Source organism: Geotrypetes seraphini, chromosome 4, assembly GCF_902459505.1.
Source record: "Geotrypetes seraphini chromosome 4, aGeoSer1.1, whole genome shotgun sequence".
In the NCBI taxonomy this organism is placed as follows: domain Eukaryota; kingdom Metazoa; phylum Chordata; class Amphibia; order Gymnophiona; family Dermophiidae; genus Geotrypetes; species Geotrypetes seraphini.
In genome coordinates, this window is record NC_047087.1 from 274,650,604 (window position 1) to 275,198,932 (window position 548,329).

The 548,329-nt window shown below is 43.1% G+C and overlaps 3 protein-coding genes across 13 annotated transcripts; 1 reads left to right on the forward strand and 2 right to left on the reverse strand.

Annotated features, from left to right (window-relative positions):
- Positions 1–45,571: 45,571 nt before the first annotated feature.
- PTPRE (protein tyrosine phosphatase receptor type E) lies at positions 45,572–363,648 on the reverse strand. Of its 11 annotated transcripts, none has more exons than XM_033941670.1 (25): positions 363,003–363,646; positions 304,997–305,023; positions 263,225–263,311; positions 225,906–226,002; positions 212,657–212,944; positions 204,111–204,223; positions 173,024–173,135; positions 172,665–172,738; positions 158,186–158,322; positions 141,126–141,210; positions 138,321–138,397; positions 137,819–137,855; positions 136,483–136,580; positions 136,213–136,239; positions 128,606–128,725; positions 112,972–113,132; positions 102,859–102,994; positions 97,341–97,490; positions 95,927–96,020; positions 91,806–91,882; positions 90,266–90,400; positions 74,680–74,805; positions 72,161–72,312; positions 54,333–54,468; positions 45,572–46,234 (listed from the first exon to the last, which is right to left on the reverse strand). In XM_033941670.1, exons 5-25 carry the CDS (start codon positions 212,671–212,673, stop codon positions 46,160–46,162), a joined length of 2,139 nt encoding a protein of 712 aa, XP_033797561.1. In that variant the 5' UTR covers positions 212,674–212,944; positions 225,906–226,002; positions 263,225–263,311; positions 304,997–305,023; positions 363,003–363,646; the 3' UTR covers positions 45,572–46,159. The 11 variants fall into 11 exon arrangements, with proteins under 11 accessions (XP_033797561.1, XP_033797555.1, XP_033797565.1 ...); XM_033941664.1 differs by having other exon boundaries at positions 112,972–113,135; positions 363,003–363,644; XM_033941674.1 differs by lacking the exon at positions 136,213–136,239 and having other exon boundaries at positions 363,003–363,648.
- A 31,704-nt stretch (positions 363,649–395,352) lies between these two features.
- On the forward strand, positions 395,353–421,865 carry CLRN3 (clarin 3). Its single transcript, XM_033940758.1, has 3 exons — positions 395,353–395,676; positions 417,880–418,062; positions 421,496–421,865. Exons 1-3 carry the CDS (start codon positions 395,442–395,444, stop codon positions 421,765–421,767), a joined length of 690 nt encoding a protein of 229 aa, XP_033796649.1. The 5' UTR covers positions 395,353–395,441; the 3' UTR covers positions 421,768–421,865.
- Positions 421,866–529,807: 107,942 nt separating this feature from the next.
- Positions 529,808–536,909, reverse strand: FOXI2 (forkhead box I2). The gene is made up of 2 exons (XM_033942543.1): positions 535,705–536,909; positions 529,808–531,417 (listed from the first exon to the last, which is right to left on the reverse strand). Exons 1-2 carry the CDS (start codon positions 536,303–536,305, stop codon positions 530,867–530,869), a joined length of 1,152 nt encoding a protein of 383 aa, XP_033798434.1. The 5' UTR covers positions 536,306–536,909; the 3' UTR covers positions 529,808–530,866.
- Between the last annotated feature and the right edge of the window lie 11,420 nt (positions 536,910–548,329).

Here is a 548,329-nt window from a genome sequence, read left to right on the forward strand (position 1 = left end):
TTGGTGAGAGCCAGGCACGTGGGAGGAGGGCTTTACTTCCTGAATACTAAACGTAGACGTAGTAAAGCGTAAACGTTAGATTCTATTTTTGTTCCTTTAGCTTAAGGATGTTTTGGGCTTTTGTAGCGATTTTTTTTTTCTTGAATACGCTTTTTTCCCCCGAGAGCTGGGTTTTATTAAAGTAAATGCGGCTGGGAGGGGTAAGGAATTAAGGAGAACTTGTTTTAAAACAAGTTATGTAGAAATGGCGTGATTGAAACGTGTTTACCAATGTGAGTTTGTTGTGGTGCTGTTTCTAGAGACAGCTGTAAGACAATTTTTGTCTCCATTTAAATAATGTCCCCAAAAGGCAAACGCTCACTACAAACATATCGTAAAAGACAGGTTTTGTGTTGCAGTATTAAAATAGCAAAATCATGGTTCCGTTTGTTGTTGACCAAAGCTTTTTTTTAAAAAAAAACAACTTTATACGTTACGAACGTGAGAGAAGAGTGAGAAGTATAAGCTGTCCCTTCTCCATCTTTCTGAATCTCGCATTAAAACAAAATAAGCAAGAACGTGGCCCGTCCACCCATAACAAGTGATAATAATACATCTGCTTTCTAATTCTAGCCCAGCTGAAGGACAGCATAGCCCAGAGCCAAAGTTTCATAGGCAGCAAAATGGGGTGGACCCAACCAATGTTTTATTTAACATAATATCAGCAGAGGGAGAGAGTGTGAGGCTGAGACGGACATTGGGCTAGATTCACTAAGCAAACCGATGGTGTACCGTTTGTGAGCCCTGAAAGACCAGATTTCAATACGGTCCGATTCACTAAGGCCTGTAGCGATCCTATCCCGATCATCCCATGCAAATTAATAAAACCCCATGCAAAATAGCCAAGCGATAGATTCACTAACAATTGCTTGGCTATTTTGAGTCGGGTTTTACTATTGCCAAACCCGACTGCTCAGACCTGTCGGTAATTGAGTTACCGTCAGGTCTGCAGGCTTTTTGACAGGCCTGCCTGTCTTTTTTATTCATTTTTTCCATGGCACAGATATTTTGCGTGTGTTACACATGCAAAATATTGGCCCCATTAAAAAAAAAAAAGTCATAATGCCCCCTCCGCACTGATGCCCCATAAAAGGAAAAAAGTTTTTTAAAAAGTTGCGATGCCCCCCGCGCCGATGCCCCACAAAAGGCAGGAGGGTTGCCAACTACCTCCTGTCATGTTACCCCCCTGATCTTGCCTGTTTCTAAATTAAAAGTCATGCTGCCCATAAACAAACAGCAGGAGGGATGCTAACTCCCTCTTGCCACACACCCCGGACACCCCCTACCCATTCCAAGCCCCCTTGCCACCCCCCTCCCCGTACCTTTAACAGAGCAGGAGGGATGCTCAACTCCTCCTACTCCAGCGACGACTGAGCGCCCCAGTGCATCATGCGATACCAGGGGCGCCTGAGCCAATCTAGGACTTCCGAAGGTTCAGCCCTAAGGAAGTCCATGATTGGCTCAGATGCCCTAGGCCCCAAGGTGTGAGCCTGAGCCAATCAGGGCCTTATGCTTATCCCCGTGCATCACATGATGCAACGGGGTGGGGCCTAAGGCCTCAGAGTCATCGCTGGAGTCATTGGAGCAAGAGAGGTTGAGCATCCCTCCTGCTAAGTTAAAGCTACGGGGAGGGGAGTGGAAAGGGGGCTTGGAATGGGTAGGCGGTGTCTGAGGGGGTGGCAGGAGGGAGTTGGCATCCCTCCTGTAGTTAGTTTATGGGTAGGTGGGTGGGCCGGCCGGCGGCATGACTTAATTTAGAAGCAGGGAGGGATGTGGGTCGGACCCAGCCCGGCCAGACAAGATCAAGGGGGTAATATGGCAGGAGGGAGTTGGCAACCACATACTAGGTGCCTTAAGTGCCTTGGGCCTCACCATCAACCGAAGTCATGTGACCACTGTGCTTCTCTTCAACCTCGTGCTTACACGTTGTCTACTTTCAGTGGAGAGGCTCTTCCAGATGGAATCCACTTCTTCCTTGACTCCGAAGTCGACTTCGACTTCGACCGAGGGTCCACCGGCCTCCACTGCTTCGACTTCGAATCTCATCACCCCTTCCTCGTTTGTCGGCCAGGCCTGTTGGTTGGTCAGGGGAAGGCCACAAATGTAAGGGGACCTGACCGGCTGTGCACACTCCCCCCCCATGGCTGCACCTGGGGTGGACCGCTCCCCCCTTTGGAACGCCACTGCCTTTTCCATACCTGCCCTGCCAGACACAGTCAACCAGAAATCTTCCCAATGTCAGCGCTGACATCTGAGGAAGGGAGGGCTTTGCTTAAGTCCTCCCTCCGATGTCAGCGCAGAATTCGGGGAAGACTTCCTATTGGCTATGTGTGCTGCAGCAGGGCAGGCAGGAAATGGAAGACGAGCCTTGCAGCAGGGCAGGTAGGAAAATCAGATGAGCCTCGCGGCATTGAACCCCGCAGGATCCCCAAAAGCACGAGGGGCGTCCCCACGGGATCCCCGTGCAGCTCTTTAGCTTGGTACCTCTCTCCTGACCTTAATATCAGATCTATCACTAACTCCTCTATTTGCCTTGCCCACTCATTCCGCTGGACACACTATAGACATGATATTCAGCCCAACTTCCACCAGCCATCTCTTTCAAGATTTTCTAACCCATCCTCTCCCTTGGTCTGATCATGTCCTTATAAACTTTCAACTAAATTCACCCACACAACCATTTTCTCTCCATAAAAACACCTACATCACTAGAAATCTCAATAAAATCACCTCTTCTACGATTCAGAACTTCTTTAAAATAAACCTACAAGATTTCACTAATCTTCCAATAGAAGAACAATTTTCTCTTTGGACCACTTCAACAAAATCCTTAATGGACTCCATTGCCCCCCCCCCTCCTCAGGAAAGTATTAAAATCACAACCAAACAGAAAACCATGGTACAATGACCAATTCGCTCTCCTCCATCGACACCTCCGGTCTACAGAGCATAAATGGCAGAAATCTCAATCAAACAATTCTCTCATGTTATACAAGGAAAAAGCTACCCAATATAAAAATGCCATACAACAAGCAAAAAAATAATATTACTCTAAATACATCACCACAACTCACAACTCTTCAGCACTTTTTAGTATAGTTCAATCACTATCCCCCTATTCTAACAAGAAACCTCCCCCATTACCCATACAACCACCTGCTTCTGAGCTTGCCCTCTCCTTCGATAATAAAGTTAAAGAGATCAGATCACATCTCAGTCAATCTATCCACACTCCCCCTCAAGATGTCGACTCTTCTATCTTTTAGTACCTGTAATAACTTTATTCCTCCCTCTCTAGCAAACCTTCAGAAACACTACAATCTACAAATGCATCTAACAATTCAATAGAAAGTATACCCCCCTTAATTCTCAAAAAATTCTTCCCTCTCTTTGGGCCATTTCTTTTGGAAATGGTGACTAACAGTTTGTCTAATAGTTTTGTTCCAAAAGCCTGGAAATCGGCTCTTGTTTACCCAAAAATAAAAAATCCCAACTCAGACCCAACTTCATTATCAAACTTCCGCCCAATTGCTAATCTACCTCTCATCTCTAAAATAACAGAAAAAATCATATACAACCAACTAGCCGATTTCATTGACAAAACCAATGCCTTACACCCCAATCAAACTGGTTTTTGCTCATCTTATTCCACGGAACTATCATTACTAGGACTTCTCTCTACTATATACTATTTCCTGGATCATCGAAAATCTGTTCTCCTTATCTCTCTCGATCTTTCTGCCGCCTTCGACACTGTTGACCACTCTCTCCTCCTCGACCGCCTTAGAGACTGTGGTATTACTGGCCAAGTACTCTCATGGTTCGCCTCATACTTTACCGATCGTTGTTTTAATGTTTACTCAAACAACGAAACTTCTTCACCTATATTTCAAACCTACAGTGTTCCACAGGGTTCTATTCTATCCCCTCTGCTATTTAATATATTCATGCCCCCTCTTCTCACTTTAGCACAATCTATAGATTTCACAATTTTTGCCTACGCAGATGACATCCAAATACTTCACCCTATAGATTCCACAAACATCACCGATATACAAGAAATTAATTCAAAACTAGATAAAATAAGTGATTGGCTCTTTGCTAACAAACTCTCCCTCAACATTAATAAATCTTGTGGTATTCTCTTCTCAACCAATCCTAACGAAACAGTAACAGGAAAAATCTACCTTAAATCTCAGCCTGTAAAAATGGAAACATAAATAAAATTATTAGGGGTCATCATAGCAAAGATTTAACATTTCACGATCATATCAGTTCAGTAGTAAAAACCTGCTTCTACAAACTACGACTTATTCGATCTTTAACATCCATCCTTGAAACCGAAGCAATCACAACCCTAGTTCATTCCCTAGTCATTTCGCACCTTGATTATTGTAATTCTCTTTACAATGGAATTCCTAAAAAGGAAACCCGACGTCTTCAGCTTATCCAAAACACTGCAATAAAACTTATATATAAACTAGGGAAATATGACCACGTCACCCCTCTTTTGAAAGAAGCGCATTGGCTACCCATTACACATCGTATCACTTATAAAACTCTTATTTTGGTCTTTAAAATCAAATCTTCCCATCAACCATCCTTTCTTGACAAACTTCTTATTCCATTTTGCCCATCACGGACCCTTAGATCTGCTGACCAAAATTTACTATCCGTTCCCTCTATAAAGAAATTCTTCTATACTAGAAAAACCAATTTTTCTGTAGTAGCTCCTACTTTATGGAACTCTCTGCCATCCAACTTTGTCAGGAAAAACTTATTGATAAATTTAAGACTAATCTGAAAACCTTATTTCAAGACGCTTTTTATTACTGATAATTCTTCTTTCACCATTCACCTAACCACTTTAATGAAGCGCCCCCCCTTCCTTCTGTTCCTACCCTCCCCTTCCTTCTCACATTCAAAACTGTTGTTTGTTTTTTTTGTTTTGTTTTTTCTTTTTCTTCTTCTTTCTCATCACTTTAATGTAACTTTTCCCCTTCCCTCCTTGTTAACTCCACTTTTATGTCTGTCATTGTCAAATGTCTTTAATGTTCACTCTTCCCTTTACTCTTTCTCTTTTATTAATTTTATAATCTATAAATATAATTTTACCCTGATTTTAACTTTTATTGTAAACCGGCTAGATACTTGTTAATGGTTGGTATATTAAAAACTAATAAACTTGAAACTTGAAACATAACTCCTCTTCAGTTTTCTCAACCTGTAAGAGACATTTTAGAAGCTTCTAGGAAGCCTGCTACTAGACAATGCTATCCCCAAAAATGGACTAGATCGTCTATGTGGTGTTTTTCTCATGATAAGGAACCTCTTTTTTTTAAATCTCTTTTTATTGAAATTTAAACATAATTAAAACATTCAAAATAGAAAATCCATTTTAACAATATATATATCCATAAACATAATAGCTATAAATACATTCTTATGTTATATTAAATCCCTCCCTCCCCCCCTAATATCAAATATATATTAGGATCCAGATCTCTTCATAATTCTATAGATTCAATAAATTCAATTTCTTGGTGATGACAGTCCAAGTTTGTAATGATTGTTGATAATACCCTCGACGTTTAGCTACATAAATTTCCATCTTCCCTATCATTGAGAGTTTCACTCTCCATTCATATTCATCTGGAATCTGGGGCTGTTTCCAATAAGCAGCTATAAGGCATCTGATCGCTGCTAACCCCATACGTAATAAACATATTTGCCATCTAGTCTAAGCAACATTGGGAAGTATTGGGGACCGATACTCCCAATAAGTGGGACAAAAAATTGACTATTGTGGTCCAACAAGGTGTTAATTCAGGATATTCCCACCATATATGTAAAAAATTGCCTTCAGCATTATGACAACGCCAACAGCAATCTGAAATCTGAGGGTACATCTTATGGAGTCTTTCTGGGGTGTAATACCAACGACTCAATACTTTATAAGCATTTTCTTGAATCAGTGCACAGACAGATATTCTCCGTACCTCTACACAGATAGTATCCCATTCTTTAACAGTAGATACACAGTGTAAATCCCTTTCCCAACTTTTTCGATAATTTAATTTAGGAATTTCTCTCCCCTGTAGATATTTATATATAACTGATATAGTTCTAGGCACCTTCTGCAGTATTACCCATAGCTGTTCTAACTGTTCAGTTCCAGCAAACGATATCTTATCCCAACCCTGGGCCACCACATAATGTTTTACTTGTAAATATGCCAAATAATCCCCCTTTTTTACTCCTGGGAGGCATAATAAAGCTTCAAACGAAAGCAAAGTCCCTGTATTTAGGAAATCTCGAAAAATAGACAACTCATTTTGTCCCCATCTTTCAAATACGGGATTAGTTTTACCCACCATAAATTGGGGTTCGTCTCTCAACGAAGCCAGGGTAGAAAATTTTACCCCATGATTGCATTCCTTTCTCAATTTACCCCATATTATAAGTAAGTGTATTATATAGGGATTGTCAGTTTCTAATTTCCACTGCGGAATTGTCTGTGAAGACCAAAGCCCGGTAGACAATCTATGTTGAGGGATCAGAGACTGTTCTATCAGTACTCCCCACTTATGTAAATTCAATTCCCAATCCAGTAACATCCGTATTTGTGCTGCTTGATAGTATCATCTAAGATTAGGAACCCCTTTTCCACCTCGGTCTTTATCTACCCACATCACCTTCTGAGAGATTCTAGGTTTTTTATTTACCCAGATAAATGTATTAAATTCTGCTTGTAAAACCTTAAACATGCGAATGGGAAAGGGGATCGGGAGAGTTTGAAACAGAAATAGTAGCTGGGGTAATACATTCATCTGGAGGACTGCTATGCGTCCCCCCCCCCTCCACGATATCCACAACCTATTCCAACGTTGTAAATCTCCCCGTATTTTCAGGAGAATCAGTCCGTAATTAGCCTCATATAGAGTGTCTGGGTCTATTGGTAAATAAATACCTAAGTATTTTATATACTTAGATGTCCATTTAAATGGGAACAGGTGTTGAAGGTCCTCTACCTTTGATGGCTCTAATGTGAGGTTCATAATTTCAGTTTTGTCTAAGTTAATCTTAAATCCAGATGCTTTTCCATATTCCTCAAAAATTTGCAATGAGGGTCCCACAGTATGGTTTGGATCTCCCATATATAAAAGAATGTCATCGCAAATAAAGCTATGGGATGTTCATTGCCCCCGATCTGAATCCCCTTCAACCAGGGATGATTTCGAATAAATATCGCTAATGGTTCTATGGATAAAGCAAAAAGCAGTGGAGAGAGCGGACAACCCTGTCGGGTACCCCTCGCAATGGAAAATAATTCTGTGTATGTCTGATTAATCTGAAGACATGCTCAGGGCTCCCAGTATAACGCTTGAACCTATGCTTTAAAGAGTCCCTGTAATCCCATCTTTTCCATAACAGCCCACAAGAAGTCCCACGATACTCGATCAAATGCTTTTTCAGTGTCGATCGCCATCAACACCGCTTGTTCTCGATTTTTCCTCACATGCCACATCAAATGTAAAGTGCGTCGTATGTTATCTCCCACTTGTCTCTGTTGTATGAAACCCGACTGATCTATATGGATCAGACTAGGAAGTAGTTTACCTAGTCGCACAGCCAGGACTTTTGCTATGATTACGTCTACATTCAATAGAGAAATAGGTCTATATGAACTACAGCTCAATGGATCCCTCCCAGGTTTCAGGATGATCACTTTACTTGCTTCCCTCATGGAGTCAGGTAAGTGACTCCCTTCTGAGATCCCGTTGATTATACACACTAATAAAGGTGCCACCTGTGGACCAAATTTTTTATAAAAACGACCCGTATAGCCATCTAATCCTGGGGATTTGCCAGCTTTTACATTCCGAATTACCCCCATTACTTCCCCCAGAGTGACTGGTTCATTAAATAGCTTTAGTTCATCAAATGACAATTCTGGTAGATCTACCTTATCTAAATAATTCTGTATCTCAATTTTTCCCCCCGTTCCATCAGGTTATACAGCTGTCGATAATAGTCCAGAAATGAATTACTTATATCTTTATCTGTAACCTGTATTTGTCCCCTGTTATCTCGAATTGCTATAATGGATGTTTTTGCCTGTTTAATTTTAATATAACGGGCAAGTTGAGCGCTACATTTATTACTGTGTTCATATTTATAAGACCAAAAGCGTTCTCATATATGATTAAACTCTTCCATTTGAAGTTGTAGCAATTCACCCCTTACCTGACGTATTTGTGACAGTATCTGTGAATCTAATGTATTTTTATGTAGCATTTCCAAGGCGAGTAGACGTTCCCTTAGATGTAGCTGATTTTGAGTTCGTTGACATTTTAATCGGGCTCCCCATTTAATAAAGACCCCCTGCAAGACTGACTTTAATGCATCCCAAAGAGTCCCATCTGACACCTCTCCTTTATCGTTAAACTCCAAATATTCATCTATTTTACAGAGAATTTCCTTTTCTACCTCTGGGATGTTAAGCAAAGAATCATTAAGCCTCCAATTGCGGGTTCTTCTCCCAGATGTCATCCCAGTACATTCCACCCATACTGGAGCATGATCAGATATCTGAATACTTCCAATCTCAGCTTCTCCTATCTTTCCCCATTGATTCCTATGAATCCAAATCCATCTATCCTAGTATAAGTTTGTTGTACATGAGAGTAATAAGTGTAATCTCGCTGGGTTCCATGCAGAAGACGGCAACAGTCTATCAACCCTAAAGAGTGCATGAATATTCGAAAGGCCCGAGTGTGTCCCCTGATTATATCTCTACTTCCTTTAAAATGATCTAAACATCCGTTTGAGAACATATTAAAATCTCCCCCTAGAATTATAACCCCCTGAAGGAATGGTACCAATTCGCTCTGCAAAGACCGATAAAACTCTTTTTGGTTTGTATTAGGGCCATAGACATTCACTATTGTTACTCTTTGTCCCTGTAGATTTCCTCTCAATGCTAAGCATCTCCCCAGGGGATTTCGATATACTTGTTCTATAATCAAACCCAGTCCCTTCTTCACCAAAATTGCAATCCCTCCTTTTTTTTTAATAGGGTCTTGCCCTTGATGTGTCCAAACTTGCTCAAATGATGGATTCTCTAAACATCTCACATCTCTGGGCCTTAAATGGGTCTCCTGTAATAAGCAAATATCCCACGTCATTTTCTTCAACTCCCGAAAAATAATGCTCCTTTTCCCAGGATTGTTCATCCCATTGATATTCCAAGATCCGATCCTAAGCACTTCTATCTGTGATCCTACCTTCTTACTCCCCCTCCCTCCAGCTTCCCTACGATTCCCCCCTCCCTTCCTCCCCCCGTACATGTCAATCCAGTCAATGCCAGATCAACTATCGAGAAAGAATGAAGTTTCTTCTAAAGGCTACTATCCTCTTAGGCCCCCCATCATAACTACACTTTAAAACAATGGTAATATTCTCTTACTCCATTCTCCAAAAATATATCAAGTTCTCTCAGATTTATTATTAAAATCATCATCCTTATATTTAGTCCACCCCGTATTTCCACACTCCCATCCTAATATCACTCATACATCTTTCTTCAGCCATTCATAAATCCCCCCATAACCTTCACTTAAAACTTAGTCTAGCAGTGTTTATACTCCAATTTCGCTGTTTTTACTCATTTCTCCAATGATGGTAATCTCTTGTTCGATCGAGTGACCATGCTTGAGATCGCCACTGGTCTCCCTGTTTTATTTAATGTTGCTCTAGTTGAGGTATTGGGCAAGTTGTTACAGCCCAACTCTTTTAACGCAGTCCAAGCATCTTCCACTGTGTCCACTCTGCGTGACTTTCCATTTATAGTCAACCACATTCCAAAAGGGAACAGCCATCTATATCTGTGGCCCTCTGAGCGTAAGACTTGAGTCACCTCATGAAAAGTTCTTCTTTTCTGTAAAGTCATAGGAGCCAGATCTTGGTAAACTCCTACTACAATTCCATTCCATCTAAATTGTGGGGATTTTCGAGCAGCTTGGAGTATTTTTTCTTTAAATACATAGTCTCCAAAGCACACAATAATATCCTTTGGGGTGCCTGGTCTACTCCCCCCTAAACAGCGGTGTGCTCTTAAAAGAATAATATTGGCGTTGTCCACAGTCTCTTCAGGTCCCAATAGCTGGTTACAATAATCTTTTATCACTTCCATACAATTTTTATATTGATCAGATTCAGGTATCCCTTTGAAACGCAAATTAGTTCTTCTGGATCTGTTATCCAAATCTTCAGTTTTCATTTGTAAATCTGTAATCTCCTTTGTTTGCTGGGCCATTACTGTTTTAATTTCCATTATTTCTCTTTCCAGCTGCAATACATGTTGTTCAGAGGCCTCAACCCGGCTTCTCAATTCGCTCATTTCCGCTCTAATCTCAGTGAGGGCTGTTTTAAGATCTTCTCTTACCCCTTTTATTTCCGATTTCAAATCCTGAAATCCAGCTTCCAAGATCGTTTTCAAAGCTGCAGTATTATTTTCCAAGCTGGTCACTACTGGTGATAGCTGAGGCTGTCCTGGAGATGCCATGTTGGAGGCTGCTGCTGGAGATCCCGGTGTTTTCATTATCCGTTTACCACTCGATGTATCATTAAAGCGGTACTTATCCAATTTATGACGATTCGTCATATATTATCCCCGTTATTGCACTTTCATTCAGGGTTTCTGGTTCACTTAGGAAGTGGTCTGACCATTTTAGCTCTCAAGCCCCATTCAACAGAATAACTTCACTTCTCACAAATTAACTCTCAGTGGCCATATCTTTCTACAAGCCATTAACTTGTCTGGAGTCAGAAAACTGTTACTATTCGTCTGAGGGTCATGGACGTATGTAGAGTGATTTTACCATGGCGTCACTGCTATTAGAATGGAGCTGGGGGTCACGTGATGCTGGAGACCTGATCGGACGTGCCTCTCCACAGCTCCGGGCTGCTTCGTCCTAAATCTTCGATAATCACCCGACTTCCTACTATACAGCCCTGCAGCTCGGCACCGGAGCTCCTTCTACATTCTGGCACAAGCGGCAATACCTTTCCAGCGGCGTTTCCTTGGGGTATGCCGATTAAATCTCAGCGAGGAGTGAAGGCCAAACTTACGTCGCCGGCACCCAAAATGGCGGAGAAACACGAGGTGCCAATGTTCACCTTACAGGAGGCCGCTGTGCAGGAGCTCACTCGATCCCTCACGCTTGTGATGGATGACAAACTTACAAAAATTCAATCCTTCATGGAGGAAATGAGGGAAAGCCTGGACTCTCAATCTAATCGATTGCAGCGAGCGGAGGAGCGCATCGCACAGCAGGAGGTGCGTACAGACAACTTTGAAGAGAGGCTGCGCTCGCTGGAAACTTCCACCTCCGCTTTGAAAGATCGGGCAGAGGATCAGGAAAACCGCGGCCGCAGAAATAATCTGCGTTTTATTGGAATCCCTGCTTCGGTACGTGATGTGGATCTCCGTACCCGATTGGAAGCATGGCTACCTACAGTCTTCGATATGCAACCACCTTTAACCCCAGTGCTGCTTGAGAGAGCTCACCGAGTGGGCACCCGCAAGGAAGATGACCAACGCCCGCGCCCTGTCATTGCGCGATTTCTTAATTTTGCAGCTAAGGAAAGAATCCTCTCTTTGTACCGAAGAGGGGCAGCAGTACAATTTGAGGGACAGAAGATTCTCCTGTTTCAGGACTTTCCGCCTCAAGTCTCATACCAGCGCAGGGCTATGGCTCCCTATTGTAATGAGCTTTACAAGCGCAATATTAGAGTCACTCTTCAGTATCCTGCACGCGCCCGGGTTTTTCATAATAACAAGGTTACCTTCCTGGAAACTCCGCAGGCAATGGAGCAATTTATTCAAAAGCTTCCTTCTGGCCTGGAACCTTCCAGGGTAGCTGACTGATTGTGTTACCAGGACTATTGACTTTGGAATATATATATAGTTCAGGATTATGGGAGACCCTTGCAAGTTTTTGGTATTCTTTTGTGATCCTGACAGGGGTCTCTTGTAGCCTTGGGTCGTGGCCCGTGGAGTAATGGGGATGCACATGGTATTTTTTCTTTTACTTTACTTTCTAGAGGCACCCTACTCCACCTCTGTGTGCCTCTATTTGCTACACCTCTGCGGACGCAGGTGCAATGACCCATGCTGTTAATTGTGACTGATGTTTAGAGGGTGCTTTCCCTGAGGGGCGCACTTTTTCTTTTCTGTTCATTTATCTTGCTGTTAGCCCTCTTGAGTTTTTCTTGCTCTGGTTTATGCAGATGTCTACGTTCAGACTCACCATTGGGCCTTGCTTTTTGTACTGGGCATTGTTATCTCCCTAACTGCATTTCTTTTATAAACTGTTCGCTGTGGCTTATACGCCGTGCAAGCTCTGGGCTTAAACTGTATGCAGTGTTTCTTTGATTCTATTAAGGGTTTCTTATTTTGTGCTGATCATTGGCTGCTTTGAGGTGGCCCGGAGCTGGTGTTTTCTATGCTGTAATGTTGTGCAGGGGTAGACTACATAGTCTGGGGTGGGGAGGGAGGGAGGGGGAAATATGGGGGACTGGGGTGGGATGTGAGTATGTGTTTGTATGGGTGTGGATTGGATGGCTGTGTTTCTTATGGGCGACAGAAGTGCGAGGACTTGATTCTGGTTTGGTTGCTGTGGCTATTAGGGGGATACCTACTTCTCGCCGGGACTGGATTGGGGGGAATTGGCTGGGACGCCTCCCACCCGGTACTTGGCGGTTTTTGGGCTACTTTTCTCTGCTGTCTGATCTTGCTTTCCTTTCCTATGGCTAGTCTTTCTGTTAACTCTCTGAATGTGGATGGGTTCCATTCCCCGGTGAAACGTACAAAAATTTTGACTTATTTGAAAAAAGAGCAATATGACATAGCACTCCTTCAGGAAACTCACCTGTCCCCAACTGAACATCTCAAACTTCGGAGGGACTGGGTGGGACAGGTGGGTTTCTCTGCTTACTCTTCCCGGAAGAGAGGGGTGGCAATCTTGATTCATAAAAAAATCCCCTTTACTATTCATAAGGAACTTAAGGACCCCAAGGGCAGATATTTATTTCTGATTGGAGAATTGTGGGGCTGTCCTTTAGTTTTGGGTACTATCTATGCCCCAAACATTTACTCTCATGACTTTTTCTCCTCCTTGGTGGGACTCTTGGCACCCTATTCCTCTCATCAAATGATTCTCAGGGGTGATTTTAATGTGGTGGCGGAGCCCCTTGTGGATCGCAAGCCTGCTAAATCTGCTACTAAGGGCCACTATGACAGGGGTATTCCCTTCCTTCTTCGGGAATTGGGATTGTTGGATGCCTGGCGGACCCTGAATCCGGATGATAGCGATTTTTCTTTTTTCTCCCACCCTCACAATGTATATACTAGAATTGATTACATACTCATCTCTGCTGGACTGTTTCCGAAGCTGTCTCGGGCTGTTATGGCCGCTCCACTGGTATCGGATCATGCACTTTTGGGAACTACTTTTCAGTTTTCTTCGGCCTCTCCTGGCAGGATTTGGCGGATGTCTCCCCATCTATACTCTGATCCCAATTTCAAACCCTATTTGGAGCGCAGATGGGAGGACTTCCTTGCCACTAATGGTGTGGGGGATGTCAGTTCGGTTTTATATTGGGAGGCCGCTAAGGCCGTTATGAGAGGCCACGTGCTTGCTTACTCTGCAGCTGTTAGGAAAAAGCGAGATGGAGACTTATTGAACTTGACTGCCGAGTTGCAGGATCTGCGGCGTTCTCATATCTCGAGTCTCACACGGGAACTGAGGGACCGACTTCAAGTGGTTAAACATCAAATAAATGACATTCTATCTCAGCGGGCTTCTCGCAGTATTTACTTTTACAAATACAAATTGCATGCATGGGGAAATAAAACTGGCAGGTTACTCGCAAACCTGATCCGACCCCCACGTACTCATCATGTTATCACGCAAATAAAGGATCGGGCGGGTAAATTGCATACTCAGCAGAGGGAGATCAAGAGCCAATTTCTCCAGTTTTACCAACAGCTTTATGCGGAGCAGCCTCCTGATGATCAGGCCCGGGATACATTCTTTTCTGATTTGTGTATGCCTAGCATATCTGAATCTCAAAATCTTCTCCTTAATCGGCCGATCAGTGGAGAGGAACTGCAAACGGCCATTCGACGTCTTAAACTAGCCAAAACTCCGGGCCCGGACGGTTTTGGACCGGAATTTTATAAGCTCTTGCCACCTTCCGCTTTATGCGCCCTTCAGGACTATTTTATGGGCCTTCGCTCGGAAACATCTCCGGGAAACACGCATAACAATGCCCATGTGATCATTCTGCCGAAACCGGGGAGACCCATGGACCAGTTGGGCTCCTATCGGCTGATTTCGCTTCTGAATCAGGACGTCAAGCTCCTGGCTGGGATTTTGGCATCACGTCTAAATGTACTGCTTCCAGAACTGATCCATGAGGATCAGGTAGGCTTCGTTCCTGGTAGGCACGCTTCAATGAATCTGCTAAAAGTCCTTGCAATACTACAATTGCCTTACCAAACTTCGGACAAGGCCTTGATCACCAGCCTTGACGTGGAAAAGGCATTTGATATGGTGTCATGGCGTCATCTTTTCTGGGTGCTTGCAAAATATGGTATATCTGGAGATTTTGTGCATTGGGTATCTGCTCTATATTCTTCACCTAAATCGCAGCTATTGATTAACGGTGGAATTTCTGATCCTTTCCCTCTTGGCCGTGGCACCCGGCAGGGTTGTCCCTTATCGCCTCTGCTTTTCCTTCTTTCTCTCGAACCCCTAGCTATCCGCATCCGTCAGGATACGACTCTGCAGGGCCTGAGTGTGGGGGGGTCTGAGTTCCGTATTAGTATGTTCGCAGATGATATGTTACTTTATGTCAAACATGCAGACGTTCATCTTCCCCATCTGATGAATATTATTAATTCCTTTGGTTCCTTTACTGGATTAAAAATTAACTATGATAAAACTGAAGCTCTCCTTCTCAATGACTCGATGGGTGACAAGTGGTTTGAACGCCTGGGGGTTGGCATTGCGCCCGGGAAATTGAAATATTTGGGGATTCTTTTATATAGGAACCCGGGCAAACTCTATGAATCTAATATCTCGGCAGCTATTGGACGGATCAAGTCCCTCTGTCATCGGTGGCGCTCCCTTCCCTTATCCCTAATGGGCCGGGTAGCCCTGGTCAAGATGGTCCTCTTTCCTAAACTTCTATACGCTCTTCAAACCGTACCCTTTTGGGTTAGTCGAGAGGATGAACGTCACTATAACTTCATTATTCGTAGGTTTATCTGGCAGGACAGGCGGGCTCGTATAGGTTTCCCCAAACTAACTCGGAGCAAGGAGCAGGGGGGACTTGGCCTACCGGACATCCGTCTTTATAATGTTGCGTCCCTATTCCGGTGGATTCATGAACATTTGACTTCACATCCCCGCCGGGCCTTCTAGCTTCTTGCTGCTCCCCTATATCTTTTATATCGTTTGTCCATGGGAGTCCGGGTTCGTCAGTCTCTTTACGCTATCCTACCTTGGACTTTCTCCTTGCCTTTCGCAAAGCGTGGATATGGTGGAGACGTCTACAGCATAGGGTGCCTCATCCATCTCCTTTTTTGTCCTTAATGGGTAATCCGGGGTTTGTAACCGGACTTCAGAGTCTGCCAGGCTTGAGGGACCGCCTTGAACGAGAGTCCACCATACTTGATTTGTTGCATTTGGGGGGCGGCCGATTTCCTTCTTTTTCCCTTATGTGCACCCACTGGGGGCTCCCCACCACAAAGGCTTACCTTTATATTCAAATTAAGCATTATTATTCATCTCTCTCTGCTGTCACTTCAAACTCTTGGTCTTGTGGTGCTATCGACGAGAGGGCCTTACTTACACCTCCTCACAAGAACAGGATTGCTACTTGGTATAAAGAGGGTCAGGATTTTCAGGGGGAGCGCTGCCTTCAACCCATAGCGGATGAATGGTCCCGGGATTTGGGCTTGTTGGTTTCTCCTCAGGATTTACAGACCTTCTATCAGAATATATACCTTTTTCTCAAAAATGTTTCGTTAAGAGAGACCCAATTTAAGATATTACATCGTGCCTATCTCTCTAGATCCAAAGGTTTTGTCATGAAGCTTTGGCCAGATGATCTTTGCGTCAAATGCCATCTCTCTCCGGGAACCTATCTACATTCTTTCTTTCTCTGTCCTAATCTCTCCTTCTGGGACTCCGTTCGTGCTAGTCTTGATACAACTCTTTGTTGTACCTTGCTTTGGAACCCGTCCACACTGCTTTTGGGTGATGTACAGGACTTGTCTCAACAGCAGCTCAACACCTCTTCTCAGAAATTTGTCCTTCATGCGATCATGCTGGGAAAGCAGCTTATTCTGCAACATTGGGCGTCTATTGAGGCCCCTACTTACCTGCTCTGGCTGGCTCGCATGAAGGTCCTGGGTCTTTATGAGCTTCAAACTTATTCTTCTCGTACTCAGGATCACTGGAAGGACTATAGTGCTATATGGGGTAGATTTCTGACATCTTGCCAGTAGCGTTCGTCTTGATGGGGCTGATCTTCTTGCATTTTTTCCTTCGCCCCTGACTGGCTGGATTTGCTTCTGCCCCGCTTGTGCTCTGCCTGCTCAAATACCTATGTTCCACCTTTTATCCTTCTTCTTATTACTCTTATTCTTATTATTCTTTTTATTTTAATATTCTTATTATTCGCATGATTATTGTTCTTCTTATCCTCCCATTCTCTTACTCTTTTTCCTCGCTTCGTGCATTGCCTCCATTCTTCTCTCTGACTGCCTGGATGTATGGTGTGCGCGTGTATGTGTGAATGGGGGGATGTAGGGGATTTGTGCATATCTGCGGTTTTGATTGCGGGTGGGTGTGGTGTAGAATGTTGGGATCTGGGGAAAGCCCAACATTCTTTTCACTGCAATTTGGGGTGCTTTGAACCCTTCTTTATCATATAACCCTTGAGCATTTTGGTGTATAGTGCCATCGCCTTTTCTCATGTTCGCACATTGTGCCACTGTTGGCCTCTCTGAATTCTCTTTCGTATTGTGCTGGTTTTCTAGAGCCAGGAATGCTATGCTACGAATTTCAGGTTATGATTTAATCAGCTCCCATCACTCGACATAGTTGTATTATTTGTACTACCTATGTTATTTGAAATTCTTCTTACTTTCATTCCTGGCAATGATTTCTGTACTGTGTGTTGTGCTGTAGACCTTTTGCTCAATAAAAATGAGTTTACAAAAAAAAAAAAAGAATGGAACTGAATTTCTCCTGTAATATATCAGTCCAGGGCAGATATACATCTTTCCACTGAATGGTTTCCAGCGTCCTCATCCCGTCCATTACCGTCCGTCTAGGCCGATCCCAGCGCGACCAGCCAGCAGCCAGTCAGAGATGCAGCACCAAAGACAGCCAACACTGCCCCTCCTCCTCCGTACTCTCCGTTCTCCGCTCCAGGCTCCCCCCCAACTCCCGGGTTCTCCGGAAGAGAGAGGGAGCGACACCGAGACGTCCCGGACCGCAAGTCCCCTCAGCTCGAGGTAGCAAAAAGCTTTCCCAATTGGCGTTTTCGTCGTGCTCTCTTACTGCCAAAGCATATTTAAGAGAGCAGTACCGCTCTTGGGCATTTTTAAGCGACAATATTACGAGCCCCGTCGGAGCTCAAGAGTTAAGCCGCCATTCAGCCAGAAGACGTCACTTCCTCCCTCCCAATTACTTCTTCCCAATAAGGAACCTCAACTTTCCTCCTTATCTTCTGTTTTGGATTACCTTTTGCACTTATCCACCTCTGGCCTCAAGTCTACATCGATTCGAGTCCATCTTAGTGCAATTACGGCTGTTTGCTCTGTTTGCTCATCCGGTGGTTTCCAGATTCATGAAAGGACTTTTCAACGAAAAAACTCCTCTCAAACCACCTCCAGTGGTTTGGGACCTCCATGTTGTCCTTGCTCAATTGATGAAGCCTCCATTTGAACCAATGTCTACAGCTGATCTCAAGTATTTCACTTGGAAAGTGGTGTTTCTCATTGCTCTCACTTCTGCTTGACGAGTTAGTGAGCTGCAAGCTTCAGTTCCTGATTCACCTTTCACCGTCTTCCATCCTGACAAGGTGGTCCTCCGTACTCATCCTAAATTCCTTCCAAAAGTGGTATCGGAATTTCATCTCAACCAATCCATTGTTCTTCCAGTGTTCTTTCCTCAGCCTCATTCTCATCCTGGAGAATCAGCTCTTCATACTCTGGACTGTAAACGTGCTTTGGCCATTTATTTGGAACGCACCAAACCACACAGATCTGCTCCTCAACTTTTTGTCTCTTTCGATCCACACAAGTTGGGACATCCTATCTCTCCAACTGGATGGCTGCTTGTATCTCGTTCTGCTCTGCCCAGGCTGGCTTACCCTTACACAGTAGAGTCACAGCCCATAAGGTCAGAGCAATGGCAGCTTCAGTAGCTTTCCTCAGATCTACCCCTATTGAGGAGATTTGCAAGGCTGCCACTTGGTCCTCGGTTCATACTTTCACTTCTCACTATTGTCTGGATGTTTTCTCCAGACGGGATGGCCATTTTGGCCAGGCAGTGTTACAAAATTTATTCTCCTGAATTGCCAACACTCCCACCATCCCATTCTGGTTAGCTTGGAGGTCACCCATATGTGAGAATACCTGCCTGCTTGTCCTGGGATAAAGCACAGTTACTTACTGTAACAGGTGTTATCCAGGGACAGCAGGCAGCTATTCTCAGAACCCACCCACCTCCCCTGGTTGGTTTCTCTACTAGCTATCTGAACTGAGGAGACACGCCCTGCACTGGGCGGGAAGGCACTCACGCATGCGTGAAGTGGCTGACTCGAAACTTCTCATTTCTTCAAGCAAGTTTGCTTGCGAGGCTTCCGCATCTGGGCTCCGTCGGTGACGTCACCCATATGTGAGAATAGCTGCCTGCTGTCCCTGGATAACACCTGTTACGGTAAGTAACTGTGCTTTAGAGTTGATCCAAGACTTAAAGCACGGAAGTCAATGCAAACGTAAAGTGACCATACATCCTGTTTTGAATGGGACCATTTCAATGTCCCGCTTTCAGAGATGCACAGGCTGACCGCCGCCCATCTGCTCTCCCTCTACATTTAATTACAGCCCCTTACCACAACTACGGAAAGGGCCAGCGCATGCAGCGATTGCACGCAGCCAGCCCACAAGCCTTCCCCTCAACATCAATTCTGATGTTGGCGAGAAGGTCTGGGCCAGCAATTGGCTGAATGTCCTGCGCAGCTCCTGACGCTCATAGAGTTCCTATGTAGCACGGGGCATTCAGCGCAGCTCCCTGTGCTAAAAAGAGACAAGAAATTGCAAACGGAAACAGGAAGTAGATGTCCTATTTTGAGAAAAAAAAATAAATGGTCACGTTATGCAAACTGCTTCTCTGATGGCATGGAGTTCCTAAACCCCTCCCTCTCAAGCTGCTGGAGCGGTATTTACAGGATTTGCTGAACATCAGGTGAAAGTTTTAAGGTATTGTAAATATGGTAATGACTTTAATGTCACGACCAGCTGAATACACTCAAGTTTAGGTTTGGAAGTGCGAGCCATAGCTTCTAGGGAAGGGATGAAGCCCTTGAATGGCGCATTTAGAGAATGACACAGGACAAAGTTTGTCCCCGCGGACTCTGTCCTCATTTGCACAAGCCTTGAACACTTATAATTTTATATTTAAATCTTTCTATTAAAGTATATAAAGGGACTATTCTGTCCAACTCTTTATAAATCGCAAATAGAGCCTTCCATTTCTAACTGGTTTTAGTACAACCTTCCCAAAGATTCAGGGCTAGATTCTCAAAACATACCTTTCCCTTAACATGTTCCCTAAACCAGTTCCAGCATTTTACTGGCTGATTATCAGAAAGCCCTTTAATGAACTTCCTACCAGTCTCTGATTCTGCCATGCAAATGTAGTACAACAAGATCATTAATATTAAAATGGTAATAAAATAGGCTCATCAATATTTAAATGAGCACTCCAGGCAGTTCCCTAACCGCCTTGTGCCATGTTTACAGGCAAAATTTTCCAACAGGGTCTGAACTGTTGTAGCCTTACTTTTTGGTCAGTGCCTGAGTGCTGAGTGGCTCAGGCACTGATAGGAAAGTAAGGTTTGACAGCTCAGAAACTCCCCCCCCCCAGCAAATTGAAAAAACAACCCCCCCAAATTGAAGGTTGGCAGGAGGGATGGCCATTCCCTCCTGCTGCCAGGGTCCCAAACACTCCCAGCAGGAGGAAGGCCCACTCCCTTACACTGCCAGGGGCCCTTGCCCCCCCCCCCACCCGTACCTTCTGACAAAGGCTGGCCGGAGGGGTGCCTACTCCCTCGGCCAGTAGGCCTGCCTCTTAAAAATGATGGGCCTTCCCGGTGTATCCTGGGATGTACAAGGAGGGGGAGCTAAGGCTCTGATTGGCCCAGGCACCTACGGTCTCTCCCTACCATAGTCCAGCATTTTTCCCTTTCTTACCTTTTTCCCATTGTACAGCATCCTCACTCCCTTCTGTCCTGGATCAATCTCCCTCTTTTTCCCCCTCCCTATTCTTGCACATGCAGGTGGAGGAGAGGAAGAAATATTTTCCTCTCTGATTGTCCACCATCTCTTTATCTCTTATTCCCTCCCATGCTGCAAAGGGAGTAAGGAGAGAGAGAGAGAGGAATCCAGGGTGCATCTCTCCCATCCCCTCTACTTCCACATCCAACATTTCTATCTCATCCCCCGGATCGTGTACAGCATCTTTCATCCCTGCCCACCAGCCCCATTCCCAACATTTCTCCTATCGCCCCTCTCCAGCACCATGCCACTTCTCTCCTTCCATTCCCCTCACCGCTATGTCTAACATTCCTCCCTCTTCCATCCCTTTCAATCTGTCCCACTGTTCCCTTTCCACCACAATATTTCTCCCTCTCATCTGTACCTCCCTCCCTCCCTATGACCAAAAATTTTCCTTTCTTCCATTCCTCTCATCTTTCTCGTCCCCATGCATCTCTACCTCACTCCTCTCCCTCTCTATGCCCAAAATTCTCCTTTCTTCAATTCCCCGTGTGCACCATCTCTTTCCCTCTCCACACTTATGCCCAACAATTCTCCCTTTCTATTCCCTCCCCACTTCAGCATCTCTCTCTCCTTCCCATGTCCCTAGTTTGTGCCCCCTTCCTCTCTTCCTTTTTATTTATATTTGTTACATCATTAACAAAATCAGGAAATGCAAAAAAGAATACAATTCAAGAAATAAATTAAAATTCAAAACAAAACTTATGCTAAGTCCACGTTAAGAAGAGTCACTCAGTGCAACCTAAAGTAAAATAAAAATTATAGAGGAAACAATTTACAGTCATCCTTGTCAGGCTAAATGACCAAATCCATTATGTCCTTAGCTTTCTTCAACAACTATATTAGTATCTGAAACTTTCAGTGAAACCTTATCAAACAAGAAATTCTCCAATTGCGATGGATCTACAAAAACAAATTTATCAGCTTTATAGTTTACTAAGTATTTGCAAGGAAATTTTAAGAAAAAAGTAGCTCCCACAGCTATAACTTTGGGTTTAAGCTGTAGGAACTGTTTCCTCCTAAGTTGTGTCTGTCTGAACAGATCAGGAAAAATCATTAATTGTTAACAAAACAATGCTTGTTTATTCAAAAAGTACAATTTAAGTATATAAGTTGTTTTTCAATTTCTGTTTTAAATATCACCAACAAAGTTGCTCGTTTGGTAATCAAATCCTTAGAAAATTCCAGAAACTGAGAAATATTCAAACTATCTGGAGACAAGAGTTCTCCTTCTTCACTAGTTTCTTAGGTACTCCTGGGGATGTAATATAAGTTATCAGGTGTAAATGATTCCACCTGAGTATATTGTAAAACATCTCTCATACACACCCTCCCTCCCTCCTTCCTTTCTGTGGTCCAACTACTCCGGTGCCCCCCTCCCGCAAAACTACCAGAGCTGACCAAGTTGGCCACTTCCTTCCTGCCTTCCAGCTGCACTTCTTCGCAGGGCAACAGACCCTGCATGCTGCATGTGGCTTATTCAGAAGCCTTCCCTCTAACATCTGCTCGGAGAGAAGGCTTCCAGGTCGGCTATGGGCAGTGTGCTAGGCGTGCTGCATGTTGTTTTGTGGAGGGGCGAATGTGTCTGGATGGCAGGAAAAGGAAGCGCATTAAGGTATTTGAGCCCCTCGAGCTGCCTCCAACCCCGTGGGATCCCCACAATCATGGAGGGGTCCCCATCGTCTCTGTTCAGCTCTCTAGTTTGAGGACTCCTATCAATTTTGAGGCAAAATGAGTTTTTTTAATAAAGTGCGAGAGCTTTAAAATGCTTCAGGGATGACCTAAAAACACTAAAAATAGGATTTGAATGAGAAGATGTGGAAAGCAGAAACCAGACAACAAAGGTAGAAAAAAAATTTCTATTTATTTATTTATTTTTTGCTTTAGGATAAAGTAGTATATTAGTTGTGTTGATAAAAATTTATAAATAAAGCCCTGCCAGCTAAACATCTCTTTCTCTAGTCTAGCAGCCAGAACTTTGATTTATAAGAAAGGAATAAGCTAAATATTGCAGTACTAAGGCTTATATGGATGCTGCAGGGACGATGACGGGGCGGTGAATGGGATGGCAGTGACGGTGATGGGGCGGTGAAGGGGATGGCAGTGACGGTGATGGGGCGGTGAAGGGAATGGCGGTGATGGGGCGGTGAAGGGGCCGGTGGGCCGGGGCCGGGGACAGATTTTTTCCCCATGTCATTCTCTACAACAGATCAAGAAGAAAATGGGCAAAGTCAAAACGGTAGAACAGACATGGTCCCTTCTGAAAAATACTATAACGGAAGCACAAAGCCTCTGCATTCTGCGGATGTCCAAAGCAAAGAAAACCAAAGGCAAAGAGAGCCGGTGTGGCTTACTAAAGAGGTGAAGGAAGCCATAAAAGAAAAGAAGGACTCCTTTAAAGGATGGAAATGCATGAAAAAAACCGAAATTTGAAACAAACACAAGGATGATCAGAAGAAGTGTCACAGGGCGGTGAGGGATGCCAAATAGCGCAGGAGGCCAAAAACTTCAAGCCCTTCTTCAGGTACGTGAAAGGGAGAAAACCCGCAAAAGAGGCAGTGGGGACCGCTGGACGACCAAGGAAGGAAAGGGTACATCAAGGAAGACAAACAAATCGCAGACAGACTGAATTCCTTCTTTGCGTCTGTCTTTACAAAGGAAGACACTGCAACAATTCCAGAAGCAATGAAAGTTTTCAAAGGAGTAACAGAGGACAGCCTTACCACAGTAGAAGTGGACTTGGACCAGATTTACCGATAGATCGACAAGCTCAAAAGTGACAAATCTGGATCGGACAGAATTCATCCAGAGTCTTGAAAGAGCTAAAAGTGGAAATCGGAGAATTATTGCAAAAACTTGCCAACCTGTGAATCAAAACAGGACAGATACCGGACAACTGGAAGATAGCAAACGTCAAGCCGATATTTAAAAAAGGATCAAGAGGAGTACCGGGCAACTATAGACCTGTGAGTCTCACGTCGGTCCCTGGGAAGATGGTTGAGGCGCTGATCAAGGATAGCATAACCCGACACTTAGACACACACGAAAGGGAAGTCATGTTTGACGAACCTACTTCAATTTTTTGAGACAGTGAACAGATAAATTGATAATGAAGAACCGGTAGATATTATATACTTGGATTTTCAGAAAGCGTTCGACAAGGTTCCACATGTAAGACTCCTCAGGAAACTGCAGGGCCATGGAATAGAAGGAAATATACCAAGATGGATAGGCAAATGGCTGGAGAACAGAAGGCAGAGAGTGGGCATAAATGGGAAGTTCTCAGAGTGGGAAAATGTAACTAACGGTGTGCCCCAGGGCTCAGTACTTGGGCCCATCTTATTTAATATTTTCATCAACGACCTAGAGGATGGAACATCCAGTGAGATCATCAAGTTTGCAGATGACACAAAGCTATGCCGGGCCATCAAATCGCAGGACAGTGAGGAACTCCAGAGTGACTTGAGCCGATTGGAGAATTGGGCAGATAAATGGCAGAAGAAGTTTAATGTGGAAAAATGCAAAGTAATGTAATGTAATGTAATTTATTTCTTATATACCGCTACATCCGTTAGGTTCTAAGCGGTTTACAGAAAATATACATTAAGATTAGAAATAAGAAAGGTACTTGGAAAATTCCCTTACTGTCCCGAAGGCTCACAATCTAACTAAAGTACCTGGAGGGTAATAGTGAAGTGAAAAGTAGAGTTAGAGGAAAAATAAAATAAATATTTTAAAAAGACAGCATTGGTCTAAATACTTTGGAAGGTAGAAGAGAGGAGAGAAAGGAATAGAAGCAGAATGGGTCAGCGTCAGTGATACGCTTAGGCAGAAAAAATAAGGAACACAAGTATAGTATGTCAGGTGCGACTCTGGGAAAAACCGAACAGGAAAAGGACCTGGGCGTATTAATCAATAGGACTCTGAAGCCGTTAGTGCAATGCGCGGCGGCAGCAAAGAATGCGAAAAGAATGCTAGGCATGATAAAGAAGGGAATCACGAGTAGATCAGAGAAAGTTATAATGCCGCTTTATAGAGCGATGGTCAGATCACACTTAGAATACTGCGTCCAACATTGGTCTCCATACCTAAAGAAGGATATAAAACTGCTAGAGAGGGTGCAGAGACGAGCAACAAAGCTGATGAAAAGTATGGAGAACCTGGATTACGAGGAATGACTTAAGAGACTGAGATTGTTCTCCCTTAAAAAAAAGAGACTGCGAGGGGATATGATCGAGACTTTCAAAATACTGAAAGGAATCGACAAAATAGAGCAGGAAAAAACATTATTTACAATGTCCAATGTGACACGGACAAGAGGACATGGACTGAAGCTAAGGGGGGACAAGTTCAGGACAAATATCAAGAAGTTCTGCTTCACGCAACGAGTGGTGGACATCTGAAATGCTCTCCCAGAAGAGATAATTGCGGAATCCACCGTTCTAGGATTTAAGGGTAAGTTAGATGTACATCTCCTTATGAGTGGCATAAAGTGACATGGGTAAGGATAAGCTAGATGCACTTCTCTTTATGAGAAGCTTAGAGTGATATGGGGGACTAAAACTATGCCAGGGTACACCTGGTGGGGCCTCCGCGTGTGCGGATCGTCGGACTTGATGGACCTAGGGTCTGTTCCGGAGATGGCACTTCTTATGTTCTGCCTCAGCTCTTTGAGAGAGTAGCTGGATCTGGAGAGAATTTCTGCCTCAATGCATTGGTCAGCTATCAGTTGAGATTTTCGGGCTGCCAGTTGGACCTCAGTTGAACTGAACCTCTACCCCCCTCAGATTGTAAAGACCACTGAACCGAGAAAGGGGGGGGGGGGCAAAACTGCAGCCAGCACCATGCACGGTCGTATGAAAAAATAAGGACACCCATGAAATATTCATTTTTTTCTTAAGAAATGTTCATATATTGATGTCAAATCTTTTTTTATTTATCTCTGGAAAAGAAAGTGATGTAATTGCAGGTAAACAACATAAATTTTCCTTTATTTACTCATGAAACAAAAGATATCCACAAAAAAATGTGTATTCTAACAGGAATAAGTTAGGACACTCCCACATACCCTCCCACTTAAAGTGGCTCAAACCACACACGTGTTTCACATTAGGTGCACATGATTAGAACATTATTACTCAGCATTTTGAAGGAGGTTTTCCCTACTTAAACGTCAGACATTTAGTTTGGTGTGCTCATAAATGCTGTGGTAAGAGTGAACACCATAGTGAGATCAAAAGAGCTGTCTTGAGGCTTTCAAAAAGAAGATTGTAACAGCTTATAAGTCTGGTAAGGGATTTAAAAAGATCTTGAAAGAATTTGACATTAGCCATTCCATGGTCCAGAAAATAGTGTACACATGGAGGACTTTCCAAACAACTGCCAACATGCCCAGGTCTGGTCGTCCAAGAAAGTTGACCTCCAGAGCAGACCGCAAGATGCTAAAAGAAGTTTCCAAAAACCCTAAAATGTCATCATGGGACCTACAGCAGGCTCTTGATACTGTTGATGTGAAAGTGCATGCCTCTACAATCAGAAAGAGACTGCACAAATTTAATTTGCATGGGGGGTGTGCAAGGAGAAAACCTTTGCTCTCTTAAGAGAAACATCAAGGCCAGACTGAAGTTTGCCAGAGAGAACTTAGACAAACACGAGGACTTCTGGAATAGTGTTCTATGGACAGATGAGTCTAAAATTGAGTTATTTGGACACCAGAAAAGGGGACATTTGGCGTACACCAAACACAAGCATTCTAGGAAAAGAGCCTCATGCCAGCTGTGAAGCATGGAAGTGAAAGTGTCATGGTTTGGAGATGCTTTGCTGCAGCAGTACCTGGCCAGCTCACCCTCATAGAATCCACCATGAATTCAGAGGGTGCTTGAGGAACATGTGAGACCATCTGTAAGAAAATTAAAGCTGAAGCAGAACGACCCTGCAACATGACAATGACCCAAAACATACCAATAAATCTACCAAGGAAGCAGTGCCTGGCCAGCTCACCCTCATAGAATCCACCATGAATTCTACCATGTATCAGAGGGTGCTTGAAGAACATGTGAGACCATCTGTAAGAAAATTAAAGCAGAAGCAGAACGACCCTGCAACATGACAATGACCCAAAGCATACCAATAAATCTACCAAAGACTGACTGAAAACTAAGAAATGGAGAATCCTTGAGTAGTGCTGCCCGATTCATGATTCGAATCGGTTCACCGATTCACTTCGGGTGAATCGATTCTAATCGATTTAAAATTATAAAAAATCAGCTTCCCGATTCGGCTGACCCTCTCCCCCTAAAGCAGGAGCGGCAGCGCTGCTCTTGTTGGCCAGCCGCTACCGCACCTGCTTTAGAGGGTGAGGGTGGAGGTTCAGTCGCGATGTGTTACTGTCCGGTACCCACCCCCCTGGCATCCGCTTCGCCCCCCCCCTTGGCATCTGGCTTCCCCGCACCCGTTTACCTTTGAAGAACATCCTGCACAGAAGATTGCGGCATTAGCGATGTTTGCAAACAGCTTCAGAGCTGTTTCCTCTGCTACGGTCCCACTCCTCCTCTGATGTCAGAGGAGGGGCGGGACCGCAGCAGAGGAAACAGCTCCGAAGCTGTTTGCAAACATCGCTAATGCCGCGATCTTCTGTGCAGGATGTTCTTCAAAGGTAAACCATGCAGGAAGGCCAGGGGGGAAGCCGGACACCAGTGGGAGGCCAGAGGGAACTCGCAGGCCTTCCGGGAGGGGAGGGGGGTGAGTAGTCCTGCGGTATGGGGGGGTGGGACAGACCTTCAGGGGGGACAGGTAGGCAGGCCTTTAGGGGGGAACAGGCATGCAGGCCTTCAAGGGGGGAGACAGGCAGGCCTTCAGGGGTGGGATGCAGGCCTTTAAGGGGGGGGACAAGCCTTCAAAGGGGGGAGACAGGCCTTCAGGGGGACAAGCAGGCCCTCAGGGGTGGGGTGCAGGCCTTCAGGGGGGACAGACCTTCAAGGGAGGGGGCCCTGGTGTAGAAGTATACAGAGGGAAGGGGGGGTTCAAAGAGACGTGCATATGCTGGACTTTGGGGGGGAAGAAATAATGGGTCTAAAAATAGAGGAGAAGAAGAGAGATGATGGACAACGGGATTTAGGGAGGGAAGGAACAGAAAGGGAGAGAAGTTGGACACAAGGGATGGTGTGGAGGGGGGATAAAGATACTGGATAGGAGGGTAGTTGAGAAAAGAAATGGAGAGCTGGTGGACCCTGCGGTGGTGGGGAAAGAGGGAGAGATGCTGGATGAAAAGTTAGTTAAGAAAAGGTGGATCTGTGGAGGGAGACGAAAAAAAGGAAAGATGCCAGAGGACAGAGATGGCAGGTGGATGGTTAGCACGGAAAAAGAAGAAAGAAGGAGACCCTGGCAATCAAGTTATCAGAAGACAACCAGAGCCTGGGACCAACAAGATTTGAATAATGACCAGACAACAAAAGGTAGGAAAAATAATTTTATTTTCTGTTTTGTGATTACAATATGTCAGATTTGAAACGTGTATCCTGCCAGAACTGGTGTTAGACCGCAAACGTGAGCTAGGATTTAACAGAGAGAGGAAAAGTCTTTTTTTGTTTGTTGATTTTGTTTACACCACAGCACCAGTGTGGTTAGGAGAAGGCAAAAGGGGTGAAGAGGCTATAAAATAAACCCACCAGGATTTTTGAAAAAACACTCAATTGGGAAGGAAAATCGAATTGAATCGAAAAACCAATAGGCTGAATCGAATCAAATCAAAATTTTTTTCCTGAATTGGGCAGCACTATCCTAGAGTGGCTGAGTTAAAGCGCTGATCTTAATCCCATTGAGATGCTATGGGGTGATTTGAAACGGGCTGTACATGCAAGAAACCCCTCAAACATCTCACAGCTGAAAGAATTCTGCATTGAGTGGGTCAAACTTTCCTCAGACCGATGTCAGAGACTGGTAGATGGCTACAAGAAGCGTCTCACTGCAGTTATTTCAACCAAAGGGGGTAACACTAGCTATTGGGGTGTATGGTGTCCTAATTTATTCCTCAGTTAAAATATACTTTTAGAATATGCATTCAGAACAGTAGAGACTGCCTGCAAATGGTCCATCCCATTGCCGACATTTTACCCTATGTTTGTTTTCAGCAAAGTGTCCCCTGAAGAAAGCATCTTCTAAACGCCGAAACGGGGATCCTTTTTGGGACCTTTTGTTTTAAATAAAAAAATTATAGGTTGAAAAGACATCCCCCTTGCCTTTTTCTTGTTCCAACAGTAGTCAACCCATGTCCCAAGTACCTAGCTAGATCCAAAGTAGTAAAACAGATTTTATGCTGCTTATCCTAGGAATAAGTAGTGGATTTCCCTAAGTCATCTCAATAATGGCCTAAAGACTTTTCATAAGGGAAATTATCCAAACCCTTTTTAAACCCCACTAAGCTAACTGATTTCATCACCTTCTCCAACAATGAATTCCATTGTTTAATTACACATGTGAAGAAATATTTTCTCTGGTTTGTTTTAAATCTACTACTTAGTAGCTTCATCATATGCTTCCTAGTCCTAATATTTTTGGAAAGAGTCCTAGTAGTTTTTGAATTAATACTCCCAGAAGACAGTGCCTCAAGTGGCCAAGTTTTGCCAACAAGGCTTCTTCAGGGTTATACAACCAACTGGTGACACACAACAGCTTCCACCAGTACTGTAAAAATGATCCTGGGTTTATTATAACTGGTGAAAGCTGTTATGTATCTACAGTTGGCTGTATGCCCCTGACGCAGCCTTATTGGTAAAATATAGAAACACGATGGCAGATAAAGGCCAAATGGCCCATCAACAACATCCACTATCTCCTCTCTCCCTAAGAGATCCCACATGCCTGCCCCATGTCCCATCTTGAATTCAGAAAGTCTTACCCTCTCTTCTACGAAACAGCGTTAGCGATTTTTAGCGTGGGGAGCCGCGCTGAATGGCCCGCGCTGCTCCCGATGCTCATAGGAACTCAATGAGCATCGGGAGCAGCGCGGGCCATTCAGCGCGGCTCTCTGCGCTAGAAACCACTAGCACGGTTTCGTAGAAGAGGATGTTTATTTCCACCATCTCCTCTGGGAAATTATTCCACACATCTACCACCCTTTCTGTAAAGAAGTAATTTCTTACATTATTCCTGAACCCATCACCTCTTAACTTCATCCTATACCCTTTCCTTCATTTGAAAACGACACCTCCTGTACATTAATGTCACAGAGATATTTAAATTTCTCTATTATATCCCCTCTCCCATCTTTCCTCCAGAGTATACATATTAAGGGTTCTAAGTCTGTCCCAATATGATTTATGACAAAGACCACTAACCAATTTTGTAGCAGCTCTCTGGTCTGACTTCATCCTCTTTATATCTTTTTGAAGCTGCAGTTTCCAAAATTACACAGTATTCTAAATGGGGCCTCACTTCCCTTTTCATGCTGCTCATTCCTCGCTATATGCACCCAAACATCTTCCTGGCTTTGACCACTGCCTTTTCTACCTGTTTTGCTACCTTAAGATCAGACACAAACACCCCCAAGTCCCGCTTTTCTTCCACACACACAAGTACTTCTCCTATACTATACTGTTTCAAGTTTCAAGTTTAATAATTGTTTTGATTAATCGCTTAATCGTATTTCAAAGCGATGAACAAATTAAAATTACAATTTCTGGGAAACAATACATGACAAAACAATAAATATTAACATACAAAATTTAAAAAAAATTACCATTACAAACTTATAAACACAAGGAAGGGGGGGAGATGAAATACAAAATCATTATAGAAAAGTAGAACAAAAAAGGAAAGATACAAAATGAGTAACAAAAAAACTCAGTATAATATAGTACAATAAAATAATCTGAGCTGCGGTGAGTTTCGTTAATTATCAAAAGCGTCTTTAAAGAGAAATGTTTTTAAGTTACTTTTGAATTTCTCAAGATTCTGCTCTTCCCTTAAATAAATTGGAAGGGCGTTCCATAGCTGAGGTGCAGTAACGGAAAAAATGAATTGTCATCTTGTATTGATGACCTTAAGGGATGGAATAGTTAGTAAATTCTGTTCATTGGATCTCAGGGTTCTGATTGGAGAATATGGAATCAATAATTTATAAATAAATGCTGGGGTTTTATTAAGAAGGGTTTTGAAGGTGAGTAGGCATAGCTTGTATGTTATCCGATGGGAGACTGGAAGCCAGTGCGCGTCTTTTAAAAGGGGTGTTACGTGATCAAATTTCTTAGTTTTGGTTATAAGTTTAATGGAAACGTTTTGAATGATCTGTAAGCGTTTTATTTCACTTAAAGAGATTCCTTTAAAAAGAGCATTACAATAGTCAATCCTGGAGATCACCAAAGAGTGAATTAAAATATTAAGTGATTTAGAACATAAAAATTTTGAGATTGATCGAATTTGTCTTAATCTGTAAAAGGTTGTTTTAATAATGTTACTAATGTGATCATGAAAATTCAGTTTGTGATCGAAGATCACCCCTAAAATTTTGGTATTACTAACTATTTGTAGGGGAACATTTTTTATAGAAATGGGAGCAATAAGGGAAGAATTGTCTTTCCAGGGGAAAAGCATCACATTAGTTTTTTTTATATTGAGTGCTAATCTGTTTAAGTCTAGCCAATGGTAGATTTGATCGAGTTTCTCATTGATCGCTATGATATCAGATGTTTTGTTAGCGTCTAATGGGTGTAGAAGCTGGATGTCATCAGCGTAGGCAAAGACCTGGAAACCCACAGATTGGCATAAAGTAAGCAGAGGGGCAAGGAAAATATTAAATAATAAAGGGGAAAGGATAGACCCTTGAGGGACACCATATGTAGACTGTGAAGATTTGGATATTGAATCTTTAAAAGAAACAGAGGAAGTACGATTTGTAAAATATGATACAAACCAAGAAAGTACTTGGTCTGTAATACCTATGGATTGGAGTCTATCCAGAAGAAGTTGGTGGTCGATCGTGTCGAAGGCTGCTGAGAGATCAATGGAAATCAATAGAACTGACTGGTGGTGATCTAGAAAATATTGGATGGAAGTAGTCATACCAATCAAAGAATGTTCAGTACTATGGTGATGTCTAAAACCGGTTTGGTTCGGATGTAGGACGTTAGTTTTTTCCACAAACTCTGAAACTTGATTAAAGACGACTTTTTCAGTCAGTTTTGCCAGAAAAGGAATGTTTGCTATTGGTCTGAAGTTAGATAGATCTCCAGAGCTAATTTTCTTATCTTTAATAATAGGACGGATGATTGATTTCTTCCATGCTGTTGGTACAATGTTTTGACTTAGACTTTCATAAATTAGCTTATGGATGAAATACTGTAATAGATTTTTGCAGTCCAAGTGCATTACCCTATATTTTTTAGCATTAAATCTTAGTTGCCAATTACTAGACCATTCTTCAAACTTAACCAGATCCTGCTTCATGTTATCCACACCCTCTGGAGTGTCTACCGTATTACAGAGCTTGGTATCATCCGCAAAATGACAAAGTTTGACAGGTAGCCCTTCTGCAATATCATTCACAAAGATATTAAATAGAACTGGCCCAAGGATAGATCCCTGTAGCACTACACTAACAACATCCTTTTCCTCTGAGCAAACTCCATTTATGACTACCCTTTGTCTTCTTTCACTTAACCAGCTTTTAATTCAGTTTGTCACTGGGGCCCATACCGTACACATTCAGTTTATCAGTCACCTATGCTGAACCGTGTCAAAAGCGTTGCTAAAGTCCAAGTGTGCTACATCTAGCGCCCCTTGTTTGGTCATCCAGTCAAAGAAATCAATCAGATTCATCTGACAAGATCTGCCTTTCGTAAAGCCATGCTGCCTCAGGTCCTGTAGTCCATTCGATTCTAGAAATTTCACTATCCTCCGCTTAAGAAGCATTTCCATTAGTTTACTCACCGAGGTCAGACTAACCAGCCTGTAATTCCCAACCTCCTCTTTACTTCCGCTCTTGTGCAGAGAGACTATATCCGCTTTTCTCCAGTCCTCTGGGACTACACTGGACTCTAAAGAAGCATTAAAAAGATGAGACAACAAAGTCACTAGAACCTCTTCGAGTTACTTGAGTACTCTTGAATGTATCCCGTCAGGCCCTATCGCTTTGTCTACTTTTAATTTAGCTGGTTCCTCATAAACACAGTCTTCTGAGAATCTTTCATGGTCTACTTCACATCCATTCCCATTTGCGTTTGTTTTTTTGCGGTCCTACCCCTGGTCTTTCATCCATGAACATAGAACAGAAATAATTGTTAAGCAGTTCAGCCTTATCCTTATCAGTTTCTGCATATTTGTCCCCCTCATCCCTGAGCCTTACTATGCGGCCACATTGGGCACTGTCTCCTCGGAACATTAATTTAAAAACCACTTTTCTTCAAATGGTCTGCTTCTTGTCTTCTATGTTTTATGAAAGCCTTGCTCCCACATAATTCCACAGTCCCCTAAAATTTTTTTGATCTATAAAAATGTTATAGAGATATAAATAGATATTAGGTGCTCACATTTTGGTCCTTCTTACTCTTGAGAGTAACAACGGACTAATAAAACTTTTCATGCATACTGATCTGAGGAAGAAGGGTCACCTTCAAAAGCTAATCAAACAATGCATTAAGTTAGTCCAATAAAAAAGGTATTACCTTTATTCATTTTGCTTTGTTTTATATATGTATTTTAATTCTATATACAGTCAATCCTCGGTTTGCAAGTAACGTGGTTTGCAAGTGTTTTGCAAGACAAGCAAAACACTCGAGCAAACTTTAACTTGTAAAACGAGTATTGACTTGATCAACGAACATGTCCACCCCGGGAACCCGTTTCTCTCCCCCACGCGGCCCACCCCAAACCCTTACCTCCAGCGGACACCGGCACCGGACAAGAGGAGCAGAAGGCTGGCGGCTGAGAGCAGTACGCACCCGGAACACAAAGTACTCAGCTTGCCACGGGGCTGCTCTCCAAGTCTTTCGACTGCAGCATGCCGGCCACGATTCTGAGCTCTCCTCCCACCACATTGCGACTGTTTACAACCACCAACTCACTTCCAGCTTCTCTCCCATTGGTTTGCGTCATGGATGTGGCTCAGTGCGTTGTGCTGGCTTCTCCACACAACTCATTAGCTGGAAGTTGGAGAGAAGCATATGAGCTTCCCCCGCCCAATACAACTTCTTCCAGATTGGAGCGCTTCTCCTGATGTCGCCTCTGTAATTTTGCACGCCAGGTTTGAATGTTGGCGACGCAGTGATGATGATGTTCCCTGAGAGCACTTAAAAGTTTGAGGAGAGAAACCACTTGCCAATGGCAGCTGCTGGGGGTAAGTGTGCAGTTGACATTCGTTCCAGAATTGTGGGTTAAGCTTGGCAGCGAGGGGGCTGGTTTGTGCTTAGAGAGGAGAGAAAAAGGCAGGCTGGAGGTAGAGGAAGGATTTCTTGAGCAATAGTGCACAGAGGGAGGAAGGAAAACTGTTCGGTCAGGGCCAGTGGCTGATGTTGTGTTCTCTGGTACGGGTGGATTAGTTGCGGAAATCTGAGGTATTGAGGTGGGGGGTACTGCAGTAGATACTTAAAGTTTGCAGGGGAGGATGAGCTTTTACAGTATTTGCAACATAGGCCTGCTTTTGTGATGTGGAACAGATCATCCAAGTTTCTGTTGCTTCCTATGGGGAAACTCGCTTTGATATACGAGCGCTTTGGATTATGAACATTCTTCTGGAATGAATTATGCTCGCAAACCAAAGTACCACTGTATTATCTCAAACAGTGGACTAACACGGCTACCACACCTTTTCACTCAAGCATACTTAGAAAGCACTTTGGATAGAAACATTATTGCAGAATATAAATATGTGCAAGCATATACAGTAAATAGTTGTCAGCCTGTCTGATCCCAGAGTGTTTTGGTGTCCTGCTTGGATTTTCTGAATAGAGTGTAAACTGTACCATGCCATTTGTCAATAAAGAAACTCCAAAGAATCATATATAACAAGAAAGCATGAGACAATGTAAAAACATCCAATCCAAATACTGTATAATTAAATTTCTCTTTTAATCATGATGTATTAGACCTTGCATTTTGCATATACAAAGAGTTCATCAACATTCGCTAGCATTATAAACACAGTAAGATCAGATTACAAATGTGAGCAAAGGAAAACATCAAAGACAACTGAAACCATATTACACATAAGCATATCATGTTATAAAGATTCAATATAAATTAAGTGCAACTGGTATAAACAGAAAAATGTCAGTAACCATACAGTTTAGAAGCTGGCACTAGATAATTTATTAAACTCTAAAAACAAGATACATAAAAATACTATGGTAACTACAATTTGCATTCTTTATTAAAACACTTGAAAGAGACAGTAAAGTTAGTCACTCGGTGACCAGTGTAGCATTTGGATCAGAGTGTCTTTCTTCTGATCTTTATTTGGCATTTTAATGCAATTCCATGCAACATAGAACATTTCAAAAGAAAGAAATAATTCATATTATTAAAAGGTAAGAATAGCTTTATTTGACTAAAACTGACAGACTTTCTAAATTGTAAAGGTTATTAGAGGATCATTATCCAAATTATTTAAATGCTGCATTGTAATAGGATTTTTGTTATTGGGGGTGGGGGCTTAAATGTTTTCCCAAATAAGAAACTCTTACTATTTGCTCCCTAATATCATCATAATAAATTTGGATTTTTTCTGCTTTCCTGCAGCTATAACCTTATCATACACACTATCAGATAGAAAATTATCCTTGTTTTAACCTATGTTTTTTCCTTCCCTGTGGCAAATTTACTCACCTTATAAAATTCAGTGGATAGATGTCATCATTGATGGGAGGTGAAATTTTTCATTCTAGGCAATTTAGGGGCCCTTTTACTAAGCTTACTAAGAAATGGGCTTAGCACACCTTATGCAAGAGGTTCCTGCAGTGCATTTGTGTAATGCATTATTTTGCCTCTATTTTAAGTTTGTACTGTATGCTTTGTGAAAGAAAAGGAGACTTCTTCAATCAAACCTGTTCAGCATGTTCTATGTAACCCCTACATCACCCTCTTAACTAAAGTTCCACTGAATTACATTGGGAATCTTGTCAGACTACCATTAAGGGTGCCGGACGGTGCATAGTAACTACCGTATGCCTCAATCCTGCCTGAGGAACCCTCTGGACCACAAATGAGACCTTGGTGGGGGGTAGGGGGAGTGGGTACTTTCATGGGGGTGGGTGAATGGGGCTTCAGGCAGCAGGGGGCAACCCTGCGCTGGGGGACTGAGAGCATTGGGCTGCAGCTTTGTGATCTGATCATGCTCCTGGATGGTGAATTAACCCTAGCAAAATGTTAGGGTTATTTTACCATCATTTTAGGTCCTTACACAACATGCGCTATGTCACCACAAACTAGGTTATTTGCATAGTAATGAGATACAAAACAGACATTTGCCTGTTTTGCATCTCATTATTATGTAATCGATGGCAACTTAAATAGCACTATGGGAAATTAAGTGGGGCTGCTTTAGGACCTTTTAAGATGTGTTGAGAGTAGTGCTGCCCGATTCGAATCGGTTCACCGATTCACTTCGGGTTAATCGAATTGAATCGATTTAAAACAAAACAAAAAAAAAATTGGCCTCCCAATTCTGTAACTGACCCTTCCCCCTCACCCCCTAAAGCAGGAGTGACAGCACTGCCTCTTGCTGGCCAGCCACTGCCGCACCTGCTTTAGAGGGTGAGGGGGGAGGGTCAGTTGGGAAGTGCTGGTGTCCGGCTTCCCCTCTGGTCTCCCGCTGGTTTCCGGCTTCCCCTCAGGCCTCTCACTGGTGTCCGCCTTCCCCCTGGCCTCCTGCGCACCATTTACCTAATAGCAGCAGCCTGCAGAGAAGATCGCTGGGGCTAGTGATCTCTGCAAGCTGCTACAGGTCTTCGGATCTGTTTCCTCTGCCGCGGTCCCGCCCCTCCTCTGACATCAGAGGCAGGATCGCAGCAGAGGAAAGAACTCCAAAGACCTATAGCAGTTCGCAGAGATCACTAGCCCCAGTGATCTTCTCTATAGGCTGCTGCTAGTAGGTAAATGGTGCACGGGAGGCCAGGGGGAACACGCAGGCCTTCCAGGGAGGGTGCAGTCCTTCGGGGGGGGGACAGGCCTTCAGGTGGGACAGGCAGGCATTCAGGGGTGGGGTGCAGGCCTTCGGAGGGACAGGCAAGCCTTCAGGGGTGGGATGCAGGGCTTCGGGGGGGACAGACCTTCAGGGGAGGGGGCCCAGTTGTAGAAGTACACGGAAGGGGGTTCAAAGAGACGTGCATATGCTGTACTTTGGGAGGGAAGAAATAATGATTCTAAAAACAGAGGAGAGAGAGAGAGATGGTGGACAATGGGATATAGAGAGGGAAGGAACAGAAAGGGAGAGAAGTTGGACACAAGGGATGGTGTGGAGGGGGGATAAAGATACTGGATAGGAGGGTGGTTGGGAAAATAAAGGGAAATATGGTGGACCCTGGGGTGGTGGGGAAGGATGGAGAGATGCTGGATGAAAGGGTAGTTGAGAAAAGGTGGATCTGTGGATGGAGATGAAAAAAAGGAAAGATACTAAACCTCCAAGGGAGGGAAGGGAAACGGAAGGGGAGGACAGAGATAGAAGATGGATGGTTAGCACGGAGAAAGAAGAAAGAAGGAGACCCTGACAAGCAAGTTATCAGAAGACAACCAGAGCCGTGGACCAACAAGATTTGAATAATGACCAGATAACAAAAGGTAGAAAAAATAATTGTATTTTCTGTTTTGTGATTACAATATGTCAGATTTGAAATGTGTATCCTGCCAGAGCTGGTGTTAGACCGCAAACGTGAGCTAGGATTTAACAGAGAGAGGAAAAGTCTATTTTATTTACACTACAGCGCCAGTGTGGTTAGGAGAAGACAAAGGGGGTGAAGAGGCTATAACCCACCCAAAAACACCCAATTGGGCAGGAAAATCGAATCGAATTGAAAAATCGATTCAATAGGCTGAATCGAAATTTTCTTTCCTGAATCGGGCAGCACTAGTTGAGAGGCAAATAATGTGACTTAAAACAGTTAAGGAGTTGGTGTTTAAATTAGCACATACTGTGTACTAGGTATTTAAAAGAAAAGGCATGAACTGCACACTGAGCTAGCATGTGGTACTTTACCACATGGTATCACTGTTGCTGATAGTGCAAATACGCTTACGAGTTGTTGCTATTAAACACCAAACCAAACCACAATATAAAAAAAAAACACCTGTAATTTTGAGATGTCCCAGTTCCTTCCAATCATTTCATAAATCTTTGAAAACTTTTCTATTTGCTAAATTAATCTCCATGTATTTTAGCATTTTTATCAATTTATTGTTAACCATGTTGAGCTTCCCATGGTTGAAGACCCGGTATATGAGGCTAAGTTTTAATTTAGTTTAACACCTGATCCCCCTGATTAGGTTTCTAGATGTTGATGAGGAATAGGAAGCTTGGAAGATCTTTTATTAATATGGGCTGCTGTAACTAATGCTTATAGGGCTAGATTCACTAAGCAAACCGATCGTGTACCGATCGGTTTGCGACCCCTTAGCGACCCGATTTCCCTCTGGCCCGATTCACTAACCTCTCCTGCGATCCGCTTCCAATCCATGCATGCAAATGAGGGGAACTGCATGCAAAGTAGGTAAGGACGCGATTCCCTAAACAAATTTCCCGATATGACTGGACTGGATGAACAACCCAAAAAGCGACTGCTTGGGCCCAGTTGAAAACGTGTTTTTGACTTTCCAGCTCCATTAAAAAGCCCTGCTCTTTGCCAGCCCTGCTCTCTACTGCCCCAAATCTCTCCTGCTTTTCCCTGCACTGCTAGTCCATAGTTTCAATCCGTGGGTTAAAGCAGGTTAAAACCACAGACTCCCTGGCCTAAATGTAAAAAAGTTAAAATTTTTAATAAACAGGCGCACCCCCCCTCCTCCCCACATGCCGATGCCCCACAATAGGCAGGAGGGATGCCAACAACTCCCTCCTTCCATGTGAAACTCCTCCTCCTCGCCAGTCGGGCTGGGCTGGACCTCCCTCCCTCCCCTGTACCTTAACCTTGGCCGGGCCCAGCCCAGCCCACCCCCCTCCCTGTACCTTAAGTATATTGTTGGAAGCAGGAGGGGTGCTCATCCCCTCCTGCTCCAGGCATCCTCCGAGGCCGGCCAGATGATCGGGCAAGGCCCACCCCCTCCCTGTACCTTAGTATATCGTTGGGAGCAGGAGGGATGCTCAGTCTCCTCCACCACAAGTGTGGCCTTAAGCCACACCCCAATGCATCATCAGATGCACAGGGAGGGGCCTAAGGCTCTGATTGGCTGAGGCGCCTCGGGCTCCTCCCTTTGGAGGGGCCTGGGGCGCTTCAACCAATCAGGGACTTCCTTAGAGAGGAATCTAAGAAAGTCCCTGATTGGCTATGACGAACTGGCACGTAAATCTCTGGGGCAACAAAATGTTTGAGGCTCAAATGGTCTGGCTGAGGTTTGAAAAAATTTGAAAAGGTTGACTTCAGGTAGATATAATCTTCTGTTGGTTTTACTAGACAGCGCTATAGGTTTTAGCATGGCCGGTGAGGTAAAATGCTCCAATGCTCACTCCAGTCTGTACTAAAAACCTCTAGCGCTGTTTAGAAAAAGGAGCCCAAAATCAAGGTATTTTTTTAACTTTGCCTTTAAATAGAGGACAAAAATAGTACATGAACATAACACAAAAAAAGGTCATTTCAATGCATTTTAAATAAGGCTTGTTTTGTTTTTAATTTAAAGTCTAAATAACTTCATTGCATTCAACACTAGCATTCAACACTAAAATCATTGCATATACCTGCAATTTTGAAAAATCAAATTAAATTTCTATTGTTTTGTGCTTATTGTTTGTACAAGTCTATAAAGTAAAATATACTGAAAACAGTAAAGATTTTGTTGGAATAAGACAATTAATCATAGTTGTTTATTTATTTAGTCAATTTTCTATACCATTCTCCCAAGGGAGCTTAGAACAGTTTACATTAATTTATTCAAGTACTCAAGCATTTTTCCCTGTCCTGCTGGACTCACAATCTATCTAATGTACCTTGGGCAATGGAGGGATTAAGTGACTTGCTGAGGGTCACAAGGAGCAGCATGGGTTTGAACCCACAATCTCTACTCTAGCCCTAAACGAGGAAGGATGCAGTATATGAGTTCCTCCATGAACCCTTGAGAAAGCCTTTTGGGCGAAACGGGTCCCGTCGGGGCATGCTAGAGACACTGCATTAAAATGATAAGTAAAAAATTTATGCTGTCAACTAGTTTTTATTTCTGGATAAATGACACAGGAGTAAATAGACAAGCTACATCACATAAGGAGGCAATGAGATGAGCCAAAGCCAGACATATATTTGTTTGATGCACTGACATTGACGACTTGGAAAGCCCTATTGCCATCCTTTGTTGAATCCGAATAGTGAGGATTGTGGTCGTTGTAGCTGTAGCTTTAACCCCTGCGCTACATTCTCCCCACTAGTTCAGCGTGGCCCTTTTAGCACGGGACTATTCAGTGTGGCCATTTCATCATGGGACAAGTTCAATTCGGCCCTTCACAGAATATCAAAAACTTATTAGTTGTTACAATTCAAATATACCATATGCTGGATTGAGGTGGAGCACTGATGGGGGTGAGTGTGTGGGAATTGCCCCCCAACACATGCTAGATTGAGGCAGGATTGTAAGCCCCAGTGTGGTGGTGCTAAATGCCATGGTGCAGGAGCTGAGCTGGAGGAACTCGGATTGCTTTGCAGCATAGTGTAGGTACGGCATGCAGGAGTCTAAGATTGGAGGGGAGCTCAGGATAGACAAGCAGCCCTACCAGCTGAAAATCATGAAGAAATAAGTTGAAGTTAGTTTTTGATATTCTGTGAAGGGCCACGCAGAACTCGTTCCATGATGAAAGGGCCATGCTGAATAGTCCCACGATGAAATGGCATCAATGAAAGGGCTGTGCTGACCTGGCGGCTCTTAAATAACCATGATGAATTGTTCTAAAACCTGATTCAACAGCAGATTAATGCCATTGCAGCAATAGTGAAATAGGGGAGCAAAAATTTTGTCTTTCAGCTCTATGCATTATAAATATTTTCTAGACTTGTGCAATTGAAAAATACATTTTTAGATAAAGGTATCACCCAAATTGAGTAACCCATGACATCTTGGAGATAAAAATGTTTTCAATCTCTTTTCAAGATCATAGAAAACTAGACAGAAACAAGCACATCTGTAGAATTTATCCTCACAATTATGTTCAAATCTGTTTTATTATGCAAAAAACAACAGAAAAGCACAACTGCGATAGAAAAACATGGTATACAATGTCACCTAACAACAGCCGCGGAGGACTGGACTCTGATGTCCCCCACGATTCCCCGCCTATAAGTGCAGTTCTTAAGGATTTTCAAGGAAGTTAACCCTAATAGCTTGAATTGATATATTTCCATAACAATATTCTAGTTTTTAAGAACTGATTTGGTCGTTTAAGATTTTTCGCATACCTTTTCCCAATAAGTAAAAAAAAATAAAAATAGCAAAACAGCACAAAGCAAATAAATCTACAAAAGCTTTGGTTTCTGGGTCTGCAAATCTCAAGTCAGGATTTAAGATTGCTCAATTCAATGTTTATGCTTATGCTGTCGGATATTTCTGGCTGTGCGATGCCACTACATAAAAGAAACTAGGCAGGGGTACAATTCAAAAGCATCCAGCCCATGCAAAAAACAAAACAAATGACTTAAGTGACAGACCTTGTCTTACTACCCCACTTACCTTCCTTCTGCAAGTAACCTTTTTTTTTTTTTTGGCCCACCCCTTACTGGCTCCCACATCTTCTCTACCATCTACACTAGGTTCAATAACATTTTTTTTGCACTTCCCACCTCCTTCTTATTATAGTCTGGGCTCAGCTTGGTTGCAGTGGAGATAATAGAAGGAATATATATGTTTACAGTTACAGAAAGCTTTATGTTACACTTGAGGACATGTCTACCGTTATAATTTTCTAAGATTTTAATTATTATACATTAACATAGAAACAGAAAAATGAAGGCAGGTAAAGACCATAGGCTCCAGATTCTGTAAATGGTGTCTAAATCATCTGGAGCCAGCCGCATTTCAATCACGCTTAGGCGCCAGAAATGTATGCAAGGGTTTTAAAGACCTACATTTTGGGCGCCTAAGGTTTTGGAGAATCATGCTTAGCAGCACCTAAGTCATGCTCCGCCCATAGAAATGCCTTCTTAGGCGCTGCTAAGCACCATTCAATAGGTGCCTACCTTTTATAGAATCAGGTAGGCGCCTATCACCCAATTACAATGTATTTTTTCAATTACTGAATCTATTAAGGGGATTTTGCCAATTAAGTTAGGCACCCTTTAGAGAATCTGGTCCATATGGTCTAACCAGTCTGCCCATCCATACCATCTACTAACCTTTCTGGAACAGCTAGATCTATTAATGTTTGACCCTAGTATCATGTGGAACCACAACACAATCAAAAAGGACTTGATTTTAATGACCTGAACGTGATTTGATCTTGATATAGTGTTTGAGATAGAAAATTTTAAAAATGGCATTAGTTATTTGCTCTAATGACTCCAATTTGTTATAAATGTGTATTTACAGATGTTTACAGTTCAATTTTCTGTATGTGTTCAGTATCAGAAGCTGAATGTACTATGTGAAGTAATCCCCCATGCTAATCACATACAAATGAATTTTCTGATAGACAGCATGCACTAAGATTCTTGTAATAATGGTTATTATTGCAAAAAAATCTTAACTACCACTCTCATAATGGTTCTGTGTTTATATATTTTAACCCACATAATTTTGTTATATGAACATAGATAATGAGCTGATTTGCATATTATACAACTCATTACCTAGTTTTCCATACATTTTGTGCTGACATTCATAAAAGCTAAATAATACATACAAAAACATCAAATAAAGTGCAAACATTTGCAAATGGAAGAGCATACATAATTTGTCATTTTAGATTAGGTCAAAGGTCTAATTATGAAGAGATGTGCAAAGCTGAAGTACCACAAAAATGCAGTATATGCAGCAACATTTAAAGATCATTAGAATAATAATTCTGCTTCATTTTAATTATATTGAGGAGGAATCGAGGAGCCAAGTGGTTAGTGCAGTGGCCTGAGAATTGGGTTCGATTCCTACTGCAGCTCCTTGTGACTCTGGGCAAGTCACTTAACCCTCCATTGCCCTGGTACAAAATATGTAAATCGCTTTGATTGTAGCCACAGAAAGACAGTATATTAAGTCCCATCCCCCTTCCCCTTTTTCCCTATATCCTCTTTTACATAATAGTGGCTTAATTAAAATATGCACTTAAAATGACAAAACTGGGCTGGCTGAGTAATTACATTAAACGCTGTAATGCAGAGAACCTTAATTCCTGGGTCAGACCACAGCTGCCTTGGATTAAGGATGCCATGGAAGCAGAATTCAGAACCCCTGGGACTGTGAAGCCTTGGCCATTACCCAGTAGTAGCCCCTAGTGATCAGACTCCATGAGCAGGATTACAAGCTCCTAAAGGAGTGTGATTAAATTAGCCGAGGAATGGTCATCTCTACTTTATTCTTTGTATCTTCTATTTTGTTGAGAACTGGTTCATCTTGTTTTCATCTGATCTTTCCTAGCCAAGGAATGTCACCATCTAGGCAGCGTAAGAGGGATATAGAATAAGATTAGAAAACCCCCAGGAAGTTGTAAATGAAGGGTTATAATGCTGGATTCCTAGACCCTTTTCCAGCTAAGGGGGCTAGTTACTAAGTGGCAGTAAAATATTATATTTTACCACATTTTAATTTACAGAGAAAGCCACTAACTTGCAATAACTCAATACCACATGTTAGTAACTACAACTTGCATTCAACCTTGTAAGCTGCATTATTTTATTCCTGTGAGTGTCAGGTCACTAACATGCAGCCCTATGCTCTCAGGAGACTTTTCAGTGGGGCATGGACTCCTTTCCCAGCAAAGAACCCTCTCCCAAACAGACCCCATCAAAGATGCTAATCTAAGCACCTTCACCTCCTAGACTTCCAGTCAATGAACACCCCCCCCCCCCCCACCATTCCCCTGCAGATCTTTCCCCTGGGCCTACCTGGCCAATTCTCTGGTTTCTAATGGAGCAGGGCAGGAATGATCCCTGATTCCCATTCCTGTTTCAAAATGGCATGTCTTAATCCTTGATGCCCATATGCTCCTTTAAGATGGTGCTCTTAAGCATTAGGCTATGTTATTTGATTTGCATGATAATTTAGTGCTTTCCATCTCATTTTTGTGTAGCATGCACTGACTTCACCCTATTTTGTAGGGCTGGGCTGTTGTTTGCAATGGCATGGGAAATTCCCATGACATATCCCATGTTGTGAGTCATTAGCAATCCCAAAACAAGTAGACAACACCCCTCCCTCCCCTATTTTGTGCTTTTTGTTCACTGCAAATAGTGCACGTCAGTCTGGAAAAAATGCACACTATTTCCCAATAGTGGAAATAATCATGCATGCACAAACCACTGGAAATGCGTAATTTTGTGTGCTTGTACCAAATAGTACACTTATGCATTCACTATGGGAAAGGGTTTTCCCTTTTGGTGAAATGTACCCTATTTTAGTGCACCCTATTTGCAAAAGAATGCACACTTATTGAAGAACAACATCGCTCCTGAAGCAACATAGGCAAAAAAAAAATAAAATGAAAATTTCCATAACTGACACAGGAAATAACATGAAATGAGAATTTTCTGTCTGTTCACCCTTAATATTTTGACACTTAACATGTTAAAGAGTGAAATATGTGCATTATTTCTTTAACAAAGGTTAGTAACTACCTCCTTGTACTGGAAATATAAGGGTATGGAGGAAAGTTCATTCCCTTTCCCCAGAAGAAAGAAAATAAATTATATCTGTACATGACTTTTAAATTACATTACATTACATTAGGGATTTCTATTCCGCCTGTGCCTTGCGGTTCTAGGCGGATTACAATATAGAAGATGTCTGGGCAATTCCAGTAGAATTACATTACAGGATAAGAGTAGATTTCAGGAACAGTAGAATTATGATAGAACAATTTAACAGAATGGTACATAACACAGAGGATAATACATGTCACAGAAGATAAAATCTGATATAAATTCAAAGGGCCACATTCTGTAAACGGCGCCGAAAGTTAGGCACCAATAGGTACCTAGATCGTGCTTACCGGCACCTAACTTAATTACATTAATTGGTTTTAATTAGCTTGGTAATTGAATACATCATTTAAAACTGATTTAAAACATATTTTTTAAAAAAAGTAGGCATCTGAATCACATCTACAGCATGGCGCCTAGTGGTGCCTAAGGTGAAAGTAGGTGCTTAGGGGTGAAGATGACCTTAGGTGTCACTAGGAGCCACTATGCGCAAGTCTCTCAAAAGCTTAGGCACCGGAAATGTAGGCCTTTAAAATCCTAGCCTACATTACCAGTACCTAAGGGCTCCTTTTTCAAAGGTGCGCTAGCGTTTTTAGCACACGTACAAGATTAGCATGCGCTATAGCCAAAAAATTACTGCCTGCTTAAAAGGAGGCGGTAGCAGCTAGCGCGCGCTAAAACCGCTAGCGTACCTTTGTAAAAGGAGCCCTAAGTTTTTTCTTATGCACCAATAGCTGTGATTCTGTTTAACAGAGCCTCAGTGTGATTGACATGAGGCCAGTGCCATTTACAGAATCCGGGCCAAAGTGGTTTTTTGCAACCAAACTTCTGACAATCTTGCAATAGCATAAACTTAAGTCCAAAAGCATTGGCACTTATGCTTGTTCTTTATTAATGTTCAGTCCTTTTAAGCCCATATATTAAACTGGGTCCAAAGGTCTGGTATTGATTAGATGACATTTCTATTTTCGGTTCATAATTTATGTTTCTAATTTAAAATTTTGTTTTATGTTGCTTTCTGAGCCTGTGTAATATTTTGAATTTTATGGAAGCTCATTTTAACTGTTGAAAAAAATACAAAAATGAAATAAACAATTTTACTAATAGCATAAATAACATCCAGCAAAATATATTTTAGTACACAGTATATGAACATATTTGTATTACATCTCATATTAAACATAAAATTTATATTTATTTTATAGCAGATGTGATTCTTTAAACAGTTATAACAGTAGTAATACTGTATATTAGATCTAATTTATCAAGGGATCTCGACTATTCATTGGGAAACACCCATGATAAATTATACCCAACACATATATAACAGAATAAGTAGTAACATTACAAAAATATAAAAAAACCATGATACACATAAAATAAATTAACATTGTTATGTAGAAGGTGTTTTTAACTGGCCTTTTAATTTAAAAAAGAATGCTTAAGGCAGGATTCTTCATTTGAAGTTGGCATAATCTGAAAATATATCAATAAAATCTTGTACCACTCTGTAGCAAAATTCATACTGTTCCTGTAAAACAAGAAAGGGCAAGCTTAGATCCAATGAATGTGGCCTATGTACAATATAACTGGTGACATGAAAAAATTTACAAAATGCAAATCTATATATGTTGCCGCAAAGACCCAGTTTCCTAAGAGATCATGTGTTGCTCAAAATGAATAATAGATAACTGAGGCGTGATACATCACCTAGGGCTCCTTTTATCAAGCCGCGCTAAACCACTGGCCGCGGTAGCTGCTACAGCCTCATCTTGAGCAGGCGGTAGTTTTTGGCCAGCGCAGGGGTTAACGCGTGATGAAAAGTCACACGCATTAACCCCGCCAGCGCGGCTTGATAAAAGGAGCCCCTAGTATACACCCCAAGGTACTGAAAGAACTTAGACATGAAATTGCTGATCTTCTGTTAGTGATCTGTAAGCTGTTGGTAAAATAGTCTATAGTGCCTGAAGACTGGAGGGTGGCCAATGTAACGCTGATTTTTAAAAAGGGTTCCGGGGTGATCCAGGAAATTACAGACTAGTGAGTCTGACTTTCTCAATAGAGGAGGATGAATAGGGGAGTGCTGCAGGGATCTGTACTGGGACCGGTGCTATTTAACATATTTATGAATGATCTGGAAATTGGAACAAATTAGTTGATTAAATTTGCAGATGATGCAAAACTATTCAAAGTTGTTAAAACCCATGCAGACTGTGAAAAATTGCTAGAAGACCTTAGGGAACTGAAAGACTGGACATTCAAATGGCAGATGAAATTTAATGTGGACAAATGCAAAGTGATGCACCTTGGGAAGACTAACCCAAATCATAGTTATCCGATGCTAAGGTCCACTTTAGGAGTTGACATTCAAGAATAAGATCTAGGTGTCATTGAAGACATGCTAAAATCTTCTGCCCAGTGTGCATCAGCGGCCAAAAAAGCAAACAGGATACTAGAAATTATTAGGAAATGAATGGTAAATAAGACCTAGAATATTATAATGCTTCTGTATTGTTTCATAGTGCAACCTCATCTTGAGTATTGTATTCAATTCTGGTTATTATATCTCAAAAAAGATGTGGAGGTGCATTTTCAATATGATGTCCAAATCCAAGTTTGGATGTTTTGGGGAACACACACAAAAATCTAGTAGTAAACAACCATTTTTGAAACAGAAAAATGTCTTTCTTTTTGTTTCAAAAAGGACCATTTTTCAGATGTTGCTTGTCCTCAGTGTGTCTATCTTTTTGAACCTTTTTTTGGGAAAAAAAAAAACCCACATCCCAAAATTGGGATGTAGGAGGGGCTGGCATTTTTAGCAGACTAGCTACACAGACATTCTTATCAGAGCAGTGGGGTACCCTAGGGGGCACTGTTGTGAACTTTACATAAAAAGTCTAGGTATACATCTCCCTTATTGTGAGCTCTTCAAAACCCACTGGTCTCAATTGTACATCACAACAGTAGCCTTTATGCCCGCAGGTGTCACCTATATGTAGATATAATAGGATTTGGTTAGGTTGTGGAAGGCTGACACATTCCACCATACATGTATTAGAACAAGGTATGGGCATGAGTCCTCAAACTTGTGGTTGACTACACCACTCACTAGGTTACTCTAGGAATCTGCTTGCTGCTCTACTAGGACTGGTCATAACATTTGAAGCTGTCATACAGGTGTCAGGTTTGTTAGTGGCCCCCACAATGTATGGTGGTAGGGGTTAAGTGAGAGGCGCCCTTGCACACGCCAGGTCCCAGGTTCAGTTCCCTCACTGAAGATTCACCAGGAAGTAGAATCTCGAGGTAAAGTGTGTTAGGCAAGAGTCATTGGCATAAATAATACACTTATGCCCACACTGGTTACTACCTGAAATTTACAGGCAGAAGTTTAGCAGGAAAAAATATAAGAAGTCTGTTAGAAGAGCAGAGGTGTCAGCTACCAGTTCCAGTCCAGTGTGCACTGGGCCTTTCACCAGGGCAGAGACTGACAAGAAATAGAATTAAAAGCACAAGGTAAAAAAGTAAAAGTTATTAGTACAGATGTGGCATGTCTTAATTGAGTGACTGCTTTCACTTTGAACCCTGCTTTTCTTCAGAGCAGCTCAAATATTCTTACATGCAACACCCTAGCAAGCATATAATAGCAAATCATACAATGCAAACTGGCACGGGTAACACTACAAAGACTTTTGATAGTAAAATCTCATCAAATATAAAACCCAAAATATTACTGAAACTTTTCACAAGTGTGTCATCCAGTCTAAAACAATTTAAGGGTTCCAGAAGGTCTTTTGATTTCTATCTTACTCTGTCTATCAATCAAAAATACAAAGTCTATTGATAAGTAAAATCTCACCAAGTATAAAACCCCACAATATTACTGGAACTTTTCAACAGTGTGTCATCCAGTCTAACGTACAATCAATCTAAGGGTTTTCCAAGTCTTTTGATTTCTATCTCACTCTGTCTATACATTTAAAAAAAATTTAATTCTACTTACCCAAATGAAATCATCAGGAAGGACCGAGACAAGCCCCCCAAATGTCAGGTTTGTTAGTGGCCCCCACAATATATGGTTGGTGGGGTCACTTGAGAGGCGCCCTTACAAACGCCAGGTCCCAGGTTCAGTTCCCTCACTGATGATTCACCAGGAAGTAGAATCAAAGAGGCACAGCCAGAGGTGATTGCATAAAGAATATATTATAGAAATAGTCTTACAGAAAAGCAGTATTTATAAGCATTACAATTAAGCATTACAATTTATGAGGGAGCAAAGCAGTTTCCCTGCCTTACAGAGTCCAGAAGGAAGCGTGAAGTTCCAGGGAAAGGCAGAGAGAGAGAGAGAGAGAGAGAAAAGAGGGATGGGGTGATGGTCCAAGCTTCGTATTCCATAGATAAAGAGAAGGATAGACAGAGAAAGAGAGAGAGCTAGAGCTCAAGAGAAACAAGAGAGGACCAGAGTGCCAAGAGCCAAGAGATAGCTTGGAATCTTCAATAGAAGTTAAATCTCCCCCTTCTTAGTAAACTTGTGCTAGACAGCCGAAGAATAGGCTATGGTCATATATGTATTTCCAGTCTGTCTCTGACAATAGTTTCTGATTAACTTTAGTTATCTGTGCACCTGGACCCATTGTCCTAAGCACCCTCTTAATCAGACATTAACACATTTTAGCTAATCATGATTCAATCAGGGCTACTTAAAACATATCAATCAGGGCTACTTAAAACAGTCTCCCTGCCCTCAGGGTCTATCTGCATTCACATGCCAGAGTCAGATTGATATAATTTCCCATAGGTCTTCGCTGACATTAGTAATGCCAACTAAGAATGTTAGCAATAGCTATGCTGACAACAGGCAGGTATGTACTGTTTCATTCTTTCTCTAATGCTGCCTACTGCCTCCTTGGTGCTGTTCCTCTGCTGTGGCCCACCCAAGCAGAAACAGGGAATTGCATCAAAGGGGCAGATCGTGGCAAAGGAACAGTGCCGAGGAGGCTACAGGAAGAGCTAGAGAATCACTGGAGACCTCCTTGCATTTTTATAGGTGAGGGGTGCTTCAGAATCGGTTGGGGAGTACAGAAGGACATTCCAGCCCATGGGGCACCCAGAGCTGTGGGGCCCAGTGCAGCTGCCTTGTTTGCTCCCCCGTAACACTTGCTCTGTAAAGGGCATTGCAGTAATCCAGTTGGCTGATGACTAAGGAATTAACAAGGATGATAATAGTCATGGGATCTATTAGTTTTTGGATGGAACATAATACAAGTATATATTTGTACTCATTTGCAGTGAATAAATCCTAATAAATAAAAGGGGTGTACATGGGGGTGGAAGATGGGCAGGGTTCTCACTTAAAGAATACTGTCAGGTTACATGAGTTATCTACTATACTCAGGTTCTTATACTGGCTTAAATCCAGATTCAGATATGCCCTCGAGTCAGAGTTGACTCTTGGTGACCACACACTGAGGGACCTTGTAGTTTCTTGGCATCCTACAGGGGCAGGTTTTTATTGCCTTCTTTCATGTATGCCATTACTAATTCCAAAACAGCAGTCATGATCTCCCATAGCAGTTGTGGCAGTCATTTTCACACTGCAGTCAGTGGGGGGTAGGACCAAATCAGGATGCGCCTTCCCCAAAGAGGCCATTAGACCACCAGGGCCTTTAAAAAGTAGGCTTGGGGGAGAGGTGTGCACAGTTGGTGGGTAGCCCAAGGACGGAATGTTGAGGAGAGGCTGGTTCAAAGAGATGGGTTGTGAAGGTGGTGGGGCCAAAGTTTCGACTTTGGCCAAAACTAAGTGGCAGATTTTGTCTGTGGATTCACTTTCAGCTGGAACCAAAACCACTGGTTTCATTTAATCTCTAGGGCTGAAATCTACATGTATATTTATTTTCCAATTTACTAACAGACTACATGTGTATGGGAAGATTTTCCACATTGGGTTTTACACCAGCTCAAAGGCATACACATGTTTTTTAAAAGTGCTTGTTTTGTCTTTGGCTTTGCCAGAGAGATTAAGGGAGTCACTTTGGTAGTTTCTTATATCTGCAAGCCCAAAAGCTAAATCAATCAATGGCAGCTCTTACACATGTAGGCTAGTAAAATGTGGTAGTTACACACGGATTTTACATATGAAATTGCTAAGAATGCAACACAGAAGCTGCCTTATCCATGCCCTTTATTTTCTTCATTATCTACAGTGTCTTCCTGTCTATGTCCAAAAATGAACTTCTTTTTAATCTTCTAAGACCATGCTTAGAATCCATTTCAATAGGAATCTAAACATGGTCTTAGAAGATTACAAAGAAGTTCATTTTTGGACATAGACAGGATACCTTAAAAAGAAAGTCTTGCATAGGTTGGCTCTTTTGGAAACATATGAAACCAGAACATTCATTTTCCACCTATACCTCTAGCTAGAGTAAATGCACTTGGGGTGGAGGCCCTAGTGAGGATTTTGATAAGTAATTCAATTTAAAAATCCAAATGTCACATATCTTGGAGGAAGAGGCAAAATTCCAGTCCTGGGCAGGATCAAAAGCAGAGCCAACAACAGAAAATATAGTAAAATATTGCTTCCAGTGTGCTCTGAATATCTTTATTCAGACCCTGCTGATTAGCATTTAAATTTTCAAAAGATTGAATAATGCTGACCATCCCCTTTATAACAGTATATATTTACCAAACTCCAATACTGAGATTCCAGAGGTCAAAACCACCAGGGGGTTAACTAGTTTCTATGTCTGTACTGAAACAATCAAACACAACACAAGCCCCTCGAAAAACCAAACAATATAATCTCACTACACTTTCGACCTGGTTTACAGCACAGCACAACTACTCATGAAAGATAAGCAGAGTCCACAAAGAGAAGTACTAAACATTCCACAGGCATAGAGTTCCAGAACAAGGCAGAAAAACCCAAAATCCGCACATCAGCAACGCTTCTTCTGTGAAAATTATTAAGAGGAGGAAAAAGCCTCAGATCCCCCGTCCACCCCCCGGCATCGGGTAAAATGCATTTTATTCGTTTTCATACCACTTGTCTCATGGACTATGTAGTTTATCTCATTATTTGTCCCTGTCAGATGATTTATGTGGGTCAAACAACACGCCCCTTTAAAACACGTATGACAGAACATAAAAGTTGTCTCCACACTGGCAAACTGCAGGCACCAATCGTTGCTCATTGTCTGGAGTTTAATCATGTTTTTGAAGACCTGCGGTGTTGTGCAATAGATTATATTCCTACAAACCATCATAATCGCCAGCGTCTGCTTTTACAAAGAGAACTTTTTTGGATTTGTGCTTTGGAAACTGAGGAACCTAAAGGGTTAAACTCTAGAATTGAATGGCATCATGCATTGTGATTGACAACAGTGGTAGTGTGGTGTGTGTGGGGGGATGGGTTAGGACACTTGGGAGAGGTTTCAACATGTAGGATTTTATCTAATCCTGTTCTATCTCTGTCCCATGTGACTACAACCAATGGGATTTAAATAGGCGGGGCATAATCCACTCTCTGTGTTTGGGGAATACCATGTTTGATCGAGGAGTTGATTTGAGAATACGTTAAAAAGTCCATTTCACTGAGAGGTTTGAGCAGCTATCCTTCAAACGTTAACTATTTGATCATGTATAACTTTGTGTTTTGCAGGATTGACTGTGACTTCACATCCTGAGGCAGCTTATAATTAGCAAAATGCTGGCCACCATCGATGTGCGGTGTCTTTCTGTTTACTCAATAGAATTTGGCTTTTCAAATCATTTTCAGATCATAGGTGTCCTGATACAAGGCAGAGTATATTCCACTTTCATTGCACAAGGCTTTTCTCTATTGAAATATTATTGAGGAGGTTTTTTATGCTAGTGACTTTATTACACCCTGTAAAACTCCACCTGTCTTCAACCTGAGTTTCTCGGTTTGGTGGAGGGGGTACCTGAGGCTTTTTCCTCCTCTTAATAATTTTCACAGAAGAAGCGTTGCTGATGTGTGAATTGTGGGGTTTTCTGCCTTGTTCTGGAACTCTATGCCTGTGGAATGTTTAGTACTTCTCTTTGTGGACTCTGCTGATCTTTCATGAGTAGTTGTGCTGTGCTGTAAACCAGGTCGAAAGTGTAGTGAGATTGTACAGAAACAATATCATTAATGCCCAAAACTCATTAAATAAAAATATTTTATGTATCTGACCATATCCTTTTTATCTACGTGTAGAGAAACTTACCTCCACAGCTTCACGTCAACAGAAAGTTAAACATACAACAGTAGGGGTGGGTGCAATTAAGTCACTATTGAGATAAGTTTGTTTGAAGTGATTTTTCTATACTTGTTTAAGATTTAAAACTTAAGCATTTATTGAGATGACCTCATTTGAAGTGATTTTTGCATTATGCTAAATGATTGAATCAATGATGAATGAGGTGTTGCAAGACATAAGTAGCTGTCTAGCTTACCATCTGAGGATCCATTTCACCAACAGAACTTATTATTTATAGAATAAACTAAATGAAATTTACAAAAAGACATACTTGAACAGCTGCAAGACAAGTTTCAGCTACAGCAGTAAGGCAGATGGGTGCTTCAGCCTCTGCCTGTTGAAGTGACCAAGGTCCAGCTGACAGTCTTTGCCCCATCAGAGTGAGCATACCAAGGCTGTTCTTTGAAACTCAACTTGCTGGGCTTAAGATGGAAGGTCTCGTTAGAAGCCCTTCCCTGTCCTCTGCCTGCTGCTTAGTCACTTCGGTGGAAGGAGATGGAGAGCAGTGGAACATTAGGCTATATCCTCCTCCTGTACTGTTTGAGTCCTGACTGGCAGTTTGAACCACATGGCAATATGATACCCTGCATGGTTCAAAATGTGACTAAGGCCCTGGGAAACAGGAGGAAAATATGGCTTAAGGAATCTCCGCTCTCTTCCTGTTGCTTGATAAATGTAAAGGAATAGAGAGTGAGGATGATAAGGAGAGACTGAGGATTAGCTCACTGGTGATATGAACAGTGTGGGGTTAATGAGGATGAGAAGGCGCTGTAGGATGAGAGGGGGACTGGCTGACAGTGAAGGACTGAAAGCAGAGAGGGGTTGGTCTTGGGTTTAGGGGTGGTAAGGAGAGGCTTGGGATGAAGGGAGTTTGCTGTAGGGTGTGGGTATCTAAAAGAGAATAGGCTGGAGGGGGGAGGTGAGAGGAGACAGAAGAAGCACCATGAAACACATTGCAGTTAAATTTTTTTTTTCTTTTTTTGCCGATTTGAATCAAAAATATAAGCATTACTTTTGAGCCTTTCACTTAATTGATTTACCACCCCGTTGCGGAACCTGAGCTCCCTTCAGTTATTCCGCAAACAACTGAAAACCTGGCTTTTCAGCAAATTGTAGCTCTATCCTTCCCCCCTTTCTCTCCCCCCTTCTACACATTAGTTCATGTAATCCTTTTTCTTCTTCTCTACCCACTATTTTAAGTTCTTGTAAACCGTGTCGAGCTCCATTCTCATGGAGATGATGCGGTATATAAACTTAAGGTTTAGATTAGATTAGATTAGAAGTATATTTCTCTCTCTTTAGGACAACACTGAGCAAAAGATGCTGACTTTATAACATATTTTACACTTATTATGCACTACTAAATCATACCAGTGTTTGCACCATATGTGGCCTTTGCATTCGTAAACTCTTCACAGTTTGAAATACATCCAGAAGTCCCTCAGCTTTTACTCGTTCCAAAATATTACTGAGTGCTATGAACGTTCCTGTTCTTCCAGCTCCAGCACTGCAAAGCAAACATATTTCTAATGATTAGAAAATATATGTATACCCTATACATGTGGTTTTTTAGTCATCTTTTGTATAGAAGACAAATTTTATTAGTCATGACTAAATTAGGTTTGATACAATCAGTGGATTGAGGGCCACTAGTGGTGCTACCAATGAGTAATCTGACTGATAGAAGTTAGGAGCACCTAAACACATTTTATGCTGGTCAATATCTCACCATCATCATAACACACCATCAGTCAGAATTCTCGTTGGTAGCACCACAGTTTATACTGTAGAGCAAGCTTGTGCATCAATAGGACCCCTGAGGAAGACTTAAAACACTGAAACACGGACTGTGTTGGGTCTGTAATATCTCTCCACTCTAATGCCATTTGCAGCTATGTTCATGAGCAATTGAAATTTTTATATATATTTTGTGTTGATGTTTTTACATTTGGACATTTCTCAATAAAATATTTTTAACCCTTTGTTTGGCATTGTTGCTCAGAAGCAACATGTAATGTAATGTAATGTAATGTAATGTAATTTATTTCTTATATACCGCTACATCCGTTAGGTTCTAAGCGGTTTACAGAAAATATACATTAAGATTAGAAATAAGAAAGGTACTTGGAAAATTCCCTTACTGTCCCGAAGGCTCACAATCTAACTAAAGTACCTGAAGGGTAATAGTGAAGTGAAAAGTAGAGTTAGAGGAAAAATAAAAATAAAATAAACATTTTAAAAAGACAGCATTGATCTAAATACTTTGGAAGGTAGAAGAGAGGAGAGAAAGGAATAGAAGCATGTCTTCTATGACTCTTATGGGAGATCTGCATCTCCAAATGCCTGTTACCTGGCACTGTTGCTCTCGTTCCATATCAAGTTACGATTCACTATCTGCCAATTAAAGGGTTAACCAACGATTCCTGTGATATCCAGAGATTATTGTTCCTCTTTGCTTTGTTTTGGATTCACCAGTGGTTTTTAGAACATAGGCCCCGATTCACTAAAGTCAGCGATCGTCACTAAACCTGTTTTCACAGGTTTAGCCACAATCGCTGCTAACCGATCCAATTCACAAAACGGCACACTGCGTGTTTTCCCCATCAATTGCCCATTTCCCGATTCGGCCATGCAAATTTGTAAAACCCATGCAAAATTGCCAAGCAATTGATTTGCTAATATTTGCTTGGCTATTCTGCAACGGGTTTTATGATCTGAGTGGTGTAGACCTGTCGGTAACTGTTTTACCAACAGGTCTGCCAGGTTTTGTTTTATTTTTATTTTTTTTTTAATGGCACAGATATTTTGCATGTATTACACAAGCATAAAAAAAGAATAAAAACCCAACAAAAAAACCAACCGCTTACAACAGCCTTCCCATAACAACCCCTGACAATCGTGCCCCCTGACTCTAAATCAAACGGCAGGAGGGAGGCTCATTCCCTCCTGCCACGAAGGTGTGCACTCTCCCCCCACAAATAAGACGGCAAGAGGGATGCCCAATTCCACCTGCCACCAGACATCTCCCTCCTTGATGTTGGGAGCCTACCATCAAGGACGTCCCCCTCCTTGATGTTGGGAGCAGGAGTGGTGCTCAGTCCCTCCTGCTCCTCCAGCCTCCTCTAGCGCAATGCGGGCCTTAGGCCTCGCCCCGGTGCATCATGTGATGCACAGGGAGGGGCCTAATGCCCTGACTGGCTCAGCGCCTTGGCTCCTCCTTTGGGGGATAAGCCTAAGGAAGTCCCTGATTGGTCTCATGTGTCAAGATCGTATAGTTAAAGATATGTTTCTAATCATATTTCAGGAATTTCAAACTTGGGCTCATTTAAGGAGTAATTTTCCTGGCATTTCCCTGGGTAAAACATTGTTTTAAGTGTAAAAATAGCCTTTCATAAAATGCATTAATTTATGTGCTTAAGTTTATCTGACCTAATTGGAGATATTGAGAGAGAGGTTACCATTGACTTGCATTCTTTGTAAATTATAAAAATGCACATAAAATAAGCAGGGAAATTTGTGTGTGTGTAAAAAAGAGCAAGTGGAAATGTAAGCCAATACTTTCTGTGGGGTAATACTGCTGTGTGCATAGGTCACAAGAATTAGCAGATCGCCATAATTTATGCTGGAGCCCTAGGATAGAGGAAATACTCTCACTTTGCAATGCAGATATACACTAAAAACTGGTAGATGTTTTTGCAAAACTTAAAATTAACACCACAAACAAAATTACTTTACTGGACAGCTGACAGCTTTGTTTGGATATTTAATGAGATGTAAGACTGTAAGAGTCCATGGTACAAATTTCTCTTTTGTATGACAATTTTGGCTAAAGAAACCCAACCATGCTAGTTATATAATTCCATTTGTATTACGATTAGATCTTTTATTTTAAATTCTTTTTTTTTGGCCTTTTTATACCTTGTTTTTCTAGTTATTCCTTCTCTGTTCTAATTTATCTTTCTTGTGCTCAGAATGGAGCTGCCACACTGTTCATATTCCAGTTTTCCTGAAAAAGAACAATAGGTCCTGCCCCCAAGTTCAGCATTCATACTTTATCTGGCAGTTTTCCACCATACCAGTCACTTGTCTCTGGAGATTCCCAGAACTTTGTTTTTCAAAAGCTTGCATTGTGTGTGTGGTTTTCCTATTAAAAAACCTCCAAATTAAGAATGTCACAACAACATTCTCAAATACTTTGTAAATTACTGCATACTTTTCTCAAAGCTTTGAAGACCAAAATAGTTTTATCATAACAGCCTTAATATTTTTGTTTATACACATCACAGAATATTTTCATAGTACAGACTTATTTGCCCCTTCTTTTCTTTTTCATTGAGCAATAGCATATGAATATAGTCTAAAGCTGCCCGATTTAGGGAAAATTTTTTCAATTCGATTTGGCCTATTGAATCAATTTTTCGATTCGATTTCAATGACACAGCTTTTTAATTTAAAGTTAAATCAATTGTTATTGTAAAATTAAACAAGCCAGATTAATACAGATTGTTCCTGCACTGTCAATGCTAACGGAAAACCATGTTCTTTTCATACATACAGAACACAAATGTACTCTCGCTCAGAATGGAAAAAGTAATTAGAAACTAAATATAGAAATATATAGAAATAAGTTAAACTAAGCAGCCAAGAAGCCTGACTCTGCATACAATGCAACACCACAGAAACAGTAACATATGTCCCCTAATACTGTGCAAAATATAAATTAACACATAGAAATAAAACAAAAATGGAAAATAAGAAAATACCATTTAATTGGACTAATCCATTTTTAAATTAGCTTTCAGAGGCCAAAACTTCATTCTTCAGGTCAGTATAGTATACTGCTGACCTGGTTAGTAAAAAAATATATTAAAATTAGTCTAATAAAAAGATTACTGTATTTCTATTTTCAATTTAAAAAACATTTATCAATACAGCTACAATAAAGCAACAAAATATATTTTTTTTCGACTTTAATCATTCTCTTCACTCTTTTCTTTCCATCCAGCATCTATCCTCTCTCTCCCTTCCATGCATATGCCCTCTTTCTCTGCCCCTTCCATCCCTGTGTCCCCATCCCTCCCTCTGTGGCCCTGCCTCTCCTTCTGTCCAGTTTTTCTTCCCCCTGTTCCCTTTCTCCTCCTACATCCTCATCCCAGGCATTTCTATTTTTTCTCCCCATTTGTGGATTTAGCATCTTTCCCACTCTTCTCATTTCTCTTTCTCTCTTCCAGCTCCCCTGTCTCAGCATCTCTCTCTCTCTTTTCCTCCCTCCTTGACTTCAGCCTCTCCCACTCTTCCCTACTGCCTTATCTCATTTCTTTCTTGTCTCCAGGCCATCTCCTTCCCTGTCTGCCCTGTCGCAGTAAACTGCTCTGCAATTGTTTTTAAACCTTTGCAGCACCTGGCTATGTTACAGCTTTGAGCAGGGTTGCCTAGGCAACATTGTTGAGCAACGTGGTTCAGCTGAACTGACGCCCTGAAGGAGGTACAAAGCAGAATGAAAACATGACGTTCCACGTGATGCACGTCCGAATCAATGAGGGATCAGCTGAATTTAAAAACAGTAATAAGAACATAAAAATTGCCGCTGCTGGGTCAGACCAATGGTCCATCCTGCCCAGCAATCCACTCACGCGGCGGCCCCAAGGTCAAGACCTGTGCTCCAAATGAGTCAAGTCTCACCAGTTTAGCATGAACTTGTCCAACTTTGTCTTGAAACCCTGGAGGGTGTTTTCCCCTATAACAGACTCTGGAAGAGCATTCTAGTTTTCTACCACTCTCTGGGTGAAGAAGAATTGCCTTACGTTTGTACGGAATCTATCCCCTTTCAAATTTAGAGAGTGTCCTCTCGTTCTCCCTACCTTGGAGAGGGTGAACAGTCTGTCTTTCTCTACTAAGTCTACTGCAAACCGCGGCCATGTTCTATGATGACAAGCAGCTCCTGCAAATGGTAAGCGTTTTATTATAATCATTTTTGTGCCTGCTGTTTGAAAAAAATTCTTATAATCACTAAACACAAAGATTGCTGGACTACAGGTTGATGATGTGGTTTTAACCTTTAGTTGTTTTTGAATTAGTTTTAGTTCCCCTCGACCCTGAAGAAAGTTTCTATTGAAATATGCATGTCGGGAGAGGTGGTTATTGAAAGAGAATAACACAATGAAGAAATTTTCTAAAAGCTAAGTGAAAATTATTTACATAATGAATGAATAAAGGAATAAACAAATGAGAAGAAATGGAAGAAAAATTTGTAAATACAAAAATAATTTTTATAAATATTTAATAAAAGTGGACTGATGGAGATTAAAACAACCAGAAGTAGAATGTGCCTCGTTGTATTCTGAAGGTCCATACAAAATAACAGTATTAGATTGGGATATATCCCACAGGTTTGAGTCAGTGGGTTCAGCATTGCAATTTCTTACTAGTACTTGAACTGTGTACCTTTGATTTGCCGTACTAGACAATAGTGGCTTAAATATTGTAGTGCCCTATAATAAGGCATCTTTCTCCGGAGACAGGCAGGGGATATGAAGCCCCACTTGATGGTGAAGTCTCTGACTGAGCCTAATGACGTCGGTACTCTCCCCTAGCTATAGTAGGCTTTTGAGCTTACTGATCAAGTGCAGGATTGCCCTATTACTCGAGCCCCTCCCCTCTGCCTGTCAGTTTTTTTCTGACCCATTCCTGTACAGTCACGGTTCTTCCCTTTCTCAGAGAAAAATATTAATAGGAAAAAGAAAAAGTAGTTTTTAGTCAGGAAAGCCTTGGCTTTCTAGCCCTTAGGGCAGTAATTAAAAAAAAAAAAGTGTGAAATTCCAACCTGCTTCTCACAGTCCTTCAGTGACAGGGAAACTGATTTCTTCAGCTGCCAGTTTTTTAATTGTGACAATTAATCGCAAGTATTTTTGGCTATAACAACAATTGCTAAAAAAAAGAGACAGAACAAAAACCTAACAAGCAGTTCTTCAGAACAGATGCTGGTCTGTTGCCCTTACAGACTTGCCAGCCCCACTTTCTAACATAGCGGCCGCAGGACCACGGAGACTTTGGAAGTTAAGATGTCTATGCCTCCGATGTTGCTACAAACTGGCAAGAAAAAAGTGTCGGCGAAGAAACAGCTGATTTTTATGGCTCCCTCCCCTCAGGGCCCTGCTTCGGTCTGGCGGGGAAGGGCAGCGTACATCCACCAAGGCTGACAAAAAAGTTTCAGCACCAGCGCAGCAGAAGATTTTGTTGGCTTCCTCCCCTCAGGGCTCTGATTCGGTCCGGCGGGGGAGGGAAGTGCCATTCCACCTCAACTGGCTGCACCCCAGCACTGGCAGTAATCAATAATATGAGGCAGCTTCCGGATCTCCCAGGAGAGCCAAGGTAAGTGTTGGGACCGTGGGTGCTTTCAGCGGCTAATAGGATAGCCGCACTGGGACGGTGGTTCCCGCGCAGGGACTTTGCAGGTCACACCATTGAGAAGATTTTATTGGGCCGCATTCTTCTTCACTTGTTCCCTCCTCTCAGGGCTCTATTTTGACTCTGCAAGGAGAGGGAAACCTATCGCTGCCGTCACAGCAAGTTAAAAAAAAAAAGGGAAATCTATATATTATTAATACTTATAATATGATAATTATTAACTAAGTACCCAGAAGCTCCTGCCGCTGAATTGCTTTTTTATTTTCATTTCGGTAGCAGTATATTAGACACCAAGTTCTAATTCATGAATGGCTCTCTCTCTCTCTTTCTTATCTCATTGGGGGAGATGCCACTGAAGAAGTGGTGGGTTCTAAATGTGGATGGAAATTTTTAAAAAACAAAAAATTATTATTTACAAGTCTTGACAGAGAGCTCGTGGTGGGCTATGTCTCCAGTTTTAGAACTGCTGCTCTCCCCCTTGGATATGGAGGAATCTGACAGCAAACCGGTATCCTGTAGTATGGGGGGACTGGCAGATACTGGCACCTGGACATTCTTTTCCCTCCCCTCAAGGACCTGTTTCGGCCTGCCAGGGGAGGTGAATTATCCACAATGACCTTGACTCAGCAAAGGCAGTCTTGGTTTTGTGGTCCTCCTCCAAATCAAGTAGGTATTGCCTCGATCTAAATCCTTGTCACGACCCTCATCAATGTGACTACCTCCCCCTACTCAGGACTGACAGTAGGTATTGCAGGGGAAGTTGAAATCAGCTCTTCAGCTCCTACCACCCTACCTTCCATGGTTTCGGTGGCATAGGAGGTGCTGTACCATAGTTCAGGAAAAGCCAGGTCACAGCACAGAACACACATAACCTGATTTATTTACTAGTACTCTTCAGAGTCCAGATCCTGCACTTCCTTAGTGCTTTTTATCTTGCCATTTTCGAAACAGCATTAGCTTGCAGTATTCTGAGAACATAAGTTTCACCAGACTTCTGCCATTTTATATCAGCACGTACTTATAAGCTTTGCAGGAACTGCTGAGCTAACCTCAAACCAGCTGGTTCCGAGTTCATATTTAGGAGCATTGGCACTGCCCCATCTCCATGATGATTAGCTGGTAAACTACTTTAGTAACAGAGCCAGTTCCAAACAATTTTTCTACACTGTCTATCTTATCTCATATTCTAAAAACATCCAGTGCTAAAAAAAAAAGAGAAAAATTTGCCTGCGGAACCTTCAGGACACTCCGCTATTTCCCTTAGAAGACCATTCCTCTCTTTTTTTTCAGCAGAACAGCCATTTCTTACATTCCAATCTTTGCAGTCTGTTAAACATACTGACAAGTCCTCTCAGTTTACATGGGTACATTTATTCCATCCAGGTGCATGTTCACTTGACTTCATTCTCATATGCCTTCAGCATCTCTCAGATATTGGTCTCTAATCACACTCTGTCCTTTTATGAACAGTCGTACCACCTTCGGTCTCCAATAAGAGATCCTCCTCCAGTGTGGGCTCTACCGTTAGGGGTAGATCTCTTAGTTCAATTCCTGTCTAAACCATTGGAATCTGCTTCCATTATGTTCTTTTCTGGGACATTAGTTTTGTTTCACTGCTTTTGATTTCACTTGAGGATGTAGTGAACTTTAAGCATGCCGTACTTATTCTACTTATTTCATACATTTTTTCCTACTAGAGTGTTCTTTTCCGAACTCATCCCAGATTCTTTCCTATACTTGGTACGGATTTTCATCTATACCAATCTATTACTTTATCATCGTTGTTTCTTCCTTTGCATTCCTCTCCAGCAGACCAAGGTCTCCATGCTGTCCACTGCAGAGGAGCATTATGTTTTTACATCTAGGCAACTACTCAGTTCGCCAACCAAATCAGATCTTCATTTCCTCTACATTAGCTACTGAGGAACACAAGCAAACAAAAAACAATAAAATGCAATATGATAGAACAGAGAAAGAACTCTCTCTCCTCTACCATGCTACCCCAGAGCACACCTGATCCTCCTGTGTCAATTGTGGATCATAGAGAGCGACCTACAGCTTCTGCATGGCGAATTTTCATCTTAATTCCTATTCAGGATGTTTCTGAAGCTGCATTTTGTTCCGCAGTGGATCCATTTTTGCTGCGCAACAGCTCATATTCAACCCCCTGACAGGGCATCAACTACGAGCTACAGCGGCTCCAATAGTCAACTTGAAATCCGCCCCAATCTAGGGTATTTCCAAACCAGCAACCTAGTCTTCTGTGCATACTTTTACAATGCAGTGCTGCTTGGATCACACTTTAGCTTTGGACTATCAGTTTTATGTAATCTCTTTGAATTATAGACTGTTTTCCACCTCCCATATGCTTTTTCAGCTTGGGACTCATCATCAAGTGGGGCTGCATATCCCCTGCCTGTCTCCGGAGAAAGCAAAAAGTTGCTTACCTGTAACAGGTGTTCTCCGCAGACAGCAGGGGAATGCAGCCACACTTGCCTGCTCTCCATCCCCTCGTCTCCTCTTCTATTGCTAGGAACAAAACTGACAGGCAGAGGGAAGGGGCTCGAGTAGTATGGCAATCCTGCACATACTCAGTAAGCTCAAAAGCTTACTATAGCTAGGGGAGAGTACCAACGTCATTAGGCTCAGACTTCACTGTCAAGTGTGGCTGCATTCCACTGCTGTCTATGGAGAACACCTGTTATAGGTAGGCAACTTTGCTTTCTTTCCTCCTCCCCCTCAACATTCAACACCCTCTATCCATGCCCTCCCAAGGTTTGATAACTCCTCCTATTCCCTTCCCCTCCCCTCCTTCTCTTTGTCATCCCCCCAAAACACACACACACCTTTGGCAATACAGCCTTCACAAGATGCTGCTCTTGTAGGTGTTTAGCCTTTCTCTCTGCTGGGTCCACCCTACTTCCTGTTTCCGCAAAAGCAGGACCCGGCAGAAAAGAAGGCCCGATGCCGGCAAGAGCAGCATGTTGTGAAAGCTGCCGCTGCAGAGAAGTTCGCAGACAATAATGACAATGGCCTACACTGAATCGGTGAGCCAGATTTTTTCCCAGATCAAATCAATTCAACCAATTCGGTCAATTGATTCGAATCAGAATCAGGCAGCTCTAGTAAAGACTGTTTCATGACTGTCTCTGTACTGGTTAAATCCAGTAGAACTGTTCCATTTTCTCAATGACCTGAAGAAAACTCTAGCTCTCAAAAACACAGATGTATCCAGATAAGCCTTTAAGAAGATATTATCTACATTCTACAACATATATGTTGACTCTTATTCAGTTGGCCTAACTAGCACTTTTAATGTTATAATCAGCTGAGGAAGATTCCGTAATGCTTATGGAGATACTCCTGCACAAACACTGACAGTAGATATCTTTCAAAGATTTCAAATGTTTATTTTCAGACTTGATATACCACCATTTCTGTCATGCAGAACAAAGAGGTTTCAAAACACATATTGCCACAGCAACCTTTCAAGGAGACAGAGAAAGTGAAAATCTCACATTTTAGATTTTGTATTCTGCACTAAAACTTGTTGGACTAGATTATTTGTGACATTTCAAATATTAAAAATACTATATGCTTAACAATCCTAGGAATTCTAGTTTTATGCAATTTTTCTTATAACTAGCTATTTTGAATAACATCTTATCTAATTTTTTGTTATTTTCTATGCTTCAATTTTTGCAGTGTTTCATTTTTTTTTCCTGTTATCTGATTTTATAGCAGGAAGCACCTGATCGTTTATTTTCTACTGTCTTTTTGGTACGAATCTACTCTCACTAATGTGATATAGGGAATTCATACTCCATTTGTTTGGGGGATAATTGATATAATTGTTTTATAAACTCAGTGCAGTCAGTAGGGAGTCAACTGGTGCAGAATTATAGACATAGTAACTTACAGTAATAAATGACAGCAGATAAAGACCTGAACAGTCTATCCAGTCTGCCCTGTAATTACATGCATTTCAGTTTCATGATTAAATGAAAATGTCTTAGACCTTAGAAGTCCACCCGATACTGTCCTTAGGTTCCAACTACTGAAGTTGAAGAACATAAGAATAGCCTTACTGGGTCAGACCATTGGTCCATCAAGCCCAGTAGCCCGTTCTCACAATTGCCAATCCAGGTCACTAGTACCTGGCCAAAACCCAAGGTGTAGCAATATTCCATGCTACCAATACAGGGCAAGCAGTGGCTTCCCCCATGTCTTTCTCAATAACAGACTGTGGACTTTTCCTCCAGAAACTTGTCCAGTCCAACCTATCTCATTTGTGGGATTCAGACCATGAAAGTCTGCCCATTCATATTCTAGTTAGAGATCCTCTGTGTTCATCTCACACTTTGAATTCCAACACCATTTTTCTCTCCACCACCTTCCTCGAGAGGGCATTCCAGGCATCTACTACTCTCTCTGTGAAAAATAATTTCCTAACATTACTCTTAAGTCTACAATTCCTCGACTTCAATTTATGTCCTCTACTTTTACCAATTTCCCTTCTCTAAAAAATATTTTGTTCTATATTAATACCTTTCAAATATTTAAATATCTGTATCATATCACCCCATCCTTCCTCTCCTCCAGAGTATGCATGTTGAGATCTATATCTCTTCTCATACTTCTTTTGGTGCAAACCCCCTACCATTTTCATCACTTTCCTCTGGACAGCGTCAAGTCTTCTTATATCTTTGGCCAGATATGGCTCCAGTCCAAAATTGAACACAATATTCCAAAAAGGGCCTCAACACCTTTCTTCTGCTGGTTACAGCTCTCTATACAGCTTAGTGTCCTTCTGGCTACAGCCACCGCCTTAACACACTATTTCATCGCCTTCAGATCCTCAGATACAATCACCTCAAAGTCCTTCTTCTCATTCGTGCATATCAGTCTCTTGCCTCCTAGCAAATACATCTCCCTTAGATTTCTACTCCCCAAACGCATCACTCTACACTTCCTTATTAAAGGGAAAGCCTAAACCACTGTCAGCAAGAAGAAAAAAAACATTCTCAAGGAAACCCCAATCTTTGAGAGCCAGAGGAACAGTTTCCTGCAAGAAAGAGCCTGGAGATTGGAAAAATGGCTCACTGATGTAACAGCAATCAGAAAGACGTCTTGAGAGTCAAGTCCAAGAGAGAAGCAACCTGAAGGGGCTCAAAGGGAGCCTGGGTGAGACTAGACAGCACCAGTTTCAGGCCCCATGAAGGGAACAGCTGAGGAATCGGTGGTCTGATGCAAAGAGCCCCTTTTCAGAAATCTGGCAATGTCAGGGAGAGATGTCAAAAAGGAACCCAGGCTCTAAAACAAGAGAACCCTGCCACTTGGACCCGAAGGGATTCCACAGTGAGGCCTTTATCAAGACCAGCCTAGAGAAACCAGCCTAGAGTACCGCTGAAATCGGAGTGGAATACAGCTCTGCCAATTCCTGAGTGCACCAATGCTAAAAAGACTTCCACGCTTGAGCGTAAGCAGATACAGTAGTCGACTTCTTAGACTTGAGAAGTGTGTCAATGACCACATCAGAATCACTGTTATGTTCTAAGGCTCCACGCTCAAGAGCCATGCCGTAAGAGCAAAGTGACCCAGGTCCTCAATGCAGACTGGACCCTTCTTAAGTAGGTCTGGATGAGTGGTCCACTGAAAGCCATGACCCTTGCGAAGATGCATCAGATCTGCGAACCATGGTCTGCAAGGCTAGACTGGAGCCATCAGAATGACAAGGCCTGGATGGTCTGCGAGCCGTCGAATAACTTGGTCTATCATGAGCCAGGGAGGAAAGACATATGGGGGGTGGGGATCTCCTGAGGTCACAGCTGCACCAGAGAATTGAGACCCACGCTCTTGTGATGTTCATGCAACTGAAAAATCAATCTACTTTCTAGTTCTGTGCCGTGGCCAAGAGGTTGAAGCAGGGCTGCCACAAGGGTTTGGAACACCACCTCATGTACAGAAAGAACATTATCAATAACTTTCACTTCTGTAGGCCACTGATGATCCAGCTTTCCTACAAACATTATTTCAGTTTTATCTACATTTAATTTCAAACCTTGTTCTCCCATTCATTCCTCAATTTTACACACATATTCACTCAGTGATTTTTCCAAATTGTTATCCTCCGCCTACTGGGAAGAAAAAAAATAATATTGTCTGCATATATTCGATAGTGTTGTGATCAGGCAAAGTGGTCATTACTAGTAATCTCTCCATCCCCAGGTACTTCTGTTAAAACAAAAGATGACCACCAACAACACACTTCATTCATACTATCTGTTAAAAAATTTCTAAAACATGCGACCAGGTCCATCCAGGCACGTCATGGTCTCCACCGGAGTCCTCTTTCTCCTCCAAGTCCTCCCTGTCCCTCACTGGCCCTCTGGGTCTTCTGGCAGCTTCCGGTACTATTTACAGGTCTCTCCACCGGTCCCTCGCCAGTCACCTTTCCCCAATATTCTCATGGTCTATCAGGCTGCTTCCGGTACCATTTACCGGTTTCTCCGCCTGGGCCTCAAACTCTTCCTGCTTCTTGTGGGTCCATCACTGGTCCCTATGCTCCCCTGTCTCTTGGGTTCCCATGGGTCCTGGATACTTCTCTAGTCCCACTGCCAGTCATCAAGCCTGAGCCCCCCAGGACTCTAAGCTCTATCAGGCCCTCTGGCTACTCCTTCTTCCAGGTTCTCTCTCTGAGGGCTCTTCCTGAGGATTCCTTCCAGTTCCTCAGCCACTCTCTGTAAGGACTCTTCTGGTCACTTGCACAATTTCACCAGGCCCCCTGCTGAAGGGCCGGATTAAAGAATAGGCCCAGTAGGCACCATCCTAGGGCCCGAAATGGTCAGGGGGGCCCACCGGTGCAGTGCTTTAGGACCTCACCCTTGCTAGATTCACCGGGGGCAGCAGCAGCTTCATCATCATCATCGTCCCAGGTCCCACCCCCACCCTGCCTACCCAACCTTCCTATCTCACGAAGCAGCCTGCTTAGAGTGCTGTGGTGCTGTTTAGAGTCTCGCGATGGGAGGGAGGGAGAGATAGGAGGGTCAGGGGAAGGGGAGAGAAGCAGTCTGCCCCAGATGCTCGGCCTGGCATCATGAACTTCTTTGGCTAGCAACAGCATTTACAATTCGCTGATGTTGCCGGCTTCAGGCCTTCCTCTCTGCTAGGTCCTGCCTAGTTCCTGTTTCCATGAAGGCAGGACCCAACAGAGAAGAAGGCCCGAAGCCAGCAACAGCAGTGAATTGTGAATGCTGCTGCTGCCTAAAGAAGTTCATGATTCCAGGCCTTGGGTGACAGAAGGAGGAAAGGGAGCAGAGGGGGAGAGAAGATGAGGGAAGGAATGAAAGGAGATTCCAGAGCTTGGAGGGAAAGAGGAGGGAAAGAGGAAAGTATGCCAGACCAAGGGGAAAGGAAGGAGGAGATGTCAGAGCATGGAGGGTGAGGGAGACATAGAAGTAAAGGAAAGGAGAGAGATGCCAGAGAATCAGGGAAGGGAAGATACCAGACCATGGGGTGGGAAGGAAAGAAAGAAGAGAGAGATGCCAGAGCATAGGGGACGGGGTGGTGAAAAGAGAGAACAATGGAGAGGTGGCAGAGCTGAAATCAATCATGTACAAAGGAGAGAAGGGGCACAGGATAGACAGTTTATGGATGGAGCATAGAAAGAGGGCAGATGCCATATGGAACGGGGAGAGGGCAGACTGGATGGAAGGGGCAGAGAGAGAGAGAGAGGGCAGACAATGGATGGAAGGGGCTGATGCTGCATGAAAGACAGAGAGAGGACAGATGCTAGCTAGAATGAAGAGAGTGAAGACAAGATGATTAAAGCAAAAATGACAAAAGGTAGAAAAATATTTTTTTGTTGCTTTAGAATAAAATAGTATTGTAGTTGAATTGATAAAACTTTTATAAGCAGAAAATAAGGTAATATTTTTATTGGTCTAATTTTAATACATTTTTTACTAACTTTTAGAGACCAAAACCCCGTTTCTCAGGTCAAGACAGTATAATGTAACAGCAGTATACTATATTGACCTGAAGGAGTTGAAGAAGCAGGAAGAACCAGGGCTGCCTGGGCCACCGAGGAGCTTTGAGAATCATGGTGGCGTGCACAGACTTGCGTGTGACTAGAGTCTTCAGAATCAGAGGAAAGGGCGGGAACGCATAGAGAAACAGGCCCGCCCAGTCCAGGAGGGACGCATCCACCTCGAGACGGTGTGGGGAATAGATCCTGGAGCAGTATCGAGGCAACTTGTGGTTTAGGGGGGAAGCAAACAGATCTATCTGTTGGGTCCCCCACCAATCAAACACCTGAAGCAGAATCCGCAAACTGAGAGACCATTCATGAGGTTGCAGCAGGTGACTGAGCCCGTTGGCCAGGCAGTTCTGCTCACCCTGAATGTAGATCGCTCTGAGAAAGATGTTGTGGCAGATCGCCCATTCCCAAATCTTGAGAGCTTCCCGGCAAAGAGACAGGGACCCTGTACCCCCCTGTTTGTTGACATAATACATGGCCACCTGGTTGTTCGTCCGGACGAGGACCATATGGCCACGAAGCAGATGAAGAAAGGCTTTAAGTGCGTTGTAAATGGCTCCCCGCTGGATCAAGGCCCCTGAATCTGGAGGCCGTCAAGGTGAGCTCCCACGCGTAGGCGGACGAGTCGGTCGTCAAGACCTTGTGCGCTGGAGGAGTGTGAAACATAAAACCTCTGGAAAGATTGGAACAGCGCATCCACCAGCAGAGAGATCGCTTCAAGGAAGGAGTCACCGCGATCCTGGCGGAGACCGGATCACGATCCTGATGCCACTGCAAGGCCAAGGTCCATTGCGTAACGCGAAAGTTAAGTCTGGCAAAAGGAGTCACATGCAGGAGATCTGCGTCTGCAGGATGATCTTCAGCATGTCCTCGAACATCGGCAGAGAGACCATTGGATCAGGTCGAGGAGGTGCAGCAGTGCGCTCCAACGAGGGCGACCTTGATGAAGAGTATTCCCGTTGAGTGGAGGCATGCTTTGGAGGAGGTCTGGACGAGGCATGGGCTGTCGCACCCCCTTGAGAACCCGGGGTAGGCTTCTTCGCGAAGGAACCTGAGGGAGGAAGAGGAGACTTACCCGGAGCCACAGGTTTCGTCGAGGCAGACGAGGACTTGACAGACGAGGGCGACTTCAACGAAGTCGAGGCCTTTGAGGCCGAGGCCTCCACCGGGGCCAAGGTTGAGGTCGAGGCTGAGGTCGGTCCCGCCCCCAGACCCATGCCAAACAGTTCGAGGATCCTGGCCCTTCTCCTCTGAAGTGCCCGCGGTTGAAGAGTAGCACAACGCGGACAGAAGTCCAAACGATGGTTGGCCCCCAGGCACTCAATGCACCAACTGTGGGGGTTAGTGATAGAGATCACCCGACCACACTGAGTGCACTTTTTGAAACCAGAGACCGGCCGGGACACAGGCCCAAGTGATGCCGCAGCCGCATGAGGCTCACCGGCCTAGTTGGACCCGGAGCCCCGGGTCAACGACAGAAGTCGGAAGAAAAACTGTTTTAAGATTTGAATTTTTTTTTTTTTTGAAACGCGCTGCACAGCAACTCACCCGAAAATAAAAAAACGAAGTAAGCCGTGGTGCAAGAGGCACTCCGATCTCGCAGAGCAGAGGAACTGGGCTGCTGGCTCTGCAGAAAACAAAGAACTGAGACCACGAGGAGGAGACGCGCCCCCTAGCTTGAGCGGGAAGGCATCTGCACATGCGCGGTACTCTCACAAGCTTGAAGATCTTCAAGCAAGTTTGCTTGCGAGAGCGTCCGATCAGGGCTCTGTAGATGACGTCACCCACATGTGGAGAATATGCTGCCTGCTTGTCCTGGAATAAACTGTGGACTGGTATGCTAATCTTTGTTTTGAATTAAAAAAAAAGAAATAGAAGTGAATAAGAAAAGAGATAAATGGGGGCGGGGTATGGGCAGGGCAGGGCAAGGCCAGGGGGGTCCCAATATACTTGTGTGCTTAGGGGCCCTCAAAGAATTAATCCTACCCTGCCCAGTCGTCAAGCTTGAGCCCCTCTTGGACTCCAAGCTCTACCAGGCAGGCTTACCAAGGGTTAGGCCGAAGCCAGCATTCCTCCCCTTGAGGGTTGCCTGACTCCCAAAGGAGCTTCTGCTTTTCTCAGCTCTTAGCTTGGGAACTGTCCTTTTCAGCACCTTACTTCACTTAGGGTGAAGTAACTTTTGCAGGATCTTTATGCAAATAAGCTCCATATACTCCACTGCTCAGGCTCCCTCTGCTGGCTTGTGACAGGAACTTCACTCTGTCACAAGTGTTTAGCACTTACCAACGGTTCATAGACAACGGCGCAAAAGACAAAGGCACGCGCTGACAACTGAGCGCAAGACAGAGGCGCGCGCCGAAGAAAATTACAGTTTTTAGGGGCTCCGACGGGGGGTTTTGTTGAGGAACCCCCCCACTTTACTTAATAGACATCGCGCCGGCGTTATGGGGGGTTTGGGGGCTTGTAACCCTCCACATTTTACTGTAAACTTAACTTTTTCCCTAAAAACTGGGAAGAAGTGAACTTTTCATTAAAATGTGGGGGGTTACAACCCCCCAAACCCCCCACAACGCCCCCACAACGCGGCACGATGTCTATTAAGTAAAGTGGGGGGGTTCCCCCCATGCCCCCCCGTCGGAGCCCTAAAAACTGTAATTTTGAACGGCGCACACCTCCGCGCTGCGCTCAATTGTCTGGGCGCGCCTTTGTTCCGGCGCGCTTTTGACCTGACACCCTTACCAACTAAACCCTGGTGTAAATCCTTGTGCCTAATTTAGGCATGGCTCCCCCTTATTCTATAACAGTGTGCATAAATTGCAGGAATACCCTCAATTTGCTTATGACCCTCCCTCCCCATAGCCACACCCCCTTTTTGGAGCTGTGCATAAAATTTATGCATGGATCCCAATGCCTAAAAATATACAAGTAAATTTTAATTTATGCCAATTAGTGCTGGTAATTGATTAGCACCCAATATCAGTGATAATTGGCTCACTATTCAATTAAATTGTGCATGGTAATTGGGCACATGCCCAAATTTCCATATACAACTTTTAGCACCATTTATAGAATTAGGCTGTAAATTTCTAGTGTATGCACAATGGCCTTAATGTGTCCCTTAATAAAGTTGTAAAAGAAATACATTCTTTTCTCATTGGTGCTGATAACAAGCTTAATTGGCCCAATAATTGGCTTAAATTAATTGCTAGTTAGGCGCATAATTCCTCTAATTCTAGAAACTTGCATGCCCAACTTGTTTGGTGCCCCTAGTTGGGATTCTACAAAACTTGCATGCAAAATCCACAGTGCACAACTTCAAAGGGAGCATGGACTTTGGAGAGACATGGGTGGGTTGGGGTGTGCTTAGCAGTTATGCACATGGGTTATAGAATACTTACAGTTATGCTAGTGTAAGTGTTTGCGCCTAAAGTTAGTCATGTAACTGCAGACTTAGGCTAGTGTTCTTTAACAACTGTATGCACCAGTGGTTCTCAAACCTGTCCTGAGAAACTAGCAGGCAGTCGGGTTTTCAGGATATCCTTAATGAATATGTATGAAAGAGATATGCATACAGATAATGAAAGTTACAGGTATGCATATCTGTCTCATGATATTCACTAGGGATATCCTCAAAACCTGACTGGCTGGTGATCCCCCAGGACAGGTATGTGCAATTGCCCCGGCGCCTACCTTTAGGTGGTCTATTGAGAATTACCCTCAGTGTGAAAGTGCTTTTCATATTAATAATTATTACCTGCAATGTACAATGATAGGATGGTTTCCTGTCTGTTGCTGCTGTTTTTGAACTGCTGCAATAAGGTCGATCATTCCTTTTCCTTCTGCAGGAATTCCAATTTCAGGCCAGCCATGAAAATGAAACTGGCGAACAAGTCGAGCTTCTTTCTCCTAGGAACATATTGCATCCAGAGGTCAATTGAAAACAAAAACAGCTATTTGTGTTTTTTAAAAATTCTTACACAAATTTTTAGTCACAGTAGATAGCAATAAAGGAAGATGTCGAATTTATTTTTTTTAACCAAAATTAATGACATTGAATGACAAATTAACCTGAATATTTCTGAGGAAGCTTAAAGACAATAGGAAGTTCTCACAGAACAAAACAAAGTATATAGGTAACCAAAGAAAATATTAGTGCTGGATTAAAAGTATGGTACATTACATTCCAATGACTACACGGAGTCATGGAATTTTGAATTTAAGAGATAGACCAGCAGCAAACTGGCAAGGAGCAACTTTCATTGAATTAATCAGATAATCACAGTACATGCTAACAGTGTGCCCTGCTTCAAGCTGAAAATGGGCACCTTAATTTTCAGAACATAAGTATAATCCTTTTCTGTTGTTTATATTAATATATATTTGTCTAAAGTATTTTTAAAATGCAAAAGTAAGTTAGTTCAAAACTGCTATTGTATTTTATTATTATATTTATTTTAGAAAACCTATTCACATTATCGATGTGCATGAACTGGCATATAGATGTGCATATTAGATACATGTCTAAATCTTGATTTTAAAAAGCTGGGATATACACATCCAAAATATGAATTGGAGGGAGAAGGGAAAGGGAATGGGACTTGTGTATCACTTTTTTTTGTGGCTGCACATTACATTATATTTCAGTGGTGGTGGAGTTTTTTGCCAGTGATAGTACATAAGGCAGCTTGGACTTTAAACAGTATTGAAGTTGTTTACTGCTGCATTGAAATTTTTGAGGCTTTTTCTCCACTGGTTTGTGAAATGGTTATCGGGGGAGTGTAACCCATCTCTGGTGAGTAATATTTTGTAGTTAAATTTTGGGCCTTAAACATCTCTGTCATATTACCCCTCTCCTGTCTTTCCTCTAAAATATATATATATATATTGAGATCTTTAAATCTGTCCCCCATATGCTTTATGATGAAGATCACCGATCATTTTAGTAGCCTTCCTTTGAACCAACTCCATCCTGTTTATACACAATATTCTAAAAGTGGGCATGGTCTGGGTGTGTTTTGGGTGGAACTAGAGCAGGGCACAAAGATACACACATGCATTCCCCATTTCAGGAGGGAAATGAATGTTTATATCCACCAACATCAATGCCAGGGGATGGAAATGTTCCCAGCGATGTCTAGGTTATAGAATGTTGCTCATTTTGTGAGAAATTAGGGTTGGAACAAAGCCTCTCGTTCCTCTTCTGAGTGTGAAACTGGCAAAGGATATAGGATGCTGTGAGTTTTTAAAATATAGCTGACGTACTGTTTATGGGTAAACATACATTTTTATGCACAGATCTGAAAAGACAATGTGGCCATGGAAGGGGCATGGGCAGGTCAGGCGTGATCCTAGCATCTGTGCAGTGTGTTGTAGAATATGGCAGATCCATGCCTAATTTGGGTGCAATGATTAACACCAGGTTTCAGTTGGTGCGAATCCTGGGGCTAAGCACTATTTTTATAAATGGCGGTCAACTCAAGAGTATAAACCAAAAACAAAGTTGGGAAGGGACACAATCAACTTCTGGGACAATCAATTTATTTGAATGTTGTAAATCAATGATACATATATAAACATATACATAAAACAAAGCAGGCATAACAAGAAATCTTTTCAATCCTTTTTCATACTGCACCCCAACACAGTCCATGTTTCGGCTAAGATAGCCTTCTTCAGGGGTGTATGAATGTAGCCTATCAAACAGAACATCAAACAAAATATCTATAAACATATATACAAACATATATAAACCCAATATAAAAACTGAATTAGGAAAATATAGAGAAGTGTGAGAGATCATTTACAATAAAATGAGGGGAATGCACATTTATAGTAATATAATAGGAACATATAAATTCACAATGAATGTAATAGAGAACAAATATATCATAAAATATTTGAAAAGTCATGTGTATTGTTGGGGGTCCAGTATGAAAAAGGATTGAAAAGATTTCTTGTTATGCCTGCTTTGTTTTATGTATATGTTAATATGTATCATTGATTTACAACATTCAAATAAACTGATTGTCCCACAAGTTGATTGATTGTGTCACTTTCCAACTTCTTTTTTGGTTTATATTTTCACACGTGGTGGTGTGGTTTTTCCTTTGTATTGTAGGCCAACTCAAGAGTGCCATTTATAGAACAGTGCTTAGCGCTCATTTTATTTGGCACCCAAATTTAGGCCCCATTTACTAACTTAACCCTAAATGTTTACAGTTCAACAAATTATGTCCCTTTAAATGAAAATATAACATCATGAAACAAAAATACCTGATTACATGTGACTACGAAGTCTCTTATGCTGATGGCATCTAGAAGGTTGTCATTCTTGATCTCTATGTTTATCTCTCCATATGTTATGGTGCCTTCTGATGGCCAGTACTGACAGCATTTCTCCTAAAAAGAAAGAAAAAAAAAAATGACAGCAAATATTTCTTTTGATTGATTCTTTCTCTAAGACTTTAAGCCCTCTGGGGTCAGGGACATACCCGTTGTATTAGAATGTAACTTGCTTTGAGCTACCACTGAAAGGTATGAGCTAAACCCAATTTCAAATGTAAATATAAATACACAGAATTCAGAGTATAAGATAGTGAAAATATGCTGCTTACAGGGCTGGTGATAGAAATGCAAGGGTCAAAAGTGGAAAGTAAGGAGAGGGCTCCAAAGCTTGTCTTTAGGCCAGGGGTGTCAAGGTCCCTCCTCGAGGGCCGCAATCCAGTCGGGTTTTCAGGATTTCCCCAATGAATATGCATGAGATCTATTAGCATACAATGAAAGCAGTGCATGCAAATAGATCTCATGCATATTCATTGGGGAAATCCTAAAAACCCAACTGGATTGCGGCCCTCGAGGAGGGACTTTGACACCCCTGCTTTAGGCTATGCTTTCTTCAGCTTCGGGCAGGCTCATGCCCTCTGGCATGAGGGCCCAGGGTAGTTGACCTGGTTGCCACCTTTAACACTGGCCAATCCAGTTAACAAGTGCCTGGCAAGAACCAGATGAATATCTATTTCTTGTTGTTCATCCAAGGGATAAGTGCTAGCTTTCTAAAGTCTATGTGGTTAATTGTGCTTTGTGAATTTTGCCAAAATGAATTGCCACTCTGTACAACTCTCGCTCTATTTCTAGCTATTCTTGCAGGTGCTGTTCTTCATCTACTCTAGGGGTGCAATTCTCAAAGAGCCCACATGTAAAGTATATGCATTAGTTTTCAAAAGAAACTGCTCAGTTTCTCTCTGAAAATCAGTACAAAATACATGCACTAAAATTGCCTGCTTATGTATGTGCCTGACTTTTTTTTTTGTATGGGTGGCTGAGAAGAGTAAAAGTATCATGAATACTTGTGAAAATATCACATACTAGACTTATAGCCCGTTACATTAACGGGTGCTAGAATATATGTGTGTGTCTGTCTTTATTTCTTTCTCTCTCTCTCCTTAGCCGCTTTCTTTCTTTCTGTCTTTCTTTTTCCTTGGCTGCCCATCACCACCCCTTGCCTGCTCCCCCTGTCCATTCTCCCTTCCTTTTACCTCCCCTGTGTCCACCACTACCCCTTCACTGCTATCCTTATGCAGCAGCAGCCCTTCTCCCTTTGATTTTCCTCCCCCTGTCCAGCAGCACCTCTTTCCTTCTCCCCCTGTCCAACATTAGGCCTCTGTTCCTTTTTCGTCACCCCCCCTGCCAATCAGCACCTCTTTCCTTCTCCCCCTGTCCAGCAGTAGGCATCCCTTCCTTTTTCTCCCCCCTCCTCCTTCTTATCCCTATGATACACTTACCTTGCTCTGCCCCTGACCAGAGGTTCCCGATATCCGCCTAGTTGCACCCATTGGAAAAGTTCCCTCTGCCACATCCCGCACCCCCCCTGACGCGACTCCCTCTGTCTTTCTTTCTGTCTCTGTCCCTGGCCCCCTTTGTCTGTCTGTCTTTCTGTGTATCTCCCTGCCCCTGTGTCTTTCTTCTTTTCTTTCTGTTTCCCTTCCTCCCTCTGTCTGTCTGTCTGTCCAAAGCAGCATTCCCTCCCTCTCCATTTCCCTCCCCCCACACCAGTTCCCTGTGCAGCAGCATTAGCGTTTCCTCTACCCCACTTTCCCTTCCTGCGGGCCCAACTACAAAGCTGGTGATTCCAGCTGGTGATGACATCATCAGAGACGCAGCAGAGCAAATCAGGGCAGTAGAAGGGCCCGAAGCAGCGTGTGAAGACTGTTGCACACGTTGCTGGAATCGCCACCGGGTGGCGGGGTCAGTTAAAGAGCCCTGGCGGAAAGCTGGGCTCCTAGGTGGGGGCGCTGAGCGGCTGCAATCCCTCTCCTCCGATACCCCGCCCGCTGGAGATCGGCGGCTGGCTGCCCGACTGGTGGAGGTGATCGGCGCCGCAGCTCTGTCCCGGCGGCCTCCGAGCGGCGGCGCTGGGCGCGTGAGAGGAGCCTTCTGCCCAAAGAGGAGGAGCAGCGGTGTCTGAAGAGGCTGAGCTGCATCATAGATCTCAGCTGGCTGCAGCGGTGGTAAGCTCGATGCGTGATAAGCGTGCATGCGCACTCTCATGTCCGCGACGGATCAGGGAACACGACTTTAGAGTGCGCATGCGCGACTAACATTTTATTATTATAGATACATGGTACTTTCCTCTCCCAAACTAAATGCACCCCTGAAAATGTCTCCTCACAGGCTGGCATATTTCAGCCAACCATAGGAATGCTATTTTCATGTAGGAGAATATAGGCATGTCAATACATTTTAACCTTGATATATTATTTTGAAAATTGTTTTTCCCATGTCCGACCAATTTTCTTCTTTAATGTTTCCTATTACTCTTTCCTTGCATACTTTTTCCAAAATCTCTTATTCTCCCACCCTCCTCTCATTTGTTTCTGCTCAGTTTCATCTTACCTCATCTATGATGTGCTTATGCTTTCTAAGTAATGTTGAAACCTTTCAAAACCAAAGTTTTTCATCTGGCCACATTCAGTACCTTCAATCTAGCTTTCTTTCTATTGATTCCTTGCCCATCTTCCCAACTGAATCTGCTGAGAATCTTGAAGGAGGTACTGACCTTAGTCCCTCTCTTCATGCTCACATATATCTATTCTATGTGTCTCCCATTGGATTTTAGTACACAAGATCTAAAAGATTCCAACTTCTCTCATGCTTGATACTTAAGATCTCCTTCTCCATGTTTATCATTTTCTCTGGCCTCCACTACTGTAGCAGATCCCTACGAGGGTCAAGATAAGGAAATTGGGTCATTAGGGCATAGACAGGGGGTGGGTAAGCAGAGTGGGCAGACTTGATGGGCTGTAGCCCTTTTCTGCCGTCATCTTCTATGTTTCTATGTAAGTCTTTGTTGGTTTCCTTCTTCAGCTTCTCCAGAACCCTGATGTATGTTATTTTTCTCTCATCTCCCACATCATTTTTGTCAAGTTTTATGCTAAATTCAAACGCAGGAATGTCTGTCTGCCACGTAAGGTGATGCAGGTTACAACCCATGCCTTCTTAGAAGCACAAAAAGTCATTTCACAGCTTTTTTGAGCTGAAGCACTCTTTGCTTGATTTTCACCCTCTTTCTATTTAGGGATTGCCTGTATTTATCCCATTCCCTTTTGAATTCTATCACCATTTTTGTCTTCATCATATAGGAGGGCATTTTACGGTATCCCTTATATGAGGCAAATGGTGGCGAAACTGGAAGTTACATCAGAAGGTGGGACTCGGCGGGAAGAAGGTTCCGAAGCAGCCCTGCATACGATGTTGCCTCTTTGTCCAGGAAGCTTCGAAGAGGCTAGTAGGCTCACCATGGGAGACGCAAAGGGGCCGAACCAGGGGAGTCGCAGGTTTGTGGGGGGGGGGATTGCTGGTATTCGCGATCGGGAGGGAGGGTGTAAGGAAAGGGGCTCTTGGAACTGAAATAGGGAGAAAGGGAGGGATGGGGGCTGCTGGACTCGTGAGGGGGGGGGCTGCTGCTGCTGTACCCACAAAGGAGGGAAGGGGTTTCTTGGGCTGCTGGTCCAGCTGGAGCTGAAGGGAAGGGAGACAGTTGCTTGATCTGGTCTGGGGACTGGGGTGAGAAGGGAAACAGGTGCTGGGCCCATGTGGAGTGAAGCTGGAGGGATAAGAGAGGTGCTTAGATTTCAGCAAAGTCTTTGATACGGTTCCTCATAGGAGGCTCTTAATCAAACTCTAGGGGCTGTAGTTAGGACCCAAAGTGGTGAACTGGATTAGAAACTGGTTGGCAGAGAGACACCAGAGGGTAGTGGTAAATGGAATTCACTCAGAGGAGGGTCAGGTGAGCAGTGGAGTGCCTCAAGGATTGCTGATGGGACCAATTCTGTTCAATATGTTTGCAAGTGACATTGCTGAAGGGTTAGAAGGTAAGGTTAGCCTTTTTGCGAATGATACCAAGATTTGTAACAGAGTGGACACCCCAGAGGGAATGGAAAACATGAAAAAGGATCTGCAAAAGTTAGAAGAATGGTCTAGCTACTGGCAACTAAAATTCAATGCGAAGAAGTGCAGAGTGATGCATTATTGTGGCTTTTAGCTGGACCTGCGGAGTGGAAATCTGAACCTTGGAAAGGCAAAATTAGTGCATGGCCATTAATTCAAAAAAATGGAAAAATCAACCATTTTCTATCTGCCTGAAGAACAGCCTTAGTGCATGGGAAAAAAAAAAAAAAAACATATAAGGGTGTGCTAAGGCCACTTTTTTTTTTTTTTTTTTGCACCTTAGTAAAAGGAACCCCTCCAGTGAGTTTAAATGAGACTGTTAAATTCTAAAGAGGAATTCCCAAATTTCAACAATTTCAACATTTCCTTATCAAGACAAACCTCCTTGGCCAGCAAATTGGATAGTCTTTGAGTAGAGGGTTAACATTTCCTGTTTCTGCTCCCTCCACGCTTAAGCAGTGTCCGTATAATAAGAGGCAGACAAATTATCTTAAACAGCGTTCCTGATGTTCCTTCAAATAAACATCTGTTTCTTAAATTGATTTCTCTGGGGAAACGGTTCAAAATTCATAAAAGAAACAGCCAGAAGGCTGACAAATAAAATAAGTTTATTGGAAGAGCAACCTTTGGTCTGGACCTCCAGATCCCGGAGAATTTCTGTCTGGACCTTGGAAAGGCCTCTAGGTAGAGGCTCCTATGCAATCCTGGTGAGAGCACCTGGAGACATGAAAGAACCCCCAGCTCTGGCCTCTAGCTGCTCTGGATCTGCTGTCTGGCAAAGATCTTGGCCGGCGATCTTGCACACTGGCCATAAGATCATTCAGGCTCAGCGTCATTTTACAAATAAAGACAAATCACCAGCCAAATGCCTGATCCAAAAGCATATGTTGGGCAGCAATTGAAAATGCAGAGACTTTCCCCATGACCCTGATAATGTCATAGAGGGCATCCGCTACATAGTCTGTGCCCACCAACAAAAGTTGAGGCAGGGGCTCAGGGTCCAGCAGGCTCTGACTTCTGAATTTAGAATGACAGGCGCATGCCACAAAGGAGGCCACGGCTGCAGCCTTAACTCCTAAGGCTAAAGTCTTAAACTGCCTCCAGAGGACCATATCCACTCTGTGGTCTTGTGGATCCTTTAGAACTGCTCCTTTGCTTGGCAGGGAAGTGCATTTGCTTAAATTCCTGATCCATGGGATACAGTTTAGCCATGGTCTTAGCTACCCGCAGGGAGCCTTCAGGGGTCTCCCAGGGCTCTGTGACTAGGATCCTCATGTTCGGATGCCATGGAAAAGATGTGCCAGGCCCCGCTCAGAATAGAACACTGGGAGGACAGTGTTTGCAGGGAAGATTCACTTTGGGACAGTAAAGGGATCAAAACTGATCCCTCGTCCTCCGAGTCCCTGTCTGATGGACAATCAGAGTCCACACCAGCCTTTTAGGGAGGAAATGCTCTGAGCCTCCAGTGAGGTCTGCGCATTCACAGAGCTGACCAATGGATCTCTGTCTTGTGCATAAGCCTGCCAGAGGAGATTAATGAACTCTAGAATAAAGGCCTGAGAGGGCAAATCTCCCTATCCCTTAGGATGGAGCAAATGCCTCACGGTGTGCAGAGCTGCAGTCTCAGGGTTCCAGAAGGTGTTTCATTCCACTTGATGGTGCCATCTGCCTTCCTCCAGCTCTAGAGGCCTATGGAGGGGCTAATCCCGAAGCTCCCACCCCTCTAGCCTGTAATTCGTGGCACGTGGTGCATAGGAGTTCTTCAGCCATTCATCCAGCACAAATAAGGCATGATATAGGGGTATTAGGTCTGGGGGCTCAATTTCTACCAATTTTAAGGCAAAATGAGGAGTTTAAAAAAAGTTGGAGAACTTAGAAAAAAATTGGGGAATCCAAGATGGCCATTGCAGCAGCATTTTGGTGCCAAAAAGTGCTTCAACAAAAAATAGGATTTTAGAAGGGGGGGGGGGGAACAAGGCCCTAGCAGCAGAAACTGTCAAAACACAGTTTTCAGATGCTTCCCCCCAAAAAAAAAAAAAAAAATTACCACAGGCTGTCACAGCCTGTACTCACAGACCATATGCTTCAGCTCCCTGAAAGAGTAGCTGGATCTAAAGGGACTTTCTGCCTCAAGCCGCTGGTCAGCTGTCACACCAAGATCTTTGGGCTGCCAGTTGGACCTTAGTCGGACTGAGCCTCTACCATCAGGTCACAATGAACATATTGTAATTAATAAATTCAGACTAAAACCACTTTTTTCCTACCTCTGCTGTCTGGGTATTTTATTTTTCCAATCATAATATAACATAAAATCGATTTCTAGACCGCATAATGGAAAAGTTCAATGCGGTTCACAAAAGATTAATTAGCCAACAACATCAGGAAGGAATACAGAGCACGGGTAGAATACTAGTTGCCTATGAACTTTGTAAACAAATGAGTCTTCAATTGTCTTCTAAAGTGTAAGTAAGAATAAGAGGTCAATAGCAAATGTTTAAGTCCCTGTCGTAAGTAGCTGCCTGAAAAGAGAGAAGGCGTTCATGATACTTTTTGAATTTACAACCCTTAACTGATGGAAAAACAAAAAGAGTGTGAGTTTTTCGGGAATGCCTCCAAGTGGCAACTGTAAATAAATCTATTAAATAGGATGGAGTCTGACCAACAATGACTTTATAATAAATACAGCCCAACTTAAAGATGATACATGCCTCTATCGGCAATCACGGTAGTTCACGACAAGATATTTTTCTTGACACCCGTAAGATAAACAATATTACAGAAGTCTAGGTGACAAATTAAATCTATACATGGTCCACACCAAAGGACAAACACGCGCGTGACATCACTGCGTTGCATCTGCGCATGCAGAGATGCTGTCCTGCTGTCGCTCCTAGCTGGAAGCTTTTCAAAACCCAAACCCAGATGCCCAGCAGGAATCCGGACATCTGGTAACCCTAGCCAAAGACCCTAGCATTATGGAACTTATCTATTCCTGCTTAAATAAGAACATAAGAAGTTGCCTCCGCTGAGGCAGACCAGAAGTCCATCTTGCCCAGCGGTCCGCTCCCGCGGCGGCCCATCAGGCCTAATTGCCTGAACAGTGTCCCTGACTAATTTTGTAACTGCCTCTAATCCTCTAATCTTATCCCTATAACCTACCTCTACTCCTATCAGTACCCCTCAATCCCTTTGTCTTCCAGGTACCTATCCAAACCTTCTTTGAAGCCCTGTAGCGTGCTCCTGCTTATTACATCCTCCGGTAACGCGTTCCATGTTTCCACCACCCTCTGGGTGAAAAAGAACTTCCTGGCGTTTGTTCTAAACCTTCCCCCTTTCAATTTCTCTGAGTGCCCCCTTGTACTTGTGGTTCCCCATAATTTGAAAAATCTGTCCCTGTCTACTCTTTCTATGCCCTTCATGATCTTGAAGGTTTCTATCATGTCTCCTCTAAGTCTCTGCTTCTCCACTAAACTGTTTTTCTCATAGTCTCAGCAGCCAGACTTGGCTTAAATTCAGTTTAGCACAGTTTGTTTATACAGGACTACAAACAGATTGCCAGATTAAACAGGAGAGTGATGAAAACTGTTTGCAACTTGCTTTGGGGGTTTTAAGCCCTTTCTTGCCAGAAACTATCAGTTCATATGTTAGCAAAAAAATTATAATCAATTAGACCTTAAACATTTATATAGGAAATGGGTTAGAGAAAAATGTAAATGTACTCCGTATTGCATTATAATGAATTGATTATAAAATCTATATCTGCTTTTAAACTGTTATAAATCCAATCTCATACAAAGGAAGTACCAAGTGAAGTATCCATGCATAAACTAATTCCTGGCACTGATATTCACTTTTGGGGGACATATAAACAAGTCCTTAACCACCTTTAAAAAAATCATTTCTGGCACTAGCAACACCTTAATAATTCTTAAAGCTTGCCTTTAAATAAATAGAAACACAGGAAACCTAGAAAAATGAATACAGGTAAAGACCATATGGCCTATCCAGTCTGCCTGTCCATACCATCCACTATCTCTTCCTTTCCCCTAGAGATCCAGTCAATTTTGTCCCAAGCTTTCTTGAATACAGATACATTTTTTACCACCTCCACTGGGAGGTTATTCCATGCATTCACCACCCTTTCTGCGAAAAAATATTTTCTGAGGTTACTTCTGAGTCTATCCTCTTTTACCTTCATCTAATGCCCCCTCATTCCAGAGCTTTCTTTCAATTGAAAGAGACTCGCCTCATGCGCATTTATGCGTCTCCATCGTATCTCCTCTCTCCCACCTTTCCTCCAAAGTATTGCGACACCTTTCGTGTCATCAGTGCTGCTAGGGGGAGCTGGGTGAGACTTTTCCTTGATAGAGGCCATGATTGTGCAGAGCAGGTTTAAAAGTAAACAGCAGGTAGTTGCCCCGGGAAAGCTTGTCTTCCTAACAGCTAGGGTTGACAAACAAGCTCTTGTTGCTTGTCCCTGTAGTGAGCGTAATTAACCCATCTTAGCAGAGTAAAAGGGGAAATAGATATTTTATTCGGTGGGAACTACAGGTACCAGAAGACAGTGAGCTTTTCAGCCCTGTTTTGAAGCAGCCCTGGGGAAAAGCTGAATGAACATGGTTTTCCAGCTGGTGGTAATTAACAGTTGGCAAGCAGGCAGAAAGGGGATGTTTAAATGATTAGCCTAGAGGGCAGAGGGAGGAAGCCCTGAGAGGAGAGAAGCAGGATGCCAAGCTGTCCCTGACCTGCAGAAGAGATGCAGGAAGCCAAGTTGACTTGAACCTGCTAGTCTGGAATTGAGATTGACTTGAGCCTTAAATATAGCCACCTTGCACCCAGGTAATATGAAGACATGATTTGGCAACTGGATTAAATACAATGTTTGCAAAGGAAGTCTTTGAGAATTATGTTTGAATTTGAGCTAAGTTAGCCAAACAGACTAGAGTAAATAAACTCCAGCCCAGGTTTTATGTTGGAAAACCTTTTTCCTTTGGGCTAAGAAAAGCTCTGTTTGAACTTCTGTTTGGGAAACTCATTGCCCACAGAAGGGGGAAGGGCAGTAGCTGGAGCAACAGTTTTCATTAAGCAATGTTTTAAGTTACAAGAACCAAGAGATACAGCTGCTTAAGACTGGGGTTGTTTTTCTGAACGCCAATAACCTGCCATGATAAAGGAGAAGGCAAATGGAGCTGTGACGAAGACTTGATATACTAGTCTGAACCCTGTTTGGAACTCTTTTTTTTTTTTTTTTAATCTTTATTCATTTTTAAACTTATAATAAGTGTGATAACATATCCATGCAAATAACCATAAATATATCATTTAATAATCAACAATGATACATATAATATTCTCTTATCTCCCCCCCCTCCCCACCCTTATCTATCATATAACCAATACTTATACAACATGTAACAATAAAAATACCCTCCCTCCCACCCCATAATTGAACTTGTAAATTTAAGGGAAACAAGATTTTTCTAATCATTACAATACTTTGTTAATGGCTCCCAAATATCTTGAAATTTACTGTTTGGAACTCTTAAGAACAGCTTTGGCTTGGTTTACAAACTACCTCATTTGTGTGAATGAAATCCCTTGATAAGCTCAGTTTTCTATGATTTCTTTTTGCTTTGCTTAAAGTATGGAATGGTAATAAAAGCTACCTTGAGTTTAAAGTTCAAAGCTGTTGGATTGTCTCCTGTTTGATGAGGCATCTGAGAAAGCCTTGTGAGATTTTTATAAAGAAATCTGGAGGAAAAGGTACCAAGGACAGGGAATTACACTGGGCAATCAGAGACTTAGGCCCCTCCCTGAATATACTGGAGAGAGGCCTAAGACTCTGATTGGCCCAGGTCGCTTAAGGCAATCTGGGCCAATTAGAGCCTTAGGCCCCTCCCCGATGCATCCCAGGATGCACTGGGGAGGGGAAGGTCTGTCATTTTGAAGAGGCAGGACCTGCTGGCCAGAGGAAGTAGACATCCCCTTTTACATATGTCAACACCATAACTTGGCAAGTTTTAAGTGATTACTTAAAAGGCATCTTTTTTATCAGATGAAATATGGAGCATGATTTTGAAGTATGTATTGAAGTGAGGTGCTGGTCGCCCACTTAATTTGTTGTAAGTAGTGTGTGTTATATTGTATTATTTGGCATTAATTTATATGCATGTATTTTTTGTAACCCACCCTGAGTAAGGGCGGGATATAAATAAACAAACCATAAACCATCCCTCCAGCCAGCCTTTGTGAACAAGGTAGAGGGGGTGTGAGGGTTCTTTGGGGGCACGATGGCTGTGGCAGGAGTAGGCATCCCTCCTGCTGCCGGGAGTGCACATGTATGTTGGGGGATTGCTTGATGGTGATGGTGGGAGGGTGTGGGCTGCTTTATGGAAGCATGAGGGAGTGGACATCCCTCCTGCCAGGGGTGTCGGGGAGGAGGGGGCAAAAATTTTCTGGCAGGTCTGAGCTGTCAAGTCTTACTTTCCTGTCAATGCCTGAACCAATCAGTGCTCAGGCACTGACCAGAAACTAAGGGTATGACAATTCAGACCTGCCAGAAATTTTGCCCAAAAATGTAGGACAGCGAAGCTAGGAAATCACCCAGCGATAATAGAGAATCGCCCTGAGTGCTCATTTAAATATTAATATTCTCATTGTAATGCATTTGCATGACAGAGTCAGAGTCTGTCAGGAATAGAGAATGATGAAGGGGAAAAAATTTGTCCCCGTCCCTGCCAGCTCAGTTCTCATCCCTGCCAGCTTGGTCCTCATCCCCACCCCATCCCCGCAAGCCATCTTATCCCATCTACATTAGTCTCAAATAGTTATGATTTTATACTGAACTTATTTTATTAAAGTACCGTATTTTTCGCTCCATTAGACAACACCTTTTCCCCCCAAAAGTGTGTGGAAATTAGGGTGCATCTTATGAAGTGAATACCCAAAGCCCCCCTCTCCCATTACCTATTTTTAATGCGGCCGCCTTCCCTCGCTGGATGTGGCGCCCTCGGCTGGCTGGCAGGCAACAGGCAGGCCCTGGCCCTCTTCCTCCTCCCCGCTGCTCCCTGCCGCTGAGTTCTCGCGGGAAGTGGCGCGGGACCAGGCAGGCAACTTGGTGCACCGCTATGCCATGAGAGAACAGAAGAGGAGGCAGCCGCATCAGCCGGCAGTTCTGGGAGGAAGCGGAGGGAATCAGGCAGCCAGCCAGCCTTGGCCACGAACAGAAGTAAAAAAAAAAAAAAAAGGTACGCGCGGGGGGGGGGGGGGGAGCGGTAAGGAGGAAGAGGGCCATGGCCTGCCTGTTGCCTGCTAGGTGGTGAGGAGGAAGAGGCTGGGGTCTGCTTGCTGCCTGCCTTGGGGTTAGGGAGGGAGGAGGGAGAGGCCAGGGCCTGCCTGTTTGCTCTGCCCAATTAAAAATAGGGAGGGAGGAGGGAGAGGCCAGGGCCTGCCTGTTTGCTCTGCCCAATTAAAAATAGGGAGGGAGGAGCTGCCTGCTTGGGGGGGAGGCCTGCCTGCCTGCCTGCCTTGGAGGAGGGGAGGTCTGCCTGCCTACCTACCTACCGCCCTGTCCCGTCTCTACCTGCCTGTTTGCCCTGTCCCTGCCTGCCCTGTCCCTACCTGCCAGCCAGCCACTAAGCCTGCCTGCACTGTCCCGGCCTGCCCTGTCCCAGCCTACCACTAGACCACCAGAGGGAGGCAGGGTACAGAGCCTGGCAAGGAGGGGGGACAGGGTACAGAGCTTGGCAAGGAGTGTGGGGTTGGGTGCAGATTCTGGCAGGGAGAATTTAGTTCAGAACTTTTTTTTCTTGTTTTCCTCCTCTAAATCTAGGGTGCGTCTTATGGTCAGGTGCGTCTAATGGAGCAAAAAAAATACGGTATAAGAAGAAACAATATTCTGTACAATTATCATTTTATAGACACAAATAATATACAGCAAGGATCAACAAAATCCCTGTCTCCCCTCCCCCCAACTTCACAAATATCCCCTCCACTATCGAGAAAACTGAATAAGCCAAATTATTACAGAATGCTTCCTTCTGTGTCCTGAGATTGTGCTCCCTCCCTGCTTTCCAGCCTTTGTCCCAAATTCGTGCCCCTCCCATGTCCCAACACTCTCCTTCTACTCCTCTTTTCTCCCTTTGTCCCACATTGATATCCCCTTTCTCACTTACTTGTTCCCTTCAGGGCCGCACTCACTCCCTTCAGGGCTGTTCTTTCCTGCCTTCAGTGGCACTTGTTTGCAGGGACGTGCGCAGCGACTCTTGCACGCTGCATGTGGCTGACCCAGAGAGTCAGGGATTTTCCCTCAATAATTATGCTATTCTTTCAACAGGCAGTAGAAGGCGCTGGTTTATTGAGCTGGCAGTTAGGCTATCCTCCAGGAGGTGGCACTAACTTCCCAGAACAGAGCCTACTGAGTCAGAGGGAATGGGACTCAGGCAGTGAGGAGTATATCTGCCCCAGAGGAGAATAATTCAGGGAGGTCACAGAATTAGGAAACTGCCTGAAGCAGAAAGCAGAAGAGGTTACCCAGCTGAAGGAGCAGGTAACCTCTGTGAAGTCCTCAAATGCAACACTGCAAATGCAGCTAGAAAAGCTAATTGTGGAAAGAGAGAAGACAAAAGAGCTCACCCAAGCTGCAGAGGAGCAATGGGAGAATGCATTGTTTGAAATCAACCAAGCACATGAACAGTGCAGGCAATTAGAACTGCACTGTAAGGAAGCTCAGTTTACAGGAAAATATTGCATACTGATGGAAGAGAAAGAGTGTTTGGGAGCAACAGATGCAGAGAGATGTTCCGTGAATGGAAAAGGACCCTGAGAAAGAGCTTCTTGATGCCCTGGTGGGACTAAAGGAGACCAGCCAGAAGATAGTAACTGGGATGACCCTAAAGAGGGGAACTTGGTATCCTCTACAGAGTGCTGGAAAGAATTACTGCAAGCATGCACACTTGGTAATGGGAAGAGGGTGAAGAGTGCCACAGTGGAGTTCTCAAGAAGTAGATACCCCCCCTAGGGTTTGCTGTTCACTACTACCCTGCACCTAGGCACCAGGGTGCCAGTATACTGGCAGTGGATAGGAAGGAATCCCAGTCTAAAGATGCTCCCTGGATGAAGGGAACTTCCCCTAAAAGAATGAATACCAGGGGAGAAGGTGTAGTTTATCAGGGTGATATTGTTCTGAGGAAGAATCAGGACTGAGACCTGCATGAAAATGTAGGTGGAAGAAGAATCCAGAATAAGACCTGCATAAATTGTAGGCAGAAGACACCCCCCATGAGACCCCAAAAAGTTATATTTCTAAGAGAGACATTGTGCTTATGAATTCATGCCTCTGGACATTCATTTTTCTGCTTGTCAGCAGGAGACGATATGATCTATGAGGGATTCACCTTTGCTCTAGTAATTGGCAGAGATCTGCTGACTGTGACATCTTTGGATAAACTCAAGCAACAGTACAGGATAAAATGTCCTACTAAAGAATTATCAGAACTATTGACAGAACTACAATCAAGCTCAGGACAGAGGAAGCCTGTCCTCAGCAATTATTGCCTTAGTATTAAGAATGCAGTGTCAGGGAAACAGAAAGGTCAGTTTTGACACTAGGTGACAGCATGCATCAATATGGCTCCATGATAAGTGTATAGACCATATAGCCAATAGAAATGATGCATGTGACAAACCAATGGAAAGTGAGTATGTAATATATAACTAGGTGGTACCCTAGGCTACTGAACTAAAAGTATATAAATGGCATGCCAGCTGGCATAGCCTAGAGATGCAGGGGGAAGAGAGAGGGAGAACAGATCCATGAACAGAAGCTGGACACTTTGTATGTATGTTAACCTTTTAGCCCAATGTGCAGTACTTTGTTGAGCTACCTTTTGTTTATTGCTAATAAACTTAAATTATAACAGCAATTGGATTGTTGCGAGGTCAGTTTGTTTATGATAAGATCTGCAGCCAATCTTATCAATTCCTATGGATTTCAAAGTACAACTTGAACATGCTAAGTGGATGCCACTGGAGGAAACTATCTTTGGGGCTAAAATGGACTTAACAGCTGCTGAACCAAGTGCAATAGCTACTGTAGCTTCAAATGTCAATACTAAAAAGAGGGACAGGAGGTCCACTCTGAGAAAACAAACCTTCATTTTCTGAGGAAAAGAACTGAGAGAAGACTAAAACTAGTTTGGGAGAGGACCTTGATTTGGGTACTAAACACAACTATCATCTTAAACCAAATATATAGATATAAGTGGTAAAGTGTCAAAAGGACAAATCAGAAGCCAAACAGGGAGTTGATCTGGGACTCTCCAATGGTAAAGGGAACCCAAATGTGACTGCCAGTAGCCCAAGGACCATAGTGCATAGTGCATCCAACACTGGTCGCCGTACATAAAAAAGGACATAGCACTACTCGAAAGGGTCCAGAAAAGAGCAACAAAAATGGTTAAGGGGCTGGGGTAGTTGCCGTACAATCAGAGGCTAGAAAAACTGGGACTCTTCTCCCTTGAAAAGAGAAGATTCAGAGGGGACATGATCGAAACATTCAAGATATTGAAGGGAATTGACTTAATAGAAAAAGAGAGATTTTTTACCCTCTCCAAGGTGAAGAGAAAGAGAGGGCACTCACTAAAGTTAGAAGGGAAAAGATTCCGTACAAACGTAAGGAAGTTCTTCTTCACCCAGAGAGTGGTAGAAACCTGGAATGCTCTTCCGGAGGCTGTGATAGGGGAAAGCACCCTTCAGGGAGTCAAGAAAAGGTTGGATAAGTTCCTACTGGAACAGAACATACACAGGTAAGGCTAGACTCAAATAGGACACGGTCTTTGACCTAAGGGCCACCGCGTGAGTGGACTGCTGGGCACGATGGACCACTGGTCTGACCCAGCAGCAGCAAATCTTATGTCTTATGTCCTATTGGTTTTAAAAGTATTTCCCTGCAGTTTCATTGAATGTCTCCTAGTCTTTGTAATTTTTGAGAGTGAAAAATCGATCCACTTGTACCTGTTCTACTCCACTGAGGATTTTGTAGACTTCAATCATATCTCCCCTCAGTCGTCTCTTTTCCAAGCTGAACAGCCCTAACCTTTTAAGTCTTTCCTCATACGAAAGGAGTTCCATCCCGTTTATCATCATTAAACCATGTGTCTGTGATAGCAACAAGATCCAAATCGACCTCTAACATTAGGGCTGCTGAATTTTGAATTACTTCTAAGACTTGATGTCTAAAATGCTGATATTCCCAGATATAGAGCATTAAAGTAGTCTATCTTAGAAAAAATATATATACTCTGTCCAACAAAAAAAAATCACATCTATAAATGCTACCGCTATATACAAATGATTTGTATGTGAATAAATTACCCAAATATTTTCAAATTAACATTTCTAGAACATGGAATACCTGCTCTCTTTCTTGGAGCTCTGTAAGTATGACAATTGTATGAGATTTCCACTCCCACACCATTCTCCAGAAATCCTCTATGGTATGAGGTAATGGTCCTTGGGTTGCAATAAAATAATCCTTCTGTCGATAGCCCTTCACAAAAAAAAAAAAAGAAAGAAAAAAAAGGCATGAATATAGTTGCCATTTATTTTCTTTTACATTGTGAGCCTTCCAGGGACAGAAAAATACCTCCTGTAACTGAATGTACACTGCTTCAATAACCTTCCTTCCCCTGTCCCCAACAATAGGTCTGGTTAATTCTCCCTCCCCTCCCCTTTTGCGGTCCTCTAAATTCATGTGTGTTGTCAGCAGTGGCAGCCATGAAAAGAGGCTGCCTCCAGCCAGCAGGGCCTTCTCTTTGCTATATCTTGCCCACAGCTTATAGTATCAGAGGAGGAGGGATGTGGCATAGAGAAGACCCTGCTAGTTGGACCAGCATTTTTTCTTGGCTGCTGCTGTTTGTTTTGCATATGAGTTTGAAGGAACTTGGGATGGGGGGAGCTGCTAAACCATCGGGGTAGGAGCAAGGAGCCTGAAAGGAAGACATTGGTGCAACAGGTGGACTCTGATGGGCAGCCTTGGGCTTTTTGCTAGGCTTGCTCAATGGTAGCTACATCTTTGGAGGACCCACTGAAACCTTTAACTATTGTAGCCTTTCTAGTTGAATAAAGCCAAATACAATTTTGTGTAGCTGGAGCATGTTATCAGGAACCAGATAAGGAACAACCCATTGCTGGAGAAGTATGCTCCAAAAGGAATTACTTTAGGTACCACTGGTAACAGCAGTCAGAAATCTAGGAGATGTGACTGTTACTAGGAGATGTGACTGTTACTAATCCAGACATCTCCAGTGTTGACTTGATCTGTATATTCTCCATTAGTTTTCCCATCCCATCCAATTCTCCTATAGTTGAGACATTGCAGTGTCTGTCATCTATGAGAGGTAACAGAGCAGTCTTATTTGCTAGCAGGTGTCACTCTTGAGTAATGCCCTTACTGACTTCTGAGAAGGAGTTGGCACGAGAAACAAAATCCAGATCAGAAACTGAGACTGTCTCCTACCTGCCTCCCCATAGGGCCATGGTGCCAGATGCTTAAAGTCTGCCTGATATTCAGTTACTTTCTCTTATATGTGAAAACTAGGCAGATATTAAAATTAGAAGGAAAAAAAGTTGACATAATGGATTCTAAGATCTACATTTAAAAGAGGTTTTTGCCTTAAGCATAAAATATGAAAAAAATCCCAGCTCAAAAGCTTTACATTATTGTATGAGTGTATTTCTGATAAACAGTTAATCTTCTGGGATTGATTTAAAAATATTCAGAAAACATATGTATTCTGCACCAAAGCAGTACTGTTCTTTACAATGAAGTACTGTTGAGTTGTTTTACCATAATGTAATATGTTCCTTTCAAATACCATTTTTTCATTAAGCAATAATGTAAAAAGAATACCCACAAAGAAAATTAATTTCATAGCATTATGTACTTTACTTACATCAATAAACGAGGCATTGATATAGTCTGTGTACTCCTGACCCCTTTTCATGGAAAGAATGACTCTGTTGAAGTCATCTGAAAGCATGAAGCAAAACGTTTTACATTTTTGTTTTTGGTTTACATTATGCATAATACTGTATATTCTGAATGCCAGATGTTAATTGTAGTATGACTTAATAGAATATGCTCATAGTTTGAATTTCTCCCATACCTAAATCATTCTCAGTCAAGATTACTCCAATGATGAACAATGTATTCTAAACTCTATCTCTGTTAATCATGTCCTAATAGCAAACAAATAACATTCCTCCTGAAAAGAATTTTCTTTTAAAGCTAAAATCTTTGTCCTGCTTAAATTCCTCTGAATACTTGTTCCAGAGGAGTGGATCTACAACTGAAAAGACTCTTATTCACATTTGTACCCCTCATGCCACCTTACATGGGGGTACTTCTAAGAAAGCACCATGACTAGATCGCAGTTGTCAATGAGAAGAATACTACCCCAATTAAGAGCTCAAATAATTCAAGCTCCCAACCTTTGGCACTGAATTTCTGGGTTTGTTGAGCCAGCTAACACAAAGCCAGTTAAGTGCAACATTCAGCACATAATCAGCTATGGTTTGCCACATAAAGGTAAGACTGACTTTCATGTGATCCTATTTAGGAGGTTAACTTGGCCTGTTAAGGTTCATAATATCAACACTTAATTAGCCAAGTACTGATTTTACTCCAAGATTGTCCCCAAAATAACAAGTTTTGAGTTTGGTGCTAACCAGTTAAAGTGCCTTTGAAAATGACTGGATAGCTCCAAACAGGCTAATTCATACTCATTTCTGGCCCATTAAATTGCGGTCAGTATCATCCTCTATATTGCTAAAATTTATCCATCCAAAACGTAATGAAGCAAAAAGTTATATGGAGAGTTGCAAAATTCACTTATTATGGTGGCAGTTCTATAAATGAATGCTAATTTTTAGGCATCCTGATGCCACAAATAGGTGAGCGCCTATTCTATAATGACATCTGGGCACCCAGATTCCATTATAGAATTCTAGTGTATCCTGGTATTGACCTGTCTTACAGTTAGGCACCTGCCATAGACCTACAAGTGGCTGGAACACATGTAACTGACAGTATCCATACAACTGAGAGCCTTGCCCATGCTCCACCTAACTGTATGCCCCTATCCTTGCAATTATGTGCACTCTCATAGCACTTAGGGTGCTTATATGCATAAATAATACTTTTCTCAGCATTTACCCTTGGATTCAATAAAGGGTATCCAAATTTGCATGATCCAAATTTGGACATGATCCAAAGATACGCATACAACTAAATTGGGTAACAAGCCAATTAACAACAATAACTGGATGCTAACAATCCAATTGGCACCGACTTGAATTTGCGCACACATCTTGCTATGTGCTATTCTATAACACTGGGTGCCCAAATCCCTGAAAAGGGGGCGTGGCTATGAAAGGGGGATGGGTAAGTCAGGGGCATTCCAGAAACTTGAACGCATTATTATAGAATACCATGGATATGTGCCAAATTGGGCGCCAGGAATTACACCTTGTTTCAGCAGGAGTAAGTCCAAACATCCAAATTTTGGTGCAGAATTGTCCCAAGCAACTTCTGCTTATGTTGGCTATGTTTTTTTTCTTATTAGATTATAAATATTAGTAATATTTTTTTACTGCTTAAGTACATAAGTGAGTAGACATTTTATTGTTGTTTCTTTTCTTTGAAGTATAAATGATAAACATGTTGTTGTTTGATGAAATCATTAAACTTCACCTGTAAAACTCCAAAAAATAATTTTGATTGGTAAAGCATTGAAATCCTGATCAGGGTATCAAACTCAAGTCCTTGGTGTGATATTGGGACTTCAGTTGTATTCCTGTATATGGAAAGCTAAGCTCTAGTGGTAGTACCGTGAGATTACCGCTAGTGCTCATGGCAGCTATTTTAGCACATGTAGCCATTAGAGACAGAAATGAATGGGGATCACTCTTGCCTGGGATACTCCCAACAGACAACCAGGGAGGTAGGTAGACCCTAGGGGGAGAAAAGTGTTTTGTCTCAGGAGGGGTGGCCTGGCTTGTGGGGGGAGTTCTGATCTCAGGGGTGAGAGCAATCTCATAATGGGAGCTGATCTCAGAGGGAGGGTTCAGAAGGGTCTGATCAAGGAGGAGGGAGGAGGAGCACATCCAACAACTCCAGCCACTATGTGGAAGCTATGCAGGTGCCAGCGATATTTAGTATCAGCACCCATAAAGCTAAGTGGTAAAAATTAGCACTGCTATTTATGTGGTCCAACTTGTGGGCACTGGCACTGAATATTTCCAGCACCCCCTTAGTTGCCAACTCCTTTCTGATCCACTTTTGAAATGACAGGAACCATAAGCAACCTTAGATATTTTCAATTTAAACCCACTTAAAGACCTCAGCGGTGCAGCTGTGTGTAGATTTCATTCACAGTTTCATTAGCACCAAAGTCTTCATCGGTCTATTTTTGTATAGTTTATATATATACTAGTCTTTAAGCCCATTACATTAACGGGTGCTAGAATAGATGTGTCTGTCTGTGTTTCTTTCTCTCTCTCGCCTTGGCCACTGTCTGTGTCCTTCTATGTTCCCCCCTCCCGAGCAAAGCTGTCTGCCCCCAGCACACCCCTCCCCCCAAAGCAGCCTCCTTTCCCTCTCCCTGACTGTCTCTCCGTGGCCCCCTTCTGTATTCACCCCAGAGCAAAGCTGTTTGCCCCAGCACACACCTCCCCCCAAAGCAGCCCCCTTTCCCTCTCCCTAACTGTATCTCCATGGCCCCTTCTGTCTTCCTCCCACAGCAAAGCTGTCTGTCCCCAGCACACTTCCCCCCCGCCCAAAGCAGCCCCCTTTCCCTCTCCCTGTCTCTCCATGGCCCCTTCTGTCTGTCCCAAGCACACTTCCCCCCCCCCCAAAGCAGCCCCCTTTCCCTCTCCCTATCTCTCCATGGCCCCTTCTGTCTTCCTCCCACAGCAAAGCTGTCTGTCCCCAGCACACTTCCCCCCCCCCGCCAAAAGCAGCCCCCTTTCCCTCTCCCTGTCTCTCCATGGCCCCTTCTGTCTGTCCCAAGCACACTTCCCCCCTTAAAGCAGCCCCCTTTCCCTCTCCCTGTCTCTCCATAGTCCCTTCTGTCTTTTCCCTCCCCCCAAGCACACCCCTCCCCCCCAAGCAGCCTCCTTTCCCTTTCCCCCTGGCCCCCCCTGTATTGGCCCCATTCTTACCCTCCCTCCATCCCGGTGTCTTCTGGCCTGCTCCTCTTCAAAGCAGCCTGCGATCGTGGTGGCCGGCTTTAGCGAACCTCGCAGGCCGCTCTCCAACTCGGTAGCACGTTCCCTCTGACGCGATCCCGTGCGTCAGAGGGAACTGCTACTGAGTTTGGAGAGCGGCCTGCGCGGTTCGCTAAAGCCGGCCATGATCGCAGGCTGCTTTGGAAGAGGAGGAGAAACGGCGGTGGCGGTTGGTGAGTTGAAGCTCCAGTGTGTTCCCTGACGCGGGCAGGGAGAGAGCTTGCCCGCGCTTTGGGTTGGTGAGTGAGGGCGGGAGGAAGGGGAGTGGCCAGAGTGATCCCTGCAGCCGGGTTCTAAAATGGAACACGGCCACGGATCACACACCACAGTGGCAGGGATCACGCTTTTTTAAAAGCGCATGCGCCACTAAGGTTTTATTATATAAGATATATATAGTTTTATCCTTTTTTGTATGTAACTCTATATTTAATTCTAATATTCATCTCTTTCATGCAGCATAACAGGGGTTCTTCATTCCAACATAGACTATGTTTTGCCCGAGGGGCTTTATCAAGGCATTTCCCCTGAATGTGGCTTCTAGTTCATAGCAAAAGGAAAACCTTAGAGAAGTACTGCTATATTGCCTAATATATCTGCGTATCCCACTTTTGAAATGGCCAGTTAGTGCCAATATTCAGCAGCACTTACCAGTTAAATAGCAGAATCTGCCTATAGAGTGCAATTTAAGCAGGTTTGTTTAAATTTCGTTGAGTACTGACCTGCATGTTATCTGTCTTACCATGTAGCAAGCTTTTTCAAATATTTTGTTCAATAGAAAAGAACTTACATGGGATGATTTGGATCACTCTAGCTTTCTTCATATTAGCTGGGAGATTGCCTGTTCTCATGTTTTCTTTCATTATTCGAACATTGGTTAATTTCTGAAATGCACAACATTAAGATATGTTCAAAAAGCTGACATAAAAGGGCTTAATTTACCAGGTTCCTGCCCCTCTGTCAAACCCCAATAGACATAGAATTGGAGGAAAAAAATCTTGCTGTGTCAGACCCTAAAGAAGGTAATTTTACTAAGAGAGCACCTGGTTTTAGGAGGTAAAGTAGGCGCTTATTCAAGGTGCTATTGTACAAAGACAAGTAGATGCCTATTTGCTTTTACATAATACTAGGCTAAATAGCAGAAATCATACCTAACTTACAGGTGTAGACATTTACGCCTATAATTTTTAAGTATGTGCATAAATTTAAAATAAACTGGAGAAAATATTTCTTCAAATAACGTGTAATTAAACTCTGGAATTCGTTGCCGAACAATGTGGTGAAATCAGTTAGTTTAGCAGGATTTTAAAAAGGTTTGGATAAATTCCTAAAAGGGAAGTCCATAGGCCATTAATGGGAAATCCACTGCTTACTCCTAAGATAAGCAGCATAAAATCCGTTTTATTTCTTGGGACCTGGATTGGCCACTGTTGGAAACAGAATAGTGGGCTTGATAGACCTTTGGTCTGTCCCAGTATGACAATTCGTATGTTCTTATGCTTACACTTGCAAACTCTGGCCCACTCTCCAGCCATACTCTACCCCCATATATACCTACTGGCAAAATATGCGTCATCATGTTATGGTGCACACCTTTATACCAGAAGCCTTAACCAAATTTATTACCCACAGGAACAGTAACTTTGAAATAATTAAATTGTATTTGTGCTCCTTTTCCTTCCAAACTAGTTTGGTTGGTGAACTTATCATTAGTTTTACTTACGTGGATCGAGACGTTACATTTTACAAAATGAAACAGCGGCTAGATATTTGTATTAAAATGATGATTATGTTTTCAGAGGCCTAATGTACAAAAAAATTATTAGCTAGACAGAGTTGGGCTCCTTCACAATTATGGGAGTAAAAACTAGGGAATGGTGTTTCCTCTTACGATCTTCCAAGTAAGTGACTCAGACTGATCACTGTTAGATATAGGATGGTAAACTGGATGGATTATTGATTTGCCTTTCCTAAACCCACACTAATCCCCTCTTTTGCTAAGCTGCGCTAGCGTTTTTAGCACGTGCAGAAAAGTAGCGCGCGCTAACCCCGCGCTACGCGGCTAGAACTAACGCCAGCTCAATGCTGGCATTAGCGTCTACCGCGCGCTAAAAATGCTAGTGCAGCTTAGTAAAAGGAGCCCTAAGAGAAAGAGATAAATGCCATGTAGGCATGTCAGTTTTGCTATATAAAAGCATACTTACTTTAAATTCTTCTTCAAGACCTATTTTGTCAAAATGTGTTGTTGTATTGTGCAGAGTTTGAAGGTGCTTTTCTAAGGAGGCCACATCAAGTTCAGTGTCACCATAGAGGTAGTATTCAAGTAAGGCTTGATAAATAAATGAATACTGCATCTATAACAAATAATTGAAAATAGCATAATTTAATGCAGAGCCTAGATCATGATTAACGTATCAGTAAAGCATAAATGAGTACAAAGTTCAAAACAAACTGCATTATCGTTATCAGGAAATGAGTATTCAACTATTTTGATTCTGCAATAAAAGAGATTAAAAGGCCCTTTTAGTAAGCTGTGCTAAAAGGTGGCCAGTGTTAACCCCAGCATGGGGATTTCCTGTGTGCTGAGGCCATATTTAGTGTGGCTGTAAAATGGCCTCATTTTCCTTATTAATGGTCATGCACTAATTTTCCCCATTAGCGCATGAGCACTTACCAACACCTAATTTCTAGGCAGTAAGGACTCATGCACTAATCACGTGCTAATTGGTTAGCATGCAGTTGTAGCTGTGCTAACCAATTAATGCAGTATACGCCTACTCTCCACCTCCAGACATGCCCCCAGTTGGGATGCATACTAAAAAAACCCCAAAAAAACATGATGCAGTGGACGACGTCTACAATGTAGGCGTGGTTCACACTCAAATGGAGATGCCTAGGCACGCCTATGGACGCTTAAGGCCAGTGTACATAAGAACATAAGAATTGCTGCTGCTGGGTCAGAAGTGGCCTTAGGCATCCCTAGGTGCTTCTGTAGGCACGAGTCAGACACCTTAACTGTAGGCCTGTAAAACGCTGACCTACATTTAAGGCAGTGGTCTGAAACTCAAACCCTTTGCAGGGCCACATTTTGGATTTGTAGGTACTTGGAGGGCCTCAGAAAAAAATAGTTAATGTCTTATTGAAGAAATGACAATTTTGCATGAGATAAAACTCTTTATAGTTTATAAATCTTTCCTTTTGGCTAAGTCTTAATAATAATATTGTAATTTACAGCTAAAGAACCATATGATCAAGAAACTGTTTTATTTTACTTTTGTGATTATGCTAAACATACCGAGGGCCTCAAAATAGTACCTGGCAGGCCCCATGTGGCCCCCGGGCCGCAAGATTGAGACCACAGGAGTGTGTGGCGCAGTGGTTGGAGCTACAGCCTCAGCACCCTGGGGTTGTAGGTTCAAACCCCGCGCTGCTCCCTGTGACCCTGGGAAAGTCACTTAATCCTCCATAGCCCCAGGTACGTTAGATAGATTGTGAGCCCACCGAGACAGATTGGGAAAATGCTTGAGTACCTGATTGTAAAAACCGCTTAGATAACCTTGATAGGCGGTATATATATTAAAAAAAAAAAAAAACTAAACCTAAAACCACTGATTTAAGGCGTCTTTACTAAAAGTAGGTGTGATTCTGGACGCGGTGCCTACTTGCAACTGACGCGTGGTAAGCCCGTTTTCCAGGTACCTACTGTGGCAGGTGCCGTTTCTAGAATCAGGCCCTTAGTGCCTCCTAAATAGAAAGCAGGAAGTACTCCCATTTTTTTTTCAAGTGCCACACACTAATGGTAACATTAGTACATGACCTGCAAAAAAAATAAATAAATAACGCAGATAAGAAAATGTTTGACTTAAATGCCAAGGTGAATCTGGGCTTAGCAACAGGAAAGTCCCATGTTAGAATGTGCCAAGGCCAGATTTCACCACACCTTACTAATAGTGCTCACCTTGAATAGCCCTGTGAAAAAGGGAAGGTGAAGCCTAGTGGGAATGCAGTATAAATGGACTCAAACAAAGGGTAATTCCATATAGGTTGCCTAAAGTATGAGCACTAAGCACAAATTCTATAATGGCAATTAAATACATAATTGCTGTTCTCAAATACGAGGGTAAGCCTGCATTAATGCACTTGACTTTAGGTTCAACCACTTACACCATGTCAAAGGCTGGTGTAAATGCTTGTGCGTAATGGACAGTATTTTAGTTGAATTTGTGCAATTCACATAACAAAACAATACACAAGATTACAAATAGTACAGCAACCAACAAACAAGTATTTTTGCATCTTATACAGACAGCATTCTATAACCTTAGCATGTAAGTGCTGACCTGCTCATGGTCCTCCCACATCCACCCCCCCACCCCCCCAGTAAGTTACATGCTAACAGATTTAAGCACAGAGGGCTAGATTTACTTACCTCCTTTCCGTGGCCGATCCGTGCAGGCTCGACCAATTCACAACACAAAAAAAAATTAAAATGAGGGCGATTGGAGAAATGCCCCCCTCCGACTACATGAATTGCTAGTGTGCGATCCTGACGCGTAGACCATCTGCTTTCCCTGCAGATGGTCTGCACATGCGTTTTGTGTCTGTTTTGTCTTGTTTTAGGTTTTTTTAATTGGCCCCGAGTCTCCTGCTCTGGAAGGGCGATCCCCAGCATTTAAAAAGCAAGCAATTATTGACTCTCCTGCTCTCTGCCGCCCTTCCCCGCAGTGCAGCCCCGCTTTAAAACCATGGGCTCGCACTGCGGGGAAGGGCGGCAGAGAGCAGGAGAGTCGGGGGAGGCAGAGAGCAGGTCAAGGCAGAGAGTAGGAGAGTCGTGGAAGCCAGAGAGAGTCGGGGGAGGCAGAGAGAGCAGGAGAGCCGGGGAGCCAGAGAGAGAAGAGTCAGGGCAGGCAGTACTCCGAGTGGAGCCTCACCAAAGACAGAGCAGTTTTTTACACAAGCAACTGGTCCTTACAGAGTCGCTTGTTCTTGATCGGCCAGCCTGTTGGTGTGTCAGGAAAAAAGGGTAGTGAATCGCGTCCTTCCTGCTTTGCATGCCGATTCCCCTCATTTGCATGCACGGATCGGATCGGATCGCTACACAGGTTAGGGAATCGGGTTGGAGGGAATCGGGTCGCAAAGGGCTCGCAAACCGATCGGTACACGATCGGTTTGCTTAGTGAATCTAGCCCTAAGACCTTGAGACTATAAAGGCCACCTAAAGTTAGGCACTGATATTGGTGCCTAACTTAATTAATAGGCTTAATCAGTGCTGATATTGGCACGCAATACCTCACCATCAGCTTTAACTGGACTTAACTGAAAGGCACTTAATTTGGAAAACTTGATTCTATAAAAATCAGGTGCCTAGCCCAAAGTGCCTACACTAAAAGTGGGCATGGTTAAGGGCAGATCATGTACAGGGGCTCCAGGAGGGATTTTCTCTTGGTAAAAGTTCCTCAGCCCTAGAGACAAAAGGGTAGACTAAGCCCAACGCTCCCACCCTCTTCGTGTGCTGCACAGCAGTGATGCATGGGTGCTCTTCTGGCATCCAACAAGAACAAATCTGCCATGAATTAGGGGTAAAGGAGCCTGAGGACTCCATCTCTGCCAGTACTGAGGCAAAACGAGGCCTTGGAGGATTTGGAGAACTTTGAAAGAAAAATTTGGAAATCCAAGATAGTCACCATAGTAGCATTTTGGCACTAAAAAAGGCTCAAAAATGACTTTACTAAAAGTAAAAAAAAAACAACAACCCACCAAACCCAAAAATTCAGAAAACAGGATTTTAGAGGTGGGAGACCCTATAGGATGTGGCAGAAACCTTCAAAAATAGGTTTTCCAGACATCCCCCCACCCCACCAATTTTGCCCGTAGGATGTAATAGCGTTACTCACTGACATATGCTCTGAAGGTGCTGCAGCCTGCCTCATCTCTAAGAAGTAGCTGGATTTGGAAGAAGAATCCCAGCCTCAATCAGCCATTCCTCCAAATGCTGAGACCTTCAGGCTGCCAGTCGGATCAAAGTTGAACTGATCCTCAACCCCCACAAAACCACGCACATGAAAGGGGAGGAGGCAAAATCACAGCCGGCACCCTGAGGAGCCCCGCTGAGCCTCCTGCGGACGCCTAACAGCCTGCGCTCAAGGCCCCTGTGATTCAGTAGGCAAGCTAAACTACTAGGGATACGGATATGAGTTCCAAACAGTTTTCTGCAGGCTGGCCAAACAGGTCCCCAAGGGATTAACTTGCCAGCTGCAGACCCAAGTCTGCTTATTCTCCATGCAGGCAGAGCTTTCCCCCGCACTGGGGAGCTCTGGTGCACCAGTAGCCACAAAAATTGCAAGAATATACTGAGAATCACTAATAATAATACCCTAAGCGCGCATGAGCACTCCTACCTGCGTGTTCCGTGATCCATAGGTCCATGGCAGGTAGGAGTGTGCATGCGCATTTAGGGTTCTATTAGCTTGGGAGGAAATTCCCAGGGCTTCCGGAGCGCAGAGGGGAGGCAGTAACAGAGGTGGCGAAGGAGAAGCAGCGGCACTGGTGTCAAGAGCAGGAACTCTGAGGGTAGTGCGACCGAGAAATTGCCGCGAGGCGACGGGTGTCGGAGGAAGAGGAGCAGCAGCACTGGCGGCAGGAACAGGAACTCTGAGGGGAGTGGGACTGGGGAATTTCTGCGAGGCGACGGGTGTCGGAGGAAGAGGAGCAGCGGCACTGGCGGCAGGAACAGGAACTCTGAGGGGAGTGCGACCGGGAAATTGCCGCGAGGCGACGGGTGTCGGAGGAAGAGGAGCAGCAGTGGCACTGGCGGCGGCAGCAGGAACTCTGAGGGAAGTCAGGGAGGGAGGTAACAGGAAGGGAGGCCTACTGCTAGACAGGGGGAGCAAGGAAGAGGTGCTGCTAGACAGGGGGAGAGGTAAAAGGAAGGGAGAAGGCCTACTGCTGGACAGGGGGAGCAGGCAAGGAGTGGTAGTGGATAGCCTAGGAAAGAGAGAAAAAGAAAGGCAGACACAGAAAGCGGCAAGGGAGAGACAGACAGAAAGCAGCCACATCTATTCTAGCACCCGTTAATGTAACAGGCTTAAAGACTAGTAATAAAGTAATTTAAAGAGCAGATCAGAAAGACACCTTCTGGTTTGTGTGCAGAAGGTGGCAGCAGAACCCTCTGGAGAAGGAGGAGTTGAAAACCTGGAATGGATTCCTTCTATACAGCTTGCAAGAATGGGGAGAATACCCTACTGTTCAGAATGACACACCTATTGCACTAGAAATTAATTTAGGTACCTAACTTGGTGGGTGCACCAATCTAGGAACCTACCAGCAGGCGCCGTTTATAGAATCAGGGCCTAAGGTTACAGCAGTTAGAAGCACAACTGCAGATTAGCACCAATTATAGCTGATTATTGGTTTAGTGCCAACTGGTGCCTAATTTATCGATTGTTATGTGTTTATCTGGCATTATTGTATAAGCTGCATGTGCAAATTTGCAAGCTATCCGCAAAAATATGCATGCAAGATCATAGAAAGAAAGGGTAATAATTTAAAAAAATCAGCAAAATAAATTAAAGAGTTAAAACAATACAAAATAAAAATTTACTGTAGAAACACTGTGGCATTTGTCATCCTGGAAACTGTGTGTAAGCTTCCTTCTAATGATACTTTTGTTAACAGATCAATACTTAGAAAATAAGCATTCTCTCTCTCAGTCATTGTACTTACATCAGTCTGCACCATCTGTGGACGCTGATTTCGGATTCTTGAAACAAAGTCAAAGACATCAACTTTCTGTTCGGCATGCATCATATCGATGATAGCATCTATAAGTATAAAGGTACCCGTTCGACCCACGCCAGCGCTTCCAAAGAATGAAAAAAGGGAGAGATTAAGAATTTAACTTTGAACGTACAATAAAAATTCTCAAGAGGGCAATTTTCATTATGTATTCTTCTTATATATTAGGTAGATTGCAATATATAAGCAACAAATAAAAGTTGAAAACTTGCAACATTTAGCAGATTTTCAAAAGCAAACTTCCCAGGTAGATTCTCGTTGAAAATTTGTAAAAAAAGTTACATGGGTGCAAATTTGCCCATGTATCTTGTTCCTGCTACATACAGGTATGTGGCTTGAGCTATGTGTCACTAAATTTGCATATATGTTTGAAACAAAAGATAGCTACTGAAATTATATGTGACTTTTTTAAACATTCAACATTTCCACATATCTTCTTGGATCATCGGAAGTAACGCAGTAATCCTTCATATCCTTTTAAAGAAAGACTGCTTAGATCGTCATCGATCCTTTAGTTTTTTCTATTTTTCTTACTTTAATTTATTTAATTAACTTACCCTCTCCTTTACTAACATGTAGCTCGGGTTTTAGCGCCAACAGTGGCGGGAACGGCTCCGATGCTCACAGAATTCCCATGAGCGTCGGAGCAGTTACCGCCGCTAAAACCCGAGCTACGTGTTAGTAAAGGAGAGGGTAAGTTAATTAAATAAATTAAAGTAAGAAAAATAGAAAAAACTAAAGGATCGTTGACGATCTAAGCAGTCTTTCTGTAAAAGGCTATGAAGGATTACGGCGTTACTTCCGATGATCCAAGAAGATATGTGGAAATGTTGAATGTTTAAAAAGATCACTTACAATTTCAGTAGCTATCTTAGATATTAGTGTGATCACTGAATTAACTAGACATATAGAGTGCTTTGAAACTTAATTCTATGCATGTATTTTTCTCCTCTAACCCAGCTATACTTCCTGAACTACCTATATTTTGAGCTCAGATAGTTATACTTAAGTCACTCCACTGAGAACAATTTCCACATCCTTTCAACTAGCAGCTTAGCTAGCCAGATAAATCATTTTGAAAACAATGGGAATTTTAAAAGGCTTTCTGGCAGTTAAAATCATGCATTGTGGAAGTGGGAAGAGTAGCCTAGTGGTTACAGCACAGGGCTTGACACCTACTGCTGCTCCTTGTGATACTGGTTGATGGACAGATGCCAGAGGATGGTGGTTAATGGAATTCGCTTGGAGAAAGGAAATGTGAGTACTGGAGTCCCTCAGGGATTAGTGTTGGGGCCAATCCTGTTCAATATGTTTGGGAAGGACAATGCCGAAGGGTTAGAAGGTTTGCCTTTTTGTGGATGATAACAAGATTTGTAATAGAGTAGACACCAAGGAGGGAGTTGAAAACATGAAAAAGGATCTGCAAAAGTTAGAGGAATGGTCTGATATCTGGCAACAAAAATTCAATGCAAAAGAAGTGCAGAGTAATGCTTTTGGGGATTAGAAATAGGAAGGAACTGTATGTGCTGGGTGAGAGGCTGACATGCACGGATGGGGAGAGGGACCTTGGGGTGATAGTGTCGAAATATCTAAAGGCAAAGAACCAGTGTGACAAGGTGATGGCTGTTGCCAAAAGAATGGTAGGCTTTATAGAAAGAGACGTAACCAGTAGAAAAAAGAAGGTGTTGATGCCTCACTTGGAATATTGTGTTCAGTTTTGGAGACCATATCTGGCAAAGGACATAAGAAGACTTGAAACGGTCCAGAGAAAGGCGACAAAAATGGTAGGAGGTTTGAACCAAAAGACATGTGAGGAAAGGGTCATCAAGGAACTGAAAGGGACCATAACTGAACTGCTTCAACTAATAGCCAATCTGTCGATCAAATCGGGAAAGATTCCGGAAGACTGGAAGGTGGCGAATGTTACACCGATCTTCAAGAAAGGTTCGAGGGGAGATCCAGGGAACTACAGACCGGTGAGTCTGACCTCAGTATCGGGAAAGATGGTAGAGTCACTGATAAAGGACAGCATCATTGATCACCTTGACAGACACGGGCTGATGAGGACCAGTCAGCACGGTTTTAGCAAAGGCAGATCATGTTTGACGAACTTGCTGTACTTCTTTGAGGGAGTAAACAGACAGATAGACAAGGGTGATCCGGTCGACATTGTATATCTGGATTTTCAGAAGGCGTTCGACTACTTCGGAAAATTGCAAGCCATGGAATTGAGGGTGAAATACTTACGTGGATTAAAAACTGGCTGGAGCATAGGAAACAGAGAGTGGGGGTAAATGGACAATACTCGGACTGGAAGAGCATCACCAGTGGGGTGCCGCAGGGCTCGGTGCTTGGACCTGTGCTCTTTAACATCTTTATAAATGATATAGACATAGATACGACGAGCGAGGTGATTAAATTTGCGGATGATATGAAGTTATTCAGAGTAGTAAAGATGCAGGGGGATGGCGAAGATCTGCAATGTGACATAATCAAGCTCGAGGAATGGGCATCGACATGGCAGATGAGGTTCAATGTGGATAAGTGTAAAGTGATGCATGTCGGTAACAAAAATCTCATGCACGAATACAGGATGTCAGGGGCGGTACTTGGAGAGACCTCCCAGGAAAGGGACTTGGGAGTTCTGATCGACAGGTTGATGAAGCCGTCCACACAATGTGCGGCAGCAGCAAAAAGGGCAAACAGAATGCTAGGAATGATAAAGAAGGGGATCACGAACAGATCAGAGAAGGTTATCATGCCGCTGTACCGGGCCATGGTACGCCCTCACCTGGAGTACTGCGTCCAGCACTGGTCGCCATACATGAAGAAGGACATGGTACTACTCGAAAGGGTCCAGAGAAGAGCGACTAAGATGGTTAAGGGGCTGGAGGAGCTGCCGTACAGCGAAAGATTAGAGAAACTGGGCCTCATCTTCCTCGAACAGAGGAGATTGAGAGGGGACATAATCGAAACATTCAAAGTACTGATGGGGATAGACTTAGTAGATAAGGACAGGCTGTTCACCCTCTCCAAGGTAGGGAGAACGAGAGGGCACTCTCTAGTTGAAAGGGGATAGATTCCGTACAAACGTAAGGAAGTTCTTCTTCACCCAGAGAGTGGTAGAAAGCTGGAACGCCCTTCCAGAGGCTGTTATAGGGGACAACACCCTCCAAGGATTCAAGACAAAGTTAGACAAGTTTCTGCTGAACAAGAACGTGCGCTGGTAGGGCTAGTCTCAGTTAGGGTGCTGGTCTTAGACCAGAGGACTGCTGCGTGAACGGACTGCTGGGCATGATGGACCACTGGTCTGACTCAGCAGTGGCAATTCTTATGTTTTTATACCCTAGAGGAAAAGAAGGATAGGGGAGATATGATTCAGACGTTCAAATACTTAAAGGTATTAACGTAGAATAAAATCTTTTCCAGAGAAAGGAAAATGGTAAAACCAGAGGGCATAATTTGAGGTTGAGGGGTGGTAGGGTCAAGAGTAATGTTAGGAAATTCTTCTCTATGGCTGATGCCTGGAATGCGCTACTGAGGGAGGTGGTGGAGAGGAAAACAGTGACAGAGTTCTAAAAAGCATGGTATGAACATAGAGGATCTCTAATCAGAAAATCTTTGAAAATGACCCCGTGGTATTAGTACATGCGCATATTTATACCAGCTCTTTGTTATACACAAATTTCCTAGCTCATTTTACACAGATGAACACTTGTTTTTATTTGAATATCTATGCAAGGTTAAACTGCCACAAACCCATCCACTTTTACTTGAGTAGGACAAATTAATGTGCATACAGACTGTATGTGTAAATGCATATAGTCCAGGCACAGAATTTATTTGGATTTTGCTCACACCTGAGGCAATGAAAACATAGTAAATAACGGCAGAAAAAGACCCGAATGTCTGCCCAACCATACACGCTCTATAAATTAATAATTTAATTTCAATGGTCCTTTTTTCTTAGCTATTTCTGAGCCAGAGCTCTGCCCGGTAGTGTGCTTAGGTTCTATCTACTGGAGTCTCCGTCAAAGCTCACTCCAGCCCATCTAAACCATCCTAGCCATCAAAGCCCTCACCAGCCCGTCCTCAACAGAATGTCCATATACAGACCGTGCAAGTCTACCCAGTACTGACCTTAGTTCTTCAATATGTACTAAGGTCAATATATATATATGGATCCAAAAAGGGAGTGTGACCATGGGTGGACTGGGGACTTTCCTGGAAATTATGCACAGTTTTATAGAATATAGAAGATCTGCATGCAATTTAGGCATGATAATTTACACCAGGCTTTGCTCTGTATAAATCCTCACGCCTACAATTGGGCATGGATCCCAGCGCTAAATGCTATTATATAAATGGCGCCTAACTTTAAATGCAATTTATAGAATAGTGTTTAGTGCAAAATTTTATCAGTGCAGATTTTTCAACACCATATACAGAATCTAGCTCTAACTGCTTGTCAAATACCACCACCTAGAGAGGTGTAGCTAATAGCTTTATGTTAACCGCTTTATTACCAGTTACATTAACAGCAATGTTAACTACCTCACATTAAATGTAAGGCACAGTCCCTGCCAATTCAACCCCCTTTCTAGGTTAGCTGCCTAGCATGAGAATTACTGCATTAAGGCTTCTCTCACTGCTCAAGATCTCCCAGTGACCTTGAATAGGTCACTTAATCCTCTATTGCCTCAGGTATAAGTTCAGATTGTAAGCCCCCTCGGGACAAGAAAATGCCTACTGTACCTGAATGTAACTCATTTTGAATTACTATTGAAAAGGTGCAAGCTAAATCTAAAATATTAGCAAGGGACCACTTGGTAAATAATCACCTATGCTGCAATTTGTATTTTGACCTTCTGTTGACATTCTTAAACTGTTTTGCGGTGGCATTTCTCTTTAGGATGCCACCAGAGCTTTTTTAAATTCCACTGATTGCACTGTACTTTGTTGCTTGCATCCCAGGTTGTACTATTAGTCATTTTCAACTGGAAAGTTTAGGAATACGGGAGGTAAGTCAAAATGAGATAAATAATTGTTGAAAGAATCAGTAGACCGGATTGCAACTAAATTCCTGATTTCCATTCCTGCGATTTTGTATATATACTTTATTTTTCTTGTTTCTTCTTCCTCTGTAACAGGAATAAAAGATTCACATTTGAATGCTTATAACATTAAACGTGAAGAATGATAGTATTTTATTTAACTGGTGATTTAGAGCAGGCATTGCTTTAAGTCATTGCTTGTCTCACCACAACCACTAGAGGGGGTACAACTGTCATAAATCACTAACCTGCTCAGAGCTTTCAATTGTCCCATTAAGAGGAAAAGGGCTTGGCATCCTGTGTTTAGTGCTACAAAATCTTCTCATTCATTCTTCCATTCTTTTAAATTTGTAACATCATACTGATAAGAGTATCACTTTAGAATTCATGAAGATTAGCAGGTTGATTACAATCCTGACAAATACACTGTACCACTTGGCATCAACAGGGGATGAGCTTAGTAAGCAAAGTAAACTCTCAGAATCCCAGTGGAAAAAAAAGGTTTCGTTATGTCTCTTTCTGTTCTAAGAGAGATTAATCCAACAGCTCCCTTGCATTCTCAGGAGATAATTTTATAAGCTGCACAATAGCACTGAACCAGCAGAAATATGTACTCTAATACTGCCTGTGGGGTATACATATGCTACTGACATATAGGATTAAATTCTACAGTATACTGTATATGGTGCTGAAAATAGGCACAAATCAAAATGCATGCTAAAGTGCTATTCTATAAATGGGCACCGTTTATAGAATATGCTGAGCACTGGAATCCGTGGCAAAGTTTTACAATTTACACGCATCTCTTTATAGAGCATGCCCAAAAAGATGCGCACATAAATTCTTATTGTCAATTAGTGCCGATAATTGATTGTTACTGCTGACTGAGCGTACGATTTGTGGCATCTTCACAGCGTTCTTTTAGACGGCGTTGTGCAATTGCTAAAATCATTGTTGACGGTTCATTATTTCACGGATTTGAGATTGAGATGTTGTAGGCATTGATGCATTTGTGATCACTACACTTGGCAATTTTTGACTTCTGAGGCAGGCCTATTGGTCAAAACATGATTCATAAGAACATAAGAATTGCCGTTGCTGGGTCAGACCAGTAGTCCATCGCGCCCAGCAGTCCGCTCACGCGGCGGCCCCCAGGTCAAAGACCTGTGCCCTAACCGAGACCAGCCCTACCTGCATTCGTTCTGGTTCAGCAGGAACTTGTCCAACCTTGTCTTGAATCCCTGGAGAGAGTTTTCCCTTATAACAGATTCCGGAGGAGCATTCCAGTTCTCTACCACTCTCTGGGTGAAGAAGAACTTCCTTATGTTCGTAAGGAATCTATCCCCTTTTAACTTCAGAGAGTGCCCTCTCGTTCTTTCTACCTTGGAGAGGGTGAACAACCAGTCTTTATCTACTAAGTCTATTCCCTTCATTATCTTGAATGTTTCGATCATGTCTCCTCTTTTCAAGGGAGAATAGGCCCAGCTTCCCTAATCTCTCACTGTATGGCAACTCCTCGAACCCCTTAACCATTTTAGTCACTCTTCTCTGGACCCTTTCGAGTAGTCACTGAACTATTTCTTTGTGGTACAATTAAGGTTGCTCATTGATATCATTTTTAGTGCCTACTGATTTATTGGTCTACTCCATTGTTACTCTGTCCACGTGATTAACCACAAAGTACAAATTCTTCAGGGTTTGGGGGTTTTGTGGTTTTTTTTTGCTGCATTCCTAGTCCTGGCTAGCCTGGGAAGCTATGAACTTAACCCAGGAATCAAACACAGGGATCTTTGCTAGGCAGTGCATAATGCTACCTTTTGAGTGACATAGCGAAGCCCTTGATCTTGTTAAGAGAGCTCTTTTGTGTTTCCTCATGGACAAGGGTTCAGAGTAAAAAGGAGGGTTAAAGGATCATTCTTACCCATCCTGTGGGGAAGGAGTGTATCTTATCAGTGCTGGGTCAAGATCCTGCTGAGTCAAGGGAAAGATTCAGAGAGCCGGGAGAGAACGCTGGATGCCATAAGACTGGAATGGGACCCAGTAGTGGATGAGACACCATGACGATTGGAAACAATTTTGAGAAAAATTTTAGGCTCCCTTTTTATAGGCCGATTTACTGGGGATTTGGAGGCAAGTCTTAATCTGTACAGAAAAGTTCCAGCTACAAGTGTTCTTTCTCTAATAATAAAGAGGAGGGCCAGGCCTCTTCCACACAGTCTTTGGATTGCAACCCTGAAGTTAATTCTTAAAGGGATCTCCAACGTTCTCATTTGCCTTATCCTATTAAGAGCATGTCTGAAGGCCTCCATTATTGATACAATCTGTTCTAGGGCTTTGGTCCTAGTGTTAAATATTGAACAAGTTTGAAAAAGGAAAAGCAGGTAAATTCTATTCTTGGGTGACCATCCAGATCTAAGTAGCATGAATTATAGACAAGGAAGAAAGACATTCTAGAATAGGCTACTAAAGGAAGAGATAAAGATGCACAGTGCTTTATCAGCTATTAATGTGCATGTCTGTTTCTGGACAGAAAACAATATCCCTGGAAGTGAGAGTAGGCAAGTACAAGAACATAACGCTAATAAAGGGATTTATGAGCTTAAACTAATTCAGTTCAATCCAGTCTGGTTATACAGTATTTCTAAAATACTTAAAAACATCTCACAACAATATATTAAAAAATGATATAAACAATAAATAAAAAATAGGATATAGGCTCTCAGATTGACATCCTACCCATTTCAGAAGATTGCTAAAGAAAAAAGGAGTAATAGGATGATTATAGAAGTATCATAATCTCATTATTCAATAAAATTTAATAATTGCCCAAATGATTTTTGGTCTCTTAACTTACCCCCTCTTCTACGAAACTACGGTTTTTAGCACAGAGAGCCGCACTGAATGCCCCGCGCTACTCCCGAATAGTAATATTCAGTGTTTAAAAAGAGACTTTTATGTCAAGATATAGTAGGCCAAAAATCGTTTTTGGATGATAAGATTAAGGGCTCCTTTTATCAAGGTGTGGTAGGCGGTTAATGCGCAGAATACCATACGTTCAACCGCCTGCCACGTTAGTCGCTAACGCCTCCATTGACTAGGTGTTAGTTTTTTTGGCTTGCCACAGGGGTTAGCGTGTGATGAAATGTCCAACGCGCTAACCCCCGTAGCGCACCTTGATAAAATGAGCCCTAAGTTAAGAAACAAAAAATCATTTGGGCAGTTATTAAAGCTTCTTGAATAATGAGATTATGATACCCCTTTTTTTCTCTAGCAATATACAATAAATAAAGCATAATAAAATTAAATACAGTATAAACACTATATATCAAGAATGGAAAACCAAACAAAAACTTGCTCGGTCAATATTTACAATGATTTAAATGGGCAGGAGAGGCTCCTGCTGGCTAGAAAGTGCTGATCCCCTTTCCTCTCCCCACCCAGAATCCCCCTCCCTCTCTCCCACTCCTTTAAACATACAGTCCTCCTCCAGGATTGCTGTGGGCCATCCTGCTCGATCCCTGGTGGTCTAGAAGGAAATGAACAGCAGCAGTGTATACTCATTCCTGCCAGCAGCAGTGTATACTCATTCCTGCAAGATCTCTGTGGGCCCACCTGCCTGATCCCTAGAGGTTTATCAGGAAATGAGCAAGAGCAATACCCATTTGCAAAAAAGATCAACTAAGGTCAACATGATTTTCTTGGAGGAGGGCACTACTGCACGTTAATTCTGCAAAATAGAGTGTCCATGTTTCTGACCTCATAGGCAATGTATGAGTGCATAAGCTGCATTTCCCTAGTTCTGTGCCAGTTATCGTGTAATTTAACAATTACCTTTAATTTTTGATTTGCTCACATAATTGTAAAATGAAAACTCAAGGCTTATGAAAAACTGACTCTGTGTGGTGTACTTCTCCCGCTATTGATGACTTCTCAACTGCTCAGAGTTTTGTCAAGAGTCGCTTGTAGCCTCTGATCCACGAGTCTCTGTACCAGGACCTTTAGGGACCCCTGAGGAAGATAGTTTTGTCGAAACACAGAACGTGTTGGGTCCACAGTCCCCAATGGTTTGGGTCCTATATATTTCTTTTCATGGATTATAAGATTGAACTTTTAATAAAGCCTGCAACTTGATCATCTTCTCCACAGTGTCTTTGGTTTTATCAGATTTTTTTTATTTTTGTGGAGTACTTAAGGTTAACCTTTTGGTTGTGTCCTCAGTCTTTCCCCTCACTCAAAATAATGATTCTGTAAGGATCCCACATATCTCCTTGTGCTAACGCCAAACAGATAGATTTCCTTCACTACAGCTTAAACTTGAATTTATATCTACTGTTGAGCCACTTTCTCGAATGCATTTGTCTATTTCATATGAGTGACCATGAGGATGTAAGTGATAAGAGATTCACATACCCACTGGCATAGTAAGAGGAGTGTGGGCGCGGTCTTTGTAAAGGGCGCAGGGATCTGTCCTCCTCTCCGCCCTCCCCTGCCGCACACGTGCACCCCTACCCTTTCTTTGTACCTCTTAAATTTTTCCTGCGTGAGCAGCATTACGAATTTGCTGCCCGTGTCGGTGTCGCCTCTCTCTGATGTCACTTCCAGGTCCCGCACCTAGATAGTGACATCAGAGGGATAGCCGACACAATGCGGGCAGCAAGTTTGTGCTGTTGCTCTCGCCTGGAAAATTAAAAAGGTATGGGGGAAGGGAAGAGAGGCGGGCAGGCCTGTGGCGGAGGGGGGGGGGGGTCAGGAAAGCGCAGGGGGCAAAGAGGGCAGGGGAGGGGCATCACTTACCCTCGTTACACCTCTGCACACACCTAACAAAAGTAACATTTCAGGACCTGAAGAATTTACACTGTGCCCATCATTTTCATGCCCAACTCTGAATGTTATTGTTACAGGTACAGCATACACTATCCCAAGTGTAACACAGCAATTTGTATAAGGTTTAAGCTACACAGAAATCATGACACTCTAAGAAACATACCTACAGTGAACAACAATGGGTCCAGAATGAGACGGATTTAACGCTTTGACTTTCTTTAAGAACTTGAGCATACCAATGGGTGTGAAAGGCACCCCAAAATCAGGCCAGCTGGTAAAGTGTAGCTGGGTTATTAGTCTTGGAGATTTGCAGCCATCGTGGACCTGCTTTGTAAAATACAAAGAAACAAACTCTGTAATGCTGTGCATAAAAAATAAAAAAAATCCAATAAACTTTAGATTAAAAAGACACAAACATAAACTTGAAAATGAGGTACAGCACTATCTTAAGAACATAAGAACATAAGCAGTGCCTCTGCTGGGTCAGACCAGAGGTCCATCACGCCCAGCAGTCCGCTCACATGGTGGCCCATCAGGTCCAGGACCTGTATAGTAATCCTCTATAATTCTTATAGCCCACAGCCACCTTATTAAGGTTCCATTAAGGATAAAAAAGAGGAAGCCTTGGACAATACAGTGATAAGAACAAAAGAAAATCCCATAAAACGTCTGTATTGCTACGATCACTCCTCAAAACTATAAGAGGTATGGGGTGTTTAATTGCACCTGAAACTATAATTTTTCCTTCTTAAGGGGCCATCTTACTAAACTGTGTTAAGTGCTAATGAAGAACACAGAAAAGAGTTTTGCTTTGTTTTTGCTATTTGCGCACACTAACCATGCAGTATTTTTTTGTTTGCTGTTTTTTTTGGGAAAGAACATATCAGAGAGGAAAATTGGCATGGAAACACTATTCAACTAACGTGCTCACAGTGCTTGCTAAAGGCCAAATTCTATAAACGGCATCCTGACTGTAGGCAGCGGTCGGCGTCCTACCACTTCTAACCAGCCATTCAGGACACACGTTTAAAAAATATAACACCCCGAGGCAGGCTGCCTACACTGTAGGCGTTTGTTGCGGTTGAGGGAGACATGTAGGGATGCTTAAGCTCACCCAGGGCTGGGCGTGGCTTCACCTGGAAGTGGCCTTGGGTGAACTTAAGTGGCCCTAGGCATCTCCCTAGGGCTGTGATAGGTGCCTGAAATGTAGGCCAACGAAAAGCTGGTCAAATAGATGTGGTCGCTATGCTGATCATGGCAAAGAAATCTTACCGTCGCAACCAGTTGAGCGGTAGTTGCAGGGAACTTGCTCCCCAGCAAAGTTGGTCAGCAGGAGGGATCCCACTCTTCTCCCGCCGTCACCCCTGAAACGCCACCTGATACTGTCCATGGCAGAAGGGATGTCCACTCCTTACCGCCACCACCCCTGAACCTCCCGATACTGTCCAGGCAAAAGGGATGCCCATGCCCTCCTGCTGCCGACCCCTTCGATCCCCCAAACCCCTGACACTCCCGACTCCCCTCATCCAATTGACAGGAGGGATGCCCACTCTCTCCTGCCGCCGTCGATCCCTTGAACTCCAGATATTCCCCAATATCCATCCAACATTCCCCAACACTCCCTGACACTCACTCAACATTCCCCAACACCCACCTGACACTCCCCAACATAGCCCAACAACCCTGGACACTCACCTGACATTTTCCAACACACCCCGACACTCCTTCACACCCCAATATCCCCACTGACACCTCCGAACCCCTATACCTTTAGGAGATGGCCAACAAGGAGGATGCCCACTTTCTCCTGTGGGCAGGCCTGCCTCTTCCAAAATGGCAGGCCTTCACCTTCTTGCACCTCTCCACCCCACCACAAGCAACTTCTCCTGCATGTTGCTTGTGCAAGGCTGGTTCCCCCCTGAATCACTTCCGAGTCATGGGGCCAGGAAGTGAGTGATGTCAGAGGGAAATACAATGCTGGCGTGAGGAGCATCCTAGAGAAGCCACTCGCGCTGGTGAAGATTTAGAGGTACAGGGGATGGGGGAGAGCATAAGTGTGGAGTGGGAGGTGGCATGAAAGAACCAGAGGTGTGGAGAGGAGGATGCAGCCACCTCTCCAGGCACCACCAGCCCTTACTACACCACTGCATGCGTATCTTATAGAATACTATAAGATGCATATGCATTGAGTGGCACATTTATGTGTGTCCACTTACATCTTTCACTGACCCGGCATAAGCAGACCTACCTTCTTTTTGGTGCACTAATGCTGGTTTGCACTAGAATCCTAGAAGACAGTGTATCGCAAACTGTGTGCCATGGCACACTGGCCATGAGACGCTGGCAAGGAGGAGAGGCTCGTCCTGTAGGCTGTCAGGTGGCACTTCTCCTCCTCACCGGCATCTCTCCTCTTCTCCCTGCACCTCTCCTCCCTCAGTAACCCTTACCGGCATAGAAATAGGCTCAGGGATTACAGCTAAAAGGCCTCCACGCATGCACATACGTTGACATGATGATGTCACTCATATGTGTAATGTCATCGTATCAACATCCATGCACTTCCGGTTGCTCTCCAGCCATGGAACCGAGATTAATGTGCCGCAGCATCAAAAAATTGAAGGACACTGCTATAAGGCATCAGACACTCCCTGCCCCAAAAATGATTTTCCTAAGACCAAAATGAATGCTGGTGGCAGAAACAGGATTTAAACCCCGGCTTTCCTGATTTTCAGCCCACTGCTTTGGAATAGGTGTAAATTTCTGTGCTATTGGGGATAATTTGGGCGTCTTATCATATAAAAGGCACATAAGAATGTATTTTTCTTTAACAAAATAGGAATGTAAGGGGAGAGTGGTAGCGCAGTGGTTAAAGCTACAGCCTCAGCACCCTGAGGTTGTTGGTTCAAACCCACACTGCTCCTTGTGACCCTGGGCAAGTCACTTAATCCCTCATTGCCCCAGGTATATTAGAGAGTTTGTTAGCCCGCCCAGTTGAGTACCTGAATAAATTCATGTAAACCGTTCTGAGCTCCCCTGGAAGAAAAGTATAGAAAAAAATTTGAATATAATACAGTGATACCTTGGAATCCAAACGCCCCAGTGCTCAAACAACTTGGAATCTGAACTAAAAATTCAAGCAAATTTTGCCCCAGAATCCGAATGCTGCTTTGGAATCTGAACGCCCTGCACGTTGTTCGTGCATACGATTCCCCAGCGCTTCGGCCACTCATACATCGTTCAGTTCATTGTTGGAAGCTGTAGTGAAAGCCTTTGTGTAGTGTAGTGGGAAAAATACTGTACTGTATTATTAGTTAAAATCCAGTGTATTTACTGTTAAAATTTGAGTTTGTGGGACCCAGGAACGGATTAATCCAGTTTCTATTATTTTAAAATTGTGGGGTCTAGAAACTGTATGGTATGGTATGGAGGCACCCCGGCTAATCAGGATACCCACAATGAAACAGATTTGCATGCACTGCCTCCACTGCTTCATGTGCTGTGAGTGCTCCACAAAAACAAAATACTGTATTCACAATAACTAAAAATGAAAGCTACTGTCAGCTGAAAACGAAGCAGCTCCCAGCAAAAACAAGGCTACCCTTGCTGCAGGAAACATAACCTTTGCTACCAAAAATCAAAAAAGTGTAATTTCCAGAAAGTGTGCCGGTCTTCAAGCTATATTTGAAAGAGAACAACAATAGAGAGACATAAGAAATCCTTTTTCTAGGGCAAAAGAGAGGAAGCTAAACAGCAGAGGGAAACTGTATGGAGGAAGGAAAACAAGGTAGGACTGCCAGTCTTTCAGAATGAAAAAAAAAAAAAAAGGACATGGGACATCTCCAGGAGCTGTGCAAAAAAAGCAAATATGAAATTCAATTCTCCGTATGTTGCATGAGAAGTCAGTTAGACATCAGTGGGCAGATCTATAAAAGCTTAGACAGAAATGGTAAAAACGGTGTCAGGTCAAAAGCGCGCTGGGACAAAGGCGCACCCAGACAATTGAGCGCAGTGCGCGCCGCTGCACCGCTCTAAATTACTGTTTTTAGCGCTCCGACGGGAGGGGCGTGGGGGGGAACCCCCCCACTTTACTTAATAGACATCGCGCCGCGTTGTGGGGGTGTTGTGGGGGGTTGTAACCCCCCACATTTTACTGAAAACTTCACTTTTTCCTTGTTTTTAGGGAAAAAGTTCAGTTTACAGTAAAATGTGGAAGGTTACAACCCCCTAAGCCCCCCATAAAGCTGGCGCGATGTCTATTAAGTAAACTGGGGGGGTTCCCCAACAAAACCCCCCGTCGGAGCCCCTAAAAACTGTAATTTAGAGCGGCGTGGCGGCGCGCGCTGCGCTCAATTGTCAGCGCGCGCTTTTGTCTTTCGCGCCGTTGTCTATGAACCGTAAAAACTTGCTTGTAAACCAAACACCTAGGGCTCCTTTTATTAAAGTGTGCTAGGGCTTTAACGCGGGGAACAGTGCGCGCTACATTGCAGTGCTGGCTAGATCTCAACGCCAGCATTAAGCTGGAATTAGTTCTAGAAGTGTAGCGCGCGGTAATTTCCCGCCTGCGCTAAAAAACGCTAGCGCACTTTAGTAAAAGGAGCCCCCTAGTCATCCATTTTCAGCATGTCAACCCCCCAGAATAACATTTGACACCTCTTTACCATTTGCCACGGGAACATACAGCGCAAATCAGTATATTGAACAGTATATTTCTTTTCTGCTATATTCTTGTATATTTATGTTTCCAGAAAACATCATTTTCATTTCAGTACAATAAACCTGGTCTGATTCAATTATAGAGCAAGTCATGTTTTAAACCTACTTGAGATCCTTCTGTATCTCACAACATCTGTTTTATCCTGTTTCTTAATAAGTAAAAATGCACAAGTGTTTCAAATGGATGTTTTCATTTACTTCAACATTCTGACATAGTAACATACATAACATAGTAACATAGTAGATGACGGCAGATAAAGACCCGGATGGTCCATCCAGTCTGCCCAACCTGATTCAATTTAAATTTTTTTTTTTTTTTTTTCTTCTTAGCTATTTCTGGGCGAGAATCCAAAGCTTTACCCGGTACTGTGCTTGGGTTCCAACTGCCGAAATCTCTGTTAAGACTTACTCCAGCCCATCTACACCCTCCCAGCCATTGAAGCCCTCCCCTGCCCATCCTCCTCCAAATGGCCATACATAGACGCAGACCGTACAAGTCTGCCCAGTAACTGGCCTAGTTCAATCTTTAATATTATTTTCTGATTCTAAATCTTCTGTGTTCATCCCACGCTTCTTTGAACTCAGTCACAGTTTTACTCTCCACCACCTCTCTCGGGAGCGCATTCCAGGCATCCACTACCCTCTCCGTAAAGTAGAATTTCCTAACATTGCCCCTGAATCTACCACCCCTCAACCTCAAATTATGTCCTCTGGTTTTACCATTTTCCTTTCTCTGGAAAAGATTTTGTTCTACGTTAATACCCTTCAAGTATTTGAACGTCTGAATCATATCTCCCATGTTTCTCCTTTCCTCTAGGGTATACATATTCAGGGCTTCCAGTCTCTCCTCATACGTCTTCTGGCGCAAGCCTCCTATCATTTTCGTCGCCCTCCTCTGGACCGCCTCAAGTCTTCTTACGTCTTTCGCCAGATACGGTCTCCAAAACTGAACACAATACTCCAAGTGGGGCCTCACCAATGACCTGTACAGGGGCATCAACACCTTCTTCCTTCTACTGACTACGCCTCTCTTTATACAGCCCAGAATCCTTCTGGCAGCAGCCACTGCCTTGTCACACTGTTTTTTCGCCTTTAGATCTTCGGACACTATCACCCCAAGGTCCCTCTCCCCGTCCGTGCATATCAGCTTCTCTCCTCCCAGCATATACGGTTCCTTCCTATTATTAATCCCCAAATGCATTACTCTGCATTTCTTTGCATTGAATTTTAGTTGCCAGGCATTAGACCATTCCTCTAACTTTTGCAGATCCTTTTTCATATTTTCCACTCCCTCTTCGGTGTCTACTCTGTTACAAATCTTGGTATCATCTGCAAAAAGGCACACTTTTCCTTCTAACCCTTCAGCAATGTCACTTACATACATATTGAACAGGATTGGCCCCAGCACCGAACCCTGAGGGACTACACTAGTCACCTTTCCTTCCTTCGAGCGACTTCCATTAGCCACTTCACTTAAAAAAAAACACATCCAAAACCAGATACAGAAAAACACTCAGAAAATCTAAATGCATCAATATAAAGAGAGATAACCTAGCAGAGACTAAGAATACAGTAAAAAAGAAGATAATGCAGTTGATACCGCTCGGGTTGCTCTGCTCAAACGGAAGAGATAGGTTCTTAATGCTCGACATAAACCCCAAAAGATCATCTAACTATCGTAGTGCCATTGGCAATTTATTTCACAAAAGACAGAAAAAGCAAGAGCCCTAAACCTAAAAGGTCTAATTAATTGGTCACAAATTCATCTGGAAGAAAGCAATATGTGCAGGTATAGATCTATGCAATTTGGCTATCAAATAGCCTGGATTAGACAAATTAAAGGCCACCATCAGTAATTTAAACTGAGGACTCTGAATGATTGGCAACCAGTGAATTTGAATCAATTTAGGAGTAACATGATCCCTTGAACTAGCCCCTAATAACAATTTCACCGTCACATTTTTAACCCTCTGCACTAACAGGCCCGCAAAAATCTAGTGGCATCATAATAGAAATTGAGGGGAAATGTTTACAACAGGGATTCCCTTGAGGTAATGCACGTTAACCACAACACTGTATCTCTACATTTAAATAATATTCCACATTCCATATTTAATGCAGGATTTAACATGCTGTAGTGGCTTTTCTGCATTAATATAGTAATATAATATAGTAATATAGTAAATATAATATAGTAATATAATAATATAGTAAATATAATATAGTAATATAAACCCTGCATTAATATAGTAAATAACCTTACCTAATGCAGTTTAGTAAACAGGCCCAGAAATAATGACAATTTTTCAGAAAAGCACATGGCACAAGGAAGTTCTAAAAACATCAATTTTATACAATCCTGGCATGGATTTACATTAGAAGAGCCCAAGGACTCCATCCCAGCAGTTTTCCAGGACAAAAAACAAAGTTCTGAGAGCGCAGAGAGCTGAAGAAAAAAGATCACTAAAAATCCAAGATGGCCACTAGCATTAAATTTGTGCCAAAAATGTGTTATTTTTTTACTTTTCCCGAACTCTAAAACTGGCGATTTTAGGATTTTTGAGGAGGGGGAAACAAAGGAGAACACTCAGAAACCACCAAAACCCCACTTTTTAAACCTCTCCTGATGTCTCATACAGGCTGTCAGCCTGGTTTACTCACTGTGGCCTGAGATCAAACAGCAGTGCTTCCAACTCTCACACAGTAGTTGGATGATTCAAATCACTGCCAATTTGATCTTGGGGCTGCCAGTCAAATTTCCTTGTCTGACTACACCTCCACCTCTCTGTGGACCACCGGATGTGCACCTGGACGGGTGGAGGCGCAATGATGCAGCCATCCCCTTGCGAGACACCGTTGAGTCTCCTAAGGGCACCCAATAGCCTGGGCTTGACCCCTGATTAACAGGCGGTGAGATCACTTCACAGATGGCCCTGAGCTCCGTAGAAAACCGTGCAGGCTGTCTAAGAGGTACCCAAAAAGGGATCGGCCTGTCAGCTACAGACTAAAGTCTGTGAATATTCAAGCAGGCAGAGCTTCAAAATCGCTCCAAGCGCTGAACTACCCAAAAAGGGAACGGAATTACATCGATTTAAAACTAAGAAAATGGGGAGAGCAAAACACACACAACTGCAACCATGCGTGCAGAAGGAAAAAACTGTAGAGGGCGCTAAACTGTTCAGTGAAGTAGTCTAGAAGTAAAGTGAAAAAAATCCGGAGTGGATTCCTTCTGCAGCCATGCGGCCAAAGGGAAATAACCCTACTGTATAGAATAGTGATCTCCAACCCTGTCCTGGAGAACCATCAGCCAGTCGGGTTTTCGTGATAGCCTTAATGAATATGCATAAGAGAGATCTGCATATAATGGAGGTGGCAGACATGCAAATCTGCCCCTTGCATATTCATTAGGGCTATCCTGAAAACCTAAATAGCTGGTGGTCCTTCAGGATAGGGTTGAGGACCACTTGTCTAGAATGTCTCACCTATTGCACTGGAACATGTGTTAACAATGGCACATTTTAGTAACTATCCAAAAAACTTGGATATTGTGAAAATCAACAATAATTCAATGAAACACTTCCACAATGGTAGGATGCACAATGTCAGATGGTATATTAGTGATACAGATGAAAAAGTTCAACTTATCTTCGTTGAATGGTACACTGACGATGACCAGTGTTTCACTATTCAGCTGCCTCAGGGTGTAATGTATCCGATCAAACTGAAACCAGAATCAAAACTTAAAGTTAAAGACTTATGTATGTATATTCTTAAGATGTCAGTAAAAACCAAAACAGGACTTACCTTTTATTTGGACGCTAAACGCAACTCCTGCATCCAAAGATGGCTCCGAAGAGTTCAAACTGGATTTAAATGCTCCCGGTGTGTTGTCATCACAACCGGAAGTGTCAACGTGTCAGTTCTCCGACGCTATTAAAAACACAGAAATACTATATCCTTCTGTTCGCCGGCAAGAAGAAGGTAAAAAACTGAATGTGAGAGTGAGAAAACTCATTCAAATGTATGTTGAGTTTCTAAAGTGACTAGATCCTTTTATATTCCTTATGCCCTCCCACTCCGCCTAGCCCTCATTTGATGTTATACAAGGAATTAGTCACTAGGGACATTAGGAAATTCATTCACAAAAAGAGAAAGGTGAACCAACCATACAATCTCTCTAGAGAAGAATTAATCACTTTGACAAATTTAAGGAACAGACAGATACGAATCTGCAAAGCGGACAAAGGTGGTGTGATAGTGGTCCTAGATATAAACAAGTATAAAATGGAGGTGTTCAGGTTATTAAATGTATCTACCGATTATTGCGAACTCGAAGAGGATCCTACTCCCCAGTTAGCTCTGGAAATCAAGCAGCTAACTTCTCTGGCTTCTCTGACCAATAAAGAATTTGATTATTTGAACATCTCAGATCCCAGAATTCCAACATTCTACATTCTACCTAAGATCCATAAGGACCTGCAAAACCCTCTAGGATAACCTATCGTATTAAGCAGGGGTTCTATCTTAGAGCCCTGTCCTCTTTTGTTGATGTGTTTCTACGCCCTATTGTATCAAAAGGTTTTTCATATTTACGTGACTCCTCTCAATTTTTAATCAAACTCTCCAAAATTACTAATTCCACTGACATAACATTTTTTTTCACTTTTGATGTTAAATCACTTTACACAATTATCCTTCAGGATGAAGTCATCATCATTATTAGGGAATTCCTTCAGGACAACATGAATAACAGTAGAATCCCCATCGATTTAGTGATGTCTCTTGCTATGCGGAGGAATTATTTCAGATTTTTGAATAGATATGTAAAACTGCTTGATTTTTCACGGTTGCAACAATCTTTTGGTATCTCAAAATTTCAATTTTATAAATGGTTGCAACTGAAGGCTATTCAGGCTATTCAGAAAGGGTTCCCTGAATGGCGTAATTTAAAAAAATTTTATAGCTTGCAATTCCTCTGTTTTCAAGATTTGCTAGGGCAGGGGTGCCCAATACGTCGATCACGATCGACCAGTAGCTCAGGAAGGCAACGTGAGTCGATCGCGGAGCCCATCCCGGGCTCCGTGATAGACTCGTGTTGCCGTCCTGATCTACCGGTCCGATCAGCCTTCCTCTGTATTCTCCCTAGGGCCTTTTAGCTGGGCGATCCGCCCAGCTGTCATCTGCTGCTGTCGCCATTGCTGAACATTAAAAAAAAAAAACGGCTTGGAGATTTCAGCCCATAGCGAACTTATGCTCCAGGCTCTAACGTGTGCGTACCGGCTTCTCTTCTCTTCCCTCCAAAACTGGAAGTTATGTCGGGGGGGTGGGGGGCACGCACATGTTGAGAGCCCTGAAGCAAGCGTTCACTATGGGCTAAGGCGGGAGACAGGTTAGTGAAGCATTTCCTCTTCTTGCTGCCGGGTCCTGCCTACTTTCTGTTTCCGCGAAGGCAGGACCCGGCAGCATTTCCCCCAATAGGTCGATCGCGATGCGGGGCGTCGTCGGCTTTTGGGCCTGTTATTGGTGGCGGTTTGGGTCCTGGTCCCCGATGGCAGTGGCAGTGGCAGAGGGCAGGGAGAAAGAAAGAAAAAGGGCAGGCAGGGAGACAGAAGGAAAGAAGAGAAACAGAAAAAAAAGAAAGTGAGGCAGAGAGAAAGAAAGGGCAGGGAGAGAGGAAGGAAAAGTTGGGGGAGGGAATGAGGTCTGGAGGAGAGGAAGCATACAGGCTAAAAGAAGGGAAGAAAGATTGGATGCACAGTCAGAAGAAGAAAGTGCAACCAGAGACTCATGAAATCACCAGACAAGGTAGGAAAAATGATTTTATTTTAAATTTAGTGATCAAAATGTGTCTGAATTTATATCTGCTGACTATATTTTACACTAAGGTCCCCTTTTTACTAAACCGCAATAGAGGTTTTTAGCGCAGGGAGCCTATGAGCGTCGAGAGCAGCGCTGGGCATTTAGTAAAAAGGGAGGGGTATATTTGTCTATTTTTGTATGGTTGTTACTGAGGTGATAGTGCATAGAGTCATCTGCTTTGACCTCTTTGAAAAACCCTGGAATAGGAATGATAATTAACATTTTCTATGCATACAGTGTGCTTTGTGTTTTTTTTTTAATTTTATTGTTGGTAGATCATTTTGACTTGGTCATTTTAAAAGTAGCTCGCAAGCCCAAAAAGTGTGGGCACCCCTGTGCTAGGGCATCAAGCCGCCAAGTGGTATAAATTAATATCTGAACTTATGAATAAGAAACCCAAAAACGTTCTTAGGGATATTTGGAGCATTGAGATTAAGAAGTACATTTCTGCATCTCGATGGCCACGTATTTGGTCTTGGAGGATGAGGTGTACAGCGTCAGTATCTATGAAACAAACTTGGTTCTTTTTGTTACATCGTTCTTTTTGGACCCCAGTTAGGTTGAATAAATTAGATAATTCTAGATCTAATAGATGCTGGCACTGACACCTAGACATAGGAACATTAGACCATCTATTGTTTTATTGCCGAAGAATTTTGATTTTTTTGGAAATCAATTTGGGGTAAAATTAATAATATTTTAAATTCTGAGATCCCTTTAACTTATGAAATAATAATTTGTGGTACTATTTTGCATATTAAAGATCCCCTAGATAAATATAAGACGTCTCTTTTTAATTATGACAAGTACAGCTATACAACTGATTACACGAAACTGGAAAAACTGGGATCGTCTCAACTTTACATTCTGGTGGGCAAGTTTATGTCTAATATATAAATATGAGAAAGTGAATGCTGCTATTTTAGGGAATAATGAAAATTTTAAATTAATTTGGGGTCCATTGACGTCCTTTGTAGAATCTCTATAGTTATGGTTTGTTATTAGATAATATGCACATCCAGGGAGGGGGGAGGGATGGGAGGTAAATAAGATTGGAAAAATTGTTGGAAAAGTTTTGATGGGGGGAGGGGAGGTTATTAATAAGCTTGAATATTTGAATATTTGTCTATATTGTAAAATGAATAATTTACTCTGTATTTCACTTATTGTATATGTTTTAAAAATGAATAAAGAATTAAAAAAAAAAAAAAGATTTTTTAATAGATTTTTTCAACAGATCTCAGGGGTAGCCATGGGGGCAACCATGGCCCCCTTGATAGCCAATTTATTCATGCAGAAGTTTAAAAATGTTTGGATCATCAACAATCCTTTTTCTGATCTAATTCTTACCTGGCTACGCTTCATTGACGACATTATCGTTATTTGGAAAGGCACGAGAGAAGAACTATATTCATTCCATATGTGGTTAAATTTAAGACATCCTCATGTTGAATTTAGTGTGACATGCCATCCTCATCAAATTTCTTTTTTGGATGTTTTAGTCACCAAAGAGATAAGTCCATTGAAACCACAGTATTCAGGAAGACCACAGATAACACGTTCTAGATTTTTCTAGTAACCATCCTGGTTCCCTAAAACAGAGTTTGCCCACTTCTCAGTTTTTCAGATATCGTTGTCTATGCTCAGACACGAGTGATTATAAATCTCAAAAAGCAAACAACTTTACACTAGATTAAAGAGGAGAGGTTATCTGATGCCAGTTTTAAAGAAGGCCTATAAAAGAGCCAAATTTCTCAATAGGGACCCTTCTGTTTATTCCCAGGGATAGAAACACAGTTGAAAACACTGTCACTTGCATTTACAGTATTCACTTAAAATGAACGATGTCACAAGGATATTGAGGTGACATTGGGAGATTATGGAGCTACATCCCACATTCATTGATACTCATCTCCTGAACTTTTAAGTCCCTCTGATATAGGCAAGACACATGAACCTCAGATTTCTTCCAGAGGCCATTATAAATGCGGCGAATGTTTGACTTGTCAAGTGATTCCGGAACTCATGAACACTTTTGTACATCCTCGCACAGGACAGGTTTCTAATCTTAAACATACTACATCATGTACATCTGTGTTCGTGGTTTATGTGTTTATATGCCCATGTTCAAAAATCTATGTGGGCCACATCACACGTTCCTTTAAAACATGAGTCACAGAACATAAGGGTTGCATACGTAACAATAGACTGCAAGCTCCTCTAGTTATGCATTGTTTGGAGTATAATCATAGGTTCATGGACCTACGCTGCTGTGTTATTGACCACATTGAAGAAGGCAGTGTGAATAGATCTCAACGTTTTTTGCAAGTGGAGCAGTTTTTATTCTAAAGTTAAACAGTGAGGCTAGAGGGATCCAAGATGGCCGCGGTTGTGGTCTGCTGAACGCCGTCGGCAAGCCTACCTCCTAAAAACTTACTTCTCTGGCGTTGGTGCGGCAGAGTTTTTGCTATGCCGAAGAGAAGGGGAAAGGGAGCTTCTTCGGCCTCACGGCGTCCCGGAATAGCCTCCTCCGGTAACATTGAGGAGTTGCTGCGGCGGATGCAGGGCGTCATCGGAGCGTCGGTATCGCCCCCGGCTGAGACGCTTCCTGATGACAGACTGGAAGAGTCTCCTCGGGCTCACGAGATCACATTGAGCCCCGACGCACGAATCCCTCCTCCCAACCCTCGAGCCGCTAGTTCCCCGGGAGTGGGGAGGCAGCCGGAAGTCGGCTTGGGCCCCCTCCCAGAGGCTGTGGGGAACGGCGAGAAGAACATCAACCCAGGCTCACAGGGATCGCAGTTGAGCCTGAGTGCACACGAGGAGATTTCCATCTCAGAACCAACCCCGACACAGGAGATACGGAGAGGAGAAGGTCCCTCAGCTGGTGAGCCTAACTTATCACTATTAAACTTGCAGACATTTAACATAGTGAAACCCCAAGAAGTTACATTGGAGGCTTTGTGGGATCTGATTGCTAATTTAACTAAGACAGTAAATACTAATCATCTTCAAATAGAGGGAAAAATAAAAATTCAAGAGAAAGAAGTTTCTCAGATAAAACAAGACTTGGGAGAATCCAAATTAGATATTCAAAGTATTAAAGATCAACTTAAATCTTCCAAATTGCTTCAGGACACTCTAATTAAGGATAATATAAATTTAAGAAGAAAGATAGAGACATTTGAAAATTTCTCCAGGAATAATAACTTAAGATTGATTAATTTTCCACGGATCTCGACAGTGACTCCAAGAGAAATGTTAAAAAGGTATATGCTGGAGATACTGGAAGTATCGGAAGATTTAATGCCTCCTTTCACCCAGGTCTATTATCTACCTAATAAAACTCAAGATCTTCAAGAAGGAAAAATTCAGGGACCAATTGATGTATCAGCTTTGCTTGAATTATCTGATAAAGAAGTTGCTACACCTGCTACATTGATTGTGACCTTGGCTATTACGATGGATAAGAATTGGCTTCTGAGATTATTCTTTAAAAATAAAGAGAAAAAGTTTCTTGATCTAAAAATACAGATGTTCCCAGATTTGGCAAGAGATACACAAAGACGTAGAAAGGAGTTTCTAATATTAAAACCTGGTGTTTTGGCTCTAGGGGGAACTTTTTATCTTCGTCATCCCTGCAAGTGTATAGTTCACTATAATTCCCAGAAATATGTTTTCTTTGAGCCAAACCAGCTAACGGCCTTTCTCTCCTTGTCCCGCCTGGAGAAGGGGTAAGAACGAGGGCTTCAATAAATTAGACGCCTGAATATCAGTTTACCATGTACAGCTTATCTTTAATGAAATAAGTTTCTTTTAGTTCTGTTCAATATACATCATGGATCATAATTGTGGACTTGAGAGATTATACAAAAAATTTTCATTTTCTATGTAAATTTATGAGGTTTACTTCTTTGTTCATTTGATGTAATCACTTTCTGTACAAGATTTCATCTTGAATTGTAAATTTGAAATTTATAAATAAATAAATAAAAAAAAAAAAAAAAAAAAAAACAGTGAGGAACCGGAGGGTTTGAATTTAAAGTTAGACTGGAGCACTTTTTACTAAAGGATCATGACTGTGTCTCAATAATGAAAGCATAATATAGTAAAAATCAACTAAAAAACATATAAATAATAAATAAAAAACCAAAAAGAAGACGTAAACAAATACATAAAAGATTAAAGTTAATGTACAAAAATAAAAAACCAAAAAGAAGACGTAAACAAATACATAAAAGGTTAAAGTTAATGTACAAAAATAAATACAATAAACAATGAGAAGAATGGGACATAAGGAATATAAAAGGATCTAGTCACTTCAGAAACTCAACATACATTTGAATGAGTTTTCTCACTGTCACATTCAGTTTTTTACCTTCTTCTTGCCGGCGAACAGAAGGATATAGTATTTCTGTGTTTTTAATAGCGTCAGAGTACTGACGCGTTGACACTTCTGGTGGTGATGACAACACATCGGGAGCATTTAAATCCAGTTTGAACTCTTCAGGGCCATCTTTGGATGCAGGAGATGCGTTTAGCGTCCAAATAAAAGGTAAGTCCTGTTTTGGTTTTTATTGACGTCTTAAGAAGATGCATACTGGTCCAGTCTTTTTTCAAAACTTTAAGTTTTGATTCTGGTTTCAGTTTGATCGGATACATTACACCCTGAAGCAGCTGAATAGTGAAACACTGGCCATCGTCAGTGTACCGATCAACGAAGATAAGTTGAACTTTTTCATCTATCTCACAGTATCTTTCCTTGTACTTTAATACAGTGCAGTGCTTGGTTCATGCAAAGGAGGTTTTTTAGCCACCACCGCTATTCCACCATTGTGGAGGTGTGAGGGCCCTTGTCTGAGGCTATTTCCTCCGCCTTAAATTGACATTCCAACCTGCATTGTATCACTAATATACCATCTGACATTGTGCATCCTACCATTGTGGAAGTGTTACATTTTAGTAATTATGCCATTAAGGGCTCCTTTTACGAAGGTGCGCTAAGCGTTTTAGCTCACGCACCAGATTAGCGCGCGCTAGCTGAAAATCTACCGCCTGCTCAAAAGGAGGTGGTAGCGGTTAGCGCGCACAGCAATTTAGCGCACGCTATTCCGCACGTTAAGGTCCTAACGCACCTTCGCAAAAGTATTTGTTTTTCTATTAGTTTTTTTAAAAGCATAAAGATTTGCAAGAGTGAAAAATTTAAAGACACCATCAATACTTACTGGCTGTATACAAAACTTGCGAATGGTGTAGTCTACAAGGACTATGACATCCTCAACAGAAACGCGAATATTTCCATATGTCCAACATCCCTGGTCAGGCCAGTATTGATAACATTTATCCTGCAGGGCAGTAACAAAAGAAAGGCAATCCTGAAACACATGACTTTATTTATTTATTGGGATTTATTAACCGCCTTTATGAAGAAATTCACCTAGTGCAGTGTGCAGCAGGTATAATTCAACATAAAACTTACAATTTTGTTAACAGCATAATTGAAACTTAATAATAGGAGGGACTACCATGAAACAGTTTCAAAAATATACTTATTTAGAGCACTGAAATTCAAATGAGAGAGATATAATACATACTAAAAGGGAGACATAATACGCAGCATCTAATAAACACAAATCAGAACGTTCAAATAACACAGATATGACACTAATGCTTTTCTATAATAACAGCTTATCCTCTAGCCCAGTGATTCCCAACCCTGTCCTGGAGGAACACCAGGCCAATCGGGTTTTCAGGCTAGCCCTAATGAATATGCATGAGAGAGATTTGCATATGATGGAAGTGAAAGGCATGCAAATTTGCTTCATGCATATTCATTAGGGCTAGCCTGAAAACCCAATTGGCCTGGTGTTCCTCCAGGACAGGGTTGGGAACCACTGCTCTAGCCTATCCTTGGTAGATATTAGATAGGGACAACATGGGTGACCCTTATTTTGTGGTTGGCTCTTCAGGCAACAGCCAATCTTGTACTGGTAGTTATTTTGATTATTCCAAAGCAAGACATAGGGTAAGAGGATGCAGGGTATGAACTAAATCTTGAGTGTTCATCTATCCAAAATAGATCTTTGTAAAGGAAGGGCTGGGACTGCATGGATTACTAGTAGTAACATAGGGCTAAATGCACTAAAGTCAGCGATCGTCACTAAACCTGTTTTCACATCTTTAGCGACAATCGCTATTACTGACCCAATTCACATAAAAGCTCACCACATTTTTTTCCCCTCAATCACCCATTTACAGATCTGGCCATGCAAATTAGCTAAAACCCCATGCAAAGTAGCTAAGCGATTGATGCACTAACATTGCTTGGCTATGAAAAAAAAAAATACCCAGGGGTTTTAGCTGTTGGAAAATAGTGGGGAATCACTGGTGGCAGGAGGAAGTGGGCATCCTTCTGGCCTTTTTTTTTGGGGGGGGAGGGTAGAGGATGTTTTGGGGCGAGTACATGGTAGAGAAGTGGACCTTTGGTAGCAGAAGGGAGTGGGCATCCCTCCTTCCGTATCACTGCCGCGGGGGGGGAGGAGTCGCATTGGCAGGAGGGAGTGGGCATCCCTCCTATTGCATCACTGCTGTGTGTGGGGAGGGTGGGCATCCCTCCTGCCATTTTTGCTGACATGGAGGGGGAGGGGTCACGGTACCATAACAGCAGTGACAGGAGGCTGCTTCTCCATCACTGCTGTTAGGGCTCTGCGCATGTGTCAATTGCTCACTGAGCGATTGATCAGTCGCATTTGCATGCAAACTTGATAGCGCATCGATCACTGCTGGAGAATTGGCCAACAGCAATTGAGTTGGTATCTTTAGTGCATCTAGCCCATACTCAGACAGCAATTTTTGAATGGGCATGGATTTCTTCTACACTTCCCTACCAAATTTGAAAATTAAAATACCTTAGCTGGCAGGATCCCCAAATTCCACCAGCTGGAGACATCCTGAGCCTGCCACCCCCATTCAGAAAAGTGCAGCAGCCTGACAGCACTTTCAGCCATCAACGCTGGCATACTGAGTTCTCGCACTTGAACAGATATTTAGATCCCTAATAATTATGCATGAGAGAGATTTGCATGCATATTCATGATCCTGAAAATCTGGCTTTTTTGCTGCTCATAAAGACTGAACTTGAACAAGTCTGCGTTAGTGTCCTGTCTTGTCACAGGACAGCACCTGTTAATTTAATGCCATCAGCACGCACTAACCCTCAGTAAATGGCTCTCTACATTTGGAGATCCCACATACACAGTTATGACCACGAACAACAGCATTAGGCAAGACCAGTGCTAGAGGGCCAACAGGAAGGAAGGGATGGACAAAATTCTATAATATGGTTCTTGATGCACGATATTTCATAGTCAGACTTGTCTTTCAAAAACTAAGCATAGTTCAAAACAGTGTAAGGGCAACAATCAAAATTTAAAGCTGTTTATTTTTCTAGAAGCCCCTGACACTAAAGAAGAATGATCAGGACCTAGAAAAAGACAAAAGGTAGCATAACAGGTAATGTTCTACAGGGATCATCTTGACAATGGTGCCAACTTATTAAGGCAAAAAAAGAAGATCCAACAGATCTGCAGTGAAGAACGACAAACCAAGGATAAAGAAAAGTACTTCAGACAAGTGTACAAGATGCTGCCTTAGCTTTCTTCAGCATCCCATTCCGTTTCTGCACTACACCGTATACAGATCAGGCATATTTGTTGCGTTTATTTGATACCACCTTTTTATGGGACCCCTGAGGAAGATAGTGTTGATCGAATCACAGACCGTGTCGGGTCCCATATTGCTATAAGGGGTTGATTTGTACGCAACAATTTGTTTATTCGTTCAAAATAAATTTTGACTGCATCCTGTATACCTGTCTGCAGTCCTTTTCTTTGTCCTTGTCAACATATTAAGCCAAGGAAATGAATGGGTTTCAATATAAGAAAGGCACAGAAATCTTGAAATTTCAGGGTTCAGCACCAAAAAGCCACATTTGTGAAAAATTCTGCTGTTTTGACCTTCACAACAGTAAAGATTTGGGCACAGTCTGCTGCATGCGACATTCTACTCCAATTCAAATTTAATGAGTTGCTGTGATGCAATATCATGCAAAGCAATTCATTAATTATGAAATTAGCAAAATCCAAAGCACACAAACTACTTTATGGGCTGGGTTTTTGGTTTTTTTTAAAAAAGAATAATTAAACTTCAGTGAGATATATTTATCTTTTTCTGCTGACTTTCCTTTAGCAAAATCTTGCACAGAGGTTTGCTATTAAGCTTATTCCTATCCATAGTAAGGAATAGCTTTGCACACAGGCTGCTAACCCATGGGGAAACTGATAAATTAGTACACTAGCTTCAGTGTTTACTAGAAGTAAGAGAAACATATTTGTAGCTGAGAAAGATACTGGGTGTTAAAGAGAGAATAAAAGTATGTAGCTAGGTTAAATATTAACAGGAAAGCAGGAACTTTTTACAAGACTGAAAGCAAAAAACATTTTCTTTTGAAAAGCCTCTACAAACATTTGCTCTTACTAAAAGCCTTCCATTGAAGAACTGGCTAAAAACCACAAAATGAGACTTTTGTCACACGACAAATGTGAAAAATATTAGTGTTCAAAAAAATTACTTAGATGCTGAAAAGAAAAGCAGTGAGGCCTAGAGCTAGAAGATCTAATGTTTAGCCAGTGAGTGGATGCTGCTGCCTTTTAAAATCTGTGATATTTTGTTCTCTGAAGAGGTGACTATATAGCACATAGAGAGAGGCCCTTTTGGTAAGTGCACTGAGACTTAGGGCCTGTTTTACAAAGCCGTGCTAGCGGCTGCTGCGCGGTAACGGCCCCAAAGCCCATAGAGATTTAAAGGGCTTTGGGGCTGTTGCAGCGTGGCTTTGTAAAACAGGCTGTTAATGCGGGTTTAGCATGCCAAGAAACGCTTGCCACAAGACACAATAAAGCAAAGTAACTTACCTGTAGTAGGTGTTTTCCCGAGGATAGAAGGCATATATTCTCACATATAGGTCACATCACCAAGGAACCCGGTACAGACATATATCAAGTGCACTGTCACTTAAAAATTTTTAAAAGAGTATCCTAGGGTTGTCTAGAAAAACTGTGCGATTTGAAGTTTTTCCCATGAATTTGATTATGCTTATCAGAAAATATTTTTTAAAAAAAATTTTTAAGCTTATCCTGGGGTCCCTCAAAGCCATTGATTACATAAAGCTCTGTTTTTCTTAAAATTTGCTATAACTTTTATGTTTTCACACTCAGCAATGATACATTGATAAAATGACATTTTAAGTCAAGTCTGTTTTATTGAAAAAAAAATGATAAATCAGTAAAGAAATAACACTAGTGTCTCCAATATGCTTACAAGTGGAATTGGATTTCTTAGAACCCTGCTAATACAGTGTTACAATCACAAAAGAATCAAATAATGATAAAAATAAATTTTATGCAAAAAATCTAGCAGCATTTTACTAAGTGACTCTTCAATATTTACACTTTATTGTGGAAAATAACAGAAATTTAACATACTTTGTTAGTAGCTAAACACTAAAACCAGTGCACAGTGTAGCGCGAGGCCTTGTTGCAAGGAGTTGAACAGCATCGCAGGCTTTATCCTGACATTGAATGCTTGAGTGTTTGGCATGCCATCGGTAGATGACTACACCAAAATGTACATGTTTAGCTGTTAGAAAAGCAGTTCAGTAACAAAGCTAAGAAGCCAACTAGGGGAGGTGGGTAGGTTGTGATAACATATGCCTGCTGTCCTCAGAGAACACCTGCTAACTTTGCATTCTATGAAGACAAGCAGGCATTATATTCTCATATGTGGTACTCCCAAGCTGCTCATGAATCTGGATGAGGATAATAGATATATTAATATGATCCTGGCAAAAAACAAAGGATTGGAGGGAAAGTTGGCATTCAGCGAGTAAAAAGATTTTGTAGATCTGCTTGCCCAAACCAATTGACTTTTCTGGAGTTTTGCTCTAAACAGTGAGAAGTGAAACAATGAATAAGAGGACCAAGTAGTTACCTTGCAAATGTCTTCAATAGGGGTACCAACAAACAGTGGAGGTTCAAGAACAATGGTGTGCAATTTTTTTATTTTTTTTTCGTATTTAGCATGTGCAGCGTGCGTCTGTACTTCTATGACTTTCCTAGTGACTTTGATTTTATATGATTTTCCTAGTGACTGAATCTTCAGTTTCTTATTCATATGAGAAATTGTGATCATGAGTTACAAAGGCTCCTGAAGCAGGCCTTAGAGGTCGAAACACGTGAATGTCGAGCCAACGCACAAGACTGTGATTTGACTAATAAAATTGCACACTATCGTTCTTGAACCTCCACTGTTGTTTGTTGGTTCAGAATTTGTGTGCGGAGGTTTTTCTCCTGGTTTCTGCTTTTTCAATAGGGGTACAGCAGAAATGAGCTACTGAGACAGCCAAAGCTCTTACATTGTGGGCTGTCATTTGGCCTTGTAGCATCAACCCAATCTAAGTATATACAAAGGCGATACAGTCCGCCAGCCAAATACAGAGTTCTCGTGTCACCAGCCAAATAGAGAGGGTTCTCTTAGTAATAGAAACTCCAAGTCTGTTACGGTTAAAAAACACAAAGAGCTGGGAGGAAGTTCTATGAGATTTAGTTCAGTCCAAGCAAAATTCCAAAGCATGTTTGCAGTCTAAGAAGTGAAGAGCTGCTTCACCTATATAGGAATGTGGTTTTGGGACGAAAACAAGGAAAACTATGGACTAGTTGAGATGGAATTTCAAGACGAATGTAGGCAGGAATTTTGGATGAGTTTGAAGGACTAGTCTGTCATGGTAGAATCTTGTATAGTGTGGATATGGTACAAGTGCCTAATGTTCACTGACCCGGCGTGCTGATGTGAGATCTATCAGAAAGTCACTTTCCAAGTGAGAAATTTGAGAGAGCAAGTTGTGAGTTGCTCAGAAAGAGACTTCATATGAGCAGACAGTACCATGTTGAGGTAACAGGAGGAGGCTCGATAGGTGGTTCAGTGTGGTAAAGCTCTTTCATGAATCTGGATACCAAGGGATGAACAGATTTGAACTGATGGCACCAAGATATACTTGAACATAGTTATTTATTAGTCCAGAATTAGAGAGACAAAGAAGGTAGTCTAGAATGGATGGGAGAAGACATGTGACAGGTTCTAGAGAATGCAGTACACCAGGCAGAAAATCTGGTCCATTTGAAGAGATAGTAGAAGATTTTCTGGATGCTTCAATGACAGCAGAGACTGAAGCATAGAGAGTGAAGGCATTAACCTGCTCCATGAAAAAACCATGCTGTGAGCGCTAATGAGCGAGAGTTAGGACGAAGGAGAGAGCTGTTAATAGAATGGGAATGGCTGCAAGTGGCAGGGATCCTGGGTCAAGAGGTCTAGAAAAAGTTAGAACTACGGTTAACATGGCCAACAAGGTACTATGAGGATCATGGTGCCACGATCCTGGTGATGCTTAAGTAAAGTCCTCCATATGAGATGGATTAGAGGGAATGCATAGAGAAATATGTTCTCCCAATGGTGTTGAAGTTGGTCTGTCAAATCCTGGACATGTTTGTATTCTGTACTTTGTGTTCATTTTCCTAGGAGCCACTTGTACTGATAAGTGAGTCTTCCAATTTTTAAATAAAGTGTCCTTTATGACTTTGTGGAAAGGAATCTTAATGCACTCATTTGGTGGTGTTTCAAAGTCATGGAGTTCAAAAAGTTCAGAACGAGGTTCCTTCTCTGTTTCCATTTTGATGGGCAATGCCTGCCCCATTTGTCTTATGAAGCTCGCAAAGGAGATGCTCTCAGGTGGAGATGTGCATCATGGAGGAAAAGTCTGTAGGACTCCTGATAAGTATTCTGGCAACTCCTCACTTGAGTGGATAGATATATCTGAGTCAGATTCCTCAAAGTACTCTTTTCTAGGTATGTCAGGGACTGCATGTAGAGGAGATAGTTGACCCTACATCGAGGTGTGTTGAGGTGAAATGGGATAATTCTACCACCAATGACGACAGCAATGCCACCGCAGTAACTGATTTGCATAGACAATACCATTAGGCATATCCCCATTCCCCAATGGTAAAATTACTATGGAACATCTCAGCATGTCCTGTGGTATGCCATTTTTGCTGTGGTAAGCTTAGTAGAAGGGCCCCTTAATTAGTAAATAGATCCTACTGAGCATAGTGAGGTTTGTGTTAAATCACATTTAGTTTATCTATCTCCCACTCTAAAACCATCAAGATGGAACCTAGATGGATGAGGACAACACACATTAGTAAATCTAGCCCTGAATTTGTTGATAGACTACTATAATAGACTGTTTCAAGGTTTAAGTGAGTTACAGAGATTAATTAGATCAGGCTTGCTAAGAATTGATTGAATCCACTTGGTAGCACAAAGGAGAAAGAATGCTCTCTCAGACAAATTGGAAATGCATTTATACAAAAATAATTTACTGTTCAACAGGACATCAGGATTATGAACAACCTGAGAGAGAGGCTAAATTCTGTCCTAAAACTAAGGGGCCTTACTTACCTCCTTTTTTCAGAATCTAGCAGAGCTTTTCAGCTAGCCAAATACAGATTACTTCCAAACCTTAATTTATACAATCAATATTGCCTGCTTGTGCATGGGGTATAATTAGCTAGGTGTCATTCATGTTAGAAAAAAGTTTGAAACGTCAAGCTATGAGTGAGAATGGTTAATGACTGCGTATAAGGGTTAAATAATAGCAGTGAGAATATGAAGCTTTGAGGTACACTAGATTGGAGAAATTGAGGGGAAGATTTAAACTCACCAAAGGTGACCGGTTGGTGGCAGCCCTCTAAAATGAATGAAACCAAAATAGATACAAAAAATTATTAAATAATGACTACTAAAGATTATATACGTAATAGTTTTCTTGTTTTCACCCTCTCTCTATAGTTTTTTTGAGCACCACTTACAGAATCTAGTCCTAAGTGTTAGAGGGAAACAAACTTAATAGCATCAGTAACTAGGTGATTGTAGCTACCAACTTCTCCATGCTTGAGATGTCTCTCTCAAAATATGGAAATAAAGAGTTTACCTCTGTCCTTTCTTTCAAGTTTGTTAGCATGACAATTGTTGCAGATCTCTGTTCCCACACCATTCTCCAGAAATCATTAACTGTTTCTTGTTTAGGACCTGCAAACACAAAGCCATATCACATATCAAGCACATTAGACACCAAGCTAATTTTGGGATTACAGTGATACCTTGGATTACGAGCATAATCCGTTCCAGGAGCATGCTTGTAATCCAAAATGCTCGTTTATCAAAGCGAGTTTCCCCATAGAAAATAATGGAAACTCGCTTTGATACGTTTCCCCCCCCCTCCGATAACCGGCATCGCTCCCCCCCGCTTGCAAAGGCCCCCTCGCTCCAACCGACACCCCCTCTCCGCGCGAACCGGCCCCCCCACCCGAACAACTTAAACTTACCCCCCTCCCCGTCTAGCGCAGGCACAAATCGTGTGCCTAGAAGATCTCCCGGCTTCTGGCTTCTGCCTGCCTGCCTTGAGCATGCATCTGCGCATGCTCAAGGACTTCTAATTCTCCCTCTCGCCAAGAATGTGTTTTCCTTGTTGTTGTGGAATATATATTATTTTGTTTCATGTCATTCACAGAAGGATCCAATAAAAAGGTAATGAATTTGCAACTCGCACATGCATTCCTTATTTGTAGCAGGAGGAGGGGGACTTCTGTAAGGGGGAACCTAGATTTAGGCTCTAGGAAAGCATCTGTTTAAAGCCTATTACACAAAGAAAAATAGATACCTACTTCTCTTTATAGCAGATATTCTCAACTCAGTCCTCGGGACACACCCAGCTAGTCTGGCTTTCAAGATACCTACTGCCCCCATGGTATGCAAATCTATCTCGTGCCTATTCATTATGAATATCCTGAAAACCTGAGTGGTGGTGTTGTCCTGATAACTGGGTTGAGAACCCCTCCTTTACAGAAAAGTAGCATTGCTAAAGTGGCCGAAAACATGCTTATATTTAAGGTAAGAACACTTACAACAAGCCACAAAGCTTGTGTAAATGCTTTTACCTAGTCTGCAAAAGATTTTGTGTAGATTATACGATTTTATAATTTATGGACAAAATTATGCATTCTAACCATGTTCTGCCCAACCATCATTCATGTGAATGTGAAAAGTAAGGACAATCACATCTAAGCTAGAGCTCTCATATGTGCATTCACATATGTATATAAAATGACTAGAATACTGGTATACATGTGCATTCTTGCTGCCTAAAACTAAGCAGCTCCTTATAGAATTTTTGTGAAAAGATATACTGTACTAAGGAGCAACAATATCAAAGAACAGACATTCAAGAGAAGGTTATAAACACACTGTTAGATTAAAACAATAATTACCTTGAGCAGCTATAAATTTATTCTTTTCCTTGTAACCCTAGAAGATGGAAATTCATAATTATGGAGTGTCATGGTAAAATTTGTTGCCAGAGGATGTTGTCAAAGCAGTCAGAATAGCTCGGTTTAAAAAGGGTTATGCAAGTTTATGGACAAACAGCCCATAAACCATATATCTAACCCTGGGAATGAGCAACACAGAATGGAACTAGCACATCCTATGCTCTTACATTCTTATGTACTATTCTTTTTATCATCTTTATTATTGCTGCATTTTTGTCATATACAAAACCAGAATTATTTTCCTCAGCTTCATACAACATATAAACTGTCCCACCCCTCCCCCTCAACCTGCTGTTTTTCTCAACATCATATATATGATCGGAATGTCTCCCTCATCTCTTTCCTTACACACTAATTCTAAGATGTAGGGACAATATTTACTTTTTGAAATGCATTTCTTTGAACTACAGTACTTGATGTATCTGAAAAAGATGAAACTTACATCTATGTATGAGGCATTAATGAAGTCTGAGCATGGAACTCCCTCTATGGGAATCAAAATCACTCTGGAATGATCATCTGTGAAGAGAAGGCACACATGAGCAGAATCTCTTTTCTGGAGAATGTTACAGATATAAAATCTATTGTACTGTAGCTAAAGAACACCTTTGAAGCTGAAAAAAACCTTCTGTATTAGGCAGGACATGCCTTTGAGGTGAAAAAGAGAACACTATGGACATATATAGTATTTCTTTTGGGATCTTGTCAGGTACTTGTGACCTGGATTGGCTACTGTTGGAAACAAGATACTGGGCTTGATGAACCTTTGATCTGTCCCAGTATGGCCGTTCTAATGTAATAAAAAAGAAACAAATAATGACTATAGCAAAGGAAAATAGGGGCTACCAGCCACCTTTTATTTAGACTTCAGTAGGTGGTTCAACACTGCCGTGTTTTGCCATTCCTGACTGTATTTTTAAATTAACTTAGGCATCAGCAGGGCACCACCTGGGGTGGGGTGGAGGGGGAAGGGAGTTGCATTGGAATTTGATTCAGGGAATTTATGGATAGTTTCTTGAAGATTTTATTTTATTTGAATAATAGGTGGGAGGGAGGGGGAAAATATAATTGTACATTAATGTCCGAACGTTTATTGTGCTTGTCTTGTAATATTTTATGTATATGAATTATTTGTTGCACAATTGTAGTTTGAAAATTCAATAAAGATATACAAAAAAAAAAGAATTTCCCTGTTTGTGGTCACAGCCAATGCTGCAGTTTTCTAATAGAAAATATTGACACACTGTGACTAGTGCTGCTAGCGCAGCCTCCCCTTTTTCTCCGACTGATCTAATACAGATACTGTCTGTCTATCTTGTACGTGTTACGTTGAAGTATGGGGTGTACACAGAGTGAGGCTTAGGTATTGAATCATAGCAGGCTGTGGGATTGTGGTACCTTAAAGCAGTGGTCCCCAACCCTGTCCTGGAGGACCACCAGGCCAATCGGGTTTTCTGGATAGCCCTAATGAATATGCATGAGAGAGATTTGCATTTAATGGAAGTGACAGGCATGCATATCTGCTCCATGCATATTCATTAGGGTTATCCAGAAAACCCAATTAGCCTGGTGGTCCTCCAGAACAGGGTTGAGGATCACTGCCCTAAAGGACCACAGGGGTGTAAGTTAGGTACAGAAACATGGCCCATGTATGCCAAAAAGGGCTATGTTGCAGAGGATGCAAACCACACTGCAGTAGTGTCAGCACCAGCAGCCAAAGGCTGCTGCATTAGGTGTGCTGTGATTGAACAGTGATGAAACTTGGAGGTTGTTAAAAAACAGCTAGGTGGTGATACAGGAAAGAGTTAGTGTGAGTCAACAGGGATGGAGGGTGTGTGTGTGTGTAGACTAACTCTAAGTCAGTGGTTCTCAACTCTGTCCTGGGGACCCCCGAGCCAGTTCGGTTTTCAAGATATCCCTAATGAATATGCATGAGAGAGATTTGCATACCTGTCACTTCCATTATATGCAAATCTCTCTCATGCATATTCATGAGGGATATCTTGAAAATCCGACTGGCTGGGGGGTCCCCAGGACAGGGTTGAGAACCACCGCTCTAAGTGAAGACAGAAACCTCCTGTGGAGTAGAAGGGCAAACACTCACTCAGTCTTAATTTTATATATGGATAATAAATGTCATACATACATATTTCATTAAAACATTTTTCAGAACGATTGTTAAATACTGTTTACAGATTCAAGCATGATGGCTGCCACTGTACAGCAGGTCAGTTTGAACCCGTTGATCCAGTTCTGGTTTTGTCACCTTGTTTGCATGAATTTATTCTAGCTTGCTCACGTGTGAATCTGTAACATTCATGTGCACAAATGCTAATATAGTGATAGCTTGGTTTACGAGAAAAATTCATTTCAGAAGCATGCTTGTAATCCAAAGCACTTGTATATCAAAACAAATTTCCCCATAGAAAATAATGGAAATTCAGACGATTCATTCCACAACCCAAAAGGTTTGCTGTAAGGTGCTATAAGGAACTGAGAGGAAGTGGCGAGGGGTGTCCCAGGGGTGGATGATACCTGCCTGGATGATTCCCGGGTGCCGCAGCCTCTTCAGTAGGGTGACTTCCTTCAGCAGTATGTAGGTGGCCAGGCGCTGGCATCCCTCAGGGTCCCCATTCAGTTGGAGGCAGCGCCCCATGTCACTGCCCTCCCGATGGATGCGCTTCTGGGCGATGCCTCTGCCATCCACCAGTCTTCCTTTCCACACCACTTTGGAGAACCCCGTACAGTCTCAGGTCCCGTTGCCGGGCTCTCAGCTCCCGAAGTAAGCCGGCTGGTACGGATGTTTGAAGCACAGGCTGCTATATTTCAGACGAGCGCCGTCCCGCTAAATGATCACGTACACACGCGTTATGTGTAAACACGCACAATGTCGATGAGCACGGCACAGAGCACTCATCGACATTGTGAGTGCTTATACGAAATATGTGCTCATTTATCGAGACAAAACTCGTTTTACGAGTTAAAATTTGCTGGACTGTTTTGCTCGTCTTACAAAACACTCGCAAACCACGTTACTTGCAAATCGAGGTTTGATTGTATTCTATAATCTGAGTGCGCAAATGGGGTTCACATTTGGACAATCACGTTACAAAATAAGAGGGATACTGTATAAGTACATACCAACTTGTACCATGTATACTCTTAGGCATGACCTAAAAGCCCACTTAACCATGAAAATGTTTTATAAAATTATCCTCATTCAATAATAAAAATACAAAAATCTTACTAGGAAGAATGTTGGGATATCGATTCTTTTCTCTGTTTTCTTCTTTATTTGCTGCTTCGAATGATCCTTGTCCAGGTGGCAATGACTGCAAAAGTGCAATCTCAAGTCAGTGAAGATAAGCAGATGGCAACTTAACTAAATCCAACCCACAAATACATTCTGAACATTTTTGATTTTATGCAAAGTGACTTCAAATCATTAGAAGGACCAGGACTACAGCTTTCATCAAAGTATAGTGCAATGTGAAATGCTGAGTTGAAGAACTGTGACAAATTATGGGCTAGATTTACTTAATGGCCCGGATTCAGTATTGGGCGCCTGTTCTCAGAAGCCGCCTGCCACGATGGAACCGTTGATCAAGCTAAGTGGTTGCTTGTGACTGTTCAAAGTATAAGAACTTTTTCTATGCTAGTTTGCAGCAAAGAATTTTGTTTTTCACTGGAATTTGCAATATGCAATGATTGGGCGGTGAGGCAATTTTCTCTTGGGGCTGCAGCTCCATGTTGTTGCCTTCGTGTCTCTGAGAATATTTTTGAATTCTAAGTGTGTGTTCTAGAAGTTTTAATTTCACTATTACACTTATTGAGTGATTTTTTTGACTTCTGTATGTTTCCCTTTAATCCCTCTTCTTAGTAGAGTATCAGTTTTTGGTTTTCCGCATATATATTTGGACGCGATCAGTTTAGTGGCCAAGGCTCATCCCCCCCCCCCGCCCCCTGCGTGAAGATTACAGGCAGGAGGGATGTCCCAACCTCCAAATATCAGCGGCAGGAGGAGTGCCCAATTCCTCCTGCCGCCACCCCACTGACACATCCAGCAGGAAGGATGCCCAGACCCTCCTGCCTTGGTCATTATGGGGGGTGAGGGGTGTTCGTCAGGAGGGATGCCCAGTTCCTCCTGCCAGACAGCCCCCCTACCCCCCGTAATGACTGCGGCAGGAGGGATGCTGCCGGACACTTTCCACCTCCCGTAATGACCGCGCCCAGGAAGGATGCTGTCGGATACCCCACCCTCTGTAATGACCGCATCCAGGAGAGATGCTGCTGGACACTCTCCTGGTAATGACCGCGCCCAGGAGGGATGCTGCTGGACAGCCCCTTAATGACCGTGCCCAGGAGGGACCCCTCATCCCCGCATAGGTAGGCCACTAAGCCCCTAGCCGGACCCCCCTCAACCCAGCTGAAACCCCCCTAACCCAGCCAGACCAACCCCCACCCACACCTTTAGTAGTTGGCCAGCTGGCCGGACGCTTCCTCTAGTGGGCCGAGAGGCCCGCTTTCATCTGAATAGTGAGCCTATCCCTTCTTGGTGCATTGTGGGATGCACTGCGGAGGGGCCTAAGGGCCTGATTGGCCCAGGTGTCTAAGGCCCTCACATAGAAGGGGCCTTAGGCGCCTGGGCCAATCGGAATCTTAGGCCTATCTCCCAGTGCATTGTGGGATATGCTGGGATTGGCCTAAGATTCCAATTAGCCAGATCCCTTAGGCCTTCCCCCATAGGATCACCAAAAGATTTCAAGTTTACACATACTATTAATTTAAAGCACCTTGACCTGCTTATTCAGACTGGGTATTAAACATGAAAAATACAACACTTCAGGGATATATTTTAAAAACTCACTTTATTTGGATTGTTAACAGTAGGAAATTGTATAAATGAGAGACATGAGTAACACACTTGAGATTGTTTGCAGTTACTATATCAATTGGGCAGAATTGAAATTAACATATTTACAGGATTTGAAGAGCATGTCAGCCAACTGTTTTGAGAGCTGCAATGGAGGACTTCAGGGGCCATGTGTTGGAGACCACTGGCCTATTCTATAATGGCAACTGGATGCCCAGATTCCTTTACAGAATACTAGTTACACCAGCCAAAGAGGGTTGTGCTATTTTAGCACAAGTTCTCATTGCATAAAATGGGACCCTTTGCTAAAACAGCACAACTTGTGGTAACATAACCCATCGTAACAGTAGCACACATTGATGTGTACAAACATTCAAAACGCTTTAAAGTATTCTGTGGCAGCCTGTTTTTCATTCACTAATGTGTGTTTGGGCTTAAAGCCTTTGAGTAAAAAGACCCCTTAATAAGGTGTTTTGGGTCTGCCATTCTCTGAGCTGTGCAATGTATTAGCTGCCTCATTGCCTCAAACATAACGATCTTTTTTTCTAATATGTAAAATTGTGGGGAAACTATCCTGAGCTTAACAGAGTTTTTATGCCAGTGCTATCTAAGGGCAAGAAGCCCAAAACACCTGCCAGCACTTCCAGTCTCACTAGCATATTCTCCCAAATGCTTATCTGCTCTGACTCTGAGGGAACCAGAGGAAAATCTCAGCATTCACATTAGAACATAAGAAATGCCTGCACTGGATCAGACCGAGGTCCATCTTGTCTGGCGATCCACGCACGCGGTGGCCCATTTAGGTACTCCTTTTTGGAGACCCGGATTTCCCGTATCCCTCAATATGATTTGCAAGAAGGTGTGCATCCAACTTGTGCTTGAAACTTGGAACAGTAGTCTCCGCCACAACCTCCTCCGGGAGAGCATTCCAAGCGCCAACCACTCGCTGTGTGAAACAGAACTTCCTAACATTTGTCCTAAACCTGCTGCCACTCAGTTTCAGGCTATGACCCCGTGTCCGTGTCACCTCCGAAAATGTTAGTAATGCTGTTTCCTGGTCTATTTTATCAAATCCCTTTAATATTTTAAAAGTCTCTATCAAATCCCCTCGCAATCTTCTCTTCTCGAGGGTGAATAGTCCCAGTTTTCTGAGGCGTTCTTTGTAGTTCAAATTTTCCATACCTTTTACTAGTTTCGTGGCTCGCCTCTGCAGATGGGAAAAATGCCTATTACAAACCTCTCATGCCTTAGTAAGCTACAGACCACAATGACAATGTCTACCTCACTAAGCCCATTTGTGTCCAAATGAAAATTTCAAGAACTTTGCTAAACAATTTTTTATTTTGCATCCTTTACCACAACTTCCTTTCCAAGTAGGGAAAACATTCACCCACTCTTTTTCTTTATACCATGAGACAATTAAGGTACCTTTAGTGAGATGAAGATGAGGGTACAACAACCCCTCTGTTTTGTGTCATGGTTTTATTCGTTCCTGTGCCCCTTCATTCCCTCTTATTCTCACTCTGTCATACCCCAATTTTCTCTATGTGGGCTGTTCTCGTCCTTGCTACCATAATTGCAGACCTAAGTCAGCTAGCAGAGACCTGTATACTTTTTATTTAGTTTAGCTGTTTAGGAAAGGCAAAGAGACTCATTTTTCCACATTCACACTTTTTTTTTTTTACATTGATGCAGGTACATCTCATTGTTAACAATTACCCCATACTGTTATGAGCTCTCAACCAGCTATACAACAATACATAATAGTTGCCACCAAGGTCAAGGACTGCATAGGTCTGGAAACTGATTAATTTTCTTCTTTTTAAGTGGTTAACCTTGGATAAATTAGGTCTCGGCACTTTTGCTCTCTTGAAATGGGATCCTTTTAGAGCCCTCTGTGAAGTGTGCTCTTCCCAGCTCATGTGCCCAAATGGGCATCACAGTTTGAAATAAAACAAGTTGAAGAATTTAATCAAACAGAAGATCTGTGGGCGGGTGGTACAGAGAAGCAGGTGCTCGCCCTCATGAATAACGCAAACAAGACCAACATGTGATGTATCAGAGCACCAGACAGCAGTACGCAGATTTCCAGGCACAGAAGCTGGTTCTTGGCTCTCGCCTGAATACAATTTTCTGTTTGCCAAATGCAAAATCTCCTTGTTGATAGTGTTTGTATCCAAGCAAGGTACTATACGGTATGCGAAGGTCTTGTGTCATTCTTTTGTGACTTTAAAAACGAAACTAAAGCTAGTGTTTCTTAGTTACACAATTCTATCCACATAAAAAGACGTTTGTTTGTCATTTGACAATAATATGAATCATCTTAAGTGAGTTATAGGGCATTTTTGGAACAGGCTCTTAAGTGATATCATTTTAAAAACTTCTTTAAATTTCAAAGAATAACAAAATGTTACACAGTTAAGGGGTAAATTCAATGTAGGTGCCAAGTTAATATTCTATAACAACAGAGTTGTGTGCCAGACTTTAGGTGTGACCTTAGCTGGTGTAAATACAGCTATTCTATAAAGTGTGCATGAGAATAGTTGGAACGCCCCTGGGACACTCATGCCCCTCCCATGTTAATACCTCTATTGCAGCTGCATGTGAGAGACGCTAGGTGCATTATTTATAGAATAAGGGTGTAAGCACAATCACTTACCATAACAGGTATTATCCAGGGACAGCAGGCAGATATTCTCAACATATGGGTGACGTCATCCATGGAGCCCCGATGCGGAAAGCATCGCAACCAGACTTGCTTGAAGAACTTTTAGAAAGTTTGTGACTGCCGCACAGCGCATGCGCGAGTGCCTTCCCGCCCGCGTCTCCTCAGTTCAGATAGCTAGCTAAGAAGCCAACCAGGGGAGGTGGGTGGATTGTGAGAATATTTACCTGCTGTTCCTGGATAACACCTGTTACGGTAAGTAACTGTGCTTTATCCCAGGACAAGCAGGCAGCATATTCTTAACATATGGATGACCTCCAAGCTAACCAGCATGGGATGGTGGGAGTGATGGCAATTCAGGAGAATAAATTTTGTAAAACTGTCTAGCCAAAATGGCCATCCAGTCTGGAAAAAGAATCCAGACAATAATGAGAGGTGAATGTATGAATTGACAAGATTTCTTCAATAGGAGTAGATCTAAGGAGAGCTACAGATGCCGCCATGGCTCTAACTTTATGGGCTGTGACTTGACCCTCTAGAAGCAGTCCAGCCTGAGCATAGCAAAAAGAGATGCAAGCAGCTAACCAGTTGGAAATGGCTCGCTTGGAAACTGGATATCCCAACTTGTTTGGATCAAAGGAGACAAAAAGTTGAGGAGAAGATCTCTGTGGCTTAGTCCTTTGTAAGTAGAAAGCCAAAGCACACTTACAGTCCAGAGTATGAAGAGCTGTTTCTCCAGGATGAGAATGAGGCTTTGGAAAAATCACTGGAAGCTTAATGGATTGATATGAAATTCTGAAACCACTTTAGGTAAGAATGTAGGACGAGTACGGAGGACCACCTTGTCATGATGGAATACTGTGAAAGGTAGGTCCACTACTGAAGCTTGTAGCTCACTGACTCTGTGAGCAGATGTGAGAGCAATGAGAAAAACCATTTTCCAAGTAAGATATTTCAGATGAGCCGAAGACATTGGTTCAAATGGAGGCTTCATCAACTGAGCAAGAACAACATTTTTTAATTTAATTTAATTTAATTCTTATATACCATAGGTTTCTAAGCAGTTTACCAAAATGATGCATTAAAAGATACAATAAATAAAAATAAATAAGATAGGTACTTAGAAATTCCCTAACTGTCCCAAAGGCTCACAATCTAACTAAAGTACCTGAAGAAACAATTTATGAAAAGTAAAGATAAAAATATAAAGACAGAGGTAGAGATAGAGATAGAAATGAATATTCCAACAAGATGGCGGCCAGTTAGGTCATCTTCTGTGCTGTCTCCCTTGTCCTGCTTTTATTTTTGTTTTATTTTGCCTGTGTTGATTTTTCTTTTAAATTTCTTTTTTGTTGTTTTTTTGTTCTGTCTCTGCTGTTTTCATTTGGGACTTCCAGTCTCGTTGGTGTTTGCTTCTTTTGAGCTCACCTACCGATTTCCAGTTTGACAGTTGCTTCAATCTGGCAGCTGAGGGAGCCGTTGCCTGATGCCTGAATGGTTCTATGGTGGCGGTTAAGAGTTGAAGAATTGGGTCCTGTTTCTTTTCGTGGTGGATGGGAGAGTTCTGGCTTTCGGCTCCTTGTGTTCATGTCCAGCCACTAGCGGAGAGGAGTGTGGGAGCACTGCTTCGCCCCCTCCCGAACCAGCATAGGACCAGCTCCGTTGAATTCAAGCTGCAACAACGGCGTGCTGAGGGCAGATGAAGGCGGGAGCCAGCCCACGCCGCCACGGAGGGACTACATCGGACCGGCATTGAGATCCCAAATCACTGGAGGTAGTTTGAGAGGTAGCTTGACATTGAAAAGTCATTTCATAAATCTGGAAACTACAGGATGAGCAGACTCCCTTCTATAGGCTGATGGAAAGTAGCAATTGCACTGAGATGGACAATAATGGATGTTGATTTGAGGCCTGATTGAGATAAATGCAACAGGTATCTGGATTTTCAGAAGGTGTTTGACAAGGTCCCGCATGAATGACTACTTCAAAAAAATTGCGAGCCATGTGATTGAGGGTGAAATACACACATGGATCAAAAATTGGTAGGCAGATAGAAAGCAAAGAGTGGTGGTAAATGGATGGGTATGGCGGTATACAAAAATAAAAAATAAATAAATAATACTCGGACTGGAAAAGCATCACCAGTGGAGTGATGCAGGGTTTGGTGCTTGGGCCTGTGCTCTTCAACATATTTTAAACAACTTAGAAATTGGAACGACATGCGAGATGATTAAATTTGCAGATGATACAAAGTTATTCAGAGTAGTAAAGGGGCAGGAGGATTGCGAAGACCTGCAACAGGACATAAACACGCTCGAGAAATGGGCTGCGACATGGCAAATTAAGTTTAACATGGACAAGTGTAAGGTGATGCATGTTGGTAACAAAAATTTTGTACACGAATACAGGATGTCTGGTGCAGTACTCGGAGAGACAACCCAGGAAAGAGACTTGGGAGTACTGGTCGACAAGTTGATGAAGCAGTCCACTCAATGTGCAGCAGCAGCATAAAGGGCAAACAGAATGCTTGGAATGATTAAGAAAGGGATCACGAACTTGGAATACTGCGTCCAGCACTGGTCGCTGTACTTGAAGAAGGACACAGTACTACTCGAAAGGTTCCAGAGAAGACCGACTAAAATGGTTAAGGGGCTGGAGGAGTTGTCATACACTGAGAGATTAGAGAAACTGGGTCTCTTCTCCCTTGAAAAGAGGAGACTAAGAGGGGACATGATTGAAACCTTCAAGATAATGAAGTGAATAAACTTGGTAGATAAAGACAGGTTGTTCACCCTCTCCAAGGTAGGAAGAACGAGAGGGAACTCTCTAAAGTTAAAAGGGTATAGATTCCGTACAAATGTAAGGAAGTTCTTTTTCACCCAGAGTGGTGGAAAACTGGAATGCTGTTCCGAAGGCTGTCGTAGGGGAAAACACCATCCAGGGATTCAAGACAAAGTTAGACAAGTTCCTGTGGAACTAGAACGTAACGCAGGTAGGGCCGTCTCGGTTAGGGCGCTGGTCTTTGACCTGGGGGCCACCGCGGGAGTGAACTGCTGGGCACGATGAACCACTGGTCTGACCCAGCAGTGGCAATTTTTATGTTCTTATGTTCTTAGGTAATCCGAAATTGAAGACAAGGAGGTAGACTGAGGCTCCTTGTGATGAATGGTGCACCAAGCAGAAAATCTAGTCCATTTCTGGGTATAACATTGCCTAGTGGTAGGCTTCCTGGAAGCCTCTAAAATGTCCTTGACAGATTGAGAGAACTGTAGAGTGGCAGTTATGTTGAGAGGTACCAAGCTGTCAGGTGTAAAGATTGCAGGTTGGGATGAAGCAGAGACCCTTGACTCTGTGTAAGCAGAGATGGAAAAACTGGTAGAAGGAATGGCTCCCTGCTGCTAAGTTGAAGTAAAAGGGAGAACCACAGTTGTCTGGGCCACCAAGGAGCTATCAGAATCATGGTGGCATGTTCGTATTTGAGTTTGACGAATGTCTTGAGAATGAGAGGAAATGGAGGAAACACATACAGAAACTGATTCGTCCATTCCAGAAGAAAAGCATCTGCCTCCAGATGGTGAGGAGAGTATATCCTGGAGCAGAACTGAGGCAGTTTGTTGTTGTGGGGAGATGCAAAGAGATCTATGTGAGGAGTTCCCCACTGAGAAAAAATTTGATGGAGAGGTGATGAATTGAGCGTCCATTCATGAGGTTGCAGAAGACGACTCAATTTGTCAGCCAGACAGTTTTTCTCTCCTTGAATGTAGACCGCTTTCAGAAAGGTGTTGTGAAGAATTGCCCAATTCCAAACCTTCTGAGCTTCCTGGCAAAAATGGAGAGATCCTGTTCCTCCCTGCATGTTGACGTACTACATGGCTACTTGATTGTCTGTACGAATGAGGACTACTTGATCGTGAAGAAGATGCTGAAACCGAAGATCTGTGCTAGACCAATGCCCTTGAGTAAGGAGACCATTGAGATGAGCTCCCCAAGTGTAGGTTGAGGAATCTGTCGTGAGGATCTTTTGATGAGGGGGTGTTTGAAACAGTAACCTCTGGAGAGATTGGAAGAGAGCATCCACCAGTGGAGAGACAGTCTCAACAAAGGAATCACTGTAATGTACTGAAAAAGTGGGTCGAAAGCCTGCGCCCACTGAGATGCCAGGGTCCACTAAGGAATTCTGAGGTGAAGGCTGGCAAAAGGAGTCATGTGAACTGTAGAGGCCATGCGACCTAGCAGAACCATTATGTGTCTTGCTGAGAGTGAAGTAAGGGATGATACTTTTTGACAAAGTTGAATGAGAGCAACCTGACTTTGTTGAGGAAGGAATGCTCTGAGTTGCAGTGTCCAGTACAGCTCCAATGAACTGTAGAGTCTGAGAGGGCTATAGTTGGGATTTTGGAAAGTTTATTTCAAACCCCAAACTTTGGAGGAACCAAATAGTTTTTTGGGTCGCTACAATAATCCCCTAAGATGTTGAATCTTTCATGACCAATCGTCCAAGTACGGGAAAATCTGAAGACCATGGTTGCGCAGAGCTGCTGCTGCTACTACTACTAGGCACTTGGTGAAAACTCTGGGAGATGATGCCAAGCTGAAGGGTAGCACTCTGTACTGAAAATGATGATTTCCCACCCAAAATCTGAGAAACTTGCGAGAGGCTGGATGAATGGGGATGAGAATGTAAGCCTCTTTGAGATCCAGAGAGCATAACCAATCATTGTGATCCAGAAGCGGATACAAGGATGCTAGAGACAGCATTCAAAATTTTTCTCTGAAAAGAAATTTGTTGAGAGCTCTGAGATCCAAAATAGGTTGGAGATCTCCCGTCTTCTTTGGGACAAGGAAGTAATGGGAATAAAATCCCTTGCTCTGCTGTTCCAGGGGAACTTCCTCGATGGCATGGAGATGAAGCAGAGTTTGAGCTTCCTGAAGAAAAAGGGTGGTCTGTGACGGATTGGAAGGATATTCTCTTGGGGGAAGATCTGGTGGAACCCGGATGAAGTGAATGATAGTGAAGACCCAGAGGTCGGATGTAATGAGCTCCCATCGTTGGTAAAAATGATGGAGACAACCCCCAATGGAGAGAGGAGAGGACAGAGGCAGAACGACTGAGGTTATGCTCTGTGTTAGATGGTCAAAAAGACTGAGAGGCCTTGGGTGCAGCAGAAGTCTGAGGTTTTTGCTGTCGTTGCTGCTGTTGTTTCTTAGGAGGCGGCCTTGAATAAGGTGCTGACTTTTGAGGATAATGCCTCTGGTAAGATGGAGTAGGCCTATAACCCTTAGCAGTGGAAGGCTTGGGTTTTGGCCTAACTATGGAGGCAAATGATTTCTCATGCTCAGATAAGCATTTTGTAGCTGCTTCAATAGAGTCTTCGAACAACTCATTGCCCTGGCATGGGATGTTGGTCAGTCGATCTTGTATATTCGGATCCATATCTGCAATCCCTCATACTGAGTCAGCTTGACTACTGCAACATCGCCTATCTAGAAATCTCACAAAAGAATATGAGACTACACCAAATAATGCAAAATGCTGCGGTCAGACTTATCTTCGGGCTGAAGAAATTCGACCATGTGACACCCTACTATCGGCAGCTGCACTGGCTACCAACGGAAGCCCGAGTAAGGTTTAAATATGCCTTCCTCTGCTTCAAAGTACTATACGGCCTGACCCCCAAGAACATAATGAACCTTTTCGCATTTTCTAATAACAAACTCAAGAGAAACACACACCCAAAACTCATTTCCCCTCCAGTTAGAGGCTGCAAAATGAAAAAACACCACGAACACCTTCTCTCTCACCAAGCAGTCCTATGGGGCAAAGACCTAGACCAACTGCTTTCGCCCACTACATACAGGGAATTCAGGAAACACCTAAAAACATACCTGTTCCAGAAATACCTAAACAATTGACCCGCTCTCCCTCTCCCTCCCCCCTCCCTATTCCACCTGAACTTACAGCACTGTTATAAATATAATCTGTTATCTTCATCTTATCGTAACTTTACGTCGCTATTTATCCCCAACAGGTCCTGTCGGACATTACCTACTAAAATGTACATATTACATTTTCGCTCAGCAAATTGTATTTCTATACTATTGCCTCCTGAGGTCTCTGATCTCTGTATTTCCTCTGAATATCTACTTATTGTATTTCGCTGAATGTCCAACACTCTTGATTGTAAACCACCTAGAAGTCGCAAGATTGTGGGGGTATAGAAGAATAAAGTTATTATTATTATTATTACAAAGGATGTTCAGTTATTTTCTAAAACAAGTGCAACTTCATGCACAAAACCAGCTTACAATAGCTAAAGGAAGAATGTGGTGGTGTTCCTGACCATGCACACCTACCTGACTCTTTCAAGATACTAACTTCCTATAGCTAAACACTACGGTAGCTACACCAAGAACCAGAGTAAGGGACCAGTCCAGTTCTACACAAAGTGGCATGAAAAGCTATTGCTACGTATTATACAAAAACAATAATGCTGACACAGAATTTATTTTATTTCTTCAGTTTATGTCTCCTAGCATCACTCTACAAAAGTGTTTTTCTAAGAGCCAAGAAAAATATAAAAGGGAGGGAGAAGGAGGAGCAAAAACATGCATATGATGAAGCAGTAGTATATTATCACTTTTCTGTATTTTAATTAAGAAGCAGGTGTTCAAGCAAGGATTAACGCAGGCTGTTTTCAGGGTTTTGGCCCTAGTCACCTCTTTTGAAGGGCTATTCCGGCATTCACCATAAGAACATAAGAATAGCCTTACTGGGTCAGATCAATGGTTCTCACACTGGCCAATCCAGGTCAAAAGTACCTAGCCAAAACCCAAAGAGTAGCACCACTTTACATCACTGAATAGAAAGAGTACATTACAAGTCTAAATATTTGGATGTCAGAAATCCGGCCCTTTTAAAATTATGATTTTCGGGCAGCCTGAGAATCCTAAAAAAGTTACGGCTCTTCAGCTTGGAAAAGAGACGGCTGAAGGGAGATATGATTGAAGTCTACAAAATCCTGAGTGGAGTAGAATGTGTACAAGTGGATCGATTTTTTACTCCTTCAAAAATTACAAAGACTAGGGGACACTCGAAGTTACAGGGAAATACTTTTAAAACCAACAGGAGGAAATATTTTTTCACTCGGAGAATAGTTAAGTTCTGGAACACATTGCCAGAGGTGGTGGTAAGAGCGGATAGCGTAGCTGGTTTTAAGAAAGGTTTGGAAAATTTCCTGGAGGAAAAGTCCATAGTCTGTTATTAAGAAAGATAAGGGGGAAGCCACTGCTTGTCCTGGATCAGTACCATGGAATGTTGCTACTCTTTGGGTTTTGCCAGGTACTAGTGACCTGGATTGGCCACCGTGAGGACGGGCTACTGGGCTAGATGGACCATTGGTCTGACCCAGTAAGGCTATTCTTCTTATGTTCTCCCTCCGGCCCACATGGTCTGGCATCTCTCCCTCTTCTCCCAGTCCTGCCCTCAGTTCTCTTTCAGTCCCCAGCCCAACTCCTGGTGTATCTTTTCAGTAAACAAGTCTTCCATGCTGCAGCACCAGCGGCAGAGTTACTCACAGGTTGCCTCTGGCCTGCACCGTGCCTTTCCCTAGGACGAGTCAAAGGTAAAGGCCTGGTGCAGGCCAGAAGCAGTCTATAAATAAATCTGCTGCTGGCACTACAGCACGCTGAAGACTTGTTTACTGAAAAAGGTAAACCGAGGGTTGGGCAGGGGAATGAAAGAAAGCCATAGGCAGGGCCTTGAAGACCCGGGGCCCCTTCCTTTGGACTCAGACCCCCAGGCCTCTTTTAGGCTTTGGCATTTTTAAAAGATGCAGAAACATATGGATAGGGAGAAGGGGGGCACTATATATTTTGATATTAAATAGAATGTCTCTGCTCGGAAGAGCTTAAAATCTAACTTGGACAGACAGACATGACATATAGGGTTGGGGATGTAGAACCCATGGTGAGAGGAGTTAGGAGCTGAAAGCAGTCTTGAAGAAGTGGGCTATTAACTTGAACACTGCCAGAAACGGAGCCTGCCATAGTGGTTCGGGTAGTTTGTTCTAGGCATATGGTACAGCAAGACAGAAGTCTGGAGTTGGCAGTGGAGAAGGGCACAGATAGGAAGGACCTACTGGCTAAGCAGAGCTCACGGGAGGGGGGGGGCACATGGGGGTGATAAGTGATGAGGGGCTGTCAAGTGAATGCAATTGTAGGTCAATAAGAGGAGTCTGAATGCAAATAAGAGGAGAAAATGCAATTGTAGGTCAGTAAGAAGAGTTTGTATTTGGAACGGATGGGGAGCCAATGAAGTGTCTTTAGGAGAGGGGTAATGTGAGAATAATGGCTCTTGCAGAATATGAGTTGTGCAGTTGAATTTTGAATGAAACAGCACCAAATGCTAAATACATTAAATCAACCTCTACTCAGGAAAAAGCTTCAACAAATAATGAGAAACCGAGCTTCAGCACCACTAAAGCGGAAACACAGGAAAATATATTATTTATGAATTACCAAATTTAGATTTCCATCACTCCCACTAAGAAAACTTATGACACTGACTCTTGCTTTAGGGCTTTTTTTGACATTTGACATAACCAATGTGAAGCTGCAGTAGAACTGCCAAATGCAACTTGTCTTAAACTACTGTCCACTCTAATTTATTCCGCTATCACTTGCTTTACTCATTTATAGGTCTTTTTACTAAGCTGCAACAAGAATTGGCCCTTATGCCAGTCTTTCCTATGCACTAAAGCCATTTTTAATGTAGCTGCAACAAAATGTATTTTCTTCTATTACTTTCATTTTTACCTATGCACTAATATTATTATTGCAGGATGAAATAACAAAAAAGAGATGGGACAGAATTTGAGCATCTATGTTTAATTATTTTGGCAGAATCAGATGAGTTAGAAAGACTTATTAGAAAGAGAAGCAAATGTTTCATCATAGCTACAAAGATGTATAATACTTATTGTCATGTACCGTATTTTCATGCATATAACGCGCGCGTTATACACGATTTTACAAACCGTGTATAACCATGCGAGTTATATGCATGAGCGCGTTATCCCCTTTTTTTTTTTACATAGTTCCCCCCCGACGTCCGATTCACCCCCCCCCCTCGCAGGACCGCTCGCACCCGCACCCCGAAGGACCGCTCGCACTGGAACACGAACCCGCACCCGCACCCCGAAGGACCGCTCACACCCCCACAGCCTCCCCCCCATCATGTAGAAGTTTCCTACCGTCGTCCTGCTGCTTCCTCTGCCGGCGGTGCTGCCCCTTCTCTTAGCCCTGCGTCTACGCTGCTTCCTCTTCCGGTGGTCCCGCCCTTTCTCTGACGTCAGAGAAAGGGCGGGACCGCCGGAAGAGGAAGCAGCGTAGACGCAGGGCTAAGAGAAGGGGCAGGACCGCCGGCAGAGGAAGCAGCAGGACGATGGTAGGAAACTTCTACATGGGGGGGTGGGGAGGCTGTGGGGTTGCGAGCGGTCCTTCGGGGTGGGGATGCGGGTGCGTGTTCGAGCGTGAGCGGTCCTTCGGGGTGCGGGTGCGAGCGGTCCTGCGGGGGGGGGGGGTGAATTGGACGTCGGGGGGGGCATCAGGCTTTCAGGGTGGGGACAGGACTTCAAGGGGGAGAGGAGAGTCGGGGCGGGCTAAAGGAGAGTGGGCTGGCCAGAGGAGAGTCGGGGGCGGGCTAAAGGAGAGTCAGGCTGGCCAGAGGAGAGTCGGGGCGGGCGAAAGGAGAGTCGGGCAGCGACGGGAGAGTCGGGGCGGCATGCGCAGTATACAGGTGTGCGCGGTATATAAAAATTTATTTACATAAATTACAGTTCCCCGCGCGCTATATCCGTATGCGCATTTTACACGGGTGCGCGGTATATGAGTGAAAATACGGTAGTTGATTGCTAGGTAGTGGTTTAAGCGTGACATGGTAACCATTACAGTGGTAATGGGGACCTTGTAGGGGCATTGCCCAGTATTATTGTGATATCGGTGGCCCATTCCATGATTTTGCCGTGGAAACGGGAACCAGTACTGCAGTCATACTGCACTAATGGGGAACAGGCCTGCCTTCCCAGATCTACATACCTTAAAACTCCGGGTGGTTTGGTGGCCTCTTCGTGGGCAGGAAAGATCCTTAGTCTTTCCTGCCTGCTGCCACCACTAGATTTGCTGGTAATATAGCTTCAATATGGCTGCTGAGACTTAGGTGATCGATGATGCGGTCCTTTATCAGCGACTCTACCATCTTTCCCGGAACCGAGGTCAGACTCACCGGTCTGTAGTTTCCCGGATCTCCCCTCAAACCTTTCTTGAAGATTGGCGTAACATTCGCCAGCTTCCAGTCTTCCAGAATCTTTCCCGATTTGATTGACAGATTGAAGCAGTTCAGCTATGGTCCCTTTCAGTTCCTTGATGACCCTCGGATGGATGCTGGTCTTAAGCCTATCAATCTGCCTAGACTGACCGTCAATCCTGTCAGCTTTTCGTCTTCATTTCCAGTATATAGCCTGATGGGTTCCAGTATGCTGTGTACATCTTCTTCGGTAAATACAGATGCAAAAAAATGTGTTCAGTTTTTCAGCAATTGCTTTATTCTCCTTTAGCGCTCCCTTTATTCCATGGTCATCCAACGGTCCCACCACTTCCTTCATGGGTCGTTTTACTTTAATATATCGAAAGAACGGCTTGAAGTTCTTCACCTCCTTGGCTATTTTTTCGTTGTAATCTCTTTTGGCCCCTTTTAGACTTTTGGACTGATATTTCTCCCCTGCATCCAGATTGAAGCGGATCATATTGTGATCGCTGTTTCCCAGCATCCCTTCTTGTGCCGGTCCTCGTAGACCATTGAGAAATAAGTATTTTATTATGTATGTAACGTTGGTACCCACTTAGAATTGTTGGATTTGCAGGCTATAAATATTTTAAATAAATAAATAAATAAATAAAGTTATTTACATGTGATATTCTGAGGGCTGTGCTTGATTAATTTTTTTTTTAATTTGCTGGCTTTGTCTGTTTGTGCTTTTTGGTTTGTCTTCACACTGAGAAAAGCACTAAGCCCCTTTTAGTGCCTTGTGGCACCTGCGTTGATGGTATTTGTGCTTGTTCCAGTTTTTGGTCCATTTTTTACCTTTTCAATTCCTTAAATGAAGTTTTCTTGTCTCTTATCGCTTCCCTCACCTCTACAGTGAGCCACGCCGGTTCTTTGTTCTTTTTCCTCTTTGATCCCTTGTTGATACACGGTATATACAGATTTTGTGCCTTAGTAACTCTGTCCTTAAAAAGGGACCAAGCTTGCTCTAGCGTTTTTACAGTGCTTATCCTCTTCTTAATCTTCTTCCCTACCATGAGTCTAATCCCTTCATAATTCCCTTTTCGGAAGTTCGGTGCCGTGGCTATCGTTTTGGAGTGATATTTCTCCCCTGCATCCAGATTAAAGTGGATCATATTGTGATCGCTGTTTCCCAGCATCCCTTCTACTTCTACATCTTGTGCCCATCCTCGTAGACCATTTAGAAGTAATTGTCTGAACTAAAATATCACTGGTATTGAATTAATGTTTATGCAGAAACCAGTATGCCTCACAAGTTATATTTTTATTTATGTTCTTTCAATATAAATAAATTTTTTTTAAAAAAACCCACTATAGGCTTAAACTGTTTATTTGCAATGCTTTAGAACCATAAAATAGCATAAAATCATCTTTCTGCCATGAGCAGGGAGATGTGGGGACAAAAATTAAGATTGTGGGGACGGTAAAGAAATGAGGATTAAAAAGGCACTTCACTTTAGGGACGCCGAGGGGATGGGGATGAATCATTTTCTAATAGAGATCACTCTTTGCTTCTATTATTATTACTTTTGTATTAATTTTTTCTCTTTTTTCCCATTAATGTGGATTTTCTTGATAAATGCCTTTGATGTATTTGTTCTATTGAAAATTATAATAAAAATTTAAAAAAAGAATTTTAGCAGCTAGATATACTGAGGCTGGATTCCCCAGATAAACCTTAGCCCAGTGGTTCCCAAACCAGTTCCACCCCAGCCAGTCAGGTTTTCAGGATATCTAAAACTAGAGAGAGATTTGCAAGCAATGGAAGAAGTGCATGCAAATCTCTCTTATGAATATTCATTGTGGATGTCCAGAAAATCTGATTGGCTGAAGTGCCTCCACGACCAGGTTTGGGAACCACTGGGCTAAATTTATCTGGGGATTATTATATCTAGCTGCTCAAATTTTTTCCAACTAGGTTTAGGTGAACATTCAGTTGACAACCTGGCTTGTTAGGTTTGATTGAATAGTCACCTAAGAATCAGCGAATAAAATTAGTTGTTTATCTTAACCATTCAGTGGGACTTTCAATATCTATATTTTAAAGCCTGTGAACCATTTGTTTTTATATATCTATATATATAGATATTGATATAGATATAGATATACCAAATCAAGCAAATAAAATTATGTAACGGGAAAATAAGTCACCACACAGCAATTCTGCCAAGTTCACAAATTCTTAATCTAAATCCTGAACTCTAAACTGGCCCTTGAAGCTGTAAAGTAGAGAGCAACTCCAAGCATCCAGGAAGTTACTTTATTTAAAGACACAGAGTTGAAAATCTTTTATGCTTCACATGACAAACCCGATTCCTTGTTCATTCACTAGAGATCAAGAGATAAACTTATCCTCCAAATTTTTTTCACTTTCTAATTTTATCTTCTCTACAGTGTAAAAATAAAATGTGAAGTCGATGAACTTACGTTATACTCCTCACGAAACAGTTTACCATCATCAGCTGATCTTATCCTGACCTCTTCCTCCAAGTTCTCCAAAGGAATAGGAAAGTATTTTTTTGGACCCATGGGAGACCTGCTCAGCAGCATTACCCTCTGCTGTTCTGTCAAATTAGGGAGGAGAAACATTAGACCAGAAATAACATGAGGATGTTTTTAAGATTCAAATATACAGCTATATAGGATGAACAAGGCTGTTACACGAAACAAGAAAATGTCAGTTTCTAACTGCAGCATCATTGACTAATAATACATCAAACTGGCATAACAAAGTCTACTTATCAGAGAGTAAACAATATGCTACTTGATATTCAAAACAATTTAGCCAATCACTGACCAGCTACAAGGGTAAATCAAAAAGTAAAGGCAAAATACATTTAATGGTTTTAATAGAAGTAACTGTGTTCTTTCTTAATTGCATATGCCACATTGATATTTTGAAATTTACTTTTTTGCAGAATATTCCAGATTGATTCCAAGCTGAGTAAACTAACCCCCTCTTCTATTAAACTGTGCTAGCAGTTTGAAGCACAGAGGGCCGCGCTAAATGGCCCGCATTGCTCCCGAAGCTCATAGGAACTCTATGAGCGTCAGGAGCAGCGCAGGCCATTCAGCATGGCTCTCTGCACTAAAAACTGCTAGTGCAGTTCAATAGAAGAGGGGGTTAGGGGCAATCCAGCAGATGCATTTTGCTATGTGTGTGGCCAATTTATAAAGACAAGAGGGAAAAAGTATTCCACAAAAGCATCTGTTAAGATGTGCAAAGCCTATAAGGCATATTTTGGCATGCCTGTTGGGGATCAACAAACCTTGGGCTCCTCACTTCACATGTGAACACTGTCCAAAAAAACCTCTGGAAGGTAAGAATTTTGTTTCTCATATATCATATATGAAACATGTTGTGAGAATTTTGTACACATTAGTCATAGGTGAAATAAATTTATTGTTTTCTTTACCATAATTTCATTTTGCTCTTCTACAGAATGGTATATAGGGGGAAAAGAAAGCCATGAAGTTTGCTATCCTAAGAATATGGCGGGAACCCACTGACCACTCAAGCATGATGGGCCCTTCCAAACATTGAACTGGCAAGCATACACCTGCAATCACATATCTGGACATTCCTTCATCCATCGTCCTAGTACCATTATGCCCTGAGCTCCCCATACCCACTCCTCCAGAGCTGTCTTCAGAAAAGAGAAACAAGTCGGAGAATGAGGGGCACGTTGTAGATCTAGTTTACAATATCAGTGGTGCAGCTGATGTGAGAAACCCATACCATCCAAAAAGACCTCAATGACTTGAACAGAGTTCATGGTCTCACCGAGCTTTTGACATCTAGGCTCAAGTAATGGAACTTGTTGGATGGAAGTGTGCTAGTCACAGATCACCAAGCTTTTTCTATCTTCTTCACCCATCAAGATGAGCTCTGCTTCTGCCACAATGTACCCAGTCTGAGGCAACTGGAATAAGAGTGACAGCTCATCCAGAAGCATCAAAGCCATGCTGCTCCATAATGGGAACAAGTATCCATCTCTTCCACTGGCTCACTCAGTGCACTTCAAAGAGGATTACAAAAGAATCAAGACCTTACTAGGCACCTTGAAGTATGATAAGTATGGCTGGGAGGTCATCAGAGACTTCAAAATGGTGGCATTCCTAATCGATCACCAAGGCGGTTTTTATCAAGTTTCCCTGCTATCTCAGCCTTTGGAACAGCAGGGACACAAAGGCACACTACCAAAGATGGGACTGGCCACAGCAGACCAAGTTCTCTATGGGGAGAAACAATAAATAGGAACCATTGGTGAACCTCCGGAAGGTGCTGATGCCACCACTGCACATCAAACTGGGCCTAATGAAACAATCTGTCAAAGCGTTAAGACAATTTGACAGAGCAGCCTTCAAGTACCTTTAAGAAATCTTCCCTAATCTGTCTGAGGCAAAGGTCAAAACTGGTGTCTTCATCAGACCACAGATAAAGAAGATCCTGGACTGCAAGAAATTTCCCAAGAAGCTAACTAGGAAGGAGAAAGCAGCTTGGAACAGCTTTGTCACAGTGGTTCGGGGCTTCCTGGGCAATCACAAAGCAAAAACTACATGGAGTTGGTTGAGAATCTGGTGAAGAATCACAGTACAATGGGCTATAAGATGTCTATCAAAGTCCATGCATACAATGGAAGCAGTGCATGCAAATAGATCTTATGTATATTCATTGGGGAAATCCTGAAAACCCGACTGGATTTCAGTCCTTGAGTACCGAGGTTGCCCAACCCTTTAACAAGCACAACTGACAACTATCTTTATTTATTCACAATACAAGTATAAAATGAATCTAGATGATAGGATCCAAAATGGCACCGTAGTGGAAGGACACACTGAATGGTCGCACTGTAGAGATATGCTGAAAGGCTGTATTGAAAGGTCGCATGAGCAGGGTTTAGCGTTTTGAAGAGTTTTGTATCACTGTGGGATGCTATTAATGGCATACAATCTTCTCTGCTAAAAGAAGTTAGACAAAATACTGTAGATTTGAAGAATATTTCTGAAACAGTCTTGGTTCAAGTGCAGGTTGCTAATCAAAATGGACAAGAAATGGATTCTTTAAAGGATAGGCTCCAGGCAGTGGAGACATGTGAATCTTCGGTGGTAAAAGATAGACATTATATTGCAAAACGCTTAGAATACCTTGAAATTCATTCAAGACGATTTAACTTACAATTTTTGAATTTTCCTATTTCTCCACTGGTGCCAATTGTGGATATGTTTAAGAAATTTCTGATGGAAGTTTTGAGGATGCTGTCAGAGGCACTTCCTCCTATTACACGTGCTCAATACCTCCAGGGTTGGAGGAGTCCTGCTAACTCAGAGGCAACAGCTGAGAAGGAAGACTTACTACCTTTTTGGAATCCTCTCTGGAAGTGGTTACCTTTAGGACTACCTTTGCTGGTCACTTTCACTTTTGAACTTGACTGTAACAATGTTTTGAAGCTTTCCTTTAGACATTTGGATTCTCAGTTTCTAGGGTCTAAAATAAGTGTATTTCCTAACTTGGTACGAGATGCACAGATAAGAAAACCCTTCTTGGCTCTTCGGGCTAGGGTGTGGAGGGGCATAATAAAAAAAACCTCTAAGTCCCCTTTTGGCCTAAGGTCTTAAACGTTGAAAGTAGAAGCAGGTAAAATGTCCACTATAAAAAAAAAATCGTCCAAAAGGAGGATTTTTTTGATAATGGCCTGCCTCTACGTTCAGCTGTTTAAACGCCCAGACCACCACTACGTCTAAACTTACACTATATAATCAACCTACAAAAAGCCTAAGTCCCAAATGCCCAAAACAAGGGCTTTTAGGCGAAGAAGGAGACAGTGCTTCGCCTATAAGCTGGATTCTGTAACCGGTGTCTGTCAAAAACAACACCAGTTACAGAATCCCCCCCCTACAACGATCCAGGCAGGAGGGAGCCCAAGCCCTCTTGCCCCACCGACTCCCCGACAGCATCGGGGCAAGAGGGAGCCCTAGCCCTAGCGAACCCCAACCCCCCCCCCACCCCGGCCAAGTCCGATGGGGCCAGGAGAGAGCCCAAGCCCTCCTGGCCCAGCGACACCCCCTAACCCCCAGGCTCCCAAAAATACAGAGAGGAGGGATCCCAGGCCCTCCTGCCCTCAACGCAACCCCCCCACGACTGCCACCCCAAACCCCAAATTGCCCCCACCCCCGCTGAATCACGACCCCCCCCCCCCGCCGACACCACGACACCCCCCCGTACCTTAAAAATTGTTGGTCAGACGGACGGGTGCCAAGACCGTCCTTCCGACAGGCCAGCCATCTCCGGAATGGCTGGCCTTAGGGCCTGATTGGCCCAGGCGACTCAAACACCGCCCACAGGTGGGGCTTGAGGCACCTGGGCCAACCAGAATCGGCCCAGTTGTCTTAGGCCCCTCCTGTGGGCAGGGCCTAAGACAACTGGGCAGATTCTGGTTGGCCCAGGTGCCTCAAGCCCCACCTGTGGGTGGGGTTTGAGCTGCCTGGGCCAATCAGGCCCTAAGGCCAGCCATTCCAGAGATGGCTGGCCTGTTGGACGGATAGGCTTGGCACCCGCCTGTCCGACCAACAATTTTTAAGGTACGGGGAATGGGGTGGGAGGGTCGTGGGGTCTGTGGGGGGGGTCAGAGGGGGGGGTCGATCGGAGGTTCAGTCGTGGGGGTGTTGCGTCGAGGGCAGGAGGGCCTGGGATCCCTCCTGCCTGTATTTTAGTGGGTAAGGGGGTGTCGCCGGGCCAGGAGGGCTTGGGCTCCCTCCTGGCCGGATCATGGGGGGGAGGGGCATTGGAGATCGCCGGGCCAGGAGGGCTTGGGCTCCCTCCTGGCCCCATCGGACTCGGCGGGGGGGTGGGGGGGTTGAGGATCATGGGGCAAGAGGGCTTGGGCTCCCTCTTGCCCCCGATGCTGTCGGGGAGTCGGTAGGGCAAGAGGGCTTGGGCTCCCTCTTGCCCCGATGCTCTCGGGGGTTCGGGGTGTTGCCAGGCAGGAGGGCTTGGGCCCCCTCCTGCCCGATCGTAATAGCCGGGGGAGGGCTGATCGCTGCAGGAGAGATGGCTCATCTCTCCTGCCAGCGATGGTGATCGCCAACCCCCCTCCGAACTGCGCCACTTCGGGGTGAGGATCGTTGGCAGGGGAGATGCCCTGCCGCGATGCTCACCCCGAAGTGCTGCGGTTCTGGGGGGGGGGGGTGATCACCATCGTGGCAGGAGAGATGAGCCATCTCTCCTGCAGCGAATGTTGCAGTAGGGGGTAGGTAGGTTGCTGGAGCTGCTGAGCTGCAGTGATCAGCTCAGCGGCCCCTTTTCTGCACTTATACCTGTTTTGACTGGGTCAACCTGCGTAAAGTTTTGGTTATACCTGCTGTACGCCTAGGTGTAGGTCGGCCCACCTCCCGCCCGACCTTTCCCCTCCTCTAAAAACGCCTCTTTTTGCTCTATGCGTTTAGAGGCAGGGGAAAGGCCTAAGCTGGTTTTAGATACGTCTAAAACCAGCTTTGATTATGGGTACTTGGACGATCAAGCTTTTTGATCATCCAAGTACCCATTTAGGCCACTTTTTAGATGTTGTTTTTTTTTTATTATGAGCCCCTTAGGCTTCATCTGCTAACTTTGTGTTAAAATGTCCTTGCAATTGTTATATTGTTTATGAAGGCAAACAAGTTCAATTCTTTGACCCTAAGCAGCTTGAGGAATTTTTAAGTGCTAGAGAAGAAATTAATGTCACAGTATAAATTCCATTCGTTCAAAGTAGATTGGCAGGGTCCCACAGCAACCTTTCAATGCTTTTGTGTTCATTTATTACTTATTGATACGTACTTTTTCCTAATTTTGGATCACAATTATCTAAATGTTGTGGGTAAAAGGTGTTAATTATTTCTAAATGTATTTTCAGCTTTATTATATTCTATTTCAAGAATTTCTGTTTGTCTCTAAAGTTTTGGTGATGTGAAAGTGAAAATTAATAAAGAATTTTAAAAAACTAGTCTAGACAATAACATATCATCACAGTCAACATCCATATGCGGAATAATCAGGTGGTTTCAACAAAAAGCAATTATAGACTTGTCCATAACACTGTAAAAACAGTAGTGACTTCAACTCTTTCTTAAATTAATTAAAATTTAAAGATCTTTGTAACTCAGTTGTAGTTCCACAATTGCAGAACTACAACGTTGAACATGCTTCTACAATGGTTTTCCAGTCTAATTTCACTTTTCCTATGCTCAAGCAACAGGCAGGCTGGTCTTTCTAGCTATTTAAATTATTACAAAGCTTTATACTAGACACGGGAAGAAATGGGTGCTGGGTGTGAATGAAGTGACAGAGGGCTAGATGCACTAAAGTCTCTGATCGTCTAACAATCATCGTTAAACCGGTTTAGTGACAATCAAATTTGCTGACTCGATGAACAAAACGGTTCACCACATGGTTTTCTATGTGGTTGTACATTCTCCAATTCTGGCATGTAAATGAGATCATTAATATTAAAACCAGCCATCCGATCAATGGCCTAACATTGCATGCCAGAATCGGATTGGTACTAAAGACCCGTAAATCTTACAGTTTAGTGGGGGTGGGGGAGAGGGTGCCAGTTCAGCAGGGTTGGTTTTGCGGCAGCAGGATGGAGTGGGCATCACTCCTGCCTCTATTTTGGCTCCTGGGGTTGTCAGGGGAGTCATCAGGATAGGTGGGGGACCATAATTGGGGGTGACATCTTGCTTTTTTTTTAATGGAGCAGATATTTTGTGTGTGTAACATACGCACATCTGTGCCATTAAAAAAAAGATAAAAAAGCTCCAACAGATGAGTGGCAGGAGGCTGCTTTGGGGCTTCCCCTGCCGCTCAGCTCTGCGCATGTGTGAGAACCAGTTTCTAAACGAGCGACTGGATGGGATTACAACTGCCCACCTCAAAACTCATTTGCATGGGCAGCCGTTTGAAAATCGATCGCTGTTTAGAAATCGGCCCCCAAAACTCACACGGTTTTAACAACCATGTTTTGTTCATATAGCCTAGAGATTTTATGTTCTTTCTGGAACATAAACAAAGATTGCCAAAACTGTCTTCGAAAAGAGAAGGCCTCTTATAGGTGGTCATGCTCTGTGGTTAACTGTTAGGATATAGCCTTAGCAACTTGGACAGGAATATGGAGTAAGACTCATCTACTATATTCCAAAATACAAAGTAAGCCTTGAGCAGAAAATATCTACCTTAATGTTCCAAATACCAGCTAATGGACTGTGTTGATTTATGGAGTTCAATAAAAAAAATACTGCATCTGCAGGAAATGTGATTTATTTGCAAAGAGAATCAAGTCAATGGAAAATACTGTGGTTACTGTGCTAGTCCACTTTAAGGGAAATAAAAAGAAATAAAACAAAACAAAAAAAAGAGATACCCTTTTTTATTTCACTAACAATACATTTTTTGACTAGCTTTCAAAGGAAATGCCTTCTTTTGACCTGAAGAAAATGTTGCCTTTAAAAGCATGTCAAAATATATATTGTTAGTCCAATAAAAAGGTATCATCTTATTGGGCGGGGGGTTTGGTTTATTTCTGTTTAATACTTTGGAATTAAGGAAGTGCATGATAATTCACCAGAGGATCAGAAGATGAGAACAATGGTGCATCTGGATTGCAATCAGCCCTGCCTTTGGTCCTGGTCTGGCTAAATTGGCTGGCAATGAAGCAGCCAGACGTCACGGGGGCCTTCCCTCTTGCCAAATCATTATGGGCTCTGCCGCTCTCGATCCTGCCCCTCAAAATCAGGAAGTAACTTCAGAGGGAGACAGGACCGAGAGCGGCAGAGCCTATAGCGATCAGCTCAGCATCTGTGTCATTTCAGGCGTCTGTTGCAGCCCTAGCGAGATGCCGGGTTTATTCCCGGGTTAAACCACACCCACGTCCAGTCTTGGGCGCGCTTAAGTGTCCCAACCCATCTCCCTCAACTACAACAAATGCCTAGAGAGTAGGCGTCTTGCCATTGGGTTACACAGCGTTAGGATGCCCACTGTTGCCTACAATTGGGACGCCCATTTATAAAATCTGCCCTAAGAGTTTTTCCCCTTTCTGTCCCAGTAGGCTCACAATCTAACTAAGGTACCTGGGGGCAATGGAGGGTTAAGTGACTTGCCCAGGGTTACAAGGAGATCAAATCCACAAACTCAGCAGCTCTAACCACTAAGCCACTCCTCTCTCCACCCATCTTATTCTCTTTCCATCCTTTCCCTGGCACATATTTTTCCAGCTCCATCCCATTCCCCTTCTTTCCCTAACCCCTTCTCCTATGGGACAAGCCATTTTGCATATTTTCCGTTACTCCCAAGCCTAAACTCTTAACAGCAGTGGAGGAGGAAAGAAGCTGCACATCAGGCCACGTACTCTTCTAGCACTCAAGGCCGACGGAAGTAATTGAGCCCATACAGTTTAAATGCTTCAGTCAGCTTTGAGTGCTGGAGGAGAAGAAGGACAAGGCCATTTTCCTCCTCCTCTGCTATTATCACTCTGGGGAGGGAAAATATTTGAAGTAGTTTGTCCCATGACAGGGGTCCTGCGGGAGAAGGGGGAGTATTATGGAGAAGTAGGGAAAGAGGGGCAGGGATGTGTGGGTGTGGTGGGGGATAGGGTCATACAAAGCGCAGCAGCACTGAACGACCTAAGGCAGGGGTGTCCAACCTGTGGCCCCGTGAAGTATTTTGTGCGGCCCCAGTCAAGGGCAATGCAGTGTTTTCCTCTGCTGCCCCCGGGTGTTTACCGTCTTGCCGGCTCCCTCCTCTTGTCTTGCTGCAGCGTTTGGGCGGCCCCAGAAACATTTTTTTCGGCCAATGCGGCCCAGGGAAGCCAAAAGGTTGGACACCTCAGACCTAAGGAGTAAGGTTCCCAAATAAGCTCTGTGAAGCAGACTAGTGAAAGTGTTCTAAAGCACAACGGTTATCTAAAGAAGTAAGCACAGCCCCCTTTAAAAACAGTCAGCAATGTTAACACAACTTCAGTGACACTGGCCTTGGTAACAAATATCACACACTTGACATCTTTTCCACAATCTGATCTGCAGTGGATTTATGGAAATTCTTACAAAACATATTGGATCACTCCCACTCCTCCCTCAGCTGAAACTTCCACACAGATTGTGGAAACCCTGATCAATGAAGATTCAGGTCAAAAATAGCATTTTCCTTTAAACATAGGGGAATGGGCCAGTAGCTTCTTTTGCTTTATTTCACTGAAATTGTTTTCAAATGACTTTTTAGTCTGACAAAAGGCGCTCGCCTGTTACATGCACAGCTATTCTCACCAATCTTCAGATAGTGTAAATAATTCAAGGGTAGAGTCACACTAATGGATATAAATAAAAATAAGAAATGGACTTTGACTAATTTAAAGACACTTTTCAACTAGCTTACAAAGACCAAAACCTCCTTCCTCAGGTCAAGAGAGAATAAATGATAAGAATAAGACCCTCATTTTCACAAGCCCTATTCACATTTGATATTTATTTATTTATTCATTCATTCAATTTTCTATACTCATCTCCCAGGAGAGCTCAGAACAATTTACATGAATTTATTCAGGTACTCAAGCATTTTTCCCTATCTATCCTGGTGGGCTCACAATCTATCTATTGGGGGGGGGAATTAAGTGACTAGCCCAGGGTCACAGGGAGGAGCATAAGTTTGAACTCACAACCTCAGGGTGCTCAGGCTCTAGCTTTAACCATTGCAACAAACTCTGTGCATAAACTGGCCCTTAAATTGTTCATCTACTATAATAAAACCCTAAGCACGCATGCGCACTCCTACTTGCGTGTTCCGTTTTCCGTGATCAGTAGGTCTCCAGCAGGCAGGGTTCTGCGCGCTTAGGGTTCTGTTTTCCGTGCTGTTATTCGGTCTGGCCTGCTCTCTGCTCGCCTTGCCGTAGTGCATTTTTAAGTTGAAAGACGCAGCGGCGGCTCCTCTCACGATCCCCACCTGCATCGGAAGTCTGATGCAGGCGGGGATAGCTTTGGAAGTCTGATGCAGGCGGGGATAGTGAGAGGAGCTGCCGCCGCTTCTTTTAACTTAAAAATACACTACGGCAAGGCACGCAGGGAGCAGGCCAGACCGAAGCTTCAAAAATCCCAAGGCTTTACAAAGGTGAGCAAATCCACTGCCCGACAGAGGGCTCCGTTTTGAAGCTGTGGCTCTCAATGAACTGCCGGAGTTATTTTTCAGTTTACAGGTGCCGCCGTGGCTCCTCTCACAAGCTGCACCTGCGTCGCAGAAGACTTCTGATGCAGGCGGGGATCATTAGAGGAGCCGCAGTGGCACCTTTAAACTTAAAAATAACTCCGGCAAGGGAGCCGGCCAGACCGCGGGAAGAGAAGGGGGAATGGAGAAATCCTGCTGCACAGGGAAATGGAGGGGGAGGGCATGCTGCTTCGGCTTCTGCACAGGGAAGTGGGGAGAGAGACAGAAAGAAAGGAAGAAAGACACAGGGGCAGGGAGAGAGACAGAAAGACAGACAGACAAAGGGGGCCAGGGAGAGAGACAGACAGAAAGAAAGACAGCGGGAGGGAGAGAGACAGAAAGAAAAAGACAGGGGTAGGGAGAGACAGAAAGAAAGACAGACAAACATATATTTTAGCACCCGTTAATGTAACGGGCTTAAAGACTAGTCTTGCATAAAAGTTTAAATCCCCATTTTACAAAGCTGCCACTGGCAAAGTATGTGTGTGTGTGGGGGGGGGGGAGGGGGGGTCCTGGCATGGTTTGGATGAGACAAGAGTGTGGCAAATTCATAGGCCTTTATTCTCCATTTTAGAAGGTGACTAAAATTCTGTGTCCTAAAAGATCTTTTAATATCTGATAAACAGCACCCCACTGGAGTGCCTCCTTAATTTCCCAAGGGGTTTTGTCCCACCCCCAAATGTCAAACTGGCAAGGGAAACTGGTCATTGTGACAGCATTGGGATAATAAACTGTTATGTTTCTAAGGTCACAAGGTAACCGTTATGTGTCAGCACTGGTTACGTCGCCGTTGTACAACATAAATGCTTATGTGCTACCTTTTAAATATGTCTATATTACATTTCTTTTTCTAAAATGGATGTTTATGCTGCATGTGCCTGGCACATAAACATCAATTTCTCCAGTATTTCAGAACAGGATCTATGTCACCAGATTCTGTCCTAAAATACTGATGAAACTTGAATGGGGAAAGGGAGGGACAACTGAGGAAGATATGGTCAGAAGATGACAAAGCAGTAGAATTTTATGATTTATAAAGTAATAGGAAACCCAGATCATTGTTAAGTCCTTTCATATTAGTTACATAGTGTCTTTATCATTTTAATTCAAACACATTATATTTCTGGATTGTTTTACATTTCCCTCTTAGAATTCTGACCATAAAGTCATTGATGCAGTATTCTAGTCCTGAAAAGTGTTCCCTTACAGATGTGTCATCTTGGCTTGCTTGGTGGCATTTGATCTTATGCTTGTGTGAATTAATTCTTGTCTAACATCTAACCTGTCTCTCCAACATAGCATTCCTCTTCACATTTTCTGCACTGAATAACATATACTATATTTGAGGAAGAGCATGAATAGAACTCCCTTATGTTGAATATTTTTCCCTTGTATCTCTGTGGTCCTGTGATATGTGCTGGTACAAACTGTGCCATTCTCTTCTGTTTAAGCTTCTGTTGGGAGCTTGCTTTTCACTAATTTTTGTTTCAGATTGGGTTGGATATCAAAGACCATTAATGGATATGGACTTGCCTATACCAGTCAAATTCATCTTTGGCTAGCAGTAAATCATAATGCCACAGTTTACACTTACATAAGGGTTGCCATATCGGGACAGACTGAAGGTCCATCAAGCCCAGTCCTGTTTCCAACAGTGGCCAACCCAAGTCACAAGTACTTGGCAAGAGCCCAAGAAGAAAAACAGATTTTATGCTGCTTATCCAATGAATAAGCAGTATATTTCCCCAAGCCATCTTAATAATGGCTTATGGACTTCTCTTTTAGCAAATTATCCAAACTTTTTTTTAAACCCTGCTAAGCTAACCACTTTAATTACATTCACCGGCAACAAATTCCAGAGTTTAATTACCCATTAAGTGAAGAAATATTTTCTCTGGTTTGTTTTAATTCTACTACTTAGTAGTTTTATCGCATGCCCCCTAGTCCTAGTATTTTTGGAAAGAGTAGTAAACAAGCCATTCTCATCTATTAGTTCTACTCCACTTACTATTTTATAAACCTCTATCATATCTCCCCTGAGCCATCTCTTCTCCAGGCTGAAGAGTCCTAGCCACTTTAGCCTTTCCTCAGAGGGAAATCGTCCCATTTCTTATTATTTTCATCATCATTCTCTGTACCTTTTTTGATTCCGCTGTATCTTTTCTGAGATACAGTGACCATAATTGCACACAGTATTTGAGGTGGGGCTGCACCATGGAGTGATACAAAGGCATTATAACATTCTCTTTGTTTTCCTTTCCTGATAATTCCTAACATCCTATTTGCTTTCTTACCTGCTGCTGCACACTGAGCTGAGGAATTCAACATCCTTCCTGCCATTTGCAGAGGGGGTCCTCTGCCGCAGCCGGATGATGGCAGCAGGGATATTTCCCCCCCCCCCCTGATCAGTGAGTTGGCAGGATTCCCCGAAGCTGCAGTTTCGGGGAGTCCTGTCATCTCAGCTGATCAGGGATTTCTTGCCGTAATCAGCTGATGACAAGGGATCCCTCAGCAAAGATAAGCGGCTGAGCCGCCTATTTCTGTGCTCAGGCAGGCGTGATTCTCTAAATGGTGCTAGTGACATGGGTGCTGGTTAGAGAATCTGGTGGGGTAAGGCGTTTGTTCTTTAAGACAGACACGATTCTGTAAAGGACGCCGGTGCGTGATTTTCAGTTGCTTCATAGGTGGTTGCCGAGACTGGTGTCCTACTAAGAAACAGCCCCAATATGACAACTTGTGCAACAGAATAGTTGAACAGTATAACAGTGTAAATTGCAATGTACACTGACGTGCACATGGATGGAGCCATACAAACATTGGGCCCGAAATTCTCCTAAGTTTGAGTTATGTTCTACCTTGGCCTCTCTGAGTATTTAAGTAGCATTTGTTATGAAACCAGGATATAACTAGATTAGCTATGTTCATTCTCCTTTCCTTTCCTGGGGTTTGTTTTTTTTAAATTGTTGTCCCTTCTTTTGTGTATCATCCTCTACAGTGTTTTGCTTTTAAACCTGTTAAACCCCCTTGGTTTGTCCTGCATGTATTCCCAAACATTAATTTTATATTGTACTCCACCTTGCTATTGTTATTGAAAGGCGGTACATCAAATCTTCTCAAATATAATAAATTACTTAAATTAAATTCTTCCAGACAGAGAGGTCCAGCCCATGGGAACAACTTACATTCCTTAGGAATGGCTAAGTATATCCTTAAAGAGGAACATGGACTTTCCCAGAGACTGTTTGTTTCCTCATCTGAAGTGGCTTTCACCACAACCTGGCCATGAAAGCCGATAGATTTTGCCATATCAAATGCTCACTCATCATCGGATGCTTTTCACTACCCACTCTGTTGAGTTTTTTGCCTTGGAAAAAAAATAGGGTCTACAGCCAAAGTCCATACAGATGCGCAAAGCCCTATGATACCATGATTATATAACTAACTGGCCAATATTCAGTTGGCAACAGTGAGTGTTTTTATGTCTGCCATTGGTTACATTCCTAGATATTTATGTTCACTTTCACTTTATTAGATTCTTGATATACCGCCTTTCTGTGGTATGGTCAAAGCGGTTCACACACTACACACATGTAATTTCTCTGTCCCTAGTAGGCTCATGATCTAAGTTTATCCAGTCCTAGGCTGGCCACTACAGCTTTAGGTGATTAATTGTACTGCTTATAGATGGAACTGTTATTTATGCAGTCCAATTTAAGACATTATCTTATGTGATCAAGGGCCAACTTCACCCCCGAAATGTCCATAAGTTAGCTGGTTTTGGCGCAAGTGCTCTGAATATTCAGTGCCATTAATCACTTAAGTGCTGCTGAATATCGGCAGTCAGTCACATAAAAGTGATTTAAGTGGGCTTAAATAGTTTTGAATATCACCTTATATGCCTTTTATATATTTTATACAATCAATACTACTGCACTCTTCTCCAACAGACTAGATAAGCATTCATTCATATATGACCTCCACCAAAACTCGTTCCTCTTTAGAAACCAGCCACCTGAATGCTAACTTGATCCTCAGATGCACCATTCCACGTTCAAAGTATTTCATTACGTTAAGCTTAATGTCCAATATCTTCACTGGATCAACTTTTTAATTATGTTCATACTTATAATATTATAATTTTTAGATGCTTAAAAAATATATAAGTTAATTCTTAAGACTTAGCTTTAATGTTCTGGTCTCTGTTAGGGACTTTCTTCGCCAACATGTTTCGCAACAAATGCTTTTTGAAAGTTGGGTCCCTAATAGTAACACGCCATCAGTCTCGACCATAATTTTCAGTAGATGGGGTGGAGGTTATATATTTTATAGTCACAAAATAGTAACTGTAGAAGGCAATTGTAGTCCGTTTTGAGCTCTTGTGGTTTTGAGCTCTTGTGAGGATTTGATGGAATATAGCAGCACTGATCTAATCTTATACAGATTAGATTAAAGTAGCCAAAGAACAATAATAAAGAGTAAATTTACTGCAATAGGCACTACTTCAGCTAATCAAGGTTAAAACCAGAAAGGTACGTAAAGGAGAAGAAAGTCTGAAGCCCACATATTTAAATACCTTCCACTTACATACAGTCAGAACAAAATGAAAGTGTCGCTACTTATCTCAAAAGGTTAATTACAGCATTTGACAACCTCGAACAAATGTCTCCGTGTATCATTTACCTTGCTCCTCTAAGATCCCATTTGGCATCTTTTTGTCACCTGCGTTGACAACAGCTTTCCTCTGTTTCCTGAACCTTCAAAACAAGCCAGCAGGTTAAGGGTTTGAAAGACAGACATGTTAAGCTTCAAACAACTCTTTTCAAAATGGTTTTATACAAACCACATAGCTCCTGAGGAAAAAAAAAGCGTCTCTTATCAGTGAGATGGAGGAAGCTTCAGCTCGGCGACGCTGCACTGAACTGAAACTTCTGCTATGCTCTGCAGTTTCCTTAGCATGCCGAGTAAACAGACTTACGCAAACTAGTTCAGGCTTGCTGTATATGATCTAACTGGGAAATATCAGTGGCTGGAGCTCCTACCTAAAGTAATAGCCAGCCAGAAGAATGAGTAATATGAACACCAGAAGTGGTACCAAGATTTCAACCAGCAGTCTTGGGCCTGGGTTTCTACTCTCTGGAGATTCAGTAGAGCCTGTGAATTAAACAAGAGAAAAGGGGAAATGCATGAATAAGAAAGGCCTGTCCGGAAGGGCACTATGAAAACCACACCTATAAGTCAAAATTGGCTAAGCATTTGTTTTAAAGTGCTAGTACTTCATACATTCTAGCTAGGATGTCTAGGTAAACATTTTAATTAAACAACACTAAATTCTGGAGACAGTATGAGAGCAAGTTTTACTTAGTATTACAGGCAAGAGCTACTGAGTCTGTTTTACCCAGGAGTGGTTTTAAATTTATTTATTCAGTTTTCTATACCGTTCTCCCAGGGGAGTTCACAACGGTTTACATGCGTTTATTCAGGTACTCAAGTATTTTTCCCTGTCTGTCCTTGCGGGCTCACAATCTATCTAATGTACCTGGGGCAATGGGGGGATTAAGTGACTTGCCAGGGGTCACAAGGAGCAGCATTGGTTTGAACCCTCAACCCCAGGGTGCTGAGGCTGTAGCTTTAACCACTGCGTCACACTCTCCCCCCCTAGCAGCAACACCCAGAGCTTATTTATTATTTAATTCAACTTATATCCCGTCCTCTTCAGGGAGCCCAGAATGGGTTACATGGTAATTCAGGGTTGGGTGATATTTAGCGCCGTATCCAGATAGCTAACTGGGCATAATTACAACTGTCTTCAGTGCAGTCCAATATGACCTTTTAGCATACAGGCACCAGCACTGAACATAAATGGGAGCCCGAGACCCCCGTGTCGATGGGCAGAAGGTAACACAGGGTTGGTAGGCCCTTATGTTCTCCATCGGCCGGGGTTGTTAGGGGGTGGGGGGAGAAGTGTCAAGCGAGGATTGGGTGGTGGGCCTGTCACGTAGGAGCTTTAAATTAATTGATGGGGAGGTTGGGAAGCATGAGGGGGTGAGGTTTTTTAAGGCCGGGACATTGGAGGACTCAGCTCCTTCTGGGGTCCTCCAGGGTGGCTATTCCCACCCGCCCACTGCTTTAGGCAGTGGATGGTAGCTCGGGGGTGTGGATCTCCCGAGCTACTGGGTCATGGGGCTCATCAGGTGATGAGCGGTGGGTCGGCGGGGTGCCGTGCCTGGTGGGTCAGGTGACCCGGATAAAAGGGGCATGAGGTACATGCCACTCTGACCCTTGCTGAGGTGGCGGGGTCGAGGGCACTGAACGATGTAATTTGGTAGCTCAGGAAGAGCTCTTTGGTTATGATGTTAATTGAAGTTATGATAAGTTAATGTGTTATGGTGTAATAAACTGAGCTGCGGCTAATTTTTACCATCATAAAGACTGTAGTGTGTTTGTAGTAGAAAGGGGAGGGGGGAAGGTCATGATGGTTGTGGAGGGGGGTGTGTATGAGTATGTAGGCGGATAGCAGGGCCTATCCAAATCCCACTGTTAGTAGGGTTAATGGGTCCATACTGATGATAACTGGATAATGCATTGGTGGTCAGAGCAGATATTCGGTGGCACTCTCCAGTTATGAGCCTCTACTGCCTGGTTAAATTATTTTTAAAAATATAATAATAATCAGGCCCTAAATAATCAGCCTTCAATGGTAGACAAGAGGGAAAACTACACCATAAAGTAAATCCAGTAACTGAAAAAGTACAATCTTAGTTCTAGTTTGGTGCATAACTTTTAAAAAGCGAAAGCGACAGTGGATGTCAGGCATTATGACCATTCCTAACAGAGAAGCAAGTGTAAGGAGTAGCCCTCCTGAAACACAGAAATGCCGACTGTACCTGAATTAATAAGATTGCCTGCAAGTGTGGTAGCTGTAATAGGCTCACAATAACATATAATGGAATTAAGGAAAGGTTTATACTGCTGTTTAAATTAAAGTCCACTGCACTGACCACTAAGCTGCCCCTCTGATCTGCAGATACACCTGTGAGGCCATTTTTGTACATATTGCTAAATACAGTAGAATCCTGATTAACTGGTACTCAAGCAACCAGCACTCCCAACCAGCAAAAAAAAAAAAAAATCATCCTCCCTCCAGTCCCCGAAGCAGCAGCAATGGCGGTCCTGAGCTGTGAACCCCTCCTCCTTCCCTCTCTCCCTCAAGCCCTGAAGCAGCAGCAGTGGTCCTTAGCTATGAAACAACCCCCTCGCCAGCTCCAAAGCAGTGGCAGTGGTCCTGAGCTGTGAACCCCCCCCCTCCCTCCAGCACTGAAGCAGTGGCAGCGGTCCCGAGACGTGAACCCCCTCCCTCCAGCTCTGAAGCAGTGGCAGTGGTCCTGAGCTGTGAACCCCCCCCCCTCCCCCCAGCACTGAAGCAGTGGCAGCGGTCCCGAGACGTGAATCCCTTCCCTCCAGCCCTGAAGCAGTGGCAATGGTCCTGAGTCGCAAATCCCTCTCCCTCCCTCCAGGCCCATCAGAGGCATGGATCCTGAGCTACAAACCCACCTCCCCCCACCTTTCCTCCCTTACCGAAGCACCAGCAGCAGCCAGTCAGCAGAGGTTGCGCTGAAAACAGGCTGATTGTGGCCAGCTATGGCAGAGCCTTTCCTCTGCCACGTCACTTCTGAACTAGTTATCTAGCATCCACCAATCCCCATGGGTGCTGGATAACTAAGAGTTTACTGTAGATGTTTTATATGCCTGCTTTTTTGGTGTGTATATTTTGGGTGTTTCATTTTGGATAATAACTGCTCATTTTGGATGTTTTTACTTCAAGAACATCCTTCTCATGTATTTTTGAACAGGAAATCCCGACGTCCCAATTCTGACTTGCATGATCTTTCAAAAATGCCTCTCTATGCCTCTAGGGGTAAAGCAGCAGAAATCATGCCTAGATTGAAACCAGGGATATTTACGCCTGCTCAATGGCAGAAAAAATATTCACACACAAAGTGTACACATATTTTCTATACTAAGGGTACAGTTCTATAACTCAGCGCTGTACAAATGACATGGGCAGAGAGCCTTTTTAATAAGAGTGCTTACTCCTTTGTGTTGTTTTTCCTGTTGCTTTTTATGTTTGCAATAAAATGGAATGATCGGTAATATCAAATACCAACGATTTATATGAGAATATCAAAGGCAGATCTTGTGGCTCATCCAGTACATAATTTAAGCCTTCCAGCACAGAAACCCACAGCATAGCCCCGATTCTTACAAAATTTATATCGATCAGTGACTAGGCAAAGTTATAGGTTTCTTTTTTACTTTTATTTTTTATTGCATTCCAGATAAATACATCACCATATTACTGGGATAATAAAGAATACATAAAGGCAAAAAATATATACACAAAGCAGAAAAATATTTTATCACATTTTGTCTACAAAATAATAGTAATGAGATCCAAGGCCTGGGGGGGGGGGGGGCCTACCTACACATGGGAGATGGGAGGGGGTGGGTGGTGGAGGGGAAGACTGTGATGGGGGGGAGGGGGAAAGAAGAGACATTGTTCTGGGAGAGTTGGCAGGTTTTCTTCTTCTTAAAAAAAAAAAGTTTAAAATACTTATATGGGCCCTGGCTTGGTATTGGGCCAGAGCCTGCATAAGATAGGCGGGTGAATTCAGGTCAGATTTTGAGCTATCCTAAATTCACCCTCTCATCTTATACAGGCCCTGTTTGAATATTGCTGGATCCCACATAATCTCCAGGTCCTCCCCAGCACTACCCTCTGGCCTGCCCTTGACAGGCCCAGCTTTTGGGGGGCTGGTCAGAGCTGTATTCAGTGGCACTGCCCAGCTTAGTTTCTGCTGAATATCAGTATTTAGATGTCAATCAGCGATTTAAATGTGTCTAGCCTGCTTACATCACTCTAAACATCAGGCCCACAGACTCCAAACTGGCTCATTGCAACTTCTCTCCCAATACCCTGGGAGCAGCATTACCTCTTACCCATCTTCTGAAGATGCTTCAGTTGACATCTAAAGTGACCTATAATTTGTCTAGCACTCTTAATATCAGTTCTCTAGAGCAGTGTTTTTCAACCTTTTTACACCTATGGACTGGCAGAAATAAAAGAATTATTCTGTGGACTGGCGGTTGAAGAACACTGGGCTAAGTCGTGGGCCAGAACCCACCCATCTCTACTCAATCTCCACCCCAGACCCCGCCCCCATAATAGTACTAATTGCACCTTGCACGTCCCGTGCCTCATCTGGAAGCCTTCCCTCTGATGTTGCAACGTCAGAGAGAAGGCTTCCGGTTCAGGCGCAGGATGCCCGTAGGAGCCACTGCCCGTGGCTTTGTGCACTGAATCAGTTAGGAAGAGGGAGCTGGCTCGAAGATAACGCCGCATCGATCGCACCGTGGACTGGCGGTTGAAGAACATTGTTTTGGGCCTGATGCACGTGCTGGCCCTGTGGACCGGCAGGAAATTTCTGTGGACCGGCACTGGTCCATGGACCGGTGGTTGAAGAACACTGCTCTAGAGTAAGCTTCTTAGGGCTCCTTTTACAAAGGTGCGCTAGGGCCTTAACGCGCGCAGTAGTGCACGTTAAATTCCCGAGCACGCTAGCCACTACCGCTGCCTTTTTAGGAGGCGCTAGATTTTCGGCTATAGCGCGCGGTAATTTTGTGCATGCGCTATAAACCCTAGTGCACCTTCGTAAAAGGAGCCCTTAGTTTCTTAAATGAAATAAAGCCGAAATGAAGAAAGCAAATCTTCTCATATGAAAGATAATAGGGTTTAACTTGCTGTCTAGCGATACCATATCAGGACAATATAACATTAATGCATTGTTTTGGTCAGAGAAAAGGAATCACAACTGTCTGTAGGTACTTTTTCTTGCAACAGTTTTCAAAATGAAAGTACAGTACATGTACTTTTCACTTTGAAGTCAGGTGTAAAGTGTAGGATGTAGAAGGTTCATTTGTGAACATGCATGTACAGTGCACGCAAATTGATTATATACCTGTATACCTACAAAGTAATATGTGTACAATTTATTTGCATGCATACAATGTGAACAATTGCGTAAAACGAAGTAAAAACCCCCAAAAACTGTTTAACATAGAGACTGACTGAACTTTTTCAATGACCATGAACACCTGTACTTAGTACTGTGAAAACTCTATTTACATTGTATCCCCCAACTCTTCTTAATGCTTAGTTAGCTGTTCTATCGGTCTTGATTTTATTTTAAACTGTGCTCACCTTCCAGCGCTTTAGAAATTTGGATTTGGCTCATGTCCTTTTCAGTTGTAGCTCAAGGCTAGTTACATTCAGATTCAGCAGGTATTTCCCAGTCTCTGGAGGGCTAAATATAATTCCTTGGGACTTAGATTTATAAAATTTGATATAACACATTTAAATTTTAAAGCGGGTTACAATACAAAATAACAATTCATACTATACAAAATATAATGTAAAAAAACCCAAACCCTTCACACAGATTCTACGCAGCCAGTCCTTATATGTCAACGCTGAGAAATGTAAAACACAAACTATGAAAAATATTTTTTTTTAAATCCAGGAGGGTTAAGTGTCTTGCCCAAGGTCACAAGGAGCTGCAGTGGTAGGGAGAACAAGAAGGCACTCTCTAAAGTTAAAAGGGGATAGATTCCGTACAAACGTAAGGAAGTTCTTCTTCACCCAGAGAGTGGTGGAAGACAAGTTCCTGCTGAACCGGAACATACGCAGGTAGGGCTGGTCTCAGTTAGGGCACTGGTCTTTGACCTAGAAGCCGCCATGGGAGCAGACTGCTGGGCACAATGGACCACTGGTCTGACCCAGCAGTAGCAATTCTTATCTTCTTATGCAGTGAGATTTGAACCAGGTTTTCTACCTGCTGTTCTAACCATTCCTTCACTCTACTGATAGCAGTGGTAACATTAGGGGACAACATTTATGGGGACCCCCCCCCCTTGAAAAAACAACTCTAGGAAAGCGATATGATCAGACAGAGGTAAAAGAGAATGAATGAGAAAAATACTGTTGGCAAATATGAAAGATCCTTCTACCCACTACACATTTTCTCTTTATGAACCACATGCAAACAAACAACTTAATAGATTTTATTTTATAAAACCTTGGGTTTTGTTTTGTTTTTTTGTATACTTTATATGCTTGCAGAATATTTCTGCATTTACAGTTAGTTAATGGCTCAGGGTCATACAGTGAGAAGCGGAGAAGAGCATCCAACCAGAAGTTCTTCTTGCAAACCACCAAGCAAAGTCACAAAGAGTACTTGTACTGAATCCACCAACACCGTGTAAATAAATATACTATGGAGTTTCGCATGTAAAGAAAAACAAACACAACTAATGGTGCCAGACTACATTCTTCCTGTTACAGTGACTCTTCAGGTAAACAGAAGAGAAACATATCACTGTAATGGGAAGACACTCACCCCTAAAAATGTTATGGCTGTCCTACAAACTGGATCACAAACTTTCAGCCCAGTTTTGTAATAAATTAAAAACATTTTACTGTGTTGTGAAGTACTGCAAAGCAGAATAGAGAAAGAGTTATTAGAAGCAACAGGGGTCAAGATTCAAAGAGGTTTAATGGTAGGAGAGGTTCCTGTTAAAACCCTTTGAGCAAGCCAGCCACCGATTTTCAGCATCACTTTAACCGGGCAGATACCACTGAATATCTCCACTAACCAGCCATTCACTGGCCAGCTAGGTTAGGGGCAGTCAGGAGCGGAATTTGGGCAAAGCTACAGCTTAGCCATTTAGTGGCAATATTCCATCCATTAACTGTCTAAGTAAACACAAAAGACAGGAAAAAGGCTGATTTAACTATGCGCCAAGTTAACTGGGCACTGTCTGAATATCAGCCAGTGACCGGTTAAGGTCCAGTCAGTGCACATACCTGGGTATTCAATGTCAGAAACCGCACATACCCAGCACTGAATATCTAACTTTAGTTCAGCTCGTGGCTTTGAGTAGACCTGCCAAGTCTCCAGCATTGAGCAAGAGACTCCTGCTTTTGTGGGTCATCTCCTGCACTCCCGCTGGTGAGCCAGGGTTTCCCATTGAGAAGCTTCCCTGTCCAGTGCCAACAGAAGACGCCTTAATAAAACATCATCCCTTGCTACTATGGGATCAGTCTCGTCATAAGAGCTGTGGGACTGCTCCCGTGGCAACAGGAGATGAGGTTTTATTCAGGCATCTCTTGCTGCTGCTGGAAAGGAAAACTGCTCCTTGTGCCATGGGCAGCGTCAATGGTGTGTGCTAGGCAGTGGCGTACCTAGCCTATGTGGCACCCGGCGCCCATCATTTTTTGACACACACCCCATCTGTATGAAAAACATGATTTTTAGTAACAATCCACATGTCACACAAGAGTGTTCCTAGGAAAAGGCAGCACCTTAACAAACTGCAGTGAGCAGTACGTCAATAAACCCATTGTAAAACTAAACAAGCCAGTCTAGTACAGATCAATCCTAACAGAAAACCACACACAGAACACAGAAAAACACCTTCGCCTAGTATGGAATATGTCATCACAAACTAACCCCTCCCCTTTTACAAAACTGTAGTGTGGTTTTTAGCCATGGTGGTAACAGCTCAGACGCTCATAGAATTCTGAGCATCAGAGCTGTTACCACCACGGCCAACGCTAAAAAACGCTCTACAGTTTTGTAAATGAGGAGATAAAATAGAAATACGTAGACAAAGGTTAAATTGAACCACCAAGAAGCTGGACTCTGCATACAATGCAACATCACAGAAACAGCGATGCATCTCCCCTACAGCAAAAAAAATAAATAAATTGAATTTTTTTTCTACCTTGTCTTCTCTGGCTTCTGCTTTCCTCATCTTCTTGTCACTCTCTTTCTTTCATCCACTGTCTACCATCTCTCTGCCCCTTATGGCTCTATATGGCATCTTCTATTCCCTTCCAGAAACTTTATGCCTCCACCTTTCATTTCTCCCTTCACCCCCATTGGTCTGGCATCCATTTTCTTCCCTTCCCCTCCTCCAATGGTCTGGCATCTCTCCTCTCCTCTTCTTCCCTTCCCTCTCCCACACCCCCTTGGTCTGGCATTTCACTCTCTCCTCTCCCTTCCCCCCACTTCCATCAGCATCTGCCCCTTTCTTTCCCTTCAACCCAATTCCATCCAGTATCCTTCCCTCTTATGTGTCTCTCCCCTTTCCCTGCACACTAATTCCATGAACATCTGCCCCCTTTCTTTCCCTCCAACCCAAATCCATCCAGTATCCTTCCTCCTTATGTCTCTCTCTCCTTTCCCTGCATACCAATTTCATCAGCATCTGCCCCCTTTCTCTCCTTCCACCATCCTTCCATACCACCCTGACCCCCTTTCTCTCCCTCCACCACCCTTCTATGTTCCTCTCTCCCTCCAGAAAGTTCCCGCGATGACTGCCGTCTTCCGCCTCTACTCTGGAAGACGTGATGTTGGAGGGAGTGGACTGGAAGCCGCAGTCATCGCGGGACCTTCCTGCACTTCAGCATGGCTGCCGACTGCATCGGAAAAAGTACGGCAGCCGCACTGAGGTGGAGGTGTCAATTAGAGCAGCGCGGGAGGTTCTGGACCCGACTGGCTGGCTGTGCATCCCCCTAGGGCTGGCACCCGGGGCGGTCTGTACCCCCCGCCCTTGGTACGCCACTGTGTTAGAGTAGAGCTCGTATGAGTAGGGCTGGGCAAAGATATGGGCAGGCTGGGGACATGCCTTAAATCTCCCGTTGGAAAATCTGGCCCCCTTGGCAGCTTTTTGTGAGCAGCTTACAAGCTGTTTACCACTGCAGGCTTATCATTACCTCCAACATGTTTGCTTTGTAGTTGTGCAGATCCTAAGCTAACAGAATCTTTTTAGACAAATACAAGGCCGATTTCAAGAATGTAACAAACTTATGCAGCAAAGTTATACACTGATATCATGTTTCTTCTGCAGCAGTACTGTCACAAAGGTCAGATGACTCCCTTCTTTCAATTTTCCAGATCAAAATTATGTTGCTGGCTTTTGAAACAGTAGAACTAGAAGCAGAAAAACATGACATAATCAGTGTTAAGATAAACAACGAGAGAGGGAAGGATAAGTATGTTGTGCACATTGTGGGAGTGGTGGCTTGATCATATTCGTCTCCAATTTATTTTTGCTTTTGCAGATGAAAATCTCCCACAGTTGCAATTACTACTCTTCCTGATGTATTGCAGTAAACATGGATAAAATCAAGAAGGCTAGGATGGAGAATGACCAGGGTTTACACTTTAAAATCAGCCTTGAAAGAAGAAGAATTGAGAGATCTGCAAGGCCAAAGTAGCTGTGAATGTATACAGTAGGGCTTGCTATTTTGAAAATAACCAACCCTCCAACAAAGAGACATATTGAAAAAAGCACATTTAGAACCATATTTAGCATTTTGCACAAAAGGTGCTTCAGCGTGTAGAAGGCAAGGGGGAGCTGCCAAATTACCTCATTTCTGAAACTGGCAAACCAGTACACTGTGTAATTCGTAGTGCTGCTTCTTTCATTTCAAATCAGCATTCAAGGATGTAACAGCATCAAGAAGAGAAGTGTCAAAAGAACACAAGGCCTGGCTTTAATGTGTCCCACTAGAGCAGTGTTTTTCAACCTTTTTTGGGCAAAGGCACACTTGTTTCATGAAAAAAATCACGAGGCACACCACCATTAGAAAATGTTAAAAAATTTAACTCTGTGCCTATATTGACTATATATAAAGTAATTCACTTGAGTGCCACCGCCGCCATCGGGAACAGGCCGGCGCCAAGTTCTCCCTGCTTCTCTTCCCCGCGGGGCCGACCAACTCTCGCCACCCGTCGTCAATTCTAACGTCGGAGAGGACGTTCTAGGCCAGCCAGGCAGCGATTGGCTGGCCCAGAACGTCCTCTCCGACGTCAGAATTGACGCGAGTGGCGAGAGTTGGCCGGCCCCACAGGGAAAAGCAGGGAGAACTTGGCGCCGGCCTGTTCCCGATGGCGGCGGTGGCACTCAAGTGGCTAAAGAGCCACAGTTTGCCGGCCTAGGGACAACACTGGAGGGTGGCCAGCTGTGCACCCCCTTGGGACGTAAACCCGGGGTGGGGCAGACCAACCCCCCCCACCCTGGTATGCCACTATCTGTACCTCACTCCCTCCCTATGACCAAAAATTCTCCTTTCTTCTATTCCCCGTGTACACAACCATCTCTTTCCCTCCCTTCCTCTCTCCAAAGTCCATGCCTTCTGTGTCCAAACACTCATTCCCTCCCCCACCTCAGCATCTCTTTCCCTCCCTTCCTCTCTCCCAAGTCCATTTCTTCTGTGTCCAAAAACGCATTCCCTCCCCCACCTCAGCATCTCTTTCCCTCCCTTCCTCTCTCCCAAGTCCATGCCTTCTGTGTCCAAAAACCCATTCCCTCCCCCACCTCAGCATCTCTTTCCCTCCCTTCCTCTCTCCCAAGTTCATGCCTTGTGTCCAAAACGCACTCCCTCCCCCCTTTTGTGTTCCGTGTTTGCCTCCCAGCCCATCTTTGCAACTTTCTCAGCAAAACGAAGCTCAAGCCGCGAGGCTTGTCTTCTGCTTCCTGCCTGCCCTGCCACGCACAAATAGCCAAACGGAAGTATTCTCCGACGTCAGCGCTGACGTCGGAGGGCAGGCTTTGCTTAAGCCCTCCCTCCGACGTCAGCACTGACATCGGGGAACGCTTGCGATCGGCTATATGTTAGCTGCAGGGCAGGCAGGAACAGAAGATGAGCCTCGCGGCTCGAGATGTATTGAACTCCGCGGGTCCCCCGTCCAGCTCTCTCCTGTCCACGTGGGGCGGACCACCCCTCTCCCTAGACTGTGGCCTAGGACCCTGGGGGAGCCCGGGCCCCCTGTCAGCTCCGGGCCCCTGAATGCAGGACTGGTGGTACTGCCCTGATGGCGGCCCTGACCGTACGGCACACCAGGCAACATCTCGCGGCACACTAGTGTGCCGCGGAACAGCGGTTGAAAAACACTGCACTAGAGAATGGGTTACTTAATGAACTCTGTCTTCCTTTTCAAGGTTTCTCTCCTATGCTTTAACCAATAAGCTTCTTAAAGTATTTTTTTAAATGTTTTCTTGGTTCGCAGCAGAAACATGGATGGAGGAATAGTGGTTAGACTGAATTCTACCCACACTCTTCAGATACCAGACTACAACTATTCTTGTTAATTGTGGACCTCTGTTAGATTGCAAAAATTGGATAGTTCTTTGTCTAATAGATGTTGGCACTGCCATCTAGAAGCAGGAACTTTAGATCATTTATTGTTTCATTGCCCATATATTATGAATTTTTGGAAATCAATTTGGGACCAAATTAATAATTTATTAGATAATCCAGTGGCATTATCCTATGATACTGTGATTTTTGGCATGGAAATGAGAGCAAAAAGTCAGATTTCTGCGAACAACAATAAATTGTTACTTATAATGACTGGGGTTGCCATTCAGCAAATTACATATAATTGGAAGGATTGGAAGAGACTAAATTACAGTTTTTGGTGGAACTCTTTGTGCCATATTTATAAAATGGAAAGATTTATTGCAGTACAAAGAGGGTATTTCAAGAAATTTCAGGATGTTTGGAAACCATTAGCAGAATTTTGTAAGGATTAGTTGAAAATGTTTCCCTTTAATGTATCAATTAATTTGGGTAGGGTGAGGGATATTTTATTAATATGTTTTTTTAATAAGATTATGGAATATATGGTAGGGAGGGGTGGGAAGAGGGAGGGATAAAAATTTATGTACTGTACAAATGAAAGAAGGTAAAATGATATATTTATTGTTAATGTGATTTAATGTAATTTTGAAAATGAATAAAGAATTTATTAAAAAAAAAAAAAAAAGTTCCAAATAATGCTGCAAGAACACAATACGCAATCACTGTATCTCCAGCATTGGTATTTAGCACCAAATGGCATTTCCTGTTGGGGGTCACCGGTTAAGGCAGCATCCACAGTTTTTATATAAAATGTTTACACAGAAATCAAAACTTATTTGAGCCACTCCTATGCAGAGCCAGCATTTAGGGCTCATTTATGCAAGTGCGGCAATTTTTAGCACTTTCCAGAAAATATTCACACATGGTGGATTATATTCTAAATATGGCACTGAAAACATTGGCTTAGATAAAAATGTACATTAAAGTTAGGGGCAGTTTATTTGTAACAGGAAGAAAATTAAATAAATTTAAAGCACCTTCAGAGAAATTAGTGAGGAAATGCTGAGGGCTTCTTTGGGGATGGGCCTATGCACAGAACAGGAAGCTTGGGGGAAGCTGCACAATAGTAGCCATCTCATTAAGAGCCCCAAGACTGTTACTGTGAGCTGCAGGGAGATCAGAGAGTCTTGCAGTAGGAAGAATAGGGGAAGCTGCACATAAAAGCAGCTGTCTCATTAAGTGTCCCAGGAGTGTTACTATGAGCTAGAGGAGAGCAGACAGTTTAAGATAGTACATGGAATTGGTGAGGACATGGTGTTTCACTGTCTGATCTGGAGTGTGAGTGTGTGTGTGTTTGTAAGGAGTGGATATTTTTGAAATAATATTTTCTGTAAATGTTTGATTTTGTGAGAAATACTGCAAATTAAACTTGCTTATGGGCTGTTGAGCTGAGCTGTGTACTGTGAGAAGGCTGTAAAGCAGGACAGCTGAGCTTGTGTGAGTTGTGGATCAAGAACTTATCTGATACTTGCTGGTTCTCATAATTTATTGAGATGTCTAAATTAAGTTTGGAATTATATTTCAAAGGAAAATTGATAACTTTTAAAGTGTGTTTCAGAATTTAAACTGGAATTTTGTGTCTCCTGTTGCTAAAAAAAAAAATAAATACAAATTGTTAAACACTGGGAAATAGAGAATTTTATCCTTTCACTTTGTAAGACCACTGATTCAACTCAAATTGCCTACTATTATTGGTGTTTACAGCAAATGTTTTGTATGTAATTTAGTATTCAGCTGTTTTTCTGCTGGAGTGCATCCCTATAGTCTTTTCCGATTACTAATCTGCTGAGCCCTTAACCAGTATACACCAACCATTGTGTGAAGTTTGGAGAATCTGAAACTATTTTTTGAAAGCTAAATGTTCTGAGAACTGAAGGTCTAAAACCTTAAGAGTAGTCTCTTGTCTTGGAATTCTGAGAGGTTATGTGGTACAGAGCTATTTCCAGTTAGTATTCCTGATATACAGGCAGGCTATGTGGTACTGTGAGATAATTACTGAGGAGTTTCATTATTTCTGAATCAAAGATACTTAGATATACAGATAAAGCTGAGGTTGCTCAAATATTGTGTAAATCTATGTATTGAAACTCTGTGAGCTATCAGAAACATTTTTTTTTGTTTTCAAGGCAGAGTCTGCTTAAGGATTAAAAAATTATTTTGCACATCTAGTTAGAAATACATGACCTTAGCCTAAGACAACACTGACTTTAGCCTGCATTCATCCAGGGAGGTTAGGGTTTGGCTTCACTTCATTTGTTTACAGATAAGATAGTAGCAAGCATCCGGATCATCAGAGAAGCTGCTGGTTTCAGACAGGTGATAGGATAAGAGCTTTGCAGTACCCAGCACAAAAAAGTGGCAATACAGGTAAAAAATAGGTTTTATAAAAATATTTTTGTGTGTGTATATATATGTATGTTTCCTGAGTGTCTACTTCAGCCAATCTCAGTCTTCAGGGCACACCGATTGGGTTATCAGGATATCCACAATGAATATGCATAAGATAGAGTTACATGCAGGGTCTTGATTGCATGCAAATATAACTCATGAATATCCAATGTCAATATCTTGAAGATCTGATGGGACTACGTGTGCCCCAAGGACTGAGTTGAGAATGTCTGGTCTACTTTTATGCTAAATATTGAAACCAAAAAGGGGGGAAAAAAATTAACCAATACTCAAAATATAGTTTATTATTTATATTCCGCTTTTATTCAAAGTGGATTATAACAGTACATATATAATACATATATAAGTTTAGAACAAATGCTAGGAAGTTCTTTTTCACTCAGAGGGTGGTAGATACATGGAACGCGCTTCCAGAGGCTGTTATAGACAAGAAAACATTAAATGGTTTCAAAGAAGGTTTGGATAGATTCCTAGAAGAAAAAGGGATTGAGGGGTATAGATAGGTATAGACCATTGCTCAGGCAATGGGCCTTATGGGCCACCGCGGGAGCGGACCGCTGAGCAGGATGGACCAAGGGTCTGCCTCAGCGGAGGCAACTTCTTATGTTCTTATGTTCTTATACAAGTTTAGCATCATTCAAACACCAAGTTTAGCATCATTCAAACACCACATGTGTCAAAACGGGTATTTTATCTAATAAAAGATGACATATCAAAATTCTAAATCTTTCTTCTGCCAAAAGGACATTGAACATTCCATTCTATTAGACTTGCATATTATTTCTCCTCCCCCCCCCATATTTACAAAACTACAATAGCGGTTTTTAGCACAGGCTGGCACGCTAAATGCTTTGTGCTGCTCCTGATGCTAAAAACTGCTATCGCGGTTTTGTAAAAGGAAGGTATGAGAAGCACATATTTCATCTCACAGAAAAGATGACATTCCAACAGTTTATTAAATTGACACAAATCTTTCTACTGTGTTGATAATTTTATAATTCATAGTGCACTGTAAAGTAATAGCAGATATTTGCAATATAACTATGTACTTTTAAAATTTTGACACCATATGCTGAGACAGCATTGACTTTTTATCTGAAGAAGCCATTGGTGAAACAGAGGTTCTCCGCTGGGATTATATCAAAGATAAGTAGTGTGGATTTTACTATTTGGAGATTCAATCACATATGTAAAAAAGTTGTAGACTTGAAAAATACTTTTCAATGTGCTAAGCAGTGCATGGTTTACAAACAAATAATCATTAAAAAAATGTAAGCAGAACATTATTGAAATTATGCATGATATGAAGGTATGGAGTTAAGCAATTAGATTTTGGAGACTTTTAACTAATGACTGGAATGGGGGTCAGTGATGTCAGCACTGTGAGTTATAAAATTGTCAACACATTATGACCATTCAGGGGATTTTTTTCCTCCTGTATTTATTGTTCTCATATGGATGTGCGGTGACACACATTAAAAAAAAAATATTATTGGTCTATGTTTAAATCCAAGAGAAACCAAAGAAACACTGTGGAGAGACGATGTTCATGAAATAGGCTTTATTCAAAATGCATAAATATATAGCAATCCACATAAACATCTTAAGGACCTAGTCCACTGGGAGCACTGGACCCAACATGGTCCATTTTAGACAAACGTGTCTTCCTCAGGGGTCCCTGCTAGTCCTAGGGTGGAGGATATGTGGAAAGGCAATTGCATAGAAGCTCCGCATGAAATGCGCTTCAGTAACCAGATCAAAGTGGTTAGGAACTGATACTACCAATCCAAGCAACTTCTTTTTCCTGCTTCTCAGAATCTGAGTCACAATGAACAGCCAGTACCATGGTTAAATCTATTTCTGCTACTACTGCTATTTACTATTTCTATAGTGCTAAAAGGAGTATGCAGCGCTGTACATTGGGTATGTAATAGACAGTTCTTGCTCTGAAGAGCTTACCATTAGAGAATGACACAGAGACAAATTTTTCCCTGTCCAGACCCCGTGAGTTCTTTTCCTGTCCCTGCCCAATTCCCGCAAGCTCTATCCTCATCTGTACAAGCCTCACTTTAAAATCATAAGTGTTTGAGGCTTGTACGGTTAAGGCAGAGCTTGCTGGGATGGGGCAGGGTCAGGGACAAAACTCATGGGGACGGGACAGGGAAATTGAGTTCCTGTGGGGAAGGGGACAAATTTGTCCCCGTGTCATTCTCTACTTACAGTCTAATTTGGACAGAGTTTCTTGCAGAAAGAATGATAAAATGAAAATAGGTAATTTTACAGTGAGTGGAAGTTAGAAGTTGAAAGCAGCCTTGAAAAAGTGGGCTTTTAGCATGAATTTGAATACTGATAGAGATGGAGCCTGACAAAATAATAGAAGTCTGCACGGGAACGGGGATCACAGGTCTTCCCACGGGTCCCGCGGGGGTCCCGCGGGAATCCCCCCTAACCCACGGGACTCCCACGGGGACCCCCCTCTGGCCCACGTGACTCCCATGGGGACCCCCCTCTAGCTAACGGGACTCCCACGGGGATGGAAGGCTTTGGAAGCAGGGTTCGTCCATATAATATAATGGACACGTCATCCTTAGTAGAGGGGGGTTTATAAGTTAATTACCTGAACAGAAAACAAAAAAAAGGGTTCAACCAAAGAGATTCCACAAGGAAAACATCAGCGCAAACACAAAAGAAATTGGAATTGATGATCCTGTCAGAAGTAATTGCTGCTTTTTATGGGGACGGGCGGGGATGGAGGTAATTCCTTGCGGGGATGGGGACGGAAAGGATCCTGATAGGAAGGGTGGGGACGGAGTGGATCCTGGCAGGGACGGGTGGGGATGGAGAGGATCCTGGAAGGGACGGGTGGGGACGGAGAGGATCCTTGCGGGGACGGGCAGGAATGGGTGGGATTTCTGTCCCCATGCAACTCTCTACATAATAACTCAAGCAGTCTGTTCCATGCATACAGCACATCAAGATAGAAGGACGGAGTCTGGAACTGGCAGTGGAGGAAGAGAATACGGATAGGAGGGACTTGCTCGATGAAAGGAGTTCACAGAGGGGAGCACAGGGGGAGAGATATTGAGAGGCTGCAGAGAGAATGCACTTGTAGGTCAGTAAGAGGAGTATGTTTCAGAAAAGGATGAGAAGCCAATTAAGTGAGTTGAAGAAAGGGGTAATGTGAGTATAGTGGTTCTTGTGGAATATAAGTCATACAACAGAAATTTTGAATGGGCTGGAGGGGAGAGAGGTGGCTAAGTAGAAGACCTGAGAGAAGTTGCAGTAATCTAAGCGAGAGGTGATGAGTGTGTGATAAGGGTTTTGGTAGTGTGCTCGGAAAAGAGAGATTGATTTAGTAACATTATAGAGGAAGAAGCAACAGGCTTTAGCAGGTTGTTGGATCTGAGCGGAGAAGAAAAGAGAGGAGTCAAAGGTGAACCCGAGATTGCAAGCTTCCGAGACAGGGAAGAGGAGAGTGTTGTCCACAGAATAGAGAATGGGGATGGGGTTGGTGGGAGGGGGAGATAGGTTTAGGTGGAAAGATAAGGAGTGCGGTCTTAGCCATATTCAATTTTAGATGGCAGCAAGACATCCAGGTTATAATGTTAGATAGGCATTCTGAGATTCGGGTCTGGATTCCTGTATTTCTTGTATTAATGTTTATTGTCTACCACTATACAGTATTACATAAGCACATGCTGAAAATGATCAGATTATACCAGATGGTCCCTAAAAATATAGGGCTCGACTCGGTTTACAAAAGAATATGATTACAAAAATATATTGGTTTAAGATAGATCTTTAGGAATTACATTCTAAAAAAACGTTGAAACGTCTTCTTATCAAAAAACTGTGGGTACTTAGTATGAATATACTATAAATGGATGCAAAAAACATCATAATCACAGTTTGTTCAACATTTTAAAAATGTATTAAAAAAAGAAAGAAAGAAAGAGAGATCTCTTTAAATATCCAAGAATTTATTATCAGACAAATGGCAAATTGTATCAGGTACAAAGACAGGGCTTTCTGATCTACCCGGAAAATATTTGATTTGCCATATTATTAGTCTGCTATTGAAACAGACATAGAGATCACTGGTTTGATATGTTATTACTATTTGGGTACAGTGACACAGTGGCCAGTGGACTGGCCACTGTAGAAACAGGATACCGAGCTAGATGGACCATTGGTCTGAGCCAATATGGCTATTCTTATGTTCTTATGCACATAAAAAAACCTTTGGCAGTTAATGTCTGCATATCAACAATACATAGTACCCCTTTACAATTAAAAGTAAATACTTTTCCTTATTGAAGTTTACAGATCCATCTATCAATAGAGTTCTAGTGACTTACCCACAGACAATGGTGTAGTTAGGACTGAATGGGTTCTAGATTAAGATGTGCCTTTATAACACCTTGGTGGTAGGGACCCCCAGGAGCCGACTTTACAAAACGATTACTACTACTACTACTACTACTATTGCAAATGACATCGCTGCCTTTCGTCGATCGAGTCAGTCATGAAGTCCATTGGAACAACTGGTACAGATGATATGTGGAGCCCAAGCCATTTCCTGGTCACCCAGTGGACAGCCAAAGTATAATTTGTATGCATTACATTACATTAGTGATTTCTATTCCGCCTGTGCCTTGCGGTTCTAAGCGGATTACAAATTAGAAGATATCTGGACATTTCCGAGAGAATTACATAACAAAGATTCAAGTAATTACAGAATACAGTGGAGAATAAACAATACATTCGGGTAACAGAAGATAATTACATAACATTGAAGGAAGAAGTTTACTGGATACAGGTGGTGGTTGCTTATTTAGGTACCTTCTTCAGATGTACGATAATTGGGCGATGTGCTTTCGTCATGAATGAACCACAGACGTAACAGAAACTATCTGGATGATTAGTACAATGTCTTGGCATGATAAAGACTGATATTAATCACCATAAATAATGCCTTTAGCATAAAAAAATAAAGACAACTGTCGTTAACTCTCCTTATATGTTTATCCTATAAACGCATGATATATTGCCCAATTAACATTTATAATTATATATAATAAGCCTTACAAAAATGTGACGTACTAGTGAAAAGCTAAACACAGATTTGAAATCAGAATGAAAAATACTTTTTTCTGTCCGCTCTTAACTCTCTTGCCAGAGTCTCCTTGTCCATATGGCATTTCTTCTCCAAATTCATCATTCATCTTCTCTCTGCATTCCTATCCACCCTGTCCAATATCCCCTATTATTGTCCTTGCCCTTATCCTCCTGCTCTGATCAGCCATGCAAATAAGGTCATTAATATTGAAATGCCAGGTAAACTAGCAGAGCCAATGCACAAAAAAAGGTGATCGCTTTTAGCAATCCGAAAAAAGCGATTGGTAAGACCAGTGACTTTATCTGTCCTAGCTATAGTTCAGTGCTGAAATTATTATTATTTATATCATAATTTTTTTTTTAAGGGCATAGATTTTGTGTGTTACACACGCACAATATCTTCTCCATTTAAAAAAACCCCACAAAAATCCAAGCAAGCCGAGCCACCCCCTCCTCTTGACCATCCTGTCACACGATGACAGCCACCCCCACAAGAGACCAGAGGGATGCCTACTCCCTTCTACCTCAGTAACCCGCAGCCACGAAAATTGGCAGGAGGGATGCCCACTCCCTCCTGCCAGGCAAACCACGGCCCCCCCCTACATGGCAGTGAAAATGGCAGGAGGAATTCCCACTCCCTCCTGACAATGGAGGCCCCTCTTGAACTATCCTGTACCCTCCCCCCTCAAAAAAAAAAAAGGTAGGAGCGATGCCCACTTCTCTCCTACCACCGGATGCTCCCACGAATTACGAATCTCCCCCCATACCTTTGTCAGAAGTTGAGAGCAGGAGGAAGACTCGGTCCCTCCGGCTCCAAGGCCCGTCAGTTCAAAATGGCATCATGAGATGCACGGGGAGGGGGCCTAAGGCCCTGATTAGCCTCCAAAGCCACACTTTGAGCATTTCAGCCTGTGTCTACTGTAACATGTACCCCCTCCTGATGAAGGAAATGAAACCCGGGTCAAGAGGTCACAGCACACCTTTTTTCCTTGTGGAGTTGCTTGAGTTATGAGTACAAATCTGGTATTGCCGAGGTCATTGGGGACCTGCTGACCGTCTGACACAGAGTGAAAATTCACATCAATACACAGATAAGCTTTATTGTTTTGTTTTATATTTAATTTAGTAAGTCACTTTGCATACCCGGTGGTTATATACCATATTTTAATTAAGGTAGTCGGGACAGTGAAATACCATGATGGTCCCAGAGGCAACACCGGTTTGGTTTATCTTTTAACCATCATGGTTGGGGGGTCTGAGTATTTCCCTCACATTGAATAATTTATAAGTATGTTAATTGAACACTGATATCTCAGTAAGTACGTGAATAACATGAAGAAAGAACTGGTGAAATTTGAAGAATGGTCTGAAATTTGGCAGCTAAAATTTAATGCTAAGAAACGCAAGGTCATGCATTTGGGCTGCAAAAACCTAAGGGAACCGTACAGGGGTGAAGAACTTATGTGCATTACAGAAGAGCAGGACTTGGGTGTGATGGTATGTGATGATCTTAAGGTGGCCAAACAGGTTGAAAAGGTAACGGCAAAAGCTAGAAGGATGCTAGGGTGCATAAGGAGAGAAATGGCCAGTAGGAAAAAGGAGGTATTGATGCCCCTGTATAAGAATCTAGTGAGACCTCATTTAGAATACTGTGTACAATTCTGGAGGCCGTACCTTCAAAAAGATATAAAAAGAATGGAGTTGGTCCAGAAGAAGGCTACTATAATTGTACGTGGTCTTTGTCATAAGGCATATGGGGACAGACTTAAAGATTTCAATCTGTATACTTTGGAGGAAAGGCAGGAGAGGGGAAATATAATAGAGACGTTTAAATATGGTGTAAATGCGCATGAGTCATGTCTTTTTCATTTGAAAGGAAGCTCTGGAATGAGGACATAGGACAGGGGTGTCAAAGTCCCTCCTCAAGGGCCGCAATCCAGTCGGGTTTTCAGGATTTCCCCAATGAATATGCACGAGATCTATTAGCATACAATGAAAGCAGTGCATGCAAATAGATCTCATGCATATTTATTGAGGAAATCCTAAAAACCCGACTGGATTGCAGCCCTCGAGGAGGGACTTTGACAACCCTGGCATAGGATGAAGTTAAGAGGTGTTAGGCTCAGGAGAAATCTAAGAAAATACTTATTTACAGAAAGGGTGGTAGATGTGTGGAACAGTCTCCCAGTAAAGGTGGTGGAGACAGAGACTGTGTCTGAATTCAAGAAAGCCTGGGATCGGCAAGCGGGATTTCTTAGAGAGAGGAAGATATAATGGTTGCTGCGGATGGCAGAATGGATGGGCCATTTGGCCTTTATCTGCCATCATATTTCTATGTTTCTTCCTCCAGTCGAGTGGTTAGAAATATCCAAGCTTTGCAGCTTGTGGCAGCTCAAGGACATAGCTGCTAGCTGCAGAATTTGGAAACTTCTAGCTGCCAGACCAGAGGATGTGGTCTTCAACTGGCAGGGCTTCAGGATCTCCACCAAGGGAGGTGGCTAATTTTTTTTTTTTTGGAGGGGGAGACCTGGGCCAGTGACTTCCATATATTCAGTACAAAAAAAGTGCATATCTGTTTTTATTTCTCCAGTATTGTAATACTTGTTGAGTTTAATTTCTTGGGGTTTCCAGTTCAATTTCTATTTGTGATCTCTTGTTCTGTATTGGTAAAGATCAGTCTGTGTTTTGTGTGTGACTAAGTCATTTAAAGTTATTTTATGTGTGGTAGCAATGGCAGGTCAGGAGGGAGGGAGGGAGCAGGGAGGCGAGGGGATCAGGGTACCCTCCTTAATTTCTGCCCTGAGCCTCAGCATGTCTAAAATTAGCCCTGGCTGTCAGTCAAAGCCATGCTGCCTTCAGCTGATGCAGGCTCCCTTTCTCCTGCTATGTCCCTCCTTCTCTGACACAACTTTCTGTTGCATCAGAGGAGGAGGGATGTGGCAGAGGAAAGGAAGCCTATATGGCCTCAACTCTGGCAGCTATAAAGGTTTGCAGTCTGGCAGGGGAGGGGGGAGATGGAGGGTGAGAGATACCAGACTGGGCCAGGACATGCTGTGCGTAGAATCAAAGAGAAAGAGACCTGCCAGTCCATAGAGAAGCAGCCACCAATGTGTGTGACAAGCACCTTTAGGTTTCTGAGCTGGAGAAGACATGCAAAGTATGTGTGTGCCACATGCTTTGCATGTCTGTTACAGCAACTTTCTTTGTCCCGGCAATAGCCTATTTGAAAAATCTTCATAACTTCCTAGCTCTATTCTTTTCCCAGTACTTCTCCTTTTTTTTTTTTTTTTTTACTTAATTGCTAAACATTCCTGTGGCAACATACATAAAATTGTCATGCCAATATAATTATGTGACTTCTTTCACTGTCTACCTATTGAAGTGGAGGAGTCATTGCCCTAGTTACAAAATAAGTACCTCTCTATAATATGGTAACCATTTTGATTGCGTAAACCACATAGATAAAGCAGTATTCAAGTCCCATCTCCATTTACCCCTATTGCTCTTCCCATCCCCATTAGCAGCTGCAGGCAGGAAGTACCTATCCTTGGTTACAGAAGCTTCCTCCTCTCTGAAGCCCTTAGTCCAGTATCTCTCAAACTGTGTTCCATGAAATTCCGGGCGTGCCATGAGAGATTCCAGAATTTTACTTTATTTCTAAAAATTCCCTCCATAAGTATACACTAAAATAGATGGCATATATGTTGAATATGCAAGAGTCTGCCAATGTTATGAGCGTCTGTGTGCAAATACTGTTAATCACAGCTTACTCCTTTGTACTCTGTCCTTGAATGGATTCCGTGAATCTGTTCTTTCCTGGTTTGCCTCCTACCTCTCCCAACGCACCTTTAGTGTATGTGTTGGTGGGTCCTCTTCTGCTGCTACCCTGCTAGCGGTTGGTGTACCCCAGGGTTCTGTCTTAGGACCTCTTCTCTGTCTACACCTCTTCCTTCAGTGCCCTGATCTTCTCCCATGGCTTCCAGTATCACCTATATGCTGATGACTCCCAGAATTACCTCACTACAACTGAAATTTCACCTAAAGTCCAAGAAAAAGTTTCTGCCTGATTGGCTGACATTGCTGCCTGGATGTCCTGCCATCATCTGAAACTAAATATGCCCAAGAATGAGCTGCTCCTAAACCCTCTGCTCCTCCTCCTGTCTCCATCTCAGTAAATAATATTCTCATTGTTCCAGTCTCCTATGCTCGCAACCTTGGAGTTGTCTTCAACTCCAACCTCTCATTTTCTACGCATATCCAACAAGCTGCTAAGACCTGTCACTTCTATCTTTTCAATATCACTAAAATTTGCCCCTGCCTCTCTGGACCCTTGTCCACACTCTTGTAACCTCACACTTAGATTACTGCAATCTACTTCTAACTGGTCTCCTGTAGTGTTGCTTCTCCCCCTTGCAATCTGTGCAAAACTCTGCTGTACGACTGATCTTTCTCCAACCTCGCAACGCTCATGTCATCCCTCTCCTTAAGTCACTTCACTGGCTCCCCTATCTGCCTTCGCATACAGTTCAAGCTCCTATTGCTGACCTACAAAAGTGTGTTCATTCTGCTGCCCCTCAATATCTCTCCTCTCTTCTCTCTCCTTATACACCTCCCAGAGAACTCCGTTCCTCAGATAAGCCGTTCTTAGCTTAACTCTTCTCCTCCACTGCCAATTCCAGACTTTGTTCCTTTCATCTAGCTGCTTGGAATAAATTACCTGAGTTTGTCCACCAATCCCCTTCCCTTATTTTGTTTAAAAGCAGACTGAAAACCCACCTTTTTGATATAGCCTTCAATCCTTAACCCTACTCCACTGCCCACCATCCCAGCCAGCTGATTAACCGTTCCCCTTAACTGTATGGTGTTTGTCTGTCCTGGCTGTTTAATTTGTAAGCTCTTTCGAGCAGGGACTGTTTTCTTCTTTGTGACGCTGTACAGTGCTGCATACGTCTGATAGCGGTATAGAAATAATTAATACCGTGTTTCCCTGAAAATAAGATCTATCCTGAAAATAAGCCCTAGCATGATTTTCGGAGTAGGTCTTAATATAAGCTCTATCCACGAAAATAAGCCCTAGTCGCCGGCAGCAGCAGCACTCCTCCTACAACCCTTCCATTGCTGATGACGTCATCAGCAATGCGGCAGAGGAACACCCGGATGTGAGAAAGCTGCAATGGGACCTGTGCTGCCGATGATACAGTTTGTTATAAGGTACTGTATTTCAGTCTCGCGGTTAGATGGGTGGGAGAGATAAAAGGGTCAGCAGGGAGAGGGAGGTGCGCAGTGGTGGCACGGGGGATAGGAGGGATTAAAAATGCTTCACAGAGGGTTGGGAGGAAGGGAGGGATATAAGCTGCACGGGTTCTGCTGCACAAGGGGAGAGAGGAAAATAGGCTGCAATGGTTCTGCTGCACAGGGAGATGGGAGGGAGGGGGGAGGGATAGAAAAATACTGCACAAGGGGATGGGTGAGAGGGAAGGAAAGATGTTGTACAAGTGGGGAGGGGAAGAAAAGAAAAGTATTGGGTGAGAGGGTTGGCGGGGTTCTGCTGCATGAGGGGATGGGAGGGAGGGAGGGAGGGACAGAAAGATGCTGCACAAGGGGATGGGTGAGAGAGGAGGAAAGATGCTGCACATGGGGGGGGGGGAAGAAAGGAAAGAAGAATTTGGGTGGAGGAGAGATGAAAAAGATAATATATATAACTGGATAAGACTTCTCAGTATGCAAATAAGAAAAATATATATCTAACTTGTAAAATAAGTAAAGTGTTCACATACACTCAGAATTGTGAAATTTGACCAAGAGTATTAGCTCCTATAGCCAAACCCACCCATTCACTTGAAGATCTGTCCCCCCCTGAAGGCCTGCCTGTCCCCCCTGAAGGCCTGCACCCAAGGCCTGCCTGTCCTTCCTGAAAGCCTGTACAATCCCCGAAGCCTGTATAACCCCCGGAGCAATCCCCCCCCCCCCCCCGGAAGGCCTGCTTGTTCCCCCTGGCCTCCCAGCATCGATTTACCTCATTTAATCAGCCTGCATAAGATCGCTAGTGTTAGCGATCTTTGCAAGCTGCCGTTGAGTCTTCCGAGCTCTCTTCTCTCTGCCGCAGACCCGCCCCCTCCTCTGACATCAGAGGAGGGGCGGGACCGCAGCAGAGAGAAGACAGCTTGGAAGACCTGACGGCAGCTTGCAAAGATCGTTAACACTCGCGATCTTATGCAGGCTGATTAAATGGGGTAAATCGATATCGAGAGGCCAGGGGGGAAGCCGGACAGAAGCACTGACACTCCCCACTCGCTCTCTAAAGAAGGAGCGGCAGCGGCCGGCCAGCAAGAGGCAGCGCTGCCGATCCTGCTTTAGGGGGCGAGGGGGGAGGGTCAGACACCGAATCGGGAGGCCAATTTTTTTGGCTTTTGAATCGATTCAAACCGATTCACCCGAAATGAATCGGTGAATCGATTCGAATCATGAATCGGGCAGCACTAGTCAGCACCGCACCCTTTATCTCTTTTGCTGCTCTTGCCCCCCTCTGATCCAGCATCTTTTTTCCCCTTTTGGTCCAGTGTGTCTACCCCTCTCCCCAGTTCAATGTCTCTTTCTCTCTCCCCTCGCAGATCCAGAATCTCTCCCCTCTCCATACCTGGGTCCTGCCTCACCCCCCAGGTCTAGCATCTCTTTCCCTTCCTCAGGTCCAGCATCTATTTTCTTCTTTCACCCCATTCCCCCCCCCAGGTTCATCATCTCTCCCCCTCTCTTCTTCCCTGATTCGGTCTCTCTCTCCTCCTTTCCTTTTTCCCATAGGTCTAGCATCTGTCCCACACCACCCACTGGTCCTCCAGCCTGATATAGAACCTTCCCTCTGCTCTCTCCTCTCTACCTTCCCTCCAGCAGTCCCCCTTCCACAACCCCCTTCCACAAGTGTAGCACCTCTTCCCCTTCCCTCCAGATCCAGCTGCTCTCTCCCTTTCCTTCAGTTCCAACCTTCCCCCCCCCCCCCCCCCCGTGGTCCCAGCACATCTCTCCCTTTCTTCCTGCACCAGCCCTCTCATGCGGGTCCAGCATCTTTTTCTCTTCTCTCCAGCTCCAGCCCCCATCCTGTGGATCCAGGAGCTCTCCTTCTCCCCAAGGGCTCCAGCCAGCCAGCCCCCCCCATGAGTCAAGCCCTTCCTTCCAGCTCCAGCCCCCCTCCTTTCCTCCAGTTCCAGCCACAGGAAGTTGCATCAGAGGCGGCGGAATGGAGGTCTGCAGCTGGCCAGAGGCAGCCTGTCTTCAGTGTTGCTGCTGCCACTTTCTCCTCCTTTGCCACCTTGGTACTCAACTGTTCCTTTAAGTAATGGCACTGGACAGAAGCCCGCGCGGTTTCAAAGAGGACAGAGGAGTTGGAAGAAGCCTAATGTGTAGCTGTGCAACTCCCCCTCTGGCTGTGCCATTGGGAAGGGGTACAGTGATTTAAGAAATGCAGATAAGGTGGCGTGTGTCATGGAAAGTAAGCTGGAGAACGATGAATGAGGTAGGTTGGGAAACAGGTTGAGGGCTGTATAAAGGTGAATGGAGTTGTGAATGCTATGGGGGTGGATGGAGAAAGCAAAGTGGATGGGGCATGTGTGTCATGGGGGGTGAGCTGGAGACACATAGACTGGGGCATGGATGGGCTGAAGAAAGTGTGTCTATCTGTCTCTGGGAGGGCTGGCAAAAATGGCTGGAATATGTGTATGCAACAAAATCAAACAGCATATCAGTCCCAAATGAAGAAATCTGATTTATTGATATCAAATATCAAAAACATGTCATAGCCACATTTCACCCACAGGTTGCTCCCCACAGGTAGAAACTGCAGGGGAAAGACAAACACAACCCCTGTCAATTAGCACTTCTAATACATAAAGCAACCAGGAAATGACATCAGAAGGGAGCTGAGGCCGGCATGAACAACAAATGGAAGATGCTGCTTGTGTCAGCGAACATTTAAAGAGATACACAGTGAGGGGGGTGAAGAGGAGGATAGGCGCCAGCATCAGTGCTCACTGTGAAGACGGTGCATAGGGCGGTGTGCCCCCCCCACCCCCCGCCATTGCTTGGGGACAGAGTAAGGGCCTTGTTGATAGTTAGGAAGAGAGCATAGGGAGGGCACTGAAGGTTGATGAGGGAGATTAAAATTAGATGTATTCACCCTGGAGAAGTGGTAGAGAAAACTAGGGACTGAACTTACCAGGGGAAGGAATTCCAGCTAAGGCAGGCACGGAGAAGGTATAACCTGGAGGGAAACTGTTGTAGTTGTAGTAGGAGGATATTTCAAGCCTTGGGAGGGGGAAAGAAGGGTTACCGTATTTTCTTCTGCAAAATCCCGAATACATAACCCCGCCCCATTCTGCCTCCAGTCCCACCCCCACACAGCCTCCTCTCTTCCCCGACAAGCTCCAGCTGCATCTGGAGGGCCCAGAGAATGCACGGATGTGTGTGTCGTCATCTGTGCATGCTCAGAGGTCCTCCAGATGCGGCTAAAAAGAGGACATGTCTGGGTTTTCCTGGACGTCTGGTAACCCTAATAATGGGGGGGATTCTGAAAAAAAACATTACAAATAAAGTGTGCATAATTTACATAATTTTAAAATACTGTGCACAGAATTTTCAATTCTTTTGCACAGAATTCCTCCAGAAATAAAGAACTCAGCAGTTTTATACTGCTACAATCCCCCCCTTTTTTTTTTTTTTTTTTTGCAATGAGAAATGGGAGGAGGGCTATACAAATGAAAATCTGTGATTACATGGTGGAAGAAAGGCTCTCATACAATTTCTCTTTTGCTGATGGTTGTAAAAAGCACTGAGAGTAATGACATACAGTATTTGGTCTAAAGCACACATGCTTTCTCCATGCTCCCCCAGTCTTGCTAATCAACATAAATAAACAGTTCATTTGCAAGATATAATTAAATATCACATTCTATCCCCACAACATTATGTCATCATTAAAAAGTGAAACTATAGCAAGTTTAATTATTAACAGAAAAATATTGTGACTACACAAGTGTACTGTGTGATTAAAAAAATATAGCACAGTTAATAGCCACAAGTCTAGGAAAAGATACATATGTATACTAATGTCTTGCATTAATCATTCATTGTATCCCTGATTTTATACATATCTATCTACTATATATATATATATATATTCAGACTGTGTGAGACAGCCGGCTATCTCCCATGGTTGGCGGTGAAACCAGAAATTCAACGCCAGTGCCATTTTGGGGAAATGGAATTGAAGTTCGGGGGGGTTTTGGACAGCTGAGACATCACCAGCTAAGACGATGTTTATCAGCCTGCAGCTAAGTCCTATCAGCCAAAGACAGACCTGTTTTTAGGCAGGCCTATCTGGCCGCTGAACTTAACTGTCGAGCCACTGAATGCTGGCGGTGACCGGCTATGTAGAACCAACTTTCCTTTAGAGAAAAGGCTCCCAAGTAGGTGCCCCTTAATAGAATTTCCCTCCACAAGTGTAAATTTTATAAGGAAGCACCTTGTTTTAGGTGCTAAGAATACAAGCAAATGACAGTAACTTGATCACATGAGCAAGTAAATGGGCACAATTCCTTGGGCACAATTTTATATGTATGTGCATGGAATCACTGGCGCATACTTTGCCGGTGGGCTTGCACATGGTTGGAGTTTGGGTGGAACACACATAGATGACAAAATCCTGGAATTTATGGATTTTCTCTAGAAATCTAGACACAGGTTATGCTACATACAATATACTACTATCTTACAAGAGGCTTACTTTTCTTTATAAATAGTGCCGAAGTAGGCAAGTAAGGGGGGAATTCTATAAATGACACTCAAAATTTGGTGCTGGGAAAAAAAATTGGCACAAAACACAATCATGCTTAGCGCGAATTCCCACACCAAACTTTGGATGCCAGTCTTAAACTTGCTGAAACCTTTTGTAAATGCTGGCACTCAAGTTAGATGTGCGGAGGCAGAATTCTGTTACGCATGCAACTTTTCGGAAAGTAAATGACCAAGGCCCCTTCTGAGTTACACACTAGTAGAATTAGATACCATGCCTTATAGAATCTTAATGTTCCACAAGTATAAAATAGTATCTATTATAAATTTGCAAGATTTATAATCAAAAACTTTAATATCAATTTTGGCGAAGTCTTCAGAATGTGCCTCCAATCAGCCAAGTGTTTCCATGGCTGAGTCACTCCGTCGGCATACTCATTCTCATCAGACCTTCTTGTGAAATTTTTGTTTCAAAGTAAATATAAACTTAACTAATATAAAACAATAAACAATTTTGTTACTTAGCTTGGTTCTGCATCAAATCTGCATGAACGCTATGTTGATTCTCCATGAATGTCGGGTGAGGATCTGTCAGTTTGACATGTTTAGCTTTGCGGCTTTCTCAAGAAAGAGTCCCCCCCCTTCAGTCTTATTCCACAGCATCCAGATTCATATACTTTAGTCAAGAAAGATCTTAGTCTTAAACTACAGTACCAAACAATCTCTTACAATATATAACTTCTTGCAAGATCTTCAGAAGTACTTCCCATGGGCTTTCAATTGTGCTCCAAAAGATATAATGTGCTCAATCTTGTGTCGCTCTTGTGCTCAGCGACACAACATAAATTATACAAATGTTATTTACTTCATTTTAAAATATTCACTAGTTGAGAATGGAAATATTTAATTTAAAAAATTGCTTGATCAAATGACGAATTGAGCACATTACATCTTGTGGAGCACAATTGAGAGCCCATGCAAAGCACTTCTGAAGATCTTGCAAGAAGTTATATATTGTAAGAGATTGTTTGGTACTGTGGTTTCTCATTACAACAGTACCGTGTTTGAAAACGAATTGTATTTTTATGCCTTATAGAATAGACTGCAGTCAATTTTAGCCAAGAATAGAACACATGCAAATTTTAATGGCTGAAAATTAACTTCAGTAACTGATTGTTAGCATCCAATTATTTTGCACATGCATCTCAGAAGCACGTCTGAATTTTGGCACACAAATCCAGGTACCATATATAGAATCTGGGGGTTACTTTTAAGTTTAATGTATGTATTTGCCATTCTGGGACAGACCAAAGGTCCATTAAGCTCAGTATCCTGTTTCCAACAGTGACCAATCCAGGTCACAAGTACCTGGCAAGATTCCAAAAGAATAAAACAGATTTTATTCTACTAATTCTAGAAATGTGCATCTCCTTATATAATTATCCTCCAAGTGGCCCAAAAAATTTGAGAGAGACATTTAATGATTAAGTTACAAAATTTAATACCACAAATGCTTTTGAATGTTGACCTTCTAGTGTCTATAGTCTCAGATGGCATTTCTGCTTTCAGTTACATACTTTAAAAGAATACTATTTGTTTGAATTTGTTTACTGCGTTTTTGAAAAAACCTACCTAAGACAGTGTACAGTAAGGCCTAGATTCTCTATAGGGCACTCTCTTGTCAATCACACAATAGCACCCTATAGATAATCGTGCCTCCGTGAAAGGTAGGTGCTAGAAATATAGGCCAGGGTTTTTGGGCCTACATTTCTGGCGCCTATCTTTATCGTGAATTGCACCTACATAGGCACTTTAGGCTGCCTAACGACACTTTTGGCATTAGTCAAGCCCATAGTTGTGTCTGGTTGACTAAAGCGCCTACGTAGGCGCAATTCTGAAGCACATTATTTAAGAGCCGGTCGGTGCTTTAACAGTGCCATTTTAAACGGTGTTTGTTACTTAACTTAGGCACCAGTAGAGCGCCTACTGCATTTCTAGAATTTCCCCCTAAGTGTAAACTGAGCACACGGCAAGTTACTTACAAGATTCCCGTAATACTTTCGCATATAGCATAATTAGGGGCTCCTTTTACATAGGTGCGCTAGCTTTTTTAGCGCACGCACCGGATTAGCGCGTGTTACCCAAAAAACTACCACCAGCTCAAGAGGAGGCGGTAGCGGCTAGCGCGTGGGGCAATTTAGCGCACGCTATTTTGTGCATTAAGGCCCTAACGCACCTTTGTAAAAGGAGCCCTAAATCTCCACTGTTAAGTCTATCACAGTGGAACCTTAACAGAGTGCTAAAACTGACTTCAAGTCAGCCAGACATAATAAACAGGATTTGAGGCAGAAGCCCAAAACTAGTGCCAAATTGCTAAAGAGATCCTCAGACATTTTGGTTAAAGCATATAAAGTTTCAAACCAGCTCTTCAGAAACACCTAAAAATGGCTGCATAAAAGGTTCTAGATTTTCTCTATGATTTGCCTAGAATATTCCTCTGCAAAGGAGCTCACATGAACTCATTTTGAAATAAGAATAGGAAAGCTTCTTACTCATATTTTCAACGTTAGATGGTGTGGTAACATTGCTTTCAGTCCATGTTTCAGGAAATTTTAGGAAGATAATGCACAGAAGCAAAAATGAATAAAATTGTTCCATCATGGTTCTGTAAAACAGAAAAACAGCTACAGTTAAAATTTAGCATTAGGTAGAAATGAACTATTAATGACTTGGTTTAAATATATTTTCAGTTGTCCAGAGCAGGACACAACTTCTGTAAGTGCATATTTAAAGTCACCCTAGCTTCATAATCCACCAAGGGCTTATACTTGTAGTCCTTATCTGCCATTGCAATATCCTGTTTTGTATAGGTGATCTAGGTTGGCAAACAGCATATCCAAGATGGGATGTTCAGAGTTTACAGTATATTCTATAAGAGGCTCACTGAATGCTAACTCAAGACTACCTCTATGTCAGGAAGCAGGTGAAAGCCTGGCTCTTCTCCCAAGCCTTTAAAACATAGGGTGACTGACTAAACATTCATTTTGCACCTGGACTAGCTTGCCACACACATTGTAATTCCCCCCCCCTTTTACAAAACTGCGGAAGCAGTTTTTAGCACAGGCCAGTGCGCTGAATGCTCTGCACTGCTCCCAACTCTCATAGGAACTCTATGAGTTTTGGAAGCAGTGCAGCGCATTCAGAGTGCCAGCCTGTGCTAAAATGTACAAAAGTAGGGGGGGGGGGGCTTTAGCTCAGTTCCTTATATTTTGTTTTAACTGTTTAAAGAACTTACCTTGAATTTAGCCACCTTTCTATTTATCCCAATGGTCTCTGTATCACTCATGTTGCTCCATCTATATATCTGCACTTGGCCCCTCAGCTATTTGATAAGCATGTAGAACACCATTAGCATCATATCTGTGATTTGAATGTTCTAATGTGTGCTTCTTAGATGTTTCATAAGTATTGTGCTGAATTGTATTATACTCGTATATCTGTTATTTGAATTTCAATGTGTTAAATATATATATTTTTTATACTGTTTCATGGTAGATCTATTATTAACGGCCTCTTTTACAAAACCACGCGACAACAGCCCCAAAGCCCTTTAAATCTCTATGGGCTTCGGGGCCGTTAGCGCGGTTTTGTAAAAGAGGCCGTAAGTTTCAATTTGATGATTTTGTATTTACTTCATTTAGGGGTCCTTTTACTAAGGCACGCTAGTCATTTTAGCACACGCTAAACGCTAATGCGTTCATTATATTCTATGGCTGTATTTTACTATTTTATGTTGAACTATATTTGCTGAATCTCTTCATAAAAGTGGTTAATAAATTTCCAATAAATATATATTAGTAAAATAAATGAGCTCCTAAATTTATGTTCTTAACTTTGTGCTGCTTTTAGCCAAACTTAACAGTCCAAGTTAAAAATTCATCTTAATAAGTTTAAAAATTATGCTTATAAATTTAGGACTGCCCTTCATTTGTATAATTTATGAGCCTAATTTATGATTCTGGTAATACAATCATTGTTACGTTCATAACTTTCTTTCCTGCCCTAAAATCTGCTTCTCTTAAGTTAACTTTTTATGCTCCTAAATTTAGATGTTTACTGAAATTTTGAGTATAAATTTATGCAATCAGCCCTAGTAAATTTTCAGAGAGGCCAGTTTAGATGCATAAAGCTTTTGAATATCAGGACCTCTTTTATAAGGGAGCAGGATAAACACATTTATTTGGCACTATGTACCATGGGAACAACCATTTTACAAAAATACATGCTCGACAAAGAGAGGCATCACCTGATAACTTTGTATATATCAGTAGCACATCTTTACAAAACTGTACATCCAAAAGAAGCTAATTAAGAAATTGAATTACAAAACTCAGGGCCCCTTTTATCAAGCTATGCTAGAGGTTTTTAGCCTGAGCTGATGTGGTAAATGCTCTGACGCTCATAGAATTCCTATGAGCGTCAGAGCACTTACCTCACTGTCTGGCGCTAAAAACCCCTAGCGCAGCATGATAAAAGGGGACTCAATGTGTTTTCCTGTTTGAACTGCTTTTCAACAACGCAGCTGTAAGTCCAGTTCCACCCTTAATCACTCCTCTAAACTTCAGGTCCAAATAAGTGAAGGAGTAGTGGGTAGAGAACTGGATGCGACATCCAGGGTTCCTGGTTCAAATCCTGCTACTGACCCTTATGACCTTGGATAAAATTAGATTGTGAGCCCTTCAGGGACAGGGAAATGATTAGTGTATTGAATGTGACCTATCTTAAGCTACCACTGAAAGGTGTGAGCCAAATTAAAATAGATCTCACAGTTATGAATATGTTAGGGCAGGTATAAATGCAAAGGATGAGTTGAGGTTTAACTGTAGGGGTATGAGCCCCTGCAATAAATAGCGGGTGCTTTATAGAGCTTGCCAACTTGCTCCTGAGGTATTTTGAATACTGCCAATTCTGCAGTGCTGTGCTCTAATACAGACCTTTGTTATAAATTAGAATTCTGCTAAATCATGCTTGTTCTAATTAAAGACATTTACATGGTCAAACATGCCTAACATATCTGATGTAAGACAAATAAATTCCAGTCACATTGACCCCCAAGATTGTTCAGTGTCCAGGTTTCCAGGAAAGCATTTAGACTCCTGGAGTGACATCAGAAACTTGGAATGTTGAGAAATCAGGCAAGACATCTAATGCGAGGTTATTAAATTTCCTCAGTTGCCAATGTGCTCTCCAAGAGAAATTTGTGCTCAGTATTTGTCAGATATTTTAAAGATACCATCTGAAAAAAATGCCTCCAACAACCTAGATTTACCATGGATTTCTTTTACAAAGTAGTGATTCCCCCCATGACTAATACTCCGAAGCCCTTTCAGTTCTTATGGGCTTCAGTGCATTTGCTGCAGGAGAATCGCTACCATAGCTTTGTAAAAGGGGCCCTCTATACCAGGGGTCTCAAAGTCCCTCCTTGAGGGCCGCAATCTAGTCGTGTTTTCAGGATTTCCCCAATGAATGTGCATGAGATCTATGTGCATGCACTGCTTTCAATGCATATTCATTGGGGAAATCCTGAAAACCCAACTGGATTGCGGCCCTCAAGGAGGGACTTTGAGATCCCTGCTCTATACCATTGGCAAAAAAAAAAAAGAGCAGAAGAGTCAGTTCCAAATATATCTATTCCTCCTCAATTACATCCCCTCCCTCCAGTTTACTTAATAGTGTTGGTGGTGCCATTGGGGGTGGTTGTGGGGGGTTGTAACCCCCCTTTCTGAAAAAATAGGTAAAAAGTTACATTTTCTGTATAATGTGGGGATTACACCCCCACACCCCCCCAACACGGCAGCGTGAACACTGTTACGTAAAGTGGGGGGTTCCCCCCAAACCCCCTGTCGAAGCCCATTAAAAGAAGATTTTAGAGCGGCGCGCTGAAGTCTTGCACTCAGTTGTCCGGTGCGCGTTTGTCTCGTCACAATGTTGAGCACACCTATGTGTGTAACTGGGTGTGTAACATCTGCCCATGTGTGTAACTACTGCCAATAGTTCCAGCTGTTCCTGGGTGCCAGAGACTTGCACATCCAGGTAGAGGCCAAGCTCTGTATTCACTCCCATTAGGGTATAAATAGGAACACTCATTTTAACTTTAGGGAAGTATGTTTTTGTTCTAATTAATTCCTAATTAGTGCACATTCTAGCAGTTAGAAAATTGACATTTGATGTTACTGTTATTTGTCTTTATTCATTTGTTTATGCTTTTCTTCATGTAAATAGTTTTTATGTGAATAAAAGCTTTATATCTAGTAGTTTCATGTTTTCAGCCTAGTAGTAAAAAAAAATTACATATATATATATATATATACACACACACACACACACACACACACACACAGTCAGGCTAAAAAATTAGGACTCCCCCATGTTCACATATTGATGTCAAATCTTTTTTTAAATTTATCTCTTGAAAAGAAAGTGATGAAATTGCGGGGAAACACCAACGTTTTCCTTGATTTACTCATGAAACAAAAGATATCCACAAAAATGTGTATTCTAACTGAGGACGCAAAAAATGTGTTCAGTTTGTCGGTGATGGCTTTGTCCTCCTTTAGTACTCCCTTTATTCCATGGTCATTCCCCCTTCCGTTGCGGGTCATTTCCCCTTAAGATATCAAAAGAACGGCTTGAAGTTTTTTGCCTCCTTGGCTATTTTTTCCTCGTAGTCTCTTTGGCCCCTCTTACCACCTTATGGCACCTGCTTTGATGTTGTCTGTGCTTTTTCAAGTTTTCGTCTGTTTTTGACCTTTTCCATTCCTTAAACTAAGTCTTCTTGTCTCTGAACACTTCCTTCACCTCTACAGTGAGCCATGCCAGTTCCTTGTTCTTTTTTCTCTTGGATCCCTTGTTGATACGCGGTATATATAGATTTTGCTCCTCGGTGACTGTGTCCTTAAAAAGGGACCATGCTTGCTCAAGCTTTTTTACAGTGCTTATCCTCTTCTTAATCTTCCGCACCATGATTCTCATCCCTTCATAATTCCCTTTTCGGAAGTTCAGTACCGTGGCCATCATTCTGGATCGATGTTTTGCCCATGTGTCCAGGTTGAAGTGGATCATACTGTGATCACTGTTTCCCAGCATCTCTTCTACTTCTACACCTTACGCCGGTCCTCGCAGTCCATTTAGAATTAAGTCCAGAATTGCATTTCCTCTTGTATTTTCCTTGACAAATTGTTCCAGGAACCAATTGCCTACAGCATCCAGGAACTTGGTCTCCCTACTGCAGCCGGAGGTGCCTAGGTTCCAGTCTAACCCGGGATAATTGAAGTCGCCCAGGATAACTGCATTGCCTCCCTTGCAGTTGTGTTTAATCTCGTCCGTCATTTCTCCATCAGTTTCTTCGGACTGCCCTGGAGTTCGCTATTAGATGCTGATCTTCATTTCCATTGCATTTGTTCCCGGTATTTTGGCCCATAAAGACTCTACCTTATTTTTCATTTCCGGCGTGTTCTCTCCGGTAGACTCGATTCCCTCTTTGATGTTTAGGCAATACCCCCACCTTTTTGTCCTACTCTGTCTCTGTGGTATAGCTTGTATCCCGGTAGCACAGTGTCCCAGATGTTTTCCTCGTTTCACCATGTTTCCGTGATGCCGATTTTGTCAAGGTTATCTTTTTGTGCCATAGCTTCCAATTCCCCCATCTTATTCCTTAGGCTCCTTGTGTTCGTGTACATACACTTGAGTTTGCGGCCTATTATTTTCTTACATTTCCTTCCATCTTGTGTCCCTTTCGATCCATCAGGATTTCTATCTTGCCTATGATCTGGTTAGTCTTCCCTGCAATCTTCTTCCATGGTATCCTCTGGGTATACCGTTTCCCGAACCATCGACTCTTGGTCAACTGTCGGCTTTCCCCATCTTCCTAGTTTAAAACTTCTCAATTTCTTGCTTGTTGTTGCTTGCAAATAGCTTCGTTCCATCCCCGCTGAGGTGGAGTCCATCCTTCCTGTATAGCTTGCTCTTTCCCCAAAACGTCGTCCAGTTGCGCACAAAGTGGAATCCTTCTTCCTCACACCAGCACCTCATCCATGCGTTGCTTGCAGCTCCATCTGCCTCTTCCCGTCGGCCCTGGGTACCAGCAGGATCTCCGAGAACACTACCCTTGGCGTTCTGGTGTTCAGCTTCCTTCCTAGCATCCTGAACTGGTCCTTCAGTGTTTCCCTGCTGTAGTTCCTATTGCTCACGTTGTTTGTTCCCACATGAATCACCACCGCCTTATCTTCAAGGTCATGCATATAGGGAAAAAGAACCCATTGTTCAACTACAAATTGGGGGGGGGCATTGTTGGGAGACAGCAGTCTTGAGAGAGACTTGGGTGTGATGGTGGATGAATCACTGAAGCCATCTGCACAGTGCGCAACAGCCTCGAAAAAAAGCCAACAGGATGCTGGGCATCATAAAGAGGGGCATAACAACCAGGACACGGGAAGTCATCATGCCATTGTATCGAGCGATGGTGCGTCCGCATCTGGAATACTGCGTTCAATATTGGTCGCCGTACCTCAAGAAGGACATGGCGGTACTTGAGAGAGTCCAAAGGAGAGCAACGAAACTGGTAAGAGGGCTGGAACACTGCCCATACGCTGAGAGGTTGGATAGGCTGGGACTCTTCTCTCTGGAAAAAAGGAGGCTCAGGGGAGATATGATAGAGACCTTCAAGATCATGAGGGGCATAGAGAGGGTGGATAGGGACAGATTCTTCAGGCTGAAGGGGACAACAGGTACGAGGGGGCATTCGGAGAAACTGAAGGGAGATAGGTTCAAAAACAAATGCAAGGAAGTTTTTTTTCACGCAAAGGGTCGTGGACACTTGGAATGCGCTACCGGAGGAAGTGATCAGGCAGAGTACGGTACAGGGATTCAAACAGGGATTGGACGAATTCCTGAGGGATAAAGGGATCGTGGGATACTGAGGGAGGAGCTGGGATGTAACACAAGTATAGAAAGCTAATAAGTATAGAAACCCAACCAGGTCGTGCATGCGCAAGACCGGAGGGTTAGGACTTCGATGGGAAGATGGGACTTCAATGGGAAGCCAAGGTGGCAGGGGAGCCCCTTCTGGTGATTCAGACAGGTCGTGACCTGTTTGGGCCGCCGCGGGAGCGGACTGCCGGGCAGGATGGACCTATGGTCTGACCCGGCGGAGGCACTGCTTATGTTCTTATGTTCTTATGTTCCCCTTCCGCGCTGTCGATGATCCTGTCGATGCAGCTCACTATATCTTCTACCTTGGCTCCTGGTAGGCAGGTCACCAGCCGATTCTTTCTTCCATCCGCTATATGGCTGTCAACTCGTCTGATGATGGAGTCCCCCAGGATGATTGCTTTCCTCTCTATCTTCTGTCTCTCTAGCTGCAGGTCTGTGTCCCCGGTGTATGTCGATCTCTCCAGCCGTAGGTCCGTGTCCTCTGTGCACTTCCATCTTCCCTCATCCTTGTGTTGGCCTGCACTGGACTCGTCTTTCTGTGGGTTCTCTCTGCTGTTTCCAGGTCTCGCTACTGTGTCACCTATTCCTTCCTTGTGGTTGCCTTCCAGGTGGTCCTCACTCACTGTAGGTGTATCTTGGCAGTTCCACTGTTGATGATTTTCCACAGCCTCCCTTTTCCACGGCTACATTTTCTTTGCGTACGGTGTGCTTTGTGTTTTTTTAATTTTGTTGTTACCATTATGTATTAATAAGATTATATTGTGTATATATGAAAAATGGATGGAAGAAATTGCATTACAATTAGCATTATTATTATTGTGGTAGAGTCTGGGGTAGAGTTTGGGCGGGTCTGGGGCAGAGTTTGGGTGGGTCTGGGGTGGGCAGAGCTTGTATGGGGGTACTCGGTTGGTATTTGTTAGGCTTAGGGGTACTTGGCTTGAAAAGGTTGAGAAACACTACTCTAGAATACCAATATTCTTCTTTCTGGAAAAGTAGAACAAATCAGACCGCTACAGATTGCTACACAGAAACTAAACACTAGCAAAACATCTCACTTCTATCACTCCTGCAGAATACAGAGAAAGCCTCAAATATAGAACAAGAAACTACTAAACAGAAACAGGAGCGCCAAGAAGTCTAAATGCAATACTGGAAAAACAGAACAGCACTAACTCCAAAGACTCAAAAAACAATGTTATCTGTGAAACCACAGGACTGTAAATATTACACCGGGCCCTAAAACACTAATATACCACCTAGTACAAATGGGACTACAATACTCCCCTGCAAATTCGCTGTCCATGATTTGTAGACTTAGTCATTTGTAGTATTTTCTGACCGCCTCTTCTGGGAACTAAAGTCAGGCTACACCAATCAGGAGCTGCTTTGACGTGCCAGATAGCGTGTCAAAGCAGCTCCTGATTGGTGTAGCATGACTTTAGTTCCTAGAAGAGGTGGTCAGAAAATACCACAAATGACTTATATAGGCACCTGCCGCCGCTCCTAATTCACAAGCTCCAAGGATCAGTGACAAACAAAAGTTCCCCCCATCCAGGTGAGTATAACAGGATAGCTGTTCCTGTCAGCACTCTGCAGATAAAGTTACAAGTTCACTAACCATTTGATTCCGGAGATTCCCCAGCTTCTCAGAAGAATCATTTAGCTCAGCAGACCTTGCATATTTTTCAATGCCGCGAATGACTTACATAGGCACCCGCCACCGCCCCTGCAGCCCTCTCCCGCCTCCGATCCACTCCTAAACCGCGTCCAATATTCGTGTTTTTTCAAAATTCGCAGGTGCTCCTGGAACCCCCACAAATTTCGGGGGAAGTACTGTACTATAGATCTCTAAACAAACTACATGCTAGCAGAATACTAAACCTTGGTCACAAGCACAAATACAGTCTTAACAAATATGAAACAAGAAACCACAGATCAATAGGGATATGAAGCCAAAAAAACAGAACTAAAATGCTCACGAAGTCAGACTTTGCATGTACAGCAAAACTAGAGAAACAAAAACTGAAATGCAAAGTATCGGAGAAGCACATTTCCCAAAGCTGACATAGTCCAGTTACTAGATTCTACAAAAAATACTCTTCTTTACCTTTGTTGTCTGAGCATTTTATTTTTCCATTTCCTCTGTGTGTTTTTTTTGTGGGGTTTTTTTTTTTGCCTAAATCTCAGTCTCCAGGGCACTGATATTTCTTCTCTCTCCACATCCACCACACATCTTCCTTCAAGGTCCCCCCTATCAATCCTGTATCCTTTCCAGAATCTCCCCTATGTCTCCTTGTCTTTATCCTTCACCCATGTTCAACATCTCCATATATGATGTGACGATCACATTGATTGAGCTGATCATGATGGTGTTTTCTTAAATAGTTGCCACCATCTTTAAATTGAAAGAGAGAGGAGAGACGTCAGATGGAGCTAAAATAACAGCAATTCAACATGTGGTAAATGAATGAAAATATTTTTGTCTTTTGAATACATGTATTAATATTGCCATAGTTTGTTTTTATTAATGTTTATGTTTTGTGATACCTTTGAAAGGTTTATTTGAAAAATGCTAAAATTTGCGAGAAACTGATAACGAAGGTTTACAAAAAAAAATATTTTTCAAAAAAGCACTTACCCCTGAAGAAGCTCAAGGAAGTGAAATGGTAGTGCTTCTGCTGGGACTCAAATTAAGTGTGTTTATTTAAATGAGAGTTCTTGAATGAAGGTTTTTCATTTATTAATGACACATGAGCAGTTTCAGTTTGTGACATATGAGCAGTTTCAATTTGTGAGTTTTGTATGAGCTGATAAGAAAATTAATTACCCCAGTAAAGACATATGATAGAAATTGGTGCCTGGGTGTTTGAGGTCTACAACTCACATAATATGGTGATATCCTAGTGACACGTCCTAGTGATAGGTTTTGCTTATTATTATAGATTTAGAGGAGGAAAACAAGAAAAAAAACCCATTCTGAACCAAATTCTCTCTGCTAGGCTCTGCACCCTGTTCCCCCTCCCTACCAGGTGCTGTACCCTGTCCCCCCTCTGGTGGTCTAGTGGTAGGCCGGAACAGGGCACAGAGCAGGCAGGCAGGCCTAGTGACAGACAGGCAGGCCCCATTAACGCCTCCCCCCCAGTATCTTAAATCATTCCCCCATACCCCCGTGTGCCCTCCTAGTACCCCTGACTATGGCGGTATAGAAAAATAAAGTTATTAAATAAAAATAAAGTTATTATTAAATCATCCCCCATACCCCCCACATGCCCCCCAGAACCTTAAATCATCCCCTATACCCCCACGTACTCCCCAGTACCTTAAATCATCCCCCTATACCCCCACGTACCCCTCAGTACCTTAAATCATCCCCCATACAACCACGTGCCCCCCAGAACCTTAAATCATCCCCCACGTACTCCCCAGTACCTTTTTTAATTCCTCCCCCCAAGTACCTTTAATCATACCCCCCTCAGTACCTTTTTAAATTCCTCCCTCTTTAGATGGCTGTCTCTATTTCCTAGCCAGTAGCGCACAGGTCAGAAGCACAGAGATCAGGAACAAGTTCTCTGCGCTCCCGCTTGGGCCCACGCCAATCTCCGAATGGCTGAAGTCAGTTCTCACAAGTCCCGCGAGAGCTGACTGTGGCCATTCGGAGATTGGCGTGGGCGCACAGGCCAGAAGCGCAGAGATCAGGAACAAGTTCTCTGCGCTTCTGGCCTGTGCGCCGCTGGCCAGGAAATACACTGTACCACCAGGTACGATGGCAGCAGGTGGGTGGGTTTTAAAGTTGCAGTGGTGGCGTAAAAATATGCGGTGGGGGGGGGTAAAAATATGCAGAAGTGGGGGGGGGGGGGGGTAAAAGATGCGGCCGTGGCAGCGGGCTTAACAAATTTGTATCTTCACTTCATAAGACGCACTTATATTTCCACCCCTCAACCTCAAATTATGCCCTCTGGTTTTACCATTTTCCTTTCTCTGGATAAGATTTTGTTCTACATTGATACCTTTCAAGTATTTGAACGGCTGAATCATATCTTCCCTGTTCCTCCTTTCCTCTAGTCTAGGGTATACATAGTCAGGGCTTCCAGCCTCCTCTAAGTCTTTTGGTGTAAATTTCCTACCATTTTCGTAGCCTTTCTTCTTATGTACTTTGCCAGAGACAGTCTCCAAAATTGAACACAATACTCCAAATGGGGCCTCACCAATGACCTGTATAGGGGCATCAACATCTTCTTTCTTCTACTGGTTATGACTCTCTCTATACAGCCTAGCATCCTTCTGGCAACAGCCACCGCCTTGTTACACTGTTTCTTTGCCTTTAGATCTTCGGACACTATCACTCCAGGGTCCCTCTCCCCATCTGTACATATCAGTCTCTCATCTCCCAGCACATACAGCTCCTTCCGATTTCTAATCCCCAAATTAATTGCTCTGTACTTCTTTGCATTGAATTTTAGTTGCCAGATTAATTAGACCATTCCTCTAACTTTTGTAGATCCTTTTTCATGTTTTCCACTCCCTCCCTAGCATCTACTCTGTTACAAATCTTGGTATCATCTGCAAAAAGGCAAACCTTTCCTTCTAACCCTTCGGCAATGTTGCTCACAAACATATTGAACAGGATTGGTTCCAGCACCGATCTTTGAGGGACCCTACTATTCACCTTTCCTCACTCTGAGCAAATTCCATTAACCACCACTCTCTGGCATCTGTCCATCAACCAGTTTCTAATCCAGTTCACCACTTTAGGTCCTAACTTCAGCCCATCAAGTTTGTTCAAGAGCCTCCTATGAGGAACCATGTCAAAGGTTTTGCTGAAATCTAAGTAAATTACATCTAGCGCACATCCTTGATCTAATTCTCTGGTCACCCAGCCAAACAATTTAATCAGATTCATTTGGCACGATTTATCTTTAGTAAAACCATGTTGCCTCAAATCTTGTAACCCCATTAGATTCTAGGAATTTCACTATCCTTTCTTTCAGCAACACTTCCATTATTTTTCCAATAAATGAAGTGAAGCTTACCAGCCTGTAGTTTCCCACTTCATCTCTGCGACCACTTTTGTGAATAGACATAAGAACATAAGAACATAAGCAATGCCTCTGCTGGGTCAGACCTGAGGTCCATCATGCCCAGCAGTCCGCTCACGCGGCGGCCCAACAGGTCCAGGACCTGTGCAGTAATCCTCTATTTATACCCCTCTATCCCCTTTTCCAGCAGGAAATTGTCCAATCCTTTCTTAAACCCCTGTACTGTACCCTGCCCTATTACTCCCTCTGGAAGCGCATTCCAGGTGTCCACCACTCGTTGGGTAAAGAAGAACTTCCTAGCATTCGTTTTAAATCTGTCCCCTTTCAACTTTTCCAAGTGTCCTCTTGTTCTTTTATTTTTCGAAAGTTTGAAGAATCTGTCCTTCTCTACTCTCTCTATGCCCTTCATGATCTTATAAGTCTCTATCATATCCCCTCTAAGTCTCCTCTTCTCCAGGGAAAAGAGACCCAGTTTCTCCAATTTCTCCATCTCTGAAACCTGGTGGAAGGAAGATAACTAATTGGACACTGTCATACCGGGGTACAAGTTATATCGTAGTGATAGGTGGATCTTTCTTTTTGCTATATTTTTGTATTTCTTCCCCTGTATCTTAATTGTAAGTAATGTTGTGATTCTTTTGCTCAATGTACTGTTGTTTTAATATGTTTTAAATTGTAAGCTACCCTGAAGGTTTTCCCTAGGGTGGGAGAAAAAATTTTAAATAAATTTGGAAATTTTTTATATGTTAAGGTGGGCCTTGAATCAAATGGACTGAAAATTCTACAGGAGCAGAAACACTATGAGTAGAAATTCTGTGTGTAAGGGGGAAAATGATAGTGATAAGAGTGTACTATCATCTGCCTGATCTGGATAAATGTACAGATGCCAAAATGTTATCAGAAATTAGGGAGGTTAACAAACATTAATAATGGGTGATTTCAGCTACCCCGATATTGATTTGGTAAATGTATCATCAGGGCATGTTAGAATGTTGGGAATTATCAGAAAAGGAATGGAAAACAAAGATGAAAATGTTATAATGTCCTTGTATCACTCTATGATACGGCCACAACTTGAATACTGGTGCAGTTCTGGTTGCTGTATCTCAAAAATGACTCGTAGCAGAATTAAAAAAAGGTACAGAGAAGGGCGACAAAAACGATAAAAGGTTTTGGATGCCTTCCCTATGAGGAAAGGCTAAAGCGATTAGGGTTCTTCAGATGGCTCAGGGGTGATATGATAGAGGTCTATAAAATACTGAGTGGAGTGGAAAAGATAGATGTGAAATGCTTGTTCACTCTTTCCAAAAATACTAGGACTAGGGGGTATGTGATAAAACTACTAAATAGTAGATTTAAAACAAATCGGAGAAAATATTTCTTCACACAACGTGTAATTAAACTCTGGAATTCGTTGCTGAAGAATGTGGTGAAATCAGTTAGCTTGGCAGGCTTTAAAAAAGGCTTGGATAATTTCCTAAAAGAGACATCCATAGGCCATTAATGAGATGGCTTTGGGGAAATCCACTGCTTATTCCTATGAATTTGTTTTGCTACTTGGGATCTAGCTAGACACTTGGGACCTGGGTTGGCCATTGTTGGAAACAGGATACTGGGCTTGGTGGACCTTCGGTCTGCCCAGTATGGCAATTCTTATGTTCTTCTTGTAATGTAATCCAGCCTTGAACTGAATTGGTAAAAGCAGAATAGAAAACCTGATTAACATAACATAAAATACAGTAAAGGAGTTTAGACAATAGCCTACACTGCGGACATTACACTAGTTTAATGAACAATCCACAAAAAAAAGCACATTGATGTCACTATATATGAGGACTGTATGCTCTGAAAATTACAATCAAGAGTAATACATTTCTCAAATTATTTTCTAATATATAAACTTCATTTCATTGTAATAACATTTCCCTACTAACACTATATGCTGTGCTGTACTTGTACTTGAAAACAATCACTGCATGTTCTTCTCTCATTGAATCTAGCTTCTGCAAGCCACAGTTTGATTAAAATGCTGCATCTTCATCATACCCAACAGAGCCTGGATATTCTTTAAAATTACCCACATAGTATCCAAGCCAGAATAGATATAATTTAAATAATGAAAGATCATATTTTACCTCCAAGCAAAAAAAGCATCTGTTCACATTGACCTCAGCTAATGAAAACTGAAACTAAAAGCCACAGTGATATTACAATGGATGACTTTGTGCCACATTTGGAGTGACAACTGAAGGAAATGATCTCACTGAAGGATATTACTAATGTACAGAAGGGGGGTGGGAATGAAAGCGATTACTAATGTATGCTGTTCTTTGTGCAGTGCTTAATGAGAAAAGTACCAGTGTATGAAAGGGTATACAGGAGTTACAGCGAGTTATAATAGCAGCGATACCACAAATGCCTGGTACCAGGAACATCTGCAAAAGTGTTAAAAGATGTGACAGGTCAAGTTTTGACCTGTTCCTTCTGATTTCTACTAACTGTGCATGCTTGGAATGTATCATTATATGAGGTAATTAATTATAATATTAATATGTATGCATGAGAAAACCATATATGGAGGTGACCAGCGGAGTACCGCAGGGTTCAGTCCTGGGCCCACTCCTTTTCAACATATTTATAGGGGATCTGACTCAGGGGCTTCATGGTAAAATAACATTATTCGCCGACGACGCTAAACTATGCAAATATAGTAAGGGGAATGTACTATACAGGATAGTATGGCACAGGACCTGCTTACATTGGAAAGATGGTCCTCGACCTGGCAGTTGGGCTTTAACGCTGGGAAATGTAAGGTTATGCACCTCGGTAGCGGTAATCCATGCAGAAATTACACCTTGAATGGAGAAACTTTAACTTGTACTTCGGCGGAACGAGACCTAGGAGTAATCATCAGTGCAGACATGAAAACTGCCAATCAAGTGGAGAAGGCTTCATCTAAAGCAAGGCAGATGATGGGATGTATCAGTAGAAGCTTTGTCAGCAAGAAGCCTGAAGTCATAATGCCATTGTACAGAGCCATGGTGAGACCTCATCTGGAATACTGTGTACAATTCTGGAGGCCACATTACCGTAAAGATGTGCTTAGAATCGAATCGGTTCACGGATGGCCACCAGGAGGATCTCGGGGCTAAAGGGTCTCTCGTACGAGGAGAGACTAAACAAACTACAGCTCTACACTCTAGAAGAACGTAGGGAGAGAGGAGACATGATTGAGACATTTAAATACATCACGGGACGTATCGAGGTGGAAGATGATATCTTCTATCTCAGGGGACCCTCTGCCACTAGAGGGCATGCGCTCAAACTCAGAGGCGGGAAATTTCATAGCGACATCAGGAAGTATTTCTTCACAGAAAGAGTGGTTGACCGTTGGAATGAGCTTCCAGCGCAGGTGATCGAGGCCAGCAGCGTGCTGGACTTTAAGAATAAATGGGATACCTATGTGGGATCCCTACGAGGGTCGAACTGGAATATCGGTGGCTAGGTATAGACTTAAGAGGATGGGTCAGTAGGGTGGGCAGACTTGATGGGCTATAGCCCTTTTCTGCCGTCATCTTCTATGTTTCTATGTTTCTATCTGGGGTAGTGCTTAGTAAAATTGGTATTGTAACTCTATAAAAGATACATCACAAAGCCTTGTAAAACAGAGCGTTTGCTTTGTGAGTCTGTCTCTCCCACTGCTAGTATAATAAACAATTCTGTGGTGCTATCAGTAGACAGTGACTTAATTATTTGACAGAGCTTGGAAAGTCATACTTGGAGGAGTCCTGGGGCCTGGAATCCAGATCTGTTGAGATTGCCCGGTTATATTAGCTACCTCTTGGTGCCATGTAAGAAACTTATTCTTACTACTAGTCTTTAAGCCCGTTACATTAACGGGTGCTAGAATATATGTTTGTCTGTCTTTCTTTATTTCTGTCTCTCTCTCTGCCGCTGTCTTTCTTTCTTTCTGTCTCTCTCCCTGCCCCTGTCTCTTTTTTCTTTCCTTTCTGTCTCCCTCCCTCCCACTATCTGTCTTTCTCTCTCTCCCCACTTCTTTCCAACGTCTGCTCCCCTTGTCCCTCAGACTTCCATTCAGCAGCTGTCCCTCCTCTCCCCCACACTTCCAGTGTCTGTCTCCCTCTCTCACCCCTTTTATCTACTGTTCACCCTCTTGTTTTTCCCCTTCCATTCACTGCCCTCTCTTCTCTTTCCATCCAGTGTCTGCCTTCTGTCTCTCTCTGTTCCATATGGCATCTCCTCCTTCCTTTCCCCCTTCCCCCTTCCTTTTCATTTGGTGTGGCATACCTTCCTCCTTCCCTGCATGCCCTGCCATGTCTTCTTCCCTCTAAGCCATTCTCTCCCCCTCTGCTCCCTTTCCTCCTTGAACTTCATCGGGCAGCAGCAGCATTCATAATTCATTGCTGTTGCCAGGCTTCAGGTCTTCCTCTGTGGCAGGTCCTGTCTTCATGAAAATAGGAAGTAGGCAGGACCCGCCAGAGAGTAAGGCCTGAAGTCGGCAACAGCAGCGAATTTTAAATGCTGCTGCTGCCCAAAGAAGCCAGGCCTTAACAACAAAGCTCCCTCCAGCGTTGGCAGCCGCGAGAGCGAGGTAGGGATACCGCTGGACTACCATGTTTAAAAAAACCCCAAAAAAACAACTTACCAACGATGGCGGCGGTGGTGGTGGGGGGGGGGGCGGTTTGAAAAGCCATCGGCCGTGAAGTACGCCACCTGCATACTTCACGGCCGACGGCTTTTCCGGACTTTAAAAACTTAGCGACGATGGCGGCAGTGCTGGGGAGGGTTTGAAAAGGTGCCGCGGCTCCTCTCTCGATCCCCACCTGACATGTCTCACAACAGCAGTTTAAGTCCGAGGTAGGGTGAGAGGAGCTGACACGGAGAGCAGGAAGTCCAGCGCTAGCGGCGAGTGGTAGGTGCTGGAAAGTTAAGTAAGGCTGGGGACTCGCGCATGTGCACTCCTGCAAAGCCGCGGACCTACATCTCACGGAACAGGGATTTCAGAAGCACGCAGTTGAGTGCGCATGCGCGGCTAGCGTTTTATTATTTTAGATACTGTATATGATGGTATATGGCTGGGCACTCCTTGGTCTCTCCAATGTTTTCAGGACATCCTTCCCCTTTTAATTAGTACAAGACCAACACAGCATTGGAAACTATTTCAGGTATTCTGGTTTAGAGACTATGTTGGCCACATTTATTTGTTTTCTGGTTTTCCTTGTACTCTTAACTTTTAACCACAGTTGAAAACTTCCTGCTCTAAATCTTAGTGTCTCACTTGGTGCTGGATTCAAGAATACCCTTCTTTCCTGGTTGAGGGTTTCTCAGGTCCTCCACCGAGTGTGGTCTTACTTTCCTGTTTGGGGGCCACATTTAATTGCTGTTTCAAAACTGATGTCATACCTCAACAGAAAGGCTGATTCCTAAGAAGCTTATCATCCCAAATTTATAGACTTAATTTTCCTGCTAAACGTTTATATCAAAAACATTTATTTAGAGCATTTAATATATTTTTATTTATTTATTTTTATTTTATTTCTTATATATATAAACTACCATGCAAAAACATAACTGCATTACTTGCATACACATACAAAAATAATGCAAAGAGTAGTCTCCCCCTCCCAGACCATCTTACAAACCCTTTTTTGTCTAATGATATAGTCTTGGCAGGAGTGATCCTAGTTGCTCTTACCCATGTTAGCTCTATTCTCAAAACAGCTGCTGTGACTTCTTGTGGCCATCTTGCAAGATTGCCACTAGAGGTAATGGCAGCTATATTGAGAGCAGAGTCAGCATGAGTAGAAGTGACAGAGGATTATTCCTGTCCTGACTATATCCCTATACCACCAGGGACTGTAAAATAGGCTTGAAGGGCACACCTATAGATAGGCAGAGGGAAGAGGCAACTCCTATTTGGAGTGAAGGAGGAGGAAAGGAGATAAACAGGATAAAGCATGAATTTTTGGCTTCCAATGGAAACACAGTCAGTTTTGGCCGAAATCAAAACCATAGAAATAGCCTTTTGGCAGAAACCAAAACCAGGCAGAAAGGAATTTTAGGCCATAACTGAAACGAAATTCGGTTGGCCTCTAGGAAAAATGTTACTCTACACTGACTTTTGCATTTTGACATTACTGGCATGTCAATAAAAACTGATTGTGGTTTCATATGAATCTCTCTTAGATCCACTGGACTTCTGATACGGGCAGCAGTGCCAAAACACAGCCTATACTGAGTCCCAATGTCTGATTAATTAGAAACTTATATGTGTTTTATTCAATAATGGACAGTGCATCAGAGCACCAGGTTCCTCCTTCACTCAGTTTCATGGCCATGTCCACTATGTTTCTTCTATTGTGAACTGCGTGGAGTTTGATTCTTTCCCTGTTTCTGTATTGATCAGGTAAGCACAGACATGGGTAGAGTCTAAGCAGAAAATGGATTCCCACTTATGTATAACTTCTAGAACACTGTAATTTATGCACAGATGTCCAGCAATTTGGTGTAAGTGCTCACGCCAAACTGCATACACACCTATATACCTGATTCTACTAGCATTCGATAAAGAGAAGTAGCCTTTGTATAATATGTTTCTATCAGATGCCCTCTAGCCAACTATAAATAGGCATACAAGTACACAAGACCCCAACCAAGGGGAGGGACTTGAGGCACCTGAGCCAATCAGGGTCTTAGGCCCCTCCCAAGGTATCAGATGATGCACTGGGGTGGGGCCTAAGACCCACATTGCAGACAGCGGTCGGCGGAGCAGGAGGGACTGACTGAGCACTCCTCCTGCTCCTGACTTAAAGGTACGGGTGGGGGGGTGATGGCAGGAGGGAGTAGGCACCCCTCCTGCCATATTTAAGTTCGGCGGGGGGAGCGTCTGGTGGCAGGAGGGAATGGGCATCCCTCCTGCCATATTTAAGTTCAGTGCAGGTGGGAGCGTATGGTGGCAGGAGGGAGTGGGCATCCCTCCTGCCATTTGTGGGTTGCATGTTTGTTGGGGGTCATTGGGGAAAGGGCCGGCAGTGGGGATGTTTTAATTTTTTTTTTATGGGACAAATATTTTTCATGTGCAATACATGCAAAATATCTGTGCCATAAAAATGAAAAAAAAAACCCCTAGCAGAAGCCCTGACAGGAGGCTGCTTCCCCTGGCACTACTGTTAGGGCTCTGCGCATGCAAACTTAATAGAGAATCAATTGCTGTTGGAAATTGGCCAGAGAATAGGCCAACAGTGATTGAGTCGCTATTGTTAGTGAATCTAGCCCTAAGTGGGTTTTTGGGGGGTTTTTAACCACTGACCACTGTTAGTTGAATATCAAGGGACTAGATTTTAGCTTTTTGAATTGTAGGATCTTTAGTATATAGCAATTTGTAAAAATCCCTAAATCTATTTTGTATTTGTTCCTCCCTGGTGAGCAAATCTCCTTTATCACCTCTAATTTGTTTCTTCCTTATTCCTTATTTTATCAGTCATTAGTCTGCTTGATTTATTGCCCTTTTCATAGAAGCAGTTGTACCTGTCTTAGATGGAATTCAATAGCATCTAATTGTAATTGCTGAAGCTCAGCCTTAATTTTTTTCTGGCTCTACTCTAAGCATGTTATTTCAGTTTGTTGATATTCCTTGTTCTGAAGAGCTAACCTTTAGCATGAAATAGCCTCTTTTAGTAATTTCTCCTTCCTATGTGCTGTACATTTGATCAACATGCCCCTAATAAGAACCTTAAGTCCTCCCAAAATGTGTTCCCTAACTGAACCACTGTCATTAAATTGTAAATTTGATATTTCCCTTTGAACATCTTTTGTAATCTTCTGATCTTTAAGGCGGCCTTCATTAAGGCACCTAAAAGATTGATCCCAAAGAAAGGGCATGATCTGACCTAGTAAACAAATCTATACAAATGTCATATAAGGGTGGGGAATGAGTAGCAGATCACTCAGGAGGAATTTGCAGGAGCAGGGTTCTCCTAGTTTCACGATGGTGCTTAGATAACATCATGGCCAGTTCTACTATTGAGAACACCAGGCACTGTGGACATGTTTCTTCACCTATAAAAGGCCCACTTTCCCTCCAAGCTAAGCCCTTTGGTACTCGACAGGCTGCAAGAACTTCAGGTGTATGCCCAAGGTGCTCCCAGCAGTGTGGTGTACACAATGGACATTCAATGGAAGGACCAAGAAGGATAAATATGGGGTGTGAAACCAAATTCAAATCAATAGATGGCGGTGAAGTCCAGGATCAGGGTACAGTTTGAGCAGGCAGAGCAAATTTGTTACTAGGCAACTAGCAGGAATCAAATACCAAGAAGCAGCAAATGACAAAGCACTCGGAGACAGTAGACCTATTTGAGGACAGAGTGAGTGGTGTGATTCTAGGTTTATATAGGGCAGTGGTCCCCAACCCTGTCCTGGGTTTTCAGGCTAGCCCTACTGAATATGCATGAAAGAGATAAGCATATAGTGCAAGTGACAGACATGCAAATCTACTCCATGCATATTCAATAGGGCTATCCAGAAAACCCAATTGGCCTGGTGGCCCTCCAGGACAGAGATATAGGGCAAAGGAAGCTAATCAATAGAGATACATACTACAAGAACCAATCAGAGTAGAGGTATTCAGTGAACTCATCTGAGTGTGCCAGATTATCAGCCCGATACTAGTGACAGTATACAGGTAAGGAAAAGGCAGGGGCTCACTTCCTGTGTGGAACCAGCCTTATGGGAGGGAAGTACTGTACATGACAGGGGCCATTGACTGGAAATAATCACCCCTCCCTCATCATCTATGATGAGGAGGTGTTAGGCTTGGTACCAATATTATCTACAGCAATCAGGACCTGGCCCTAATCCGAAATGGAGAGATTTCAACCCTCTTAGGATATGTGAAAGTCAAAAATATTCAAGCATATTGTTTGAAAAAGAATAGAAAAAATTGGGGAGGATAATTTCCAAAGGAATCTAGCCAGGATGAAACTTGTACACTGCATAGCAGCTAAAACCACATATGCACTTTAGTCTGGATTAAAAAGAAGCATTGCAAGGGGATTGGGAAAGAAAATTACAAGTACACAATTGCAAATAAGAGAATGCATTTTTTTAAATAAATTTTAACCAATGATTGCTTTGTTGATATATATTGTAATTCCTGGATTCTGTTCTAGTCATTCTTATTTGTTATCCTTATTGAACTTTGTTGGTAACTACAGGTTATAAGACACAAAATGTAATGTAATGTTCACAGGTATGCAAAAATATTTGTCCCAGTCCTCCACCTGCACAAATAAGTCTCAAGTATAGCTAATAAATGCTAAAGCAAAATTTCAAAATAGCTTCATTAAAAATCACTCAGGTACAAAGATATTTATATATCTTGCACTAATAAGTACTCTCAAAATTGCCCCCCTAACATTTATTCAGATCTCTGTTATTGTTACTACATAATCATACCATTTCTGATTTCAGCAGAAATATGACATGATGAAATAGCAGTACAATATCAAATTAAGGAGATTGACCTAGATGTTCTGTGGTCCATTTTTTAAAACGGATTAATCGGTAGAGTCTGCCCACGGCTATGGATATTTCCATATCTGAACTGCTTGAATTATTAAAACACATTTCAATGGATTGTCTCTGTGACATGGCTGCAGAATGTGAATTAGTGTCTGAAACGTCATGATCGCGAGGCATTTGGACCAAGAAGGAAGAGAAACAAATAAGCAGCTCAACAAAAACCTACTTTCACCAGATTCTCTTAGTTATCAATCTTGCCAGCAAAGGATCTTCTACAGCTATTGGGAAGTAAGAGACAGGATCTTGTAAGAAGCAAACAAAAATAGAGGAAAATTTGTGGACTTCATGAAAAGAAAAAACAAGATAGGTGTGTTATACAACTGGAAGTACGGCAAGCATCGAAGATACCTGGGAACTATGTATTTATTTTGGGGATATTTTAAAACATGATATGTAAGAAGTCCATAGAGACACCTATCTTATAAAACTAACAGTCTTTTGACGCACTTGGAGTATGTTGTGGCTTTCTTTTTCTCCTAGAAAAAGGAATTAACTGAGCCCATCTTTTAATCATCAAAAAGGCCCAAATGTGATCTTAAACAATGGCAATGCCTTCATGCATGCTCTATATTCACTGCTTAAATCTAGCAATTTAAGGTATTACAGAAGAAAAGAACGATGTGGCTCTCTCTGAAGAGCCGTTAAATAGATCGCAGTTATTGTTATATATGAGAATTATAACACTGAGAAAGGAGGTTAGTTGTTTGTGAAACTTACATCTGTTATAACCAGACAGTCCATCAATTCTTGAAGAAATGGGGAAGACCAGTTTCTTTCCAGAAAGAAGTGGCAAAGATTTCTTTCAACAAAGCACCTTAAAAAAAATAGAAAAGCCCCATGAAGCAAAGCACAACCTGGGATCGCCACACTTAAATCGATTTGCTGCACTTATGAAAGTGTATGTTATGGACATTTTCTAGCCTACATTACTTTTTGTACGAATGCATAGTACTGTAAGTTTCAAGTTTATTAAATTTTTACTATACCGACTATCAGCAAATATCTAGCCGGTTTACAAGTTAAAATAAGATAAAAAAATAAAATTAATACAATATACAAAATAATTGAAAAGAAAAGGAAGGGGGATTGTGAACATTTAGACTTTAACTGGACATACTGGAAAGTGATGGTAGGGAAAAGAAGTGGAAGGGGAAAAAATACATAGTTCAATTAAAAAAAAAAAAAAATGGAAAGGGAGGGATGAAACATAAGGAATGGGATCGCTTCCTAAAAGCAGTTGAGGTATTGAAGAATAAATTATATTTTGGAGCAGGAAAACGCGTCAGTTTAATGTTTACAGATTAAGAGGCACAACAACACATTGACACAATCTGACCAGCTATCTATTGCCATTTTAAAACAGAATGTTATTTGAGTACACAAAATTAACAGAATTTCATGTGTGTAAATACTATAGTTTGTACACTCCAAAATATGTCTTTTTAAATTCTAATTAAATCCAAGCATATACTGTCATTTCCCTTCACTGGATCTTGCAACATTTTGAATGAAGAGCATTATTGCAATTATCAGATGACTGTTTCTTGGTAATGTGCAATCCTAGCAACTCCCAAGTTACAATGTTGCCTCCCAGCTGACTTGTATTAAAGATTACCTGACATGCATTATAGCACAGTGCACATCTGCCAGGGTACAATCAGCAATTTTCCTTCACCTGTACTTGAGGCTTGTCAGCAAATCAATCTGTCATGCCTCCTTGCCAGAGTTCAGACATAAATCAAATTTTTACTAACTTCCATGAAAACAAATCTAGATATAATAGCGACAGAGTGGCAATGTTATTGGTTCTCTTCTCAGCTTGCCTAAAAAGGTCAAAGTGACAGGATAGGTAGGGTACAAATTTTTTTTTTCTCTCAAAGTCCTGGATGGATGTATTTACTGCTTTTATAAAGAAATTCACCCAAGTTAATCACGTAACAAAAGTAAATTGACTAAATATAAGCATAATGAATGAGGCAAACTTGGAGATAGGCAAATTGAATCCCAATAAGAATAAAGTGATGTGGAGGGCTTATCAAAATGACGTCTAAATCCAAGTTTGGACATTGGGTGGAAAACATTGAGAAATCCAGTAGTGTGACCATTTTCCAAAACAAGAAAACATTTTTTTGTGTCGAAAATGGCCATTTCTTAGAAGTTTTTATGCTCAATTTTTCTCTTTTTGAACAATTTTTGGAAAAAAAAAAGTCCAAAAGAAAAATGCAAAAAGACATCCATTGGGATGTAGAAAGGGTCAGCATTCTTAGTAGACCAGCCATACAGAGATTCCAGCAGAACTGTGGGGCACCCTAGTGGGCATTGCAGTGAACTTCATATAAAGTCTGAGGTACACATCTCACCACAGATTCTCGGAGAGGGTGAGAACCGGAAGGCCTTGAGCCCCACACCGGTCCAGCATAGAACATTGGCTTCAGCCTCCTTCAGCACTGGCATGTGTAGGGTAAGTACAGTGCTGGCTAGGAGGTGGACAGCAGTGCTGATCATCTTGGGTGCGGTAGGGAGAATAGCAGCGCCATGGCCTTTGGGGAGGGGTGAGGGAGAAGGCTAGAATGGAAGGACAGCAATTGGCAATGGTCCTCAGGAGAGGGGTTAGAGTGGAAGATAGCAGTGTCAGTGGCCTTCAGAAGGGTCTTGAATATAAATTGAGATCCCCTTTTTTTGGCCCCCAAAAATCAGGTTTTATTTTATTATATACAGTACTTATGTCAACACAATACAAATTAAGCACTTTAATATGCACACATTTAGAACATTCAAACAAATATGATAGATATGACAACAGATCTTAGAGGCATACATTAAAACATTTAAATATTCATAATGTCAGTACTACAACAGTAACACATCTTAATAAACATCCAAGGGGGCAAGTGCAGTCTGCTCAATAGTCACACTCATTATACAGTGTATTCATGGTTAAATTGTCTTTTCTTTAATATTTCTGGAAAATAGACAACAGAAGTCCGCCCCGAACTGTCTTTAGGTTCCCACTGCTGGAGTTGAGACATATAGACAGGCAAGATAAATGGAACCAGTGATGAAGCCATGGGGATGGAGATGAAGCTTGGGGGGCCTGGGCCCCCTAACTTTGGCATTAACACCCCTCCTAAACTGCAGTACCTTAAATGGCTGGTGGTGATGCCCAAGCCTCATCAGCTGAAGAGTTGACACTCCTCGCACATTCTCAATTTGAATTGAGCATGTGCAAGCAGTGTCGGTGCCAATGGCTGGAAAGTATGCCAGTGACTGCCTCATACTAGGAAAGATTCAGCCACAGAGCTCTTTGGCTAGTGTGGCTTGGGCAACCCTGGCAGCAAAGTTGAGACTTTTAACACAGGGAAGAGGCAGAGCACATATGGGTGGCTCCCACAGTCCACCACAGAGCCTTCCCAAACATGGGCTGCTGGCTATGCCCTCGAGTAGGTCAAAGTCATTGGGATAAATAGATGGGTGGAAAAATTGAAGGCAAATTATATGTACAACTGAATAAAATATTGTGTCACGGTACCTAGCAGGGTTCCCAAATAACTCCATGCAACCAAGGGATTCAACAAGAAAAGAAAGCTTATTGAGCAAAAGTTTATTGGGCAAAATTTTATGAAGAGCACTAGGTAAGCTCTTCAGGGTAGATACCAATTTGTAAGGCTGGATGGCATTCAGCAATTGGTAAGCTTACAAAAGTAAACAGGATGTTGTATTTACCATTTAAAGTTCATAGAAACTTAGGTTAAATGCTACAAGACACAAACTATATCACACGTCTCCCCCTAAACCCATATGACTACTGAAACCCAGTGTTTCAACTGACCACATTTGGGGTTTCTATCTTCAGATAAGTTAACGTTCCCCTTCTCATGTGGTGGTCACCCCTACACACTAGGACAATGATCCCCTGTCCACAATTACTCTCAATCACCCCGCCCCCCTACAATTGTCAGCCAATTCACATTCCACAGGTATCCCTTAGGACAGATATACTACAATGCACATTATCATTAACTTAAATACACAGATCTGAAGTGTCATGTTAGGATGAATGTGGCCTAGTACAGTACATGTGTGCGCACACAGTGCTACCGGTCTTTGTAAACGTTGCAGCTGTCTTATGTTGGGTACCATGATCCTCGGCATCTGCATCTCTATTGGCCACTGAAGTCAGCTTGTCGACTCAGGAACTCTAGAGCACCTACTACGCTGACTATAAACAAATCAATAAGGGAAAACCCAGATCTAAAAAAAAATAAACAGGGGACTTGGCAGAGAGGGAATGCTAACTAAATGCAAAAAAAATAAAATAAAATAAAGAGAAAAGGGGGGGTGGGGTCCTAACTAGCCCACCCAACAGCAATATCTGCTATGTCCCTCTCAGTTGCTTGTTCCCACCCTTCCTGCATTGACTACAACCACTGGCTAACTAGCACTAACCCCAGAGGCAGACTCTATAACAGGCTTTAAGCAGAGTTCTTCAGGTGGGAGGCAGACTTAAGCAAAATCCTCAGAGGGCAGGCTCAAAGCAAAGTTCTCAGAAGAGGTGCGGCTGCCTGGGGCTCACCTGGGCTTTTCCTTTCTCTTCAGGGGTCTCACATGCAGCTCTCCTCCCTGCTTCCAGCTGGGCTCGCTCTCTCCCCTGTATTGCAGTGTCTCAGCAGCCAGCTCTCTCTTCTGCAGCCCCCTCCTCTTCCCAACAGGCCATCTCACTTCAGGCCCTCTGCCCCTTCAGCTTCTCCAAAGGCTCACCTCTTCCAATAGCAGCTCCCTTTTTTATTTTATTAGCCTGCAGTTTCTCTTCATTCCAGCTGGTGGCTCTTCTTTTGTTTCCAGCTTGACTGCTTCTCTCCCAAGAGAGAAGGCTGGTCCTTCTTGTTCTATGCTGCTTGCTCCTCTCTCAGGGCTTGCCTGCTCCCTCGTTCTCCAACCACATGGATTCTCATTGCCCTGCTTCCTGGTCCCTTCTTCTTCCCAGTCTCCCTTGGGGGTTCTTCTCCTCCCTGGTGTCTGATTGGTGCAGGTTATTGTTGCTAGGCAGTGATTCTCCTTTCTTCAATTTGCTCAAATTTCACACTGGTCTGAGTGATTGGCTGTCTGCTGTCTCCTCTCCCCTCTCCCATTGACCCCCCTATTCTGGCAGGCCTGCCTTGTCCCCTGATTGGACAGCTCCTCCTTCAGCACTGCCTACATTTTTGGTACCTGTCTTTCCCAGAAGCACGATTCTCTAAATTGTGTAACTGACACATAATCGGGGGCTGTTTTTTAGATGGCCATCAATATCAGTGCCGTTTAGAGAATCCAGACCAACATATCTTAGCTTGATCCATAAGATACGTTTACAGGAAATTTTACAAAATTCTAATTGTAAAGCCAAAACTCTGATCTTTGGTATAAGAAATTAGTTCCTCTTTACTAACAGAGAAGAAACACCAGAAAATACATAAATTTATGACCTTGAAAATCATTTTGTTTAAATTAAAAGAAAAGAGAGAGAAGGCATAAAATCTTATTCTCATCAAATGCTCTTACAAAATAGCCATAAGGGTATCTCTATTATTAGTTTCATCAATTGAAGCTTTCAACAGTCCGGTCACAATCAAATTAGCTGTTGGCAATAAAATATCAAACCGCTTAGATTCACTTGTCAGTTTCTTGAAAGAAATGGATATGTAATATGCTTTACAGACCTCTGGCAAGGAAGATGAGAAAAATCTGGAGAACTTGTTGAAAATATGACAAGCATTTCTTCGCAGAAATTACCAGATTCACAGGAAAATTCACAAAACTCAGGTCATTATTAAATATTATTTTCTAAACTTTCTAACTTAGGGGCCCTTTTATCAAAGCTTAACATGCTCTAACACAGTGTTTCTCAACTCGGTCCTGGAGTACCCCCTTGCCAGTCAGGTTTTCAGGATATCCACAATGAATATGCATAAACTTGATTTGCATACACTGCCTCCATTATATGTAAATTCCTTTCATGCATATTCATTGTGGAGAGAAACAATTCTCTAACAGACATTAATATGCACTAAGGCCTAGATTCTGTAAATTGTACCGTTATCAGTAGCCGCCTAAAAAATGGCTACCAACTGTGTATCAATCATGCAAACGGCACCGTTTGCAGAATCATGGCTACTCGAAAGGTAGGCGCTGGAAATGGAGGCTAGGGTTTTAAAAAGCCTACATTTCTGATGACTACCTTTCATGAGAATCACACCTAGAGGCCCCTTACAATGCCTAATGCCACTTCTACACCTAAGTGGCGTTATGTGCCATAAGGCGCCTCTGTAGGTGGAATAACGGTGGCCTATTTGAAGGAGCCCTTAGATGCCTCTGTTTTTTAAAAACTGAGTTTTAATTGGTCTTTAATCAGCATAGCCAATTAGTGCGCTGATTAAACCAATTAAGTTAGCCAGTTTTAGGGCAACTATCGCTGCCTAACTTCAGGCGCAGATTTTAGAATCAGGCCCTAAGGTATAAAATAGGACACACAACACTTACCCCCTCTTTTAAGAAACTGCAATAGCTGTTTCTAGCGCGGGGAGCTCTATGAGCATCAGGAGCAGCGAGGGCCATTCAGCGCGGCTCACCGTGCTAAAAACTGCTATCGTAGTTTTGTAGAAGAGGGGGTTAGTGTGCACTAATTCTGCTAACACGCAGTAAGCTTCAATAAGCAATAAAATATTAACTTTCATTAGCATTATTTATTTTTAGTTAGTTAGTTTTATAGCCCGTCCTCCCTAGGAGCCCAGAACGGGTTACAAGGATATGTACACAGTAGTTTTCAGGATCAATAATGAGCTACAGAAAATTGAGATGGTTTTCGATAACATACATGCTACGGGAAAACTAAGAACACACATGCTATAGTGAATCTACATGCTACATGATCAATAACGAGCTACAGGAACAGTACACACGTGTTACAGAAAATTGAGATGATTTTTTTTTCTTTTTTATTTGACATACATGCTAGGGGGGGGGGGGTTGAGAACATCTGTTTATAGAGACTCAGAATGGTATCTGCATGACCATAATAGATAAGAGCACAGTATTGGCTGACAGATTCAGGTGCGCCGGTTCTCAGCCAGTTAAAGTTTGAGACCAGGAGCGAGTTGGTTCGTGAACAGTGTCTTTACTGCCTTTCGGAAGGGCAGTGGGTTGTCAATTTCCCTGATTTAAGGAGGGAGTTGGTTCCATAGTTTAGGCATACTATATGAGTATCATCGCTTCTGGGCTGTTTCCAGGTGGAGGCAGCTTGCTGGAGGGTTGGACAGCCTGAGTTCAAGTTGCAATCAGAGGGGCCGACAAGGGTGGTAGATTGGAAGCTTCCTTGCTATGTAGTCAGGAGTCATGTCATGGAAGTGTTTAAAGGCTTTTGGGGAGGTCCGGGGGGCAGGTGAACATTTGGGGGGATGGGGGAGTTGGCAGGAGGGACTGGGCATCCCTCCTGCCTCCGATCATTTGGGGGAGGGGTTCGTGGGGTGTTGGCAGGAGGGATTGGACATCCCTCCTGCCACAATCATTCGGGGGGGGGGGGGGGGTTCTGGCAGGAGAGATTGGGCATCTCTCCATGTCGTGATCATTGGGAAGGGGGGTCCAGCAGAAGAGATTAGGCATCTCTGCTGCCGGGGAACATTGGGGCAGGTTTTTTGGGTGCCGGGCAGGAGGGACTGGGCATCCGCGATCGTTTGGGGGGGGAGTTTACGGTAGGTGTTGGCAGGAGGCACTGGGCATCCCTCCTGCAGTGATAATTTGGGGGTGGGGGTGGGGTGTCTGGCAGGAGGGTTTGGGCATTCCTCTTGCCGGTAGTGGGGACGGGTTGCCACTAAACTTATCGTGGCAGGCAGATCCCTTGCTGTGATAAGCTCAGCGGCAACCCGATTCTGTAACCAGCGCCTATAACATGGACGTCAGTTAGAGAATCGGGTTTTTAGGTAAATGGTAAAGACCCTCCTCTTCAACTAAAGGTCACCCTCAGTCCACACACACCCTTAAACCCTCCTCTCTCTTCCCTCCCCTGTCTAACTTCTCCCTAAATTTCGGTACAGTCCTCTCTTAGTCTGTACTCGGATAAATTGTATCTAAACTCAAATAACTTGTACTAAACTAAACTACTCATACCAAACTAAACGACTGATACTAAACTAAACTACTTATACTTAAACTCTTCTCTTAATTTGCTGTATACTCCCTGTATTTAACTACTTCGCAGTCCTGTATGTTCAAACACTTAACCTATAGTACATCTTATTTGTCTAATTACTCTCCATTGTGTATGTTTATCTGTAGACCGTTCTGAGCTACTGGGAGAACGGGATAAAAATCTAAATAAATAAATAAATAGGCAGGCTTAGACACGATTATCTATAGGATGCCTGTGTGCGATTCTTAAAAGCCGCTTAGGTGGCTTCTGAGACTCGGCGTCCTATACAGAATCCAGGCCTTGGTCTTTGGGTTCCAGAATGGTGCTGTCCCAGGAGATGTAGAGGCATGAGGCATGGAAAGACTCTTTTGCAAATCCATAATAGCTCAGTCTTAGATGGGCTCAGTTGGAGTTTGTTGGCCATCATCCATGCTTTTATCTCCGCAAGGCAGATCTGCAGAGTCTTAAGTTGAATGACCCATGATTGCTCAGTGGGATGTACAGTTATAAATTATCCGCGAAGGAATGAATGTGGATTTTGTGCCTCTTCACAATTTCAAGGGCCGGTCTGATGTAGAAGTTGAATAATAATGGGGACAATAGTGCGCCTTGGGGTACATTACTTGAATTTCTTCCATTAATTATCAATCCCTATTTCTGCATTTCTATATCCCTAAGCACACCACTTATCTTAATTTTCTGAGAAGTAAGTTTATGTACATTCTCACCAGAAAAATACAGAACTGTGAAAGGCAGTTAAACGTGTTTAGTATACAGCGCTGCATACATCTAGCAGCACTATAGAAATCACAAGTAGTAGTGGTAGCAAAAAGGGTAGGCTCCAATCTGGTCCTCATCTTCCACAAACAACTCAGATACATCCTTAGAGAGAAAGGGTGATTTATCATCCTGCCCATCCCATGTCACAAAATTAACTTGTTTGACTGGCAAGCAATAGAAGAATCAAGCTTAAACAGAGGAAGCAAACATACTGAAACACAAGCTTTGAACTTTCATCCCTGTTGAGGTTAATGTTGTAGGGAACAATAGAACCTTTTTCCCTGCTCCTGGTTGTTTGTTCCTTTGCAATTGTTAATAAAGATAATTGAAAAAAAAAAAAGAACCTTCTTCTTTCCCCTAAGTTGTTGCATACTCTCCAGATTCCTGACAACCTTCCACTTTAGACACTAGCACTTGGGAAAAGCTACCCACAGACAGAACATCCGGAGTCCCTTCAGGCAATAGAGTTTAAGTTTAAGTCAAGTTTCAAGTTTAATAAAATTTTTGATTAATCGCTTAATCACATTTCTAAGCGATGAACATTTTAAAAAATTACAGTATTTGGGAAACAATACAATACTTTAACGATTTTTACATACAAGCGGACTAAAAGACATACTTAACAAACAGTGAACATAAGGAAAACGGAGAAAGAAATACAAATTCCTTAAAGAAAAGTAAGACAATCAGGGTAAAAAACGAAAGGCAGGGAAAACATAAATCATAATATTAAACAATAAAATAAAAATTTTAATCAGCGGACTGTTAACTAATTATCAAAAGCATCCTTAAAAAGAAAAGTTTTTAAATTACTCTTAAATTTCTCCAGATTACGTTCTTCCCTTAAGTCAATAGGGAGAGAATTCCAAATTTGAGGTGCAGTGACTGAAAAAATGCCACATGAAGATCCACATGGAATGAAATCATACTTCCAGAGTTGTCCATAGCAGAACTAGAACTACTGCATCTCTTAACACAGGTAGTCACAAATATACCCATCGAACCTCCTATTGTACCCATGGAACCAGTATTCTCTTTAACTAGTATCCTCCATTTATTCATCACTTGTATTCACATTTACCACAATAAAGAACCTGATCAAATCATCAGTCTCCTGGCTCTAAAGGGATGTGGCCAAAAGGAGATCGTGCCCCTTCGGTCATGAATCTGTGGTTGTACGCAGACTCCTTCCAGGTTTTCAACAATGACCTCATCACACATGGGTGATGCCAATTCTGCAACTGCCACAATGGTGAAGGTGTAGTGCAAATTTCCCTGACTTCCCCCTCTCCAACTCACACAAGTTCTACCCAGGCTTTTAATGATATCCCCAACAAACAGGCTTTGTTATAAAAGATGTTGACAATGCTGTACATTCACATTCATGAGACATATTTTATCGCAGACCATTTTGGGCTGACTACTATGCAAAACTGCTCTAAAAGAACTGTGCAGGCAATTGGCAGATAATTATAGGAAATCGCACTGCTTTTCATGGATTTGCCTAAGGTATCTGTTATTTTGCATACAGTTGCCTGCACACTTCCACAGAAATAGACTAGTCAATGCTTTTGGGATCTGTTGTGTCTGTTGCTTTCAAGAAGCATTTTATTTTTAAACACTACTCAGAAAAGTACAGCACCAAAATATTTGGTACTACTACACATGCTCGAAGACAAACAATTAAGATCATTTTAAATAAACAAATATTCTTGTAAATGTGGAGGTTCATTTCAGGAACTGGGCAAGATGAATGTGCCAGATTGACATAAGATACTGGAAGAAGAAACTGGACATTAAAATATATCCTGGTAAAGAATACAAATTGAGAAAGTTCTGTTTCACACATGAAAATTGAGCATTATTGCTACTTGTTTGGGAAGAATGGGAAAGAAGATTTACACGTCTCCTTATCTCAAAAAAGATATAGTGGCACTAGAAAAGGTTCAAAGAAAAGCGACCAAGATGATAAAGGGGCTGGAACTCCTCACGTATGAGGAAAGACTAAAGAGGTTAGGGCTCTTCAGTTTGGAATGCATTGCCAGAAGATGTGGTAAGAGAGGTTAATTTAGCTGGTTTTAAAAAAGATTTGAACATGTTCCTGGAAGAAAAGTCCATAGTCTGCTGTTGAGACAGATATGGGAGAAGCCACTTCTTGCCCTGCATCGGTGGCATGGAATGCTGATACTATCTGGGTTTTTGCCTGGTACTTGTGATTTGGATTGGCCTCTGTGAAGACGGGATACTGGGCTAGATGGACCATTGGTCTGACCCAGTAAGGCTATTCTTATGTTCTTAACCTCCCTCATAAATCATAACTGGAAGTCTACAGCTGCAGTACTGCTGGAACTGTGCCAGGCTCAAGTAAGAGTAAATACACTGTGAGCTGAGGGCTGCCAGAAGCTATTGAATGCTACATATGTATTTCATTGAATAGGGGGCCATGGGAAGGTCTGTTTGCAAAGTGGAGGTCATTAATGGATCACCTGCGCAAATTTCTCCTGCATGCTTTCCCCAAATGTATGCTTTAGCAACTGTTGCAAGTCAGGCTTCATCTACCCTTTGCCCTCTTGATTTATTTAATTTTCATATGGCATGGACTGGCACCGTGTGCGTGGGTGCTCCCATGCTATCTACCACTGCATGTAATACAGTGCCTGTGTGGTAAGTATCTGCCCTGTGGTAGAGGAATAATAGAAAAGCAGACCATACAAAATAAGAAAGCAGTCTTTATTAAATGTACTCACAGGATGTAAAAAAGTGCCTGAAATGGCTGCATCAAGGGCAAATTAACTGAAACAGTAAATACAAAGGACAACAATAAATATAACATGTAATAAGATAAAGAATTCACTCATAAAACTGTGGTTATACATAATGAAGCTTCGAACCTTAATGCAGTGGTCTTCATTGCAAGGACCGCAAGCCAATGGCGGTCCGCAGAGACCATCTGGGCGGCTTGCATGCCTAACTGGAGTCGTTCCCCCCCCCCCCCCCCCCCCCACACACACACACCCGGCAAGATCCAGTGCTTGCTCACTATTCACATTCCCAGCAGCGCTGCTCTAACTCTTTGGGCCACCGGCAGGGTGAATGAAGTAAACACGCTGCCCTCGGAGACCCAGAAGCTTTTCCTTTGCTTCCACTTCCTGTCCCTGCATAAGCAGGAAGCAGTAGCAGAGAGAAAGCTTCCAGGTCGCCGAAAGCAGCACATTTACTTCACTCACACTGCCGGCAGCCCGAAGAGTTACAGCAGCTCTGCTGGGAAGAATGGTGAGCAAGTATCAGATCCCACTGGGTAGGAGGGAATAGCATGTGGGGAGGGGGGGTGAGAGATGCTAGACTGTGGGATTGGAGAGGAAAGGGAAGGAAAGATGCCACACCTCAGGGGAGGGGAGGAAAGGGGCAGATAGAGATGACAGACCCCCTGGGGGAGGGAGGGAAGGAGAGAGATGTCAGACCAGGGAAAGGAAGGATTAGGGAGGAATTCCAGACTAAGGCTGGGGGAAGGGAAGGGAAAGACAGATGTCAGACCACAAATGGGGAAGGAGGAAAAGGAAGGAGGGGAGAGAGATGCCAGACTGTGGGAAGGAGAGGATAAAGATCCCAGACCATGGAAGGAGGAAGGGGGAAGACAGATGTCAGACCATAGGAGAGGGAAGGAGATGGTATACAGGGATGGAGGGGGAAGGGGATATAGAGCGAAAATGGTGCTCAGGAGTGGGAAAGGGAAGAGAGATAGAAGAAATGCTGTTTATAGGACTAGAGGAGAAGAAAGAGGAAGGAGATGGCACACATGGATGGTGGGGGAAGGGCAAAAAGAGAGAGAAGAGATAGTCTGCATGGATAGATGGGAAGGGAAGACATGGAAAAGTAGATAGATTTGAGGAGGAAGCAGGAAAATAGAAGAAAGATGAATGCTAAAAGTTAATGCCAAAGATGCAGGAAGATGTAGAGCAGAAGATATAATGCCAAAGATGCAGAAAGTGAAGGAGAGAAAAAGAGCAAATGGATAAGGCAGCCTTGGAAACAGAGTTAAGAGCAAAAACAGAAGGAAGTATAACCAGAGACTGGGAAAAGATGAGTAGAAAAATAAAATCACCAGACAATAAAGGTAGGAAAAATGATTTTATTTCAATTTAGTGATTGAAATATGTCAGTTTTCAGAATTTACATCTGTGGTCTATATTTTGCACTGTTCAAGAAGAAATGTATTTGTTTCTATTTCTCTGATGTACTGCATGCAGTCTGGTATCTTAGGGTTTTGTTTATGTACTGTATATTAGGACTTTTAGTTTGTGGTCCTGTATTTGCATAAGATTTATCTGTGTTCTGCACGTGTGACCAAGACCAGGTATTCTGGTAGGAATGAATGTCATGAAGTGTTATTGGTCTCATGGCCCCAAGTAGGAAGATATTTGTTGGCTCTTCGTCAGCCCTTTTGGACCCAAAATGGCCCTCGCTTAAAAATTAGCACAGACCACTGATCTACCTGATCTTTAACGGTGAAACCCAGACTACATGATGAACATAGTTGAGCTACCATCAAACAACAATTACAACCTGAGCTGTAACCACCTAAGATTGAGATTCCCAAACACAAGAGGAATCAAATCCAACACAATACACTCCATAATTTTGCCATATCTTGTGGCAAAATGGATAAACTCCCTTTCAACACAACTGAGAACTCTTCCCTCCTACAAAAGCTTCCATAGAGGCTAGAAAAGCCTACCTGTTTACAAAATTTCACCCAAGCTAAATTTATTAATTTAAAATATTTATATCCCGCACATCCCAAAATCTATATACCTAACAAGGTTCCCAACAAACACAACAGACAATCAAACTATCTGGATTCCCATACTGTGAGATGTCTTTATTCTAATGTAGTTTGTAATCCCTGAATATGACCCCAAATGCAAGAATGTAATTCCTGTATATTACCAGTAACTTCTTAACCTTTAAATCACATTGAACTCCTTCAAGGGTATATTAGTGATCAATAAATATTTAATGTATTGCATATATATTTTCAGGTTTCTTCTGTGGTTGAAATGCACCAGTGACATCAGTGGAGCACACTGACGTCAGAATGCATAAGATCGAATTCCTAGTATTCCATCACTTTTTAAATGATTTTTTTTAGCTGTACTTAGATGTTCTGAGATAGTTTTGGGGTTTTTTTTATAATGATTTTAGGTTGCATGGAATGAGGAGCATCTCAAGTGTCATCTTAAGAAGTTTGATTTTTGTTTGGGATACACCTTGTTTTTGAACAAACCCCACACATTGCGCACTGTTGTATGGTTTTTTTAAATGATCCTTTGAGATAGTTTTTAACCTTCTCAGACTCATTAATTACACTTGTTTTTTTAGATACAAATTAGATTGTGACCACATGATTACTTGAATGTTATTTGCTAAGGACCCAGGCACATGTGGGTATGTCTGACCTAAATTTATTTCTCTTTTGGATCAGTTTTAAAGTTCTATGAGTTAAGAAGCTGGTTGTATGGTTCATCATAGCTTTTTAAATTGGATTGTTTTACACAGTTTATTCTTTACATTAGTGATTGCTTTTGTATCTATCTCAAAGATTTATTGTTGAGGTATATGGAATTTAACTCCTTTGGACTAGAACAAGTATGCTTTATATTAACTTTTAGGGCTCCTTTTACTAAGCTGCGATAGCGATTTTAGCGCAAGCTTAGCGTGTGCTAAATTGCCACACGTGCTAGTCGCTAACGCCAGCATTGCGTGGCGTTAGTTCTAGCTGCGTAGTGCGGGTTTGGCACACGCTAAAATTCTGCGCGCTAAAAACGCTATCGTAACTTAGTAAAAGGAGCCCTTAATGTTGTCTATAATCCATACATGATTCTTACTGAGTAGGAATTTTATTTGTGCACATCTTCTAATTCAGAACTGTTTTAATCAGTTCTATTGCAGCTTTGCTGTAATTTGTTTCATTCACCAGCTGGGTAAACTTCCTTTTTCTTCTTTTTATGGTTATTTATTTCTCATTTAGTTGCTCATTATGCTTTTAAATACTAATTGACATATTAAGTCGGTGGTCTTCGCTAATTTTTAAGCAAGGGCCGTTTTGTACTAACAGCTATGAAACTGGTCTGCAGGGCTTAAGACTGCTACCCTTGGCCTCAAGATAGAGAACGGACTACAAAAGATAGGGGGTCCACGGAAACCAGAAACAATTCTGGCCCCCCAGTTTGACTTGTGCCTTTTGCAAAGATGTGAGCAATTCAGAAGCAGACAAGTGAGTTTAAAACCAAGTCTTATTGGGAGAAGCGAGCTTTACCTGCTGATTTGAGCATTGGAACCATAGAGAGAAGTGCTGCCTGGGACCCATGGAGAGTCTAGCGCATCTGTGACATCATTCATACTCGGGGACTCTTTTCAGCCGAGAGTCAGCTACAGTATGGCTGTCAGACCCATAGTATGGTATATCGGAACCATAGCAGGGAATGCTTCCTAGGACCATCAGAGGGTCCAGCACGCCTGTGACATCATTTGTGCACAAGTATCCTTTAAAGCTGAAAGTTAGCCATGGCTTGCTGCGAGAAGTGAGCTGTACCTGCTGAGCCGAGAGTCAGAGCCATTTAGAGGAATGCTAAAATTGAGCCTTGGGTTTCTGGAGCACATACTGTAGCACTTTTAATAATAATAATAATAATAACTTTATTCTTGTATACCGCATTACCATGGAAGTTCTATGCGGTTAACAAATGAAGAGACTGTACATTTACAGCGAAGTTACAATTTCAATAATGTTACATTTACATTTTAGATGATACATTTTCAGTGATGTTACATTTACATTTTAGACGATAAATTTACGGTGCAGTTGTTTTGTCAGCTAGGTTAACATATACTGAGTAGTTACATTTGCTGTAAGTTATATATAGCGGTGTTACAAATAGCAGTATTACATACGGCGGTGAAGAGTCTGGGGTGAGTCGAGGTCAGAGGACGAGGCAGGGAAGAGGGTGAATAGATCAGAGGAATTTGTCAAAAAGGTAGGTTTTGATTAACTTCCTGAATGTTTGGTAGGGGGGGGGGGGAATTGGAGATGAGAGTTGAGAGGCATTTGTTCCATTTGCCCGCTTGGAATGCTAGGGATCTATCGAGGAATTTCTTGTAGAGGCAACCCTTCAGGGAGGGAAAGGAAAACAGGTAGGTATTTCGAGTACGAGAGGGGCCAGCAATTTCAAGGTGCTCAGATAAGTAAATTGGTGAAGAGCCTGCTAAGGTTTTGAAGCAGAGGCAAGCGAATTTAAAGATGATTCTTGCCTCCACTGGCAATACTGATGCTGTTCTGTACTAGTAACAGACCTTGTTGGGACCAAGACCATGAGTCTCTTCCGTTTAACTTTGTGAAGGGTTATTGTATAACTGTGATCCTACACTGGTAGGTCAGGAAGGTGCCAATTTTATCAAGACAAGTAAGCGGCAGGTGACAGCACCCATGCTCACGAGGGCCAGACCAAAAAAGATTTGATGCTAAAAACATGAAAATAGAATATCAATACAACTCTCTTCCAACTATTTCCTAATGAAGGGTTAAAGCCACCAGATATTCCATCCACATTACAGCAATAATAAGAGCTACTGCAGGTAAGATCCGGCTTGAATGTCCAAGCAGCATGTATGTGAGATGTCAGCACTTAGCAATAAGGGCATAGCAAAGGCGGAATCTCACTCTGGATGCAAGAGCTCAGGACACAATTACACACAGCCATGCACTCTAATCTGACAGTTGTTTGCTAGGTAACCTTGTCTAAAAATGCGTTGCAAAAGAGAAACACACAAACTTTCTCAAATAACTGTCTTCTCTAATCTTCGCTTTTCTGCCTTTCACTGTTATTCTTATAACAACCATGTGTTCACTGAAAAGGGAAAATATCCTTCACATAGTCCTTTTAAAATGATCATCTAGCACAGTGTTTTTCAACCTTTTTACAACCGTGGACCGGCAGAAATAAAAGAATTATTTTGTGGACCGACAAACTACTAGGACTAAAATTTAAAAACCCCGTTTCCGCCCCATCTCCGCGAGCTCGGTCCCCGCAAATCATCTGATCCCATCCACACAAGCCTCAGTTATGATTTTATATTGAATGTATTTTATTAAAGTATAAAAAGAAACAATATTCTGTACAATTGTGATTTTATAAATACAAATAATTCAGAACAAGGATCAACAAAACCCCTGTCTCCCCTCCCCTTCTCATATATCCCCTCTACTATCAAGAAAAATGAACAAGCCAAATTATTACAGAATGCTACACAGAAATATCATGCTAACAGAATACTGCAGTCACACATGACAGGAATAGTTTTAGGGGAGTGCAACTAGGGCAACTGCCCCCTGGTCAGAGAGAGCCCTAAGCCAGCTGGAAGCTAAAGAAGCACTGCCTGGGCTTTGCAGTCCCCAGTTATGTCTAACACCAGCTCTAGCAGAATATATATTTAAAATTTGATATATTCTAATCACAAAATAGAAATAAAATTATTTTTTTCTACCTTTTGTCGTCTCTGGTTTCTACTTTCATCTTCTTTTCACTCTTTTCCTTCCAGCATCTGCCCTCTCTGTCTCTTCAATCCAGCATCTGCCCCTTCTATCCACTGTCTGCCCTCTCCCCCTTCCATCCAACCTGTGCCCCCTCTCTCCTTTTTACATGATTCATTCCAGCTTCACTGCTCTCTTCATTTTTATCTCTCCTATAAAAGATCTAGCATCGTTGTCCCTCTCTGCTTATTTCTCTGCTGATCCCTTTCCATCATCAATCTCTCTACTTTCTCATGCCTGTCTCTCCCCTTCCCCTCCTCTAATCTCCCTGCCAGCTGTTTCCTTCCTTTTTTTTTCCTTCTCCTTTCCCTCCTCCTCCTGTCCAGCAGTAACTTTCTTCCCTTCCTCCCCTCCCAGCAGCATCTCTCCTTCTCCCTCTCCAGGTCCAGTAGCAGCTGTCCCTTTTTTCCCCTTGCCCAGCAGCTTCCCAGACTCCTTTCCTTCCTCCCCTCCCAGCAGCATCTCTCCTTCTCCCTCTCCAGGTCCAGTAGCAGCTGTCCCTTTTATTCCCTTGCTCAGCAGCTTCCCAGCCTCCAATAGTAGCTTTCTCCCCTCCCAGCAGCTCTCCTTACTTGCCAGCGCAGCGATTCAGGAAGGCAGCCTCGGGTCCTTTGTTGGGTCGCACCGCCTCTGAGGAAAGAGGAAGTTGCATCATCAGAGGCAGCTGCGACTCAGCAAAAGCCCCAAGGCTGCCTTCGTGAATCGCTGCGCTGGTAAATAAAGGAGAGCTGCAGAGAGGGAGAAAGCCACTGTCAGAGGCTCCCCTTGATCTCTCCGGCCCAGCTGAAAATAACTCGTCGATCTTGCCAGCCCTGCGCAGACCGGCAGGAAATTGAAGTTAGTCGATCTTGCCGGCCCTGCGCAGACCGGAAGAAATTTCCTGCGGACCGGCGTTTGAAGAACAGTGATCTAGCATGTGACCGTTACAGTAGATTTCAGTTACAAGAATTCCCTTTTGTGAGTGCCTCCAACTTGCAAAACTATCTTTCAAACATCACGGCGCTCCTTGTTCTGAAGAGTAAAAGGAAAAATATTCCTTTTGCAACTGCATTTTGTTTAATACAGTCAAACCTTGGATAGTGAGTAATGTGGTTTACGAGTGTTTTGCAAGATGAGCAAAACATTTTTTTAAATTTTAGCTTGATAAATGAGCATCGTCTTGCAGTACGAACACATATATGTGCGTCACATCAAATGCGCATCGTGTCACTGATCGCATCTGAATGTAATACATGCACCCGCAGTTCAAGTGCGCACAACATAAACATATCTCACGCTGAACGTAATAAAAGCATCATGCCCAATTCCCCCGCAGTGTAGTGACTGTTTGAAACGAGTGAGATCTTGCAGTACAAGTACATACAGTACTGTATTTTCTATAAAAGTTTTCGGGATGTGGAACAATTCGTCTGTGTTTCCATTATTTCCTATGGGGAAATTCGCTTTGATATACGAGCGCTTTGGATTACAAGCATGCTTCTGGAACGAATTATGCTCACAAAACCAAGGTACCACTGCATTTCTAATCCTAAGAAACTGGATAAAAAGAACACTAGGGGATCTGGGCAGTCACTTTCATTTTGGATACTGTTTCACAAAGCACAGTATTGTCTGGTATTGCCACAAGATGAAAGCCTCCTTCACATCACTCACCACAAAGTACAAAACAATCAGAGCAGATGAAATTCACATCATATTTAAGGGACAGAGTGCTCACCCATCCAGTGGGAGATAATCTATATTTATGCTCAACATCCTGTTTAAGCTAACTTGTCCCCATTATTCTGCCAGAAACAACTCCCAGCTGACTCTGAAATGTTATTTTAGCTGAGAGCACAGTTCTAAAAAAAATAATAATAATAACATGAAAACCAACAGTATTCAGAATGGAACACTGCTGGGACAATTCACAGTTAGACATCATCAGTAACACATTATAAAGATGTTAAGAGGATACAGTTACGAAGTTACTGGAAAATGACCTAGTTACAGGACCTCATATTACATACATGACAGCATTAATGAAGTATGTGTCTGCCTTTATATCCAATCTGTTCTGTACTCTCTCTTTCAGAACACCACCCTTCCCTTGAAACAGCTACTTTTTAAAACAGGTTTCAGTGATAGCAAAATCAAATGATTATTTCCATTCTTCATCATAATTTTCTTTTGGGTTCCAAAAAGGCAAAAACTGGCTAAAGGGTTTGAAAGCACCTATTTCATCATGCCCCCTATCAGGAATGCAAATAAATCTGGAAGCAGGTTCCTTGCCCCATATCAGAATCCAAGGCAGATGTCAAAATAACACCCAGAAGGTCTGAGAAATGTATTACAGCCTAAGCAGGATGGGGAAGAGTGACCATAATAAAAAGTACATGTCTTGTTGCACAAAAACTGCAACCATATAACAAAGAAAATACCTTTTGAAACGCTCTTGTATCCAAACTTTTGATCTTCAAAATGCCTTCCAACTTTTCAGGTTTTCTACCTCTCTGATTACAGTTTACAACTCTAACACAGTCTGGCTTGTTTTATTCTCTGATGTATTTTCTAGGAACCTGTCTTGCCTAAACAAACTTCCATTATTGCTCAGAGACTGCCCTGCTTAGTGAATGAGCCTCCTGTAATTCATTTGCTACTTAGCTCCTCCAGCAAAAGTGTTTCCTGTTTCCTTCTGGGTCTTACAGTAATTGGCTGTCAAAGGACTTCCTCAATTTTTACCACAGTTCAGGGTAAAAACCAGTAGAGATTTCAAAACTAGAGCGTATGACCATTTCCTCATAAAAGAAAATTATTTTTACATACAGTACATAACACACAGGATGCGCTAGAAGAAGTGATCACGAATAAGTCATCTCTATAGCAAAGAAAACTCCAGTGAAGAAAACTCTTCATGAAAAGGTGGTTAATAAATCTCAATAAATAAATAAAAAGTGTACATATAACAGCATGAAGCAACAAGGTGAAGTCAACTAGCCTACTAAAAGTGGAAACATAACATAAGCATTCGCAAGCTATCACCCACACATACAATCACACAAAAGACATGCATTAACTGAATGCTTATGACAGAACCAGCACAGATAACAAAAATCCCAAGGTAATAATTCAGAGAAGTTGATAGCAAAGCACAGCTACATTATAATAAAATTCTAAATTTGTGATATATGTACCCTCAGTGCAAACGTCAAAGCTAACTGGGAACTAGAAAACCAGTGTTCCAGGCTTAGAACGCTTGTGCCGGGCTATTTCTCAAGCCCCACTATGCAAGTTTCAAGTTTATTTATAATTTGATATACCAACCATCACAAGTATCTGGTTGGTTTACAATAATAAAAAGTAAGAGATTATTTAAAATGTTAAAATTATATTTTTTTTTTAAAAAAGAAAAAAGATTGAAATAAAAGTAGGGGGATTGAGATCAAAACAAAGTCTTTTTTACAATGGGTATGGGACAAAGGGAAAGAAGGGGGGATAAAATTATATTTTTTTTTTAAAAAAGAAAAAAGATTGAAATAAAAGTAGGGGGATTGAGATCAAAACAAAGTCTTTTTTACAATGGGTATGGGACAAAGGGAAAGAAGGGGGGAGGGAAAATTTTAACTACATTGTATAAATGAAAATAAAAGGAAGGCTGAAAGCAGGATCCAAGATGGCCATGATGATCTGACTGCGGGGAGACGCTCTCAGTAAATAATAATAATAATAATAACTTTATTCTTCTATACCGCCACAATCTTGCGACTTCTAGGCGGTTTACAATCAAGAGAGCTAGACATTCAGCGAAACACAATATGCAGATTTACATATGAAATACAGATAGCATAGACTTTAAGAAAGTAAGAATATGGAAATACAATTTGCTTAGCAAGAGTATAAGATGTACATTTTGGTAGGTAATGTCCGAAAGGACCTGTTTGGAATAAGCCGTATGTTTAGAAAATAACAACGAAAAATAACGATAATATAAAGATAATAGATTATATGATCACAGTTCCATGTGATTCAGGTGGACTAAGGAGGGGGGGGATAAAGGTAGGGGGTGGTGGGAAGAGGTAAGGGGGGTAAAGGTAGAGGTAGGGGTAGGGGTATGGAGACCGTTCTTGGGGAGAGAGAGGGGAGAGCGGGTCAGTTGTTTAGGTGTTTCAGGAACAGGTATGTTTTTAGGCGCTTCCTAAATTCCCTGTAGGTAGTGGGCAAAAGCAGTTGATCTAGGTCTTTACCCCATAGGGCTGCTTGGTGAGAGAGAAGGTGTTCATGGTGTTTTTTTAGCTTGCAACCTCTAACTGGAGGAGAAATGAATTTTGAGTGCGAGTTTCTCTTGCATTTGTTGTTGGAAAATGAGAAAAGATCTGTTATGTACTTGGGGGCAAGTCCATAAAGTACTTTGAAGCAGATGCAGGCGAATTTAAACCTTACTCGTGCTTCCGTTGGCAGCCAGTGCAACTGCCGATAGTAAAGTCCTCCTAAAGTCCTACCTTACTTTGCCGTAATGCCGAAGAGGAGAGGCAAAAGCGCTGGTGGAGCCTTGCGGTGCTCAGAAACCTCTCCTCTGGTTACAATAGACGATTTACTGAGGCGCTTGCAGCAGGAGAGAGTAACACTGGGAAATCACCCGCTGGAGGTCCTAGCAGTGAGTGAAGCCATGGTGAACCTCCCTGGGCTAGACGCAACTCTGAGCCCCGACGTAAAGATCCCGCCTCCACAACCGCAGGGAACTAGCTCACCAAAAGAAGACACTCTATCCGAAGAGGTAGACTTGTTCTCTCAGGAGGCTTTGATGAGCCAGCCACTAGGAGTCATCAAGTCTGTGGCAGGAACAGCTTTGGAGCAGTTAGAAGGAGAAAGTGAAGTAGTGATGAATCCGGAGACTGAGACAATTTAGGCAATACACATCCAGGTACTTTTTCCTTTCCCAAACCCAGCAATGTTACCTTGGATTCCTTATGGGACTTAGTCATTAGTTTGAGGCAGTTATTGTCTCCACAAATAAAGAAATTAGAAAAAAGAGTATTGGAACAAAAAGAAGAACTTAAAAACTTTAAACAAGAGACTGTTATAATGAAAAATAAGATGGAAAATATTGAAAAAGATTTCTTAGGAGTGAAGCAAATTCAGACTACCCTTATTAGGGATAATACTAACTTGAGAAGGAAAATTGAAAATTTGGAAAATAATTCTCGCTCCAGTAATCTTAGATTATTAAATTTTCCTAAAACCTCAATGATTTCCACTAAAGAAATGTTGAAAAAATATCTTATGGAAAATTTGAATATTTCAGAAGATATGCTTCCTCCTTTTGTACAAGTATTTTATTTACCAGCGAAAGAACAAGAAGATCTTCCTCCTCTTTTAAAACAGGATTTACAAATGGATGTTACTGTAATCCTGGAAACATCATTGAAGGATATAGTAAAACTTGCTACGTTATTACTAACAGTGGCATTATTGCCTGATAGAGATTAGCTACTAAAGATGTTCTTCAAAAATAGACATAAAGAATTTTTGGGACTAAAGATACAGATCAGTGTTCTCCCTAGCGCCCCGCCCGGCTAGATTAGGTGAGCGCCCAGCTGTCATCTTGGCTGCAAATTCGCCTCCGCCTGACTTTTTTTTTTTTTTAAGCGCCAGAAAAAGGGTTTTCAACTTTACTTTTTTAAACAATTTTCCTACTGCTGGTCGATTTTTACAGTCGCAGTTGGAGGCAGGGGCTGCAGGCTCATTATGACCCAGTGCACAAACAGGAAGAACCCCGATGTCGTGTTTACTTTTGTTCTGCAGCTTATCGCACAAGACGCTCCTGCACAAAGTAAAACCAATCGGAAAGAGGAGAGGCGGAAGCTCGCAGCTGCGTGCTTCGGTAACTGCTGCTAGCTAACGGAGGGAGAAGGTACCTAAGAGAAATGAAGTAGGTCCGAGAAATAGATTCGCTACAGGCTAAGGCGGGAGATAGGGCAGGGAAGAAAGCTTACAACTTGGTGTTCTTGCTTGCTTCGGGTCTTCCTCGCTGCCGGGTCCTGCCTACTTTCTGTTTCCATGAAGGCAGGACCCAGCAGGGAGGAAGGCCCGAAGCAAGGAAGAGCTCCAAGTTGTAAGCTTACCTCCTGCCTTAGCCTGTAGCGAATCTGCCGATCGAGGCTCGGGGGGGGGGGGAGAAGTGATGGGGGGAGAGAAATGCTGTTACTGCTGCACCCAATTAGGGGGGGAGAAATGCTGCTGCTGCACCCAATGGGAGGGGGGAGGAAGACCAGGGAAAGGAGAGGAGAGGAAAGAGATGCCAAGACCATAGGAGGGAGGGAAAAGAAAGGAGATACCAGACTATGGGGGGGGAGAAGGAGACAGATGCCAGACCAGGGGAAAGGAAGGAAGGAGGGAGAGAAAGGAAGGAGTGGAGATGCAAGATAATGGAGGGGGTAGGGGAGAGGAGTGAGATGCCAGGGCATGGGGGAGGGGAGGGAAGGGAAACTAAGGAGACAAATGCCAGACCAGAGGGAAAGGAAAGAAAGGTGCCAGAGCAAGGAAGCAGAGGGAGACATAGGAGAGGAGAGAGATTCCAGGGCATGAGGGGAGGGATGGGAAGAGAAATGCTGCTGCAACATCCAATTGAGGAGGGGGGAGAGGAATTGAAGTGCTGCTGCTGCACACAATTGGGGAGAGAGAGGGGAGAAGGAAGACCAGGGAAGGGAGAGGAGAGGAAAGAGATTCCAAGACCATAGGAGGGAGGGAAAGGAAAGGATCTACCAGACCATGGAGGGGGGAGATATGTCAGGGCATATGGGGGGAGGGGGAGGAGACAGATGCCAGACCAGGTGAAAGGAAGGAAGGAGAGAAAGGAAGGAGAAGAGATGCCAGATAATGGAGTGAAAGGGGGAGATGGAAGGAGAGGAGAGAGATGCCAGGGCATGGGGGGAGAGAAGGGGATAGAGGTGCCAGAGCATAGGGGGAGTGGTGGAGAAAAAAAAATGGAGAGGGGGTGAAGCTGAAATGGAGAGAAAGGGCACAGGAGTACAAAGGCACAAAGTACAAAGGTCACAGAGTACAAAGGAGAGAAAGGGCAAAGGATATACAGTTTATTGGGACATAGAAAGAGGGAAGATGCCATATGGAACAGAGAGAGGGCGGACACTGGATGGAAAGGGCAGAGAGGGTGGACAGTGGATGCAAGGGGGAGAGAGAGAGGGCAGAGGCTGGGTGGAAGGGGCAAAGAGAGAGGACAGATGTTGCATGGAAGGGAGCGAGGACAAACGCTGAATAGAAAGAAGAGAGTGAAGAGAAGATGATTAAAGCAAAAATGACAAAAGGTGGAAAAAACAATTTGTTGTTGCTTTATGTAGAATCAAGTAGTATTGTAACTGTATTGATTAAAGTTTATCAATAGAAAATGGAAATAAGGCAGTTTTTTGGGGACTAAACCCCTTTCCTCAGGTCAGGACAGGATACCATAACAGCAGTATACTGTACTGTCTTGAAGAAAGATTTGGCCTCTGAAAGCTAATTACTACTAATTGAAAAATGGATTAGTCCAATAAAATGGTATTTTCTTATTTCTCTCTTCCCTGTTTTATTTATATTTGTTAATTTGTAAAGTGGTGATTGTTATGTAGCAGTTTTTTCAAATTTACATCTACTGTCTTTATATTTTGCACAGTATTAGGGTACGTGTCACTGTTTCTGTGGTGTTGCATTGTTTGCAGAGTCTGGTTTATTGGCGTTTCAGTTTAACTTTTGTTTACATATTTCTATTTTTAGTTTGTGATTATTCCATATTAGGCGAGGGTGTATCTCTGTTCTGTGTGTATGAAAAGGACATGGCTTTCTGTTAGCAATGACTGTACATGATCAATTGACTGTGCAAGATCTGGCTTGTTTAGTTTTACAATGCATGTGTTCTAGTGCTCACTGCAGTGTTTAAGATGCTGCCTTTTCCTAGGTGCACCCTTGTTGTGTAACTCATGGATTATTACTAAAAATAACTTTTTTTTATATAGAGGAGGGGGTTATTAAAAAATGATCAGCACTGGCTGTCATATATACTAGGTAAGCCACTGGATTTAATGACCCTATGCTAACTTTACTGTTGATGTAGGTGTTGTCCCCCCCCCCCACACACATACTATAATGAATTAAATTAAAGCTGTATTAACATCAAACAGCTTTCAAATGACATTATAAGCAAATAAAAATAAAATATTTTTAATACATTGCTAATTATTACCTGCATTTTTACCTAAACTGTTTTGCCTAGCTCTCACTTTGATTTTTATCTGCTACTTTTTTATTTTGCTATAGTGCGATCACACAGGTCTCCTTCAAATTATGTGGAAGAGGTTTGGAAGTGGGGATCACATCTATTTCATATCCTCAGTGAGACCTCAGGAAGGAATATAGTGATCAAAATATTATTAGAGGTGCTGTAGAGATGTTTCTTGTATGACTGGATGAGCTATATTTATCTTTTTTTTTTTAGTTGTTTAAATTCATGCAGAAATAGATGGCTAGATTGAACCTAATGATTTCATTAACGCATTTCCCTTTTTTAAACCTCTATACCAGCGGTCTCAAACACGTGGCCGCGGGCCACATGCAGCCCCCCAGGGACTATTTTGCGGCCCGCAATCTGTTCTTGCGTAAAGCAGGGGTCCCCAATCTGCTTCCTTCCCCACTGCCCTCCCCCAAGCCACTGCAATCGGGGAACAGGTCAGTGCCCGAGGTCTTAGCTCTCCCTACATATCTTCCCCAGCTCGGAGCCGACCAATTCTCGCCACCCGACGTTCAATTCTAATGTTGGGGAGGAAGTTCTGGGCCAGCCAATTGCTGCCTGGCTGGCCCGGAAGTTCCTCCCCGACGTTAGAATTGACGTCGGGTGGCGTGAATTGGTTGGCCCGCGCTGGGGAAGATATGCAGGGAGAGTTAAGACCTCGGCACTGGCCTGTTCCCCGATTGTGGCGGTGGCAGCTTGTTCCCCGATTGCGGCGGTGGCGGCCTGTTACCTGATTGCGGCGGTGGCGGCCTGTTCCCCAATGGTGGTGGCTTGGAGAGGGCAGGGAGAAGTAAAGAAAGAAAGGGGGGGACAGAGAGACAGAAATAAAGAAGGGAAACGGGACACAGACAGAAAGGGGCATGGAGATAGAAAGGGCGGGCATGGAGAAAGAAAAAAAGAAAGAAAGGGAGCACGGAGAGAGAGAGAAAGACAGACATATAGAAAGAATGGGGGCATGGATAGAGAGAGAAAGAAAGAAGGGGGCAGGGTGAAAGAAATAAAAAGTTGGGGGAGGGAAGGAGACATGCCAGACCAGGGGAAAGGAAGGAAGGAGGGATGGAGAGAAAGGAAAGAAAGAGATGCAGACCATGGAAATAGGGACAGAAGAAGAGAGAGATAGAAGGGAAGGTAAGACATGGAAACATAGATTTTGAAAAGAAAGCAGAAAAATTGAATATTAAGTTAATGCCAAAGATGGATGCAAGGCAGAAAGTTAAGACGGAGAGAAAAACAGTCAAAGGACAAGAAGACCCTGGAAACATAGTTAAATGCACAGAAAAATAAAGTCGATGCACAAAAGGGAGAAAGAAAGTCCAACGTAGTCTGCAGTAAACAACAGCAACCAGAAAACAACGAACAGACTGCAGATAATGTACAAGATGCAGGCGTTGTTTATTAGTAAATGCAGTAACATATACAACCTTATAGCCAACCAAGGGACCCGACACGGTCCTTGTTTCGGATAACACGCCTTCCTCAGGGGTCCATGGTGGTTAAGGTATAAAGCAAACTGCATAAAAGATAACAAACACATGCCAATCACGATCAAATGGCATTGTGTAAGACTTGCTTGACCCATTTGATCGTGATTGGCATGTGTTTGTTATCTTTTATGCAGTTTGCTTTATACCTTAACCACCATGGACCCCTGAGGAAGGTGTGTTATCCGAAACACGGACCGGGTCGAGTCCCTCGGTTGACTATAAGGTTGTATATGTTACTGCATTTACTAATAAACAACGTCTGCATCTTGTACATTATCTGCAGTCTGTTCGTTGTTTTCAGAAAAATAAAGTCACCAGACAACAAAGGTAGGGAAAATGATTTTATTTTCAATATAGTGATTGAAATGTGTCAATTTTGAGAAAGGAAAGATATTAAACTTTAAATGTGAGGGCTGCAGAAAAAATAGTTAATGACAATTTTGCATAAGGTAAAACTCTTTATAGTTTATAAATCTTTCCTTTAACTGTTAAAGGAAAGATTTATAAACTATAAAGAGTTTTACCTCATGCAAAGTTGTAATTTCTTTAATAAGACATTAACTATTTTTTCTGTGGCCCTCCAAGTACCTACAAATCCAAAATGTGGCCTCGCAAAGGGTTTGAGTTTGAGACCACTGCTCTATACCATTTGAAAGAGGGCGAATATCTAATTATTCACTTCTAGAATTGGATACTTCTTAAATTTAGTAAAAATATTCTGGCACAAGTGTCGAACCTTAAAAAAGGAAGCAATAGTGAACATTGGAAAATAATAATTAATAGTAAATAGTAAATAATAAATAGTAAATAATAATTAATAGTAAATAGTAAATAATAAATAGTAAATAATAAATAATAAAAATAGTACACATTTAGGGCTCCTTTTACAAAGGTGCGCTAGTGTTTTGAGCGCACACACCGGATTAGCGTATGCTATCTGAAAAACTACCGCCTGCTTAAGAGGTGGTAGCGGCTACATGCGCGGCAATTTAGCGCACGCTATTCCGCGCATTAAGGTGCTAACGCATCTTTGTGAAAGGAGCCCTTAATTTTCCCCACCATCAAATTTCCCTGTCTCGCCCACCCCACCCAGCTACTTTTTCATGCCACCCGGCTGGAAAAAATTTCTGGGGAGAACACTGCAGATGTTCCCGGACGTGACTAAAGATATCCAAAAACGTAGACGACAATTCTTGCTCCTTAAACCAGGGGTAACAATGATGGGAGGTGTTTTTTTATTACGATATCCCTGTAAATGTATTGTTAAACATAGATCCAATACATATGTATTCTTTGAACCTTCTCAATTAACAGGGTTCCTCTCTATGAAACGCCTGGAAAGGGTAAATGGAACAGCAGCAATATAGCAAAGTAATTAGGAAGACTCCCACTACCACAGTCAGATGTTTTGCCTTTCTTGTTAATAATATGTTTTAAGTTAGCACTCACTTGAATTCATGGATTCATTATTATGGGATTAACATTATTGATTAAGAATCATATTGCCTAATTGATATCTTGTTTTGTTTAAACTATTTTATTTTATCTGTCTTATTTTCAATATTCTGTACAAGAGGTTTCTTGGAAAAAATGTAAAAGTAATAAATAAATAAAGATTAAAAAAAAAGAAAATAAAAGGAAGGGAAGAAAGGAAGGATAAAACAAGAGGAAAAAGGGGGTGTCGCTTCCTAAAAGCATTTTTATTTTCCTGTTTTTTTGGGAGCTTAATTGGAATTTTGATAAGCATCTTTAAAAAGAAATGTCTTAAGGTGTGTTTTAAACTTGTTTAGGGAATTTTCAGAGCGAAGGTTCGATGGCATTGCATTCCAAAGTGATTGAAGACGTACTTTATATGGGTTACATTATATGATTTAATTGCACTTATGTACGCCTGTGATGGTGCATAGTGGGGCTTGAGAAATAGTCCAGCACAAACGTTGTTTTTTTTTAATTCCGCTAAGAGAAGTTTATTGTAGGCCGCAGCATGGTTACTTAACAATAAGCGATACAGTAATTTTCGCTAGCATACAACTTAGTTCCTCTAATAAGCATATCAATTCTTAGCACTAGCAATAACTACTGTATCTATCACAGAATTCTACCCCATCTACTAGATGACCTAATCTCGATCCGGGAGGCCACACTATCACCCGAAGCAGGGGGGGGGGAAGGACTATAGCCACTGCCATGTACATTAGTCATTTCAAAACGTGTAGCTGATTGTATATGAATAGGCACCGCCGTTCAAGCCGTGCTCTACTCCAAGTGAAACACTGGTTCTCCAGTGCCCCGTTAGCTTTGACTTTTGCACTGAGGGTACATATATCACAAATTTAGAATTTTATTATAATGTAGCTGTGCTTTGCTATCAACTTCTCTGAATTATTACCTTGGGATTTTTGTTATCTGTACTATTATTGGTATTCCCTATTGGGTTTTGCAATTTGTATGACAGAATCAGTAGCATGCCTTTATTAATAACTTCACGAAAACACTTCTTTTCACTTGTCAAGCCATCCCCAACACCCAACATGTTCAGAAGATAAAATTCTTCAACCAGGTTAAACGGTGACACACTAACCAGGTTAAAATTATATAGCCCCGGGCATAACTTGCAATATCGCCAAGTTATGCTCGTTCTCAAGATCCATGGTGGTGCCGCACATGAATCCATCCCCTACCCCACCCCCACACTGCTCTTAAAATCCTTTCAAGTCCCAAGAATATCTCCTCTGAGATTGGTAAAACCACTCTGCTGAGACAATCTATCTTGTTCCATTCATCCAGCTTTCAATTCACATAAAATTAAACTGTTATCCACCCTAAATTGCTGTCTCTACTCTGTTCTTTTTATCCCCATACATTCACAGCCCACCTTGCTAATGTCCCCCTTTACGCTATACCTTATCTAGACCAACTAATACATGGCTGAGAAGCCATGTTAAGACACCCTTCGTAAAGTACCAGGGTGCTTATCATAATTCACGAAACCAAGTATGACAATATGAAACTCATTTTCAGAAAAGAAGAATGTCCAAAAAATGGCAGCAGATGGACATTTTTCTCGCCAAACCCATCCAATTCGATTTTCAAAACCTATTTTCTAGATTAATTTTTATACTGTTCATCTGCAGTTTGGTTAAATCTTAAAGGGGTGTTAAAGGCATGGTGTGGGCAAGTCTAGGGCAGGCTAATAACTTGGATGTTTTTCTGCCATAATTGAACTTTTAAGAATAGGTCCAGGACACAATTTGGACATTTAGGACTAGATCTGTTTTAATAACAAATAAGTGCCAAAAAGGTACCAAACTGACCAGATGACCACTGGATGAATGTAAGCATGACCCCCAAACACATACTCTCCACTGGTCATTGACCCTCTCCCACCCCCCAAAGATGTAGAATGAAACAATTTTTATTGATGACAGTAGAAATTACTACAATAAACAGAATATAGCCATACAACAGTTGTCGTCTATTTCTGCTAACAAAACAACCTCCCCCAATCGATTATCTGGGTATAACACAGGATGGACTATAAAACTATATAAGGTTCCCTAAGATGATGATACAGGAACATTTGTGAGATTCAAAGTCTTACTCCTTTCCCTCTCCATGTATATACCATAGGATCCAAATAAAAACATGTCTAATAAAAATGGTCATAAATACGAATACCAAAAGAACAGGTATACAGCAAATCAAAGAGGGCCTATGTCTGAAGGCCCCCTTTATAGGATATATTTGAACTTCAATGAAAGACATGATAAACCCTTCATATGAACAGCAAAATCCACCCCCCCTTTCCTATCCCTCCCCCACAAGAAAGATTAGAAAGGGCCCAAATACTACACATCACAGATCAAGACAGTGTATTCAAAATCAAACTTTGGGCTCTATGTGGTAAAGAGTTAATATATGGGTCTTTTTACGTTTAATAGATAGTCTAGCCTCCATCGCTTCAAGCAACAGGAACTGATGTAACTGACTGTGCCACTGCCAAAATCCTGGTGGTGTATCTTGGAGCCAGCGTTGCATGATACATTTGTAACAAACCATAGAAGCTTCCTGAAAGAATAAAGTCCTAATTTTCCCATAAATTCCACATGCTGCAGACTTCCCAAATATAATCTCCAATGGAGAAGGTAAAACTGAGATTCCCCATAATTTCCCTAAGTAGCCCAGAATTTGATCCCAGAAAGATTTAATCTGGGGGCAACACCACAATGCATGTGCAAAAGTATTGGCTGTTCTGTTACATTTAACACATGTTGAAGTGGATATCAACCCCGAATGATAAGCCTATATTTGTGTGAAGTATGCCCTAAAGGAAAGATTCTGTATGTGCATTCCCTCCACATAGAACCAGTGATAGAGGTAGGTATCTGTGTGATAGCCTGGCACAGATCTGTATCCCTGAGACATTCCCAATTCCTCTGCGCAGGAGGTCATCATATGCTTTAGGGGTATTAAAGCCCAGATCATCTTATGTAATTGAGCGACTGATAATGAGCCCCCCTCCTCCTGAAGAAACAAAGTCTGTAATGTCTGATAAATCCCAGTAGACAACCCCAATGCATTAATTGAAGATAGCCAAAAATAATCTCCCCACCTCTCCCCTATAGAATCCATACGTGCCTGATAAATGAAGAGAACCCCCTGCTCATCCAGAACATGAGCAAGAAGATGTATCTGCCGTGCACCCCAGTTCTGAAATACCTTGGAAGTAAGTCCTGGAGAAAACTCTAAATTCCCTTGTAGTGGCAACAGATCAGTAGCCACAGGATTATAATGTAAAGTTTTCATGAGTTTATGCTAGACCAACTGCAAGGGCTTCAGAAGCAGACTTCAGAGGAGGCCCAGGCCCATATCCCACTCTAACTAGTAGACATGTGGTAGAAGGTGTGAACCTTCCAAAACCCAACCCAAACCTATTGTACTATCATATAGGTGCCACCTACAGACATAAGGGTATTGGTGTGGTGTACAGTTGGGTCCAGTAGGAATTTGGTGGCTTTTGGAGGGTTCATCATACAATAGGGAGTTATATACCTGGGGCCTTTTATGTGCAGTTCACTACGGTTCATAGACAATCGTGCGCGGAATTGTCTCGCGCTGAGTTGTCGCTGCGCTCAATTGTCTTGCGTGGAGATATAGTGGCGCGCAATTGTCTTTAGTGCCATTGTCTTAGCGCTGAGTTGTCTGCGATTTTGTCCGCGCGCGATTGACTAGCGCGCTTTTGACCTGTCACCGTTCACTACAGTGCCTCCTGAGGTGTCCCACTGCTCTGCTGAGATGTAGAATGCTGGCCCCTCCTACATTCCAAAGGCTTGTTTTGTGTGTTTTTCTTTTGGACATTTTTTTAAAAAAAAACAAGGTAAACATATTTCTGTTTTGAAAATGGTCATGTTCGCTACTGGATTTTTTGTTCATCTTCAGCAAAATGTCCAAACTTGGATTTGGACGTCATATCGAAAATGCCCCTCTATATTTAACTTTTGGATGATGTCACTGTCAATAGATTTGAAAGAATAGATTTTACAGTTTAAACACAGGGTGTTCCCTAACCATGCTTTTCCACCACTAGCAACCATACACATAGCAACCAGTAGCAGATCCCGTAACTAAGGGCTCCTTTTACTAAGGTGCACTAGGCTTTAACGCGCAGAATGGCGTGCGCTACATTGCTGCGCGCGATAGACCTTAACGCCAGCACTGAGCTGGCGTTAGTTCTAGAAGCGTAGCGTGCGGTAATTTCCTGCGTGCGCTACAACCTCTAGCGCACCTTAGTAAAAAGAGCCATAAATTTACAAGCATAAATTTTAATTAACACAATTAACTTCAATAATTTCTCATTAAGATCCCAATTAGTGGCGCTAATTGGTTCATTACTCAAACTGTGCGAGCAAATTGGGCACATTTCCAAATTTGCATTCATAATTTTTAGCACTTTTCATAGAATTCAGGGGATAATTCAATGCAGAAAATGTGAAAAAGGGAGAGACAAGACAGATGCCAAAGGCAAGAATCAACTCACATAGACACCACATCAAAACCCACAAATCCCAATAAAGATGACACTTCTGAGGGTAAGCCTTAAGGGCAGCCCTAGCTGCTCTGCTCTGGTCATAATACTTTAAATATAATCCAGGAATATCAGACTTTTAAAGTTAAAATGATGCCAACAGACAGGACTTAAGAAGGATCTGGGTTTATCATATTACAATCACCCCATCCCTACTATCTCTCCCTCATGCAGTGGCGTCTCTAGACAGAAATATATGGGGTGACAACAGGGGTGTAAGCTAGGCATTGTATGTGGGGGGATGCAAGTCAAAGCGACATTCTATGTATAACTCTCTTCCCTTCTCCACTTTTAAATTTGCAGTCTTCTATACATAAGAAACCCTCCCCCCTTCAGCCTGTTCAACTACCCAGTAAAACCAACATTATAACTGATAATGTCATTCAATAAATTCTTCTAAGTGGGCGTGAAGTTTGGATTCTCTACAGGATTAGTCACTATTGCAATACAAACCTTAAAGCTCCAGTTCTGTATCATAAACTCCATATTCCCCAACAATGAAGTTATCCCCTTACAAAATGTCACATGAAAATATTCAAATTATGATAATCAACTCAGGAACAGCAACTGTCAGATACTTTGTTTAAAGCAGATGGGGAGGGGGGGGGGTTGTGTGATGACACTACTGCAGTGCTTCTCAACTCAGTCAGTCAGTTTTTTGGGATAATTACAATGAAAATGCATGAGATGGTTTATGGAGGCATTGTGGATATCCAAAAAACCCAACCAACAGAATGTGCCCAGGACTGCTCTACCTGAGCATTTTTTTATTTTTCAAAAAGTCTAGACACTGAAAAAATAACACAAAAACCTGCAAAAAGGCACTGAAAACTTATATAGTAAACTTACCAAACCATAAAAGTCCTAACCCACCTATGAAAACAGGCTCTAGTGCTAGAGAATGACACAGGGACAAATTTTCCCCCGTCTCCGCAGGAACTCATTTTCCTCATCCTGTCCCGAGGGTTCTTTTCCCATCCCTGTCCCATTCCTGCAAGCTCTGTCCTCATCTGCACAAGCCTCAAACTCTAAAATCATAAGTGTTCGAGGCTTGTGTGATTAAGGCTGAGCTTACAGGAATGGGACAGGGACAGCGTCAACATTCACGGGGACGGGATGGGGAAATTGAGTTCCTGTTGGGACGGGAAAAATTTTGTCCCCGTGCCATTCTCTACCTAGTGCACCAATATACTTGCTACTGGGAAACAGGAACAAGATGGACTGTTACAGATTCCTATACAGACACCACGTCAGCAGAATCCTTCCCCACAACTGCAGATGCAGAACATGACTCTCTCCTGATATAAAATTGCAAACATGCAGACAAAAACTTAAATGGAGACAAAATATGAAAGCAGAGATACTAGACTCAGCATGTCATGCAACATCAGAGAAATAGAAAAAAATGCACGTCCTCCTGTATAGTGCAAAATAAAGCCAACAGATGTAAATTCTCAACACTGAAGTCATAATGCCATCATACAGAACCTCATTTGGAATCCTGTGTGCAATTCTGGAGGTTACACTACCGAAAAGATGTGCTGAGAGTAGAGTCGGTGCAACGGATGGTCACCAGGATGGTCTCGGGGCTCAAGGATCTACCGTATGAGGAAAGGCTGAAAAATTTGCGGCTGTACTCACTCGAGGAACGTAGGGAGAGAGGAGACATGATCGAGACGTTTAAGTATATTACCGGCCGTATCGAGATGGAAGAAGAGATTCTCTTTCTCAAAGGAACCTCAGCCACAAGAGGGCATCCGCTCAAACTCAGGGGCGGGAAATGTCATGGCAACACCAGGAAATATTTCTTCACCGAGAGAGTGGTTGACGAGCTCCCGGTGTAGGTGATCGAGGCAAACAGCGTGCAAGAATTTAAGAGCAAATGGGATGCCCATGTGGGATCCCTTAGAGGGTTAAGCCAAGGGAACCTGTCACCGGGAGTGGGATCCCTAGGATAGTAGACTTGGGGGTGGGTCAGTAGAGTGGGCAGACCTGATGGGCTATGGCCCTTATCTGCCATCATCTTCTATGTTTCTATGTAATTAATTCACTAAATTGAAAATAAGATGATTTTTGCTACCTTTCTTGTCTGGTGATTTTATTATTCTAATCATCTTGATCTGCATTCCTCTGACTGTGCTCTTAACAGTTTCCAGAGCCTCCTTTCAACCTGCTATTTCTTTTCTCATCTCCTTTTTTTAGTGCCAAATAGACACAATGCAGGAAGTATTCTTTCACATTCAGCTTTCTTCAATATTTCTGCCTCCTTCTCAAATCTATCTAGCTTTCCTTCTTCCCTTCATGTGCAGTCTCTCTTCCCTTTTTCTTTCCCTCTATGGGCTAGATTCATTAACCTTGACTTTTGGGTCCGATCCGGGACCGATTTCAGCAGGCCTGACCAATTCACAACAGCCCAATATTGTAATGAGGGCGATCGAAAAAACGTTCCCCTCTGCCCGCACGGATCGCTAGTGTGCGATCCTGACGCATGCGCAGACCATCTGTTTTCCCTGCAGATGGTCTGCACATGAGTTTTGTGTCCATTTTTTTTTATTTTGATAGGTTTTTTTTCTCAGGCTCCGACTCTCCTGCTCTCAAGCCGGCCCTTGAAACCCTGCTTCCCTTCTCAAACACAGCACCAAAAGAGCTGACATTTTACTTTTGTAGACTAGCGAGCCCGTGGTTTTAATACGCTTTAAACCCGCGGGTTAAAACCATGGGCTAGCAGTGCGGGGAAGGGCAGGAGAGATTTGGGGCGGCAGGCAGGAGAGATCCAGGGATGAACAGGGCAGAGATTCGGGGCAGAGCAGGGCAGCAATTCGGGAGAGAGCAGGCAGGAGAGATCGGGGCAGAGCAGGAAGAGATCCGGGGAAGCAGGCAGGAGAGATTCGGGAAAGCAGAGAGCAGGGCTTCAATGGAGCTGGAGAGTCGGAAAGACGTTTTCAACTGGTCCCCAGCAGTCACTTCTTGGGTTGATCAGCCAGCCCAGTCGGTTTCAAAAATTTCTTTGGTGAATCGTGTCCCTGTCTATTTTGCATGCGTTTCCCCTCATTTGCATGCACAGATTGGAAGCGGATCGCAGGAGAAGTTAGTGAATTGGGCTGGAGGGAAATCTAGTGGCAAAGGGGTGGCAAACCGATCGGTACACGATCAGTTTGCTTAGTGAATCTATGTGCAATATGTCTCCCTTCTTCCCTTCTTATGCAGCCTTTCACCCTCTCCCTTCCCTACCATCTATGTGCTTTTCCCTTTTTACCCTGCCCTCCTATTTAAATGCCACAGAGCGATATAAGGGCATTATAACATTTTCATTTTTGTTTTCCATTCCTTTCCTGATAATTCCTAACATTCTATTTGCTTTCTTAGCAGCTGCCACACATTGAGCTGATAATGACACCTAGATCCTTAAATATAAGTATTCAGCACAAAATGACCAGTTTTCTCCAATGAATATTCACATTAGCAGCTAAAGTTAACCATCTATATTGTGTGATAATTGGCAATTTTCAGCTCTATATGGCTAAGTTTAGCAGCTAAATTGGGCTGCATAAATAGCAGTCCTATCTTTGGCTGCTATAAACTGAACCGGTCAGCACTGAATACTGACTTAGCTGGTTAACTTTTTAGCAGCTCACCCAAAAATGAATATTAAATGTCGGTCACCAGAAACAGCCCAGCAATGAATATCTGTGGTCAGCACCAGTTGCAGGAGTTAGCCACCGTCTCCCACGGTCTGAATACTGGCCCTAATGTTAACACTCCTGTTCAAATTATTTTTTATATAGAATTTTACTTTGCCCAGTCTCCTTTTTGACTAGTGTTCACGATTTAATGCTGGGCTTCATGAGGTGTATTTTTCCACAAGCCTGTTAGGCAGTTCTACCATGTCTTATTCCCCTTCCCTCACTGTGAGGAAATTCAGGTACATTTCCATGAGAAAATAATAATAATAATTTTATTCTTATATACCGCCATATCCGGCGAGTTCTAGGCGGTTTACATCAGTTAGCATAGGATCCGCGTTGACAGCAGATTTACAATGAATTTATCAGCTAAATAACAAATTTTAACCGAACTTGATGAAGGAGGGGGGGAGATTGGGGGAGGTCGGGAATAGGGAAGCTATCGTGGAGGAGGATAAGAGCAGGGGGAGAATTCGGGGGGCGAAGAGTAATGAAAGTTGGGGGGCCCTTAGGGGTCATGTTCACTAAATAGGTAAGTTTTGAGTGATTTTCTGAAGCCGAGGTAAGTGGGGGCCTCGGCTTCAGAAAATCACTCAAAACTTACCTGTCAAAACATATCTCTCTGCACACATTTAAACATAATGGCAAAGGTCCAGATATTCTGTTAGCTTAGAAAACATTATGGTCTCTTTCATCAAGAAAACACAAAGTAATTCAGTTTCCGTGCTGAAATGATGTGTGAAATGATAGTGTGTGTGAAATGATAGTGGCATGTGAAAAAATTAGTTTGCAAGATAATTCTTAAACTAACATGGGAAGTGGTCAACAGGTATTGCGTCCGTTCCTTAAACTCATTTTAATTTTGTACATATTTGATACATCCTATGAGTTTAATGGAGAAATGAATAAATGCACTATAATTTTAAAAGTCAATTTCTTTCCTGACTGTTCTCCAAGCAGCCATGCAGCCACTATGCTATAAGGTTCTTAGTTTACCTTGATCTTTCAGATGTGCTCTTCAGGTGTTTTTTTTCTGCTCAGGGCACTTCTTCTTTGCCATAATTATGTTGTGTAATTGTGAAACTGTAACAACAAAACCCAAACCAGTAATGTACTCTCTGAATAATGTTCAAACTGCCATCATTATTTTCACAAATAGACAAGGCACTTTAGCAGGGGTCTCAGCCCAGTTATCGGGATACACCTAGCCAGTCACTGGAGGAAGTGAATGCAAATTTATGTCATGCATATTAGAGAATGACATGGTGACAAAATTTGTCACCGTCCCCGTCACCGCGGATAACCGCGGGAAATAATCACATGTCATTTTCTAATGTCTATTTCAACCTCAGTCCTTTTACACCAGCATTCTTCAAAGCAAAGCTTGTGGGTCAGTGGTTGTGGCCATTCATACTCTGATTCTTCCCTCTCTCCTTAAAGAATGACATGAAGATGGTTTCCCGCGGTTATCCGCGGGGACGGGAACGGTGATGAATTTTGTCACCGTGTCATTCTCTAATGCATATTCATTGTGATGCATGACATAAATTTGCATTCACTGCCTCCAGATAGGTTTGGTGGGTCCCAGGGACTGGTTTGAGAGCTCCTACACTTTAGTGTGTATGGGGAAAAAATATTTGCTTTATTTATGGGCAAAATTTCAAACCATTTTCCCAGGTTTCAGATATTTTTGCACACTTTTTTAAATGTGCATAAACTAATTGTATGCATGCTAATTCGTAGCTTAATGCACATTAAATCAGTGATGAATGCATTAATATTTAATGCATGCTACAAAGGTGTACCACATTAAAACAACGTTTTGTTGGCAATAAAGACTTGGCATCAAATACATCATTTCTGCAGTATTTTTCTTTGCTTCTTTGTTGTCCTACATCTACTGCAGCTCCGTTGGATTCTTTTTGTTGTTATCTAATTGGATAAAACAATCTTTAAAAGCAAAGCACATACTGGTATGGACACATGAGTTTAAACGGAGGATTTGAAGAGGGTCATTAAGAGCAGAAGTCTCTTTATTAACTTCCCATATTTAAAAGCCACTTGCTGCCCTCTTAAAGAAAGCAAATAAGGGAAATAGCATCTTTATCCCAATCTGCTCTTTAAAAATATTGTCTTGTAAATGCAACGTTGACCTGCTTCCTTTAAAAAAAAGATGTATAGTAGGTCTTCGAATGGTTTAAAATTTGATCTCGGAGATTTGGGTCTCTAGAAAAGTTGGATTTTTTTACTCTGACCTTTCAGGCTGGAAGGGACTCTTAAATATGGGACTTTAATAAAAAGACTTCTGCCCACCCCTATCTGTGTTTTTATAGATTGTTCTATCCAATTAGAATAAGTGGTTGCTATCTGAAGAATAGACACTACACACAGATGACTATATTGACTGGAGAATCTCACAATTGCTGAGGTAAACTATAGGGAGTAGCTGCTTATTTCTTATGAAGAAGGATTACTTTTGAAAGCTCATCATAAAATGCATTGAGTTAGTCCAATAAAAAAGGCATTACCTTATTTCCTTTGGTTTTTGTTTTATTTCTATATATTACCTTGAAAAGTGGACTAGCATGGCCACCACACCATTTCACTCAAACTGCAACTTTAAAATCAAATCTGTGAGAAATCACTGAGGGTATTCTGAAATGGGAATGAGGTCATTCCATGACAAGTGGTCCAGAACTCCACACTCAACCATCTCAGAAACTGCTGAAATATTTTCAGGGACCTCTAATGAAGATATCCAAAGTTTTGGAGAATGATCTCAACCAGGTCCAGAGTTAGGGGCCCCTTTATTTGGGTCACCTTTTTGTATTCATGGAAGATGTCAAGTGTGGACCCTTCTTGAAATTGGACCAGTTGAAATGGAATTACCCAATGCTACTACAATACTTCAATAAGTTAGGTGAGGGATATGTGGGAAGAAGATCTGCCGAGTTCTATAAGTGAATTTGTATTCAATCTAACCACACTGGACAAATCACTATTAGACCTTTATCTGCTGTCATTTACTGTTGTTAAGATTTTCAGCACTAACCGGCTATTTTAGTCAAGGAACTCCAACCACAGTATGGAAATAATTTCATATATGTAGGCTGATCCTCAAAGAAGATGTTTAAATAGAGTTGCAGGAAAGTAGACAGTGGTAGAACATGCTTCCCAAAAAGATTTGGACAGTAATAGATTTTAAAACTTTAAAAGTTTTACTGAAAACATTTTTTATTCAAGGATGAGTATAGCTCCAAAACTGAAAATATTATTTCTGTGGATAAATGTATGATGGCTAAGGATGGATTGATAGAAGAACTAAGGAACTTGATAGTTAGCTAAAGTATGATGAAAGTTATTGAACTTATTGTTTTAAGTTGTGTCTAAGATTGTTTTGTATAAACAAAAGCCTATATTCTATACACGGTGCCTTAACTTAGGTGCCGGTAGGCGCCCTAGTTAAGTCCAAAATAGAGAATGACATGGGGACAAATTTTCCCAGTCCCCGCGGGAACTCATTTTCCTGCCCATCCCTGCAAGCTCCATCCTCATCTGCACAACTCTCAAACACTTTAAAATCATAAGTGTTTGAGGCTTGCGCAATTAAGGCAGAACTTACAGGGGCAGAGACAGTGACAAAACTCGCGGGGATGGGATAGGGAAACTGAGTTCCTGCAGGGACAAATTTGTCCCCTTGTCATTCTCTACTCCAAAATGCTGTTTAAACTGGACTTAAAGAGAAAATGCAAAGCACCAGAACTGTGTCTCTGGAGGCACTTTATGGCACCTAACGCCACTGTAAGTGTGGTTAAAGTGCCTATATAGGCATGATTCACGTCAAAGGTAGGCCTTGAAAACCATGGCCTACATTTCCGGTGCCTACCTTTGTCAGAGGCGTAGTTCTCTAAATATGTATGTTTATTTGTAATTCTCTTAGAAACAGATTGATAGAGTGGAATATAAATGTAATAATTAAAAAAATATATTTTATCAAAAACTCAATGTTTGCTGAGCCTTTTATAAATTAGGTAAGGTGCTGGCTAACGATACACATGTATATGATGACTAACAAATACATCCAAATCTGTGTATCTAGACTGAGAACATATCTAGCACTATTTGCACATGTTCATGGCAAACTTTACAAATATGCAAGCACAGTAGCAGGGAAGAAGGAGTTACCTGATAGGTAAAAATGCTGAGGTATATGCCGGGCTGTTTTTACCAATGGGCAAAGGGTATAAATGCCCCAGGTATAAATGGGGCCTAGCCAGTGCCACACAGTTGCCCACTGTTAAATTTAGCCAAATAAAAAAGTGGAAAGAAAACACTCAGTATAAGGATGACATAGGAGTAGATATAAAAATGTATAACAAATGTTTATTAAAAAAGATGAAATAAGTCACAAGAGTGAGGTAGCAAGTCACAGTAAGGAATGGTATATTGTAGGACTCAACATGGTCCATGTTTCAGCAAATGCTGCCTTCCTCAGGAGGCCAAACAAGTACAACTGAAGCTCTGGTTTATTCTGCTGAGATTCCCATTTTTGTTCCTCTGGAAACTGCTCTCCTTCCTCAACAAACTCCATTTGTTCAGGAGTGGCAGGGGCAGTGTTGCAACGGTGGAGTTTTGGGGGGTGCCATGGCACCTGTGGCTACTTCATTCTGACACCTATTATAGTAGTAGACCAGGGCATGACTGTTTCTTTACATTTTAAAGCATTTTACACTCAATTTTTATTGTAAAAAAATAAAAATGTAATGTAAAAAGTAATAAAATTGTAATGTAAAAAATGTAATGTAAAAAAATAAAAATTGAATATAAAAAGCTTTAAAATGTAAAGAAACATAAAAGAGGATGCTCGAGAGTTTGGAGCTCCTGAGGACCCCATTAGGGGTTTCCCACTGCCGCAACCATCTGGAAGAGCGCTCTATGGAACAGAAAGGACTAGGAAAAGCAGCTATGCCAGCAGTGAAAGGCATCAGTTAGGGATCTCATAGGGAGACGAACAGATAGTGGATGCTGTGGATGGGCAGATTAGATGGGCCATTTGGCCTTTATCATGCGTTTATGTTTCTATGTGGTCTGTATCGGAGACTTCAAAACCACCACCTTTGACCACCTATTAATGTTTTTTCTTCAGTGGAAACACTGTTCCAGATTTATCAACTAAACAAGACCATCATATTTGCTGGGCAACAGGACAGTGCCAAACTGGAGCAGTTTTTGTACCAGAACAAAAGTCTTCTAAATCTGCCCCTCTATTTTATATCATGGCCACTTTGGGGTCACCAATAATAAGAATTCCATTGTTAGCAAGTGCACTTGACCTTTAGCTCAAAGAATCTCAGTAAGGCAGAAGGCAATTTTCTATTAGGGGTGAGTTCTCCCACAGGAGCTATCACTTTCACTTGAGTATGTTAAGCTCTCTCTTTTAATACAGACAAATGAGCCATTCAGCTCTAAACAAATGATCCTACTATAAAGAATTAATTTGGAAAGAGGCTAACAGAGGCGGCCATCAGGTGTTTGACATCCATTAAATATTCCACACAAGGCTCCTGCCCCAGGATTTGAAAGTTAAAGCTTTTGTTTTACTTAAAATCCAGAAAAGCAGTTGACCAGTCTTTTTCTGTGAGAATAAAAGAGTACACCATTTTGAAAATCTTAAAATATAAATAAATCCAAATATTGGCTACTTCACTTCAGATGCACAATTTGTTTTCTGTAAATCCACTTTACATGCACTGTATTGCAAGGAATAAACGTATACCTGTCAATATTGAGCCAGAAGCAGTCAGTGGGAGTGGGTGGGATATATATGCTGACAGTTGCTGGATAAATTAGACACAGATATTCAATGCCGGGTCCTGTCCGGGCAGCAACAATGAATATCAGGATTTGACTGAACTGCTTCTGGCCACTGGAAATTATGAGTGTCCAAACCAATCAGGATCCACATAAGACATTTATGTGTATCTCAGAAGAGTATCAGCGACCCACAGAAGGGTAAGGATTCCTTTAATTTCCCTCTTCACCGCCCCCTGCTGCAATCAGCTGAACCAGCTGCAGCAGAGGATCCTCCCAACACCCACCCACGAGGCTGGCAGGAGGGATGCCCACTCCCTCCTGCATAACACCCCCCCAACCCTCCCAAGATCAGCAGGAGAGATGTCCACGCCCTCCTGCCGCTGGGCCTTCAATTCCCTGACACCCCACCCCGAAACCCTGACACCCCCTGACACACTAGCATATAAAAGGGGCCCTATATTATTTAAAACATTTTCACATCAGAGCTGCTTTATTTTCTTTAGAAAACACAATTCAGAGGTTATTTTAGTTTTGCATTAACAATTTAGTATGTCTTTCTTTGATCTTAAAATATTGCATATGATGCAAACTAACATCTCATTTAGATTACACTTGAAAGTGTGTTGGAGGTTTTTACTGTTTTAGTGTATTTTTTCTGTGCTTTTGGAATTTGGTATCCGCTTAAGTAACCACAGGCAGAATATAAATTAACAAACTAAACGTATCTGACTAAATCTAGCTTGGTTACATCTGAACTGATGAATGAACTATACTCGTAGTCATTTAAAATTAACTTTAGCTTTCTGCGTTTTTAAATGGCAGGCACTATAGTTACACTGAGTATCAAAATAGTCTATGAAATTCCACATGCTGTGCTGGCCTCATTGCTGAAACTGAGGCACTGAAATACAATCCATTGTCTGATTTGGGAAGTCACATTTTAACCCAGCTGGGGATAAAATTATTCAGTTATGCAGATGACTTCACGATCATCATCCCATTCGCTAACTCTCTCTCGGAAGCTACTCCCAAGGCAACAGAAGTACTAAATCTGATGGAGCAGTGAATGGCTGAATTCAGACTAAGACAACTCAGAAAAAACAAAATTTTTCGTAGCCTCCCCACGCCCACTTGACACCAAAACATCACTCTGCATCAATAAATTTAGTTACCCTATTCAATCTACTATGAAAATATTGGGTGTAACATTGGATCAGAGCCTAACCATGAAAGACCAGGTTGACTCCTTAATCAGAAAGATTTTTTTCACTCTATGGAAGCTTCGGTCCATTAGAGCATATTTTGACATGGCAGCTTTTAGAATTCTGGTACAATCCCTCATTTTAAGTCAACTTGATTACTGTAATATCGCCTCTTTGGCAATTGCCCAAAAGAATATGCGACGATTACAACTGGTGCAAAATGCAGCGATTAAACTGATCTTCGGACTGAAGAAGTCCAATCATGTAACACCTTACTACCAACTACTGCATTGGCTGCCGATGGAGGCGCGTGTGAAGTTTAAGTTTGGTTGTTTTTGCTTTAAGGCACTATTCGGTCTGGCCCCTAAATATATAACTGACCTTTACTCTTTCTCAGCCAACAGACATAAGAGAAGCTCACACTTGAACTAGAGAATGACACGGTGGCGGTTTACCCGCGGCTACTGCGTTTAGCCGCGGGTAACCCGCCAAAAACGGGGAATGAAAATTAGCAGCCTCTGCGGGGACGGGGACAAGGCCATCACCGTCCCGTGGAGCGGTGAATGGTCTTGTCACCGCAGTGAGGCATAAAGGATCGTGCGGTCCCTGCACCCCCATCCGCCCACCCGCACGCCGGCTCGATCGTTTAACCAGCTTCCTCTCTCCACCTCACCTTAGTTTGCCGGCTTTCTTTTTCGGCGACCGGAACGCTTTCAAAAGAGCCACGCACGCGCGGCTGCTCAGTATTCAATCTTCTGCTCTGACCCAACAGGAAGTTGCAGCAGAGCAGAAGATTGAACTTTGAGCTGCCGCGCATGCGCGGCTCTTTGAAAGCGTGCCGGTTGCCGAAAAAGAAAACCGGCAAACTAAGGAGAGCTGGAGAGCAGTAGCGTACCAAGGGGGGGGGCGGGAGGGGTGAAAAAGGTAATGGCGCCAGGCCTTGGAGCACCGAGGCAGACCGCTTCTCCCCCCTCCCAGCCGAATCCCCGCTGACCCTCCTATCTCCCCTCCCCCAAGTGAACCTTTCCGACCCTCCCAGCGAAAGCAGCAAACCTCCCTCCAGTAGCGTCGACTTTCTCCTCCCTCTGCCGCGTCACTGATGACGTCATAAGTGACGCGGCAGAGGGAGGAGAAAGCCGCGAAGGAGGTTTGCTGCTCTCGCTGGGAGGGTCGGAAAGGTTCACTTGGGGGGGGAGATAGGAGGGTCAGCGGCACTGTTCCCTCTAAGCTGAGCAGGAGTCCTCCACCCACAGTCTCACCAATAGAGGGTGCTGTTTTACTGTCACATTTTTCAATTGTGAGGGACAGGCAAGTTCTGCAGGACTCCAGGGAACATACCTGTCCTTAGCGACTGAAAATATTCCACCCCCTAGTGGTAGCAATGCAGCTGGAGGACACCTGCTCAGCTTAGAGGGAACACTGCGCCGCCTCAGCGGGGATTCGGCTGGGAGGGGGGGAGAAGCGGTCTGCCTCGGTGCTCCATTACCTTCTTTGGGCTGCAGCAGCGTTTACAATTCGCTGCTGTTGCCGGCTTCAGGCCTTGTTCTCTGCCGGGTCCTGCCTACTTCCTGTTTTCATGAAAACAGGACCCGACAGAGAGGAAGGCCTGAAGCGGGCAACATCAGTGAATTGTGAATGCTGCTGCTGCCCGATGAAGTTCAGGACATCGAGGAAGGAGCAGGGTGAAATCGGCTGCTGGCTTGGGGGTGAGGGTAGGGAAAGAATCGTGGAAGTGGAGAAATTGGCACGATGGCTTTGTGGGGGCTAGGGGGAGAGAGAAAGAAAGGAAAAAATAAAGAGGGGGGGCAGGGGGAGAGAGAAAGAAAGGCAGAAATAGAGGGGTCAGGGGGAGAGAGAAAGAAAGGCAGAAAGAAAGAGGGGGACCAAGGGGAGAGAGAAAGAAAGGCAGAAATAAAGAGGGGGTCAAGAGGGAGAGAAAGAAAGGCAGAAAGAAAGAGGGGAGCCAGGGGGAGAGAGAAAGAAAGAGGGGGGGGGGCAGGAGAAGAAAGAAGAAGGATCAGAAGAAGGACCAGAGACTCATGAAATCACCAGACAAAAAGGTAGGAAAAATGATTTTATTTTCAACTTAGTGATCAAAATGTGTCCGTTTTGAGAATTTATATCTGCTGTCTATATTTTGCACTATGGCCCCCTTTTACTAAAACGCAATAGCGGTTTTTAGCGCAGGGAGCCTATGAGCGTCGAGAGCAGTGTGGGGCATTCAGAGCAGCTCCCTGCGCTAAAAACCGCTATCACAGTTTAGTAAAAAGGGAGGGGGAATATTTGTCTATTTTTGTATAGTTGTTACTGAGGTGACATTGCATAAAGTCATCTGCCTTGACCTCTTTGAAAACCCGCGGAATATAAATGATAATTAACATTTTCTCTGCGTACAGCGTGCTTTGTGTTTTTAAAATTTTATTGTTGGTAGATCATTTTGACTTGGCCACAAAGGTAAGGGGGAGGGAGGGAGGGGAGCTGCTGAAAGACATCTAGTAATCCTTGCAGGCTTGACTGTGCAGGGAATTATTTTTGTAAAATCATGTTTTGTTATGTGACTGGCATTATCTAGACTTTAATTTCTATGAATGAATAGAATGAAAATGATATAAAATTACTTGCTTGCGGGGACCGCGTGTTCCGGCTCACACAAGGAAGGAGGGGGTGAAAGGGAAAAAGTTTCTCTTCCTTGGAAATAGATTCTGAAGTGACCTCATCAAAGAAGACCAGCACTAAATATACAAGAAATCCCTTAAACAATGTCAAAAGAGCCCAAAATAGAAAACTGCTACTGCCTTGAGACTCCATTATTGAAGGAATCAACTTGAAATCACAGAAGAGACAGGAAAAGGTTAAATGCCTCATGGAATCCTCAGGTACAAAACACAAACCAAATTGTGAATGAAATCAGAGCAGACAGTAAGAATTATAAAATTGATGTCATTATCCATCTGGAAAAAAAGGCGTACTAGAAATAATGCCTCAGCAATACAATTTTCAGAAGTTCTATTTGCTCATGGTAAGGGAGAAGAGAGACTGCTAGTGATGGTGGGGGGACTGATAGAAGATATGAAAGAAGGGTGGTAGAAAGGAACAGATGGTAAAGGAGGGAGGGAAGGGTGGTGGTGGAAAGGAATAGAACAGACATTGAAAGAGGGTAGAGAGGAACAGACCCTGAAAGGAAATGTGGAAGGCAGAGTGGGGAGAAGACGCTGGAAGGGAAGAAGACAGATGCCAGACTATGAGGGAGCGGAGGGAAGAAAATGGGTGCTAGACGGGGACGGTGACGGGGCGGTGAATGGGATGGCAGTGGCGGTGACGGGGCGGTGAAAGGGATGGCGGTGACGGTGACGGGGCGGTGAAAGGAACGGCGGTGACGGGGCGGTGCAGAGGATGGTGGGCCGGGGACGGTGCAGTGACGGGGACAGATTTTTTCCCCGTGTCATTCTCTAACTTGAACTTTGTTTCCCCTCCAGTTAGAGGATGGAAACTTAAGACATCATCAACACCTTCTCTCACATCAGGCAGCACTATGGGGTAAAGATCTAGATCAATTGCTTACGCCTACTACGTATGGGGAATTTAGGAAACGCCTAAAAACATATCTGTTCCTGAAGTATTTAGGCAGCTGACCTGTATAATTCTTACTCCAAAATAACTGTTAATCTATACCTGTTAATCATTAGCTCTTAACTCTGTTTATTCCACTCAAGTTGTACCATCTTTTAATTATTGTAAACCGCATAGAACTTCACAGTCCTGCGGTATATAAACTGTTATTATTATTATTATTTTGGATTGTGTTCATTTTTATTAGCGGAGGATAACACATACGGGTCCTTTTACTAAGGTGCGGTAGTCGATTTAGCGCGTGCTAAACGCTAACACGTCCATTATATCCTATGGGCGTGTTAGTGTTTAGCGCGCACTAAAATACTTAGCGTGCCTTTGTAAAAGAGGGGGATAATGGCCACTCAGGTTCAGAAGCAATTTATGGAGCACCAAATGTTTTGGGAGCTAAAACCATTAGGATTAATGATAAGGTCCTTATTAGAAACAAATGGATGTTTAGCTATCAACTGAAATTAAACAGAGAAAAAAAAAATCTTCTAGTTGACCCTCTTGGTAGTATAGTCTTATCTAATTCATTATCTATAAAAGGTATGGATTACATTTTATCACCAGTGATTAGAATTTTAGGGATTCATGAGACCACAAATTATCATTAGAGTCTCAAATTAACTTTCAAGGTACTGAAGGGAATAGACTTAATAGATAAGGGCAGGTTGGTCTTTGACCAGAGGGCCAAAGCGTGAGCGGACTGCTGGGCACAATGGACCATGGGTCTGACCCAGTAGCGGCAATTCTTATGTTCCTTTCCTACTATTATGGAAATTAAGGAGAATCCAGAAGTTTTTTTCCCTGAATATCTCTTCTGACTTTTGGTGCAAACATTATTTTTATCTCTTACGGATTACTGTAATATCATCTATTTAAATTGTGTCAGGTCGGATTTATGTAAATTACAAACACTGCAGAATACAGTAATACATTTGATTTTTTCCTTATTAAAAAAAAAGATAAAATCTCTCCATATTTGATTAAATTACGTGGCTACCACTCGAGACAAGAATTCTGTTTAAATTTTACTGTGCATTGTTAAAGATTATTTTGGGGGAAGCTCAGAGTTAAATGTTTGAGTTGGTTCCCTTACAGATGAAACCTATTTACAATTTAAGAATTAAAGGCCTCTTTTACAAACCTATGGTAGCGATTCTGTTGCAGCCAATGCACTCAAGCCCATAGGAATTGTTTATGTCAACTATTGCCTAGACTGCTAAACTCTGGAAAGATTTTCCACTTCAAATTACACCTATGTCTAATTATAAAATGTTTTGAAAAAAAAGTCTAAAAACTCATTTATTCCACAAAGATGTGATGAATACTAATTGTTAGTTATGATTTTATCATTCTGCACTCTGATATTATAATTCTGGCTGAACATTCCAACTCTTTTATATGTGAACCACAATGAACCACGTTATGAGGTATTTGCGGTATACAAAGGAATTGTTCAGGATGGTAAACAGATTTTTGAAGAGAAAGTATGGGATGCAGGGGAAGTTAATAAGTAAAAGGGAAGATTGTTGGCCACTTTTTTGTATCGTGGGGCCAAATTCTGTAGAAGGGATGTAGTTTGGTTAAGAGGTTTAAGAGTACATTTTTGAAGTGCCGTCCATGAAGTATATGTACTTGGGGGCTGATTCTATAAACGGCACCTAGAAAAAAAAGGAGCCAGACATGTGTAAATCACACTGAGGCAACAAATGGTAGCTAGCGGTGCCTAAGGGGTCCTTTTATCAAGCCGCGCTAGCGGGGTTAGCGCGGACATTTCATCACACGCTAAGCCCCGCAGCAGGCTAAAAAACTAACGCTCAATGCAGGTGTTAGCGGCTAGCGCGGCAGGTGGTTTAACATGTGGTATTACGCACATTAAACCCCTACCACAGCTTGATAAAAGGACCCCTAAGTTTTTGGAGAATTGCATTTAATGGCGTCAAAGCCTTGCTCCACCCATAGGAACACTCACTTAGGCATTAGGCACTGCTAAGTGTTATATGATAGGCACCTGTCTTTTTATAGAATCTTAAACGTGGTCTCGCACAATTAAATTTTTTTATAAATCAATTACTGAGGCTATTAAGGGTATTTTGCCAATTAAGTTAGGCACCTAACTTTAGGCATCCTTTATAGCAGTGGTTCCTAAACCTGTCCTGGGGGACCCCAGCCAGTCAGGTTTTCAAGATATCCCTAATGAATATGCATGAGAGAGATTTGCATACCTGTCACTTCCATTATATGCAAATCTCTCTCATGCATATTCATTAGGGATATCTTGAAAACCTGACTGGCTGGGGGTCCCCCAGGACAGGTTTGGGAACCACTGCTTTATAGAATCAGCCTCTTGGTGCAGTAGAATGAATGGGTCTTTTTGATGGTGGTCCCAGAGTTGCGAAACAAAATGCTTGAGAGAGGAACTAAATTATGGGCAATTTCATAGGAGCTTGAAACCTAATTGTAACCTCAATGGGAGTTTTTTCTACTGCCAGGTTTGGGGGAAGAGGTTAATGGGGAAGTTGATTTTTTTTTTTAATCATTTTATTGTTTTGAACCATTTTAATGGTCTCATTGAGGCTTATAGGTGTTATATCATAATTTTAAATAAATAAATACAGGTTTTTAGTCTCTTCTCCATTTTCAACTTGTTGATCTTTTATCAATTCCTCTTTCCAGATATCCTTTCCTTCTATGTGTCTTGCCTCCTTTCTTCATTTGTCTCCTCCACTATCTCCTTTATTCAAATTCTTACCATATTTTTACTTATTTATTGGGATTTATTAACTGCATTTTCATAAAGAGATTCACCCAAAACTGTTTACAATACATTGAATAGTAATCAGTATTGTCTTTTCTGTACCTCTTCTCTTCATAGGTGCTTAGTTATAGATTTGCTCCTACACTGTATAAATAATCATAGTGACTGCTTTTTGCTAATGCTTTTCCTACCAGTGCCACAATGCCCACATGCCCTCAGACTTCTGAATCCTTCCCCCTCCTAGCCATTGATGAGATCAGTAAGCATGGGGAACCACATCAGTTTGTACTCACATACCTGCCCCCCCCCATGGCTGCCATGTTATGTAAATATAGGTTAGGGGGAGGGGGGGGTTTAAAGGAAAGATTCAGAGTCCATGATTGCAGGGAAGGAATCCTGGTATATGGTGCCCAGAAAAAAAACTGTGACTGGAACAACTGTTCTAAAGTACATTAACAGGAGATATAAAAGGAAAAAAATATCCTCAGGTAGTTGATAATGAAGGTACATGGCACTATTACCCACCAGTCAGTTCCAGCTGAGCTAAAAGGACAAAAATGCAGGAAGAACCTGCCAGACAAGGAAAAAAATCTATTAATTCTGCTTCTCCAAAACAGCTTTTGCTCAAGCAATATTGATTTCCTGACATTAAAGCTATAGTTCAGGCAGTACTTAAGAAATAAACATTAGATTGTGGTAACCTGAACAATTATTGGCCAATCTTAAATTTACCTTTATTAGCTAGAATTTTCATCTAAGGGGCTGCGAGTCCCAAAAAACAAGGATGAGAATGTCTATTTATAGAGAAGACATACCAAAAGTAGGACTGCTTAAATCAGATGAATCAAAAGCATTCTTAATTAAATTACAAAATTATCTGATTGAAATCCAGAACAATGTAAGCACAGGAAATCTCAAAGAGCTAATCATCGATAATCTTAAACAGACTTATCATGTTGATACTATCTCAAAATCCTATACCAGAATATCAAAGCACCGTTATACTAATGATAACCATTCAATGTGTGATTAAATCTCAAAGGGTGTATAATATACTACTAATAAGTCCAAAGGTGTCCACAGTCCACCAACTGCCCAATATTCAGCTTTGAAGCAGCCCTAAATTCAGCCAGTTAGCTATGTGGGTGCCGGCACTGAATATTGGCTAGCCACTGCATAAATGGAAAAGTGCTGTGTGTTCCTCTTGATCCTCACAGCCTACCTGAAGTCCCTGGTGGTCCAGTGGGGTGATGGGGCAAGAGAAAAGTCTACTTGCTCTGACCCTTAGCAGCTGGCTCTCCAAAATGGATGCCATGACCTCTAGTGTCAGAATCTTGGTACTTTGGTAGTACCATGAAGCTGCTGTGAGAGGGTACAGCCTCCATTTTGGAGATTTTAGTATTGACATTTTCAGACTCAAATATACCTCCTGTTCAGAAGTTATATTACATCAATGAGGGCAGAGACTGAAGGTTTGCAAAATGGGAAAGGCCTGGATGTTTCTGGGCTTCTTGAGTCATCTGATATTGAAATTTTTGACAGGCCCACATTTCTCATCTCCCTTGTATTTCTTCAGGATAAGGAAATTATTTTGAGACTTTATTATAGACTTAAAAAATGTTTCTTTTATGGGTGACCAGCTGATCACCCGGCATTGCCTGGGATAAATAAATATTATTTATCCCAATCTTCTGGTATCGATAGACTTGTATTCAGTGAGTACGCCACCACAGCTGAACTTCCTTATTTACTGTTAACTGACTGTGTGATATCATTCCCCAAGCTTCACACAATTGGTCAAAGCAGCTCCATCTATATATATATATATATAAAATTTGATGTATTTGTATATGACCCCCTTCCCACCCCCACAGCATTTTTTTCTCAGATAGTTAGTGATATGTATACCAAATTTGGTTGAAATCTCTCCATGCATTTCAGAGTTATGCTGGAACATAGATACATACATACACACACATCCGATTATATAGATAGATAGATAGATAGATAGATATAGATATAGTCTCCATATTTCCACATATCTCTCAAGTTGGATTCAATTATGTAGGAAAATATTTCCTCTTCTACATCAATTTGTAATTTCCTTAGTTGGAATATATCAGATGCATTTTCCTTGTAAATGCTTTGCTTCCTTGCAAGGAAATAGATATATATTTTTATGAATCAGTTTAACTGCAATTTCTTCTTGAAGTTAAAGAAGTCTCTATAGCAGGGATGTCAAAGTCCCTCCTCGAGGGCCGCAATCCAGTCGGGTTTTCAGGATTTCCTCAATGAATATCCATGAGATCTATTAGCATACAATGAAAGCAGTGCATGCAAATAGATCTCATGCATATTCATTGGGGAAATCTTGAAAACCTGACTGGATTGCGGCCCTCAAGGAGGGACTTTAACACCCCTGCTCTATAGAATCACATCCTAGAATACAGACCTTTAATGTGTTAACAGCAACAGGTTCTGCTCCTTTTCTTTGCTATTTCCTAAACAATCAAGCTTTCTATGAATCTCCTTGGATTCCCCCCCCCCTTTTTATGTAAAAAATTTTTCTTATTTAGGCCCAGATTCACTAAAGATAGCGACACAATCGCTGTTGGCCAATTCTCTGGCCAATTTTTAAACAGCGATTGATTCACTATCAAGTTTGTATGCAAATGATTTGCACGGTGGTACAAATCATTTGCATACAAACTCACTAACTCAGTCATTCAGTGAGCGATTGAGTCGGTGCAGAGCCCTGACTATAGTGACAGGAGAAGCAGCCTTCTGTCACTGCTGTCAGGGCTTCTATCGGGAGGCTTTTTTTTTTTTTCTTTTTTTTTCAATGGCACAGATATTTTGCGTGTATTACACACAAAAAAATATCTTCCCAATTAAAAAAGAAAAAAAAAAAGACCCCCCCAACCCCGACAAAGCACCCTCTCCCTCCCTGAACCAAAAAAAAAAAAAGGCAGGAGGGATGCCCACCTGCCCGCCTACCGCTGCACTATTAAATATGGTAGGAGGGATGCCTACTCACTCCTGCCACCAGACGCTCCGCCTGCCGCCATCAGACTACTGGTATTAAATATGGCAGGAGGGGTGCCCACTCCCTCCTGCCACCAGACACCAGATGCCAAAGCATGGCAGGAGGGATGCCCACTCCCTCCTGCCAATGGAGTGCCCCCTCCCCCCCTCAGCCCTGTTACCTTTCATTGGGAGCAGGATGAGTCCCTCCTGCTTCTCCACCGGTTGCCACTGTCTGCAATGCAGGCCTTAAGCCCCTCCCATCCCCGTGCATCATCTGATGCATGGGAAGGACCTAAGGCCCTGATTGACTCAGATGCCTCAAGACCCTACCCATTGGTGAGGTCTTAGGTATCTGAGCCAATCAGGGACTCCCTTAGGCTCCCTCTGTATCCCGGATACAAGGGGGAGGAGAGTGTGGCGCAGTGGTTAAAGTTGCAGCCTCAGCACCCTGGGGTTGTGGGTTCAAACCCACACTGCTCCTTGTGACCCTGGGCAAGTCACTTAATCCCCCATTGCCCTAGGTACATTACATAGATTGTGAGACTACCAGGACAGGGAAAAATGCTTGAGAACCTGAATAATCTCATGTAAACCGTTCTGAGGTCTCCTGGGAGAATGGTATAGAAAATTGAATATAAATGAATTGAATGAATGAAAATGTGCGGTGGCATCCAAAAAATCAAACAAGATGCTAGGAATTATTAAAAAAGGGATGGTTAACAAGACTAAAGATATTATAATGCCTCTGTATCGCTCCATGGTGCGACCTTACCTGGAATATTGCATTCAATTCTGGTTTCCTTATCTCAAGAAAGATATAGCGACACTAGAAAAGGTTCAAAGAAGAGTCACCAAGGTGATAAAGGGGATGGAACTCTTTTCCTGTGAGGAAAGACTAAAAAGGTTAGGGCTCTTCAGCTTAAAAAGAGAAGGCTGAGGGGAGATATGATTGAAGTCTACAAAATCCTGAGTGGAGTAGAATGGGTAACAAGTGGATCGAGTTTTCACTCCATCAAAAATTACAAAGACTAGGGAACACTCTATGAAATTGCAGGGAAATACTTTTAAAACCAATAGGAGGAAATATTTTTTCACTCAGAGAATAGTTAAGTTTTGGAACACTTTGCCAGAGGTTGTGGTAAAAGCGGATAGCGTAGCTGGTTTTAAGAAAGGTTTGGACAAATTCCTGGAGGAAAAGTCCATAGTCTGTTATTAAGACATGGGGGAAACCTCTGCTTGCCCTGGATCGGTAGCATGGAATGTTGCTACTCTTTGGGTTTTGACCAGGTACTAGTGACCTGGATTGGCCACCGTGAGAATGAGCTACTGGACGTGATGGTCCAGTAAGGCTATTGCAACCTTATTTTTGTTATAATTCTTTTTTGTTCATAGTATGTAATGGATTTCTCTCTTTTTTTAAATAGCCATGTTCTGACCAGACACTGCATTTTATAATCCCCTCTCTTTCCTGAAACATTTGACTACCAGTGGCTTCATCCCCATTCAGCTTTCTTCACCATACTGGCTAACCACTAATGTGTGCCAGTGATGACTGTGTTACCCACTGTAAAGCCCAAAGAATCACACCAAAATTGTATGCTTGAAGTGTCTTTCTTATCTGATGAATTATATGTTTCACAACATTCCATTTCTGCTTTGAAACCATATAACAGAAAAAAAAGATATATTTTTAAGGTATACATGCTCATTCAAGTCATCAGAGAGTCTGCAATGCTAAAGGGAATTTCCATGCTGAAATGCTGGTTGTACTGAATGACGTTTTACCCAGCAATTGTATCCACTTGTGCTTTTGTTGATTCAGGGTTTATACATTGCAGAGCCAAATGTTTCTGAACAAGTAGTGAGTAAGCCAACAAGGTAGTAATTTAATTCTGCAGTCTGCTGCTTTTCATGAATTGTTGAGCTCTCATGGTTAATGATATCAGCAGAATGCTGAAACTGAATTACAATGCTGTGCTCATGTGGGAAGTATAGGTTTTACTTCTCGCATAAATTTTGCTTTTACGATACAATTACCATCCCAACAGCCAGGAAAACAGAGCCTGAGAAAGTCTCCAGACAGACATCCCTGAAGAACGATGCCAGAGACACAGTCTTATATCACTCAACCATATATCATTTTCATTGAACAGGATTAACAACCCTCTGAATTTATGCTCCCTTAAAGATTCCTCCCCCTGTATTAATTAGACATTGTTCCATACATCACATTCATATTGGGAATAATAACATATAATTAGATCATAAATGATTAGATTTTTAATTAAATGTGTATCATCTCAAGTTCCTTCTAGCAATAGGTCAATGACATCAGTTTCAAGCTAATAACAAACCAGTGAATTTGCTAATATAACCTGAATACAAAAGCAGGACAGAGTGAAAGCAGATGGCCTGAAAACTGGTGAAGAAAGCTCTGCTCTTTCCTGCTAATGTACAATTTAAAAACAGAGGTCAAATCAATTTAGATCAAGGTGGTCGAGATTCTACATGCATGCTATATAGACTGAAGCCAGTGCAGTTAACACAGAAAGCATACTGAACAAGGCAAAACCCGTCATAGAGGGATTTCCTGTTTATTATGATGCTATCTTTAGAACTAAGCAGGGCATCCAAAGTGTTTAGGAAGTCTTTTACGAAGCTGCAGTAAGCACAAATGCATGCATACTGCAAGTTAAAATGCACAATCGTGGGGCATACTCGGGCATCCTGTGGTAAAGGGTCCAGGGTTTTCTGTGGGTATAAAGTGGTTTACATAAATTATATGTATTATTTATTTATTTGTTCATTTTTATAGCCCGTCCTCCCCAGAAACTCAGAACGAGTTACAATAAAAATAAAAATTAGGTACTAGGAAGTTCCCTAACTGTCCCGAAGGCTCACAATCTAACTAAAGAACCTGAGAAAACAATTATTAAATAGTAAAGATATAATAATTCAAATAATAAAAATAAAATCCATTAAACATATCTTGCCCAGGGTCACAAGGAGCAGCATTGGGAATTGAACCCAATTCCCCAAGTTCTCACCCACCTAAACTAACCATTAGGTTGCAGTGGGAATTGAACCTAGTTCCCCACGTTCTCAGTCCACTGTAATTTCAGGATTGGTGCATGCTACACGCACACTAAAATATAAAATTTATTTTTCATGCTGGGAGCGTGTTTGGGAGAGAAGAGTGGGTGCAGCTATGCTAATTAGTTAGCCACAATAGGTGGCGGTAAGGGTTTACGCACTAATGGCCAAATGCTAGTGGGGAAATTAGCATGTGGTAATTACTGGAAAAATAGAAAAATCTGCCTTTTACCAGCAGCACTAAAAGTGGCCTCAATGTGTAGGAAAGACCTGTGTTAGGGCTACTACCGGCCACCTTTTAGCGCTGCTTGGTAAAAGAGCTCCTTAATAAATTAACACAACTAAATAACATAGTTTTAACAGCATTAAACAAATTATCCATTCTTATCCACACTCTTATCACCTCTCGCCTAGATTACTGCAACTTGCTTCTCACAGTGTGTCTTCCACTAAACCATCGCTCTCCCCTTCAATCTGTTCAAAATTCTTCTGCGCTACTTATATTCCGCCAGTGTCACTATGCACACATTACCCCTCTCAAGTCACTTCATTGGCGCCCTATAAATTTCCGCATACAGTTCTAACTCCTCTTATTGATTTACAAGTGTGTTCGCTCTGCAGCTTCTCAGTATATCTCCTCTCTTCTCTCTCCCTATACTCCTCCCTGAAACTCCGTTGCGTAAGACTCTATTTGTACCCTTCTCCATTACTGCCAACTCCAGATTCCGTCTCTTATATCTTGCCGCACCGTATGCCTGGAACAGAATGCCTGAGTCAGCAAGTCAAGCACTGTCTCTGGTCCACTTATTTGAGGCTGCTTTTAATTCCTAACTCCCACTCACATGTAAAGTATCCATGTCTGTTTTATCATTCCCTCTGTGAGAAAGACCCTAACAACTATTTGTCCAGTTTGACTGTTTTAATTAGACTGTAAGCTCTATTAACATAACATAACACCAGACTTCTAGACTGCATAGCTGTTAGTTTGATGCAGTTTACAAAAGTTTATAAAAGTGGTACAATAAATGCAATTAGTTCAGAATAATGTTGCCTGATTCAGGAAAAAGAAGTTTCGATTCGATTCACCATGTTGAATCGATTTTTCGATTTGATTCACTTTCAATGACACAGCTTTTTAAGTTTAAACATTTTATTTAACCAAGGCAATATCAATAAAAAATAGGAACATCCAAACTATAACATAGCTGTAAAATTAGGTAGAAACATGGATTCACAGCTTCCCCAAAGCAAATCATCCCCAAAGCTTCACCAGCTACCCCCCCCCCCGCCCGATTCTCAGTTTCCCAATCCCCAAAGCAAATCATCCCCAAAGCTTCCCCAGCCCTCTGCCCGATTGGCGCTCCCTTTGCCCACAGTCCTTTCTTCTTCTTTTTTTGTCATTCAATGCTTTTATTAAATCTGACTGTGAATGGTACAATTTATACATAATACCTAGTTTTCACTTCAGTAAAGCGCTAATTCAGTACCTCACATGTTAAAAACGAAAAGCCAAATAAATAGGTTAAATCTACAACTAGCATTTCAGTATCCTTCAGATAAGGCAAGCTAGGATGTCATAATCGCTTTCCATACACAGGTAGTGTTGGAAAAATAATTATATAAACTAGTAGTTGGGGTACTCACACTTTTCTGGCTTGCAAGCTACTTTTAAAATGACCAAGTCAAAATGATCTACCAACAATAAAATTTAAAAAACCCACAAAGCACACCATACGCAGAGAAAATGTTAATTATCATTTATATTCGGGGGGGGAGGTTCAAAGAGGTTGAGGCAGATGACTTTAAAATATGCAAAGTCACCTCAGTAACAACTATACAAAAATAGACAAATATACCCCTTTCCTTTTTACTGAATGCCCCGCGCTGCTCTTGATGCTCATAGGCTCACTGCGCTAAAAACCGCTATTGCGGTTTAGTAAAAGGGGGCCATAGTGCAAAATATAGATAGCAGATATAAATTCTCAAAATGGACACATTTTGATCACTAAATTGAAAAAAAAAAATCATTTTTCCTACCTTTGTTGTCTGGTGATTTCATGAGTCTCTGGTTGCACTTTCTTCTTCTGACTGTGCATCTAATATCTCTTCCCTTCTTTCTGCCTCCTGCATGCTTCCTCTCCTCCAGACCTCATTCCATTCCCCATCCAACATCTCTGGCCTTCCATGAGTCCAACTTTTTCTTCCTCTCTCCCTGCTCCCCCTTCTTGCTTTCTTTCTGTCTCCCTGCCTCCCTTTCATTCTGCCTTTGTCTCCCTATCCCCCTTTTATTTCTGTCTCTGTTCCCCATTCTTTCTTTTTATCTCCCTGCCCCCCTTTCTTTCTTTGTCTCCCTGCCCCCCTTTCTTTCTTTGTCTCCCTGCACCCCTTTCTTTCTATGTCTCAATGCACCCCTTTCTTTCCGTCTCCCTGCACCCCTTTCTTTCCGTCTCCCTACACCCCTTTCTTTCCGTCTCCCTGCACCCCTTTCTTTCTGTCTCCCTGCCCCCCTTTCTTTCCGTCTCCCTGCCCCCCCAAGCCACCGCCGAGTTCTCCCTGCTTCCCCAGCACCATAACAGGCCAGCAGCGACTGCAGAAGTGCCAAGCCTACCAGCCTTCCCACGATGTCAATTTTGACATCAGAGAGGAAGTTCCAGGCCAACCAGGCAGTGATTGACTGGCCTGGAACTTCCTCTCTGACATCAAAATTGATGTTGGGGTTAAGGCTGGTGGGCCCAGTGCTTCTACACAGCTCAGCCCTTCCTCTGTCTTTTCCACCGTTTTCCCTCGTTCCCTCTCTTGCCCAGCATCTGTCTCTCGCTACTCATCTGTGCGAGTTCCAACCAATCGCACACCCCACAGTTCTTTCTTCTGATGTAACTTCCGGTTTCGCAAAACTAGAAGTTACATTAGATAAAGGACTCCGGCGGCAGAGGGAAAGGCCAAACTGGTCTCTAAGGGGGCCAACGAATCGTTGAGTTCATTTTTTTCTTTTAACAAATCGATTTGAATCGATTCACCCGAAGTAAATCGGTGAATTGATTTGAATCATGAATCGGGCGGCACAATTTCAGAAATTTTGACAAGAGGAAAGTTTTCAGTTATTTTCTAAACTGTTCATAAGAACTAGTTGTAGACAGCAGGGATTAAGCAGGGATTATCTCGTACATGTTTAATGTACAGTGCTGCATACTTCTAGCAGTGCTATAGAAATGATAACTAGTAGCAGCAGCATTTTTTACAATATCATGACCAACAGTGGCTCCAAGCAGCATGGGAGATTAGGTACTTCTGTATCACATCTAATCCAAAACCAGCTTCTTCTCACCAAACCAACTGCAATGACTGGCTTACATAGGAAGGAGGGTGGGTCTCATCTGGGAAAAACTCCTAGCAGTTACAAATGAGGTGCCCCACAGCATCAGAAACCTGCTTCTGTCAGAAATAGTACTGGATAGAGGCAGTGGTGTAGCGAGGGTGAGAGGCGCAAGTGCCGTCCCACCCTACGTCGGCTTGAAGTATCTCAATTCCATAAGCAAGCTAAGAAGCCAACCAGGGGAGGTGGAAGGAATGTGAGAATATCTGCCTGCTGTCCCCAGATAACACCCTGTTACAGTAAGTACCGTATTTTCACGCATATAACGCGCGCGTTATACGCGTTTTTACCTACCGCGCATACCCCTCGCGCGTTATATGCGTGAGCGCGGTATACGAAAGTTTTCAAACATAGTTCCCACCCCGCCCGACGCCCGATTCACCCCCCCAGCAGGACCACTCGCACCCCCACCCCGAACGACCACTCGCACGCGCTCCCACCCGCACCCGCATCCACGATCGGAGCAAGAGGGAGCCCAAGCCCTCTTGCCCGGCCGACTCCCCGACGTCCGATACATCCCCCCCCCCGGCAGGACCACTCGCACCCCCACCCCGAAGGACCGCCGACTTCCCGACAATATCGGGCCAGAAGGGAGCCCAAACCCTCCTGGCCACGGCGACCCCCTAACCCCACCCCGCACTACATTACGGGCAGGAGGGATCCCAGGCCCTCCTGCCCTCGACGCAAACCCCCCTCCCCCCCAACGACCGTCCCCCCCCCCAAGAACCTCCGACCGCCCCCCCAGCCGACCCGCGACCCCCCTGGCCGACCCCCACGACCCCCCCACCCCCCTTCCCCGTACCTTTGGAAGTTGGCCGGACAGACGGGAGCCAAACCCGCCTGTCCGGCAGGCAGCCAACGAAGGAATGAGGCCGGATTGGCCCATCCGTCCTAAAGCTCCGCCTACTGGTGGGGCCTAAGGCGCGTGGGCCAATCAGAATAGGCCCTGGAGCCTTAGGTCCCACCTGGGGGCGCGGCCTGAGGCACATGGGCCCAACCCGACCATGTGCCTCAGGCCGCGCCCCCAGGTGGGACCTAAGGCTCCAGGGCCTATTCTGATTGGCCCACGCGCCTTAGGCCCCACCAGTAGGCGGAGCTTTAGGACGGATGGGCCAATCCGGCCTCATTCCTTAGTTGGCTGCCTGCCGGACAGGCGGGTTTGGCTCCCGTCTGTCCGGCCAACTACCAAAGGTACGGGGAAGGGGGTGGGGGGGTCGTGGGGGTCGCCAGGGGGGTCGCGGGTCGGCTGGGGGAGCGGTCGGAGGTGCTTGGGGGGGGCGGTCGTTGGGGGGGAGGGGGGTTTGCGTCGAGGGCAGGAGGGCCTGGGATCCCTCCTGCCCGTAATGTAGTGCGGGGTGGGGTTAGGGGGTCGCCGTGGCCAGGAGGGTTTGGGCTCCCTTCTGGCCCAACTACCAAAGGTACGGGGAAGGGGGGTGGGGGGGTCGTGGGGGTCGCCAGGGGGGGTCGCGGGTCGGCTGGGGGGGCGGTCGGAGGTTCTTGGGGGGGGGGCGGTCGTTGGGGGGAGGGGGGTTTGCGTCGAGGGCAGGAGGGCCTGGGATCCCTCCTGCCCGTAATGTAGTGCGGGGTGGGGTTAGGGGGTCGCCGTGGCCAGGAGGATTTGGGCTCCCTCCTGGCCCGATATTGTTGGGGAGTCGGCGGTCCTTCGGGGGGAGGGATGTATCGGACGTCGGGGGGGGGGCATCAGGCTTTCAGGATGGGGACAGACCTTCAAGGGGGGACAGTGCACGGAAGTCAGGGGGGGTGAACGGAGAGTCGGGACAGCGCACGGAGAGGCGGGGCAGTGCACGGAAGTCAGGGGGGGGTGAACGGAGAGTCGGGACAGCGCACGGAGAGGCGGGGCAGTGCACGGAAGTCAGGGGGGGTGAACGGAGAGTCGGGACAGCGCACGGAAAGTCGGGGCAGTGCACGGAAGTCAGGGGGGGTGAACGGAGAGTCGGGACAGCGCACGGAGAGGCGGGGCAGTGCACGGAAGTCAGGGGGGTGAACGGAGAGTCGGGCAGCATGCGCGGTATAATCGTGAGCGCGTTATACCAAAGTTTTTGTGCTTATCATCGTGATTTCTGCGCGCTATACACGTGTGCGCGTTTTATACGGGTGCGTGTTATTTGCGTGAAAATACGGTAACTGTGCTTTATCCTAGGACAATCTAATAGAATATATTTTAATTAACTATATTCTATTAGATTGTTTATATTTTTGAGTGTCCAAGCTTTGTGTGATTATCCTAGGACAAGCAGGCAGCATATTCTCACATGTGGGACTCCCTAGCTTACTGCAATGGAGGGAGGGAGAGTTGGCCATTAAGAATAAATTCTATAATACAGCTTGGCCAAAATGGCCATCTCGTCTGGAATAGGATTCTAGACAGCAGTGAGATGTGAATGTGTGAATTGAGGACCAAGTAGCTGCTTTGCAAACATCTTCAATAAGAGTGAAACGCAAAAAGGGCACTGATGCTGCCTTAGCTCGGACCTTGTGTGCTGCAGCCCAGCCTGAACATAGCAGAAGGAAATACAGATGACAAGGAGGCCCAATCTATTAGGATCAAATGAGACGACTAGTTGAAGTGAAGACCTGTAAGGCTTAGTCCTTTGTATGTAGTAAGCCAAGGCACACTTATTCCAAAGTGTGTAGAGCTGTTTCTCCAGGATGAGAATGAGGCTTTGGGAAAAAAAAACAACCTGGAAGTACAATGGATTGATTCAGGTGAAATTCTGTGACTACTTTTGGGCAGAATTTAGGATGGGTCCTAAGAACCATCTTGTCATGATGAAATACTGTGAAAGATTGGTCACAAAAAATGCTTGAAGTTCACTCACTCAATGAGTGGAAGTGGTAGAGATCAGCACGACCACTTTCTAAGTGAGAAATTTAAGATAAGTTGCCAATGGTTCAAATGGCGGATTCATCAGACTGGCTAGGAATACATTAAAATCCCAGACAACTGGAGGCGGCTTGAGTGGAGGTTTGGAGTTGAAAAGTCCTTTCATAAACCGGGAAACAAGCAGGAGTGGTCAGAGGTTTATTATTGACAGGAGCATGTAAAGCACTAATAGAACTGAGGTGAGCTCTGACCTACGTAGTCTTAAATCCAGAATTAGATAAATGGAGAAGATAGTCCAACATTGATGGAAGAGAAGAGGAGGAAGCATCCAGGTCACAGAGATTACACCACGAATTGATGCGTGTCCACTTATGTTGATAGCATTGCTGAGTAAACTTCTCTCCCTCTGTATTCACGGTTTCAGCATTTGCGGTTTCGATTATTCACGGTTTTTAGCTTGCTGGCTCCTCCCCCCCAAATTACATCAGCTTGCATAGAGAAATCGCTGATTCCATGCATTTACAGAGAAAATCGCTGATTCCCAGCACTTTCTTCACCGTGTTTTGCCCCTCCTTCAGGAACAGACCAGGTCTCCCACCATATTATTTGCGGTTTCACTATATTCACGATGGCTTTTAATAGAAAACAGTGAATAACATATGAAAAAGTTATTAACGGATTTTCTGTATTTACGGTTCTGTTAATCCTCTATCGCAGCGAATACGGAGGGAGAAGTGTAGAAGGCTTTCTGGAAGCAGCTATAATAGCTTGTACTGAGTCAGAAAGATTAGAATCCACTGAAGTCAGACCAAGCGATCAGATCAGTCTCAGCTTAAAAAAAAAATGGTTTCATCACTATTGAAATATGTTAAATCGATTCAATTTGGAGACATTATTGAGTTTAGTTTACGTGGGTAAAGGCATATTTGTTTGCATATACAAAGTATCCAAGTTTTATTTAAAATTTGATTAAACGCCTATCCGAAATTCTAGGCGTTTTACAATAATAAAAGGGAGGACAAAAATAAAACAGTGGACTTATACAATCAAGACATAAAATTGGCGTACAATTAAACGATAGGTAAGTTATAGGAAAGAAAACATTGAAGGGAAAAAACTCAGAACTTGGATGACATTTGCATAGATAAAAGGTGAATGATCCAAAGTTTGAATTGAATAAGCAAGACAAGGAGAGACAAAAATATATTCAACAATATTGGTGCCAGTACAGAAGCTTGTGAAACACCACAGGATAATTGATATGGCAAGAAGTGTTTGCTGTCTTAAGTACAAAACTGGATTTTATTAGACAAATATAAATAAAACCAATAATAAGTGGTATCTATGTCAGAGAGCCTGATAAGAAGAGTAGTGTGAACAAGGTCAAGTGAGGGTGAGAGGTCCAAAGATATAAGAATCACCAAAGTTTTCCCTCTGACACAACCTCCTGTGGGGCAGGGGGAAAGAGAATGGAGGGAAAGATGGTGGATTGCAGGAGTGAGGGACGAATGGAAGAGAGAGGGAAAGATGCCGGACTGCATGAATCATGCTCTGAATGCATGCAAAGAGGAGTGCTCGGCGTGTGAGGGCAGCCAAATGCATGTGATTTAGATCTCTGCAGCTTATTAAAAATGAAGAAAATTCTGTGCACAGAGGACTAAGTATGAAAATAACTTACTGTATTTGCAAAGGACTGATCTTTGTGAATTTATTTTGCTAATGGATCTTTTCATGAAAACAAATGACTCAAATTATAGCATTTTTCTGCATTTTAGAGCACTCCACATATAGGCCTTGTTTACAAAATAGATTTGAAAATTAATACACAGGTCTCTTTGTTCCTTCAGCTCAGTTGTATGCATAATTCTATTCACAACTAGTGCTCTTTTAAACAAGAAGTTTATGACTAGTGGGTGGCTGATACCAGATGAGAAAGGCAGGCAAAGCAAACCATATTTCCAGAAAATCAACACACTCAGACATGGACATCTGGTGTTTCCATTCACCACAGATACAAAAATGAAATCACACCATCCTTAAAAAGAAAATACCTCCATAATATACAAACATAAAGCAGCCCCTAGGGCCCTCTTTCTACCCTATGGCTATTTAGGACCTGCAGAAAGCAGACCTCAGTTCATGTTCAGGTTTCTGGAATTTAATTCTGTGACACTCAGCTCAGGAGTACCTAGAATCAGGATTCTGGGACTTGTTCCTGCTGAAGTGTTGAGACAATAGATCCTTAACCCTTTATTTGGCATTGTTGCTCAGAAGCAACATGTGTCTTATATGGCTCTCATGGGAGATCTGCATCTCCAAATGCCTGTTGCTCTCGTTCAACATCAAGTTACATAAAGTACCGTATTTTCACGCATATAACGCGCGCGTTATACGCGTTTTTACCTACCGCGCATACCCCTCGCGCATTATATGCGTGAGCGCGGTATACAAAAGTTTTTAAACATAGTTCCCACCCCGCCCGACGCCCGATTCACCCCCCCAGCAGGACCGCTCGCACCCCCACCCCGAACGACCGCTCGCACGCGCTCCCACCCGCACCCGCATCCACGATCGGAGCAAGAGGGAGCCCAAGCCCTCTTGCCCGGCCGACTCCCCGACGTCCGATACATCCCCCCCCCCCGGCAGGACCGCTCGCACCCCCACCCCGAAGGACCGCCGACTTCCCGACAATATCGGGCCAGAAGGGAGCCCAAACCCTCCTGGCCACGGCGACCCCCTAACCCCACCCCGCACTACATTACGGGCAGGAGAGATCCCAGGCCCTCCTGCCCTCGACGCAAACACCCCTCCCCCCAACGACCGCCCCCCCCAAGAACCTCTGACCGCCCCCCCAGCCGACCCGCGACCCCCCTGGCGACCCCCACGACCCCCCACCCCCCTTCCCCGTACCTTTGGTAGTTGGCCGGACAGACGGGAGCCAAACCCGACTGTCCGGCAGGCAGCCAACGAAGGAATGAGGCCGGATTGGCCCATCCGTCCTAAAGCTCCGCCTACTGGTGGGGCCTAAGGCGCGTGGGCCAATCAGAATAGGCCCTGGAGCCTTAGGTCCCACCTGGGGGCGCGGCCTGAGGCACATGGGCCCAACCCGACCATGTGCCTCAGGCCGCGCCCCCAGGTGGGACCTAAGGCTCCAGGGCCTATTCTGATTGGCCCACGCGCCTTAGGCCCCACCAGTAGGCGGAGCTTTAGGACGGATGGGCCAATCCGGCCTCATTCCTTCGTTGGCTGCCTGCCGGACAGGCGGGTTTGGCTCCCGTCTGTCCGGCCAACTACCAAAGGTACGGGGAAGGGGGGTGGGGGGGTCGTGGGGGTCGGCCAGGGGGGGTCGCGGGTCGGCTGGGGGGGCGGTCGGAGGTTCTTGGGGGGGGCGGTCGTTGGGGGGGAGGGGGGTTTGCGTCGAGGGCAGGAGGGCCTGGGATCCCTCCTGCCCGTAATGTAGTGCGGGGTGGGGTTAGGGGGTCGCCGTGGCCAGGAGGGTTTGGGCTCCCTTCTGGCCCAACTACACAAAGGTACGGGGAAGGCGGGTGGGGGTGTCGTGGGGGTCGGCCAGGGGGGTCGCGGGTCGGCTGGGGGACGGGCGGAGGTTCTTGGGGGGGGCGGTCGTTGGGGGGAGGGGGTTTGCGTCGAGGGCAGGAGGGCCTGGGATCCCTCCTGCCCGTAATGTAGTGCGGGGTGGGGTTAGGGGGTCGCCGTGGCCAGGAGGGTTTGGGCTCCCTTCTGGCCCAACTACACAAAGGTACGGGGAAGGCGGGTGGGGGTGTCGTGGGGGTCGGCCAGGGGGGTCGCGGGTCGGCTGGGGGACGGGCGGAGGTTCTTGGGGGGGGGCGGTCATTGGGGGGAGGGGGTTTGCGTCGAGGGCAGGAGGGCCTGGGATCCCTCCTGCCCGTAATGTAGTGCGGGGTGGGGTTAGGGGGTCGCCGTGGCCAGGAGGGTTTGGGCTCCCTCCTGGCCCGATATTGTTGGGGAGTCGGCGGTCCTTCGGGGTGAGGGTGCGAGTGGTCCTGCCGGGGGGGGGATGTATCGGACGTCGGGGGGGGCATCAGGCTTTCAGGATGGGGACAGACCTTCAAGGGGGGACAGGACTTCAAGGGGGGACAGTGCACGGAAAGTCAGGGGGGGTGAACGGAGAGTCGGGACAGCGCACGGAAAGTCAGGGCAGTGCACGGAAGTCAGGGGGGGTGAACGGAGAGTCGGGACAGCGCACGGAAAGTCAGGGCGGGCGAAAGGAGCGTCGGGCATCATGCGCGGTATACCCGTGAGCGCGGTATACAAAAGTTTTTGTACATATCATCGTGATTTCTGCGCGCTATACCCGTGTGCGCATTTTACACGGGTGCGCGTTATTTGCGTGAAAATACGGTAGCTATTTCACCATCTACAAATTAAAGGGTTAAGCTCTATGACTAAACCCTTCACACATCAAAATTTACCAGCGAGAATACAGAATTCAACAACAAACAACTTTACTAACATATACTTAGTAGAGACAGACCAAATCTCAGTTTCAGTGCTGAAACCAGTCCAAAATTCGAATTCAGCCATGCCTCAACTGAGACAAAAACTCCCCCCCACCACTACTCTGTGCCATCCTCTCCACCCCCCATAGACTGAAACCACTGCCCAGCTCCTTCTGCCAAAAAACCCATCACCCAACTGCCTACCAATTCTACTCTCCCCACACAGTCTTTTCTTGGACAAGGGCAGGAGTAGGCAACCTGTGGTTCTTCTTGCATGTGACTGTGGCTCTCCAGGCCCCTACCCTTTAATCTCCCTCCCAACCCCAAGCCCCCCCTCCCTGGGCCTACCAAGGTACCTGGTGGTCTAGCAGGGGTCTTTGTGGCAGAAGCACAGTCCTCTAAAAAAGCTGCCATGACCTCTTGTAGCTGTTTGCAGCATTTCCTATAGTACCACAAGCTGTTGCGACAGCCATTTTAGAAGGCAGATGTGAGGAGGCAGGAGCAAGGGCTGTGTATCTGCCACCAAGACTTCCACTGGACCACAAGGTGGGGGAGGGGATCAGGGGTTGGGAGATTAAAGGATCAGGGCCTGGAGAGGGGAGAGAACCTTGGCTATGGGCTGGAAGAAGGGATGAGAGGTGCCGAAACATGAAAGGGATTGGAAGGGAAAGAAGCTACACTTTGCGGCTCTTAGGTCAAACATTTTGGATAGATCGGCTCTTTGCTGTAAAAAGGTTGCCAACCCCTGGACTACCATGCGGCTTCAGAAAAAGGAGGCCGGATTAAGACATCTGGGTTTTACTTCCATTGAAAGCAATGAAAGTAAGGAGGACAGATAGACACAGCTGGGTTTTATTTCCATTGAAAGCAATGGAAGTAAAAAGTAAAACCCGGATGTCTCAATCCGTCCTCCTTTTTCTGGAGCCATAAGTGGTCTAGTAGCTATTTTGAGGCAGAAGCAATCCTGAGTCACTCCTGCCCTTGCCAGCTCCAAGGTCAAAATGGCTGCTGCAACTTCTCGTGGTTGCTAGGGTTTCAAAGGTAGGCCTGGTATGGGCCTATGTGTGGGCAGAGAGCAGAATTGGTGGACAGCTCAGGGGAATAGGCTTTCTGTTTGGGGGGAGGGGGGCAGCCTGGCTAAGAGGGCTGGTCTTTCTGCAGGGGAAGAGGGCATGGTGACAGTTTTGGCTTTGGTTCCAGTCAAAACAGAATGGCAAATTCCAGCAGCAGATTCTATTTCAGTCACCCTTTAATACTTGGTAACTGTATTGTACATTGAAAATAAAAATATAAGCAAAACATTTGGATCATTAATCAGACTATAGGGTTGTCCTATGCCAAATACTTGGTTGCAAGAGCTGACAGCCCAAAAGGATTTGTACACATTTCAGTTGGGGTCCAATGCGATATGGTAGAGATGTTATTTTCCTAGGCAGTTCCTTGAGACCTCTAATATTGAATAAATCTTTACTGGAGGTGAGAACTTTTCAATCAATGGTCGCTGTGCAACATATGCTGAAAGAAAGCAAGCCTTTTTTTAAAGACCAGTTTAGACTGCAGCTCCTTGCTGGGCTGAATGGCAACACGTGCAGTTCTTTGCATGTTTCACTCAGAACTGGGAGAAGCAGTTTACCTTTTGTTAATGGTGGAGATTTTTCTGTGGAAGTCTCTGAGTCTTCTCTGGCTTCAAGCTGAGAGAAGGGCTCAAATCTGCACCCAGAAGACCCTTCTTGCTACAAAGCAGGTAAATACATTTCTCTTTTGGTTGAAGCTTAGTAGCAGTTCATTCTATTTGCTGAAATCCCTGGGGCTCAGGAGCTAGGTCCTGTGAATTCCTGCAGTCCAGGTCCACTTTCTTCTTTGGTTCCCTCTCCACTCCCAACTGGTTGCCAGAAACGTCAAGGATGACCTATCCCAAAGCTGGAGATTTGCCACTGCTATGCTAGAGATTTAAGGCCAATGAGTGAAATTTATCTTGAAGCCCCAGTTATGTCTGAAACTAGTTCTAAAAATTGACAGTCTAATCAGTAAACAGATAATAAACTTCCTTTTTCTAACTTGGTTTGTCTAGTCACTTTATTTTTCTAACTGTGTAAGTCAGTGTTTCCATCTTTTGCTTTCCTACTTTTTTAACTCTCTTCTCAGGGTTTCTTGGCCATTTGGCATTTCTTCTCATCTTCTCATTCTTAAGTCCATCACTAATCTTCTCTCTGCATCCCTATCTACCCTGTTCAGTATTTCTTGTCTGTGTCCCTGCCCCTATCTTCCTGCCCCTATCTTCCTATCTCTCTTCTCAAATTCCTTATTCTTGCCCCATTTCCCTCTGTGTCCATATCCCTCCTTGTTCAGCTTCCTTCCCTTCCTCCTCCAACTCTGCACTCCCCAGGGTCAGCATATCTCCATCTTACTTCCTCTTGCCTCCTTCTCTGGTTACCAGTATCTCTCTTCCTTCCCTACAGTCCCTTTCCCTTCTAGGAACCAGCCTCTTTCTTCCCTCCCTCCTGTCCGTCATTCCCACCCAGGTCCAGCACCTCTCTTCTTTCTCTCCTGTTCCCCTCCCTGGAAGTCAAAATCTTTTCCTTCCCTCCTGTCCCTTCCTTTCTAGGAGCCAAAATCTCCCTTCCTTTCCTTTTGTCCCCGTCAAGAATCCTTCCTTCTCGCTCTCCCACCTAGTCAAAGGCCAGCATCTCTTTTTCCTTCTTCCCCCAAGTTCTCTTTCTCTACTCTCCCCCTCCCCCAGGGTCCAGCAGCTATCCCTCCCTCCACTCCCCTTCCCAGCATTGCTCTGCTTCCTACTATTGAAGGCCCCACATTTCTCCCTCCCCTTCTGCAGCCGGCATCTCTCATTCTCCTTCCTTCTACCCCCTTCCCAGTCCGGCTCAGCTTAGCATGGTGTCTCTCACCCCTGCAAGATCACAAACCTCAAACCTTCCCTGTAGAGCCGCAAGCACTTTTACCTGCCACATCCCATCTGCTCTGACACAACTTCCTGTAGATGTTCAAAGGGAAGCAGGGGGAGTGACTGTGTGGAATGGAGTGGGGTGGGGAGGGGAGAGTGAGGCTTGAGGTAGAGAGGGAAGGAGCAAGTAACATTGGTGTGATACAAATAGGTGGTGGTGGGAGCAGTCACCGATAGGGTGGGGGAATAGTCAAGGGTTAAGCGATGTGGGTAACATTTTGTACACATTCCTCATTTGTTGATATGGAAAATATATCTTTACAGAAATGAGTAGTATATGAGTTCATTCCTTGCTGCATTGCCCAGCTGGGGTGGATGTATATGATCCTGTGCTTTTGGTGCCTATGCCTCCTCCTCTGTCCCCCTCTCCTGAGCCTCCGGTCCCTCAGGAAGTGGTATTCTGTGCTTTAGTGCCAGGTAGTGTAGGATACAGTAGGCCAGTGGTCTCCAACATGTGGCCCCATGAAGTCTTCCATTGCGGCCCTCAAACAGTTGGCTGAAATATTGTTCAAATCCTGTAAATACATTAATTTCAATTTTGGCCATTTGATATAATAACTGCAGACAAGTGTGTTACTCAGGTTTCTTATGTATGGAATTTACTATTGTTAAAAATCCAAAATAAAGTGTGTTTTAAAAATATATCCTTGGAAGGGTTGTAGAATCAATATTACTATTAATTTTTAATGTTTAATACCAGTCTGAACATGCAGGTCAAGGCGGTTTGCAAACTGAATAGGAAGTGTAAGCTTGAAATCTGGTGGCCCTCAGAGCTTTCTTGTATTCACACTGCAGCCCTTTACATGAAACAGATTGAAGACCCCTGCAGTAGGCCATGAATATCTTATAGACATTTTCCGGATTGTAGACCAGCTCCCCTCTCAATTGATCTAGGCATCTAAATCATATCTTGAGCAGTTCAAGGGGGGGGGGTCTAGGACAATCCATCATGACCGATTCATCGCAGCCAATTCAGCATGGCCATTTTATCGCTGAATCGGCCACAATGAATCATCCATGGTAGTACCTGACCTCTTGTGAGGGGAACTATGCCCTCCACTCCCCCCCCCAAATAAGAATACCCCCGCAACCCCCACCCCTCCAAGGTAGGTGCACATCCCCCTGCCCCATATACCTCTTGAAAAGCTCACCGGTGCAAGCAGCATCTTCCACCTCCTGCTCACGCCGGTCTTGGCTCCCCTCTGACGTCATGTCCTGGTCCCGGGACTACAAAGTGTTTTCAGAAGGAAGTCAAGGCCGGCCAAGCAGGGGGTGGAAGATGTTGCTCATGCAGGTGAAATTTTCAAGAGGTATACAGGGGGGAGGAGGAGAGGCACCAGGAAGGGGAGGGCAAATAAAAGGAGAGGCATTGGCAGGGGGAGGCACTGGCGGGGTGGGGGGGAGGGGAAGAAGTAAAGGCCCAATTTATTGTGGTTCTTCGTGGAGAGGACGATTCATCACAGCCATTTCATCGCAGTCGTGATGAAGCATTCCGCAATGAAACAACCACCATAAATTGTTCCATTCCGTCCAAAGGTGCATTCAATGATGGCCCTAGTTTGGTGATGTACCCTGTTGTAGCACTCCTCTGCCTCATCACTGGTTGTGATGATTGGGGGGGGGAGTCATTAGTCACCCCCTCTGTGGTCTTAATTTGCTCAGTGGGACTGTGTTTTGCTTTGTTATCTTGAGAGATTGTGTTTTGCTTTGTTATCTTGAGAGATTGTGTTTGGGCACGCAGGCAACACGACAAAACATGGCCCATGTCAAGTTCTTTTTATTGTTTCCTAAGTGTTTTAATAAAGGCACTTGAAGAACAATTGGTTACCTACTGTTGAATTGTTGCTGGTGTCTGTCTCTGTTAGTATGTGCATGTCTACCTCCAACTGCCAGTGATTTCTCCATGCTCAGACCAGTCCTGTATCCCCAACTGTGCCAGAATGTATCAGTCATTGCAAGATCCAGGGAAGAGTGCGTTGCACACCACTTGCATGCTAAGAAAATAGCAAGCCTTTCTGTTGTGGTAGGTGGACTCGTTCCCTTTAGGGGGACTGAGGGCCACATGGGTGCAGTCAATGACACTGGGGACAAAAGAGAAACAGGCTAACTCCTAGAACTGGTTCACTGTTGCTGGGTCTGCGGGAATGCTAAATACTTAGAGATGTATGTGAGAAGGGCTATGAGAAACTGTTTGATGCACTGGGAGGCAATTGACTGGCTGAGGCCTATAGTGGCTGCCAGAACAGTTTGGAAACAGAAAGACTAGTGCAGAGGTAACTTTGAAGTGCATGGGCATGGGTTGCCCCTTGTGAGTGGTGTTGCAAAGGAAGGGCTCCAACTGTTGGCAAAAATATAGAATGGCTGCTTTGTCAAGAAAGCACTGCTCCTCTGTGAGGTCAAGAACCGGTGGCCTTAGCCTATGGTAAGGATGCAGCCTTGGCCCTCTTCTCTTTCTCCCACCACTAACACCCAGACTGACACACTACACACTCAGTCCTGCAGAGAAGACACAGACAAGAGAGACATTCGGTTGGGGCAGGGACAGGAATAGATGTACAGGGGACTAAGAGGGAAGAATGTTGTAGAAGCAAGCAGAGGACAGATGGGCTTTGGAGGACTGTAGAACAGGCAGGACCAATAGCCAATAGGGATGAAAAACAAACCGAGCTGGGTGACAGACTAATCGGGCTCAAAGACTCTCATATCGCTCTACTCTAGTCAGCACTGACACAAGCAGTCAAAAAACATACTGTAGCAACATTTATTCACCCTTTATAGGTGGATTAAGTCCCAAAGTTTTTCTTTTATTTCCTACACATCCACATGCTACCCAGAATTATTGATACACGTAGGAAGCAGTGCTTAGCACATGAAGTGCCCTTGGAATGCAACCAGCATGTCTCCAGACATTTTCCTACTGCCTGTTTCTAAAACTAAGCTTTATACGTTTTGGGATTTAGACATGATTTAAATTTTGTGTTTGCTAGCATATCGACATTTAAAGAATAACTAGTGCTTCTAAAATGATCGTCATTACATGCACCTTTCCTGTGTATTTAAACTTTTTTAATATTTTTGATTCAGATCTTAGGCTCATCTTCTAAGCAGTATTTCAGTCTGGTAGCTTCATATGTCAGTACAAAACAGTAAAACATAAAGCCATCCATTCATCCATAAACGGAGAAAATAACTTTGTATGAAAATGTTTGTTTCTTCCATGTGTTCTGCACCCACCAGGGCTGCCTTTCATGTGCCATCTCAAGCAGCACATGAGAGGCTACCGTGCACAACACATATGTCTGTCAATGGAGATAGGGCTAATGGGGAAGAAAGCACAGTTACTTACCGTAACAGGTGTTATCCAGGGACAGCAGGCAGATATTCTTAACTGATGGGTGACGGCACCGACGGAGCCCCGGTACGGACAATTTTAGAGTGATTGCACTCTAAGAACTTGGAAAGTTCTAGCAGGCCGCACCGCGCATGCGCGAGTGCCTTCCCGCCCGACAGAGGCGCGCGGTCCCCAGTTAGGATAAGCCAGCTAAGAAGCCAACCCGGGGAGGTGGGTGGGACGCAAGAATATCTGCCTGCTGTCCCTGGATAACACCTGTTACGGTAAGTAACTGTGCTTTATCCCAGGACAAGCAGGCAGCATATTCTTGACTGATGGGTGACCTCCAAGCTAACAAAAAGAGGGATGGAGGGAAGGTTGGCCATTAGGAAAACAAATTTTGCAAAACAGATTGGCCGAAGTGTCCATCCCGTCTGGAGAATGCATCCAGACAATAGTGAGATGTAAAAGTGTGAACTGAGGACCATGTAGCAGCCTTGCAGATTTCCTCAATAGGCGTGGAACGGAGGAAAGCCACAGATGCTGCCATAGCTCTAACTCTATGGGCCGTGACAGAACCTTCCAGTGTCAGTCCGGACTGCGCATAACAAAATGAAATGCACGTTGCAAGCCAATTTGACAACGTACGTTTAGTAACAGGACGTCCTAATTTATTCGGATCAAAGGACAGAAAGAGTTGGGGAGATGATCTGTGGGGCTTAGTACGCTCTAAATAGTAAGCTAGAGCTCGCTTACAGTCCAAAGTATGCAGAGCCTGTTCTCCAGAATGCGAGTGAGGTTTCGGAAAGAAGACAGGCAGAACAATAGATTGGTTGAGATGGAATTCAGAGACAACCTTAGGGAGAAACTTTGGATGTGTACGCAGAACCACCTTGTCATGATGAAAGACAGTAAAAGGTGGATCTGCAACTAGTGCATGTAGCTCACTGACCCTCCTGGCAGAGGTAAGAGCAATAAGGAAAAGTACCTTCCAAGTGAGAAACTTGAAAGAAGCGGTAGCCAAAGGTTCAAATGGAGGCTTCATTAAGGCGAAAAGAACCACATTGAGATCCCAGATAACAGGAGGGGCTTTAAGAGGTGGTTTCACATTGAAAAAACCCCGCATGAATCTGGACACCAAGGGATGAGCTGAGAGGAGTTTTCCATGAACTGGCTCATGAAAAGCAGCAATAGCACTGAGGTGGACTCTGATGGAAGTAGACTTGAGGCCAGAGTCAGACAAAGAAAGAAGATAATCCAACAACGTCTCCACTGCGAGGGAAGTGGGATCAAAATGATGAAGAAGACACCAGGAAGAAAATCGAGTCCACTTCTGATGGTAACATTGCAGAGTGGCCGGTTTCCTGGATGCGTCCAGAATGGAGCGAACGGTCTGAGACAAAAGAGTATCAGTCGAAGTCAGCCCGAGAGATACCAAGCTGTCAGGTGTAGAGACTGGAGGTTGGGATGTAGAAGGGTCTCCTGATGTTGTGTAAGCAGCGAAGGAAACAGTGGAAGAAGAAAGGGTTCCCTGGAATTGAGTTGAAGTAGAAGGGAGAACCAATGTTGCCTGGGCCACCGTGGAGCAATCAGAATCATGGTGGCTCGTTCCCTCTTGAGCTTGAATAAGGTTCTTAACATGAGAGGCAGAGGAGGGAAAGCGTACAGGAACAGATTGGACCAATCGAGGAGAAATGCATCCGCTGCCAGACGGTGAGGAGAGTAGAGTCTGGAGCAGAATAGGGGCAGCTGGTGATTGTGAGGAGCTGCAAAGAGGTCTATCTGAGGAGTGCCCCACTGAGCGAAGATGGACTACAGAGTTAAAGGATCGAGTGTCCACTCGTGAGGCTGGAGAATTCTGCTGAGCTTGTCCGCCAAGGAATTCTGTTCTCCCTGAATGTAGATAGCTTTCAGGAATAGATGGTGATCTGTGGCCCAAGCCCAAATCTTCTGGGCTTCTTGGCACAAGAGGCGAGAGCCTGTCCCACCCTGCTTGTTGATGTAGTACATCACAACTTGATTGTCTGTGCACAGCAGGAGGACTTGAGGAAAGAGAAGATGCTGGAAGGCTTTGAGGACATAAAACATTGCTCTGAGTTCCAGGAAACTGATGTGATGCTTCATTTCCTGAGCTGTCCAAAGTCCTTGAGTTTGGAATTTGTTCAAATGAGCTCCTCAGGCATAAGGGGAGGCATCGGTGGTGATGACAAGTTGATGAGGAGGTAGATGGAACAGAAGACCTCTGGAGAGATTTGAGGATATCAACCACCATTGTAGAGACTGACGAAGAGATGATGTGACAGATATGTGACGTGAGCAAGGATCCATCGTTTGGGACCACTGGGTAGCTAGGGTCCATTGAGGAGTGCGCAGGTGAAGACGTGCGAAGGGTGTGACATGAACTGTGGAGGCCATGTGGCCCAAGAGTATCATCATTTGCTTGGCAGAGATGGAACGTTGTGGAAGCACCTGCTGACATAGAGATTGAAGCGTTTGAAGGGCAGGAACGCTCTCATGAGGACTGTGTCCAAGACTGCTCCAATGAATTGAAGTCTCTGAGTGGGGATGAGATGAGATTTGGGTAGATTGATCTCGAACCCCAGCAAACGTAGAAACAGGATGGTCTGGTTGGTGGCCTGTAGTACTGTCTGAGATGAATTGGCCTTTATCAACCAATCGTCTAGGTAAGCAAACACCTGAAGGTGGTGGGAACGTAGAAAAGCAGCCACCACAATCAGACATTTGGTAAACACTCTTGGAGAGGAGGCAAGACCGAAGGGTAGCACCTTGTACTGGTAATGACAACGATTGATCATGAAGCGTAGGTACTGTCTGGAGGCCAGATTGACCGGTATGTGAGTGTATGCTTCTTTGAGATCGAGGGAACATAGCCAGTCGCCTTGATTGAGAAGAGGGTAAAGAGTGGCTAGAGAGAGCATTCTGAATTTCTCTTTGACCAAGCATTTGTTGAGATCGCGAAGATCTAAAATGGGTCTGAGATCTCCTGTTTTTTGGGGACTAGAAAATAACGGGAGTAGAATCCCTGCCCCTTTTGATCTAGAGGAACTTCCTCTATGGTGTTCAGAAGGAGGAGGGATTGAACCTCCTGAAGAAGGAGTGAAACCTGAGGAGTGTTCAAAGCAGACTCTCTTGGCAGACTTTGGGCAGGAAGTGTCTGAAAGTTGAGAGAGTAGCCGTGACGGATGATGTTGAGGACCCACTGATCCGAGGTGATGGTTTCCCAACGGCTTATGAAAAGAGTAAGGCGTCCTCCTATGGGCTGCGGAAGGTGGGCAGAAGGAGGAAGACTGGCTATGTCCTGGAGAACTAAGTCAAAAGGGTTGAGTAGATTTTTGTGAAGGGGGAGGCTTCACCTGTTGTTGCTGCTGTGCTGGTCTAGCAGCTTGCCTCTGTTGTTGCCTCTGACGCCTGGGTTGTTGTGTGGCCTGTGGTAAAGGACGAGCCACAAATCTACACTGGTAGGCCGACTGCTGGCGAAAAGGCCTGGTAGGTGGGGTTTTCTTTTTCGTTTTAAAGAGAGTGTCCCACCGAGTCTCATGAGCTGAGAGCTTTTGGGTAGTGGAGTCCATGGATTCTCCAAACAGCTCATCCCCCCAAGCAAGGTGCATTGGCCAGGTGATCTTGGTGATTGACATCGAGTACTGAAACTCTAAGCCAGGCCAGTCGCCGCATGGCCACTGACATAGCCGTGGCCCTAGAGGTCAGCTCAAAGGTATCATAGATTGATCTGACCATGAACTTACGAAGTTGTAAGAGCGATGAAGAAGTTTGGCGAAAGGCAGATCTTTTACGGTCAGGGATGTATTTCTCAAAAGTTGACAAAGTTTGAATGAGATGCTTAAGGTAGAACGAAAAATGGAAAGCATAGTTCCCAGATCTATTAGCTAGCATCGCATTCTGATACAACCGCTTGCCAAACTTATCCATGGCTTTACCTTCTCTGCCAGGAGGGACAGAGGCGTACACACTAGCCCCTGTGGATTTCTTTAAAGTAGATTCCACCAGTAAAGACTCATGGGGGAGTTGCGGTTTGTCAAAGCCAGGAATAGGTATGACCTTATATAAGGAGTCCAGTTTGCGAGGAGCTCCTGGAATGGTCAAAGGTGTCTCTAGATTTTTATAGAAAGTCTCTTGCAAAATATCATGGAGAGGCAATTTTAAGAATTCCCTTGGAGGCTGGTCAAAGTCCAGTGCATCGAGAAATGCCTTGGATTTTTTGGATTCAGCCTCCAAGGGAATAGAAAGAGAGTCGCACATCTCTTTGAGAAAAGAGGTGAAAGAAGTTGCATCAGGTTTGGAGGACGGATCTAAACCACAAGGGTCCTCGTCCCCTGACGAACACTCTCCCTCAGAGAGGAAAGGCTCCTCTGAATCACCCCACAGATCAGGGTCCCTTCACTTGAAAGCTACGGTCCCGTGACTCCGGTGTGGAGGGTTCTAGGTGTCGAGTTTTGTGAGTCGACTTACCAGACCTCTGAGAAACGGTACCGGGAGATGTTATCGGTGCCGAAGTTTGCACCGCCTGGTGTAAAGACCTCGGTTCCGGCGCTAAAATTGGCATGGACACCGAGGAAGCTGTATGTACCGGTACCGACAAAGTGGATACCGATAAAAGAGGCTGCTCCACTGCCGGTACCGGTAGCTCAGACCGGACTGGGACTGGAAGGCTCGGTGTCAGAAGAGCAGGCAGGAGCTGCTGCAATTGCTCTTTGAGCTGTACTTGCAGGATGGCGGCAATTCGCTCGTCCAGCGAAGGCACCGGTACCGCTTTTTTCTTCTGCGGTACCTTTGGTGCCGCTCTACACTCCGAAGAGGAACCCAAGGTCGAAGGGCTAACCTCAATCGGAGCGGAGCGCTTCCGCGGGCACCTCGAGGTCGGCAAGATTGGGCTCGCTGCCACTGAGACCGGAGGGCGCTCCAGCGGGGAAGGCTTCTTAGCCGGCTTACCTGAGGAAAGCGACGCCAGCGCAGTATCGCGCGGTGTTGATAAGGTAGGTGCCGACTGCGTCGGGGCCGAAGTCGGGGTTGGTGCCGCCGAATCCGACATCTCGGTACCAAACAACAACCGCTGATGAATCTGGCGGTTTTTTAGAGTTCTCTTTTTCAGAGTGGCACAGCGGGTGCAGGTGGACGCCCGATGGTCAGGACCGAGGCACTGTAAGCACCAGTTGTGCGGGTCGGTAAGAGAAATGGGCCTCGCGCACCGCTGGCACTTCTTAAAACTGTGTTGGGGGGCCATGAACGTAAAAACGGCTTCTGCCAAATCGAAGGCCGAGGCCTCGATGGTGGCAGCAGGCCCCGCCGGGGCAAACCCGAAAAAATGAGAAAAAAAGAAAAGAAAATTCTTCTCTTTTTTTTTTTTTAAAAAAGAAAATAAGAAAAAAAGGAATAAAATACCGAAAAGGTTTACGCGAGCGGGAAGGCGTTTGAGAAAAAATTTCAACAGCCGTTGAAAGTGCGTCTTCTTAGCTCCGCGGAAACTAAGAAACGGGACCGCGCGCCTCTGTCGGGCGGGAAGGCACTCGCGCGTGCGCGGTGCGGCCTGCTAGAATTTTCCAAGTTCTTAGAGTGCAATCAGTCTAAAATTGTCCGTACCGGGGCTCCGTCAGTGCCGTCACCCATCAGTCAAGAATATGCTGTCTGCTTGTTCTGGGATAAAAGAGGACCTCAGGGAAAGAAGAAAGGGGAAAAGGCACAAGAGCATAGAGATGTGCATTCCACTGCAAATATTTTGCAGCTTACAAAGTTATTTTCTCATTACTGGTGGGTGGGTGAAGTGCTGTCAAAGTCATAGTACTACTGCTTTGCTGATTTCAGAATTCAGAAAAGTTCATTTTCAGCAGCTTTCCCACCCAATAATGATCAATTAACAAAGCAATTATCTAATGGCATGCTCCCTAATGGGTTTTAAAATGTGACCCAGAGATAAGGCAATACTTTCTTTTCCAGTGACTACAAGCTAATGAGATGAACTTGTTAAAACCTGTCACTAGTCATGTACCGAGCGACAATTGAACAGTATAACCAACTACTGAATAAGCTGTAAAGCCTAACCTACCACAGAAAAAAAATCAACACATGAATAAAAATAGTACAGAGCAGATGAAAATGAAGTGTGTGTGCCTTTAGACACTCAGAGGGTTATTTTAGAATTTCCTTTTTTTTCATAGCACCAGAAAATTAACCACTGTCTTGTTAGCTATAGTTTTCTCAGTTCAGTCAATACTACAGTCTATTAAAAGTACTCACCTACAAAGACAGGATTGAAGGCACAGGCTGTAAGACAGAAAAAAAAACCCCCAGCATTAATATAATCAGCCATTGTCTAGCATCTTTGAACATCAGAAGCAATTGCTGTTTTTGTTTTCATTGACCAAAATGGTAGTTTTCATTAATAAAATGACATTAGAAACACTAATCCCAGTAACCCAGGTATCTACCAATAGGCAAACATTGGATTGTGTGACTCTTATACACTAGTCAAGAGCAGCTTTGAAAAACTTTTATGCCACCACTAGACACGATGACACCCAATTTTGAAGAAAGATTTCCGACTAGATTTGTTTTTTCAACACCCACATTTAGAAGTACAGTCAAACCTTGGTTTGTGAGCATAATTCATTCCAGAAGCATGCTTGTAATCCAAAGCACTCATATATCAAAGCAAATTTCCCCATAGGAAATAATGGAAACTCAGACAATTTGTTCCACAACCCAAAAACTTTAATACAAAATACTATATGTACGTATTGCAAGACCTTGCTCATTTAGAACAATCACTACACTCCTGCAGCGTCGGAGAGAGAAGAATCATCGGCTCAGTTGTGATGATGTGGTGCGTGTATACTGTATGTACTTGTATTGCAAGACTTTGCTTGTATATCAAGTTAAAATTTAATAAAATGTTTTGCTTGTCTTTCAAAACACTTGCAAACCAAGGTTTTACTATATTTCAGTACCTGCTGTACTGCTGATGCCAAGGGAAGCAAGCAGGACAATAATCATAATGTACTGGCATACAGGTCTAAAATCCATGACCCCCCCCCAAAAAAATCCTCCCTTCCATAACTGAGTGTTATAACAGCTCAAGGTAACATGTTCAAGTAGTGAACTATTTAAAAATAGCAGTCATCCTAATGAACACCATCTAATACTTCCTTCCCCTGCTTTATCTGCCTTTCTTCTACACTATCTGCCATCTCTATTCACTGCTGATCTTGTCCTTCAGAATCCAGCAAGCAGCTTTTACCTTGGAAGAAAACTGCAAGCAAAGAAGCACAAAGGCGGAGGAAAATCCCCAAACATCGGAGAATTGCAACTCTGAATGAATGCATGGGGTAATGGGCACAGATCAGTTTATTAGCTCAGCTGTTCACAAAAATGTAAAAACAGAGAATAAAAATACTAATCAAGATGGCATACAACAGACATTGAGAATATTCATGTCCTTGTGGTTTCCTCTTCTCAGCCCACTCTAGCTACCTTACTGGACAGCTACACGGGCCATTTCAGCTTTTATCTGCCATCTCAACATTTTTGTGCATGCAATATTCCCGCGTACCTGCTTTTAAGTTGCCTTTAAAAACAAACTCTGTTCACAGGTGAACAAGGCTGGCAATTAGGCAATCCGTCATTTACTGGAGAGGAGGAGGAGGACTGCTGTAATGGACCGTTATAGTGTTTTGCTTCATCAACTGAAAGCACAAATAGTTTTATTTTGGTTCAAGTTGATAACTGCTGTGGACTACTTTATTTTGTAGAGTCATAAGTCTGATGCAGTGCTTGCCCGTCCTGACAAAACATTCCTGATCCTGGTCCTAACAAATAAGATTGTGTGTGCCCTTCTTCCCACCAGCCCAGGCAGTGACTAGGCAGTCGCCTAGCTCACATCTATACCAGGGAGGTTACACACCCATTTATAGAATAACGCCTAAGGGGGGGAGTAATGATGGGAGGGACACAGGTAAAAGGCCAGGTAGAAAAACGATATGGGTTTAAGGCAATGCCAACTGGATGAAGAAGAAAAGCACTTCTTCACTCAGCAGAAAACAAAGAACGTCGGGCAGGAAGGCATGCGCATGCACAGTGCAGACAGTCGCGGAGTTTCTTAAAATTTAAAGTGACAGTTCACTTTTAACACTGTCCTTACCGGGCTCTGTAAATGATGTCACTCACAAGTGAGCATATGCTGCCTGCTTGTCCTAAGATAATGAGTAAACACGTCATGAAATAACAAGGAAAGGAGAGCATAGTTACAGAGGAACTCAAGGCCCTGAGGAGATGGAGAGAAAAGAACCCTGGAAGGAAAGATGAAAAAGATCTTAAGGGGAGAGAGAAATTAATTTAAGGAAGGTGAAACTGAAGAGATGCCTGAGGGAGAGAAAGGTGAGATGAAGAATCTTGGGGAGATAGAAATAAAAGGGATAAATGGAAGGAAACCTGAGCAGAAGAGGAGAGGGAGAAAAGAGCGAAATGGTTGTGGTGGAATGGGAATCTGCTCATGTTCCATACCTTCTACATCTCTCGTTTCCATCTTTTATCTGCCTATATGTCACTTACTAACTGTAGATGGATTCTCAAGGGAGAGTGGGTTCTTGAGTGGGCAGACTTGGTGGGCTGCCGGCCCTTTTCTGCCGTCATACTCTATGTTTCTATATGTGAAATTTCTCTTAATGCATTTGGTTAGATTGTAAAACAGGAGAATTGTACATGTCGTGTTCATGCTTAATCAGGAAATAAGATCATTTTTTTAAAGGAATATTCAGTATATAAAGAGAGAAAGGTATACTCAGTGGCTGTAAGCATATCTAGGTGGGCAACCGTGCTTGAGCACGTCTCGTTCCTTCGCAAGAATATCGAGGGCTGCTTCCTTAGCAGCAAGCTTCTCCTCCTGCTCCTTTATAACTTCCTAACTCCTTATGAGACTCTGAAATAGCATCCTATTGAAATCTGCACACATCTAACACAGCCTTTAACATATGATCAAGCACAAGGATATGCCCTGACCTAATATCCTCTTTATCTTATGATTCGGTGAATCCAAATATGATCCACAGAACTGCTCCCACATGCTATTGTCGCAAATTTTATCTGAGCTAACTCAAATGTACTACCAGAAACACCTAACATTTCTGTGTCTCTCTCCTTAGACTGTATACGTGTGAGGTACAGTTTGAATAATTTACCTGATCCCTTTCTCATAAGGAGAATTACTAATAAATCTGCAAAACCGTATCACAAATATGGTTACACAAGGTTAACAATAGTTCTCCCCTGAAAGCAAAAGTTTAAAAGTGAAACATTTTCCTTTCTCTCAGCCAAGGACACTGTTCTCATTCTGAAAGTATGAATTAAAACAGTGACAACTGTTAAGCTGAAGAAGCTGGAATTAAAACAGATAACCCAGCACTACTAAACGTGGTGCACTAGTAAGGAATGAAGCTCAGAAGATAAGACCGGGTAACACAGAAATGAACTTTTTAAAACTTGTGTCACAAGAGAAAGATATATATTACAAGCTTGTCAGTTTTAATGGATTATTTAAACTTTAATGGATTATTTAAATTTTAAAGGTATTTGAATATAAATAGCATCTCACATGGAAGCTCCATATGAAATAGCTATTGTTAATAATGCTATTTTACTTGATCTTTGTCCTCCATCTCTGACCTTGAGTAAAACTAGAATCACTATTCTCGACAGAGCTTGGGTCTATGTTTTAATTCCATAGCAGAGAAATGTCTGATGGTGTGCTTGTTGGTAAGTATTTCAAACAGCAGACTACTCCAAGGTGTATAATGCTTCCTCTCCCTACTCGTGCCTTTCTTGTAGCTGCCTTTGCTGTCTACTGCCCATCATGTACTCATGATGACCAGAATATTAAAAGTTCAGGAAAATTCAAAAATTTTTTCTTTCATACATCAGGAACTGAAATTTATCATTCCTTGGGTCATGCATGCAAATCTTTCCATTAAATGTTAATTTATGCACCAAAGAATTATGTGCCAATAAATTAAAATCATGCAAAATTATGTAAATGCATTTGCATAGTAACATAGGGCTCCTTTTACGAAGGCGTGTTAGGGCCTTAGCGCGCGCTAAAATGCCACGCACGCTAACTGCTACCGCCTCCTCTTGAGCAGGCGGTAGTTTTTCGGCTAGTGCGCGCTAATCTGGTGCATGCGCTAAAAATGCTAGCGCTACTTCGTAAAAGGAACCCATAGTAAATGACAGCAGATAAAAGACCCGAATGGTCCATCTACTTTTATACACTTCTACATTCATGGTTAAATTGTCTTTTTGCTTTAATATTTCTGGGCAATAGACCATAGAAGTCCGACCAGTACTGTCTTTAGGTTCCCACTGCTAGAGTTGCCATTGAAGCTCACTCCAGCTTATCCTAACCATCCTGTCACTGGAGCTTCTATCAAAGCCCCTCCCCAGCTCATCCTAAGCTAAATCACTCATATATGGGACACAGACTGTGCAGGATTGCCCAGAACCGGCCTTAGTTTGTTTTATACCATTCATTTTCTAATTTGAGATCCTCTGTGTTCATCCCATGCTTTTTTGAATTTTGTCACCGTTTTCCTCTCCGCCACCTCCCTCGGGACGGCATTCCAGGCATCCACCACCCTCTCTGTGAAAAATAATTTCCTAAAATTACTCCTAAGTCTGCCACCTTGCAATCTCAATTCATGACCTCTGGAAAAGATGTGTTTCTATATTAATACCTTTCAAGTGTTAAAATGTATGTATCAAATCTCCCCTGTCCCTCCTATCCTCTAGCGCAGGGGTCTCAAAGTCCCTCCTCGAGGGCCGCAATCCAGTCGGGTTTTCGGGATTTCCTCCATGAATATGCAGGAGATCTATGTGCATGCACTTCTTTCAATGCATAGTGATTGGGGAGATCCTGAAAACCCGACTGGATTGCGGCCCTCAAGGAGGGACTTTGAGATCCCTGCTCTACCGTATACATTTATTTCTACATAATAAATTAAAGTTAACAGTATAATACAGTACTAGAACTAGATGCCTCAGCTCATTTAGAACACTAAAGAAATTAACTTGCATAAAGGGCTCCTTTTACGAAGGTGCGCTAGGGTTTTTAGCGTATGCACAAAATTACCGCGTGCTACCGCCTCCTAAAAAGGAGGCGGTAGTAGCTAGCACGCTCGGAAATTTAGCGCACACCTTTGTATAAGGAGCCCAAAAAAATCAAATAAAAAACCAAAGCATAACAATTGTAAAATAATTTAAAACCCTGGTTGGTAGAAACTAACTCCCTCATTCCATAACCTTAACACCTAAATGTAAGCACCATTTGTGTGCTAAAATTATACCTGTCAACATTCAGCTGGTGGCAGTGTTTACATAGTAACATAGTAAATGATGGCAGATAAGGACCCGAGTAATCCATCCAGTCTGCCCACCCATACATGCTCCATAAATTAATTTAGTTTTTCTTAGATATTTCTAGGCCAAAAACCCAGTAGTGTGCTTAGGTTCCTTCTATTGGAGTCTCCATCAAAGCTCACTCCAGCCCATCTTAACTATCCCAGCCATCGAAACCCTCCCCAGCCCGTCCTCAACTGAATGTCCATATATGGGACATAGGCCATGCAAGCCTGCCCAGTACTGGTCTTAGTTCAATATTTAATATTATTTTCTGATTCTAGATCCTCTGTGTTCATCCCACGCTTGTTTGAACTCTGTCACCGTTTTCTTCTCCACCACTTCCCTCGGGAGCGCATTCCACGCATCAACCACCCTCTCCGTAAAGAAGAATGTCTTAACATTACTCTTGAATCTACCACCCCTCGATCTCAAATTACGCCCTCTGGTTTTACCATTTTCCTTTCTCTGGAATAGATTTTGTTCTACGCTAATACCCTTGAAGTATTTGAACGTCTGAATCATATCTCCCCTGTCCCTTCTTTCCTCTAGGGCAGTGTATCTCAAACTGTGTGCCAAGGCACACTAGTGTGCCTCCGGAGATTTCAGGTGTGCCGCAGTACACTGGGGAAGAGAGGAGCCGGCGCCAGCTGACTGCCTACAGGATGTGCACTGATAAATGACATTGAAATCCAATAGATAGCTCATGTAACGGTGAACAATTAGCTCATGTAACGGTGAACAATTATAGTTTCACTAAAACAATGATTTTTAAGCAGTTTTAAATCAGGCTGAAAACACAATAGCTAGTAATGTAGTAATTGTGTGTGCGAGGAGGGGAGGGGGCTCCCAGCCACCATCTTAGCAGGGGTGCCACTCCATATTAGCAATATGGTTGGTGGGGATCTCCAAGACCCACCAGATGAAGACTCCTGGAATCTTTCCTCTCCCTCCCCAGTGATGGGTCTTTTAACTGCACTGCCCCCGATACCTTTTAAATCCTTATGTTCTTCACCAGCAGTGAGCAGGGCCTCCTACTTGTTGTTCACACTGACCCGAGCCCTCCCCTCTAATGTAATTTCCTGTTCATGTGACCAGGAAATTACTTCAAAGGTGAGGCTTGAGCCAGCGCAAGCAGGAGACACTATGCACTGTGTGAGTTTAGTTCAGGGAGTGAGGAAGGAAAGAATCCTGCTCATATCATACGGTGAAAAAGGTGCCACTAGATAAGGAACTTTTTTTTTTTTTAATTGGGAGGTGAGGGAGGTCAGGTCAAGGTGCCAGTGAAATTTTGGGGCAGGCCATGCTTTGCTGCCCTGCACCTGGTAATAAAATTCTTGTGGTGATCAAGCTATTTTCAGGACACAGAGATCAGGGTTGTACCCATTTCTGCAACAGACAAATGCTCACCAGCTATTTCCTAATGGCGATCTGCACAGGGCAGGAGCGTAGGAAGATCGCTCCTGCCCCAAAAGCCCGCTAGACCACTAGGTAAGGCCGGGATGCCGGGGGGGAAGACTTAACGATGTGTTTTTTTTCTTTTTCCCCCTCCCCAAAAAATCGTGAATATGTGAAATCGCGATTGCTGAAAACTCGAATGGGGAGGGGGAAGTGTATTTCCTCAGATTACTCCCGAAGCCTATCACCTCTTATAGAAAAAAAGGTTGGGACTGAAGTACTGTTCAGAGAAAGAAGGTGATTCCAAGCCTGTGGTTGCAGGAAAAGTTGAGCAGCAGTATTTTCCCACTTTTTGACTAATGGAGAGGTAATTTGCATTGTGATTAGCATCAGCAATTCTTTTGAAATGTTGACAATAATGTATGGGTAAGGAAGACAGCACCCACAATAGCAGAAGGAATATGGGACCAGCATGCCAGCAGAAGAGAATGAGAAGTTGAGCTGGCAAGGCAAACAAGATGAATAGGGATAGAAGAAAGAAGGATAAACTCATAAGATTTAGAAGGAAGAAGTACTGAAAGATTCATGGGTAAAAAAATAGACAGAGCTAAAGGCTAACATCAAAGAACCACAAAAGAAAGAGAAGACCATAGAATGAGAGAAAAGATAAAGAGAGCTGAGCTATAAAGCCAGCCATAAAACCAAAGAATGAAACTTTTTATTTTCTGATAGCAAATAGTACTGTATAAAACAAAGAAAAACCACCAAATTGTTACACAGGAAGCAGGGAAAACCAAACAAAGGACAAAACTGTAGAACCGACAATCTTGATCTAAAAGTTTTTAATAAGTCTTCACAAATAAAAAATGATGCAGATCAATTAGTAAATCCATATAACACACAGTAAGAAAATTTTATGGTGTGGGGTCCAATCCAATTATGCCACAAGATTTAGATATGCTAAAAAACATCCAAACAGATTGCAACCATTTTGTATGTTGCACTTTGCGCTGGTAATGCTTTGGCATAATTGGATTGGACCCTAGAAAAAGGTTATTCAGAGCAATTAATTTAAGGTAGGGCTGAAAATTTGGCTTGTTTGGGAGTCGTTTTCCAACAAACCCTGATATTCTCCAGGATTCAGGGACCCTGGACTTGATGATTGATGTAAATTTTCCTTATGTTTTAAAAAAAATCAAACATTGTATAAGGGATTTTTTAAAAAGTTATTAAACTATTTTTAATTTTTTCAGATATTTATTACACATCCATCATCACATAAAATCATACAAATACAATCTTTAATACACTAAAAACAACGGTAATAACTGCCAACAGCTCTTTTCCTTTACCCCAAAACCTCTATTCATCCCCAACCTTGTGTTTCTTGAAGTGATGTGATTTTGTATGTTTTATCTAGTTTAAACATGAGGGGTTAAAAAAAAAAATCTTGTATACAAAAGACTGTATATAAAATTTTACTAAATAAACTCCTCTAACAGTAGGGGCCAAGACGGTTTCTAAGGAAATATAAGGAAGACAAAAAGAGGCCAATCTGAAGGCTTTGAAGATAAATCCTGCCCTTGGGAAAGACTTCATGCTTCTTGACTCAGATGAGAAACTAATCTTTTTTTTTACATTTTTATTATTTTATTAAATTACAATAGTGTAATACATTTAATTGAAAATAGCAAAATATTGTAAAGAATACACTATTTCAAACAAATAATATATAAAATCATAATTATACCCAACCCCCTTCCATCAGTTATTAATATTAGCAATACTAAACTTTAATATGAAAATTTAATATCCATTTTCCCAATACCTTTCCCTACCCTACCCACTTATCCCATCCCAGATGTGTAATGAAAAAAACTCAGAAGGCAATATATTATCTTTTAATGTGAAGCAGCAAATAAAGCCAATGGACTCCATATTTTGTTAAATAAAACCCTAAACCCTAAACATTCTGCGTTCACTCTCTCATATCTATATGTATTACATACATTTGTCCACCAAAATGTATAATTTAATCTGTCATGGCTTTTCCAATTTTTTGTGATCATTTGAACCGCAATTCCAGTTAAAATCAAGAAAAGACGGCTTTTAAATTTATCAAGATGTTTAATATGTAAAATAGTACCACAAACTAATCTTAAGTTAGAGGTTTTCTGTTTCTATAAAAGAAGTCCTAAGACCTCTGCCAAACCTAAGTGCCAGGTGAACAATCCTTCACCACACTAGTAGAAGTTATTGGTAGAGAATGAGGCGCTCGAGTCTTTACTTGGAGACTGAATATATTTCTCAGTTGGTAAATATTTCATCCATGATTTAAGTGTTAAATCTTTCTGAAGAAACTGCAATACCACTCAGATCAAGGTAAGGTCTATTCTGCTTCCATGATGCAACTGGGCAGCAGACCTGAAGTAGAAGGCCTCCCACTGGTGTTAAAACTGCTTTGGAGGCTCTGAGCAGATATGAAAGACTGAAGGCATGGGGAAGAGTGAAAGGACACTATGCATGTGGCTGCTGCTGGCAGGCGCAGGGAAGATCCTGGGAGGATATTGTGGAGAGAAAGAAATATTCTAGAACCAGTGTGGGTGAGTAGGAAAGGGAAGGGCATCCTATGCATAAGTCACAGTACAACAGGAAAAGTAGGTGTGCAACTATAAGTGAGAGTGCCCCATAGGCATATATATATAGTAGTTCTCTTTCCTGAAAGATATTGTGGCTTTGCTGATAATTTTGCAAATAGATGTTCTTGGAGATATCACTTTCAGAAAGACTGTCCTCAGGAGTCTTAAATCTGGACAGGGGCAGAGGAATACCTGAAGACTTTTTTTGTTTTGTTTAAATGAGTACCAGGTTATTATTTCAGCCTCAGTGAGTCTGAAAATTTTACTTGGCAAAAAGAGATTAGGTTCTTACCTTGATATTTTTTTCCAGTGCAATAGGAATGGTATGCTGAACCATAGGGTTATCTATGTATGTTGACAAACATACTGCAGCAGATGGCAATCACAATTTTTCAGTTCCTCCTCCTTCTCCCTGGTCCCTGCTGCCCCCATCAGTTCATACCAAAGACAGCAACAGCCCTAAAGGGACAAACAGGAGAAGGAGAGGCAAGGGGAACACCCCACAACTAAATGTCTGATCTGATCAGATAAATGCAAAACAATCAATGAATGAACAGTAATAAAGGAAAACGTTAATAAGCCTCTGAGAGGAAATATGAATGCAAGAAAAACAGAAGTTAAACAAGAACATAACAGCCTCCCTGCCTGTTGACATAAGTGGCATTGTCAGAGAACACACTGACCGCTTTGCCGTCCAGCAAAGCTAGCAGTCGAAGCAGCAGCATCCAAACTATTTGGAATTCCAGTCTGTTGATAGACCACTTCTGTTGAGACAGAATCCATTGGACTTGTACTGGATAACCACTGGAATGAGCCCCCCAGCCAAACAAGCCGGCATCCATTGTTAAGGTGACCCATAAATCGATCTGAAGCAGGATTCCTTTTGCCAAAGACTATGGAGAGAGCCATCAGGTAAGGCTGTGCTTGGCTGCTACTGTCCAGGTGAGCGAAACTTGCAGGGAGTCTCTCTGAGGCAACCAGAGAGACAGCAATGCATCCTGGAGAGGGTGCTTGTGTGCCTTTGTCCAGGGGACCACTTCTACTTTGGCTGCAATTGACCCAAGTACTTCAACGCAATGCCATGTCTTAGGCTCTGGCTTTGACAACAAGTCTGTAATCTGACTACAAAGCTTCTGTTTGCGTTCTTCTGGAAGAAAGACTCACCATTATGCCATGTTGAATAAGACACCCAGATATTCCAGAGACTGTCAGAACCAGGTGGCTCTTTCAAAAATTCACAATCCATCAAAGACTCTGTAGCATTTCCTCCACAACTGCTGCTACCACCCATTCTCCTTCTGGTTAGGAAGGTGCGCTGTTTAGCCAATTGTCCATGTACAGATGGACCTGCCCACCTGCTCTGCAGATATGAAGGGCCATCACCACCACCATAACCTTGGTGAACGTTCAGGGCACTGTTGCTAGCCCAAAGGGAAGCATTGAGAACTGATAGTGACTTTCCAGCATATGGAATCTGAGGAATTTCCTGTGTTCCAGGGAGATGGGGGATGTGAAGGTAAGATTCAGTCAAATCAAAGGCGGCCAGAAACTCTCCTGGCTACACCACTGCAATGACTGACTGATCAGTTTCCATACAAAACAGAGAAACTCTCACGGCTATGTTGACATGTTTCAGATCCAGAATGGGCTGCCACTCCTCTGAGCCTTTCTTTGGCATGACAAAGTATATTGAGTATCTGCTGGAGCCCGAGTTGTCTGGAGGAACTGGTTCTATGGCTTGGATATCTAGCAATCTTCATTGCTCAGATTCTTTTTGCTTTCTGTGGCCGGGCTACTAGTAAATCTACAAACTAATCAGAGAGAGGGTATTCAAATTCTGTCTTATAATCCTCTCTGAGAGTTATACGACAGGACCCAGCAGCCGGACGTTATACACGCCCAAGCCTCCAGAAAATCTGAAAGCAAACCTCCAATCTTTAGAGGAGTGTCATGAGGGCTGGTGTCATTGAGGCTTTTTGGATTGCACTGCAGTGCAGGAACCTGAACCTTGGATCTTCTGAATCCCAGAAAATCTCTGGAGTCTTGAAAGGCTCTCTGGGTAGAGGCTCCTGTGGAGTATTGACAAGAGCCACAAAAGGACCTCTGGCTCTGGCCTCTAGGCACTTGGGGGTCTGCTGTCGGGTAAAGATTTGGGCCAGCAATCTTGTACACTGGCCATAAGATCATCCAGACCCTTGCCAAACAGCATCTTTCTTCTAAAAGGGAGCCTGCTCAGCATTACTTTAGAGGTCAGATACAATGACACAAAAATATACAATGAGTGGCGATCAAAAAAGCCAAGACTTTCCCCATAACCCTGATAATGTCATAGAACATCTGCTATATACTCTATTACTGCCAACACTAGTTGAGGCAGGGGTTCAAAGTAAGTTAGGCTCTAGCTTCTTAGTCTAGAACAGGGGTGTCAAACTCATGCCCACGGGCCAAATTTGGCCCACAGGGTAATTAAATTTGGCCCGCTGTTCCTTCCCTCCATCCATCCCAGCTTCCTGGTCTTATCTTCAAAGCAGCCCGCAGAAGATCGCCGGTCAGCTGTAGCGAACCTTGCAGGCTGCCTCGGCCTCCGCAGCACATTCCCTATGCCGCAATCCCATACGTCAGAGGAGGTGTGGGACCGCAGCAGAGGGAACGTGCAGCGGAGGTCGAGGTAGCCTGCAAGGTTCGCTACAGCTGACCGGTGATCCTCTGCAGGTTGCTTTGAAAATGAGACTGGGAAGCCGGGATGGAAGGAGGGAACGGCAGGCCAAATCTCAAAGGCGAGACCGAGATGAAGAAGGGGGAAAACATGCATGCCTTCAGGGCAGGGAGGATGGGACCTGGTATAAAAGTACACGGAGGGAGGGAAGGAGGAGACGTAAATATGCCAGGCTGGGGGGGGAGGGGAAGAAATAATGGATCTAAAAACAGAGGAGAGGGAGAGAGATGGTGGCAACGGGATGGAGGGAGGGAAGGAACAGAAAGGGAGAGAAGTTGGACACAAAGGATGGTGTGGAGGGGGGATAGAGATACTGGATAGAAGGGTAGTTGGTGGACACTGAGGTGGTGGGGCAGGAGGGAGAGATGCTAGATCAGGGATGGGCAACTCCGGTCCTTGAGGGCCGGAATCCAGTCAGGTTTTCAGGATTTCCTCAATGAATATGCATTGAAAGCAGTGCATGCAAATAGATCTCATACATATTCATTGGAGAAATCCTGAAAACCCGACTGGATTCCGGCCCTCAAGGACCAGAGTTGCCCACCCCTACGCTAGATGAAAGGATAGTTGAGACAAGGAGAGATGGTGGATCTGGGGATGATGGGGTCCATCGCTGCAGCTGTGGGGATAGAGATGAAAAAAGGAAAGATGCCAGACCTCCGGGGAAGGGAAGGGAAACAGGAGGACAGAGATGGAAGATGGATGGTTAGCACGGAGAAAGAAGAAAACGACAAATGGGCAGGAGACCATGGAAAGCAAGTTATAAGAAGACAACCAGAATCTGGGACCAACATGATTTGAAAAACGACCAGACAATAAAAGATAGAAAAATAATTTTTTTTGTTTTGTGATTACAATGTGTCAGATTTGAGATGTGTATCCTGGTGTTAGACAGCAAACATGAACTAGGTCTTAAGAGAGAAAAAGTCCTTATTTATTTTGTTTACATCACAGAGCCAGGGTGGGGTTGGAGAGGTTGTAACCCTATACTTCTACTAAGACTAAGGGGTCTTTTTATTAAGGTGCACATTTAGTGTGCGCTAAATCGGTTAGCGTACCTTAATTGAAGGACCCCCAAGTATCTTAATAAAAAATTTGGCCTATGTTTTAGATTTCTGCCCCTTATGTGATTGAGTTTGACACCCCTGGTCTAGAATAAGAGGCAAGTGCCACGAAGGAGGCTGCGGCTGTAGCCTTAACCCCCAAGGCCAAAACCTCAAACTGCCTCCAAAGGACCATATCCATGCTTCGGTCCTGTGGATCTTTTAAAACCACCCCTCACTGGGTATGGAAGTGCATTTGGTCACCTGGGCTACCAGGGAGTCTACCTTTGGCACAGCAAACATTTGCAGGAATTCCTGATTCTTGGGATATAGTTTAGCCATGGTTTTAGCCACTCTTAAAGATCCTTCAAGGGTCTCTCAGGGCTCTGTGATTAGGACCCTCATGTCCAAGTACAACAGAAAATACACGGTTAGAGTGATGGTTGTGTTGATGTGATCTGTATGTTCAATGTAATGTATTATTTTGTATGTAAAAGTGTTACTCACCCTGGATAATGGTGAAAGATAAATAAACAAACAAAAACACTGGGAAGACAGGGCTTCTAAACTAAACTAAACTAAACTAAACCTTGGGTTTATATACCGCACCATCTCCACGAATGCAGAGCGCGGCACGGTTTACAGGAAGAAAGATGAGAGAGGAACTACAGTGGAGAGATTAAAGAGTTAGGTGTAAAGGGGGAAGGTGAGAGGCCTAAGAGGGGGGAAGTGTTACAGTTTTGAGAATAGCCAGGTTTTTAGGTGTTTGCGGAAGAGTTGGAGGGAGCTTGAGGTTCGGAGAGGGGAGGTGAGGTTATTCCAGATCTCAGTGATTCTAAAGGGGAGGGATGACCCAAGTTTGCCTACATGGGAAATACCTTTTATGGAAGGGAAGGATAGTTTAAAAATTTGGGAGGATCTGGAGGAAGTAGGGGTTGGGGAGTTCCAGGATAGAGGGATAACGGCAGGAAGGATGCCATGTAGGATCTTGTAGGCCAGACACGCACATTTGAAGTGGATCCTGGGGATTACTGGGAGCCAATGGAGCTTAGACAGGAGTGGTGAGACGTGATCAAATTTGCTTTTCGCGAAAACAAGCTTAGCTGCGGCGTTCTGAATCCGCTGAAGTCTGTGGAGGCTTTTCTTGGTTAGGCTGAGGTAGATAGAATTGCAATAATCCAATCTGGAGAGGATGATGGATTGTACTAAGACTGCGAAGTGTTTTTGGTGAAAATAGGGTCTGACTTTCCTTAGCATGTGAAGGCTGAAGAAGCATTTCTTCACCAGGGATTGGAGATGTTCGTTGAAGGATAGAGAAGAGTCTAAGGTGACACCCAGAACTTTGCTTGAGAACTCGAGCTGTAATGGGGGGCCGGAGGACAATGGGATGGAGGAAGGTAGATGGTCTAATTTTGGGCCGAGCCAAAGGAGTTTTGTTTTGGACTCGTTTAGTTTCATATGCATTGTGAATGCCCAGGATTGGAGGTTCTTTATGCATGAGGATATGTTCGTGGAGAGGTTAGTGAGGTTCGTGTCGGTCTCAAGGAGGACGAGGATGTCATCAGCGTAAGTGTAAAGAGTTTCAAGGGGGGATAGTTGGAGTAGTTTCAGGGAGGACATGTAAATGTTAAAGAGGATTGGGGAGAGGGGTGAGCCTTGTGGGACACCACAAGTTGGGGTCCAGGGGGAGGATGAGGTGCCGCTCATGTTAACCATGTAAGAGCGGGAGCGCAAGAATTTGGAGAACCAATCAAGAACTATGGAGCTAATGCCTATCTCGGAGAGTTGGAAAATTAGAATGTCGTGGTGGACAACGTCAAAAGCTGCGGAGAGGTCGAATTGTAGAAGGATAGCAAACTTGTTACGAGAATGCAGTTGCTGAACCTTAGAGATTAGAGAGGCCAATAGGGATTCAGTGCAGAAGTTGGGTCTGAAGCCATATTGGTAAGGTAAGAGGATGGAGAATCTTTCTAAGTAGGAAGAGAGCTGGGTAGATATGATAGACTCGAGCAGTTTGGTGAGGAGAGGGATATTTGCTATTGGACGGTAGCTGGATGGTATGGAGGGGTCTAGGTCAGCTTTTTTCAGTAAAGGGGTCAATGCGATGTGTCCTATTTCAGTGGAGAATAGGCCTGATAATAGGGCAGAATTTATGAGTTTGGTAAGAGATGTGATGGCCTGTGCAGGGATTTTCTCAAATAGGTAGGAGGGAAATGGGTCCAGGATGCAGTTGCATGATTTTAACTTGAGGCAGAGTTTAAGGGTCTGAGAATCAGATATGAGCTCGAAGACAGTCCAGGATCTGTCGGCAGGGATGGGGTTGAGAGCAGCTAGGGTGGGGTTGGGTTCGGGGGGCACCAGAGAATTGTAGGAGATTGCGGGCGGGAAGGAGCACCTTAAGGTAGAGATCTTATCAATTAAGAATTTTGCTAGGACCTCGGCTGAAGGAGATGAGGGAAGAAGGGTGGAGTCATTTTTAGTGGTTAGGGAGCGCCAAATGTTGAACAATGTGCCATTCTGGTTTTTGGATTTGGAGATCTTGTCTCCATAGAAGTTCTTCCTTGCTTTTTTTAATATTGAGTTGTAGAGTTTGATATTGATTCTCCAGGCCTGTCTGTCAGATGAGGATTTGGATTTTTTCCATTTTCGCTCTAAGGCTCGACATTTTTGTTTCAGGTCTCTATGGAGTGGAAGGTACCAAGGGGCTTTATGGGGATAGGTGATGGATTTAGTGGTTGGAGGGGCGAGGGAGTGGTAGGTGGACTTGGAAAGGGCGATCCAGTTGTGCCAATTGTTTTCAGAGTCTGCAAGCTTGGGAATGGAGGGGAGGAGGTTGAGGAATTTGATCCAGAACAGATCGCTCAAAATTTTTTTCCGGAAGGTAATAGAATTGGGGGATCGGGGTGGGGATCCGAGATGAGACATGAAGATGGGGAGGCAGAAGGCCCCTAGGAGATGGTCTGACCACAGGATGTGTTCCCAACGGGTGTCTTTGGCAGACGTTTTATAAGCGGTGAGGTCGAGGAACTGGATGAGGTCTAGGGTGTGCCCTTTTTCATGGGTAGGAGCGGATGTGGGGGGGAGAAACCTAGGGAGATGAGGAAGTCATTGAATTCTATCGTGTCCTTGCTGGTGGAGTCGTCAAGGTGGAGATTAATGTCTCCGATGATTAGTAATCTTTGGAATTTGAGAAAGGCATTAGTTATGGTCTCGAAGACAAGGTTAGAGGAATTGGACCAAGGGATAGGTGGACGGTATAGTAACAGGATGCCCAGTGGGTGAGGACGGAGCTCATCATTGATTGAGGCTAGCATATATTCTAATGAAGCGTGGGTGCCTCTCTCGAGGAGCTGGACATCAAAGAAGGATTTGTAGAGGAGTGCCAGGCCACCTCCTTTGCGATTGATTCTGGGTGAAAAGAGGCCTTGGTAGCCATGGGTGCAGAGTTCATTTTGTGTGAAGAGGTCGTCTTTTGAGATCCATGATTCTGTGATGCACAGGAATCCAGGATCGAGGTCCTCAAGGAGGTCCTTCAGAATTTGAATTTTATTGCATGCGGATCTGGCGTTGCAGTAAAGGGTCGGGACAGGGGTGAGAGAGTTAGAGGCATGGCAGGGGAGGTTAGCATGGGGGACAGGCTTTAGAGAGGTGGGATTGACTTTGCGGGGGTTTTTTCTGGTGGGGTGATTCCTGGGGCGCGTCAGGGTGGGGATTCTGGTGCCAGGGCCAGAATTGTGACTATTTGAGGAGTCGAGCAGGTTGGGAGAGGGAGGGTTCAGGCAGAGGGAGGTGTTGAGAGATGAGCAGAGCAGGAGTATAAGGACCCAAAGGGGTGGCTTCATGGTTTGTTTGGGTATTTTTTGGTCAGAAAAGGGCCTTAGCAATGGGCAGAGACTAGTAACTGGACAAATTCCAGCGGAGGGGCTTAGCGATGGCTAATTGGGTAAGAGCCTTTATAATGCAATCAAGTAAACTGTACAGATCACGATGGAATTTGAACATGGGAGACTTAAGCCAGGCAGGCAGAGTGGAGGCAGTGGACTGAGTTGGCCTACGTCGGCCAATTCTTTCCCTTGCGGTGGCTGGAGCCGAAGAAGGACTGAGCAGGAAAGATAGCAGTTTTACAGGTTTGAAGAACGGCTCAGCAAGGGCTGTTGGGGGCGGAGTTGGTCTCCCACGACGGCCAACTCTTTCCCTTGCGGTGGCTGGAGCCGAAGAAGGGCTGAGCAGGAAAGATGGCAGTTTTTCAGATTTGAAGAATGGCTCAGCAAGGGCTGTTGGGGGCGGAGTTGGTCTCCCACGACGGCCAACTCCTTCCCTTGCGGTGGCTGGAGCCGAAGAAGGGCTGAGCAGGAAAGATGGTAGTTTTTCAGATTTGAAGAACAGCTCAGCAAGGGTTGTTGGGGGCGGAGTTGGTCTCCCACGCCGGCCAACTCCTTCCCTTGCGGTGGCTGGAGCCGAAGAAGGGTTGAGCAGGAAAGATGGCAGTTTTTCAGATTTGAAGAACGGCTCAGCAAGGGCTGTTGGGGGCAGAGTTGGTCTCCCACGCCAGCCAACTCCTTCCCTTGCGGTGGCTGGAGCCGAAGAAGGGCTGAGCAGGAAAGATGGCAGTTTTTCAGATTTGAAGAACGGCTCAGCAAGGGCTGTTGGGGGCGGAGTTGGTCTCCCAAGACGGCCATCTCCTTCTCTTGCCTTCCATGCGGAAGCTCAGAATTTGCAGAGAAACCGTTATCCCCTGCTGGATCGGGGGAGGGGGCGGAGCTGTGCTCTCAAGTATTCCGCCACTGCTTCTGCTGTCTGCCGCTGGTTTCGGTGCGGTCCCGGCGTCTCCCCGTGCTCACCGCTATCCCCTGCTGGATTGGGGGAAGGGCAGAGCAGTGCTTCCAAGTCCCAGCCGCTGACTCTGCTGCCTGCCTTTGGCCCCGGTGCGGCTCCGGCGTCTATCTAGTTCAGGCTTCAGATAAAGTTTTTAGAGTGGGAGAGAACTGTACCAGGCTGGAAAAAAACAAACATCAATCGATACTGCTTCAATCCTCTGCAGGTTAGTATTTGTGTTGATTTTCATAAACAGTCAGGTAAAGTTTTCAAAGTACAAGAGAACTGTATCAGGCAGGCAAAAATAAACATCAGCCGACAGCCAGTTCACCAGCCACTGTCAGCGATTCAAAACTCAACTGCCAATAACTTGCAATCAGTCAAATCGCACTTCTGACTTACTTTTCAATGGCAGGGAGGATTAACCAGCAGTCAGCTCTCATATTTTCTCAGCAAAAACTGTCACACTGCTGTGAGACAAATATCAAATAATAAGCAGTAAGTGTGCCCAAGGGAGGAACTCAGCAGTCACACAGCCATCCCTGTTGCCACCAAGTTCCGGAACTTGTAGAGGGTTTATTTACTGAGTCCCTCCGAGAACTGAAATGATCTCCATTAGGGCCAAGGATTTAAAGTCAGCGAACTGAGAGATTTTCTCCTTTTCTACAGCCAATAACTCTTGGTCCTCTAAATGGGAGGCTGCGCCATCAGGGAAGCCTCGCTTTGGGGCAATACAGAGATCAAATTCAACTCCTTGTCTTCCAAGTCCCTATATGAAGAATCATCATAATCCAGAATAACCTCCACTTTCATGAAGTGCTCTGAGATCCCAATGAGGTCTGTGCGCTGGTCCGCTCACTCACAGACTTGACCGTCGGATTTCTACCTTGAATATAAGCCTGCCAGAGGAGATTAACAAATTCTGTGATAAAGGCATGAGAGGGCAAGTCTCCTTGTCCTTTAGAGTGGAGCAGACATTTTTTTTTCTTGGGTTGCAAAGCTTCTATGCCCTGACCATACACAGACCTCGTGTCCCAGGGCTCTAGAAAGTATTTCAAACCCCTGATGGGACCATCTGCCTTTTTCCAGCCCTAGTGGCCTGCAGAGGGGCTAAACCCAAAGTTCCTGCTCCTCCTTCCCATGCTGTGCAGCACGTGGTGCAAGGGCACTCTTCAGAAGCCCATCCACAGTGCAAATAAGGGGTATTAGGGTCTGAGGACTCCATCCCTACCAATTTTGAGGCAAAGTGAGATGTTTTAAGGGAGCTTGAAAACTTAGGAAAAAAAACAAATCTGAAAATCCAAGATGGCTGCTGTGGCAGCATTTTGGCACCAAAACCAGCTTTAAAATGTTTCAGTGATGACCATACATAACTAAAACTAGGATTTTAGAGGGGAGGACAAATCTCTAGCTATATAAACAGTTTAAAAAAAAACAAACAAACAGTTTTTAAGACACCCCCCCCTGATTTTCCCTGTAGGCTATCACAGCCTGTACTCACAGATCATGTGCCGGGGACAAGGTGCTGCAGCCTGCTTCCTTGAAAGAGTAGCTAGATCTGGAAGGATTTTCTGTCTCAATCCATTGGTCAGCTAGTATGTTGAGATCTTCGGGCTGGCAGTCGGATTGAACTTCCACTCTCCCTGAGGCACAACCACCGCCAAAAAGAAAAGGGGGAAAACTGCAGCCAGCATCATGAGCATCCCAGATGCTATTGGTGCCCAACAACCTGTGCTTAAGCTCCTGACCAAGTCAAGGAAGCATGCAAATACTGAGGACCTGGAACCCAGAACTCCACAAACATTCAGCAGGCTGGCAGTACAGGTCCTTGAAGTATGCACCTACCAGTTGCAGACAGAGTTTGCTACTTCCACACTGGCATAGCTGGTCCTGGAGCTGTGAAAAAAACGCAAAAAGCAAAAAAAATGCCGCAAAAATAAGGAAATGCAGGGAACAGATCAGAATGACACCTTCATGCTTGCTTGCAGAAGGGAGAACTGAAGAGGGTAGCTGGGACCGGGGAGGAGCAGCTGAAAAGCTGTGATTGACCTCTAATGCAGTATGCTCGCAAGCATGCATGGATAACCCTACAATTTAGCATACCATTCCTATTGCACTGGAAAAACATATTAGCATGATTCCATATATATATTTTGATATTTTATTGAACAAAAAGAAGGTATCAATAATTCTGAGCATAACAGTTTATATCTATATAGATATATATGCATATATACATGTACATAAAACTTTCTGGAAATAGAACAACCCTAATAATCTATCCACGTCTCTCTTTATAAACAACTGTGCATAAATAACCCATTTTTCTATCTAGTGGGAAAATGTCATGAATACTGCTTATCCTCCACAAAAATGAACACTGCTGCATTCATGTAGAACAAAACAGTATTATAAGAACCACTAGGCGAATATGGTGCCCTCCACTTTTGTGCTACATCCTTTCACAAAGCAGCTCTGTAAAAATCACCCTTTTTGCCATGATCTATAAAACAAGAGTTCCTCGCGAATGTCCTGTTATGTTTCACTGAGTTTTGTGACACTACAGACTCCTTTACTTAAACAGAAAATCTCCTCTTTGCATTGCTGAGAGCTTCCTTATTCCTGCATAGTGCTCTTCACTCTTGTCGCTGCACTGATAAATGACATTGAAATCCAATAGACAGCTCATGTACTGGTGAACAATTAGCTCATGTAACGGTGAACAATTATAGTTTCACAAAAACAATGATTTTTAAGCAGTTTTAAATCAGGATGAAAACACAATAGCTAGTAATGTAGTAATTGTGTGTGCGAGGAGGGGGGGGGGACCCCAGCCACCATCTTAGCAGGGGTGCCACTCCATATTAGCAATATGGTTGGTGGGGATGCCCAAGACCCACCAGATGAAGACTCCCGGAATCTTTCCTCTCCCTCCCCTAGTGATGGGTCTTTTAACTGCACTGCCCCTGATACCTTTTAAATCTTTATTACATCACATTACATTAGAGATTTCTATTCCGCCATTACCTTGCGGTTCAAGGCGGATTACAAAAGATATAAAATGGAGGTTACAAAAGATATAAAGAATGGGGGTTACAATGGAAGAATAATAGTCATTTCTAGCGTTGTACGGAGTAGATCATTTGTTGAGAGTTGTAAAGGGTCGATCCATAGTCATTTCTTGAGTTGTTAAGAGTAAGTGTTGTTAGGAGTAAGAGATTTTAAGAGTAGGTGTGGTTAGGACTGTTTCAGGACTTTCTTGAAGAGTATAGTTTTTATTTCTTTTCTGAAAATCTTGTAGTCTGGGGTGTTCTTCACCAGCAGTGAGCAGGGCTTCCTACTTGTTCACACTGACCCCGAGCCCTCCCCTCTAATGTAATTTCCTGTTCATATGACCAGGAAATTACTTCAAAAGGTGAGGCTTGAGCCAGTGCAAGCAGTAGGTAGGAGTCCCTATGACACTATGCACTATGTGAGTTTGGTTCAGGGAGTGAGGAAGGAAAGGTTCCTGCTCATATCATACAGTGAGAAAGGTGACACTAGATAAGGAACTTTTTTTTTTTTTTTTAAATTGGGGGGTAAGGGTGGTCAGGTCAAGGTGCCAGTGAAGTTTTGGGGCAGGGGTCAGGTCATGTTTTGTTGCCCTGCACCTGGTAATAAAATTCTTGTGGTGATCATGTATCAAAAGTTACTGGGCCAATATGCAGACTGTGGGAAGCAGTACAGGTACATCCCATGGATGCCAGGGCTGTATCCAACCACCGGCATTGAATTTCTGGGTTCAGTTCAGCCACCAAAGACTTAGCCAGCCAAGCCAATATTCATCGGCTGGCTGGCTAAGGCATATGTAGCAGTAGCCAAAGATAGACCTACTTTTAGCCAGGTCTATCTGGCTGCTAGACTTAGCCAATTAACCAATGAATATTGGCAGTGACTGACTGTGTTGCATGACATAGTGACTGACTGTGTTGGCAAATCAGCTGAACGAGATATTCAAGAGACAGTCACCTATCACCTGCTGAATATCAGTGGATAGCCAGCTTAGTGATACTTAGCTGGTCAGGAACTGTTCCAGGCCAGCTAAATACCCCTGAATATCAGGCAAACTGTTTCCTGCTGTGGATCATTGCAGAATTCTTAATGGCCTCATATGCATTCATTTTAATGCAATGTGTGGACACATATTCTGTGTGAATTAACAGCCGCTCTCAATCCCTTTTTAGTGCTAGGCATGTAAACTGGTGGTAATTGTACAATTAAACTCACAGTAGCTTTCTGCATTGGCCCCCAAAACAGGACTGCTCCCTCCCTTGTAGAGACAATCAATATGAGGTTTGTGAATCAGCGAACATTCATGGGCCCTGCCCTTTCCTCCTGTGTGGGCACTGGCTCTCAATCAAGTCCTGCGGGACCCACGGCCACTCAGGTTTTCAGGATATCCCTAATGAATATGCATGAGACATATTTGCATGCCTCTCCATTATATGCAAATCTCACTCATGCATATTCATTATGGATATCTCTACAGGACAGGGTTAAGAACCACTGTCTCTACCACAGTCTCTGAATGCACAACTGACACACCAGATCCTGTGCTGCTGCTCGACACTACGATGGGAGCTCACGGCAGCCATTTCCTATGAGTGATCTGCACGGGGCAGGAGCATAGGAAGAGCGCTCCTGCCCTGAAAGCCTGCTAGACCACCAGGTATGGTTCCGGGGAATCTCAGAGGGCTTAAGATAAGGTCTGGGATTCCGGGGGAAGGCGGGGGGTGGGTCAGAATCGGCCCAAATATTATTTGCGGTTTTTTAATATTTGCGGGCTGGCTCTGCCCCCAACCCCCGCGAATATTGAGGGAGAAGTGTATTTTGATACACATTAAAGTGATGAAGTACAGGTATAAGATCCTTTATCTGAAATTCTGAAAACTGAAAATCTCCGAAAACCAAAATTTGATGTGAACTGGAAGTAGTCAATTTCTCTGACATGGCACATGCTAAAACCAACGCAGGTACATGCATTTCTCCTGTTCTCTGTGCAATTCAAATTGAAGGTCTGGAAAAATGGCATAGACAGCTGCAGATTCCACTGAGGGTGGCAGTGAGAAGCAGAAAAGGAAGTGTTTATCTCTGTCAATAGCACAGAAAGTTGAGGTACTGAAGAAGCTTGATCATGGTATATATTTACCACAGCTGACTGAAAAGTTTGGTGGCAATTTTAAGGTCTGTCTTTTTCTGATTTAACATTACCATTCCAAAATCTGAAAAATTTCAAAAAAACTAAATATACTTGGTCCCAAGGATTTTGTACTGTAGAGCCTGGGGCCTTTTACTTATTTGTAACAAAGAAGTCATAGGATAGTAGAGAGGTTCAATAATTTTTAATGCATACTACAAAATCATCAGAACAGCATGGAGAGTGTGGTGGTCTGATCTAAATGGGGACTTTCCTTGAAACAGCTAATAGTGAAACACGAATTCACGTCGGAGTCCCTCCTTGCTGCTAATTAAGATAAGTGCTATCGGCTTAATATTAATCTTATAAAATGCTTGACTAAATCTGACCGATGAGGAGGCTTGCTACAAAATACAGTGGTACCTTGGATTACGAGCATAATCCGTTCCAGGAGCATGCTCGTAATCCAAAATGCTTGTTTATCAAAGCGAGTTTCCCCATAGGAAATAATGGAAACTCGCTTTGATACGTTCCCCCCCCCCCCACCACGAGAACCGGCATTGCTCCCCCCGAAGGCCCCCCCCTGTGATCCGGCACCCTCTCCCCCGCGATCCAGCACCCCCAATGATTCGGCACCCCCCGCCGTGATTCGGCACCCTCCCCCCCGAGAATCTCAGCGAGAGGGAGAATTAGAAGTCCTTGAGCATGCGCAGATGCATGCTCAAGGCAGGCAGAAGCCGGAAGATCTTCTAGGCACCGGCACGATCTGTGCCTGCTTGCCGGTGCCAGACGGGGGGGGGGGGGTTAAGTTTAAGTTGTTCGGGCAGGGGTGCCGGTTGGAGCGAGGGGGCCTTTGCAAGCGGGGGGGGAGCGATGCCGGTTATCGGGGGGGGGGGAGGGAATGCTTGCTAATCGAGTCAACACTCGATTTGCGAGTCAAAAGTTTGCTGAGTGTTTTGCTCGTCTTGCAAAACACTCGCAAACCGGGTTACTTGCAAACCGAGGTTTGACTTCATTATAAAAGAGTTCAGGTTCTGCACACTCAGTGTTGCCATTTCATGGATTCTGTGGTTGGTGGCTGGTTGCAGGGACCTGGTTATTATAGGGCTGGTCCCACTAGGAAAGATTCTCAAAAAACTTTAACATGGTTGCTAAACTGGTTCTAGACACTTGAGCATTCATATATTTTAGCGACGGATTATCAAAATGGCTTATCGTGATCTTTTCTGAGCTTCCTATGTGACACGGACAAGAGGACATAGACTGAAGCTGAGGGGGGACAGGTCCAGGACGAGTTATCAGGAGGTTCTGTTTCACGCAGCGAGTGGTGGACACTTGGAATGCTCTCCCAGAGGAAGTAATTGCAGAATCCACCGTTCTAGGATTTAAGGGTAAACTAGATGCACATCTCCTTAAGAGTAGCATAGAGTGATACGGGTAAGGGTAAATTAGATGCACATCTCCCTTGAGAAGCATACAGTGATATGGGGACTAAAACTATGCCAGGGTACACTTGGCAGGGCCTTCGCGTGTGCAGATCACTGGACTTGATGGATACAGGGTCTGGTCCGGAGATGGCAATTCTTATGTTCTTATGTATAGTACCTTTAACTTGTGTATTTATACGAAGACCTCTGCTAGTTGCACACGCTAGGTCAGATTCTATAAATGACAAATGAAAAAATTGGTGTAAAAAAAAAAAAAAACAACAACCCCAAAACAAAACCGTGCTTCGCAGTATGCTATAAACCGCATGAAAAGTTAGGCATGGTTTATAGAATATGCATAGCAGCTGGCCCTCAAACTAAAATTTAGTCGTTACCATTTAAGCCAACAAAAAAATCTGGTGTAAATGCCTATGCCAAAATTCTGTGCAGATTAGGCATATTCTATTACAATGTGTGTAATTTATAGAAATGCCTATGACCCCAACCATGCCTCTCGCATGGCCTCACAACCATTTTTCAGATCTGCACATTAGAATTTACATGCACAACTTTCTAATCAAATTCTATAAATAACTGATGCATGTAAATTCTAATTATTTGCCAATTAGGACCAATAATAACTTGTTAGTGGCTAATTATCAGCACCAATTGGCTCATTAAGCAATTAAGTTGCATGTGCAATTTGGACGCATGGCCAAATTTGCACATGCAGCTTTAGTCACCATACTTACAATCCAGGGGACTGTGGATACCAAAGTGCCTGCATATGTTGGGAAATGCATTGCAGAAAGAGCAAACACACACCTAAGTATGTGCAATAAATTTCAAAAGTAAAATCACCCACATTCGTAAAACACACTTTTGCCCATAAAATTGCTTCCACGTTTATAATACAATAAGGGGCCGATATTGAGACCATGAGAGGGAGGCCAGCTGACTCTTGCAGTTGGCACCGAGACTGGATATTCAATGCCAGGCTGTTTCTGACGACCACCATTGAAAATCCAGTCTATTTTGATTGGCTGAAACTTAGCTGGCTAAGTCGATTTTAAGCGCTGGCTGGTTAAGTTATAGCTGCCGAAGATAGGCCAGCTATTTGCGCAGCCCAATTTGATTGCTAAACTTGGCTGGTCAGCACTTAACATCACTGGTTATCACTCGATATAGCCAGCTGAGTTTTAGGCCGCTATCTCACACTGAATATTAGCCATAAAAACACTATTTAACAGTCTAGGAGCTGCTACTACCAGTTAAACAGCGGTGTATATCGGGCGGTAAGTATACAGAATATGTTAACTGAGGGAGGTTCTTCTTTTTCACATCCTCTTTCTATTAATTTCTGGGCAATAGCAGTTGGGTCCCACCATGAGCCCATGCTCCCATTGCTTTCTGCATCCCACTACACTTCATCTTCCCTTGTGGTTTCAGACTCTCCTTGGCCACTGTTACACAGCTTTGACTTGGATAGAAATAAAATATAGCTATCTGTATTACTTCAGAAAGCAGTGTATTTCATTATATTAGCATTAAATTAGAAGACACTCTGCAGAATGTATATATAATAAGCAAACTCTGACACTACCTCAGCTGGTGAGTGCAATTCATTTTCATTTGCTTCAGTGGCTGCTCTAACTCATGTCTGTGGGTCTGGTTAGCAAAGCAGTCACCCAAATAGGTGGAAATAAATCAGCTATAATACACTACAGGGCAGGCAAAACTGATTACAGAGATGTAGTCCCCATTTTCACAATCTGAATACGATATACTGCATATCTCTTGTATTACTCTCCCCACCCTGCATACTAGGCATTAGCCATGCTTAGTTAGATTCAGAGCTGTCATGAAGGTACTTACAGAAGTACATTTGGACTTCCAACTTATTTTAAACTGTGAAATACTTATCACTGGCTCCACATATGATTTGCCCTAAATCTGGAAAAGCAAGGCTGTAACAGGGGTGGGTGAGAGTAGCAGCTACCCAGGGTGCAAAGTAGCTTTTAGGTGAAAAAATTATGGAAATGCGACAGCAGATGAATCCTCAAACAGTCCTGCTTTCCTCCTATCATCTAGAGCAGAGTTTCTCAACATGCGATATGGGTACCCTTAGGGGTACGCAAATCACTTGTTGAAGGTACATGGGTACATGGCACTGAGCGGATCTTCCACCACCCCCCCTTTTCTCCTTAATGACCACCGCCGGGAATCCCATGCCCTCCTTCCTGCCCGCCCCCCTCCGCCGAAGCCGACACAGAAGGCTTCCTTCCAATGTCAGAGCCGACGTTGGAGGGAAGCCTTCCAGGTCAGTGGGGGATCCCAGTTACCTCCCTTCAGCAGCACGGATGCGGGTGGCTCTTGCACACTGCACATGGCTGACCCAGAAGCCTTCTCTCCAACATCAGAGCCAACGTCAGAGGGAAGGCTGTGGGTCAGCTACGTGCAGCGTGTAAGAGATGCTGCCTACATCTTTGCAACAAGTGCCACTGAAGGCAGGAAGGAGCAATCCAGCTGGACTGCCCTGAAGGAAGAGAGTGCAGCCCTGGAGCGAGCAAGTAAGGGAGAGAGGGGACATGATCTGAGACAAAGGGAGAAAGGAGGGAGTGGAAAGGAGCACGTTGGGACATGGGAGGGGCACGATTTTGGGACAAAGACTGGAAGGCAAGAACTCGGGATAAAGAAGGAAGGGAGGGAAGGCTCAAAAATGGAAGGAAAAGGATCTCAGAAATCCACGCCAAAGGCAGCACTCTGAACAGGCTGCTTTGAGGCCTTCCCCGCTGGGGCCTTCCCTGTGCCACATCACTGATAACATCATCAGTGATGCGGCAGAGGGAAGGCCTCGGCGCAGAAAGCCATGAAGCAGCCTGTTCAGAGTATTGCCACGGCAGTTGTTTGGAGCAGAGGTATGTCGGTCTCACAGTGGGAGGGCTTCTGCTACATGGGGGATGGGAAGGATAGAAAGATGCTGCGCAAGGGGATGGGCGAGAGGGTCGATGGGGTTCTGCTGCACGGGAGGATGAGAGGGAGGGATGGAAAGATGCTGCACAACGGGATGGATGAGAGGGGGGGAGGAAAGATGCTGCACTTGAGGAGGGGAGAAAGCGCTGCCGCCAGAGAATCGGGTAGAACTATTGTCGTGGATGGAGTCAGAAACATTCAGGAGGGGCTTCAAGGGTTGATCTAACTAGGGCTTATTTTTGGGATAGGGCTTATATTAGAAGCACCTTTAAAAATCATGCTAGAGCTTATTTCAGGGTAGGTCTTATTTTCAGGGAAACACAGTACATCTCAGAGTGACGATGCCACATGACAGGAAATGAAATACCAGCAGATATGATCTGGAGTTCCTTTCTAGATTTAGAATGGAATGATTATACCAAACTATATAACAAATACTCTAAATCATATTGCGTTCTGGACTCATGTCCCCTGGAAATTATGAAAGTGGCGCCATTAGCATTTAAACTATCGTTGCTACACTACTTAGCCCATAATCTAAAAAATGGGAAGTTCCTCACTAACAACGGTCACATAATAATAACCCCAATCCTAAAAAATAGTAAAGAATCATCAGCTCTAGTAACCAACTACAGACCAGTAGCATCCATTCCATTTTTTGTAAAAAAATTGATGGAATATCTCAATCAGTTCTCTCTCCTACATGAAACTCAATCCGGGTTCAGACCTTTATTCAGTACGGAGACAGTAATTGCGGCTATCCTAGATAATTTGCGTCTATTATTTAGCAAGGGCCTCAACGCCCTGATCATGCAATTTGATATGAGCTCTGCCTTTGACCTAGTAGACCATGGGAAAATGCTACAATGACTAGACGCTATTGGTATCAGGGATGAGGTGTTGAACTGGTTTCGTGGCTTCCTTATGTCCCGTACTTATCAGGTACGTTCAATTATGATCTCTCCGATACCTGGAGCAATAAATCCTGTGTGCCACAAGGGTCACTGCTATCCCCACTGCTTTTCAATGTCTACATGTCCTTAGTGGGTGTGCAATTAACCCAGCTGAGGATAAAATTATTCAGTTACGCAGATGACGTTACGATTATCATCCCATTTGCTAACTCTATCTCGGAAACTATTCCCAAAGCATCAGAAGCTATAAATTTGATGGAGCAATGGATGACTGACTTCAAGCTCAAACTTAATTCAGAAAAAATGAAATTTTTCGTTGCTTCACCACACCCGCTTGACCCAAAACACCACTACGCATCAATAAACTTAGTTACCCTATTCAGTCTACCATGAAGATACTGGGTATAATTCTAGATCAAAGCCTAACCATGAAAGACCAGGTGGACTCCTTAATCAGAAAGGGTTTTTTTCACTCTCTGGAAACTTAGATCCATCAAATCATATTTTGATACACCAGCATTCAGAATCCTGGTACAATCCCTCGTACTAAGTCAACTTGATTACTGTAACATCGCCTATTTAGGAATTTCTCAAAAGAATATGCGAAGTTTACAATTAATGCAAAATGCAGCGGTCAGACTAATCTTCAGACTATAGAAATTTGATCACGTGACACCTTACTACCGGCAGTTGCACTGGCTGCCGATGGAGGCACGCGTAAAGTTTTAAGTTCACTTGCCTCTGCTTTAAAGTACTATATGGACTAGCCCCTAAATACATAACTGACCTTTTCTCCTTCTCAGCCAACAGATACAAGAGAAGCTCACACTCGAATTTCGTTTCCCCCCCAGTTGGAGGATATAAACTGAAAAAACAACATGAACACCTTCTCTCACATCAGGCAGCATTATGGGGTAAAGATCTAGAACAATTGCTATCGCCCACTACTTATGAGGAATTCAGGAAACGCTTAAAAACATATCTGTTCCTGAAATATCTAGACAGCTGACCCATACTTCTCTTTCTCCTCAATACGGTTCTCCTGACCTATTAACCACTTTCCTTCACCTCTTAAGTTCATTCAATTTGAAACGTCTTTAATCTTTTGTAAACCGCATAGAACTTCACGGTACTGCAGTATATAAACTGTGGAGATGGCTCTTCTGCTGGCCAAAATTTGTGATAATGAATCCTAGTTTCATGCACTGCCCTTGTATACTGTGGGGTATCTTATACAAGGCAAGCCTAGACTCCTGTGTCTCATACAGAGGAGAATACTATTTCCTCAGCTACCACAATTCCAAGCACACCAGGAATATAAATACAGCCACTGGTCCTCAGCATCGTTGATCCCACAGAAGCTCCCTGTGGTGCAGAACTTTACTCCTTTATCACTTCCTGAGTGAGTAAAACATCAGGCCACATTCCCTACTTTGAGCTAAAACATTTTATTCACAAATTTTAGAAGCTCTTAGATGCAAAATGATTGCTCTCACAAAGTAAGGGGTCGAAAACCTGTAGCTCGAACCTAGGAGTATGGCTGAACTTGAACCTAGACGTAAAGTTACAGATTAAATGCTTATGGCAAACTCTACTGGGTTAGAGGACTTAACCCTACTTCACCCATGAAGCAATGTCCAAAGTAATAATAACCCTAGTACTCTCAATCTGTGACTACTGCAATGCAATCTTGCTTGGCACTCCGAAGTATATGATCAGGCAGATTCAAATGGTACAAAACACAGCAGCAAGATATCTGCTGGGAAAATTGAGGCAGACAAGTGCCACCCCACTCCTGAAAGAGATACATTGGTTCCCGATTGAAAGCAGGGTGAAATTAAAGATCTTGTTGCTAGCGCACAAAATCATTCATCTCTTGGAACCGCAATATTTAGAGGTCAGACTACTTTTACCATACACCAGCACTTGCTCTGTGCTCAAGCCAAGAATACCTGTTGGAAATACCCTCCTTCAGAGACATCAAATACAAAAGTGTAAGGACAAGAATGTTCTCAGTAATGGCTTCAAGGTGGTGGAATTCCCTTCTGAAGGAATTAAAAACTAGAAGACACTGGAAAGTTCAAGAAAAGGATAAAGACCATCCTCTTCACAGACTACTTTAACTAATAAAGCAACAGAGGAGATAGCTGGCTAATCACCATTAGGAACACAACATAGAACATGATACAGGTATTGTGTGTGCAAATAAGTAGGATTTAGTATGAACTTAGTACACGATACTAGTATTTTATGTGTATAAATGTAGGATGATTGACTTTGGTATAAATGTGTATATATATGTAGGATAAGTAGGTGTAAATGTGTCTGCATTGAAAACCATCTCAGAAAAAATGCTAACTCTGTATTGTAGCACCTTTACAGAAGCTCATGTAAACCGGAAGTTACATTGGAAGGAGGGATTTGGCGAGAAGAAAGTTCAGTGAACTTCAGGGATGCCTCCTCATCCTACAAACGCTTCTAAGAAGCTGGTAGGCCCGCCGTTGGAGGCGCAAGGGGCCAATGGGGGAGTCGCAGACTTGTTTTGGAAATTTTTTTTTTGCCGGTAGCCACAATCTCGAGTGAGTGAGGGAGGGTGCGACAGAGGGGGGGCTGTTGGACCCATAATAGGGAGGGAGGGAGTTTTCCTTCATTTGAAAAAGACTCTTCTCCTGTACATTAACACCACAGAGATTTAAATTTCTCTACCATATCTCCTCTCTCCTGTCTTTCTTCCAGAGTATACTGTACATATTAAGTTCTCTAAGTCTGTCCCCATAAGATTTATGACAAAGGCCACTAACCAATTTTGTAGCAGCCCTCTGGACTGACTCCATCTTCTTTATATCTTTTTGAACATGCAGTCTCCAAAATTGCACACAATATTCCAAAATGGGGCCTCACCAGAGATTTATACAATGGCATTATCACCTCCCTTTTCCTACTGGCTATCCGTCTCCTTATGTACCCAAGCATCTTCTTGGCTTTGACCATCACCTTTTCTACCTGTTTGCCACTTTAAGATCAGACACAATCACCCCCAAATCTCTCTTCTGCACACAGCAGTTTCTCCCTCCTATACTATACCATTCTCCTGGGTTTTTGCAATCCAAGTGCATGATCCTGCATTTTTTAGAATTAAATCTTAGTTGCCAATTGCCTGACCATTCTTCAAGCTTTGCCAGATCCTGCCTCATTTATCCACACCCTCCGGGGTGTCTATCCTATCACGGAGCTTGGTATCAGTTCGTTCCTCCCTTACCTGGCTTGCCTCTCTGTTGCTACCCCATATATGTCTGTCTAGAGACACCACTGATTTATGGCTCTGTGGGTGGGGTAGGGAGGGGAGGTTGAAAGGGCAAAGCAAAAAACAAACAACCAAACAAAATGCTCATCCTTGCTGACATAAGCTTCATGTAGCCTCTGCTAATCAGCCATACCAAGTGAAAGCCCATAGGCCTGCTGCTACAGAGGAGTGGACCCCTCCAGGCTCTACCATGTCAAAGGTCTGTCTGTATCTGATTCCTGTGAGCCAACTCTGGCCAAGCAGTCAACCACTGGTGAGTCAGGCCTGCAAGAACAATTTTGCTGCACTGGTACAATCTTAACCATCTGCTAGAGAAAGAGAAATTACATTACATTAGTTTATTTTATTCCACCAATACCTTGCAGTTCTAGGTGGATTACAAAAAGATGATATTCTGGTCATATCCAGAAGATTACAGGGAAGATATTGGTTGGAACATTTAGGCCCACATTATCCAACCCAAGAGATATGAACAGTTAACAAAAGATAAAACAAATTACAGCAAATCAAACACAATAAGGATAATTACTATATAACATTTCTGAAACAAAAATATGTTGATGTTTTCTAAATTGTAATAGACCATATTATGCAAAGAATTTAATTGGGAAGGGCACAGCTTTAGAAAGTAACTGCTTACTATTAGTTTGCTTTCTTATACTATCAGCAGACACTAAAAGAGAGTAATAGATTTGCCACTATTTGCCTCAGAAATCTTTCCTATACTGTATGTACTGTACCAAGATCACTACAGTGAATTCACAACTTTTTTATTATTATTATTATTATTTAAGCGTTATTGTAAACCGCATATCAAACCCTAATAAATCTGAAACTATGGTACATGCCACCCTGTAAATTGTCATTCATCTTCCTTTGGATTTCACATCACCAAATTCTAAAGGTCATTAAATGAAAATATACATAAACACATCATTTGCATACAGATTGCTACAGGCAAATGACATTCTATCACTATCTATTCACATTGCCTTTCCAATGCATGAGTGGTTTGACACACAGAAGCAGAATTTTCTCTTACAGCATGCACAGTTAAAGATACTATTCCAAGCTCTTCCAAATTTCATGTTCCTCTCATTAAGTACTGAGTCACAGCAGTCTTCTGGCTGTACTTCTACCTTAGCTTGAGGAATAATTTCATATGGGCAATTATATATCAAGATTAGAACACTGAATGAGATGGCCCAAGCATTATTAACCACATCACTATTTTGCAAATGTGAATGTCAAAAAATTGTACCACTTTTTTGATGAACCCCACATTTAGAGCTAACTACTGTGCTTAAAAAGTAAAAGGTAGTGGTGGAGGCGAGTTCCTTCTGAGAGGCAGAAGCCTCTATCTGCAGATTAGAAATGATGTACCTGGAGGTGTGCTATCTGCTAGGTGCCACAATCTGAGTCATTATGGATCTTGTGAGCAGGCAGGACTTGCCCTGCTCTGATCACGGTGATTTCTTGGTTATCCACCAGAGGGAGCCGGTAGGTCCAAGAACTTGTCAGGTTGCAAATATTCGGGTCACCACCGGGGAAGCCCAAGGGTTGTGTTGGCTCCAGCTGACTCAGCTAGAGCAGGGCGTGCCCCTGTTCTAGAAAAGCCAGCAGGTTGGGAGAAACAGTTAGGCAGGCTAGAGAGAAGGATAAGGTTCCTCTCCCATGATGATCCCCTGGTCCAGGCAGAGGTGAGAGATGTAAACCCATGGAGGTTACTGAGGCTGGTGAAGCACTGAATCTGCAACTACTTGACGAAGAAATCCCGATGGAATTGGAAGGGAGTTTGTCTGAAGGAGTTGCTGAATATGCTGAACTGATGGAGCTTGGTTTAACTACCAGGTGCCAAGAATGACCTGCTTGACTGTGAGTTTTGTTTGAGACTTTTTCTTTTTGGAACTCTGCATTCTTTTTGATTTTGAATATTTGAAGCTGTGAGTGTGTCTCTTGGGTGAGGTTTGCTAATACCCAGGGAGGGAATTGTGATAGCTGTGTGAAAAGCTGTTTTATAAGGCAAACCTAAGACACTCTTAATTGCCCAGCAGTGCTTCAAAAGGCTGCTGGAGGCTTCTGTTTGGGAACTGTGTACATTATTCAGACCAGAGCAGAGAACTCTATTGTTGGTATGGTCACCTGCTGAGGAGCAGGCTGAGAACTATTGGAGAAAATAAGCTCTGCTGAAAGCAGGGTCTCATGAGGATTTGGATCCATTGTTTCAAGGGAAGAAACCTGAACTGTTTGGACTTGTTTTGTTTTACTTTGGGATTCTTTTGCAAGAAGCACTATTCATTCTGCTGATGCCATTCTGACCTTTATTTTGGACAGTAAATTTATGTTTGATTCTATAACTATGTGGTGGTGTTTTGCCGAGTTCCTATTATCAGTCCGATCCTGCAGGGTGACTCCAGGCCGGGTCACACGTCAGTGCATTTTTCATGTTTAGCCACTAGTTGTGCTATTGAGTCCCGTTCTCAGGCAGCAGAGTGGTTACACATATTTTGTGTCAGAAGTGGGATATTGCACCTCCTACAGGTGGCATTGAGAAACTACAATTGAAAGGAAAAAAAAAATTATTCTTGCTTGATTTTGGATGCTATTGCTGAAAAGAACTTTATCACCTTAAGTTGTGGTGGTGGACTGTTGGACTCATTGGTTTTTTTTTATCTTTGCCTTAGAAATATTTACTTGCTACATACTGGAGTTGCCGTGATTCATCCGGGAGGAGGAGCTGGAAGTCCAAACCGGAAGGAGGAGGTCCAGTTATAATCAACATCCTTACCTTGAGGGAGAGGTGTGTGGAGCTCATTTCCAGTCAGATGGAGGATCGAGCAAGAGCTGAGTTCCAGGTGGAGCAGTGGACCGAGCCGGAAACCAGTTCCAGACTGGAGACAGCTCGGGCGGTGCACCCAATCAGCATGGAGGCACAGACTCACCAGTAATTCAGGTAAGAGTACCTGGGAGGTAGCTGGTGAGGATAAGGTGGTGCTAGTTGGGGAGGACTGGAAGCTGGGGAGGCTATTGAGGGAGGAACACTCCTTGTTGTACGGCCACACTTTTGTTTGTTTAATTTTCAGGATCACACCATGGATCAGGCCCAGATGCTAGCAGCGTTGGCCGGCGAACGCCAGAGGCAATGTGATGACCTGAAAGTGATCCTAAAGTCTATTGAGGAGCGCTGGCAAGCAAACCAGGAGATGATGAGGCGGCAGCACGAGGAATTGATCACAGATTCTACAGCAGACTGCTATACAGCCTGGGGGACAGTCACTACCAACCGTACCAGCTCCGGTAGGACTTAACCCATTGACTCATTTGAATCTGTGCAAGATAGCGCCTGGGGACTCACCTGATGACTTCCTCAATTCTTTTGAAAGAATTGCTGTGGCTGCTGGATGGCTTCCTGAGCAAAGGGTGTACAGGCTGTTGCCCTGCTTGGCCGAGGAAACCCTAGCTGCTTTTCAGTCCCTAGGCTCAGAACATGCTAATAATTATTCAGTAGTTAAGGCGCACATTTTGGATTATTTAAGCTATACCACAGAGCATTATAGGCAAAAGTTCAGAGCAACGGCGATGCTACAGTCAGAACGGCCCAAAGCCTTACTTCAGCGTGCTACCAAGTTGGCTGAAAAATGGCTGCAGCCGGTTCTGAGTGATGCCAGGGCCCTATTTATGGAGGTAGTGAAAAAACAGCTATTAGAAGCTATCCCAAAACACATTAGATCTTGGGTTAAAAGGCAAAACTTTTAAACCCTAGGTCAGGTCCTAGAGGTAGCGGACGCCTTTCTCGACGCACAGGAACCTTCTGGGGAAGGCCCAGGTCCCATTCTTGAACACACACCTAGGCAGAACCCAAAGGATTTAGGTAAGGGATGGAGTAGGAAACCCCCTGTCAAGGATTCATCTGGTCCCTTGTCCCAAACCTAACACTCAAGGTGGTGAGAGAAGATGTTATAGGTGCGGGAAGGTAGGACACACACAGAGGTTCTGTAAAGAAAGGAGGGACTTCATAATCACCCGGGAATCTAGTAAACAGGACATGCGGGAATGCCAAGTCCCGGTGTGGGTAGCTGGGAGAAAGGTGTGGTCCTTGATAGATACGGGCGCTGAGCAATCCGTAATATCTTGCCAATTATGGAAACAGGTTGATGGATTACCCTTAAGGAAAGGTAAAACGAACAGTGTGTCTGTGGTATGCGTGCATGGGAATATCAAATTTTAACCATTGGCTATTGTGGATTTAGAGCATGGTGGAAAAAAAAATATAACATGCGATTAGCCATTCTGGACTCTTCTCCTTTCCCTGTAATTTTAGGTAGGGACTGGGTGGGCTTGAGTAAGTTTGTAACACAGGCTGGCCAAGCTCTGATTAAAACCCAGGACAAAACTCAACAGCTCAATAAACAGGTGTTAAGGAGGGCAGGAATCCTGACAGGAAAGCTTGGAGAAGAAGACAACCTCCATCTAGAACTTCCAGACAGGGGTGGCGTCCCACACTTAGGTGGGCCCCTTTGTCCAAAAGTCCTCGAGCCCCTACCCAAGCTTACTCTAAAGCTGCTGGCTTTGATTTGTATGTGGCCCATGAACAAGTGATCCCAGCTAAAGGAAGGGCCTTAGTGAAAACTGATTTACAAGTCTCTCCTCCTCCGGGCTCTTATATAAGGATAGGAGCTAGATCAGGGCTGGCATTAGAGCACTCTCTTGATGTTGCGGCAGGGGTTATTGACCCTGATTATAGGGGTAATATCTCTGTGCTTTTAGTAAACCAGGGAAATGCAGATTATCAGGTTCAAACTGGAGACAGCATTGCTCAAAAGATATGTGAACGTATCTGGCATGCTAAGCTAGAACTAGAGAATGACACGGTGACAAATTCATCACCGTTCCCGTCCCCGCGGATAACCGCGGGAAATAATCCCATGTCATTTTCTATTGTCTATTTCAACCTCAGTCCTTCTACACCAGCATTCTTCAAAGCAAAGCTTGTGGGTCAGTGGTTGTGGCCATTCATACTCTGATTCTTCCCTCTCTCTTTAAATAATGACAAGAAGATGGTTTCCCGCGGGGACGGGAACGGTGATGAATTTTGTCACCATGTCATTCTCTAGCTAGAACGCTGGGTACACCTTAGAGAGACCAATAAAGGGACAAAAAGGTTTGGGTCTACATGGATAGGCAGCCCAAACGATACTCAGAAATCCGAGCTGAATCATCTCAGGGCATCGAAACGGATAACTTTAAGGAAAGGCCATTTCAAAGCCCTGGGGATGACAGTAAATGTCAGTCCGAGGAGAGTATTACGCAACTTCAACAGGAGGTAGCATCCCTTAAAAGCGAAATACGTGAATTGACAAATATGCAGGTGACCCAGTGGAAAGTGGAAATGGAAGCATCCATTAGGAATGTTTGGATGTGTACCCTAAGCAAACATCAAAAGAAGAACCTCTTTCTAGTAATTACATGCTTGAGTTGAAAGAGGCATTGAAACAGGAGAAGGTTGTATAGAGACAGCAACAGGCTGATACTCTGGAAAGATTATCAGACCAAATGAAAAAAACAAGTGCAGGAAATAGAGACTAAGGTAGTCAAATTCAACAACAAGAAATGTTAGAGCAATTTAAAAAATTCAAACTACGCAGGAACTCTGGGCTGCCGTGGGAGTGGAGCCAGACATTTTGGTGAAGCAAAGCCAGAAAAATAAGGCTCAATTGGAACAGCAGGCCCTGCAGATAGGGACCATCAAAGACTCAATGAAAGGGGTAGGGGGTAATGTTACAAGCCTAAAAGACCAACTGCAAGAGTGCCTTGAAGAGATAGCACAAGTCATGACTGTAATCTCAGAAAGGGTAGACGAATTGGAAGAGGTGGGTAGAAGAGTTGGAAGAGGCGGAGCCCCAGCCTAAGGTTGTTAACTCTAGAGCCCCTGAACCTGCAGTCTTACATTGGATTTAGAAAACCTGTGTTCTGACCCACATCCTGAAGAAAGGAAGTATAGAAACAGGAGACGCCGTTAGTGTTTTGGGGTTCCTGTTTGTTCGTGCTTATTAGGATAAGCATATCTTTAAGGGTGGGGGTATGTGACCAGGCAGGACTTGCCCTGCTCTGATCACGGTGATTTCTTGATTATCCACCAGAGGGAGCCGGTAGGTCCAAGAACTTGTCAGGTTGCAAATATTCAGGTCACCACCGGGGGAGCCCAAGGGCTGTGTTGGCTCCAGCTGACTCAGCTAGAGCAGGGCATGCCCCTGCTCTAGAAAAGCCAGCAGGTTAGGAGAAAGTTAGGCAGGCTAGGGAGAAGGATAAGGTTCCTCTCCCATGATGATCCCCTGGTCCAGGCAGAGGTGAGAGATGTAAACCCATGGAGGTTACTGAGGCTGGTGAAGCACTGAATCTGCAACGACTTGACGAAGAAACCCCGATGGAATTGGAAGGGAGTTTGTCTGAAGGAGTTGCTGAATATGCTGAACTGATGGAGCTTGGTTTAACTACTAGGTGCCAAGAATGCCCTGCTTGATTGAGTTTTTGTTTGGGACTTTTTCTTTTTGGAACTCTGCATTCTTTTTGATTTTGAATATTTGAAGCTGTGAGTGTGTCTCTTGGGTGAGGTTTGCTAACACCCAGGAAGGGAATTGTGATAGCTGTGTGAAAAGCTGTTTTATAAGGCAAACCTAAGACACTCTTAATTGCCCAGCAGTGCTTCAAAAGGCTGCTGGAGGCTTCTGTTTGGGAACTGTGTACATTATTCGGACCAGAGCAGAGAACTCTATTGTTGGTATGGTCACCTGCTGAGGAGCAGGCTGAAAACTATTGGAAAAAATAAGCTCTGCTGAAAGCAGGGTCTCATGAGGATTTGGATCCATTGTTTCAAGGGAAGAAACCTGAACTGTTTGGACTTATTTTGCTTTTTGTGTTTTTGTTTTACTTTGGGATTCTTTTGCAAGAAGCACTATTCATTCTGCTGATGCCATTCTGACCTTTATTTTGGATAGTAAATTTATGTTTGATTCTATAACTCTGTGGTGGTGTTTTGCTGAGTTCCTATTATCAGTCTGATCCTGCAGGGTGTCTCCAGGCTGCACGTCGGTGCATTTTTCATGTTTAGCCACTAGTTGTGCTATTGAGTCCCGTTCTCGGGCAGCAGAGTGGTTACAATCTGCACACACTCAAACCTACTATTATCCAATGCTGCGTTCTCAAGTGATATTGTTGATAGTCAAAATTGCATTTCTTTTTTTTTTTTTAAGTTGTATTTAACTCACAGCTTTCCAATAATAGTTCAAGAAAAGTTGCAAGACAGGTATAATATTTCCTTATCTCCAGAGTTATCTCCTTATCTCCTTATTTCCTTATATCACAATCTAAGAGGCCCTTTTACTAACCAGCGGCAAAATCTAGGCTTAGTGCATCCTAAGTCCCCTTATCCTAAGTCCATTTTTACCATGGTTGTCAAATAGGAACCTTTCCATTTTTATGCATAATTTGAGGGTCGTGTGCTAATGTCATTAGCACAAGGCATGACAGCTGGAAATAATTAAGCGTAGGAGCACTTACCACTGCCTATTTAGGAGGCACTAAATGCTCCCATGTTAACCCAGCACTAACCAGTTAGTGCATAGTAATGTGAATGCGCTAGCTGGTTAGAGCTTCCATGCCCAGACATAACCCTTCAAAATAACTTGTAAAGATAAGTTTACACATGATTACTGCAAGCAAAAAAGGAAAATTGTAGCAAGACGCTTTAGGGCATCCTTTAGTAGGCCTTTTTGGTGCTTTAAGCCTGCATTAGGGCTTAGTGCGCCTCAGTAAAAAGGCTTCTACATTTGTACCAGTAGCAATGGAGAGTTCAAAGTAATCTGCCCAAAGCCACAAGGAGTGTCAATGGGATGTGAATGTTTATCTCTCTGGTCCACAGCCTGCTGTTCTACTACTATTCCTACTATTTATCATTTTTATAGCGCTGAAAAGCATACACAGTGCTGAACGTTCAACACGCATCAGACAGTCCTTGCTTAGAAGAGCTTACAATCTAATTTGGACAGACAGGACATATGAGGGGTTGTAGGGTTTCATGCAGAGAATGACGGGATGGACATAGGTAATTTTAGGGTGAGTGAACATAAGAATTGCCGCTGCTGGGTCAGACTAGTGGTCCATCGTGCCCAGCAGTCTGCTCGTGCGGCGGCCCTTTGGTCAAAGACCAGTGCCCTAACTGAGTCTAGCCCTACCTGCGTACGTTCTGGTTCAGCAGGAACTTGTCTAACTTTGTCTTGAATCCCTGGAAGGTGTTTCCCCCTATAATAGACTCCGGAAGAGCATTCCAGTTTTCTACCACTCTCTGGGTGAAGAAGAACTTCCTTACATTCGTACAGAATCTATCCCCTTTCAATTTCAAGAGTGCCCTCTCAGTCTCCCTACCTTAAGCGTGGGAGTTAGGAGTTAGTAGTTGAAAGGAGCATGAAAAAAGTGGGCCTTTAGCTTGGATTTGAATACTGCTCTACCACCAGGCTATTTCTCTATGTCAAAGAGAGAATAACCTGCATGCAGCAGCAGTTACAATCCTAAGAACCTAACTGACACGAGGTTATGCATTTGGGCTACAAAAGTCTGAGGAAATGGTACAGTTTAGGGGGTGAAGAACTTATGTCTTTGACCTGGGGGCCGCTGCGTGAGCAGACTGCTGGGCACGATGGACCACTGGTCTGACCCAGCAGCGGCAATTCTTATGTTATGTGCACGAAAGAAGAGCGGGTACTTGGGGTGTGATTGTATGTGATGATCTTAAGCTGGCCAAACAGGTTGAAAAGGTGACAGAGAAAGCTAGAAGGATGCTTGGGTGCATAAGGAGAGGTATGGCCAGAAGGAAAAAGGAGGTATTGAGGCCCCCGTATAAGACTCTGGTGAGACCTCATTTAGAATATTGTGTGCAACTCTGGAGACCGCACCTTCAAAAAGATATAAAAAGGATGGAGTCGGTCCAGAGGAAGGCTACTAAAATGGTGCGTGGTCTTCGTCATAAGGCGTATATGAGGACAGACTTAAAGATTTCAATCTGTATACTTTGGAGGAAATGCAGGAGAGTGGAGATATGATAGAGATGTTTAAATATCTACATGATTGGGGGAGGCTCTGGCTCCCACAACCAAGAGCATTATTTGGATATTACAACTTAGCCACGCCTAAGCCCAAGGGAATGTCAGCTTTCGTAACCAGAGAGATCCTGATGGGGAAGAAGGCCATATTCACTAACTGGCTGTCCCGTGAGCCCCCGACTTATACACAATAGAGATCGCTGATGATAATCCATGCCAAGCTGGAACGGCGACTGGTAGGAGACTTGGATTGTAGACCGGGCCGTAGATTTTCTCAGACCTGGGAATGTTTCTGGCTGGATCTCACCCCACATGCTCGCAGTAGACTCTTGAATCTTTAAGTTTAACTCAGACTCTCAGTTTTGCCTCTAGCACTGGACTCTTGGGATAGGGAGGAGGGGGGATGTGATTGCCCTGTGGTTTATTGGATGATCCTGCTTATTGTATTTGCTAGTTTATAGTTGAAACAATAAAAAACAATTGAACATAAATATCTACATGATGTAAATGTGCATGAGTCGAGTCTCTTTCATTTGAAAGGAAGTTCTGAAATGAGAGGGCATAGGATGAAGTTAAGAGGCGATATGCTCAGGAGTAATCTAAGGAAATACATTTTTACAGAAAGGGTAGTAGATGCATGGAACAGTCTGCTGGAAGAGGTGGTGGAGACAGGGACTGTGTCTGAATTAAAGAAAGCCTGGGATAAGCACATGGGATCTCTTAGGCAGGGGTGTCAAAGTCCCTCCTCGAGGGCCGCAATCCAGTCGGGTTTTCAGGATTTCCCCAATGAATATGCATGAGATCTATTTGCAAGCACTGCTTTCATTGTATGCTAATAGATCTCATGCATATTCATTGGGGAAATCCTGAAAACCCGACTGGATTGCGGCCCTCGAGGACCGACTTTGACACCTGTGTCTTAGAGAGATGAATAGATAATGATTACAGTGGATGGACAGACTGGATGAGCCATTTGGCCTTTATCTGCCATCATGTTTCTATGTTTCGACTGGGTAAACTGAATGGACCATGTTAGTCTTTATTCTATTTACTGTTTGTTTTTTTTTACATGTACAGTGGCACCTTGGTTTGCGAGCATAATTTGTTCCAGAAGCATGCTCGTAAACCAAAGTGCTCGTATATCAAAGCGAGTTTCCCCATAGAAAGTAAGGGAAACTCGCATGATTCGTTCCTGATCCCCAAAACAGGCCTATGTCTTCTTGTGGTCCAACACTTCTCCCTCCCTGTTTCAGCATTTCTCCCTCTTCTCCCTTTTCTTTACATTATCACAGACCATCTTTCCCTTTTCTTATTTCCCAGGCATCGTTCTTTCTTCACTTTCCCCTATCCCTCCCTTTTTCTTCCTCACCTCCCTCACGAGTGCCGAAGGTAACTACTGTTGTCTACCCAGCAAGTCAAACAAGAAATTGTCCAAACTGAGTGAAGCCAATGAGCGCTGGCATCCAGGTGAGCAGGAGCAGGTGCAGCACGCGGCCATCTTAGTCAAGCAGGGGCTGAGCCTAAGGAAGTTCCTGATTGGCTCAGGTGCCTCCTAAGGGAGGAGCCCCAGATGCCTGAGCCAATCGGGGCCTTAGGCCCCTCCCTGTGCATCACATGATGCACTGGGGCGGGGCTTAAGGCCAGCATTGCGTAGCAGCCAGCAGAATAGCAGGAGAACTTTGCGCTTCCTCCTGCTCCCGAAGATCACTGGATGCCTATGGAGCAGGAGGGACTGGGCACCCCTCCTGCTTCCAACGTTTAAAGGTGCAGGGAGGGGGGCACAGGTCGATGGTGGCGGTGGGGTTTCCACAGCAGGAGGGAGTTGGCATCCCTCCTGCCATATTCGCGCAGGTGAGGAGGGCAGCCTCGGGTGTAGCAGCTGTTTTATTTTGGTTGGGGGGAGGCTTTTTTTTCTTTTTTTTATTGGCAAGATATTTTGCAAAATATCTGTGCCATTTAAAAAAAAAAAGGAAAAAAAAACCCTGGCAGAAGCCCTGACAGCAGTGACAGGAGGCTGCTTCTTCGACTCAATCGCTCACTGAGCAATTGAGTCGGGGAGTTTACATGCAAATGATTTGCTCTTCTGTGCAAATCATTTGCATGCAGCAAAGATAGTGAATCAATCGCTGTTTCAAAATCGGCCAAGAGCGATTGAATCACTATCTTTAGTGAATCTGGCCCAAAGTATTTAGGGGCCCTTTTACTAAAATGTGCTAAGCCCTAACGCAGGCTTAGTGCAACAAAAAAGGCTTCATGCATGCCAGTCAGTGAAAGCCAACATAAATTAGGGAGAACACAGGTACACAACTTGACTATTAGCACTGTGGGCAGGGAAAATACCCACTGTACCTGAATATTTTTCCATGCAATCCCTGTCATAGCAACAGTCTGCAGACAGAGTAATTTTGGGGGGATGCATCACTCTATTGGTAGCAACAGAGGTCCAGTGAGATTTTTTCACACTCGGTTAATAGCTGCAGAGGGACACATTTTTAAAGGTTAAAGCAACTGCAATCATCTCTCAATGCATACAATTTGCTGCCTGCAATGTTATCAGAATTCTGTGCCTAATCCAGCACAGTCATTGCTTTCTGCCTTAGAAGTTCATTTTCAAAAGCACTTAGACACAAAAAATATCATAGACTCACAAAGATCCATAGGTTTCTAAGTGCTTTCAAAATGAGCCCCTTAGAGGGAAATTCTATAAAAGGCACCTAAAGATAGGTGCCAAATAGGTGCCTATGTTAAGCGCTTAACTTAATTAGTACGGTATATACTCGAATATAAACTGAGGTATCCTTTTTTCCCTCCAAAAAGGGGGGAAAAAAAGGTTGATTTGAATATAAACTGGAGGTTAGAAATTTGGGTTATCATGGTGAGCCAATCTATAAAGACTGCTTACCTTCCCTTCCCATCAGCTATCTCCTAAGTCACAAAACATAATACAAATATCTGTGATGCATATATCCCAAAGCTAACATATTCACAACAAAGCCCCTACATATGCAACTATAAGCAACTATAAAGCAACTATAAGCAACCACAAACTTAAATAAAATGCAGACAAAAATCAAACTTAAACCTCAAGAAGTCGTATGCTGTTCAACACCAGAGAAAGAGAAACAGCACTCTACACTTTGGAATATAAAAAGAAAGCAGTGTAAAACTACATTTTCTGTTCATGAAATTAAAAATAACATTTTTTTCTTCTACCTTTGTTGTCTGGCTATTTTATTCATGTTTATCCCAGTCTCTGCTTTCCTCTGTCTTTTCTTAATTTTCTTTCCAGGTCTTTAGTCTATCTGCCTTTTCTCTCCTTCACTTCCTCTCCTACATCCATCTCTGACATTAACCTTTTCCTTTAGTTTTCCTCCATTTATTTTTCTGCATCTGTCTGCTTTATTTTTAGCTTTCTCTCTCCCCCTTCCATCATCTTCTTTTCCCCCTTTATTTTCACTCTTCTAACCAATATCTACTGTCTTGCCACCTCCATCCAACATATCCTCTCCCCTCTTTCCTCCAACACCTCATCTCTCTCTTTCTCTCAACCTCCTTCCAAGATCTCTCCCCATCACCATTACCCTTTGCCACTACCTTCCTGGGGCTCTGGCTGTGGAGAACGAGTCGCAGGTCCGGGGCAGGCCCGAAATATGAGGCAGGCAGCTAATTTCTCCGGACAATGGCCGTCCATGCTGTTTGCCAGCTTCAGGGAGGAGGGGAGAGTGAGGAGTCAGCGCACATCTAGATTGCGATGAACCCTGCCTTCGCTCCTGGTCCCACTAAACTGGCTGGCAATGAAGAAGCCAGACACCGCGGGGGCCAAGTCACTATAGGCTCTGCCATTCTCGATCCCGTTCTTCCAAATTCAGGAAGTAACCAGAGGGGGGCAGGATTTAGACTAGCAGGGTCTATAGTGACTTAAGATTATGATGCTGGGCCAGTGCAGGGCCTTAAGCATCTGTGCATGCTCCAGTCTGCATTAATTTTTACTCCTGAAGCAGTAACAAATTTTAGTACAAGAAAATTAGCACTATCACAGCATTAAAGAATAGCACTGTGGAATACAAACCTCATGTAAATTACAGAATAACAAATTGTTCCTGTTGTATACAACAAAGGTAAAATATACCATGGCCTTTTACTCAATTTCTGCTTTTCAGGACTGAAATAAGGATACAGCATAGGAGCCAAAGGGCTAGATTCACTACCCCTCTGATCTGTATGCGATTGGAGGCAGGCCGACCGATTCCCCAACCATCTGCATGCAAATGGAGGCGATCGGAGGCACGCCCCCAATCGACTGCACAGATCGCTAGAGCCCTGACAGTAGTGACAGGAGAAGCAGCCTCCTGTTACTGGTGTCAGGGCTTCTGCAGGCTTTTTAATTTTTTTTTTAAATCGGGCATATATTTTGCGTGTTTTACACATGCAAAATATCACCCTGATTTTTTTTTTTTAATTAAACCCCCCTCCATCTCCTGACAAGTGTCCCTTCAGTACCCCTTCCCCTCTCCCTCCTCGAACCCAAAAAACCAACCCGACTGGCCCACTGCACCACCCTCCAACCAGCCCACCGCACCCCAAGCGGCCCACCCCTGGTTGGGCCTGGCTTGGTCAACCTGTATTATGCCCCTCCCTCCCAGTCCCTACTGTTCCTTAGGCCTCCATCAACTCATCTTCAGGAGCAGGAGGAAGCACAAAGTCCTCTTGCTCCTGCTGCTTTCCTGGGCTGCTACGCAATACAGGCCTTAGGCCATACCTTGGTGCATCATGTAATGCACAGGGAGGGGCCTAATGCCCTTATTGGCTGAGGCGCCTAAGGAAGTTCCTTATAGGCCGGTACAGGCACATTCGTTTGGTGGCAGGAGGGAGTTGGCATCCCTCCTGTCATATTCGCGCAGGCAGCGTCAGGTGGAGAAGCTGGGGTGTCGGGGGCGCTTTGTAGAGGAGGCATAAAAAAGACAGGCAGGCCTGTCAAAAAACCTGCAGACCTATCGGTAACTCAGTTACCGTAAGGTCTGCAGCAGTCGGGTTTGCCAATAGTAAAACCCAATTCAAAATAGCCAAGCAATTGTTAGTGAATCAATCACTTGGCTATTTAGCATGGGGGTTTTACTAATTTGCATGGGAGGATCGGATCACTATTAGCCTTAGTGAATAGTGCAGGAGGAAAATCTGGTCACCAAGGGCTCGCAAACCAATCGGTACACGATTGGTTTGCTTAGTGAATCTAGCCCAAAGTGTGGTCCGAGATGAACTGAAGCACCTACCCCTCTCTCCCTGAAGCCACAAGAAAAGGCTTGCTATTACACTCCCTCCCTAATTGCCTTCTGCTGATTAACGTCTTGCAAAGGAATCAAGTAGGGGGTTTCAAAATAAAAGGTCAAAACTGAAAAAAGAAAAAAAATTCAAGGGAAGCAGCTATCCCTTTCAGATGAGAGAGAGAATGTTTTCACGAAATCTCTTTAAGATCTTCATATTTTTTGGTGATCAGTTGACTCCCCTCCTCAGGAAGTGTGACTTGGTCAAAAAAGGTGACTACATAGTTGTGCTTTGAGGCCCTTTGTATCCAGATGTTTGTTTTAGACATCAAGCCAAAATACAGCAGGGTGTCCAGGAATCAAGGACATGTACAGTGATGCCTAAATTATTGAAGAGCAGAACTGTAATGTGCATTACTTCTGTGGGATCCTCAGAGAATATGAGACGTGAATTCAATTTCTGATGAGCACTCTACAGCTCAAACCCATTGCTTCAGCTGCTGTTCCTTCCTTTGCTGTCCTGTTTGGCCGAGTTCAAATATTCACAAAACAAACTGTTACCTCACAAATGCCACAATCATAATGGAAGCACTTTGAAAGTGCTGTACTTTGTAGTTTCTCCTGTATTATGCAATCCAGTTAAGTAGACATACCTCTGGTTCAAGATAAAACTTCAGGCACCAGAAAACAGCAAGAAAAGAAACACATTGAGCAGTATTCTGCAGCTACAGTTGTTAGGAGCCTTGGATATTTTTGTTTATGGGGAGTTCTTTTTTTTGAGGGAGGGGGGCGGAATTGTGCTGTAGGGATTTGCACTTCAGAGAAGTGGTCAGAATGGAGCCTCTTACTCCTGGCAGAATTCTGCGCAAAAATTTTGAAAATTCTATGCAAACTTTTTGAAAAGTCTATGCACAATATTTCAAAATTCTACAAGGTTTATTTGTAGTGTTTTTGTATTGAATTTTATCCTGAGGCTTGAAATTCCTTCCTGCCTTTTTCCCTTCTCACGATCCAGCCTCCTCAGTTCCCTCTCTCACTCCAACTGCAATTCGTCTCCCTCTATTTATTTATTTAGATTTATATCCCGTCCTCCCAGTAGCTCAGAACGGTCTACAAGTAAACATACACAGTGGAAGTAATTAGACAAATAAGATGTACAATAGGTTTAGATGCTTGGACATACAAGACTGTGCAGTATTTATCAGAGTACAAACAATTTTTCAGAGTACAGAAAATTTATCAGAGTACAGACTAAGAGAGGACTATACAGAAATTTAGGGAGAAGTTAAACAGGGGAGAGAAGAGAGAAGTGGGGTTTAAGGGGGGGTGTAGACTGAGGGTGACCTTTAGTTGAGGAGGAGGCCCTTCTCTCATTTGCACCCTGAACATCCCTCCATGGCCCCCCAGACTGGTAACTCTCTCTCCCTCTCTCCACTGACTATGAATTTCTTCCTCCCTTCCCATCCCTTTTCTGGTCTTGGTTAAGGTGACCATACGTCCCATTTTGAACGGGACAGTCCCGTTATTAGATCCCCTGTCCCGTTGTCCCATTTTCAGAGACAGCGTCCCAAAGCTGTGCACGGGGACAACGGGACAGGTGATCGCTTCCCCTCCCTCCCTGCTGCGTCAAAGCCAGCTTCCCTCCTTCCCTCCCACGCCCGCTTAAACCTCCCCCCCCCGCTGCTTGCCAGCCTCCCTCCTTCCCCTCCAGCGCCAATTCAACCTCCCGCCCACCCTCCCCACCCTCGTTTACCGCCCACAAAAGGAAAGTCCAGGAGTCGGCCCACAATCCTTCTTCCCGACATCAATTCTGACGTCGGGGGGGAGGGGACAGAAGTCTTGTAGGCCTGGCGCTTGTGCAGTCGCTGCGTGTGCTGTTGCTGTGTCAGGGAAGCAGGGTGCGTGGGGGCAGGGGAAGCAGGGGGTGTAGGGGTATGGGAAGCAGGATGGCTTGGCTTGTCAGCGGCAGGGGAAGCAGGGTGCGTCGGAGGAAGCAGGGTGGCTTGGCTTGTCGGAGGGGGGGCAAGGGAAGCAGGCTGGCTTGAGGGGGCAGGGAGAGAGAAAGAAAGATTCGAGAGGATGCACAATCAGAAGGAAGTACAACCAGACTCATGAAATCACCAGATAACAAAGATAGGAAAAATGATTTTATTTTAAATTTAGTGATCAATATGTGTCAGTTTTGAGAATTTATATCTGCTGTCTATATTTTGCACTATATTTAATGGGATCCGGGGAGGGGGGGTGAGGATCTGGGGGTCCTGTCCCGTTTTGAGGAAAAAATAAATGGTCATGTTAGTCTTGGTCACTCTCTCTACCATCCCCCCACCCCTACTTGTGAATCCGCTCACTCTAACTGAAAAGCGCTCCTTGAGGAGAGACCTCTGGCTGGTTTCAGCATTAGTTTGAGACTGAACTCTGAGTCTTAGAGATCAGACTCCACAGGTGACCCTTGAGGTTAACCCCCTCCCGCCCACCCTAAGGCAGGGCTTTTTTGGCTCTTCAGCCAACCAGGAACAGGGTAGGATTTTTCTGCTCTTTGTTTTCCAGGTGTAAGTACTTTTACAGCCACAATATGGCTTGGAAATATCATGTCACCAAAGCTGCCGCTCCAGTTACAGTTTCTGTCTCTATGCAGACAGAAAATGTTACCCAGGCAAAGGAAGTGGTTCCATGTGCAAGTTGTCTTCAGCTTGAATCCCTCATAAAGGAAGTAAAGGAACTGAGGCACAGATTCTCAAAAATAGAAATTGGTATTTAACATGGTTGCTAAACTGGTTTCAGACGGTTTAGCCTGCATGCATTTTAGCAGCAGATTATCAAAACAGCTTTCTAACAGTCTCCAACACTGCCAAGCAAATGGGCTCTTCAGTATTCAAATGAGCACTCTAGTGGAGTCTTAAAGCCGAGCCATTCTCCAACAGTGGAGTCTGCTTTTGGCAACAAAAATCAGTGACTGGTCCGGTGGGGGGGGGGGGGGGTGCCAGTACAGTGACAGCACTGTGAAAAACACATCTTTGGTGTGTGTTTTGAAAAAAAAAAAAATCCCAAATTGAAGTTCAGCAGGAGAGATGCCCTCTTTCTCTCCTGCTGTGTCACCGCCAACCAACACCTCCCAACTCCCCTCAGCAGTAGGAGAGTTGCCCACCCTCTCCTGCCCAAACGACACACTCCCCCCTCCCCAAACGGGAGAGAAGCACAATCTCTCCCGCCCAACCGACACACACTCCGACTCCCCTTGGCACCGGGAGAGTTACCTTGGCTCTCCCGTCACCATGCAACCCCTCCCCATGCCTCCGACAACCCACGCCCTCTCCCCTTTACCTTATTTTCAAATGGCTGGCTGGAGGAATTATGCATCCCTCCAGCCAGCCATTTGAAAATAAGGTAGGGGGAGAGGGCAGGGGTAGTTGGAGGCATGGGGAGGGGTTGCGTGGTGGCGAGAGAGATTGGGCAACTCTCCCGTTGCCGAGGGAAGTTGGGGAGGGGGGGGGTTAGTTGGCCATGGGAGAGATTGGGTATCTCTCCTGCTGCGGGGTGTGTGTTGGTTGGCGGCGGGAAAGTGTGGGCAACTCTCCCACTGCTGAGGGGGGGTTGGATGTTGGTGGGAGACATTGGGCATCTCTCCTGCTGTTGTGTTTTTTGGGGGAAGGGTTCCGTTTATTCTGCGCATATGCCCATCACTATAACTAGTAATGGGCACATGCTAATTTAGCGAGTCAAGTTTCAAGTTTATTAGGATTTTATATACCGCCTATCAAGGTTATCTAAGCGGTTTTACAATCAGGTACTCAAGCATTTTCCCTATCTGTCCCGGTGGGCTCACAATCTATCTCCACCAACCTCATTTGCATGAGCGTTTTTTGGAGAATGATTCACTTTTTTAAAATCGCTACTATAATGCAGTTTTTAGAAAATCTAGGCCTGAGAGGAGGTGGCAAGACTGAAAAGAAACCGTGAGAATGAGAAGTACATCGATGAAATGGTTCATGAGGCATCAAAGATTTCCAGCAGTGGAGCAGAAGAGGCTGTACTGAGAAGAAGACAGCTGGACTCAGATTAAAGAACCCTGCAAGATTGGTACTGTGGCTCCATTCGCCCTTGAACTGAAGAACTGGTATGCTGCCCTCGAAGTGGAGGAGATGAGAACATCCCAGGGCGAGGAAGGACCAAAGTTTGAAATCCCCAAAATTGTTGGATCCATGACCACTAGGAGGCATAAGGTAGTGGTGGTTGGCGATTCCCTTGAGGGATACAGAAGCGTCCCGCTGTAGACCAGACATGATGTCCTGGGAGGTATGCTGTCTGCCTGGTGCCAAAATCCAAGGTGTTACGGAGAGATTGCCAAGACTCATTAAGCCTAATGACTGTTTTCCAAAGCTGCTCATCCATGTTGGCAGTAATGATACCACCAGATATCCCTGCGAATGCATCAAGTGACTTTGTGGCTCTGGAAGAGACGATGAAGCAGTCAGGTGTGCAGGTAGTATTCTCATCCATCCTCCCTGTCGAGGGTAAGGGCCAGGTCAGAGAAGCGCGCATCCAGGAGATGAACCCAGACATGTGCTCTTTGTAAAAATAGGGGAGTCTGTCTGCGTTTAGCCAGCTCTCCCGATTCCCCCACGGGCCTGGCTGCAGTAACTGAATCTTCGGCAGCTGCAGCTTCGGGACTGGCAGCTGCAACAATATAAGCCTGCTACCACCGGCCCGCCCACGAAGCCACCTTTCTGCAGCGACTTCCTACTCCTGCATAGGCGGGAGTTGCATTTTGAGTAGGCCGGTAGTAGCAGGCTTACCTTGCTGCTGCCATGCTGCCACCAGAAGATTCAATTACAGCATGGAGAGGAGTCAGGAGCTACAAAGGTTGTGAGAAAGACAGAGAAGCCACAGGAGAGGTGGGATTGGAAGGTGAGAGAGAGAGAAGCATCCATGGGGGATGAGGGTTGTACGAAGGAAGAGAGAGAGAAGCATTAAGAGTATAGAGGATGGGAAGGGGTAGCCAAAGAAATAGGTGTAGTGTGAGCAGGGCTGTAAGCAGGGTCATATGCCCTCTTTTTTGTCTTCACAAATCTGGTTACCCTAAGATTATATACCCTAAACAATCACAGTTCAAAACAAAAAAAGTAAAATTATATGTGTAGTGCTCAGATTCAAACTATATAAAGTTTGACATGGAGTAAACATAGCATAGGTTGCCCAGCTGGACAATCAGTGCACTCGCTTGTCCTGCCACCTTTAAATTGATCTTAATGAATGATCTTAATAAACTCTACTCAAAATTGACTTATCTAGATAGATGTGGTTGGATCATCACGGGTCCCAATGATTGGGCAAACCATATGCTTATTTAGTGCTTAAAAATACTCCTGAAGCTAAGAAACATAAGTCGATCCCCCTCTCCCCCCTCGACTCAAGTTTTGCAGATGTTTGCTTTCTCAGGAGGGGGAACTACAAAATATAAAATAACCCTTAATCAGTAATCATATAAAGAACCATCTCACTATTAACTAAAGTATACTTTAAACAATGAAAAAACATCAGTCAATACCTTGACACACTTCAGTATATTGGAAACAGAACAAGCCAAAGCACAAAGCCCGAATAGTAGAACAGAGTGGGATCAGCTAACTCACATATTTATGAACAAACTCGGGGGTGCTATATCATGGAAAATCAGGGCGGGCATAGAATCAAAACCATAAAGGAACCACCCACATTTAAAGCAGCCCAATATTTCTCCCTGTAAATCTGTAGATCTAAGAAAGCAAACACCATGCTGCAGAACTACAGCTATTCATGTTCGATCTGGTGTCTTTTCCTCCTCCCTCTTCCCCTCATTTCTTTTTATTTTTAATGATGTAATTACAAACTTTCCTTCCCCCCTCTCCCTTAAACTTGCGTACGTCATCGTATTTGTCTATTCAATGTCCAACCTTTCCTTTTTACCCCATTCTTAAATTTATTTTAATGTTTTTAACTTTGTAAACTGGCCAGATACACGATGATGGTCGGTATATTAAAATGTAAATAAACTTGGTATGTGATTCTGTTTGAGTATGTACTCTATTGTGACCCGCCTTGGGAAAGGTGGGGTATAAATAAATAAATACAAATACTGTATAGGAAACACAGGAAAAAAGTGCTTCTGTATCTTAGTTACTGATCCAGCTTCCCTGCACTCTGTCCAATAGAATACAGGGGAGGAGGGAGTTGCTGTAGCCTAGCAGCTGCCAATGAGGAAGGCAAATGCAGCAGACTGACATTGACAAAAGGAAAGGAACTGTAAGAGGAAGAGAGGCTGGGTGATGGGGGCAGGGACTGATAGTAGAGCTATGGGGTAGGTAGGTATAGAAACACTACGTGAAAGAGAGAAGAATTTAAGAAAGGAGCATGGGCTGTGGGGAGAAGGTTGCTAGCAAAAGGAGGCATGATCTGGAAGAGAAGAGTAAGCAGAGGGGACAAAGTGCAAATAGAAACAGGTAGAGACAGTAGCTGTTTGAGACTAAAAAAAAAAAAGCAGCTGGGGGGAAACAGACATGAAGGTGAGGAAGGAGTAAGCCTAGAACAGGGGTGTCCAACCTTTTGGCTTCCCTGGGCCGCATTGGCCAAAAAAAATGTGTTTCTGGGGCCGCACAAACACTGCAGTAAGACAGAGGAGGGAGCCAGCAAGACGGTAAACACCCGGGGGGAGCAGAGGAAAACACTGCATCACCCTTGACTGGGGCCGCACAAAATACTTCACGGGGCCGCAGGTTGGACACCCCTGGTCTAGAAGAAAGTGAGATGAGAGAAGCTATAGAGAGAAAACATGGAGAGCCAAATATACATGGAGGAAAAGAAATTATGATGCTGTCTGGAAGAGAATTCTTAAAAGAAGGAACTTGAGGGACAGAGAATAATCCAAGATCAAGCAGAGATAAAAGCTAAACTATAGATACAAAGGTTGGAAAATTGTTTAAGATTTTAGTAAAGACTTCTGTGTCAGCTGGGCTGGATCAAGGGTAGGCAATAGCTGTATTTTGCCCTTTTCCTACAGCCCTGGTGGAACTTGCAGTGCTACCACTAGCATTTCTTTTATTCACAAGTCCTCCTTATATGGCACCACCTGTAGTGCTTTTCAATTAAAGATAGCCTGGCCAGTTGTGTTCACAACCCACCATGCTTTAATTTCCTTTTTATGGACTTGGTAATTTGTGGGGAGTTGAGCATCCCCATTCATTTTGGGAAAAGTTGGCTCTTATGATCTTGTGACCAATATTCACACCACCTTGCAAAAATGTCTGGTGTTTTAATAAGTAAAGTTTTAATAAGCATTTATCTTAAAATTGAAGCAGCCCAATGATGTGGCCCATTTCGCCATCCACTTCTGAAGCAGATTCTGAGAATAGCACAAGTCCCTGAAGCAGGTTTCAAAATGGGCCACATCACTAGACTGTTGTTGTGCAATCCGCTTCAATTTTAAGATAAGTGATTACTAAACTTTACTTATTGAAATACCAGACATATGAGGACTGTTTTCAATGGGTCATCAATGATTTGGCAAGCATTGTGACTAGCTAGCTAGTTCACCAGTAATTTATCAAGCAATTAAATGCTAGAATTAGTGCCTGCCGGTGAGCAATACACTTCTCTCCCTCCATATTCGTGGGGATTAGGGGTGGAGGTAGCCCGCGAATATGGAAAAATTGCAAATAACTTAGGCCCAACTGACCCACCCCTGCCTCCTTGCCGGACCTCTCCACACGTTACCTGGTGGTCTAGCGGTGAAGTGGGGCAGGAGCGATCTTCCTATGCAGACTACAGCAGGAACTCATGACCGCCATTTTTGTTGATGGCTCTGCACGGGACAGGAGCGTAAGAAGATCACTTCTGCCCCGCTTCACTGCTAGGCCACCACGTATGGCATGGAGAGGTCCGGGAGGCAGGGTTTAGAAACTCACGAATAACAGAAGTCGCGAGTCCTAAACCCGTGAAAATGGAGGGAGAAGTGTAAGTGCTTATGGCACCGAGTATCTCCCACTGCATTAATTGTTCTCCAACAGCTGAAGGAGTGGGGCTTAGTTTATACATACAGAGCCATTTTCTTATACCTCCGAGCATATTTAACATCACTGACATATATAATTACAGTTTATTATTTATAATCTGCCTTTATCAAAGTTGGAGCACAAAGGAATGTACATAATCAAAGCAGAAATAATGCAAAACCAAATATAACAGTGACATAAACAGTTCTGATCAGCAGGTATGTTAAGGCAAAAGCCTGGCAAAACAAATGGTGCTTCAATAAGTTGTTAAATTGTGCTATTACTGCATTTCCAGTGGCTATTCGTTTCACTCTTAAGGAACAGCAACCAAAAAAGTGTCTTTCCAGATTTAAACATGCAAAAAGAAAAAAAAGTGCTGAAGTACCTAAGTTAACATCCATTCTTAAAATTGGACACACATTCCCTCTGTGAGTGCACACTTTTCAGAACCTGTGACCTGAATCATTGACCTTATGGTCGAGATACTAAGAGATAACTTTAAAACAATCCAAGAATACAAGACAGTATCATGATGCAATATTTTGACCAAAAATTTACAAGGATTAGGGTTTCCTATCACATTATAAACCCATAAAATTATGCTGCTTTGTCACCTTCTGATTATCCATCTACCCCTCTCTATTTCTCATTCCATAACCCCCACCTTTTCCTTGAAACAGTCATTGGAATGTTTTTATTTTTCACAGATATAGATATATATTTTTTTATATTGTCATCTTTTGCCCATACCTGGCTTGAAGAAGGTTATGCATTTAAAAAAAACTTGCCAAAAATGCATTAAGGTACCACAACATTTTCCTTTCTTTCGTTTTTTGTTTTTTTTTTTACGTTGTATTTTTACTTGTTACTAACATAGGGGTCCTTTTACTAAACTGTGGTAACAAATAGTTTTATTGCGCCTTTCACAGGTCATTCCCACCAAGGCCATTTTTTACAATAACTATAACACCACCCACCTCCCAATTTGCTATTTATTTTTTACTAAAGGCCATGCACTACTAATGATGCCATTAGTGTGTGACAATTTTTTTTAAATTACTGAGGGAGCACTTACCACCATCTATTTTGTAGGCAGTAAGGGTTCCCGTGTTATCTGTGCACTGACTAGTTAGCACAAGAATGCCCACTCTCCACGCCTGACATTCCCCTTCAAAAAATAATTAGTGCAGAGTTAATACAAACATATCCTAAAACTAATGAGGAACATTAGTGCATCCCATGGTTTGTTTGTGTTTTACTGCACTAGACGTGCATTTAACATCTAAAAAAGAGCTTAGTAAAAGGACCCCTCCCCCCCCCCCCAAAAAAAAAATAGAATATTTGAGAATCCACAAAGCCAGATAAACCAGAATTTGCAAGCCAAGGGACCCTTTTCAATAACAAATCAGCATGAAAAAAAAAACCCCAGCAGCAGATGCACAAACACTGCATAAAATGCAAAGAGCAATTTCAGGAGCCATATATCGCTCAGGGAAACAACTTAGCAGAACAGGTAGCAAACAAATAGAGGCAAAAAAAACCCCAAACAAAACCCTGCAAACAGCATAGAAAAACAAAAAGCAGTAAGATATAGGATCCAAATAGTTACATAAAACGGTTGATACCAGGTAGATATATTCAGACTTCAAATAAATTTGAAAACCCGATCGTCCAAGTACCCATAACCAAAGCTGGTTTTAGACATATTTAAAACCAGCTTAGGTCTTTCCCCTGCCTCTAAACGCATAGAGCGAAAAGAGGCGTTTCTAGAGGAGGGGAAAAGGCGGGAGGTGGGCAGGAGGTAGGCCGACCTACACTTAGTCGTACAGCAGGTATAACCAAACCTTTTGACCAGTTGCATAGTCGGCACTTATACGTTTTGACTTTGACCAAGTCAAAACAGGTATAAGTGCCGAAAAAAAGGGCTGCTGAGCTGATTGCGGCTGCTACGATCAGCTCAGCAGCCCCAGCAACCTGCCTACCCCCCCCAGCAATGATCGCAGCAGGAGAGATGGCTCATGTGCCTAAGGCCCCACCCACAGGAGGAGCTTAAGGTCCCTCCTGTGGGCGGAACTTGAGGCGCCTGGGCCAATCAGGCCCTAAGGCCTGCCATTCTGAGGATGACGGGCCTGCCGGATGGACGGGCTTGGGACCCGTTCGGCCAACATTCTTAAGGTACGGGGATGGGGGGGTCTCGTGGGTCAGGGGTGTTCTGGGGGGCCAATCGGGGGTGCAGGGAGGCAGACATAGGGGGGCTGCATTGGGGCAGGAGGCCTTAGATCCCTCCTGCCCATATTTTAGTGGGGGTGGGGGGTAGGGGGTTCGCCGGGCCAGGGTTCCTCCTGCCCCAATCGTATCGGGGTTGGGGTTGTTCGAGCAGGAGGGCTTGGGTTTCCTCCTGCCCCAGTCGTGTCAGGGAGGGTGGGGGTTGTTCATGCAGGAGGGCTTGGGCTCCCTCCTGCCCCGGTCGTGTCGGGGTTGTTCGGGCAGGAGGGCTTGGGCTCCCTCCTGTCTCAGTCGTGTCGGAGGGGGATCACGGCAGGAGAGATGGATTATCTCTCCTGCCGCGATAGCAATCCGAAGTGTCACAGTTGGCGACACATTAGGATCGTTATCGTGGCAGGGGAGATGAGCCATCTCTCCTGTTGCGATCCTTGCTGGGGTGGGGCTGTGGATTCTGTAACCGGTGTTCTTTTTGACAGACACCGGTTACAGAATCCAGCTTTTAGGCGAAGGACTGGCTCCTCCTTCACCTAAAAGGTCTGGTTTTAGGCGTTTGGGACTTAGGCTTTTTTGGGGTTCATTATTCTGTTGTAAGTGCAGATGTAGTGGTGGTCTGGGCGTTTAAACAGCTGAATGTAGAGGCAGGCCATTATTTTTTTTTTTTTTAAACCTCCTTTTGGATGTTTTTTTTTGAGAATGGACATTTTCCCTGCTTCTACTTTCAGTGTTTAGGGTCTAGGCCAAAAGGAGACTTAGAGGTTTTTTTATTATGCCCCTCAATATCTTCTGCTTTTTGTTTTGCTTAGCCACAGAACAGAACAGGAAACTACGGAAAATACGGGGTGTGAAGAACAACTATACATATCATGACTCCGATGAGGTGATGTCAGAAGGCTTTTTATACAGAAAGGCACAATAAGGTAGCAAAGCTCATCACATGGACATTTATAAATACTACAATATCACTGTACCAGAAAACAGTGGGATCACAAGCCTAAGCGGGAGGAAAATATCAATGAAAGGATTATTCTGTACAACTTACGTACAGACAAAGGATTCTTAAATACCAATAAATATTTTCAATTCTACTGAGCACTTAAATATGCTGCCATACATATTATAACCTATGAACTCCAGAAGGAAGCTCTCTTTTGCACCATGCAGCACTATCTTTGAAAGATAGATCATATTCAGCATACCCTGGGTTTAGCACTTTGGTTAATTGCAGTCACATATGCACAAATGAACTCATTTAGAGACATAGCAAAGGCATGCAATATTGGGTGTGCTAAAGCAGTAATAATGTAGATAAAGGCTATGAAGAAGGGCAGACCAGTTCACCATCCTAGGCTACCAAACTTCAACGCCCACCAAATGGAAATAAGCAGTTGCAGAAAGCAATTGTCTGACGATTACTCAATTTGAAAAGATATTATTTATAAATGTTAAAAAATGTAAATAACAGCCTGGTGTTATTAAGAAGGTCAGGGGTCAGATTTACAACAGAAGTCAGATGCAGGGAGCTCTAGGTCTCATACTGGGTATAAGTCCTCCAAAGCAGCATTGTTAAGAAAAAGGGATGTTCCTCCATCTCGACCCTTTCATTTTCAGCATCCTCAGTTTCTTTCTGCTCTTTAGTTATTTTTTTTTTCTTCCAAAAGCCAGGATAGATAAATATGGTCTGCTAGCCTTAGATTTACTGTACGAAAGTGCCATAAATTTAACACCTGCATACTGGTCCCTGCACCTGCAAACCTGGAACAGTCCTCCTGAAAGGAATCCCAGAGCAGCACGGGTAGATGATGAAATAGAAATAAGACCCGGGAGTACCAGGACTAAGCATTTTCTACCTTATTCGAGCTGACTTTGAATCCTGCTTTCAAAGTCTAGGAATTCCTCCTCGGCACTGCTGTCACTTTCCTCCAGGCACTGCTGTCAGAGAGCGCGAGTCGCATGCATTCGGCTGCCCTCACACTCTCACACGCCGAGCATCCCTCTTTCTTCACACGCGTTCGGGGATCCGAGAACCGGTCTCGCCTCCCCGTGGACTGCCATCTCGCCCTCTCCCTGCTCCCGAACCCATCCCCTTCCTACCGTCAAACTGATACCTGAGATCGCGCCCACCACCAATCCCGCGTCTATCCTTTTGCGGTGACCCGTCCCCCCTCTGACACACCTCTCTCTCCCTCGGACGCGTACCGCCTCACTGGAAGCAGGAAGTTGCGTCAGACGAGGGCGGGACGTGGGAGAATTGAAAAACCAGCCCCGGGGTTTGTCGCGGGCGATCTCAAAGACAAGTCGGGAGCAGAGAGCTGCGGGTTTCACGTGCGCGTGTAGGAGCCTCGCTGATCGACTGCGGTACCCAGGATTTTCCGAGACATCCGAATACCACCGTTTATGCCTAAATTCAGCGCAGCCGCTCTTGCCGTGTGCTCCGGCTCATGCAGCTGAGGCTCGCAGAGACACGTGCACGGGTCAGCGGCATCGCAGGCCACCTGGTCTGATGGCGCGTGCGTGTGGTGGCCTTCCATGCAGCTAAATCGCTACACGTGGAGGTCGTCACGCCCACGTGCCAGTAGATCGGGAGGATAACTGCAGATCTGTGATTATTGACGCTAGGAATCGCTACAGTACACCAATACAGTGCCTGTTAACTTTGGTTTATCACTAAAAGCTGTAAGTGTTAAATAATGCAGGGAGAGTAATGAGAGCAGCGCAGATGCTGAAGTATAAGTCCCAGTGGCCTACCTAGCATATGTGACGCCCAGGGCCCATCATTTTTTGGCACACACACCCCCATCTTTAACAAAAAAAACATGATTTTTAGTAACAAGCCACATGTCACACATGAGTACCTAGGAAAAGGCAGCATCTTACATACTGCAGTGAGCAATACAACAGCAATACACCCATTGTAAAACTAAACAAGCCAGACTAGTACAGATCAATCCTACACCGTCAATCCTAACAGAAAACCATGTCTTTGGAACACAGAAAACACCTTCGCCTAGTATGGAATATGTCATCACAAACTAACCCCTCCCCCTTTTACAAAACTGTAGTGTGGATTTTAGCCACAGTGGTAACAGCTCTGACTCTCAGAATTCTGAGCATCAGAGCTGCTACCACCATGGCTGGCGCTAAAAAACGCTCCACAGTTTTGTAAAAGGGGGGTTAAAATAGAAATACATAGACAAAGGTTAAATTGAACCAGCAAGAAGCTGGACTCTGCATACAATGCAACACCACAGAAACAGTGACACATGTCTCCTAAAGCAATAAATAAATAGAAAATTTTTGTTCTACCTTTGTCTTCTCTGGTTTCTGCTTTCCTCATCTTCTTGTTATTCTCTTCTTTCCATCCACTGTCTGCCATCTTGAAAGGTCACTTGGACACACAAAGTCAGAGGCGTGAAGAAAGTAAAAGAAATTTATTCACAGCATGCATGTTGGACCCCTGAGCTTCAAGCTGGCTCAGAAGTGCCGAAACCAGGAAGTTACAGAGATATTTATTCATTTTTCTGGCTATACAACTGAATTCTAGAAAAAGCTTTTCACGTGTTACTTTTCTTAACACTCATTGGTTCTAAGCTCACACTAGCAGGTCACTAGCAGGACACTTATCTAACTCTTACAATAAATGTACAGAAGGGCAGGGTACATCATGGCTCAAACTCTTATCTATTCAGCTTACAATGTGGTAAGGTAGGGACATACATTTTAGGCAGATGCAGTCAATAGATTATACACTGTTTTCAGCTATGTAGGCCAGAGCAATATTTTAAGCAACAGTTAACTATTTCATGACCCTACATTCCCCCCTTTCAGGCTGGCGTACCTAAGGAGCCAAGCCTGACAAAATAAAGTTAGGGGTCAGGAAAGTCGGGGTTCCCAGTAGGTAAGTGGGAGAGGGCAAGGGCCAATGCAGCAGTGGAACGTTTGACAGCAGAGTCCACAGTGTGGTGAAGAAATTTCATAGCCAGTGGAACTAAACAAGGTAGACAACATAGTACCAGGGAGGACAAAGCAGTTATCAGCAGAATTGTTTTCAGGGTCATACCAGACGGTAACCAAGAGCCCAGGGAACCAGAGAACCAGTCTGTATTGAGGCCATGCCAGGTTTGAACAGGAACATGAGCCAGCTTGGTGATACGATCCACAACTTCCTCAATCACTTTACTCAAGTTCAAGGCAGCAGTTGGAGAGGTTGAATTTATCACAGGTACAGCAGCTAGTAAATAGTCCAAAGCTAGACGATTCTGATAAATAGCAGTGCACATTTTAGCATTCGCTCTGCCAATGGTACTCAAAGCTCTGGAAGTCTCATTGGTTATCAGTTCAAGTACAGCTTGTAGACGAATAATGCGGTTCAGCATGTAGATTGGGGTCCGATAGCCCCAGGTGCCATCTTCGGCCCATGTGGCAGGTCCATAAGCAGCAATGATCCGTTCTGCAGGCCAGTCATCACCCCATTCACCTATTTTAAGGGAATTGGTAGAAGTAGACCACTTTTGGCGACCTCTGGTGTTGAATACAGGGGCTCCCAGGTGTTCACCATCGGGAAGAAGCTGGGACGAATCATGCAAAGCACACATGTACCAGTCCATTAAGCAGGCAACCAAGAGTAGGCAAACGGATCACAGAGCCAATATCAACTATCAGGAGCTGACCATAATTCATAGGAAGTTCCATTAAGCAGTGTCTGAAGGGCTGAAGACAGTGGGAAGCAACAATGGAGGTTCACAAGGCCCATCGTGAAGGTCGTGGACCTGACGTAAAAGTAAGGTTCTGTGTAGATAAGCTTAACATGTCTAACTGCTTTGCCTCCCATGGCCATTGCTCACCCATATTAGTGCCACCACAAACAAAACAATTGCTAATATTAAGGGTTTGTCCAATAGCCTCAGCAAACTGTATAAACAGATTTCTAGTGATTACAGGATATTAGTATCTACTTTCATAATTTCATAAAACTGGGGAAACACCACAGAGTGATAGACAGGAGCACATGAGTGGGATACAATTCGGACATATACATCAGTACCTGGGTCTCACCTTTTACCATCAATATACAATGCCATGCAGTCTCTGGCCTTCTGGACTTGGACATTGGCATTCCAGTTATATGGGTCAGTGATAGTGAAAACCATGGGATTACAGTAGCCTGTAGTACACAAGGGGCCGGAGCTAGGACCTATAGTAAGGGAGGCAGACGGGGTATTAGGGGGATATTTGTGTGGGTTATTGTAGGTGGCCCACAAGACACTTTCTCATAAAGGACAGGCTCCACCATTAGTGAAGGTTTCCTCATAGGGGCAGTTCTTAAAGGCATCAGGTTATACAGACATATATACTTAGCACTTTTGGTTTAATAACGCTGTCAATCTAGGGAGCCACACAAAACTGAATTAGGGGTAGTACCATGACCTTGAGAAACATCAAATAGCACACATGTATCACAATACAAAGACACCGGGCGAGTGGGGTCTACAATAAGAGTCTAGTTGATAAGTGGACCCTCAACATCATCAATGCAGATTTCTGCCCACTTTTAAACTTCATCACCAGTAGGTTGGAAACAGAAAATACTCTCTGATGTTTGACACTTTCTGTACTTAACTCCTTCATGCAAACAAACATCAGGCAAAGGGGCTGCACTTGTTAAGTACAATAGGAAAGAAATACAGAAGAAAGAAGCATAAGTAAGGGCAACACAAATATCAGATATATATATACTAACAGGGGAAACTCATTTTTCTTTCAGGCACAACTTAGAAAACTTCAAACAGTTATACTCAAAACACTTGCTAAAAGCAGTGGTGAACCACAGGCAGTCAATTAAACTCAAACACTTATAAAGAATTATATTCAGAACACCTGCTAAGTACAATGGTAAATATTCAGAACTTTTGAGGTCTTAGAAAGCTTCAGCTGAAGATCCGTGTTGTAGTGGAACCAAGTTTCATGTCCGGACACCTTTGACAACTGTAAGAGAAGAAATTAGGACAGTAAAAGGACCTATCCACCTAAGTTTCAGGGGGTCTGACTTCCAAGTTTTAGCCATACTGTATTTACAGGGACATACCCATGGACTTGTGTAGCTATCGATAGTGGGGCCCTTTCCAGGACCCATTTGTGGAGCTCTTAAAGGGCTTTAGCTAAAGACTGGACCTGACTCTGGAGGATATCTGATCCCAGAGTAGCAAAGGAACCAGGATCTGGGTTCACAATGGGTGGTGGCCGGCCGGACATGAGCTCAAATGGGGCTTAGATGGGATGCATCTAATCTGAAAAAGAACAGAAAGCAACAGGACAGGCCAGGACAGATTAGTTTCTTCAATTCATTTTGTGAGAAGGGTCTTAAGAGTTCTGTTTATTCTTTCGACCTGACCAGAGCTCTCAGGATTGTAAGCAGCATATAATTTCTAATCAATTTGGAGGGCCTGAGCAATTTGTTGGACAACATCGGCAATGAAAGCAGGGCCATTGTCACTGCCTATAAAAACAGGGAGACCAAAGCACGGAATTATTCAGGAGTTGTTTGGTTACGTCTCTGGCGTGTTCAGTGCAAGTAAGGAAGGCTTTGACCCATCTAGTCAGGGTGTCTGTGAAGACTAGGAAGTGACTGAGGGAACGGGAAATGGGCATGTGGGTAAAATCTACAGACAGAACCTGCATCGGATATGTTCCAATAGGTTGGTATCCAAGAGGTGGCAGTCATCTGATTGGGAATTTTATTCTAGAACCGACAACACACTGTCGGACCATATTCCAGACTAGCTGATCAAGGTGATTGATAAAGAAATGTCTCTTGAGAGTCAATTTTCATAGCGGGTTCTCCAGAGTGTGCCAAATCATGGCATCTTTTGACAATCGTGAGGGCCAGGTGTTGAGGAATGAATATGAGGGTACCCGCTGTGCTTACGTTTGAAGTATCAGTGTGTGGGTCTGGATTGGCACTTGAATTGGCGCATTTTGTATCCATCCCCCTTTCAGGACAGACTGGCCCAAAATAATGCATGCCCAAGTCTGTTCCTGAGAAGCGTACTGGGGTGTAAGGGAATCCAGAAAAGGAATGATTGTATACAGAGGAGCTGAAAGAGGGGGCAGAGACTGGCAGCTCGGGCTGTGCGGTCGGCAAGGGCATTGCCACGAGAGACAAGGTCCATCACGCGTCTGTAAGCATGGCAGAGCATAACAGAAACACGTGAGGGTAGTTGTACGGCCTCAAGAAGGTCAAGAATGAGGGGAGCATGATGGATCAGGCGGCCGGAGGCTGTAATGAAACCTCGATGTTTCCAGATGGCCCTATGGGAATGCAAGTTAAGGAAAGCATATTTGGAGTCAGTATATATATATTGCAAGACTGAGAGGCAGAGTGGCGCAGGGCAAAAGTGAGGGCATAAAGCTCAGCTTCTTGGGCAGAAGGGCCAGAAGGCAGGGGCCTGAGTCAGAAGTTTTTGGAGGCAGCGAAAAGACGCTCCTGAAGTTGGGTCCAGACAAAAGGGGCTGAGTCAGCGCCTTTGGTGGAATCATACAGAGGACGAGCAATAGTAGAGAAATCAGGGATCCAGATGGGACAGTATCCTGCAATACTGAGAAAGGTGCTCAGAGCCTTGCAGTTATCAGGGACAGGGAGACTACAGACAGCCTGGACCTCGGTGTAGGAAGGGACCTGGTACCCTTGGAGATTTGAAAGCCAAGGTAGGTGACACGAGGAAGGCATACTTGAAATCAATGTAAATATGGCCACAGGATAATTTAAAAGGCAGACCCACTATCTGAAAGACTCAGATAAATAATAATAATAACAGTTTATATACCGCAATACCGTGAAGAGCTATGTGGTTTACAAAAGATTAGAGAAGGTACAAAATAATTGAACTTAAGATGTGCACTAACACATAAGAATTGTTCTCAATCCCTATTCTATATCAGGTTCCTACCCCAAAGAGCTGACTTATAAAATTAAGCTAAATGCAGTTCTGGATCCACCCACTAAGCAGGGTAGTCTGACACAAGCGCTCTCTAAAGCAGCAGTCCCTTCACTATCAGCTGACTGGCAAAAATATTTACTTCAATACAAAAGCATTCCTAAAAATTACATTGTTATACCTAAACTTACATTTTTTATATACAGAAATACAAAACAAAGATTGGAATATACAGTAAAACTTTGGATTGCAAATAACTTGGTTTGCAAGTGTTCTATAAGACAAGCAATGATTAAATTTTAACTTGCTATACCAGTAACGTCTTGCAATACACGTACATACAGTATAGAAGCATCACATTTTCACAACTGAGCCAATGGTTCCTCTCTATATGACGCTGCAGGAATGCAGTGACTGTTCCAAACGAGCAAGGGCTTGCAATACAAGTATGTATATTTTTGTACACTAGTGCCCTGGAATACAAGCATACTTCTGGAACAAATTATGCTCCCAAACCAAAGTTTTTACTGTACTCACAAGTTTAAACATTGTTCATTTTTATTTTTTTTACAATCAACATGGGTCTCAGTAGAGACTTACTCCCCCTTCCTACAGAATTTCACAAAGGAGAGAGAGTTGCTTAAAGATCAAAGAGATCAAATTACAGATGTAGTCCTTTTCAGAACTTTTAAATTTAGACAAATAACTACTAAATTTGGACAAAGAACTTCTTTTTAGCATGGAATATAAGTTCCAGAAATCATATTTTTCGTTTATATGCATTTCTGAATATGCATATACATTTTATAACATAGCCAAAAACTTTAAATCTAAAACTACTTATCTGTTTCAGGAGAAACCGCATTTGAAGTGCTAAACACTTCATGGCCCTTATCAGCACAAAAGGAAAAGTACTCTCCTCTCATGCTGTGAACAACTGACAGTTTAAACTTCACTGAAACATTTGAACAGACAGAAGTCATAAAGAACCCGGGATATTGCAGGACTTGGGAATCAGATGAAGGGAAGAATTTGGCAAGGTCTGAAGCAAGGACGGTGAAGGATTTTCCAATTGGAATGCAAAATAGGCTGACTGGAAGAGGAACTGACAGCAAACGAATGCATAAAAACCTGACGAGTTATGTCCTCTTCCAGGAAGCCAGAGGGGGCCAGCCCACACCAAATATCGGCCATTCTAACTGGCACAGACAAATAAGGGTTGATTTGTTAAGTATAATCAAAGACAAATTCCTTTTTTAAAATTAGCTAACATATCAAGGGATCCCCACAGGTAGACAGACATCCCCCCATTGTGCAATGGAGGACAAAAACACTTCCCTGTATTCCTGGCCCCGCCCGTCTCCGGGCTAGGGAAACGCAGTACTAACAGGTCCACACTCGCTTCGTCCTCAAGGACGTCTCAGACACTCTCAAACACACAAAACACAACAGATTTCAGTTCAGTTACTCAACCAGAAAATAACAGTTCCTAGAATCCCTTTCCCACAACTTTTCAGCGACAGATCACGTGGCTTACTAGGCAGGAGACGAGAGACAGGATAGGGATGATCAATCCCCACTTACCAGATAGTGGCCACTCCAGGTACAGATACAGATACAGATACAGATTCTTGTACTTTAAACTGAGACTAGATAAGTCAGTTGAAGCGGTCCAACGTCCTGAGGTCTGCCAACCCCCCAAAAGGAAGGCAGCCGGCTAAGCAGACATATCAGCCGTAGGACCAGAAACAAGTGACCAATCGAGTAACCAGTGGTCAAGAGACCTTCAAGTCCCTGTTCGGGCGCCAAATGAAAGGTCACTTGGACACACAAAGTCAGAGGCGTGAAGAAAGTAAAAGAAATTTATTCACAGCATGCATGTTGGACCCCTGAGCTTCAAGCTGGCTCAGAAGTGCCGAAACCAGGAAGTTACAGAGATATTTATTCATTTTTCTGGCTATACAACTGAATTCTAGAAAAAGCTTTTCACGTGTTACTTTTCTTAACACTCATTGGTTCTAAGCTCACACTAGCAGGTCACTAGCAGGACACTTATCTAACTCTTACAATAAATGTACAGAAGGGCAGGGTACATCATGGCTCAAACTCTTATCTATTCAGCTTACAATGTGGTAAGGTAGGGACATACATTTTAGGCAGATGCAGTCAATAGATTATACACTGTTTTCAGCTATGTAGGCCAGAGCAATATTTTAAGCAACAGTTAACTATTTCATGACCCTACAATCTCTCTGCCCCTATATGACATCTTCTCTCCTATGCCCCTTCCAGAAACTGTGTGCCTCCCCCTTCCATCTCTCCTTTCACCCCCATTGGTCTGGCATCTCTCTCCTCTCTTTCCCTCTCCCACACCTCTCTTCTGCAATCCCTTTCTTCCCTCATTTTCCTTTTCAATTTATTTTCTGCATCCATTTAAATTACGTTCTTACTATCCTCTCATCAATTTCCTTTTTTACTGTCTACCTACAGCTCGCCACCTCTTTCCCTCACCCTCTCCAGTATTTCCCTAACTAAATCCTTTCCCCCCCATCATGTGCCCTCCTTTTATTTATCCCCTCCTTCCATCATGTGCCCTCTTTTTCTACCCCTTCCATCTAGTACCTTCTCTCTCTGTCCACTTCCATCGTCTGCTCCGCTCTTTCTCTCCTCCCATTTCCTTCCTGCATTTGCTCCCTTATCTCTCCCATCTGCACTTCCATCCAGCATAGGCTCCCCCTCTACCCACCACACTACCATCCAATGTCTGCCCTTTCTCTCTCCATCCACCCCTCTTCAATCAGCATCTGCCCCCTTTCTTTCCCTCCGATCCAATTCCATCCAGTATCCTTCCCCCTTATGTCTCTCTCCCCTTCCCTGTACATCAATTCCATCAGCACTACCTCCATACCACCCTGCCCCCTTTCTCTCCCTGCTCCCCACTAACATTCCAGCAGTCCTACTCCTTTCTCGCGATGACTATAGCTGCCGGTCCACCCCACTCCAACGTACTAGCTCTGGAGCAGAGTCGGCAGCCACGTGCTGGAAGGTCCCGCGATGACTCCAGGTTTTGCTCCGGAAGAAGTAAGTTACGTCGGAGGGGGTTGACCCGGCAGACACAGGGAGTTGCGGCAAGGACCCGCGATGACTGCATCTGCGGGTCCACCCCCTCCGATATAACTTACTTCTTCCAGAGCAAAGCCGACAGGAGAGTCATCAGGGGACCTTCCTGCATCTCAGCGCAGCTGCCGACTCTGCTCTTGAGCAGTGTTTTTCAACCTTTTTACACCCGTGGACTGGCAGAAATAAAAGAATTATTTTGTGGACCGGCAACTATTAAGACTGAAATTTAAAAAACACATTTCCGCTCCATCTCCGCAAGCTCAGTCCCCGCAAACCATCTGATCCCATCCGCACAAGTCTCAGTTATGATTTTATATTGAACATATTTTATTAAAGTATAAAAAGAAACAATATTATGTACAATTGTCATTTTATAAATAAACAGAGCAAGGACCAGCAAAACCCCTGTCTCCCCTCCCCTTCACATATATCCCCTCTACTATCAAGAAAACTGAACAAGTCAAATTATTATAGAACTAGTGTTTTAGCCCATTACATTAATGGGTGCTAGAGTAGATGTCTGTCTGGTTTTTTTTTTATTTGTCTCTCTCTCCTTGGACGCTGTCATTCTTTCTGTCTGTGTATCTCCCTGGCCCCCTGTCTGTCTATCTTTATTTCTAACTCTATCATCTTCCCTCAATCCTGCATGTGGCCTTTTTTCTTTCTCCTCCCCACTTCCTTCCAACGTCTGCTCCCCCTGTCCTCCACACTTCCATTCAGTGTCTGTCTCCCTCTCTCTACCCCTTCCATCTACTGTTCACCCTCTGTCTTGCCCCTTCCATTCACTGCCCTCTCTTCTCTTTCCATCCAGTGTTTGCCCTCTCTCTCTCTCTCTCTGTTCCATATGGCATCTCCTCCTTTCTTTCCCCCTTCCTTTTCCCTTGGTCTGGCATATCTTCCTCCTTTCTTCCATGCCCTGCCATCTCTTCTTCCCTCCAAGCCATTCTCTCCCCCTCTGCTCCCTTTCTTCCTTGAACTTCATCAGGCAGCAGCAGCATTCACAATTGATTGCTGTTGCTGTCTTCAGGTCTTCCTCTCTGGCGGGTCCTGTCTTCATGAAAACAGGAAGTAGGCAGGACCCGCCAGAGAGGAAGGCCTGAAGCCGGAAAAAGCAAAGAATTGTAAACGCTGCTGTTGTCCGAAGAAGCCAGGCCTTGAAGCACCCGAGGCGGACCGCTTCTCTCCCCTCCCAGCCCAACCCCCGCTGACTCTGCTATCTCTCCCTCCCATGCGACCCTCCCAGCGAGATGACCTTAATAACAAATCTCCCTCCAGTGTTGGCAGCCGTAGCACGCTAAACAGGCTGCTTCGCGGATTTCTCCTGCTGTTGAGTCCGTCTGTCACATCACTGATGATGTCATTAGTGACATGGCAGAGGGACTCAACGGCAGGAGAAAGCCGTGAAGCAGCCTGTTTAGTGTGCTGCGGCTGCCAACACTGTAGGGAGGTTTCTGCCGGTATGTGCAGGAGAAGCGGTATGTCCCTCCCCCTCCAGTACCTGTGGAGCTGCCGCCGCTCTTAATATATTGAACAGGTGCGGCTCCTAGTCGGCCACAGCACTCGAGTGTGGGCCCGTTGTAAGCGCGCATGTGCTCTCTTGTCTGCCACGGACATATGAACACGCAAGTAGGAGTGCGCATGCGCCGCTTAGGGTTTTATTATAAGAGATGCTACACAAAAATATCATACTAACAGAATATAGGAATAATGTTAGGGGAGTGCAACTAGGGCAACTGCACCCTGGTCTGAGAGAGCCCTAAGTCAGCTAGAAGCTAAAGAAGTACTGCGTGGGCTTTGCAGTCCCCAGTTATGTCTCTAGCAGGATATATATTTCAAATCTGATATATTCTAATGACAAAATAGAAATAAAATGATTTTTTTCTACCTTTTGTTGTCTCTGGTTTCTGCTTTTATCTTCTTTTCACTCTTTTCCTTCCAGCGTCAGCCCTGTCTCTTCAGTCCAGCATCTGCCCGTTCCATCCACTGTCTGCCCCTTCCAGAAACTGTCTGTCTCCCCCTGCCATCTCTCCTCTAGGCCCCCCCCCTTTGGTCTGGCATCCATCATCTTCCCTCTGTTCCCTCATGGTCTGGCATCTTTCTCCTTTCATTTCTCTTTCCCTCCCCCCTGTGGTTTTTAGCATCTCTCTCTTCTCATTTCCTCTGCTCAGGTCTGATATCTCTGTCTCCTTCCCCGTTCTCTGGCATCTCTCTCTCTCCTCTCTCTCTTCCCTTCTCTGGTCTTCCTTCTTTAATTTCTGCCTCCATCTAAATTAAATTCTTTCTTACTATGCAGTCCTCAGTTTCCCTCTTTTCACTATGTCTACCCACAGAATGCCACCCCATTTCTTCACCCCTCCACTATCTCACTAACTCTATCTTCTTCCCCCATCCAGCATATGTCCTTTTTCTTTATCCCTCCTTCCATCCAGTATGTGTTCTCTTTCTCCACTTCCATTCAGCATTTGCTCTCCCTTCTCCCCACTTCCATCATCTGCCCTCTTCTCTCTCCCTACTTCCATCATCTTCCCCTTCTCCCCACTTCCATCATCTGCCCTCTTCTCCCTCCCCCTTCTCTCCACTTCCATCATCTGCCCCTTCTCTCTCTTCCCCCCACTTCCATCATCTGCCCTCTTCTCTCTCCTCACTTCCATCATCTGCCCCTTCTTTCCACTTCCATCATTTGCCCTCTTCTCTCTCTCCCCTTTCTCCCCACTTCCATCATCTGCCTCTTCTCTCAATCTCTCCATCCACCACAGGCCCATCTTTCTCCCTTCCTCACCTTTCTGATTTTGGCAACGACCCCCCTCCCCCGCGATGACACAAGATCGGCAATGGGCCTCCTACCCCCAGCAACAGAACTTCAGATCAGCTACGCGGTGCTCAGTCAAAAGCAAAAACAGGAAGCTGAATCAGAGGGAAGCTTTTGACGTGAGCGCTAGAGAATGGCACGGGGAAAAAAATCTGTCCCCCTCACCGCACCGTCCCCTTCACTGCTCTGTCATCACCATTCCCTTCACCACCACGTCCCCGCCGCCTCCATACAAGCCTCAGTACTGCAATATTTAGCTTATTCCTTCCTTATAAATCAAAGTTCTGGCTGCTGAACTGGAGAAAAAGATGTTTAGCTGGCAGGGCTTTGTTTATAAATTTTTATCAACACAACTAATATACTAGTTTATCCTGAAGCAAAAAGAAATAGAATTTTTTTTCTACCTTTGTTGTCTGATTTCTACTTTCCTCATCTTCTCATTCAATTCCTTCCATCCACCGTATCTCTTCTCTCTGCGTCTTCCATTTGCTCTGTTACTGTGCCTCTCCCTTTCTCCCCCCTTCCAAATTGGTCTGGCACCCATCTTCTTCCCTCCACTCCCCCCATAGTCGGGCATCTCTGTCTTCTTCCCTGCCAGCGTCTTCGCCCCACTCTCTATTCCCCCATTTCTCTTCAGCGTCTTCTCCCTCTCTGTCTTCCCCATGTGCTTTCAGCGTCCTTCTCCCCCTCTGTCTTCCCCATGTGCTTTCAGCGTCCTCCCTCTTTGTCTTTCCCATGTGCTTTCAGCGTCCTTCTCCCTCCTCTGTCTTCCCCATGTGCTTTCAGCGTCCTTCTCCCTCTCTGTCTTCCCCATGTGCTTTCAGCATCCTTCTCCCTCTCTGTCTTCCCTATGTGCTTTCAGCGTCTTTCACCCCCTCTGTCTTCCCCATGTGCTTTCAGCGTCCTCCTCCCCCTATGTTTTACCCATTTCCCTTCAGCGTCTTTTCCTCTCCACCTCACCTTTCCTCCCTTTCTCCCTCCCTGCCTCTTACCTTCGTGGAAATTTCACCCCCCCTTACCTTCGTGGCACTTTCACACCCCCCCCCCCCAACAGGCCCGGCCCGACAAACCTCCTTGCCCTGTGGCCGGCGATGTCTAAACTGCCTTCTTATGGCAGCCGGAGTGTTGTAGTTGCATATTGCTGCCATAAAGGTCGTTTCTGATGTTATCCAGTTGTTATCCATCAGGTTATTTTGTTCTGATATGTGATAGGACCCTTGAGGAAGCCGTGTTTCTTCGAAACACAGACCGTGTCAGGTCGAATCTTATCAGTCCTTTTGGAAACAAACTGATTTATTTGTTTTTTTGGTTGGTTTTTTTTTTTTTAATTCTTTATTCATTTTTATAACTTACATCAAGTGTAACAAAAAGTAACATCATTTTAATTTAAATATATCACTTGAAATTCTATAATTAATCATTACATTACATTACATTTGTGATTTCTATTCCGCCTGTGCCTTGCGGTTCTAAGCAGATTACAGTTAAAAGAAATCAGGACATTACCGAGAGAATTACATTACAACGATTTAAGTAAATTACATGTTGTGGTATAGAAATACAAGTATAAGATATCTGGATTTATCGATAGAATAGCTTGACAGGGTTCAAGTAGTTACAAGGTTTAGTGGGGAAAACAATATAGGCAACTGAAGAAAGATACCTAACTTTGAAGGAATCAGTTGAGTGGATACCTAAGGGAGATGCTTATTTAGGAGAAGGTTAAATGGATACCTAAGGGAGATGCTTATTTAGGAGTTTGGATATTTTTGGTAAATAAGGTTCAAGGGGATGACTAGTGTGTTATTTGCTGGGGAGAGTGCATGTGTGATTGGGGAGGGGAATGATATAATTTATCCCATTTCACCAATTTTCCCTTCCCACCTTTCACCAATTTTTTGGGTTCCCCTTTCCACCTAATGTACTTTTTCAGTGTTTTTCATCCTCTCTCTCTCTCTAATCCTCCTTCCCCATGGGTGGTTCTCTCACTCTCTCTCCAACCACTCTCTCCTGTAGGTGCTTCTCTCTTTCTGTCTCCTTCGAATTCGAACCCCCAACTCCATCCCCACAGGTGCCCCCTCTGTCTCTCTTTCCAACCTCTCCTGCTCTTTGTCTCTCCCCCCCCCCATCCAGCACTATTCTACTCCAAGCTCTTTTCTCCAGCATTCTCTTTCTATAATACTTATCCAGCTCTGCCTCCCTCCTTCCATGCTGTTTCACCAGTCTCCTTCCTCCCATATGCTGTTTCTCCTTCCCCCCTCCATGCTGTTTCTCCACCCTCTGTCGCTTTGCCTCATGACGTCTCTAGCTCCCGACTCTCCCACCTACCTCCTCCCTGGGATGGTCACTGTAATTCAGTCTTCGGGCAGCCTTCACAGCAAAGAGGTGATCCTGCTGATACTGGCCTGTCCTGTAAGCCGCCTTTCTGCAACGACTTTTTGTTCCTGTATAGGTGTGACCTGCAGAGAGGCACCGGTGGTGTGGTGAGAAGGGAGGATAAGATTGATGCTGCCAGTGGGGGAGGGAAGAGAAAGGGAGAATGGTTAGACATGATAGAGGTGGAGGGGAGGGAAGGAGAAATTTTGGATGTTGTAGTGGAGAGAGAAGGGTGGGCAGGTAGAAAGGGATGCAAGAGGAAGGAATGTTGGACATGATGGTGGAGGGAAGGGAAGAAGAGTGGACATTGGAGTGCAAACATACTGTATGTCCAGTATGTTTGGAGATTTGAAAGTGAATATATATGACACAGATTTGCATACCCGTCACTTGTATGCAAATCTCTCATGCGTATTCATTAGGGATATCCTAAAAACCCAATTGGCTGTGGGTCCCCAGGACAGGTTTGAGAACCACTGTATATGAATATTGACATATATGAGTATATATTCTGAATTTCTACCTAAGTGCTATGCTATAAAAGTATATATGTCCTATACAGCAAGTTATTTAAGGGTGGGTATACACTTAGGCAGATTCTCAGCTTTTACAAAGCTGCGCTAGCAACTGCCGTTGCAGTAACTGCCCTGAAGCCCAGGACCCTGAAGCTTCAGGGCCATTGTTCCACAGCTTTGTAAAAGGGGGAGCAATTTATGTGTGTGTCTCCAGAACATAAGCGCGCACACGTCAGCCCTTTTACTGGGTAAGTGTTCATGCCAGTGTAATACCTAGCTTGATGACCACCCGGGATGGAGCACCCCCTCCAAGCAGTGGGAGAGGAGTGAGTGGAGCAGCTGAGGGGCAGCAGTCCACATGTGTCCAACCACCAGCTCTGCCAGTCCCCTGCCCTGGAACAGGAAATTGACTTCAGAGGAGGCGAAGTCCAGCAGAGCTGGTGACTATGTGCATGGAGACCGTGGCTTCATGACCACTCCATGCACCTCCTCCTTCACTGCTTGCATGTGGGGCAGACCACAATTATCGCCCCACTCTTGCCTAAATTATTGTTGCATATCTTGGCTGTTACACTAATATTCTATAAAGCAATGGCTCACAAACTTTTTCCACAGTGGCACACTAAACTTGGGGCTACGTCTACAGGGCCTCTAGGCATCGACTGGTGACATCACACACATATGTGTGATGTCATCACATTGACATCCGCACATGCTCGGAGGCCTTCCAAAACCCAGACAAACTGCCAAGTTTGGAAATCCTTCGCAGGTGAGGAGAGATGCTGGTGCTGGCAGTGACCAACTTGTCCCTTTTGAAGGCATACCTGGAATCTCGCCACAGCACACTATTGTGTTGTAGCACACAGTTTGCAATACACTGTTTATAAAGGAACATAGGTGTCTACATTCCTTTATAGAATAGGCTTCTACCAGGTCCCCTCTGTATGTACAAAACAAATTGATTTAGAAATTCTTTCAGTGTTTGTGATACCTTTAAAGCAATGCTGATTTTATAAGCAGAAAGAAAAAGATATGATTCTGTGATAATGGCGAACAAAAACTGCAGTGATGATGTACAGGACGCCGAGACTTTATTGAACAAAATAACCTGATGGATAACAACTGAATAAAAAACTGGAAACAGCGATGACTGGCCGTTGATCCTCGTGCGATGTGGAGCAAAACAGTTTTGCTCCGCATCGCACAAGAGGACCAACGGCCATTCACCACTGTCTCCAGTTTTTTAGTCAGTTGTTATCCGTCAGGTTATTTTGTTCTGATAGGTGATAGGACCCTTGAGGAAGAAGTGTTTCTTCGAAAAACAGACCGTGTCAGGTCAAATCTTATCAGTCCTTTTGGAAACAAACTGTTTTATGTGTTTTTTTTATTTTGTTTTTTTTAAAATTCTGTATTCATTTTTATAACTTACATCAAGTGTAACAAAAAGTAACATCATTTTAACTTAAATATATCACTTGAAATTCTATAATTAATCATACTTAATATAATTTATCCCATTCCCTCCCAACTCTTCAATATATCATAACACATATATCATATAATAAAAACTTTCCTTTCATTCAATGCACCTAGTGAAAATTCAAAAAATTACTTCTCCACATTATTTCATTTGTACTAACCAGGGAAATGATATTTATTCATTGTAATAATTTGTTAATGGCCCACACACATCTTGAAATTTATTAAAATTTCCTTTCTGAAGAATTAATGTCCTTTCCATTTTATAAATATGACACACTGAATTCCACCAAAAACTATAGTTTAATCTACTCCAATTTTTCCAATTGCATGTTATTTGTTGTATGGCGACTCTTGTTAAAATAAGTAAGAGTTTATTATTTTTGGAAGATATTTGGCTCTTAGCCCTCATAGACATGCCAAATAATACTGTATCATACGATAATGCCACATAATTTTCTAACAAACTATTAATTTGGCCCTAAATTGATTTCCAGAAAGCCATAATAAATGGACAATAGAACAATAAATGATCTAAAGTTTATGTGTTTTATGATTGTTCAATAAAGTCTCTGCGTCCTGTTCATCATCACTGCAGTTTTTGTTTTTTCTATTCTTCGTTTCGATATTTCACTGTAGTCGAGTTGGATCTTTTGTTTGTTGCTGCCTTTTGGACTGTGATAATGGCCTCATCTTCCTTATAATTCTGCCACATTACCACTGGCCAGTAAAAGCTGAATTTCTAGTTTTTCATCTTAAAGCTAGTATATTTTCTGCTAGGCTACTTCCTCATTTTTCTGCAACCTACTAAATTGTTTGATTACAGAAGGAAGACCCCCATTTCAAAATTTCTAATTACTGATATGACTAGCTCATCATATAGCAATTCTTTTATAGAACAAAGAACGTTTTGCTGTCAGCTCCCTGGGGACTCTCCACCCTTTCTTATTTTAGATCCTGTCATCTCATTCTGCTTTCATGGCAACAGCTGCTTCTTGCCACACACTTTACTCTTGATTAAAAAGCACCTGAGACACACCTGTTTTCTCCTCCATGCCTCATCACCATCGTCTAATAAAAAACCTTGTATGTTTTTTTTCTCTCATCACAAGGCTTACTAATGTACTGCAACCACTATAAACAATGCTAATTACTGTTAAATACTGTGGATTACAGCTCTACATAGGTACATAAGTAAAGAAAATGAAAGGACATTTTATTATGTTTAGTTTAAGGAATGGGAAAATTTCTTTTGGCTTGATTTATTGAATAATTTAGCTCAAATACATTTAGGCTCTTACTTACTAATGTTTAGTGTGTGATGACCGTGCTTTTGAATGAAATTCCATAAAATTAAACCCTGTGCTAAAATAGCACAATTTGTGGTATAATAACCTGTCTTAATGGTATCCAGTAAGCAGCAACTGTTGTCTGAGTGGATGATGCTCAGAAATAATGCCGGTGTTAAGAGGGTTAATGCAAGGTTGGTGCACACATTACTGTCTGCCGAACGCTCTAATGGTTTCAGCATGGGCGCTGAACCTTTTAGTGCAAACCACTGCGAGGTGGTAGAAATCCTTGTTCCCATTGCCGCTGTAAACTGGCTGCATTTCTTTCTGTTCCAACAGACTAACAGCGGTTTATACTCCTTTGAACTCTTAGCACAGGAGCATCGAGAAATGGGCCACGACATAGCAAATGAGATTTAACGTGGATAAGTGTAAGCTGATGCACGTAGGTAAGAAAAATCTTATACACGAATACAGGATGTCTGAAGAGACCCCTCAGAAAAGAGACTTGGGAGTACTGGTCGACAAGTTAATGAAGCCATCTGTGCAATGTGCTGCGGCGGCAAAAAGGGCGAACAGAATGCTAGGAATTATTAAGAAGGGGATCACGAACAGATCGGAGAAGGTTATCATGCCGCTGTACCGGGCCATGGTACGCCCCCATCTGGAATACTGCGTCCAGCACTGGTTGCCGTACTTGAAGAAGGACACAATACTACACGAAAGGGTCCAGAGAAGAGCGACTAAAATGGTTAAGGGGCTGGAGGAGTTGTTGTACAGTGAGAGATTAGAGAAATTGGGCCTCTTCTCCCTTGAAAAGAGGATACTGAGAGGGGACATGATCGAAACATTCAAGATAATGAAGGGAATAGACTTAGTAAATAAAGACAGGTTCACCCTTTCCAAGGTAGAGAGAACGAGAGGGCACTCTCTAAAGTTAAAAGGGGATAGATTCCATACAAACGTAAGGAAGCTCTTCACCCAGAGAGTGGTAGAAAACTGGAACGCTCTTCTGGAGGCTGTTATAAGGGAAAACACTCTCCACGGATTCAAGACAAAGTTAGACAAGTTTCTACTGAACCAGAAGGTACGCAGATAAGGCTAGACTCAGGGCACTGGTCTTTGACCTAAGGGCCGCCACATGAGCGGACTGCTGAACACAATGCACCACTGGTCTGACCCAGCAGTGGCAATTCTTATGTTCAGTCTCTTTTCTGTGTTCGTTTTCGTTTTCACCATGCTATGGTGAAGACTAACTGAGGATTTTCTCCATTTCATTGGGTTTTTTTTTTTTGTTTTGGTTTCTGCATTGCTTTTGAGCCAATATGAGTGACTGAGATGGGGCTGATGAGAGGGCTTGCTAGATTATAAGTAGAGCATGTGTTTTGGAGATTGGTGATATATTGTGCTCTCTCCTAAATATTGTGGGTAATTGAAATCACCCATTATTTTACTGTTGCTCAATTTGCCAGCTTTCCTAACTAATCTCTGAAAACATTTCTTCATCTGTCTGCTCATTCTGTCCCAGGGGATGGTAGTATATCTCTACCTTTATATTCCTTCTTTGCCGGCAAGACAAAACAATATCACAAGGATATTTGTCAGAAAATTGAATCAGAACTTATAAATGGAAAAACCAGATTAGCGTATCAGGAGATTAAGTGATTGCGGCAGAAGTTCCAACCTCAACTGGGATGCTTAAAGATGCATTGAAATGATATTGAATGATCCTGAAAGCATTAAAAAGAGATGGAAAGAATATACAGAAAATTTATATAAACAAGGCAATGAGGATAACACTGGGGAAATTAAACTGGAAACTGAAGCTGAAGAAGAACCAGATATTTTATGTTTCAACAATTTTTATTAATAAATACAACACCCTTCTACCCAATAACACACTGTGGAATGGAGGAAAATGGACATATTAGAAACCTAATGCAAAGGAAAAAGCCTCACACCACCAAAGCGTGGGAAAATTACCTGGGGTTAATCTCATCGGCATAGAAAACCTTTCACATTAAGATTGTCTAAGCCTTAACCAATGCAGGGAGAAGCGCAAAGTTTTATGCTATAACGCTATAAAGTCAGTATTATCTTAGTTCTAGCGAGCATAAAGAAAAAATATACTTATCCCATGCTGAAGTAGGTATACAGAGTAAGTATCACATCAACGCAGTGCCCAGAGTTTCGCCTGAAACGGCTACCTCAGGATGTGCAGACTCCTGCAAACAATACAAAAGGATCCAGCTCAGGGACTAGAAAATTGAAAACTATTCCATATTAGGTTAAACTGAGTCTGAGGTAGAGATTAGGTGGAGATGGGCACGACTAGCCCAGTGTTCTTCAACTGCCGGTCTGTGGACCGGTGCCGGTCCACAAAATAATTATTTAATTTCTGCTGGTCCATAGGTGTCAAAAGGTTGAAGAACACTGCACTAGAATAAATGACATGTTTGTCGCGTATGCAAGAGTATGTCAATGTTATGAGCATCTCTAAGTTACTTTTTCCCCTTATACAAAAGCGTAGCGTGGTTTTTAGTACCAGCCGTGATGGTAACAGCTCCTACGCTCATAGTAATTCTATGAATGACAGAGCTGTTACTGTCATAGCTGTCGCTATAAATTGCACTTACACTTTTGTAAAAAAGGGGGTATTTTTATTACAGGAAATGAGTTTATGACAGATGAAAGTAAATTGTATAAGAATTTTCCTTCTTATTTATTGTTTGTCACTATTTTATTATGTAAGTTTTTATGTAACCCAGTCAGAAATGGGGATGTGGGGATATGGCGGGATGCACATTTTTTAAATAAATAAAACTCTGCATGTGTAAGGAGACAAGAACCATTCTTTCATGTGATTGGTCCTCAAAAACTAATGGCAAGTAATTTTATTTTTTATGCAGTAGTTATCCTAACTTGAGCAACAAAGCAATCAAGGCTTTCTTACTATTTGGATCTTCTTATCTTTGCGAACTTGGATTTTCAGCTCTGATAGAAACTAAATTGAAAAAAAGAGAATGACTGCAGGTAGCGGATGATGAAATGCGTATTTACTTGTCAACTATCGAGCCACATTTTGAGTTAATTTGCACTCAAAAACAAGCACATTGATTAGCAATTCTATTCTATCTACTTTAGTTTCACCGTTATTACAAATACCCATACATAGCTTAAAGAACTTTAAATAAATCTCAAATTTAATTTTTTGTTGGTTTTGCAATTTTATAATTTCAATTATAATGTGCCGTGGAAAACATTTGTTCTGTTTATTGTGCCAGACCTAAAAAGGTTTGAGAGACACTGCTATAGCTGTTCTGTAAGCATGCTTTTTAACAAGTATCCAAAGGAATTAGAAATTGTATTTTTCAGCACATAGTCAATTTGTAACATAGTAATATATGATGGCAGATAACGACTAGTGCTGCCCGATTTATGATTCAAATCGATTCACTGATTCACTTCGGGTGAATCGATTCAAATAGATTCCTTTTTTTAAAAAAATCAGCCTCTCGATTCGGTGACTAACCCTCCTCCCCATGCCTTCAGGTCTTCTAAAGCAGGAGTGGCAGAGGGAACGTGCTGTTGAGGACGACGGCAGCCTGCAAGGATCGCTACAGAGGTGATCCCTTCTGCAGGCTGCGGTAATTAGCTGAAAATTTGGGAGGCCATGGAGAAGCTGGGGGAACATGCAGGCCTTCGGGGGGGGGGGGCACTAGGCCTTCAGGGAAGGGAACATGCAGGCCTTTGGGAGGGCAGGCTTTCAGGGGGGAGGGGGGCCTGGTGTAGAAGTATGCGGAGGGAGGGAAGTGGGGTTCAAAGAGACATGCATATATCGGACTGGAGGGGAAGGAAGGAGGGGGAAAATAATGGGTCTAAAAACAGAGGAGAGAGATGGTGGACAATGGGATTTAGGGAGGAATGGAACAGAAAGGGAAAGAAGTTGGACACAAGGATGTTGTGGAGAGGGGGTGGGGATAGAGATACTAGATAGGAGGGTAGTTGGGAAGAGAAAGGTGAGTTCGTGGACCCTGGGGTGGTGGGGAAGGAGGGAGAGATGCTAGATAAAAGGGTAGTTAAGAAAAGGAGAGATGGTAGATCAGGGGATGGTGGGGTCCATCGCTGCAGCTGCGGGGATGGAGATGAAAAAAAGGAAAGATGCCAGATCTCCAGGGGAGGGAAGGAAAATGGAAGGGGAGGACAGAGATGGAAGATGGATGATTAGCACGGAGAAAGAAGGAGACCCTGGCAAGCGAGTTATCAGAAGACAACCAGAGCCTGGGACTAACATGATTTGAATAATGACCAGACAACAAAAGGTAGAAAAAAAATAATTTTATTTTCTGTTTTGTGATTACAATATGTCAGATTTGAAATGTGTATCCTGCCAGAGCTGGTGTTAGACCGCGAATGTGAGCTAGGATTTAACACAGAGAGGAAAAGTCTTTTTTGTTTGTTTATTTTGTTTACACCACAGCGCCAGTGTGTGTAGGAGAGGGCAAAGGGGGTGACGAGGATATAAAATAAACCCACTAGGATGTTTGAAAAAAACACCCAATTGGGCAGGAAAATTAAATAAAAAAATCGATTCAATACGCTGAATCGAATCAAATTTTTTTTTCCTGAATTGGGCAGCACTAGTCCACATGGTCAATCCAGTCTGCCCAACAAGGCAGCCAGAGCCATACCTGCCACCCTGTGCAGGTTATACTTCTTCATGATCAAATACTAGTATCACATACATGGCAGCTGGCAATTGCCACGATACCAACCAGTTATATTCAGTTCAATTATGGACGATATATACTTTGGGAAAATTGTGGGATAGGAGAAAATGATAGAAATATTTAAATACCTCCAAGATATAAATGCAGAGAAGATGAGCCACTTTAGATTAAAAGGAAGCTCTACAACAAGAGGTCGGAGTATGAGACTGAAAGAGGTAGACTCAGGAGTAATCTAAGGAAATGTTTCTTTACAAAAAAGGTGGGGATGCATGGAACAACTTTGCAGTGGAAGTTGTGGAGATGATGATGGTATCTGAATTAAAAAAAAATATGGGATAAGAACAGTGGATCTCTGAAGAAGAGAAGAGGATTGTGTAGCTTAATGATTGCATAGATGGGCAGACTAGATAGGTCATGTTATCTGTATCTGCATCATTTTCCTAAGTTTGTTTTTTCTAGCTGGAGTAACTGCTACTAGAAAAATCACCTATCTCTCACTTGACTGTCTAGTTGTTTGCTTTTCAGACACCCACGGTTTAAGCACACTGCTGTTTTGCAGCGCGCCATTATTATCACCTGCACTAAGTATATCGTATTGATTCTTTTTGCTATTTATGCTCACATTAATTGTAATCCTTTTCTTTTTGTTCATGAATATGTCATATGCTCTGCATTCTCTAATTAACTGGTATAATGTCTCTCTCCATCATTACAGTATACCGTCTCACTATTTTGCCTTTCTTTTTGTCTTCATATGTCTTTATCACTGACTTCACTTAATGTCAAAGGTCTTAATAATGTTATAAAAAAACGTAAAATTTTATCCTACTTGGATGACACTAAGTCTGATATTATTTTTCTTCAGGAAACACAACTTAATGACTCCGACTCTGTAAAATTTACTAAGAAAGGATTTCTTGTTCCTCTTTTCTCACCAGCTATTAATGGGAAAAATGGTGTTCTTATACTTGTTAGACAAAACCCTTCTATTTCAATCGAACACAGCTCTCATGATACTTACGGCTGCTGGGTTAGTGCCCAGCTCACCGTTTCTCATCAAACCCTTCGTATAATTAATATTTATGCTCCTAACATTGACCAACCTGATTTTTTTCACAATTTAGCTAACCACATTCTTCAAGACCCAAATACGCCGGTCATTATTGGTGGTGACTTTAATCTCATTCTGGATCCTCATAGGAAATCTCATGCCCCTTACAAAAAACAAAATCTTGGTATGCATTACATGATATAATCTCCCAACTGCAACTCATTGACCCTTGGAGATTACATCATCTGACTACAGATCAATTCACATTCTTCTCAGCTCCTCACTCCACATACTCCAGAATTGATTATTTTCTCACAAGCTCCTCCTTAATAGATCATATCACTTCCACTGATATCAAGGCTATTACAATATCCAACCATGCCGCAATTGGACTAACCTGCACTCTTTTCTTCCTTGAACCCCACATTAGACACTGGAGATTTAACTCCTCTCTTTTGGATGAAGATAATTTTAGGACATTCATTACGAATGCTATTGATGACTTTTTTAATTTCAACCTTCCTTCTCAAACTAACTGGATCAATACATGGGATGCCTTTAAGGCTTACATACGTGGAATGATTATCCAATTCTCCTCCCGTCTTCATTCTAATAAAAAATAACGTTAACACGATTTAGAAAAGCACATTAATGAGGCAGAACAAAACAGTTTTTGGCCTATTACCAAGTTACCTCAATCACCATTTCACTTTGAATCTCACCAACAAGAAATCCCGCAGAATCCAGCTGTTCGTCTTCCCATCCCTAAAATTATGTCACTTCAATAGATTTCTTGACAAAACCTTTGCTTACCAGGCGGCTAAGCTGAACCCTTGGCTTGCCCAAATGATACTCGAGGCCCCCTCTTACCTTAGTTTTAGAAAACTTCTCAAAACGCACCTCTTCCGTGAACAGGGCTTTTAATCCCCCTTGCCCCCTGCTTCTCCCCTTTCCCACTCTCCCCCATTCCTTCCGCTCCCTCTCCTCCCCCCCCCCCCCCACTCCACACCTGGTCTCACTCTCGTGATCTCTTACCAACCCTACCATCTGTCTTCCCACTACCGCTGCTAAATCTCAGTTATAGAGTTCCCACGCCCCCCTCTTCATTGCCTGTAATTTTGTTAAAATTTTGTAAATCCGTGTGTCACCGCGGACCTTAATTTAATGTATGTGAACCGCCTAGAACTTTTTGGGTATGGCGGTATACAAGAATAAAATTATTATTATTATTATTATCACACTTGACTGACATTCCAGCACTTCTTAATCTTCGTAAACTTTACCTAGAATATAATTCCATTCTTAGTTCCTCAGCTGCTTCATCAGTTTTTATTCAAGCATCTACATATTATGCTGATAACAATAAAACTGGTCATCTTCTGGCGAACTATTTGAAGAAATCCACTGACAAAACCTCCATCACCTCAATTAAAGACTGCTGGTAATCTCTCTACAGGTACTTCTGCTGTATCTTCGAATTTTCTATCCTTTTATCAAAATCTTTACTCCTCAGAATCTCCCCCCTCTGTCTCTTTCACTGATTCTTTCTTGTCTCTACCCCATCCTACACTCTCACCAACCGATCATCTACTACTGGACACAGCATTTTCTTCTCAGGAACTTATGGACGCCACCAATTCCCCAGCCTCCAATAAATCACCCGATCCGGATGGACTGACCACTGAGTTTTACAAAGCCTTCTTACCTACTCTACTCCCACATATGTTGTCCTTTTTTCACTTTCTCTGTGACCAAGGCCAAGCACATGGCTCTTTTACTGAGGCCACCCTAATTGTATTTCCCAGGCAAAGATCCCCGAGATGTGAAGAACTATCGCCCAATCTCCCTGATTAATGTTGATGCTAAAATATTTGCAAAGATAATAGCTACCCGTTTACAATCTGTCCTACCAAAATTGATTAGCCCTGATCAATCTGGATTCCTCAATAATAGATACTCTTCTAATAATACTCGCTTATTATCATATATCATTCACTATACTACTTCCCATTCTGATAGACTTTTAATAATGGCCCTCGATGCTGAAAAGGCCTTTGATCAAATAGAATGGCATTTCCTTTTCCGCACGATGCATTGGTTTGGATTCTCTGACTCCTTTATTCGGATGATCGGAACCCTTTATTCTCATCCGCAAATGAGGATCTTGATTAATGGCCTTTTATCTCAGCCTTTCCACTCTACTCGAGGCACAAGACATGGTTGTCCCCTATCTCCTTTATTATTTAATCTTGCTCTCAAACCTCTTTTAATTGCTATCAGACAAGATTCTAGAATTAAAGGTTTCTAATTAAACTCCTTTTCGGTCAAACTTTCAGCGTACGCTGATGATGTGCTTTTATACATCACCCCAGAATCTTTAATTTATGTCTTAGAGCAAATTAGACTATACTCTGCCATCATCCTCGCCATTTGTATTCTGTAATTCGCTGACTGTCCAGCTCTCTTCACTGTGAACCGCCTAGAAGTCGTAAGATTATGGCGGTATAGAAGAAATAAAGTTATTATTATTATTATTTCTGGATACAAATTTTCTAACCCAGCAAAGGAGGACAATGTTCTGCTTTCAGTAACCTTGAAATGACCTTGCACTTAACATTTAACATGTTTCTTTTTTCCCTTTGCATTGACATTGCCATACTTCAGAATACCTCTATATTTAACATTGTACACTGTATCTTACTTTACCTAGTAAGTTTTGCTTATTTTTCCAGATCAAAGCACACCCTAGCAGTTGCGTCCCTGTCTGCCTTATGAATGAAATAGGCAGGGCACCGAGTCAGAGTGATCACATTCTTACGTTTTCTCTTTCAGAAGTTCCAGTAACCATTTAGATGCCTTTTATGATTATGTGCTTATTATGCCATGTGTTATATCGCACTTTACTTTGCCACTGTGTGCACACAATTATGATTCGTGCTATGATGGACGTTTGTTTTTGTATAACTGAGCATTTCTCTGCAGATCTAAGTTCAGCTCTGAATCCTTGCCAGCTGGAAGAAAAGTTCCACGCCTTTTGTGTTTTCACTGTTTGTTTGTGCCCTGTAATCTTTGTGTTGTCTATCTGTTTGGTTTGTGGGGTACCCCGGGGAAACCAACTATACCATTGGCCATTTTTGGAGATTTTTCTCTCCCTTTTTGCATTTTTGTTTTTTCTTATCTCAATTGCGCACTATTTTTTATTTTTATTTTTTTTTCTCTTTCATGGCCTGAGCGCTGCTCCGTTAGGGGTTATCTTATTTAGAGAATAGGTTCTCTAGACTTCATGGTATTTTTCTGTGCACTCCACTGAGTTTACACCATGTAACTTGTCCTCTTCTGCATATTGTGTACTTGAATCTTGTATCTCTCTTGCTGTACTTATGCCCAGTATATGCATTATTTTTGTCCCTTGTTGCCACCCTCAGTACAGGCACCCTGTTCTCTCTCTTTTCTTTGACTCTCTTCACTGGATTTCGGCTGCTGGATGCTGATACTTGGACTTCTTTCAAGATGGTGTACGTGCAGACCCCTTTCATTCCGAGTTTATCGTGACTGCGTGTCTTGAAACGCTGCATCCTGAACTTTTCCTTTCTTGGACACTTTCTCTCCCATGTTTTGTTTATGCCCGTTTTGTCGGTTTGCTGGACTTTATCTTTTCTTCAGTTTTGGCTCAGGACATTATTTCTGTGGAGGACTGATTGTTTTATTCTGTATATTCTTTTTAAGTTACATTATAGTTTTTATGCTGTGATGCCTAGGCTAGGTTATGGACCTATCAAGTTTGTCCGTTTTTGGGGTTTTTTTGTTTTTATTATTTATTGCCATGTCATTCGTTTCTTTTACTGCTTTATTTATATTTTGATAGATTGCCTCTTCTCCTACCACCTGAACAGAAACACATATGTCCTGTATGTATTTATTGCTTTCATAGCTTCCTATGGTCTGGTTCTCATATTTTTAATGTCTCTCAATGCTGTTCTTTACTTAGCAATGACTAATGCGTTGTCTTGAATGCTGTGGACTCCTGCTGAGACACTGCATCCCAATTTTCATGCTGTGTACGATGACTCCCAGTTCTGCAATCTATGCCCGTTATGTTCTGTGCCTCTGCTTTTGCCCACTGTTGTTTTTATTGTTCACCTATTAGCCTTTTGTTCCTCCATCCTCTGGTTCTGGCATGTACTGTTGTTCAGTTTAGCTAGATAGTTGGGAGGGCTGCTCCTCCTCCACGCCTCTGTTTCTTCCTCTCTCTGCTACCTTTTGAGTGGCGGGCTTACGACGTGCCGTCCTTCAGCCCGCCAAGAGGGGACTGACATGTATAACCTGGACATACAGATGATTCAACTGGACATACTGGCCTCACTTGTGTATGCTGGACACTACAGACCTATATTTTCCCATAGCCAGGCCCTGTACCTTGCTGGCTGTAAACATCTGCAGCCTTTGCAATGCTAACAATGATGTTCTTGTTTCCATTCCCTGCTGGGAAGATATCCCTCCAAGGTTCTGTTGAACTGTTATCAGTGCTGTATGACTTCATATGCCAGACGCCCTAGAAAGCCATAAAACCTTTATAATGAGCAAGGAGCCCTGCTCATGTGGGTGTAACGAGATGAAAGAACTTGGTACCAAAACATTTGCTCTCTGTCTCTGAACCAAGCTATGGGAACCAGACAGCTGGATTGTTGGAAGGACACCTTTGCCAACTTTTCATCTTACAAGGACACCATCCCGAATATGCACAGAATTGTAAAACCACCAATTAGCAGTTACATGTCTCAGTGCTGAAAGAAGAAAGTTCACCAAGAGTTCTCTGTTTCTGCAAGGCCCCCCTTTTACTAGGGAGAGGGGTGGAGGTGAGAGAGGCGTGGACGGAAGGGAGGAGTTAGTTATACATTATTTTATGTACCAATAGGGAATTACATAACCAGAATTCGGGGATGGACTTTCTTGGAACAAAGGAAGAATTGCTCTGTATAAAAATCACGTGTATTTTAGGTAGAGCCAGAGAGATTCACTTACTTATGCTACGGGGAACTGCTAGCCCCCTGCTAAGCATATGGGTGCAAATTCTTCTCTCCATTGCATATTCTGAACTGACAATACATTTTTCCAATATGTCTCTGCTGCTGTAATACTGTAAGTTTTTATACTAACAATAAACGAATATTGTCTGTTTTGGAAGATACAATGCCGTCTTGTAGTTATTCCAATGAGGTAAACAAAGCAGCCTTTACTTCAGTATTTTAACGTGTCTTGGTTTTTAAAGGTCTAGCTTTCAAGGAGCCTCAATTCATGTCTAGAAGGATCATTCCTTATTATGCCCCTCGTTCTCTACGATCATCATCACAAGACTTATTAACTGTAATATCACTAAATCAGAAATTTTACCATTGAATTGCATCGATGCTCAATCAGAAGCTATTGCTCAAGGCTTCATTTGGTCCCCCGAAAAAAATCAAATACCTTGGTCTGTTTTTCGGACCTTCCATTGACTCCACCTTAAGGCTTAATACCGAATTTCTCCTTTCCACTATTCAATCGTGTATCAGAAGATAGTCTCTCCTTAATCTTTCCTGGCTAGGTCGACTGTCTACTATCCGTATGATGATTACCCCTAAAATCAATTATGTTCTCAGTATGCTACCCATTCTTCTTCCCCATTCTGTCTACACTCGCATGGAAAAACTTCTTGTTGACTTCTTATGGCACGGGAAACAGCCTAGAATTGCACTTAAAAAACTAAGATGCCCTCGAGATCAAGGAGGAATCAATTTTCCCTGCTTCAGAAACTATCACTTGGATTTTCTGATGACGCAAGGGTCTGTATGGATGGATCTAAATCCTCCTCCCATACTTCCCATTTGGATTCATCTTGAACACACTATTGTAGACTCGCTTTATCTTAAATATGTCCCATGCACAACCCTCCCCCTACCTGCAAAACTGATTCCAATCTTACTAAGCACCTGGAAAGCTATTTGTCATATAGATTCCATTTCTGACAAGAAATGGGCATCCTCTGTCTTAGCTCCAATTTGGAATAACCCAAAAATTAAAATAAATCAAGAAGTAGTCTTGTGGAAACGATGGCAACAACAAGGCTTATGGACTTTGGACCATTTGCTTTTAGATGATAAATGGATATCTTTTTCTGATATGGCCAAATTCCACATCCCTCCCTCACAATACTTTAGTTGGATCCAACTATATCACTGCCTCAAATCTGCTTTTCCCTCCCCCCAAATCCCTACACAAATCACCTGACATACCTACCATAGTACTCTCCCATTCCCTTTCCAAAGGGCAATCGTCCAAATGGTACAAATACATTCAATCCAAGTGCCGCCACCTTCCATCAGACTCCATAACCAAATGGAATTTGTCGCTACAAATGTCCTTCACTGAACACATGTGTTCAGCTATTTGGCCTAAACTTTTAAAATTTCTGCGCTCAGCCTTTCATTTACAAGCGGCCCTATTTCTTTATAATCGAGCATTTGGGACCCCTAACAAATCTGCCAAACTAGCTATATCCACTGATGGTTGCCGTTGGACTTGTAAATCATGTGATGGCTCGCTTTACCATATGCTTTATGCTTGCCCTCAGGTCTTTACATTTTGGACGGCAATTTGGTCCACGATCCTCAAAATATTTCACATTTCTGATCCTTTCTCCTTTGATATTTTAATAACTGGATCATTGGCTTTATCCTCACCTTTACCCATGCATCACGACCGTCTGCTGATATTGTTATTTATTGCTATTAAGATTATTCAGCAAAATTGGAAAGACTTCACTAAACTGAATATGAATCACTGGTGGAATTCAGTTTGTTTACATATTAAATTTGAACGCCACATTGCTGAACGTAACAATTCGAAATCATCCTATAACAAAACTTGGTCTTTACTACTTGACTATTGTAAACTTGACTTTTGATGTTTCTCTTATTCACCGAATCTTCTCTATCTTCCTATTATTATATTATGTAACTTATCCTTTTTTCTTTTGGTATACGGACAGTATCTCACTAATTAATACTTATATGACTGATATGTACACTTATGACATCTTGCTACTCTATATTGTTTGGTAATATCATCTGCACTTATACTTTTATCAGCAGTTTGATGTACTTAGCATGTGTTAATACTTGTTATCATGTGCTTCCCTTTTGGAAGCATTTCCACTGTTGATATTCTGTTTTTTCTCATGAAAATCAATAAAAATTATCTGAACAAAAAAGAAAAATCACCTTCAAGTTATTAAGCTTGAATAAAATGGATTCTGTTAACCTAAAATTACTGTAATGTCACTCTTGCATACTTCAATGTCAAACATAGAAATATGACAGCAGATAAAGGCCAAATGGTCAATCCATTCTTTTTTTCTCTCCCCTTTACTTTGGAATGCCCTACTAATCTCCCTCCACAAAGTCACCACTCTGGCCTATTTCAGTAAGGGCTCTATATCAAATACTAAATACCTGTAATCATAAACATAAAATTCTGCTTCATGAGAGAGGCAAGGGCCTATTTTGTTTGGGGGGAGGAGGAGGGTCAAGAGGGATGAAGGGGGCCTATTTCTGCCTGGGGGTTGGGAGAAAGGGGACCTATTGCTTTATTAGGGAGGGATTAGAATCAGGGAGTGGTACAGTGGAGATAGTTCTTTCTGGGGCCCAGCTAAATTTCCTGGATTAGTGCTGAGCATATGAGAGGGGTCTGAGTGCACAGACACAGTTTTTGCAATACATGTAGTAACATTTACAAACCAGACTATTTATAGGCTATTTCACATTTTTCTCAAAACACAATTTTTTGGCTGAAACTATAACTTTTGTATTAACAGAGCATCCACACAATCAGAATTAATTAGTTATTAGCATATTTAGAATTAAGGATTACTAAAAACAAACCAAGCATAGAAAATGATATCAGTGACAGAAACGTTTTTTAAATTTCTGATTGCTTATTACATGGGTAGCAAAGCAAGTTTTTCTGTATATATTTATTAATGACCTCTAGATTCAAATTTTAAAGTTTTTGTACTTACTGTGCTTTAACTGTAAAAATTGCCTTCAGTAAGTGCAAAAGCTGTATGATCATTGTTAGGAATATCCACATTATTTCCTCTGCGCCGGTAACCACACTGGATTGTTCTTTGTGACATGTTAATACTATGTGGCAAATGGTCTATGCTGTTTCCTCTCCCTCTTATCTGTATGCTTCCCTGTTCATATGTCTCTATGGAAAGATAGAGAAGCTCCTTTATACATTAGGTAAGACTAGGTGGCTGCCTAACATGGACCAAAGAACAGCCTTAGCCTATATTTTTCTGAGTCCAGATCTGCCCTTGTATTGGGCTAACTCAAACACACAGTGTGAGACACTCCCCCTTTGTTGTTTTTTTGGAATGAAACAGGAATAATTTGCCAGTGCCTTCTATACGATGAGTCACCATTACATTGCTGTTGTCCAAACCGGGTGAGGGGTGGGGGAGGGGGTGGCTATGGTGGCAGAATCCAGACTGGTAATACTTCCAGAACTTTCCCAGCATTGGGCCCAAGGCAAGGAAGGATAAGAGACTTGCCCAAGGGCACACAGAGTTGCTGTAGGATTTGAACCTGGGCCATCTGGTTCTCATCCTGCTATTCTAACCATTAAGCTATCTCTCCACTCCTTTGGAAATAGACTTTTGTTTGGGAAATAAGAGTTAATAATAGCTCCCTTGAAATTCTGAAACCATAGTTGAAGGTTCTTCTATTCCTCTACGAGACCACATTAAAGTATCTATAGCAACATCTGTCTTCTGACCGAAGTTCAGTTAGTGTGAACCTTTATTGCTGGTGTTCAAAGTTCACATACCTTACTTTCTACAAACAGAGTGCAGCATTTTCAGCAGTCCTCATCTGTAAGTACTCTTGTGACAAAGACGAGGACAATTACAAAAAACATCCTCTTAAACAAAGCATAAATTGAAGCCATGCCGTCTAGACAGAAAACTCTGATGTTTCTGTCTGGCTTCTTTGCCAGTATTGGATCTTTCAGTGTTATCTGTGTGGTTCTTGGAACCCAGAACTGGATCTCCAGTGTGATTGTTTACAAGGATGACAGTTCGAATGGTACTGTATACATCACTTATGGACTCTTCGAAGGTGTATCTGAAAAGGAAAAGCTGAATGGCGGTGGGTTTTCAGAGAGGGCAGAACCCTTCCAAGGTATTCATTTAATTCATTTTGCCTCTAAGTAACACAACAATATCTCGGTCAACTAGGAAATGCAGACCTAAAGTACTGTATCATAGATTAAATTACTTGTAAAAGTTGACTTTGATTAGAAATATTTATTTTTTGATACATTGAAGTCAAATACCCAAAATGTGCTTGAATTCTGTTGCCTTTAACTTATAATGGATAAATATTTTCAAGCAGTAGGTCAACTGAAACTCTTAAACCATCTCCAGTGTCAGTATATGTTTATAGTCACACAGAAACAGAAATGATGGCAGATTTTTTAAAAACCAGTCTGTACATTCATACCTACCATGTTTCCTCAAAATTAAGACAGTGTCTTATATTAATTTTAGGCTCCAAAAAGGCACTAGGTCTTATTTTCGGGGTATGCACATGATCATCTCTCCCTTCCTCTCTTTCACCACAATTATTTCTCTTTCCTTTCCCCCACATGTGCAGCATCTTTCCTCCCATACCTCGCGCAGCAGGACCCTTGCCCAGCTTCCCTTCCCTCCCTCCCATCCCTCGCGCAGCAGGACCCTTACTCAACTTCCCTTCCCTCCCTCCCATCCCTCGCGCAGCAGGTCCCTTACCCAGCTTCCCTTCCCTCCCTCCCATCCCTTATGCAGCAGGACCCTTGCCCAGCTTCTATCCTATCCGCCCTTCCATCCCTCGTGCAGCAGGACCCTTACCCAGCTTCCCATCCCTCCCTCCCATCCATTGTGCAGCAAATCCCTTGAGCGAGCACCGCCCCCTCCCCCCCAGCACCCTCCCCTACGTTACTGATGATGTCATCAGTAACATGGCAGTGAATTCATGGGCAGACAAGGCCGAAGCAGCCTGTTAGAGTGCTGCCGGCCCGATGCTGCTTAGGGAGGTAAGTAAGGATCGCCGAGGGGTTCTGATGAGAAGGAGGGAAGGATGCACGGCAGGTGCTCGGGGGTGTGTGTGCGGGTGCTTGCTCAAAGGTTCTGCTGCACAAGGGATGGGAGGGAAGGGAAGCTGTTGGCGAATCCCTGGACTAGAGCTTATTTTAGGGGTAGGGCTTATTTTTGGTAGGTCTTATTTTCGGGGAAACAATGTATTACTGAGCTCTACAATCCGTTTTTCTAACTCAGAGATGTTCTTGTGTATATCCCATGCTTTCTTGCATTCTGATACAGTCATCATCTCCACTACCTCACTAGGAAGATGTTCCATGCTTCCACCACCCTTTATATAAAGACATATTTCCTTAGTTTACTCTTGATTCTATTCCTTTTCATCTTCAACCTATGGCCCCTCATTCCAGAACTCCCTTTTAGTTAAAAGAGGTCTACCACCTGAGCATGTATACCATTGAGATATTTAGATGACTCTATCATATGTTAGGTTAGGTTATGTGCAATCTTATATCCTTCTGAATCCTCACAAATCGAAGCTCTAGGTGGGCTACAAGCAGCTTAGAATAATTTTTCCTTTCCTGCTTTTTTTCCATGTTAAGATCTTTAAATCTAACATAGAAACATGATGGCAGATAAAGGCCAAATGGCCCATCCACTCTGCCCATCCACAGTAACCATTATCTCTTTTTCTAAGATCCCACGTGTCTATCCCAGTCTTTATTGAATTCAGACACAGTTTTTGTCTCCACTACCTCTTTCGGGAGACTGTTCCCCACATCTACCACCCTTTCTGTAAAAGAGTATTTCCTTAGATTACTCCTGAGTCTATCATTTCTTCATCCTATGCCCTCTCATTTCAGAGCTTCCTTTCAAATGAAAGAGACTTGACTCATGCGCATTTACGCCATGTAAGTATTTAAACGTCTCTATCATATCTCCCCTCTCCTGCTTTTCCTGCACACAGCTTTAATGGATCGGTTTTTTTCCAACTGGCATTTTTATCCATGTATCTTTACCATAGGACTTCAAAGGGACCCCTGAAGAAGACATTCTGTCGAAACACGGACCTTGTTGGGTCCAGGTTCCAAAGCTTTTCAGTGGACTGCATCCTAGAGGTTTTTGTGTGATTTGCCAAGTTTTAATAGTAATAAAGTCCATCTCAGGAACTTCATTTCTCCACATTGTTTTTTGTTTCCTCCAAAGTGTACATATTGAGATCTTTAAGTCTGTCGCCTTATGACGAAGACCACACAGCATTTTAGTAGCCTTCCTTTGGACCAAAACCATCCTTTCTATATCTTTTTGAAGGTGCGGTCTCCAGAATTGCACACAATATTCTAAATGATATCTCACCAGAGCCTTATACAGGGGCATCAATACCTCCTTTTTCCTATTGGCCATACCTCTTCCTATGCACCATAGCATCCTTCTAGCTTTCGCCGTCACCATTTTGACCTGTTTGGCCACCTTAAGATCATCACATACAATCACACCCAAGTTCTGCTCTTCTGTCATCACCCCCTAAACTGTACCGTACCGTTCATACACAAGTCCAAAATGAGATCTCACCAGAGAGTTATATAGGAATCACTATCACTTCCTTTTTCCTGCTCTCTCCCTGTGCAATTTACAACAGAAGCTGCTCACAACAAGGCTTTTGTATTAGAGGTTTTCAATCATTTTGGGAGCAAATCTATAATTGAGTGCCTGGCTATTCTATAAAAAAAAAATGTAGGTGCCTATTTTCCTTTTTCAGCAAAAATACATGCCTATAAATTAGGCATGAGCACTTTTGCCAGCCACAGAGCTAGTGTAAGTGTGTGCATTTAAGTGCTGGAGATGTATGCAAAACATAAATCATTCCCAGACTCTGCCTATGTTAAAACACCCACCTGGATAATATACTGTACAGTGTGCAGCATTTGAAAGTCACAAAAACCAGTACCTCAGAAGAGATGGTGTTGTGTTTTACCAGTTGACAGCATAGTAGTCCTTTCCCTATGTGTGTGCATATATTTACTCACAACACTAGGAGGGTGCTTAAATAAAGTATCCACTGCAATAAACACCCTTAGAGAACTTCAAGATCCTCAGTAACACGACTCTGTATTGTTCGTCACCGGATCTAATATTTTATGGTAAATAGTCTTAAAGCTTATATAAGCTTTAAGACTATTTACTATAAAATATTAGATCCGGTGACACTTATATAGCTTTTATCAAGGAGCATTAAAGCTTATATAACCTTTACTATATAAGTAAATAGTCTTAAAGCTTATATAAGTCTTAAAGCTTAAATAGTCTTAAAGCTTATATAAGTAAAGCTTATGTAAGCTTATATGGTAAATCTTATATAAGCTTTAATGCTCCTTGATATAAGCTATATAAGCGTCACCAGATCTAATATTTTATAGTAAAGAGTCTTTAATCTTATATAAGCTTTAAGACTATTTACTATAAAATATTAGATCTGTATAAAAAGTTTTTGGAATACAGAGTCATGTTACTGAGGATCTTGAAGTTCACTAAGGGTGTTTAGTGCAGTGGATACTTTATTTAAGTACCCTCCTAGTGTTGTGATTTGGAAGAGAATACCTTAAGATTCATTTATAAAGGTGCGATTCTATGCATATATGTACTGTCATACACAATTAGACTGACTCCTGATGCAGGCACTCTTGTTGAAACACAGTTGTGTCAAGTCTTGTTATCCCATTTATTGATAGCAAGTAGGACTGTCCTCTATGTGATTTAAAGAACTTTGACTTCTTTAGGTTGTTTTTTGCACTTAGTGATAGCAGCATGGATTGTCCTCCATTTTTTGTGTATTTTTGAATAAATTGAATCGATAGATCTTCTAGACACTGGTCTCCTTTTTCCTCACTAGCTTTAACATAAGAACATAAGCATCGCCTCTGCTGAGTCAGACCACAGGTCCGTCATGCCCAGCAGTCCGCTCCCGCGGCGGCCCTCCCAGGTCAATGACCTGTAAGTGATCTTTTACTTAAAAACATTTTGCTCTGTATAGTATCCCTCTAATTGTACCCTTCAATCCCCTTTTCCTTTAGGAAATCGTCCACTCCCATTTTGAAACCCAAAATCGTACTCTGCTCTACCACCTCCTCTGGAAGCGCATTCCAGGTGTCCATCACCCTCTGAGTGAAGAAGAATTTCCTAGCATTTGGTCTAAATCTGTCTCCTTTCAATTTTTTTGAGTGCCCTCTTGTTTTAGTTGCCCCCGCCAGTCTGAAGAATCTGTCCTTCTCTACTTTCTCTATACCTTTCATGATCTTGTAAGTTTCTATCATGTCCTCTCTGAGTCTCCGCTTCTCCAGGGAAAAGAGCCCCAGCTTCTCTAGTCTTTCAGCATATGAAAGGTTTTCCATGCCTTTTATCATTCTTGTTGCTCTTCTCTGGACCCTCTCAAGTATCGCCATATCCTTCTTAAGGTACGGCAACCAGTATTGAACGCAGTACTCCAGATGCGGGCGCACCATCGCTAGATACAGTGGTAGGATAACTTCCTTCGTTCTGGTCGTGATACCTTTTTTGATTATGCCCAACATTCTGTTCGCTTAATTGTTTTATCCACCAAAACCCCTAAGTCCTTTTCTAAGTTGCCTTCCCCCAGTAATATCCCCCCCATCGTGTAGTTGTACATCGGGTTTCCTTTCCCTATGTGCAAGGCTTTACATTTCTCTACATTGAAGCTCATCTGCCATTTATTTGCCCACTCACTCAGTTTGTTCAGGTCCCTTTGCAGTTCTTTACATTCCTCAACAGTACTAACTCTACTGGAGAGTTTTGTGTCGTCGGCAAATTTTATAACTTCGCACTTCGTCCCTGATTCCAGGTCATTAATAAATATATTGAACAGCAGCTGTCCCAGCACTGACCCCTGCGGGACGCCACTCGTGACCCCTTTCCAGTCAGAGTAGTGTCCCTTCACTCCTACCCTCTATTTTCTGTCCGCCAGCCAATTTCTGATCCATCTGTGCATGTCCCCTTCCACCCCTGGTTCCACAGTTTCCTTAGTAGGCGCTCATGGAGTACCTTGTCGAAGGCTTTTTGGAAGTCCCGATATACGATGTCTATGGGGGGGTCACCTTTGTCCAATTGTTCGTTTATCCCCTCAAAGAAGTGCAGTAGGTTCGTTTGGCATGATCTTCCTTTACAGAAACCATTCTGGCTTGTTCTCATCAGGTTATTTTTTTCTATATGCTCATTGATACTGTCCTTGATTAATGATTTGGCCATCTTCCCCGGAACTGAGGTTAAGCTCACCAGTCTGTAGTTCCCCAGGTTGCCTATCGATCCTTTTTTGAAGATAGGTGTAACATTTGCTAGCCACCAGTCCTCAGGGATTAACCCTGTTTTCAAGGATAGGTTGCAAATCTGCTGTAGTAACTGCGCTGTTTCGTTTCTGAGCTTTTTCAATATCCTCAGGTGGATTCCGTCTGGGCCTGGAGATTTGTCAATTTTTAATCTATCTATCTGTTTGAGTACGTCCTTGAGGCTTACCTCCATGCATGATAATTTTTCCTCTTGATTCCCCTTGAATAATTTTTCCAGTTCCGGCACGTTGGATGTGTCCTCTTTTGTGAAGACCGATGAGAAGAACGTGCTTAATCTGTCTGCCACCTCCTTTTCCTCCTTTACCACTCTCTTCCTGTCTCCCTCATCCAGGGGTCCCACCTCCTCCCTCGCCGGCTGTTTTCCTTTCACATATCGAAAGAATGGTTTAAAATTCCGTGCCTCCTTGGCAAGTCTCTCTTCATACTCTTTTTTTGCTTTTCTGACCACGCGGTGACATTCTTTTTGATGCTTCCTGTGCTCTTTCCAATTTTCCTTGGTTTTATCCTTTTTCCACTTCCTGAATGATTTTTTCTTGCCTCCTATCACCTTCTTAACTTCATTGGTTATCTATGCTGGGTCTTTTGCTTGATTCTTTTTGCACCTTTTTCTAAGTCTAGGTATATACAGGTTTTGCGCTCCGTTTACCATGTCCTTGAATAAGGTCCAGGCTTGCTCCACTGTCTGTGTTTTCCTGGAGCTGTTCCTGAGTTTCCTTTTCACCAATAGTCTCATGGCATCATAGTTCCCTTTCTTGAAGTTAAACGTTTTTGCAATGGTTCTCTTCCCCTTTGGCATTCCTACTTCCACTTTGAACTGGATCATGTTGTGATCACTGTTTCCTGATGGTCCCAATACTTCCACTTCCTGGGCAGATCCTTTCAGCCCGTTGAGGATTAAATCCAGAATAGCTGTCCCTCTCGTTGGTTCCTTGACAAGCTGTTCCAAGAAGCAGTCCCGTACAGCCTCCAAGAACTCCGTTTCCTTTGAACATTTTGAAACTCCATGGCTCCAGTCTATCCCGGGATAGTTGAAATATCCCATAACTATGGTGTTTGCGTTTTTACATTCTCGCCTCATCTTGGCTCTTAGTTCTTCATCCCTTGCTTCTGTTTGCCCAGGTGGGCAGTAGTACAGTCCCATCTTTATCTCGGTTCCCTTTCTTCCTGGTATTTTAACCCATAGTGATTCCAGTTAGTCATTTGTTGCTGCTGTGTCCACTCCGGTCGAGTGAATGGTATCCTTTCTGGTGTGTCCTGTCTCTTCGGTAGAGCTTGTACCCTGGCAGTGCTATGTCCCATTTGGTTTTCTTGTTCCACCATGTTTCCGTGATCGCTATGATGTCTAGATTCTCATCTTTGGCCATGATTTCTAGTTCCCCCATTTTGTTTTTCAGGCTTCTTGCATTAAGGTACATGCAATTTAGGTCTTGATATTTTTTTCTTCTTGTTATTTTCCCTTGCGATTCATTTTTCTTTCCGTCCACTTCCTGCCCTGCAGACTCCTGATTATTGTCTCTCCTGTCATCCCCTTGTGGTACGTTCTTATTTTCCTCCTTTTGTTCCTTCCCTTCCTCTTGTTCCAATTTGTCTTCTCCTTGTATTACACTCCTCCTAACCTCCTCTTGATTCGTCCAGCTCCGTTGGTTTTTCAGCTCCTGTTTTGTGTCATTTGTGTTTTCCCAGCGATTTCCCCACTCAGTATCATTTTGGGATACTGTCTTCCGAAACATCGATGGCTGGTCAACTGTCGGCTTTCCCCATCTTCCTAGTTTAAAGCTTGCTCTATTCCTCTCTTGATGTTGTTTGCTAGTAGTCTAGTTCCCGCCATGCTCAGGCGTAGTCCATCTCTCCTGAAGAGCTTGTTTTTGCCCCAGAACGTTGTCCAGTTCCTCATGATGTGAAATCCCTCTTCCTCACACCATCTCCTTATCCACACATTTATTGATTGTAGTTCCGTCTACCTCTTTACATCATCCCTTGATACTGGTAGGATCTCCGAGAACGCTATCCCCTGGATCCTCATCTTCAGCTTCCTTCCCAAGATCTTGAACTGTTCGGTTAGTGCATTCCTGCTGTAGTCTCTCCTGGTGACATCATTTGTCCCAACGTGGACTATCACTGCCGTCTCTTCCATCACTGCTCCTTCCAGGATCCTTTCAATGCTGTTGACGACGTCCTTAGTTCTTCCTCCTGGGAGACAGGTCACCAGCCGATCCTCTCTTCCACCTGCTATGTGACTGTCCACCTGTCTTAGGATCGAGTCTCCCACCAGGATTGCAGATTTCCCTTTTTTCAGCCTCCGCTGTGGTCGCAGATCTGTGTCCTTGGTGCTCTTCGTTTCTTCTCCCTCTAGGCATTGGTAGGATCTTGCCTTTTCTTCCGGCGAGTTTCCTCCATGGGATCCTTCTGCCTTGGTGACAGATGGTTCTTGTCCTCCGTTTAGTGCATCTTCCTCGTTCCTGCGCTGCTCATGTTCTTGTTCTTCCACTCTCCTGTAGCCATCCTCAATGAACTTCTCGAGTTCCCTGACTTGTTCCTCGATGTGCCTCTCTCTCATAGGGTCTTTGGCTGTCTGGAACGGGTCTTCTGAGATGTAGAGTCCCTCCAGTTCCCGGATCCTGTGCTTCAGATGACTGACTTCGTTCTTCAAGCTCTTCAGTTCCTGACATCGTCCGCACACATACGACTGCCTATGAGGCTTTGTTGTCCTTTCTGTGTTCCAGTAGATTTTTGATCCACTCAGGCCACATTCCCAACAGGACCCCTTACAGTTTCTACATATTATTGGCATTAATGTGTAAACTGAGCCATTTCTGAAATTGCCATTTACATGTGGATGTCATTTTCATTAGTAGATGCCAGAATTTCCATCTGGAAATTGTGAGTAAGGCTTCTAAAAAAAACCTCTTTAATGGTCTTTGTGAACAGCAGAAAATCTGGATTGTCTTAGTCTATTAAAAGGTTATTCAAGCCCTGTTTTACTCTGTCCTCTGGAAATTAATTTCACTACATAATCTTTTGCATGCCTCTGAAGAAAATCATGGTCAAAGAAGTTAAGAATTTGTCCAAGGTTATACAGTAAGAAATTCAGCTTCAGTGACCTGTTATATTCACAAACTCATCCTTTAATGGGTTCATATCTTGATTTTTATATATCTATTTAAACTGAGCCCCAATTTTTGAATTAGCTTTGATATACACATCAATGTATTCAGTAAGTTTAACATATTATTTCAGCAAAGTTGATCAACCATTCCAAATATGGCTTTTTTAATAGGGATCTGTATTCAGTTTGCTAGAGTTTCTTAATGTAATGGATGTTAAGGAGCTCATAATCAAAAAAACTAAAACGTCTCAAAAAAATGCCTAAGTCGGCACTTGGACGTCCAAGTGCTAATTGAAATAGTTTTCATGGGCATCTACTGAGATGTTTCATCCACTGTGTATCCAAAGTTCCAGGGGGTATGTTGGGAGGCATGTTATAGGCATATTTTGGGCGGGCTTAACTTGGACGTCTTGCAGCGATTAATCAAACCTTTCCTAAGATGTCCAAGACAGAACTTAGACTTCAAAGCTAGACCTGTTTTAGAAGCTTCTAAGTGCCACAAAGGTATCAAAATTGACCAGATGACCACACACACACTCCCCCCACTGCTCACTGACTTCCTCCCACCCCCCAAAATCTGAATAAAAAAGTGCATTTTTGCCTCTAGAAGCACTTAGTATGGGAAAGCCTAGGAAGCATCACCCAGGTGTAATAAGTAATCTGATGGAAAGGCTAAAACCATAGAGAGGAGGAGCCAGGCCCATAAGTCACTCTAACCACTAAATTTATGGTGGAAAGTGTGAGCCAACCAAAACCCTATTATATTGCTATTTAGGTGCCACCTGCAGCCATAAGGGCTATTGGGGTATTAGACAGATGGATATACAGTAGTAGTTTTGGCGGCTCACCATAAATTAGAAAGGGGTTATGGTGAGATGTACTTCTGGCACCCTTTATGTGAAGTTCACAGCAGTGCCCTCTAAGGTGCCCGCTGCTGTACTGGCATGTGAGCCCTGGTGTGGGGTGGGCAAACCTCCTGACTGCAAAGAGCTAGGCGGAGCCCGCCTTGTGGTGCGGGCAGGCAGGATGGCAAAGCTACACTAAGAACATAAGCAACGCCTCCGCTGGGTCAGACCTGAGGTCCATCGTGCCCAGCAGTCCGCATTGCATTCCTGTAGTAAAGGCAGCAGCAAACACAAATTCAGTGTTGAGCTTGTCAGCTACACAGGCCCTACTGAAGCCCCACCCCCTTGCATGAATGCTAGAGAATGAATTTCTGTTTGCATCCACATTCTGAATATAAAGGTGTCTTGGTTACTCAAATGAGGAGGAAAGGAAGAAGAAAAGAGAGAGAGTTGTGTCTGATGCTGGTCAGCTAGTCAGGGGATGGGAAAAAAGACAAGGTTGCAGAGCAGGAAGTGAAAGGTCTTGTGAAACTTGTAGCACACGGAGAGCTGGAGAGAGAGAGAGTGTGAGAATTGTTGTAGAAGGGATGAGGAAAGCAGAGAGAGAGAAAGAGAGAACAAAATAGAAATTAGGAGATATTGCTGGGTAGAGGATGTTGGGGTAGGGGTGGGAGGGGGGGTTCATTATATCCTTAATATGCACAAGAAAGATCTGTGTACAGTACAAATAGTATCCATGCACATATTCATTAAGGGACTACTGAAAATCTGACCTATTTGCACTCCTCAACAACTTTCTCTGATATATACCACTAATATAGGGGGTTGATCATTACAAAAATAGCACTGATGTACTGTATCATTGCTGCCTCACATGATGACTCCTTCATTCAGGTATATTTTCTCCTTTAATGCAACACTGGTTGATACCCATGGAAATTCCCTGGGTCCCCTCTCTCTAATTCCTAATTCATGGGCTCTGTGCTGGGCATTCCTAATCTAATCTAATCTAAACCTTAAGTTTATATACCGCATCATCTCCAAGAACTTAAAATAGTGGGTAGAGAAGAAGAAAAAAGGATTACATGAACTTATGTGTAGAAGGGGGGAGAGAAAGGGGGGAAGGATAGAGCTACAATTTGCTGAAAAGCCAGGTTTTCAGTTGTTTGCGGAATAACTGAAGGGAGCTCAGGTTCCGCAGCGGGGTGGTGAGGTCGTTCCAAAGACCTGTGATTTTGAAGAGAAGGGATTTTCCCAGTTTGCCTGAATAGTGGATGCCGCGTGGAGAGGGGAAGGCTAGTTTAAGCCTTTGGGCAGTTCTGGAGGAGTCGGGACTGAAGGAGTTGAAAGACAGTGGGATAAGAGGAGGCAGGATTCCGTGAATGATCTTGAAAGCCAGGCAGGAACATTTGAAATGGATTCTGGAGATTATTGGGAGCCAATGAAGTTTGGCAAGGAGTGGGGAGGCATGGTCAGACTTGCGTTTTGAGAAGATCAGTTTGGCTGCAGTATTCTGGATTAGCTGGAGTCTTAGAATACTTTTTTTTGATAGATTTAAGCTTTTCAGTACTCCCACCCCTCTCTTCCCTGCCTGATCAGACGAGCAAGCTTTCTTTCTCCTGTGGCTCTCTCCTGCCCTCTGGCACCCCACTGTACCATCTTAACTTGTCTTTGGACCTAACCCAAAAGACATTGAAAGCCCCCCTCCACTCTGGTAGCCCAGGTGCTACCCTGGAGGAGAGAGGTCAGTTGGAAGGATATCATCACCTTGGTGTGGTAAGAAGTAGAGAATGACACAGGTATCCTTAGTTAACCGCACGACGGGGACAGAGTTCATGGGAACAGGAATAGAACTTGCAGAGATAGGGATAGGTTTTGTGCCCGTGTCATTTGCAAATTTAAACTCGAGACTAGTACCAGTATGTAAAAATTTAACACGTCGTAGACAATTGGCAACTGAATTCAATGATTTAAAAAAACTGCAGAAGCTGCTTTTGGATTTAAATGAACTATTGTGTCTTGTCTGCTGATCAGATTCCTACCACCTGCAATGTCCTTCTATCATGTGTGCCGTTGCTCAAGCATCTTACTGTTACTGCAACAGATTCATCCATTGTTGCTGGCATCAAGAAGCATTTTCAGCATTTAACACTTATTTTCCTGTTAATCCACTACACAGTTTAGGTTCTCTTCTACACCCATGTCTGAAAGACAATCCAATTACCTTCCCAGATAATGTAAAAACATAGGCAACTGAATCTTTGGGAAGGTTGTATCAAACTGAGACTCAAATGGAAGGCTCTATTTGTGATTTTTAAACAGTTTAATAAAAAGATTTAAATATAAAATCATAAGTGATCGAAGCTTGTACAAAGAAGAACAGAGCCCATGTACAAAGAAGAACAGAGCCCATGGGGGCGGGGACAGAGACAGAACCTGTGGGGTCGGGCAGACCCTATAAGGTTTAGACAGTGCTGGAGAGTTGTCAACTGGCTTGCTACATGTGGGTACTAATGACAAAGGAAGGTGTAGAAGGGAAGTCTGCAAGTCAAATTTAGGCTTTTAAGTTAAATCTGTTTATTGAATTTTAGCAAAAATAAAAGATACATCTAAGTCCGTTTTGGGCCTAAGTAGCTAGTCACCCAAAGTTGGACATAGGAAAAGATCCAGTTTCAAAAAATACGTCCAACATTTTTTTTAATCGTCTAACTGTAAGTCCAGCTGTCTGATCGTCCAGACTGCTAAGTCATCCATCTTTATACCCCTTTTTTGATCAAAAATTCGTCCAAGTCAAAGGGCTAGATTCACTAAGCAAGCCTATCGTGTACTGATCGGTTTGTGACCCCTTTGTGACCCGATTTCCCTCAGACCTATGTAGCGATACTATACGTTCATGCAAATGAGTGGAATCAGCATGCAAAGCACGAAGGACGCGATTCATAACACTTTTTTCATGACACACCGACTGTCTGGCCGATCAAGAACAAGCGACTTGTCGCTTGTGTAAAAAACTCTCTACCCCGATTCTCCTGCTTTGGCCGCCCTGCTCTCTGCCCCAATCAGGCTTCTCTGCTCTCTGCCCTGCTATTTTTTTGGTGAGGCTCCACTCGGAGTACTGCCTGCCCTGACTCTTTCTGGCACCCCCGACTCTCTTGCTCTCTACCGCGACCTGCTCTCTGCCTGCCCCGACTCTTTCTGGCACCCCCGACTCTCCTGCTCTCTACTGCGACCTGCTCTCTGCCTGCCCCGACTCTTTCTGGCACCCCCGACTCTCCTGCTCTCTACTGCGACCTGCTCTCTGCCTGCCCCGACTCTTTCTGGCACCCCCGACTCTCCTACTCTTTACTGCGACCTGCTCTCTGCCTGCCCCGACTCTTTCTGGCACCCCCGACTCTCCTGCTCTCTACTGCGACCTTCTCTCTGGCTCTCCTGCTCTTTGCCGTGACCTGCTCTCTGCCTGCCCCGACTCTCCTGCTCTCTGCTACCCTTTCCTGCAGCACAAGCCCGTGGTTTTAACCCGCTTTAAACCTGCAGGTTAAAACCAAAGGCTCGCACTGTGGGGAGGGTGGCAGAGAGCAGGAGAGTCAGGACCAGTAAAAAAAAGTAAAACAAAAAACAGACAGCAGACACATGCGCAAACCATGCCTCCGATTGCCCCCATTAGAATATTCTTGGTTGCAGAATCCATCGGACCTGCCCGGATCGGTCATGGATCTGTCACGATCGGGCAGGTTAGTGAATTTAGCCCCAAAACACCTAGAAAAGACCTTTTGGACGTGGGCGGGGTCAGCAAAGTGATGGACTGGACACCCAAACATTGCACCAGAGTAGTGAGGTGGTACCTTATAGGGCACTGCTGTGAACTTCACAAAAAGAGTGCCACAAATACATCTCACCACAACAACCTTATAGGTCATGGTGAGCCCCCCAAAACACCCCCAGAACCGACTAGATCCACCTGTCTACCACCCCAATAGCCCTTATGGCTACAGGTGCCACTTATATGGCAGTACATAAGGGTTTGGGGGGTGCATATGTTTCACCATGCATGCAATGGTTAGAGTGGCTTATGGGCCTGGGTCCTCCTCTCCATGATTCACTAGCCCACCCCCCAGACCTCTTAAGCCACCTCTGTGCAGCTCTACTAGGCTTTCCTATGCCAGGCTGCCAGGTGCTGATATTCTGGAGGCAGATATGTAAAGTTGTTGTTATGATTTTTATGGCAGAGGGGGAGGGGAGGGCAATGATCACTGGGGGAGTGTGTAGGGGTCTGTACTTTGTCCCTACAGTGGTTATCTGGTCACTTTGGATACCTTCTTGTGACTTAGATCTGGTTTTAGATGGCCTAAGTCACAACGTCCAAGTTCCGTCTAGGCAGTATTGTAAAACTTTTGGTTATACATGCAGTACGACTAAGTGTAGGACGTCCCACGTCCCGCCATCTCCACTCCTCCTATAATGCCCCTTTTAGCTCTGGGTGTACTGCAGCACTGTGAAGGCTTAAGTCATTTTTAGATACATCTAAAACCCGGTTCGATTTTCGGCATTTGGATGACTTGTCTCACTGATCGTCTAAGTGCCGATTTAGGCTGGTTTTTAGATGTATTTATGTTTCGATTATGAGCCCCATAAAGTTCAAGAAAGTCATCGAAATCATTGACACATATCAGGAAAGTTATCTATGAATTGGTAAATTAGGATATGATTATTTAGACAGTTTGCAAGTAAATGTCAACGTGCTTCCATAAATTACGGTTAGAATCTGTTGGGTGAAAATGGAGGCTTTTACATAGAAAGTTGAAATCCAGAATCTTCTTAGTAGTAGTGTCAGAAAAACACCCTGTTCCATAAGCAAGAACCCAGAGGAAGGCAGAATTCCGGAGTATCAATGAGTGGGTGAGACGATGATGTAGAGAAGAAAGATTTTGGTTTGTTAGGAAATACAGCGTGAGGCAAAAAAGTAACCCCCTAGAGTTTTTTGTTTTCTCAGCAACTGCTTGAAATCTCAATGGGAAATTTTACAGTTTTATTTATTGTTACTATCTACGTTCATGTGCAGAGTGGAATGAGGTTAGCTTTAAACACGGTGAAGTTGCAGACTTTTTAGCATGCCACCCAATGATTTTCACACATTCAAAAATGTTTGCACTGTAAAATTACATCAAAAACCTACTCTGACAGAGTAGGTTTTTGATGTAGTTTATTTAGCTGACATAAGTTACCTTGTGTGTTGTGCAAGTGCACTGCAAAATTGCCATTATTTAAAAAAAACAAAAAAACACCAAAAACTAGGGTACCTGCTTACTGTTTATTTATTTAGCCCATCCTCCAAAAGAACCCAAAATGGGTTACAGGAGTACTTACACAGTATAGTCAAGACAATTATGGACAAGACGTATTTGGAAAGCTAGTGGTACAATGATAAGAGTTAAGGTAAATAGAGAACATCAGAGATACGCTATAGTAGTAATAAACAGCTGAGGTACGTACATTAATTTACATGTTATAGCAGATATAAACATCCGAGGTACACTAATCAGCTATAGTAGATATGAGATACTCTAATTAACTATACATGCCTTGGTGAGGAACTTAGCGTTATGGCCTAGCTTATGAATTTATCTGAGATCATTTAGGCTTGGACTTTTTCATGATGCTGGGTTTGTGAAGAGGAAGGTTTTAATGGCCTTCCTAAAGTGCCATAAGTCGTCCAGCTCTCTGATAGATGGGGGGATGAGATTCCATAGTTTGGGCATGAAGTGCGGGTCTGCGGACTGATTCTGTTTTGAGGGCGCGTCCAGGGGGTAGGGTTAACGATGTCATAGTGATGTAGACTTTTGTAAACAATAATTTGAATATGATAATTTACAGATAACTTCTTTAAAGCATTTCACTTCAGAATGACAATCATGGGCAAGGTGTTGACAGAGGATTTAGGATGGCCTGCCATAGGGACCAATTGACAAGGCTGTTAAGAACTTCCAAAAGTGACTAAAGACTTATGTTTATGCTGGAGGTTGACACTATGAGCGTTCACAGTGACTACAAGATTCTAACACATTAATAATTGTCTCATTTAAATGGCATTATTTCACTGTGATTTAGCTTGAACGTTTTTAAGGCCTAAAATTCACTAGGTAGTAACACTAAGATTTCAATAACACCAGCATAGATTAAAATAATTAAATGTTTAATAGTAATTTGTAAATAGGATGACTAAATATGTAAAATTTCTTACTGCAATTCAAAGCGAATGCTGAGAAAACGGTAAAAAACTGTAACTTACTTTTTTGCCTCACTCTTTAGGTAACATATTGAAAGGGATGGGTTCCATCTTAATTAGGGTAGAATCATGCTGTTGGCATGAACATTTTTAAACTGTAGCTAAAAGCAGCTTTTAACATAGATCATGAGGGCAAGCTGACAGTCATTTTGGAGTGCATAGTTTGGAATAATGAATCCTTGAAGGGTACTTACAAAACAGAAGAGTTGGGTATCCTGAAAGAGAGGTTGCAATAAAGACAAAAGTAGACCAGGTGCTTTTAAGGAAAAAAGCAGACAGAGTTGAAAAATTCCAAATTACTTCTGAATCTGGTGCTCACAAATGGAGAAAGTGTGTCTAATGTCTGGCTGGGTGCCCACCTTGGTAACAGTGATCATCATACGGTATGGTTTGCTTTAAAAGCTAAAGCGGAGTGTGGACACACAAAACTCAAAAGACCTGGATTTCAAATGTGCTGATTTTAGTAAAATGAGAGCATTCCTGAAGAAAGAACTGATGGGTTTGGAAGGATATAAGCGAAGTGGAAAGACTGGTCCAAGGTGAAAGGAGCTATTAAAAATGACAACTGAACTCTGTAAGGAAAGTTAATAAAAACAAGAGGAAAATAAAACCATTATGGTCCTTTAAACAGGTGGCTGAAAAAATAAAGGCAAAAGAGGTGGCATTCAAGGAATACAAAAGAACGCAAGAAGAGAAACATGGAAATGAGTAACGGATGAATCTCAAAGAAGTGAAGAGAGACACGATTGGCGAAAACACAGGGAGAAGAAAAAATGGCTAGAGAGGTAAAATGAGGAGATGAGACTTTTTTCAGGAATATTGGAGAAAGGAGGAAGACTAGAAATGAAATTAGACCAAAAGATGCTGAGAACAATGTGGCAAGTGATGAGGAAAAAGCAAATGTGCTTAGCAAAATACTTTTGTGTTCATGGAAGAGAGGTCTGGAGAAGGCGGATTTTAGAAATCATTTATGTTTTGCTTTTAGTGCAAATGATCTATACTGTGATTCCAAGTCAAAAAATAAGATGGGAGTGTTAGACTGTATATCACTGAATGAACAGATTGAGATAATAGGCACCTCAAGAGACCTAGCAGGAGGACAAACAATTTATTTATTTTAGTATCTATATACCACTTATAGCCCACGTGGTTTACATTCAGGTACTCAAACATTTTCCCTATCTGTCCTGGCAGGCTCATAATCTATGTAATGTACCTCACACAGTGGAGGATTAAGAGCTAGATTCCCTAAGGACACTGATTGTGTCCCAACCCCGACCCGATTCACTAACCTTCCTCCCGATCCAATCCGCGCATGCCAGTGAGGGGAAATGGCATGCAAATTAGGAAGCAGACAAGAAGGAACACCGACTGGGCTGGCCGATTCTAAAAGAAGCAACAGCTGAGGACCAGTCGCTCACATCCCTACTGACTGTCCTGCCCCTCAGAAGCAATTTCTCTCCTTGCTCTCATGCAAGCAATGCAACATTAGACACATACACACAGAAAAGAAAGAGCGATACAAGGACAGTTGAATTGGAAGGCATTTCTTATTCCTCACCCATGAAATTCAGAGCAGGCTTAAAGAAGTTGCCAAAAGACTTCCGGATGCCACTAGTAAGGATCTTGCCGCCCTGACTCTCCCGCTCTTGCCGCCCTACCCTGCAGTGCCAGCCCGTGGTTTTAACCCACAGGTTTAAAGCAGGGCTGCACCACAGTGTGCTCTGTTAAGTTCCAGAACATGCTGCAGTGCAGCCCCACTTTAAACCTGCGGATCAAAACCATGGGCTGGCACTGCAGGGATGGGTGGCAGAGAGCAGGAGAGTCTTTAATGATTGTGTGCTGGGATTTCCATGCTGCAGTAGTCTCAAAAGCTGCTTTTTCTCATTTTGCTAAGCTTAACAGATAACGGGCTCGCGAGTATAAAAGTAAAAAAAAATTATTTGTTCATGGAGAGCAAGCGCATGCGCAGACCATCTACAGGCAAAGAAGATAGTCTGCGCATGAATCAGGATTGCTGTGCCTGATTGCTCTGGGGTCAGTGTGGGGCGTGCCTCCGATTGTGTTCATTTGCATGCGGACACGTCGTGAATTGGTTGCCTGGCCATGGATCGGATCTGTGAGATTAGTGAATCTAGGCCTTAGTGATTTACCCAGGGACAAAAGGAACAGCATGGGATTTGAACTCACAACCTCAGGGTGCCAAGGCTGTAGCTCTAACCACTGCACCATATTCTCCTGTGATAGCAGGAGTACAGATTATATTGCAGTCATAAAGTGGATCAGATTATTGGAGGAAAGGTACTATGGGGCTCATTTTCAAAAAAGTTAAATGTCCAAAAGAAGGCATAAACTGGCACTTGGACATCTTACTAGTTAAAACGTCGGTATGGGCATTTTCGATACTGACTTTCTAGACTTCTTTCTGGTCATTTTGTCTTTGGTGCATCTAAATCTTAAGAGGGCGTATTTTGGATGGGATTAGGGTGGGCTTAGCACTTGGATATTTTACAGTGATAATTAAACATTTTACAAAACATCTATGGCATAAGTTGGATGTTTTGGGTTAGACCTGTTTTAAAACAAGGGTCAAAAATGTACCCAAACTGACCAGATGACCATTGGAGGGATAAAAATATGGCCCTCAAACATTCCCCCAGTGGTCAGTGACCCCCCTCCCCTCCCACCCGCAGTACATTCCTCTCTATATAACAGCAGCATATGGTATGGGAAATCTTAGTAGAGGAGCAAGCAGGTTTCTGGGGTAGCCTGGTGGGCAGTGTAGTGAGCCATAAAGATAGGGACCCAGGCCAATATTCCACTCTTACCCACTACTGTACTGCCCTATAGGTGTTACCTGCAATCATAAGGGCTATTGGGGTGGTAGACAAGTGGGTATAGTAGGTTTTGGACGGCTCATTTTATATTTAAGGGGGTTACGGTGAGATTTTCACCTGGCACCCTTTATGTGAAGCTCACAATGCCATCTAAGGTGCCCCACTGCTCTAGTGGCATGTCTGTGTAGCCAGTCCATTAAAAATGCTGTCCCCTTCTAGGTGCAAATGATTTGTTTGGGCGTGTTTCATCAGGATGTCTTATTTTTCGAAAATGGCCAAAAAAGATAGATGTCTTGCTAGGCTAAGATGTGTAGCAGATCATTAAAAAAACAAATTAGATGTCTTGTGGGTTCAAAAATGGCCATTTCTTCCACCCGATATTTGGGCATCTTGCAGGAAACATCCAAAGTTAGACTTAGACGGTCTATTGAAAATGCCCCTCCACCTGATTAATTCTACAGTGGGTGATAAATTTAGAGTAATTGAATATATGTCCCATGTTTGCACATATACATGCAATCACCCAAAAACTGCCAAAATGCTGGTCCGTACATACACATTTTAAAGACTGGCATATACATAGGTGGAGCCTAGGCAGAGCATGGGTAGGACTGACGTGCATAACATATAGAATACTATAACTGATGCACATAGCTCTGGCATTTAGGTGTGAGCACTTCCACCAGCTCTAAAGTAGGTGCGTACTTCCCTTAATAAAATAGACACATTGAGGGCCATTCTCGATAGTGCATCTAAGTCCAATTTGGACGTCTTGAGAAATGTATCCAAAATTCAGGAGGTGAAAATGTCCATTTTCAAAACCACTAGAGGTCTATCTTTTTTTCTTGGTTTAAATTGCCTATCTAGACATCTTGGCCCATAGTGGAAAAAGAAGAGGAGTCTGGCCATTCAAGGCCTGTCACTCAACATTTACAGAAGGCCTGTAAACATTTGCCCTCACCTGGGAGATGGTGAAATCCATAAGCAGCCAACAGAACCCACTGAAGAGCACTAGTTGCCCAATGTTCCATTGTATAGGAGAAACTAAGGGGTCCTTTTATCAAGCCGCTCTAGCGTTGGACATTTCATCACGTTCTAACCCCCGTGGCTGGCTAAAAAGCTAACACCTGCTCAATGTAGGCGTTAGCGGCTAGCGCGGCAGGTGGTTTAACGTGCGTTAAACTCCTACCGCAGCTTGATAAAAAGACCCCTAAGTCTAAGTCTACTTGATATATATGCAAAGATATGTATACAGTAGGGGAAATGCTTGAAAAACGATGTTGGAACACCTTTTAAATAAAGACATACACGAAGAGAGGGAAGGAGCATGATTTGGACACCAAAAATAACAAATACCACGACAAAGAACTCATTTCAGAATTTAGGAGCAGCAAGGAAAAAGTCTTAGCCAAAGGTATATACAAGAGGGACCTTCAAAAACTTTCTGCACTTTTATTTTTTAAACACTATTTATTAAGTATCTTGAAAGCAAATTCCATCAGTACCTGCAAGGTGAGCCAGCTTGCTTGACTGACTAGTCACATGATATTCTACGACAAGCCCTTCTATCACTTCTCCCGCCCCAACCATTTCCCGCAAAAATATGAAACTGTGGAAACTTTTTGAAGGACCCTCATAGTTGGATATGAAGTAAGCGATAGAGGTAAGATGTAGAGAATTGAAAACAGATCCAGAAGGGGTAATGATCCAGCGGAGGGAATCAGGGAACAGGGAAGGAGTGGATGTCAGGAGTATATTTCTAAATAGTAAAACAAATAATAAACCAAAACATCCCAGAGCCTGAAGAAATACAAAGTTATCAAGGTGTGCAGTTCCAGAATGGAGATTTCATACCAGGTCTGGCCTTCTGATACCTCTTACTTTGAGACATTAGGGGACCTGCAGTAATATATAGCAGATAAAGACCATCATGGTCCATCTAGTCTACCCAGTAAGGCAACTGAAATCAGACCTGCTCTACTATGCAGAACATGCAGGTTATCTCCTCTGGGCCTTTGTTTAGGATTGTACCTGCCGATCTGTGCAGGTTATGCTGATTTCAATGAATAGAATTAGAGACTGCAAATATACCACACTGCTTTGGGATAACATAACATAAAAATTTATTTCTATATTGCAAATACCTTGTGGTTCGATGCGGTGTACAAAGGAATAAAAAAACTGAACAATAAAAGCAAATTGCATTTAGATCAAAACCAAAATTTGGTTTAAACCCAAAATTTACCAATTTTTACCATATCTGAATGTACGCCACTTAAATATCTTTCAGGCAGTATAAGAAATGTAAATTAAAGATGTAAAGCAGAAGAGCGCTGAAGATCACAGTATATTCCTGAAATATTCTAAGTGCAAAATATGTGAAACTCCAACTTAGATGAAAAGCACTATACCAATATAAACAATTCCATGAACCCTTGAAGGAGTCAACTAACATTAAAAATGTCTTTACGTGAGAATTTCAGCAAAGCACTACTAAAATGGTAGGTGGTCTTCATCATAAGGTATATGGCGACAGACTTAAAGATCTCAAAATGTATAACTTTGGAGAAAAGGAGGGAGAGGGAAGATATGATAGATATGTTTAAATGCCTACATGGCATAAATGCACATGAGACGAGTCTCAGTTGAAAGGAAATTCTGGAATGTGGGGGCATAGGATGAAGGTGAAAGAGGATAAATTCAGAAGTAACTCCAGAAAAGACTTTTTTACGGAAAGGGTGGTGAATGCTTGGAATGACTTCCTGGTGGAGATAGTGGAGACAAAAAGTGTATTTGAACTCAAGAAAGCATGGGAAAAATATGTTGGATCTCTAAGAAAGAAGAGAGAATAGTAGATGGCATGGTTAGGCAGACTAGATAGACCACATGTCTTTATCTGCCTTCATTTTCTCTGTTTTTCTGTTTCATTTTATTTAATTGGCTTGCAGCTGCAAACAATGCAAAATATTATTTTATAATCAGTGCTGAGCAGGTAGGCAATTAGGGAATGTTGTGGACCTGAAATGTGCTCTGTACTGTAATTTATAGCCACTTCCTTCCTTGTAGAGGAAGCAGGTGCATATCTGTCCTATGATTGATACTTGTCCCTTTCAAGGCAAAAAAAAGAATTAGCAAAAATCCTGGCAGTCTATTTAAACTTAGGACAACTGTTGGGACTTGTATGGTAACGGGTGATGAAAAATCCCATGAAAATGGTTTCACATGCAAAATATTTAATAAATTCTACAAATTCTATCCAACTAAACAACTCCTCTGCAACTCCATGCACTCTTAATTGAGAAAAAATAACTATGATATGAATACTAAAACTGGCATGCTCAACTGCTTTTGCATTTTTGATTGGAATGGCACATACAGCTCTACTATGATGAAAACTGATAGAACACCTTCTCCCCAGGCATATGTGAGAAGAACATTTCACACCTGCTTTTCTATAAAAGACTCTGGCAAGAGGAGGAGAAACGAATGCATTAGCTCAAGAAGTGGTGTGAAAGTGAAGGAAGCAAAATAGCCTCCTTAAAAACTGGGATAGTGTAATTCTGTGCAATCTTTTCTAAGGGGCCCTTTTAACAAACAGAGGTAAAAAGTGGCCTTAGCATGCCCTTATGTGGGTCATTCCTGTGTGCTAAGACCATGTTTGCCAATGGGATAAAATGGTGGAACATTACCATGTGCTAATTTAGTACATAGCCATTAAAACATATTAGCTCCTGAGCCCTTATGGCCACCCATTATGTAGGTAATAAGGGCCCACGTGCTAAGCTTATATGTCTTTAATTTGGTGACACGGAGGGAAATATTAATGTGCTTTAAATATTTGTTGCATACCATACATTAAAAGCCATTCTTATTTTTAGTCTTAAAGAGACTGGAGGGAACTGGTAGCCCTGAAGCTGTACACATTTTGATTATCACACTGCTGGCTCTTGGCCTGCTCTGCTCTGCCATGAGTTCTGGAATTACAATGTACAACAGCGTAAGCAACCCTTACCAGGACTGCTTTGGGCCCATTGGTCTTTATACATGGAGTGCTATAAACGGTGAGTAGGAAACATATTGCAACTAGCGCGAAAGGCATTTTCAGAAAGTGGGAGAAATAAAGGAGCAGAATCTGGCATTCATTTACATTTGTACATGAGAATTCTTTTTCTTCTTAAAATGTCCTGGAGAAAAGCAAGACAAAAAAAAAAAAACAACAAATCTACCCTAACCCTAGAACAGGGGTGAGGGGAAGAGACAGCTTTTCTCCCTATTTTGGTTTTTTTTTTAATTTCTGGAAAAAAGCAAGACATAATTGGCTAAAATTTGGTGATTTCAAATAAGAATTATAGAAGCATAATTAATTATGTTTGACTTAGAGGTCAATGTAATGAGCTGTGCATTAGAACTGTCTACTGAGCTTCTGTGCAGTTTCCTAATCAATGTATTAAAATAAAGTTTTACAGATAATACAGTAGTGCTAAACAATGTGCTAACAGAAAAGAACAGCATACACTGCTGTGGTAATATACAGTTTTCTGCATGGAATGGAATATGTTTTTTCCTTCTCCTTTCCTGTCAGTGGAATGAACCAATCCCCATTCAGTATTTTGTCCTTTATAGCGATTGGCCCAGTTCCTGACAACGAATCAAATGACAGGAAAAGAGAAAGAAAAATGGCTTCCCCTTCCCCCTTTACAGAGGTTCTCAGATGCAGGGACCTCCCTGGTTTGGGCACCACTTAGTGTATGAGGAGCCACAAAAATGGGGTATCAAAGGGAGGCCACCAGTCGGTATAGGTAACAAAAACAGCCTTTATTTCCACAGATGATAGTGGGGAAGGACTCGACATGATCATGTTTCAACTGTAAAGCTTGTGTCAGGAGTCAATCCAACCTTACTAAAAGTCTTCAGTATAAATAACATCTGTGTTATCTTAAAATTCCAGCATGCATCCCATTTGGCCATTTTCATGCTTTTGCCCCCTAATGAGATCCATAGTAGGTATGGTTGGGGTGAGGGGTTAGAGTGTCTACACTGGAATCATCAGGAGGGTTCTTGTTGCTGGGGGGGGGGCTTGGGTGGTGGTATTGGATGTTTTGGGGAGCTGTTGGTTGGATGTTTTAAGAAGGAAGGTGTTTCTCGGAATCAGTTGCCTTGGACAGCATCAAGTTCTTTAGGATAGTGATTCCCATACCTGGTCTTGGAGGCATCCCAACCAGTCAGGTTTTCAGGAGATCCACATTGAATGTTCATGAGAGATATTTGCATGCACCGTCTCCACTGTACGCAAATCTCTCCCATGAATATACATTGTGGATATCCCGACAACCTGACTGGCTGTGGTGCCTCCAGGACCCAGGGAATCACTAGCTTAGGAGAAATGTTGGGCAGTAATATTACTGGTATTATATTACTTTTAAAAGTAACAAGTAATTGTAATGATTGCTTTCATGCAAATGTAATAAAATAACTCTTAAGCATTACTTTTTCCGCTAATGAGACCATATTGAGATTGAATGGAAGGGATTATCAGATAAATTCTATTAAAATACTTGGGGTCATTTTGGATCATCATCTAACTTTTGATGATCATATTGATTCACTGGTTAAGAAATGTTTTTCTTTCTATTGTGGAAACTCCGTACTATCAAAAAATACATTGACTCTGTATCTTTTAGATTGTTAGTACAATCCTTAATACTGAGCATCCTTGACTATTGTAATATAGTATACCTTGGTTCTTATAAGAGAACTATCAAAAGATTGAACATTATTCAGAACTTGGCTGTTCGTCTAATTTTTGGCTTAAAATAAAACAGACCATGTGAGCCAGTATTATAAAAAATTGCATTGATTACCTATAGAAGCCAGAATTATTTTCAAGTTTGCCTGTATCTGCTTTAAAACTTTAACTGGTTTGTCTCCAAATTATCTTTCCTATCATTTTGAATTGGCTCATATGTAAGAACATAAGAAATGCCTGCACGTAGATTTCATTTGTTCTCCTTTCCCTCACTGAAAGGCTGTCTTTACAAGAGATTTTTGGAAAGGACTCTTTCTTTTCAAGCGGGTAAAATGAACAATTGGTTAAGTGAAGTCATCTTGAAAGCTTTTCCTTACCAATCCTTCAGAAAATCAGTAAAGACCTATCTTTTTGATAAATTTGTATTTTTATGATTACGCTACTATATTTTCTACATTGTTTGTAACTTCGCTGATTTTCAGTTGTCTCTTTATTGTGAACCGCTTAGAACAGTTGTGGTATTGCGGTATACAAAAATAAAGTTGTTATTATTATTATTGATTATGATTTAATAATGTCTGTATTGAAACCATCCCAGGAAAAGCAAACTCTGTATTGTAACACCATTACAGAAGCTCATAATAAACTGCTCTGAATTGACTCCCCCAGTCATTAAAAACAATAAATAAACAATTATTTTATATAGTCACGTCAACTTAATGTATTACTTGTATTAAAAATGTAACTAATAAGTGTAATATATTAACTTTTACAAAATAATGTGGGCAACACTGCTAAGGGGGTAATTGAGGGAGTCTGATCTGGGCCTTTACACCTGCTTCTTCAAGAAGGCACTTTTGTGTGCCATGGGACAGGTATAAATGCCCTCTATATTTTTTTCCATTCATATGTAAAATGTGGTGACAGCACTATTGTAGGCTCACCCAGTGGCGTAGTAAGGGGGGACGGGGGGCAGTCCGCCCCAGGCGCCATCTTCATCCTTCTCTCTGCCCCTCCCACTCCTTCCCTGCCCTTCCTTCCTCCTCTCTGCCCCTCCTTCCTCCTCTCTGCCCCTCCCACTCCTTCCTTGCCCCTCCTTTCTCCTCTCTGCCCCTCCCACTCCTTCCCTGCCCCCCACTACTGCCCATGGCACTTTTCTTCCCCTGTACCTCATTAACATTCTTGGCGCAACCCCAATCTGCTGCTCGCACCAGCGTCGACTCTTCCTCTGACATCAATTCCTGGACCCACGCCTAGGAAGTGATTTCAGAGGAAGAGCCAATGCTGGCACAAGTAGCAGGCTGGGGTTGCTGCTCACGCCGTGAACATTTAATGAGGTGCAGGGGGAGAACAGCACGCACAGCAGGAAGGGGCGGGGAAGAAGTGGATGGGGGGCAGAGAAGAGGGTAGGAGAGGGGTGCCACCGCCCGGGGCGCCTCTCACCCTCACTATGCCACTGGACTCAGCCAAAACTCTCCTTCTCCATGACTGTACCACACTTCCTGGAAAAACCAAATGCGCATCACCATATACATAACCTGTTCCTTTCTAAAATTGCATTTACACGTATACATCAGTCTACACGTGTAAATGGTATTTACCTTTGGAATTGCATCTAAATTAAAGGCCAATATGTAATAATTGTATTTTAATTTGTTTATAGATCATGAATTTGTGATTGTACTCCATCTTGGGTGCCAAAAAGGGCAGATAAATATAAATATGTATTTTTTTCTAATTCTTCCTAGGTTTTTTCTCCTTCTTGGCTATGATACTGTTTGTGGTGAACACAGAGGCATGCAAGCAACCATCAAAGTTGGCACACAATAAATATAATAGAATAGAGCTGTTAGATGCTCAGAACTCTTATGGCTATCCATTTTGGCTATTGCTCCTCATTATTATTTTAAATATTGCAACCATAGTGATAGTGTATTTTTATCAACATGCACGGTACAGCAAGAAGAAGAAACAACAAAGGCCTATGGAAAGTGAATCCAAAGATGTTATTTTATTCTGATTGTACAACAACAAAAAAGAACTTATGAAGTACAGTAAAACCTTGGTTTGTGAGCATAATTCGTTTCAGAAGCATGCTTGTATTCCAAAGCACTCGTATATCAAAGCGAATTTCCCCAAAGGAAATAATGGAAACTAAGACGATATGTTCCACAACCCAAAAACTTTAATAGAAAATACTATTGCAAGATCTTGCTCATTTAGAAAGAAGAACCATCAGTTCAGTTGTGATGATGTGACGCGTGTATACTGTATGTACTCGTAGTGCAAGACTTTGCTCATTTAGAACAGTCACTACACTCCTGCAGGGTCAGAGAGGGAGAAGAACCATCAGCTCAGTTGTGATTTCCCCAATGAATATGCATGAGATCTAGTTGCATGCACTGCCTCCCATTGTGTGCAAATAGGATCTCATGCATATTCATTGGGGAAATCCTAGAAACCCGACTGGATTCCGGCGTTAAAATTTAATCAAATGTCTTGCTTGTCTTGCAAAACACTTGCAAACCAAGTTACTTGCAAGCCAAGGTTTTACTGTATGCGATTACAGAACGGAAGAATAGAACCATTTTGCCATTCCTGTTCAGCATTTGCAGAGTCTTTGCCATCTCAATCTGCATTTCATGTAAACAAATGCCGGCTGTTTGGGTGTGGTACTTGGTAGGCCTACAACTTTTAAAATTTTTATTTAAGAGACTTGGATAACGTTCAAAAGAAGAACCAGGAGTAGCCTAACAGGTAGGGTTATCAGATGTCCAGATTTACTCGGGCATGTCCTCTTTTTAGAGGATATGTCCGGGTGTCCGGAAGGCTTTTCAAAACCTGGGTTTTGAAAAGCTTCCACCTTGGGACCGCGTTGGGAGCGCATCTGTGCATGCGCTGATGCAACATGGTGATTTCACGTGCGCGCACGTGTGACGTCATGGCGTTGCATCCGGGCATGCGCAGATGCCTTCCCAATGTGATCCTGGGGATGAGAGCAGATTGGGGGGGGGGAGGCGGAGTTATGGGTCCGGATTTTACAGGAGTAAAATCTGGCAACCCTATTAATAGGTGACTGCAAATATTATTTAGCAAAATTTTTTTGAAAGTTTCAAATATCTATGTAACCCTTGTTTGTCCAGTAAGCATCAGCACGGGTTGTTTTATAAATTAAAGTTTGTTGGGAGGTCAGAGCTGGGATCAGTTTGAACTGGGGGGGCTGGCTGACATAGTAATCTACTCACAAAACACACAACACAAACACAAAACACTGCTTGCACTGAAAAAGTTGGTCCAAACCAGATTTCTAAGTTCTAAAACAAAGGGTTTACTTTGGATTTCTTCAGGTATAATATGGGTAATTTCAACATAACCAATACCATATATGGGCATAGGAAGCAGAAAAAAATTCAGTTCCAATCACCTACAACCTCTGTTAGATTTTTTAGAAACACTCTTGGTAGCAGGAGATTCCTGATGAGTCACTGTATAGCTTTTCTCTCCCTGGACCCCTCCTCCAGAGGACAGAAATTCTATTAAATCCCTTTCTGTTAGGTTAGAGTGGCTCTTTGAAACTCTAGGAATAGTCTTTCTCTGTCAGGTATTTCTTCCACAGATGGAACATTTGTCTTTATCCTTGTAGATGTTTCTGGTACTCTCTTCTAGTCCTCTCCCTTTCTTTAAGGCTCTATCTTGTGACGGGATAAAAGTGCGACGGACAAAGCCGCGCCGACAATAGAGAGCAGACAATTGCACGCAAGACTCCAGCGCACCACCGTAAAAGTTTATTTTAAAGGGCTCCAACGGGGGGAGTAGGGAGGGAACCCCACACACACACTTTACTTAATAATGTTTGCGCTGCTGTTGGGGGGAGTGTAACCCCCCACATTATACAGAAAACTTAACTTTTCCACAAAAAATAGGGAAAAAGTTAAGTTTCCTCTATAATGGAGGGTTACAATCCCCCAAAACCACCCCCAACGACAGCGCAAACACTATTAAGTAAACTGGGGAGGGTTCCCCCTCACACCCCCTGTCGGAACTCTTTAAAATATACTTTTACGGCGGCGCGCTTAAGTCTTGCGTTCAATTGTTTGCTCTCTAATGTCGGCGCGGCTTTGTCCCGAACTCTTATGACTCTGAACTGAACTTGTCACTCTGTCTCTCTTCTCACTTGTTAAGAATTGGTTGGTTCCAACCCTTCCTTGTCCTGCAAGAGGCAGAGAAACATCCATTTTCAAATGGGATGTTTAAATAATTATTTTTTTTTTTAAATCACCTACTTGGATGTCTTGGCCACCAAAATGTCTAGACTGCCAAGATATCCAACTTTGTTAGCCATTTCTGACCACAAAAATGTCCAAGTTAGAAACATCTAAATTGGCACCATTTAGCATGGTAATGGACTTGCCACATATACATGCCAACAGAGCAGTGGGACACCTTAGAAAAGGGTTCTAGAAGTACATCTCATCGTAACCCCCTTATACTGTATGATCCCTCCCAAACTGCCCCCAAACCTCCTTTACCCATGAAAATTCCCCCCAAACCTCCGGTACCCATCTGTCTACCACCCCAATAGCCTTTATGTCTGCAGGTGGCATCTATATGTACAGTAGGGTTTTGGTGGGTTCACACTTTCCATCATAAATGTAATAGGTAGAGTGGCTTATGGGCTTGGCTCTTCTTCTCTATGGTTCACCCACCTGGCTACTTAAGACAGCTGTATGGAGTTCTACTATGCTTTCCCATACCAGGTGGTGCTGTTCTAGATACAGGTATGTACTTTTTCATTCAGATATTTGGGGGGTGAGGGGAGACGTTGGTGAGCATTGGGGGAGTGTGTGGGTAGGAGTCATACTTTCATGCATCCAGTGGTCATCTGGTTAGTTTGGGTACCTTTTTTGCACTTAAATGCTTTTAAAACAGACCTAGCTCCAAATGTCTAAGTTCCATCCAGGATGTCTTGCAATTGGTTTGATTATCGCCACAAGATGTCCAAGTCTAAGCTGGTCCAAAACCCAACCAAAACATGCTCCTTTCTGAATTGCATATCCTAGAGGGCGAGCGTCCCGCAAAACGTTTTGTTTCAAAAATTGGCATTTAGACATTTTGTTCAACAAAACGTCCACCTGCCGATTTGGATGCTCTTTTGGATTTTTTTGTGTTTTGAAAATTCTTACCTAATGACTTTTGTCCTCAGCTTTCTTCTTATAACTGTGGTATAAGCAGACTGTGTTCCATCACTGAGCTTCAGCAAGGGACAGTGTCTGTTAAATACATAGTAACATAGTAAATGATGGCAAATAAAGACACGAATGGTCCATCCAGGCTGCCCAACCTTACCCTCTCTTTAAATTACTGGTTTAATTTAAATTTTCCTTCTTAGCTCTTTCTTGGCCAGAACCCAAATCTGTGCCCGGAACTGTGCTTAGGTTCCATTTACTGAAGCGTCCGTCAAAGCTCACTCCAGCCCATCCCAAAGCCCTCCCCATACATACAGCTATGTTGCTATTTGTAATCTATTTAGGGGGCGGGGAAGTTATGAACATGGGCTACCACTAAGATGGATTAATTGACCACAAGTTGTGCTATTGTTGCACAAACTCTCATTGTATAAAATGGGATCCTTTGCTAAAATAGTACAACTTATGACATAATAATTATTAACAGTGGTCCACTTTGATAATTTCACCCCTTTGTGGTGTCTGTATTTATTTTTTAAAGCGTTATTTTTCAATCTTATTTTTGTTGCATCTAAACTTTTTGAGCTATCAAATGGCTAGTAAAAGTTTAAATGGCATTTATATATTGGCCCTCTTTTACAAAGGTGCGCTAAGTGTTTTAGCGCGTGCTAAATCGATGCGTGTGCTAACCGCTAACGCGTCCATAGGATGACATGCACGTGTTAGCATTTAGTGCGTGATTAGCGCGCGCTGATATTTACCGCGTGCTGAAAAGCATAGCGCACCTTAGTAAAAGAGGGGGTTAAGTAGTCACATTCCATGTTCTTGACTGTTTAAATATTGCTTTCATTAATTTAATGGCAACACCATGAATAGGCAGGATTCTTCACAGCTTATTTATTAGGAATTGTACATTAGATAGAGTATATATTAGGTAGCGTATGAGCCCACCAGGACAGAGAAGGAAAAATGCTTGAGTACCTGAATGTAAACCACTTAGGTTGTAAGTGGTATATAAGTGCTAAAAATAAGTAAATACAATTTTAACAAAAATATTCTTTGTCCCTTGTTTACTTAGAGGTCCCTTTACTAAGGTGCAGTACTACCACATGTTTGCTACAACTTAAAATGGCTTACCTTGGGACATGCTCAGGCATAATACAGTCAAACCTTGGTTTGCGAGTAACCCGGTTTGCGAGTGTTTTGCAAGATGAGCAAAACATTCTTGCAAAACTTGTCTCGCAAACCGAGTGTTGACTCGATTTGCGAGCACCCCCCCTCCGAGAACCAGCATCGCTCCCCTCCCCCACTCGCAAAGGCCCCCTCCCCCCCGCCTGAACAACTTGAAACCCCCCGTCTGGCACCGGCACGCAGCCCACAGGACGTGCTGGTGCCGCTTGAAGAAGTTCCTGCCTCTGTTGGGCCTTGAGCATCTGCGCATGCTCAAGGCCTTCTAATTCTCCCTCTCGCCAAGATTCTCGAAGTTCGGCTGAGGGTGCTAGTTTGAGCGGGTGGGGGGGGAGCTTCGCCGCTGGCCTTAGTGGGGGTGGGAACGTATCAAGCGAGTTTCCATTATTTCCTATGGGGAAACTCGCTTTGTTATACAAGTATTTTGGTTTACGAGCATGCTTCTGGAATGAATTATGCTCGTAAACCAAGGTTCCACGGTATATTCTTAATTTGTGTGTGCTACTTGCACACTAAAAAATATACATTTTGTGCATGGAGGGTGTGTGTCAGTGGGTGTTTATGTGCTAAGCAGTTTGTGCAGCTACATTACTGAGTGCTGTCTGATTACCACGGGATTACCGCATGAGCCCTTACCACCCACAAAATAGGTAGCAGTAAGAGCTAACGTAGGGCTCCTTTCACTAAGGTGCGCTAATTGATTTAGCAAACGCTAAATGCTAACACGTCCATAGACTATAATGGATGCATTAGCATTTAGTACGCATGATTTAGTGTGCGCTAAAATATGTAGTGCACCTTAGTAAAAGGAGCCTATCATTTATTTAAATCCCCCCCCCCCTTTATGAAACCACATTACGCTTTTTTATTGCTGGCCATGCTCAAAGGAATTCTATGATTAGAATTGCCGTGTACAGCGCTTCGTACGTCTGGTAGTGCTGTAGAAATAATTAATAGCAGTAGCAGTGCAATCATCTCATCGTTTAAAAATCTGTTTATTTAAAGAAAGCCTTCCATTTGATCACAGCATTTAAGCCCAGTGGATCAGCTGTTTTTAATTCACGGCGACATGAGCACATGGCAGTAATGCAAAAGAGAGAAAAAAAAAAAGAAAATTGGTCACAATCAAACTGCTGTGATAAAAATGGCCGTAGCATGCAGGAAAACCCCACAGAAGGGCTCACTAAAGTCACTTTATACCGCAGTTTAGAGAAAATTCTAGCTATGTGATTTTAGGTTAATTTAGAGGATAAAGCTGTTTATATTATGCGACAGAGGAACATGCAATTAAGTCTCACGTATTTAAAAATACCATATTCTAATTTATTTTTATGAATGTAGAATAAAACAGTCATAACAGGCAAACTCTAGAAAACAGTTGCTCATAAGTCACAAAACCGCAATTCCAGGCACTCCCCTACCATTTTAGTTAATGATTATTATATGAACTCTACAGCTTGTGCCTGATAAGTAGACTTGTTCCAGGTACGAAGAGTATAAATTGTATGTTTAGAATTATTGCTATGAATATTTAGTCTTGTTGGTTTATGAGTCACCGCCTTTCCTCCCAGTGCACATACACATACACACAGCTGCATACCATTACGCACTTCCTTAACTCTTCAGTATCATTCCTGGAAGTGCTAGCTTATGGCTGCACAACACGCTCATATCCTCACAGTATGCTGTGCTTGGAATTTGTATAACTCCAGGACATTCCCTTTCACAGAATACAGTCATCCAGCGGAGTACCTGGCTAGGCAGGAACCCAGGGCACAGCACCACATCTGGTTGGAGCACCCTCTTTCTTTGGCCTGAAACCCCCCCCCCCCCCTGCGCATGGCTGTCAGCTCTGCTGGTCCCTTCCATACCAGAATAGGAAGTTGACATCATAGGGAGGGGGGGGGGGTGGCGGCGGCGGAGCTGACAGCTGCACGCAAGGCTCCAGCACCCCTGAGTTCCCTGCACCTAGGGTTCACCTGCACCTGCTCCACCTTTGATATGCCACTGCAGTCATACAGTTACTGTTGATCCCATCTCTTAAGATATTGATATATGTTGTAACATATAGAGAAATATAGGTAATAAATGACTAACAGTATATTTATTTATTTATTTAGTTTTCTTTCCTGCCCTCCTCAAGGAGCTCTGGACCAGTCAGAAGCTAACATACATAATGTACAATTCACAGGTTGCAATTTGCCATAGTTACAGTGCAAAGTTTTTCAATACAAGTTTTTGTCCTAACTCGACACAAACTAGGTATCTACAACCAATATATATAACTAGTGTTTAAGCCCGTTAGATTAACGGGTGCTAGATGTCTCCTGCTTTTGAACCTGGGCAGGGGCAGAGGCAGAGCCGGGGCGGGAGGGAGTGACGGTGGGAGAGCAATTTCAAAGCTTCAGCAGCGGCGGCTCCTTGACCAATCCGCGCTTACAACGTCCCCACACTTGTGGTCTGGCTGGCTCCCCCACCAAAGACCTTCGCAGCGGCAGCCCCTCCCACATCCGTCCCCGTGTCCCAAGCCTCTCCGAAGGCCGGCTCCCACGAAAATGGTACCCCTCTGTCCAAAGCCGCGGCGGAAGCCTCCCTCAAGACACATTTCAAATCTGACATATTGTAATCACAAAACAGAAAATAAAATTATTTTTCTTACCTTTTGTTGTCTGGTCATTATTCATATCATGTAGGGGTCCCAGGCTATGGTTGGCTTTTGATAACTCGCTTGCCAGGGCCCCTTCTTTCTTCTTCCCTCCCTCCATCCCTGCAGCTGAAGACAGGCACCTCCCCCCAGTGGTCTGAGACAGGAGGGAGCAGTTCGGAGAGGGTCTGAGGGCAAAGAGGGGCTCAACAGCACACAACCACCTTTCCTTCCCTCCCTCCATCAGGTGCTCCAGTGGTCTGAGACAGGAGGGAGCAGTTAGGAGAGGGTCTAAGGCTAAAGAGGGGCTCAACAGCGCCCAACCACCTTTCCTTCCCTCCCTCCATCAGGTGCAGTGAATCCACCAATGTTAAAAGGAGCCGCGTCGAAATCGGAGGCCTGCCACTGCTGTAGCACGTTCCCCTCTGCCTTGGTCCTGCCCCTTCTCTGACATATGGGACCGCGGCAGAGGGAATGTGTTACGGTGGCGGCAGGGCTCCAATTTCAAAGCAGCTCCTTTTAACATAGGCGGAGGTGAACTGTACCTGATGGAGGAAGGGAAGGAACGGTGGGCCAAATTTCGGCAACGGCAGGAATTGTTTTGCGGGCCAAGCACCGTGAAACTTTGTTTCTTTAGGCAGCCCCGGTTGTTTACTTGGATTCAATGTGAGCCGGGTGAGGAAGGCCGCCGCAGCCTCGCGGCTAGGTAGGGGGACAACAATGGCGCTTATGCTCAAGCCCCCGCCGCAGCTCCTCTCTCGATCCTGGTGCGGTTCGAGAGGGGAGTCGTGGCGGCGGCTTGAACATAAGCGCGATTGTTGTCCCCCTACCTAGCTGCGAGGCTGCGGCGGGGTTTCCATGGCAACCCGATCGCGGATCTCAGTGTAGGGCCGGGTCTGGCGGCGCCGTGTAGTGCGGAAGCGGGAGGCGGGACCTCAGCACAGCGCCGCCGGCCCCCAGGAGCTCAAGGCCGGCTGTGGACATGCCTGGCATAGCATGGTGCAGGAGGAACAGTGATCGGTGGAGAGCAGGTGATGACAGTGATAGGTGGAGAGTAGGTGATGACGTAAAACGTGCGCATGCGCACTCGTGTTTTCGCGACGGATCAGGGAACACGTTTTTTTTTAGTGCGCATGCGCGGCCTAGCATTTTATTATATTAGATACACAGTTTACAGGTTAAATCTGTCTCAGTTACAGTGCAAGATTTTTCAATACGAGTACTGCTTCTTCTAATGCTAATTCATTCTTATTTGCTTCCAGTCATTTAACACGATACAAAGAATAGTTCATTATCCACAACCTTTCACTGCTCACTTTCAAGCTGTAACAAAATCACAAGACACATCACCAGATAAAATGACTTCAGATTACAAGTCAAGTGTTTTTGCTTATTTTGTAATCTGGGGGGAGAGGATCGGAGAAACAATATGGCTCAAGCCTCTTCGTGTGGGAAGATCATTAAGCTAGTAGGTAACCTTGAATTTAGTTTGGAAAGTACCTGCTTTTTGTATGTGTCCAGAGGGGACCCGAGGTGTTGACACACGTTGGGCCAAGCTGGGAGGCCCGACGGTGGCCTAGCCGTTTCGCAAGGGTTGTGTCTTCCAAATCAGCCAGAAGAGGAAACGTAAGCAGCAAGTCACTTGTAAAATTTCAGAACAGCATATAATTGTATCACTGTGATCTCCTGGTCAGCTTGAATTATGAGTTCAAAAAATGGCGGCTCCAAGCAAAACGGCTAGGCCACTGTCGGGCCTTCCCTTCAAAGATAAGTGTGCTTTCTTGAGGGGGCAGTTTGTTTTGTTTTATATTTTTGCCCTTTGCTCATATTGGGAAAATAACACTTAAACTATTTTCAGCCATTCATTACAGCAAGATCACTGTGACTCAGACATTTTGTGACATTCCACTAATATGGGTAGCACACTGGGGAGGAGGAAAAGCGCTGGCTGCCTGCCTACAGGACGTGCCTCTCGCGGTGAGAGGCATGTTCTGTAGACGATCAGCCGGCGCCAGTGCCTCTACTTCTCTCTGTCCCACTTCCCTACTGGCACCCCCACCACTGGCATCTCAGGGCCCATCAGGAGGGCCTTTGCGCATGCGAGGAGATCCACGTGATGATGTCATCACGGCAACGTCTGCACACTTCTGCATGCCTCGAGCCACGGCCACTACGGGACACAGGTTTATGGTTTAGAAAATGCTTAATGTGCTGCTTTTAATGCAATGCACAATATGGTATCAATGTAAGAAGAGGAGTTGTATGAGCTGTATAATGAACGTTACGAGGTAATTTTGCTGCAGTAGGAAGGGAAAGGGGATGAGATTTGATATACTGCCTTTATATGGCTATGAGTCAATCAAAGCGGTTTATATACAGTATATACAGGTACAGGAAGTATGCACTCAATGGAAAGGTGCATCACAGCCTCTTGGGCTTCTTTCAGTGAAAACTGGAGATGTGTAAAAAATTATGCACATGTATAAAACTCCATGAGACAAAGGCAAATATTTATCTGAGTCATCACAAATATTGGGGTGATCAAACTGTGGATCAGATTATTATGGCCTGATTCAATTCTTCTATGTGGTAACATCGTATAGTAACATAGTAGATGATGACAGATTTGTAAAGTCCATCCAGTGTGTTCAACAAGATAAACTCTTAACATAAAGTGACACTATGAGGTACATAATTGAAATGGAAATGCGTCTAAAAACCCACCTAAATCGACACTTGGACGATCAAAAAGACAGGCCGTCCGAGTGCAAATAATCGAAACGGGGTTTAGACGTATCTATAAACAGCTTAGGCCTTTCCAATGCTGCTGTACGCCCAGAGTGAAAAGGGGCATTTTTGAAGGAGTAGTGAGGGCAGGAGGTAGGCGGGATGTGGGCCAGCCTAGACTTAGCCATCCTGCAGTGATAAATGAAAGTTCAACAAGGCTTCCTAGACAGAACTTATACGTTGTAACTTAGGCGATCTAAAAACAGGTCTGAGTGCCCAGAAGGTATCCGAAGTGATCAGATAACCACTGTAGACACAAAGTATAGACCTCCACACACTCCCCCAGTGATCACTGACCCCCACCCACCCCAACACCGCCATAAAAATAGGAATAAAAAAAGTATATACCTGCATCCAGAACATCAGCACCTGTCATAGGAAAGCCTAGTATAGCTGCACAGAGGTAGCTCATGTAGTCTGGGGGGTGGGCTAGTGAACCATAGAGAGAAGGACCCAGGCCAATAAGCCACTCTAACCACTGCATTCATGGTGAAACATGTGCACCCACCAAAACTCTACTGTACTGCCATATAGGTGCCACCTGCAGCCATAAGGGCTATCAGGGTGGTAGACAGGGAGTATAGTAGGTTTGGGGGGGCACACTATGACCTATAAGGGAATTGTGGTGAGATGTTTATGTGGCACCTTTTTGTGAAGTTCACAGCAGTGCCCCACTACTGTGTTGCCATGTCTGGGTGTCCAGTCCATCACTTTGCTGACCCCTCCCACGTCCAAAAGGTTTGTTCTAGGCGTTTTTGACTTGGATGAATTTTTGGATGAGAATGGGGTATAAAGATAGACGACTTAGCGGTCTGGACGATCAAACGGCTGGACGTACAAGTAGACGATTCTTGAAAAAAAATTTTTGGACATATTTTTCAAGAATGGACTTTGGATGTTCCTAATGCTGGGCGACCAGCGACTTAGGCTCACAACACACTTAGGTTTTTTTTATTATGCTGCTCCATGTATACAGTACATATTTGATCTTGATTTGTCTTTGCCATTTTCAGGGTAGAAATGTACTTACTAAAATGCATTTTATATGATAGCATACAGACAGGGTATTGTCTACTGTACAGCACTGGCGAACATCTTTTCCCTGCAACATAATCAATGTACTTTGCACAGGCCATTACAATCTCATGCAAATGATATTACTGTGAACTTTATGACGGCAGTGAATTGTAGGTCATGGATATTTGTTGCAGCTGTAAAAGTGCATCTCAGTGAAGTAATCGCACATGAAGTATATTGTAAATGTAAATCACTGATAATCCTGTCTTGAAGCGAGGAGGAAGGAACACGGCATATTGTTAATAAGCAATCATTTTTCCAATAGAGGCTATTCCCAGTGACTGAATATTGGAAAAAGAAATTCTGTGTGATCACAGATGCCTCTTCCTCTGTTTCTTAAGAATCAACTGAAAGTAGGGGGGGAGTTTCAAGATGGCAACGGAGCCAGTCGCATAGCGAGAGGCTCTCCCTAGGCTGGTAAATTTAAACTTTTACCTTCTTCAGCATTCCTCTTCATTATGCCTAAGCGTAGAGGGAAACAGAGGGATGGTCTTCCTGCCTCCTCTGCCATATCGCTAACGCGCCAGACAGCAATTACATCTTATGCTGTTTTGGTTGCACAGGGCACTCTTTCTGATCGAGGGGGGTTGTCCTCGATCTCAGACAGCGAAGTTTCGCTGAGCCCAGTTGCTCCGAGAGTTCCCCCCACGCCCTGGGATGATGTCGGGGACACTGACGGCGCAGCAGGAAGCAGCGGGGACTGTTCTAACCCCGCCGGTGCTGTCTAGCTCACCTTTGACCCCGGAGACAGTTTCAGTCTCGCTGGATCTTCAACAGCATTTGCCAGCGATTGGGGGACATGGAATGCAAGGTGCCTCGGGAGGTGGAACTTTCAATATAGATTCAACGGTTGGAGTTTCCTCAAAGGTTCCTGTTCCCTCCTGAGCCCGTTGAAAAAACCACCAGTGATAGATATGGAGGAGCTCTGGGAGGCTATCAAAAGCCTTCATAAGGTATGCTCCCACTTTATTTCAACTTCACAAACTTCCTCACTACTACTGAAAAATTTAGAAGGAAAAATTCAACATCACGACCAAAGACAAGGTTGAAAAACAGGTCTCTGATTTACAGAATTCTTCTAATCTTCAGGTTAAGGACAGAGCATTGTTGACCAGGAAGATTGAGAACCTGGAGAATGCAAATAGGAATTTAATTTAAGATTAACTAATTTTCCGGTTTCCAGGTTACAATCACCTAAGGAACTTTTTCAACAGTTTCTAACTTCAGTTCTAAACTATTCGGAGGCATCTATACCACCATTGCAGAAATTATATTATTTAAATATCCCTAAGGAAACAAAACAGGATTTGGAAAATCATCCTGCAGAATTAAATATTACAGATATTTTGGAATCTTCACAATCGGAAATTTCTATAAGGGCTACACTTCTTGTAACCTTTGTTTTTTTTACAAGACAAAGAAGCAGTTCTTCATCTATTCTTAAGAGCTGAGAATGTTGAATTTTATGGTTCAAAAATAGCTGTTTTTCCTGATGTTTCTAAATGGACTCAATTGTGTCGGAAAAAATTTCTAATGCTATGTCAATCAGTACTGTCTTTAGGAGCTACCTTTCAGCTGCGCTTTCCATGTAAATGTTGTATTAATTATCAAACTAATAGATATGTCTTTTATGAACCTGATCAATACAATTTTTCTTGGAGGGTAAAGCTGCTTCTGTAGACTCACAGATGCCTACTGATACCACCACCCACACCATTTAGTATAATACAACTGATTTGCTCTGTACTAATGAGTATATTGATATGTTTCCTTTTTCCTTGTAATTCAACTACCCTTGATTGTGCTTGATTCTCTCTCCTTAATTGTGGACTATTATCGTAGTACAAATTTATGTTATAATATGGGTGTTATTTCCTAATGGGATATTGTTATTTTACTTATCAAAGGTATTTTCTTTGATGTTAAATAAAGACAAATAAAGCTTTCAAAAAAAAAAAAAATCAACTGAAAGTATTTCTACAACACTTAAAGCAAATCAGAGAAAATATTTATTCACACAACATGTAATTAAACTCTGGAATTTGTTGCCAGAGAATGTGGTCAAAACAGTTAGCTTAGCAGGGTTTAAAAAAGGGCTGGTCAAATTTGTAAAAGTCCTTACGTCATTATTACAGTGGACTTGGAAAACTCCACTACTTATTCCTGGGATAACCAGCATAGAATCTGTTTTACTCTTTTTTGGGTAAATGACCTTCCATAAGAGCAAGAGGAAAATGACCATATTTTTTGCTCCATAAGACGCGCCTGACCATAAGACGCACCCTATATTTAGAGGAGGAAAACAAGAAAAAAAACCCATTCTGAACCAAATTCTTCCTGCCAGGCTCTGCACCCAACTCCACAGTCCTTGCCAGGCTCTGCACCCTGTCCCCCTTCCCTGCCAGGCTCTGTACCCTGTCCTCCCCTCTGGTGGTCTAGTGGTAGGCTGGGACAGGGCACAGGGCAGGCAGGCCTAGTGGCCTAGTGACAGGCAGGTAGGCCTAGTGACAGGCAGGCCCCATACCCCCCAGTACCTTAAATCATCCCCCATTACCAAACGTGCCCCCCAGTACCTTAAATCATCCCCCAAATACCCCAGTACCTTTTTAATCATCCCCCTGTACCTTTAATCATTTCCTTGCACCTTTTTAATCATACCCCCTCCTTGTACCTTTAATCATCCCTCTTGTACCTTTTTAATCATACCCCCGTACCTTTTTTTTAACCCCATAACCTTTTTTAAATTCTTTCCTCCCTCGACGGCTCTTTACTATTTACAGCCAGCAGGCGCATGATTCAGGAGCACGGCGGTCAAGGCCAAGCTTTACACGCTCCCGCTTGGGCTCGTACCACTTTCCGAATGGCTGCCGGCAGTTCTCGCAAGTCCCGTAAGAACTGCAACCAGTCATTCTGAAAGCGGCGCGGGCCCATGTGGGAGCATGTAAAGCTTGGCCCTGACCTCCATGCTCCTGACTCATGCACCTGCTGCCAGGAATACAGAGCTGTACGCTGGACCACCAGGCTTGGAAAAAGGTTTGGTGGCGACGGCAGTGGCAACGACAGCAGCGGGGGGGGGGGTTATTTAAGAAAGGTAGTATGGATACGGTGTGGGGGAGTCTTTTGGAACTGTACCAGGGGGCGGCGAGCGGTGCTAAAAGGTAGTGCGGCTGCGGAACGGGGGAGTGTTTTTTAATTATACTGGGGGGTGGTGAGTGGTGTTGAAAGGTGGTGCAGTGCGGGGGGGTGTTTTGTAATTGTACAGGGGAGGGGCGGCGGGCAAGGTGGTACAGCTGGTGCGTGGGGGGGGGGCTGTTGCAGCTGTGTGGGGGATTCAAATTTTGCACCTTCGCTTCATAAGACACACCGAGATTTCCACCCACTTGTGGGAAAAAAGTGCATCTTATGGAGCGAAAAATATGGTAATCACAATTTATTAAATATCTCCCACAGAGAGCTCTTATGTCCGCCATATAATGATGATAAGAGTCAATATAGAGCTGTATTTATGCATTCAGAAGCCTGCATCTGGAGTTGTAATCTCTAAATACAAATAAGAAAAAGCATAGTATAAATAACATTAGATATAAATTTAAATAATAAATAGACATACAATAAATAAGTTATCATGTTATTAAAAATAAGATGTGAATATATATATTTTTTTTTAAACTTCGAGTATTGGAAAAATAATGGAAATGTTGCTGAAGGAAAAGATAGTGAAATTCTTAGAATCTAATGGATTACAAGATCCGAGGCAACATGGATTTACTAATGGTAAATCGTGCCAAACAAATCTGAATTCTTTGACTGGGTGACCAGAAAATTGAATCAAGTATGTGCACTAGACGTAATCTACTATAATAAAATGCTAAGCGCGCACTCTTACCATCGTGTTCCCTTACCACGCATCTCTCTCTCTCTCGCAGCGGGCTTGCTGGCTCCAGAACGCTTGCAATTACCTGACAAAGTTAATTTATTAGCTCAAAGCCACCGCCGCGGCTCCTCCGCGACTTCCGACTCAGGCAGGGATCAAGAGAGGAGCCACGGCATCAGCTTTGAACTAAAAAATATAATTCACAAAACAACTAAGTTCGTCTTCGTCAGCGTCGTCTTCCCCCCCCCCCACCCCTCTCCCCGGCACACCCGAACCCCTGTTCAGCCTCCCATCTGACCCTCCCACCACGGTCTGACCCTCCCATCTGACCCTCCCTTCCCGCAGTCTGACCGGCTCCCTTAGTCCCTTGCCGCCGCTCCTCTTCCCTTCCCGCGGTTCCGACAAACCTCCTGACTCCAGCAGTGGCCACAGCACTCTAAACATGCTGCTTCGTGGCCTTCTACCGCCCTGATTTGCTCTGCCCATCTCTGATGATGTCATCAGGGACATGGCAGAGAAAATCAGGGCAGTAGAAGGCCGCGAAGCAGCGTGTTTACACTGCTGCGGCCACTGCTGGAGTCGGGAGGTTTGTTGGGACCACGGGAAGGGAAGGGGCGGCAAGGGACTAAGGGAGCCGGCCAGACCACGGTGGGGACGGCGCGCGGCAGCTTCAACAGCTGTTTCAACAGAAGTTTGAACAGGTGGTGGCAGTTTTGCTGGAGTTTAAGCGGTGGTAACAGTTTCGCTCAGAGGAACGGCTGGAGGGTATCATGCCGATGCTGCAGGTGTCCCATTCAGGTAAAAATTCTCAAAGGAGTGGGAGAGGGAAAGTGGGCTGCTTTGGGGGAGGGGTGTGCTGGGAGGCAGACAGCTTTGCTTGGGGGGGAAGACAGAAGGGGGTCCACGGAGAGACAGTCAGGAGGAACTGGAGGGGGAGTGGGAAAGGGGGCTGCTGTCTAGCACCCGTTAATGTAACGGGCTTAAACACTAGTTTACTTAGATTTCAGCAAGGCCTTTGACACGGTTCCTCATAGGGCTGAAGTTATTTATTTATTTATTTAAATTTATAGCTGAAGAGCTCAGAAAGGGTTACAATTTACATTCACAGTATTACAATATAGAATTTACATACAGTGTGTATACATCGTATGGGGCTCATAATCAAAAGAGAAATACGTCAAAAAACCAGCCAAAGTTGGCACTTGGACGAACGTTTATCAAAAACATCCAAGTGCCGATACTAAAAACGGATTTTGGACGTATTTCTAAATGACCCAGGCCTTCACAGTGCCGCTGAATGACCAAAGCTAAACGGGGCGTTTCTGGGGGGGAGTGTCGAAGGGCGGGACTTGGGCCGGATTAGACTTAGTCGTACAGCATATATAATCGAAAGTTATACAGCCCACGATCGACGGAACTTGGACGTTGTGACTTAGACCATGTAAAACATGGTCTAAGTCACAAAAACCCACCTAAAGTCACCAGATAAGCACTACAAACACATAACACAGGCCCACACACACTATCCCAGTGATCACTGACCACCCCCCCCATAAAAATATTAATCACATCTTTAAAATTCAGCCTCCAGACCATCATCACCTGGACGCCTGGCATAGGAAAGCCTAGTCGTCCAGCACAGAAGCAGTTTAAGTCATCTTGGGGTGGGTTAGGGACCCATAGAGAGGAGGACCCATGCCCATAAGCCCCTGTAATGACTGCATTGATACTTAAACATGAGCACTCCCCTATATACACCCAAAACCCTTTTTTTATTGGCTTATAAGTGGCTCCTGCAGCCATAAGGGCTATTGGGGTGGTAGATAAGTGGGTCTAGGAGATTCTGGAGGTGGTTTGGGGGGCTCACCATAACCTATAAGGAAGCTGTAGGGAGGAGAAGACATGGCACCCTTTTTGTGAAGTTCACAGAAGTGCCCTGTAAGGTACCCCACTATTTAGGTGCCATGTCTGGGTGTGCAGTACATCACTATACAGACCCCTCCCACGTCCAACAGGGCTTGTTCTAGGTGTTTTGGACTTGGACGAAAAGTTGGACGAAAATGTGGTATAAAGATGGACTATTTAGAGGCTTGGACGATCTCAGATTGGCAGGACGTATAATTAGACGATTTTCAAAATGAAAAAAAAGTTGGACGTGTTTTTCGAAAATGTGTCTTAAGCTGTTTTTTTAACTTTGGATGACTTGCGAGTTGGACGTAAACGGACTTAGAAGTCCCTTTCGATTATGCCCCTTCACATACACACACCAAATCATTTTAGAACAAAGCAAGCTAATATCCATACTATATGAGGGGCTGCTGGAAAGTTCACAGCCCAACCAAGAAGAGAATAATGTAATGTAATGTAATTTATTTCTTATATACCGCTACATCCGTTAGGTTCTAAGCGGTTTACAGAAAATTATACATTAAGATTATAAATAATAAATAAAAATAAAATAAAAAAGGTACTTAAAAAATTCCCTTACTGTCCCGAAGGCTCACAATCTAACTAAAGTACCTGGAAAGTAATAGTGAAGTGAAATGAAGTGATAGAGAAAAATAATGTGGAACCAAGACATGTTACAAGTTATTCCACACTTTTCTTGACACATCGAAACAAAAAGTATCATGAAAAGTGTGGAATAGCTTGTAAATTTCATGGCTCCACATCAATTCTCTTCTTGGTTGGGCTGAGAACTTTTCAGCGGCCCCCTCATACTTGAAATAAGGTTACAAAATTTTCATCGATTATACAGTAGGTGATGCAACAATAAAGGGAAGAAACATAAACAACTGACCCTGTTGGTTAGTTTAAATCCATGCACACAATTAAGCAATATTTAAAAAAACACCTACCATCACTCTAACCTCCTGCCTACACACACACACAATTACTCCTTCATATTCATCATTCCTACAACATCCCTCAACGCCATGTAAGCAACCTCCATATGTAACCAATATTTCTTCCTCAGCGCTATGTAATAATCTCCTTAACTTGAATGTACTGCTATCCTTACCTGTGATTTAAACCTGATATGTAAACATATTATATTCCTGATATGTAAACTTGTTATATTCCTGATATGTAAACTTCCTGGAAATGTCCAGTTCTCTTCCAATTTTGTAATCCGCTTAGAACCGAAAGGCACAGGCGGAATACTCTCAATTGTATTTATGTTGTCCTTTGTTTTATGGTGTTTTTTTTTGGAAACTTAATAAAACATTTTTGAACTCTAAAAATCTCTAATGTAAATGTAAATGCAGTGCATCATCTTCAGTAAATATCAGCAAGATGATCAAAGTGAGACAATCCAAATTAGCAAAGTTGAAAAAGTAAAATTAAAAAAACATGGTGATATCATGAGCCTGTTCTATAATATGGACAGATCCATATACCTATCAGAAAATCTTTGTTATGCCAATGTATAGAAAGCTCAGATGTCCATCTCTTTTCTATCCCTTCCTTTTACAAAACTGTGATAGCAGTTTTTAGCAGAGGCCGGCTAGAGTTCCTATGAGCGTTGGGAGCAGTACAGAGCATTCAGCACACTGGTCTGCACTAAAAACCGCTACTGCAGTTTTGTAAAAGGGGGGGGGGGTTATTTTGTGATCCATAAATCAATATGTGACCAATACAGTTGGCCATCCCTGTTACCAGAGGGTGTGGAAAAGCTCTCAGCCCAGCCAAGAAGAGAATGACGCGGATGTGGTTCTATCAATGATCTGAAACAATGTCAAACAGAGAATTTCATTTTCGCAAATTGGTACTTAATGAAATAAGATAACACCCTTTTCAGCTACAGCAGCCTAATAATGCTCAGAATTTAGGAAGTTGGCTGGTTGGTTTGGCTGAGAACTTTTCAGCACCCCCTCATATAGGCACACTATTATAGAATTACCTCCTTTGTCTCTTAAGAGAGAGAGAGAGAGAGAGAGAGAGAGAGAGAGGCATGTCTTTAACCATACAGGAAACGTTTAATACCAAAAAAGTACATTTTGAAAAAGTAAGCCAGCTGAAACTGCTTATTTTCATCAGTGAACATTATTTTCTTTTCTTTTTTTTTTGCCCATGCTTTAAATGATTAGGCAATCTTTTTCTATAAACATAGTTTTGCTGTCTGAAAGAACAGATTAAATAAAATAGATGTTCAGTGTTTTCTTATAAAAATTTATATTCCATAAAGTTTTTCAAATAGAAATCCAGCAGGGGGCAGCATAGTTCTTCTTTGTCTACATATGCCTCTAGAAATTATTCTAATCTGTATTTTCAATCATATCATGTATGTCTAGAAATATCATCTATAAGTTACAAATATGGCATATACCTCGGTAGATATAAATTGTATGTATACATATACATTTAACATATATATACATATACATTTAACAAATTAATATCTTCAAAATGTATAGCATAAATCTGTATTAATTATCAAAATTTTTTTGTATATATATATATATGCATGTCATGTCATGCCAAAATATGAAGATGTGCATATGAAGTGCTAAGAGCCCAAGTCTTTTGCAGATGAGCTGCAAAAGATTCCACTGGGGACCATCACTAAACTCCACTGTCCCCTTTCAAACTTTTTATGACTAATAGAATCAAGTGTAAACTTCATAACACTGAAATGGAGCAAGGACACTTATCTGTAAATATACAGACACTTGATACTCCAACCGAAGTTATGACTCTTTACTGCAAAACTTCAGTGGCTCAGTAAGACAATATATACGATATGGGGCAAATTCTATAAACGGCGTCCCAATTGAAGGCAGCGATAGGTGTCCTACCGCTGTCTAACCTGCCAATTGGGATGCATGTTTAAACCCCCCCAAAAAAACATCCCAAGGCAGACTGCCTGTATTGTAGGCATTTTTGTGAGCCTAGGGAGGCACGTAGGGCTGCTTAAGCTCACCCAAAGCTAGGCGTGGACATGGTTTCACCCAGAAGTAGCCTTAGGTGAGCTTAGGCGGCCCTAGGTGTCTCCCTAGTGCCGTGATAGCTGCCTGAAATGTAGAACTCCCGAAGCCTCCCCCACCCGAATGTCAGCGGCAGGAGGAGTGCTGAATTCTTCCTGCTGCCACCACCTCGATACATCCCCAGGCAGGAGGGATGCCCACTCCCTCCTGCTGCCCCCCCCAAGATCACCAGCAGGAGGAATGCCCAGTCCCTCTTGCTGGAAACACACCCAACCCCTGAAGATCACCAGCAGAAGGGATGCCCAGTCCCTACTACCAGACCTCCCATAAATTCATGCCCCCCCCCGACCTCCCAGAACCCACCAGTACCTATTTTTCATAGGCTGGCTGAAGGGATGCGTACAAAAAGACTGAATATTGCCTCTATTTGGATAATGGCAGAGGACACCGGATACTGATGCTGCATTAATTTTAGCCACAATGGCTGGTGTTTGAAAAAGCACTGACCCCCCTTCCCTCCCACCGTTTTATAGAGTGTATCTTTTTAAAAATAATATGGAATGAAAAGATTCTGAATGCTAAAGTAGGTAGTGATTTTGTTATATTTTGTGTTGATGTTTTTCTATCATTTCACATGACAATTTATCCCATCAGCTTAATTCATTAATGATACAGGCTCTTATCTCCTTGTGAGTTGAAGTGCTGATTAAAACTAAATTCAGATAAAACTAAATTTTTCATGGCTACCCATGCAGTCTCTAATATAGAGATGGGTATGGAGGGAGCTTGGGCATGAGTTTAGATGGCAGCATAATCTCACTGCTCTTCCCTGCCATTGGCGTACCTAGCATATGTGACACCCAAGGCCCATCATTTTTGACACCCCCCATCTATATGAAAAATATAATTTTTAGTAACAATCCACATATCGCACAAGAGTGTACCTAGGAAAAGGTAGCATCTTAAACACTGCAGTGAGCACTAGAACACCAACACATACATTGTAAAACTAAACAAGCCAGATTCCACACAGTCAGTTGATCCTTTAGTCAATGCCAACTGAAAACTATGTCCTTTTCATACACACAGAACAGAGATACACCCTCGCCCAATATGGAATAATCACAAACTAAAAATAGAAATATGTAGACAAAAGTTAAACTGAACCACCAAAAACCAGACTCTGCATACAATGCAACACCACAACACCATAAAAACAGTAGCACATGTCCTCTAATACTGTGCAAAATATAAAGACAGTAGATGTAAATTTGAAAAAACTGATACATAACAATCACCACTTTACAAATTAACAAATAAAAATAAAACAAATAATGAGAAATAAGAAAATACCATTTTATTGGACTAATCCATTTTTCAATTAGCTTTTAGAGGCCAAATCTTTCTTCAGACCAGTACTGTTATGGTATCCTGTCCTGACCTGAGGAAAAGAGGGTTTAGTCCAAAAAACATTGCCTTATTTCCATTTCCTATTTATAAAATTTTATCAATACAGTTACAATACTACTTGATTCTAAGTAAAGCAACAAAAAATCTTTCTACCTTTTATCGTTTCTGCTTTAATCAACTTCTCTTTGCTCTCTTCTTTCTATACAGCGTTTGCCCTCTCTTTGCCCCTTCCACCCAGCTTGTGCCCTCTCTCTCTCTCTCTACCCCTTCCATCTACTGTCCACCCTCTCTCTGTCCCTTGCATCCACTGTCCACCCTCTCTCTGTTCCATATGGTATCTTCCCTCTTTCTATGTCCTTTCAATAAACTGTATATCCTGTGCCCTTTCTCTCCTTTGTACATGATTCATTTTGGCTTCACCCTCTTTCCTATGCTCTGGCATCTCTCTCTTCTCCTTTCCTTCCTTCCCACTCCACTCCATGGTCTGGCATCTCTATCTATTTCCCTTCTCTCTACCCATGCCCTGGCATCTCCCTCCTCTCCTTTCTTTCCTGGTCTGGCATGTCTCCTTTAGTTTCCCTTCCTTCCCCCCATGCCCTGGCATCTCTCTCCTCTCCTTCCGTCTCCCCCTCCCACTCCATTATCTAGCATCTCTTCTCCTTCCTTTCTCTCCTTCCTTCCACCTAGTTTGGCATCTGCCTCCTCCCCCTCCCCCCTGACATCTACCCCCCCTCCATGGTCTGGTAGCTCCTTTCCTTTCCTCCCATGGCCTTGGCATCTCTTTCCTCTCCCTTCCCTGGTGTTCCTTCTCCCCACTCTCTCTTCCCCATTTCCCTTCAGCGTCCTCAGCCCACTCTCTCTCCACTTTCCTTCAGCACATGCACATAAAAACAAGCCAGTAATTTTATATCATTTTCATTCTATACATTCATAGAAATTAAAGTCTAAATAATGCCAGTCACATAACAAAACATGATTTTACAAAAATAATTCCCTGCACAGTCAAGCCTGCAAGGATTACTCGATGTCTTTCAGCAGCTCCCCTCCCTCCCTCCCCCTTACCTTTGTGGCCAAGTCAAAATGATCTACCAACAATAACATTTTAAAAACACAAAGCACACTGTACGCAGAGAAAATGTTAATTATCATTTATATTCCGCGGGTTTTCAAAGAGGTCAAGGCAGATGACTTTATGCAATGTTACCTCAGTAACAACTATACAAAAATAGAGAAATATACCCCCTCCTTTTTACTAAACCGCGATAGCGGTTTTTAGCGCAGGAAGCTGCGCTGAATGCCCCATGCTGCTCTCGACGCTCATAGGCTCCCTGCGCTAAAAAACACTATTGCAGTTTAGTAAAAGGGGGCCATAGCGTTCTGCTCAACAATGCACTATCGAAATCAAAACAGATTAAATACAGTGTTCCACAGGGGGCTCTAGTATCCCCCTCCCCATTATTCAATCTCTACATTAGACCTGTCCTAGACATAGCCCACAAATATTAAATACAGATTCATTCCTTTGCGGATGACACTGAGACACGTAAAAAAACCAAACAAACACCCCAAGGCAGGCTGCCTATATTGTAGATTTGTAGTGGCATCTGGAATATTGAAAAAGATTATGACACCTCAACTCTGATGAAAGCTATGAAACATGAATTTATGTCATGAATATACAGTATATTTTGAATGGATACCTGAAGTCAAATCAACTAAAGATAGGTGTTCTTGATAAAAAAAAAAAATATATATATATATATATATGAAACCTGGCACAAATCCTCATGCCTAAATTAGATGCAGATTAGAGAATGACACAGGGATAAATTTTTCCCCATCCCTGCAGGAACTCAATTTCTCCATCCTGTCCCTGCAAGTTTTGTCACTGTCCCGTCCCATCCCGTCCCTGTAAGTTTTGTCGCTGCTCCTGCCTCATTCCTGTAAGCTCTGCCTTAACCACACAAGCCTCAAACACTTATGATTTTAAAGTGTTTGAGGCTTGTGCAGATGCGGACGGAGCTTAGGCATTGGTGGAATGAGGCATTATGACATCACAATCTAAGCTCTAGAATGTTGGTACTTAGGATTTTAAAGTATTTGAGGCTTGTGCAGATGAGGACAGAGCTTGCAGGAATGGGACAGGGACAGGAAAATGAGTTTCTGTGGAGACGGGAAAAAATCTGTCCCCATGTTATTCTCTAATGCAGATCTGCTGTATTCTATAACACTTCACGCAAACTGTAGGAATGCCCCTGACCTGCTTATGCCCCTCCCGTGGCTACCTTCTCTTCTAGATCTGAGCTTAAAAATTTACGTGTGCATCTTTGTTGAACACTGACTAGGAAGATGCACATGTAAAGTCAAATTCTTGTCCATTAACACCAGTAATTGATTGTTAATGCCCAATCATTGGCACTAATTGTCTCATTATTTAATTAAATTGTATGCCCAAATTTGCCCACACAACTTTGAATGCCATTTATAGAATTTGGATGTTCATGCTTACGCTGGTGTTGTATAATTGAAAGTAGGCAGCCTCTATCCTAAATGGAATAAGTGCATATAGGCCCCTGTTATTGAATTATCCCCATGGGACTACTTGCAGGACTTCTTGTCCACAGCAACCTTATTTTGTGTTCTTCCTTTGTACCCTATAATCACATTATTGTATTTGGAATCAGCTTCTTTTTTTTAACAATTCTACAAATAAATCAGAGGCTGTATATAATGCTTCTTGGAAATGTATTTAATGTTTCTTTAATAGATCATAAATGCACATTTTGGGATGGGGCTTAGGGAATCTGTGTGTGTGCATGCACCGATCAGATCCTTTAGACGGGGCGATTATTGAAGTATTAGAGAAAACAAGCTCTTAACACTAAAGAATTAAAGCTGAGAGCCATGCTTTTCACTCTGACCGATATGTCACATTCCTTGGGGGATTAAAGCTCTTTATGTTAGGCCAGAAAACGAAGGGCCCTGCGGGCTCAGTGCTGGTTGGAGAATTAAGTTGGATGCTGATATTCATGACAGCAGAGGTCAGCCTCTTTTTTTTTACTTACCTGGTGTACACCGAAAAGTCTTACTTTGGTTTTCATTCAATAACATTTTAAGTTTGGCCTCTGAGCCTGAATTGTTAAAAGGTCAAATAGTAACAGTTGTAATGATAGATATTCAGACGGAAAAGGCATTTGAACCATACCAAGAAACAGCCACTGTACATACTCTAACCCAGTGGTCTCAAAGTCGTGGCCCGGAGGCCACATGCGGCCCGCCAGGTACTATTTTGAGGCCGTCGATATGTTTATCATAATCACAAAAGTAAAATAAAACAGTTTCTTGATCATATGTCTTTTTAGCTATAAATTATAATATTATTATTAAGACTTAGCCAAAAGGAAAGATTTATAAACTGTAAAGAGTTTTACCTCATGCAAAATTGTCATTTCTTTAATAAGACATTAACATTTTTTCCTGAGGCCCTCCAAGTACCTACAAATCCAAAACGTGGCCCTGCAAAGGGTTTGAGTTTGAGACCACTGCTCTAACCTAATCTAATCAGGATTTCTTGATCACACTTTTGCAGAACAGGTTCAAGGCGATTTACAGGTAAAGAGGCCCATGTAGGAACATGGGGTAATTAACAACACAGTAAGGGAATGTTGTATCATAGGGAAAGATACATTACAAAAATACAGTACATTATAATGACATAATACACTTTAGAGCAGTGGTCTCAAACTCAAACCCTTTGCAGGGCCACAATTTGGATTTGTAGGTACTTGGAGGGCCTCGTAAAAAAATAGTTAATGTCTTATTAAAGAAATGACAATTTTGCATGAGGTAAAACTTTTTATAGTTTCTAAATCTTTCCTTTTGGCTAAGTCTTAATAATAATATTGTAATTTATAGCTAAAGAGACATATAATCAAAACACTGTTTTATTTTACTTTTGTAATTATGATAAACATATTGAGGGCCTCAAAATAGTACCTGGTGGGCCGCATGTGGCCCCCGGGCTGCGAGTTTGAGACCACTGCTTTAGAGGAAGGTTACATTGTTGTAGGATGGTAGCAACTGAGTCACAATGTGGTGGACTGCTTGCATTGAGTATTTGGGAGAGTTTGTCAAATAGGTAGGGTGTTTTTTTTTGTTTTGTTTTTTTTCCTGAAGATGAGGTAGTTTGGTTCTGATCTTATGGAAGGTGGAAGGGAGTTCCAAGTCCTTGTGGCAGCATACATGAAAAGGGTGTTGAAGATACTCCATTAATACTCTATGTAGCACCTATAAACATGCCCACAAATACATATTCATCCAAAAATAAATAAGATTATATAAAAACATGTATTCGCGGTTTCAGCAATCGCAGTTTCAATTATTCGCAGTTTTAAGCTTGCTGGCTCGCCCCCCCTAAAAAAAAAAAAATTACATCAGCTTGCATAGAGAAATCGCCAATTCCAAGCGTTTACAGAGAAACCAAACCACCTCTACCAGGCATAGAAAAACACACCCCCCATTCACTTACCCCCCAATCAAAGAAGTAAAACGGAAAAAAACTATACAACAGACTACTGGCCACTCAGGCAGCGAAGATAGACAACCAAGTCTCCAACCTATTGACAACAACCCCAGACTACAAGATGTTCAGAAAGGAAATAAAAACTATACTCTTCAAGAAATCCCTTAATAAAGCTTAATAACCAACCAACCAACCAAAATGTTTATTTAATACCATGATAAAGCTTAACCCCCCCTCTTACCATCCCCTCCCTAACCCCAGATCCTACTTTTCTCTCTCTTGGAAACCTTCTCTGATCTAACGTTGTAACCCTTCTTCCATAACTCTTTTTGTAATCCGCTTTGAACCAAAAGGTAATGGCGGAATAGAAATTTGTAATGTAATGTAATGTAAAATTGCTGATTCCCAGCACTTTTTTCTACCATTTTTTGCCTCTCCTTCAGGAACAGGCCAGGTCTCCCACCATGTTGTTTGCGGTTTCAGCATATTCATGATGGTTTTTAATAGAAAACATCGAATAACATATGAAAAAGTTATTTGCAGTTTTTCTGTATTTCTGGGTCTGTTAATCCTCCTATCACAATGAATACGGAGGGAGAAGTATATGTTGTAATCTACATGATAAGTTGTCACATTGGACTGGGAAAAAAAATCATAAAACAAATACAAAGTAACCAAACAAATTTTTATTTTCGAATGTGTTACTACCAATGTAAAATATCCCAGAAAACGAGCAGAATGCTTCTTTAAAAAAAAAGGAGTTCAAGTGAATCAATTTCTCAATCAAAAAAGTTGACAGAATAAATACGACAATAGCTATTGGATTTGCTCCTATAAAAACAATGATCCTAGCAGAAAATCACAAAAGCAAGAAATATGATTTATAGAGGTAAAGATGCTTGTGGAGTGTTTGTTGTCTGATTGTTGTGGTCTGAGGCCGAGTGCTTGAGGTTTGTGTGTGTTTGATTGGGGGGGGAGTTGGTATTTCAAAATGTCAATTGTGATGGGCATCCACCCATTGGGTTCTTGTACTGTGCAACATTTGCTGTCATAGTTTTCAAGTGCTGTTTTTTTCTGCCTGCTATGTTTTTATGCTTACTCTGATCCTGGTTGTATGTTCGGTTCATAGACAAAATCGCGTGAGACAACGGCGCGCAAACAACTGAGCGCAAGGTTAAAGGCGCACCGAAGAAAAGCACTATTTTAAAGGGTTCCAACGGGGGTTGTTGGTGGGGAACCCCCTATTTTACTTAACAGACATCGCGCTGGCGTTGTGGGGGGTTTGGGGGGTTGTAACCCCCCTCATTATACTTGAAACCAAACTTTTTGCCTGTTTTTTAGGGAAAAAGTTCAGTTTTAAGTATAATGTGGGGGGTTACAACCCCCAAACCCCCCCCCCACGGCAGCGCGATGTCTGTTAAGTAAAGTGGGGGAGTTCCCCCCCCACACCCCCCGTCGGAGCCCTTTAAAATAGTGCTTTTCTTCGGCGCGCCGTCAACCTTGCGCTCAGTTGTCGGTGCGCTGTTGTCTCGCGCGATTTAGTCCCGTCACCGTATGTTCCCTTTGCAATTGTTAATAAAGACAATTTTTTAAAAAAAACCCGTTTCTAAGGGGAAGATTCTCTACTGTTCTCGGTAAAATCTGACGGGCCGCTGCCACAGCCGTTATTGTAACGATTTCAAAAGACAAGTCATTCTCAAAAAAACCACGCATGCAAATGAGGTTCTCGGATTTTCACAAAGGGTCGCTAAATTTACACGATAGTGGTCGGCCCGTGTGCTGAATAAGCCACGAAAAGAGACTTAAATGGGCGCATGTGGGTGGGAAAAGCAACACCGTCGTCATCTTTCTTCGGATCTCATTGCATATCTTCTCATCGGGACAATATGGAAAGCGTGAGGATAAGAACCGCCATCTGTAACGCCGCCCGCTATTGTGGCACAAAACATGCGCGGCTCACAAATGCCTATAATTCACGGGCTTTTGAATTTTGTAATTTTTGGGTAAGGTCAAATTTCATCATGAACTACAGGCAGAAACACTTGAGCCATGCCTATAATACGCACGCGCAAGAAGCGTGCTTTTGTTATAAAATAGAATAAAATAACTAAATCGGTCCGATGAGGACTGGATACTTAAAGCCGTAGACTGTGAGAATTTTTCGAGTCTCTGGTAGTGTCACTAAGGACTATGAGAAATTGTTACTGAGAAACCTTAATGATTGCTCTTTGAAGACATAATAGCTGCCTCATTGTAGCTGATGTGATTGATTTCTCTGAAGGATAGTTTAATAGTGGAGTGCCTTTTTTTTTAAAAAAAATATTCTTTATTCATATTGAAAACTTACAGCAAGCGTACAGGAATATATCATTAGTAACAACAATAACACTTGTAATTTTCATATAATTCTACAAACATAAAAATTATATCCCGTCCCACCCACCTTCTTTCAAATATTATAATCAATTATATCATAAATATAATATAAACACATTTCCAGTGAAAGTGCCTTGATCATCTAGATTTAATCATGAGCCACAGCCAGAAACATATGCCTGAGATGCGATGTTCACACTACTGGCACCTCCGGAGCAGTCGGTGATTTTTTGGTCACAAAAAACCAGCACCATGCTTGGAGAATCACATGGCAATGACAGAGAATCACCCAGAGTGCTCCATTGAACATTGGTGAGACATTTTGCTCCCTTTGCATGGCAGAATTGGAGACTGCTAGAGAGCTCGGAAAAAGACTGCAGTGTGCCGTTTTGATAATCGGATGCTAAAAAGCATACACGCTAAACCGGTTGGAGCACATTTAGCGACCATCGTTAGGAGCACAGTAAGTTTTGGGAATCTGCATCCAAATTAAGGAACCATCACTGCAGAGGGGAAGAAGAAGCTGTCTAGAAAGAGAACAAGTAGACATTGATCACGAGACCTGCAGAAGCAATACCCTGACTCCGCCTGCTCTCAAGCTAAGGAACTACACTTCTCCCTCCGAGTTCGCTGTGATAGGGGATTAACAGAACCGTAAATACAGAAAAACCGCAAGTAACTTTTTCGTATGTTATTTGCTGTTTTCTATTAAAAACCATCGTGAATGTGGTGAAACCGCGAATAACATGGTGGGAGACCTGGCCTGTACCTGAAGGAGAGGCAAAACACGGTGAACAAAGTGCTTGGAATCGGTGATTTTCTCTGTAAACGCTTGGAATCAGCGATTTCTCTATGCAAGCTGATGTATTTGGGGGGGGGGGGGGGAGCCAGCAAGCTAAAAACCGTGAATAAATGAAACCGTGAATGCTGAAACCGCGAGTATGGAGGGGGACAAGAGGAACCAAAGCTCGGATGAATGGCTGCTAGAAAAGTAGTGATGGTCAGCGATTCTCTTCTGAGGGGGTACAGAGGTGTCCGTCTACCAATCGGACACGATGTCAGCCAGGTGCTAAGATTTGAGAAGTTACAGAGAGTTTTCCGAGACTTGTCAAGTTTACTGATTGCTACTCAGTGCTTAGGGTTACCAGATTTTACTTTAGTAAAACCCAGACCCCCCCAGCCCTGCCCCCAGGCCCGCCCAGTCCCACCCATCCCCGCCCCAGTATGCCCTAGCCCCACCCCCACACTGCCTATTATATACATTCTGAAATTCCTTACATTGCAAGTCGCCTTGAGCTTGTTTAGGCATAGCGCGACTAAGAAATACTAGATTAGATTAATGATCCTTCTCCTTATTTACCGATCAAATCAAGAGCTCAAGAAAATATCAAGTACATTTTGATTTTTTTTTTTTTTTTTAACTTCGGCAATTAAAAAGTAGCTGAATCATAAATCTGAGCTACATTTAGACAATATATACAGCTTCATCCCATCATAGTAACATAGTAGATGACGGCAGATAAAGATCTGTGTAGCCCATTCAGTCTGCCCCAACAGTTAAATCAGTTAAATCAGTTAAATCAGAACATTATAAGACTTCAGTAAAAGAGCAAAGCATAATACTATTAATGAAAATCCTTGGATTCTTACTAATGAAATATCTGCTGTACTCAAAGCCAAGAGAAAAACGCTACCATTTCAGTGATACCATGAAAAGCTACTTGCTGATGCTGTACATGTTGGTAAGAGTCGGTTCTGCAGCGTAGGACTGGTCTGGCTTTGTTCTCTTTTGTATTAATAATCATATGTTATAATCAAAATAATGGCTGTGGAAGGACATGTTGTGTCAGGCCATATTCCTGTTTTGTCAATAAACATTTTGGCTTTGAATCAAAATACATTACCTATAAAAAGCCTGCGTTTTGCTTTTACATTTTGCTTCCTAAAAGGACACCAGTATTCTTCAGCAGATATCCATTTCATAGCTGGGACAGCTATTTGCGTAGTCCTGCATGGTTGGATAGTTGTCTGAATATCAGCGATGCCTGGATAACTTCTGGGTCTGGCCCTACGTCGCTCCAGACTGCCCCAGTACTAAGCGGTGGTGCTGCAGTGGCACTCGCTCCTTAAACACGCCTGAATATGAGCAACTGGTAGGGCAGGGAGATATTACCAGGCAGGAACCTTTTTCCAGCCTTGACGAATTACTGAATATCATCTGTTTTGTGTTTTGCTGAATAGATGGCCCCTAGAATAGACTGATGCTCTCGAAAGGTCCAGGTTTTTCTCTTGCCACCTCCCAGCTTGACTGTTAGCAACTCTCAGAGTGGAAGACCGGAGTTGTGGGCTGAGAAGCAGGGAAGTTAGGATTCAAATCCCACATACGCTCCTTGCGATCTTGTACAAATCACTTAACCCTCCATTGTCTCAGATAATAATGATAATAATTTTATTCTTATGTACCGCCAAAGCCACAATCGTTCGAGGCGGTTTACAACAAGAGGTGCTGGACAATCAGCGAAGTGGTCACCATACGAAGTCATCGAATACAAGCGTACAGAATGGAAGAAGTGAAAAATTATAAAATTCTTAGGTTCCAAATCAATTAAACAAACTAATTTTTACTGATTTTCTTAAAATTGAAGTAGGTTGAGGAATGCGGGATAATGTTACCCAGCAAATCGTTCCATTTACCTGCCTTGAAGGCGAGAGTTCTGTCCAGGAATCTTTTGTAGTGGCAGGCCTTTATTGTCGGATAGGTGAAAAGGGTAAGCCTTCTGAAGATAGGGAACATACCTACTGTTACCTGAATGTAATTTTACCTTGAGTGTTCAACTCCTAACTCCGGTTGGATTTTTATCACAGTATTTTTTATCATTGTACTTTTTTTAATTGAATTTTCATGGTTTTATATGTCAGTGTTTAATAAATTATCTCCAGAACATCTGTATCCACAGTTTTTGTTTTCAGAAGTTGCCATACAACAGATTACAAATAATTGGAAAAATTGGGATAGGCTGAATTATAGCTTTTGGTAGAACTCTTTGTGTCACATTTTCAAAATGGAAAGGATAATTGCCATGCAGCAAGGAAATTTTAAGAGATTTCAGGTTATTTGGGAGCCATTAACAACATACTGTAAAGATTGAAAGTATTGCATAGAATAAACATTAATTCCCTTTTGTTCATACACGTCTAGGGTGGGGTGGGAGGGTGGGAATATTTTATGATTTCTTCTGCTTATGATTAATTGTTGGATATGAGAGAGGGGAGATATTTGAAGACAGCTATAATTTGATGATATAAAAAGTAATGTTAAAGTATAAAATGATTGTATTTTGTGTTATACTTATTGTGAGTTTAAAAATGAATAAAGGTTTATAATAAAAAAATAGTAAAGCTATAACAATTCAAATAATAAAAAAGAAAAAGGATAAAATTAAAGTAAATTTTTTTAAAAATCCTCAAAAGTCCCCAAACAGTCCAAAGCAAGACAGAATAGAATTCCAACTGGGCTCTAATCAGTGTAAGGCAACATCCTCGATGATAGTCTATCACTAGCTGAAGAAGATCTCCGGATCCCAACCGTGGACGAGGGCTAACGGCCGAAGAGTGCAGGGAGGAGGCAGGTCACAGCTGATCCACCGACCACAAGGGAGCAGCGCACACAACGTTCACGGGCCGTCCCTCCACAGCCTCTCCGACATCTGACCATCCAGCTCCAACACCTGATCCTCCGGCTCAGGGACAGGCCAACGGGCCATCAAAGCAGTCCCTGCCCAGCGTGCAGAAAGAGCATCATCACCCATCGCGGTCATCCAGGAAGAACAGCGGTCTGTCCTCACACCGATCCCCCGCCGATGCCACTCCTCCCACCACACAGCGACGTAATTCGCCAACCAGGCCCAGACAGACAGGGGCTGCAACGGGGCTGTATTGAAGGCCCGAAGAAGGCCTTGCTCTAACAAGAAGAAGAAAGACAAGGTCCAAAGCCGTGCAGCTAAGGAGCAACCATCAGCAGGGAGGAAGTGACAGCAATATGACAAAGATAGATACCGAAAAGTAAAATAAAACAAATGAGGGGAAAAACTGAGAGATAAAGAATGACAAAATAACAAACTGAAAATTATTCAGACCTGAGTCCTTGGGTACAAATATTAAAACTGTCTTGCAAAATATACATAATTTCTCAGAAAGTCCTACATTCCATGTAAATCAGCAACCTTTTCCATTTGATCTCATTCATTGGCCATGTGCAGTTCTCTGTCCTCTGACATGAAAGCAAAGAAACTAGATAGGGTCCTGCAAGAACAAGTGTAACTGAGTATATAACTTGGTCTTCTTTCAATACCATGATCAAATGCTTTAATGCATCTGTCCATGAGGCAGTAAGAACTTCATGGGTGGCACAACTAGATCCCAGTGTGCCATGGGCTATATTTATCCATCACTGTTTCATCTTGGCAAGCTCTGATGAGACACTTCCACCTATTTACAAAAATAAACATGAACAAAATACATAGCTATAGCTACAGAGATGGACTCTCATTTTCAACATTCCATTCCCTTATTTGCTATAAATATTTCTCCTGTGCCAAGCAGGCATCCGTAGAGACACCAGGAGGCCTCTAAGTGCTCTGCAATGGCTGGTGTACTTAAAGTATCTAAGCATTGCAGGTGATTTAATCTTTGGGATATTTTTTAATAAGCAGAATGTAATTCAAATACTATACTACCATGTGTGCATTGTATATAGCAAGGCTAATTTTATAACAAGTCATCTAGATAGGAAGTGCAAATAGATGTTTATTTTGGAAAGACAGAATTTCTACTTCTTGCAAAGTTGTACATTTACCTGTCATATTTCAGCTATTCCCCAGCGTGCTTTCCCAAGAGGGAGGAAGTCCCTGTTGTGAATAAACTTATCCTATGTGCATGAAACAGAATGGCCTCACACAGGTAAGTAATGAAATCAAGAAATCAAATTTATTGTTCAACTGAACAGGTCCAAACAAAAATGCATCAAAAGAAAATGTACTCCAAAGATCTTGGTCATAATCATGAAAATAAAATATACTGTAATTACCAGCCTGGTCTGGATAACTTTTCCAAAGTTCTTTCATCAATGTCCCAGGTATCACAGAGTCTCTGGCAGTCCTTGACTCTCTCAAAGTCTTATTTGTAAATTGGCAAACAAACTATGTCAATTTGCAATGTGCAGTGCTGCCCTCTCAAAAGCAGTGGCAGAAGGCTGGCGGATTTGTCAAATCGGCTCCTTGTTACCAATAGCAAAGTAACCCGCAAACCTTTCACCAAGGTACAAGGCAATTCCTGCCCCAGCTTTCAGGATCTTCACACCTTATGAAAGCAATTGCTGAAGTTTTAACCCAGCAGCCATCTTGGCAAAAAGAAAAAAAAAAAACTTCTCATCAAAGTAAACACTTTGCCAGCAGAAATGGAAACATTCAAAAAAATTAACTAAAAAAAACAAACAACAATTCAAAACTAACTCACATCCATTTCCTCAATCAATCCCCCCTCTGGTAGAGCACTGCAATCCATGGCTTCATAATCTGGGTTTGCCGGGGTTCTTTCTGATTCAGAGTCCAGCATTTCAATGTCCTTTGGCTCTGGGGGACTTGGAGGCTCCTTCCACCTGAGAGCTTCTCCTCTGTCTCCCTCCCTCCTGGTCAGCCAGCTCTCCAAATGGTGCAAAGCTGCTGTACCACGCCCAGCCCTACTCAGGGGCTGAACTTCCTTCAGCTGGGGCTGCCTTCTTCCCTGCTTAGCCAGCTTCTCACAAAATGGAGGATTTAAAGGGGCCCTACCAGTTTTCACCAGGCTGTGTTCTGCAGCAGGTCTGAACACAGCCTGTGCTTCCTGGTCTTGTTCTTGCCTATCAGGGACACAGTGATTAGACCGGACCAGTTTCAGGGGATGTTTTCTCCGAGGTTTAACTGGCACAAGGCCGGCATTGGGCTCGGGTTTGAGACATACCCTCCCCCTTAAACCATGACCACCCGGGCATGGTCTAACTTCCTCCGGGTTCTCCTGTAAAAGGGAAAGCCTATCCACATTAGTACTTAGATGCCCTGGCCTATGCACTACCTTAAACCTGAATGTTTGTAGAGCAAGATACCACCGGGTCAGCCTAGCATTGTTATTTCTCATCTGTTTAACCACTTGAGGGCTGCATGTTCTGTCACTAATGTGAATTCCTGGCCCTCTAGGTAGTGAACTAGGGTCTGCATAGCCCACTTTGCGGCTAGGCATTCTAGCTCTACTGTTGCATACTTTCTTTCATTGTCATGAAGCTTACGACTGAGATACAGGATTGGGTGTTCTACTCCCTGCACCTCCTGACTGAGAATAGCCCCCAATCCACTCGTGGAAGCGTCAGTCTGTAAGATCATGGGTTTAGAGAAATCAACAGCCCTTAGAACCGGCTCTGAACAGAGACATCCTTTCAGGTCTTCTAAGGCCTCCTGTCCTAGTGCTTCCCAGTATAAGGTGTCTGGTTTATCTTTTTTTAACATGTTCGTGAGCGACACCGCTCTGGTAGCAAACTGGGGAATAACCCTTCTATAATAGCCTATAAGCCCCAAGAACCCTCTTAGCTGCTTCTTCGTGACCGGTAAGGGGTAGGACTTAATGCACTGGACTTTGTCCACTAGTGGTTTCACCTGGCCCCGGCCTACCACATAGCCCAAGTACCTTACTTCCCTCTGCCCCAGGAAACATTTCTTGGGATTCACTGTTAAGCCAGCCTCCCGCAATGACCTCAGGACTGCCACAACATGTTCCAAATGCTGAGTCCAATTGCTCGAGTGGATGACGATATCGTCGAGGTATGCCTCCGCGTAGGGATGGTGGTCCCTTAGCACCTCATTGACTAGCCTTTGACAGTTGCAGCAGTGCCATGAAGTCCAAAAGGCATGCGCCTAAATTGGAATAGGCCAGCAGGGGTACTAAAGGCTGTCTTGGGCCTAGCATCTGGCATTAAGGGTATCTGCCAGTACCCTTTCGTTAAGTCAAGTGTGGATAAGTACTGGGCCTGTCCCAAACAGTCTAATAACTCATCCACCCGTGGCATAGGGAAAGCGTCGAATTGTGAGACTTCATTAAGTTGACGGAAGTCTATACAAAATCTAGGGGACCCATCTGCCTTGGGCACAATTACTATAGGACTGCACCATGGGCTAAGTGAGGGCTCAATTACTCCCAGTGTCAACATTTCATCCACTAGGTCTTGTACCAGCTTCTTTTTTTCGTCTGATAGCCTATATGGTTTAACGCGTACTATCCTACCCGGTGTGGTAATGATATCATGAGATACCACCTCAGTGCGTCCTGGGGACACAGAGAACACATCTTCAAAGTTCTTAACCAATGTGCCCACCTGTTGCACCTGGGCGTCAGAGAGTTCTGTGCCTATATTGACCCCTTCTTCCTGAGCGAGATCTGCCACCTGGGGTCCAAAATCTTCCTCCTGGATTTGCCGTGCTATCAGTGCTAAAGTTTCCCTGTCCTTCCAGGGCTTGACGAGGTTGACGTGGTATGTTTGCTCCCGTCCCTTCTCATCCCTAACCTGATAGTCTACCTCATTTAATCTCTTAACCACAGTGGCCGAGCCCTTCCACTGTGCAAGAAACTTATGGGGATCAGTGGGCACCAAAATTAGCACCCTATCTCCAACTTGCAGATGTCTTTCTCGGGATTTCCGGTCGTAATAGTTCTTTTGTCTTCTCTGACTCCATTCTAAATTATTTTTGCCAATTCGAGACACCTGCGTTAGTCGATGCTTCAACTGCGTCAGGTAAGATATCAAGTTGGTGTCCGCATCCTCTGAGGGACTACACCCTTCCTTTAATACGTCCAAGATGCCCCTAGGATTCCTCCCAAATAACATCTCGAATGGGCTCACTCCTAGTGAGTCTTGAACCTTCTCTCTGCAAGCTAGAAGTACAAAGGGCACCCAGAGATCCCAATCTTTCATGTTCCCATCTAACCCTTTCTTTAACATTTGTTTTAAGGTTTGGTTGAAGCGTTCGACCAGTCCGTTAGCCTGAGGGTGATATGCTGACGTCTGAATGGGCCTAATTCCAAACCCTCGCCAATAGTCCTGCATTTCCTTGGACATGAAATTACTGCCCTGATCTGTGAAAACTTCACGAGGGAACCCTATCATACTAAATAACCCTGTGAGTTCTTTCATAATGGCAGCAGATGACGCCTTCCTTAAAGGAAAGGCCCATGGGAATCTAGTGGCCACATCCATCACCACTAGAATAAAACTGTATTCCCGTGGGGTTTTTTCCAGGGGTCCCACGATATTCATAGCCAATCTACTACAGGGGTCAGCTACTCTAGGGATAGGAATTAGAGGTGCTCGAAGGGGTTTCCCTAAGGACAATTTTTGGCATGTAGGGCAAGCTGTACAATAGTCCAGTACATCCTGCCGAACCCCTGGCCAAAAAAACCTACGCCTAACCTGCTTCAATGAGGCCTCTGCCCCCTTATGCCCTGATAAGGGATGGTCATGAGCAGTGTGCAGAACGACCTTCCTAAACCCTCTTGGAACCACCAACTGTTCTTCCGAGGTTCCTGTACCCTCTACCTCCTGGTGGTATAGCAGCCCCCCCTTTATCTTAAAGGCCTGTCTACCTTGTCTAGACTCAGCAACCTGTTGCCAGGCTTCCAACAGAGAGGAATCTGCTTTCTGTTCAGCAGAAAAGGTGGGGAACATCATCATAATTTCCTTTGGGAGGGTGGGGATCTCCAGGCTCGCTGATACCCGACCCAGAGCCTGTCTTCGCTGGTGTTTCTGCTTCTTTTTCCCTACTTTATTAGGGACTTCGTGTCTCTGGGGGTATCTATGGAATACACCCTCTTGGAAGGGAAATACCTCTCCTAATTGTTCTCCTTCCGCCGAGGTTGAGGCCTTTTGCGACCGGGTGTTCACACACCCTTGTTTGTTCCCCAGATATTCTCCTAAACCCCCCCAGTCCCGGCCTAATATAAGGTCGAATGGGGCTTCCGGCACTACTGCCAATTTCAATCTATAAACCCTGTCTTTATGTAAGATAGTGGTGCTCTTGAGAGGATATTGGACACTATCTCCATGAATACATCTGATAGCAATCGACCCGGCTCCCTTCTGATCATCAGGAAAGATTTTCTTCCAAAGTCGAGTTGCCACCATGGATTGGTCAGCGCCAGTATCCACCAGAGCCACAGACAGCTTTCCTCTTATTGACACCTGAGTAAGGTAGGATCCCGTCCCCTCCAGTATGTATGTCCCCCTCAAAGCCACCAGATCCTTTTTGACCTGACAGTTCCGCTGTGTATGGCCTACTTTACCACAGCTGAAACATTTGGGTCCTTCCCTACGTGTGGGACCCCCGGGCTCAGGAGTTTTCATCTCCCTAAAGGGTGGCTTTTGGGACATAGTGTGCCTATTGGTAGGTGTAGACTCTTTCCCTGCCTCACCTCGGGAAGAAGGAACTACCCTAACTTCCCCTGCAGAACCCCTGGCATCCAAATAGGCTTCAGACACTTCCAATACCTGCATCAGGCTCTTACACCCTTGCTTCTGCACCCAGCTCCTTAGTTCTTTGGGCATAGATTCAAGGCACTGTTCTTTAATAATTTCCATAAAGAGTGCCCTAGAGTTAGCTAGGCAAAGTTGTAACCAGCGTTCAGCCATTTTAGTAAGGCGTTGGACAAGGGCCTTAGGTCTTTCATATTCACCCATTATAGCAGATCTAAACTTTTTCCTATAATGTTCGTGGGTGTAGCCTAAGTAATCTAAAATGTGTACCTTAACATTTTGGTAATTGCTGGCTAAATCAGGGTTCAAAGTTTGGAAGGCAGCCAAAGTCTCGCCCGCTAAACATGGTAGCAATCGTGCTGCCCACTGTTCCTGCGGCCAACCAGCGGCATTGGCAGTCCTTTCAAAGGCTGACAAAAAGTCATCAGGTTCATCAGCGGGTGTAATTTTATGCAAATGCATCCAAGCCAAAGGATTGGCTCCTACCAGCTGTTGGGGTGCCGGATTTAGTAGCGGGGCACCCATCATCGGTTGCTGTGGGGCTTGAAGAAACTGCGCAGTCTTGATTGTTCCCCCATAGCTGCCATGAGTTCCTGGTGCTGTATCTGTGCGCGGTCCTGCGCCTGGTTCCAGCGGTCTTGGCTTGTCTGGAAGACCTCCTGCATCTCCTGGATCTGCTTCTGGCGTTCTCCAGCGATCAGGGCCAACACCTGCTGCTGCTCCATCTCCAACACCTGAAATGGAATCCAAAAAGAAAACAAAACCAAGTGTGGCTCCTTTTAACCTTTACCTGACCCTCCTCCCACAGTGTAGCAGACCAGCCTCCCCAAGTGATACTTATTATCCTCAACAGCCCGTTGAATTAGGTACTCTTACCCCCGGTACTGATGAGTCTGCGCCTTGTATCACTCTGGTACTCGGGAACACACCAACTCTGGTCTGGATACCACTGCTCTCCAGGATGGGTCCTGCGTCTGACTCCGAGCCTCTCCAACTTGGAACTGCTCTCCAAAGGACTGGAACACCAGCTTTCAAGGTCCCAGCTCAGCTGACTTCCGGTCCTCCTGTGGCTAGTCTTCCGGTGTCTGTAAGTCCACCAGTATAAGTCCACAGCTTCTCAATAAACAGCTCCAACAAAAATTCACAAGTAAGCCAAAAAAAAAACAAATTTTTTTTTTCAAAAAAAATTTTTTCAACAACTGGGGGCGCTGTATCCCACTCTGATACCACGTGTAGCGCGGCCGGCCTTCAAGGCTTGCGGTAACCGGCCCACGCTTAAAATATTCTCCCCAGCGTGCTTCCCCAAGAGGGAGGAAGTCCCTGTTATGAATAAATTTATCCTATGTGCATGAAACAGAATGGCCTCACACAGGTAAGTAATGAAATCAAGAAATCAAATTTATTGTTCAACTGAACAGGTCCAAACAAAAATGCATCAAAAGAAAATGTACTCCAAAGATCTTGGTCATAATCATGAAAATAAAATATACTGTAATTACCAGCCTGGTCTGGATAACTTTTCCAAAGTTCTTTCATCAATGTCCCAGGTATCACAGAGTCTCTGGCAGTCCTTGACTCTCTCAAAGTCTTATTTGTAAATTGGCAAACAAACTATGTCAATTTGCAATGTGCAGTGCTGCCCTCTCAAAAGCAGTGGCAGAAGGCTGGCGGATTTGTCAAATCAGCTCCTTGTTACCAATAGCAAAGTAACCCGCAAACCCTTCACCAAGGTGCAAGGCAAATCCTGCCCCAGCTTTCAGGATCTTCACACCTTATGAAAGCAATTGCTGAAGTTTTAACCCAGCAGCCATCTTGGCAAAAAGAAAAAAAAAACTTCTCATCAAAGTAAACACTTTGCCAGCAGAAATGGAAACATTCAAAAAAATTAACTAAAAAAAAAATATTCAAAACTAACTCACATCCATTTCCTCAATCAATCCCACCTCTGGTAGAGCACTGCAATCCATGGCTTCATAATCTGGGTTTACCGGGGTTGTTCTTTCTGGTTCAGAGTCCAGCATTTCAATGTCCTTTGGCTCTGGGGGACTTGGAGGCTCCTTCCACCTGAGAGCTTCTCCTCTGTCTCCCTCCCTCCTGGTCAGCCAGCTCTCCAAATGGTGCAAAGCTGCTGTACCATGCCCAGGCCTACTCAGGGGCTGAACTTCCTTCAGCTGAGGCTGCCTTCTTCCCTGCTTAGCCAGCTTCTCACAAAATGGAGGATTTAAAGGGGCCCTACCAGTTTTCACCAGGCTGTGTTCTGCAGCAGGTCTGAACACAGCCTGTGCTTCCTGGTCTTGTTCCTGCCTATCAGGGACACAGTGATTAGCCCGGACCAGTTTCAGGGGATGTTTTCTCCGAGGTTTAACTGGCACAAGGCCGGCATTGGGCTCGGGTTTGTGACTATATATATATATATATATATATATATATATATATATATATATATATATATATATACATACACATGCACACACACACATATGGAGGGGCAGTTTTGATAGGATGTCTAAGTCTGCAAAGTCAGAGGTAAAGAAATGGCCATTTTTTGAAACTGGCAAAACTGCTAGACAACCAATTTTTTTTTTTAATCACCTACTTAGACATCTTGGCCATCAGGATGTCCAACTTTGATCATCATTTTTGACCACAAAAACATCCAAATTCAAAGCATCCAAATCCAGATCATTTGGATGTGGGAGGGGCTGCCAGCATTGTAATTGACTGGCCACACAGAAATACCAACAGAGCAGTGAAGAACCTTAAGAGGGCACTGCTGTGAACTTCACAAAAAGGGATGCTAGATGTACATCTCATCATAATCTCCTTCTAATTTAAGGTGAGCCCTCAATAACTCCCCTCCCCCAAATCAAAGATCAAGCAAAAAGAATGAAAGAAAGATTTTACCAACAGGGGTATCCAAAGGATGTTGTTCATCAGGCCTACACCCGCGCTAAATATACTCAACGGGAATTATTATGAAATTATCATGAAGAGAGGGCTAGCCTATGTATGATTTTTGTTCAGAAGTACATCCCCCTCTCATCAAAATCAATCAACTAATTCTGAAACTTTGACATATTGCCAGGATAGCTCATGTAGAGTTCCCCAAGAAACCGATGTTTTCATATAAACGCACAAGAAATATTGGTGAAATGGTGAAAAGCAGCATCCAAAGATCTAGAACGAACAACAGAGGGACACATATAATTTGTGGCAGATGTCAATGGTGCGATATGGCTATGACAGGAGATAGTTGGAAACACCCTGATACAGAAACTATTTACTATACTCATGAATACACAAATTGTGACTCCACATATGTTGTATATTTAATTCAATGTCCTTGTAATAAAATATTGGATCCCCAATATAACAACTGGGTGAAATTCAAACAGAAAAAGTTCCCAAAAGACTATGAACTAACAAAAACAAAAAAGGGAACAAAAAACAAAATGAAAATGCCTTTAAACCACAAAGGTGCTCAGAACCATTGCATGGTAAGAAAGTGACCAAACCAGGGCAGCAACCCTTGTTTGTGAGAGCATATGGGGTTTGAATTCTTACAATGGTTTGTCTCTGTCTTCTTTCGTTTGGAAGTTTTTGAACTTGATGTTCCATCCAGCATGGGGGTTCTCTGAAGAAGCCTGTCGGCGAAACGCGTTAGAACCCACCTGTACCTGCTGTAGCAAGTTGGCTTCCTAAACTCTCACAGCTAAGTTTTGCCTATTTTGAGGATCTTAGTTTTCACTTAAGTATTGAACACTTCAAATGGACATTTAATAGAAAAAAGAAAAATAGTATAAAAAGACACTCACCAAAATTTAAATACCTTTCTACCGCTTGAGGATGGTGCTATGATAGACTCTTTGAAAGTCCTTACAAGGGTTGCTGCCCTGGCTTGGTCACTTTCTTACCATATATTGGTTCTGAGCACCTTCGAGGTTTAAAGGCATTTTCATTTTGTTTTTTGTTCCCTTTTTTGTTTTTGTTAGTTCCTGTAATAAAATATACATTGGGTGGACGATTCGATCCATCAAAGTTCTGCTCAGTGAGCATAAATCTCATGTATGTAATGAACGTGATACTGCTCCATTAGTAAAACATTGGCAGCTTATGGGTCATCAATGGTCTGATATTAGATGGAGAATTACTGTTACTGTTGGGAGGGTGGCAATATTCAAAAAGCTCTAGCTATAAAAGAACAGAAATGGATATTTAGGCTTAAATCTTTACCAGGAGGTTTGAACAAAGAAATCAAATGTTGGCAAAAAGGGCGAACAGAATGCTAGGAATGATCAAGAAGGCGATCACGAACAGATCAGAGAAGGTTAACATGCCGCTGTACTGGGCCATAGTATGCCCCACCTGGAATACTGCGTCCAGCACTGGTCGCCGTACATGAAGAAAGAGACGGTACTACTTGAAAGGGTCCAGAGAAGAGCGACTAAAATGGTTAAGGGGCTGGAGGAGTTGCCGTACAGTGAGAGATTAGAGAAACTGGGCCTCTTCTCCCTTGAAAAGAGGACACTGAGAGGGGACATGATCGAAACATTCAAGATAATGAAGGGAATAGACTTAGTAGATAAAGACAGACTGTTCACCCTCTCCAAGGTAGGAAGAACGAGAGGGCACTCTCTAAAGTTGAAAGGGGATAGATTCCGTACAAACGTAAGTTCTTCTTCACCCAGAGAGTGGTGGAGAGCTGGAACGCTCTTCCAGAGTCTGTTGTAGGGGAAAACACCCTCCAGGGATTCAAGACAATGTTAGACAAGTTCCTGCTGAAACAGAGCGTACGAAGGTAGGGCTAGACTCGGTTAGGGCACTGGTCTTTGACCTAAGAGCCACCGCGGGTGCAGACTGCTGGGCACGATGGACCTTTGGTCTGACCCAGCAGTGGCAATTCTTATGTTCTTACTCCGAATGAGCTGTGAAGAACTTCAACGTTCTTTGATACTATACGTACAAGCGATGTGATGGTGAATCTTAATTGTAATTATGATCAACTGTAACCATGATCAATTGTAACTTCTTGTTAATTTTGTTCCAATATCTTATTTACTTGTAAATATAGTTTATTGTAATTTCTTATTGAGTTTTGTTTAATTGATGTGAACCGCCTAGAACTCCCTGGGTATGGCGGTATACAAAAAATAAAGTTATTATTATTATTATTATTATTATTAATAATAATGACGCTTGTTGCTATGATTCTGATGCCTTAAGGGCAGCTGTAGCGCCGGATCAGCTGAGTTGATAATCTAGATGCGGAGAATTTTATTGGTGTCAGTGGCTCTGACTCTGATGCTGTACGTGTTGCTACAACGCTGGATCAGCTGAGTTAAAAGGCAGTAATTACAAACTGCGGCCACGTTATGTGGCAGACACAGGCTCCCTCAAATGGTAAGCACTTGTTATTTGAGTAGAAGCTGATGTATTATAACCTCCCACTATGATTATTTATGAATTCTCAATTCTGGACTGAAGTTTTGAAAGTAAATGGGTTTTAAAAAGTAATATTTTGTGTAGTTACAGTTCCCTTCGACCCAGAAGAAAGTTTCCAGTGAAACATGCATGTCGGGAGAGGTGGCGTAATTGAAAATAACACACTGTAGAATAAGCATAAAGCTAAGTGGTGGTTATTTCATGAATAAGTTTTAGAATATGAAAAGAAGAAACATAAAAAGTTAAATCACACATATATATATATATATATATATAAAAAAAAAAATTCAATAAAATTTGGATCGATGGAGACCATAGCAATCGGAAGTATGATGTGCCCAGTTGCGTCCTGAAGATCCATTTAAAAAACCCCCCAAAACCAACCCTTAAATACATGCAGCCATTTGTCATTAATGATTCATGAATAATCCATATGAAAGTGTGAGTGGGTCCAGTATTGTGACAATTTGAAACCAGTACTTCTAGTTCGGACTTAAAGCTAAATAACATTTAAAGGGTCCAACCCTTACAAATAAATATCTAAAAGGAACACAAAACAATAAAAAGTTTCTTTCCACTGTACTGGAATAAAGCAGTACAGTCACAGCTAATATTTCCTGTGGCTTGGGGGGAGATGGACAGCTGAACAAGGTGAATTAAAAAATAAAAGAAAGTTATTTTTTAATTTTATTACATGACAGTCTGGCATATTTTTGGATATCTTCCATTTGCTTTTTTTACATTTTATCTGTGCCTCCAGTTGGGCAGACCCATTTCATTATTTTACATGAATTAAAAATAAGAAGACAATGCCATCCATTCACTCAGGGTTGATTGTTTTCTTGTTCTCCTTCAAGATTAAATTTATATTCATATTTAGGAAACCCTTATTTTCTCCTTATTCCTAAATAGGATGTCAAGAAATCCCTACATGGTGTAGCTATTTCTTATCAGCATTTCTGTGTAAGAGAAAAGGCAATTAATAAACAAGACATCTTTCTTCTTAGATTAGTTTCAATATCTCCTGAACTGAGAAGAGGAATTAATGAATTAGCATGACAATGACAGGGAGCTTTTCTTGTTTACTATGTAAGCTAAAACTGAGGGAGATCAAAATATTTCACTAATCTCTTCCTCTTCCCCTTTCCTAGTGGCATACAATAACATGGATTATAAGGGCTTATTTTGGCTTTGCCTTGTCTTGTTCTCAAGGTATTTTATACCTGTTAGAAACAAAATTGCCTAACCAACCCATGGATAAATTATTCATGGAGCTGGGCTGAACTGCAAAGATTTCTGAAATACAGTATTGTATAGCAGAGAAACAATTAGATGAACAATATTGACAATTTTCATTTAAGAAGATGAGAGCATTCATTGTAATAATTAGCCATAATGATCTGTCAGTATGAAGAAGATGTTACGACTTTAGACTGTACAAAATACTGTTAGGTTAATTTTTTCTTTCTCTAATTCAGATCATGCTTCTTTATATTAAGAACATAAGTTGCCATACTGGGACAGATCAAAGACCCATCAAGTCCAGTATCCTGTTTCCTACATTGGCCAACTCAGGTCACAAGTACCTGGCATGATCCCAAAAGTAAAATCCAATCCATTCCTTAGGGCTCCTTTTATCAAGATGCGGTAGGCGGTTAATGCGCGGAATAAAGGGCGTTCAACCGCCTGCCACGCTAGCTGCTAATGCCTCCATTGATGAGGCTTTAGTTTTTAGGCTTGCTGTGGGGGTTAGCGCGTGATGAAATGTCCGACGCGTTTACCCCCTTAGTGTGCCTTGATAAAAGGAGCCCTTAATCTTATATACCGGGTCATTCCCAAAAGGGAATCGACCCAGTTAACAGAATTAGCCAGAAAAGCATAGGAACACAATAATTGGACAGGAAGTTCATCTATTACAAACCCTTATTTGTCAGCTAAGAATTTCTTAAACAGATACGTCTTCAAAGTTTTTCTCAAAAATATCAGAGAGGAGTCTAATTTCTGAGGGGAGGTCATTCCAGATTTTTACCAAGGCAAACGCCATAGAGTATGAAAACCTACCTAACGTTTGAATACCTCTAATACAGGGGTGCCCACACTTTTTGGGCTAGCGAGCTACTTTTAAAATGACCAAGTCAAAATGATCTACCAACAATAAAATTTAAAAAAAACACAACGCACACTGTATGCATAGAAAATGTTAATTATCATTCCTATTCCAGGGTTTTTCAAAGAGGTCAAAGCAGATGACTCTATGCACTATCACCTCAGTAACAACCATACAAAAATAGACAAATATACCCCCCTCCCTTTTTACTAAACCACGATAGCAGTTTTTAGAGCGCAGGGAGCTGCGCTGAATGCCCAGCGCTGCTCTCGACGCTCATAGGCTCCCTGCACTAAAAAACTCTATTGCAGTTTAGTAAAAGGGGACCTTAGTGTAAAATATAGACAGCAGATATAAATTCAGACACATTTTGATCACTAAATTTAAAATAAAATCATTTTTCCTACCTTGTCTGGTGATTTCATGAGTCTCTGGTTGCACTTTCTTCTTCTGACTGTGCATCCAATCTTTCTTCCCTTCTTTTAGCCTGTATGCTTCCTCTCCTCCAGACCTCGTTCCTTCCCCCAACTTTTCCTTCCTCTCTCCCTGCCCTTTCTTTCTCTCTGCCTCCCTTTCTTTTTTTTCTGTTTCTCTTCTTTCCTTCTGTCTCCCTGCCTGCCCTTTTTCTTTCTTTCTCCCTGCCCTCCCCCAAGCCACTGCCACTGCCATTGCCATCGGGGACCAGGACCCAAACCGCCACCAATAACAGGCCCCAAACCGCCACCAATAACAGGCCCGAAAGCCGACCCGCCCCAAGCTCTCTCTGCTTCGGCCGACCAGCATTCCTCTCCCCGACGTCAATTCTGCCGTCCGGGAGAGGAAGGCTGATTGGCCCAAGATCGCGATCGACCTATTGGGGGAAATGCTGCCGGGTCCTGCCTTCGCGGAAACAGAAAGTAGGCAGGACCCGGCAGCAAGAAGAGCAAATGCTTCACTAACCTGTCTCCCGCCTTAGCCCATAGCGAATGCTTGCTTCAGGGCTCTCAACATGTGAGTGCCGGCTTCCCTTCTTCCCCCCCCCCGGACATAACTTCCGGTTTCGGAGGGAAGAGAAGGGAAGCCGGCACGCACATGTTAGAGCCACGGAGCATAAGTTCGCTACGGGCTGAAATCTCCAAGCCGGTTTTTTTTTGTTTTTTTTAATGTTCAGCAGCGGCGGCGGCAGCAGATGACAGCTGGGCGGACCGCCCAGCTAAAAGGCCTTAGAGAGAACACTGGAGAGGAAGGCTGATCAGCCCGGTAGATCAGGACGGCAACACGAGTCTATCACGGAGCCCGGGATGGGCTCCGCGATCGACTTGCGTTGCCCTCCTGAACTACTGGTCGATCGCGATCGACGTGTTGGGCACCCCTGCTCTAATAGAATAATAATAATAATAACAATTTATATACCGCAGGACCATGAAGTTCTATGCGGTTTACAAAGGATAAAAGATGGTACAAATGAATTGAATTTAATAGAGGTGACAGAAAGTGGTTGAAAGGTCAAGAGAACTGTTATTGAAGAGAAAGATGTACGGGTCAGCTGTCTAGATACTTCAGGAACAGATATGTTTTTAGACACTTCCTGAATTCCACATAAGTAGTGGGCGAAAGCAATTGTTCTAGATCTTTACCCCATAATGCTGCCTGATGTGAGAGAAGGTGTTGGTTGTCAGGATAATAAAATGTAAGGATGGTCACACCCCCACAATGTTAGGTTGGAGGGGTTATGTTTGACACGGCCTTACAATCCGCGGTCCCGAGTTCAATACCTTCACAGAAGTTTCATTAGGGATAGAATCAAATAAGAAGCATAGCCAGAGGTGTTTGCATAAAGAATATATTATAGAAATAGTCTTACAGAAAAGCAATATTTATAATCATTACAATTAAGCATTACAATTAAATAGAGAGCATAGTAGTTTCCCTGCCTTACAGAGTTCAGAAGGAAGCGTGAAGTTTCAGGGAAAGGCAGAGAGAAAGAGAAAAGGGGGATGGTCTAAGCTTCGTGTTCCATAGATAAAGGGAAGGATAGACAGAGAGAGGGAGAGCCAAGAGAGAACCAGAGTGCCAAGCCAAGAGATAGCTAGATAGAAAGAGAGATATCTGTGTGTTGCAGAGAGCAGGCTTTTATACCTTGGCTCAATATAGAAACCTGTATGCCCCAGTATCTTTCTGTTTAGAATTTGTAAACTGTTTGAAACAATGGTTAATTTAATTGCTAAGGAGGGTGAGATACCTGCAAGCATGGTGATGGGATTAGCCTCTGGCTTCTTTGTCCCATCCAAGCAGGCCATTGTCCTAAGCACCCTCTTAATCAGACATTAACACCTTTTAGCTAGTCATGATTCAATCAGGGAAACTTAAACCATATCAGGGATACTTAAAACAGTTTCCCTGCCTTACAGAGTCTATCTGCATTCCCATGCCAGAGTCAGATTGATATAATTTCCCATAAGCCTCACTGACATAAGTAATGCCAACTAAAATGCTGAATGGTAGCGACAGCTAGGCTGACATTGGTGATGTTTTTTAAGTTTACATCCTCTAACTGGGGGGGAAACGAAGTTCGAATGTGAGCTTCTCTTATGCCTGTTGGTTGAGAAGGAGAAAAGGTCAGTTATGTATTTAGGGGCTAGTCCGTGTAATACTTTAAAGCAGAGGCAGGCGAACTTAAACTTTACACGTGCCTCCATCGGTAACCAGTGCAGCTGTCGGTAGTAAGGTGTCACGTGATCAAACTTTTTCAGCCCGAATACTAATCTGACCACTGCATTTTGCATTAATTGTAATCGTCACATATTCTTTTGGGAAATTGCTAAATAGGCGATGTTACAGTAATCAAGTTGAGTACGAGGGATTGTACCAGAATTCTGAATGCTGACATATCAAAATACGCTCTAATGGATCGAAGTTTCCAGAGAGTGAAAAAACCCTTTCTGATTAAGGAGTCTACTTGGTCTTTCATGGTTAGGCATTGATCCAGTGTTAAACCCAATACCTTCATAGTAGTCTGAATAGGGTAACTAAGTTTATTGATGCATAGTGGTGTTTTCGTGTCAAGTGGGTGTGGTGAAGCAACGAAGAATTTTGTGTTTTCTGAATTAAGTTTTAGCTTGAAGTCAGCCATCCATTGCTCCATCAGATTTAGTGCTTCTGATGCCTTGGGAGTAATTTCCGAGAGAGAGTTAGCAAATGGGATGATGATCGTAAAGTCATCTGCATAACTGAATAATTTTATTTCCAGTTGGGTTAATTGCGCACCTAGAGAGGACATGTAGACATTGAAAAGCAATGGGGATAGCGGTGACCCTTGCGGTACGCCAGATGGATTGCTCCAGGCATCGGAGAGATCATAACTGAAATGTACTTGATAGGTACGGGACGTAAGGAAGCTAAGAAACCAGTTCAACACCTCTTCCCTGATACCAATAGCATCCAGGCATTGCAGCATTTTCCCATAGTCCACTAGGTCAAAGGCAAAGCTCATATCAAATTGCATGATCAGGGCATTGAGGCCTTTGCTAAACAATAGACGCAGATTATCTAAGATAGCCGCAATTACAGTCTCAGTACTGAACAAAGGTCTAAAACCGGATTGAGTCTCATGTAAGAGAGAGAACTGATCAAGATATTCCATCAGTTGGGTATGTACAATCCCTCCATGATTTTTACAATAAATGGAATGGATGCTACTGGTCTATAGTTGGTTACCAGTGCTGATGATTCTTTACTATTTTTTGGAATTGGGGTTATTATTATGTGACCATTATTAGTGAGGAACATCCCATTTTTTAGGTTATGGGCTAAGTAGTGTAGCAAGGATAGTTTAAATTCTAATAGCGCCGCTTTCATGTTTTCCGGGGAACATGAGTCCAAAACACAGTATGATTTAGAGTATTTATTATATAGTTTGATTTAATTATTCCATTCTAAATCTTGAAAGGAACTCCAGATCATGTCTGCTGGTATTTCATTTCCTTGTGTGTTAGCTATTTGCTGATCGCTAGGGTCATTTGTTGAGCAGTTGTTTCTTAGGTTTTTAATTTTTGAATCAAAATGCTGTGCTAACTCATTTGCTGAAGGTAGATTAATATTATGTACGAGTTGAGTATAGCGTGTGGTGTCAAATAAATTTGTAACCAAGTTGAACAGCTCTTTTGCATTGATTCCTTGTGAACCAGTGCAAGATAAGCTGATTTTAGTAGAGTAGAATGCTTTAAGTTTGTCTTTTATCAGTTGTTTGTAGATTTTTATGTTAGATCTCCATTTGTTACGGTCTGCTAATTTCTCCTGTTTTTTTCCAAATTCTTTCCAGTCATCTTGTTGTTTCATTTTTAGAAGTTCGATGCCAAACCGTTTGTTATATTTACTTGCGCTGCTAAAATGGATGTGCTAGTTTTCATCCAGTGATCCCAGAAATCGACCCCTTCACCTATCTCCACTTGTAGTTCATATTGTGACCAATATTCTTCTGGATTAATATAACCTCTTGTGTGATGTTCTCTTTTTATCCTCGGATGTGTTTTAGATTTTAAACGAGTCCAGATTAGCTCGAAATAGTAGGTAAAATGGTCTGACCAGATATCGTGATACCAGGTGCCATCAGGTAGAGAAATGGCAGGGTCTACAACTTCCTTTGTGGACATGGCTACCACATCTAAGAGTTGGCCTTTTTCATGTGTTTGTGTGGGTAAAGGGAGATTGTAATTAAGTAGGGATAGAAAGTTATTAAAGTCTTTTGTATCTGGATTGTCCTCTTCATCTAGGTGTATGTTTATGTCTCCTGCGAGGACTAATTGAATTATGTAGAACAAATTCACAGAAATCCTCTTTGGCTTTTGGCCAGCTTTTCGGTGGGACATAGAATAATATGCAAGATAGGGATTCTTCTAGTTCATTGTTACTGATTTTACAGGCTAAAATTTCTAGTTGATTGGTTATTTTGGAATCCAGTAGTTCAAACTCAAATCCTTCCTTAAGAATAATTGATAATCTTCATCCTTTTTTGATCTCACGGTTTAGCGTAAGGATTTTAAAATTATCTGGTAGAAGATCAATTATTATTGGATCGTTTTCAGACAATAAACATGTTTTGGTTAGAAAAAGGCAGGCTATTTGCTTGCTGATGATCCAATCTTTAATTAGAAAAGCTTTATTCCTGACGGATCTAGTATTAAGATATGCACAGGGAATAGAGGCGGATGTGATAGGTTTGGTGGGAGTAGTGGTTCTGATAGGTTTTGTTTCCCTTATTCTTTTTTTAAGGGTTTGTTGATTTATTTATTATTTGAGATTACATTAATGTGATTTATCCTGTCTTCCTGTGGGTTAATTATGTGCATAATTGATAGGTCATGGTAATGGATTTGTTGTAGTTGTGGATAGAGTGAGTTGACATCTTTGATGCTACCGCTTATTAGATAGATCAATAAGATCACTAGGAAATTCATGTTTGCAGGAAGGGAATAGAAGGGAATATTAATTTAAATTTATGCATTCCTCTAGTAGAAAGAGGTTGTTGAGAATTAAAAGACAATGCTGCTTATCCTTGGAATAAGTAGTGGATTTCTCCAAGTTCATCTTAATAATGGATTTTGGACCTTTGTTTTAGGAAAGTATCCAAACCTTTTTTAAAACCCTTCTAAGCTGATTTCACCACATTCCATAATTTAATTACACATTGAGACCCAGATTCTCTATAGGGTGCTGATATCAGTAGCCACTTAAAAAGCGGCCACCAATCGATTGTCAATCACTTGATGGCACCCTATAAAGAATCGCGCATCCCGTGAAAGATAGGTGCCAGAAATATAGGTCAGGATTTTCTGGGCCTACATTCCCAGTGCCTATCTTTGTCATGAATCGTGCCTATGTAGGCACTTTATGCTACCTAATGCCACTTCTGGTATTAGCATGCCCATAGTGGCATTTGGTGGTCTAAACCGCCTATGTAGGCATGATTTCTGTGTGCATTATTTAGGCACTGGGAGGTGCTTTAATGGTGCCATTTTTTGCTGTTTTAAAAGGCATTTGTTAATTAACTTAGGTGTTGGTAGGGTGCCGTTTCAGGAATTTCCCCTTGAGCAAAGAAATATTTTTTTGGGTTTGTTTTAAAATCTACTACTTAGTAGATTCAGTGCATGCCCTCCTAGTCAAAGTATTTTTGAAATACGTATTTTCTCCAGGAGAATAGATGTCTACATTGGCTTCCATTTGAGGGGAGGATTTTATTTGGGTTTTTGTAATGCAAGATCTTGCATGGGGATGTACCAGAATATTGGTATGATCTCATGTACATGGTATGGTCTCATGTTCATGGTATGGTCTCATGATCATGAGACCCTATGATCTGCACTTTGTCCTTTCTCTTTCCCCCTATTTAAGGATCAGTGCTCAGTAAAATTGTTTAATTTGTCTTATGTTTTTCAGGCAGTGCAAAAATGAAGATCTTTACTACACTAGTTGAGGGGTATTTTAAACTTTAGACGCTTTTGGAAGCTTTTGAAGACATTTTTATTTTCTAAGTTAGTTCTGTGATGTTTGTATATTGTGCTTTGTGTCTGTCATGTAGCTCATGGGTATTCCCACTGTTTTTATGTTGTAATCTGCATCGAACATATTTGCAGAACAGAAGAGTAAAACGTTATGCTGTGTTATTATGGACATTTCTCTGTAATGTTGACTATAGGCTTACCACATGGCGCCTGCTTGACTTGAATTGACTGTCCCTGCTATCAATAAAGACATTGCAGAACTTTAATACATTTGGTTTGTTGCTAAAATTCAACAACACACACTAGAGAACCAATGTGCTAGCACATGGGATTTCTAAGCGCTTAGCAGGCTCTTTCCTATTCAAGCTTGCAACGGATGAAAACCAAGCTCTTCAGCAAACTGTCCTGGGGGCTGCAGGAAAGCAGATAACTACAGCTCAACGAAGTGTGAAAACGTGTCTGGAAACATGATTTTATGCGCTAGGGTTTGTGAAATTCATGCAACAAGCTGCTCTTCCATCACTGCAACTCTATGTAAATAAACCCTTGTGTGTAAATAAACCCTTGGCTGTAGGAGATTATGTGTGTGTGTGTGTAAAAGGGTGTTTTGTATAAGTGGGGGCAATGCTCATGGCCATTGTTGGTGTATGAATGGATCTTGCACTGATAAGTTATGCTTAGTTGCATTGCACAGAGCCACCAAAGATATTTGAATACTGGAGGTATTTTTTATGCCTATGAGGTGTTTCCGCCCCACAAGGTTTTCCACCCAGATTCTGTAGGGTAGAGGTGGGGCTCTGAGGCATTTTGTATACATTCCAACTTGGTAACTTACTTGTAGTTTATTTCTCTGATGTGATGGTATGCCTATGCTTTCTTTCAAGGTAATAGTAGAAATGTTTCCTAATGTGAAAAACATGCAATGTGCCAACATTTTGTTGTTTGGGGACATTTTGCACATGTTTTTATGTTTGCCCTTTTGCCAAAATTTTGGATTTTAGTACAACTTCCTTATTATTATTACACTGGACAAAATTTATTTCCAAAAGTTTTGCTTCCTTAAAACAAACTGGTGACTATGATAGACCCCTTCAAAATAAAACACCAGGGTGGGGAAATACTTTTAATTTAATTATGTTGAGCGCGATTGTTGGGTATATAGAAGGGAGGGGAGGGTACATGTATTTGTTATGAAATATAATTTGATTGAATTTAAGTGCTGTTAAAGTGTAAAATGTCTGTATAATATGTTGCACTTATTTTAAGCTTTAAAATGAATAAAGATATTAAAAAAACAAAAACAAAATAAAACACAAATATAATTTCTCACTGACTGTATCACATAGGAATTTTGAGAAACACAATGGTATCTTTAATTGACTATAACATGCTTTAATGCACCAACTTTCTGATACACTGTGATAGTTCGCCATGGCTAAAAGTGTTTTACTGTTGATTGTCGTTTGTACTCAGTGTTTGGTGCATCTCTTTGCAGTGTCCAACAATAGTCAGCCAGCATTGAAGGATTCCAGTTGCCCTGATATCTTTTATCCATAGTGGCAATGTCCTGGTGAAACCTTTCGCCATGTTCGGCGCTGACTTCACCAAGATTTGCGGGGGAAAAAGTCCAAGTGTGAATGTAGAATATGCATCTTCAGTGACACGTTGCACTTCATGGTTTTGTATGCTCTAAGAAGTTTGTCAACCAGTTGAATATAGTTTGGGGCTCTGTAACTGGCCAAGAAAATTCTCAACGACATCCTTGAATGCTTTCCAGGCGATTTTCTCTGGCCCGACTAACAGATCTTCAAATCTCTCATCATTGATGACATGACTGATCTGTGGACCGACAAAAATGGCTTCCTTAATCTTGGCATCAGTTATTAATTATTAATTGCATTAGCCTGAAAGTAACAAGAAATTGTAAAAATTTACATATTTGTTAAAATGGTATGTGATACATTATTTTAAACAGGATTTTTGTGATCAACAGCCAAAAATCTGTAAGATACACCCGAAAGTGTTGAAGAAGCACACACTTTTTTGGCCAGTGTTAATATTGTTTGAACTATCCACTCAGTTCAACCTAAAGCTTCACCCACTACTAAGTATGGTTGCAGTAGAATAATGTTCTGTCCAATTTAAGGCCTGAAATTTCAGAATCTAGTGCAGATCCTGTTCTTCAACTGGGCTGAACACCTTCTTCATGTACATGAAATATTACATGGTTACAAAGGGGGTCATATTTAAAAGCACTCATTAGGATAAAATCACCTGTGTTCAAATAAGTACCGCTGCCCAGGAGGCTTAGTACTTGAGAATGACACGGTGTCAAAATTCATCACCGTTCCTGTCTCCACAGATAACCGTGGGAAACCATCCCGTATCATTCTGTAGTGTATATCTCAACCTCAGTCCTTCTACACCACCATTCTTCAATGCAAGGCTTGAGGGTCGGTGGTTGGGCTTGTTCATACTCGGATCCTTCCCTCCCTATGCGTCTCTGTAAGCTCAAGACAGAAGCCTTAAATGTCGGCCTGCAAAATGCTGGCCTAAATCTAAGCCATCCTCTATCTTCTTCTCTTCCTTTTCCACTTAAAACTAAAATCACATGCAATTCATTCACACTGCCAGAATTTATCTACTACTTAAAAGCCCAGAGGGTTACTTCCTCATATTTCCCGAAGGAGCCTCTGTTATATTTTCATAATTTTTACTTTTCAAGTTAAGTTTCCATTTATATCTTAATACTTTTATATAACTGTTATCTTCTGTTCTTTTCTGCTTAAATATACTCAGCTTTCAACTTTCAGCCATAGTATAAGATACCCTCAACCACCAACGCGTTTCGCTCATTTTCAAGGCGAGTGGGGAAGTTAGTTATATCTCACATATTCAGCCATTGGCTCTCCAAAAGATGGAGCAGAAAAGAACAGAAGATAACAGTTATATAAAAGTATTAAGATATAAATGGAAACTTAACATGAAAAGTAAAAATTAAGAAAATATTATAACAGAGGCTCCTTCGGGAAATATGAGGAAGTAACCCTTCCAAGTTATGCTACTTGGAGGGTAATCTGATATCCCTCTGGGCCTTTAAGTAGTAGATAAATTCTGGCAGTGTGACTGAATTGCTTGTGATTTTAGGCCTAAATCTAAGGCATCTGTTAAGCAATGCAGACACGATTCTCTTTAGGAAGTCGATGTGTGATTGGCATGCGATCGGTGGCCGCCTATAGGCATTTGCTGAGATTGGCATCCTAAAGAGAATCAGGCCCTTAGTGTGCATTAAATCCAATAGTGTATCTTAGTATAAGAACCCCCTAAGAGTATTGTATAAGTTATGCTCATAAGTGGGGTCCAACCCATGTGTATGACCCTTGCATTAATGCACACCATTACAGAATAGCACTGAGGAAGATAAGTATGCAAAGTGTGCATTCATGCATTTAAGTGCTCGTACTCTGAACATTTCCACATGCATTAAATTCAGGCATCCTGTTACAAAATTGCCTTGTTGCGTTTCTCACTGTATAGTGCAGAGTAAATTGAGAGATGGCAGTTTTAGAAAGCAGTTCTACATGTAGACAATGAGCTATGCAAAATCTGATGTCATAAAAATATATAAGTACTAGTCTTTAAGCCCGTTACATTAACGGGTGCTAGAATAGATGTGTCTGTCTGTCTTTCTTTCTGTCTCCCTCTCTCTTTGGCCACTGTCTGTCTGTCTGTATTTCTGTCTGTCTCTCTGGCCCCCTCTCTGTCTGTAATTCTTTCTGTATGTGTCTCTCCCTGGCCCCCTGTCTATCTGTCTTTCTTTCTTGCTCCTTGGCCACTGTCTCTTTGGCGCCCTGTCTGTCATTCTTTCTGTCTGTCTCTCCCTGTCCCCCTACCTATTTCTATCTGGCCCCCCCGAGCAAACCAAGATTGCTGCCTGCCCCCCAGCACACCCCTCCCCCCAAAGCAGCCCCTTTTACCTCTCCCCCTCCACTTCCCTGTGCAGCAGAAGCAGCTGGACATCTCGCAGCACTTGCACCCTGTCGGCTTGGTCCAGGATGAAGAACCACCTCCTGCTGTTGTTCTCGCTGCCGCTCAAACCGTCGCACGCACCGCACACCGCAAGCCGCCACACGCTGCACGCGCCACAAGCTAGCGCACGCGACAAAAATCGAACACAGCCACGGAGTCACACATCACGCTGTCAGGGATCACAGCGTTGTAAGTGCGCATGTGCGCTTAGGGTTTTCTTTTTATAGAGGATAGACAGGGAGCAATTCTACTAATTAAACATAAACATATATCAATTTATAGACCGCATAACCAGAAAGTTCTATGTGGTTCACAAAAAATTATTCAAATAAATATAACAGAAAATGGAAAGCAAAAAAGATTCTAATTACCTAAGAACTTCAAGAAAAGATGAGTCTTTAATTGTCTTCTGTATTGTTGATAAGAGTAGGAAGTTGATAACAGATGGATAGCTGCCTGATATTTTTTGAATTTGAAACCTTTGACCGACGGAAAAACAAAAAGATCGCGTGGCCTTCTGGAGTGCCTTTGAGTGGAAATAGAGAATGAATCTATTAAATAAGACGGAGCTTGACCTAAAGCAACTTTATAATAGATACAACCTAACTTAAAAATAATACATGCCTTTATTGGGAACCAATGTAGCTTCCGATAAAAAGGGTAACGTGATCATACTTCAATCCATATATGTTTGACTGCTGACTGTGGCATTCTGAATAATTTGCATTCTAAGGATGTTTTTCGCAATGTCTTGATTATCCTATACTTGGCTTACATTAGAACATAAGAGCTGCCATACTGGGACAGACTGAAGGTCCATCTAGCCCAGTATCCTGTTTCCAACAGTGGCTAACCCAGGTCCCAAGTACCTAGCTAGATCCCAAGTAATAAAACAGATTTTATGCTACTTATTCACCCCTAAACATACCTACTTTGGTGTTAGGCACCGCTGGGTCCAATGCAATAGGCACCTATCTTTTACAGAATCACACCTAAGATCAGCGCCTATCTCCCAATTAATATTTTTTTTTTCTCAATTATGAGTTTGCTGAAGCTCATTATGGAAGCCAATTTACTAATTAACCCCCCTTTTACTAAGCAGCGGTAGAGGTTTCTACCACGGCCAGGAGCTCTAAATGGGCAGATGTAATCTGCTTACAGGGCAGATTACATCTAAGACAATTTATAATAACAATACAATGTAAAAATAAGAACCGACATAATACATAAAATTGATATTCAGGGGACAGAAATACAAAAATTTATAGCAAAGTGAAGGCAGAAAATAACACTGGGGATAGTTTTCTAATTTCCAAGATACCAGCCGTGCTACCCGTTAAACTTGAGAATATATGTCAGAAAAAGTTATGTTTTCAGATTTTCCTTGAACTTGTCAATGGACGTTATTGATGTAAGTGTCAAAGGTATGGAATTCCAATACTTTGGGCCATTAACAGAGAATATTGCTTCTCTGACATGTTCATGGACTATTTCTTTATGCGATGAAATTATAAGCAGTTGCTTATTCATAGATCTTAAATTTCTACCAGATATATATGGACTCAACAAACATGCTAGGTACGGTACGGTGACCCATCTGTGATCAATACCTTAGCAAGAGGATCCCATACCCCTCTTTTATGAAGTTGCATTAGGCATTTTTGTCATTGGCTACGGCAGTATTAGCGCCGACACTCGTAGAATCCTAATGCGGCTTCATAAAAAAAGGGGGGGGGGAGGGGATAGTTAGAGACCGATTTCCTGAGGTCCTGGTAATTTTTGATTCTGTTACTTGGGGCAGGGGTGGGGATGTCACTGCGTTTGTTGCCATTGGCCCCATTATAGTGGAGAACTTTCAACAAAAATGTAAGGAATAATAGGTTTATACACTGAGATATTAATTCAAATACTTATTTGAATCATAGGGCTCCTTTTACTAAGCTGCACTAGCATTTTTAGCACGCACTACGTGGAAAATACTAATGCCAGCTCCGTGGAGGCGTTAGCGTGTAGTGCTCGGGGCAACGTAGTGCATGCTAAAACCGCTAGTACAGCTTAGTAAAAGGAGCCCACAGTGTCAAATTGACATATCAATAAATTGTTTCTATAAGTATGTGAAATACTCAGACCTGCAACCGTGATGGTTAAAAGATAAACCAAACTGGTATTGCCTCTGGGACCATCCTAGTATTTCACTGTCCCAACTGCTTTAAATGACTTTCTATATAAACTAAGATAAACTAAAACTTATCTGAGTATGAATGTGAATTTTTCACTCTATGTCAGACGGTCGGCAGGTCCCAAAAGACCATGGCGATACCAGGATTTGTGCTCGCCAATCAAACAACTCCACTAAAGATAAGTGTGCTGTAACCCCTCAACCCGGGTTTCGTTTCCTTCGTCAGGAGGGGATACGTGTTACAGCAAACACTGGCTGGACAAACTCAAAGTGGGGCTAGAAGGACACGCACTTATAGAAATAATTTATTGATATGTCAATTTAACACTGTGATTCGAATAAGTATTCCCATTATAGTGGAGCCAATTCAGTAAAAAAATGTATGTATCGGTGGTGTGAGCTTCTGGGCTTTAGCGTATCGGTCCAAACCGTCACAAATGCGACAAAAGGGCCTTTGTACTATGCTGGCCAGCCAGCGTGGATTTTATCACAATGCGTAACAAAACAGCCAGCACTTTCAAAACTAATTAAACCTGTTAGTTTAAAAGATGCTCTATTGGTTTTTTTTTTAATTAAATAGTCCAGGAATAATGCTGACAATGTCTAAAAAAAAATCCAGTCACTGTTTCCAGCTGAATATCCACCCCTATATTTACAATAAAGTACCATTTTCCCTATAAAATGCAGAAAATCCAATATTTTCACATTGCATGGACATGACATCGTTATCAAGCTGGAGCTAATTTTTTTTAAAGACTAATTAAACTGGTCGGTTGTAAAAGATACTCTTTCATTTAAAAAACAAAAAATGGACATCAATGACCTGTAAATCCAAAGTTACCGGGCATGCCACTTTTGCAGCCATTGCCAAAGCTATATATCAAGATGACAAGTTGGAATCCCCAGCTCTCCCTCATCAATCTTAATTTGCCAGTCACAAATGGAGGGGGTGGAGACAGCAATAAAGGCTTCATCCTCAGTAGACTGGCCATTAATAAGTGATAACATCTTTTACTGGCGGACATTTCTGTCTGTGCTCAATCTATCTTGTTGATTTTGTTGTTGTGAAGACACTTTGTTTAGAGTTTGATAAGCATAAGAAGATAGGTCTGATTTTGCATTATGGGCTATTGCAGTCGACTGGCGTTTAAGAATTGCATGTGCTTAGCGTGTGGCTTCCTACCTTAAGCGCAATGCCAAATTTCTGCCAGTTGATGCAGTCAGGGCCGCCATCCTGCATTCAGGGGCCCGGAGCTGACAAGGGGCCCGGGCTCCCCCAGGGTCCTAGGCCACAGTCTAGGGGGAGGGGCGATCCGCCCCACGTGGACAGGAGAGAGCTGGATGGGGGACCCGCGGAGTTCAATACATCTCGAGCCGAGAGGCTCGTCTTCTGTTCCTGCCTGCCCTGCCGCTCACATATGATCGCAAGTGTTCCCAGATGTCAGCGCTGACGTCGGAGGGAGGGCTTAAGCAAAGCCTGCCCTCCGACGTCAGCGCTGACGGTCGGAGAATACTTCCGGTCGGCTATTTGTGCGCGGCAGAGCAGGCAGGAACAGAAGACGAACCTCGCGGCTCGAGATGTATTGAACTCCGCGGGTCCCCCGTCCAGCTCTCTCCTGTCCACGTGGGGCGGACCGCCCTTCCCCCTAGACTGTGGCCTAGGACCCTGGGGGAGCCCGGGCCCCCTGTCAGCTCCGGGCAGGAAACAGAAGACAAGCCTCGCGGATTGAGCTTCGTTTTGCTGAGAAAGTTGCAAAGATGGGCTGGGAGGCAAACGCGGAACACAAAAGGGGGGAGGGAGTGCGTTTTGGACACAAGGCATGAACTTGGGAGAGAGGAAGGGAGGGAAAGATACTGAGGTGGGGGAGGGAATGAGTTTTTGGACACAGAAGGCATGGACTTGGGAGAGAGGAAGGGAGGGAAAGAGATGGTTGTGTACAAAAAGGAGAATTTTTGGTCATAGGGAGGGAGGGAGTGAGGTACAGAAAGTGGCATACCAGGGTGGGGGGGGCGGTCCGCCCTGCCCCGCCCCGGGTTTACGTCCCAAGGGGGTGCACAGCTGGCCACCCTCCAGTGTTCTTCCCTAGGCCGGCAAACTGCGGCTCTTTAGACACTTGAGTGCCACCGCCGCCATCGGTAACAGGCCAGCGCCAAGTTCTCCCTGCTTTTCCCTGTGGGGCCGGCCAACTCTCGCCACTCACGTCAATTCTGACGTCGGAGAGGACGTTCTGGGCCAGCCAATCGCTGCCTGGCTGGCCTAGAACATCCTCTCCGACGTTAGAATTGACATCGGGTGGCGAGAGTTGGTCGGCCCCGCGGGGAAGAGAAGCAGGGCGAACTCGGCGCTGGCCTGTTCCCGATGGCGGCAGTGGCAGCCTATTCCCCAGTGGCGGTGGCAGCATTTTCCCAATGGTGGTGGCATAGGGGAGGGCAGGGAGAAAGAAAGAAAGGGGGGACAGGAAGCCAGAAAGAAAGAAAGGGGGCAGGGTGAAACAGAAAAATGGGGCACGGAAAGAGAGAGAGAAAGACAGACATGCAGAACGAAAGAGGGTGTGGAGAGAGAAAGAAGGGGGCAGGGTGAGAGAGAGAAAAACAGACATACAGAAAGAAAGGGGGTATGGAGAGAGAGAAAAAGAAAGAAGGGGCAGGGTGAAACAAATAAAAAGTTTGGGGAGGGAATGAGGTCTGGAGGAGAGGAAGCATACAGGAGGCTGAAAGAAGGGAAGAAATATTGGATGCACAGTCAGAAGAATAAAGTGCAACCAGAGACTGATGAAATTACCAAAGGTAGGAAAAATGGTTTTATTTTCAATTTAGTGATCAAAATGTGTCTGCTTTGAGAATTTATATATGCTGTCTATATTTTGCACTATGGCCCCCTTTTACTAAACCGCAATAGCGTTTTTTAGCGCAGGGAGCCTATGAGCGTTGAGAGCACCGTGGGGCATTCAGCGCAGCTCCCTGCGCTAAAAACCGCTATCGCGTTTTAGTAAAAAGGGAGGGGGAATATTTGTCTATTTTTGTATAGTTGTTACTGAGGTGACATTGCATAAAGTCATCTGCCTTGACCTCTTTGAAAACCCGCGGAATATAAATGATAATTAACATTTTCTCTGCGTACAGCGTGCTTTGTGTTTTTAAAATTTTATTGTTGGTAGATCATTTTGACTTGGCCACAAAGGTAAGGGGGAGGGAGGGAGGGGAACTGCTGAAAGACATCTAGTAATCCTTGAAGGCTTGACTGTGCAGGGAATTATTTTTGTAAAATCATGTTTTGTTATGTGACTGGCATTATTTAGACTTTAATTTCTATGAATGAATAGAATGAAAATGATATAAATTACTTGCTTGTTTTTATGTGCGTGTGCTGAAGGAAAGTGGAGAGAGAGTGGGCTGAGGACGCTGAAGGGAAATGGGGAAGAGAGAATGGGGAGAAGACGCTGATTTATAAATTGACAATTGTACAGAATATTGTTTCTTTTTTATATTCATCCATAGCTGCATGTTAATGATGTGCTCATATGCACTTATTTATCATCATAACATATACATCATCATTAACATGCAGCTGTGGATGTGTAAGGACAGGCTGAGGAAGATGGATGGGAAGGAAGGAAGGTGCACATATCAACATATCGTACATTTTTAACATGCATGATGCAGCTATAGGCAAGCAGAGGAGGATGGGATCATACAGATGTGTATGTTCAGATATGCGCTCAGATGTGTAGTTTTTTCTGATATATTTATTAAGCTTACAGTATTTATAAAAACACATTTAATACTTGTTACAAAAAATATTGTGCAATTGTGATCTACTTCTGGCCTACAAAGGTCAAAAGAAATCCTTAACTGAGATTTTACATTCAAAAGTGAATTATAGCTACTAGCACTATTATTTATTAGTTATTTATTATGCAGATGTTTGTTAGTTTGTTATTAGTTCAGTATTAGACATATGTTAGTTTAGAATAGATAGGTATAGATTAGTTTAGGTTAGGTTAGGGCCCTGCTGAAAGAGTCTACCTTGACGTGGTTGCAGGCTTACAAATCTTTTGGTCAAAGAGTGCGATGACAGAGAAAAGTATGTGTGTATTCGGCCCATGGAAGAAGGGGGGGGGGAAGGGGTGCGTGGGGGGCCCAATAGGATTGCTCAGTAAGGGGCCCAGAAATTTCTGATGGCGGCCCTGGATGCAGTTACCAAACTGAATGCAGCTAGGTCCTGCAGAAACTGTGTGTGCTGACTTGGGAAATCAAATGGGTCTGCCCTAGCAGCAACTAGAACACAAAGAAGTTGCATCGGCACCCACAGTTGCATATCATGTGCTGGAATGCTATTCTATGCGTCTATAAAAGACGCCTAAAGATAAATGCCTAGATTGGTGCATCTAGTTGATTTAGATACCTAACTTAATTTTTTAATTGGCTTAATCAGTGCTGATAATTAAAAGCGCCAATAAAAAACAATTACAAAACATTTTTTAAAAATTAGTCGATAGGCATCAACAATGAGGCACCTACTGGCAAGTAGGCATGGTTAGGGGCAGATTCAGGGCATATTTTGGGCAGGTTTTGACTTAGGCGCCAGTAGGCGGACTCATTTAGGACAAGAAACCCCTGGCCTAAATGTCAGTGCCCAAAGATCCAATTCCTACTGGTGCCCAAGACCACTTAGGAGCCACTAGGCGTTGATTCATAAATCATGACAACTATTTTATTCTCTCGAAAATGCGCCAACACTGGAAATCTAATATTTAGGTTTAAAAAAAAAGTGTGGCATGTAATTCTTAACACACCAAGCGAGAGTCATCTTCAAATTCGCCTGCCTCTGCTTCAAAACCTTAACTGGCTTATCCCCGATCTATCTGTCTCACCACTTTGTGTTCCCTGGAACCACTCGCACGCGTAATGCCAACCTGTTTACCTACCCTTCCCCAAAGGGATGCACCTACAAAAGATTCCTCAATAGAACTCTCTCATACCAAGCTGGCAGATGGACAAACTGCCTGACCACCCTCATCTCATCTGCCCCATCTTACTCATCCTTCAGGAAATCTCTCAAATCTTTCCTCTACTACAAATTTCTTGAACCCCCCTCATCACCAAACAATCAAATACTTCCATCCTATAACTGATACTGGTTGTCTTCTTGACATTCACCACCCTGCATTGGTTTTGTACACTGCTTTGTTCTTTATAAGCCTCTCGCACTGCCTCTCCACTATATACATATCTCTGCTGTATATGTACAGTCTCCTGCATGGTAAATCTACACTATTCTTCGCTGTATAAACACCTTTACTGAATATGTACAGTTCTCATTGTATCTTCACTGTAAATGTACAGTCTCTTACACTGTAAACCGCTTTGAACTGTTTGTGGTACTGCGGTATATAAAAATAAAGTTATTATTATTATTATTATAAGTGCAGCAGTCTGGAATTGATCATGCCCCCAATGTCAATCTTTTGGTGACAGTGGTATGTAATGGAAGTAACTAAAGTCGAACAAGATAGCAGTTCTCCACGACAAAAATGCAGCTGATGGTATTCACCACCTTTCCCGTTGATGGCAACGAACTGTGGACAACCTGAGAGACTTTGAAGGATGCTAATACATTACATTACATTACATTAGGGATTTCTATTCCGCCTGTGCCTTGCGGTTCTAGGCGGATTACATTATAGAAGATATCTGGGCAGTTCCAGTAGAATTACATTTCAGGATAGGAGTGTATTACAGTAACAGTAAAGAGTTATGATACTTCAATTTCACAGAAGATAATACTTATCACAGAAGTTATTACATATAACAGAAGATAATGCATTTTGCAGAGGTAATACATGTCAACTCGATCGTTTAAATCGGGTGTAATGTAGAAGAGTTACAATACATTCTAGGTCACAGACAAAGAGATAGTATAGATGGGTGTTTCCGAAGTCGTTGGTTGGGAACTCATTGGATGATGGTTAGAGTGATGGGAGATGTTTTTTGAACAGTAGTAGTCAAACGATGATTTCAAATGTCATGTTTTTTCACTTTTCCCCTACCGGGGACTCCTGCACTCATCGCTCATTTGGTGGCAACATTAAGAAGTACATAATCGCACACTTTGAAGCATATATATATATATATATATAAAATTTCCAGTACTGGCGCCTTCTCAAGAGAGAAAAAAAATAGTTGCCATGACTTATGAATCAAACCATGTATAAACAGCGCCTATGAGGCCCTAAATTTGTGCAGTACAGTGATTTATGCCCAGAATAGCATTCAGCACATGCACAGATACCATCGTGCTCAGCCCAGTGCATGTACAGTATGCAGCTCTCAACAGTCCATTAAATAAATGTTTTGTGGAACTAAGAAAAACGTTGCTGGTCTTACATGCTGGCAGTAAAGAGGAGAAACAAACATGAAATCGCCACTAACGTGATGAGAGAGTAGAATCTTTTAAACCTCCTCAAACTTGGCGTTAAAGCCCTGTCGTGTTCAGCCTTTAATGGTCTTCTGCATACTTTTTTGCATCTGCGCAGAATAGTTAATAACTTCATTACCGTGGATTGAAATGCGATGTGTACTAGTGTCTCTGCAAGGCTTGACGCAGGTTAGTTCAGTTGCATAACCTTTTTTTAAAAATATATATATGCAGTATCACATGTATTCCAAAAAATTGAAGAAGAACAACAAAAGAGGCAAGAGAGATTTCTATACCAATAGCCGGATACATTTATTAAAACAACAAAAAATTGTCCAGCAAAAGTCCTGTACCGTCCCAAATTTGGAATCCCAGGAAAGGAGAGATTTCTATACCAATAGCCGGTTACATTTATTAAAACAACAAAAAATTGTCCAGCAAAAGTCCTGTACCGTCCCAAATTTGGAATCCCAGGAAAGGAGAGATTTCTATACCAATAGCCGGTTACATTTATTAAAACAACAAAAAATTGTCCAGCAAAAGTCCTGTACCGTCCCAAATTTGGAATCCCAGGAAAGGAGAGATTTCTATACCAATAGCCGGTTACATTTATTAAAACAACAAAAAATTGTCCAGCAAAAGTCCTGTACCGTCCCAAATTTGGAATCCCAGGAAAGGAGAGATTTCTATACCAATAGCCGGTTACATTTATTAAAACAACAAAAAATTGTCCAGCAAAAGTCCTGTACCGTCCCAAATTTGGAATCCCAGGAAAGGAGAGATTTCTATACCAATAGCCGGTTACATTTATTAAAACAACAAAAAATTGTCCAGCAAAAGTCCTGTACCGTCCCAAATTTGGAATCCCAGGAAAGGAGAGATTTCTATACCAATAGCCGGTTACATTTATTAAAACAACAAAAAATTGTCCAGCAAAAGTCCTGTACCGTCCCAAATTTGGAATCCCAGGAAAGGAGAGATTTCTATACCAATAGCCAGTTACATTTATTAAAACAACAAAAAATTGTCCAGCAAAAGTCCTGTACCGTCCCAAATTTGGAATCCCAGGAAAGGAGAGATTTCTATACCAATAGCCGGTTACATTTATTAAAACAACAAAAAATTGTCCAGCAAAAGTCCTGTACCGTCCCAAATTTGGAATCCCAGGAAAGGAGAGATTTCTATACCAATAGCCGGTTACATTTATTAAAACAACAAAAAATTGTCCAGCAAAAGTCCTGTACCGTCCCAAATTTGGAATCCCAGGAAAGGAGAGATTTCTATACCAATAGCCGGTTACATTTATTAAAACAACAAAAAATTGTCCAGCAAAAGTCCTGTACCGTCCCAAATTTGGAATCCCAGGAAAGGAGAGATTTCTATACCAATAGCCGGTTACATTTATTAAAACAACAAAAAATTGTCCAGCAAAAGTCCTGTACCGTCCCAAATTTGGAATCCCAGGAAAGGAGAGATTTCTATACCAATAGCCGGTTACATTTATTAAAACAACAAAAAATTGTCCAGCAAAAGTCCTGTACCGTCCCAAATTTGGAATCCCAGGAAAGGAGAGATTTCTATACCAATAGCCGGTTACATTTATTAAAACAACAAAAAATTGTCCAGCAAAAGTCCTGTACCGTCCCAAATTTGGAATCCCAGGAAAGGAGAGATTTCTATACCAATAGCCGGTTACATTTATTAAAACAACAAAAAATTGTCCAGCAAAAGTCCTGTACCGTCCCAAATTTGGAATCCCAGGAAAGGAGAGATTTCTATACCAATAGCCGGTTACATTTATTAAAACAACAAAAAATTGTCCAGCAAAAGTCCTGTACCGTCCCAAATTTGGAATCCCAGGAAAGGAGAGATTTCTATACCAATAGCCGGTTACATTTATTAAAACAACAAAAAATTGTCCAGCAAAAGTCCTGTACCGTCCCAAATTTGGAATCCCAGGAAAGGAGAGATTTCTATACCAATAGCCGGTTACATTTATTAAAACAACAAAAAATTGTCCAGCAAAAGTCCTGTACCGTCCCAAATTTGGAATCCCAGGAAAGGAGAGATTTCTATACCAATAGCCGGTTACATTTATTAAAACAACAAAAAATTGTCCAGCAAAAGTCCTGTACCGTCCCAAATTTGGAATCCCAGGAAAGGAGAGATTTCTATACCAATAGCCGGTTACATTTATTAAAACAACAAAAAATTGTCCAGCAAAAGTCCTGTACCGTCCCAAATTTGGAATCCCAGGAAAGGAGAGATTTCTATACCAATAGCCGGTTACATTTATTAAAACAACAAAAAATTGTCCAGCAAAAGTCCTGTACCGTCCCAAATTTGGAATCCCAGGAAAGGAGAGATTTCTATACCAATAGCCGGTTACATTTATTAAAACAACAAAAAATTGTCCAGCAAAAGTCCTGTACCGTCCCAAATTTGGAATCCCAGGAAAGGAGAGATTTCTATACCAATAGCCGGTTACATTTATTAAAACAACAAAAAATTGTCCAGCAAAAGTCCTGTACCGTCCCAAATTTGGAATCCCAGGAAAGGAGAGATTTCTATACCAATAGCCGGTTACATTTATTAAAACAACAAAAAATTGTCCAGCAAAAGTCCTGTACCGTCCCAAATTTGGAATCCCAGGAAAGGAGAGATTTCTATACCAATAGCCGGTTACATTTATTAAAACAACAAAAAAATTGTCCAGCAAAAGTCCTGTACCGTCCCAAATTTGGAATCCCAGGAAAGGAGAGATTTCTATACCAATAGCCGGTTACATTTATTAAAACAACAAAAAATTGTCCAGCAAAAGTCCTGTACCGTCCCAAATTTGGAATCCCAGGAAAGGAGAGATTTCTATACCAATAGCCGGTTACATTTATTAAAACAACAAAAAATTGTCCAGCAAAAGTCCTGTACCGTCCCAAATTTGGAATCCCAGGAAAGGAGAGATTTCTATACCAATAGCCGGTTACATTTATTAAAACAACAAAAAATTGTCCAGCAAAAGTCCTGTACCGTCCCAAATTTGGAATCCCAAGAAAGGAGAGATTTCTATACCAATAGCCGGTTACATTTATTAAAACAACAAAAAATTGTCCAGCAAAAGTCCTGTACCGTCCCAAATTTGGAATCCCAGGAAAGGAGAGATTTCTATACCAATAGCCGGTTACATTTATTAAAACAACAAAAAATTGTCCAGCAAAAGTCCTGTACCGTCCCAAATTTGGAATCCCAGGAAAGGAGAGATTTCTATACCAATAGCCGGTTACATTTATTAAAACAACAAAAAATTGTCCAGCAAAAGTCCTGTACCGTCCCAAATTTGGAATCCCAGGAAAGGAGAGATTTCTATACCAATAGCCGGTTACATTTATTAAAACAACAAAAAATTGTCCAGCAAAAGTCCTGTACCGTCCCAAATTTGGAATCCCAGGAAAGGAGAGATTTCTATACCAATAGCCGGTTACATTTATTAAAACAACAAAAAATTGTCCAGCAAAAGTCCTGTACCGTCCCAAATTTGGAATCCCAGGAAAGGAGAGATTTCTATACCAATAGCCGGTTACATTTATTAAAACAACAAAAAATTGTCCAGCAAAAGTCCTGTACCGTCCCAAATTTGGAATCCCAGGAAAGGAGAGATTTCTATACCAATAGCCGGTTACATTTATTAAAACAACAAAAAATTGTCCAGCAAAAGTCCTGTACCGTCCCAAATTTGGAATCCCAGGAAAGGAGAGATTTCTATACCAATAGCCGGTTACATTTATTAAAACAACAAAAAATTGTCCAGCAAAAGTCCTGTACCGTCCCAAATTTGGAATCCCAGGAAAGTCCCGACTAGCGCCCTTGACGCGCTTTCATTTTGGAGACGTCAATGTGTTTAATGACACACGGATTGTCCGACACACAAAGCTTATTTGTTGTCCCCTGAGGAAGGCGACACTGTTGCCAAAACTTGGATCCTAGTTGGGACTTTCCTGGGATTCCAAACTTGGGACTGTACAGGACTTTGTTGGGCAATTATTTGTTTTCATAAATGTAACTGGTGGTTGGTATAGACATCTCTCTTGCCTCTTTTGTTGTTCTGCTTTATTCTGAGGCTAGCCCCTTGCTTCTGGTTTTGTTTGCCCCACAAACTGAGTAATAAAGCCACACTAACCTCGTGTAAAGCCTAGCGCATTTTGTTGCATCATCTCTCTGTGCCTGTGGCAGCGATCCTTATAGATCTCCCAGGGCTGCTATGTTTCAGCTATTGCAAAATTTTAGTAGATTCTGTTGTATCAGCAAATGAACTACAAAACAAACTCCCTTACTAATCAACCAACACTCTCACTATTCAGTACGCAAAATAATTGCAGTCTAAAGGGTTATTGGATCAAAGTGACTCGAGCTTCAAGCAACAACGGCTTCAAAATTGGTTAAAAATCCTAAAGGTAGGAAAAAAGCCTCAGAACCCCTTCCACACCATCCAATTTCAATGTGGAAAAACTTATCAGGGGTTGGTGAACCTCATTGGCATAAAAAAACCTCCTCAATTGAATTTGATACCAACAGCCTTGTGCAATGCAAGAAATGAAAGTCGCTCAGTTTAAAGATAAATATGCCTAACAGTGGCTTGGCGAGGGAGAGCGAAGACTGGGGCAGTGGCACCCCTCCCCCACCCTCTTTCCCGCACCCCTGCGTGCGTGTGCCCCTTCCCCATACCTTGTTAACTTCAGTGCCTGCAGCCACCGACTTACTGTCTGCAGCGCCTTCGGCGCTCTTTCTGCCATCGCTTTCTAGGTTCAGGTCCCAGAAGTGACATCAGAGCGCCGAAGCTGATGTGGGCAGTAAGTTGGTGTCTGCTCATGCCAAAATTAAAAAGTTATGGGGGAAGAGAAGCGGGCACACACGCAGCAGGGGAAAGGGGGGGGGGCGGAGAGTAGTATGGTTGCTGGTGCCCCAAGGAAGATGGTGCCCGGGGCGGACTGCCCCCCTTCACCCCCTCCTTACTACGCCACTGATGTCTAATACTCGTCTGCTAGGAGCACACACCGATGGCCAGCATTTCGCTTGTGCCTGCTGCTTCAGGATGTGAAGGCATCAGTCATCTCCCTTTGATGAACACGACTTGCACAGCGTCTTAGCACAAGGGAGAAAATAAGTTTTCCCTGAATTCTATATATGGTGCCCAAATTTGAGCACCGGTCAAAGATATGCATGCAAATTAATTGGCTTTCGAGCCAATTAATTGCAATAAATTTATGTTAGCAATCAATTATGGCAGTTAATTGGCATTATTAAATATGTGTGTGCACGTCTTCCTGGGTGTTATTCTATAATCTATGTGCAAAGGTTAAATTTACAGCCTCAGCACCCTGAGGTTGTGGGTTCAAACCCATGCTGCTCCTTGTGACCCTGGGCAAGTCACTTAATCCCCCTCCTCCCCCCATTGCCCCAGGTACACTAGGTACAATAGAAACTTTGCAATTTACTAAATGGGAGTGAGAATCATATTACTGGGATATGAAATAACTGCATTAAAAAAGATCCAATGATCCTGCTTTAAAGCTATTCTGATGTTTCTCCTTCCTTAAAGAATTCTTTAACTAAGTAATTTTGGTTATAAAAATGGATTGACGCCACATTTGAATTGTTTTTACCTACTTGGACTGGTTTATAATATAATTTTTGTAAGCTCTCCCCCATTTCTCTATATAGAGTTTTGGGTAGTGGCAAGAGAGAGGGATGTTGGGTCCACGTGCAGCTGTAAATCAATATGGATATTAAAGAATGAATGAGAATGAAATGGTTCACTCATGGGCAGGGCCGGATTTAGATGAAAAGAGGCCCTAGGCTATTCCACTTATGAGGCCCTTTCACCTCCCATTTTTAAGTTTGTAAATTACATGAGAGATAATAAAATACATCATTACTGTGATATATATCAATATGTTAAATGAAACATGTTGTTATTGGTACTAACCTTTATAAAAAATGTGACACGGATAATAAAAAAAAAAAAGTCGAGAACACTTATTTGACATTTATTCTCAGCACCATATATAGTACTTGTAACAATAACTAATCAAACATAACACACAACATTGCCCCTTCCTATGTCTATAGTGCCCCCAGTGCGTCCTTCCTCACCTCACCCCCCCTCCGATGCCCGCCTGCCTTCCATCCCCCTTCCATTGAACACCCCACTCCCCTCCGATACCAGGCTGCCTGCCTTCCATCCCCCTTCCACTGAACCCCCCCTGATGCCAGTCTGGGCCGCCCTGTCCTGACGGATCCATGTTTTGCCTCTCTCCCCGTGGGGCTGGGCTTTGCCCAGCTGTTTCCGGACTGACGTCTTTCCCTCCCCGATCCTCCTCCCAGGGCGAGAAAAAGAAAGGGAGAAGCCGAGTCGGCGCCCCGTTGCGGCCGGAGCCGGTTCCGATCCCGAAGCGTAGAATTTCTCCTTATTTTTGGTTCAGTGTTTTAGTGTTCACTGTTTTTAGAATAGTGTTAATTTTGCTAACAATTTGAATGTAGGCCCCTCTTGATCTTGAGGCCCTAGGCTGAAGCCTAGTTAGCCTATAGGAAAATCCGGCCCTGCTCATGGGTGACACTGCCATGAGTGGAGGCGTGTCTCAGCTTCACTGTGGGTCCCACTTTGATTGATATTGTGAATACTGCTTGTGTAATCTGTTCAGGCTAGTTAACTACTGTGCGTTGGATAAGGCCACAGTGGGAAAAAGGTTTAGCTACTCATTGAATAGCGGTATGTTATAAAAATTCTGGTTAAACCTACCTCTTCCCCTATAATATTATCAAAATCCGACCTTTCCTCTCTGAGCACACTACCAAAACACTTATCCACGCCCTCATCACCTTGCGCTTAGACTATTGCAACTCGCTGTTCTCAGGCCTTCCACTTAGCCATCTTGCACCCCTCCAATCCATCCAGAATTCGGCTGCACGAGTTATATTCTGGGAGAGCCAATATACTCACTTTATCCCTCTCTTAAAGTCACTTCATTGGCTTCCCATCCATTTTTAATATAATTCTTACTCCTCTTACTGACCTATAAATGCACTCACTCAGCTGCCCCTCACTATCTCTCTTCGCTTATCTCCCCCCTGTGTTCTCTCCCCATGAGCTCCGCTCAGCTGGTGTCCCTCCTATCTGTGCCCTTCTCTTCAACTACCTGGCTGCGCCGTATGCCTGGAACAAGCTGTTTGAATCCCTACGGCGTGCTCCGTCTCTGGCAGTGTTCAAGGCCCAGTTAAAAGCCCACCTCTTCGAGAGTGCTTTCAACTCCTAACTCCTCTCACCTCACCCATTCCCAACCCTATATGTCATGTCTGTCTGCCCAAGTTAGATTGTAAGCTCTTCCGAGCAGGGACCGCCTATAAATGTCAAAATGTACAGCGCCGTGTACGCCTTTCAGCGCTATATAAGTGATAAGTAGTAGTAGTTTAATAGTAAAGTTGCAGCCAATGTTGTGCCATGTTAAATTGGATTTTGGGCCAATATGTTTTATTCTGTTAGATAATGAGAATAGATGATGAAAATAGGTTTGATGTGAATGGCAATTTAGGGCTATAGGCTTTCAAGTTTCAAGTTTATTAGAAGTTTGTAGTACACGCAATATCAAACACTTCAATGACAATTTAAAATTGGGAGACAAAATAAAACAATTTGTACACGTAAACATACAATATATGTACACAAGTAATTAGGGAAGAGGGTTGGACTACAATCTTTAAGGAAAGTAAAAGTACATTTAAGGAAAAAACAACATCAGGAGGGTAATGAAGAATGTTTTAAAAATATGGCTAAGCCTTTAAAGAGGATAGGGGAGGTTGTGACCTGGTTAAAATTAGGTATTTCCGTATTTTCACGTAGATAACGCGCACCTGTGTAAAACGCGCACACGGGTATAGTGCGTGGGAAACACAAATATATGTAAAGAAATTTTTATAAACCGCACTCACGGGTATACCGCGCATGCCGCCCCGACTCTCCTCTGGCTGCCTCGACTCTCCTTTCACCTGCCCCGACTTTCCGTTCACTGCCCCGACTCTCCGTTCGCTGCCCTGACTCTCCTCTGGCTGCCCCCCCTTGAAGTCCTGTCCCCATCCTGAAAGCCTGATGCCCCCCCCGACGCCCGATTCATCATCCGGAAGGACCGCTCGCATCCCCACCGCTCGCACTCCCACCCCGATGGACCGCTCGCACTCCCACCCGAAGAACCGCTCGCACCCCCACAACCTCCCCTCCTCCCCTATGGAGAAGCTGTCTACCTTGTTTCCGGATGCCAGTGAGCCCAGCTGCTTCCTCTGCCGGTGGTCCCGCCCCTTCTCTGAGCCCTGCGCTACGCTGCTTCCTCTTCCAGCGCTCCTGCCCTTTCTCTGACGTCAGAGAAAAGGCGGGACCGCCGGAAGAGGAAGCAGCGCAGCAGGGCTCAGAGAAGGGGCAGTACGCCGGCAGAGGAAGCAGCACAGCAGGGCTCAGAGAAGTGGCAGGACCGCCGGCAGAGGAAGCAGCGCAGCAGGGCTCAGAGAAGGGGCAGGACCGCCGGCAGAGGAAGCAGCTGGGCTCACTGGCATCCGGAAACAAGGTAGACAGCTTCTCCATGGGGGAGGGGGGGAGGCTGTGGGGGTGCGAGCGGTTCTTTGGGTGGGAGTGCGAGCGGTCCATCAGGGTGGGAGTGCGAGCGGTCCTTCTGGATGATGAATCGGGCATCGGGCGGGGTGGGAACTATGTAAAAACATTTTTATATAGCGTGCTCACGCGTATAACGCGCAAGGTTATGCACGGTAGGTATTTCCAAAAATTAGTACTTACCCTCTTTTCTTCACAACTGCATATGCAATCCAGCTTGGAAGGACATCGCAATACCTACCATGTTCTGATAATGTTTTGGAACGCAAAGGTAAACAGTAATTAACACACATTATAAACAGAAAGTAGAGCTACTTCGCTGTATCCATGGTGCAGAAATGGTAGACTGTATGGAAGTCATAATACAGTAATTCTGAAGTAATATTTGGGTTAGCGAAAGGAACAGATGACACCGAAACAGTTTGGAATAATGATGACTCTGTTCTATTGCCAATTCATGTCAAGTAAATATCCAGAAATCATAATATAACTAAAACAATAAAATACTGAAATGTAGCCTAGGACAGGATTCTTTGCGGTTACAAAGCATATCGTGATATACAACGTGACATATATGACACTGAAGAACATAAGAACATAAGAACATAAGCAGTGCCTCCGCCGGGTCAGACCACAGGTCCATCCTGCCCAGCAGTCCGCTCCCGCGGCGGCCCAAACAGGTCACGACCTGTCAGAATCATCAGAAGGGGCTCCCTTGCCACCTTGGCTTCCCATTTAAGAGACAGACTCTGCTCTATGAAGCTTACAGTCTAGCGAAGACAGGCTGACCAAATAAATCAGTGTTTGGGAGAGGTAGGGATAAGCTTTGATGTCTGAAAGAGAGTGGCTTAACAGCAGATAGGGACACTTTACTCAATTATAAGAGGTTGGATATGTGTCTCAAAAAATGATCCATAAAAGAAAACCATGAAATGGGGTGGGATGGTTTGGGAGGAAAATAACTAAGAACACCTGAAACCAGTATGTTTTTTTTAAATCCAAAATTGAAGACATTTATAAGACAAATCTTCTGATTCCATATGGGGTGCCTGAAGTTGCACACCCAACTTTGGGTGTGCTTCTGAGCTGTGTGCGCAAATAAATTGGATAAAGAGCTCCAAATCATCAATAATTAGGTGCTAATATCCAATTATTGATGTCAGTTGGCACTCATTAAGATTTGAAACCAAAGCAAAACTGCAGGAAAATGCACAGGGTGCAGGAATTTTATTGAAATAACAGAAACAAAAGTCTTAAAACAAGTTCATAAACTACATTAAAAAATATCCAGAAAACGGGTCCTGATATTGATGTGGACCGGACCCGACATGGTGCGTGTTTCGAAGAAACACTCCTTCCTCAGGGCTCCCTGATGTTGGTGTGTAGAAAATCAAGAAATCAAAAATGGATAAAATAAGTGAAATCTGTGTTTTAGTTTTTATCATTAGGGGGCTTCCATAGCACAATTTACTTGTGTATGCCACAATTTGCAGGCATCAGTTCCAAGAGGTTTCCAATGGGCTTGCTTCAGATCAGTCTAAATGTGTTCCAGGAGGTATTTGTAATCCAAAATTACACCATGTTTAGTTGTTCATAATGTAATCAGCAAACAGGAGCACCTTTCCGTCGCCTTCATTAAGGTTTGTGCATGCATCTGATTCCACATTGTATCTATAAGGCATAGTGCCTTCCTCTTATCTCAAAAAGGGGCGTGGCCATGGGCATTCTGAAAAGTTGCACGTGGAATTACAGAATACACCCTAACTTGGATGCCAGCATTTCCACAGATGTAAGTCTAGCACCAAAAGTTAGACATGGGATCCATGCTAAACGCTACTCTATATAAGGCACGTGCCCTTTATAGAACAGTGCTCGGTGCTGTATTTTTTTCAGCACAATTTACTGAATCCGGCCCAAATGAATTATTGTATTCTTATCCCAAAAAAATAAGTATTTAATTCTGAGTTGAAACCTTAGGGCTCATAGTAACATAGTAGATGACGGCAGATAAAGACCCGAATGGTCCATCCAGTCTGCCCAACCTGATTCAATTTAAAAATTTTTTTTTTTTTTCTTCTTAGCTATTTCTGGGCGAGAATCCAAAGCTTTACCCGGTACTGTGCTTGGGTTCCAACTGCCGAAATCTCTGTTAAGACTTACTCCAGCCCATCTACACCCTCCCAGCCATTGAAGCCCTCCCCTGCCCATCCTCCTCCAAACGGCCATGCACAGACACAGACCGTACAAGTCTGCCCAGTAACTGGCCTAGTTCAATATTTAATATTATTTTCTGATTCTAAATCTTCTGTGTTCATCCCACGCTTCTTTGAACTCAGTCACAGTTTTACTCTCCACCACCTCTCTCGGGAGCGCATTCCAGGCATCCACCACTCTCTCCGTAAAGTAGAATTTCCTAACATTGCCCCTGAATCTACCACCCCTCAACCTCAAATTATGTCCTCTGGTTTTACCATTTTCCTTTCTCTGGAAAAGATTTTGTTCTACGTTAATACCCTTTAAGTATTTGAACGTCTGAATCATATCTCCCCTGTCTCTCCTTTCCTCTAGGCTCCTTTTACAAAGGTGTGGTAGTGAGTCCCAGGTGGCAAATGCGACGCAGCCTATTCAGTTTCTATGGGCTATGTTACCTTTGCAGCACTGGGACTCACTCCCACAGATTTGTATAAGGGGCCTTTAATGAATGAATATAAAGACATATGCCAAATTTGTGGTCCCGGGTTGTCTGAAACTTCTTGGACTTCTCGATGTTGATGAAGTCTTCTGTCGATGGCAATGTACGTGCTTTTAGCAACTGCCTTTGACCGAGTTCATTTGGTTGTCTACTGATATAAGACCAATCCTTGACACAACAGACTATACAAGTGAAATTCTGCAGTTAGGGGGTCCTTTTATTAAGGCGCGCTAACCAATTTAGCACGCGATAAAGATTAGCATGTGCTAAATGCTAAGGCATCCATTATGCTCTATGGGTACCTTAGCATTGAGCGTGCCTTAAGAAAAGGGCCCCTTAGTGAAGTTGCAGAGCTGGCTTTTCTGTAGTCACTGTGCTCTTCTTTGGCTTGGTTTTCAAGCTCTCCAAAACCATGTCCTTCCAGCTATTGAAGTGTATCTTGCAAGTTTTAAGGTTATATTTGAGAATGTCTTTAAGTCAGTACCATGGTCTTCCCTGTGTATGCGTTTTTCAGTTGGCCATAGAGCATAAATTTGGGAATTCTTCTGCCCCTCCCCCCATCATTATAACATGGTCTCTCCACTGAAGCATTCACACTAGACATTTGAAGTGTGGGGGGGGAGGGATAATATTTAACCCAGTCAGCATTTTCTAATATCAAGATATTCAACACCAGGCCAAACTCGGATCCTGGTGCTGTATATCTAGAGGTTATCTGCTGAAAGTTATCTGGGTACTGCTGATAATCAGTGTGGGTACCTGGATAGCTGTCTGGGTACCCAGTGCTGAATATTGGCGTTTCCTGTATAATTTCCAGCTCCGTTCTGGACCATTCCAACACTACCTGAATAGTGATGAGACAGTCAGGCATAAAATTCAATATCATTAGCCAGATAATGCTGCTGAACAGTAGCGTATCTAGAAGGCAATTTTTGGGTGGGCCAGCAGGTTGGATGGGTGGTCACTACAGCTGGCAAAGCTTTGAAAGAGAAATATCCACCACCTGATGCACCCGTGCCCTGTCCCTGCCCCACTCCATGTCCACCTCTACCATGCCCTCAATAAGGGTAGCAGTGTACGCTTCAGTGGCTGCAGGACTAGGGGAAGTACAAGAGGTTTTCTTCTTCAGGCCCCCCATTGTTTTCCCCAGCACATACTTTGTCCGTAAAGTATTCGAGACCACAAAAATTTTGCATCCACAGAACCCCCTGGCCTTCCCCCAACAATAGTTACAGAACAAAGGCAGGGCATTTTCCCCATAAACTCACCGCACATTTTGGTTTCTAGTGTTATCTCAACAGCAGTAGTTAAAGGACTCTTTTCCAAAGCACTTAAAAGTGCCATAGAAACCTAGCGTACTTTATCACGTGTCTAAGTGCTTTGAAAATGAGTCCCATAGTAAAAAAAAAAATAACAAACCCCAACCCAAACCTTTAAAATAAAAAGTCACTCAGAATCTAGGATGGTATTTTAGAGTTCTATGCATCTATTGGAAAAACTAAATAAACCATAGAAAATTTATGCTAATAGAATAACTCAGTATCGTGATACCACAATAGCGCTGGAATTATAATCTATGGCTATTAAGCGATTGCATTGTTGCAGTTGATTTAATATAACACACCCACATAACTCAGGGTGGCAGGACTCCTCATAGATCCATATCTCTAGGTGTATATAATCTGCCTGAATTCTTTTTTTGCTTTGTTGAATTCAAAACTTATACTTTTATTATACTCTTTGGAAATTTGCATTGTTATGCAGAATGTCAAGTAGTGTTCTTCAACCTTTTTACACCCGTGGACCGGCAGAAATAAAAGAATTATTTTGTGGACTGGCAAACTACTAGAACTAAAATTTTAAAACCCCGTTTACACCCCATCTCCGTAAGCTCGGTCCCCGCAAACCATCTGATCCCATCTGCACAAGCCACAATTATGATTTTATATTGAAAGTATTTTATTACAGTATAAAAAGAAACAATATTCTGAACAATTGTGATTTTATAAATACAAATATACAGAGCACGGACCAACAAAACCCCTGTCTCCCCTCCCCTTCACATATATCCCCTCTATTATCAAGAAAACTGAACAAGCCAAGTTCATAGAAATATGCTAACAGAATACTGCAGTCCCCAGTTATGTCTCTAGCAGGATATATATTTCAAATCTGATATATTCTAATCACAAAATAGAAATAAAATTATTTGTTTCTACCTTTTGTTGTCTCTGGTTTCTGCTTTCATCTTCTTTTCACTCTCTTCCTTCCAGCGTCTGCCCTCTCTGTCTCTTCAATCCAGCATCTGCTCCTTCCATCTACTGTCTGACCTCTCCCCCTTCCATATGGTATTTGTCTTCTTTCTATGCCCCTCTCCCCTTTCCATCCAGCCTATGCCCCTCTCTCCTTTTTACACGATTCACTCCAGCTTCACTGCTCTCTTCATTTTTATCTCTCCTACACCAGATCTAGCATCTTTGTCCCTCTCAATTTCTCTACTGACCCCCTTCCCATCTCATTCCTGTCTCTCCCCTTCCCCTCCTCTAATCTCCCTGCAAGCTGTTTCCTTCCTTTTTTCTTCTCCCTTCCCTCCTCCCCCTGTCCAGCAGTAACTCTCTTGCCTTTCCTTTCCCTCCTCCCCTCCCAGCAGCATCTCTCCTTCTCCCTATCCAGGTCCAGTAGCAACTGTCCCTTTTTCCCCCTTACCCAGCAGCTTCCCAGACTCTTTTCCCTCCTCCCCTCCCAACAGCATCTCTCCTTCTCCCTCTCCAGGTCCAGTAGCAGCTGTCCCTTTTTCTCCCTTACTCAGCAGCTTCCCAGACTCCTTTCCCTCCCCCCTCCCAGCAGCATCTCTCCTTCTCCCTATCCAGGTCCAGTAGCAGCTGTCCCTTTTTTTTTTTTCACCATGCCCAGCAGCTTTCTCCCCTCTCAGCAATTCTCCTTACTTGCCAGTGCTGCGATTCAGTAAGGCAGCCTCGGGTCCTTTGTTGGGTCGCACCGCCTCTGAGGAAAGCGGAAGTTGCATCATCAGAGGCGGCCCTGACTCAGCAAAAGCTCCAAGGCTTCCTTCTTCAATCGCTGCGTTTGTAAGGAGAGCCGCTGGGAGGGGAGAAAGCACAGTGTGAGGCTCCCTATTATCTCTCCGGCCATGCGCGAAGGACAGCTCCTCAATCTTGCCGGTCCTGCTCGGACCGGCAGGAAATTGAAGAAGCTGATCTCGCTGGTCCTGCGCGGACTGGCAGGAATTTTCTGCGGACTGGCACCGGTCCGCGGACCAGCGGTTGAAGAACTGTGAAGTAGAATACACTTAGGCCCTCTTTTACTAAGGTGTGTTAACCGATTAGCGCTCGCTAATCAATGTACGTGCACTAAACGCTAATGCGTGCATGTTAGTCTATTTAGCGTTTAGCATGCACTAATTCGATTAGCGCACCTTAGCAAAAGGGGGGTTAGTTTGAATAGTGTTGCGCCACCCCTCACCGAAGCGTTTCATTCCTTCATCAGGGTTGGGGATGGAACTGGAACTGCAACACAACACAACTTAATATTACTATTAAAAAAAACTCTTTTCTATTTTTCTTTTGGATTTTACAGTACTGCCTAGTAGTGCTGCATGATTCAGGAAAAAAAATTTCGATTTGGTTTGATTCAGCCTATTGAATCGATTTTTCGATTCAATTCAATTTTCCTGCCCAATTGGGTTTTTGTTTTTTCAAACATCCTGGTGGGTTTATTTTATAGCCTCTTCACCCCTTTTATAGCCTCTTCACCCCCCTTTGCCTTCTCCTAACTACACTGGTGCTGTGGTGTAAACAAAATAAACAAACAGAAAAGACTTTTTCTCTCTCTGTTAAATCCTAGCTCACGTTTGTGGCAGGATACAAATTTCAAATCTGACATATTGTAATCACAAAACGGAAAATACAATTATTTTTTCTACCTTTTGTTGTCTGGTCATTATTCAAATCTTGTTGGTCCAAGGCTCTGGTTGTCTTCTGATAACTTGCTTGCCAGGGTCTCCTTCTTTCTTCTTTCTCCGTGCTAACCATCCATCTTCTATCTCTGTCCTCCCCTTCCATTTCCCTTCCCTCCCCCGGAGGTCTGGCATCTTTCCTTTTTTTGTCTCCGTCCACAGATCCATCTTTTCTGAACTACCCTTTCATCCAGCATCTCTTCCTCCTTCCCCACCACCCTAGGGTCCACCATATCTCCCTTTCCTTTCCCAACTACCCTCCTATCCAGTATCTCTATCCCCCCTCCACACCATCTGTTGTGTTCAACTTCTCTCCCTTTCTGTTCCTTCCCTCCCTAAATCCCATTGTCCACCAAGTCTCTCCCTCTCCTATGTTTTTAGACCCATTATTTCTTCTGCCCCAAAGTCCAGCATATGCACGTCTCTTTGAACCCCCTTCCCTCCCCCCTCCATGTACTTCCACACCAGAGCCCCCCTCTCCTGAAGGTCTTTCCCCCCTTGAAGGCCTGCACCTCCCTTAAGCACTGCCTCCCACCCCTGAAGGCCTACAACTCCCCCTAAAGGCCTGCATCCCACCCCTGAAGGTCTGCACTCCACCCCTGAAGGCCTGCCTGTCCCCCCTGAAGGCCTGTGCCACCATCCCTGAAGGCCTGTGCCACCCCTGAAGGCCTGTTCCCCCCTTTGAATGCCTGCACCCCCCCCAAAAAGGCCTTAATCCCCTGAAGGTCTGCCTGTCCCCCCTGAAGGCCTGTACCATTCCCCTGAAGGACTGCACACCCCTGAAGGCCTGCATGTTCCCCCTGGCCTCCCACACACCATTTACCTACTAGCAGCAACCTACAGAGAAGATCGCTGGTACTAACTATCTCTATAAGCTGCTATAAGTCTTCAGAGCTGTTTCCTCTGTCACGATCCTGCCTCTGATGTCAGAGGAGGGGCGGGACCGCGGCAGAGGAAACAGCTCCGAAGACCTATAGCAGCTTGCAGAGATCGCTAGCCCCAATGATCTTCTCTGCAGGCTAGTAGGTAAATGGTGCGCGGGAGGCTAGGGGGGAAGCCGGACACCAGCGGGAGGCCAGGGGGGAAGCCAGACACCAGCACTTTCCGACTGACCCTTTCCTCTCGCTCTCTAAAGCAGGTGCGGCAGCGGCCAGCCAGCAAGAGGCAGCACTGTCCCTCCTGCTTTAGGGGGTGAGGGAGGAGGGTCAGTTATCGAATTGGTAGGCCGATTTTTTTTGTTTTAAATTGATTCACTCGAAGTGAATCGGTGAACCGATTCGAATCGTGAATCGGGCAGCACTACTGTAGAGAATACAGCCTTAAGTGCTTCCACGCGAATTGCAAATACTCATAATGTGCAGTAAAATCAGAGGGGCCATTTTATTAAGCTGTGCTATTAAATGGACTTACTGCACCCTAACGTGGGACTTTCCCACATGCTAAGCCCGTTTCTTGTGCAGCTGTAAATTTGGTCTTTTTCGATTATATCTTTTTCTGGCCACTGAAAAAAAATGAATGTGGGTGCATTCACCACCTTCTGTTTAGGTGGTAATATAGGCTCCCGCGTTAAGTCGGCATTATTCAGTTAGCCTGCACTAACGTCGATTCACTAGCTGAATAGCCCATTCTCCACACCTGACATGCCCCCTCCCCCTAATAATAATAATAATAAAAACTACACAATGAGCACAAATGGCAAAACTAACACAAAATACAGTGTCCTGCAGTAGTCCGTTTTTTCCGCATTAACCTCCCCCCTTTATGAAGCCGTGTTAGGCCTTTTTATCGCCGGCCGGCAAATTCTATGAGCATCGGAGATAATGTTACCATGGCCGGCGCTAAAAAAGCCTAACGCGTCTTTGTAAAAGGAGTCTAAGTGCGCATTAGCGCGCAATGCAATTTAGTAAAAGGGCCCCTAAATAACGAAAGGGTCTTTTACTAAGTTGTGCTGGGTGCTAACGTACATACATATGAGTTCCCATGGGACGTGCTCAGGCATCCTATGGTAGCTCCAAAACGTGCAGGCATTGACCACACGCTAAAAAATATTTCTTTTTTTTTGGGAGGGTGCATCATGGGCAGAGTGGGAATTCCTGAACTCAGCAGTTAGCACATCCGTTTATCACACACTTACTGTTTAGTGCAGGTATGCCGCATGAGCCCTTACCACTGACAACACGAGTGGCGGTTAAGTGATCCTGGGGAATATTTTAAAATGGCCGTGTGCTAACGGCAACATTGGCCATTAAGACAACAAATAGAAAATTGGCTATTTTACAGATGTAGTAAAAATGGCCTTAGCGCGCAGGAAAGACCTGCATTAGGGCATATTAAGGCTACTTTTTTTTGCCAACACTTATTAAAAGGTCACCTATAGAAAATAAAGCCTAAAAAGGTCTGGCCATGGTAGCATGTGGAACCTTCTGATTTCAGCAACCGAGTTTTGGACATTAGACTAAGACTCGTCCCTCCTGACACCTAATTAAGGGGTCCTTTTATTAAGGCGCGCTAACTGATTTAGCGCATACTAAAGGCTAAGATGCCCATAGGATATAATGGATGCCTTAGCATGGAAACACCAAACCTCAATTGAAACACAGCCATGACATGTTTTAGATAACGCTTCATGGTATCTCGGCTATGTGTGAAAAATATTCACACCGTAGTTTCACACAGAAGCCTTAATGACACAACAACATGGCTCTCTGTTAGCTGAAAGGTCATGCTGATATAATAAACCAGATTTTTAAACTTTGTTTTAGAAACAAATAACCTGTGCTTAGGCCAGACACAAAGGAGGCCCTTTTTAATGGCTTGTTATTGTACATACATGTTTTAACACATTTTTGATTAATTGAACAATATTTCCAAACATAAATAACTGTACCCATTAACAAAGCTACATGGTTTTAAAAAATAAAAATTAAAAAAATAATCCAATTTCTTGGTTTGGGGAGTGAAGTATTTCAAGATATGTGATGGAAGGTTTCACACAGGCACTTGTTATAACATCTTGAATTAGCTAGTCAACTTAAAGATTTGTGTGCTGCCTGCTACATTTTTCATTTTTGGTATCCTTTTCTGGTAGCTCTCTACAACAACTGAGCAGTGTTCACGTTCCTGAAGAAGGAGGGGAATCCTTCGAAATGGAGCTCTGCCAAGTGAATCCGAATACGACACGCCATAACAAGATTGCATCGATTATAGATGGTGTTGAAAGATATACGTACTTTCTGAGATGATTTATAATACGGATTGGTACTGGAATGATGTGCAATAACTTTGCGTAAAAGCGGATAGCGTAGCTAATTTTAAGAAAGGCCTGGACAAATTCCTGGAGGAAAAGTCCATAGTCCATTATTAAGACGTGGGGTAAGCCTCTGCTTGCCCTTGATCAGTAGCATGGAATGTTGCTACTCCTTGGATTGGCCACCGTGAGAACGGGCTACTGGGCTTGATGGACCATTGGGCTGACCCAGTAAGGCTATTCTTATGTTCTTATGGATATTAATTGTGAAGAGATTGAATTTATTTGATTTATAAAGTGGATTGAGACTATTAGAACACTTTTTTGATTTTTCACAGTGACACACTTATTTACTCACTTCACTTACATCGAGAGGTCCTAGGATGTTGCACAAAGAAGTTACTCATTTGGGTTAATAACAATCTACAAGTCTTGATTTCTGGCATTGTTCTGTTTGAGTTGTGTTAACTGAGGACCCTTGACACCCACTTAATTTTTTTTTTAATGATTTTGTTTATAGTCATTATCAAGTGTCTTTTTAGTCTCTGAGTCTTCTAATCTAATTTAATTTCCATCTTATATACCGGATCATTCCAGCAAGGACTCGAGCCGGTTAACAAAGATTTTAAAAAATATAATATAAAACAATAATGAAGGTAATAGAAAAATTTTCAATAAATTAGATCAGTCCTCAGTTAAGAATCTCTGAAAGAGATAAGTTTTCAGATTTTTTCCTAAAAAGTGATAGAGATAATGATGATCTGATAATTGAGGGAAGATCGTTCCAAACTTTTACCAAGGAACAGGATAAGGAATGTGAGAATTTACCTAGGGTTTTAATCCCTTTAACAGAAGAGAAGAGCAATTTAAATGTATTTGTATTCCTGGTAGTGTGATATCGAAGAGAGTTAAATGATAGAGATAATAAAGGCGAAAAAATTCCATGTAAAATTTTAAAAAGAATTTCTAGTATAAAGCCTGCTACTTTGAACATGTTGATATTTTGCAATGGAAGGAAAACATGAAAGAAACGAGCAGTCTAATGCAGAGCTTTGTATGTGCCCTCACACCAGCCTCTTGGCCAGCCGTGGGATATCAGGTAATCATTTGCCGCATTGTTTACAAAAGTCAGATTTAATGCACTAGTGATCTATTTCACCCCTCCTCCCTCTTCACCTTCCACTTCAAGAAAAAAAAAAAAAAAGGGGGGGGGAGGGGCAGGTTTCCTGGAGCACCTGAGGCTGTCTCACCCAAGCCCCATTGTCAGTCACCTTTCCTCATCAAGGATGGAAAAACCCGCCTGAAGCAATCTGACTTCCTCCGCATTCTTTCTAAGAGAGCATTTCTCTCTTCTACATTCCTCCATTTAAAAAAAATAATAATTCCAAGAAGATGTATTTAGCAAATGTACGAAATAATGGCATTTCATTTGTCAGCGTCAGGGCACGGCAGTGGTCTGTCATTTTCTGGCAACTACCCTACTGCTGTTTATGTAGTTTAGAACTCTCTAGCTCCTGGGGTTCTTAATCTTTTTTTGTGTTTACACCCCTTTAATTAGACAATGAAACCCTCACACCACCTTCCTAAACCACGTATTCACTAGTGACTATTGACAGCTACATATGTCCATCCCTATTAGCTGCTAACAGTGTTAACTGTTAACTTGTCACTAAAATTACAGTAGTACACATTTATATACCAACTAGTCTTTAAGCCCGTTACATTAACGGGTGCTAGAATATGTTTGTCTATCTTTCTTTCTGTTTCTCTCCCTACCCCTGTCTCTTTCTTTCTGTCTCTCTCCCTCCCGCTGTCTTTCTTTCTGTCTGTCTCTCTCCCTGGCCCCCTTTGTCTGTCTTTCTGTCTCTCTCCATGCCCCTGTGTCTTTCTTCTTTTCTTTCTGTCTCCCTCCCGCTGTTTATCTTTCTTTATTTCTCCCTCCCTCCCACTGTCTGTCTGTCTTTTTTTCTATCTGTCTCTCTCCCTGCCACTTATGCAGCAGCAGCATTTCCCTCCCCCCATTTCCCTGTGCAGCAGCTGCAGCAGCATTCCCTCCCCCTCCATTTCCCTGTACAGCAGCATTTCCCTCCCCACCCCACTTCCCTTTGCAGCAGCAGCAGCATTTCTCTCCACCCACTTCCTTGTGCAGCAGCCGCAGCTGCATTCCCTCTCCCTCCATTTCCCTGTGCAGCAGCATTTCCCTCCCCCACCCCACTTCCCTGTGCAGCAGCATTTCCCCCCATACTTCCCTGTGCAGCAGCCGCAGCAGCATTCCCTCCCCTCCATTTCCCTGTGCAGCAGCATTTCCCTCCCCCACCCCACTTCCCTGTGCAGCAGCAGCAGCAGTATTTCCCTTCCCCTCCACTTATCTGTGCAGCAGCAGCAGCAGCAGCGGTATTTCCCTCCCTCTCCACGTTCCTGTGCAGCAGCAGCTTCCCCCTTCCCTATCTTTTCCTTTCCCTTCCCTGCAGTACGCAGCTAAAATGGCTCCCTTAGTTCTTTGCCAGAGTTATTTTTAAGTTTAAAGCTGCCGCGGCAGATCCTCTCACAATCCCCGCCTGCGTCGGAAGCCTTCTCTGATGCAGGTGCAGCTCATGAGAGGAGCTGCGGCGGCGGCTTTGAACTTAAAAATAACTTCAGCCAGGGAGGCCAGACGTGCGCATGTGCACTCCTACCTGCCACGGACCTTAACTTCAGCCAGGGAGTGTAAGGGAGCTAGCCAGATGCGCGTATGTGCACTCCTACCTGCCACGGACCTACAGATCACAAATCACCCAGGTAGGAGTGCCTATGCATGCTTAGGGTTTTATTATATAAGATAACTGTCATAAGAACATAAGAATAACCTTACTGGGTCAGACCAAGGGTCCATCAAGCCTAGTAGCCCATTCTCACAATGGCCAATCCAAGTACCTAGTACCTGGCCAAAACCCAAGGAGTAGCAACATTCCATGCTACTGATCCAGGGCAAGCAGTAGCTTCCCCCATGTCTTTCTCAATAACAGACTATGGACTTTTCCTCCAGGAAATTGTCCATGACTTTCTTATAACCATCTATGCTACTGTTCTTTAACTGCCGGTTCGTGGACCAGTGCCGGTCCGCAGAAAATTCCTGCCAGTTTGCGCAGAGCCGGCAAGATCGACAGCTGCAATTTCCTGCTGGTCTGCGCAGGGCCGGCAAGATCGATGAGCTGAAGTCTGCACAGGGATGGGGAGATCATTGAGAGCCTCCAACAGTGGCTTTCTCCCCTCCCAGCAGCTGTCAGTACTTACCAGCCTAACGATTCAGGAAGGCAGCCTTGGGGCTTTTGCTGAGTCGCGGCCGCCTCTGATATTGCAACTTCCTCTTTCCTCAGAGGCGGCATGACCCATCAAAGGATCCAAGGCTGCCTTCCTGAATCGCTGGGCTGGTAAGTACCAACAGCTGCTGGGAGGGGAGAAAGCCACTGTTGGAGGCTGGAAAGCTGCTGGGCAAGGGAAAAAAAAGGGACAGCTGCTACTGGACCTGGAGGGAAGGAGAAGGAGAGATGCTGCTGGGAGGGGAGGAGGGAAAGGGAAGGGAAGAGAGTTACTGAAGGGAGAAGTAAAAAGGAAGGAAACAGCTGGCAGGGAGATTAGAGGAGGGGAAGGGGAGAGACAGGAATGAGAAAGTAGAGAGATGGGAAGGGGAGTCAGCAGAGAAATAGAGAGGGACAAAGATGCTAGATCTGATGTAGGAGAGATAAAAATGAAGAGAGCAGTGAAGCTGGAATGAATCATGTAAAAAGGAGAGAGTGGGCACAAGTTGGATGGAAAGGGGAGAGGGGCATAGAAAGAAGACAGATACCATATGGAAGGGGGAGAGGGCAGACAGTGGATGGAAGGGGCAGATGTTGGATTGAAGAGACAAAGAGGGCAGACGCTGGAAGGAAGAGAGTGAAAAGAAGATGAAAGCAGAAACCAGAGACAACAAAAGGTAGAAAAAAATAATTTTATTTCTATTTTGTGATTAAAATATATCAGATTTGAAATATATATCCTGCTAGAGCTGGTGTTAGACATAACTGGGGACTGCAAAGTCCAGGCAGTGGCTTAGGGCTCTCTCTGACCAGGGGGGCAGTTGCTCTAGTTCACTCCCCTAACCCTATTCCTGCTATGTGTGACTGCGGTATTCTGTTAGCATGATATTTCTGAGTAGCATTCTGTAATAATTTGGCTTATTCAGTTTTCTTGATAGTAGAGGGGATATATGTGAAGGGGAGGGGAAAGAAGGGTTTTGTTGATCCTTGCTCTGTATTATTTGTGTTTATAAAATGACAATTGTACAGAATATTGTTTCTTTTTATACTTTAATAAAATACATTCAATATAAAATCATAACTGAGGCTTGTGTGGATGGGATCATATGGTTTTGCGAGGACCAAGCTCGCGGAGATGGGGAGGAAACGTGGTTTTTAAATTTCAGTCCTAGTAGTTTGCCGGCCCACAAAATAATTTTTTTTTTCTCCGGTCCATAGATGTGAAAAGGTTGAAGAACACTGATCTATGCTATCTGCTCTTTCCAGAGCTTTCCAGAGCTTAACTATTCTTGGAGTGAAAAAATATTTCCTCCCTGTAACTTCATCGAGTGTCCCCTAGCCTTTATAATTTTTGACAGAGTGAAAAATTTATCCACTTGTACCTGCTCTACTCCACTCAGGATTTTTTAGGCTTCCATCATATCTCCCCTCAGCCATATCTTTTCCAAGCTGAAGAGCCCTAACCTTTTTAGTCTTTCCTCATACGAGAGGAGTTCCATCCCCTTTACCATCTTGGTAGCTCTTTTTTGAACCTTTTCTAGCGCCGCTATATCTTTCTTGAGATAAGGAGACCAGAATTGAACACAATACTCTAGGTGAGGGCGCACCATGGAGCAGTACAGGGACATAATAACATTCTGAGTCTTGTTAACCATCCCTTTTTTAATAATTCCTAACATCCTGTTTGCTTTTTTGGCCACTGCTTTCACTCTGTCTAGAAAGGTACAATAAATTGCCTTAAATTTTGAGACCCTTCTTGGCACCTTGTTTGCCCTCTTCCCTCACCCCTTGGAGGTGTGGGCACTACTAGTTAAGAACCCCTGCTCTAGCTTAAAGCTTTGTTAGATGCAATATGGATGCACAGCATAAATTACTTATTATTTATTTTCATTACATGATAGACTTCCTGTTATCAAAATAACATCAAGGCAGTATACAGAGCCGAAGCATATGCTGTAACTAACTGGAACAGCAGACACAATTGTAAATGCCACAAAAATATTAACCAGAAGTCAAACCAGTAGAGGCGAAATAGAATTGATAGCCATTGAGAACATCACATTGAGAAATCGTTAATGAACATATTAGACCCTTTACTTTTGCCGTAAATGGTCCACAACTTTGGAATTCCATACCTTTAGCTCTTGGTTTATTGAGATCTAGCGATAAGTTCAAAGCTAATCTAAAAACATTTCTTTTTTTCAGATGCTTATTAAAGTAAGGTTATGGGGAGGTAGGTTATGTGATTTAATGGGTTTATTCCTGATGAATGGGATGGGTGGGGAAGGGATCTTTTTTATATGCATTTGACAATAATTGTTAGAATGTCAAGTGATTTGTACGAATTATCTGGTTGAATTTTGTACACTTGTTGCAAGAGTTAAAACTGAATAAAGAATTAAAAAAAAAAAAGTAAGGTTAGTTATAGGCATTGGAGGACTTTCTGTTTTACTAATGTTTTTACCTCCCCTGCTATTTTTTTAAATAATTATAGTTCTCCCTTGAAACCTTACTTTTACATCGTATATGATTTTATGTTACCATTTTTAGTTTGACTTTGAGTTTAGATTGTAAGCTGCCCAGAAGGCTTTGGTGTGGAATAGTATGTTTTGAATACACTTCGTAACTTGGAAACCACCACGCGTAAAGAATGTACTAAGGGCTCCTTTTACTAAGGTGCGCTAGCGTTTTTAGCGCATGCACGAAATTACCGCACGCTGCACCACGCGGCATGCTTCTAGAATAACGCCAGCTCAATGCTGGCGTTAAGGCCTAGCGCGCGCGGCAATTTAGCGCACGCTATGCCGCACGTTAAGGCCCTAACGCACCTTAGTAAAAGGAGCCCTAAGTGTAGATACTTTGCCAAGGGCTGGGTAAAGAGCCAGGGGATGGGGTGGGGGATATTCGGTCCATGGATTTAAGTGCCTTGTATCTGGGTATGTCCACTTTCCCGGAAGTTAACTACGTAGGCGCCAGACGATATTCAGACCAGTGCTCAGTTGATTCCACATATGACGTTAAGACAGCTGCTTTGTTGTCCTAACTTATGCACTTACTTAACCAGTTAGCGGACTGAATCTCGCTGCTAATTGGCTAATCTGCTGCCAATTAGTGCCAATGTTTGGGTGCTAATTGGAACTAGTTGAATGTGCATGCAAGTCTTGCCATGCACTTGCAAAAAGAACCCCACAGGACTTTTTAGGATTTAATTTCAGATTGTTGGAACTAAACCATCCTGCAAGTGTGTCCAATTTAGAAGTAAGACCCTGCATTTCTACTACTATTACTACTTATAATTTCTATGGCACTGCTAGATCAATGGAGCATAATAACTGGATATCACCTGCATAGATGTACAAAGTAAGACCCAATGATTGGGCCAACAAGAGTAGAGGAGCCATAACATGTTAAACAATATAGGGGTACTCCTCAGGGCAAGGAATAAGGATAAAATCAAGAGCTGTCCACTATTGATAGGTTCAGCTACAGCGGATAAGAAATAAGCCAAGAATGAACTGTGCCTGAAATTCCTGTAGACAGCCAAGTAGTAATGGTATCAAACGCTGCTGACATGTCAAATGAAATGAATACAACTGATTTATTTTGATCAATGTGTTGCCGGATAAAATTCGTAAGCTCTATGAGTGCCATTTCAGTGCTATGACCCTCTCTGAATCCAGCCTGATAAGATCCCCAACCTTTAACATGTAAAAGGCCGCATTGTGAATATGAGAAAACTCATGAGGGCCACCAGAGGATTTCGAGCTTACACTTACTAATTTTGCAAACTGCCTTGATCTGCTAGTTCAGAATTAAACATTAAAAATTTAATACAGTACTAATATTGATTCTACAACATATATTTTAAAAACACTTTATTTTGGATTGTCACCTGTACTGCCACAGACAACGTGCCATCCAGCTGAATCCTCAAAACTTTCACGGTAGAAGTAAATTTGAAACCTTCCTTGTCTACCGTGAAGACCTGATAATTGTACAGGGTAGATGGTATTTGGAGCACTTGATTTCAAAAATATAGTGTTTTGCCTGTTTAACTTCAATAACTACCTCGCTTTCAGGAAAATATTAAAAACTTACCTATTTGATGAATTCATTCTTTCCTGATAATGTAAACAATGTTCCCTCTAATTTTTCATAGGCTGTGTGCGTAAAAAATTTCACCTGTGCGCATTTTAAAGAAAAAATAAATTTGTGTGCGCTATAAAAATGATTTTCAGAGGGCCCGGAGTTCAGTTATGGGCATTTATGGGCTGGTCTTTGAGTTTAGTCTGAATTAACGAAAACACAATGTAATTTTAGTTACATTTTATGTAACATAAAGTCTCATTTCAATAAATCATTTTAGGCAAAAATTTATTTTTTTTGTGCGCGCTATTTTAATTTGTGTGCGCGGGTTCGGCAAGTTGTGCGTGCGCGCACGAGCGCACAGCTTAGAGGGAACAGTGAATGCAACCGTTCTCCACAGTGCATTGTAACTGCCTCCCCTCTTACAACAATGTAGCCTCCCTCAAAAGTACTAAAAAATAAAATAGGAGAGTTAGAGTAAATAGCACTGAATGATGAGGTAGATATAATAGGCATCTCAGAGACCTGGTGGAAGGTGGACAATCAATGGAACATTGTATTACCTGGGTACAAATTATATCGCAAGGATAGAGTAGATCAAATTGGAGAGGGGGGGGGGGTATTGCGCTATATGTTAAAGAGGGAATTGAATCAAATAATATAAATATTCTGCATCACATAGATAACAGTATGGAATCCATATGGATAGAAATTCCATGCGTGAAGGGAAGGACTATATAGGTAGGGTTATACTTCTGTCCCCCGGGACAAAATGAGCAGACAGATGAAGAAATTGTTTTCAGAGATTAGGAAAGCTGGAGAATTGGGCAACAGTATTATAACGGGTGATTTCAATTACACTTCTATCTATAGTCCTTATTTGGAAAGCTGCAGGAACCTTTTACTACCTAGAAACACCGTATTTTGTATGTGTCTCTCACTCAGTGTCCTGCAAACTTTTGGGCTGGCGACACACGAAACCCAGTGCCCAGGCCAGAACGCACCCGGAAATGCATGGACGTGGATGCGATGACGACATTACATTACATTACATTAGTGACTTCTATTCCGCCTGTACCTTGCAGTTCTAAGCGGAATGCAGTATAAGATAGCTGGACATTTCCAGGAAGTTACAATTTAGGGGACACTTACACAGTAGATGCAGGGGAATTACAATTTAGGGGAAGCTTACACAGTAGATGCAGGGGGATTACAATTTAGGGGAAGCTTACACAGTAGATGCAGGGGGATTACAATTTAGGGGAAGCTTACACAGTAGATGCAGGGGGATTACAATTTAGGGGACGCTTACACAGTAGATGCAGGGGAATTACAATTTAGGGGACGCTTACACAGTAGATGCAGGGGAATTACAATTTAGGGGACGCTTACACAGTAGATGCAGGGGAATTACAATTTAGGGGAAGCTTACACAGTAGATGCAGGGGGATTACAATTTAGGGGAAGCTTACACAGTAGATGCAGGGGGATTACAATTTAGGGGAAGCTTACACAGTAGATGCAGGGGGATTACAATTTAGGGGACGCTTACACAGTAGATGCAGGGGAATTACAATTTAGGGGACGCTTACACAGTAGATGCAGGGGAATTACAATTTAGGGGACGCTTACACAGTAGATGCAGGGGAATTACAATTTAGGGGAAGCTTACACAGTAGATGCAGGGGAATTACAATTTAGGGGACGCTTACACAGTAGATGCAGGGGGATTACAATTTAGGGGACGCTTACACAGTAGATGCAGGGGGATTACAATTTAGGGGACGCTTACACAGTAGATGCAGGGGGATTACAATTTAGGGGACGCTTACACAGTAGATGCAGGGGAATTACAATTTAGGGGACGCTTACACAGTAGATGCAGGGGAATTACAATTTAGGGGACGCTTACACAGTAGATGCAGGGGAATTACAATTTAGGGGAAGCTTACACAGTAGATGCAGGGGAATTACAATTTAGGGGACGCTTACACAGTAGATGCAGGGGGATTACAATTTAGGGGACGCTTACACAGTAGATGCAGGGGGATTACAATTTAGGGGAAGCTTACACAGTAGATGCAGGGGGATTACAATTTAGGGGACGCTTACACAGTAGATGCAGGGGAATTACAATTTAGGGGACGCTTACACAGTAGATGCAGGGGGATTACAATTTAGGGGACGCTTACACAGTAGATGCAGGGGGATTACAATTTAGGGGACGCTTACACAGTAGATGCAGGGGGATTACAATTTAGGGGACGCTTACACAGTAGATGCAGGGCAATTACAATTTAGGGGACGCTTACACAATAGATGCAGGGGAATTACAATTTAGGGGACGTTAAATAGAAGAGGCAGAGGGGAGAAATTGAGGAAGGGAGGAGAATTGAGGAATACTAGTAGGGAAGATGAAGTTTAGGGTTGGTTACTTGTTAGGGTCGTTGGGGAGGTCTGCTGGTAGTTTGCATGGAGGGGGGAGGATGCGAACTACCAGCAGACCACGTACGCATATGCGGAGGCCCATCTGGCCATGACCATGAACCTGTCACTTTGGTGGGAGATCCTGGAGGAGGGGAGGTGAGGAGAGACGCCGGCGAGAGGAAGAGTTGATGGTGCTGGCTGACCGCCAACAGGAAGTGCCTCTCGCCGGAGACTCTTTGGGGCACACCTGGAATCTGCCGTGGCACACAGTTTGCGGTACACCGCTCTCACCGCTACCATAAGAAACCATGAACCCCACAAACTCAAAAAGAGGGAGTAAAAAGGCCTCAGTTCAGCTTCATGTGGCCAAAAAAAACCCTCCCATCTTTTGGCTTGCATCCGCTTCAGTCCAAATCCAACATAGGGATCCTACGGGGTCATCCCTGTTTCGCCTCCACGGCTTCGCCAGGAATCTCCCAAAGCAACGAAAACGAACGGATTCTGCACCAGGCTTGACCAACATATAGAGTGACCCTGGTGCAGAATCCGTTCATGAGCGCCATTGCAAACAGAAGGTATAGAAAATTGAATGAATGAATAAACTAAATATTTGTATTCACTTACCCTTCCCCCCCTTTTACAAAATCACGGAAGTGGTTTTTGGTGCAGGCCGGCGTGCTGAATGCTCTGTGCTACTCCCAACAATCAAAACCACTTCTGCGATTTTGTAAAAGGGGGAGGGGGTTATTTAATTTTTATGGCATAGATACCTGCAGATTCCCCCCCCCCCCAATTAATAATTCCCTTAAAATCAGAGATAAAAAAAGCAGCCGATAGTAGAAGTTGCTTAAGATTATAATGATTCAGGCATCTGATTACATGATTAGATTTTTCAGAGGTGACCTTGGGTGACATCATTCTATGTACTTTGAACTATGTTGATAGTAAATATAGTCAGGACTTGATACGACTATTAGACAGAATAGGAAGGCAGGTGTCTTCATTTAATCCTATTATAAAAAAAACAACCCCAAAAACATTTAGTTTGCCAAAATATTTACTGTAAATTGCAGTGGCCTTAGGGTTCATGTATGACAAACACAAATAGGTCTGATCCGGAAGGAAACCCTGAGCTGCATGATGTTCCTTATGCACTTACACATACGTAGTCAACTCAGGCGTGGTGCACTTTCAAACTGTGTGACGCAAGGTTTGCATTTGGATCAGACCTTTAGCATTCTCTGTTGAATAAACTGGAAATGTGGTTTAGAGCAGTGATTCCCAACCCTGTCCTGGAGGAACACCAGGCCAATCGGGTTTTCAGGCTAGCCCTAATGAATATGCATGAGAGAGATTTGCATATGATGGAAGTGATAGGCATGCAAATTTGCTTCATGCATATTCATTAGGGCTAGCCTGAAAACCCAATTGGCCTGGTGTTCCTCCAGGACAGGGTTGGGAACCACTGGTTTAGAGTAATTACCAGACATCCGGATTTCCCCGGACATGTTCCCCTTTGGAGGACATGTCAAGGGGTCTGGATGGCTTTTCAAAACCCAGCACTTTGTCTGGGTTTCGAAAAGCTTTCTTTTGCGCAGTAGAGCATCCGTGCATGCATGGATACGATGCGATGATGTCGTGCGCATGTGTGCATGCATATGACATCATCGTTATGCATCTGCGCATGCGCGGATGTCCTGCCCAATGAGATCAGGCAGCAGGGGTGGGGCTGGGGCAAGATTGGAGGTGGGGCTGGAGCGTGACCAGGGCAGGATTGGGGGCGGGACCAGAGCGTGACAGGGCGGGGATGGGTGGAACTGGGCGGGTCTAGGGGGTCCGGATTTTCCAGACAGAAAATCTGGTAACCCTAATTTAAAGGAGAGATTTGTTCAATTTAAAAAACAGGAAGAGAAAAAAACCAAGAGAGTTTGGGGTGGGGGGGGGGCAGTAATAAAGTTAGCTGTGTTAGTGCAAATTCTATAAGCATTTTGCTTGCAACGTTTGTACCAAATAATTAAAGTGCATGTAGGGTTACCATATGGCTCCAGAAAAAGGGGGATGGATTGAGACATCTGGATTTTGCTTCCACTCAAAGCAATGGAAGTAAGGAGGACAGATAGAGACATCTGGGTTTTACTTCCATTGAAAGCACTGGAAGTAAAACCTGAATATCTCAATCCATCCTCCTTTTTCTGGTATGCAACCCTAAATGCATGCAACTTTCCTTTGATTACTGAACTCAATTGCTTTCATGTGGATTCACTATAAGGAAAGACTGAAGCAGCTAGGGTTCTTCATCGTGGAGCAGAATGGCTCAGGGGAGATGTGATGGTGGTTTATAAAATACTGAGGAGTGGAACGGGTATATGCGAATTGCTTGTTTACTCTCCAAAAAAGGCACAGTTACTTACTGCAACAGGTGTTATCCAGGGACAGCAGGCAGATATTCTCACACCTGGGTGATGCCACCGACGGAACCCCTGCACGGACACTTGAAAAGTGAATTGCAACTTTAAGTTTTAGAAAGTTCGTGATCAGCCCGAACCGCGCATGCGCGAGTGCCTTCCCGCCCAACGTACGTGTGAAGTCCCTCAGTTAAGATAAGTCAGCTAAGAAGCCAGGAGGTGGGTGGGTTGTGAGAATATCTGCCTGTGGTCCCTGGATAACACCTGTTACGGTAAGTAACTGTGCTTTATCCCAGGACAAGCAGGCAGCATATTTTCACACATGGGTGACCTCAAGCTAACTTAGAATGGGTTGGTGGGAGTGTTAGCCTTAAAGAAAATAAATTTTGTAATACTGACTGGCCAAAGTGCCCATCCCGTCTGAAGAAAAACTCCAGACAATAATGCAAGGTGAATGTATGAACTGAGGACCAGGTGACAGCTTTATAGATTTCCTCAATAGGAGTAGATCTAAGGAAAGCTACAGAAGCTGCCATAGCTCGGACTTTGTGAGCTGTGACACGACTCTCCAGGTGCAGTCCAGTTTGAGCATAGCAAAACGATATACAGGCCGCTACCCAGTTGGAAATCGTTCTCTTGGAAACAGGATGCCCCCAACTTGTTAGGATCAAATGAGATGAAAAGTTGGGGAGATGTTCTATGCGGGTTTGTCCTGTTGATGTAATAGGCCAAAGCACGCTTACAGTCCAGAGTGTGCAGCGCCTTTTCTCCAGCATGAAAATGAGGCTTAGGGAAAAAAGCTGGAAGAACAATCGACTGATTGAGATGAAAGTCCATGACAACTTTCGGTAGAAACTTTGGCATCTTTGCTCCTCTTGTTCCTCTACTATGGAATGTTTGTAGATTTTCATATGCGAGAGGCATTCATCGATTTAAACTTTCTCTTCCTTCTAGGAAAGTAATTCAAGGAGTTAAGAATTTTAGCAGCTCTCTGGCATTTAAATTTCCCCAATTATGGAATGAACTTCCCCTAATTTTGAGGTGTCCCAGTTCCTTCCAACTCTTCCGTAAACTTCTAAAAACTTTTTTATTCGCTAAACATTTTGAAAACTAACTCTCTTGTATTTCAGTTCACTTTATTTTTTAATTTATTGTTAGCCGCATCGAGCTTCCTTGGTTGAAGACCCGGTATATAAGATTAAGTTTCAGTTTAGTTTAGTTTAGTGAAAAACTGTGAAGGGTGGACCTGCCACCAAGGTTTGTAACTCACTGACCCTCCTGGCAGAAGTGAGCGAGATAAGAAAAACAACTTTCCAGGTAAGAAACTTGAGATGAGCTGAGGCCATTGGTTCAAATGGTGGCTTCATCAACCTGGAAAGAACTACATTAAGGTCCCAGACGACAGGAGGAGGTTTGAGAGGTGGTTTCACATTGAAAAGTCCTTTCATGAATCTGGAGACCAAAGGATGAGGAGTAAGAGGTTTTCCCTTGACTGGCATGTGAAAAGCTGTAATAGCACTGAGATGGACTCTGATAGTTGGAAAGTTGGCTAGAAATAATAGATTCCATCATTTTTGTTAATAAGGGTATATTTGTGATTGGACGGTAATGGAAAGGAACTGAAGGGTCCAAATCGGTACTTTTCAATAGTTTCAGTATTATGTACCCCATATCCAATGAGAAATGACCATTTCCAGGAAAATGATTTAATAGTAAGGTCAGCCATGTAATTAAATAGCCTGTGAGGGAATACCACCCAAAAGATAAGAAGGAAAATGATCCAATGTACAACTACACTTTTTCAATTTTTCACACAATTTTAAGACTTGAGTTTCTGAAACTGGATCAAAACTATTCCAAAAACGATCCACTGGAGTTATCATTAGCCTGTTAGGGCTTAAAAGAAAATCATCAGGGTTTATAGCAGGAAAAGTATCTCTAATAAGTGCAATTTTATTGTTAAAAATTTTTGCTAAATTCTCTGCGGTTGGAATACAGTTTTGCTTTGATCACTCCTTATAGAATTCTTCCTACTTTCAAAAATCTTACTCAAGGTGGCCATAAAATGCATGTACACTTCTCCCTCCGTATTCACTGTGATAGGGGATTAACAGAACCGCAAATACTGAAAAACCGCAAATAACTTTTTTTTATATGTTATTTGCTGTTTTCTATTAAAATATGTGGAAACCGCAAATAACATGGTGGGAGACCTGGCCTGTTTCTGAAGGAGAGGCAAAACACGGTGAACAAAGGGCTGGGAATCAGCGATTTTCTCTGTAAACACTTGGAATCAGCGATTTCTCTATGCAAGCTGATGTAATTTTGGGGGAAGGAGCCAGCAAACTTAAAACCGTGAATAATCGAAACCGCGAATGCTGAAATGGCGAATACAGAGGGAGAAGTGTACTATGATAAATGGAAGAAAGCAGTAGTATATCAGAGAGCATAGAGCTGGTGTAACACTTTAACCCAGCCATCCTGGACATCCTGTACAACTACTTGGTATTTTAATGCCTTTGTGATCATTTTCTCCCTTTGTTTTCCTCTTCCTCAAATAGAGGTAGGCAAAGTGTCAGCTAAAAGAAAGGTCCTGACTCCTTTCAAAAGTACAAAGGGTCCAAGAAGAAATAGATTCTCCAGTTTAAAAAAAAAAAAAAATCCTTAATTTAAAATGGTTCCTATGAATCTGAAACCTTTCATTAAAGTATTACTCCTGCTTGCTCTAAGGTCTGTTTTCATCTAGCTCCTGCCCTGAGGCTTGTCCTAGTGAAAAGGTTTCAGCTAACAAACCAAGGTTAAGTCAAACAGGCAGAGTCCTTCTGGCTTAGGTTTTATAGTTAATGTGTACCTTAAGGAGATGCAAAGCACTGGTGCATGTACAGGAGCAACGAAAACCTGAGCCGCAGCTCATGAATTAGGTTTCCTCAAAATCAAATATTTGTAGAGGCCTGCTTATTTTGATAACTGGTGCTACTGGTATGTTATATACAAGTAATATAGCCACAATTGTTTGTTTTGTTTTGCAGATGTAGATAGACCTGGTTTATCTACAATACATCTACCCTGGTGTCTGTGTGGATATACAGTCCAGGACATTTTAGACAGGAAGTTGAACATAAGAACAGCCTTACTGGTCCATAAAGCCCAGTAGCCCGTTCTCACGGTGGTCAATCCAGGTCACTAGTACCTGGCCAAAACCCAAAGCGTAACAACATTTCATTATTTCAGAGTAAGAAAGATTCCGGAACCCCAAATAGTAGCAACATTCCATGCAGAATCCCTAGAGTAGCAAGATTCTAGAATCCCAAAGAGTCGCAACATTCCATGCTACCGATCCAGGGCAAGCAGAGGCTTTCCCCCATGTCTATCTCAATAACAGACTAAGGACTTTTCCTCCAGGAAATTGTCCAAACCTTTCTTAAAACCAGCTATGTTATCTGCTCTTACCACCACCTCTGGCAACGCGTTCCAGAGTGTAACTATTCTCTGAGTGAAAAAAAATTTCCTCCTATTGCTTTTAAAAGTATTTCCCTGTAACTTCATCGAGTGTCCCCTAGTTGAAAGGATGGAAGGAATTGTGTTTCCATATTTCAAAAATCCACAGACTAAGTAGTTCATTACACTCAAAGGGGTTAATTTTTTAAAGGTCGCCTAATGTTAGCCGTGCTATGTCCCACCATTCCATGTTTTGTCATATTATATTTTTACCATGCTGTGTAAACTCTATTTTGCCATCTTTGTCAGACTTGCCCCTGGTACAGTAGAGAGATTGTGAGCCCACCGGGACAGACAGGGAAAAATGCTTGAGTACCTGAATAAATCTATGTATGTAAACCATTCAGAGCTTCCCTGGGAGAACGGTATAGAAAAGTGAACAAATAAATGCATAAATAAATTCTATTTTGGCAATTATGCATGTATTTGCCATTACAGACTACTAGCATAAGTCCGCAGTTATGTGCCTGGCTTTAGGAGCGAGTACTTATGCCCGCTCAATAGCATAACTGATGTCACAGTAACCACAAACTGATAGTAGTCTTTAACCTGCATGTGTAAATGCTGGTATGCCCATGCCCCACCCCACCCAGTGGTATAGTAAGGGGGGCGGTCCACTTCGGGCGCCATGTTGGTGGGGGTGCCGGCACCCCTCCTCCTCTCCATCCCTTGCCTCTTTCCAGTCCTCCCCTCCACACATGCGCCCCCTTTTCCTTCCCCCGTACCTCTAGTTGAAGTTGTTATTCGCGGCAGTCAGCAACGTGCTCTTCGCGACCTTGTCAGCTCTTCTGCTGATGTCACTTCCGGGTGCCACACATAGGAAGTGATGTCAGTGGGAGAGCTGACATCACGAGCAAAAAGTTCAACTAGAACTACAAGGGAAGGGGGGGTGGGGGCGTGCGCAGCAGGCAGGATCGGGGAAGGAGCAGAGGGAGCAGAGATGAGGGTGGGGGAGGGGCAGTGCTTTAGAAATGATGAGGAGTAGCTAATGGCAATTAGCTGCTAATTTAACAATTAAGATTGCTTATTTTTGAATCTCCTCTTGGTTGATGACTTGGTCTATACAACTAAGTTTAGTTTAGTCTCCCTTTTCCTAGCCTCCTATTACCAGACTGTCATCCTTTCCATTGTTCCTTGTCTCTTCATATTGCTTTTTGACTTCTTCCTAGCACCTTCCATTCAGTTTCTCCACCCCTCCCTCCAGACTCTCTCTTCTCACCTTTTCTTCCATCTCTAGAAACCCTTTCCCCTTCACACATGCTCATTCCAGACATTATTTCCCCTTTACGCTCATTTCTTCCAGACTTAGCCCATCCCCTTGCACTTCCTCTTTTTCTCCCTAACCAGACACTTTCTCTCTGGCCCTACTTCTCTTTGGGAGGAGGATGCAATCTTCATTAGGAGGTTTGTTTAGCCGGACATGTGCAACTGAGGGAACAGACCAGTGGGGTTGGAGTGGGGAGGGACACCCAGAGGATAATCGAGATCAAATCTGGAGGTAGAAAATGGACTGTTTACACTCATTTGAATCAGCAGGGGTTAAGTTAAACTGGGCCTGATGGGGATTCCCCCTGCCAGGATGAACTGTAGCCCTACACCCCTCACCCCAACATCCCCGGACCCTCCCCAACATCTCCCCTACATCCCCCAACATTCCTGGACCCCCCCCCCCACATCACCCGACACCCCCATCAGGTAACACCCCCCACATCACCCAATACTACCCGGCATGAGGCAACACCCCTCTGACATCACCCAACACCCTTGACATCAGTTAATTCATTTCCAAGGTGAATCAGTTGTACAACCTTGAAAATGAACTAACTGGTTTAAGGAATTAAAAAAATGTGAAAAACCATAACAACAAAGCTTAGAGATAATTGTAGATTTGAGTGATATAATTAAAAACCAAAAAGTTAAAAAGTATTTAAATAATATAAAAACAGAATAAGGTTTTTTGCCTATGACTGCAATGGGAGCACATGCACGATGGTGTTTATTTGAACCCTGATGGGTCATTAGCTCCAGTTCTGAGGCTTTTTTTTTTTTACCCCATTTATATTAATTCAAATATCTAGAGCTGTACTTGGAGAGACCTCCCAGGAAAGGGACTTGGGAGTTCTGATCGACAAGTCGATGAAGCATTCCGCGCAATGTGTGGCGGTGGTGGCGAAAAGGGCGAACAGAATGCTAGGAATAATAAAGAAGGGGATAACAAACAGATCGGAGAAGGTTATCATGCACCCTCACCTGGAGTACTGCGTCCAGCACTGGTCGCTGTACATGAAGAAGGACACGGTACTACTCGAAAGGATCCAGAGAAGAGCAACTAAGATGGTTAAGGGGTTGGAGGAGCTGCCGTACAGCGAAAGATTAGAGAAACTGGGCCTCTTCACCCTCGAACAGAGAAGATTGAGAGGGGACATGATCGAAACGTTCAAGGTATTGAAGGGGATAGACTTAGTAGATAAAGACAGATTGTTCACCCTCTCCAAGGTAGGGAGAACGAGAGGGCACTCTCTAAAGTTGAAAGGGGATAGATTCCGTACAAACGTAAGGAAGTTCTTCTTCACCCAGAGAGTGGTGGAAAACTGGAACGTTCTTCTGGAGTCTGTTATAGGGGAAAACACCCTCCAGGGATACAAGATAAAGTTAGACAAGTTCCTGCTGAACAAGGACGTACGCTGGTAGGGCTAGTCTCAGTTAGGGTGCTGGTCTTTGACCAGAGGGCCGCCGCGTGAGCGGACTGCTGGGCATGATGGACCACTGGTCTGACCCAGCAGCAGCAATTCGTATGTTCTTATGTTCCTTAAATTGATGGATTCTGCTTGACATAAACGTAATGGTCAAATGGTGGGATTATTTTTCTATTTTTTTGATCAGAATCTTTAACAGCACAGGGGCATGACGATTCCATGATGCTCATTACTGGTTAAAATGTTGAGATGATGCCCTATGAAGAAGTAGCCTTGACAGGGAGGGAGGTTTGAGAATGGAGGTGATGGATCTGTTTGGAGAAGTAGGGGAAGGAAAGATTGTGGACTTGGTTGACGGGAGAGGGGAAGGAGAGGGAGGGATGCTGGACTAGGTGGGTGGAAAGGCAGGGAGAGGGAGGCATACTGGACCTTGTGGTAGTAGAATAAGGGGGGAATATGCCGGAGCAGGCAAAGGGAATGAGTTCTGGGAGAGGGAGGAATAAGGAAAAAGAGTGTGCCTGCAGGGAAAAGGAGAGAGAGAGAGTGTGTCAGAGAGGGTGAAAGTGAGAAGGATGGATCAGGGGACAGAGTATTCCAGAAGGAAGGAGAGAAAGTGTGTTGGGGAAGAAAGCAGGGGGAAGATGAGCAATAAGAGGGGAGGTTTAGGGAGGGGAAGATGATAGAGAGACAGTGGAAGGAAGAGAGAAAGGTAAAGACAAAAGAAGAGGGAGGGTAAAAATCAGAAAAAGTTGAGATATGAGTGGAGAGAGAGTAATTCTGAGAGAATGATGGGAAGGGACAGAAGTGAAGAAGAAAGGAGGGAGACAGTAGTTTGGAGAAAGCATCAAGGATGGAGAGTTGAAGAAAAAAGTGAAAGATAAAGGAATTATGCCCCTCTTTTTACAAACTGTGATAGTGGTTTTTAGTGCAGGCCAGTGCATTGAATGCTCTGCGCTGCTCCTGACACTTATAGGAACTCCTTGAATGTTGGGAGAAGCACTGGGCATTCAATGCACTGGCCTGTGCTAAAAAATACTATCTTGGTTTTGTAAAAAAAAAAAAAAAAAAGGGGGGGGGGGAGGGTAGAAAGATGAGTAGGTGGTGAGGTGAGGAGCAAGGAGAATGTGTGAAAGAGTAGAAGGAGGAGAGAGAAGAATGGAAGAATATAAGTAAGGCAATGAAAACAAAGAAAAAGGGAAAACAAAGAAATGGAACCTATAGCATAAGCTATAAAAAGCTAACAATGGAATGGAGAAATCTAGAAGAAATGATAACAGAATAAAATAGAAACATAGAAACATAGAAAAAAGCAGCAGAAAAGGGCTATAGCCCACCAAGTCTGCCCATTCCAAGTATCCCCTCCCCTGAATTTACTCCCTTAAAGATCCCACGTGAGTATCCCATTTTCTCTTAAAATCCGTCACGCTGCTGGCCTTTATCACCTGGAGTGGGAGTCTGTTCCAATGATCCACTACTCTTTCGGTGAAGAAGTACTTCCTGGAGTCGCCATGAAACTTCCCTCCCCTGATTTTCAGCGGATGCCCTCTGGTGGTCGAGGGTCCCATGAGCCAGAAGATATCATCTTCTGACTCGATGCGTCCCGTTCTGACTCGATGCGTCCCGTAACAGAAAAAGGTAACAGGTAACAGAAAAAGCTTAAACAGGTAACAGAAAAAGCTTAAAAATCAGAGAGAAGAGAATATGTGAAAAAATATAAAATGAATTAAACACAGAAGGCTAGAGAAATTAAAATAAATCTAAATATAATAATAATAATTTAAAAAAGAAACATAAAGGAAGGGAAAATATAACCTCCCGCCTTTTATAAAACTGTGAAAGTGGTTTTTAGCGCAGGCTGGTGCACTGAATGCTATGTGTTGCTTCCGACACTCACAGAGTTCAGAAGCAACGCAGAGCATTCAGCGCGCTGGCCTGCGCTAAAACCGCTTCCGCAGTTTTGTAAAAGGGGAGGGTGGGGAATGAATTAAACACAGAAGGCTAGAGAAATTTTAAATAAATCTAAATAAAATAGAATTTAAAAAAAAACCCCAAAAAAAACCCCATAAGGAAGGGGATAAAAATATATCAAGAAATAAAAAGTTTTGAAAATGTTATTGTGTTAGCTGAAGCTCCCACTGAACAAGTCAGAAGGATCAGGCTGGTGGCAACAGGCCTGGGAAGAGGGTGGGACATGAGTGTTGGTGTATGTGTCCGAGTATATGGAAGGGGAGTGTTGGGGGTAAGGGGAGGAGATAGAGCTAATAGATGCCAATCTGAAGGGGGGGGATTCCTCCCCCATAAGATCTCCTAGCCCTTGATAGCTCCCCTACCCAATTAAGCAGGCAAACTTTGCCTTTTGAGACACAGACATCAGCATGATCTGATAAACCCCTCTTCATAATCAAACAGAGACTGAAAATAATGGCTTTCCTTGGCACAAATTTATACTGCTGAAGCAGATGCAAGTTTGAGTTGAAAGGTATGTATGTTGGGTAGCAGCAATTTATTTTTCAACTCATGCCTTATCATGGCAGATCAAGACAAGTTATATCAAGTGCAATAGGTATTCCCCTATCCCCAGAGAGCTTATAGTCAGTACAACATTGTACTTGGGGCAAGAGAAAATGGAATGGTTTGTCCAAGATATCCCAGTCTGAGATGTGGGATTAAATCTTTGCTTTATTGGTTCTCAGCTTGCTTGTCCTACAACTAGGCCAACCCTCCACTGAGCATGAACAATGTTGTTGAACGCACGGATTTTGTCATGCTTTTTTATTTTAATAGATGGCGCCTCAGCTATTGATCGTCAAATAGTTTTCAGCGGTTTAAATTTAGAAGATTTAGAATCAGAAAATAATATTAAATATTGAACTAGGCCAGTTACTGGGCAGACTTGCACGGTCTGTGTCTGTGTATGGCCGTTTGGTGGAGGATGGGCAGGGGAGGGCTTCAATGGCTGGGAGGGTGTAGATGGGCTGGAGTAAGTCTTAACAGAGATTTCGGCAGTTGGAACCCAAGCATAGTACCGGGTAAAGCTTTGGATTTTTGCCCAGAAATAGCTAAGAAGAAAAAAAAAAAAAAAAATTTAAATTGAATCAGGTTGGACTGACTGGATGGACCATTCGGGTCTTTATCTGCCGTCATCTACTATGTTACTATGTTAGGAATGCTGCTGCCGTCGTTAAGTAAATCGCTGCATTGTTACTTTTTTTTTTTCGGGGATTTCAGTGCTAATTTCTTCTAAAAGTGTGTGATTAATCTCATTTACATCTGTAGTAAGGTATTATAAAAGCAGACCACTGACCAGCAGAAAATCCTGCAGGTTAACAGGTGGCTTCAATGTAGTAAAAGTTAATCAGTTGTTTAACTCCTTCAAAACGCACAAGGACTAGAGGACATACCGTGAAGTGTGTAGTAGATTTTAAAACGAATCACAGAAAATACTTGAAAACTTAGCACAATGTGCTTGTTGAGCCAAAAACCTGCTAACATCTTTCCCCTATTCATTGTCTTCCTTTAAAGTCAAATGTAATGGTTTTCCGTGTCATTTTTGTGGGCTGAATTGATTTCTGAACGTGGTATACCAAATGCATTTTAAACATGTAGATAAGCCAAGCATGGGAAAATAGATATGAAATGTTGTATGGAGAATGCCATTACTAAAGAAGTCAATATTCAATATGGCTCAATTTATCCTTTAGCTGGAACCAATCTTCAATATATATCTCGAATAACACACCATTAGTGATACTCGTACATCTAAGCCATTATATTTGATTTAAAGAACCTCAGAACACCGCTCCAGCTCCATGCAGTCATTGCCATACGCTTGACGTGCAGGTTCGTCACAGGTTCTGTATTACTTATTAACTATCCAATTTAAATAATTTAATTTAGTCTTAATTTAAAGCAGGGGTGTCCAACCTGCGGCCCGAGGGCCACATGTGGCCCCGTGAAGTATTTTGTGCGGCCCTGGTCGAGGGCAATGCAGTGTTTTCCTCTGCTGCCCCTGGGTGTTTACCATCTTGCCGGCTCCCTCCTCTGTCTTGCTGCAGCATTTGCGCGGCCCCAGAAACATTTTTTTCGGCCCTGATTTAAAGGGTTCATAGACAACAGCGCGAAAGACAAAGGCGCACCCGGACAATTGAGCGCAGCACGGAGGCGCGCACCGCTCAAAATTACTGTTTTTAGGGGCTCCGACGGGGGTTTTTGTTGGGGGAACCCCCCCACTTTACTTAATAGACATCGCGCCGGCGTAATGGGGGGTTTGGGGGGTTGTAACCCTCCACATGTTACTGTAAACTTAACTTTTCCCCTAAAAACAGGGAAAAAGTGAAGTTTTCAGTAAAATGTGGGGGGTTACAACCCCCAAACCCCCACAACGCCCCCACAACGCGGCGCGATGTCTATTAAGTAAAGTGGGGGGGGTTCCCCCCCACACCCCCGTCGGAACCCTAAAAACAGTAATTTTGAGCGGCATGCGCCTCCGCGCTGCGCTCAATTGTCTGGGCGCGCCTTTGTCCCGGCGCGCTTTTGACCTGACACCGATTTAAAGTGTAAACTTAAATATCTTCATTATATCTTAAAGGCTGTTAGTACTTAAAACTTTTTTTTTTCAAGTACTTAGCTTATTCATGTAGTCTTAACCATTGGGATATTCAGTCCACCTGATTATTCCGATGCTTAAGACCATATGAATAAGCTAAGTACTGTACTTGGAAAAAAAGTTTTAAGTACTAACAGCCTTTAAGATATAATGAAGATATTTAAATTTATACTTTACACTTTAAATTAAGACTAAATTAAATTATTTTAATTGGATAGTTAATAAGTAATATAGAACCTGTGATGAACCTGCACGTCAAGCGTATGGCAATGACTGCATGGAGCTGGAGCGGTGTTCTGAGGTTCTTTAAATCAAATATAATGGCTTGGATGTATGAGTATCACTAATGATGTGTTATTCGAGATATATATTACTAATTTAGGACATCACTAAAGGACACAAGAGCAATCTGGATTAATTACTGACTGCATTAAATCTGAGATTTTTTTTTTTTTCTTTAATGCAAACATTTACTGACACTCAGAACTGCTACAACATGATTTATTGTGTTTGAGAAAAAAAGACAGGTTTTCCTGCTGAACATCTGTAATTAGCTGCCCTAACAATTACACATATTTTCAATACCACATTCATAGTAGAGAATGACATGGTAACAAAATTCACCACCATTCCTGTCCCTGCAGATAATCGCCGGGAAACCATCCAGTGTCATTCTTTAGTGTCTGTCTCAACCTCAGTCCTTCAACACCAGCATTCTTCAATGCAAGGCTTGAGAGTCAGTGGCTTTGCCTATTCATACTCTGATTCTTGTGTGAGTCAAGTATAGAACAATGAAGCCATTGTGAGATCACTGATGGGGTTGGCTTTTAGGCATTGGTGGATTGAGGCATTATGACATCACAATCTGAGCAGAGAGCAGCTGAATGCAGGAAGTGGAGCAGCCAGGTAAACAAAAAAACAACCAACCGAGCGAGCCGGGCCACTGAGAAAGCGCGGGAGGCCTGGCCCGGGCTGCGGACGGGGACGGAGCTGGGGCGGTGAGCCTTCCCTGCGGATGTCCGCTGAGACAAATAGCTTTCCAGGGGCTACGTTTCGCTCCCTCTGCCACAATTTCCTGTTTCCGGCAGGGCGGGACATGGCACATGGAAAGAAGTTGCGGCGGAGGGAGCGGGATGTCGAGCGCTGTTTCCACAAAGAGCGCCTCCTGCCCCCCCCCCTCTCCGGAACGAATCAAGAAATGGAGCCGGGCCACCCTCCGTGACAGACCAGAGGAGTCCGAGTCCTTTGCCGCTCACCCCCCTTCCCTTCCCGCGGACCCGACTACCTTGGCAATTTAAGCAGCGTGTGCAGCAGTCTTCACACGCTGCTTCGGGCCCTTCTACTGCCCTGATTTGCTCTGCCGCATCTCTGATGATGTCATCAGGGACGTGCCAGAGTAAATCAGGGCAGTAGAAGGACCCGAAGCAGCGTGTGAAGACTGCTGCACACGCTGCTTGAATCGCCGGGTAGGTAGTCGGTTCTGTGGGAAGGGAAGGGAAGGGAAGGGGGAGGCGGCAAGGACTCTGGGGAGAACGGCAGACACCGGCCCTGTACTAACTCCCATGGACAGGGGGAGCAGGAACAGGTGCTGATGGACGGCGGGGGGGGGGGGGGGGAATGAAGGGAGGCCTATTGCTGGACAGAGGGAGCAGGAAGAGGTGATGATGGACAGGGGGGAAAAAAAGGAAGGGAGGCTTATTGCTGGACAGGGGGAACAGGAAGAGGTGCTGATGGACAGGGGGGGAAAATGAAGGGAAGCCTACTGCTGGACAGGGGGAGCAGGAAGAGGTGCTGATGGACAGGGGGGGGAAATGAAGGGAGGCCTACTGCTGGACAGAGGGAGCAGGAAGAGGTGATGATGGACAGGGGGGAAAAAAGGAAGGGAGGCCTATTGTTGGACAGGGGGAGCAGGAAGAGGTGCTGATGGACACGGGGGGGGGGAATGAAGGGAGGCCTCCTGCTGGACAGGGGGAGCAGGGGCTGCTGCTGGATAAGGGGAGCAGTGAAGGGGTGGTGGTGGACACAGGGGAGGTAAAAAGAAGGGAGAATGGACAGGAAAAAGCGGCTAAGGAGACAGAGAGAGAAAGAAATAAAGACAGACACACATATATTCTAGCACCCGTTAATGTAACGGGCTATAAAGCTAGTCATTCATATTTATTGATACATCTAAATATGTAGATAATCCTCATTTAACTGGGCTGCTTATTGAAAGATGTTTTAATAACAGATTATGAAGCTATGAAAGTGATATAAAATAACCGCACCTGGTATCCACTAAATCGATTTGACATCCCTAAGCAGGATTTTTTTTTTTTTGTATTAGTAAGCTACAAGAAAACCATAGTTCATACTTCCATTTGAAGATAATGCTTAACAATAAGTTATGAATAGAATCGAGGGTTTATTTTCATTATATATGTTCCAACAACACCTAATTAAACCCAAAATCTATCATTTTCTCTTTGAGAATCATGTTAAACCAAACGACGTCAACATTTCTGAACTTTTAATTACAAGACGGTGTATGCCCGAGACTGATGCCACAATAAGATAGTAATAAACTGACTGTATATATTTTTATTTATTAAAAAAATTTATATACCACCTATAAACAAAGCGGTTTCCATAAAGATAAACATACATAATTATAAATACAAGACAAAATTACAATTCTAAAATTAGAACAAAATTACAGTTCCATTAATTACATTCTCAGAAAAAAAAAGGAATACCCTTCTCTCCCAGCAAACAACAATAAGTATCCTATAGGCAACTTATAACAGATAATCAGCCTACATATTGACTCAAACAAACAGAGTCAAGACAGAAGCAACATTTTTCAGGAAACGTATTACAATGTAGGCTGGTACTGTTCTACTGTTCCATGGATGAATGATGAGACACTTCGAAGACAGGCACTAACCCTCTCTTCTATTAAATTGCGCTAGCAGTTTTTTGCAGAGAGCCGCGCTGAATGGTCCGAGCTGCTCTCGATGCTCATAGGAACTCTATGAGCAGTGGGGGCCATTCAGCGCAACTCCCCATGCTAGAAGCTGCTAGCGCAGTTTAATAGAAGAGGCCCCAAGTCTAAATCCACCTTACTTATTCCTGGTTTAATTATTCTTAAAAAGGAATAGATACGCCTGACTTTTATACAAATATCCCTCTTTTGCCCAATGCGCATTAGTGCATTTTTCTTTCTCTCTGGTAACCCCAAACTATTTGTGAAGAGTTGGTGCGGTAAACAAACCACTGAGGGCTGTAAAGATTTCCGAGTCTGCAGCTGCATCTTTTCCCCCTTTAAAGATGCGATAGCACAGCAACTCCATTGCAGCCGCAATTTCAGGTACTGACGTTGTTTTTCACACTTCCGTTTCTTCCTTGTTGTAAATCAGGTTGTTGACGTGAAAGTTGTTCACAGGGGAAATACTAAGCCCAGCTTGCCGACTGGAAACATTGCAGTTCATTCTGGAAAGGGCCTGAGGAACCAGTTCGGGGTAATGTACCAGGCTAGGCGAAGGGGAATTAGAACCGAGTCCCGATACATGCTGCCTTCCATAGGCGAGGTCCCCTACCAGGCTGCCCGAGTACGCCCTAGAGAAGCCACTGGCACCAGTCAGCATAGCGCTCATACTGGAGGCAAAGTTGGTAGAGCGCGGGTTGGAGTCTGGAGTTTCTGCTGGAGAAGCTTTGGGCTCCATCCCAGAAGTAGGGGAACTCCGTGGCTCCATGGATCCAGATCCCTGAAGGCCAGCTCTGTCTGCAGGTTTGAAGGAGCCGTCTCTCTTCTCGTTAGCTCTTTCAGCACCTCCTGAAGCACTCATTCCCACACTTCTTTTCCTTTTCCTTCTAAAATTTCCATTATCGAACATTTTCTCACAGTTGGCGTCCAAAGTCCAATAATTTCCCTTACCTGTAGAAAAAAAAGAGATAATTTCAGTAGATGTCTTTCAATTATTTATGTCTCAGAAAAGGTTTATTTATTTATTTTTTGAAAATTTGGTTTGAGAAATAGATTCCGATCATTAGAAAAGATCATTTTTTTAAAAAGCACAAAACTTTAATCATACTGCAGAGATATTTTAAGAGCCCTTTTTACTAAGCAGCTAAGGAGGAGTTTTAAGGGCAGTAGACAGTCATGCAGGCCTAGGCTACTGTCAACTGTAAAAATACCTAGTGTACCTGAATGAAACTCACCTTGAGATACTACTGAAAAAATGTGTGAGCAAAGTCCAAATTAATAATAATATAAACACTTTACCTGCGGAGACAGGATTGGACCAAGTCTGGACTCGACAGGGGTGTGGAGTGCTTTAACAGATATCACATGCACTAGAGAATGACACAGGGACCAATTTTTCCGCGTCCCCGCGGGAACTCATTTTCCCATCCCGTCCTGATAAGTTCTTTTCCTGTCTTTGTCCCATTCCTGCAAGCTCCATCCTCATCTGGACAAGCCTCAAACACTTTAAAATCATAAGTAGCAACATTCTAGAGCTCAGACTGTGATGTCACAATGCCTCATTCCACCAATGCCTAAGCTCCGTCCTCATCTGCACAAGCCTCAAACACTTTAAAATCATAAGTGCCCAAGGTTTGTGCAGTTAAGACAGAGCTTAGAGGAATGCGGCAGGGACAGCAACAAAATCTGCGGGGATGGGATGGGGACATTGATTTCCTGCGGGGACGGGGATAAATTTGTCCCTGTGTCATTCTCTAACATGCACTGCTGATTGTGCAGCTGAACTTACCAGTAGGCCATAACCCTACCAGCAGACTGGCGCAATACTGACACAGAAGGTGTGCTGGCGCCAATTCCCAATCCCCTCTGCACAAACTAGGCACCTTTGATCCCCCTTCCCCTGTAGATTCTGACACCCCCCAACCTCTAATCCCCCTCCCCTCCCTGTACATAAATTCAAGGCATGTGCCATGCATTTGCCCTACATTTACTGCACAGGGCAGACAGCATTGGTGGCTGTGTTGCATGCCTGGGTCAATAGTGCTGTCTTTGCCCTGTCGTGTATGGTAAATGCAAGGCAGATGCAGGGCATGCCCCCCTGCATTTACGGCACAGCCTTTGCACACTGCCACATGGTGATTTTGCCATTAGGCATGGGGTAAGTGCAAAATTAACTGTGGCTCTAATTCTGGGGTGGGGTTGAGAGCTTGGTGGCTATGGGGGAGGGGAGGGTTGGAGGCTGCCAGGATGGTCAAAGGATCAGAGGTTGCAGGGGGACTTGGAGGCAGCTGGGGGTTATTGGATCACATAACTCCTTTTTAAAGGAAATTACATCGGCTTTCGATAGAGGCTAGGGTTATATTCAAGTTTGGATTACTGTATTACAAGGTGTTTGGTTTTACAGCTAATTATCTGAAGGACCATTTTGAACTGGTAATATCAAAATGGTCCCAACATTTTAAAATCTTATTTCATGTTCCCTTCTGTAAAGGACTGTCGATATAACATTTTTGTTGATAGATTACTTTCAGATCAGGCTACAATCATGGACAAGGAATTTTGGGCTAGATTCACTAAGGCCAAGGATCTGATCTGATCCGTGAGCGATCCAATCTGATCCATGGCCAGGGGGTGATTCACCAAGTGCCCTCATGCAAATGAGGGCAATCGGAATCACACCCCCAACCGACCGCACGGATTACTCCCCAGCGATCCCGACGCAAGCGCAGACCATCTGTAGATGGCCTGCACATGTGCTGGCCCTCCGGCAGAAAGAAAACATTTAATATTTTTGGTTTTTCATTTTTTTTGCGAGCCCGTGTTTTTAACTCGTGGGTTAAAGCCACAGGCTTGCATTGCGGGGAAGGGCAGAAGAGTCGGGACAGAGAAGAGCGGAGAGTCGGGGCAGAGAGCAGGGCAGCAAGAGCCGAGAATCAGGGCAGAGAGAAGGCCAGTCAGAAAGGACCTGGGCGATTGGTCCTCAGCAGTCGCTTATTTTTCGATCGGCCATCCCAGCCGGTGTCCCTGTATTTGCATGCCGTGTCCCCTCATTTGCATGCATGGACTGGATCGTACGCGGATCGGTTCGGGAGTAAGGTTAATGAATCGGGTTGGGGTCACTAAGTGATCACAACGTGGTTGGTACAAGATCAGTGTCCTCAGTGAATCTAACCCTTAGTCAGCTAATAGTTAATGCTACTTCATATAAACATTTCAGGAAACTCTTGAAAACTTACTTATTTGATAGATTTCTGTAATACACAATTATGACATACTAATTTGCTTTTGTAGTTCCTGAGATTGTCTCAGAATCTTAAAGCTGTGAACCGTAGTGAACTAAGAAAATAAGAATAGCCTTACTGGGTCAGACCAATGGTCTTTCAAGCCCAATAGCCCGTTGTCACGGTGGCCAATCCAGGTCATTAGTACCTGGCCAAAACCCAAGGTGTAGCAATATTCCATGCTACCAATACAGGGCAAGCAGTGGCTTCCCCCATGTCTTTCTCAATAACAGACTATGGACTTTTCCTCCAGGAACTTGTCCAAACCTTTCTTAAAACCAGCTACGCTACCCGCTCTTATTACATCCTCTGGCAACGCGTTCCAGGGCTTAACTATTCTGAGTGAAAAAAAATTTCCTCCAATTGGTTTTAAAAGTATTTCCCTGTAACTTCATCGAGTGTCCCCTAGTCTTTGTAATTTTTGACAGAGTGAAAGATCGATCCACTTGTAACCATTCTACTCCACTCAGGATTTTGTAGACTTCAATCATATCTCCCCTCAGCCGTCTCTTTTCCAAGCTGAAGAGCCCTAACCATTTTAGTCTTTCCTCGTACGAGAGGAGTGCCATCCCCTTTGCCATCTTGGTCGCTCTTCTTTGAACCTTTTCTAACGGCACTATATCTTTCTTGAGATAAGGAGAACAGAATTGAACTCAATACTCCAAATGAGGTTGCACCATGGAGTGATACAGGGGCATTAAGACATTCTTAGTCTTGTCAACCATCCCTTTTTTAAATAATTCCCAGCATCCTGTTTGCTTTTTTGGCTGCCGCCGCACATTGGGCGGAAGGTTTCATCGTATTGTCTACAATTACACCCAGGTCCTTTTCTTAGGCACTAACCCCCAAGGTGGACCCTAGCATCCGGTAACTGTGATTCAGGTTATTCTTCCCAATGTGTATCACATGCATTTTAACAACTTTGAACTATATTAACAACATAAGAACCTAAGAATTGCCGCTGCTGGGTCAGACCAGTGGTCCGTCATGCCCAGCAGCCCGCTCCCGCGGCGGCCCTCTGGTTAAAGACCAGTGCCCTGACTGAGACTATCCCTATCAGGGTACGTCCTTGTTCAGCAGGAACTTATCTAACTTTGTCTTGAATCCCTGGAGGGTGTTTTCTTCCATGACAGACTCCGGAAGAGCGTTCCAGTTTTCCACCACTCTCTGGGTGAAGAAGAACTTCCTTTTGTTCGTACGGAATCTATCCCCTTTCAACTTTAGAGAGTGCCCTCTCGTTCTCCCCACCTTGGAGAGGGTGAACAACCTGTCTTTATCTACTAAGTCTATTCCCTTCAGTACCTTGAATGTTTCGATCGTGTCCCCTCTCAATCTCCTCTGTTATACTAACAACTTTGAACTATATTAGGTTATGCAGTATACAAACGAAAAATTAATGTAATGGAAGCTGCAAAGGGATCTAAGGCTATGGGAGATAAACTGTGGGGTTGGAAAGGGTGCCAGCTTTGTGTGTATGGGGGGGCACATCCAGTGTTAGTGTCACAGTTAGCACTGAGGCTGTTCCATGCCGCTGTGGATTAGCATGGAGGATCCACAGGTTTTATTTGGCCCTGCCATGTAAAGAGGTGCCCCGACCTTAGCTGTCTGCCCTGTACGATAAATGCAGGGCAGATGCAGGATACGCAGCCTTAAGGCATAGCTGCATTAACGTATTTTAGCCACATTTTCTATTCAAACACTCAGGTTTTGTATTAAACCACAAAATATGCATAATATAAATAAAAGGTTGAAATCAAAATATATAGTGTAATTAAATGGATGAGAGATTAAGATTGGGACAATGTTTTACAAAGCGACGCAAAGCATCTTTAGTTCAGTTTATAAACAAAAAGACAAAAACCAACACAATAATTTAACACTCATGGTTAGGTGATGTCCTGTACATTCAAAGGACAAATAGGAGGAAGGGGAAAAAAATAAAAAAATCTTTCCTTACCTGGATCATTTTCATCTCTGGGCACCTTCTTGAAACAATCATTCAGTGACAAGTTGTGTCGGATGGAGTTTTGCCAGCCCGCTTTACTTTTCTTGTAGAATGGGAAATTTTCCGCCACGTACTGGTAAATTTGACTTAAAGTCAGTTTCTTGTCTGGTGCCTTTTGAATAGCCATAGCGATGAGCGCAGAGTACGAGTAAGGTGGGCGCACCATTTTGAAAAAATCCTGTTGGCCCGACCAAGAGAACCAGTTGAGATCTGCACCTCCAAACCCAGAAGTGGGGGCCATGAACTGTCTCCGAGCGCCACCGTAACCAGTAGGGACGTAAGAGGCCCCGTTAGTCCCCCCCAGGTAAGGAGGCGAATTAATAGCTGCACCGTTGATCCAAAGGTAAGGGCTGGGGGTTGGAGCACTGCACTCGCCCAGCCCGTAGCCTTGTGGAAGGGTGGGTGGCCTCTGAGGGTGGTGGTGGTGATGCAGGTTTTGCTGGTACCTACTGAAATTATCACAGTACACTGCCATCTCTAGTAAATCCTGAGCATTTGGATGCAGGAGGGAAGCTGACTGGGGATTTGTAGACTGCTGGCCAAAAGCGTTCATAATTCCCTGTGACAGGTGAAGTTGAGAAAGAGAAGGTCCCTCCGACACTCTTTGGGGGCAGGACACTTGAGGGGGTTTCAAGAAAACAGCTAGTGCAGAAGTTGCGGACGGTCTCGCAGCAGAGCTGGGGAAAGAGGAGCAGCAAGGAAGCACCGCCCCCACCTCCCTCTTTAATTACACACAACAGTTCACACCTCTTCTAGGACCTGGCCGGACAAAAAGACGGATACGTTTCGTTCTTTTCCTTGCCTCAAGTAATTTAGACGCACAGTGCAAAATGTATCAGGTCTTATGTGCTTTATAGACTCTCTTGAGCGTTGACATTCCTTAATAACCAACTGGCCAGAGTGCTAAATAGATTAGAGGTCCTCACTCTCTGTTAGCTTATGATTCTATAAAGATTGTTTCTTTTTGATGTACTCGCATTTAATTTACATCTTGGATCCATTTGAGGACTTGAGAAGATTTATGTTAGGTTATTTTAATTTACTTTTGACAATTTTCTTTTCATGAATCATCTTTCTGTACAAGTTTATCTTGATTGTATAAACTTGGAAACTTATAAATAAATAAAAAAAAATAACCGACTGGCCTCGGTTTCTAAAACTATCCAATCCTGCGCTACCCCCTCCCACCTCCCCTCAAAAAAAAACAAAAACAAACAACAACAAACAATCATTAATTTTACTATAAGAAAAATAAAATAAAAGGTTTGATCTCACAGAGAAGCCAAAAGCCAGTCAGGCATGTGTACCTGATGAAAAAAGCCAAGAAGCTTTCAGGTTCATAAACAAGTTGAATATCCTGGTCTGGTAAGTTGGAGCTGTAGGCTGTTTTGCTTCCCAATAAAATGGACAGAAATAAAGGTTAAGACATTAAAAAACAAAAACAAACCCCAAAACCCATAATCCCCAAATATAAAATGATGACCCTTTTCATATTGACTAGCTTTCAAGAGCCAAAACCGGCTTTCTCAGGTCAGATGAAAGACTTCCAAAAGGGAGCTTCCCCAGGTTAGGGGTGGGGGTGGGGGTTCACCTTTTTTTTTTTTTTCTTAATGCAGGATAGAATTACTAGATTTTGCCAGAAGAGGAAGAAAGGTCCTGGCAGCCTTTGTTTACCAGAAAACAACTGGGTTTGGAAAAGAAAGTATCATTTTCTTGTTCAAAGGTGTGTGAGGGAGCGCTGTCCCGGAAGAGAAAAGCGACGCATGGGGGGTCGATGAAATCGGTTGTGTTTTTATTATTCTAAATCAGGGGTAGGGAACTCCGGTCCTCGAGAGCCGTATTCCAGTCGGGTTTTCAGGATTTCTTCAATGAATATGCATGAGATCTATTTGCATGCACTGCTTTCAATGCATATTCATTGGGGAAATCCTGAAAACCCGACTGGAATATGGCTCTCGAGGACCGGAGTGCCCTACCCCTGTTCTAAATCAAAAGCGTTGAAACGTTATCGACTGTTTCCAGAACTAGGCATTACTTTTCTAACATGAAACCTATCGATTTGCATTTCAGTGCAAGCTGCAGCCTGCTCTGATTTTTAAAGATGACTTCTTCCTTTAAGAAGTGAAATCTAAGCAGCCTCAGCTAAGTTTATACGTTTATGCAAATTTGATATACCGCTTAAAACAATTGTCTAAGCCAGGGGTGGGCAACTCCGGTCCTCGAGGGCCGGAATCCAGTCGGGTTTACAGGATTTCCCCAATGAATATGCATTGAAAGCAGTGCATGCAAATAGATCTCATGCATATTCATTGGGGAAATCCTGAAAACCAATTAGCTTTAAATTTATCGAGCCGTTTCTCTTCCCGTAAGTGCAGAGGAAGTGAATCCCAAAGGGCAGGGGCAGTAACTGACATGATTTGTTTCCAAGTGATGGTCATAGAATAATTGCCATAGAGAAGGAATATTTAAGAGAGATTGATTACTGGATGGGAGCGTTCTCCAAAAGCAGTCAGGGATGAGTAATCTGTCAGTGAAATCTGGGATGTGTGAGGTTTTTGTTTTAAATGCAAGCAGTAAGATTTTCTAAGTGATTCTATGAGTGTTCGGTAACCAATATGACTTTATTAGGAGGGGCATAACGTGGTTGAATTTTTTAGCTTTATATATTAGTTTAACTGCAGTATTTTGGATGATTTGTAGTCTTTTAAGTTCCTTGATATAGTGAATTATAGTAATCCAGTTGAGAAATTACTAGTGAGTGTAGCAGAACGTTAAGAGATGAAGGCTCCAAGACAGGGATGTCAAACTCAATCACATAAGGGGCTATAATCTAAAACATAGACTAAGTCGCAGGCCAAATGATTTATTAAGATACTTAGGGATCCTTTTATTAAGGCACGCTAAATGCGCACCTTAATAAAAGGACCCCTTAGTCTTAGTAGAAGAATAGGGATACAACCTCTCCAATCCCACACCGGCTCCGTGATGTAAACAAAATAAATAAAAAAAGACTTTTCCACTCTCTTTTAGGTCCTAGTTCATGCTTGCTGTCTAACCCCAGCTCAATGGCTGTCAGAAGGGCTATAGTTTGGGTTTTTGGTGCTAAAGGAAATCTATTTGCATTTTAAGAGGATATCTTATTTCTTGGCTTGAATAGAAGGTATCAAAGATGGTCCTATAAGAAAATGGTTTGTGTCAGCTGAGCACAGATGAAACTATCCTGATTTTTTTGTATATTTAAGTTATTCATGCCAGGATAGCTTGTTTTCACTAAGAGTTCTGGGTGCAATGTGAAGCAGCAGCGCTAGACAAACGCCAGGGTTCTGGATTGAGTCTTCTTCAAAAAACTGGCAAGACGAAACCCTCGGCACCGAGCTGAATCCCGCCCCTCCCCGGAACTGACAGCTCAGTAAGTTTCTCTTATTTCAACCTCCTCCCCTCTTGTGTGTGCGTGTCTTTAAGCTCAGGCTGGGCCGGCGTGAGACGATCACGGCGCTGGGGGAGAGAGACTGCCCAGCAAAGGCTCTAGAGTTGGCCTCCGCAGCACGTTCCCTCTGCCGCAGTCCCGCCCCTCCTCTGACATATGGGACCGCAGCAGATTGATCGTGCTGCTGGGGCTACGGCAGCCTGCAAGGATCACTATGGCTGACCGGCGATCCTCTGCAGGCTTCTGATGTGGCGCTTGTACTGGCGGGCCAGCTTAAGTGGAAAGTTGAAATTGTATGGCAAGCCAAATGGGCCAGAATTTGACATGTCTGCTCTAAGAGATTGCTACAATGTTATTTGTGCTTGCTACTGTCATCTTCAGTGCCTTTTAGATATGAATACACATGTTGAGTCTTAAGCCTCTCTTTTCCTTAGGCACTGAAAGGAACACAGTCTTTGGACTGGGGGCCATCGTGCCTCTCCTCCTCTCTGCCCTCCCCTTCCCCCGCTTACCTATTTAAATGTTCTCCGGCATGAGCAGCATCTTCCACCTGTTGCTTGCACCGACCTTGGCTCCCTTCTGATATCACTTCCAGATTGCGGGACCAGGACGCGACGTCAGAAGGGAGCTGAGGCCAGCACCAGCGGCAGGTGGAAGATGCTGCCCATGCCGGAAAACATTTCAAGTGGTACATGGGAGAGGCGGTGGGGAAGAGTGGGTGGGGTGCAAGGCAACGCAATGCCAGGTGCCACCACCCCAGGTGCCAGCTTCCATCAATACGCCACTTCTTTGAAATATAGAATGTCAAGTATGGAAGACAAGAGGTGAACATGGTTGTAAGGTATTGCCACCCTCTGGTGGAACTGTCTGAGCTGTTAGGGCTTGGAGTCACCTTGGGTAGTTTTGGATTCCAGAAAGCAAATAGAAGTCCCATATTGTATTTTTCTTAGTATCTACTGTTATATAAAGGAATATTCAGTAAATTGTAAGCTCTACTGAGCAGGGGGCAGCCTCTTGCATGTTTAAGGTACAATGCTGTGTACGTCTATCAGTGCTATAGAAACGATAAATAGTTGTAGTATATAGTAGTAGTAGCGGATTGGTGCGTCCCGTCCCGGCGAGTTCCTTCCTTGTCCATGCCCCATTCCTGCAAGCTCCGTCCTCATCTGCACAAGCCTCAAGTGCTTTAAAAATCATGTGTTTGAGGCTTGTGCGGTTAAGGCAGAGCTTACAGGAACGGGGAAGGAACAACGATAAAACTCACGGCGACGGGACAGGGAAAAATTTGTCACTGTGTCATTCTCTACTTGAGGCCACTAGTAGGTAGAGAGACAATGAGGGGGCAGAATAATCTCTCTTCGGGGCTACTTTTCAGCAGATTAAGGAAGAAGATCAGACTCAGCGTGGGGCCACATGAACAGAATGGAATAGAACTGACAGAAACTGCCGGTATGATCGTCACAGGAGAAGACGTGTTCTCTCCGCATCAGCCTGACTGCCTCTTGTGCCAACTGCATAAGTTTGAGCACATGTTTCTTTGGGCCTGTTTTAGATGTTTCCCTATTATTTTAATGGCTTCTTTTCTTAATGTATTTTATGTAAACTGCTATGATCTATGAATATTTTGGCAGTAGAACAAGTTTTAATAAACAATAAAGTATGTAAAAGAGACCACACTTAGATCACGGCACTGACTCTTAGACTACTTTGCTGTTGTGGGTCCTGGTCTCCTCTCACTAAGAGCCTGGGAAATTGGGGTCAATTCTCACTGTTGCTCCTCCTGACTCTGGGCAAGTCCACTTATCCCTCTCTTGCCCCAGAAGCAACAAAGCTTAGGTTGTGAGCCTGGTAAGGACAGAGAAAATGTCTGCATATAATACATACAAAACTGCTGATTTTACCACAGAAAGGCAATATATCACATCCATTCACAATTACCCCAAAAGTTCACAGTATTCCTGCTCCCCTTTTGCCCATATCAGATTACTAATTGGTTCTCTGGAAAAGAATGAGTTAAAAGAAGCTGTTGAGAAGCATTTGCTGTCGCTACAATGGTTGCTGTAGAGAAAAAGGGGAGGAAAAAAATAGCCACACGGAACTCAAATGGCTCAATGCTGAAGCACAGTTACTTACCGTAACAGGTGTTATCCGGCGACAGCAGGCAGATATTCTCACATATGGGTGATGTCATCCACGGAGCCGGGTACAGACAGTCTGAAACGTGAACTGTCACTTTAAATTTTAAGAGCTTCACGACTACTTGCACCGCGCATCTTCCTTCCTGCCCGAAGATGCTCGAACTTCCTCAGTTCTGCAAGCAAGACCTTCTCTTTTATGCTGTTTCCGACTTTTGTCGATGGCTCTGTTTCGGCTGTTTTGCCTGTGGATGTTTGTTCCTTTGCAATTGTTAATAAAGATATTGAAAAAAAAGAAGCCAACCAGGGGAGGTGGGTGGGTGGGATATGAGAATATCTGCCTACTGTCCCCGGATAACACCTGTTAACGGTAAGTAACTGTGCTTTATCCTAAGACAAGCAGGCAGCATATTCTCACATATGGGACTTCCTTGCTTACTGCAATGGGATGGAGGGAGAGTTGGCCCTTAAGAGAATAAATTTTGTAATACTGCTTGGCTGAAGTGACCATCTGCTCTGGAATAGGATTCCAGACAGTAATAAGAGGTGAATGTGAGAACTGAGGACCAAGTAGCTGCTTTGCAGATTCCATCAATGGGAGTGGAACGTAATAATGCAACTGAAGCTGTCATAGCTCAGACCTGAGCTGCCATAGCTCTGACCCCTGAGCTGCAGCTCAGCCCATATGGAAATAGTTCTTATGGATACAGGGCCACACATGCTCTTCAACATATTTATATAACGACCTGGAAATGGGTACGACGAATGAAGTGATTAAATTTGCAGACGATACGAAGTTATTCAGAGTAGTGAAGACGCAGGAGGATTGCGAAGACCTGCAACGCGACATAAACACGCTTAAGAAATGGGCCGTGACATGGCAAATGAGGTTTAACATGGATAAGTGTAAGGTGATGCATGTCGGTAACAAAAGTCTTATACACGAATACAGGATGTTTGGTGCAGTACTTGGAGAGAACCCCCAGGAAAGAGACTTGGGAGTACCGGTCGACAAGTCAATGAAGCTGTCTGTGCAATGCGCGGCGGAGGTGAAAAGGCCGAACAAAATGCTAGGAATGATTAAGGGGATCACAAACAGATCAGAGAAGATCATGGTGCTGTACTGGGCCATGCGTCCAGCACTAGTCGCCGTACACGAAGGACACAGTACTACTCAAAAGGGTCCAGAGAAGAGCGACTAAAATGGTTAAGGGGCTGGAGGAGTTGCCGTATAGTGAGAAATTAGAGAAACTGGGCCTCTTCTCCCTTGAAAAGAGGAGACTGAGAGGGGTCATGATTGAAACATTCAAGATAATGAAGGGAATAGACTTAGTAGATAAGACAGGTTGTTCACCCTCTTCAAGGTAAAGAGAGCGAGAGGGCACTCTCTAAAGTTAAAAGGGGATAGATTCCGTACAAATGTAAGGAAGTTCTTCTTTATCCACAGGTTGGTAGAAAACTGGAACGCTCTTTCCGAGGCTGTTATAGAGGAAAACACCCTCCAGGGATTCAAGACAAAGTTAGACAAGTTCCTACTGAACCAGAACTTATGCAGGTAAGGCTAGTCTGTTAGGGCACTGGTCTTTGACCTAAGGGCTGCCCGTGTGAGCGGACTGCTGAGCACGATGGACCACTGGTCTGACCCAGCAGTGGCAATTCTTATGTTCTTAATCGTTTAGGATCAAAGGAGATGAACAGTTGAGATGTTCTGTGAGACTGAGTCCTTTCTAAGTAGTAAGCTGAGGCTCATTTGCAGACCAAGGTATGAAGAGATGTTGCACTAGGATGAGAATGAGGTTTTAGAAAGAAAACTGGAAGCACAACTGATTGATTGAAATGAAATTCTGTGACCACTTTTGATAATAATTTAGGATGGGTGTGTAGGACTATCACATCATAGTGGAATATCAAAAAGGGTGGATCCTACACCAACATATGAAGCTTATTCACGTGACATGCAGAGGTGATGGAAATTAAAAATAACACCGTCAAAGTGAGATATTTAAGATGAGCAGAAGACATTGGTTCACATGGAGGCTTCATCAATCTAGTGAGAACAGTAAAATCTCAAACCACTGGAGGCGGCTTAAAGGTGGTTTGATATTGAAAAGGCCTGTCATAAACCTAGAAACAAGAGGTTGCGTAGCCAGATATTTATCGTTGGCCTGAACATAGAAAGCACTGATAGTACTCAGGTGGAATCTGACTGAAGTGGTGTTAAGACCCGAGTTGGAGAAGTGAAGAAGATATTCCAACACTGAAGATATGGGGAAGGATGAAGCATCAAGATGCTGAAGATCACACCATGCTGAAAACTATGTCCACTTCTGTTGGTTATTTGAGTTAGCATCATCATCGATTTGAGTATGAGTGGAACTTGTCCAACCCGTTTAGAAGAAAAGCATCTGTCTCCAGATGATGATGGAACAGAATTGAGGCAGTTTGTGATTGCTGAGGAACGTAAATAGGTCTATCTGAGGAGTCTCCTCTGAGAAAATGTTCTGAAGTAAGACCTTGGAATAGAGTGTCCACTCATGGAGCCAAAGATATCTACTGGGCTTATCGGCAAGTGTATTTTATGCTTCATGAACTTAGACAGCTTTTCGGGGAATTGCCCAATTTCAAATCTCCTCAGCTTCTTGACAGAGAGTCAGAGAGCCCATCCCTCCTTGTTTATATAACACAGTGCGACTTGATTGTCGGTGCGAACAAGGGGGACAGAATTGGATATACTGTTGAAAAGTCTTTAGAGCATTCTGAATCGCTCTCGCTTTGAGTTCCAAGAGGGTTATGTGGAACTTCTATTCTTGAGCAGACCAGAGACCCTGTGTTCTGAGACCATTCAGGAGAACTACCCAAGCACATATGGATGAGTCTGTGGTCAAAACTTTCTGATGTGGAGGAATTGAAAGCACAGCCCTTTGGAAAGATTTGACAAATTTATGAACCACTAAAGAGATTGAGGAAGGGATATGATTGCATTCTTCTGAGCGAATGGATTGAGAACTTCAAACCATTGAGACACCAGAGACCACTGAGCTGTTCTGAGATGAACGTGAAGTGGGTAATGTGCACTGCAGATGCTATGTCACCTAATAGGATCATCACTGGACTGAGATGGATTGCAGATGATAGACATGATTGCAAACGGGAACTTTGCTGAGTATAGTGGTTGACAGGGATTTTGAATCATTAACTTCAAACCGTAACTGTTGACTGTAGTGCTGAGTTATTAGAACTGCTGCCAGTACTACCTAGCAATTAATAAACTCTCTTGAAAAGAGGCTAGGCTGAAAGGCAAAACTGTATTGAAAATGTTGAAGGTGTGTCTGCAACTGCAGTTGTAAGACTCAGGTCAGGTGGACATAGATCATTCATTTAGAATCCCTGATGATTTTGAGAAGGGGAAATTACCACTACGGCATGTAATTGAAGTAGAGCCAGCATTTGTCAAAGGAGAAGGGTATCTGCCGAGGGTTGAAGAGGCTTCAATTTGAAATGAGATAACTTAAAAATCCCACAAGTGTCATCAGAAATCAACATTGTGGATGATCTCAAATTGATTGAGGAAACGTCAGAGAAAGAAAGAGCGTTAATCTTCAGAGACATATGAAGAAAGGCTGAGCATGTTCAGGAGCTTCCATCTGAGGTTGCTGAGGCTGCTGTTAGTTTTGATGCTTTTGCGGCAGCAGCTGAGATGTAAAAGTATATAGGCCCTGGTATGAATAGGAAGTAGACTTTATGCTATTCAAAGCATTCCCTTTCCATTCATGTTGTGGCCGCCACAATGGTACGAGAGACTGTTAGCCATACTACATAAGAATTGCCACTGTTGGGTCAGACCAGTGGTCCATCGTGCCCAGCAGTCCACTCACGCGGCAGCCCTTGGTCAAAGACCAGCGCCCTGAGACGAGCCCTACCTGCGTACGTTCTGGTTCAGCAGGAACTTATCTAACTTTGTCTTGAATCCTTGGAGGGTGTTTTCCCCTATGACAGACTCCAGAAGAGCATTCCAGTTTTCTACCACTCTCTGGGTGAAGAAGAAATTCCTTACATTCATATGGAATCTATCCCCTTTCAATTTTAGAGACTGTCCTCTCATTCTCCCTACCTTGGAGAGGGTGAACAACCTGTTCTTTTCTACTAAGTCTATTCCCTTCAGTACCTTGAATGTTTTGATCATGTCCCCTCTCAATCTCCTCTTTTCGAGGGCGAAAAGGACCAGTTTCTCTAATCTTTCACTGTACGGCAACTCCTCAAGCCCCTTAACTATCTTAATCGCTCTTCTCTGGACTCTTTTGAGTAGTACCATGTCCTTCTTCTAGCTGTCTCATAGTCCCTAACATTGCAGAAGGTCCAGAGATGTCCTCTCAAAAGCATGATAGGCTAACCTTGCTATATATTTGCCAGTCTATGAATTAGATTATATTCTAGAAGGTGCGCTGAAGGAATATACTGCTCAAAGCCAGGCCATTTCCTCATCAGTTGCTTTAGATCAGGGGTGTCAAACTCAAATCACATAAGGGGCTGAAATCTAAAAAACAGGCTAAGTCGTGGGCCAGATTTTTTAATTAAGATACTTACCCCTTCCTTTGCTGATGCACAGTGTGTGCTCTAGCACCGGCGGATGCTCCGACGCTCACAAGACTTCTGTGAGCATCGGATCAATCACCACCGCATCCAAAGCCCACGCTGCACACCAGCAAAGGAGGAGGTTAGTCTTAGTAGAAGTATAGGGATACAACCTCTTCAACCCCAAGCCGGCAACAAAATACATAAAGACTTTTCCTCTCTTTTAGGTCCTAGTTCACGCTTGCTGTCTAACACAGCTCTAGCAGGATACACATTTGAAATCTGACATATTGTAATCACAAAATAGAAAATAAAATTATGTTGTCTGGTCATTTTGCTTTTGTCCAAGTTTCTCTTTCTGATTTTGTCTATCTTCTAATTCTCTTTCCAGTGTCTGCTGTCCATTTTTTTTTCTCTTCTTCTCTTGCTCCAGTCCCTGTCTCCAACATGTCAATTTTCCATCTCCAGATCCAACTTCTCTCTCTTTCTCTTCCCAACTGCCCCCATCTCATCTCTCCCCCTGTCTGCCTGCCCCCAGGTCCACCAGTTCTCCCTTCAAGTATCTTTTTCCCTCTTTCTCTACACTACCCCAGGTCCAACCTCTCTCCCTTCATCTCACTCTCTTCACAGCCCAGCATACCTTTCCCTCCAGCACCAATCCCTCTCTCCTCACAGCCTAGCGTGTCTTTCCTGCTGGCGCCGGTCCAATGTCACCGCCAAGCCGAGGAGTCTGCTGGCTTCAGCAATTTGGCAGTGTTGTACGTGGTTCCCCTTCTTGCTTTTCGCCTGCCGCAGTCTGTCTCCAATGACGCGCAACTTCCTGTTTCTGCCCGGGTAGACCGCGGCAGACGGAAGGCAGGAGGGGGAGCCACGGACACCACTGCCGAAACCATCAGACTTTCCGGCATGATGGTAATGTCGGACCGGCATGGGAGGGAAGACATGCTGTGAGAAGGAGAAGTTCTGGAGCATTGCCGTGGGCCACATATAAAGGCCAGGTGGGCCGGATTCGGCATATGGGCCTTGTGTTTGATACATGTGCTTTAGGTAAATGAACACAGAAAGTGTAAGAAAGAATTCTGGTTGCCAGCCTAGAATTTTGATAAAGGCAATGTTCAAATTTGTCTCAAGTACAGCCTTGATGCTCTAGAGATGCTGAGGCATAAACTCACATACTGGAATATTTGTTAAGAGTTGAATCCAGCAGTAATGAGTGATGTCGGCCATGGAGAAGACTGAATCCAGTGTTCTTAGAGCAACCATGATACTTAAAAGTGTGCCCCAATTTGTTGAGAGGTGTCACAATAAGCCTGCCATATAACAGCAACCCGAGAAGCTCTTTGGGAGACTCATCATAGCTCAAGCATGTATGAACTCAGAGTTAGGTTCCGTGCCAGCTTTCAAATTAACAGGCAGGGCTGTGCCCAGCTGCCAAATATATCCAAGAAAGGAAAGATCCACTGAAGAAGATATTCTCCTGAAAGGCAGTTCCTGTAACAGTTCGAAAGGAATGCCGTAAAACTCAGGCTTATATAAAGGGCACCATCTAAGTCCTATTGGAAATTTGAATTATAGAGAAGTTTGTGTCTTCAAAAAATCTTATGTCCTCAGAATTGATCCCATGAAAATTATAATGAGGATCTATGAATATCTCTTATTTGGTCAGATGCAAAAGATCGACGTGATGAGAAAGGATGATATCTTGGATTGGATTAGAGAGTTGCGCGGGGACAGAAATCCCACCCGTCCCCACCAGTCCCCGTCAAAGTCCCACCCGTCCCTGTAAAGAATCTCACCCGTCCCCATGAGGAATCCCTCCGTCCCCACCCGTCCCTATAAACTTCAGAAATAGTTATTGCTACTGAATTAAAGGCTCTGGTAGAAACCCATTTACAAAGAGACTTTATTAATTTGGAAATACATACAAAGAATACATACTTTGTAAATGGGTTTCTACCAGAACCTCTAATGTTTATAAATTTTTATCAACACAACTAATTTACTACTTTATCCTGAAGCAAAAAAAAAAAAAAAAAGAAATATAATTTTTTTCCTACCTTTGTTGCCTGGTTTCTGCTTTCCTCATGTTCTCATTTAATTCCTTCCATCCACTATCTCTCTTCTCTCTGCGTCTTCCATTTGCTCTGTTACTGTGCCTCTCCCTTTCTCCCCCCTTCCAAATTGGTCTGGCACCCATCTTCTTCCCTCCACTCCCCCCATAGTCGGGCATCTCTGTCTTCTTCCCTGCCAGCGTCTTCGCCCCACTCTCTCTTCCCCATTTCCTTTCAGCGTCCTTCTTCCCCATGTCCTGTCAGTGTCCTTCTCCTTCCTCTGTCTTCCCCATGCGCTTTCAGTATCCTCCCCTCTGTCTTCCCCATGTCCTTAAAGCATCCTTTTCCCCCCTGTCTTCCCCATGTCTTTTCAGCGTTCTTCTCCTCCCCAC

Bases quoted from the DNA above. Each gene is read 5' to 3' on its own strand.
- PTPRE (XM_033941667.1), bottom strand. The intron at 96,021-97,340 runs GTAAGTATGCTT...TGTGCATTTCAG, and splicing joins GTCTTGAAGAAGAATTTAAA to AAATTAACCAATGTTCGAAT. The intron at 46,235-54,332 runs GTATGATTTAGT...CTTGTTTTACAG, and splicing joins CACATATGGTGCAAACACTG to GAACAGTATGAATTTTGCTA.
- CLRN3 (XM_033940758.1), top strand. From the start codon at position 395,442: ATGCCGTCTAGACAGAAAACTCTGATGTTTCTGTCTGGCTTCTTTGCC. The intron at 395,677-417,879 runs GTATTCATTTAA...TCTTATTTTTAG, and splicing joins GAGGGCAGAACCCTTCCAAG to TCTTAAAGAGACTGGAGGGA. The intron at 418,063-421,495 runs GTGAGTAGGAAA...AATTCTTCCTAG, and splicing joins TACATGGAGTGCTATAAACG to GTTTTTTCTCCTTCTTGGCT.
- FOXI2 (XM_033942543.1), bottom strand. From the start codon at position 536,305: ATGAACGCTTTTGGCCAGCAGTCTACAAATCCCCAGTCAGCTTCCCTC. The intron at 531,418-535,704 runs GTAAGGAAAGAT...TTTTTTCTACAG, and splicing joins CAGAGATGAAAATGATCCAG to GTAAGGGAAATTATTGGACT.